General features: G+C 41.9%; 5 protein-coding genes across 16 annotated transcripts; 3 read left to right on the top strand and 2 right to left on the bottom strand.

Annotated features, from left to right (window-relative positions):
- Positions 1-7,752: 7,752 nt before the first annotated feature.
- rmnd5b (required for meiotic nuclear division 5 homolog B) lies at positions 7,753-48,584 on the top strand. The gene is made up of 9 exons (XM_080201717.1): positions 7,753-8,742; positions 14,311-14,456; positions 16,932-17,069; positions 19,791-19,891; positions 24,590-24,756; positions 31,406-31,571; positions 40,189-40,291; positions 42,294-42,448; positions 43,549-48,584. Exons 1-9 carry the CDS (start codon positions 8,604-8,606, stop codon positions 43,610-43,612), a joined length of 1,179 nt encoding a protein of 392 aa, XP_080057843.1. The 5' UTR covers positions 7,753-8,603; the 3' UTR covers positions 43,613-48,584.
- Positions 48,585-56,975: 8,391 nt separating this feature from the next.
- Positions 56,976-78,631, bottom strand: LOC145351929 (E3 ubiquitin-protein ligase NEURL3-like). 5 transcript variants are annotated; one of them, XM_080201719.1, is made up of 6 exons: positions 78,505-78,631; positions 77,693-77,819; positions 70,447-70,520; positions 63,140-63,685; positions 60,706-60,828; positions 56,976-58,617 (listed from the first exon to the last, which is right to left on the bottom strand). In XM_080201719.1, the coding sequence occupies exons 3-6, from the start codon at positions 70,517-70,519 to the stop codon at positions 58,379-58,381; spliced, it is 981 nt and encodes a 326-aa protein (XP_080057845.1). In that variant the 5' UTR covers position 70,520; positions 77,693-77,819; positions 78,505-78,631; the 3' UTR covers positions 56,976-58,378. The 5 variants fall into 5 exon arrangements, with proteins under 5 accessions (XP_080057845.1, XP_080057844.1, XP_080057847.1 ...); XM_080201718.1 differs by lacking the exon at positions 77,693-77,819 and having other exon boundaries at positions 78,505-78,630; XM_080201721.1 differs by lacking the exon at positions 77,693-77,819 and having other exon boundaries at positions 70,365-70,520; positions 78,505-78,627.
- An 8,473-nt stretch (positions 78,632-87,104) lies between these two features.
- LOC145351930 (lysine-specific demethylase 3B-like) lies at positions 87,105-206,531 on the bottom strand. Its single transcript, XM_080201723.1, has 27 exons — positions 206,216-206,531; positions 171,964-172,131; positions 170,994-171,107; positions 166,623-166,725; positions 158,918-159,042; positions 157,218-157,349; positions 154,742-154,841; positions 151,188-151,945; positions 148,694-148,818; positions 145,007-146,376; positions 139,872-140,073; positions 137,533-137,747; positions 125,812-125,964; positions 123,946-124,053; positions 116,586-116,713; positions 114,712-115,042; positions 109,871-110,130; positions 108,680-108,949; positions 107,552-107,723; positions 105,962-106,052; positions 105,745-105,875; positions 104,397-104,516; positions 100,655-100,678; positions 96,863-97,002; positions 91,820-91,996; positions 90,899-91,033; positions 87,105-90,369 (listed from the first exon to the last, which is right to left on the bottom strand). The coding sequence occupies exons 1-27, from the start codon at positions 206,378-206,380 to the stop codon at positions 90,289-90,291; spliced, it is 5,898 nt and encodes a 1,965-aa protein (XP_080057849.1). The 5' UTR covers positions 206,381-206,531; the 3' UTR covers positions 87,105-90,288.
- A 2,752-nt stretch (positions 206,532-209,283) lies between these two features.
- On the top strand, positions 209,284-385,927 carry LOC145351931 (receptor expression-enhancing protein 2-like). Of its 3 annotated transcripts, none has more exons than XM_080201725.1 (9): positions 254,608-254,676; positions 258,310-258,528; positions 299,906-299,978; positions 346,913-346,989; positions 348,126-348,246; positions 350,556-350,669; positions 358,355-358,502; positions 368,238-368,404; positions 370,873-385,927. In XM_080201725.1, exons 2-9 carry the CDS (start codon positions 258,497-258,499, stop codon positions 370,945-370,947), a joined length of 807 nt encoding a protein of 268 aa, XP_080057851.1. In that variant the 5' UTR covers positions 254,608-254,676; positions 258,310-258,496; the 3' UTR covers positions 370,948-385,927. The 3 variants fall into 3 exon arrangements, with proteins under 3 accessions (XP_080057852.1, XP_080057851.1, XP_080057850.1); XM_080201724.1 differs by lacking the exon at positions 254,608-254,676 and adding an exon at positions 291,712-291,747 and having other exon boundaries at positions 258,309-258,528; XM_080201726.1 differs by lacking the exons at positions 254,608-254,676; positions 258,310-258,528 and adding an exon at positions 209,284-209,301.
- A 17,829-nt stretch (positions 385,928-403,756) lies between these two features.
- On the top strand, positions 403,757-448,172 carry LOC145351936 (matrin-3-like). Of its 6 annotated transcripts, none has more exons than XM_080201735.1 (16): positions 403,757-403,847; positions 413,583-414,649; positions 421,990-422,051; positions 423,790-423,828; positions 425,490-425,587; positions 426,675-426,712; positions 427,897-428,031; positions 428,321-428,452; positions 432,360-432,503; positions 433,120-433,251; positions 434,896-434,948; positions 438,195-438,603; positions 438,711-438,761; positions 441,905-442,367; positions 443,882-444,003; positions 445,817-448,172. In XM_080201735.1, the coding sequence occupies exons 2-16, from the start codon at positions 413,756-413,758 to the stop codon at positions 445,904-445,906; spliced, it is 2,862 nt and encodes a 953-aa protein (XP_080057861.1). In that variant the 5' UTR covers positions 403,757-403,847; positions 413,583-413,755; the 3' UTR covers positions 445,907-448,172. The 6 variants fall into 6 exon arrangements, with proteins under 6 accessions (XP_080057861.1, XP_080057860.1, XP_080057862.1 ...); XM_080201734.1 differs by lacking the exon at positions 403,757-403,847 and adding an exon at positions 409,697-409,789; XM_080201736.1 differs by lacking the exon at positions 403,757-403,847 and adding an exon at positions 409,697-409,789 and having other exon boundaries at positions 438,714-438,761.
- Positions 448,173-458,946: the final 10,774 nt, after the last annotated feature.

The raw sequence follows: 458,946 nt of genomic DNA on the forward strand, positions 1-458,946 counted from the left end.
AGGATGAAAAAATACCCAAATACCAGAACAACCTCCAGAACCAACAGAGAATCAATCAGGGTCAACCTACCTCTGAGAGTAGGGTGAATGAAATATGGAAGGGTTGCAAACCATTTGAACCTTTGAATTCAAGGACTCAAAGGGGGGTAATAACATAGTAATAACAATGTAAATGGATAATATTGTTAACAATGTAAGATATAAGGTAAATATAAGCACTTTAAATGCATTTATTAAAGACTTGAGGGAAGGTATAGTATAAGGTCTGGTACATTTAATATAAACATGGGATTGATTTCAGTACCATCCACACATTTATGTAAGGGAGTATATGACCTGCACCCAGGGTCAGTTGAGTATTGGACAGAACCATATGCACCAGCAATGGAGGCAGCTCCTAGATTGTACCCTTTGCTGTGTATTTTTTAAATAGATCTAGAGTCAATAAGGACTTGCAATTAACCTACTTATGACTATGAAGACTTCTTTAGATCTTTCAAACTGGATCCAGCTCCCTACAACAATGGTGTTCCCATGCATCTGCTGCCTATGTCCTTCTGGGTAGTAGAGGTCACAGCTTGAAAATATTTTGGAAGGAGCTTTGGTGAGTTGCTACATTGCATTTTGTAGACGGTACACACTGCTGCCATAATGTGTTGGTTGTGAAGGGAGTGAATGGTTAAGGAGATGGACGAGTTGTCAATCAAGCAGGCTGCTTTGCCCTGGATAGTGTCAAGATTCTGAAGTGTTCTTAGAGCTGCACTCATCTAGTCAAAAGAGTACGCCATCACAATTTGGCTTGTGCCTGGTAGATTTTGGCTAGGCTTTGGGGAATCTAGAGGTGAGTTATTTCCACAGAATTCCCAGCCTCTGAACTGCTCTTTTAGCCATTGTCCTCTTTTAAGGAGGAATTTTGCCACAAGTGGCCAAGGCAAAGATCTTCCTACCCTAGATGTGAGGAAGGATGGTGTAATGATGCTCATTCACCAGTTTAGGAAAAACACAACCTGCTTATTTACAGGTTAAAACTACACAGAGGCTTGCAACCTCTTGGCTGCAATCAGCAGCTCCTAAACTAATCAAAGCCCACATTTATCATGATAACCCTTCCCCATCCTGCTTTCTGATTGGTTCTCTGAACCATGTGACCCTTACTCTGCACATTGTTCTTAAAGGGACTATCACGACAGATGATATAAGTAATCAGGATATACAGATAGCTGTGCATGCCATTTGGCATTTCCACAGCTCCAGAAGAATCTCAATGCTGATTGCATGAGATTATCAGTAATCTTTGCGGAGCGCGGGGGTAGCCAAACCATGGTTCATGAGTTACATATGATTCTTTTAGATATAGAGTGTGACTCCATCCTTGTGTACACTGGATGGAAGGAAACAGCTAGGTTTAGTTGGTTCAGTTCAAGTTGGCTCCAGTGCAATGGCCCTAGGCAATGATTAAAAACCCAGTTAAAGTATCCACAGTAACCAAATTCAGTTTCTTAGCCCTGTTCAGTAAAGGTTCATGGAGTTATATCCATCAGTCAGTTGTTGCATGAATTGTGCTAATCTAGGTAAATTTTCCATTGTCCTGGATAACCATAGACTGCTGTCCCCTATGAAAGGGAGGGCTCACCCGATGGTGATTTAACCATAGGATCACCACACCTCAGGCAAGGGGCAAGGTTGAGAAGTCAAGCCAATAACCTCAGTTGCTACAGGAGTTAAACCTACATTGTTTGCATCACACTGCATCACAAACCAGCCGTCTGGTTGACTAAGCTAACCGAACCTGCTATTCTAACAGATTGTAGTGTGTGCATGATTAAATAAATGATAACAAAGGGTTCATTTTTTTGGTCAGCATATTTGAGAGGCAGAATCACACCTGCTGGGAACACAGACTCTACATTTGTGTGGCCAGAAACGGAGAGGAAATGAAGACATTTTATTCCTAGCTTTACAGATCACCCACCACAATGGTGACCAGAAGGCGTTGAGACAGAATGGCAGTACAAATTATTCTTGGAATCTGTTACACCTATGAATTTTTCCCCCTGTTGTGTGCAATATGAACTGCTTCCCAAGTCAATCCAATTTGACATTAAACAGTCCGACAGAGTTCTTTTTCATATAGTAACGAACCATATTTTGATGGTGGGGTTGAAATGAACATACAAACGAAGAGCAGTAGGCCATTCAGCCCCTTGAGGCTGCTCTGCCACTTAAGAAGGTCATGGCTGATCATATAGTAACCTCAAATCTGCATCCTGCCTACCTCAATAACCTATCACCTTCTTGCTTACAAAGAATCTAGCCATCTCTGCCTTAAAAATATTCAAAGTCTCTGCTTCCACTGCCTTTTCAGGAAGAATGTTCCAGTCATTCACAACCCTCTGAGAGAAAAAAAATTCACCTCATCTCCACATTAAATAGGCGACCCCTTGTTTCTTTAAACAATGACCCCTAGTTCTCCCACTAGAGGAAACATCCTCTCCACACCCTCCGTCAAGAACCCTTCAGGATCTTATGTATTTTAATCAAGTTGCCCCTTACTTTTCTAAACTCCAGCGGACACTCACATTGAATCCCATCCATGCCATTTCATGCTCCTTCCGCCTCAGAATCCACCGTGAATGTAAAAATCAACAATCAAGTTATTAGGAGAGGTGAAGTAGGCTTTATGGAGTTGATTGAAGGAAGGGAGAGGTAGAGTGGCTTACAGAGGTAATTTAAAAGCCTAGGACACAGTGGCAATGGGTGAATAAGACTTGGTGCTACTTAGGATACAGGCAGCACTGTTTTGGATGAGTTTGAATTGATGCAGAATAGTGGATGGGAGGTCAACCAAGGGAACATTGGAGTTGTTAAGGTAATGTTGATGTGGATGAAAGGCTGAGGCAGAACAGAGGCAGGAAATGTTACATAGGTGGATGTAGGTAGTCTTCGTGATGAAGCTGATTTGCGGTTGGAAGTTTATCTTAGGATCAGAAGAGTAAATCAGAGACAGTGAAGGGGTGACGGAGATGGAACTGGGTGTTGTCAATGTGTGTGTGGAAACTGATGTTGTGTTTTAGGGTGATGTCATTGAGGGGAAATATATAAATGTGAAATTGGAGAGGGCTAAGGACAGACCCTCAGGTGAACACAAGGAACAAATTTTAGGTGAAAAATCAGCAAAAATAATTTGTGAATAATTTTAACATCTAGATATTTAGCAAGAAATTAAATGAAAAGAAGCATAGATTAGTATGTTCACAGGCAAATTTCTAACATTTTTTCTTTGTGGTCGAAAACTTAACTACTACTTCCTCTTTTCAACAAGAGGATTACCACTTTATTTAAAATTGATTTTTGAGCTACATTAGAAAGGCATAATTTTCCATGTGGGGCTAATTAAGATTTCTATTAATCTAATTGCATTATCTCGAAAATGCATTTGAAAAAATGTCCATAAGGACATAAGATATAAGAGCAAGAGAGGAGCAGAGAGCCTGTCAATTTGATCATGGCTGATTTTGGGTTTACCTCCACTTTCCCACCCACTGCTTCATTCCCTGAGAGACAAAAAGAATCTTTCTTAGCCTTAAATACGTTCATTGACGGAGCATCCACAATTTTCTGGGGTAGAGATTTTCAAAGATTTACAACCATTTGAGTGAAGAAATTTCTCCTCCTCTCCACCTTAAATGATCATTCCGTTATCGTGAGACTGTGCCCCCAGCCAGGAGAAATAACTCTCAGTATCCACTCTCTCAAGTCCCAACATAATCACAAATACAGAGGGGAACTTGCAATGGAACACACCATACCCAGGCACAGGGCCCTGTCTGTGGACACTAATCAAAGGCTGATAGCTCTGCATCTGCTGTTAGGCACAACAAATACAAATGAGCTTATCGATAGGTAATACAGAGTGACATCAGACTCTGATTGGTTGAGTCCCCTTTGAGCAGGAAAAGTGAATGTTAAGGTGACTAGGAGAGAGAGAGGTGGCGATCAGGGCAAAGATCTCCTGTGTTGGGGATGGGAGGTAGGAGCAGGAAATTGAATTATCTTCTGTATTAAACTTTCATGTGGCCTGAATGCCTTTTGAGAATCTAATACTACATCTACTGATCCTCCTTCATTTGGCCTACTAGTTACATCCTCAAAAAAATTCTGTAAATTTGCCAAACAGGATTTGCGTTTTGTAAAACCATGTTGACTTGTTCTAATCATTCTTTGCTTTCTCAAGTGTGTTGTTAAAACTTTAAAGCATTTTCCCAATGATTGACATTTGGCTTCTGTAGTTCCCTGTCTTTTCTCCATCCTTTCTTGAATACACTCAGGTTACATTTGCTGATTTTTCATTCTGCCGAGACCATTCCAGAATCTAGGGAATATTGGAAAATCATAGCCAACATACCACTATCAATGCACTTATTTCTTTTAGAAGCTTAGGATTTAGGCCAAAAAATCGTGGGGATTTTCAGATTTTAATCTTTGAGTTTCTCCAGTACCTTTTTTCTACTGATAGTACTTGATAGAATGTGTACAGTACAGAAGGAGGCCATTCAGCCTATCAAGTCTGTTCTGACTTCAATCCCATCCAGGCCCTATTCCCTTAACCCCACACATTTACCCTACTAATCCCTCTGACACTACGGTCAATTTTGCATGGCTAATCAACTTAATCCACAGGACTATGGGAGGAAACTGGAGCACCCAGAGTAAACCCGCACAGACACAAGGAGAAAGTGCAAATTTCATACAGATGGTGACCTCAGGCTGGAATTGATCCTGGGATCCTGGCACTATGAGGCAGCAGTGCTAACCACTGTGCCACCATGCTGCCCACAATTACCTTAATTTCCTCCCTTTTAAGAACATAAGAACATAAGAAATAGGAGCAGGAGTAGGCCATCTAGCCCTTCGAGCCTGCCCCGCCATTCAATTAGATCATGGCTGATCTGTCGTGGCTCAGTTCCACTTTCCCGCCCTCTCCCCATAACCCTTAATCCCCTCTCTTATCAAGAACCCATCAACCCGCTTCTTAAAAATATTTAGCGAGGCAGCCTCCACCACTTCAACGGGCAGAGAATTCCAGAGATTCACCACCCTTTGAGTGAAGAAGTTCCTCCTCAACTCCGTTCTAAACCGCCTCCCCTTTATCTTGAGGCTGTGCCCCCTAGTCCTACTGTCTTTTTTGAGCGGGAAGAGTCTCTCCACCTCTATCCTATCCATCCCATTCATCATCTTATACGTCTCAATGAGATCTCCCCTCATTCTTCTAAACTCTAACGAGTACAAGCCTAGTTTATTCAGCCTCTCCTCATAGCTCAATCCCCTCAACTCCGGTATCAGCCTAGTAAACCTCCTCTGCACTCCCTCCAGGGCCAAAATATCCTTGCGCAGGTGCAGCGCCCAAAACTGCACACAGTACTCCAGCTGCGGCCTCACCAATGCCCTATACAGCTGCAGCAAGACCTCCCTACTTTTATATTCAATCCCCCTCGCTATGAAGGACAGCATCCCATTCGCCTTCCTGACCACCTGCTGCACCTGCAAGCTGGGTTTTTGCGACTCGTGCACAAGGACCCCGAGGTCCCTCTGCACCGTCGCCTGCTGCAGTTTTTCGCCACGTAAGTAATAGTCCTTCCTACCATTATTCCTACCAAAGTGGACCACCTCACACTTGCCAACATTAAATTCCATTTGCCATTTCCTGGCCCATTCGCCCAGCCTATCTAGATCCTTCTGCAGACTCTCCACACCCTCCGCACAATTTGCCTTTCCCCTTTTAACACCTAGGTTATTCTCTACTTCTGCTATGTAACTTGGGTCTTCTATTGGGAAGACAGTCATAGAATATTTGCTGAATGTCTTTGACATTTCTTCATTCCCCATGACAATTTCTTCTTTCTCGCCTTCTAAGGGACCAATGTTTACTTTGGCTCCCCTGTTCCCTTTTAAATACTTGTAAAGCTCTTGCAATCCGTTTTTAGATACCTGGCTAATTTGCTACCAAATTATATCTTTTTTCCCCTTCTTTCAACTTTTAGAGGCCCTTTGTTGGTTTCTAAAACACAGAATCCCTACAGTGCAGAGGCAGGCCATTCAGCCCAACAAGTTTGCACTGACAACAATCCCACCCAGGCACTATCCCCATAACCCCACTTATTTGTGTTGCTAATCCCTCTAACACTAACAGGCAATTTAGCATGGCCAATCCACCTAACCTGCACACCTTTGGACTGTGGTAGGAAACCAAACCACCCGGTGGAAACCCACACAGTCACAGGTGAAAATGCAAACTCCACACGCACAGTCAGTCACCTGAGGTCAAGATTGAACCGGGTCCCTGGCACTGTGAGGCAGCAGTGCTAATGACGGTGCCACTGTGCTGCCTTTCCATTTCCAGTCACTTCCAATCCTCAGACTTACTACTATTCTTTACAACATTAGAAGCTTCTTCTTTTAATACTATCCTTAACCTTCTTAGTATGCTGTGAAAGGCTATTTCTCAAGAGTTTTTGTTTTGTAATGGAATATATTTTTGTTGAGCATATTGGATCAATTTTTAAAGAATGTTTTCCATTGTGTACTTACAATCATAACTTTAAGTTTATTTTTCCAATCAACCACAACCAGCTTTCCCTTCATTCCTACGTAATTGGTAATGTTTGTGATTGGAGTGTGTCATTTTCAAACTTAATCTGGATTTCAATTGTATTATGATTGCTATATCCCATCAGTCTTTTACTCTAACATTATTAATTCATCCTGCCTCATTGCAAAATACAAGACCTGAAATAGCTTTCTCCCAAGTTTGTTCCGCAAGACTTTGTTTGAAGAAACTATCATGAAAGCACTCTACAAACTCAGCTTCCAAGCTATCGTTGCCAATTTGATTGGTCCAGTCTATGTGAAAATTAAAGAGCTAGGCCAAGATGTGGCATGGTCTATCCAACAAAGGCAAATAGAGTGCTGATATTTGGGCTCCTCCCTCTTTGCAAACATTTAACCCTCCCATATCACCCAACATAGGTCACCATCAAACAGGAGGTGGTGGAGTGGAGCAAAGGCAAGGCAGTGCTAACTATACAGGAGACCAAGACTGTGAAAGGTCCAGAGCACATTCCTTCCTAGAAGTTGATTACTTGTTTACTAGTTATGCCTGAGTCATTCTCCAAAGCCTGAGGGTGTCACTTGCCCTTTAAATAGAAGGATGCTGAAAACAGACTCCACCGTTAAAGGGACACCAGCAGAAAACACATCTAAGCAGCATTTCACCCACATTTCACTATGTACATAATGAACAAGGTTAACCCGCTGATCTCTGACATTTGACCCCTGAAACTCCAGCGGCTTCTGATGGTGCCTTCCAACAGTTAATTCCACTATTGGCAAATGGGGATAGTTGTTATCTACACTTACACAGCAGTTCAGGTGCTTTTAAAAAAAACAGGACGAGTTAAAGTGGTGAACAATTTCAATAATAGTACACCTCTATAGTTAAATCCAAAACACAACTAATAACAACAAACAAGCTGCAAGAGGAGATCTTTATTCCTCCATCCTCCCCTCCCACTAAGTGATACATTCCCTTTTCTCTGTTACTTCCTGATGGACTGTGTCATTAACTTTACAGGATAGGGGGGTGAGCTGACATTACCTTTCATCACAAGCGGCAGGAAGGAAGCAGTGATGTGTTTTTCAGGTGCCCCATTGAAGAGATAGATTGTTGTTAGTGAAATGTTGTAGGGTAGAGCTGGGAATGCTGAATGGGTCTGGATGTTGCGAGGAGTTGAGATTTCCTGTTCCCCCCTTCTAGGGCTGTGGTATAACCGGCAGTGTATGTAGCAATTTCTGCAGCAGTGACAGTTGTTGTTGGGGCTCAGGAGCTGCTGCTTCTGTTTGAGTCATCCTGTGTGTGTGTCCTGGAGAAAAGCTCAGGAGCTGCTCCTGTCTGAATTTACTGTGTGTCCCCCCTAGAGAAGCTGCTGCCTGAATGAGTCTGTGTGTCCTGGAGAAGGGCTCAGGAGCTGCTCCTGTCTGAATCAGTGTGTGTGTCCTGGAGAAGGGCTCAGGAGCTGCTTCTGTTTAATCACTCTGTGTGTTCTGGCATCATTGTGTGGGCATTGTACCGTGCTGCTCTGTCTCTCTGTGTGTGATTTGTTTCTTGAACTGCTGCAATGTTTCTGCTGTGTGTTGTATTTCAGACTGCTTGTCTGTAACTCAGTGGCTCTTCACTAACTCAGCTGTAGGGCTTCCTCCAGACCCTGTGTTTTGGAGTACCAGGGTCTATGACTGGTGGTAAACTTTCACTACTGAGTTTCCACGGTGTCCAAGTCAACGTCCACCCTTGTTAATGCTGGCTGTCAGTGTGCCTATAACAGGATCAGTCTTTTTGTCTTAAGTTCTGCTGTTCCATTCTGTCACCCTGTGTCTGATGTTGTTATTGCTTTGTCTCAGTCAGTCTCTGATGTTGTTGGTTTAGCTACTGGGCCTCTTGTGCCCACCTGGTGCTAGCTAGTGTGGCATCATCTGTGCGGGTCTTGCTGGCTGACTCTAAGTTGCCCCAGCCCTGTCTGTGTGTGTCTGTCCCTCTGTGTCTCTGCCCCATGGACCAGTGTGTGTGCGTGGAGCGGGAGCTGGAGAAAGTGTTGCACAAGTTCCTAATGTATGGGCAGCACTGCGACTGCAGCTTGGAGGAACTGGTACACTATGTCAGCGGCCTCCGACAGGAGCTATCCAATGCAGGTGAGGACATTGGCATGGTACTTGTGTACATGGGCAGTTCTGTAATCTGTCAATTCCTTGTTCAAGACAATCCTGCTCAGAGGGACGCAGTCAATCAGTCCAACAGTTGGCCACTTGGGTGACCACAAGACTATCTGGGAACATATCCTATAGGAATCAACCCTTGAGGAAAGAAAGGCACAAGGAATTTAGGGTGACTTTCAAGAAATTTCAGTGGTTGTAATGGTTGGATGTTTAAACAAAATAATTTGGTGTTGCTGAGTTGTTGCCCTGTAATGTTAAATATTGCATTTTGCTTTCTTGCCCCCCCACTTCCCTTTAATGCTTGTTCCTATGGGAAACACCAGTTCGGTTGAAAACTTTCATTGAGTATTGCCTTGTGGTGGGAACAATACAGCATGTGGTCTTTCTTTCTCCCACAAACCTCAGTGTTGACTATCTGTGGTGCTGTTGTGTGGGTGCTAGTAGTCTCCCTGCTCCCACCCCCTTGACACATTGTAACAACCTCCATGTTGAACTTGGACATTTAGTGTCTTTTAAGCTATTCAACTAATGAAGGCATCAATGCCAAGCGTGATCTCATCCTCCTGCAGCACTGGCACTGCTCAGTTGTCACTGGATGCTGATCAGGAGCAGATCAGCGTGTTGTTATCTGATTTTTTTTTTTCACTCTCCTGAGTTGTAAGCTCCCAATTGCTGCCTGGGTTCAGATCTTTGTTTTTTTTTCAAACAAGTAATATTCAGGGTTACAGGAAAATTGTGCAGTCCTGCAAAAGAAATGAGGATATTCCTAGTGGAGGGATTGTGGACACACATTGGCTGTTCATGTCAATGATGTACTCAGCACCACCAGCTACAGTCAGACAGGATCCTACGTGCCACCTCCCCCCCCCACACTCCTGATATGAACAAATGAATATAGACAAACAATTAGCCATTTATATTCTTTGTCTCCTGTTTCAATTCTACGTAATTTTGAATTTTTAAAAAAAAATTTCCACTGCCAATGTGAAAAAAATTAGATTTGCTTTGGAAGTGCTCCCAAAATAATTAACAAGCAGTTCTGGGGGCACTGCAGATGGTGGGCTCGTCAGCTCTTGAGACTTCATCTCTACTAATTTCTAGGTACCGTGAATCCCACATGAGTATTACAATGATTACACTGATACACTCAAGTTTAATTAATGCAATGAGTTGGTGTTCATGTTTTGAGCACATTAAGTGAAGTGTTCCCAATTGTTTGGTGGCTGCATATTGCATGGGAGGAAGAAAGATGTCTTGAAACCCTGTGACTCAGTGTGGTATGTTTTGATGAGTTATTTTTACTGAGAAATAATGCAATCCACTCGATAGTGAAGTGACCCAATAATGAGTATTAAATGTGTCCCTTGTGTTCTGCTAAAAATAAAATCAAATTTTTGGTTAGCACTGCTGCCTCACAGTGCCAGGGACCTGGGTTCGACTCCCAGTTTGACTCACTGTCTGTGCAGAGTCTGCACATTTTCCCTGTGTCTGTGTGGGTTTCCTCCCACAGTCTGAAAGACGTTGCATTGGCCATGCTAAGTTCTCACTCAGTGTACACAAACAGGCGTCAGAGTGTGGCAGTAGGGGATTTTCACAATAACTTCATTGCAGTGTTAATGTAAGTCTAATTGTGATACTAAGACATAAACTTAAATTGCTTAATAACTGAAGCAGATGAAGGTCACACTTGTTCTTTGGAACTGGGTTGCTGAGATTTTAAATTGGACAAACAAACGTTCCGGTCTTTGGCTTAACCACAGTGCTAAATAATACCAAAGGACAGGTGCGGTTGATTGTTTTTCCAAGATAGGATACAGCCAAAGGCGAGTGTATTGTGAGGCCCACGAGTGCCTTATTGACTGCAGTCTAGTTAACCCAGCAAATCATAATTTCCATTGCTGGCTGTTGTGAAACCTGAATCCCATACGTTGTGTGATCTGTAAAAGCTCAATAGGTCCAGTCGCAGGGCGAGCTCTCACTACTCTTCACATGGATTGCCCAGACAAGTCCACTCTAATGAAGCACTACATGCATGTTCTATGTCATTCTAATGAGCTGCCCAATATGTGTGTCGAGGGAAACAAGCCTGCGCTGGATTTTGCAGTTTGACGTGTTGATCCACGACTTGGATTCCGATCAGTGGTCTGTGCAATCTTGGGGCAAGAAGAAAACATGTTTTTATTGTAGAAATTTTTAGGGGCCAAGGGGAAATGGATTTTCATGGATGAGATTATTAAATCTTCTGAAATTGATGTTGAGTCAGGATCTTAAGATAATTGTACACCGTTGCCAGTTTCCCCGTCAGGGTGAGTACACAGGGGGAAGAGCTTCTTCAGTGAAACTGACAGACTCGAAAGGTTTTGATCAGTGAAACTGAAGAGCTGCAGCCATGGCCAGGTGAGAGGCTGCTGTTCAAAGCACATTCTCTGAGAGTGCTATCGCTGCTAGGCCGGTTGCTGCCACTTGCTGGACAGCATTTCACCTGTCCTGTATTTCACTCGCCTTTTTCCGCACTTCCCTGCTGCCAACCTTCACCAGGCTGCTGAAGGGCGAGAGCAGAAACTGTTCTCACTTACGTGCCCTCCCATAGAGCAGAGTGGGGTGGCCACCTGGATCCAGCTGAAGGAGGTGAGACCTCAAAAACAGGATTTACAGGCAGAGGATCAGCTCTCTTGACTTGTCTGAGGATCAGGGCTTCAGGAGGCTGAGGCTGTCTCAGCAGGTCCCTGCTGACCTCTGCAGCCTCCTGGAACAAGACCACCCTCACAGCAGAGCACTCAGGCACTGTGGTTGATGAGGTGTCAGTCATTGGAGGGCCTCCAACACTGCCTATTGCACTACCAATTTGTGTGCTCACTTCTCCTGCGAGAAGAGGAATCAGAGTTGAGTGTTTGTAGTGGTTTATATGGAGGAGAAAAAGTCAACAGTTGGGGAGGGTGGCTATGAGACATGGGAGCGAGAGGGAAACAGGCTGAGGATAAGTGTTGGCTACTCAGGTGGGATGAGAGGTATCTGCCTGAGGAGGAATGGGTGGTATGCTAACCTGAGGCACACCGTGCAGGAGAATTCTGAGCTAGTAGGCTTCTGGGGCTTGGCACCTGAACATGTTATACAATACCACTTAATGAGGTTCTGGATCCTTGGTGCATTGTCTCCAAGTTGGAGGGAATACAGTTGACTTCTTCAACCACTTCTATCTTAGCCTGCTTGGTTGGAGAGGTTGTCCCTTCCCTACTGACGTTTATCTTTGTGCAAATTCTGGATCCAACTGACCACTTTCCCTTAGATCCCTGGAATGTTTAATTTACTCAGCAGTGTGCCAAATGTGGGAGCTTATCAAAAACTAAAATCAGAAGCTCATCTCATTGCAGGGCCTCAAATCCGGCAGACTCTGTAAAACCCCAATGCTCAGGGCTCAACTATTCATACATTAACCAAACCCTTTGCGCCCTCGCATTTAAAGGAGAATACTTATAAAGGTAATTGCTGCAGCGACAGCGGGATGTGTCCAATTCACATGTATCTCTTCATCAACCCACACTATCTGGACCTCAAGATGAAGAATGAGCCTTAGAATCATAGAATCCTTACAGTGCAGAAGGAGGCCATTCAGCCCTTCCAGCCTACACCGATAGTACTCCTACCCAGGCCTAATCTTTTTAACCCAATGTATTTATCCTGCTGGTTCCCCCTGACACTAAGGGGCAATTTTATCTTGGCCAATCAACCGAACCCACACATCTTTGGATTGTGGGAGGAAACCAGAGAACCTGGAGGAAGCCCAGGCAGACACTGGGAGAATCATCCAAGGCTGGCATTGATCCTGGGTCTTTGGTGCTGTGAGGCAGCAGTGCTAACCACTGTGCTGCCCAGGTCTCATCTCCACTGCTGCAGTTTGACACATCCCAGTGTTGCTGAGCCCTTGGAGTCCATTGTCCTGGCCATTTTAATTAAAAATCCATCCCTATCTTTACAAAATGGACACTGTCATCCCACCCACTCTTTCCAGCTGGCAAATCCAGATCAGAATGCTAATTTCACAACTCTGGAAAAGCCTCCCTGATGAATGAATGGTCCCACCATTCCAGCAGAGACTACATGCAGAAGGTTCAGCACAGAGTTTTTGCTGAACCTAATCTTTTCTAGGCCCAATATCACGGCATGATCTATAGTTTTTTTGAATGCACAATATGTCTGCATTGTTGCTGTTTCCAGTGTATGAAAATTGGTATTCAAGATATTTTAATGCACAAAAGCCAACAATCATTATGGGTGGTGGATAAATCCACATTCCATATATGTTATCTATTTGTCTATACGAATCAGGTGTGGCTTTTTAAACTTCTTGCATCACATATCAAAATGTCAAAAGTGCATACAAGCAGAAAAAAAAGTCAGTACAGTATTTTTATCCGGGGTTGCACATCTACAAGCATCCCTAATCTCCAATTCAAAGAATCATAGAATCTACAGCGCAGAAGGAGGCCATTTGGCCCATTAAGCCTGCACCAATGACAATCCCACTCAGGTTCTGTCCTATCTTCATATTCTCACATATTTACCCTCCTAATCCTCCTCACATTAAGGGGCAATTTATCATGGTCAATCAACCTAACCCACAGTTTTTGGACTGTGGGAGGAAACCGGAGAACCCAGAGGAAACCCATGCGGACACAGGGAGAGTTTGCACAGTCCCTGAAGCCAGCCAAAATTGAACCTGGGACTCTGGCGCTGTGAGACAGCAGTGCTTGCCGCTGTGCCCATTGTTTTAATAGACTGATTTAAATTCCTCAGCTGCCATGATGGGATTTGAACTCGTGTTTCTGATCATTCATTCTGGCCTCTGGATCACAAGTGCAGTAACAAAGCCTCTTTGCTACCATATCTCCAGAATTGAATTTAAATTCCACTAGCTGCCATGGGAGATTTAAGCCTGGGCTCTGGATTACTAGTCCAGTGACATTATCACAATGCCATCATCTTCAAGTTTCCATTGTCAAAAAGCAACTAGCCCCTGCTGTAGAAGGTGTGTGTAACATCGGTTAGACATTATGCTCTCAAAATGACAACCCACTTTAAACATGGATGCAGCCCTGGCAATAGAATATGGACAATGTGTTTTGCTCTTGTCATTATAACAACAGCTCATCGCCCAAGTTCCCAGGAGTGCATCTGTTGCATTTCAAAATGACATATTTATAAATGCAAAATAATCTTTAAAAAGTCAAATTGGTTTTCTCTGACCTGCAGTCAGAAATATACCAGCAAAGCCAATTGCCCTTTAATTTACTTCAAGAATTTATGACCATTTACAATTACCTAAATTTCCCTACTTAGACACAAGATAGTTGAACAGTGACTTTAAAGGTATAAATGATCTTAGCAGCTGAATTCACAACCATTGCTCTTGAATACTTGAGTTATCGCAATGGTGAGCTACTTATGTTTTAGAAGGATTCATTTTCTGTGCTCAAATATATTTGTACCCATCTAGTGAATTTTGCCAGTATGGTGATTAACTATTGTTGCATTTTTGTTTTGAAGGTCATCTTGATGCCCAGTTGTCAGCAACATTGTCGCTAGTCATGTCACAGTGCTGTAAGAAGATAAAGGACACTGTTCAGAAGCTGGCATCAGATCACAAAGATATCCACGGCAGTGTCTCCAAAGTGGGCAAAGCCATTGACAGGGTGTGTACCAAGTAACAAGACCTTCTGGTTCGCTCTTCCCGTTTTACTGTTGGCTATCGCAACATTAATCATTAACCTCCTTCTATCCACAACTCTCTGAAATGCTGCACTTCCCCAATTCATGCCTCAGATTTCCATTGTTCACCATTGGCAGCCATGTTCAAATGCTGAGGTCCAGAGCTCTGGAATTCCCTCCCCAAATCCTTCTTTGATTTGATTTATTACTGTCACATGTATTAGCATATAGTGAAAAGTATTGTTTCTTGCGCACTAAACAAATAAAGCAAACCGTTTGTGGAGAAGGAAACGAGAGCGTGCAGAATGTAGTGTTACAGTTATGGTAGGGTGTAGAGAAAGATCAACTTAATGTGAGGTAAGTCTATTCAAAAGTTTAGCAGCAGGGAAGAAGCTGTTCTTATGTCGGTTGGTACGTGATCTCAGACTTTTGTATCTGTTACCCAACGGAAGAAGGTGGAAGAGGGCATGTCCGAGATATGTAAGTTCCTTAATTTTGCTGGCTGCTTTGCCGAGCTAGCAGGAAGTGTAGACAGAGTCAATGGATGGGAGGCTGGTTTGCATGATGGATTGAGCTACGTTCACAAACTTTTGTAGTTTCTTGCAGTCTTGGGCAGAGCGGGAGCCATACTAAGCAGTGATACAACCAGAAAGAATACCTTCTATGATGCATCTGTAAAAGTCAGAGCTGTAGCTGACATGTCAAATTTCCTTAACCTTCTGAGAAAGTAGAAGTGGCTTTCTTAACTATAGTGTCAGCATGGGGGACCAGGACAGGTTGGTGATCTGGACACCAAAAAACTTGGAAGTTCTCGACCCTTTCTACTTTGTCCCTATTGCTATAGACAGGGGCATGTTCTCCTCTACACTTCCTGAAGTCGCTGACAATCTCCTTCGTTTTGTTGACGTTGAGGAAGAGATTATTGTCACTGCACCAGTTCACCAGATTCTACATCTCATTCCTGTACTCTGCCTCATCATTCTTTAAGACACTGCTTAAAATCAACCTCTTTGCCCAAGCTTTGGGTCCATCCTCATATCTCCTGCTATAACTCATTGTGTTTGATAACGCTCCGGTGAAGTGCTTCTGGAATGCTTTACTATATTAAAGGTACTTTATAAATGTTATTTGTTGCCTTGAGGATATGAAAGGCGTATATCTGCTTATGAAATATTGGTGTCCATTAGAAGTTTTATATCCCCATTACTGGCCCTTGTGACGTTCTTGGCATTTTTTTCCCATCTGACACACATCCTCGAACACTTATATACCTGTTGTTTTATGTCCATCCAATTCCTCTTCAATGCCCATTGCTTTGAGATTAGTGAGTAGACTTCCGTGGAGAATGCTCAAATACTTCTGGAAATTTTAAATGTATAATTCCTTGGGTTTTTCCCAAAGATTACTTTGGGAAGAATTGTGTGTGGTGTTGTAGACCAGCATGTTGGAGCAGTTAAAGCTTCTAACCTCCAACTGAAGGAACGTGAGGTTTATTTTCTCCCCACCCCGACACATTTACATGGAGAACAGTTTCTATGATTTTTTTTCAATTAAAAAGAATGGAGCAAACATAGTAACATGGGAATTAAGAGCAGAAGTTGGCAAATTCAGCCCTTTGAGCCTGCTCCACCATTCAATCAGATTATGACTGATCTCTCCTGGTCTCAAATCCACCTTCCCAACTGTTCCCCATATCCCTTTTTTCCTTTTTTTTATTAGAAATATATCTATCTCCTTCTTGAAGCAAAGGTACAGAATCTCCAATCAAAGGGGGATCAGATGACAAGTCTTCTCCAGACAGTTCTTCATTACCAACCAATGGCTGATTAAGTATTTTAATTGACAGTGTACCAGAAACAGGTTACCTGAGGCTCTCATGGTGTTTGTTAGATGTGCACAGAGAGACTTGGGTGAGGGGGGAAAAATGGGAACGATACTGGGGGAGGGGGGATTTGGTTTAATTATAGCAAAAATTAAACTGAATTGGTCGTTAGACAACATAGGAACAGGCCTCCAAGCCTGTTCTTCCAGTATGTATGGTGTGGAGATCATCATGATGTGGAGATGTTGGCATTGGACTGGGGTAAACACTGAGAAGTCTCTCAACACCAGGTTAAAGTCTAACAGGTTTATTTGGTAGCAAACGCCATTTGATGAAGGGGCAGAGCCTCAAAAGCTAGTGGCGTTTGCTATCAAATAAACCTGTTGGATTTTAACCTGGTGTTGTGAGACTTCTTCCATTTTGTACTCATAGAGGGGTTATTTACCACCTGGGCTGCCCTATAGTCTGCTTTAACATACATTGATGTTGGCTGCTTCACTGTGTCAGAGTCTGAGTTGTGTATGTTTTCAGTGCGATACTAAGAAGAGCCTGTGGTTTTATTAATGAACTCCACCTATAGGAAGTTGGTTCTGTGTGTTTTTTTTAATTTCTCTCTGTGGTTTGCTGTGTTATGCAGAATTTTGACACTGATGTGAGCGGAGTCGGGGTGGAAGGTGTTTGGGATTCACACGAAAAGCAGCAGTTCTTGAGTGAGGCTGTCGTGGAACACTTGTACAGACAGGGATTGCTGAATGTCGCTGAGGAACTGTGCCAGGTAAGACCAGAAGCCGGCTCTGCCCATGGTAACTGGGGATTGGGAGAATAGGCAAGAAGGATGTGCCACTTGCAGGACTGAGTGAGGCTAAGGGGTGTGTGTGGTGGTGCACGCTTTGGCTTTTGAGTCAGAAGATTGTGGGTTCGAGTCCACATGGGATCACGTCATCCAGGCTGTCTTTACACTGCAGTGCTGAAGGTACGTTGTGGGCGAAAGATGGTAAATTAGGACCCCAAATGCCATTTCAGGTGGATGTAAAAGATTCTATAGCAAGTAGTTAATTTCCCCACCGCCATTAGTCTCTCCACCAGGAGTGTGATGGAATACTCTCCACTTGTCTCCGAGAACCCTCAACAACATCCAGGACCTAAGTAACCAGCCTGATCGGCATCTACCATCTTAAACATTTACTCCCCCTCATTAGGGAGCATGGCAGCAGTGTGTACTATTCACAGGGTGTATCACTGTAATTCACCGACACTCCATCAACAGCACCTTCCAATTCTACAACTTTTATCACCCTGGTGCTTAGTATCATCACCACCTGTGAGTTACCCTCCAAGCCACTGACTTGGAACTCTAAGACCATTCCTTTTATTCCTGGACTGTCCAAAAAAATCCTAGAGGTCAGGATGTTTTGAGCAGCAGGGCTGGATCTTCTGATGATGGAGCTTTAGTAGCGTTACTACATCAGGCACTATTTCAAAGTACTTGCAAGGGGGAGCAGATTACTAAAACCAGTCGGACAACAAGGTGGTAAGTTTTCAGTAGTATTGAGCCATGACCTTATTTTCATTAGCAGGTAGGTTGGTGACCTGGGGATATTAATTTAAAAGAATCATAAGGAAGATGAAGAGAATTTGTGTTATGGAGCAAGTTGTTATGACCCGGAATGTGCGATTTGCAAGAGTGGTGGAAGAGTGAATTTTGCAAGGGAATCAGATAAATACTTACATGACAGAATCTTAGCAACAATTGCAAAGCATCAGGGTCTGACTGAAAATTGGCAGGCTTCGCTCCAGAGAAGCAGGCAAGTTTTCAGTCCAGATCTTATGGCACTTTCTCACCAAAACAGGTGGGTGGGTGGGGACTATAAATATGCCAGCAAAGCCATTTTTGAAGGGTACCCTGATTAGAAGATAAATAACCCCTACCTTACCACTCACTACTACCCCTTCCTCCACCTTGCCTGTAGCGATTGGAACCAGCATCCTACCCCTCCCTCTCCCCCAAATAAACAGCTATTACTGGCATCCTCCACCACAAATAAATAAATTCTCCCCAGTGAGGCTTCCACAAGGGTCTACCCCTGATGCCAACCTGACAGTGCCAGGGAGCAATACTGAGGGCATTGCCAGGCCACTGCTTGGCCACGTCCCTCTCCCCTGGGACGATACACACTTTGGGGCCATTCCCATGACAAGTTGACATCTGGGTGAACCTGTTGTAAACCTTGCTGATGTGATGTTACCTCAGCAAGGTTTAACAACATGCCAAGGGGGGGTATTATATGGGGAGGGGGTGCAAAAATCCAAGATCACAATTTCGCTGGCAAGATTTGCAACTCCCAGGTTTTACCAGACCTTGAGCCCCTGCCGCCTTTCCCAGACACAGCCCTACAGAATCATAAAGAACGGTTACAGCACAGAATGAGGTCATTCAGCCCATCATATTCGTGCAGGTGGAAGAGAAAGAAACTGCAGGGCTGTGGGAAAGAGCATGAGCGTGGGACTAATTGAATAATGCTTTTGAAAGAGCTAGCATGGACATGATGGGCCAATCAGCCATTTTCTGTGATGTATCATTTCCACAATCTAGGATAGTTCCTTTTGGAGAAAGGGAGAGGATATAATTTGAAAACAAAAAAAAAGGACTTTCCTTGGGAAGGGCTTCATGTCCAATTAAGCACTTTTTTGCAGTGTATCAGAATCATAGAACATCTACAGTGCAGATGGAGGCCTTTTGGCCCATTGAGTCTGCACTGACTCTCCGACAGAGCATGTTACCCAAGCCCACCCCCACCCCCCAATCCCTGTAATGCTAAGCATTTACCCTGCTAATCCTCCTAACCTACACAGCTTGGAACGCTAAATGGCAAATTTAGCATAGCCAATCCATCTAACCCACGCATTTTTTGGACTGTGGGAGGAAACCAGAGCATCTGGAAGAAATCCAGGCAGACATGGGGAGAATGTGCAAACTCCACATAGTCACCCAAGGTTGGAATTGAACCTGGGTCCCCGGTGCTGTGAGGCAGCAGTGCTAACCACTGTGCCACCGTAATTACTGCTATAATGTGGGAAAGGCAGAAACCAATTTCCACACAGCAAGAGCCTACAAAACAGCAATGGGATTGTGACCAGATCTATTTTAATGATGTCAGATTAGCCTGGAGAGATGCCCTCTGCTGATCTTCAAAATAGTGCTGTGAGATCCTTTGTGCCGATCTGAGGGAAGTGACTGGGCCCCCAACACTGCAGCACTCCTTTGCTGCTACATTGGTGTATCGGCCTCTCTGGAGTGGAGTTTAATGCTACAACCTTCTGACTCTGAAGTGAAACTTCCACAGTTGACACCAATGTATCTGGACAATAACAGTTACTACATTTAATAGACAATGAATTTTTGATCTATATCATTCTGAGAGTGGGTAAATACAGGTCCTTCCTCCTCCCACCGTAGTGCTAAATACTATTGTGCTAAAACATATCTTTCCTCTAGGAATCTGGAATATGTATCGACCTCAGTCAGAAAGAGCCCTTTCTAGAATTGAACCGGATCCTCGAGGCCCTGCGACTGCGAGATTTGAGGCCTGCACTGGAGTGAGTTACTTCGCAATTTCCCCTTTCTCCCTCCCTTTGTCTAAGTCCATTTCAGTAACAACTAGGCCAGTTCAGTGTCGGGTAGTCACACACAAATCACAGAATCTTCTATTGGAACGGTCATTTGGATTTATTGGATTATGGGTGTGACAAATGGGGTGACTGCTCCACTTCTGAAGTAGATAAGTTGAACTAACTCCTGAATCACGAGCAACTTTTGAAATAAAGTTCATTTGAAATAAAGTTAATTTTAATTAGTTCAAAGGGATGTTGTTGTTTGGCCAGGTGTATTACAAGCTTTGTGAGCAAGAGCGGGGATGTGATTACATGTCTGAGACTGTTTGAAAAAGCTTGTGTCGACACACCTAAAACATCTGTACTCCTTGTGCTTGTTCTATTACCGCAGCACGGTCATTTAAATCCCTTCATTTCAGCTGTGTGTGTGATGGTCCACTTTTCGTACATCACCACCTATTTTTACACTGGCACAGTTTTAATTCAGATTCTGGGAAAGCTGGATGAATAAGCCCTTGTGCAATGTTTATACTGTTAATTCTACCTCTTCCATGACAGCAGGCTTATAGGCTCACAAAAATCTGGCACTACCAGCCTGCCACTAGTATAAGGTTGCTGGATTTAACATGTAAGCACCCTCTCGCTGGCACGGGTCTAGGTATTCCAATTAAAAATGACTGTCATCTTTTGTGAAAGGCACTGGCTCACGTCACACTCTCTGCTCCAGGAGTCAGCCTGGGATGTGTAAACTATTCTTCTCCCCAGGGATGTCAGGTTGCGAATCTCACTGAAGGTTATTAGTGGGAGCTCCTGTTCTCCTGGTGGTGATGCAAAGCTGTGCTGTTGTACCAGTGGTGCAAATGTTGGTTAGGGTTTTTACCCCATTCAATTCGCACATGTCAGCAGAAATTAGATAGCAGTCCGATGTTCCTTTGTTTCAGGCAGACCCACATCTGCCTCCTGGTGCAATAGTATTTTGTCATTTTATACAGCCCTTTGGTGCACAATTGGGGATTGACATTCAGTAGTGATTGACAAAGACATGCTAATTGATTGGTTATTTGTTCTGTAAAATGCAGTATTGGAGGACTAGCAATTCAGTGAGATTGTCAGTGTCCAATACACCAATGAAAGTAAACATAGAGACAGCTGTAGTTGGCATCATACTTAACCGGTTCAGCAGGAGCTGTTTCATTAAGATACAGAACATAACAACTTTTGAGTTCTGCTTGAACCTCATTTTTAAAGCGTTTAAATCAACAAAAATGAAACCAGGCTGCCAGGTATGGCTTTGTTGATGCTTTCAAAACATGTCAGTGACATTTTGTTGAATAAACTCTGTGAATTCACAGAATCGTAGAATTCCTACTGTGCAAATGGTGGCCATTCAGCCCATTAAGTCTGCAGTGACCACATTCCCACCCAGGCCTCATTCCCATAACCCCACATATTTACCTTGCTAATCCCCCTGACATAAGGGGGCAATTTAGCATGGCCAATCCACCTAACCTGCACGTCTTTGGACTGTGGGAGAAAATCCATGCAGACACAGGGAGAACACGCAAACTCCACACAGATAGCGACCCAAGCTGGAGATCGAACCCGCGTCCGTGGCACTGTGTGAGGCAGCAGTGCTAACCAGTGTGCCACCCATTCTCACCAGCACCCTGGCACGTTATTTGTCTTTCCAACTGGAATGAGCAGATTTAGATTTTTGTGTTTGTTCTAAATTTAGTAGTTTTCCCAGATTGAGCTGATGAACGTTGTTTTGATACAGAAGGTAGTGAGAGACATTGAGTCTTCGTAAACTTGCTCAACACCCCCACTCACTGGCCAGCCCCTGTAACTACACATTGCAAGCAACTGCTTGCAGGATTTCCATTCTAAATGTTTATGGCGGAAGAGTCTTCAGTGCTCCCGGTTGATAGAAAAGCTTGACAAAGTATCATAACAGGAAATTGAGTAGGCCACTGCATGAGACAAATTATCCTCCCTGGTCCTGTCTGCCTTGTCACCTTTGACACGGTAAGAAGTCTCACAACAACAGGTTAAAGTCCAACAGGTTTATTTGTAGCAAACGCCACTAGTTTTCAGAACTGGCTGTTCCTTCATCAGGGAACTCCCACCCACCTGATGAAGGAACAGCCAGTTCTGAAAGCTAGTGGCATTTGCTACAAATAAACCTGTTGGACTTTAACCTGGTGTTGTGAGAGACTTCTTACTGTATTTACTCCAGTCCAACACCGGCATCTCCACATTTTGTCATCTTTGACACAGTCGACAATACCATCTTCCTCCCAAAGCTTCTTCTCTGTTATCCAATTCGGTGGGATCGCCCTCGATTGTGTCTACTCAAACTTCTCCAATCCCAGCCAGAGCGTCTCCAATTTCTTCCCATTTATGCACCGTTACATCCGAAAATCCCCAAAGGTCTATCTTGGACCTTCCTTCCTTTCTTCCCACCAACATTTGGCAATATTATCCAAAAACGTGGATCAACAAAATGCAACATTTGTCACAGCTTCTCCACTAATTCTGTCACTGTTAATCTGACATCCAGCTCTCGATCAGCGCAGCCTTTTCTGGTTAAGTATCAAGGAGACCAAAGCCATTGCCTTCAGCATTTTCCTCTGCATCGCAGTTTTGGGTTCAAGCCAATTTTTCACAACCTCAACATCCTACTTTGACCCCAAGCCGGATTACTGAGCCCACATCCTCACTGCGGTGAAGTCTGCCTGGGCAGAATTTCACTGGCTCTCCCATCGATGGGAGAGAGGCTAAATAATTTATTCAAATTTATTGAAATGCTAATTTAAATGGCATTAGCAAGCCTGGTGCTGAATTATCCAGGCACACTTACCTTTATGGCTTCGCCAGGAGAGGTTCTCTCCAGCAAGGGAAAACACCTCCCCATGAACTGGGAACTGTCGTGTTGACCTCGCCAGTGGAACCAGAGGCTCCTGAGGGCACAGGGGTTGCCCCTTGGCACTGCCCACCAGGTGTGCGCAATAGCTGCCACCACAGCCTAGCTGGCAAATTAAGCCCAGCCTACTGCCTGCTGTAGCTAGAAAGAGACTAGCCCATATTTTCAAGACTAAGTGTATAAGGTTGGGTGTGAAAACTCACCCAAAAAACAGACCAGGAACTCTCCCATTTTCACCCTTGCTGGATACTTAGAATCAATCTTGTAAAATTCCGCCCCCATCTCCCGTTCTGTCTACTGCCTCAGTCTATCTGCTGAAGGAACCTTCTTCCATGTCTCTGTCACCTCTAGTGTTCTGCTGGCCAGAGCCCTCCAGTACCCTCTGTAAACTCTTTCTCCTATCCCGCACCATGTTCTGTTCACCCTTGTGTTTGCGGAATGGTGACACAGTTGTTACACTGCTGCCTCGCAGCACCAGGGACTGAGGTTCAATTTCGGCCTTGGATAACTGGGCGTAGCTTGCATGTACTCCTGTGTCTGCGTGGGTTTATTCTGGAGGTTCTGGTTTCATCTCACTGCCCAAAGATGTGCAGGTTAGGTAGATTGAGCTTTAGTGTCCCAAGATGTGTGTATTAGATGGATTAGCCATGGGAGATGTGTGTGGTTACGGGGATAGTGTAAGGGAGAGGGCATGGTTAAGATAGTCAGTGCAGACTCAATGGGCCAAATGGACTCTTCTGCACTGTTGGGATTTTATTGTCCAATGAAACTACCAGCTTACAGTTCTCTTTTTACCCGAATCTCTTCATGGCCTTACTACTGCCTTTCTTTTTACTTTTCTGCAGTCCTTTTGACCCTCCCAGATCTGTGATTTCCTTCACTTCTGGTATCACCAGTGACCCAGTCCCTTTTCTAACCTAGGTGCTGCACTCTGGAATTCCTCTTCACATTAATGTTTCATTAAGACCTTCTATAAATCTCACCTCTATGACTGACCTTTGTCAGTCCCAGATTGAGCCTTCATTTTCATCTGATTACTCTTCCCAGAAGCAGCTTGGGCTGTTTTTCTACAATTTGAGGTCCTATTTGAATTAGAGTTGTTAATATGTGGATAGTATCAAGCAACAGCTTTAAGTTGGAAGGAAGCTGTTTTCTGCATTTTATGTTTTCAGTGATCAGGCTACTGCCTGAAACTTAACACAGTGACCCTCACTCCTATATCATCCCATGCTGACTGATCTACCCTGGCTTCCAATCAAGCAATTTCTTGACTTGAAGATTCTCATCCTTGTTTTCAAATCCCTCCATGGTCTTCCGCCTTCCTATGTCTGGAAACTCCTGTGTGGGATAAGTTCCCTAGTGTATTCTCTTGTGGATAGTCCTGAAGCAATCAGAGTCAACTTGCCAATTAATCAACACCCACTTCTCATGGGGTATAAATTGGTGCTCCCTTTGAAATTTGCCATTCTTGCATCTGACCCGATGAGTGCAAGATGGAAAACTTCAACAGCATTTCTCTTAGTGCAGCAATATTCACATTTAGTTATATTAAAAGCACCCTATAAATTGTTGTTTCTGCACAATATTTTGTAGCACCCATGTGTATTTGCATTGTAGAATCTGGGAAACTAAATCTGGCTGTACTACTTTGCATGCAGCTTTGTCTTTAGTATTGGGTTTGAGAATCCCATTTCTTTGTCTAACGAACTTTTCCGTTTCTTGCTTGGGCCTAGTTTTAATGGTCTGTTTCTCTCACTCAGGTGGGCCATGGCAAACCGGGAGAGGCTGCTGGCTTTGAGCAGCACCCTGGAGTTCAAGCTGCACAGGTTATATTTCATTAGCCTGCTGACAGGAGGCGTCATCAATCAGATTGAGGCATTGGAATATGCCAAGAACTTTCAACCCTTTGCACACCAACATCAAAGAGGTCAGCTTTCATCTCTAAGGAATTTGGTCAATTGTTTAAAAGGCGGACCTGAATTTTTTGAAGTGTACTATTTTTAATTGAATCAAACAGATTAGAGAGTGTGTTGCAAATTGGCAATCTGATTGCACAGTTCAGTCAACTTAATATCCTTATTGGAGCCGAATGTAATTTGTTAATTCTTCCCCTCTCCTTTTACATTGATATTGCTGGGGTACAATAATATAAAGTAAATTGGATCAGGATAAAGTTGCAATATAAATATTGTTATCTTGTTAGCTGTGGATTCATGGATGCTTGGGGCCCTCTGTTTCTTGGACAAGATTCTAATGTGAATCCTGGCAGAATGTTCAACTGTAAAGGCCTTGTGTACATTCCTGTTCTAAACTGCTAACTACACAGCTGCACTTTCAACAGGGTTTGCTGCATAGCTTTCAGGATTGGGAATTCACAGACTCACAGGATAAGGACTGAACCTAGGATCTTGCTCAGTGACTGACCAGTTGAAAGGGCTGAACCATTGGGCAAGCCCTGGTGTCCTACTATGTGAATGCCAGTTTGTCCTGTACACTCAGTGAGACTTGATTAACAGGGTGATGATGTGAAACCATTCCTAATGGTCTAAAGGTAGTGGTTCAGAAACTAGTTTTGATCGAAGGATTCCTTTCTCAAATGGGGTAACGATCACAGACTTCACCTACCCTCCCATGTACGCCATCTCTCTCACACACACACACACACACACACACACACACACACACACACACACACACACACACACACACACACACACACACACACACACAAAGATGGTACCCCAATTGGAGAACTGGTATGCTTGCACTTCCTTTTGTCACCTTCAGTGCTCTTCCATGTGCACTGCCCTCCTCGGAGGGACAGTTGGTGCATTCTCCACAAGACACTTGGCTGCACCATAGTGCAGCTCCCCAACTCACGATAAACCCTCCTGGCTCACCATTAAAAACCCTCCAGCTGCTGCCCAATTGCTCACACTTGATCGTGACATCCTGGGTAGTCAGCCAGATTGCCCGACCCGCAAGGCCTGCCCTATTTGGTAAGCACTTTAATATTATTTTGCAGATAGCGGCTTGCAAACCACTGTTCTAAGGATTCATAAGAACATAAGAAATAGGAGCAGGAGTAGGCCATCTAGCCCTTCGAGCCTGCCCCGCCATTCAATAAGATCGTGGCTGATCTGTCGTGGCTCAGTTCCACATTCCCGCCCTCTCCCCATAACCCTTAATCCCCTCGCTTATCAAAAACCCATCAACCCGCGTCTTAAAAATATTTAGCGAGGTAGCCTCCACCACTTCAACGGGCAGAGAATTCCGGAGATTCACCACCCTTTGAGTGAAGAAGTTCCTCCTCAACTCCATTCTAAACTGCCCCCCCTTTATCTTGAGGCTGTGCCCCCTAGTCCTACTATCCTTTCTGAGCGGGAAGAGTCTCTCCACCTCTATCCTATCCATCCCATTCATCATCTTATACGTCTCAATGAGATCTCCCCTCATTCTTCTAAACTCTAACGAGTACAAGCCTAGTTTATTCAGCCTCTCCTCATAGCTCAACCCCCTCAACTCCGGCATCAGCCTAGTAAACCTCCTCTGCACTCCCTCCAAGGCCAAAATATCCTTGCGTAAGTACGGCGCCCAAAACTACACACAGTACTCCAGCTGCGGCCTCACCAATGCCCTATACAGCTGCAGCAAGACCTCCCTACTTTTATATTCAATCCCCCTCACTATGAAGGCCAGCATCCCGTTCGCCTTCCTGACCACCTGCTGCACCTGCAGGCTGGGTTTTTGCGACTCATGCACAAGGACCCCGAGGTCCCTCTGCACCGTCGCCTGCTGCAGTTTTTCTCCACGTAAGTAATAATCCTTCCTACCATTATTCCTACCAAAGTGGACCACCTCACACTTGCCAACATTAAATTCCATTTGCCAGTTCCTGGCCCATTCGCCCAGCCTATCTAGATCCTTCTGCAGAGTCTCCACACTCTCCGCACAATTTGCCGTTCCACCAATCTTGGTGTCATCAGCAAATTTCGACACCCTACACTCGGTTCCCTCCTCCAGATCATCTATATAAATGGTAAATAGCTGAGTCCCCAGCACCGACCCCTGGGGCACTCCACTAGTCACCATCCGCCTATCCAAATAGCACCCATTGACCCCCACTCTCTGCCTCCTATTTGACAACCAATCCTCTATCCACGCTAACACCCTACGCCCAACTTCGTGTCCCCTGACCTTCTGCAATAACCTCTTGTGAGGTACCTTGTCAAACGCCTTCTGAAAATCAAGAAAGACCACATCCACTGGCTCTCCTCTATCCACCGCCCTAGACACATCCTCATAGAACTCCAGTAAATTTGTCAGACACGACTTCCCTTTAACAAAACCGTGCTGCGTCTGCTCTATCAAGCAATTCCCCGCAAGATGCCTTGCTATTTCCTCCTTGATGACGGATTCTAACATTTTACTTATAACAGACGTTAAACTAACCGGCCTATAATTCCCTGCCTTTTGCCTGGCACCCTTCTTAAACAACGGCGTAACATTAGCCGTTTTCCAATCTTCCAGCACTTCCCCAGAATCCAGCGATGTCTGGAAAATAACCACCAAGGCATCCACTATCACCTCCGCCATTTCTTTCAGAACCCTCGGATGCATTCCATCCGGTCCTGGCGACTTGTCCACAATCAGCCCCTCCAGTCTGTCGAGCACTGCCTCTCTGGTAACAGTAATGTCATTAAGACCGTCCAGTCCTACCACCTTTCCGTCTCTAACACCCGGCAAATTATTCACGTCCTCCTCCGTGAAGACAGAAACAAAAAAGTTATTCAAGACCTTAGCCATATCCCCATCCCCTACCACTAAGTCCCCCTTCTCATCCTCTAAGGGACCAACATTCACCCTAGCCAGCCTCTTCCTTTTTATATATTTATAAAAACTCTTGCTATCCTTTTTTATATTAAGCGCTAGCCCAGCTTCATAGTTTCTCCTACCCTTCTTTATCAACTTCTTCGTCAATCTTTGTTGACATTTAAACCTCTCCCAATCCTCTTCTCGCCCACTACTCTTAGCTACTCTAAACGCCTCCGCTTTTAATTTAACACTTTCCTTCACCTCCTTCGTTATCCACGGCTTATTACCTCTCTTCCTACGGTCCTTTTTAACCATCGGAATAAATTTCTGCTGAACACCAACAAAGATCTCCTTAAAGATCCTCCACTGTTCCTCAGCAGACCTACCTTCCAACGCACTCCCCCAGTCCACATTCGCCAATTCTATCCTACCGTACTCCCCTCTGTTCAAACAAAGGACGCGCGTCCGGGAACCCACTTTCTCCTCCTCCATCTGCACCAGAAACTCCACCATACAATGATCACTCTCCCCAAGAGGATCCTTCACCGCAAGGTCCCTAATTCTACCCGCCTCATTACATAGCACCAGATCCAAGATAGCTCGCTCCCTCGTTGGCTCCAACATACACTGTTCAAGGAAACTATCCCGGCAGCATTCCAAGAACTCCTCCTCGAGCCCACTGCGTCCAACATGGGTCGATCAATATGTAGATTGAAATCCCCCATAATTACGGCCGTCCCATTCCTGCACGCCGCACTTATTTGCGCGTTAACAGCCCGCCCCACCTCCAGATCATTATTCGGGGGCCTATAGACGACACCCACCAGCGTCTTCCTCCCTTTGCTGTTCCTAATCTCTACCCACAACGATTCCACTTTCTGCTCCTTGGCTCCTATATCATCCCTTGTTACCACCCTGATGCTATCCTTAATCAGCAGAGCTACGCCCCCTCCTTTTTCCTCCCGCCTATCCTTCCTAAACACTTGATACCCCTGGACATTCAGCTCCCAGTCCCTGTCACCCTGCAGCCACGTCTCTGTAATGGCCACCAGATCATATCCATTTGTGCTGATCTGCGCCACCAGCTCATCCACTTTATTCCGAATGCTTCATGCATTCAGATAAAGTGCCTTCATCCCAGCCTTCACCTGGACCCTATTTGCCGTAACGCCACCAACCATACTCACGTCCCCTACTCCCTCTATTATTGGGACATCCTCGGCCTCTTCCCTTACCTGTACCCTCTCCTTAACTTTAGACCCCGTAATGTCACCTACCCTCGCACACGCACACACACACACACACACACACACACACACACACACACACACACACACACACACACACACACACACACACACACACACACACACACACACACACACACACACCCCCTAATTAGTTTAAAGCCCTGTCTACAGTCCTATTTACTCGATTCGCCAGCACTCCAGTCCCAGCACGGTTCAGACCAACCCCATCCCGCCCGAACAGGTCCCACCTACCCCAATACTGGTGCCAATGCCCCATAAATTCAAACCTGTTCCTCCCACATCAATCCCTGAGCCACCCATTCACTTCCTTAATCCTATCAACCTTACGTCTGTCTGCACTCGGTTCAGGCAGTAGCCCAGAGATAACCACCTTGTCGGTTCTACTTTTTAATTCCATTCCCAGCTTTTCATACTCCCTCCCCAGATCCTCAGTCCGCATTTTGCCTACATCGTTGGCACCCACATGTACCACAACGACCGGATTCTCACCCTCCCGCTCCAGGTTCCTCTGCAGCCCAGATGCGACATCCCAGACCCGAGCACCAGGCAGACAACACACCCTTCTGTGCACTTTGTCATTGTGACAAAGGACAGTGTCAATACCCTTCACCCCACTATCCCCAATCACTACTACGTTCCTTTTCACCTTCTCTTTGCCTATGCCCTGCTGCATCACTGTACTGTGTGCAGTTTGCTCACCGACCTCACCTCCCTCGTCCTCGTCCAGACTGGAAGCAAGAACCTCAAACCTGTTATGCAGATTGAGAGGCTGAGGCCTCCGCTCCCCACCCTCCTTCCTCCGCTCCCCACCCCCCTTCCTCCTCTCAGCAGCCCCCTCTTGTTCCTGACCCTTAGAGTTAGCCAGTCCGGGGGGGTGGATGTCACTTGCACCCCATTGACAATGGCACCCTCTCTCCCCCTGATGAGCCTCAGTGTCTGAAGCTCAGAGGCCAGCTCATCTACCTTGAGCTGGAGCTCCTCCAGCAACCTGCCTTGATGGAGGTTGAGGCCTTGGTGTAAAAGTGGCTGCGTAATGGAATAAACTGATGCATAATGGTAGAATAATACCTTAGAGTAAATTATGCGCTGCTGTCCCATCTAGGAACTCTGATATTTTATGCTGTGAAATACACATTTATATATTTTTTTTAATCAAGCATAACTGTCTCTGATACCATACAGGACATTTCGATTCAGTTCTGTGCTCCCACTGAGAAATACAGAAAAGATTCTGAGCTAGTTTTAATTTCGTACCATCCCTCCTTTTTTTTTGAAGTATGACCTGACCCCACCTCGTTTCTGAAACTCAGCTTAATTATATATTGCATGTGATTTCTTATGACATATCACTCCCTAAAGGAATCCTAGCCACGCTTGCTCTACTAGTTCCTGCAAGTATTATTGACAGTTCTACAGTTTACTCATTGCTGCCACCCTTCTCTGGTGCACTGTATGTTGTTTCTGCTAATCGTTTGCTGTTTGTAACGTCATAGAAATGCCACACTGGAAAATCTGGTTCCACTGTAATTGGTACATGTTGTTTTTTTTACCCTGTAGAGCAAACTGCAGTTTCTGCTGTATATTGTTATTAGTGTGCAAGTGTTGGTGTACATGGGAGGGTAGGTGACATCCGTGATTGCTAGTCCATTTGAGAAAGGAATCCTTCGACCAAAACTAGTTTCTGAACCACTATCTTTAGACCATTAGGAATGGTTTCATATCGTCGCCCTGTATGTGATTGGGAGCAATGCTGTTTATTTTGGACTGTTGTGTGTATTGTTTGTCTGTATTCCCTGCTTTCTCTCTCCTACAACAGTTGATTTTTTTTTTCTCGCTGAATCTCAACGATGACCCAAACATACCATTCCCCTCACCTCCCAGTGCCCTGCCTTTGGGTGGAGGCCTCTTTCCTGCTTGGCCTTTTAGCTTCTAGTTTTCTTCTGATGAGGGAGCTAGGTCTGCTCCCTGGAGAGATGAAGGTTGAGAGGCGCCCTGATAGAGGTTTATAAAATGTTGAGAGGAATAGATAGGGTGGATTCTCGGAGGCTATTTCCCAGGGCTGAAATGGTTGCTACGAGAGGACACAGGTTTAAGGTGCTGGGAAGCAAGTACAGAGGAGATGTTAGGGGTAAGTTTTTCACTCAGAGGGTGGTGAGTGAGTGGAATCGGCTGCCGTCGGTGGTGGTAGAGGCGAACTTGCTGGGGTCTTTTAAAAGACTTCTGGATGAGTACATGGGATTTAATGGGATTGGGAGTTACAGATAGTTCTATGGCCTGGCAGGTATGGATATGCACAGTAAAAAGTCTGACAACACTAGGTTTCAGTCCAACCAATTTATTTACTGTGTTTACCTCAGTCCAACGCCAGCATATCCACATCACAGGTATGGATATGATCAGCGCAACTTGTGGGCCGAAGGGCCTGTTTGTGCTGTAGTGTTCTATGTTCTATGAATTGCTCAAGAGATAATGATTGAGTTGTCATTCCAGACATCCAGGTATTGATGGGGAGCCTGGTTTACCTGCGGCACGGTATTGCAAACTCTCCGTATCTCCATTTGCTGGACTCCAATCAATGGGCAGATATCTGTGACATATTCACACGGGATGCCTGTACTCTCCTCGGCCTTTCAGTCGAGTCACCTCTCAGTGTCAGGTAAGCTCAGCCTAAAAGAGACAGAATGTTTTTCTTTTCCAATACGTCCTTATTGTCTTTTTTTAAAAAAAGAGGACGTTTTGACCATCGTATAAAAGTAAAATAATTATAAGGAACTTGTAAGTAAGCCTAGTAGGTAGGGATATCATTGGTGCAACTTGTGGGCCGAAGGGCCTATTTGTGCTGTAGTTTTTCTATGTTCTATTTCTCTGTTCTAACTGTGTTTCTACTTTGTGGTTTAAACAATGGGTTTTCATGATAAAACAGAGGACTTATGATTCCTGTGAGATAAGGGAGAGCTGTACTGATACAAGCAGATAACGTCATTGACCCCCTGGTCTTGTGCCAATGAATAAAATTCCCTGTGCCCCAATGGAATGAAATGACTTCACTTGTCAAGTAAACAGAATGATGATGTCAGACAAATAGGATCATGGGATTGACCTGGTTACCCCAGCGATGCCACTAGCTTAAGTCTTAAAATCCCAAGACTGAACTGGCTGAAAAAGCATCCTGAGGAGAGAGCACACTGACTAAATCTCATCCATATCTTCTCCTCTGCTCTGGAGAGCTACAGGAAAACCAGCAAATTTTAGCATTTTGGTTTGGCCTGAAAGTGATACTAATGTCACAGCACAATTCCTGATATCCAAACATCATTATTACACTAACAAGACTTGTTTCAGGGTTGCTGTATTTTCAGCTGAAATCTTTGTTTTGAAATAACTGGGTCAGTGCAGGGAGGTTACAATCCCAGGAATTACTGACGAGAGTTAAAAGCAGTTCTTATTGTTTCGTTGTGAGTTAATGTAGTTCCCTCCGACTGAGGTTGCTTCTTCCTTTGGTTCAGTCTCCTAATGTTCCGCAACATTCATTGTTTAGACAAAAGCTTTCTTTTAAAACAAAAAGTAATCAAAGTTGTTGGATCTAATTTGTGATTTTTACTTCTCCAGTCCTGTTTTCTGAAAATTTAATAAATGCTTGTTTTCTTCCTGATGCTTGATGTGCTAACGTTGTGGGTTCTATTTCCATCTTCTCCCTCCCCAGTGCTTTGTTTTTAAATGTGCATAAGGATGAAGTTGTTTAAGTGTATATGTATGTGTGGGGTGGATTGGTGGTATGATTTATTTTATGTCACCGCAGAGCTTTACTTGATAGGACCCACTCCAGCATAATAACCTTTTACTGATTGCATAAAAATCTGCCACATTCAAGGCAGTGCAGTTGGATCTTTTTTTAAATTAATTTATTGGATATGGGCAGAGCTGGCTAGGCCATCACTTATTGTCCATCCCTCATTGCCCTTGAGAATATAGTGGTGAGCTGCCTTTTTGAACCACTGCAGTCCCCCAGGTGTAGGTACAGGACTGTTAGGGAGGAAGTTCCAGGATTTAGACCCAGCAACAGTGAAGAAACAGTGATATATTTCCAAGTCAGGATGGTTAGGGTGTTCAGGACTCTTAGGGGAGAGGGGAGTCAGCCCCAAGTCATAGTTCATGTGGGGACGCATGACATAGGGAGGATAAGGGAAGGGGATATTAAGCAGAAATTTATGGAGTTGGGGTGGAAACTTAAGGCCAAGTCAGACAGAGTGGTTATCTCGGGACTCTTGCCTGTGCCACGGGATAGTTTAGAGCGGAACAGAGAGAGGGAAAGTTTGAACTCGTGGCTGAGGGGATGGTGCAGGGGGGAGGGGTTCAGGTTCTTGAGCAATTGGGGCTCATTCTGGGGAAGGTGGGACCTCTACAAGAGTGATGGTCTACACCTGAATCAGAGGGGAACAAATATCTTGGGGGGAAAATTTGCAAAGGCTATGCAGGGGGGTTTAAACTGATTCAGAGGGGGGGCTGGGATCCTGAGTAGCAGGGATGAAAGTGAGGGGGGCATAGATGGGGACTGCAATGCACGGCATCGTGGGGGTGAAGCAGAGCATGGTTTGAAATGCGTATACTTTAATGCAAGGAGTATTCGCAATAAGGTGGATGAACTTGCAGCGTGGATCAGTACCTGGGACTTTGATGTTGTGGCTATTTCAGAGACATGGATAGAGCAGGGACAGGAGTGGTTGTTGCAGGTTCCGGGGTTCAAATGCTTCAGTCGGAGTAGAGAAGGAGGTAGAAGGGGGGGAGGGGTAGCATTATTAGTCAAGGATTGTATCACAGCGTCAGAGAAGAAGTTTGATGAGGACTTGTCTGTTGAGGTAGTATGGGCTGGGATTAGAAGTAGGAGAGGAGAGGTCACCCTGTTGGGAGTCTTTTATAGACCTCCTAAAAGTTCTAGAGAGGTTGAGGAAAGGATTGCGGAGACAATCCTGGATAGGAGTGAAAGTAATAGGGTAATTGTTATGGGGGACTTTAACTTTACTAATATTGATTGGAATAGCTATAGCTCTAGCTCATTAGAGGGGTCAGTTTTTGCAGAAAGCGTGCAGGAAGGTTTTTTGACTCAGTATGTAGATAGACCAACTAGAGGTGAGGCTATATTGGATTTGGTGCTGGGAAATGAGCCAGACCAGGTGTTAGACTTGGAAGTTGGTGTGCATTTTGGTGATAGTGACCACAATTCGGTTACGTTCACCTTAGTGATGGAAAGGGATAGACTGGAACCTCGGGACAGTAGTTTTAGCTGGGGGAAAGGTAATTATGAGGCTATTAGGAGAGAATTAGGAAGCATAGGTTGGACTAGGAGACTACAGGAGCTGGGAACGTCCGAAATGTGGAGTTTTTATAGGGCATTGGTGAGGCCGCAGCTGGAGTACTGTGCAGTTTTGGGCGCCGTACTTACGCAAGGATATTTTGGCCTTGGAGGGAATGCAGAGGAGGTTTACTAGGCTGATGCCGGAATTGAGGGGGTTGAGCTATGAGGAGAGGCTGAATAAATTAGGCTTGTACTCGTTAGAGTTTAGAAGAATGAGGGGAGATCTCATTGAGACGTATAAGATGATGAATGGGATGGATAGGATAGAGGTGGAGAGACTCTTCCCGCTCAGAAAGGATAGTAGGACTAGGGGGCACAGCCTCAAGATAAAGGGGGGGCGGTTTAGAACGGAGTTGAGGAGGAACTTCTTCACTCAAAGGGTGGTGAATCTCTGGAATTCTCTGCCCGTTGAAGTGGTGGAGGCTGCCTCGCTAAATATTTTTAAGAAGCGGGTTGATGGGTTTTTGATAAGAGAGGGGATTAAGGGTTATGGGGAGAGGGCGGGAATGTGGAACTGAGCCACGACAGATCAGCCATGATCTTATTGAATGGCGGGGCAGGCTCGAAGGGCTAGTTGGCCTACTCCTGCTCCTATTTCTAATGTTCTTATGATTTTCAAGGAGCAGCTACTGCGAGTCCTTGATATGTATGTCCCTGTCAGGCAAGGAGGAAATGGTCGAGTAAGGGAACCGTGGTGCACTAAAAAAGTTGTTTCGCTGGTTAAAAGGAAAAAGGAGGCTTATGTCAGGATGAGACTTGAGGGCTCAGGTAGTGCACTGGAAAGCTTTAGATTGGCTAGGAGGGAGTAAAGAGTGAGTTAAGAAGAGCTAAAAGAGGACACGAGAAGACTTTGGCTGATAGGATTAAGGAGAATCCTAAGGTGTTCTATAGATATGTTAAGAACAGAAAATTGGTTAGGGCAAGATTAGGGCCAGTTAGAGACAGCAGTGGGAAGTTATGCGTGGAACCGGAAGAGATTGGAGAGGCATTGAACCAATATTTCTCTTCGGTATTCATGCAGGGAGACATAAATGTAGCTGTGGAGAACACTGGGTTACAGGATTGTAAACTGGATAGCAGCCTATCTAGATCCTTCTGCAGACTCTCCACACCCTCCGCGCAATTTGCCGTTCCACCAATCTTGGTGTCATCAGCAAATTTCGACACCATACACTCGGTTCCTTCCTCCAGATCATCTATATAAATGGTAAATAGCTGAGGCCCAGCACCGACCCCTGGGGCACTCCACTAGTCACCAACCGCCAATCCGAATAGCACCCATTAACCCCCACTCTCTGCCTCCTATTTGACAACCAATCCTCTATCCACGCTAACACCCTGCCCCCTTACCTTCTGCAATAACCTCTTGTGAGGTACCTTGTCAAACGCCTTCTGAAAATCAAGAAAGACCACATCCACTGGCTCTCCTCTATCCACCGCCCGAGACACATCCTCATAGAACGCCAATAAATTTGTCAGACACGACTTCCCCTTAACGAAACCGTGCTGCGTCTGCTCTATCAAACAATTCCCCTCAAGATGCCTCGCTATTTCCTCCTTGATGACGGATTCTAACATTTTACCTACAACAGACGTTAAACTAACCGGCCTATAATTCCCTGCCTTTTGCCTAGCACCCTTCTTAAACAACGGCGTAACATTTGGCGAATGGGCCAGGAAATGACAAATGGAATTTAATGTTGGCAAGTGTGAGGTGGTCCACTTTGGTAGGAAGGACTATTACTTACGGGGCGAAAAACTGCAGCAGGCGACGGTGCAGAGGGACCTCGGGGTCCTTGTGCATGAGTCGCAAAAACCCAGCCTGCAGGTGCAGCAGGTGGTCAGGAAGGCGAATGGGATGCTGGCCTTCATAGCGAGGGGGATTGAATATAAAAGTAGGGAGGTCTTGCTGCAGCTGTATAGGGCACTGGTGAGGCCGCAGCTGGAGTACTGTGTGCAGTTTTGGTCGCCGTACTTATGCAAGGATATTTTGGCCTTGGAGGGAGTGCAGAGGAGGTTTACTAGGCTGATACCGGAGTTGAGGGGGTTGAGCTATGAGGAGAGGCTGAATAAACTAGGTTTGTACTCGTTAGAGTTTAGAAGAATGAGGGGAGATCTCATTGAGACGTAGAAGATGATGAATGGGATGGATAGGATAGAGGTGGAGAGACTCTTCCCGCTCAGAAAGGACAGTAGGACTAGGGGGCACAGCCTCAAGATAAAGGGAGGGCGGTTTAGAACGGAGGTGAGGAGGAACTTCTTCACTCAAAGGGTGGTGAATCTCTGGAATTCTCTGCCCGTTGAGGTGGTGGAGGCTGCCTCGCTCAATATTTTTAAGATACGGGTTGATGGGTTTTTGATAAGCGAGGGGATTAAGGGTTATGGGGAGAGGGCGGGAATGTGGAACTGAGCCACGACAGATCAGCCATGATGTTATTGAATGGCGGGGCAGGCTCGAAGGGCTGGATGGCCTACTCCTGCTCCTATTTCCTATGCTCTTATGTTCTTATAAGGAGGATGTGCTAGATATTCTTGAGGGTTTGAAAATAGATAAGCCCCCTGGGCCGGACGGGATTTACCCTAGGATTCTCTGGGAGGCAAGAGAGGCGATTGCAGAGCCTCTGGCTCTGATCTTCAGGTCGTCGTTGGTCACAGGTATAGTGCCAGAGGATTGGAGGATAGCGAATGTTGTCCCATTGTTTAAGAAGGGGAACAGAGACTTCCCCGGGAATTATAGACTGGTGAGTCTCACTTCTGTTGTGGGCAAAGTTTTAGAAAAAATTATTAGGGATAGGATTTATAGTTATTTAGAGAGTAATGTATTGATTGGAGATAGTCAGCACGGTTTTGTGAAGGGTAGGTCGTGCCTTACTAACCTTATTGAGTTTTTTGAGAAAGTGACCAAAGAGGTAGATGGGGGTAAGGCAGTTGACGTGGTATATATGGACTTTAGTAAGGCATTTGATAAAGTTCACCATGGAAGGCTTCTGCAGAAAATGCAGATGTATGGGATTGGGGGGTGATTTAGTTAATTGGATCAGGAATTGGCTAGCAGGTAGGAGACAGAGGGTGGTGGTTGATGGAAAGTATTCGTCATGGAGTTCAGTTACAAGTGGTGTGCCTCAGGGATCTGTTTTGGGGCCACTGCTGTTTGTAATTTTTATAAATGATCTGGATGAGGGTATAGTTGGGTGGATCAGTAAATTTGCTGATGACACCAAAGTCGGAGGAGTGGTAGATAGTGAAGAGGGGTGTCATAGTTTACAGAGAGACTTGGACAAGTTGCAGAGCTGGGCCGAGAGGTGGCAGATGGAGTTTAATGCGGAAAAGTGTGAGGTAATTCACTTTGGCAGGAATAACAGATGTGTAGAGTATAGGGCTAACGGTAGGACTCTGAATAGTGTTGATGAACAGAGGGATCTAGGTGTATGTGTACATAGATCCCTGAAAGTTGGGAATCAAGTAGATAAGGTAGTTAGGAAGGCATACGGTGTCTTGGCGTTTATTGGTAGGGGGATCGAACTTAGGGGCCGCAACGTCATGTTGCAACTGTACAAAACTCTGGTGCGTCCGCACTTGGAGTATTGTGTGCAGTTCTGGTTCCCACATTATAGGAAGGATGTGGAGGCATTGGAGAGGGTGCAGAGGAGGTTTACCAGGATGTTGCCTGGTATGGAGGGAAGGTCCTATGAGGAGAGACTGAGGGATTTGGGGTTGTTTTCGTTAGAAAGAAGGCGGCTAAGAGGGGACCTTATTGAAACATATAAGATGATTAGAGGTTTAGATAGGGTGGACAGTGATAGCCTTTTTCCTTGGATGGAGAAAGCTAGCATGAGGGGGCATAGCTTTAAATTAAGGGGGGGTAGTTATAGGACGGATGTCAGAGGTAGGTTCTTTACCCAGAGGGTGGTGAGGGATTGGAATGCCCTGCCTGCTGCAGTTGTAGATGCGCCTAGTTTGGGGGCGTTTAAGAGATCCGTGGATAGGTTTATGGATGGAAAGGGATTGGTTTAGGTTAGAGGGTCATTGCTTTTTTAATTGGTCGGCGCAACATCGTGGGCCGAAGGGCCTGTTCTGCGCTGTTATGTTCTGTGTTAGTGACTTGGAGGGGAGCTTGCAGGTGGTGGTGTTCCCAGGTATCTGATGCTCTTGTCCTTCTAGATAGCAGTGGCCATGGACTTGGAAGGTGCTGCCTAAGGAACTTTGGTGAGATCTCAGAACCTGGAGGCATGACTATGAATTGGGTTGATTTTATGGCGTCCAAATTTTTTTACACTGCACAATGTAATTGTCATTGCTGGGCAAATGGGCCAGGAACTGGCAAATGGAATTTGATGTTGGCAAGTGCAAGGTGGTCCACTTTGATAGGAATAATGGTAGGAAGGACTATTACTTACGTGGCGAAAAACTGCAGCAGGCGACGGTGCAGAGGGACCTCGGGGTCCTTGTGCATGAGTCGCAAAAACCCAGCCTGCAGGTGCATCAGGTGGTCAGGAAAGCTAATGGGATGCTGGCCTTCATAGCAAGGGGGATTGAATATAAAAGTAGGGAGGTCTTGCTGCAGCTGTATAGGGCATTGGTGAGGCCGCAGCTGGAGTACTGTGTGCAGTTTTGGTCGCCGCACTTACGCAAGGATATTTTGGCCTTGGAGGGAATGCAGAGGAGGTTTACTAGGCTGATGCCGGAGTTGAGGGGGTTGAGCTATGAGGAGAGGCTGAATAAACTGGGCTTGTACTCGTTAGAGTTTAGAAGAATGAGGGGAGATCTCATTGAGATGTATAAGATGATGAATGGGATGGATAGGATAGAAGTGGAGAGACTCTTCCCGCTCAGAAAGGATAGTAGGACTAGGGGGCACAGCCTCAAGATAAAGGGGGGGCAGTTTAGAACGGAGTTGAGGAGGAACTTCTTCACTCAAAGGGTGGTGAATCTCTGGAATTCTCTGCCCGTTGAGGTGGTGGAGGCTGCCTCGCTAAATATTTTTAAGACGCGGGTTGATGGGTTTTTGATAAGAGAGGGGATTAAGGGTTATGGGGAGAGGGCGGGAAAGTGGAACTGAGCCACGACAGATCAGCCATGATCTTATTGAATGGCGGGGCAGGCTCGAAGGGCTAGATGGCCTACTCCTGCTCCTATTTCTTATGTTCTTATGTAAAAGGAAGCTTTTTCAGAGTTGTGGGAAACGGGCTATTTGATAGGCATCAGCACAATGGGCCGAATGCCTCCTGTGCTGAAAGGTTCTGAAGGTTCAGGTACAAGAAAAATGTTGGACTTGCTGAAGCCCAGAATTACTGAGCTTGAGAGAGAATTGACACTCTGCCCTGCTGGAGGAGGCATTCCTCTTGCGTGCACGAAGAGGGGGTCACTCTCCAGAGGGCGGTAGTGAGGCACAGGGATGGAAGTAGCTGACTGAGTGAAACCAATGCTTAAACCCAGTCCTTTTGATTGTTGTCTTCAGCTGTGGAGCAAATACGCCACGGCTCGCCCCTTGAGAGAAGTATCCATTGCCCTTGAGAAATTTATTTTAATCTTATTCTTCCTGTTTTAAATTGGTCAATTAATGAAAAAAAAAGGTCAACGTTCTACCAGTTTTCTAAGCCTCTTCTGCTTTCTTGTTTGTGGGAAGCATCATGAAATGATTATTCTTCTGTTTTTTTCTGTTGGAGAGGGGTCTGAGGGGAGGGTGGCATGCAGCAAGCGATTTTTATATTTCAAAGAAAATATATCCATTCCATAATAAGAAACTGCTGGAAATGTCCAGCAGGTCTGGCAGCGTCAGCGGAGAGAGATACAGAGTTGACATTTCAGGTTGGTTCTGCTATTCAATTTCGTACATCCGTTTAGGTCCTTGTACAATGACTCTGTTAAGTCCTGGTATCTTTCTGTCTAACTAACTGTTTATTTTTTTTTATCACACCAGTTTTTCTGCTGGCTGCCTGGCGTTGCCAGTTCTGCTGAATATTAAGGCTGTGATTGAACAGCGGCAGTGCACAGGGATATGGAGCCAGAAAGATGAGCTTCCAGTAAGTGTTGTCTGTTTATTAAATCATCATATTCAATTATATACCTTTTTTACTGGTGTTATTTTAGTGACTTCCTATAAAGTCCAACACTGACCACCACCCAACCTCCCCAAATTGGAGCTAGTGGATTCTCACTGGGGGTTGTCTTGAATCTGTGTTGTAGGCAGATGGAACAAGGATTCTGATTTTTTTTTTCCCCCCCATAACTTAGTGTAATATTGTGCATTTTCTGATACAAATGTATTGCTACAAAGTCAATGAGCAGAGTGGAGAGGGTAAGCCCTTAGTCCATCTCCTTGATTGCTGTAAAAAAAAAATTCAAATTCAAATTGAAACCAATTCATGGTCCCCACAAAAGAGACATACTAGATCCAAGCTGATGAGAACAGACATTGCAACTGATCTTGGGTTTGATCTGCTGCTTGATCTTAGCCAAAAAGCTGATTTGGGTGTTATAAAATGTCCAAATTGAGTCCAATATGCTTGGCTCTAAAGTGTAAATTAAGTATTAACATACCAGTATTGCACCTTCTGCATCTGCACTAAAGTCATGTAGCTGTTTATGGATTCCAGCACTCCTGGGATCTTTTCTCAACCCTTTCCAATTGCACAGTAAAGATAGTCCCTGGTCATAACTTTTTTTTTATCCCCCTTCATTTTTTAATGGTATGTGTTATGCTCCTTATCCACTTTACTTCAAATCTTGGGATTGCCTGTCAGGCTCATTTAATTCCAATTCCTTATACATGATGTGGAGTTGCCAGCGTTGGACTGGGGTAGGCACAATAAGTAGTCTCATAACATCAGGTTGAAGTCCAACAGATTTATTCAGTAGCACAAGCTTTCGGAGCATTGCCACTTCATCGGGTGATATATACAGGGTGTCACTTCTGCCCTCTGGAATGATAATGGTGTGTTTCAGCATCTTTTATTCATTTGTGGAATGTGGGCATTGCTGACAGGTCTGGCATTTATTACCCATCCATAATTGCCCTGGTTTGAGACAATACACACCTCTTTAACCTGTGATTAACCTTCTCTACACTCGCATTGTCTGCACCTTTAAAGACTTGATTACCTGTTAAGACTCGCATTCCAATCATTATTTTGCAATTGAGTCTGTCTATATATGCCCTGTTTGTGATCCCAACTCTCCACTCACCTGAAACCTTTTCCCCTTCTCCCACCACATTTGGGAAAACATTTTTTCAAAACCAGTCTCTTTCACCGAGTCTTGTCTTGTTAGTCTAAGACCACAGTCTGGGGCCTGCTCATTGTCAATAGTTCACTTTAGTAAAACAGCTCGAGTTGTTTCATTTGATTAAAGTATGAAAAGAATTGTTCTTTTCTGATGTCATTGCGCATCTCTATATATCCTGAGGGTGACCTTGGACAGTTTAAATGTTCTTTTGGTGCCTCAACAGAATAAATAATTTTAAAATCTGCAGCAGATGAGACATGCCACGTTTCCTCACATAAAACCCTCTTTCTCCAACACAGCTTTTTCCATGTTTCATAATAAAGTGGTTTGTGATTGGTTGTAGTTCCACAACAGCCACCTAACACCCACTAGCTAAAGGACCTTATGTGACCCTAGATAGTGAGTGTTCCTAAACTTGCGCTTTCAAAAGGAATCGCAGTTGAATGTGTCCTCGTCTGATGATCTCACACACACTCTCACGCTCTGTTTCTCTCTCTCTCGCTTACTCTTAGGCTCACTCTCTCTCTCTCTCTCTCTCTCTCTCTTACACTTACTCTCCCTCTCCCTCACACACTCACCCCTCCCTACAGGGATCACTGGGTACTGATCAGGAGCTGGAAGTCAGCCTTGGGTTTGCCCCTTTCATTACCCCAGCATTGCCACTGCCAGTTGAGATCAGCTCACTCCTGGCAGATCAGGGATTGAAATGTGAGATCAGCAATTAACTATATCACCCCACCCCCAACACTCTCTTTTTCCCAAAACAGCAAATAATATTGTAAAACTGAACTTTTGTTTCAGATTGAGATTGAACTGGGTAAGAAGTGCTGGTATCACTCTGTCTTCGCCTGCCCCATCCTCCGACAACAAGCAACTGAATCCAACCCTCCCATGAAGTTGATCTGCGGTCACGTGATCTCCAGAGACGCATTGAACAAACTGATCAATGGTGGGAAGTAAGTAGTGTGCGGATACATTGACCAGTTTATCAGGTGTGCTGGGTAAATCCCAGATGTCAGTGAGAATTGTGAATCTCCTGGAAGTGATTGTAGATTTAATGAGGGGTTTGAGAACAAGCGGGAATGCTGATGTTTATAACTGGAAAAGAATAGCTATCCCAAACATGTCAAAACCATAGTAACTTCTTCCATTTCTCCAATTCATGCTGCCTGTCTTGCATTTCCAACTAGCTGTGGGATGTGTTTAATATCCTCATTTAATGGCTGGGTGGTTGCTCTTCCAGTAAGATGACAATATCCGGACAGACTTTTAGCTTGGTTCTTAGCCAGCTTTTCTACCCCCACTTTACTGCTGACTTTAAACCATGAGGAGCCATCTCCAGCTCAGAAAATGTTTCTGTCTCACTTTACAATCCCTAAAGTGCAAAATGAGGCCACTTGGCCCATTGAGTTACACCGACAACAACCCCACATGTTTGCCCCAATAATCCTTCTAATCTACACATCCCGGGTCACTAAGGGACAATTTAGCATGGCCAATCAACCTAATTCACATCTTTGGACTGAGAGGAAACTGGAGCACCCGGAGGAAACCCATGCAGACACAGGGAGAATGTGCAAACTCCACACTGACAGTGACCCAAGCCGGGAATCGAACCCAGGTCCCTGGAGCTGTGAAGCAGCAGTGCTACCATGCCGCCCGTCGGGCATTTCTCCTCAGGGAGTTTGTGTGTCCCAGCTTCACTGCTGCACCTGCTTTGATTTCAGCTTAGTTCTTTCTGGCAGGTGAAGTTTCTGACTCTGCACCAATTTACTGTTGTCTTGTGGGGTTAATACAACTGTCCATGCTTACCCCTCCCCCAGTTGTAACCCCAGAAACTCCCCAACCTCAAGCAAGCACAAGACACAACCAATCAGTGAGTTGGCCATGCTCCAAAACGACATTAATTAGGGAGAAACTTGTCTGCCAACCTCCCTAACAGAAGATTTACAGGGTATGTACTTAGGACGGTGGAAAGTGTAAATTTAAAAGATCCTTTTCAACCATGTGATCTGTTCCTGTATCATTTCTCATGTGCCCTTTTCTCCTTATACAGGTTAAAATGCCCCTATTGTCCAATGGAACAAGCTCCTGCAGATGCTAAACAGATCTACTTCTGAAGACCAACTTTGAGCCCAGTGGACATTGCACTTCATGTTGGAAAGGGGCTGTTACTAGGGTGTGTCTGGTTTAGTACTGTTTTATTGTGACCAGTCTAGGCAAGTAGATGGCGTGAATGTGATTTGCTCTGGATTGAGCTAACGCGGGCAGTGGCAGATGCTTTTGGATATTTTCTTTCTCTTTCCACTCAGCCTTCACCCTTCTGTCAGCTATTGTAGGACCTGCACTTTATTTTTGCTAGTTTTGACCTGGGTTAATGATCAACTCCTTATTCCTCACTTGCAGATGCTTGGCCACTGCCAGGAAGTTGAATTACAATTGTGGAGCTGATTAGCTGTCGCTTGATGTAACAGCACATGGTATTAATCCTGTGTTGTGCCATCGTTCAAAGTATGCCATGTGGGTGGGGAGGTTTGCAACAGATTAACGAGTTGCTATACATGCAAACTCTGACACTATTCACCATTACAAAGTTGAATGGCATGTACTTTTTCTGAGCAATATTTAATTTTTTTTTTGCCACTGATCAATTTGGGAATGGTTCCCCCAGATTTCTATTTCACTGTCACCCCTCTCACCTTCTTCACACCCCCAATCTAATTTGGGGAGATGTGTAATACAGAACAACTGACAGTGACCAAGGTATACAGACCCTTATTATAGCTATTGAAATGTCATATGGCTGTCTTGGTGCTTGCCTGAGGGTGGGGTTTGAGGACGCCATTGGATAACCAAGGAGCAGGAGCTCTATATTGTAGCTAAATCTCGTACAAGTGTAACCAAGGTGAAGGGAGGGAGAAAAATTCCTTACAATTTCCTCCCCTTCATGAGATCTACAGTATGTTGTGTATCAAACACGTATCAGATTTTTTTAAAGATGGTCTATAGTCAGTATATCAGTATTTTAGTCTTTTGTGGACTACAGTAATATAGTTCACCCTCAATAAATCATTATGATTTAGTCTTTGCTAAAAATCTAGGCTTTGGAAAGGTAATTGGTGTCTTTTCCTGATAGTTGCAGTTGTGGCAGTTAACCTGTTGGAAGTGGAATTGAGTCCTGCTGAAACCTAGAACTAGCACAACAAGGCATATTTTGTTCCGAGACTCCTATGTTAATGCATATGGAAATAGATTATGTCTTTATTCTTTCTTGCAGAGATGGTTTCTGCAGTAGCTTTGGTAACTTGCTCACATTTCTCGTCTTTCGATCTGCAAGAGCTGGTTTTCTTGCTTGGTCAGACGTGCTTCCACTGCTATTCAACTTGAAATTTGAGGCCCCAGTTGTCACGGTGCTTTCAAAGGTGTGTCCGTCCCCAAGGTCAGCCGTGAACAATGTGTTTGAATGTGAGTGTGTGTATTTTACCCTTGGTGGGAGTAATTCCATTTAAAAATAACCCAGCAGCAAAGGAAAAGGTTGTTTATTTTGCACTATTGCTCTGGAAGTTGTTTCAGAGAAGACAAAGTTGCTAACACATATATACACACATGGATTAGTTACAGAGGAAGATAAAAGGATATCTTATCAACGTGAATCAAGTTCAACTTTATTGTTCAACGCAGATCTTGCCAGTCCTTCAAAGTCAAAATGTTGCATTGTCTGGAGTGAAGTTGTTGAGGTTATGGGATTGTCTCTGCAGTTGCGAAGGCTTCCGCTGCTGAATTGCCAGAGGTTGCTTTTTCAGATGAGCTTGGGTGGAATCAGGTTTGTAGGGAGGAGAGACAATCCCTTACTTCTATTCTGCAGACATGGTCCATTTAGTTCCTAGTTACTTTACAGCAGAGCAAGTGCTGTTTACCTGGATGTTCTCCTTTGTCTCTCCCTGTAGCTAGCAATTGTACTTTCTGCTTCACTGCAGCTGATTTAAGATGGATCTGTTCCTAGACAGCTTGTTGTCCTTTCTTTAACAGTATCAAACAATGTTGGCTGCTGTTATGCTAAATCAGTATTCCATATAAGGCAAGCAGTAATTCCATTAGGATTCTGAATTCTTTTAACCACTTGCTACTGAAAAGGGCGAGGGCTGTTCACACTTTACAGTGGCTTATCAATTAGTGTCTTTATATTCAGAAGAAAGACCATCACGTCAATGAGTCTGAGTTTGCTCATTTGCGACATTCATTGACTTTGAAATGTCTTTTTGTATTATATGTGCCTGGAAATGAATGCGTGCTTGCCTCCCCAGGAGTTAAGAGAAAGATGGTTGAAATCCACAATTCCGTCTGGTAGCCTGGAGCCGTTTTGAGAACAGCCTTTAAACTCTTTCCAAGATTTTAAAAGAATTTTCTAAAAAAATTATTATGTAATACCTGTCCGCCATAACACATTTAATCTTGTGATTTTGCTCTCTCGTTAACGAGATGATCCCAGTCAATTTTGAAGGATTTTATAGTAAATTCCATCTTCCTTCATTAGACATTCAAATGATCACATTTGAGTGGTGCACTATTGAACTGTCCAGTAAGTCCCAGGATATTCTATTTTCTGTTTGGCACAGGAAAAAAGAGGGCAGCACAGGGGTTAGCACTGCTGCCTCACAGCACCAGGGACCCAGGTTCAATTCCCAGCTTGGGTCACTGTCTGTGTGGAGTTTGCACATTCTCCCCATGTCTCCGGGTGATCAGGTTTCCTCCCACAGTCCAAAGATATGTGTGGGTCAGGTTGGCCATGCTAAATTGTGTATTGGGGCACGATGTGGAGATGCCGGCGTTGGACTGGGGTAAACAAAGTAAGAAGTCTCTCAACACCACATTAAAGTCCAACAGGTTTATTTGGTAGTAAACGTCACTAGCTTTCGGGGAAATAAACCTGTTGGACTTTAACCTGGTGTTGTGAAACTTCTTACTTTGTCAGGGCACTAGTCAGGGTAAGTGCATAGAATTATGGGGATTGGGCCTGGGTGGCATTGTGGTCAGTGCAGACTCAATGGGCTGAATCGCCTCCTTCTACACTGCAAAGAGCCTATGATATTAGCATGGTTGGCATGAAGTACATTGGTCTTAACCAGGATGGTACTCAGAGCATGACAGCAGCCCTCTTGGCTCCTGAGTTATGGAGAGGAGAAAATAATTTGGTAGTCTCATTCTTTCTTCATTCAGTGATCCCTTGCTGCAAAATATGCACAGGTTTAACTGGACATCAGGCGACGATAAGTACCCATGTGCTTCTCAGTCTTGTTGTCTGGGCACACAACATGTAGAATAGTAGTTTGAGCATTGTATCAGAGAGCTGTCAATGCTTATATATAACCACTCACTGCTAAGTGTCCCTGGCTTCAGGAGTAGAGGGGAAGAAATGCTTTACTTCAGCCATACACATTCTTGATTCAGACTTTGCAATTCGCAAGAAAAAGTCAGTTGTTAGGAAACTTCTGTGGCAGTCCATTCTAGCGTTCATTCAACACAAACTGGAGTAAGGACATATGTATTTAATTATTTGTACTTTATCTGGGATGGGAAAGTGGGTGGTTTTTGTACTGGGGAGGGGGTGGTTGAGGCTCATTTGCTCTCTCGACTCGTCGTGATAACAACCAATGGGAAAGAGATAAGGGAGAGTTAGTCCCGTTATGATGGCTAGTTAATGTTCACCAGAAATCAGCTCTTTAAAAAATTGACCTTTTATTCAAAATCGCAAGTTGTACTTTATTGTTTTTGAAAATTTTATTTTAATATAACCCTGTAATTGTGCCTTTACAAATGTTTGTTTTTGTGAAATATCCACTGTAATTGCCTCTTGCACTGGTATTAAATGAATGACAGTGACACCTCAGTCGTGATCTCCCACTGTACATAGTTGTAGGTACACACTTAGAAGCACCTTCAGTTAATTAACATAAACAAAAAAAATCACCACTTGGATATCAGTTTTCTTTCAAAGAGTCTGTTGCTGCTCGATATAAATTGGTCATGTCTAAAAATAATTACCCTAGGTATTCTTAATGAAGCAAGCGTCAATTCTCAGATAACCGGGTAGCCAGCGGTAGTCCATCCAGCAGTTCTACACCATGAACGTGAAGGAATCTGGTTCAAACTGATGGATTAAGTAAAGTCTACACACCGCTTCATCTTAAACTCAGGCCAGACTGAAGGGTTGAAAATCTCTTCCAGTTTTAAGTGTTCAATAGAACAAATCCTATTTCCCTATGCCATGGTCTCCATTGGTCACGCTGAACGAACCGTAGGTTCTTTCATGGCCACCACATTTTTGCCAGCAGCTGATCTTAAAGGTGGCCAATGCACAGAGTTTTAAATTTTTGAACTCCTTGTTCCTTCTCTTCCACCTTCACCCTAATGTTGTACACCTACCAAAGTAGCCTAAACGATGAAGGCCCAGAGTCATCCAAAGTAATGGCTTTCTCTTTGGAGAAATAAACTGCCATCTTCACATCTCCTCACAGCAATAAACAATGAGGAGATGAACTGCAGAGGTAGAAAATTGGGCTTTGTGGGGATAATTATGTTGGGATGGGGTGATCTGGTCTTCCATAGGATTTCTCTGGAGTACAACCTCGACGTACAGCGTTGCAACAAGTAATTGAAAGCTCTGAAAAGCATATTTAAATTACTAGCTTTCACTGTCAAAGCCAGATTTGGGAGTTGCAACTTGTAATGGGTTGAATGAAGATGTTGGGGTGTAAAGGAAAAATGGCATTGAAAAGGATGGTGCTGTTTTTGATCACAAACTGTTAGCACGTTCACACAAACCCTGCAAAAGGCAGGGAATGAAACTTTTGAAATGACCCTTACTTTTTTTTATACGTACAGGAAGGAGAAACCAGATTTTTTTGACCATTTCCAAAATGTTACTGTCACTACGATGGGGGTTTCCCAATCCTTCTCCATCTTTTTCTTGGTATAGTTTTAGTTTGGAAGGTGTGTGAAAATTTTGGAGGGGTTTCTCTATTCTGTGAGCTGTTATTTTAATCCCTAGCTTGTTTCTCACCTGTCCTCCCAGAAAACCAGAAGATTGCTAAGTATTCCATCATCTTTTCTTTGCAATCAGCAGTTGCAGAGAGCCCAATGCTCTCTGATCATTTTAGACTGTTACTTGACTCTTAAATTATATTATGAATAACTATTACATTATTTTAGAGAACAAATGTTTAATAAAGATGTTGAAATGCTTTTGTGATTGAAATTTTTTTTGTTTTTCATCTGCAATATAAAAGGAAAATGCAAAACCAAACCTGTTGTGTATTTTGGGGTTTTATTCTGGGAGTGAGATTGTGTTGATTCCTTTGGTTTACAATGAACCATCGCTTCACAAAGGAGGTTGTGTCTGACTGGCATGATTCCCCTGACAGCCTCAGTATTTCACAAGAGTGCGTAAATTATCAAAACTTGCTTGCTGAAAAAACGGACGAGAAAATCGCCCGTTTAACACTTGGAATTTTTTCCCCCAAAATTCTACCCTGTATGTTTTCAAGAAATAAGTTACATTGAATCTCTACAATGCAGAAGGAGGCCATTTGGCACTGAGCACAATCCTACCCAGGCCCTGTTCCCATAACTCTTATTTACCCTGCTATTCCCCCTGACTCTGGCTATGCTAAATTGTCCCTTAATCACCCTAACCTGCACATCTTTGGACTGTGGGAGGAAACAGGAGCACTCGGAGGAAACCCACACAAACACGGGGAGAATGTACAAACTCCACACAGACAACAACCCGAGGTCGGAATTAAACTCGGATCCCTGGTATTGTGAGACAGCAGTGCTAACCACTTTGCCACCGTGCTGCCCTTAAAGCACTTGGGGCGAAAGGGATCAAAGTTTATAAGGGAGGGGAAGGCAGGATCAGGCTATTGAGTTGGATGATCAGCCTTGAGCATAATCAATGGCAGAGCACACTTGAAGGGTTGAATGGCCTTCCCCTGCTCCTAGTTTCTATGATCTTCAGAAAACATTTGATCAGGTTATTTTCATGAGGTAGAAAAGCTATGATTTAAAAATTTGGTCTAGGGTGACAAAACTTTAACTGGGCCTAGTTATCTCTGATTATAAAATTAGAAAATACAAAATCCACTCAGTAGGTCATGTGGCATCTGCGAAGAGAGCAACAGAACTGATGTTTTAGGTTGGTGAGTTCTGTGTGCAATTGTGGTGCCACATTATTGGAAGGATGTGGTTTCATGGGAGGTGGTGCGGAGGAGATTTACCAGGATGCTGCCTGAGATGGAACATTTAAGTTATGAAGAAAGGTTGGGTAGCCTTCGCTTTTTCTTCAGTGGAGCAGAGAAAACTAAGTGGGTGAGCTGATCGAGATGTACAAGATAATGAGGGACATGGACAGAGTGAATAAGGAGCAATTCCTCCCACACCCCAAAAATGTGCTATTAGACTGATTGGAAGTAATAAATTGTCCCTAAATTAGTTCCCCTCAATGTGGATTGCCATAAAACAATAGATAAGGGTCATGGGTGGAGAGGGGGACTAGTAATGTTAAAATGGTGGCACAGACTTGTTGGGCCGAAGGGCCTGTTTCCTGGGCTGTTTTTGTTCTTTGTTCTTTGTTGTTTATTGAAGGGTCAGTCACGAGGAAACTTAGGTTAAAGGTGAGGGGCAGGAGCTGTAGGGGGGATGGGAGGAAAGGCTTTTTTTACCCAGAGGGTGGAGACGGTCTGGAATGCGCTGTCTGGGAGGGTGTCTCAATTTATAAAGTCTCTGGATGAGCACTAGGCACATCATAACATTCAAGGCTATGGCCCAAGTGCTGGCAGATGGGATAAGGTGGGAGTTTGGGTATTTCTAATGTCGGTGCAGACTCGATGGGCCAAAAGGCCTCTTCTGGGCTCTATGATTCTGAGTTAGATATGTACAGTAGGTTTTAAACAAGCTGAAGGGAGGGGGGAGGGAATGATGTGGAATGCTGGCATTGGACTGGGGTGGGCACAGTAAGAAGTCTCACAACACCAGGTTAAAGTCCAACAGGTTTATTTGGTAGCACAAGCTTTCGGAACACTGCCCCTTTATCAGGTGAGTGCCCTGATGACAGGCAGGAGAGATTAAATGATAAAGGGTTCATGGTGCCAGATGAAAGATGAGTGTGTGGTAATGGGACAAGGAAACAAAAGGTGTGTCTAGAGGAGGTGTGAATGGCAGAATGGTGCTGTCCAAAAGGAGGGAAAACAACATCAGCTAAAAAAATGGATCTGAAATTGTTCCAATGCTGTAAGGTGCCTAATGGAAAGATGAAATGCTGTTATTGTTCCTTGAGCTTGTGTTGAGATCTGTTGGAACACGGCAGGAGGCCAAGACTAGGAAACTGAGTGGGGCCAAGGTGGAGAATTAAATTGACGGTGATTGGAAGTTTGCCACTGGAATGGATGTGTTCTGCAATCATTATTTGGTCTTCCCCAGTCTAAAGGAGACCGCATTGTGAACAGCAAATAATATGTATTAAAATAAAACACAAATCACCGTTTCACCTGGGAGGAATGTTTGGGAGCTTCGATGGTTAGAATAGAGGAGGTAAAAGCAGGGCCAGGGAGAGAAAGGATGAGCCCTGATGCTTCTCTTTCTGTGGCCTCAGGTATGTCTGTGCAATAGAACGTTTTTCAGAGGACAGAGGCTGAATGATTTCTAATTGTATCTGTTTCCTGATCCTTGAGTCTGAAGATTGTTGCTTCTCACTACAATATATTTTTAATATCTACTGTGCAACACAACTTTGTTACGATATATCAGTACCTCAAAGACACATGAAAATTACCATGGTAGAGCAGGATAATAGGTAAGTAGACAAAAGGACAAGACTGAAGTCAATGCAAAGGACTCATGTGCTGTGTAAAACAGGTCACTGATTAACTGTCAACTCATTACACACGCCTGTCTGAGCAATCTCACCTCACAAAATCTGCCCAGAGTGAACTTCCATTTGTGACATAATTCTAGCCCTGATTCCACTCACTGTTCACAAGATAATTATTGATGACAAAGACCCTCTATCCCCAATTACCTCATTGGCAGCAGGAGTAGGCCATTTGGCCCGTTGAGCTGCTCTGTCATTTGATAACATTGCCGACACCAGTAGCTACAACTTAAAGTATTTAATTGACTACAAAGAGACTTGGGACATTGTGAAAAGTGCTGTATAAATGTAGGTTGCGTCTTTCTTTCATTATATCTGCAAGCAGTAGGCAGAGTAACTGTAACAATGGTGCAATTGGAGGCCCAATGCTATAATTAATGCCAGAACAATCAACTGATGTTAGGAAAGTGACTGCAAAGAAATTGCTACTTTCACAAAATTATTCAACTCTGTACCTAACCTTTCCTCTACCATCTCCCTCTCACCCTGCCCTAATTCCCCCCAACCCAAATTCTAACCACACCCACCCTTCCCCTCAACAGCCCCCAACTGCCTTTCAACATTGCCCAATACTTTTCTACCTCTCCCACCTCCTCTCCAACTTCCCCCCACTTCCCCAACTCCCTTCCAATCTCTACCATCCCTCCCCAACTCCCTCCAACTTTCCCACAACATTCACTGCAACATTCCTCCAATCCCCCTCCAACATCCCCAACCTCCCCAATCCCCATCCAACACCCCCCTCAACTCATCCCCATCAACCTCCTGTAAGGCCTTTCCAACATCCCTTCAATTTTCTCCCAGCCTCTCCCGCAACTCATCTCCAACCACCCTCCAAACTTCATCCAAAGCAGTATCCAGTGGATTGTAAAATTATAGGGATTTAACTAAATATTTTTCAGGCGGGAACATCCCCAGTTGTTGCAGTTTCTCACCGTTGGGCAATTTTGTGGGTTTTTTTTTTAAAAATTCAGAATCACAAAGCTGCCTGCAGGTCAAAAGAGCAGCTGCAGCAGCAGTAACTAGTGAAAGTGACCTGATGCTGACCGGTTTAAAATATGTTGGAATTCAGCCTGACCTGCCTGTTTTTTTTCCTAAAGTCAGTCTTTCAGATCTGAAGATCTGGCAGCTTGAGTGGATGACAAAAAAACAGTGATCCTGGGCCTACCCCGCTTCCCCCCACCGGTTTGGCACCATCTGTACCTCCCTCTCTTGGGTCCTGGGTAAAAGGAACAAATTCTCTGACACTTACATAGAATGGTTCCACGGGAAGAGGCAGGAGTGTTGGAAAAAGAGGATTGTTGGACGTGATTGAGGAGAGGACCAATGGATCACAGGAGGAACACACCTGTCAGTGGTGACAGAGAGAGGGAGGGAAAGGTGTGGTGGTGCCACACCGGATGATAGTCTGCACTGGTTTCCTCCGCGTGCTTTGATTTCCTCCCACAGTCCAAAAGGCGTGCCGGTTAGGTGCATTGGCCATGCTAAATTCTCCCTCGGTGTAGTCAAACAGGTGCCGGAGTGTAATGGCTAAGGAATTTTCACAGTTAACTTCATTGCAGTGTTAATGTAAGCCTACTTGTGACACTAATAAATAAACTTTAAACTTTAGTTACCTCAATGTTTATCCTTGTTAGGCAGTTATTGGACTATTTCCCAGAAGATATGGCCTCTTACTCCTATTCTGAAGGTTTAATGAAATTAGTTTTGGGAAAGGATATTTACTAATACGTTGGACAAAGCTGCTAAATACAGAAATTCATGAATGGAGCCAAATTGCACCTTGAAGCAGGCTGCCCAGAGGAATTATCACAACTAATGATGTTGAAACAAATACTACAACCAAACTGAACTGCATCTTATTGAAATGTGAGGATAATAGTAATGGTATTTATCTGACAAAAGTGATCAGTTAGAGAAGGCTGCTAAATTGATAGGATGTAAGGTTTTTAAAAATTACTATTTAAACTATGCCTAACAAGCCTTGCCCATGGATAAAAGCAAATTATTGCGGATGCTGGAATCTGAAAACAGAGAAATAGAAAGTGCTGGAAAACCCCAGTAGATCTGAGAGCATCTGTGGAGAGAGAATTGAGCCATGCAACCTTGCATGGCTAACTTCTTACTTTATTTCTCAATTCCGCCTTTTTGACAGAAATCCAATTGTGCTAAGGCTATTTATAGTGCCCACTTCCGAGGTCTTCCTTGTAGCACTTTAATCAACAGGTTATGGAGGGGTCAAGTACCACTCCCAAGACTTGAGCACATAAACCAACATAACACTGAGGGAGTGCTGCTTTGTCTGAGGTGCTGTCTTTGAGGTGAGGCATTAAAGTATCCACACTTTCAGGTTGATGTAAAAGATGCCAAGGTCAGTGCAAGGACCTTTGCTGCTTGTAATATATATAAATGATTTGGAGGAAAATGTAACTGGATTGATTAATAAGTTTGTGGATGACACAAAGGTTGGTGGATTTGCAGATAGTGTTGAGGACCATCAGAGGATACAACAGGATATAGATCAGTTGGAGACTTGGGCAGAGAGATGGCAGATGGAGTTTAATCTGGACAAATGTGAGGTAATGCATTTTGGAAAGTCCAATACAGATAGGAAATATACAGTAAATAGCAGAACCCTTAAGAATATTGATAGGTAAAGGGATCTGGGTGTACAGGTACACAGGTTACTGAAAGTGGCAACGCAGGTGGAGAAGGTAGTCAAGAAGGCGTACAGCATACTTGTCTTCATCAGCCAGGGTATTGAGTTTAAAAATTGGCAAGTCATGTTGCAGCTTTATAGAACCTTAGTTAGGCCGCACTTGGAATATAGCATTCAATTCTGATCGCCACACTACCAGAAGGATGTGGAGGCTTTGGAGAGGGTACAGAAAAGATTTACCAGGATGTTGCCTGATATGGAGGGCATTAACTATGAGGACAGGTTGGGGAAATTTGGTTTATTCTCACTGGAGTGACGGAGGTTGAGGGGAGATCAGATAGAAGTCTACAAGATTATGAGAGACATGGACAGAATGAATAGTCAGAAGCCTTTTCCCAGAGTGGAATAGTCGATTAGTAGGGGACACAGGTTTAAGATGCGAGGGGCAAGGTTTAAAGGAAATGTGCGAGGCAGATTTTTTGCACAGAGGGCAGTGGGTGCCTGGAACTCGTTGCCGGGGGAGGTAATGGAAGCGGATTCAGTAGTGATTTTTAAGGGGCGTCTTGATAAGTACATGAATAGGATGGGAATAGAGGGATATGGTCCCTGGAAGGCTAGGGGTTTTAATTAAGTTGGACAGCATGGTCGGTGCAGGCTTGGCGGGCCGAAGGGCCTGTTCCTGTGCTATCATTTTCTTTGTTCTTTATTTGTATTTCAAGAAGAGCAGGAAAGTTCACCTGGTGCTCTTGCTAGTATTTTTCAACAAACAATATCTTTAAAACAGTTTATCTGGTTATAAAGGGAGTCAGCCAGCAAATTTATTTACCCAAAACAAAAAAGAGAATGTGAAAACGTCTTTTGTAAGTCGAGGAAGCTATGAGTGAAATATAAATTTAAACCTTTGTTGTTGTTTACTTTGGCATTCTGTACACTGTTTGTGCTGGATGGAATTTTGCTCAAAGTTTTTAAAAGTGAATAAATTCCTAATGAATCATTGGAATGGAACAAAGCCAAACTGCATTAAGACTATTAGGAGAATTGAAATGCTCCGGGCAGGTTCTATGTTTGGACTTAAACAATGGGAGGAGTGCCATACAAAGTCATTTGCTCTTTCTTACTTTATATATTATTAAACTATTGAATTAAACTGTTTACAAGTAACCGCACCCTTGTTTGGCAAAATTGCTTGTCAAGTTTCTGTAACTTCCGCCAAGGTCCGTGATCATGTTTTTCACTGTCATAAACTCAGGAGATACCTTGTTGGATTCACTTTGCATGAAATTTTTGCCTCGTAACTAACAGAATCTCAATATTCCTATCAAGAGACCACAGGAATTCACAAGTGCAAGGTGATTTCTCCATGTTATGATGCTGGAATCATCAGCAGCTACTGAATAATTAATTCTGGATTTCTAATTGTCAACAAGTGGATTATTGGACATCCAGATGGCACTACTTGTGGTCACATGAAATGAAAGGTATTAGCTGAACTAAACTCCTAAGCCGAGCTGAGTGAACATTCACAGTTCCAGACAGCACACATCCGGGAGAGTGAGGTGGTGGTTTGTTGCTGTACAAAATGAAAGATAAATCCACATCCCAGCTGCTTAATCCCTAGAAGAGGGAGGCAGCCTTTTTTCACAACCATTGGGAATGTATTGACAATGAGATTGCTGGCCTCTCTTTGGCAGTTGCGTTCACAACATTTTTATTTAATGTTAATTTCTTTATTGATAATAATTGCTGTCAAGTTACTGAGTCATGATATGGAAATGCTGGCTTTGGACTGGGGTGGGCACAGTAAGAAGTCTCACAACACCAGATTAAAGTCCAACAGGTTTATTTGGAACCAGGAGCTTTTAGGGCGCTGCTCCTTCCTCAACTGAGTGCCTGAAGAAGGAGCAGCACTTCAAAAGCTCATGATTCCACATAAACCTGTTGGACTTTAGCCTGGTGTTGTGAGACTTCATAACTAAGTTACTGAGTATCATTTCTGATGGGGCACTAATATGAAAATGAAATGAATTGCACCAGTTAATTAAAGATTTTATTTTGGGGTTTGTAGTGCAATTCAGTCCCTCAGACACATATCAGTGACGGAAGGTCTCAACACATTTTGTGATTCCACTCCAGGAGCACCACTTAGTAGAAAGATATTGATTGGGTTGATGATAGTCTGTCATAAACTTACCCAACACTGTCTTAAACATTATAACATCCTTTCTTTCCACTGCCTCCCTATTCCACACACATACATTAATGGAAAGATCTCATCTCATCTTGAATCATGTCCACTTGTCCTACAGCTTGTGTCAATATGAACATGAAATAAGGGACAGGAAATGGCCAACCAATCTAACCAATCAAATACTGAAGATCTTTCTGGAATCCAGTTTATTGGTTTGAAGATTTTTATAAACCACAATTCGCCTCTCAGTTACCTCTCATTTTTTTCTGTGCAGCTCACTGGCGCCTGGAAACCCATATTGAGTTAATCAATAGCGACTTGGTTGAATTCATGCATCAGAGTTAGAATTTCTGTGTCAATGGATAAATGCTCTCGCAGATTGTCTTTACCCAAAATAATGACCGGGATTGTGGGGGAAAGCAAGGGTAGGAGGGCACTTGGCTCCTATTTCTTTCTGAGAATGAATCACAAACAGCCACTCCAAGTTAATCATTCTACGTGTTCCTTCTGTCAGACTGGTGGACATATATTGGAATGATAGGGTACCATTCTGGACGGTGTGTAATAATGTGGTCCCTGATATCGCACAGAGTGCTTCTTCACTAAGAAACATGATCTCATTGAATGATGGAGCAGACTAGATGGGCTGAATAGCCTACTTCTGTTCCTACATCTTATGGCCTAATTTAATAAAATCAAGGTGTCTCATTGTATCAAGTCATTTTATAAAAATATAATTCTTTATGAGCACAAAGTAGCACCACAGTCAAAAAACGTACAATTTATAGAGTTACAATATCCTAACAACAATAACCTGAACTTATATAGTGCTTTTAACATAGTAAGATGTACAAAAACATTTCACTGCACCAGTATCAGGAGATAGAGCCACATAAGAAGTTAAAAGAACAGAGGACAGAAAGTTTAGTCAAAAGTTTTAAGGAGTGCCTTAAAAGAGAAGAGAGAAGCTTAGGAAGGGAGGGCTTAAAGAACTTGAAACTTTGTCAGCTGAAAGGAAACTAACTAATGGTAGAGCAATTAAAGTCAGGAAAATGGAATTGATTAGAATTGGAAGAGTTCAGAGAGCTTGAAAGATTAGAAGGTAGGAAAACCGTATAAACACACAAGGTCTTCATTGAGACTTTTAGGCTCTCGTCACTAATATTTCATTTTGGAGAAGCAATGGCAGGAATTCAGTTTAAAGCTGCAGCACAGAACCAAAACCAAGATCACACAATCATTTATATTCATCTCTCAATAATGACCAAATATGAACCCCAAAAGTTTATCACACACACGCTAACCTTTCCTAGGTGAGGGAATGCAAGCCTCTTCTGTTGCTTGTAAAGAAATCATGAGGCAAAACCAAACTGGATGAGGTGGTGGTTTGTTGCTGTACACAATGAAAAATAAAGCCACATATCAGCTGCTTAATCACTAGAAGAGGGAGGCAGTCTTTTTTCACAAGCATTGGGAATCGATTGACAATGAATAGGTAAGACCTAAAGGCTTAACACCCAAGAAAGACTGGGGATTGTTATTTCTCAGTGCACATGGTCCTTCATCTTTCCACATGTCATCTCGAGTTGCACTTTGTCTCTCCCACTCATCCCATTCAATAATCTCCAATTCTTGGCTATTAACTGACTGCAACCTCAACAATAATATTTTTAGTTGTTTGTTCCACTTCTCGTATTGCTTCAATAACTGAGGCTGCTTCCTTGTTACCAGCCAAAATGCTTACTCCTCTAACTCAAGTCGCATCTTTAACTTTTCCAGCTGCTCCTCATCCTGATTTAACCCTGTTCATTTCATTCCTTTTATAGGCTTTTACTCTCCCACAGTCTGCCCCATTCATCGCTCCACACAGATTCCTGTCTCTCTCCATCTCATCCTTCTCCCACCTATCCTATACTCCAATATTCTGCCTGCATTTCACACTGGACCTTCAAAATCACCGAGTGCTCACATTTGCATTATCCTCCACCAGTCCACATGTCCAAATGCCACAGAAGATGTATTTAGTGTGGCAGGGAGCCAAGCTGCTGACATTCAAGTGAAGGTCATTCAGTCACTCCAACAAATGGAATTCATGTATTATTCCTGAGGTATTAGCTGCGGTACGTCTTGATGATCTCTTTGACTGGTTGTCTGCAGATTGGGCATTTTGCATTCCTGCTGAGGAGCTTTTTACCGCAGCCATAGCACACGCACATGTGTCCACACTTGTATAAAACAGAATCAACTTGGCGAGAACAGCAAACAATACAATCTTCATCCAGGGATTCTGAGAGCTGGGGCTGACTATCTGATGATACTTCAGCAGCACAAGGACTGGAACCAGAATGGCCTGAAAATAAAGTTTTCAACGATTACCACATTAATCAAAAGATGTCTCTATTAAAGAGTCAAGTTAATGCTGTTAACATCTGGTTAATATTTTAATCGACTCAGTGGCTGCATCCAAGTTGGTACATGGCCTATCCTAATTTTCAAAACAAGAGGCAAGACACATGTCAGGGGACAATTATTCACAATTGTAGCAGAGAAAAAAAAGTTCAGTTATGGATATCTGAAATGTCACTTAAAATTCTGTAGAATTCATGGCCAGGATTTTATAGTCCTTCCAGGATTTGTGACCCCCGCCCACACACACCCCCACATACACACACACCCACCAGCAGATGTGGCAGGCCATTTAAATTCCCATTACTTTGGGGCAGGACCATAATATCCCCTCAGGCAGGAGGAGTGGCCATAAAATCCTGGCCCATTAGCTCAATCCTGACAAACTTACTGGAATTCTGCAAGATAGGGAGTACATCAGAGACATGAGCCTAGCCAAGTTTTCAAAGTTCAAAAGGCTTTTAAAGAAACTGAAGGCTCACAAATTAAACAGAAATTAGGAAGTTGAATTGATTTGATAATGGAAAACAGATATCCAGTGATGATCCTCAGGCTTTAGGGAGGAAAGACAAACATAGAAAGGCAGCAGCACATGGTATGTTTTGGCATGGTGAATTCGGCATTGTCCTTTCAACACATAGGCCAGGCAAGCAGGATTTCACCAAAATTTGCCCAAGAGTCAGGATCAGACTGAAAACTGGCATACCTCACCAAATGCACTGCCGGGTTTTCTCTGCAGATATTCTGGCACTCAGTGGCAGGGCAGAGCAAGGCCTGTTGGCAAGGTCGGGGCACCATCTTTAAAGGGCATCCTGATCACCGCTGAAAATAAACTCCCTCTCCCCCCGCGACAAGTATCAGGGTGACCCCCACCCCCCACCAGAAGGCATCAGGCACTCTCCTCTCTTACTGGCACTTGCCTTCCCACCACCACACATAAGGGACTTCCCTCTCCCCAACCAATGGACTCACCAGAGGCCCAACCCTGCTGCTGCCAGGGTACCTTTGCCAGGACTCCCCTAGGCACTATACTTACCTTGGCACCCCTGGCAGGCTCCCCTTGATCGATCCCTGTTTTTATGAAGCTGTTTTAAACCTTGCCAACATGGGGCCAAAAATATGGCTGGGGAGCCCTTTATGATATTGAAATTTGTTGCAATGTATTGAAATAAGGTTCCCTCTCAGAACATTACATCACTGGTGAGAATCTAGTTCCCCAATTCTTGCAGGATTAATGGCCCTCCCGTCACTGTTAGGCTGACATCTAACACAGGCTCAAAACTGCCCCTCTGAATTCCGACAGCTTTTTTCTGGTGGGATTGGATATTGAAATATGGATTGGACCCTATCATTTAACATTAGGATCTTGGTTTAATGGCAATCCAGAATAAGAGAATAAAGCTATTTTGTCTCAATGCAGGTACTGAATGGTACAGGTATATTGTTGTCCTATCAGCATTACGACTAAGTACCAACCCAGCCTGGATCAAAGAAGATGAGATCTGCTCTCTGTAACTTGATGTTATTACAGGCATTTTTGTAGTGGCAGCTGAGCACCTAATGCACTTGATTTTTGCAATTGTGACTCTCAATATTGCAGAATACATGTTCAGGAAATGGATGGTAAGATCTATAAAAGCCACAACTGGTTCATGATGCGCCTTAGCAATTGATGGCACTGAAGTGCATCGTGATAGTAAGAAAGTTCAGTCATCACCCTACAGCGCTCACACTGAGACCGACTAGGGAAGTTCACTTCACAATGCCTGCACTCACAATGATCTCAGCCGCTTCAGGATGCAAGTGTGCAAAAATTGTGCCAGATGCAGACAGCTTTAGGAACAAGACTCAAAATCATTCAGCCTCGGATCAACTAGTGAGAGAAGACCAAGAGGCTGAGTCAATATGAAACCATGCTTTAAAGTAATGGGATATTGTTTCTCCTTCAGATGCTGCTCAGCCTTTGTCCAGCAATTGCTCTAAGGGACTTAAGTAAAGATTAAAGCCCCGAGTGTTTGCTAATTGCTCTCACCTTTGGTGGGTGTCGCACAAGAGGCTGGCGTATCAGAACACGATGTCTGGGACTTGCCGCTTCTGACTGGGAGGGGTGGCTGCAGTGGTGATTTTCTCTGGGATACACATTTCTCGGAGGAATCTAAAGATATGAATATTGAATGAGAGTGACAATACATTAGATTAGATTAGATGTAAAATATCATGAATTTCAAATGATCAGACTTTGTCATTCCTGGTTTCATATTAACCATTAGTTACAAAATTTCTACACTTAGATTTACTAACTATTTATACAGGGCCATATTGCAAATATTGAATATATCTTGGAATAGTCTCACTGAACCTACTCTGCAGCCTCAATGACTGTAAGCTGCATGCAGCAACATTCTGGCCAAGCAGGGAGAATTAAAGTCACTGGATGGTTACAAAATCCACTAGAACAAATACATCTGAGCAATAAATCTAAACAATAAAGATGGGAGAGATCACAAATGGCAGCTGTCTCTTTAAGGAGAGTGCAATAGCTTCCCTGACAGAGACAGTCTGCTACCATCACTCATGTTAGTTACATAGGTACATACGAGTTAGAATCAGGAGTAGACCACTCAGCCCTTCAAGCTTCTTCTGCCATTCAATGAGATCATGGCTGATCACTTTGTAACCTCAAATCCACATACCCACCTACCCCCCATAACTTTTCACTTCCTTGCTTATTCACCTCCGCCTTAAAAATATTCTCTGCTTCCACCGCCTTCTGAGGAAGAATTCCAAAGAGAATCCTCAAAGCATCAAGTCCCCTTTCAATTTTAATTTAAATTTATAAATAGTGAATGATAATGATTAGATTAAAACAGATGCTAAAATGCTGTAAATGAACCTGAACAGGGGATTTTTACAGTAACTTCACTGCAGTGTTAATGTAAGTCAATGTGTGGGACTAAAAAACAAAACTTCAAACAACAAGTTGTTATCAAAATGTGTGGAATTTTATCATAGTGGAGAAATTTGACATTTCCATTTCTGGAAAGTTAGATAGTTTATCAATAACTATGAATTTAGTAAGTCGTCAAAAACCCAGTTACACCACATTCAAAAAGATGTGGGTTTTTCTAGGGTGTCTACAATGTGGTTAATAGTGTAACATTGGAAATTTTCATCAATTCAAAGACTTCTTTTGAGACTGCACTTTAGGTGACCTCAAAGTACATTGTCTGGAGGAAGAGAGAATCACTAACAGAAGCTTTGTGATTTCTATGTTACACTGTCCATGTGCAGATTCCTGAATTCACTGTCAGTTTCAGTGGCGTATGCTGACAGTTTCGCCATCATTGCAAAGTCACTTAAAATGCCTTGGGTTTCCTGCATGCAAATAATCCTCCTGATGAATACCATTCAATGATGTAGTGAGCTGCAGTCTTTAGTCAGAAGAGTTAATTGAAACATGTGATTTACATCTGGAAGATTCTACATTAAAATTAAATAAGCTGGAGACCTTTCAGCCTAGTAGCATGTCGGGCGGTGGCATGGTGTTTGAGGAATCTTTACTGCTTTCAGGTTTACATAACTTTTCGTACAGCTTTAAACCTATAGATTTTAAATTTTCCCAATTTTGACCCTGGTCCCAAATGTCTGATTCCTACTGGGTTCTCTGGAGGCTCATTCAGGTCCAGTGATCCTTCTTTTGGGAAGACAAAAGGAGAGTGTTGCTGGGCTGTCCAACTGCAGAGGGCTTCACCACTAAAATCAAATCTGTCCTCTACCAACATCGACACACATGTGAACACAGTAATAAGCATGAGTTGCTGAATAGCAAATAGTAGCAAGAATCCTTTTCTTCTCATCTGGGGAACTAATAATGCTCAAACTGCTGCTCTGACTGAGATGAGCAAGGGAGACAGTGGCGTAGTGGTATTATTACTGGACTGGTAATCCAGCGATCCAGGGTAACTCTCTGGGGACCTGGGTTCAAATCCCACTCAGCAGATGGTGAAATTTGAATTCAATATAAATCTGGAATTAAAAGTTTACTGATGACCGTGAAACCATATGACTCTGATTGTCGAATGCCCTAAAAACTCATCTGGTTCACTAATGTCATTTAGAGAAGGAAATCTCTATCCTTGGCCAGTCTGGATTACATGTGACTTCTTACCAAGTCTAGATACATGTAACTCCAGGCTGACTCTTAAATTCCCCTTCAAGGGGAATTAGGGATGGGCAATAAATACTGGCTCAGCAAGTGATCCTCTCATCCCATTAAAACAACATCTATCACAGAGCAGAGATTATGCCTGGGAACCTCTATGGTTTAATAGCATGTCACATGGTATATTTACCCAAGGCTATCAGGATGTGAAATAATCTAAGCCTATCTCCTATCCAACTAAATATACAGTAAAGAATGATGAATGTTCTCTCACAGCTTTCAAACATGTCAATTAATTCTTTACCTTGGAGCTGGACTTCTTGTGTTGTTCCGTACACATCAATGATTACCCACAATGGCCATGACACCAACAGTCCTTTCATCAGGAGGTATTCCCTCCCTTCATTCACACTGTACAGGAGGTGGCCTTGGCTGTTCACCCAGAACGAGATGACAGTTCCCTCTTGCGTGCACTCATGGGGTAATGCACTGACCCAGAAACCCTGTGTTTTCTCTAGGTCTGGGCACACAAACTTTGGAAGGGCATTGGGATCCATGAGCGAGGGGTCATAGATCGTGCAGCCTAGTCGCAATCCCCCTTTCCATGAGTCATCCGTCTTTGTGATCTTCACTCTCACTTTCTCCTGGATAATGACTGGACGGTTCGTAAAAACGATCCCATTACAGAATCCAGATTTCCTCCATGCGCAATGATGGGATGGATCCATATTTATCTGGGTCCCCTTGGTGTACGGATGGAAAAAAAGGGGACTGAGCAAGGCAGCTGGTTTTTGAAGAGATTTTGTCTTTTTTCCACAGGTAGACCATTGGCCATTTCTTTGTCCATATTCTGTGAATGAATAAAACAAGAAGGGTGCTTAGTGCAACACTGGTGTATGCAGGACAACATTACTAGGAGTTTAGCACAAATAGATGATCGTCTAATACTGAGAATTATTTCCTTCAGTTGGCTAATCTCATTCCATGCTTAGCATTTGATTGAGGTACATTGCCACTGGCAAATACTCAACACTCGATAATTATTTGCACATTGCATCACGGATGTCACATTTCACACAACTCTAACTGAGAAGCTGAGTAAAACACCAATTAGAACAATTATTAGAGAGTAGCTTCCATTTGATCAACCTGACAACTTTGATTTCTTGTTTGTATTAAACATTTGGGCCATGTATTTGCATTTAGAGGCATCTGGCAGTGAGAACTTTAATACACGAAGTTCCAGCTGAACCACCAACGCCCACGATTCAAAGACAAATGAGCAGGCAGAGCAGGACAGGCTGGAAGGAGTAATTAAGAACACAGGAGCCGAGGCCCATCAGAGGAAATAGCTGCTCTGTACATCAACCCCATTCACCCACTTTAGTTAGCTCCATATTCCTTTATACTCCTATCTAACAAATATCTGTCAATTCAACTCTTCAAAATCCAGTTGTACACAGCCTTTTGGGAACGAGTAATTTCTATACTTCGTGGAAAGAAGTGCTTGCTGATTTCACCCTGGCCTGCTGTCTCAGAAAAGCAGCCAGCATAATCAAGGACCCCACGCACCCCGGATATACTCTCACCTTCTTCCGTCAGGAAAAAGACACAAAAGTCTGAAAACATGCATCAACAGACTCAAGACAGCTTCTTCATGCTGCCATCAGACTTTTGGACGGTCCTACCATATATTAAGCTGATCATTCTCTTCACCCTACCTGTAACTGCAACACTATATTCTGCACCTTCTCCTTTCTCTTTCCCCTATGTACTCTATGAACAGTATGTTTTGCCTGTATAGCACGCAAGAACCAATATTTTCCCTGTATCCCAGTGACAATAATAAATCAAGTCAAATTTAATGTGTCCTATCATTCTTCAAAGGAAGGTTTTTCCATTTCTATCGTTTCAAATCTTTTTCTGATTTTAAGCAACATGATTAGTTCTTCCATTATCAAGAGAATGTAAGTGCAATTTATGAAGCCTGTCATCAGTGACCCTTAATTTATCCCTAAACAGCATGGTCGCACGACGGTTAGCACTGCTGCCTCCCAGCACCAGGGACCTGGGTTTGATCCTCGGCTTGGGTCACTGTCTGTGTGAAGTCTGCACATTCTCCCCATGTCTGCGTGGGTTTAATCATAAAATCCTACAGTGCAGAAGGAGGCCATTTGTCCCATCGAGTCTGCACCAATCCCTGAAACCCCACAAATATACCCGCAAATCCCTGAAAATTACATATCCCAGGACACTAAGGGGCAATTTAGCATGGCCAATCAACCTAACCCGCACATCTCTAGACTGTGGGAGGAAACCCACGCAGACATGGGGAGAACATGCAAACTCCACACATTTTCCTCTGGCTGCTCTCTCTGGTTTCCTCCCACATTCCAAAAGACATGCTGTTAGGTGCACTGGCTATGGTAAATTCTCTCTCGGTGTACCCGAACAGGCGCTGGAATGTGGCGGAGGGGATTTTCACAGCAACTTCATTGCAACCTACATGTGACACTAACAAAATAAACTTAAACTTTGCCTCCCTGGAAGCGGCTTTGTTTGTTCAATGTCCGGAAATTAACCAGTTACCGAAGTCAAGGAGAAAAAGGGCTGGTGGCAGAACTGTTAATGTTTAATTTTGTTGAGATGCATGAGGGAATAAGGATCATGGTGAATTTAGCCAACAGACTGGCTATGGAGAGAACTTGTTTAGCTTTCTGGGCCCATTTGAATTCGCTCATGATGATATCCTTGTGGAATTGTTTGAGGAGCAAGTGAAGCATTCCTTCTTATCACCTGTTTTTGTGTCCGCTGACAGGTGCAAACACAGCTATTTAAAGAATGAGCGATCCTTTGGTCAGCTAAATATGTACTGCTGTATGAGTCACCATTTTCAGGAAAGTACAGGGAAAAAGGAGAACTGGATATAAACAGCCTGCCTCCTCAGCAGACATACTGAGCGGTAAATATTCGATTACCTTTCATTTCTTGGATAAAAAACCAAGAGTAAAAATGTGTCAGTGACTATTTGCAACCGGTTGTTAAAGTAGCAATGACAAGAACTCCACCGAAAGAAGTTAATCCAAGGCATTAACATGAGTCACCAAATCATACGCACAGAAGGAGGCCATTTGGCCCATCACATTTGCACTAGTTCTTTGAAACAACAATCCAATTAGTCAAACAGCCCAGCTCTTTCTGCATAGTCCTGCAAGTTATTCCTGATAAGGTGTTGCAAATCTTTATAGTCTTTATTAATGTCAGTAAATACAGCTTGCTTCAAGACTCCACAACAGATGGCTCAGGAATTCATTTACTTCAGGAGGCTCCACACAGAAAACTCAATTTTAACTCATTTAAAACGCATCCAACTCATGTAAAGCTGTAACTGAAGACTATATGGACATTTACCATAATCTTTACCATACTCCACTGCACTTTTTTTCTACATCCAGCACATTTAGTTTAGGTGTCCTGCTCTAATCCACAAGGCTAAATAAAAGAGTCCACATTCTTAGTTCAGCAGCTAGGAGATTACTGAGGGGGCTTTGGCTCTTACTTCCATCACTCTGGAAATTTGACCTTTCCTGGTGCCTCCTAAAGAAGGTGTTGGAGAATGGCAAGGGAAAATTCATATCCTCAATACTTCATGGCTATTCTATACTATGGTAAGAAGTCTGACAACACCAGGTTTAAGTCCAACCGATTTATTTGATAGTAAACTCACAAGTTTTCGGGCTTTGCCCCTTCATCAGGCAAATGGAGAGTTCTGGCCTCAGAGCCAGCATATCCTATACATATTCTATACTATGCCATGTGACCACTGAGCCACCAGTTAACCCTAAGGTACTAAATATTTCATACAAGGCTTGTGTACATGCAGTTAAATTGGACAAGCAGACTATTTTTACTCTTCCTACCAACCAGTGGCTTGGTTTTTATTTCTCAAGGGCAAAATCACTTCCAATGCAAATGAAACCATTGCAGAATTTTGTGGATTTCTTGGACAAAGACATCTTAATTTGCAATTGTGCAGCACAAGTCTCCATGACCATTGGTAGCTTATTTATTAGTTATAAGTAGGTTTATATTAACACTACAGTGAAGTTACTGGGAAAATCCCCTAATCGCCACACTCCGGCACGGAGGGATCTCTCCCAGTTACATCGGGGACCTGGGGTGGAGGATGATGCATGCAGCAGTTCTGTACAACCGTAGGATTCACTTGTTCATGGGCTCCGAAACTTGCCCCTTCTGTGGCCTTGAGGAGTCCGTGGACCATGTCTATGTCTCATGTCTTAGGTTGCACTCCCTTTTTGTTTTCCTGAAGAACCTTTCATTAATGTTTTGTTTGCACTTCAGTCCCACCCTCCTGATCTATGGACACCTGGTGCGGAGAGGGGTGGGTTGGGATGGTGACCTCCTCGTGAACCTGCTCCTGGGCCTGGCGAAAATTTACCGGTCCAGGCAGCAGGCAATCGAGGGGGCCATCTACCCTGATTGTCTGCCCCTCAACCATGGCTATGTTCATGGCCAGATGCCCCTGGAGTGGGAGCATGTGAAGCCCACGGGCACAGGTGATGCCTTCTGCACCCATTGGACACCACAGGGGCTGGGGTGCATTATTGACCCTAATAATCACATTTTAAATTTGATGTTTTCAAGTTTCCTTTGTACTTTGATTTTGTTCAGGCTGTTCCCCCTCCTTTTGGGGAGCTGCCCCTTTTACTTTGTCCTGATTTAACTTGAGTTTGTTCATTTAGTTTGACCTAAAAGAGGCCACACTCTGGCACCTGTTTGGGTACACTGAGGGCGAATTTAGCATGGCCAATGCACCTAATCACACAGCTCATTAATCCACACAGTTGACCAACAAATCAATTTGAGAACCATTAGGTTTGTTAACTCTGGTTGAACATCTTGCTGGAAGTTTGATCATTAAAACCTCTGGTGCCTTGCCACCCTGCAATTCTTAATATGCAGCAGGATATTAAGCAAGGAAAATTAAAAAGAAACACAATTAACTTCAAACCCTCTCTCTCCCAGGTTGCTTGCAGGTGTCCCGGAGATGGATTGTTAATACGGAAGACTCCAGTTCAATTCAGGAGGGTTGGTAACCCTAAGCAGTATGATGTTCATGCCATCATCATAGTTATGATCGCACATTAGAGTCAATTATAGTAAAATTCTAGCCAAACATAATTTTCTTTTTTGTGAGTGCAGGGAATACATTCATTGGGGCTTTTTTTAATAAATTGGTGTATTTTTTTTTCCTATGCGCCAGGCAGTATGTGTCACTGTTAGTGTTGAGACTTGTCCCGAGTGTTTTTTTCAGCCTGAGATGTGAACTAGATTTCGTGTGTTTCACTCAGTGCATCCCACATCATGGGCTATTCCGGGCAAACAAATCAAAATCCTGACGTAACTCAACTTGTTGGACTAGATCTGCACTGGCTGAAAAATCATAATGACATGGTGCGAGGCGGAATGAGAATTGGGTTATCTGGGGATACCTGAGGCTCAGCATTTAAAAATCATGATTCAGGCATGGGATCATCATGTGGGAAGCACAAAGTGGAGGTGTTTCTTCTGACATTAGTATAACCACATCGCATCCTCTGCAAGTTAAACCTATTAAAAGGAATGTAATTAAAAACACGAAACTACCCCTGGGCTGCTCACACCCAGCAGTAAACTGGAACAAACCGCTTCTGCAGGGAGTTGATGAAGTGAAACTCCAGGTTACTGTGGCTGCTCCCAGCAGCCTGGCGTGCTTGAGGTAGACTGTAGGTTGCTAGGAACAGTCACATCTATTTAAAGACAAGTTGTTACACGCTGAGGTTTAAGTATTGATACTTTTCAAGTGATAAGTATCAAGTAGCTTCAAATAGCCATTTTATTTTCACGGAAAACAATACCAAACAAGACATGTTTGTAACTGGAATTCACCCCTGATTTATCTGTTCAACAAGCCACTGCATTACCTGAAATAGCTCATGCTGCTCGGAAGCCACAGGAATGACTTCCTTCGTCACTACCTCTCCTTAAAGGTTAATGCAACGAATGCTTCAGAAAACAAGTCACAACAACCTGGTGCCTCAAGAACGGTCCCATTGTTTTAAGGGTAATCTCCATTGCACTAGGGCCTAAAAGGATACCTCTCCAACACCTGTCCAATTCATCAACAATTAACCCGGTCACATTAATGCACAAATCTAATGCCTGTGTTCTATCTTCTGTGTCCAAAAAAAGTTATCTTTCCCAACACCTTAACATCTTTCTGTGTCATCTTTATCGTGTGGGCAGCATGGTGGCGCAGTGATTAGCATTGCTGCTTCACAGCACCAGGGACCCAGGTTTGATTCCTGATTTGGGTCACTGTCTGTGTGGAGTCTGCACATTCTCCCTGTGTCCGTGTGGGTTTCCTTCAGGTGCTCTGGTTTCCTCCCACAGTCCGAAAGATGTGCTAGTTAGGTGCATTGGCCGTGTTAAGTTCTCCCTTGGTGTACCTGAACAGGCGCAAGAGGGGTAGCAAACAGGGGATTTTCACAGTAACTTCATTGCAGTGTTAATGTAAGCCTACTTATGAAACTGATAAACTTAAAAAATACTTAAACTTTACTTACATATGGGAAGTATGCCAGTGGTGAAATGAATAATTCCTTTTCTTACTGGGTCCCGAGTCTGGGAAGGATACTGCCATGTTGTGATCCTGTCTCACCCTCTTACTTGCACCGACCATGCAAACCTGACTAACTGAATTCAAAGACAGGAGCTGACTGTCTATTGGTTCTATTGGTTCTGCTTTTGGTTCTGCTTTGACGTGTGTACGTGATGACCTAATTAAGTCAGTGCTGCTCTTAAGATGTACTGAAAACAGGGAGGACAGAAAGCAGGAAAACAGCACCCAAGAGCTATCCAGTTAAAGTGAAATATTGCGTTGGCATGCCTCCTTGTCAGGAGAATTCATTGCTGGTTGGAGTCATAAATTGCATTCAATGACTCTTTCATTTGTGTGAGAAAACAAAAATGCAGTGAATCATGTGACACCAAGATTTGTTACAACAAGCAGGCTAATATGAGCATTTCACTGGGTTATGATACCAGTTCTATCACACTGGAAAACAGCACTGGTTGGTTTCATAGAATCATAGAATTCCTATAGTGCAGAATGAGGCCATTCAGCCTATTGAGCTGTACCGACAACAATCTCAACTAGGTCCTATCCCCATAACCACAAATATTTGCTTGATTCCCCTGACATTAAGAGGTAATTTTGCATGGCCAATCCACCAAACTTGCACATCTTTAGACTGTAGGAAGAAACCAGAGTACCCAGAGGAAAACCACACAGACACGGGGAGAATGTGTTAACTGCACACAGACAGTCATCCAGAGTCAGAATTGAATGTGGGTCCTTAGTGCCGTAAGGCAGAAGTGCTAACCACTGTGCTACCATGCCACCTCATTTCAAACTAGACTTTTACAGACAGACACTTTTTATTGCTTAGACGTTTGTTACACTGAACTTGAGGCTGCACAACTGTTATGTCCACAGTACAGTCGCAATAGTCAAGTCTCGAATTTCCTGTGTGTTCCCTATGCTTCCACCTTGTGCACTGCAACCAACAAAATCCACGATAGGAGGGCATTTCCAAGACCACAGAGCAAAGGGCCACATCATTCTGAAAGATAAAACAAAATCAATAGTCGTCCTCTGTCGTTCTGAAAGTGAAATTAAAACTCTGATGTATTGTGTACAAAACTAATATTTTTGTATACCCCAAGCAAAACTGCCTCCTCCCCTGCTTATAGTGGAAGCACTGACTTTGTAATCAAAAAGCATGAGATATGATTAGTAATAACACTTTTGAACCAGGTTAAACAAGAATTCTCCCTCCCGTCCCGTATGCACTCCAGAGAAGCTTCAGCATGCTAGAAAATTAGACAAATAAACACATTGTGGCTCCTTTGTATAATTCCACATGAAGTGATTCAAGTCTATATTGCAGCTGACATTAGGCATAGCAGAGCCCTCCATATACTGAGTTTAAGGTATTCTGGATACATCACAATGTCATTTTCACCTACGTTTTTAGTGTCAGCTTTTTGTCGGTTCTCTCAGAAGGCTCGAAAGCCTCACTCCAGAGAACTTGAGCATGAAAACTAGCTGGCAGTTGTTGGAGGCTTTAATAAAGATTCAGCCTTCAGATCTCAGTGGAATGTAACAAGGCAAATTTATTCGAGCTTTTACCACATACATGTGGGAGAGGCCTTCCAAGTCAAGCTTGGAGATACTCTGTGGCTTACAGCTCAAAGCACTATATTTATACATTTTTGCATCACAATTGAAATATGCATATCACTTCAAAATAAACCATGTGTTAATCAAATGTAATTGGGGCAGCACACTGGTCAGCATTGCTGCCTCATATCACCAAGGACCGGGTTCAATTCAGGCCCCAGGTCATTTTCTGTGTGGAACTTGTCATTCTCCCCATATATGCGTGGGTTTCCCTGGGTGCTCCAGTTTCCTCACACAATCCAAAGATGTGCGAGTTAGGTTGATTGATCATGCTAAATTGACCCTTAGTGTCAGAGGGATTGACAAGGTAAAAATGCACAGTTACAGGGATAGGGCCTGGGTGGGATTGTTGTCAGTGCAAGTTTGTTGGGCCGAATGTCCTCTTTCAGCACTGTAGGGATTCTATGATTCTATAAAATGTCAATACTTCTCCTTTTCTCTGTATTGCAAACTAGGCCAAACTCAAGTCACAAACCTCCAGTCTTTATGGTTTTCCTGTTACCTGTGGTTTTATCAGAACTTCTGCTTCTGCAATTTTCTTTCAGCATACTGTCTGATTTTCATCCGTTCCAAGTGGTGGTTGTCTGCACCTATAATAGTCATGCTAATGGTTCTTTTCTATGGTCTTGCAGTTAATTTAGTTACGCTGTTCTATTTCCTCTCCTTAGATCTAAACTGAACATCATCCCACAATTTAAGAAAAAAAAGGGTATGTTGCACCATTTTGCCTGGAAAAAAAGTACAAGAAACATGCCCGTTCATTCAATGAGGAAATCAGATTGACTGTGTTTAAATCAGCATTGATATTTTGCTAAATTGAGACAATCTGGTAAGTGGGACATTTTATGCTGTAATGTCCCAATTAACAGATTTTGACTATTTTGCACAGATTATAACGTACAGATTAGTTATGATCCTTCCAGACATTTTGATTGACATTGTGTCTAAGGATCTAACTGTATATAATTCTGCTTCTATCTCCCTTGTCCATTTTGTACTGTACCATGATTCACAGCGTTCTGCTTTTTTTCCATGTTTTCTCCTTTTTGCACTCTTTTATCTACTTTACTCATTTTGAGCAGGAGTGTTCCACTGTTGGAGATATGTGGTGGGATTTTCCTGCCGCGCTCGCCCCGTAACTGCAAAATCCCGCCCAAGGTTAACGGATTAGTCCATGGTCCATCCCTCACCCACTATAATTCCCATGGCAAGCGGAACAAGAAAATTTACCCCACTCCCTTTCAGGTATAAATCAGGCTCTCTCTGATGGAATTACGAGTACGCGCTAGTATTTGAAGGGCAGCTGGAGTCCAGTCCAATAGTTACCACTCAAGCAACAGTTAAAACGTGGTCACAGGTATAATTTCTGCTTGTACGCTTTTGCTGTGCACAATTTGGCTGCTGTGTTTCCTAATCCTATTTTATTGACTGTGTAGTGCTTTGGGATGGCCAAAGTTCATGAAAGGCGCTATGTAAATACAAGTACAAATACTTGGCATTTGGAGGGCAGTGATATAATTAGACAAAGTCCGCATGGATTTACAAATGGGAAATCATGCTTGACGAATCTATTGGAATTCTTTGAGTTTGTAACTAGTAGAGTTGACCGGAGAGATTATTTGGACTTTCAGAAGGCTTTCAACAAGTTCTCACATAATAGACTACTATGTAAAGTTAAAGCACATGGGATTGCAGGTAATGTCTTGAGATGGGTAGAAAGCTGGTAAGCAGATAGGAAGCAAAGAGTTGGCGTAAATGTATCTTTTTCGAATGTCAGTGACTAGTGAAGTTCCGCAGGGATCTGTGCTTGGACCCCAACTCTTCATGTTATATATTAATGATTGGAAGACGGAACTAAATGTATTATTTCCAAATTTGCAAATGATACAAAGTTGAGTGGGGGGGGGGGGGGGGGGCGCTGTGGGAACGATGCAGAGATGCTTCAGCGTGATTTGAATAGGCTGAGTGTGTGGGCATCTGCATGGCAGATGCAGAATAATGTGGATAAATGTGAGGTTATCCACTTTGGTAGCAATAATATGAAGACAGATTATTACTTAAATGGGTGTAAATTGACAGATGTGGATAGTCAATGAGGTGTCCTCTTGCATCAGTTGCTGAAAGTAAGCGCACAGATACAGCAGGCAGTAAAGAAGGCAAATGGTATGTTGGTCTTCATAATGAGAGGATTTGAGTATCGGGATAGGAATGTTTTGCTGCAATTATACAGAGCGTTGATGAGGCCACACCTAGAGTATTGTGTGCAGTTTTGATGTCCTTATCTGAGGAAGGATGTCCTTGCTACAGAGGGTGTACAGAGAAGGTTTACCAGGCTGATTCCTGGGATGGCAGATCTGTCACACGAGGAAAGATTAAGTTGGTTAGGATTATACTTATTGGAGTTTAGAAGAGTGAGAGGTGATCTCATAGAAACTTATAAAATTCTAACAGGGTTAGACAGGGTAGATTCAGAAAGAATGTTCCCAATGGTGCGGGAGTCCAGAACTAGGTTTCATAGTTTGAGGGTGAGGGGTAAACCTTTTAGAAATAAGGTGAAGAGAAATTTCTTCACCCAAAGGGTGGTGAATGTGTAGAATTCACTACCACAGAATGTAGTTGAGGCCAAAATGTTTTCTGATTTCAAGAAGAAATTAGATATAACTCTTGGAACCAAAGGGATCAAGGGTTATGGGAGGAAGGGGGATTAGGATATTGAATTCGATAACCAGCCATGACCAAGATGAATGGTGAGCAGACTCAAAAGGCTGAATGGCCTACTTCTACTTCTAATTTCTATGTTTCTAAGTTCTTTTTTTGCCCAGATATTCACTGGCATGCTGTGGTGTTACCTGATGCACTGAATCAAAAATCCCATCCTGGGTAGCAAAAGGCCCATGACCAACAGATGGTGAAACCACATCAATAGCACAAAAGAAACCAATGAACAATGCAGACTGTGGCTCTTGAGAATTATAATGAATGTGGAGCATTAGCCAACTGTCCCAAGATTCACGTCATTGAATGCATTTAATATTTTAACTAAATGCTTATTTAATGTTTGCACCAGTTATATATAGCATAGCATATATTTGATGACACTGCTTGTCAGTAAAGTGGCATAATTGACGTAATTGGTGAAAAGACTATATTAAATCGATTGAATTTATGCTCTTCTAAAAATATATGCATTAAAACAAATTATAATATAACACAACAAAGAACTATAGCGCAGTGTGTTAAACATCAGTTTAAACCAATTTATTTGGGGATGAAGGATTTTTCTCTCTGCTGGCTGTCAGGGTTTTTGCTAAATGAGTTGTGTGCTTTCAGTATTGCTGAAAATCCCTCCAGTTCAAGAGAACTGGCAACCTCCCTCAGAGAGGTCACTGAATGGTTGGTATGGGAAGTGGAAAAGGTATGACCTAATGCAGTACAGAGGACATGCACTGAGGCAGGAACCAAACTACATTGCGGGCACGAATAGAGAGAGTTTCCCCCATGTCTAACCTTAGTATGTAGTTCATTCCCCACCAAATGAGCTTTGATGAGCACAATATCCAAACACACAAAAAACCACTCATTTAAATAAAAACTGGGGTGGTTCACAAATATTAATCTCCTTATGTCCTGACGTAATGTGAATAAAAAGTGAAAGAGCTGCCAGTGTCTAACTGGGAGAAGAAAATAAGGCAATGTCAATGTAGGCTGCCTCGACACTAGAAGTAAACAGCAGCTTGATACAGGTGCACCACGGAGTAAAAAGCTGTTAATGTTTAATGCTGGCAGGTTGCAGGCGGTCAGTGAAGCAGTTAGATTTCAGTTTGTTGCTACCCAGTGAGATACGGCTGCCATGGCTGCTGTTACCGAGGCTTATCTTCCCTGGGAATGAAACACCTCACAGATGGGCAATAATAAAAGTACACAGAGCCAGTCATTTACGATATCCCTATCTTCTGAAACTTACAATCAAGCAACAGGATGTGTAGAAATAAAAGAAAATGCAACTGTCTATTGGATCGAGATAACATCAGCTCTTCACAAACAGGTAAAATAAAATCAGCTATCTATATGTGTGTACTTTGATCATAAACTCTACCAGGATACTCCTAATCACATGGCAAAAGTACAACATAAAATCACCTCCCACCCTATATCTGTACATTTCTAATTGTCTATTTGTATCTTTTTGTTAAATGAATAATTTTTTCTCTTGTGAATTTTGTGCTGATCAAATTGGGAAGTATACTGACTTCAATGAAGATCAGACAGGGTGTAAACAGGCTGTCAATTCCCTCTTGCCTGCCCAAAACAATGGTTAACTGTATCTAGTTCTATTGAATTCAACCTTCACAGCTGAATGGACTAAAAGATGTTATTTCAGGAAAAGACTTTAAGAAACCTAATGTCAGTACAAGATTCTAAGCGCATCCCATGTTGATTTACTCATTGGACAATCCCAGTCTCCACTTCAGTCTCCATTTCTGCATCTTCTCCACTGTCTTGTATCTTTCTCATTATGGTTCAGTCAATGGGTTTGACTATGGCCCCCTTTTAAGAAAATAATCTTACAATAGCTCCCTATTTCTAAAGAGGACATCTCATTATGGGGCCACTTTTAAGAGAAACATGACCAGCGGGAACCTTGGGAATATCAATCGAATTCTATTTAAAATCTATTTATTTTAATTTGACATCTTCTATTGTCGCAAATACTATTATATAATTAGTTGTAAGAATTGAGCAGTATCAGATTGTGAAGGGAGGATTTGCCAAGCAGGAAGATTTACTAACATGATACCATTAAGCTATTGTCGAATAAGCTCTGGTGGTGAAGGTTTCCAACACCTTGTTCTAAACATTTTATATCAAAGTTTCAACAAACAATTATTAAACCTAATAGAAACAAGAACTCCATTTCGAATGTGAGTCTCACTGTTAACTCTTGTTCGAGTGTTTCTGTCAAGCTGTTGTCACTATCAAGGCCTCCTCTAATGGGTGAGAGTATAACTGTTGAAGCTTTTGTTAAAAGCGAAAAAAAATCCTCAAAACTAGAAGTAGTCACGATCATGGCTCCTTTTAAAGACAGAACCTCACCATTAAGATCCCATTTAAAAGAGGAAGTCTTGCTGCAAGGTTCCCTATAAAAAGAATCTGGCACCATCGCTTCCTCTTTTACAAACACGGATGTTATGAAGAATCATATTTAACTTGAATATCCATTTATTTATTTAATTCTTTCTGTCTTTTTTTTAACAGTAAGAACCAATAAAATCAGCAGCGAAATCATTTGGTTGAGTTACTAAAGACAAATTCACAAAATGCATTTTTTGTGAAATGGTTTGTCTCTGCATCAACACTGCGGCAAAATAATGTCCAAATAATGCGGCAGGACCTTGCCTGACTCTCAAACAAATTTAAACCAAACTCTTTAGTGGTAATCCCAATCCATGGCATATGGAAATCAAGTTCAGACCTTTTAACCTTTTAAGTCTCTCTATACTGATACTACACTTATGTCTGAATATTTGGATTCTGTACTGCTACAATGAAGCTGTAGAACTTCATAGAATCATAGAACCCTACAGTGCAGAAAGAGGCCCTTCAGCCCATCGAGTCTGCACCGAACACAAGCCCACCCAGGCCCTACCCCCATATCCCTACATATTATACCCACTAATCCCTCTAACCTATGCACCCCTGGACACTAAGGGGCAATATCTTAGCATAGCCAATCAACCTAACCCCGCACATCTTTGGACTGTTGGAGATGTTAGGGGTAAGTTTTTCACTCAGAGGGTGGTGAGTGAGTGGAATCGGCTGCCGTCGGTGGTGGTAGAGGCGAACTCACTGGGGTCTTTTAAAAGACTTCTAGACGAGTATATGGGATTTAATGGGATTGGGAGTTACAGATAGTTCTATGGCCTGAGAGTTATGGATGTGATCAGCTGAAGGGCCTGTTTGTGCTGTAGTGTTCTATGTTAAACCGGAGCACCCGGAGGAAACCCACACAGACATGAGGAGAATGTGCAAACTCCACACAGACAGTGACCCGAGCCGGGAATCGAACCCAGGACCCTAGAGCTGTGAAGCAGCAGTGCTAACCACTGTGCTACCATGCCGCCCAACTTATGGTTATGATTTTGTCTTTATCAATATTACTCAACACCATCTTACTGTCAGTAATTTCTCTAAGTAAATTCTAAAATGGTTGGTTGTCAGCACCCAGTATCTACACAATGTAAAAGGGCTCAACCTTGCCTCAGTGGTAGTCAGATTATTGTGGGTTCAAGTCTCACTTCCAATGCTAAAGCAGATACTTTAAACTGACACCCAACACAGTCCTGACAGTGCAGCAGTGTCAGAGGTGCTGTTTTCCAGATGCAATGTTAAACTGAGATCTTGTCTGCAGTGTCAGATGGCCATTAAAAGACGACATGTCTCTGGTTGAAAAAGAGAAGGGACCTTCACCCTATATTCTCCCCACAGCAAAGATATCAACATCCTGGGGGTCACCATTGATCTCAAACACAACAGGAACAGTTATGTACATACCATGGATACTAGAGCAGATCAGAGACTAGGTATCATATGCAAGGTGTCTCAGCTCCTGTCTCCCCAAAGCCTGGCTACAATCTACCAGGCACAAATCAGGAGTGTGATGGGAATCGGCTCCATTTGCCTAGAAGGATACAGCCTCAACAATATTCAAGAAGCACAACACCCTCCAGGACAAAGAATTTTACTTCATCAGCTCTTCAAATATCAAGAGAATGACAGGAATAAACGAAAGGACATTGAACAGAACCTACTAGTTCAAAACCTGTAAAAATCATCACAAATATACCATGTTCTTTAATGCGGGTTATTTTATCTGAAGATTGACTTACTGAGAATTGTGCAGAATGTGGTGACAAAATGGAATAGCAACAGATTGTTACAAACCAATAATACATTTGCACGATCTTATTAGACACATGAATTATTTATAGCTGTGTTGAATTTACTGAAATATCCGTTGATCATAATTGTAACAAAATAACTTCTTTAATTCTTCATTGTTATCTTATTGAGCGCGTTTTCAAAAACATGTTTGGGAATTTCAGCCTTGTTAATTAAAATTTAAATATTAATGAACAACGAAGCTGCAATCTCCCAAGGATGCGATTTTACTTTGAAATTTAACATCTTATGCAGCCTACTGCTTAAAATGTCTCTGAGAGAGGAGCAGGATTAAATAATGAGTAGAAGACTCGATGCGCTCAGATAACAAACGTTTTTAAATATATATATATATGGATTAATAGTTACACTCCCTATATTGAGTCCACATTCTCGTAGCATGCAAAGGCGATCGGATATCTTACCCCGGGGAGCTTGTTTGATGTAGCTGTTTCCCATGCTTAGTGGCATTTAGATGTTGGTTAGCCGGTGTCTCCCTCAGTACCTGTGCTGATGCTGCTGGTTCTCCTCTCTGCTCGATTACTTATCCGCCAGACACAGGGCGGTGCTTCCTGACGTGATGCGAAAAGGGGAGGAGCTGTTGATGAAAGTGGAACAGCCCAAGTCGTGGATTTTTTGTCGTTTTCAGTCAAGACAAAAGCTCCAGGGTTGAATTGTTAATGTTAAAAATGGCAAGAGGTCGCACAGCCCGCTCTGTACCATGTGCTTTGTTCAGGCAGTTTCCTGCAGGTTTATCTGGATCAGACACAGGGCATGAGCTTCGGGCTCTTTACACCGAGCAATGTGCCATCTTCTTCCAAAGAGTCACTCCAAAAAAAACTCAACTGCAATTTCCTCCAATTTGCCATTGGAGGAAAGACTAAAGCCATTGTTCTTGACCCTCACGACAAACTCCGTTCCTTCCCTACAGATTGCACGCTGAATTACAGAGGCTATGTGATCATATGGTATCCAGCTGAACAATGATCACCCTGCTTTAGCTCAAACAGAAATAGAAAATGCGGGGAAATCTCAGCAGATCTAGCAGCATCCGTGGAGAGAGAATAGAGCCAATGTTTCGAGTCTGAATGACTCATGGACAGAGCTGAGATTTTCCAGCACTTTCTGTTTTTGTTTCAGATTGCAGCATCCGCACTATTTTGCTTTTACCCGCTTTAGTTCATCCGTTACTGAAACTCCCATTCGTGCTTTGATTATCTTCATTCAAAAGCTCTCCTAACCAGACTCCCATTCATCACACTCTGCTGTCTCCAATCTGCCACCATGTCCTGTTGCCCCAGTGCTCCTGTGCTCACCAACCTGCATTGGCTTTCGTAAAATGGCAACGTCACCAATTTAAAATTCTCACCCGTGTTCAGATCTCTTCATATCCTCACCCTTCCCTGTCTCTGTAACTTCATCCAATACTACAACCATCAGTGATCTTAATATTTAACAAATTCTCACTCTTATATCGTCCAACCTTCTCTTGCTCCACCATTAGTGGCTGAAGCTTTGGAATTCTGTCTCTCAACTTCCCTGCCTTATCATCTCCACCTTCCTTTAAGAACTCCCTTCAAACATAAGCTCTTTAATGGTTTCTCCTTGCTGTCAATTTTTGTCTGGTTATGCAGCATAGTGGCACACTGGTTAGCACTGCTGCCTCCCAGTGCCAGGGACTCGGGTTCAATTCCAGCCTCGGGTGACTGTCTGGAGTCTGCACATTCTCCGTGTAGCTGCGTGGGTTTCCTCCGGGTGCCCTGGTTTCCTCCCACAGTCCAAAGATGTGCAAGTTAGGTGGATTAGCCATGGTAAACTGCTTCTTAATTTCCATAGACCTGAGGGTTAGATGGATCAGCCATGGTAAAAGTGTGGAGTGATGGGGTTAGAGTGGGGCAAGGGGGCCTGGGTAAGGTACTCTGCCAGAGCCAGTGCAGACTTGATGGGCCAAATGGCCTTCTTCTGCACTTTAGCGATTCCATGCTTCATTGAAGTGTCCTGATATGTTTTCCTTAAAGGTGCTATATGAATGCAAGTTATTGTTGAACACCCATAGGGATGATGTGTCGAGTGTTGCAATGTTTCTTTTTGGTTTCTAAGTGAATTACTCCATAACATCAGTGATTAACCAGCCCAGTTTCAGCCGATCCTTAACTACATAATGATTGGTCTGAGGTTCCCTGTTTTCTCATGGATCTAACATACTTTTTTGTGTGGAGCCAGTTTGAGTCTTACTTGTTCCAACAGTTTGTGCAAAGTATAACTTCTGCGATGGATACTCCACCCTAAGCCTTTCCAATAATCATGGTGACATCCATTTACACTAATCATCTTGGTTGCTTCAAATCCAGTCATCATTCTGGTTATGTGTTCTCTATGGTTATTACTATATGGGGGAAAATGTGTAAATATGTGTATTTAATGTATCATTAATAACAAGGCAAAATGTGGTCATTGTATAGCAAAAGCTCCACAATCATCAGAAACAGAATCAAGATGAGGTTTTATAATTTATGGTATACTGGTTCTCAAGGTAAACAGTTGAAAGTAGCATCATTCCATTCTCATGAAAGGTAAATATCCGTCTGATGTCAGGAAAGTCTCCAAAGGGGTCGACATTTGGTAAGGAATCTAGGAAAAGTAGTGAAGATATCTTTCCTGGTGTAGGTCAATAATGCCTCTGAAGTGGGCTTGCAAAACTAGCGTGGTCGAATTGTGAAGTTAAGGTATAAATGTAGCCTGAACTCCCAGAATTATCAGAACCAAAAGGAGTGAAGATCTCAGTGACTGCTTTTGGAGCCAATTCAAAGTTTTCACAATCCTCTCTGGCTTCATCAGTTTCAATGTGCCAAATGCTAAACTTGTACAATGTTCATTTGTATAAGGTACACCTATTCAGGTATAAAAAGACAGAAAATGCAAAATAAACTCAGCAGGTCTGGGAACAACAGAGTTAATTTTTCAGGTTAAAATAGTCCTGCTGAAGGAGCCACAGATGCTGCCAGGCCCGCTGAGTTTAGCCAGAACTTTCTGTTTCTATTCCAAATTTCTAGTATCCTTAGTATTTTACTTTTATTTTCCATCTCTCCTGGTGTTTGTTTCACTTTTGTTTGAGGAGATCTACCAAATTCTTGATGCATAAGCAGTGGATCCATGATAGAATGCATTCAGGTCTAAGGCAACCAGCTTCATCGGGTGCCCCTTACCTGGAAGGGGAACAGAGCAATTAGCATAAAATGATCCTGTGATTCAGGCACAACAACGTCTTCATCTTTGTTTCATACTCTGCTTGAAACTACAATGCAAACAATATAATGTAAACAAAACTTTGATGACTTGGGGAAATCCCACTTCTTGTTTAACTGACTTTTCTGGATTTAGACTGTTCCCATTCTGACTTTTAAATTCCTTTCTGCACACTAATCAGGCAGGTTCCTCCAAACTCTGTTTCTTTGCTCGTCTCAGTTCAAACAGTGAAGCTAAACAAATTCTCCACCTTGCAATCTTCATTTATTGACATGCAGCAAACTATAATTCCCGTTCCCAGGCTTTTCAAAAAAAAAACTGAGCATTTGAGGTCAGGCATTTTTCATGAGGGCACAGTAAGAAGTCTCACAGCACTAGGTTAAAGTCCAACAGGTTCATTTGGAATCACAAGCTTTCAGAGCGCTGCACCTTCATCAGGTGGCTCACCTGATGAAGGAGCAGCGCTCCAAAGGCTCATGATTCCAAATAAACCAGTTGGACTTTAACCTGGTGTTATGAGACTTCACTGCCCACCCCTGTCCAACACCGGCATCTGCAGATCATTTTTCACGAGGGTGGTCGTTGAGAATTTGGGGTTGTAATAAGACAAAACTGTCATTAGTGTGTAAAACTTCTGGTTTCTGCACAAGTGTAATTTAACATTGAAAGGCCAAAGTTGCTGTCAAGGTACACTGTTCCTCCAGTCTGCACTGTTGCTGGCTGTGCAAATGCAATCAATAGTCAGTGATTTGATCAGAACTTCATATTTTAAGATCCATTCTAATTGTAAAATCAATGAAAATGTTAATCTTATTGAATGAGCTTTTATAATGGTATTCTAAGTCATATGTACTTCTGAGCAACCTCTCTGGCTTTGAAAAGGAAATTTGATTGGTGTGTAATGTCATTCACTCTATTACATGGTAAAATTTCATTATTTTGCAATAAAAACTTTTTAAAAAAGTTTTTAGAATTTTACAGTATTTCACCATATACCTTAATATCATCTGTAAGTAATTATCTTTATTTTTGCTTTCTGTAAAATTATGAAAACTGGAATTATAATCCATAATTTTTACTTCCTGTTTGCTGTCTGTGAGAATTTTTCAATCTGATTGCCTCCTCAGCTTGTTTGATTATTTCATTTACCATACATCACAGATCCTCCCTTGACACCAAATTGATCAAAACAAATATTGAAATAGAAGAAATCAACCCTTTCCAACCCGCAAAATGCTTATGGGCAGTCTTTCTCAAAGTCAATGGCAAATATTGAGACATCATTGCTAACTGCAAAATCGAGGCCGTAACTGTGAAATTGCTCTTCCCTTATTGATAATTTCTAGATCAGTACCTGAGCAGGAATAGTTCTGCTGTGTGTGTGTGTGTGTGTGTGTGTGTGTGTGTGTGTGTAGTGTAACTGCAAGTTGTAATGTCATCTAGGGGATTCTGATGATTCAAATGTGGAATAGACATCAAGAAGCAAATTATGGGCTGTGATTTCATAAGATAATTTGGATTCAATTACACAGATTAAATTTCTATTTTCCTGACAACAGCAACTAGACTTCAAATGTATGCAATTGGACATAGTGTTTTGGGATGTCCTGAGGTCATGAAAGGTATGATACAAATGGGAGTTTTTTCTTTCCATATTATCACTAATGTGAATATACAGTGTCAGCTTGAATTTATACAACACCTTTAATATGGAAAAGTGTTTATCAGAAATAAATGAGAATTAAGAAAAAAAACTTGCTGTCCTATAGAGATTTCACCTTCACAAGAATTCAGTTTAATTTTTGTCAAGTACATGGCATTATCCTGCAGTGCTACTGGATAACCTGTCCTAATGGAAGAATTTTTATTAGTTTTCCAATTTAGCATTAAGAATGACAGATTAATTCTTCTCGGGTGAAGACTCATTCAAACCTTTCACATTTGTTTCCTTTCCAGTTAGCAAACTTCTGAAAAGAAATTGTTCCTATCTTTTGAACGTTAGCACTAATCAACTCAGCCAGGAAATTTTGCTTTTAACACATCTTTGGGAACAATGCCATTTGGCCTCCAAATAGCTTCAAAACTGTAAAGCTTTTAAAGTTTGCAGATCATCAGAACTCAGAAATGGGAACAATGAGGAGGATAGTAACAAGCCCCAGTAACATGAGTAACTAAGGAAATTTAATGCAGAAAAGTGTGGTACAAAGAATGAGAGACAATATTAACTGAATCATACAATTTTAGAGGGGTGCAGGAAGACAGGCAGCTAGAGGTGTATGCACACAAATCATCTATTGATCAAGGAATACAAAAGCAAAGCTAATGCTAAATGCAATACTAAACTTTTGTAACATCGGTTAAGCTTCAGCTGGAGCAGTGTTGAATTCTAGGCACCACACCTGAGGAAGGATATTAAGACCTTAGAGAGGGTGCAGAAAGATTAATAGAATGGTGCCAGGATTGTAGAACTTCAAACCCATGGAAGCTAGAGAAGCTGGAACTATTCTCCTTAGAACTGAGACTAAGAGGTTTGATAGGGGTGTTCAATATCATGGAACATAGAATGCTACAGCACAAACAGGCCCGTTAGCCCACAAGATATGCCAATCACATCTATACCTACCAAGCCGTAGAACGATCTGCAACTCCCAATCCCATTAGATCTCATACACTCATCCAGAAGTCTTTTAAAAGACCCCAGCTAGTTCGCCTCTACCACCACCGACAGCAGCCGATTCCACTCACTCACCACCCTCAGTGAAAAACTTACCCCTAACATCTCCTCTGTGCTTGCTTCCCAGCACCTTAAACCTGTGTCCTCTCGTAGCGACCATTTCAGCCCTGGGAAATAGCCTCCGAGAATCTACCCTATCTATTCCTCTCAACGTTTTAAAAACCTCTATCAGGTCACCTCTCAACCTTCGTCTCTCCAGGGAGAAGAGACCTAGCTCCCTCAACCTATCTTCATAAGGCATGCCTACCAATCCTGGCAGCATCCTTGTAAATCTCCCCTGCACCCTCTCAAGAGCTTCCACATCCTTCCTGTAGTGAGGCGACCAGAACTGCACACAGTACTCCAAGTGGGGTCTGACAAGGGTCTTATAAAGTTGCAGCATTACCTCCCGACTCCTAAACTCAATCCCTCGATTAATGAGGGTTGGTACACCATACGCCTTCTTGACCACATCCTCCACTGCGAGGCCGATTTAAGAGTCCTATGGACCTGCACCTTAAGATCCTTCTACTCTTCAACACAGCTAAGGCTCCTACCCTTGATATTGTTCTCCTTCATCCCATTGGTCCTGCCAAAATGGACCACTACACATTTATCCACGTTGACGTCCATCTGCCACTTCTCCACTCGGTCTTGGATCCTTTCTATGTCACGCTGCAACTTCTGACATCCCTCCAAACTATCCACAACACCACCAACCTTCATATCGTCGGCGAAGTTACTAACCCATCCCTCCACTTCCTCATCCAAGTCATTTATGAAAATGACAAACAGCAAGGGTCCTAGAACAGATGGTGTTGATAGTGTAAGGAGAAACTGCTTCCATTCATGGATGGGCCATAATCAAAGAACATAGATCAAAAGTAATCGGCTAAAAGAGCAACTGTGACACAAAGATATATTTTATGTACAGTGTGTTGTGATCAGGAAAGGTTGCTGCAGGCAGACTCAATAGTAACTTTCAAAAGGCGATTAGATAAATGCAGGAAAGGAAAGCTTTTTCAGGATTATAAAGAGCAGGAAAGTAGGAACAATTGTATAGTTTTTTTCAAAGAGCTGGCACAGGTTCAATGGACTAATACTTCCAATGCTATAAGATTCAATAACTGTCCAGATGTAAGAGCATCCAGTTGAGGCAAGCTCCTTTTAAGGAAATAGGCTGGAATAAATGTTAAGAGAAAATGTGACACAAGGCAATTGTAAAATTGTCTAAAAGCATACTTGTTGACTCATGATCGAAGATATTGACTGAACATGTTTAGATTCTGAAGACATTGGTGCCAGTCCTTAAGCAGAAATAATCTTTCCAGGACAGGTGGGATTTATTGAAATAGCCTTGGAGAAATGTCCTCTGGAAGAGTAATTAATGCTGCAGAGAAAATGTTTAAACTGATATTGTTTGGTTTTTCATATGTTCACTTTCTTTCTTTGGAAAATTTCTAAAATAGTGTGCCTGATTAAAAGTACAATGTGAACACTCCTTACATGACTGTTACTGTCTTTATAATAGGTTGTCTGTCCTACACGGCAGGAGGATTTGATAGGCTGCCACAGTCCATATGACAAGGGTGGAAGTTACCCCTGTCCACCAAGGCAGACTTATAAAAGACATATTTAGAAAATGCGATTTCAAATTGTTTGAGAATTTTGATGAACAAAACAAATTTAGAATGCAAGAGGTTATATTTGGCACTACTGATATTCACGCTCCACACAAGCCTCCTCCCACTCATTTTGAAAGGTTAATGGGATAGGAAGTTGACTAATAAACAAGGGGCAATAGTATTTCATGGATGGGAAACATGTAAATCGTATCAACGAGGAACCAAATATAAACCATTATTTTCCTGTTTCTAAGTTATTTTCTTCTAGACATTTTCTACTTGTTACATCCAACCTCATAGTTCTCCATCTATCTCCTCCCAAGAGCTGTCCAGATTGATGGTTTAGTGGACCATGTACTAACAGAAACAAACTTCCTTCTACCTTGATCCTTTTCTTCAAATACCTTTACCAAACTTTATCCCACCTACATTCATGACTTTCCTGACACTGTTGTTTTCTGGCTCAATCAACTTTTCACTTCGGGTGTAGTTCCCTTACACCCCACACTGTTCACCAAGATAGCCTGCAGGCTCTCTGCTATGTCTCTGAAACACTGGCTCAACCAGTTTTTATTCACCAACGCCTTATAGCGCCTGGTTGAACCTGTTCTCACTTTGAATTCTACTTCTTCCAAATGAAGTGTTACAACGGAAACCCTCCTTCATCCCAGCTGCACCTCTCTTTTTGTTATGTTCATCATCCCAGCACAAGTGGCAAGGTAGCACAGTTGTTAGCACTGCTGCCTCACAGCGCCAGGAACGCGCTTTCAATTCCAGCCTTGTGTGGAGCACATTCTCCCCATGTCTGCATGGGTTTCCTTCAGGTGCTCTGGTTTCCTCCCACATCCAAAGATGTGCGGGTTAGGTGGATTGGCAATGCTAAATTGCCCCTTAGTGTTAGGGGGACGAGCTAGGGTAAACGCATGGGGCTATGCGGATAGAGTCTGGATGTGATTGTGGTTGGTGCAGTCTCGATGGGCCAAATGACCTTCTTCTGTACCGTAGGATTCTATGATCCTATACCAGTACCATGAAAAGAATGAAAACAATTGAAACAGATTTCTTAACCATTATATAGGGACTTGCTAGAAAATTAAATTCTGTACAAGAAACACCACCAATGAAAGCAGAACCTATAAAATAATTTAAAAGAGAACAGGACATATTAAAAATTAATAGATGTGAGGATGAAACTAAACAGATAAATTACAACACTGGCATAGGCGAAATGACTGTGCTGGATCATTTATGATTATTTACCTATGATAACTTTCCTTCAAGCTACAATCCATGGATGACACCTTGCACTTTTGGAATAGTGGAGGTATTGAGGATATGATAAACTTCTCACTTGTGATGAGAATTGACCTGTGGATCTAAATTTCGCTGTTCTAAGAATCAGCAAATTTTAAATAAATTGAGACTAGAGACAAACTTATTTCTTTAAATTTTAATAAGAATATTGAAACCTAAATCAGCCCTTCACAAAATGCTTGCAGTAAATGAAGACAAAGTATTCTACATTATGTGACAGTATTTTTTTCTTCATTTTATCCTTTTATTAAAAAGTCACAACAGCATACATATCAACAAAAACATTGGATTTACGAATGGTACCATGGTACCTGCCCAAACAAAAAAAAATAAAAACATACTTCTAGAGACAGTTTTGGTTGTAAATACTGAATCTTGGAAGCAGTCTGTTTGGAAAAATAAACTGGTGGGTACTGTCAAATCTGCCTGAATGCCAATGCTGGAAGTCTGCCATATGCTTAAAGCTGTCATCAAGGATAATGTCTGCATTTTTGTATTCACATTTGCTTAAAGATCCAAAGTTAATTTTTTTTTTAAGAATTGCAGTGACTGACAAAAAGCGCCTCTGCACAAATCTTCATCAAAAGTATATATAAATGGCCAAAAAATCTGAATGAAACACACTGGAAGGTGCAACAGGCCAGTAAAACCTTTGCCACTGCATGTATTATTTCAAATAAAGGTTTAGCACCCCTTGCTTTCTTCTCAAGCATTGTTGTTAATAATGCAAACTTTGTTACAGTATTGAGTCTTCCTGCCTCTAGGAACTGTATTATCCATTAACAGTGTAGAGCCCAGAAGCAAAGACATCATTTCCGGCTTTTTTTTAAATCGAAACAGAAAGTTATGGCTCTACAGCATCCTGTCAACTTGCCCTACCAATAGGTTGAAGATCCTCATGTGGAAGTGAAGAATAATTACTATGTGGAAGTGGTTCTGATTGCCATCCTGTCATACATAGAAACTCAGCTAGCCAGGGACTGAAAACTAGGACAGTAGGGCAATTAACTGCATGGCTGCAAGACCAGACTTAAAAATCTTTAGGCAACCCCAGACTCCACAACCCCAAAACATATAAGGCAATTTTCCCAACAGCAATGGCTACCTGTAAACATTTTTAAACTATATATGATGAAAATCTGTGAATAATCTAATTTCACCCAATTTTTTGATGACTGTTCAGTTAATTTGATTTATATTCTTGGAACAGCCACCTTCCTAGTGAGGGTCAACCACCTTCCTGCATCCTGGCTCTACATTACTCCAACCCGGCCGAAGTTGTTTCTGCCATTCTATCCAACATATCCTTAGATTGATTCTCTTCACTGACAATGCAACATGAAAACTATCAACGTTAAAACAAAACTATTAACTCCCCAGTATAAAATCACTTATTTCACATTCTTGAACCACAGCAGGAATCATAGTCCACATTTAAGAATTTGCATTCCTGTGATCTAACCATTCATTCACAAAAAAAATATGCTTGGTAAAAGAATTGTCAGCAGTGTGCGTAATAAAAATAACCCCACACAGATGAATACCATTGTAACAGTCTAAAATGCCAATAAATGCCTCTTTGAAAAACTGTTTACAAATGGGAGAATATTTTAAGACTGCATATAGAAATATTAAACATTTGATGACAATCAATGGAACAGGAATCATCAGATCATCACATTTTAAAGTATTTTTTGAACTCCACATCCATACAGTTTTCCTCAGTTCTCTAAAAGGTATGGATAAAGGAGAATCCTGATTAGTCAAATTCACTCTAAACCACTCAATATTTGAACATTATGACCTCAAGTCCTCGTGGACAGGCATCAGATCTGTGGTGAAGCTCAGATGCAGTGAATGGAAATTAAAATTTAATGACCTAGTTTTGTTCAGTGTGATACAAAATTCACCTTTACACATCCCTGTGATTCTTGCTTTATGGTTCTGATATAAAACAAAGAGAGATGAGAGGACTAAAATAATATTTGGGGGTGGGGGAACAACAAATCAGAATTTTCTCAATGCTTCTCCATAATAGCTAAAATTCAGTTCTACAATATTATTTTTATAGCACAGTTGACTTCAGCTTAGTACTGAGATTTTGCTTTTTCACTCAGGACTAGAGTGTGGCAAGACTCGGCATTGATGACACCCAATTTCTTTCTTATTGCCTGATTTATAAAGTAGTGTCTGGCTCTTAAAAGTGGTAATTCTCTGGGCGTCCCTAGATTAAATTTCAATACCCGCGCAAGGAACTCATACCATTTCCCTGTGCTTACAGGGTCAGATTCTCTAGGCTTTATGATGCACAAATCCAGCAGCCAGAAGCAAAAGGAACGTGCTTCACAAAAATTGAAAGAAAAAAGTGTGACATATCCATTTGCCCGTGTCAGAAGGAGCATCATTTATAATTTCCAGCTAAAGGCAGCAGACTGCAGCAAACAGGTCAGAAGATTTTGTTTGAAGAGATTGCTCCATTGTATTGCAAAATAACGTCTGTTTTTTTAAATATATGAAGTTGGGACACAAAAATTCAACTTGAAAATGAAACAAACAAAATTATTTTTAAACAGTTCCATATTTCTGAAACCTTAATATCCACAGACCTAACCAGAAATCCAATTCCCCCTGCCACCTTGATCTGTGATTGCGGCCTGGAGGGGATGGAAAATGAATGATTCAGTGATCATTCTAAACTATAAACTGTAACATGTTAACTCATATCTCTTGACCTGATTCAGCAATTAGTTTATGATTCCAGTGAGGTCTGGCTGTAACTCTACGGATAGCTAATTACCATACAGAAACAGTTCAGAACCTCCAAGTGTCCGGAATGTTGTAAAGGCCTTTAGGAAAAAATAAACTTAAATAAAATCAGGGATCAGTGGATCATATCACTGTGAGCCAACAAAAAGACTTGTTGCCTTTCTGAACTTGCTTCTCATTCTGGGAACGAGTATGTTACATTTGTGGGCTTTGCTACGTCTACAAGATCCTTTCTCATTACCCCAGCACGTTGCATGTATATGGAAAAATTAAGAGGAAAGGGACTTCAATTTTATTTTAAATATAATCACTAACTCAGTGCGAAACTAACTACAATGTGACACTCTCCCAAATCCTCAGTTCCTACAGCTTGCTGCAGAACACAGCAAAACTGATATATATTCCACTGTGATACTGTGGTGCTGGACTTTTATTGAACATCTTATCTCCATCAAAAACAGCTTCCTTTTTTATTCGCATGTATTTCTTCATGAGCGTATGTTACAGAACAGTTCCTCTGAGTCTGATTTCCATTACAGGTGCCTCTATGACTTCGCCAGTCTAGGTTCCTCAGCCTTCAGTGTCCCAACTGCATCTTTGACAGCATGGTAGATAATGTTCTTCACCTGAGGACAAGAAACTTCATGCTAACTCATAGTCCACATAACTAGCAAGTCAACATACACAATACAAACATAAAGGAAAGGGAGAAAAGGGAACTATTTACTGTTTAAATTGTGAAATTACAATGTAGTCTTACATTTTTGTTCCATGACAGTATCCTATTTATTCAGTTTACCACTGATCGTTCCTTTTGCCAATTCAGCTGCAATCATATTGGGCCTTAGTCACTGTTCTACCTGCAAGCTGATTCTGTCAATCACTGCAGTCATGCTTAAATATCATATTATTTACAATTCAAAAAAAAGGCCTATAGGAACTGGTGTTCACTGTACAATTTCATTAGATCACAGCTTTCTTCCACTCTCATTCAGACTGGCTAAATATGATACTGAGTGGCCAAGACCAAACTGATTTGAGAGTAAGGCTTTCCCTTCCTGTTGGGGCTTTGCAATGTATTTATTTTCAATAGGAATATACTTCAGATCAAACAACTGCATTATTAATTGGAAGCATCTATTAATAATTCCATACCTGCAATTTATCTTCATGGTTGGTGTGGGTGTTTGAGAGGTGCCTGAATTCCTGAGTAAGACGGAAGCAGTGTTTGACATGTTCTGGAGAGACAAAGTCTTCAGCTACTTTGATACAGCTGTACAGATTGTGTACCTGAAGCAAAGACATACAGGCATTATCATATTTCATATGTCATAGAAAGGAACAGTCAGAACTCAAATAAAGAACAAGCAACAGCTTAATGAAACATGGCAACACAGTGGCACAGTGTTTAGCACTGCTACTTCACAGCCGCAGGGGCCCATGTTCAATTCTGGCCTTCAGTGATTTGCCTGTGTAGACGCTGCATGTTCTCCCCATGTCTGCTTTAGTTTCCTCCCACAGTTCAAAGATATGCAGGTTAGGTGAATTGGGCATGATAAATTGTCCATTATTGTCCAAAGATGTGTAGGTTAGGTAGATTAGCCATGGTAAACGAGTGGGACTATAGGGATAAGATGGAGGGGAGGGCCTAGGTGGGATGCTTTTTCGGAGTCAGTGCTGACTCGATGGACTGAATGGCCTCTTTCTGCACTCAATGATTTTATGGTTTTAAAACAACCAAAAATAACTGAAATGTCATTTAAGTCCAACTCTTAACTGGTATAGAATTTTTCTCTCCAGCAGGCTCAGACACACACAAATTATTCTTCTGGTAAAAACACTGATACATTAATTACCATTTATCAGAAAGATGTTGCCAATAAAATAATATTTGGCATATACAAATAAGTGTTTGTTGCTTCACATTACTTTGTGCATCAAATTATTTTCTGAATAGTTACAGCACCTCCTCTCACACTTTAAAAAGCTAATCCTTTCTCAACCTAATACTCAGTATAACTGACACCTTGTGGAACTCTTGGTTTTCCTTAAAATTCGGGAAGCAACAATCCTTACTTGGTGAGGTGCTCCTGCTGGGATAAAGACAGCATCCCCCAAGAATTGTACAATGGCCCAGCCTTGCACACCATACTCCTCATACAGTCGTTTCCGCAGAGTCTGATCTAGGTACCAGCTCTGGTCATGAATTGGATCATGGTCTGGTGGGTTATCTTGACCTTGCTCTTCAGACACCTGAGGGAGAAGCAACCACAGCAGTGTCCAATTTAAGTAAATAGGTCTTAACGCATGATTTTGAAATAGTAAACAGAAACTGAAAATGCTAAGCTGAAAGGAAGATAAGGTTTGACATTCCAACAGTAAATAATGACCAAGGCAGTTTAAGATGCTCTGCAGAGAAAGTAGGAACTGTGGTGAAAATACTGAAACCAGACAATAGGGTTCAACAACAAAAACGGATATTCGAAATGTGGTGGTATTAAAAGGAAATGAACTTTAGGAAAAGCTTTACTGCTTTAAAGGAGCAAAATGAAATGAATTCATCTAACTGGCTGACCAGAATAATTAGTGGGCCACACTGGTGGAAAATGGAAGCGCATCCACCACCTTCTTCCAGATTTAGAGATGTAACTCAATCCAACAGAAAAGGTTCAGCAATCTTCTTCATTTGTATATGATTATCTTTTTTGTAGCTAGCTGAACACTGAAGCACATATATCTACTGTATGAGGGTGCATAATTGTGAATGCTCATCTATGTCATAGGGTCATTGACTCATGCAGTCCAGGAGGAGGCCCTTCGGCCCACTGAATCTGTGCCAGCCATCAAGCACCTCTAATCCATTTTTCAGCAATTGGTCTGTAGTCTTCTATGCTACAGCATGTGAAGTATTCATCTAAATGCTTCTTGAATATTGTGAGAGTTCCTGCCTCCACCATCCTTTCAAGCAGAGTGTTCCAGATTTCCAGCACCCCCTGGGTGAAAAAGTTTTCTCTCAAATCCCCTCTAAATCGACACCCCCTGGTATTGACTCCTTTACTAAAGGGAAAAGATTCTTCCTATCTACTTTATGTCCTTCACAATTTTGTACACTGCAATCAGGTACCCCCTCAGCCTTCTCTGCTCTAAAAATAACCCCAGCCTAACTAGCCTCTATTCATAGCAGAAATGCTCCAGCTCGGGCAACATCTTGGTGCATCTCCTCTGTACCTTTGAGAGAGAGTTACACTATTATGTAAAGGAGCAAGATCTTTTCTCTTTAAATAATTTCCAAATATATGTTTGATAACTGGATTGTTAATTGTTATATGTTTGAATTTCTTAAGATTGGCTTCTGGAAAAAAATTCATAAAAAATTATATTTTCCACTTCAGAGCTTAGGAATGCTTTAAGGAGATAAGACAATCAATCCAAAAAAGTCATGGAATATGTCCATTAAAAGGAATGTGTAGACCTAACTTGATAATATAGTTCAAGCCTTTTTTGACCCAACTTGCTGAAGACCCAAAATTTATAACTTTCATCTGGTTCTTGTAAGCAATCAGCATGACATTTACAACTTACAGCTGATAGAAATTTTGGAGAATAAAGCTCATAGGCTTGCATTTGATAACTTATCTAGCAATCAGCATTGGGAAGGTCTAAAATAGAGATGCAGCTTTAATGAGCCAAACAAAGAAATGAGGGATGAATCAAAATAGCTTACTTGCTGTAATATTTATTGAGGAATATGAGGCACATTTGAAACTATAACGCAAAAAATAGAAGTTAAGTGTATGTCTTTGAGGAGTAACCATAGCATAAACAATGCTATCCTCAAAAAATGGATGAACAACATGGGTATGGAAGGTAGAATAAAACTATGCAAAGAATATCTGAAAATGTGTTGCAAAACATTTTGGATATATAATTAGGGTTCAAGATAGCAAAAGACATCAAATGTGACAAAATATATTTTCAGTAACATAACAGCAAAGGAATAGCTGCACAACAAGTCAGAATCCTAAATATTGTAGTAGTGATTCTGAGGAGCTGAAAATAATCAAAATACAATATGTATTGGAAACATTCACTAAATAGGTCAATGTTGAATTGGTACCCATTACAGTAGTAAATTGAAAGCACCAAATAACAGTATTAATCTTAACAAACTGAAGTTGACAGCTCTCCTGGATCAGAAGGCAGTATCATAGTACTGCTGAAGGAGATTAGGAAGGAAATTTGTGCCTTGGGAAAGAACAGGGTGTAAAAATTTACCATTCAAATTAAAATAACAATTTTGTTGAGTACCTATTTAGTAGTCACCCTGCAAACAGCATTCAAGAGAAATTTTAAAATGCCTTTTGGCACCAGTAAGTGAATGAAGAAAATATTTTATTTTAAGGGGATTCAATAGTTTACAATTTCTAACACAGACTCAAGCAGTAGAGGCCACTAGCCCCTTAAGGCCTGCCCTACCATTCAATATAATCATGGATGATTATATTGAATGCTCCTTTCCTGTGCCATCTTCCCATAGCTCTCTATTCCTTGATTTATCAAACATTTACCCACCTCCACTTCAAATACTTCTATTAATAGCCTCCACTACCCTTTGGGGTGAAGAATTCCAGAGATTCATTACCCTCTGCGAGAAGAAATTTCTTCGCATCTCAGTTCTAAATGACCAGCCGTTTATCTTGAAGCTCTGTCCCCTTGTTTGAGACTCTCCCACAATTGAAAACATCTCACCATCTTGAGGTTGTCAAGCCCCCTTAGGATCTTAATGTCTAAGTAAACTCCACGGAATACAGACCCAGACTATTTAGTCTCTCTTGAAAGGGCAACCCTCTCCCCCTAGGAATTAGCCCCGGTGAAGCTCCTTGAGACTGCCTCCAATGTTTCAATGTAATTTTTAAGGTAAGGGGACCAAACTATTCCAGGTGAGGCCTCACCAACATCCTGCGCAAAACTTCCCTATTTTTAAATTCCAACCCCTTTGCAATAAAGGCCAAAATGCTGTTTGTCTTTTTAACTATTTGTTGGACCTACCTGCTAGCTTTTTGAGATTCATGCACTAGAACACCTAGATCCCTCTGTGCTTTACTCACATGTAATCTCTCCCTATTTAGATAACAATCTGCCTCTGCCTTATGATTCCTCCTACGGAAGTGCATGATCTCATATTTCCCCATTTGCCAGGTTTTTGCCTAGTCTATCTATATCACGTTGCAGAATCACAATATCCTCATCATAACCTGCCCTTCTGCCTATTCTCATATCAGCAGCAAATTTGGAAACTTTACATTCTGTTTCTTCCTCCAGGAAATTAATGTAAATAATGAACAATTGTGGGCCGAGAACTGATCCCTGTGGTATTCCACTAGTTATATGTTTCCACTCTGAAAATGACCCATTTATTCCCATTCGTTGTTTTCTATGTGACAGCCAGTTTTCAATCCATGCCAACATACTTCCTCCAATTCCACGGCTTTTACTTTATGCACAGCTTCTTATGTGGCACCCACCTTGTCAAATGCCTTTTGCAAATCTAAATACACTGCAACTATAGGTCCTCCTCTATATACTCTCCCTGTTATAGCCTCAAAGAATTTGAACAAATTTGTCAGATATGATTGACCTTTCATAAAACATGTTGGCAAGGCTTATATAGAGCTTTCCTAAATGATTAGCTATTTCCTCTTTAATTACTGACTCCAGCATTGTGCCAATAATGTATGTCAAACTATATAGTTCCATGACTTCTGCCTGTCTCTCTTTTTGAATAAGGGTGTAACGTTGGCTGTTTTCCAATCTTCTGGCACCCTCCTGGAATTTAGCGAATTATAAAAAATTTCAACCAATGGGTCCAATATCTCTGTAGCCAGGGAGGTGATGGCCTAATGATACTATTGCTAGACTGTTAATTCAGAAATTTACCTAATGTTCTGAGGACTTGGGTTCAAATCCCACCACAGCAGATGGTAGAATTTGAATTCAATAAAGAACTTTGGAATCTGATGACAATGAAACTGTGTTGATTGTCATTAAAAAAAATCTGGTTCACTAATGTCCTGGGGAAGGAAATCTGCTGTCCTTATTAGGTCTGGCCTACATGTGACTCCAGAGCCACAGCAAAAGAGTTGACTCTCAACTGTTCTCTGAAATGGCCTAGCAAGCCATTCAGTTTCAACGGCAACTAGGGATGGGCAATAAATGCTGGCCAGCCAGTGCCACCCATGTCCAACGAATGAATAAAAAAAAGCCACTTCCATTAAAACTCTAGTGTGCATTTCATCGGGTCTTGATCACTTGTCCACCTTTAGTAACTTGAGTTTCTCTAATACTCTCTTCCTTGTGATTAGAATTTTTGTAAGTTCTACCATTTTCTCTGAAATCAGCCCAACTGAAATTATAGGGATATTTGAAATGTCTTCCACTGTGAAGACTGATGCAAAAAAATTATTTAGCATTTCTGCCATTTGTTTGCTGTTATCAATAAACCCACCTCGTTTAGATGTCCTACATTTACCTTAGCTGCCTGCTTCCTATCTATAAATCCATAGAAACCCTTACTATTTGTTTTATTTTGCATACAAGCTTTCTCTCAAAATTCTCCCTTCTTATAAGCTTTTTAGTCTTTTGCTGCTGGATCCTAAAAACGTCCCAGTGCTCTGGTCTGCCACTAACCACTAACTACTAACTTTTTATACCTTACTTTTCAATTTAACATTATCCTGGACCTCCTTTGTCAACTATGGATTTTGCCTCTCATGGAATCCCTTCAAAACTTCAAGTTCTACAGCCTTTCAGCACCTTAAACACCAACTCCCTATACCACCAGCACACCAAAGTTAAACTGTATAACACAGGCCAGAAACACTGCAGCAATTTGACTTCTTCGACTTGGAAATATTTTGCCATCCCTTCATCATTACTGGGTAAAAGCCCTGGAACTCTCTAACAGCACAGTGCATGCACCAACAGCATGAACCAGTAGCAGTTCACCACCGCCTTCACAAGAGCTAAAAATGATGTGGCCAGCTGCATCCTATGAACATATAATAAAAGCATTATATTTTGGCAACAGATGTTCACACTGAAGTTCAATGTGAAGCTCACCTTTCTGAGCAGCTCTCTTATCTTCTCAGCGTCTTTTGCTGCATAGATGTGCCAGAGTGCACCGGCCTTCTCTTTGCTTTTGTGAATTCTTTTCTTCGTCACCTCATCCACATCACCTTCCTCGATCGTCTTCATTACCTCTGATCACATACAACACAACAAATGCATGATACTTTGACTTATATGGTGTCTTTAACAGCAAATTACATTGCAAGGCACTGTAGAAGCAAATTAGAAATAAATGAATATTGAGACAAGATCAAGGTATTCGGAACATTGACCAAAAGATGTGTCGAAAGAAATGGGCGTTAGGAAAGTCATGAAGGAGAAACAGGGAAATAATGAGGGAATGTGGGCCTATGTAACCAAAGCCATGGCTGCCAACAGTGGGACATGAGATTATCTCACTAGAGATTGCAGAGAGGGGACTGGTTACATCATGAAAATATTTAAATATCTATAGGTCAGCTAGATAGTCAGTATCTTTTCCTAAAAGTAGAAGACTAAGGGGCATAGGTTTAAGATGAGAGGGAAGAGATACAAAAGGGTCCAGAGGGGCAATTTTTTTCATACAGGCTAGTGAGTGTCTGGAACAAGCTGCCAGAGGTAGTAGTAGAGGCAGGGTACAATTTTGTCTTTTAAAAAGCATTTAGACTGTTTCATGGCTAAGATGGGTATAGAGGGATGTGGGCCACATGCAAGCAACAGGGATTAGCTTAGCCGTTTCAAAAAAAGGGCAGGATGCACAAATTGGGCCGAAGGGCTTGTTTCCATGCTGTAAACCTCTATGACTTTATGAAATACAGTGATGAGAATTTAAAATGGAAGTCTGAGAGGGGTCAGTCAATATAGGTCACCAAGGACTGACACAATGGGAAATGTTCCTTTCAGTTATTTTTTTTCCTGAGTACAAGTGATTTAAGTGCACAGTTTGCGTGGTGACTTACAGGTTTTTAGGCAGCCAAACAGCTTGCTCGTGATAGGTGACCAGGACATGCTTAGGATAGGACAGAGGAAGCTGAATCTTGGACAAATTCAAGGTGGAGGCTGGACAATTGGTAAGGAGAGCACTGGAATGGTCAAGTCTGGAGGTGACAGAAGTATGGTAGAGTTCAGCAGATAAACTGAGATGGGGTAATGTTTCAGAGATAGTAACACTGCACATATATAGCAATGGGAAGGTACTGAGATTAGATCTTTGGGCAACTCCAAGCACAGGAAAATAAATAATTGACAAGTACAGCCAGAGGAACCGTGAGGGCAGCTAGAGGATGATATAGTCAAACATTTTAAAGATTGTAGAAAGAACAACAAAAATTAACGTACACTGGCTACAGAGGTCATTTGGGTTTTGTGATTTGAAAAGGAAACTGCAGGAAAGATGAACACTGCTACGGAGAACAATATAGTCAAGAACTTCAGAGTGGAAAGGAAGATTTTAAATAAGAAGCTAGATTACAAGGACAGAGGGATATAGGATGGGTAATTTGAGGCAATGGTAATAAATTGAAAGGGATGGAAACTGCAGTTGAAAAGCGAGGAACCAATTACAGTGTCAGCTAACATGTAGGCCAGGAAGAAAGTTGAATGCTCTACAATTTAGTGGGCTGGAGGAAGCAGAGACAAAAAGGATAGAGTGGACAAGAGGGAAATGAGAATCTGTGCTGAGGAAAGGAGAAACCATGGAAAGGCCTGGATTGGTTGGGAAGGTGGAACAGTAGAGTCAGTGGAACAGGTGAATTCAATCATGGTGACAATATAATATTTAACTACATCATCCTTCAGCTACCCTCATGGTTTCTCTGGCTGCATTTGTCAATTATTTATTTTCATGCGCTTGGACTTGCCCAAAGACCTAATCTCAGCACACTTCTTATTGCTATGTGTGTGCTGTGGCATGTCAGCAACATCACATACTTTCACATGTTGCTGGGAGTAAAGGTAAAGGGAGAAGGGGAGATGAGTTTAAGTATTAGTATTGTAGAAAAGAAGCTTGGGCTATCTTTACTTGCCACGATAATCTCAGATATGTAGTATTTTAGCTGAGAAGAGACCCAATAGTGCCTGATGCAGTCCACAAGTGCATTTGTATGCCAGGTACACTAATTTGCACTCCTTGGAGAGTGGAGATGATAACCATTTCTGGGAACAACTGGGATGGGAGACAGTAAAAAATTGCTTAGGTCAGAAGTGACCTCTTCTGTTAATCGGAACTTAACGTGTCTAAGAGCACAACAGGTGCCTTCAGGGAGGTGGCCTTTAATAGGAGTAGGAAAGTTTATATGAAGAGAAGTTTTGGGAGAACAGAAAGGCAATGAATTCAGAGTTGAGGGACAATGGAAGCTGAGATGGAGAATAATGAGGATAAGGAATCACCCAGTGCATGAGGGAGGAAACCTCTTAATGGATGGAGGAAGAAATGATTTAGTTCTAACAGCCCTAACAGCACAGCATTTATGCCAGAAAAATATTATGGAAAATAATCAGGAAGGAGGCTTTATTAAGAGGTATGGTGTCATCACTACTTATGATTGACATTTTAGTCCAAGTCAAGATGTGAATATAATTATTCACAACAGGGCAGAGGATGGCATGGCCCAAACTCAAAAGTGATCAAATATTGTGGACAGGCCAATCCCATCACTGATACAATGTTATTCAATATCTGACAATTTGTAACTTTAACCTGGAAGTTTGGGGCTTATTTAGCAAAGAAACAATCTAATCATTTGCACCATATCTTGGCTACACTGACATGATAAAAATTCAACTGCTGCAACTGAGCTACATTGAACAGCAACTGTAGACAAGACTATGAATTGGACTCCTTGAAATAATAAACTGAAAGTTAAGACATGAGCTTTAATTGCAGCAACATGCTAAAATGCTGTTAAGCTAATACACTAAAAGCTAAATATTATAAGTGGTTAAGCAATACAAGACGCGAACTCGAAGGTACAAATATTGGTTTTATATCTGATTCCCAGTATTAATTATAATTGACCAAATAACCATTGCTGTTCTATATAGTTTTGCACACTCAATATCATAACTAAGCTCCACACAACTGGTGAATTATTCGTATAGAATAAAAGTCATGAATTAGTGAGTCAGGAAGATGTGATTACAGACAGCTACTCAAAGCATTTACCTGACATACACACTATAAAACAAAAGCAGAAATATGGAAAGAACCTTTGACTTTGCTTCATTTGGCAACTACCAGGTTCTCTGACCAATTAAGTACAAATTTACTTTTCTACAAGCCTCAAATTCACAATCCGCTTTGCCCAGGTTTTTGAAATTTAAATAGATAAACGGAAAAAGCAGATATTAAAGCTTTTGAGAAACACAAGACAAGATTAACGAAGATTAATATTAAAGTGCAAATATAAAGCATACTTAATGTTATTCAGAAGTTAAATATGTGACAGGACACTGTATCAATATAAGGATGCAGAGATTTTACTCAAGATACAAATTTAAGTCTCTCTGAACTGAAAGGCCAATCGCAGAGCTGCAAAGGGAACACTGAACTCACAATTAAACTTTGAATAACCTGGCATGTCTCAAGCACAAGAAAATTTCAATAAATACATTAAATTATTTGCTTAGGTGAGTGAAGAGATTGTTGTATTATTTTCAGAGACATCTACAGTAATAAAGGTATTTGCAATCTACTTCAGAAATGTGCCACCACCGCCTGATCTTATGAGTTATGGAAAAAAAAGAAACAAGAGAAGCTACTGCAGCGTACTACATGCCTCAAAAACAGAATGAAAATGCACAGACCTGTTACTCCACTGCTGTCTGAATCTGTGAAGGAGAAAATTAATCATGTAACTAAAACAATGAAATCAATTATCTAAAATGAGCCCAACCCCACAAAAATATTAAAGTTCTAGAGCTTCCCACATAATTCACTTGACTGAAGATCATTCCAGTAGTATTTTAGGGCTCTACTGCCAATCTTTGCCCTTCTAAAGGTGCTGCCATCTTGCTGGAACACAATGGCAATGTTCCACAAACACCAGTTGGCACCCTGGGAAGTGGTGGCTATTCTTGCATTAGCCTCGTGGGGAGTGTCAGCTAGCTACACAGCCACATCCATAGCCTTACATGATTTATCCAAAATTAACAATTTCCCAATGCAAAATATGCAACTTGAATGTATTATTCCCTCGGATTAAATGCAAGACAAAAGTAGGAAACGAAAAAATCCCACCAAGCTTATCCTCCTTCTAACTCAGACAGCTCATAATGATAGATTAAAACAAATGCAAAATTCTATAGCCATCTATCAGGGCCTCTGATTCACTGTAAAATTTATATTCCGGTTTATTAATTGGGAATCTATAATTTTTATTAGTATTTCGAGAATTGCATGTGACAATTCCACCTTTTGTTTTTAGTAAAAAGAGCAAGTCAGTGGCTTTGAACATGGCAACGAAAATGATGAGAAAAATAGGACTGATGAGAAAAAAAAGTACCACATCACTGAACAATGAAATTGCTATAACATTCTCCAACTGGCAAAATCAATAATAAATACTTTCAACAGATGTTCATGTTCTTGATTAGTGCAGGTGTAGGTTTCAATTTTTACTAAAGACATGGTTGAAGTTGCAGTGAGGTGGCACTGGAGAATATGCTTTTGATGAGGGGCGGTGGCACAAATAAGTCTTGGTCTCCAAGATTCCAAAAAAGTACAATTCATTTTGTAACCTTCAACACAACATGGAAGAGGGTACGATGTTTAGCTGTATCCCAAACATTTCAGAATCTTAAATAGCAAATGCCTCATAACTGCTCAGACTTGATGGTGACAACAACACCATCACTCTACTGACTGACATAAGATGACTGATATTTGTATTCTGGAAAAGTTTCTGGAACTAAATGCGTTGCCATGATATTAGTCAACAAGATCTTAGATTTTGTGATCAAAATTCAACATTCCAAGCATATTAAATTATCGTGTTTACTTCCAATTAATCAATCAGCTAAAAACAATAAATAGTAACCTCTCTGTCCTGGATTTAAGGTGCATAAGTAAAGATTAAGGCCTGCGCTCACTCTTTAATCCTATTACACTTTTTATAGCAGCTGTAAACTGCTTTCTAATTTCATCTAGGAACCTAAATATCCTGAGTTTTAAACAGTTCTAATAATAACCATTTTTCTGACATTTTTCCATTGAACATTTCTCATCAAATTTTATTAATTACATCAGCATTATACTGAAGCGCAAGCTAAGTGGTCTCACAACAAATGGATTAGATCAGAGCTATCCAGCCGTGCCACATTCAGTCATGAGTGGTCATGAATAATTAAACAATGAGCCAGAGGAGAAGGTTCCACAAATATCTTCATCCTCTTTGCATCACTACAAAAGAAAAAAGTGAGCATTTGCGATCATCTTCAGCCAGAAGTGACAAATGCTTGATGCTCCTCAACCTCCTCCTGACATCCCAACATCACAGATACCAGTTTTAAGCCAATCCAATTCATAACACACTTGAAAGTTTGCTGTCAGCACTCTAATCCACCTCTTGAAAAAAAAATTCAACCCAAAAGGAGATTAAGAGATGTTGAGGCTGCAGAGAACAGTACTTGGTTATATGGGGTGAAATTTTTCAAAAAGATTTTGAAGTATCATAACAACGTGAAAATGGGGAGTGTTCCATGTTGGTCTTTCGGGCGAGTTGCAATCTTCAGGCACTCTGTCAGTTTTGTGCAGGGCACCCCGATCTACTAGTGCACCAGGAGACCTCCTCCCACAGATATCCCCTATTGTTGTAGGCATTGTCATCAACCCAGCACCCACACCCAACCATGGGATGCTGGCATCATGATTCTCCTTATGGGTCCATCAGTGGACCCCCAATATGCACTTCCGATGATATCTCACGACCCCCTTCTGCAATCCACCCCTCCACAATCCCCGCCTTGCAAAGCCCACCCTTGCACGACTGCCCCCTGCAGTGATCCCCCCGCCCCTTCACGGCCATTCCCCTTGCAGAAATCCCCCCACTTTGCACAACCAGCCCCTGCATAAGCCCCCTGTTACTGTGCAAACCACTCCGTCCCACACCCATTCAGGTTCCATTCCCTTGGCACTGCCCCGGATAACTTATGATGTCTAACTGGGCACTGCCCAGCCATGCTCCCACCTGCCTGGGAGCTTCAATACACTTCAACCAACCACGCACCCCGCCCCCTCCCCCCATCCCACCCACCCCCCAACCCCGGTGTTGCCATAGTGCCTGGACTCCACTACTACACAGCAGTAGTGATTCTTGTAGGCATGACGTCTTGCCAGGCCATGTTGAACACTAAGTAGATTTAAATGTAGTTATTTTTATGTTAATAGGCCTCGTGCCCAGAAGCTGTTCTCGCTGGCAAAGCAAGGCCGGACGATAGCAATCCATTTGTGCCCTATCTCCCCAGCTCACGACACTGAACTGAACACTCAACCAATGAATTGAGCCAGTAAAATTGTGGTTTTGAGGGATACATTGGCGGCTTGTTTCAGTAGTTCTTTCATCTATCAGATCACTTTACATTCCAAATTTTAAGAAATAAAAGTTACCGTGATATAAAATGTAATTATGACAGGTACAGATGTCTTTTAAGATCATCTTTAATTAAATAATCACAAATTTCTGATTTCAGAAGGATTTTCTTTGAATTAAGGTAAAGGATATTTATTATACATTGTAATTTCTCCTGACTAGAATGGCTGAGATCAAATCATTTCTCAACTTCAGTATTTTCTGAATTGTAGAATGACCTTATCATGCCTAACCACAAGCCTATGAAAGGAAGACATTGTAAATATAAACTTATTACCGGAAACTTAAACAGTGATAAGACATTATTGATTATAAAGCAGCAATAATTTTTTTTTAACTAATCTCAAGTACCATATAATTTACCATGTTTCCACTCCCAAAATGTTGCCATGAGTTACTTGGGTCTGGAGAAAAGATTTCTACAGTTGGAGAGTTACAGTACATTTGTGGAATAAGTTGCCAGAGAAACTACTGAAGAGAATAATACAAACAGATCCAAGAAATAAGTAAACAGATTCTGGTGGATAGAAGGGCAGAGAGATATGGTGAGAAGGTGGCAGATAGCCCTTGAACCAACAAATTTTGTAGTCACATAATGTGACTCCAAGCTAGTATCAGAAAACAGTGTTCCACTGGGATTCGTCCTCCTTTCACTTTCATGATACCTACTTTTCATTCTTCTTGTTATCAAACACAGGGTTCTTCACATGACATGGAGCTATACCGTGTATAAAGGAATACTCAGTTTGGAAGTACTGTTTTTACTTTTCCACATAAATGAAGGAGCTCAAATTCACCACTGAAGCCATGATTTAAAGTTAATTCTACAGAAAAACACAAGGTACAGTGTGCCTTCAGAAAATGCTGCAGAATGTAAGGCACTATTTTACATGTATAATGCAGCATCACATTACAGCAAGTTCTCTACCATTGAAACCGAAACTGCTAAACGTACTTACCTTCTTCATGGTTGTTCTCTCCTAATGGTATACCAACATAAACCATCACATTAACTGCATCAGACACATCCAGATGGAGGTTGGTTGTTCCAACTTTTCTATCTTCTGTTGTTATCAGCCCTAATGAAGAAAGACAGTGCATTTCAATTATTTTTAATTCAATTCTAGTGCCACATACAATTAACAAGATCCATTAGTGTCAGTGCCAGATAGGCAGCAAATACTCTTTGAACTGAATAAAATATCGCCCAGATGTTTAACTTACTTAAAATTACTTTTCAACCAAGGTCATAAATAGTTGACCCAAAGACAGAAAATGCTGGAAAACTGAGGCAGGTCTGACAACATCGGTGGAGAATATAGAGCTAACATTTCAAATCTGGATGATCCTTCATCAAGGCCCACAAATAACTGAAGAAATTTACTAAGAATATGGAAGCTGTGAGGCAAGGAAAAACCTAACAACGATGTTGAATAAATAGAAAAATTTATGTTTGAGTCCCAGGTTTGCTCGCCTTTAGCCAAACCCAACAAAGTACTCCAGTTGGAACATTCAGAGGAGACAAGACAACTATACAAGATAAAATAGACCAGATCTACAAAACAGATCAGTACTTATAGTAAATGCAAATAATTCTCCATGCCACCTTATTAAATTCAGAGCAACATTACCTAAACAGCTTATTTTTAGAACATGTTTTGCAGCTCTGTGCCATAACCTAGACAGAAAAGATGTGACGTTGAAGTATAAATCTCAATTAATCAGCTGAGAAGAATATCAGCAATCTACACTGCTTTGGATGTAATGTCTTTTTCTATATCATCTCACGTTGGGTTTCCTGTCACAATTTAAATCATCTTCCAATAAATCTTACAGGAGAGACATATATAAAGTGTGATTTGCTTTTAGTCAATGGGAACATAAGTTCCAGCAAGTTGGATGTTATTATTAGCTAACTGTCCATCTCACTTAGACAATATTCTGCGTCCACCATTTACACCTGAGCGAATTACTGCCTGCAACGATTCCTGGGCATAGCAAAGCTTCTCTTCCAAGGTTTAAAAATGAACTCAAACATGCACAAAATAGTACATTATTTAGAACACAATACCCATAAGTTAAATATTACACATTAATAGAATGCATAAGTTGATGTAACATGCAAGTATGTCCTGCCAAATTCAAGGTTTATGCAAGCAAAAGATCTGACTCAGATCAGAATCTGTAGTCATCTGTCAGGATGCATGCACAAAAAATTAAACTAGGTTTGTGAAAGGCCAGGAATTAAAATGTTGATATGCCTGTGCTAAATCGAGGGAAATTATTAACACAATTCACAATACACACCATATGCGTTGTACATCTTTGGTCCTAGGTCAGGCCGCACAAAGTAGTTTGGGAGCCTTGAAGCCAGGTTTAATCTTCCATCTCTTTTTGTGTATTCAGGTAGAGGGAGGTTGTTCATCAAATCATCAAACCTGCAAAATAAGAAATAAGAGGATAACTTTTTTGCATCTGTAATACAAGGACCTGAAGATGTTAGCATTCGTGCAAATTTTGTTACCTTGTTGGCATCATGTCTCTGAAGTCTTCACCTGGAGGCCAGTCTTTGAGCTTCAAAACCATTGGTTGTCCTCCTTCAGACTTCAAGCGTTCTGTGGCACGAAAGTATAATTCAAATTGGACATAAAGAATTTTAATAAGTGATCATGGCCCCACCAAATTTTTATGTATTTATCTGTATTAAACAATTTGAATATTTGCTAAGTATGACCTCCCTTATTCAAGGGCAGCTCAACCTCAATATACAATTTATGCCAAAGAAACTACAGGGATATGATTCCATTATGGGAATGAATATCATATATTTACAATATCGTAAGATGAGACAGACCAATTAAATTGATAATTGCATTTTATTGACATAATGGACACAAGGTGATATTTAGTTTTAATATCAACATATCTAATTTAAAGATTGAGTGTATTCAAATTCATGAGAACATACAGCATTCTGATGAGAAGCCACCAACTTAGTGACAGTTGAATAAGTTACTGCTCGGAACATTTATATTAGAGCCATTTCCAAGTCCCTTTTATGACTTCTAGTTAGAGACCTTATTGCTACAAGTGTGAAATACATCCCTAGTTACAGTATGGTCACAAATTGAATTTACTATCTTGGTCCCGTTGAAATGGCACTGTGAAATGAAAGCATTATCTATCAACTGATTTGATGTCTCCAACTGACAGCAAGGCTTTTATACGTTCTGACATTTAAAACATATATATAATTATTTTCTGAACTTTTGGTAATAGATTTTTTTCTTTTACTGAAGGTTGAGCTGAAATGTACAGATGACGATCATGGACTGGAGTTTAATTATTTTTAATATCTATTAAAGTTGCTTCACTCATTGCTCTGTCTTTCTAGTTTAGAAGTCTCTGGCAAACAATTGAAGTGAAGGATTTCGGAGATGCTAGCCATATCGTCACACCTGGGTTAAGATTCTTTTGGGCTTTTATTATCAAGAGTTACTCTTTCATAGAAGCTATCCTACCTTCTGACAAGATATGTCCAACAAGCAACACATGACCTCCCCAATGATTCTAAATCATCTGCTTTACTTGAGCAGAAGCCACGGCAGGAGGAAGAAATCCCTTTCCATCAGTTATGTGCAGTATCTTAACACCAATTTCTGAATATCGGTAATTTGACTTCAACTCCCGAGGCATTATGTTCACGCCATTGGACAGCTGGCTGAATCATCACACCTCAATTGAAATTGAACAACAGGCTCCCACGTGTGCTTTTTAAAAGCATGTCAAAATTGTTTTCCAGAAGTTGATGCTGACATCCAAATTTCAAATATTCATCCTGGTTCCAAGTGACTTTTCATTAAACCTAACGAAAATATGGTTATCAGTCGCCACTGGCTTACCATAACCACAAATCAAATTAGTAAATTACTAATTCCAGGATTTTTGCTGGAACTTTGGAGATAACACTTACTGATTTGCATTTTCCATGAGAACAGAAAGTAGGTGGTCTTGATTTTCCGTGAAGTACAACACTATTTTTAACTTTTAGTTTCATACACGGGCCTCAAATTACAATACTTAACATGCTTTGGAAAACAATCAATGTACTTACTTGCAATGACCTCAAAACCATCCCAAAAATCCCGGACTTTTACATCAGAGATGATGGCACAATTTCTACAGTTAACCAGGTCAACCTCTTGGTCCCCAAACTCCCGGCTAAAAGCTTCAGGTTTCCAGAGGGTTGAATTCAGCTTCTTATGGACACCAGACACCAACACGGGCTGAGAAGAGGAAAACACTAGCCATGAGAAAAAGATCTGCTGGGGATTCAAAGCATTCTTTCTTAAACCAATGAGAATGTCATATACCTGAATTAAATAATAACTCATCAACACGATCAGCAGTGAAAAAAAATTCAAGCTAGTAAATGGAACTACACCATGATCAAGCAGCCACTCAATGCAAGAACAAAAGCTTTTAATAAATGTACAAAGGAGTACAGATTATTGAAAAAATAAATGCAACTTTGAGAGGGTACATTCACAGATGACTGAGGTGAAATGTGTAAGGCTTTTTGTTAAAGGAAAAGCATAGAGTAACTTTTCGCACATGGAAGAAAGAATGTATTATTTAAATACAGAGATTATAAAACAGATCCCATTCACTTCCTCGTGCACTTAATCGCTACATAAAAATGGAATGCTATATTGCATAATGGGACACAAATTGAAAGCCAGCTTGAAATAATTGTCATACAGAGTTTGCACATTAAAACAATAATTTTCAATAAAATTTGATGAATTGATCCACAGAACTCCTTTATGCGTTTCAAATTTCAATCTGTAAACGTGGGAATTTTGAAACTGCTGGACAGCAATTAGTAGTAGGAGTAAGAGAGAAGATTGCATAAATGCTCAACTTGAAATCTGATGATCTTCTGGCAACATATTCATGGAACAACCACATAACCATGTTTCCAGACTAAATTGTAATACACAAGGAAGACAAAGGCTGGAGAGTCATTTTACATGCAGGAGGAGAATAATTGAAGAATCCACTGTGTGCTTTCAAATGATGCCTTTCATGGTGCACTCACAAAAAAAGTGACAGTGGACAGGTTCTACCCACACTCCACCTAAAGTGACTTGTGCCTTCCTATTTCTACAATGAACTTGCCAATCAGAAACTTATTCAAAGACCAAAGTGCACATTGATGATATTTAATCATTATGATTACCTGTCCCTGCTTCCAGCACTCCCTGAAGATTTTCCAGTTATTTTTGTTGCTGGGGTCTTGGAGGCAGAGCAGACGACCATCACAGAGCCAGCAGTGTTGTGTGTTTGGGTCCAGAACACTCATTTCCATTACACCTTGCTTCTTGGTCTCTTTTAGTGCCTCAGTGGGATTCCCAATTCGCTTTGATGTGTCTGTAGACATTTTATTTTCTACTACCGATGCAATTATGTGATCCAGAAAGTTGGGTAGGCCTCCCTTTCCCTTATCAGTCTGTATTTACAAATCACACACAAAAAACGGCCATTAACAAAAAAAAAGTTTAAATAATACAGCTGTGTTAAGGAAGGTAGCTAATATTTAACACTTTGGACCACTAACAAAGCATATACAACAGAGAAATTAAAAAGCTGTTGAAACTCCCCCAGTATTTGGATAATTTTATTTCCCTTCAATTTTGACACTAGGTCCATATTTGGGTGTACCTACACCATATACACTACATCAGTTCAAGGAAGAAGCTCACCACCACTTTCTCAAGGACAATTAGGGATGGGCAATAAAATGTTGGCCAAGCCAGCAACAAGCACTTTCTGTGAATGAATAAATTAAAAACCCTCCTCGCTTCTACCAAGAAATCTGCTCATTTCTTCCCAGAAATACTTGTACCCCTTTTACACTCACTGAACGTGTCTTAACTTGTATATGCTCTGTCAGCAGGAAACATTTTCTTCACTGCTCACACCACTGGTCTATTTCCCTATATAATAATAGCTAGATCATATTGATTTAGCACTTGCGCCCAGAGTTACCAGATTTAAACTCAGCAGCATTCCTGTTGTCTTTCTCTGAACTTTTACAAATCTCGGTCATTTTTAAAATGGCAACCAAAACTGATATTCTCACTGCTATTACTTTTAGCGTTATAACTGCTCTAGACTTTTGTTGTATAGATCGACTTATCTATCAACATTCTTTGTACTTCAACGTACTGTTGAGTTTGGACTCTTCCCAATTACATGAAAATGATATTCATGATTTCCTTCTCCAACAGGAAATTCTAACAATGCCAGACAGAAGTCAAAGTGGGCATCCTAAAGGTGTGCACTCTGACTTCTCTATCAAGGTGAAAACTATTGATTATTTTTTAATACTCTGAATTTTAAACCTTACATTTCTGTTAGCTATACTTACCGTTGAAACAGATGTGAACACTGAAGGAAATGGGAGGCTAGCCTCAGCAGCTCCACGCTGTAATTTCCCTGGGGCAGAATTTAGTAGATCCCGAAGGCTCGAGCCTTCTGTCTTGGTGGTTGAAGGGCCTCCAGACAAAAGGCTGCTGAACGGCTCTAAAATAGAGGGAGGCTTGGACAAAGCATTGAATGAGTCTAGCGCTAAGGGAGGCCTGGAGTCTTGGCTTTGATTCAACACAGATCGCAAAGAACTGCTACTTTCTGGGAAGGAAGAAAAAATTAAATATTAAATTAATAAACTATAAATTGACATGATTCAGAGAAAGCAATAACTACATTTATTGTGTATTACTAGTTGGCTAACATTGTCAGTGGTACAAATGAAAGCTTCTATAAAGACATTTGCAGATGCCTGGAATCATAGTCATTGGCAGAGATGTAAAGGTCTGTCTATCTGATTAAGTACTTCAGATTTGAACCATCACAAATCTGCTCCAAGGATACATCAGGTCTGACAGGGACCTATTATCACTGTCCCATCAAGCTGCTCCAAGATAGCAAATATTGTAATTAACCAATCCAAACAGTCAAATATCTGTAAATCATGTTTATACTGTTAGGATAGAGGATTGGTTGTCAAATAGGAGGCAGAGAGTGGGGGTCAATGGGTGCTATTCGGATTGGCGGTTGGTGACTAGTGGGGTGCCCCAGGGGTCGGTGCTGGGGCCTCAGCTATTTACCATTTATATAGATGATCTGGAGGAGGGAACCGAGTGTAGGGTGTCGAAATTTGCTGATGACACCAAGATTGGGGGAAAGGCAAATTGTGCGGAGGGTGTGGAGAGTCTGCAGAAGGATCTAGATAGGCTGGGCGAATGGGCCAGGAAATGGCAAATGGAATTTAATGTTGGCAAGTGTGAGGTGGTCCACTTTGGTCCACTTTGGTAGGAAGAATGGTAGGAAGGACTATTACTTACGTGGCGAAAAACTGCAGCAGGCGACGGTGCAGAGGGACCTCGGGGTCCTTGTGCATGAGTCGCAAAAACCCAGCCTGCAGGTGCAGCAGGTGGTCAGGAAGGCGAATGGGATGCTGGCCTTCATAGCGAGGGGGATTGAATATAAAAGTAGGGAGGTCTTGCTGCAGCTGTATAGGGCATTGGTGAGGCCGCAGCTGGAGTACTGTGTGCAGTTTTGGGCGCCGCACCTGCGCAAGGATATTTTGGCCTTGGAGGGAGTGCAGAGGAGGTTTACTAGGCTGATACCGGAGTTGAGGGGGTTGAGCTATGAGGAGAGGCTGAATAAACTAGGCTTGTACTCGTTAGAGTTTAGAAGAATGAGGGGAGATCTCATTGAGACGTATAAGATGATGAATGGGATGGATAGGATAGAGGTGGAAAGACTCTTCCCGCTCAAAAAAGACAGTAGGACTAGGGGGCACAGCCTCAAGATAAAGGGGGGGCGGTTCAGAACGGAGTTGAGGAGGAACTTCTTCACTCAAAGGGTGGTGAATCTCTGGAATTCTCTGCCCGTTGAAGTGGTGGAGGCTGCCTCGCTAAATATTTTTAAGAAGCGGGTTGATGGGTTTTTGATAAGAGAAGGGATTAAGGGTTATGGGGAGAGGGCGGGAAAGTGGAACTGAGCCACGACAGATCAGCCATGATCTTATTGAATGGCGGGGCAGGCTCGAAGGGCCAGATGGCCTACTTCTGCTCCTATTTCTTATGTTCTTATGTTAAATCCAGATCCAATATCCTGACAGCGGATTCAGACACCCAGTTTTTTTTGCAGATCCACTAGTTTGCTACTGAAATGGGGAATTAGATTTGGCAGTGCAGAAACTGGGAGGCAACTTGTGGATGCCAGTCTCACTTGGGAAATCAGAGCGCTTGGTTCCTTGAAAATATTTTCAGCATTGATAAAATCATGGACATTATGTTGCTTCCTCTGGGAGGATGCATCAGGACCGGAATTCTCCCCCCAAAACTCGAAGTGTCAAATTTGTGTGAAAACTGGAGTAATTCATGCTGTTTCTCCAATGGGAATTCACAGAAGAATCTCCCACACTCTGTGCACTGCAGAGTGCACTAGCATGTAGATCATTATAAATCTGTGGGCAGGGCCTATTCCTGCTGGAGAGGCTGGCAGCACTGCACTGTATGGGCCACTATGCACGCACCAAATTGGCTCATGCACAGTAGCTGCCTACAGGCCTCCTCATTGCTGGCTAGCCCAGCAACCCCCATATCATCAGCCCTCCACCCACCCCACAGCCTGATTGCTGGCCCCTTGGCCACTCCCAGGCCAGCCCCGAAACCCCCTCTCCACAGTACAGAGCCCAGCCCGATCAGTGGCCTCCCTCCTTCACCCACCAGTCCTGACTGCAGAGTGGCAGCAGGACTCCACCTCCACCAATCGTCCTCCCAGATGCCCTGCCCTATCAGGCCACTCCCCCCGGGCATTGATACTTTGCCCCTTGGGCAGGGTTTGGGGTGCAGGCTGGCACTGTCAAGGTGCCAATGCTCAGGGGTCAATTCCCCACCCAACCCTCTGGGGGCCCCTAATTTACCCCCCTTCATTCTAGCAAGGTCAGGCTGCTAGTTTTCAGCTAGTGGGAAGTTACTGTAAACCCTGGAGTGAACTGCTCTGGCCTTGGAGGGGCAGGGGGTAGGGGTTTGGAATGCAAGACTTCAATCCCAGGCCTGCTAATTAAATTTAAATTATATTTAAATGACCATAAACAGTCTTGGCGCCTCTCCGCCCATTTCTGGAGTGGATCTGACACCGCCGGAAATCTGACACTAGCAGATGTTATCGGGACAGGAACACATGCTCAAACCTTGCGAAGCGGCCAACGCAAGAATCTCCTCGCCCGCTGTGCTAAAACACTTAGCGCAGCGGGATGAGAGGATCGTGGCCCAGTTCTTTCTCCCAGAGGAGACAAAACATAATCATTACTAATTCTTATTTACAGCAGGAGTCCTGTTCTACAACATTTTTAATGCTTAAATTTGGCAATAAGCATATGTAAATTCTGTAACAACAAAATGCAAATTTTGTCTTTTGCATCCTGGATTCCCACACCTGTGGTAATAGTTTCTCTAACAAATCAACCAAATCCATTTGTCATTTTAAACACGGATTAGATAACTCATCAAATCCTTCTACTCAATGAATACAAGCCAAGCTTGTGTGGTTGGCTTTCTCTATCTTGGAAGAATTGCTTAGTCCATCAACTTAGTACCATTTGGCACCATGTAAATTCTGCAAGGTTCATCAAATGCTGAGACATCACTAAGGTAGTCTTACACTTATATGGTAACTGGATCACATTTATAAATTAAAGGGCAGCTCAAAATTACACATGATCTACATGGCATCAAGTGTTGCCACCTTAATGGACTAAACCATTTCCACAAGGTGGATAAACAGCAGTGAGGTACAGAGCAGCCATGATTTTGTGGAATGGTGAAACAAGCTTGAAGGATAGACTGGCCTATTCCTGTTTCTATGCTCTTCTGTGGGCCTAACAAAGGACATGGGCTATAATCCTTGGACACAAGACTCCAAGCTGAGATGATATCAACAGTCAACATCAACAGTCCTGATTTTTTATGAAGCTTACTTTTGCAATATAAATTGCCTTAGTGGATCATCTCATCTTTCTGTTGCTATTTTTAATTAAGACTGGGTGACAATCTCAAATGGAAAAAGTATATGGCATTTTCAATGACCATTGATAACGCATACCCACAAACAGCACTTGATTGAGATTATCTGCTACATCTAATCAATGGACACTTTCTTCAAAAATATTTTCAAGCAACAGTTTCACAAAGCAACAAATGAAAAATGAAACGATTTTCACAGGAAGCAACAGTCTGATAAGGCAAAAAAAACTGACATCTCAGTCTCAGGAAGATAAGGCCACTGAGGTAAATAACAAAAATGCTTTTAAGGGAAAGCTAGAAGGCACATGAGAAAGGCATAACACACCAGCACCATTAAAAACAGCTTAACTATTCATTTCTGTAATTAATATTTTGGGGCTTTGCAATGTGAAAATTTGTTACAGGTGACTACAGTTCAAAAGTAATGTATTGCACATGAACCACTTTGGGGAGACTTGAAAATGCCAATATATACCAAATATTTTCTTTTAAAGGACTATATATTGTGATTTCTCCCAAATTATAATCTAGGTTTAAATTTGCATCTATGGAAATGAGGAGTCTTTGGATTATAAATTTGATGGTTATGACCCCGAGTCACTAGTGTTAATCACAGACATTCAACAACATGGGTGCAATTTCTATGAATAAATACCTATTAGATTGGTTTTCTCCATTCAGTAATTTCCCTCATTCACTTCCACCATTTAATCTCTTCTTAAAAAAAATCCCTCAACCTGATTTTCTTCTAATGTCTTCAGTAAAACTAACTCACTTGTGGTGCACAGTGCTTGCCACCTGGTGACAAGAATGGATACTGCAACAGTGCAATTTTACAGTTCACTGATAACTCCAACATGATGTGAATTTGTCCAATTTGGATCAAATGCAATCAGTTTGACCCTTAACACATCCCTCTGTGCATGCACATGGTCATTAAATCTTATCCCATTGCAAATTATTTGCCATGATGGCTGCAACATAAGCACCAGTAACTCAGAATCAAAAAAATAGTTCTGTACAGTCCAAAATATATTGTCAAAACTCTATCCCTTCAAAAGTCACCAGCACACCATCCTGTTCAATCAGACAAGTCCAAAAGGCTTATTATAAAATGATGGAATTACATACTATGGGAATAGACTGGATTATTAAATTATAAAAATGAATTTACCTTTCTTCTCCTCCTTTGCTTTTTGTGTGGCTAGGTCAGCCAACCAGTGTAATGCTGATGTAGTGTCTGCTGAACTCAGTGTGCCATCCTTCAGGCTGGTTGTGGTGGAGACTCCTTCGTTGTCACCTACAAAGCTCACGTTATTGCTACTGTTCCCACCTTGGTTCCTGGCATTGTCTGCACCAGCCTCACCACTGCTGCTGTCTGCTGGGTCTGGTTTCACTTCCACTAAACTGTGGTCAGGTTGAGGTAACATACTAGAGCCTCCACTGCTTGCTGACAATTCACTGATAGCAACCGCACTGGCAGGATTTGGAAGACTGCTTGAAAGCTGAAAAAAACAGAATTTCAAATAATATTAAAATATTCATTTACAAATGGCAATACTGGTTTAAATGCTTAGAGATTGCAACACAGAAACAGGCCATTCAGCCGAAGAAGTTTGTATTGTTTACCCACGACTTCTTTCCTAACCGCACTACGGATGTACCTACACCATACATGGACCGTATTGGCCCAAGAAAGCTACTCACCACCACCGAGGGTGATTAAGGATGGACAAATGTTGGCCAAGCCAGCTGTGCCCATATCCCATGACATAACAAAAACCTTGACAAAATCACATTTACTGATCCTATTTTCAGAATCCATCATCCACCCATGTAGTCGTGAACAATGGCAGAGTTTCTTCCTGAACAGCCCTGTAAACGAATTCCATAATCTCAAAGTCCAAGTGGTTTCTCTTAATCTCTATTCAAAATCTTGCCCATTGAAACATATTTCTCTGGCCCCTCATTCTTGAGCCCTCAACTACTGGAAAAAGCTTCAATTTACCACGCTTTCAGAACTTTAAACACTTATATTTTATTAACCAGTTATGGACATTGTTCCACCAAAAGAAAATTCACTTTGGAGTTTTTCTCCGTATTTGTATTTCTTCACAACAGGTAACAGCCTCAATATCCTCTCTATACAGTCCACAACCGACACTGTACTTAAAAAAAATCATAATTACCTCTTGGCCTTTAAATTCTATACCTCCAGATAAATTCTGGAACTCCATTTTTTAAAATGTAAAAATCAGTCTAATGTTCTGCCTTTATTTAATATCATGAGCTGGCAACACCACACATGCCCACATTCCACCGCCTTTTCACAGTATCAAATTTATTTTCATTCAAAATAAAATTAGTGCTGTTTGCTTCCATCAATTGGGTCAATGGATCTTTATTTAACCATAAAACATGAAATAGTTAACAGAATATTACAAGAGTCATTTCTTATCACTACTTTTGTACCCAGTAATCCAATTCTTCCTTTTAATGCTATAATTAGAATTTACATTTTTCACCTATCACATACATTACGAGAACTTCACTCAGTGAAAACATTAGTGGTTTAGTTTTTCTGATATCTATTCCCAATAATTTATTGGAACGGCTTTTGAATCATCACTTGTGCGAAAGACAAACCATTGAAAATTATGCAGGGATATTTCTATTATGAAAATCTAATTTCACTGGAACATAGAAACATACATCTAAGTGGTGAAATAATCCAAAAACATAACACATCCCATGAAATTTATTATATATGTCTATCAATTTTTCTCCATATTCTCTATATTGTACACATCTAGCTATCTCCAACTTTCTGATACAGACATGCCTCCACTGGGAATTCATTTTCCATAAATATACTACCCTCTACATTTGTAGTTAAATCTCTTCATCCTCCATATCTGAATTTGAATATGACCATGCTAATCAGATTGATGTTTGCCACTACTAAGATTCTGAAGACAGGCCAGCAGATTTTAAAGTAACTAGTCTCGGATGCCAGGAATGTCAATATTCATGATTAATAAAACATACCTGTGACACTCCATTTGGTGCTGCTGGCTTGGGCAGAGGCTTAAGCTGTTTGGTAATACAAGGGCAGTTTGCTTTGATACCCCACTTTCCTCTTGTTGCATGGACCATGTCTCCAATGTCATAAAGAGCTGTTAAGAGATGAATGTTATCACAAATGATCAGGTCAGGCTTTTTCCTTATGAAAACCCTGTTGCTTGTTCAATAAACCTTGACTACACCATCCTTTTAACTTTGCTCTGTGCAACGCAATAAAGGCAGGAATCCTACCGCCCAGCAATCATACACAATGCTGCACAATTTAATAGACACAATAGAAAGAGTTTTAGGATTAAACTTAATACTTGATGCCTAGCATTACAACAGGGTGGTAAGCTAGTTTCCACATTTGCGTGCAGGTAAGATTGCAAGTTCCAATACAAAACCAGGCAAGAAGACACGCATTGCCTAAATGGAAAGAAAGGGAAAATCAATACATTCCGGCAAGATGACATATTTCAATATGGCATCTAGGTGATTCTTTCATAAAAAGCATTTGTTAAATATGAACAAACTCAAGAATTGCTGATCTATCTTTAAAATGTATTTTAAAAAATGAAGCATAAATAAACAGAGTAAACTTGTTCTACAGTCAATAGCAGCACCAGGCTAATGATGGGACTTTATTCGCATCTAAATGGGGTCAGATGATCTATCCTAGTTCTTCAAGGGTCTGTCATTGTTGGTGATTTCTCCCAGTCAGATAATGCTAATGCATATTAATATATGACAACTGAAAGAATGAGGAATTTATAGGGCCTGGGAAGCCTTCAATCGATGTGATTATCCAGGTTATGAACTTACCATAACCAGACACCCCAAACCACATATACAAGTAACTGGTTTGTATTGCAGGTAAATTATTTCCTGCTTTACAATAATGGCTATATCAACTTAATTTGTAATTATGCAAATTTGACAGCAATAATACAGAAATCAGCTACTCTCTAAATATTAAATTTGGATATAACAAACTGGCAGGAAATCAGGATTTTCTTTTGCATTCATAGAAGGCAGACTGATGGACATTGGGTAAATAACATAACATTATTATTTAACGTAACATAAGCTCTAACAACTTGGGTCCTAGAGTCAATGTTCCAACTGTAATTAGAGCAGCCAATACTAATTGGGAAAATGTTAGAGCATTTATATAAGAATCAGTTTCCATCTGTGTGGGGGAGATACCGTGTGGAAGAGAATAAACCTGTATTGAAGACAGATCGGCTCCAGCTTCTTCCTTTATCAGATGCCTGCTCAGCAGATTAAAATGTTCGCAGTGGATTAACATCAATCTGCAGAGGCTAGAAGCTGAATAACAGATCTGTTTTGCCCCTCTGTTCTGACAAAAGTACTGTTCTTTGCAGTCTCTGAAGCGAAATGGCTGAGGCCTGATGCAAATTCTCAAACTTTTGATGATCCACTGGTTTTCTTGAAGTCTAAAGTGCACAAGCAGTGGAAGAATGATGTGAAAATGTGGATTTAGGCAACCTTGTTATCCAAGAGGAAGACAGCAGAGTTTCATATTCTCTATTGACTACTCCGGTATCCCTAAGCAGAGCGTTTAATTTCTATGACAAAAGGTGTACAAATTGTCAATATAATTTCCAAAAAAACTTTCCCTGTCAGCTAGCCTTTCATGTTTAGAAACCAACAATACTGCCTGACTTCTTGATGAGAAGCATCATTTTTTCTTATGGTATGCAGTAATTCCCTGATATTGTGAAATATAAATCCACGGCTTTCCTGAATACAAGTGCTTTGTAACTTTCCACACCATTTCATCATTGAGGACTCGCTCAACAATTAAGGTGTGTCACTGGAGACCACATCAGAGCTATGAAGAGGCTTATTCCAGATATTTTGCATTGGATGACAAAAACTTTAGCACAGTGTCGTCCCTAAGACTAAAGCAGATGAAGCTTTCACATTCTTTAACGTTATGCCGATTTCCTTGTATAGCGATTCAAGTAGCAACTGAGTGAACCAACTCTATACGCTGCAGAAGTGCAACAGTTATCCAACACTGCACAAAGTTGAATGAATCAGCAATCAAACTGCTCGTCACTGGAATCAGGTTTCCATTAGCCAATACAATTCTTTCAAGCCAGTTATCCCCACCATTCTCGGCATCAGAATTATCTGCATTATGTGTTACTTCAAAGACTCAGTTTTAACACTTCAAAAATTTGCAGCATTATGATATTTAGAATCACAACAAAAGCATTTGTTGATAATTCCCCATGCTTTACGGCAAATAGGGTCCAGGTGAAGGCTGGGATGAAAGCGCTTTATCTGAATGCACGAAGCATTCGGAATAAAGTGGATGAGCTGGTGGCGCAGATCGACACAAATGGATACGATCTGGTGGCCATTACAGAGACGTGGCTGCAGGGTGACAGGGACTGGGAGCTGAATGTACAGGGCTATCAAGTGTTTAGGAAGAATAGGCAGGAGGGAAAAGGTGGGGGCGTAGCTCTGCTGATTAAGGATAGCATCACGGTGGTAGCAAGGGATGATATTGGAGCCAAGGAGCAGAGGGTGGAATCGTTGTGGGTGGAGATTAGGAACAGCAAAGGGAGGAAGACGCTGGTGGGTGTTGTCTATAGGCCCCCGAATAATGATCTGGAGGTGGGGCGGGCTGTTAACGCGCAAATAAGTGCGGCGTGCAGGAATGGGACGGCCGTAGTTATGGGGGATTTCAATCTGCATATTGATTGGTCGACCCATGTTGGACGCGGGGGGCTCGAGGAAGAGTTCTTGGAATGCTGCCGGGATAGTTTCCTCGAACAGTGTGTGTTGGAGCCGACGAGGGAGCGAGCTATCTTGGATCTGGTGCTATGTAATGAGGCGGGTAGAATTAGGGACCTTGTGGTGAAGGATCCTCTTGGGGAGAGTGATCATTGTATGGTGGAGTTTCTGGTGCAGATGGAGGAGGAGGAAGTGGGTTCCCGGACACGCGTCCTCTGTTTGAATAGAGGGGAGTACGGTAGGATGAGAGAAAAATTGGCGAATGTGGACTGGGGGAGCGCGTTGGAGGGAGGATCTGCTGAGGAGCAGTGGACGATCTTTAAGGAGATCTTTCTTGGTGCTCAGCGGAAATTTATTCCGATGGTCAAAAAGGATAGTAGGAAGAGAGGTAATAAGCCGTGGATAACGAAGGAGGTGAAGGAAAGTGTTAAATTAAAAGCGGAGGAATTTAGAGTAGCTAAGAGTAGTGGGCGAGATGAGGATTGGGAGAGGTTTAAATGTCAACAAAGATTGACAAAGAAGTTGATAAAGAAGGGTAGGAGAAACTATGAAGCTGGGCTAGCGCTTAATATAAAAAAGGATAGCAAGAGTTTTTATAAATATATAAAAAGGAAGAGGCTGGCTAGGGTGAATGTTGGTCCTTTAGAGGATGAGAAAGGGGACCTAGTGGTAGGGGATGAGGATATGGCTAAGGTATTGAATAACTTTTTTGTTTCTGTCTTCATGGAGGAGGACGTGAATAATTTGCCGGGTGTTAGCGATGGAAAGGTGATAGGACTGGAGGGTCTTAATGACATTACTGTTACTAGAGAGGCGGTGCTCGACAGACTAGAGGGGCTGATTGTGGACAAGTCGCCAGGACCGGATGGAATGCATCCGAGGGTTCTGAAAGAAATGGCGGAGGTGATAGTGGATGCCTTGGTGGTTATTTTCCAGACGTCGCTGGATTCCGGGGAAGTGCCGGAAGATTGGAAAACGGCTAATGTTACACCGTTGTTTAAGAAGGGTGCCAGGCAAAAGGCGGGGAATTATAGGCCGGTTAGTTTAACGTCTGTGGTGGGTAAAATGTTAGAATCTGTCATTAAGGAGGAAATTGCGAGGCATCTTGAAGGGAATTGCTTGATAGAGCAGACGCAGCACGGTTTCATTAAAGGGAAGTCGTGTCTGACAAATTTACTGGAGTTCTATGAGGATGTGTCTAGGGCGGTGGATAGAGGAGAGCCGGTGGATGTGGTCTTTCTAGATTTTCAGAAGGCGTTTGACAAGGTACCTCACAATAGGTTATTGCAGAAGGTCGGGGGTAGGGTGTTAGCGTGGATAGAGGATTGGTTGTCAAATAGGAGGCAGAGAGTGGGGGTCAACGGGTGCTATTCGGATTGGCGGATGGTGACTAGTGGAGTGCCCCAGGGGTCGGTGCTGGGGCCTCAGCTTTTTACCATTTATATAGATGATCTGGAGGAGGGAACCGAGTGTAGGGTGTCAAAATTTGCTGATGACACCAAGATAGGGGGAACGGCAAATTGTGCGGAGGGTGTGGAGAGTCTGCAGAAGGATCTAGATAGGCTGGGCAAATGGGCCAGGAAATGGCAAATGGAATTTAATGTTGGCAAGTGTGAGGTGGTCCACTTTGGTAGGAAGAATGGTAGGAAGGACTATTACTTACGGGGCGAAAAACTGCAGCAGGCGTCGGTGCAGAGGGACCCCGGGGTCCTTGTGCATGAGTCGCAAAAACCCAGCTTGCAGGTGGTCAGGAAGGCGAATGGGATGCTGGCCTTCATAGCGAGGGGGATTGAATATAAAAGTAGGGAGGTCTTGCTGCAGCTGTATAGGGCATTGGTGAGGCTGCAACTGGAGTACTGTGTGCAGTTTTGGGCGCCGCACCTGCGCAAAGATGTTTTGGCCTTGGAGGGAGTGCAGAGGAGGTTTACTAGGCTGATGCCGGAGTTGAGGGGGTTGAGCTATGAGGAGAGGCTGAATAAACTGGGCTTGTACTCGTTAGAGTTTAGAAGAATGAGGGGAGATCTCATTGAGACGTATAAGATGATGAATGGGATGGATAGGATAGAGGTGGAGAGACTCTTCCCGCTCAAAAAAGACAGTAGGACTAGGGGGCACAGCCTCAAGATAAAAGGGGGGTGGTTTAGAACGGAGTTGAGGAGGAACTTCTTCACTCAAAGGGTGGTGAATCTCTGGAATTCTCTGCCCGTTGAAGTGGTGGAGGCTGCCTCGCTAAATATTTTTAAGACGCGGGTTGATGGGTTTTTGATAAGAGAGGGGATTAAGGGTTATGGGGAGAAAGCGGGAAAGTGGAACTGAGCAGCGACAGATCAGCCATGATCTTATTGAATGGCGAGGCAGGCTCGAAGGGCTAGATGGCCTACTCCTGCTCCTATTTCTTATGTTCTTATGTTCTTTTCTAGGGTTCACATGCCTTTAGTTACAGTCACATCGCAGTCCTGCCTTCTGTCCTGATCCACAAATGGGCTAATGCTGTAACCCTCCTCAGGCCATCACATCTTTGTTTTTTTTTTACATTTGTTCAGGCAGTTGTCAAGACATTTCTTTTATCAGAGGTATGGGGGCAATTCTATATCAAGAAGATTTCAAGGAAACCATACCGATTGAATGTTACACATCCCTTTTCGATAACATGCACTCCAAATAATGTGTGAATGAGAGAAGAATTGACATCCTGAGTTTGAAACAAATGTTGGAGAAACAAATATCTCCAAATATGAGAGGTTACAGGTAGTTTTAGAAGAAGGATGCTTCATGATCCAAGTCCTGGGAGTGTATGATTTATTTCTCTCTCTTCAGTTTTTAAAAAATCTTCTCTGTAAATTTACGCTTGTTACATCTGTTTCTTTAAAATAAAACTGCTCCATCCTTAAAGTTACAAAGCCAAATGGATGGGGCAAACTCAAATCCATTTCCTTACTTACTCCAAAAACAAAATTCAAATTCAGCTGAATTGAATTCATAATCCCCATAAGAGAGACAAAGAAAATCCAAGTTGACAAGATAAGGCATTGCATCCTAACCTGGGCTTGATCTGATGCTTGACCTTGGCAAAATGTTGCAAATTCTGTGACAATCAAGTGAGTGCTCCAGTTGGAACTAAGAACAGCTGATTGGGGAAAGGTTAAAACATGCATATAAGAACCAGTTTGAATCTGGGTGGGGGAGAAACTGTGTGGTTAGTAAACTTAGGTTTATTCCCAAAAACTTGTATTGAAGACAAAGTGGCGCCAGCTTCTTTACCAGATGTCAGTCAACAGAATATCATGTTGGGGGCAGGACAGTGTCTGCAGAGTTTTGTATTTAAATTAACAAGTTTTACTACTTATATTAAAGGAACTAAATATGCGGCTGCATTGATTTAGGTATTGTTGCAGAATTCTTTTCAACCCTGACTCTCTTAATATCCTATGTAGGATAAAGGAAAGTTAGCTCCTTCCGGTAATCGTAGCTTTGGCAGACAGAAACATAGAAACTAGAAGCAGGAGTAGGCCATTTGGCCCTTCAAACCTGCACCACTATCATGGCTGATCATCAAATTTAGTATCCTGATTCCCCTTAACCCCAATATCTCTTGATGCCTTTAGCTCCCAGAGTTATAGTAGGAACATGAGACATTTCTTCACTCAAAGAGTGGTGAGCCTGTGGAATTCATTACCACAGGAAGTAACTGATGCCAAAAACATTAAATGTATTCAAGAGGCACCGAGATAAAGCACTTGTGGTGAATGGGATCAAAGGTTATGGGGAGAAAGCAAGATTTGACAATTGAGTTGGGCAATCAGCCATGATAGTGATGAGTATGCTTGAAGGGCTGAATGGCCACCTCCTGCTCCTATCTTCCATGTTTCTATGTTCCTAAATTTAGAAACTAGAAGCAGGCCATTTGGCCCTTCAAGCATCATCAGGTTGATGCAAAGATTTATTCTGTGCCTACTGTTTCTAACTTAAGGCATATTGCACTGGAAGTTAGAAATTATGCAAAGACATGCACAAATATAGCCATACCATCTGTAATTATTTAGATAAAACAATTTAACTACTGAAGCATGACAATCTACCTATATTATTGCTATTCAGATTACAGGTGGAGTGAGTAGTGACAGACATAAATGATCTTGTTGATTTGCAAGTATCAGCAGAAATAACTTTAGAAAGATAACAGAGCTGATTCTGAACCCAGAAAGAGTCACTTAAAAACAATATTTTTTTCAACAAAACCAACAGAGCAGCAGAAGTGTCGGCATGCAGGTGCTCCCTTCAGTATGTTGCTGCACCAGGATGAGGCAAGCTCATGCATACGGTTTCACACATGGCCAGTTCCTGATATCAAGTCAATATATAGGGGCTGACTCACCAAATGCAAGGGAAATGGGGCTAGGTCAAGCGCAGTAATGATAAAGGCTTGGAAATGGTGCAGAGCAGAGTGACTAAAAATATTAATACCACCATACAAACGCTTATGGAAAAATGCAAGCTCATCAGCCTATGAAGGAAAAGCTTATAAAAGCCAACAGGGAGGTTAATTTAACAAATTTACAGATCATGTACTAACCAGTGCTGGGGATGATTTGAGTTGGCATTAGATTCTCTGGTTCATGGGTCTGTCCCTTAGCACATTTCAACCAGGAGAAAACCTCATCTTCAACACCATCATAATCCACTGAGTGGGGAGAAAACAAAACAAGTTAGACATCATGCCCCAAAATTATAAATGCACTCCAAAGTGTGCAACTGCTCATTTATTACAGTGTAGTACAATCAGAAGATAGTTTCTGCCTCTCACATTATTCTTTTCAACTTTTCTGCCATTTCCATCATGGCTGAATAGTTAATTATGAAAATACTTTTTGTTGTACAAACTAAGCCAACATCACAGCCAAAATATTGCTCTTCAATATCTCATCACTCATACAAACTGGGTTTGGTTAGCCATCTTTTGTCCTACATGCAGCACTTTCACAACCTTGTCTCAAATGACAAGTGAATTACATCCATGCTCTAGGTGTGACCTATAGTGACTTGTCCACATTCATTTCTGGGATTTCTACTGTACCATTCTGGTTAGCTTTGTCATCTGCTGAAACATTTTTGGTTTCAATGAACTGCCCAACAATAGCCTGAGATCCTTCTCCTGCAATGAATTCCATAACCCAGTCACTTAATTCATTTCTCTTCACTAGTCTCATTATCCTGTTATTTGTCCTTCGTAAATGGCATGGACAAGTTGGGCCAAAGGGCCGGTTTCCAAGTTGCAAACCTCTATGACTCTAAACACCACACATGAGCACAGCTCCTCAACCCTTTCTGAATCTTTATATTTGGCTTATGCATTCCCAAATACTTGAATACTTACTATGCTTGGTGGCTTCCACAGACAGCTTTGTTTCTATCCCCAGCTTTAAATCAATTATATACATTGCGAACAACAATGACTTCAATCTTGAGTCCTGCCAAATTTACAGATCTTCATTGAAAATTACCCTTTGCTTCCACGGGATTTTCAACCCACCTCTGAATTTTGCCTGCAATTTCATATCTTTCTACTTTATAAGCTAATTAAATGAACGAAACAATATCAAATGTTTTTCCAAAAGATAAATAGATCAAAGCCACCTGGGCCTGTGGATGTTCAACTTTCATTCAACTTCTTCAGCCCACTAATGATGTCTGCGATGACCATTCCCCAGGGTGATGTGTTTGCTTATTTTGTCATTATCTAACACTCTGTATGCATACTTTACTATCTGCGCTTGATGTCCACCCACCAATTACTGGAATATGTATTTAGCTTCTAATTTTTTTAAACCACCATCTTGATTTTGTGCAATTTCTAGAATGCTCCATTAGTGGTACTCTCTCTTTACTGCCCTTGGCCTAACCTCTAACTACCATCTCCGCCAGGTCACTGGCACTGGTCTGACTCAGGAGAAATGTGCCAGCTTGTACAGCTTTTCTTTGTCTCTGTACCTTTTCTGAAGTCATAGGAATGTGAAGCTAACTACTGCAGCAAGGACTGTTACCAAGAAAATCCAATTAAGCTACATAAAGGGATTTTAGATCAACTTGATCAAAGAGAAGCAGTTTAAAGAACAGGTTTAGGGAGTAAAGAGATTTTGCAAAGAAGTTCCAGGGTTTCAGCCTGAAGCAAATTGAAGACACAGCTACTAATGGTGGTATGATTAAAACTGAGGATAACTGTTTCCTTCATTGCCAATTCTTCAGTTGGAACATACCATAGACATGAACGCCTCCTGGGTACTTCGTATTACCCCTAAGATACTGCATACACAGTCTCTCGATTGGTGCTATAACCTTTGTTCTGCGACTAACAAAATGGGTGCTGTTTAATCACAGTATCAGACGTAAACTCTCCAATTTAACCATTTAATAAGTCCTCACGTTTACATCTTTGCCATACCTTGTGGTGGTCGACTCTTCCGCATCCTGTAGCAGTCAAGACATACGCCAAAACCACATTTACGACAGACCCAATGGATGTTGAAGAGAGTTGTTTCACATGCATCACACATTTCACGAATGCCACGCACAGCTCGTTTCCATGCCAGTTGTTCTTGAAGCAACAAGAATAAATATAATCAATACTCAATATTCAAGCAGAATCTAGTAGGCTCACTAAAATTTAAACAAGGAGAACTTCAAGAAGCGCAATTATCATGCTTTGTATTTCAAAATTTCCATTCATTGTTCACAAATATAGAAAAAGGTCATTTGCATGAAACAATAACTTTGCAAACTTCAAATAGATCCAAAAGTTTTAAATGAGGCACAATCTGGAACTTTGGACCATTACTGGCAAACACTGATAGCAAAATCATTTGACAAACTGTGTCTGCAAGGACAAGTTATTTAAATTAGAAGGGTCAGGAAAGATTGTGTGCTTAAGTTGCATAATGGCATAAATAGATCAGATGTCAGGAAGTTTTTCTATTTTCAGAGAATAGTAGGTTCACAGTACAAATGTGCTTGCAGTTTGTGCACATTCAATATGAACCTGGCTAGGGTAGAGTCTTAAAAACACAGGCTAAATAATAACACAAGTTGTGGTCGATATGATTCCCTGGATTAAATGATATTCAATGCAGAGAAGTGTGAAGTGCTGCACTTTGGAAAAAATTATGAAATGCCAGTAGCATAAATAAATAGCACTGTTCTTAGAAATGCAAATGAATAGAAAAATTGGTGTCCACATTCACAATTCCTTAATGGCAGTAGGGCAAGTTTTTAAGGTGATGCAAGTGAACGTTTGTATTACTCAAGTTTATAAACAGAGCTCGGTATATATAGGCAAAGGGACCACACTTATGCTTTGTAACTCATTGGTTGGGCTTTAGCTGGAGTACTATAGACAATTCTGAACATCACATTTCAGGAAATATGTAAAAGCTTTAGAAAGGGTGAAAAGCAGGTTTGTCACAATGAGGAATCAGTTATGAAAAGATAGAAAAGTTAAGGCTGTTTCTCCTTGAAGCACAGAAGTTAATCATGCAAACTGATGGAGATCTTCAAGGTGAGATGTTTTGATATGAATAGACACAGAAAAACTATTCCCTCTGGCAAGCAGGCCAATAATCAGAGATTAAAGATTTAAAATCATAAGCAAACAATCTAACAGGGAAATGTGTTTTTTTTTTGCTCAGGATTGTCAGGATCTGAAATGTTCTACCTGCAAAGATGGTGAAAGCCAATTTCATAAATAATTTTTAAGGGAGTTGGTCATGTATTTGGGCTGAGGAACATATTGGGTTATGGACAAAAAGCAGAATGAGACACTAAGCAAAACTGTTCTTTCAAAGAATTAGGACTGGCATGATGGGCTGAAAAATCTACTTCAATGCTTTAGATTTCTAAACTTCTACGAAATCAGTCAAAGCGTGATTTCATAAACCAGCTGGAACAGTCACTTCATCCATTATTCAAAATACAAGAAAGAAGTTATTAGAAAATGTGGCCTACAAAGCTCAGAATCTTGACCACGTTAATATGTTACCTTAAAAATTTAAATTTCTCTTTCCCCCCTTTTTAATCTTGATTTACATTACAGTCAGTTTATGGTTACAACAAACCTAATTTGTATCAATTTACCAGGGAGAATACCTCAGTAGCATAAGAAGTGACTTGTGCCTCTGTATCCCTTGGAAATTGAGCAACTGCTTGGGGATGCCAAAGTACGTCAGCAAGGTGGGACAGTCCAGAGTTAGTGTTACCACCATGCAGCTAAGTGAAGGCAGCTAAACTCAGAAGAATTGAAGGTCCAACATTACACTATCCAAGCCAATTTGTGATCTTTGTAAATAAGCTAGTAGCGGGGGAAAAAAATGATAGGGCACGGAACTTTCAAATGTTGTACTTTCTAATGCTGGGTGTACTACAATTTCCCCATGTCTCTGTTGCACACAAGGTCACATTGTGGATTCACATCACAATTCATTCCAAGAAGATAAATGCATAAAACCAAAAATGCAGAAGGTATACAAACTAACTTTTTTCCTCTCCCACAATTTTCATCAACTTAAGGTATTAAACTGTGATGAATTTGTAGGGACTTAAGAGCCAAGCACTAAAAAGTAATGTAATTTATCAGGTTAAAACAGTAATGGCCTGTAAAAAGTGCGGAGAGAAATAGTCTCTGAAATATCCCGTGGTATGAGAAAACATGGACAAGACTACTGAAATGGGCACATACATAACAAATGGCATAGCACAGAGTACTAAATCAAAGAAGCTATGCTAAAGCTTTATAAAATACCAATCACGTCTTAGCTGGACCACTATGTTCAAATCTGAGCACTGCATTTTAAGGATATCAGGGCCTTGGAGACAATGTAGAAAAGATTTATTAGAATGGTATCAAGGATGAGAGTCATCAGTTACATGGAGAGGCTGGAGAAGCTGGGTTGTTCTTAGGCATAGAACATTAGGAGGAGATTCGATAGGTATTGACAATCGGACAGTTTTGATACGGTAAATTAGATGAAGCCATTTCCAGCAGCAGAAAGGCTGGCAGCCAGAGGGCACAGAATTATGACTGATTTGTGTGAATGACAGAACAACTCAAAGCAACATAAGAATTTTCTTAGCAAGTTGTTGTTATCAGGGATGTGCTGTCACAAAGGTGGTGGAAGTAACTTCAAAAATAATAATTAAAAGGAAATGGGATAAACACTTGAAAGGAAAGAAAATGCAGGATTATGGGCATAGAGTTTTACCAAAAACCAACACAAGCATTATTCTACGATTTTATGGCAAAAATTATGTTTTCTTATTGAGTTTGTGTCTGCTCTATGTATTATCTTACACAATTTTCAAGCATTCACAGAATCAATTTTTCTGGAGTTTTGGAGAAAAATGTCATTTTTGTAAACACAATTTGCTTGCCGCTCACTTGTGTAGCACCAACCTTTGATGAATTTAATAATCCCATTGACACATTTCCAAAATATTTTGACTTTATTTCTTGCAGCCAGTTGTGCACACATTTCCCAAGTTCTCTAACAAAGGAAAATATGTCAAATAATAATAGAAAATGCTGAAATATTTATCAGGTCAGGCAACATCTATGCAGTGAGGAATGAAGACAGTGTTTCAAGTAAATGACACGTTGTCAGACTTGCTATATTCAACCTAATTAAAACTCTCCTTTCTCCTTTCCCCATTTCACTTGACATTTATCTTTCTTTCATTTTCCTTAATCTCCTCTTTTCCCTGCTAATGTGTTGCTCTCTCCTGCTGCTCTCTTCCTCCATCACTCTCAGTTTCTTACCACTGTCTCCTGAGAGAAACATTTCAGGATCAGAAGAAAGCAGGTATTGAACCAAAGAGGTGTAATGGAGTAAGTAGGAGGGGAGTGGGTTATATTTTGCAAAGTTTGAAATAACATAGAAAAAAATCAAATTGTCCAGACTGGCCGCAGGGTTCAATGATCGACTCCAATGGCACCCATACTCTTTTACGCCACTGCCCACCCCACAAGCTGGTTTGGGTGTGAACACAATAAAAAGTCTGACAACACCAGGTTTCAGTCCAACCGATTTATTTGATAGTAAACTCACTAGCTTTCGGGTTAGCCCCTTCATCAGGTCCAGTTAGCAAACAATTCTGATTTGCACCCTTCTTGTAAGCAAGAACACATGTGGATTCACACCAACATGCAGATTCATACCTGACTGGGAATATACAATACTAAAGGCTCATTATGGGCCACCCAACAGTTCTTTGTTTGGAGAAAATAGTATCAGGGCTCTAAACAACAAGAACTTAAGAAACGTTTGCTGGAGTAGTCACTTTGCTGCTTGACCCTATTTCACCTTTCAATAATCACAGGGTCTCAATGACATTATTGTTACTAGAGAGGCGGTGCGCGACAGACTGGAGGGACTGATTGTGGACAAGTCCCCAGGACCAGATGGAATGCCTCCGAGGGTTCTGAAAGAAATGGCAGAGGTGATAGTGGATGCCTTGGTGGTTATTTTCCAAACGTCGCTGGATTCCGGGGAAGCGCCGGAAGATTGGAAAACGGCTAACGTTACGCCGTTGTTTAAGAAGGGTGCCAGGCAAAAGGCAGGGAATTATAGGCCGGTTAGTTTAACGTCTGTTGTAGGTAAAATGTTAGAATCCGTCATCAAGGAGGAAATAGTGAGGCATCTTGAGGGGAATTGCTTGATAGAGCAGACACAGCACGGTTTCGTTAAGGGGAAGTCGTGTCTGACAAATTTATTGAAGTTCTATGAGGATGTGTCTAGGGCGGTGGATAGAGGAGAGCCGGTGGATATGGTCTTTCTTGATTTTCAGAAGGCGTTTGACAAGGTACCTCACAAGAGGTTATTGCAGAAGGTAAGGGGGCATGGAGGTGGGGGTAGGGTGTTAGCGTGGATAGAGGATTGGTTGTCAAATAGGAGGCAGAGAGTGGGGGTTAATGGGTGCTATTCGGATTGGCGGTTGGTGACTAGTGGAGTGCCCCAGGGGTCGGTGCTGGGGCCTCAGCTATTTACCATTTATATAGATGATCTGGAGGAGGGAACCGAGTATATGGTGTCGAAATTTGCCGATGACACCAAGATTGGTGGAACGGCAAATTGCGCGGAGGGTGTGGAGAGTCTGCAGAAGGATCTAGATAGGCTGGGTGAATGGGCCAGGAACTGGCAAATGGAATTTGATGTTGGCAAGTGCGAGGTGGTCCACTTTGATAGGAATAATGGTAGGAAGGACTATTACTTACGGGGCGAAAAACTGCAGCAGGCGACGGTGCAGAGGGACCTCGGGGTCCTTGTGCATGAGTCGCAAAAACCCAGCCTGCAGGTGCATCAGGTGGTCAGGAAAGCTAATGGGATGCTGGCCTTCATAGCAAGGGGGATTGAATATAAAAGTAGGGAGGTCTTGCTGCAGCTGTATAGGGCATTGGTGAGGCCGCAGCTGGAGTACTGCGTGCAGTTTTGGTCGCTGCACTTACGCAAGGATATTTTGGCCTTGGAGGGAATGCAGAGGAGGTTTACTAGGCTGATGCCGGAGTTGAGGGGGTTGAGCTATGAGGAGAGGCTGAATAAACTAGGCTTGTACTCGTTAGAGTTTAGAAGAATGAGGGGAGATCTCATTGAGACGTATAAGATGATGAATGGGATGGATAGGATAGAGGTGGAGAGACTCTTCCCGCTCAGAAAGGACAGTTGGACTAGGGGGCACAGCCTCAAGATAAAGGGGGGGCGGTTTAGAATGGAGTTGAGGAGGAACTTCTTCACTCAAAGGGTGGTGAATCTCTGGAATTCTCTGCCCGTTGAAGTGGTGGCGGCTGCCTCGCTAAATATTTTTAAGACACGGGTTGATGGGTTTTTGATAAGCGAGGGGATTAAGGGTTATGGGGAGAGGGCGGGTATGCGGAACTGAGCCACGACAGATCAGCCATGATATTATTGAATGGCGGGGCGGGCTAGATGGCCTACTCCTGCTCCTATTTCTTATGTTCTTATGTTTATCAACTCCACCCTCCCACATTACCCCCATATTCCTTAATTCCCTCAGTACACAAGGAAATACGAATCTCAGCCTTGAATATATTGAATGACTAAGCTTGTAAAACTCCATGAGTAGATAATTTAAAAGATTCACAACTGAGTGAAAAATGTTTCCCACATCTCTGATCATGCTGATCCCTTATTCTGAGAATGTGACCCTATGTTCTGAATTCTGATTTGATTTATTGTCACGCATTAGTATACAGTAAAAAGTATTGTTTCTTACGCGCTATACAGACAAAACATACTGTTCGTAGAGAAAGAAATGAGAGAGTGCAGAATTCAGTGTTATAGTAATAGCTAGGGTGCAGAGAACAACTTAGTGCAAGGTAGGTCCATTCAAGTCTAACGGAAGAAGCTGTTCTTGAGTCAGTTGGTACGTGACCTCAGACTTATGCATCTTTTTTCCCAACGTAAGATGGTGGAAGAGAGAATGTCCAAGGTGCGTGAGGCCCTTAATTATTCTGGCTGCTTTGCTGAGACAGCAGGAAGTGTAGACAGAGACAACGGATGAAAGACTGGTTTGCATGATGGATTGGACTACATTCACAACCCTTTGTAGTTCCTCATGGTCTTGAGCAGAGCAGAAGCCATACCAAGCTGTGATACAACCAGAAAAAATTTTTCTATGATGCATCTGTAATAGTTGGTGAGAGTCATACCTCAATGCCAAATTTCCTTACTCTTCTGAGAAAGCATGGTGTTGGCATGGGGGGGACCAGGGCAGGTTGTTGTTGATCTGGACACCTAAAAGTCTGAAGCTCTCAACCCTTTCTATTTCATCCCCATTGATGTAGACAGGGGCATGCTCTCCACTACGCTTCTGGAAGTCGATGACAATCTCCTTTGTTTGAGGGAGAGATTATTGTTGCCGCACCAGTTCACCATATCCTCTATCTCATTCCTGTACTCTGTCCCATCATTGTTTGAGATCCGACTCATTACAATAGTGTTGTCAGCAAACTTGAAAATCGAGTTGATGGGGAATTTGACCTCACGGTCATAGGTGCATAAGGAATATACAAGGGGGCTGAGAGCACAGCCTTGTGGTGCACTGGTGTTGAGGATGATCACGGAGGAGGTGTTGTTGCCTAGGCTTACTGATTGTGGTCTGTGGGTTAGGAAGAAATCACCCCCTCCCCATCCAGGTGAAACATTTTCTTGGCAGCTATTTTGTCAAGTTCCTTAAAAATATTACTCCTCTAAACTCCAGGCAATACAGAATTATTCTACTCAATCTCTTCTCGCAGAACGGCACGGTGGCACAATGGTTAGCACTGCTGCCTCACAGCACCAGGGACACGGGTTCAATTCCCAGCTTGGGTCACTGTCTGTGTGGAGTCTGCACATTCTCCGTGCCTGCGTGGGTTTCCTCTGGGTGCTCTGGTTTTCTCCCACAGTCCAAAGATGTGTGGGTTAGGTTGATTGGCCGTGCTAAATTGACCCTACTGTCAGGTGGTTAGTAGGGTAAATAAGTAGGGTTATGGGGATTGTGATCAGTGCAGACTCGATGGGCAGAATGGCCTCCTTCTGCACTGTTGGGATTCTTTGATTCTATGACAATCTCCTCATTCCAGCAGTTTTTCCAATAAACCTATATTATACTCCCTCCAAGGTGAAGAGACTAAACCCCCACAGAGCTCCAGGTATGCCTTTGCCTCCTCCCCAGAAGGGCATTAGTAAAAATCGTAACCACTTACACTTTCAGTGTTTACCCTGCACAGCTGCCAATATTGAACAACTGGTGATAACCATCTCGCAATTCCATTTGTGATAATTATAAAGACACCATTTTAAAACATGTTCAGTGGGCCAGATATTTTGGGCAGTTGAACTATGTGTTTGGAGCCACTAATTACCAAGTACTCTTGAGTTTTGATCTTTTTTGACAAAGGGTCATCTGTACTCAAAACATCAGCTCCATCCTCTTCTGACAGATGCTGCCTGACCTGCTGAGATTTTCCAGCGTTTTTTTTGGTTTCAGATTCCAGCATTTACAGTAATTTGCTTTTATAACATGTCATGTTTCTCATTCACTTTTCATCCAGTGCTGTTAAATTAGATTTTAATATCAAGGAAACAATTCTGGCTTCATGTCAGCTGTGATGCCAATCATCACGCTTAGCAGGCAACTTTCATGCGTACCAGTTATAAGTGGTGCAGACTGCCCTTTACCACTGAACTTATTTTGTTTTGTTGATGTTGAGGGAGAGGGAAAGGGTGGCATGGTGGCACAGTGGTTAGCACTGCTGCTTCACAGAGCCAGAGACCCAGGTTCAATTCCGGCTTGGGTCATTGTGCAGAGTCTGCACATTCTCCCTCTGTGTTTCCTCCGGGTGCTCCGGTTTCCTTCCACAATCCGAAAGATGTGTTGGTTAGGTGGATTGGCCATACTAAATTCTCCCTCAATGGACTCGAACAGGCACCGGAGTGTACTCACTAGGGTATTTTCACAGTAATTTCATTGCAATGTTAATGTAAGCCTACTTGTGATACATAAAGAAACTTTATGATTGCATGTAGTTCTTACTGTTCAAGTTTCTCAGACTCTCACCTAATGAGCACCTGCCAAATAGATGAAGCCACACCAAAAGTAATGTTGATTTACATTACTTCTAATAGGGCATGCCCCCATTGTTCACTGAAGCTATTAGTTCTCCCTAGATGGTGCTGCTCCCTTTCTTTGATTCTACTGCCTTGACTCAGTGAGAACACTGCGCTGCAAATAGTTTGTAGGATCTTATTTTCTGAACTCATTAAAGTACATTGCATTGTTTACACTGTTCTAAGTCAGTTTATGCTGTTCTAAGATAGGACAACTTTGGTAGGTTTCAATGAAGAGGCTCTCTGTTTGTGCAGTTTAACAGTAAGTGTTTATCAACTTGCATGTGGCGCCAGTATTGAAACATTTAGAGGAGCAGGTGATCAGACAGTGGTGCTGGGGTGACATAGAAAATAGGAGGAGTACGACATTTAGCCTATGAGGTCTGCTTTGCCATTCAATGTGACCATGGCTGATTCTCTTTCTCAATACCATCTCCCACAATTTCCCCATGCCTCTCAACATCTTTTTCTAGAAATCTATTTCTTTCTTCCTTAAATATATTGACAGTTGGCCTCTTCAGCATTTTATGGTAGAGAATTCCATAGGTTCATTACTCTGTATTGAAAATAGCGTTTTACCCCAGCACAATAAACAAGTAATTGTAAACCTCACTGCTGACCTCATTTAAAATACATATTCAATGCCAATTTAAATGTTCAGGGTAAGCAGGGTGAGAAGGTGGGGGACGATAGAATAATACGAGAAGCCAAAATAGATAATGTGAAGAAAATAGGTGAACGAAAGGAAGGGATTTCATAAACAAGAGGAGTGGAAAAGGGAGATTGAAGTGTGGAACAAGCAGCTACATATCGTGGAGAAGAAATACAGCTGGTTGTGATTGCCGTTGGTAATTTAGCCAACTTCTCTGAGGGTTGAGTGTCATGATTTGATTTAGTGGCGGTGGGGATCACTCAGATGGAATTCTTGCCTGTGAGGAGATGGCAATTGATGGATTAAAATATTCTAATTGTGGGAGCAAAGGGGAGAAAGTGTGTGAAGTCTTTTGGCAGATTTGGGGGTTGGGGGGGGGGGTGCGGTGGTGAAAGGGAGGATGCAAATTGTGCTCGGGAAGACAAATAGCCTGTTGGCTAAATGGGCTGTATAATCACTTATCATTAGTTGGGACAGAAGGTGCAGCATGCTAAAATCTTATGATGTGGCACAGCTGGATTGAGAGTGGACCTCTTGGTTGGTCCACTCTCCAAGTGTGGAACAACACTGTTGAGAAGTGGCAACTGTCTCCCTTAGCGCACCTGCCCCATTATCATTCTTGACTCTGCTTAATAACAGTGCTTTGTCTGTACACCCGTTCAGGTACTGACCACAATTACATTTTATATTAATTCATGGGAAAGAACAGAAAATATACATACATATATTTATAGTACATATTGCACAATGATTAACCTCCTCAGATAAGCAACAATTAGTAAATTTGGAGTAATGGACAGGTAGCTAGTGTCTAGGTTTCCACCTAGACCTCAAACTTTACACCCAAGACAATCCATACAAGACTTGCTCATGTAACAAAATTGCTCTCAGCTTCATCAAGTACAAAGAAAAACAATTGGACAACTGTGGATGACTTTATATGTCGAGGTTGACTGCCTTTCAAAAAGATGTTAATGTTTTGCTCATGATTATAAAATTAATTAAAATGATTGATTGTAGTCAATCTAAATGCATTTCATCAGCTATAGCTAGAGCAGGCTACCACCAAAAGCCTGAGTCCTGAGCTTTTGAGTCAAAGGTTACACACAGACTCAAGTAACCATTAGCTTAAGAAGTGCACCAACAGGATGAGCTCCAGATCTCATCTTACCATAAAATAAGACACAAGTCCGGCACTATTTAATTTCCTATTTTGCAGACGTAAACAAATTGTGAGTGGGAGAGGGCGTGTGGAAGTAGTGAATAAATTACAACAAATGACAAGATGATATTAAACTCTAGAATAGACATAATTAGCAAATGAACTTCAACATTAGAGAGTGACACATGACTTCTCAGCAAGAAAAATGAAGAGGCTGCATATTATTTAGAAAATACAAAAAGTACAGTACCGGAAGACTAGCAGGCAACTAATTGCATACCAATATCTAAAAAGCGTGATAGAATAGGTACAGAGAACGACAGACAGGTTATCTAACATAAGAGGTCGGATAAAAGTAAAAATCACACTAAAGGAGAGAATAGAATAATAGGAGAATCCAAAAACACAATAAAGACAGCAAGGATTTCAAAAGAGTTTTTTTTTCTTTTAAGGTGGAGGGAGGTTCACATGGAGCACACAATCTAGGGTGAACTGGCTGGGCTGAATGGCCAGTTTCTATAATCTATGTAATCCTATTCTTTGTTTAGTACCCTAAGAATACAACTAAAATTATTCTGCAAAGTGCACAAAAGATCAATGATTGGTGCAAACATGATCAAATTTCAGCACCATCATGTCCTTGAGATAAGAAAACTTCCAATAATCTTAAACAAGAAACAACATGTGCGCAAGAGTACTAACTTATGCTGAATTCTGCCATCAGCAATACAGATTCTATGAACTAAGGTAGAAGGTCTAGAATAGTTAAAGATTGATATAAATTACTGTCATATAGCAGTCAATGCAATGTGTGTTTAAAACTTTGCCATTTTGGAATGTAATCCTTCGTTGACTGCAGAAGCCCCATCAAGAAACACACAAAAGGCTCTAGCAGCACAATGGCACAGCAGTTAGCACTGCTGCCTCACAGCACCAGGGACCTGAGTTTAATTCTGGCCTCACTTGACTGTGTGGAGTTTGCACATTCTCCCCATGTCTATGTGGGTTTCCTCTGGGTGCTCCAGTTTCCTTCCACAGTCCAGAGATGTGCGGATTAGGTTGACTGGCCATGCTAAATGAACCCTAGTGTCAGGGGGATTAGCAAGGTAAAGATTAAGGGTTATGGAAATAGGGCCTGGGTGAGATTGTGGTCAGTATGGAATCGATAGGCCAAATGGCCTACTTCTGCACTGTTGGATTCTATGATTCTATTTCATTTGCTTTGCTGAATGTGACCACTAATTTTAATCAATAATTTATTACTGTCACATGCATTACTATATAGTGACAAGTATTGTTTCTTGTGTGCTATACAGACAAAGTATACCAGACATAGAGAAGGAAAGGACAAAGTGCAGAATGTAGTGTTACAGTCATAGCTAGGGTGGAGTGAAAGATCAACTTTATGTGAGGTAGGACCATTCAGAAGTCTGATGGCAGCAGGGAAGAAGCTGTTCTTGAGTCGGTTGATATCCTAATGATATCCTAACATCCTATGAAGGACTGCAGCATGACTATTTATTAGCTAGCCTTTGAGGGCCAACTGTGCTCAGGAATCAGCCACCTGGTGGAACTGGAGTTGAATATGGTTGGTGAGTCCCTTCCCTGGAGGACAATGTGCCACCCCAATTATTTTTTGCCTTCAAATGAATAGATTGATTGAATTCACACTGCTTAAAAGAAAATTTAACCTACGGTGCGGTTCCACCAGAAGCATAGCCTCCTTTTCAGACATCACCAGTTGACAGAACTGGTCACCGACATTTGCCAAAATGTACTTGGATGTTTCCAAATCAAGGCCTTCAGCAGGTGTACGTGACGGGATCCAAAGACTCAGGGCCTCAGCATCACATTGTCTGGGATTTAGAAATCCTCCCACACGAAGGACACCAGTCCTTGTAAATGCTAGCCTGGAAAAAAAGAGAACAGCATCATGAAACCAAAGTCAAAATATCTAATGTATTCTTGGTTTGTGAAGCAATATAAATTCTGGTAATTGCTAATGTGCTCAAAATGCAAGAGATCACTCATCAGCCAAGTTCTGGACAAACTAGATTAGCTGTGTTATGCACTGGATGGAGAAAGACCATATTTCTTTGCATTTTGTAGTTATGAAGAACAAAACTACAAATAATGCAGATAACGGAAACACATTTCACAAACACATCATCAGATCAAAGTAAATTGTGTATTAGTTGCTCTGGGAAAGTGAACATTCGTTTAAATGTTGAAGTGAGAGGGGGGCAAAGCCAAGTGTATGTACCACGGTCGAGATTTCCCCCATATGTGTTTGCAGTAGAGGTGACCCACCATTGGCCAGTGGTGGATCTTCTGGTCCTGCTGCTGCCAATGGGGTTTCCCACTGCGTGCACCCCACGCCAGAGTTCATTATCAGCAGGATAAGATGATCCTGCTGGCGAGAACAGTTGGTAAATTCCAGCCCATATCAGGCACTCTCAGGAAAATACATTATGGCCAATATATTATTTTGCAGGAAAATGTAACAGAGAACTAGAATACGAGGAGATAAATGGCCAAGTGAACCTCTTTTCCTGATGTCAACTGAAGATTATGTAGTGGTGGCCAGGATACCAAAAGGACTGATTTTTTAAAAGAACTCAAGAATTCCTTTACAGCCAGCACAAAGGGCAGTCAGGGCTTGGTTGAACTTTCAATCTAAACATTGGCACTGACAGCAATGCTGCATTCCCCAAGTACTGCACTAATGTCAACACAGATTGCATGTTCATGTCTTTGCGCATGAATGATGGTTGAATAAGTCAGAACTTCAATTTTAATACCCAAAGGGATATAGAATCATAGAACCCCTACAGTGCAAGAGGAGGCCATTCAGCCTATCGTGCCTGCGCTGACAACAATTCCACCCAGGCCCGATTCCTGCAACTCCATGTATTTACCCTGCTAATCCCTCTGACATTAAGGGTCAATTCACCGTGGCCAATCTACCTAACCCACATACCTTTCGAGCGTGGGAGGAAACCGGAGCACCTGGGGAAAATTCACAAACACGGGGAGAACATGCAAACTCCAGAGTCATCCAAGGCCAGAATTGAACACAGGCCTCTGACACTGGGAGGCTTAAATCCACAATCTCCTGTCTGACAGGAAATAGCGCTTTCGCTGAACAAAATTGATAAACACTACTCCCTCAACACCCAATAACTCAGAAAAAGTCAATTATTGGAGATAGATTCATCTTTCTGGACTCACCCACCTCCTGTGGATGAGTCTAGGCTTAGAAGACAAGGTTTTAAAATTAGGCGATGCCTTAACAGGACAGAGACGAAGAAAGAAATTTCTCCTGGAAGGTTGTGTAATTTTGGAACTCTCTGCCTCAGAAGGCAGGATCATTGAATATTTTTAAAGCAGAGTGAAGCAGATTCCTGTCAGACAAGGAAATCAAAAGGTTATCCAGTGTTTGGGAATGTAGAACTTGAAACAGAAACAGATCAGCCATGACCTTGCTCAAGAAAGCTTGAGGGGCTAAAAAGCTTCCTTACGCTCCTATTTCACATGTTCATACAAGGAACAGAGTTTGAAGCAGAGACCAAAAAACAATGGCTTCAGTCTTCCCAATATTTAATTGGAGGAAATTTCTGCACATCCACTATTAGATGTCCGACAAACAGTAACAATTTAGCATTGGAGTCGTCAGTTTCATCTCCATCGGTTCGCAAAAGGCTTAACTTATAAATGAAATTTCTAAAAGCCTTGTCCATGGTTATAAGGAAAAGTCTAAAGTTCTCTCATGATGTGGGCTTCCACTGTCACCACAGAAATGTTATTTAATTTCTTTGACCTGACTTAAGTCAAAAGGAACTGATAAACATTGTCCCAAGCAACCTTTAAAAGGTGCACAACGTTGCTAGGAGTACAAAACCTAGAAACCTTGTGGACATCAGCAAGACAATCAATCCAAAATTTGAAAAGTTAAAACATAGCACATAAGACAAATAACCTTCAACACTGAATACATCAAATGCTTCGACTGTCTAATGTGCCAGCTTACTTACTTTCTGAAATGGAAGAAACGGCAGGAAACTGTCGATTCATCATGATCTTTAAACTTTCGATAACGCACTAAGCGGCATTCTCGGCATTTGTGCAGGTGTGGTGCAACATTAATACAGGAGCCATCTTGCAAGAAGGATTCTCCAGACTGTTTCAGCTTTCTCACCTTACACATATCCTTCAAAACCGACTGATCAACAGAAACTAATTGAGAAGAAAATTAAATAAGAACCCATTATTTAGGCATGAAAATAAAGCCGTCTTCGTAAACACACATGCTCACCACTTATTTTTTCAGCTACCATTGTAATATTGGCTAATTCATTTTAAAAAATTCATTCCTGGGTTGTAGGCGCTGCTGACAAGGTCATTGTTTACTATCCTCTCTAATTGAAGGGGATGATGAATCAACTCCTAAAATTCCTGCAGTCTGTATGATATAGGTACACCCAGAGTCCTGTTAAGGAGGGAGTTGAAAATACTTTGCTGGTCAGAACTGTATTCATCTAGGCAAGTGCAGAGTATTCTGTCACACTTCTTGTAGATTGTGGACAGATTTTGGGGAGGCGGTGGACAGATTTTGGGGATGCACAGTTGCTGATCTACTCTTGTAGCTAGAATATTCCTGCGCCTGGTCCAGTTACATGTCTGGTCATCAGTGACAACCGCACCACCCCCACCCCCCCCCCAACCACCTCCCACCCCTCTTCTGGTAAGGAAAGAACACTATCAGTGCATTCTCTCCGCCCCTTTTGCTTCCAAATTAGTCAGCCCACATGCTGAGTTCTACTGAACAATGCAGAAATCTATTTGCTGCATTAATGGAAACAGCGTTGTAAAGCAAGAAGAAACTAATGACCACCTTGCTTGCATGCAAGTCATTTGATACAACAGTAATATCATCATTGACAATTTCTGGGAATTGATTTTTTTAAATTAGTCTACAATATGCAAAGACATGAGGCAGGAAAAACCTTCAGCGGTGAAAAAAATCAAAAATCAAGGTCCAAAGTCACCAATTCCTGCTAAGTATGCTCCATTTACCAGGTCTCAAATTACACATAAAATGAGACTTCAAAAGACTGGCTTCATTATGTTCATTCTTCTAAAAATAGCAGAAAATTCCCATTTTTCTTCTGGTCCGATGCCACTGATTCCCAAAGTCGTTTTTAATACGGACTGCCGTCAACTACACCTCCAATTGGCTTTTACTGAATTCATGTGGCTTTTACATAATCAAAAACATAATGCCTTAGTTATCTGTTACTTGTAGTAATGGGCTTTAAAGGAAGAAACACCTGTTTATGAACTCATCTTCCAATTTATCCTGCGTATTACACTGTAAATCTCAATTAAAAACCAGCTAGCTTTGAAAATTCTCCCACAGACGTGGAAACGAGTTAACAGCATGGCAAATGAAGAGATCAGCTTGGGCAACCCCAATAAAAAGTCATTCCTTAGTATATCTACATCGTTCACTAAATGGTTTGGCTACACAGCTGTCTCGGTCTTTTGGTTGAGACCAAACATCAGATCAAGCCCAGAACAGGATGCAATGGCTTGTCCTGTCAGCTTGGCTCTTGTTTTGTCTTCCATGTGGAGGCCATGAATTGGATTCAGTTGAGTTTGGTTTTTGGAGCAAGCAAGGAAAGGAATTTAGTTTGCCTAGACCACTCTGAGCATTGGCTTTGCAACTTTAAGGATGGAGTAAAAATATAAAAAAAAGGAATGGGGTGCAATCAATATACATGTTTTGCTACAAATTCAGTTGCAGCTATCAGTGTAACCTAAGCTTTTTTGAACCTAAGTGCTTTGGGACAAGGCCGTCATCTTTTAAAAAAAATCAATTTCTAACTGTTGGGAAATACGTGCAAGTCTACAAGCCCAGTACAGCAAAGCCCTATCTTAAATGTGATGCGGACATGCCAGCACTGGATTGGGATGGGCACAGTAATAAGTCTCACAACACCAGATTATGGTCCAACAGTTTATTTGGTAGCACCAAATAAACCTGTTGGACTTTAACCTAGTGTTGTGAGACTACTTACTGTGCCTCCACCCCAGTCCAATGGCAGCATCTCCACATCAAGGTTCAAGTCCAACAGGTTTATTTGGAATCATGAGCTTTTGAAGCGCTGCTCCTTCATCAGGTGAGAGGTGAGGTAGGTTTCACAAGCACGGCATATATAGATAAAGACACAATTGCAGGATAACGTTTAGTCCACTAGACTTTAACCTGTGTTGTGAGACTTCTTGCTATCCTAAATAGAACAGCTAAAGTTCACACTAGACAGAGGTATCAACTTTTTGTCTGCCTGGGACTGGAATTGCAACTGTCAGCATTAATTTACATCAAATTAGTATTTGAAACATGGCCTGCTGAAGAATCTACATTCGCTTGCCACAGAAATTGGCCTCGAGATGTCACAAAATTCCATGATACTCTGTGTACTGATCAGAATTTATCAACACTCATGACCCAGAAACAAAGCCACATCCAGAGGGAAAGAGAAAAAAGTTGAGATATGGGGCCAACTTACATAGACCACTGAGGTTCAATTCGATGCAAAGGTTCAGTTAGATGCAAAAAATTAAGAAGTCTGACCACTCAAGCACACTGAATGCAAACTTGGTAACCCTTTCATAAGAACAAGGAGCAGGAGTAGGCCATCTGGCTCCTCAAGCCTGCTCTGCCATTCAATAAGATCATGACTGATCTTTTTGTGGACTCAGCTCCACTTACCCACCCACTCACCATAATCCTTAATTCCTTTACTGTTCAAAAATTTATCTATCCTTGCCTTAAAAACATGCAATGAGGTAGCCTCAACTGCTTCACTGGGCAGGGAATTCCACAGATTCACAACCCTTTGTGTGAAGAAGTTCCTCCTAGGGGGCTATGCCCCCTAGTTCTAGTTTCACCCGCCAATGGAAACAGCTTCCCTGCTTCTATCTTATCTATTCCTTTCATAATCTTATATTTCTATAAGATGTCCCCTCATTCTTCTGAATTCCAAAGAGTATAACTCCAGTCTACTCAGTCTCTCCTCATAAGCCAACCCTCAACTCCGGAATCAACGTAGTCAATCCCCTCTGCACCTCCTCCAGTGCCAGTATATCCTTTCCCAAGTAAGGAGACCAAAACTGTACACAGTACTCCAGGTGTGGCTTCACCAGCACCTTATACAGCTGCAACATAATCTCGCTGTTTTTAAATTCCATCCCTCTGGTAATGAAAGACAAAATTCCATTTGCCTTCTTAATTATCTGCTGCACCTGCAAACCAATTCCTCGAGATTCCTGCACAAGGACACCCAGGTCCCTCTGCACAGCAGCATGCTGCAATTTTTCACTATTTGAATAATATTCCATTTTGCTGTTATTCCTACCAAAATGGGTGACTTCACATTTACCAACATTATACTCCATCTGCCAGACCCTCGTCCACTCACTTAGATTATCTATATCCCTTTGCAGACTTTTAGCGTTTTCTACACACTTTGCTCTTCCACCCATCTTAGTGACATCTGCGAATTTTGACACACTACACTTGGTCCCCAACTCCAAATCATCTATGTAAATCGTAAACAATTGCGGTTCCAACACTGATCTCTGAGGCACACCACTAGTCACTGATCGCCAACCAGAAAAACACCCATTTATCCCCACTCTTTGCTTTCTGTTAGTTAACCAATCCTCTATCCATACTAATACATTACTTGTAACACTGGGAACCTTTATCTTATGTAGCAGTCTTTGGTGCGGCACTTTGTCAAAATGCCTTCTGGAAATTCACATACACCACATCCACAGGCTCCCCACAGTCCACTGGAACTGTAAAGTTTTTAAAGAATTCCACCAAATTAATCAAACGTGACCTGCCCTTCATGAACCCATGCTGTGTCTTACCGATGGGACAATCTATATCCAGATGTCTTGCTATTTCTTCCTTGATGATAGATTTAAGCATTTTCCCTATTATAAAAAGTTAAGCTAACCGGCCTATAGTTACCTGCCTTTCGTCTACCTCCTTTTTTAAACAGTGGCATAACATTTGCTGTTTCCCAATATGCAGGAACCACCTGAGAGTCCTGCAAATTTTGGTAAATTACCAAACAGCTCAACAAATTAAACCAACTCTTTTCTACTGACACACTCATTAAATCATACCAGCCAGTATCTTTAATGATACTACCAATATATTCAAAATTATCTCATCAACCACAATCTCAAAAAAATTAAAGTTCTTTTTCCTCTCACAATTAAGGCATCATTCTAGTTTCCAAAGGAACAGGGAAATGATACCTCTGGGATTAATCAATAGAATCACTTTCAGGTCTCTTTAATTATGGACAGTTTTGGGAGCACATTTTGTTAAAAAGCAGTAATCAGGACAAAACGTACAAATGTCAGTCTTGCTCTGCTTAGGAGTCACCAACACAAGGCACACAACAGTCTGCAACATTGTGAATGTGGAGAATACTTCCAATGGTGTTTGATGCATAACCCTTTAAATGTCTCTGGAGTGGCCAGAAGTAACACAAAACACACAACCCTTTTTGGTTTTCCTTTCTACTCAGTCACCTAGTAATCAAAGTAGAAAGTGAAAAACAAAAAGCACTCTCCCATCACCAGCTAATATGATCAGTTTTTGCAAAGAAATAATGCTAAATTTTATGTATCTCGTGTATTCCAGCAATTGTTTTTCAAGGAAGTATTGATCGGAAAATACAAGATATCAATAAAAGCGCTTCATAACAAGGTCCATCTACCAATAAGAGAGACAGTGAATCCCTAAAATGCACACTTTACTATTATTCATGAAGTTTTCAGGTGATTCTGATAAAGAATACTGTTTTGTTTCCTGGTGTAGCATCTAGAAATATTGGTCTCTAGTCTAACAGGGAATTGAACTTGTTATCTGGTTCAGAAGCTGATAGCCTAATGGAAGGTTACTAGCTGGTCACAGGATAGGCTGCTCATCAGTACCCTGCTTTGGCAGGTATGTATTACTAAGCAATCAGAAACTAAGAGAGGAGGAGGAAAACTCAGCCTGCTCCCTTCACATTTACCGTAAATTCAACTTTATTTAGAAATTGCTAGGTTTTACTTCTAAATTGTAGTGCTGCAAACTCACTTTTTGGAGGTCTTCCGCGAGGCCGTCCTCTCCCACGCCCTCGCCCCTTTGCCGCTTGTTCTTTATTTCCTTCGCCATTCGGCTGTCTTGTTTCATGCAAATAGGACAGATATCCTTTTAAACCGGTTTTTGATTGCAACCGTATGTGTACTTCAGAATCACTGAGGTCTGACAAATCGCTATCGGAAGCTGAATCTGAATCCTGCTTCATATTCAAGCTTCGCTCATCTAAAGAAAACCTTCTTTGATCAAATTGGGACTGCTGACTGGATGAACCATCAAGGCCATTATCAGATAGATTGATAGCAAACAGAGACTGTTGCTGCTTGCCAGAATGGGGAGTGTCTGAGAAAGTTTGTAGACGTGGACTGTCTGGAGTTATGGAACCAGAAATTGGGATTGGAAGGTTTCCTGAACTATGATCCCCAGTTGGGCTAGTGGATAAGGTTGGCATCTCAATACTGGTTGCAGCAAATGGGGTTTCTGGGGACTCTGGTCTAGCAGTACCCAAAATAGCTGCCTTTTGAGTTGGAGAGGAAAATGGAGGTGAAAAGGTCTTTGGAAGCTCAGTTTTGTTGCTGCCTACGTCTGACATCATCTTCTCAGGCTTCTTCCAGTTAATCAACAACGGGGGTTTCACAATAACTGATGCAGGAGCAGAAGCCGCAGGCCGTATTAAGTCACTTCTGAACAGACTAGATTGTGACCGGTTTGTGGGCAAACTATCCCCATTTCCCTTTAGATCTGCAAACCCAAGGAATGGATTCCCTGCTGGAATGGTAGGCATTTCCTCCTTCAAAAGATCTGGCGGTTGAACAGATTGAAGAAACTGGAGGCTGGAAGCACTTCTTGGAAAAGCTGGAGTTAGAGTTGGCATAACTTCAGTCGCCCCAAGAAGGTTCTTTCGCTCAACATCTTGCCCATGTTTTCCTCCTGCGTGCAACCCAACGGAAGTTCCAACTGCTTGTGTTGTAACACTTTTCTGGCCAGTGGCACTGGAAGCCATTTTAAAGGAATTGAAGCTTAGAGGGTCATTGGATAAGCTTTCAGAAATTTCAGTGAAGTAGTTGCTCTGTGGAACATTCTGAGGCATACATTGGAAAAACAAGTTATTTGACAAGCTGCCAGAGTCCATGGGAGTTTTGTTGCCAACTTTATTCTCAGATTCATCAGTCACATTCCTGCCAAATCCAAATCCAAAGGGTTTGTTTTCTTGGTCAAACGTTCCATTTGTTCCCTCATTACCATTTCTCTTTGGCTCTTCCATAAGGGCTTGATTCTGAACTGATATTTGAAGTGCACTGTCTTCGGTTAAAGCTTCCTCTTTCAGCGTCTGGCAAGGATCAGCAAACCACTTCTTCAATGGTTCCCTAAAATTGCAAAGAAAGGTACTAAATCAGAAAAGTTTTGAATTGCAATAGTCGGCTACAGTTCCATCTCAATATTAAACTGAGAAAGCGATGAGAAAATTATTTTCAAACCTTTCAATTTTTCAAAACTCCTGCTAAAATAACATTATTCACACAAGCTGCGCAGTTTTGAGACAAAAGCAAATTACTGATGATGCTGGAAATCCGAACTAAAAACAAAATGAAATGTTGGAAGTACTCAGCAGGTCAGGAAGCATCTGTTGGGGGCTAACATTTCAGGCCAAGACGACCTTTCAAAGTTTTGAAAAAATGTCAATCTCAACCTGAAACATTAATTCTTTCTCCCTCCATAATTGCTGCCTGACCTGAGCATTTCAAGCTTCAGCTGCCTGAAGGTGGCTGAGAGCAAAAGGTGCAGGTTTAGATAAGCTGATACCGTGGGCCTGTCAATTGTTTGGCATAGTTTCAGTATTTAAAGCCCAATGATCATCACGACAGGAGCTGAATACTCAAAATCTAGCCAAAACCACCTAAAAAGAAAGCTTATTCATCTCTAAAGAATTAAATTTCCCAATTAGCATGAATTATCTACATTATTTGGAGCCCTTTTGCTGCTCATTCCCCATAATCCCAGAATTGTTTTCAACCATGTTTCTATCACTCTTTCCTTGCCACTGTCCCGCTTTTGTATTTAAATTCTTCAGTTGCTCCAAGTGTTTTTATATGCAGTTTTCAGTTTTTACTGAAATAAAATCAAAAGGTATGAGCAGTTACTTAAATACAAATAAACACTACCTAGTGTATTTTCTTAAACAGAATATTCTATTGTTTAGAGAAATTTTCAAAGTAAAGTTAGTAAGTTCATTTTCAAATCTGAAAACTATCGGCACCAATACCCTCATAACCCTGTACTGGGCTAAAGTATAAAAGTAAGATGTATTTTGGCTCAGCAGTGCCCGAAGTGCGCTACAGCACAAGTACTTCCTTGACAGCATAATGGTTTTTGTTAGCAATGTGGCAATATTCCAGAGTAGAATATCTAGAAAACTTCCCAGTTTCTCCACAAGCTGTAATTTTTGGCTTGCATCAGTGATAATTTGGCCTGCTGACATTGCACAAAAAATTAGCACCTGTTCATTTAAGTGGCAAGAGTGATAGAAACATGGTTGAAAACAATTCTGGGATTATGGGCAATGAGCAGCAAAAGGGCGCCAAATAATGTAGATGATTCATGCTATTTGGGAAATTTAATTCTTAGGATGTAGAGATGAATAAGCTTTCTTTTTAGGTGGTTTTGGCTAGATTTTCTAAATATTCAGCTCCTGTCATGATGATCATTGGGCCTTAAATACTGAAACTATGCCAAACAATAGACAGGTCCAGGGTATCAGCTGATCTAACCCTGCACCTTTTGCTCTTAGCCACCTTCGAGCAGGTTTAGCTAGACATAACTGTGACGCAAATACTCAAGTTATGACAAGGAAGGGCATAAAATTAGATTATCAGCTCCTTAAAAAAACTGCACATTTGCCAGCAGATTATATGCATGAGCTAAATTAAAATTGAAGTTTATTTATTAGACACAAGCAGGCTTACATTAACATGGCCATAAAGTCATTGTGAAAATCCCCTAGCTGCCATACTCCGGTGCCTGTTTGGGTACACTGAGGAAGGATTTAGCATGGCCAATGCACCTAACCAGCATGTCTTTGGACTGGAAGAGGAACCAGAGCATCCAGATGAAATCCATACAGACACAGGGAGAGGAGAACATGGAGACTCTGTATAAACAGTGAGCCAAGTCAGGAATCAAACCTGGCTCCCTGGCACTACGAGGCAGCAATGCTAACCACTATGCCACTGTCCCACTCTTGTATTTAAACTCTTCAGGCTGTTTGTACAACCCACAGCAAAATGTCATATCACGGGCAGGTTCACTAAAAAGGTTGTGAATTGTCATCATTATAACTAAGGTATTTTGTTGTTCAGGGCAAATTTTTCTCCCCCTTCTGGGTAAATGAGACACAATACAACAGTTAGGTGATTTGACCCATCATATAAAATCCAAGTATAAAGACTTAGCTACTTTCTTTGGTCTATGTGAATGAAACAGCAACCAGCAAAACAGACCATAGGGTAGCTAAGAGAAGCAGGAATGGATGATTAAATTCTTCCTTATTACTGGACTTGCTGTAATCAAACCTTATTTCAAGGTGTCCCCTGTAAGAACCTTATTGAGTCTAAACAAAAATTGAGAAAAAAGTAACTATCTATAAACATTGAGCAAATTTCATGCACATTACCAGGTCCTCCTTACCCTTTGCATGCCTGCTGTATTGCTGCTATTGATGGATCCTTTGAGGGCTCCAATGTTGAAGAATTTCCCAGAGGCTTTTCTGATCCAGGAGCAGGTGAGCTGGATGTCAATAGATTTTTACTTCCCTGAAATTTAGAAAATGAATTTGGAAAATGAAGCGCATAAGTACAAGACCATTAAAAGAAACAAGTATCTACAACCTGAAATCTGACCAATACTTCTGAATAAAAACCATGAGAAAATTTTCAAATTATATTTCAAAATATAAAGTAATAAGAACTATTTAAAAGTTAAGCCAAACGACAGAGAATAGGAAATTTCATAAGCAAACTGTAGGTACTCCCTCCCAGCCTGTCTTTTAAATCACAACCCCACACGCTTTTTTTCTCTCCCCTTCACCAGGATACCTTGGACTTCCCTGTCTCCTAAGACTTTATAATCTCAAAGCAGCCACCGTTCCTGATGACTCTACAAGAACTACAGAGCTGCCAGCAAATCAGACTGGCTACTGACAGGCCTTCTGCCCCTCATTCAGGTGAAAAATCTTGTCTCAGATTGGCCAGCATTTAAGGTGGGATTTCCCCGAAGTGAGGGGCCATAGGCCCATCTGCAGCCAAATAACGTTCCTTGGAGCATTAAATGGTTGCGTTGCAACCCTGATCGGTACTAATGAATCGCCTGCCACATTCTCCAGTGATAGATGGAAAAATTCTGTCCATTAACTTCAAGCAGACTATAAAATTCTACATTAATCTTATAGTTCCTATTCATGAAGAACTAAATTCTCAGATCTAGGTTACACTAGCTTTGAATCCACACCTTGATGTCACATTTAAACATTGTTTCAAGTGTTCTCATTCATCCAGTTGCTAACTGAAATAGCAATCCCCTCAATAGGTCAGAAATGTGGAAAGCATCATACTTCAAATATTTATGCTTTGAAATCTTTACTGTGACAGGGGAATACGGAAGTGAATCTTTTGCAACTAAATTAAGTTGCTATCAAAACAACAGCTCTTGCACAAAACACAATCATTCGTGCCACCTTGTCCAGTGTGCACCCCTACAGCCTCTCCTCCACCTTGCTCACCCAGCCCCTTATGAAAACTAGGATCCATAAACGCAATTGTCTGTGGTACTTGTTAAACAAGTCCAGTTCATCACTGTTTAATACTTTGGCATTAAAGCTCCTTTTGATTGAGAAAAAGTCAAACTCCTACTGACAACCTGAGGTTATCCCATCTTATTAATTCTAATCACACAAGCTTCAACTCCTGCATCACCTTACATTGTAAAGATATGAAACAATCCCTAAGTAATGCTACAACTGCTCACCTGCTACCACTATTATGCCTGGGTATACACAGACAGGTGTACTTACAACAGACAGAATGGAAGAGGAGAAGCAGCCCTCATAGCAACAAATCACTCAAGGACAATAGTAAGAAAGGTCTTAATTCAAAAAAAAACCAATCAGGAAGTAGGTTCAATATTGGGGGAGATCAGAATGCGAGATTATAATGACGTGAAAATAATTTACGTGACCCCTGAACACATCATATAATTAGAACAGAACATTAAGCAAGAAACAACTGGAACTTTTAACAACAGCAATATCTTAATAAACAAACAGTCTTATCTCCTGTACTGTCCTCTAATTCTGGAAATATTTGTATTTATGAAAATAAACAAAATATTTGTTCATGGTCTCTTATTTCCTCATTCTCATGTTAATTTCTCTGTCCCAAAGGCATGAAGTTTAGTTCAGCTATTTTTCTTTTCATATACTGGAGAGTACTTGCAATTTGCTTTACATTCCTGGTTAGTTTATTCCCATATTCTAATTTTTTCCCTCATCATCTTTTTGGTTGCTTTTGCTGGTTTCTAAAACTCTCCCAATTCTAATGAGAATAATTCTAGGGATGAGGGATTTTAATTACACAAGTAGATTGGAGAAGCTGGTGTTATCCTCTTTAAAGGAGAGAAGGTCAAAAGAAGATTTGATTAAAATGTTCAAAAACCATGAGGGGCCTGAAGGGAGTAGATGGTGAGAAACTGTCCCTTTTCATACAGAGGTTGAAAGCCAGGCAAAGGAAGTAAAGATGACACGAGAAAACATTCTTCTTATGCAGCAAGCGGTCAGATCTTGAATACAGTTCTTGAGAAGATTCAATTGTAGCTTTCAAAGGGAACTAGCACTAAGATTTTAAAAAATGCAGGATAACAGAAAATGATGGTAAACTGGGACTAGCTGAAACACCTTTACAAAGAGCCGACAGGAACTCAACAAACTAAATCATCTTCTATGCTGCAACAATTCTCTGAATGGCAGAATGGGCTCAAGGGTCAATTTTTGCTCCCATTTCTTACATTCATCAGTCTATAATTAATGCAGACAAAACAAATGGATTTGTTTGCATGTAACCCACAGTCTTATTAACTTGCTCGTAATCCACGAATTTTGCAGAATTATCAATGAAACATTGTTGCTTACATCAAAGTTGGGTGTTTCACTGCGGTTTGTAAAAGACTGATGTGATTCGAAAGCTCGTAAAGTGGAGTGCATCTGATCCTGTGAGGCTTGGAAGGTGTTTGGAATCACCAAAGCAGATTGAGGATTTTCATTTTGAGACTCAGATGATGTATTCTGTAGCTTGTGTTTGGATACTGAATTAACAGCAAAGTTTTCTTTTGTCCCATGGTCAGATACAGCAGTCTCTAAATAAACTTGCATGTTTGTATTTGTAGAATCTTGGACTAGGTTTGAAGACTCCAAGACTGGTACTTCAGGGGTTCTGCCTGAATCGGTAGTTGCTAAACTCTTCTTGCTCAAAGGGTTCAGAGATTCTGTATTGGAAAATGACAGTCCACTTGGTCTAGGGGCAGTAGCACTAATTGGCACGAAAGGCTTCCCATGTATTGGTTCATCCTGGACAACTAAGGTCCTACCATTCTCTTTGGTATAGGTGGCATAGCGTAAGCCTGCTTGTGGCTGAGGTACAAAACGGGATCTATCAGAAGCACTGTCAGCATTTCCCCAGGCTAAATCCTCAATTCTCTTGGAGTCGTAGCTTCCTTGCTCCACATCAGGATTCTCAATCTTTGGCAGATTACGAGCATTGCCTCCAGCAGCCAACATACACACACTGCTGCTGTCGGGCTCCATTTCTTCTGCATCCTTCACTTTTTTTTGTGCAGGTTCATTCTCTCCATCAAAGGCGTTCTTTCTTCTACGACTATCTTTACCTTTATCTGTAGAGAATAAACCAATTTAGTCCATATGCACATACAGCCAGATAATGTCTCTACTTCAATCAAAGCATACATTTTATTATATCTTCAGAATAAACTAAATTTAATAGTCTTTAATGAAACATTACTAGAGAAGTCACAGGGTTCTTTAGATCAGGGTTCTCAAACTTGATGCACGTGAAGATTTGAACGGTACCTTCAAAATTAGGTTCAGAGTCAAAAATGGCAACCAATTATGTCATGTGCCTATTGTACCACAGCAGGAAATCACATCTCGAGTTGCTTTTATATTGGCGCCATGCAAAAGAAATTCACCGTTGCTCATCTGCACTTTCTGGGAATAATTAATCAGGGATAGAAACAATGGCACAGATTCAAGTTCAGGAGCTAACGAAGCCCAGTCCAGCATAATTGACAATGATTTGAAATGCCCCAAAATGAAGAGTGATGGCTGTGAGTTGAGCTGAGGCAGAACAGCCCCATGGGCATGGGCTTCCAACAGGGCAGCATAAGACTACAGCACATACAGGCAGAGCTCATTACATCAGTTCAGATGCATCCATTCCTGGACAGGCTATGAACCCAGGTGCATTACCCATGGAAGTCACATGGGGTGTACTTCCACTCCAAGCAAGCTCCAAAAATAGGGGAAGATTGATAAATCAAAGAAAGTTGACATTGACGACAATAAGTTGGGTCAATTTCTTGGTGAGCCATCAGAAAAAAACAGCCTCCCACCAATAGCAACAGAAGGCTCAGCAGGACTGCGCCAGTGTACGTTTTGGGAGTGGAAAACCATAAAACATAGGAGAGAAGTCGGCTATTTGTCCCATTGCGTTTGCTCCACCTTTCAATGAGATCATGACTGATCTGATACGATAATCCTCGTCTCCACTTTCCTGCCTTCTTCCCATAACCCTTGATTTCCTTACTGATAAGAATCTGTCTATCTCATCCATGAACATACTTAATGACCCAGTCTCCATTGTCCTTTGCAGTAAGGAATTCAACAGATTCATCAGTCTCAAAAGGAATTCCTCCACATCTGTTTTAAATGGGCCACATCTTACTCCATGACTATGCCCTCTGGTCCGAGACACTTCCAGGAGAAACAACCTCTCAGCGTCAACCCCCTGAGAATCCTATATGTCTCAGTAAGGTCACCTCTCGTTCTTCTAAGTAGAAGCCCAAGCTATTCAACCTCCATAGAATTCCCACTGTGCAGGTGGCCATTTAGCCCATCAAGTCTGCACCAACTCTCCAAAACAGCATCTTACCCAGGCCCACTTTCCCGCCCTATGGAGGTTTGATACCCGACCTTCTACCATTTATTCTAAACTGATGGACTCCTCAGTTGCATGTTGAGATGCAATTGGAGTAACTAATGGGAATAGAGCTGCTCCTGATGAAGTCTCATTCACCCAGCTGCTCTGGCTTTTGACCCAATGTGCTGTTTAAAAGGTCATATTTTGCTTCCTGAAGTTAAAAACTCACTCCACCCTGTGTTTTTCTGCTCTGTTCTCCCTGGGATGGATGCCGTTTAGATGAAAATAGGGTCTGCTGACTTACTTCACAGGTAACAACTTAGACGTATTTTGCAAGTTAGTAATTCTCTAATATAGTGATTGCAGCCAGTTTGTATCTCAAGCCAACAGTCCAGATGAACACTAACTATGACATGTGCACGCGCTTGCCAAAGAGCTTCCATGTTCTCGCATAATTCTTGCTCATCACCAGCAACTGATTTCACAATAAATAAACCAAAAATAATAAGACAGTGATAATAATAAACTAGTTTTTATACAAAAAAAATAGTGTGTGAAGATCTGTGGAATTTATAACATGTGGTAGATGAGTAAAGTGGTGCTCAGAAGAAAAAAATTAAGAACCCCTTTTCCTGATTATTGCAAGAATGCAATGACTGTGATTTGAAGGAGCAATTTTAGTCAATGATTAGTATGTTGAATCTGTAGGACAGCACTTTCCACATGGCAGATCGCAGCTCTGCTGAAATTTGACATTGACAGTCCCTTTAAATCCACATTCTTTTCTACTGGTGGATGTGACCTGATAGACAACTCTTTGAGACCCAATTGCTGATACAAATAAAGCCTTTGAATAGGCAGATTGTTCTCCTTTGTAGAAACTCTAACTTTTGTCAACATCCTCAATGTTTAACCTCGCCCCACCCAGCAACTTAAGCTTTCCCTTCACAACCAATGAAACTCCTCCCACCACACCTACCAACTAAAGCTCCCCCACCCCCTCTGCCCTTGCATCCAAGTCCTCTCCCTCCCCCCCACCCTCCCCTTCCATCACAAACTCACTTAACAACTCTCATGCTTCCCAGATTTTCACTTGGGTTTGCACATATTCTGAGGCATTAGTAATGATCATATTGGGAAAACGTTTGGGAAATAATACCATAGGTTTTCAAACCAGGGCTTCTGGATCCTATACTGAAACTTTAGGCATCTGCAAGGTTGCCACAGTCCTCTATTTTTTGACTTTTAGCACATTTATGCTGTTATCTAGCAATAGAAACAATTTCTGCAATGACAGCATAGTTTTCCTTTGGGGAGATTGCAGTTTTTTCTGAAATTTAGGATGGGAGACCCTGGGCATATGTCAGTATTTGCTGGCAGCCCCTACACAGCTAAATTTAATAACCATTGTCCAAGAAGTATTTGCTTAGTTGTCAATGCAAGCCTTGGATAAATTCCCTCTCTCCTATCCAGTAAACGGTTCCATTGACTCATAACTATACTGTATTTCTAATACAGTCTCTTGCCTTACCTTTGTCATCACTTTCTTTAGTTGGACTGTAAGGTGGACTGGTCTCAGCTCCCTTCTTACGTCTGCTTCTGGAGTTTTGAGATACTTGTTTTTGAGCAACCTGCGAAATTGAAAAGACTAACAATAAGATTATGCTGCTGCCTTTTCCACAAACTCCATCAATGGTACTCGACACAATTAACAGGAGATGCATTTCATAGACTCCCCCCCAACATATTTAAAGGGAAACATGCCACCAGGGCAGCACAGCGGCTAGCACTGCTGTCTCACAACGCCAGAGACCCTGATTCAGTTCAGCCTCAGGTCACTGTCACTGTCAAGTTTGCGCATTCTCCCTGTGCCTTCGTTGCTTTCCTCCAGTTTCCACACTCAGTCCAAAGATGTGTGGGTTAGGTTGATCGGCCATGCAAAATTGCCCTTTAGTGTCAGGGGACCAGCACCCTAAATGCGTGGGGTTGTGGGGATAGGGCCTGGGTGGGACTGTTATCAATGAAGGCTCGATGGGTCGAACGGCCTCCCCCTGCGCTGCAAAGATTCTAGGAGTACAAAATGGTCCAGCAACCTAACATATAACATGTTAAACACACTCAGAGAATGCAGAATTTGGCTGTCAAACCAAAACCTGAAAATTTTATGAGAAATAACATTCTGCCTTTAAATAAGGTATTTGAAGCTTATTTCCAATTTGATCACATCAGTAAATATCAAACAGTCACAGCTATTACTGTATGGACAAAAAAGTGCATAACGGCTTAAAAGTACATATCATCACAGCACCAATGAATAGCAACAATATAACATAGTTTATCTCCCATGCTATCCAAGCACAGCTTAAAATACCATTCTGAGTGGGGGCTCAAAGGTCTTACTCAGTACAAAAGGAAGGTTTCAATATTGCCCCATTATGAACTGAAGCAGCAGAAGCAGAGTAATCTGAACAAGGCCCTGATGGCTTGCATCCCAGGATCCGAAAAGTAGCTGCAGAGATAGTGAATGCACTGTTGCAATTTTCCAAAAATCCTTGGATTCTTGAGAAGTATCTGAGGATTGGAAAACTGCCAATGTGACACTAGTATCTAAAAAAAGGGGGGGGGGGGGAAGAAGAAGGCAAAAAACAGGCAACTAAAAATCGATTAGCCTAATATCTATTGTTCAAAAAATATTGGAATCAATTAAGGAAGCAATTGCAGAATATCTGCAAAATCATCATCTAATGGCTTCATGACAGGGAAATCATGTCCAATTTATTAGAATTTTTTTTGAGTCATTCTTAACCAGAACGGATAAAGGAGAACAAGTAGATGCGTTGCATTTGGACTTACAGAAGGCATTTGACAAGGTACCACACAAAAGGTTAAGTCATAGAAAAAGAGCCTATGTTGATGGAGGTAGTTGGCATGGATAGGAAATTGATGAGTAAGGGTTAGATGTTCTTTTTCAGGTAGGCGACCTGTAACCAGTGGGGTCCCACAGGGATGAGCACTGAGACTGCAACTGTTTATAATATATATTAATGACTTGAAGGAAGGAAGTGAATGCACTATAGCCAAATATGCAGACAACACAAAAATAGGTGGAAAGGCAAATTGCGAGGGGGGTACATATATTCTAAAAAGAGATATTGATAGCTTAAGTAAGTGGGCAAAACATTGGTGAGGGGAGTATACCGTGGGAAAATGTGAAGTTATTCAATTTGGAGGGGAGAACAAAAGGACGGAGTATTATTTAAATGAAGAAAAATTGCAAGAAAGTGCAACACAAAGGGACTTGGGGTACTTGTGCACAAAACAGAAAATTAGCACACAAGTAGGTAATCAGGAAAGCTATTATTTCAGGAGGGTTGGAGTATAAAAGTAGGGAGGTCTTGCTGCAACTGTCCAAGATACTGGTGAGACCACACCTGGAGTACTGTGAGCAGTTTGGAAGGCAAGATATTTATTTCATTGGATGCAGTTCAGAGGAAGTTCACTCAGATGATCCCTGCTATGGAGGGATTGTCTTACAAGGAAAGGTTAAACAGGCTGGAGCTCATGGGAATTTAGAAGGATGAAAGGTGATCTCATCGAAACATATGAGATTCTTCAGGGGCTTGACAGGGTAAATGCTCAGAGGATGTTACTCTTAGGACCAGAGGATATAGTCTCAGCGTAAAGGGGTGCCAAATTAAGACTGAGAGGGTTGAGAGTCTTTGGAATACCTTGCCACAGATAGCTGTGGGGGCAGATCGTTGTGTATATTTAAGGTTGAGATAGCTTTTTTATCCGTAAGGAAGTCAAGGATTCCACTGAATGGACATGAAAGTGGTTATGAGGAAAGTCAGATCAGCCATGATCTTAATGAATGGCAGAACAAGCTTGAGGGGCTGAATAGTCCACCCCGTTCCTATTTCATATAATTTTACATGGGTAGAGGCCAATAATAGAAAACAGTGATTGGAAAACTCTTCAAAAGATTACATTAAGAACTTCTCACTCACCATTGCTGCATTGCTTTCATTTGGTTCGATGTTTTTAGATAGAATCCCAACTTCTCCTTTCAGTAATTGAAGTACTTCATCCACAAGTGTGATATAAATCCGCACAGGATCAACAGTCTTTGCCTGCTGTTCCTATTATGAAAGGTAAGTAAACAACAGAAACATACCTACACGTCCTTAAATACGTGATACCTATTTGCCCAAGGTTGACAATAACTTGAAGACCAAGCCACTGCCAAATTAGATGTCTGTGAATTCACAGACTCACCAACTGAGTCTGTGAATTCAGCATAATGTGATTACAGTTTCAAGCATCAAAAACTGCGTCAGAATATTTTAAAAGTTTTTTTTAGTTTGTTTATTAGCGTCACAAGCAGGCTTACTTTAACATTGCAATGAAGTCATTGTAAAAATCTCCTTTTTTGGTGGGGTATGGAAAGAAATTAAATGGATTCTTTTAGAACTTTTTTTCAATTTCAAAAATGTGTTTTTCAACTCTTTTTGGTAATAGTCAAATGCAAAAAAGGGTTTCCTCCGGTTTCCTCCCACAGTCCAAAGATGTGTGGGTTAGGTTCATTGGCCATGCTAAAATTGCCCCTTAGTGTCCTGAGATGTGTAGGTTAGAGGGATTAGCGGGTAAATGTTTGGGATATGGGGGTTGGAGTTGTAAAAGACAATATCAAACACAAATACTTTACTGGCCAGTAAAAACAGGCTGAACAGTTGAAAAGCTTGCCTTTCTAGATGATATGCTAAACTATCTTTTCTCAAATGTGTTTTCTTCTGATCTTTCACAATTGGAGATTTTTCTCCACTAATACCAGCAGTTCAACCCATATCTGAGCCCTGTCACATCATTTAGTCCAGTAGCTTGCTGCTGTACAGTTGTATTCTTCTGGATTCAAAATATCTCAAAATGACGGGTGGCACGGTCATAGTGGTTAGCACTGCTGCTTCACAGCTCCAGGGACTTGGGTTCCATTCTCGGCTTGGGTCACTGTCTGTGTGCGGAGTTTGCACATTCTCCTTGTGTCTGCATGGGTTTCCTCCGGGTGCTCCGGTTTCCTCCCACAGTCCAAAGATGTGCGGGTTAGGTTCATTGGCCATGCTAAAATTGCCCCTTAGCGTCCTGAGATGTGTAGGTTAGTAGGATTAGCGGGTAAATGTTTGGGATATGGGGGTAGGGCCTGGGTGGGATTGTGGTCGGTGGAGACTCGATGGGCCAAATGGCCTCTTTCTGCACTGTAGGGTTTCTATGACGATGATCTCCACAAAAGCCTCGTAACCCGCAGAACTATGGTGCTTCCACCATGCATAATTATTCTATTAGGGCTCCCCCTATTTGAGTGTAGTAGGCTCCTTGGTTCAATGTCAACATCAGTTCACGTTTTACGTCAGTATTCCTCACTATCACACGGTCTTAAAATCCAACACCCACATAAAATCCTAGGCAAGGAGAATGTGGACAAAGACTTCTCTAGTGCTACCATAAACAACATTACTCACCCTCCACTACACCCTGGTGTAAACATCAAATGCCCACATGATTCTAACCAAGAGCACAGACTGGCTTTCTTCAGCAATAGGAAAATTACTCAAGTCATAGAAAACCCTGAAACACAGATTTTCATCTTCTGGTGGAACATGTGAAATGGGAAAGCAAACTATAACATATGTTTAAAGTTAGCATCATATTGTACCTGCTCTGTGGTAACCACCATGGTGCGCGTAGCAGGGTCATGATGCGCAACAATCGCAAAGATCCATTCTTCGGAAGAGTCTGGTTGATAGATCTTTACTCTATGTCCCTGCAAACTGTAAGGACCTAAAAGACATAATGTAGCCGTAAAATGAAAGCAACCAGTGCATGAAAAATCTAGCCAGCAACCCAACTCACAGCATAGAAAGTTACAATAGAGCAATCAATGTACCCTTCAAAATTCAGTTTTTGTGCATCGCCATACTAGGAACAACGAACAAAAATTACATGCTATTGGATCCTGTTATGTATCATATGTTGTGTCTGGCTTACTGTATAAGCCATAGCATTGTGGGATTTCAGGATCCATGTTTTCTCATTAGTTTGATTGACACAACAACAAAGAACAGTTGCAATGTTTATGACCTCCTGTTGACTGGGAACTGGCTAATATTGAAAGGTATCAGGACCAAAAACAAACTGGCAACGAGGGTGAAATCCAAGTTCTTAAGATGATCCTCATCAGTCTTGCCTGTTACCATGATGTTATCGAGTTGGCACTAAACTCTAGGCAAGCCACTCAGGATCTGGTCCACAGTCCTCTGAATCAAGGCTGGAGCTGGTTTTATTCCAAAAGGCAAATTGCAATACCTGTACAGTCAAATAGGTGAGTATGGATCTTTCTGAGGAGTGGAATGTTGGGTGTTGCCCATTTACTACTGGGAACAACTATCTTAACCAGACGTTCCAGATCAGCTTCGACTTTTGGTTTTATGTTATAAGGTACAGTACTGGCCTTCAGAAACTTTGGTTGAGAGTTTAATATTTAATTTAATGGTAATTCCTTCATGCTTTACAAATCTCCTTTGAAAACAACAGCATGTTTTTGCATACTAGCTGTCAGACCAGTGCTATGTTCCAATGCTACGTACGGCCACCCAGTTTAACTGGATCTTCTCCAGCTATGACCATCCAACCAAGCTTTTCACCATGATGTTATCAAGTTAGTGACAGTTCAGTATCTGTCCATTTAACTCCAAATTAACATCCATTCTGCCTTTTTTTGGTACAGATTCCCCTGTATATGTTTCAGACAAAATTTTGCAGGAATCAAGGGAAGATGTTTGAGCTTTTCCTTATACTGAGCATCTGGGAAAGGAACTGCTACCCCTGTATCCAATCCCATATAGTTTGCTCTCCAGCAGCAGTGTTACCTCGTAGCCCTGTGAATTGCTTGACGCTGACAGGATGTGGAGGGGCCCTTCTTCAGACTTTGTTTCAATGTAGTCCTTCCATTCCTGCTGTATAACATGCAGATTCTTCTTATTTTGTCAGACTGCAGATGGTTTTTTTTTTCTGGTTTGCTTCTTAGATTCAGTGTTTCTTCTGTTCTTACACAGACATTCAACATGTTCCTATTTGCCACACTGATGGAATTCAAGGTCTCTACTCTAACATTTAGATGGCTGGTGACCAGGCTTTCCATAATGCTAACACTCTTGGCTGTTTGCTATCTTCTGTCATGCTCAACTGTCACATTAAGCAGTCAAATTGACATATTCAACTGCTGTGCTTCTTTGCAGCCAGCACCATGGAGACTGTCTGACTTTCTAAAAGACGAGGATAGCTTCTGTCAGGAGGCATTTCTGGATTGCTTCACTAAGAAAGACCACAGATCAACCTGTCACAAAGGATGTCGTTCAGTACTTCAAAATATTCAGTATGTTTTACAAGTACTGCAACATATTGCATTTGTATCTCCCTCCTCGTGGGTTTCTTATGTGAATCTTTCTGCTAATAACAAATGCCAAGGAGAAAAATACATCTCCAAGACTTTTACAATGCCCTTATGGAATTGCGTGCCAGGTTTGTCAGGCTGCACCAAATGCCTCAATAAACCAAAAGTTTTAGGTCCCATCACAGTTATCATTTCCCACTCTATTTGCAAAGTTCAAAACGTTTAACAGTATCAAAATGTCCCATTGGTCTACTAAGCCAATTTCAGACTTATTTTCTTCTTTGTCAATTATTATGTTGCCTTTTAAATGTGCTGCCACTAAGAGTGGTTACCAGTTTTTTTTTACTTCAATTCATCACTGTAGCTGCTGGCCTTTTCTGCTACAAGTTCCCAGCTTCCTGAATTTTGGCAAACTCACTGGTAACATGGGTACTCTGTTTTAAAACATTTAAAACCCTGGTTTGTTGCTTGTTAAACACAACAACAATTTCTGGATTTTTTCTGGGCAATTTGAGAGATTTTATTTTCTTTGTACTCAGCAGGGACTTTCACTCTCTATGTTTCTCGCACTTTGGGAGCCCTGGTGGGCTTGTGGTACGATTGGGAGCTGTTTGCTTTCCTTTTACATGCAACACCTTTTTACTAGCCCTATTTTACTTTTTTTCTAATATTCCAGGTTCTTTTTAACTTAAATGTAAGGAGCGCTTCTGATTGATCAGTGCTTTTCTTTAAGTCTTCTGAACAGCTGCAGTTCCTCTTTTCCTACTTTATTCTACAGTTTCCTTTTATTTTCAAAGACAGTTTTTTTGTTCCAAAAACTGCAGGCACACATATTTAACTGGCAGCCCTTTTCTGATGTGCAATCCAAATCCAACACGTGATTCAAGTGAAAGTTTCCTTTCTTTAGTTTCACTTTTCCAGTGGCATTATGCAAAGGTTTGCCACTCTCGTCACCAGTTTTTAAATTTTTGTTTAGAGAACATATCCATCACTTCAGTCTAAATCAAGGCTGCCACTCTAGTTGACCCAACATTGTCCAATGTTATGGACCTTGTGATGCATGGCAACTATTTTCTGGACCTTCAAATCTCACTACTTCATCATTACACTTCCAGGAGAGTGGAATTCTCAGTCACTTCAGGATGTTGCTCTGGGGAATGCAAGTTATTTTTCCACTAATATTGAGGAAACCTGTGTTGGACCAACTGCATTCAGAACACTGTGGAATAGTTTGCAAGAAGGAGATGGCCAAGAGCTACTTCTAGTGGCCTGACCTATACACTGAAGCCAAGGCCAGATCTTGTTCTTCATGTCAGAATGTGCGAAACATGCCTCAAGTAGCATTCTTTCATCTATGGGATTGGCCGAGAAACATTTGGCAGTGCATCTAGTTCAATTTTGCTGATCCTGTTGAAAGAATAATGTTCATGTTGTGGATGATCATTTTAAGTGAAGTCCTGTATTACAACTGAGTACGATTCAACGGTTAAGAGAAACGTTCAGTTGTTACAGATTACCAAAACAACTTGTGAAGACAATGAACCTCAATTTGTCTCGCAGGACTTCGAGAAATTTTTGAGATGTAGCAGAATTCACCTCATCACCTCCATCCATGAAACATTCTTTAAGGTCAATGTAAGGACATTCCTCTATTTGAAAACGCCTGGACACATTTCTGCTGACATAATGAAACACGTCACATGCTGCAACTAAAATATCTCCAGCATTCCTACCAATGAGATGATAACTGCATACTTGCTTTGATCGGCTGAAACCAACAAAAACATGACGATAAAAGCAAATTAATGCGGATACTGGAATCTGAAGCCAAAAGAGAAAATGCTGTGAAATCTCAGCAGGAATTCCAGCATCTGTTACGACAGAAAAGAGCTGACATTTTGTGTCCAGATGACCTTTTGTCAAAGTTTTGACAAAGGGTCACCTGAACTTGAAACATCAGCCCTTTTCCCTCCTTACAGATACTGTCAGACCTGCTGAGATTTCTAAGCATTTTGTCTTTTGAAAACATGACAAGCTGAACAAAATCAACAGCATGACCAAGTGGAGAGAAGAGCACAAAGATCAAAGTCAAGAATTTTCTGTTCACTACAAGAAATTCTAGCTCGTAATTATGCTTCTGGAGCTGTATGAGTTCTGGGTATTGTGATTGCTCAGACAGAATTTGCTTTGTGCGCTGTCCAAATGGCAAATGATCTCATCCGGCAGAGGCAAGTTGACCAAGTCATCAGTTGCCAAGTCAAATTGTTTTTAGGTTACACCTCTGATGGAAGAACCCAATTTTACCATTTCCAGTGAGCCATCTCAAGTCAAGGAATACTGATTCCAGTCTCACCACCTCGATGTAGTTTGACGGAAATTGAAGAAATCTCCCTTTCACCATTAGATAAAATTTCAAATTCAGCTCTAAGTTCTAAATTATCAGACTTCAATAAATATTACTCTAAAAACGCACTAAGTCTGCTGCAACCCACACTGGCAGAGAAGACCTCTTGAGCACCTGAATTATAGTTAGGCTGAACCCACTTTTTTGTTCAAACGATCGACCTTCTTTCCTGTTTTGTCAGAACAATATTTCCAATCAGAGGAAGGAATATGTTATGTATTGTATTTTTTGTCTGGCTTGTTGCATTTTATCAGTGCGTTGTGGGATTGCGGGATCCATATTTTCTTATTAGTTCAACTGAGACAACAAAAAAGAGTTGTAATATTAATTGCTTCCTGTGACTACTTATGTATGGATTGATCTTGAAAGGTACCAGGATCAAAATCACAACAGACCCCATTCTAACAAAAAACCCTTTTCAAGGAAACAAGCTCCAATGTCAAGTGATAGGGATTAAGAACTTGGTGAGATTTTGTGTGTTCGGTACCAGTGCAACTCATCCAAATGCAGAAACTGCCCTGGTGGCTGGGGAACACACATCCATTTTCCTTCCTCTCAGAATCTAGCTGTGAGATACTGTAGAAATACAGCTCTTCAATCGACTCATCTGTCTCACCATGGTTCAACATTTACTTGTTAAAAAATTCCTTCCATCTATCTTTTGTCCTCATATCCAAAGTGGTTTGTACCATTTTCTATCTTCAAAGTGCGATATAACAGAAGTTGTTTTAAGTAATAGATGAGCAAAACATTCACTGAAAATAATAGGAGAAAAATGAAAATTTGACATTTAACATTCTCTCGCGTATAAGCAGAATGAAAACATGGCAAAAAACTGGTGGTTAACAAAGAACAAAGAACAACACAGCATGGGAAACAGGCCCTTCGGCCCAACGAGCCCACGCTGCCATCTTAACAATGTGTTTTTCCTCCTCCACTCTTGACCCATGTCTATGCTTATGGTACCCCCATTGGAAACCAGATTAAGGGGAGAATAATTTAGGGACAATTTGTTACACCAATCAGCCTAACAGCACATCTCTGGGGTGTGGAAGGAAACCGGAGCACCCGAGGAAACCCACGCAACCACAGGGAGAATGCGCAAACTCCCACAGACACTGGCCCAAATCCATGTATCTGCACAGTTAACAGTGATAGTCACTGAGCTGTTGTGGTGCCCATCTGCTGGTCCAGTTTTAAGCATACACAAACAACGCGAAGTACTAGGCTACTCGCGAAACATCCAAGAGCAGCCCACGCACGACCCACCGTGTGCATGCCCCTCGTTAAACAACAAGGTGGACCGATGCACCTGCGGAGTAAAAGAGAAAACATTCTTTCTGAATCTATTCTGTCTAACCCTGTTAGAATGTTATAAGTTTCTATGACATCCCTTCTCACTCTTCTAAACTCCAGTGAATATAATCCTAACTGACTTAGTCTCTCCTTATATGACAGACCTGCCATCCCAGGAATCAGCCTGGTAAACTTTCACTGCACTCCCTCTATAGCAAGGACATTCCTCCTCAGATAAGGACACCAAAACTGCACATAATACTCAAGGTGTGGTCTCACCAAGCCCTATACAATTGCAGCAAAATAACCTTATTCTTGTAAGAACATAAGAAATAGGAGCAGGAGCAGGCCACCCAGCCCCCCGAGCCTGCCCCGCCACCCAACAAGACCATGGCCGATCCGAAGCGGATCAGCTCCACCCCCCCGCCCCCCCCCCCCACAACCCCCAACTCCCCCGTCCACCAGAAACCCATCCACCCGTGACCTAAATATATTCAGTGAGGTAGCCTTCACCACCCCAATAGGCAGAGAACTCCAGAGACCCACCACCCCCCGAGCGAAGAAGTTCCCCCCCAACCCCGATCCAAACTGCCCCCCCTCCCCACCCCGAGGCCGTGCCCTCCAGCCCCGCCACCCCCCCCAAGCAAGAAGAACCTCCCCACCTCCACCCCATCCATCCCCCCCACCATCCCACACGCCTCCACAAGATCCCCCCTCAGCCCCCCAAACTCCAACGAGCGCAGACCCAGTCCACCCAGTCCCCCCTCACAGGTCAACCCCCCCATCTCCGGTACCAGCCCAGTGAACCTTTATACTCAAATCCTCCCACCACGAAGCCAACATACCATCTGCCTTCCTCACCGCCCGCCGCACCCATGTGCCTACCTTTAGCGACTTTCCAGTGGGGAAAAAAATCACCAACATGACCCACATAACTCAATGCTTCAGGGATATCCAATGGGCACTATCTTGTAGTTTGAGAGAAATCCACCAACATCTGTCTTCTAACTTGTTAATTTTCGCTAGTCTTTTCCTTTCTTCAAGTCTGTTTTCATATCTTAATATTTAATTGCTTTTATTTTCCTAATGATTCTTCAATGGGTTATGACTTGGCGCTATCACGCTGTTGAAAATTCCCCACCTTCAGTTGAGTTTTCTTAGTACACAATTTTGTAGAATCAAGCAACCAAAACAAAGAGGACAATAAATGGAAAATTCATCTTCTTTTGGGTCAACACCTCCAATTAGTTCCAGCTTTAGGAAAACTGTTGTCAACTTCCGTTTCATTCATCTGAAATCCAGATCAATTATATAGTTGTACCCTGATGCAATAATTGCTGGAAGGCTACATTTGTGGATTGGAGAAGTGGAGGTATAGGACTAATTCGGAGGACAAAAGAGCAGTGGTTGCACTTGCAGGGATTTTGTTAACTATGTTCAGATCAACACGTCCAATCACCACAAACCACACATCTCCCAACTTTTAATTTTATGAATTCAACGCAGTGAAATAGATCAGAAATAGCAATGCGACAGGGCCAAGAAGGTGAAGCGCAACTTGGGAAAATAGTTTTAAAAGTCCGTAAGTTTGCAGCAGCTAACAGAAACAGTTGTAATGACTTTAAAACTATCCGCGTTACTCTGTGAAACTGATAGCAACTCTAGCGAGTCCGCACACCTGCAGTTCAATGCAGAAATCCAAAGTTGCTGTCAGTGATTCCTCGCTCTTCCACAGGGTGTGCTAAAGCATTATAGGTGGAAATCAATTAGAATCAATGAACTGAAGCAAACATGCACGCTTTGTGCCATCATTCTAACTACAAAACCCTGGGAAAAGTTACATCTTGTTGAGTGAAGGCAATCTGAAGCATATCGGAGATTTTTTTAGGTGTTTGAAGGAAGAATCATGGTGTTTGGATAAAATGGAAGAACTTATAGCCTAATAACTGAGCAACCCGACTGCCATTTATTAATATGGGTGAGAGGGGGATTGTGTTTACATAAGGATGTTCTTTTCATGAGACATTTCACGTCAATTTTCCTCTCTTGATATTTAAAATGAATGACATTTGCATTGGAAATGAACCAGTGGCAAATTATTGAAATTAAAATCATATTGCACCATTCCACAATCAGTACTGGCTTGCAAAATGCATCATTCCACATCTAGCTTCAACAAATGTTCAATTCTGGAGAATCCTTGATTTATTTTAAAATTAGAACAATTTATAATTTAATATACAACAATACTGTTTTGATCTACAATACCTCTGAGAATTTCTTGAATTTTCTTTTCTCTAATCCAAGATTTCATTGATTCCTGAAGTTTTTGATTATCCTGGACAATGGGATTCTGACTGTCAGGATCCTCCTGAAGAGAAGTAGAAAAACAAAACAAAAATCAAAATTGATTAAACATCAGCATTCTGTCAGTTCACATTACGGTTTAAAACATCATGTAGGCAAGTTTAGATTGTTAATGAGGTTTTTAAAGACACCATGTAACCCAGAGAGCTGTTGTTGTCTACTTATTAACAGCATGATTTCAACAATACTTCTTGCACTTCTGTATCCTTTCCAGATTCCACTGGTCTTTGGTTCTACCTATTGTCACATTTGGTTTTAATCATTGGGATGTATTTTATGGATTCTTTGGGAATGGATTCAGAAGGAGGAAGACCAGCAAAATAACATAGGATATCATGGGAGTACCCAATACTATTTTGTCAACTATAGGAAAGATGGCACATGGCCTGCTCATTTGGAGTCCAATGTGCCATTTGAATCACCAAATGTCCCCCAACCCCCCCAAATCATCACGACCAATGGTATGTAACCCTCCACCATGTGAGAAACTGATAGGGCGACCCCAATGGCCTTCTGGGGCGGGGCGAAGGTTTCCCCTCTGTAGGCATTCTGCAGCCTACAGAGGGACTCGGCCAGCATCAGTACTGCTTGCCCACAGCAATCCCCTTCCCTCACTGGGGCCACTGACTTGACCTAGTGTCCCTGACTAGTTCTGAGGGTGTGCATCCATCAAGATGCAGCCCCAGCAGGGGCTACTGCTCCTGCTGGCAACGCAGAGTCTGAGTTGCTAGCCCTCTGATTGAATAACAAGCAGGTGGAAGCGGGCAATCCATTGGGAGCCATTTAGTCAACTAGAGAGGGAACACCCACCCTTCCTTTTCCAGCCTTGGTAAAATACCAGCCATCATTTTAGTGAAAAAGCATTCAAAGAAAGATCTGATCTGTTTTGCTAACCACCTGCACCAGGACTAAAACTGAAATTACTGGGAAGAGAAGATGTCAGTCAACATCCACAGAAAGAAGCTGAGCCCTTCCTCAGAATTGTAAAATTAAACAGGAACAAAGATGCTAATAGACCTATATAAAAAGAGGGATGGGGAGCAAAATTTTTTTTTAAAAAATCCCAGAAAACACTGTATGAAGAAAGAAAAGAAACGAAAATGCCACCATAAAATCATAAACAGCACAGGAGGTCACCCAGGCCATCATGCCTGTGATTGTTCTTGGAAAGAGCTCTCCAATTAGTGTCAGTTCCCTGATTACCAATCCTTCTGCTACTGGAAACTTAATTTCCCCTCATTTAATCAATAAAAATCTTTCATGATTATGAACACGTATCAAATCTCCCCTTGACCTTCTCTGCTCCAAAGAAAACAATTGGTGTTTCTATAGTCTCTCCATTCTAGTAAATCTCCTCTGCACCAACACCAAGATTTTGAAATCCCTCTTAAGGCAAGGTGCCCAGAATATCACAGATGGTAGCCAAACCACTGTTTAATAAATATTTAACATAACTGCCTTGCTTTTGAACGCTCTTTATTTATGAAGTCAAAGGTCCCACGTGCCTTATTAACATCCTTCTCAATTTGTCTTGACACCTTAAAAGGTTTGTGCATGAAGGCTTCCAGATCTCTGTTCCTCCATCTCCTTGAAAATTATATCAATTGCCACAACACACAAAGGGAAAGGATCATAAAAGGGTGAGAATCAAAACACGTCCCCATCACTAATTATGAACTTCTTCATTAAATCTGCATATAAAAGTGCACTGTTGATATCTGCAGCAGAACCTCCACCTTGTCAAAGTCAAATGCCAATTTCCCATGACGCACTACTGAATACTAAACCATTACTGCCCAATTGCTAGTAACATGTCCTTCAGATTTCACTCACCAGATCCCACCTCAGCTTCCCCACACTGTTTGGGCAGTCTTTTACTCCTCTGCAAGATATACAAACAAGGCTATTCTGGTATATTAATTGCTTCAGCTTAACTATTCTGTCTTGTCTGAATCAAATTCTTCCCCATCTCTGTATCTATATCTGTGACTTCTATAACTCTTTAAAGTTCAGGCTATTTCAAGTTTTCCAGCTCTAAAAATCCCATCACTCAAACATAATCCACTGTCTATGCACTTCCAATTCTCTCCAAAACATACTCTGGGCTCTCAGAATGCCCTATCAAAAAGATTTTCAACTGATCACCAACTCGTATCACTATTCACTGACTGACTAATTTATACTTGGCTTCTCTTTTAGTCCCACTAACTTGCTCCAGGTAAATGATGTAACTTTGGGAGCCCATGCAGATAATAGATATGCATTTTTTTGCAGCTAACGTTAAACACTCTGATTCAATGTTACACAGGTTCTTTGAGATCTATTCTGTCATCACATTGATAATTATGTTGGTGCCAATCAAGCTCAATGCAAACCGCTGGAACGATTTTTCAGCATCCTGCAGCCTTGAGGAATGAATATTAACTTCAGACTTGAACTGTACCTTTTATTTTCCCAACAGCTAGAGATGTTGGTGATTTCTGTCAGCACCAGGGATGAGAAGGGGCAATGGTTTAACCTTTGGCATGTTGGCACTCTATCAAAACATTGATGGGGCTGGCTTATACCATTTCCTTCTCGGTTTGGAACTGATGGCTAGAATGTATGCTGCCAGCAATTTTTGTTGTAATATTGGGCCCGATTGGCAAGTGGCGTTTACAATTTGTCATTCCTACTTGTCCCTTCCCCATAGCTGTCCCTCCCATTGCCTTAGCTTTTCACACGTACTTTGTTTTGATACTTTCCATTTCCCGACAGATGATTTGCCAATATACCAAAACTTTTCTTTCCCTTTCTGATCTGCTCTCTTCTTCCACCCCCATAGTGTGAAAATGTCTGTTTTTCTCATTTTCAATTCTCAAGGACAAACACAAAACAATAAATGCAATTTCTTTCCACAAATGCTGACCGACTTGCTGCACTTGTTTGTTTCACATTTGGTCTTTTTGCTCCTTCACTGGGGAATAGAATGGCATTTGTACAAGGTTTGCAACAGTTTAATAGTCCAACATTATTTTCAATATTAAGAGATCTGTGTTTGCAAAGGTATATTGCAGAAGAGAACAGCAATTGTGCACAAATGAACTTCTGCATCTAAAAAGGGTGGGCCCATCTGTGAATTAATAAAAGGTTTAGTTACAATGACTACAACCGTTGTACTCCAACTGGGTTTCCAACGTTTGCAAGAAAAAACACTCTGTACAACCTTTGTTGATTCTTCAAACAAAGGGGGAGCCTTATACTCCTCCATTCCCAAGAATCCAAACACTTCTATCTCAACAGCCTTGTAGTCAGCAAGATGCAAATATGGAAGTCAAGACTCTCTCCCCTCCTCCACTCAGTGGTGACAGGACAAACCAGAACAGGTTGCTGAATAAAAGATTTTTCGTGTGCAGCATATTATTAAATATGAAAAGACAAAAGCCAGTTTTGCATTAGTGCAGTTTAAATAATCACAAAGATCTCTCAAAATAAGGAGATACGTCAATTATACTGAAGTAAGTCTTCAGATTTGTATTTTAAAATACAGATCATCATGATCCTCAAGCCCATGACATAGACGTACAGGTGACTAGACAAGTTCAAATTTAAAACCTACATTCCCAAGGGGAGGCATGGTGGTATAGTGGTTAGCACTGCCTCCTCACACCATCAGGACTTAGGTTGGAATCTGGCCTTGGGTGGCTGTCTATGTGGAGTTTGCACGTTCTCCCAGTGTCAGTGTTGGTTTCCTCCCACAGTTCAAAGATGTGCAAGTTAGGTGGATTAACCATGGTAACTGTGTGGGGTTACAAGCATGGGGTGGGGGAGGGGGCCTGGGTAAGATACTCTGTCAGAGGGACCATGCAGATTGATTGGTTAAATGACCTCCTTCTGCACTGTAGTGATTCTATGACTCCAATGTGTAGTATATTAATCATGAGCACAGGTAAAGAGGAGCCAACAAAACCCATACTGGTTGAAGGTTCTCACTTGGTTTTACAGCCAATTCCTAACACAACTCAATTTTCAAATATTTAGAGTAAGTTTAAATTCCAAAACTACAGTCTATGCATTCAAGATACTGGATTGTTGAAACTTAGCGAGAAAACTATTCAGAGCTGCGGCACTCTACAACAATTATTGGAATGCAAATTCTTGAACTGACAGATGACTTTTCCAGAACAAGAGACTAAGCACTGATTTACGGTTACAATAACACTGCAGAACTGGATGAGTTCTGGAAAAAAACTACACGCAGCAATAATATTAAATGAGACAAAAGTAAATTACCTTAAATAGTCGAAGGGCAGCACCATCAGCAGAGAAGTCTGTTACCCGGTCACCAAAGAACTCAACTGGAACAATGGAACCCAACCCAATTTTATCTACCAGAGCTTTATAAGTCTGCAAATACAAAACAAAAAGTAGATTAATTACAAATCATACCAGAAAACAGGGCACGATATAGACTATACAGTGATCCAACGAATAAATAAACTCAAGTTTTGAAATAGATTTTCATTTAATTCCAGAGTTTACAAACAGATTCCAAGAGCACAGTAGAAATGAGCACACGTACTTTGTTACTGGGGGGAGATCTGACAGATTAGACACTCATGCAAACAATAATCACAGTTACACCAGTGGCCATTGCAATTAAAATCCAGACCAAATAATGAGAAAATATATTCCCAGATAAAGAGTAAGCTCATTCACCAAACCTCTGGAATTGTTGGCTACTACCCAAGCACAAAGTAAGAACTCACCAATTACTGTTATCTATTGTCACACTTCTAGGACAAAGGTTACAATGGAAGTCATACTAAATAAACATGCAACCATACTCAGGGACCCAGTTTTTTGCAAACAAAAGGAATATGTTCAAGTAGTGCACCTTCTCTGGGTGTTTGGGGAACCTATACGTGAACTACAGCAAGGAGTGGAATTTCACATTACCTATTCTATTCATACATTAGAATGGTCAACTTGCATATAATTTCCAGAGCCTAGATTATAACTTTAACACATCAAAAAATGTTTACTATTTGCTGACAAAAATCTCATTTGATGCAAACAAATCAAGTCTAGCTTCCATTGAATTAAAACACTTCAGCACACCCGCTTGAAGTCATAATTTCACTCGGGCTCCAGTGATTTAAACCACAGATGTATTAATTAGGAACAGATCAAGTGGGTTAAGTGCAGTGAATACCTAATACTACATTTTTCTGAATTGCAGAATAGACAAGATTTTTCTTACCAAGGCAGGCCATTGGCTAGCATTAGCCTTTCCTCCCGGTGAGAGCACGGAATCTTTCCTGGGGGCCCACACCAGGGTATGTTCCACAAGGAAAACCAGAATGTCTTCAGCATAAGCTTTCACCCAGGCTTGCTTTTTCCATCGTGAATCATCAAATTCAACGTACACCTGCAACACAAAGTAATTCAGAATGATGCTACAATCCAAATTTAGTTTGAATTACTTCGTTTTTAGATTTATTAGATTAGGAACACCAATTGCATTAATATTGAACAGAAAAATATATTTACTTTCAAAGCATGTATGTCAAACAAAAAGTGGGGGCCTGGGGATAACTAAGTTTGGAAAGCCAAGACAAGCAAAAATGTATGAAATAAAGAGTCAACAAAGACAAATTAATATTTTGGGCACAATCCTTTATCAGAATGAACATTTTTGGTGATAGGTCACAAACCCTAAACATTAAGCTTTTCTCTCTCCACAGACGATGCCTGACCCGAACATTTCCAGCATTTTACTTTTGATTTCAGATATCCAGCATCTGCAGTATATTGCTTTCGTAAAACATAAGTAAGACCCTTAGCAGGATTGGGGGGAAAAAAAAGGGAAACCACATAGGTTTCCTCAATTGCACTTTTCCCCTTCTATTTTACAGACAGAGTAGATGGTTTTAATGACTTGCTGATCTACTAACTCACTAGTCACACTGATTTGAATTTAAATTAATTTTCAGTTGTTTTAATTTGAAAAGCATCCCAAGATGCCACACAAAGGTATACTCAGACAATATTCAAAACAATTTATTTTGCCGTGTACTTGTAAAACAAAAATGAAAAACCACAACAGGAACACATCTAGCATGCAGATCAGGGATCTATGAAAAGTTTTCAAGGAGTCTGCAAAAAATAAGACCCCTTCTGTGAGGTCCTCCACCCTTAATCGCCTCTTATTGCTGATTGGCAGCAATGTCCTTTTTACAATGGTAGGACTGAGCAGTGGGAAAACAGCTCAGAGCAACAATACAGTTAAGGATGAGAAGAACAGAAACTATTTAAGTCACCCCAGGTCTTAAAGTCTAGGCACACTTGCTCAACCATTCCTCAGAAGATGCCTCTTTCATCTCAGGAATCAGTGAGTCTTTTCTACACTATTTCCAACATAAATATATCCTCAAGGAGGAGGTCAAAACTGTACCAAGTACTTTAGGTGTGGTTTCACCAAAGCACTGTACAGTTGTAGTGGACTTTTTAATTTTGTTTACTTCACCAACTTTGCCTAAAACGTTCCATTTGCCTTCCTAATTAGTTGCTCCACCTGCTTGCTACCATTTTCTGATAAATGTACAAGTACACCCAGATCCCTCTGTATTACAGCATTCTGCAAATTCTCCCAATTTAAGTAATATTCTATTTTTCTATTACTTCTGCCAGTGGACAACTTCACATTTTCTCACATTATACTCAAGCCGTCAAATTTTTGCCCACTATCTAATCTTTCAATACCCCTTTGCAAACTCTATTGTCACATTCTCCCTTCCTACCTACCTTTGTATTGTCAGCAAATTTAGCTACAATACAATCAGTGGTCCCTTCACCCATCTCATTAATGTAGTTCACAAATAGTTAAGAAACGATCACTGATACTGTGGCATTCCGTTAGTTAAATTTTGCCAACCTGAAAATTATTCATTTATCCCAATTCTGTTTCCTTTAAGTGAACTAATCCTCTATCCATGTTAACATATCCTTTGCCATCCTCCTCCCCTGCAACATCATAAGCTCTTATGTTGTGCAGTAATCTTTTATATGGCGCTTTACTGAATGCTTCTTGGAAATCCAAATACACAGCATCAGCTGGTTCCTTTTTATCCACCCTGCTTGCTACATCAAACTAATAAATCTAGTAAGCATGATCTCCTTTTCATAAAACCTTGTTGACCATATTATGATTTTTGTCATGGACAGGAATGACAGAGAATTGAAACCCCACATCCTATCCCTTACAGTCTCTACTCAGCACGTTTTTGAAAAGGAAGGTGTGTATATTGAGTGTATGATCAATTTGAATAGATTTCATGGGTTTAAATAAAGAGGGTTATTTATTCACACTTACTCCATGAAAATCATTTACTCAATATTCATTCATATAAAATACAACTAAAGAGGTTAGTGCACTTATACAAGTCATTAAAAAATTCACTCCTGAAGGGTAGTCGAGATGGATTCAAATAGTTCATGTCTTACATTAGGATTATTGCAGGATTCCCTCAAATAGATGGATTTTCAGCAGGTCACAAAGTTGCTTACACTCTTATCAGGCGGTGGTGGACTTGAAAAGAAACAGCTAGGGAGATATTACAGGTCTCTAGATTTTAAAAGGCAAAGATGTGGTTTCCTTTTCAGCTGCTGTCTCTGCGGTTGTTGCCCGCAGACTGACTTGATCTCTGTGTGGGTCTCAGAATTAAAGATTTGTTACCTGAAGACAGTTTTATCACTATCAGCATTTCTATTGTCCGTCGAGAAAAACTGAAGCTAAAAGATACATTGTGTAACAGTGGAAGGCAGATGATGAATGGTTTCAAGAAGGAAATAGACACATTTATAATAAAAAAAGGGAAAAGGGATATGGAGAACAGGTGGGAAGGTTGATTTAAGACCAGGGAGAGATTAACCATGATCCGATTGAGCCTACTCTGCCATTCAAAGAGCTGAATTTGCCTTCTTTTGTTCCTAATTCCTACGTTCCTATGGTGACCTATCATGCCTCATTCTGATCAAGTGGCTCCTGCGCCCCTCTTTTTTAAGTGTTGAATTTGGGGACATGATGTCTGGAGTTGAGTTCTGGATAAATCCACAGATTATACAAGGTGTGGATTTCACAAGTGTTTTCATTTTGGAATGCCTACTCAATGGGGAAGCATTCCACTCAGTCATTCAATTCGGAACTTTCCAGAGACCTTGGATAGTCTGTACAGAAATTGCAAAAATCACCTCACTCTTGGCAACAATATTAGCTGCATTTCAAATGTCCATTTTTAACAGAAAGCCATTTTATAAATTCTATACAGAATAAAGTTATTAATCAGACATGCTTTTACTGGGCATCTCAGTTTCCTATGTCTTGCTACTACCTCTTTAATAATGGATGTGTGTTTTGCCAATGACAAATGTTTGGTTTAAGAGCCTATAGTTTTCTGCTTTCTATCCCTCTGCTTTCTTGAAGTGTTATTTATGTTTGCGCTTTTCCAATCAGAAGGTAAGGAATTTTGGAAGATTGCAATCAATGCATCTACTATCTCTTCAGCCACTTATTTAAAAACCGTAATATGCAGGGGACTTCTCAGCCTTTAGTCCCATTAGTTTTCTCAGCACCTTTTCTCTAGTGATTGGTGATTGTTTTAAGTAGCTCCCTTATCATGCCTCTTCACCTCATACTGTTCTTGGGATATTTTTGTGTATTATGCATAAAAAGGTATCCAAGATACTTTTTCAAAATCTCTGCAACTTCCTTATTCGTATTACACTGCAGCCTCTCAAACCTTGGAACTCAAATTACCAGTTGTCTGGAGTTATTTTGTATGCACATGCAGCTCAGATCTGGCTACCACTGGTGTTGCAACATGCAACATAATAGGAATGATCTCTTCACAGTATTCCCTTTTGGAAGTTGCATAAATAAATTTTAGAAGCCCCTGCACCTGAATGAGGTCAAAAGGAGCAGATGCCTTGCACTTATGCTTTTCAGATAAGCTTTCAGTAAGAAATGTGATAAAAGTTTGGTTCACTGGTGAGCCTTGGTGCAAAAAAATGCATTTCTAAGCGCACTGGTCCAAAATTACCAGATTGTGGCATTTAGATCTGTACATTCCAAGGTCTATAATGCAGCCCTTATCACAAAATATATTTATACTACACAAGCTTAAATATAGCATTATATAGCTAAATGTAGAAATAACTTGAGATTAAGAAAATAGATATGAAGTAAATAATTGGATGGACACACTTGAAATTTAAAATCAGTTTGTAAAAAATCAGAAAAGTCCGCAACCCTCAATGTTATTTCTGCACGTCCATGGAGAGTCATCACCCACAGTCTGAGAACAGCCGTGTAAGAGCAATCTGGATGGCAGATGAATGACAGAGGTTAATGGAGACAGGACTCTGACTAATGTCATCGTTTTGTGATTTCCCACACTCGAGTCACTATCTTCCCTTCAACTGTTTTATAACATACGACTGCTTCTATTTTGAGACTTTTTTGGATAAATAAAACTATAATTTTTCACTCTTTATAATGGTCACAGTTCTGTCACAGTTTTATATCTGGTTCACACATATGATTAGACATTCTAAATTTATTCTGAAATCCAGAAATAATATAGTCCCAAGCATTCCTCCTGGAGGGGTTACAGTATATTTGTTACCCAGTCTTGCCCGCGAAGAGACACTTCAGCTACTCTTTTCCTTTTCATATAAAAATGCAGAAGCTGGCTTGTTATTATATTTCTTGCTAGTTTTCTTTCATATTCTCAATTCTTCCTCAATTAATTTTTCAGTCATCCTTGACTGGTTCCTAATTTTTTTCAACCTTCTTGCTTCCCACTGATCGTTGCAGTATCGTAGACCTTTCAGCCATGATGCAAAAAAACGAGAACCTTGGTTGGATGGAATGGGATGTTTTCTTCTTTCTTTCAGCAGAGTATAAATCCTACCTACAAAAAGGATAGAGCTATTTCCCAGAAGAAATAACAACTAGTTCACAATTATACGACTTTCCCACTGCCAACGTCAAAGATTTTTTTCAAATCATTTTCAAGTCACATTGAGCTCTTATGAGAGCTTACAGCAGACTTGTGTAAATTGTACAGCTTCAGTGAACAATGCTTAGGTATTCCAACATGGGATCTGAAGGTCCGAAAGCCAGACACTAATTCTGCTTGAAGACTAAGAATATTCTCTGCTATAAACACAAAAATGTGCGAATCGTTCCTTACACAAGAACATCTGGAAGAGGAGCAATAAACCAATAGCCCCTCAAGCTTTTAATAAGACGATGCCTGATCCTCAACGTCAATTCCACTTTTCCACTTGATCCCCATGTCCCTTGAATCCCGTAAGAATCCAAATCAATCTATATAGTCAATGACCTGGAATTGACAGATATTTGGATTACAGAATTCCAAAGGTTCACAAGTCTGAAAGAAGAAATTTTGCAGTAATCTGAAGTGGCCAAACTCTTATCCTGGGACCATTCCCCCAAATGCTGACCTCTTGAGCTGTGGGAAAAGCATATCAGTATCTACATCACCAAGACATTGAAGTATTTTGTATTTCATTGAGATTACCTCTCTTCCATTAAATTCCAGTGAAGTATAGGCCTGTCTTATTCAATCTCAAGAACATTTAGGGATAGGCAATAAATGCTAGCTTAGCCAGTGACACTCTCACCCTGTGAACAAATTGATATGGGCTTCAACATTAACTTCAACAGAGATACTGATTTGGGGCTTAGGAACTTCTTAATTGGAAATTATTTGGTAATAAGTCTTTCAAAGTTTACCTAACTCTGAATGAAAGCTTTAGAAGTAGCGAAAAGGAAACTTTTCATTGTTACACAAATTTTTTTAAGAAGCTGTTTCTTATGTGTACCTCAAAGACTGGATTTCAAAAGCTTTTCTAAAGTCATGTTTCTAGACATTTTGACAAAGTTATTCAGCTGTATCACCCAGTTGTGGCAGCATCGATCTATAGCAGAGGCAGTTAACAGACTGCACCAAGTTGGCCAAAGCGGTTATTCCACCTTCTGCACAGGGCAGTTTAAAAATAACAAAGAGCTAGGCTGGAAGAACTCATGATAAATGACACTTTCAAAATTAAATGTGACTTTTTTAAAACTTTTCGACAAGAAGCGATGTTTAACAGTGGCCAATAGTGCTTTTATATCCAGTGATCAAAGTTTGGTGAAATATATAACATGAAATTAAAAAAAACTGAGGGGGGAGAGGTATAATTTGGAAGTGAGAGGAAGGTTCTTTATGCAGAGAGTTGTGGGGGTATGGAACGTGCTACCGAGTAGGGTGGTGGAGGCAGGAATGTTGGACTCGTTTAAGGTTCAGTTAGATAGACACGAGTGAAACGAGGATGGAGGGTTATGGTAGGGGCTATTAAATAAGGTTAGAACCTCAGGAGACACCGGAAAAGCAGGCTTGTAAGGTTAACGTTCTTGTCTTTTTATTCCGCAGGTGGAGGTCCACCTCGTGTCAAACGAGGGGCATGCACACGGTGGGTCGTGCGTGGGCTGCTCTTGGAAGTTCCGGGAGTGGCCTAGTACTTCGTGTCGGTGTGTGTGTTTGATCCTGGACCGGTAGACGGGCGCCGCAACAGCTCGGTGACTAGCACTGCTAGCTGTGCAGATACATGGATTTGGGCCTGTGTCTGTGGGAGTTTGCGCATTCTCCCTGTGGTTGCGTGGGTTTCCTCCGGGCGCTCCGGTTTCCTCCCACACCCCAAAGATGTGCTCTTCGGCTGATTGGTTTTACCAAATTGACACTATTCTCCCCTGAATCTGGCTAAGTTAGGGGTTCCATTCGTAGACATGCAGGGTAGAATAGGTGTAGGGTGATGCGGCGGCGCGGGCTCGTTGGGCCGAAGGGCCTGTTTCCCATGCTGGGTTGTTCTTTGTTCTAAGAGGGGAGGAAGTAATTAAGTACAACAAATGTAAAGAATTGAGATCATGACAAAGTGTAAAATGAACACAAGGCAGAAAAGGAAGCCTGTATTAAAAGATATTTTCCTTGAATAATCCTGAATAGGGCTGATTCAGTCAGCCCTATCCCTAAACCTATTTAACATTTGGATTTTTACAAGAATAGTGAAACAGGCAGCACGGTGGCATAGTGGTTAGCACTGCTGCCTCACAGCGCCAAGAACGTGGGTTCAATCCCAGTCTTGGGTAACTGACTGTGTAGAGTTTGCACATTCTCCCCAAGTCTGTGTGGGTTCCTCCAGGTGCTCTGGTTTCCTCCCGCACTCCAAAGATGTGCGGGTTAGATTGATTGGCCATGCTAAATTGGCCCTGGGGACTGGCAGGGTAGATGTGTGGGGTTGTGGGAGTAAGGCCTGGGTGGGACTGTCGTCGGTGCAGACTCAATGGGCCGAACGGCCTACTTCTACACTGTAAGAATTCAACAATAAGAGTGAATTATCTGTGCCACTCTCTGGAAAAACAAACAAGTGAAAATTCCATTAAAAAAAACATAAAAACTATCTTGGTCAGGACTGGACTAGCACAAATGAAAGGCAAAAGATTGGTTTCATTATTGAAGTTGCTCAGTCTGTTCCAAAAATTGCCAATTTTTAAACAAAAATTCCAGTTCAAGCCTTTTGCATGTGTGCAAAAACCAGAGTATCCAGAGGACCCACGCAGACTCAGGGAGAATGTGCAAACTCCACACAGACAGTAACTCAAGGCCGGAATTGAACCTGGGTCCCTGGCACTGTGAGGTAGCAGTGCTAACCACTGGGCTGCCATGTTGCCCTGTTCATCTTTTTGCAAATAGCCAAATGTTACATTAGGTTTAGGGATAGGGCTGACTGAAGGTTGCAGCAGTTAGCACTTCTACCTCACAGCACCAGGGAGCTGGGATCAATTCCCGACTTGGGTCACTGTGTGGAATTTGCATGGTCTCCCCATGTCTGTTTTTCCTCCGGGTGCTCTGGTTTCCTCCCACAGTCCGAAGGTCAGGTGCGTTGGCCACGCAAAATTCTCCCTCAGTGTACCTGAACATGCACCAGAATGATGACATGGGGATTTCCACAGTAATTTCATTGTAGTGTTAATGTAAGCCTACTTGTGACTAATAATAAACTTTACTTTTAATTCAACAACGGCATTCTTCACAGACAACACCACAGCTCATCAGTTACCGTCCACTGCTCTGTAAAATAGTGTAGCTTCTCACCAAGGCAGTTGTAGCCAGTGAGGATAGATCAGTAAAAGGCTTTCTAAATTGATTTTATTTATTAATTAGCCACAAATAAGATTTATATTAACACTGCAATGAAGTTACTGTGAAATTCCCCTAGTCATCACAGTCCGACATTGGTTCGGGTCAATGTACCTAACCAGCATGTCTTTCAGAATGCAGAAGCATCCAGAGGAAACCCTCAGACACAGGGAGAATGTGCAAGCTCCACACAGTGACTCAAGCCAGGAATCGAACCCAGGTCCCTGGCGCTGTGATGTAGCAGCGCTAGCCACAATGCCGCCCCGCCCCCACAGCTGAATCACCATTTGACATTAGTTTACACAGACTGGTTGTTTAACAGCTGCATCTACCTTACTAATTATTGAATCAGTTCTTGAACTACATCAATATATGACTAAAAAAAAGTAGACAGTTTGCCTAAACAACTCCAGCCTAAACCATCACTAAGCATCAGGATCACTGCTGAAACCCCTGGGGGTTTTTTTGAGTATATGTAACAACAATAAAAAAATGCAATCATGCATTATAACTTTTATTAAACATATGCAAAATCTGCAATTCCATTGTTTAGCTTCCTTGATTAAAACCATAGAAAATGTAAAACAGAACACAGTCATTGAGCACACTGGTTTACCTCCTATTAAATAACAGAACTGATGCATGCTTTTGCATTTTTAGAAACAAATCAACATGGCTGACCAAATGCTGAATAGATCCCAGCCTCTGCAACAGTCCATATGCAGGAAAAGAAACAGAAATCCTGATCTAAATGGTGGCTGAAAATTCTCATGGGGCTTTCAGCATGCTACTGGCATTACAAGTAACAGTCTGCACATTCTTACAAATAACAGGCACATCACAGAAAACAGCAAGCTTTCATGGCTTCTTCAATTGGAAACAATCCAACAAAACTTGACTAGCATAATATACTGCCGGCGAATATAAGGTAAGAGGGAATCTGATATTATTCCCAGCCTCTATCATAGCTATTCAACCTTCTTTGATCCTTTGTTGTTATCATGGGCTCTAATTCAGAGAATAATTTAACAGATTTATTATTTCTTTGTACTACATTATGTCATCTAACTGACTCGTTCTATGTTGAGTCAATCTTGCTTATACCAAAACGTTGACTTTGAAGTACTTGCACATGTACAGATAGCAAAAAGTTGGAACTTTGAGGCTGGCAATGTCAAAGCAAAGTTTGCATAAACCACAAAGGTCAAAACCTGCAGAGCACAAAGTTGAAAAAAGGGCTACAAGTCAAGTTAGTGGACTCGAAACAGCCAGAAGCAGCGGCTTATCTTTACTGTGATGTGGAGATGCCGGCATTGGACTGGGGTAAACACAGTAAGAAGTCTCACAACACTGGGTTAAAGTCCAACAGGTTTATATTTGGTAGCACAAGCCACGAGCTATCGGAGCGCTGCCCCTTCATCAGGAGAGTGGGAGTCTGTTCACAAACAAGACATATAAAGACACAAACTACATTTACAAAATAATGGTTGGAATGTGCGTCTTCACAAGTAATCAAGTCTTAAAGGCACAGACAACGTGAGTGGAGAGAGAATTAAGCACAGGTTAAAGACATGTGTATTGTCTCCAGCCAGGACAGTTAGTGAGATTTTGCAAGCCCAGGCAAGTTGAGGGGGTTATAGATAGTGTGACATGAACCCAAGATCCCGGTTGAGGCTGTCCTCATGTGTGCAGAACGTCGCTCAGTCTCTGCATTGTCATGTCGTGAAGACTGCCTTGGAGAACGCTTACCCGAAAATCAGAGGCCGAATGCCTGTGACCACTGACAGCAGACATTAGGAACTTCAGCTCTCAATGGACTTTGGAGTACGTGTAGACTGGGAGCAGGTTACAAATGTGCAATTCTATAATTATACGTTCTTTCAACCCAGGTGGAGAGACTCTTCCCGCTCAAAAAAGACAGTAGGACTAGGGGTCACAGCCTCAAGATAAAGGGGAGGCGGTTTAGAACAGAGTTGAGGAGGAACTTCTTCACTCAAAGGGTGGTGAATCTCTGGAATTCTCTGCCTGTTGAAGTGGTGGAGGCTGCCTCGCTAAATATTTTTAAGAAGCTGGTTGATGGGTTCTTGATAAGAGAGGGGATTAAGGGTTATGGGGAGAGGATGGGAAAGTGGAACTGAGCCACGACAGATCAGCCATGATCTTATTGAATGGCGGGGCAGGCGCGAAGGGCTAGATGGCCTACTCCTGCTCCTATTTCTTATGTTCTTATGTTCAGTGCATTTAGGAAGAAAAATGGTGTGAAAGCTTGGGTCGGGTGACCAGAAACGAAACGCCATTGCCAGCAAGTGCCCCAGGCAGGAGACAGAGTGGGGCCCTGGAGGTAGGGGAGGGGAGGCAGGCAGGCGGGGACCCTTGAAGGGGAGGGAGAGGCCCCAGAGGGAGAAATACTAGAAGAAGTACCAGAGTGGGGATAGGGTCAGGGAACAGTCCTAATTCAGTTAAAAAGAGAGGAGCAGGGAAACAGGCTCCAAACAGAGGGATGCATAGAGCAGACTTCAAGTGAAGAAGGCAACCAAAGATTGATGACTCTGTGCTGAAGGCTACTGGGACAGAACTAGCTCTTTGGAGCAGCAGTGCATTACTCAGCATACCTGAAGTTGTACCAGTGAGCTGGTGTCTGAGTGAGTACTTGGGCATCGGGGGAATAGAATCTCAGAAGACAAGGTTGAAACCTGGTGAGTTGGGCCCTTGTTGAAGCTGTCCCGAGTTGGAGCAGCTTTGAGAGGATTCTTTGAAGTTGAACACAGGAATCCCTTACAAAGGCATAGAGTGTTTCGGCAAGGTTGATTGACTTGCAGTATTTACTAACATCTGGGTGGGTCGTTAAAAAATCCATGGACTCTTGGTTGCGTTTGTCATTTATTGTGCAGTGTGGATGATCAACCGCAGTTTGCTCGATAATTCACATGCATCCATATTAACCCTGAATGTTAAAAAGCAGGACAGATGTTGTAAGTTGCTTTGTATTTCTGACTTTGTAAATGTTATCTTTGTTGTTCAAAACCTGTGGAATCTTATAGCTATACTCACTGAGCATATGTCTTGAATCACAAACTGTGTGTACTTTAAATAAAGCATTATTGGTCCCTAACCAGATCTTATCAAAACCTTGACCATTTGGTCTAGGATCATACACAACTTCCTTACTTAAGTTACCCTGACCTGAATTTGAGTGACTTGAAACTACACATTTTGGTATTCCAACAGCCCAGAAACAAACATTGCAACAAATTTCGATATCTCTCAGCAGCCTGTCATTATGCCAGTTAGATGTATATCTCAAAGCATCCAGTTACACCAGTTAGATTTATATGGTACAGACCCATGACTAATAAGTTACAGTTCTTGGGTCAACGGAATACATGGAATCCTCCTGAGATCTATTTTGTTGTAATAAAATACACAATATTATTGGAGTTTCCCAATTAATCCAAAATCCCAGCTGTGATTACTGTCTGGCAGTCTCACCATACAAAAAATATAGCATTGCTTGAAATGTGCAATGAACAGAGAGATTCTGGTACTGACCAAGTGAACCATTTAGAAAAATTGGCACTAATTTCACCAATGCAGTAACTAGTTAGCTCATACCTAGTTATCCCATTTCTAACCTATATTTCAGGTAATTTAGAAAACCTGATCAACATTAATCCGTCATTCAAATTAACTGCTATGCAATGTGTCTATGCAGTTTTTTGCCAACAGTTGAAATTTCAACAAACTGCACAAACCAGCTAAGAAAAAGTCACAGCTAAACCATAAGTGGCCATGAAAATTTAGTTGTTTTGCACTGCCCGAAATATAACTGCGTTAGAATAACCTTGCAGACTGGACAAAAAGCTCCATTTGTAAAAACTTACACTACCTGACTGCGCAAAAATGCTCATTTTATATTGAGACTTATACTCCAATTTATACAACTTAATAATAAGTTTTTTTATTTATGACCATTGCGTGGTGTAGACTCAAAGTGTATGCAATCTCACCTGTTCACTCCATTTAACAACTTTTCTCATTTCTGCACTAGTAGCTGTATAATTGTCAAAGATCACAAATCCAAGGTGCGACTTTCAAATCAGACAGGTTGCATCCAGCGCTCACTTATGCTAAAGAATGGGAATTATTCCTCAAGTTAAATGTTCAGAAGATCATCTTCAATCCCCACAAACTCCTTCCTCAGTTCCACGTTGAATTTCAAACTGAATACGCCTTCCATCTGAAAAACTGCCAGTTTCTACCTCAGTAACATTGCCTGGCTTGAACTCTATCCCAGCCTCAGTTCACCCGCCTTGTCACTGTATCTCAATTAATAAGCCTCCCATCCTGAACCTCATTTAGAAGTCCTTTGCTATTCATTCACTCTAGGTCTAACTGACCTCCATTGGTCTCTATTTCCCATAAGCCTTCAGTTTAAAATTCTTGCCCCAGTCTTAAAAAATCACAACCTCCAATACCCACCCCGTCCTTCCTTGAAATATCCAGTCTTCTACCTCAGGCATTCATCCTCCCCTCATTGGTCTGCAGTCTGCAATTTCCTCCCAAATGACATCCAGTCTAGCCCTTTCCTCTCAAAACCAACCTTCTTTGGCCAAATTTGTTGTTACCTCCTAAACCTTCCTCCATTGATTTCCATGGTTCTCATCCCTCTCAAGCACCCAGGGATGGTTTCATATGTTCATGACATGATATAAAGGCAAGTTGTCATTATAAATAAATATGGTAAATAAATATGGAATTCAGATCATATTGCCAAGTACTAATGTATAGGAACAAACAAAATAAATGAGGGGGGCGGTGGTGGTTTGGTGCTTGCACTTCACCTGTATAAATTTGCCACTTCAAAAGGATACATGTGACCATATGCACTAACATATGGTTATCGAAGGAAATAAAGGAGAGTATTAAATTAAAAGCTGATGCGTTCAGAGTGGCTAAAAGTAGTGGGCGAGTAGAAGATTGGGAGAGGTTTAAAAATCAACAAAGAATGACTAAAGTTGATAAAGAAAGGAAGAATAGACTATAAAGCTGAACTAGCACTAAATATAAAAAAGGACAGTAAGAGTTTTTACAAATATATAAAGAGGAGGAGGCTGGCTAGAGTGAATGTTGGACCCTTAGAGGATGAGAGGGGATTTAGTGGTGGGAGATGAGGAAATGGCGGAGGCCTTAAATAAGTTTTTTGCCTCGGTCTTCACGGAGGAGGACGCAAATAGTTTGCCGGATATTAAAGATAGAAGGATGGTAGGAGTTGAGGGCCTGAATGCGATTACTGTCACTAGAGAGGTAGTGCTTGATAGACTAACGGGACTGATGGTGGACAAGTCCCCAGGACTGGATGGAATGCATCCCAGGGTACTGAAGGAAATGGCAGAGGTGATAGTAGTTGCCTTAGTGATTATTTACCAAACTTCGCTGGATTCCGGGGAAGTGCTGGAAGATTGGAAAACGGCTAATGTTACGCTGCTGTTTAAAAAAGGTAGCAGGCAAAAGGCAGGGAATTATAGGCCGGTTAGCTTAACTTCTGTAGTTGGAAAAATGCTTGAATCTGTCATCAACAAGAAATAGCGAGGCACCTAGAAAAGAATAGTTTGATAGAGCAGACGCAGCACGGATTTGTTAGGGGAAGTTGTGTTTGACAAATTTATTGGATTTCTATGAGGGTGTGACTAGTGCGGTAGACAGAGGGGAATCGGTGGATGTGGTGTTTCTCGATTTTCAAAAGGCGTTTGATAAGGTGACGCACAAAAGGTTACTTCAGAAGGTTAGGGGACATGGAGTTGGGGGTAAAGTGTTAGCGTGGATAGAGGTTTGGTTGTCTAATAGGAGGCAGAGAGTAGGTATCAATGGGTGCTATTCTGATTGGCGGTTGGTAACTAGTGGAGTGCTGCAGGGATCGGTGCTGGGGCCTCAGCTATTTACCACTTACACAGATGATCTGGAGGAGGGGGCTGAGTGTAGGGTGACGAAATTTGCTGATGTCACAAAGATGAGTGGAAAAGCAAATTGTGCGGAGGGTGTGGAAAGTGTGCGGAGGGATCTGGATAGGCTGAGCGAGTGGGCGAGGACCTGGCAGGTGGAGTATAATATTAGCAAGTGTGAGGTTATCCACTTTGGCAGGAATAATAGTAGGAGGGATTATTAAAGGGTGAAAAGCTGCAGCATGCTACAGTGCAGAGGGACCTGGGGGTCCTTGTGCATGAGTCACAAAAACCCAGTCTGCAGGTGATCAAGAAGGCAAATGGGATGCTGGCCTTCATAGTGAGGGGGATAGAATCTAAAAGCAGGGAGGTCTCACTGCAACTGTGCAGGGCACTGGTGAGGCCGCAGCTGGAGTACTGTGTGCAGTTTTGGTCGCCGCACTTGCGCAAGGATATTTTGGGCTTGGAGGGAGTGCAGAGGAGGTTCACTAGGCTGATACTGGAGATGAGGGGGTTGGACTATGAAGAGAGACTAAATAGACTGGGTCTGTACTCGTTGGGAGTTTAGAAGGATGAGGGGGGATCCTATAGAGACGTATAAGATAATGAAAGGAATGGATAGGGTAGAGGTAGAGAGATCCGTCCTGCTCAGAAAGGACAGCAGGACTAGAGGCACAGCCTCGGGGGGGGGGGGGGGGGGGGGGAAGAGACGAGAAGAAGACGACGAAGGAGTGTAGTATGGAGTTGAGGAGGAACTTCTTCAAAGGGTGGTGAATCTCTGGACGTCTCTGCCCTTGGTGAAGGCTACCTCGCTAAATATAGTTAAGTCACGGGTAGATAGGTTGTTGACAGACAAGGGAATTAAGGGTTATGGGGAGAAAGTGGGAAAGTGAAACTGATCCACTTCAGATCAGCCACGATCTTATTGAATAGTGGGGCAGGCTCGAAGAGCTAGATGGCCTACTCCTGCTCCTATTTCTTATGTTCTTAACATTCATTCACCTCTTGTCAATTCTAAACATAGAAAAGCAGTTGAGTAAATCTGAAAAATATATCTACAAGCAAGAATGTGCAGCTTGATACTGAACGGATTAATTTTAGAAGCTTTCTGGTTAAAAGTGTTTTCTAAAATTCTAACACTTGATCAAACTGAAGACTACTTCACTCCCAGCACAAAAAAATATAGCATAAAGCCATAAAGATGTCTTCTGAGATAAAACTAAATTTATCACAACATTAGCCAAGGCATTTATCAATCTGAAGACTTAATTTTGAAGGACTAGTTGCCATAGCAGACTTTCTTCCATGAATATTTAAATATATTGTGCATTTAGTAAAAAACTTTGTACTTTACGTTATCCAATTACAAATTAAATGGTAGCTATGTAATGCCGTTTAATTTTTCCAAGACATGCAACATTTTTATTCTGGATTCCAGCATAAATTAATTTCTGCAGAGGATTCTAGACTGTAGTAATCTCGATCAGGTAGTAAGTTGCCTCTATATCTGAGCAAAACAATTTACAATATTCTATCAGCATTAATTGTTCATACATCCTTGCAACCAATAACCAAAATACACATATAATTCTGTCTTCAGCTTTTGTTTCTGTAATTGCAAAGTCAGTAAAAGCTGCATCCATTGTTGTGTAGAGTACCCCTTGGTTGACCTCTTACTCTTTTCACTCATGGTTTCTAATTCCATGTTTTCCAGAGTGTCCTGCTGCCAGAATGCAATTGATGCAAGTCCAGCAACTTTTCGGGATTGTTATAATCAGTAGTGACTCTTGTGTTCTCTTAAGTGTGATGTTAGTGTCATTATTGCGAGGAGAAAAAAAAAATTGTGGGCAGGTCAGTTGACAAGGAACTGCAGGTTTGAGTTTTAGTTTTAGAAGAGACAACAAGCTAAAAAGAAGTCTTTTCCCCCCCTTCCTATTGTTTTAAAAATTCTGTTGGTTTGCTGAAAGCAAGGTCTTGTTTTCCTGAAGGGTGAATGTTTGCTGTTGTTGGGGGCTAGAACAGAGTTTCTCTAGTGCTTTGGGAAGCTGTCTTGTCTTTAAACTGTTTGGAATGGATCCAGAGAACTGCAGACTTCAACTAAAGGACTCAAATTTCCATTATCACATGAGTAGAAGTCTGTGCTGTGTTAAACTTGTGGAACGGGTTTTTTTCAGTCTATGGGTTAATTGGAACACAGAGATATTCATTAACCACTATATTATAGTAATTGTTTTGTTTCTTGTTTGGAATTGATAAAAGTTCTTGCTAATTTTCTTATTGTACATGTTAACGATATTCTTAAATAAACTTTGTTTGATTAATAACTCCCTAGTAGGTCTATTGAATCTCACCTTAAGTGAAACATCTCATGCTTATCCTAGTCAAATTCAAGACGTAAAATTTATGATTCAGGCGGGCTTCATAAAACAGTTTGGAGTTTCTAACCTGAATCATAACAGGAGTAATTTTCCATTCTTCACTTTGGTAAGTCTGAAGTTGAAGTGCCATCTTTCAATGGCATTGTTGGAATGCTACATTTCTGATCAATAGCTCAGCCAACAACTGCTTTAAAACTCCCAAATTTATTTTTCTCTTACCACATTTTATTCCTAAATTGAACAAAGCATTCAAAAAGCTCCACTCATCTTTTTGACACAAGTTTGACATCATGATAGTCTCAATCATCTTGCAACATTCTGCCCAAGCAAATCAAAGAATGTAGATATTACATTTACTCACATTTCAGCTGCATTTCTTCAAGGTCAATTTTAATTTTCACTATCTCAATTTTTGCAAAAGTATAACTCAACCTTCATAGTTATATTGGAGAGATCATTTATCTTTATTAGAAGCTTTCTGTATTTGGATGAAATGAGACAGATGCCATATGCAAAGTCCATGTTATCAATACTGAAATGGACAAAAATAGGTTTTCTGCAACCCTGAATTAGTACATTAAGTGTCAGAAAAAACTTCCTCAGGATTCCTATTCGAGTGTTATTTTTTCACAGGGTAAATACTGCCATGAAAGTTCAAGCCAATTTGTCACAACACAATAAATTTAGCATTCCCAGCACCAAACATAATACACTAGCATAATTTCATTTGCTTTTGCACACAGAAATTCAGTAACTTGTCAGACTTTATTTAAAAGGTCAGCCACTTTGATGAGGCTCCTGTGAGATCATTCTTGTTTTCGCAGAATGTTGAGTGAAGCAAGCTTTCCTGAAGCGTAACTGCATAAGTGGATGAAAAAAACGGCCATCTGTCTCGAAGTTGGTAACTTCTTAACGTCTCCATTCAACAATACACTTAGTATAAAAGTACCTTCTTAACAAAGTCATCATGTGCTGATGACTGGCTACTGTGGCCTCTAGTCCTGGACATACGATCTCAGTCTCATGATTCAGAAATAGAAAGTGTCAAAGAAAGATTGAATATCATTGTGTCTTGGCACACTACACATTCAACCTCAAGACCCAAGTTGAATTCAGATTGATGGTGCTGCAAATCTTTTTGGACTGAATCCAAGAGATAGGAGCACGTCGCTGAGCTCTTAAGCTGTTTATGTTCCAGTACAAGTTGGCAACCAGTTGAGGAAAGCAACAGTATTCTCCAAAAGGATCAAATCTAGCTTGCCCATCACCTCTCCCACTGACCAACAATACCTCCTAATACATCAAATTAAAAATTCTTATATTTTTGTTTAAGTCCTCTCAATCCTTCAAAGGCTCGGAGTTCCCTATCTGGTAGCATCATTAAGCCATACCGTTTACATAAATTCAGTATTCCTGTGTCTGGCCATTTACATAATTGCTCTTTTATTTCCACAGATGCATAAACATTGGCAATTGAACCTTCAGCCTGCTAGACCTCGTGGTCTTGAATTTCCTTCTTGAACGCTATCTCTCCACTTTCCTCTCCTTCTAAAACATTCCCTAAAACCTAGACTAATATTTTTTAATCATAGAATATTATAAGAGAAACATACAGCCTCTGCTGTCAATGTTCACTCTGAATCAGTTATCTATTCTGTCCCATTCCAATGCTCTTCTTTTGCCATAGTCCTGCAATTTTTATTTCCTCTTTGAGAATGTAGCCAATTCCCTTTTGAAATTCATAAAATTTGAAAGTTTTTGTTACCTCTCCAGCTATCATCTTTAATGAAAGCAAACTGCATTAATGCTGCCAAACGTGCTGAGTCTATCCAGCATTTTCTGTTTTTATTTCAGCTAACATCTTTGTTGGCATGACTTCTCTGTAAACACCTTTGGATATTGCATCATCCAGCTCATTTAAAATAACATTACGATAATGCAGAGGGATGCATTTGGAGCTTACAATAAAAGTAGTGCTGAATCAAACCAGGGTAAATGTTACTCTTCATTTAGCTGTAAAACAATTTGAAACTCGCAGCGCTTAATGCTGACACTAGATGACATGTGTCACCAGTGACATATTTTCAACTTCAACACAAAAATTTGCAATTGTGTCAAGTTAACCAGTTTGTTACGATCAAAATATTTCCATAGATTTCTCATTCAACATGTACTGACTGCACAAATGCTGGTCTTCTCTATAGAATGGTTTTGAATTCTTATTGTCTGTAAGCATACTTAGTTTGCAGGTCAGTTGGGAGACTTCATAGAAAGTATTAGCTGCTTGATACTCCAATGGGCAACAAGGATGCAAATACTCAGCCAAAGGCCTTTTCCAGATATAGTTAAGAAAATGAACTTTCCTTTTCCCAAAAACATCTGTTAAAATAGTAACTCATGCTAGGAGCAGACCTAGCAAAATGCGAGACAAATTTTAAGAATTTATGTTGGTTTCCATGATATGTGACTCCATACTTTCAAATGACTATCAGATCAAAATCTAAAGCCAGTAAGAAGTTGATAGCAGTGGTGTTGCTCAACTCAAATTGTCTATTAATATTTCATAAGAGCCACAAAATTTGACACAGTACAATGCTTATTACTAAAATGAATGGACAAGCTCAATTAACAGTGAATGCATACTCATGGCAAAATTTTGTTTGTTAATTTTAAATCAAAAATTTTCCCTTTTCCTGGCTCAGGGAAGAGTTGAGCAGATAACTTCTGCTAATGCAACACGACATGGTAGTGAAAAGTCTCCAGGCAAATCATAAAACAACCTACCTGATTTCAGTCCACAATTTCCTACTTCACGTTTTCAAAGCCTTAGTGACTTGCTGCAGTCCAAGTTACGGGTGGTACAGATTGCAGCCACAATGAAAGGAATGAATGTTTAAGGTAGTAGACAATGAATGATCATCAGAATCTAATTATGTGCTAATTAAAGTTAACAGCTTGCTCTCCATTCCACATTATACCAATGTAATCATTTTTTCTTTTAAAAAAACCCAGTGGCAATTTAATTTACTGAAAATTATTTTGAATATTTTGTTGTATAGGAATTCTACATTGTTAACACTAAGATTATTTAATTTTCTCCACCTGCCCTTTTCAATCCAGGAGCTGCATCCATCAGTTGCAACTGACAAATGGGAAGGACAGGTTTGAAATGCAGCTGCAACAGAAGCAACAACTGTCTGTTACCCATTCCATTGCCCAGAATGCCCAACACACTTCCCAAACTTTGTGTGAATTTTATTAAATCTTATTGGCTGTTTTCACTGTTTGCAGTGTTAGCTTCCAACTGGAGAGACCAAACATAATTTACGTAATTGCTTTGCTATGTCTGCGAGTGGGACTCTGTTTGGACTCTCCACTTAAACACAGTGTCCCATCACCAACATTGATTCCTTTGGCTTCTAACACTTTTACAACTAAGCTCAATGCAAGCTTCAACAACATATTTTTCCCTTTAGTACTCTGCAGTCCACTGGTCTTAATATCTTCACTAAACCATAAGCCCACTTACATTTTAGCATGCATCACAGGTCCATGCGGCAGGTGGGATACCAGGTGGATGAGTGAGAAATTATAGTTCACTTTTTTGTCAGAATACTACCTGGCAAGGTTCTGCTTGTAATTGTTTCTCTTTTCCAGACAGGATGGGTCTATGCAATTCCAACAAGTCTTCTTTCCCTATAATCCTCCTGACTTTCCCTTTTTAAATTGTCTTATGCAGATGATTATTCATATCATTGAACAGATTTTGCTGTTGCTCCATTAGTGCACAAGTCTATCAATTCAATAACTGCTCAGTCAATGGAACACCTGCTTTTTTTCACTTCCTATTCTCCCATCTTCCACTTTTTTCTGACAAAGTGACTTACTTATTTTTTAGTTTTCAATTTTCAAGAATGGTCAACAGCAGAAACATTAATCTGGTTTTCTTTGTGATGTGGAGATGCCAACGTTGGACTGGGGTAAGCATAGTAAGAAGTCTCGCAACACCAGGTTAAAGTCCAACAGGTCTATTTGGTGGTATAAGCTTTCGGAGTGTCGCTCTTTCTGTCACCTGAAGGAGTGACAGTCTGAAAGCCTGTGGTGCCAAATAAACCTTTAACCCGGTTTGTGAGACTTCTTACTGTTTTGTTTGTGCCATCTTTATCTATAGGTCATGCTCAAAATAAGGATCTTTGTGCATTTATGATCTATAAAACCATAACTGACAGCAATTCCAGCACCAACACTGTACAGAATTCATACAGAGTGATTTTGTTAAAAGGACACAAAAGCAAATGCTGGAAATCTAAAATAAAAAACGCTGAAAATACTCAGTAGATCAGGCAGTGTCTGTGGAAAGAGAGACACAGTTAACATTTCAGGTTTGTGACCTTTCATCAGAGCTGCAAAAAGTTAGTAACGTAACAAGGCAAGGCCTGTCACACAGTGAAGACTGGAGAAATTAAACAATAAAAGGGGTATTAGCACAAAGCAAAAGGAGATCGTAAAGAAGTAAGTAAAAAACAAAATATGGTGCTGGAGGACATCTTTCAAATTCATTTACTGGATATGGGTGTTGCTGGCTAGCCCAGCATTTATTGCCCTTAAGGTGTTGGTGAGCTGCCTTCCTAAACTGGTGCTGTCCCTGAGGTGTAGACACACCACAGCGCTAATAGGGAAAGAATTCCAAGATTTTGACCCAGCAACTATGAAGAAACAGCAAAACATTTCCAAGTCCAGATGGTGACTGACTTAGAGGGGAACACCACCACCTGGAACGTCCAGGTGGTGGTGTTCTCCTGTATCTGCTGCTCTTGTCCTTCTAGACGGTAGTGGTCATAGGTTTGGAAGATGCTGCCTAATGAGCCTTGGTGATTTCCTGCAGTGCATCTTGCAGATGGTACACACTGTTGCTATGATTTGTCAGCAGCGGAGTGAATGTTTGAGGAAGGGGTAGCAATCAAGCAGGCTGCTTTGTAATGGATGTTGTCAAACATCTTGAGTGTTGCTGGTGTTGAACTCATCCAGGCAAGTGTAGAAAGTATAACATCACACGCTTGACTAAGGTCTTTCTAATGTTGGACAGGCTTTTAGGGAGTCAGATGAATTATTCGCCACATGATTCCAAGCCTTTGACCTGCTCTGATAGCCACAGTATTTATATAGCTAGTCCAGTTTAATTTCTGACCAATGGTGACCTCCTAGGATGTTGACAATTGATGTGAGGAATTCAGCGATAGGAATGGCATTGAATGTCAAGGAGCAATGATTAGATCCTCTCTTGTTGGGAGGTGGTCAGTGCCTGGCACCTTTGTGGCACAAATGTTACTTGCCACTTGTCAGCCCAAGACCGGATTTGTAAATAGCAATAACAGAATCAGCTGCCATCAGATGAAAAGAGAAGACCGAGGCTTTTAACTGATATTGCTGAATTCGGTGTTGAATCTAGAAGGTTGTTAACATAAAGGTGAGGTGCTGTTCCTCACGCTTCTATTGAACTTTAATGGATCAGTGCAGGAGACAGTAGAGCTGTCATTGTGCATTTGAGAATTAAAAGAACAATGACCAGAAGGTCAGCGTCACGATGCAGTCTGAACTCAGGTGTTCTGCAAAGTGATCACCCAATTGAGAGAAGATTGAACCGTGAGCGGTGAATATTATGTACTAAATTGAAAATACGTGTTACTGTATCACATTGAAGGAATGCTTAAGGCCTTGAGGGTAAACAGGAATGTGTTGCATCTCCTGCACTTGAGGAAAGGTGCTACGGGAAGGGGAGAAGGTTTAAGGGTGATTGAAGAGTGGAGTTGGATTGGGGAGGGGGATTAATCCCTTCAGAAGAATAAAACCAGACAGCGACAGCGCATTTGATGGTGGACGCATACTGAAGGCATCAGAAATAACATGGGATAAGCCACTAAATTGGCTAGTAGAAAGGTGAGAACAAAGGGAATTCCTATCTTGGTCTTAGCAGGAATTGGGAGGAGTGACACAGAAATCTGGGGAATGGAGCAGACACAGTTGAGGGCCCTGTTAACAATCATCAGGAAATCCTCAGCTGAGGAAAAAAAAACAATTTCAGAAGCACAGGTATGCAAGTAACACCATCACAACTGATGCAACAGTGAGTCTTTACAGGAAAAGAGGTGGGAGAAAGTGAAGATTGTGGATATTGGTCTACAACACATCCCCAGAAATTGAAACAAAGAAGTCAGAGAAGGAAAAGATTGGACAGGGATTATGTGAAGTCAAGGCAAAGATGGAAATTGGAAACAACATTAGAGATATTTTCCTGTTGGGCCAGGAAATGCCACCAATACACAAATGTAGCAAAAGAAATGAGAGGAGGAGACCTGATTAGGACTAGAACAGATCGTTTCAAGTATTACATGAAAAGAAAGAAATAACTAGGAACCATATGGATTCCCAAAGCAACCTACTTCATTTGGAGGAAGCAGATGGAGTCAAAGGGAAAATTATTTAATATGAGGACAAGTTCAGCTAGGTCAAGAAAGGTGGTGCTGGATCGTGACTGGTTGTGCACCTGATGGAGGAAGAAGGTGGGGTTCAAGCAGCAAAAGGCACTGATAGTGCAACACGTAAGAGGGAGAAAAAAAGGAACAATGGGAGGAGAATAGGGTAGAGAAAAGAAGAAATCAGTTCTCTTGGACAAGAACAGGCTGAAACAATTTCCTTCCCTTCATCTGTAATTAGTATGCTTTGTTTTTTTTTGAAAAGATAGACACATGTTTCTAAACATTCGTTAGTGCACAATTTAAAAAGTATCAGCAACAGACTTCTGAAGGTTTATATTAAGAGGATTATTTATTCACATATCTCAAAAAATTCAAATGCTAAGTCAGTCAAACACCACACACTCCAAAAATTAGAGAAAATAGTAGACTATGACAAAATTGTCTATCACAAATATGAAATCAAACTAATAGTTAACAGTCCACGTGTCTTTTTAAGTCCAGGAAAGGAAGATTTTTCCCAGTCAAATTGTAGTTTGAAAAAAATCAGGGACCTGGGGTTAGATATCAGGATTACTGTAGGATTCCTTTGATGAGAAGAATGCTCAGCAGGTCATGAAGTCAGGCAATCATGTGATATCAAAAAGTCCAATTTCTTTACAGGTGAACTTGGAGCTTTGAAATGAGGCAGGGAGGTTTTTTTAAAAAAGGCTTTTAAGCCCCTCTGTTCTTAAAAAGCAATGGTGGCATAGCCTTTCTCTGCAGCATTATTCTTCAAACTGTCCCCAGGTTTCGTTACAAGTTTTGCCATAAAAGGATCATAGTACCAGAGAATCAATTTCAGTCTCATGCTCAATGGCTATTACTATATAACAGAAAGTAGTCTTTCACAGTTCATGTGTAGATAACTGGTCTGTCAACTTTCCTTTATTACATTACAAGGAGTCATAGAATCTAGTTCAGTGAAATCTGTGTTTTGGTGTAAGCTTCAAACAATGACAAGCGTGAATACTGTCTAGGCATATCTTCTCAAGACCCTCTTCACTATGATTCAAAGCTGAACTTTCAGGAAGTTCCACAGCCTGTGTTTTTTTTTCATTCATTCGTGGGACATGTGCGTCGCTGGCTGGCCAGCATTTATTGTCCATCCCAAGTTGCCCTTGAGAAAGTGACGGTGAGCTGCAGTCCATGTTCTGTGGGTTGACCCACAATGCCGTTAGGGAGGGAATTCCAGGATTTTGACCCAGTGATTGTTTCCACGTCAGGATGGTGAATGGCTTGGAGGGAAACTTGCAAGTGGTGCTGTTCCCATGTATCTGGAAGTGGTCATGGGTTTGGAAGGTGCTGTGTAATGATTTTTGGTGAATTGTTGGTGCATCTTATAGATAGTACAACTGCTGCTACTGAGCATCGGTGGTGGAGGGATTTAATGTTTGTAAATGTGGTGCCAATCAAGTGGACTGCTTGTCCTGAATGGTGTCAAGCTTCTGTCCAGGCAATTGGGAAGTATTCCATCACACTCCTGACTTGTGCCTTGTAGATGGTGGATAGATCTGGGGAGTCACGAGGTGAGATAGTTGCAGTATTCCTAGCCTCTGAACTACTCTTGTAGTCACTGTGTTTATGTGGTGAATCCAGTTGAGTTTCTGGTCAATGGTAACCCCAAGGGTGTTGACCGTGGGGGATTCAGTGATGGTTACACTATTGAATGTCATGGGGCAGTGGTTAGAGTGGCTCTCATTGGTGATGGCCATTGCCTGGCATTTGTGTGGCATGAATGTTACTTGCTACTTGTCAGTCCAAGCCTGGATAAAGTCCAGATCTTGTTGCATTTGAACATGGGTTGCTTCAGTAACTGAGGAGTCGCGAATGGTGTGGAACATCGTGCAATCATTACAAAAGCCACCAGACCCTCTTGGCAGTTCATCAGTGTCAATTTTTCAATAAATAATGGTAATTCTAGAAGCTTTCATATAAGCACAGTGCTTATTTTGATTTATAAATATGGCGTGTCTTTTAATGGACATGACATTTGACTAGCAACAAAGACAGGAGATGAAAATATGTGCTCAACTGCAACCACATGCACATTTTTTGTCACTTTAAGTGAGGATGAAAACAAAACAATTGACCAGCTTCTCAGGGACAACAGTGCAATCATTTCTCCCTCTCAATTATTTTTCCTTTCTTTTCCATGTTTATTTTACATTGTTTTTAAACTCTGGTGTCAAATTGTAATTTTCCTTATCCCATAAATTCCCATTTTAAAGCTGCAAAAAAATTTTCTCTCCGATATTACATCTTGGAATTTCTCAGCCTCGCATATTAATTACATTCCGCACTTTCTATCATGAAGTTCTTAATTAAATTTGACCAAGCTAAGAATAAATTTATATCCTTTTCCTAAGTGTTATGGTCATCGTCAAAACTAGGTTACTTCACTGAATGGAAAAGTTATAAACCTAGACGTATAAACTATGCATTACCTGAACCAGGAGGTCTTCCAAGAACTATGACACTCTTGCTAAAATATTTATCAGAATATATGTATTCCAATGGTCAAAGATTATTTAAAAACTGATCAAAAGATCAGTGATTGAAAAACTTATTCAAAAGCATTTGCAAAAAAGGACACTATGCGATAAACAATTAGGATCAAAACAACTTGGCAACCTTAAAACCACATTCCAAAGAATTGCAAGAATCTCTACTCAAAGGTGCAGAAAACCATTACAATCACAATTCTCCACTTGTTTACATTAGTGCTCGTTTTACATTAGTGGAAAACAACTGATGCAAACCACTTGAAAAATGCATCCAAGTGTCTGAAAAGCTCCTTGTTCATTTTCCAAGCAACCTCTATATTTAAGGGGAAGATTGTGGGGGTGGCGGACAGCGGGGGTCCTGGGGCGGGTCCCTGGGGCACCCCGCTGGTGGCCGGCCTCCGTGCAGGGGGGGGGACCCGTCCGCGGCCGCTCTCTGCCTTCTGCGGGCGGGCCAGTTCTGGATCTGCGGGTCCGGGGCCCCTTGGGTCCTATGCCCTCTCATGTTTTCGGTGGGTCTTGCAATGGGGGACCTTGTCAGGCGCCTTGCTGGGGTCCATGTGGACCGCGTCCGCCGCTCTTCCTTCGTCGATGTGGTTAGTCACGTCTTCAAAAAACTCAACAAAGAACAATATAGCACAGGAACAGGCCCTCCGGCCCTCCAAGCCTGTACCGCTCATGCACCGCTCATGCACTCAACTAGACCATTCGTTTGTATCCTGCTATCCCCAGTTTGTTCATGTGACTATCCAGATAAGTCTTAAATGATCCCAGCGTGTCTGCCTCCATCACCCTGCTTGGCAGTGCATTCCAGGTCCCCACCACCCTCTGTGTAAAATATGTCCCTCTGATATCTGAGTTAAACCTTGCCCCCCACCTTGAACCTGTGACCCCCTCATGATCGTCACTTCCAACTTCCCACTGTTCTCCCTATCCATACCCCTCATAATTTTATACACCTCTATTAGGTCTCGCCTCATTCTCCGTCTTTCCAAGGAGAACAACACCAGTTTACCCAATCTCTCCTCATAGCTAAGACCCTCCATACCAGGCAACATCCTGGTAAACCTTCTCTGCACTCTCTCTAAAGCCTCCACGTCCTTCTGGTAGTGTGGGACCAGAACTGGACGCAGGACTCCAAATGTGCCTAACCAACGTTCTATATAACTGTAACATCAGACGCCAATTTTTATACTCTATACCCTGTCCTATAAAGGCAAGCATGCCATATGCCTTCTTCACCATCTGATAGTGACAGCCTTTTTCCTCTGATGGAGAAATCTAGCACGAGGGGGCATGGCTTTAAATTAAGGGGGGGTAGTTATAGGACGGATGTCAGGGGTAGATTCTTTACCCAGAGGGTGGTGAGGGATTGGAATGCCCTGCCTGCTGCAGTTGTAAATGCGCCTAGTTTGGGGGCGTTTAAGAGATCCGTGGATAGGTTTATGGACGAAAAGGGATTGGTTTAGGTTAGTGGGTCATTGTTTTGTAACTGGTCGGCGCAACATCGTGGGCCGAAGGGCCTGTTCTGCGCTGTAGTGTTCTATGTTCTATCTAAGATTATATTAAATGGGACTGCACACCACATACAATGTAACATACACCTGAATAAACATCAACCATGTAAACACTATCAGTTGCAGGTTTCTGTAACATTGGTTATTCTCTTTGTTTTTCTTCCATATTCCTATCCCTAAAGCTGTCCGTGCATTTCTCAGAGAAAACTTTTGGGTTGCCGAATACCAAATTTTAGCTAACCTGGTGTTTCTTTCAGAATTTTCACTGTGTTCCAATTTAATATTTACTTTACAATTAAACTTCCTATTATCAAGCATAAAGGCTACATCATTCACCTCATAATTAATCTAAAAAACATATGGAGTGTTTATGCATTACGAATAAATTGCCCATGCTATTGCCAAATTAGTTGACTTCTTCATTTATAACAGAGAACTGGATGGGCACTTGAAGCAAATAAATCTGCAGGGGTACGGGATGCAGCAGCGGAATGGAATTGGATTGCTCTTCAGAAACCAACATAGCCTTGGTAGACCGAATGGCCTCCTTTTGTGTATTAATAACTCTATAACTTAGTTAAAGCTAGTAAGTTACAATGGCAAATGCAGACACAAAATGTAACCAAATATTATGGCAGCAATGTAATGGACAGCATGCATAGGTCTGAGGCCAACGTTTTTATATACACAAGCAAATTACCAATGAAATTTTCCCAATGATCATTGCATAGAAATTTTTTTTTTAAATCGGCAGACGTTATAGAAACCAACTCAACTGAGCACCATTTTGGCCTGGGCTGCAACTATATCCTGAAAGTTAACAGAAAACTTAAAATGGAAATGTTGACATAGCAATTCACAACGGGAACTATCAACAGGAAGATGCAATGTAAAATATCATCAACAGTAATGGATGGAAATTTTATACCCCGCGCAAGAGTTCTCTTAACAAACTGCACACATGCCTGCTGATTATACTTAGTCCAATTTACAACTATTCGCATTTCATGAATTTTAGGAGCCAAAATATACCAAGGGACAAGCTAGTGAAATATCAGAGGTAAAAGGGGTGGAGCCCTTTTAACATCAAATATCTCCGAAGGCTTTTTTGTACCAATTGCAATACAAAGCAAGTTTGCATGAAAAAAATACAGAAAATTGATGTACAGTGCCCTGAGTAAAAACGGTACAAATTAGTGATAAGAGCCTCTTACTTTCTGAGAGCTGCCTCACAATGCCCTATTATCCACTCACATGATCGAATAACTGGAGGATAAAACAATAGTATCCCATTATAATCAGACTGATCGGCATCTTTTGTTTCTTCAATCTCCGTAAAGAAGAGCTAAGCAAACAGTTGGTGAGGCAAGGCAAGGTCAAATTCGAAACAGTAAATTTTACATTAAAGTGAGCATACTGAAGTTATGACCTACTGTGCAAACTGTAAAACTTACCTTTGTGAAATGATACAAAATAAAGAAACATTATTCTTCCCCACATCAGTGGGTCATCTTACCTAATTAAACAAGATGTCTTCCAACTATCGCGCAGCACTTCTAATCTTTTCTGCTCAGCAAAACTCTCAGAGCATTCACTTTTACACGCTTAGCAGCACTCTCAGATTTCCTGTCTCAAAAAGCCAGCCTGTTCCTCTTTTTAATCTCATCAGACAGGTGAAAAATCCTCAAACTTTCTAACATGAGTCTGAGTTCTTTTTATTCATTACCTAACCAGCAAAAGTCTATTTTTGATTTCTAGGAAAAACATTCACCATATAGCGGATCACTAAGTTTTATACGTATGCCATTTAAAACAAAACTACTAAAATTATGGCTGCATCTTTCTTGTGGCAAGTAATCAAAAATTGGAAAAGGGAACTGAATGTATTATTTCCAAATGGCACAAAGCTGGGCAGCAGGCAGTAAAGCAGGCAGCAGGTACAGCAGGCAGTAAAGGAGACAAATGGTATGTTGGCCTTCGTAGTGAGGGGATTGAGTATAGGGATACAGATGTTTTGCTGAAGTTGTATAGGGTGTTGGTGAGGCCACACCTGGAGTGTTGTGTGTAGTTTTGGCTTCCTTATCTGAGGAAGGATGTCCTTACTGTAGAGGGAATACAGCGAAGGTTTACCAGGCTGATCCCTGGGATGGCAGGTCCGTCATATGAGGAGAGACTAAGTCGGTCAGAATTATATTCACTGCAGCTTAGAAGAGTGATGAGAGATTTCACAGAAACTTAAAAGTTTAACAGGGTTAGACAGGGTATATTCAGAAAGAATATTCCCAATGGCGGGGGAGTCCAGAACTTGGGTCATACTTTGAGGATAAGGGATAAACCTTTTAGAACTGAGGGGAGGAGAAATTTCTTCATCCAGAGGGTGATGAACATGGGGAATTCACTACCGCAGAATGTAGCTGAGGCTAAAATTCTGTCTGATTTCAAGAAGAAATTACATATAGCTCTTGGGGCTAAAGTGATCAAGGGATGTGGGAGGAAGGGGGGGATTAGGATATTGAATTTGATGATCAGCCATGGTCAAAATGAATGGCGCAGCAGGCTTGAAGAGCCAAATGGCCTACTCCTGCTTCTAGTTTCTATGTTTCTAAGTCCTAAAAATTCCATTCTATCGAAATATCCACTGCAATCTTTGGAAGCTAACTAATGATCCAATGTATTAATTGACCAATATTTAATATCTAAAAATCACAAATATTGCTATAAAAAGTCAGTCCTACTTTACCCAATGATTTAGTACAAATAAAAGGGATTAATTTGAAGGAAAATCTGGTTAGAGTACAAATATTAACATTTAAGTTCCATTTGATAAGATTCCATCAATTTAGAGTTCATTTGCACAACCATAATTTGACTATGCTGGACAGGTTTCCCAGAACTCTACCTTTACTTACCCCAATCTGGACAGCAAAGGTTACCACAGGAACTCCAAAATGATTATTCCAGTCACAGCAACTGACATCTCAATCATTGGGTTGTTTATATCAAGCAATAACACATTACCAAAATAGGGTTGCCCATTTATGGACTCTCAAAATTATGACTAGATACAGCACAAGTAGCTACTTGGCCCATCATATCTGTGCCGGCAAATCAGCTAGCTCCACTTCCCAGTCCCTTCCCCACAGACCTGTAAATTTTCTTTCTACAGAAAAGCCCTAACTGAATCTGCCTCCACCATATCCTCAATGCATTCAAGATCCTTATTATTCTGTCCTAACTCATGTCACTGCAGATTATTTTGTCATGTCTTGAATGAGTGTCCTTTTGTTCTCCTTATCCAGTCTATCTGGACCCCATGATTTTGAACAGCTCTATCAAACCTCCCCTCAACTCCTTTCTCTAAGGAGAACAGCCCCAGCTTCTCCAATATATCCACAAAATTGAAGTCCTTTTTCAATGGAATGTTCTGGTCGATCTTTTCTACACCCTTTCCAAAGTCTTTTTATTCTCATTGAAGTGTGGTGCCCAGAATTGGAAATAATACTCCAGCAGAGGTCAATCCGGAATTTTATGAAATTTTATCATAAATTCCTTGTACCTTTGGCTCTTTTTATAAAGCTAGGACTCCATGTGTTTTTTTAAAAATCACTCCCCCCACCCATTTTGCCACCTTCAACAATTTGTGTACACATACCCCCCAGGTCCTCCTCCTTCTGTACACACTTTAGAACTGCACCTTCTCTCCTTTTCTGGAAATGTTGGCATTCTGTGGTGAATCTCGGCTAATGTGTTTTTTTCTGCATTTAGAAAATACCGATAGAAAGTTGCAAAACTGGCAACCCTGAAATGAAGTCTTTGCCAGATTTAAGATCTTGCTGATATTCCGGGGAAAAAAAACTGACCTTAATTCAAAGATTAGGAGACACACGAAATCAAAGGAATAAGTTCCCTCATGATACATATTAAAGTGTTTTCTATCTATCTGAGTTTCTAGCCTTTCTGGAACATCTCCCATCTTTACTGATGCTAACAAAGCTGGGTCTGATAAATTGGTTTTATCTTCAGGTAGGTTTTTCTTACTTGCAGCCTGATGACTCTTCTGCATGGTTAGCTTTTGTAGTTTTTTTTCCTCAATGCCATTCTCTTTACTAAAAATAATGCTCCCAAGTAGAATGCATAGCTAAATATTCTACTTCATTGGGTTCTTCAAGTGTCTTTTGTTCTTTCTGGGGGGAGTTCAACTGTCTCTGCCATATCTGCACTGATTTCATTCAATCCCAAATCATTTTCATTAACTGGCTCGAACATCTGAGAAAAGTTCAGCCATCTTCACTAGTAAGATAAGTAAGGCCACCTCACAGGCTGTGCTGGATTTAAAGAACAGAAGTGCTCGTGAAGCTGTCACACAGAACACAGGAAATGTTAGATGTGCGAAGCAGTTGGTATTCAGCACTCCATAGCAGTGATTACCTGAACAAGCCATAAAGTTTTTTCAATCAGTAAAATCACAAAATTGTTGCAGCACAGGATGCATCCCATCATGTCTACTCCAAACGGGCAACATACCTAGGCCTTTCCCTGGCCTTCTCCCCATAACCCTGCACATTCTTTTTTGATAACTGTCTAATTCACTTCTGAATGCCTCTAGTGAACCTGCCTCCAGATTACCCTCAGGAAAGGCACTCTAGTTCTCAATCACTTACTGCATTAAAAGCCTTTCCTCATGTCACTTTTGCTTCTTATGTCAATTACTTAAAACCTGTGCTCTCTCATTCTTGATCTTTTCACAAGTGGGAAAAGTTTCTCCTTATATGTTCTGTCCAGACTCTTCATGACCTTGAACCCCTCCGTCAAATCTTCTCTTTGCCTTCTCTCCTCCAAGGGAAACAGTCCCAATTTCTCCCATATACCTTCATTATTGAAGTTCCTCATCTCTGGAATCATTTTTATAATTCTTTTCTACATTCTGTATATGTCATCGCATTTTCCTGAAGTGTGACACCAAAAACTGAACACAATACTCAAGCTGAGGCCAAACCAGTGTCTTTTACAAGTTCAATGTAATCTTCTTGTTTTTATCCTTTATACCGCCATTAAAGTGTAGAATACTGCACATTTTAATTAACCACGCTCTCAAACTGTCCCATTCCCTTCAATGACTTATGCCATATACACCCAGGAAATGGAATATACATTTAAGAGGACTTAAAATTCTTGCATGGCACGCTTTTCAAAACAAAAGTCCTGTTTTCAGTCACTGTAGTTTTCAGACAGATGGATTTGAAATATTGTAATGTTTACGCTAAAGTCAGTTGAGTGTATTGGTGAAGTGGATGCTAATGGTTAGTTAAGTGGGGCTCAGGTTTGCCATGGTTAATTCCAACATAAATGAATGAATAAAATTGATGTCATAACAAGTACCTAAAACTGAAACTGACTTGGTGAATTTAACAAGCACAATTCATATTGTCAAACAGCCAGAACAACTATCGAGTCTAATACAAGCTTCAAATCTCTTCTGCTAGGTGTTTATCTATGGTTTTTAATTGACAAATATCCTCAACAGCACACCTTTTCAATTCTAAAATTAAGCAATATTCAACCCTTCGCAAATTTCAACAGGCAGCACTTATTTGTAGATGTTCCAGTTTTACTAGTCTCACTAATGATACCATTACAATAAATCAAAGGAAGTCAAAGAGATAATCAATTCTACTTCTTAACATTTCTGTTCCATTCTTAAACAAGCACAAGGAAACCACATGACTGTTATATATTATTGAAAACCTTGCGACAACATTGCATTCTTCAGCTCACTTTTTATGTATCACTGAGAAAGTCCTTTCTCTGAAATAACCTTTTAGATAAATGATGAGAGTTGTTTCACCTATACTGACAAAAGCTGATCGTATATTTATATGTCTAGGGGTGAACAGTCAGTTTTGACATGAAGTCCCAACATGTGGATCACTGTGAGAATTCTACCTATGCCTATTCTGTGGTAAGCACCTGTTCCACCCAGGCTTGTCCATGAAGGGTGACTGATCTAGATCGTTCACCCTTCCACCAAAAACAAGTTATTAGGAATACACCGACAGCCTGAAGATAAAAACTGTCCAACAATATTTAGATTATACGCTCGGTTCAATCAGATTCTGATCAACATCATGTATTTTCAGCATTCCCCATTTCAGTTTCAAATCTTGAGCAGCATTAAGCTCTTCAAAATTGTGATGATGAGTGGACTCAGTTAAGGTACAGATTAGATATGACTTCATATTCAACAGACTCAAGGACCTGGATGGCCTTCTGTTAGTGTACTTTTCAAAATGAAATGCCTGCACATCAACATTTTAAACCAAATGAGCTTCATTCTGAAATAAGCATGACTAGACAGGTATGTTGATAATGCAATGATCACTGGTTCCTAAAACAAGACACGTGCTGGCAGCAATGAATCTTTTGAAAGTATCTCCATACATACAGACGCCTCACTCATACCCAATGTTACAACTGCTCACAGCAAAAATTTTAAACAGGACAAGTTTTGATTTGCCCATAAGCTCTTCTGAACACAAGCCTGAATGACTGCATAAGTATTGAAATCGAACCATTCCAACTACATAACTGCAAGTATTTCCGTCAAAACTACTCAATGGAATTCCTGCGTTTTGATGTGTTGTTCCACACTTCAGGTCATGGCAAAGAGAAAGATCTGAGCTCACCACAGGAGACCAAAAAAAAACTCTCTGGCCCTTCAACCAGCCACTGTAACCAGACACTTCCTAATCTAGTATTTATCTCCACCCGGATGAGTACATTCTCCTGAATTACTGTCTTAATTTGAAAACAGATCCTTCAGGTGGTGCAACCTCCTAAAATCAAACAAGACACAAACAAAAATAAAAGCACTCTGCAGATAAGCGATGTGCCTTAGCCTTGACGGCTGTGGACACATTTGCAGCGGCAGCTTCTTTGTTGTTTGTTTTAAAGCGAGTGTGAGTTAAACACACGCAAGGGGGGAGGGGGCGCAACGCCAGTGTGCAATGTGTCCTCTTGTCTCTCCCCACCAAACTTCCCCCCCCCAAAAAAAAATAGACTACCTCAAAGTCGAGCAGGAGGGAGGGCTGTTTAGGAGAGGAGGCGGTCACTGCAGGGTGCTGAAACATGTTTGCTTAGAGTGTGCACTAAGTGCAAGAGACCCATTGCCCGGATTATCTTCAACAATGAAGACAGGAGGGGACAATGTGTTTCTTCCTATCCAAATGTGAATGGCGGCGGCCTCGCCGTTTTACTTCACCCCCTTGAACTCTTCCCTTTTACCTCAATTGAAGCTGCCCCCCCCCTCCCCCTTGCCTCCCCTCAAGGCCTGGAATCCGCTTCCCCGCCATCTCGGCCGCAATTCCCTCCCCCCCCCCCTCGTCCAGCCCAGTACTCACCGTTAGTGAGGGTGCCAGGATGACGGCCCGGATCAGGCCAGCGTGCCAGTCCCGCTCCCGGAGAGAGACGGACGGCTGCTGGCCAGGCCGAGCGGCCCCACAAGCGGCGTCCCCGAAGAGGCAGAGCAACCGTTTTCCGATCAGCTCGGTTCCCGACGCCGCCATGGAGTGGGAAGGAGGGTGGAAGGGAGGGTGTGTTGGGAGGGGGGGGGGCAGAGGAGGAAGGAAATCCGAAGGGAAGTTTGTTCTTTTTCTCACAGGCAACGGTCGATCTCCGAGACGGAATCACAACGATTCCGCCATTACACTTTCTGCACCGCCACTGCAGCCGAACCCCACCAAAACTACCGGGGTAGCGCCGCCAGCTGGCCGGAGGACCAGCGCAGGAGAAGTCGACAGCGCCTCCTGGCGCACCGGAGGGCCATAGGTGGCGACAGCGCCATCTGCAGTACCGGAGGGCCAGAATTCGACCCCAGCCTGCAGCAACAGCACCATCAGGCTGGGGCAGCGCGGCAACTACACGTCCACCCAGCTATGTGTAGTACATCAACAGCTTGCATTTGTATAGCGCTTTTAATGTCTTAAAATGTCCCGAGGTGCGTTAGCAAAATACAATTTGACACATAGCTAAAAACCGAATGTTGGAATTCTCACATAGAAGGACTGAGGAAATATTACAGAACTGAGTCATAGAATCGCGATGTGGAGATGCCGGCGTTGGACTGGGGGTAAACACAGGACGAAGTCTCACAACACCAGGTTAAAGTCCAACAGGTTTATTTGGTAGCAAACACCACTCGCTTTCGGGGCTCTGCCCTTCGTCAGGTGAGTGGGAGTTCTGACCACAAATAGTGCATATAAAGGCACACACAGTTTACAAAATACTGATTAGAATGTGAGTCTTTACAGCTAATCAAGTCTTAAAGGTACAGACAATGTGAGTGGAGATAGCATTAAGTATAGATTAAAGAGATGTGTATTGTCTCCAGACAGGACAATGTGAGATGTTGCTAGGCCAGGCAAGCCATGGGGGTTACAGATAGTGTGACATGAGCCCAAGATCCTGGTTAAGATCACTCTTGTGTGTGGAACTTAGCTATCAGTCTCTGCTCAGCGACTCCATGCTGTTGTATGTCATGAAGACCGCCTTGGAGAACGCTTACCCGAAGATCAGAGGCCAAATGCCAGTGACCGCCGAAGTGTTCGCCAACAGGAAGAGAACAGTCTTGTCTGGTGATTGTCGAGCGGTGTTCATTCATCTGTTGTCGTAGAGTCTGCATGGTCTCCCCAATGTACCATGCCTCAGGACATCCTTCCTTGCAGCGTATCAGGCAGACAACGTTGGCCAAGTTGCAAGAGCATGTACTGTGTGCCAGGTGGATGGTGTTCTCACATGAGATGATGGTATCTGTGTCGATGATCCAGCATGTCTTGCAGAGGTTGCTGCAGCAGGGTTGTGTGGTGTCGTGGTCACTGTTCTCCTGAAGGCTAGGTAGTTTGCTGCGGACAATGGTCTGTTTGAGGTTATGCGGTTGTTTGAAGGGAAGAAGTGGGGGTGTGGAGATGGCCTTGGCGAGATGTTCATCTTCATCAATGACATGTTGAAAACTCCAGAAAAGATATTGTAGCTTCTCCGCTCCGGGAAAGTACTGGACGACGAAGGATACTCTGCCCACCATGTCCTGTGTTTGTCTTCTGTGGAGCTCGGTGCGGTTTTTCGCTGTGGCATGTCAGAACTGTCAATCGATGAGTCGAGCACCATATCCTGTCCTTGTGAAGGCATCTTTCAGCAACTGGAGGTGTCTGTTGCAATTCTCCTTATCTGAGCAGACCCTGTGTATACGGAGGCTTGTCTGTAGGGGATGAATTCTTTAACGTGTTTAGGGTGGAAGCTGGACAAGTGGAGCATTGTGAGGTTATCTGTGGGCTTGTGGTACAGTGAGGTGCTGAGGTGACCATCCTTAATGGAGATGCGTATGTCCAAGAATACAGCTGATTCCAGAGAGTAGTCCATGGTGAGTCTGATGGTGGGATGGAACTTGTTGCTGTCATCATATAGCTGTTTCAGTGATTGTTCACCATGAGTCCAAAGGAAGAAAATTCATCGATGACTCTAGTGTATAGCATCGGTTGAAGGTCCTGTGCAGTGAAGAAGTCTTGTTCGAGCCTGTGCATGAAGATGTTGGCATATTGAGGTGCGAATTTGGTCCCCATGGCTGTTCCACATGTCTGGATGAAGAACTGGTTGTTGAAGGTGAAGACATGGTGGTCCAGGATGAAGCGGATGAGTTGTAAAATTGCATCTGGAAACTGGCAGTTGTCGGCATTGAGTACTGAGGCAATTGCAGCAATGCCATCGCTATGGGGGATGCTGGTGTAGAGTGCCAAGACATCCATTGTGACGAGACGTGCTCCTGGTTCAACTGCTCCGTGTGTGCTGAGTTTCTGTAGGAAGCCCGAAGTGTCGCAACAAAAGCTGGTGGTTCTTTGTACAGTGGGTTTCAGGATTCCCTCAACATAGCCGGGGAGGTTCTCGCACAGGGTCCCATTACCCCATACGATGGGTTGGCCAGGTGTATTTGCCTTGTGTATCTTTGGGAGGCTGTAGAATCTCCAACGCGGGGAGTACGTGGGATGAGAGCATGGAGAGTGCTCTGAAAGCCCAGATCAAAGGTCTTGATCAGAGTGTTGAGTTGATGGGTGTGTTCTTTGGTCGAATCTGCGCGTAACCCTAGAATCCCTACAGTGCAGAAGGAGGGCATTTGGCCCATCATATCTGTACTGACAACAAACCCACCCAGGCCCTATCCCCGTATTTACCCTGCTAATCCTCCTGACACTAAGTGACAATTTAGCATAGCCAACCAACCTAACCTGCACATCTTTGGAGTGTGGGAGGAAACTGGAGCACCTGAAGGAAACCCATGCATACACAAGGAGAATGTGCAAACTCCACAAAGACAGTCTGACTGAAATGTCAACTCTGTTTATCTCTCCACAGGTGCTTCCTGACCTTCTGAAAAACTCCAGCATTTTCTATCTTTATGCTACATTTACAACAGGTGACCAAAAGGCTGATAAATGAGGTAAGTTAAAGGAGAGAAGAGAGGTTTTGGGAGGACATTTCAGAGCTTCAGATTTAGCCAGTAGCAGAGTGAAGGGAGTCATGGATGTGTAAGGGGCAAGAATTCGAAGATCACAGAGATCTCGGAGGGGGAGGTTTTGGTGATGTAAGGCCTTACAGGAATTTTGAAGACTAGAATTTTAAAATTGAGGTGTTGCCGAGCCAGTCGAGGTGCTAGTGTGGATGAGCAAGCTCAGGGATAGTAAGTGGACACAGCATGGTGTGAGTTTAGGGTAACAATGCATCCCAGTTTCTACCAACGGACTTCAGATGAGGAACTATATCCCTAGATAAGCAATGTCACTGGCTCATGAAACTCATTCTAGTTTAGTAAACTTTAGTTGCTCCTGTTGGAATATGTCTAATGCAAAAATGTGGTACAGCAATAGTGTATGTAATTCAAGACAGTTTAAATGCATTTCATAAAATGATTCAAGAATAATAATGTCTGTCAGAGAGAAAAATCCAGAATACTTCTATTATCATTATTACCCTGTCCACTATAGCCGAGATGGTACAGAACTACTTTCTACATTCTGTGCTCTCGTTTCCTTCGCTATGAACGATATGTTTTGTATGTATAGCGCGCAGGGAACAATACTTTTCACTGTATGCTGATACATGTGACAATAATAATCAGTCAATCCATCAACTGCTTTAGTTGCCAGAGCAATGAGACTGACTGAATATTGTATGATGTAGAATACAAGCAAGATTCAAGATCTGGTGTAAACTGAAAATGGTGTTGTCAAGAAATATAATTCCTGCTTTAACCAACAGCTACATAAGTATATTCCAAATTTACAACAAACTAGAATGAAAACAACTGTGTTTTGTTTAATGCGCCAGTCAATATTTTACATTTCAAGTGAAGGTAGGACACAAAGGTGGCACAGTAATTAACATTGCTGTCTCACAGTGACAGGGACCTGGGTTTGATTCCCAGCTTGGGTCACTGTCTATGTGAAGTTTTCATGTTCTCCCCATGTTTGCATGTGTTTCCTGTGGGTGCTCCCACAGTCCGAAAGACATGCTGGTTAGGTGCATTGGGCATGCTAAATTCTCCTTCAGTGTACCCAAACAGGTGCTGGTACATGGCGACTAGGGGATTTTCACAGTAACTTCACTGCAGTGTTAATGTAAGCCTACTTCTGACACTGACAAATAAACTTTAAACATTGAGCTGTTCCTACAGAACATGCACGCTCAAGTTCTGTTACTAATCCTTTTCTGAAAGCTGATTCAACATAGGCTGGTCACGTAGACAGTAGGTACAAAAATTGTCACATTTGTAAGTGCAATTGTGTTATTTAGAAACAATGTCTGAATATTCTTTAATAGTGTGACAGTATTCACAGTAATTATGAGTACATTTGTTTTGCTTTTGTACACAAGAGTTCAAGAAATAGAAGCAGGAGTAGGCCACCAAGCCCTTCAAGCCTGCCTCACCATTCAATACATTCATGACTGAGAACCTAGTTGGCCCTGGTCTTTTTCTGTGCCATTTCTCCATAGCCCTCTATCTACTTACCACAGATCTATCAAATATTTATCCACCGCCACTTTAAATACTTCTAATGATCCAACCTTCACTACCCTTTGGGGCAGAGAATTCCAGGGATTCACCACCCTCGACGAGAAGAAATTTCTATGCAGCTCAGTTTTAAGTGACCGGCCCTTTATCTTGTAGCTATGTCCCTCTGTTCATGACTCTCTCACAAGTGAAAACATCTCATCATCTATGCTGGCAAGTCCCCTCAAGATCTTACATGTTTGAATAAGGTCACTCCTAACTCTGCTAAACTTTACAGACCCAGACAATTTAGTCTTTGTTGATTGGAGAATCCTCTCCCCCCAGGAATTAACCTGGTGAACCTCTTTTTACTACCTCCAAATTTACATTATCCTTTCTAAGTTAAGGGGACCAAACTAAGCATTATTCCAGATGAGGTCTCACCAACATCTTATACAATTGCAACAAAACCTCCCTATTTTTAAACTCCAACCCCTTTGCAGTAAAGACCAAAATGCCATTTGCCTTCTTAACTACTTAATTGTAGTTGAAGTTGCTTGCCAATTTTTTGTGATTCAGGCATGAGAACGCATAGATCCCTCTGCACTTCACTCACCTGCAGTCTCTCTCTATTTAGATAATAATCTACCTTCTGGTTCTTCTGACCAAATTGCATGATCTCACACTTCCTCACATTAAACTCCGTTTGCCGGGTTTTTGCCCAGTCTATATCTATCTATATCCCATTGTAGAATCACAATATCCTCATCACAGCCTGCACTTCCACCTATCTTAGTATCATGGGCAAATTTGGAAACCTTATGTTCTGTTCTTTCCTCCAGGTCATTAATGTAAATAGTGAACAAATGTAGGTCAAAAACTGATTCCTGTGGTACTCCAATAATTACATCTTTCCATTCTGAAAAGGACTCATTTATTCCAACTCTCTGTTTTCTATTTGGCAACCAGTTTTCAATCCAAGCTAACACACTTCCCCAGTTCCATGGGCTTTTACTTTTACTTCATGCACCAGCTTCTTATGTGACACCTTGTCAAATGCTATTTGGAAATCTAAATATATGACATCTACAGGTTCCCCTCTATCTGTTCTCTCTGTTACATCCTCAAAGAATTCGAGCAAATGTGTCAAATATGATTTATCTTTCATAAAACCATGTTGACTAGATTTCATTATATAGAGCTTTCCTAAATAATTAGCTATTTCCTCTTTGATTATTGACTCCAGCATCTTCCCACTAATAGATGTTAAACTATACAGTTCGCTGCTTTCTGCCTTTCTCCCTTTTTGAACAAGATTGTCACATTGGCTGTTTTCCAAACCTCTGGTACCCTTCCAGAATTCAGTGAGTTAAAAAAATTTCAACCACTGGTTCCACTATTTCTGCAGTCACTTCCATTAAAACCCTAGTGCGCAGTTCATTGGGTCTTGGCGACTTGTCTGCCTTTAGCCCCTTGAGTATCTCTAACACTCTATTCCTTGTGATTGGGATTATTTTGAATTCTACCATGTTATTGAAGATTAGCCCATCTGATAATTTAGGGATATTTGCAATGTCTTTCAGTGAAGACTGATACAACAAAATTATTTAGCATTTCTGCCATTTCTTTGTTTGCTGTTATCAATTTGCCCGCCTTGTTCAGTAGAGGTCCTACATTTACCTTAGCCACCTGCTTCCTATTTATATACCCATAGAAACTCTTACTGTTTGTTTTAATGCTGCATGCAGGTTTTCTCTCAGAATTAATTCTCTCCCTTCTTATGAGCTTTATAGCTTTTTGCTGCTGGATCCTAAAAATTCCCAATCCTCTGGTCTACCACTAACCTTTTCCACTTTGTATACCCTACTTTTCAATTTAACATTATTCTTGACCTCCTTTGTTAACCATGGATTTTGCCTCTTTCTTGTGGAATCCCTCAGCTCCTGCTGACGATTTTGGACCAACTGCTTGAATACCTGTCACTGCTCAACTACTGACCTGTACTTTACCTTGTTTAACCAGTTCACTTTAGATAACCCCTCCTTCATACCAGTATAATTGCTCTTATTTAAATTGAAGACACTGGTTATGGACCTTTGACATTCACCCTCAAACTGTCTCTTGAATTCTATTGTATTGTTGTCACTACCCCCTACTGTATCCTTAACCGCAAATTCCCTTATTAATCCTTCCTCATTACACAAAACCAAATCTAAAGTAGCCCAATCCTGGGTAGATTCCACAATGTACTTCTCTAAAAAACAACCCTCGATGCATTCCAAATTTTTCTTTTATGCTGCTCTGGTTTGTCCAATCATTATGCAGATTAAAATCTCCTGTGATAATTGCAGTTCCCTTCGACCATGCCCTTGATATCCTCCCATTTATGCTTTGCCTTCTTCAGAGATCATGGTTTGGGCGTCTGTATAGAGTGTATAGGCTGCATGTATATGTACACCGGTTATGTAGATGGCAAGTAACTGTTGCCCCGCTATGGTGCATAACCTACTTTTTCATTGAAGCTACTTTGCTGAATCCATCTGTCCCTAGAGTCAGTTTATAAAGCTTTGAGAGAGCTCAAGTTTATGGAGATTGGAAGATGAGAGGCTGGCCAAGAGCTTATAGGACCAGTCAAGTTTAGAGGTTACAGAGGCATGGACAAGAATTAGACATGCTGAGGCAGGGGCAGAGCAGGATCACAAACAGCCTTAGCGATCAAGCAGATAGAGGATCAGGAGCTCACCTCAGGTTCAGATAAGGCATCAAGGTTGCAAATAGCTTGCTTCAGTCTCAAACAGCACCCAGGAAAAAGAATGGAGTCAGTGGCCAGGGAGTGGAATTTGAGGTGGGAACTGAAGACAATGGCTCATCTCTGCAACATTTATTGGAGGAAATTTCTACTCACCTAGCAGTGCAGACTACAACTGGATAAATATAAATGGAACCAGGTGTGGACAGTTGGAATACAGGGAAGAGGAGTTGGAAGATGATTGTGTGATCAAGGATGGCAAAGGTTCCAGACATTCTGAGAAAGATGGCTGATGGTCATGGCTTTGATAAGGGTTTTTTCATTGGTGTGGCAGAGGTAGAGACCTGATTCAAGGGATTTAAACTTGGAATTGCGGGAATGATGGGCACAGATTTGGGAGACATGTTCAATGATTTTAGCAGGAGAAGGCGGTTTTGCAAGAATGTTAGGGCCATGGACAAAATTCTTTCCAACTTCTGTTTGCTGTGTACAGCTAGCTTAGCTTGTTGCACTGTGTGGGCCCTTTACGACTGACCACACATGCCACATCTTAAAGGGAACATTACTTGTTCCTTGCATGGCATATTGCTGCAAAGCTGTGTTGTTTAATGGAAATTTTGGTCGAGGTGATTAAATTGAAGAGGGCAGATTTGAAGGAGAAGGGTCTGAAGTTGGTTTATAATTACAATCTCGCCCATAGAACTGAAAAATGTGTACCCCTGGCAACAAACAAATTTGACCTTTGCCGTACTTGATCACACAATCATCTTCCAACTCTTCTTCCCTGCATTCCAACTGGCCACACCTGGTTCCATTTATATTTATCCAGTTGTAATCTGCACTGCTAGGGGAGTAGAAATTTCTTCCAATAAATGTTGCAATATGCTTGGAGGTTTGAATGGAATTGGGGTTGAGGAGTCTGATGTGGAGCATTAAACACTGCAAAGACCATTGGACCGAAAGGCCTATTTCTGCTCCTCTTTCTAATGTAATATGCCAATGACTGAAAGACTCATATCACTTCACCATCAGCAGTCCTGACTGCCCTGCATCAGTGTCGGATTGCTGGTTCACCATTGCACAAGGCACTAAGTCTGACATCAGTCACCTCCTTTGTGATATTTGAAGTGAGTCAATGGAGTCTATGAGATCAATTGAAAGGGAAGATGAAACATGTTTTTATTTGTGTCTTGGAAACCTGGCTTCAAAGTGAGAGGCAAGTTCTGAAAAAAATGTTCTTGGGCTCTAGTCGTGCTGATTTATTGCCCATTCCTGGATGCCCAAGAAAGGTGGCAGTGAACCACCTTCTTCAACTCATTTTTTGTCGTGGTTTCATACTTAGCGTGGCTTGCTGAGCCACTTTCAAAGATAGTTTAAAGAAAAACCACTTTTCTGTGGGCTTGGAGTCACAAATAGGTCAGACCCAATAAAAACTGCAGTTTTCCTTCCTAAATGATCTTAATGAACCCATTAGGTTTAAACAATAATCCAACAGCTTCAAGGTCACTTTCTTATCCCAGATTTATTTGGAGCTGAATTCAAATACTCAAACTCACGTTGTATGGATGATTAGTCCAGACCTCTAGTTACTAGTTACACATGCACTGCTGTAACCCGGTAAGTAACGTAATGGTTATATTAAAATTTCAATAGTGGCAGAAGCAAAAAGAATTGAACATTTAATAAGAAAAGGAACACCAAACATGTACTTCCCTGCTTATTTAGTTAAAACAAAGGACAGGTGGGGAAATAAATCCATAGTTCCCAGGATGATGGAAGAGATAGTGAGTAAGATGAAGCAGATAAAGGGTGCATATGGCAGATATCAGGTGGATAATACAATTGAGAATCGGGCTTAATATAGAAGCTTCAACTTTCCAATTAAACTATGTCCAGTATATCAGGAGATATAAGTCCATAATATACCCAGCATTTCTTCACATATAGGTAGAGGATTAAAAAAAACACATGATAAAAGGCAGTCCATGTTGCAAAGGCAGGCCAGAAGGTTTGGAAATTTTTAGAGACCAGCAACAGATAAGTAAAACAAAATGAACATGGAAATAGATTGCGAGCAAACTAGCAAGAAGTAGCCTACTCCTGCATCTAATTCCTATGTATGTATGTTTTAAAACAAACTATATGAACTTTTGCAGGAATAGAAAAAGGAAGAGAGTAGCTAAAGTACACACTGGCCCCTTAGAGGACCCCCCCCCATCCCCAGGAGCCCATCACTGATACTACTGACCCTACCCTCTGAGACAAATTTCCCCCATTCCCTTCCCCGGACATCCGGACATTCTGTTTTCCCTCCCCTTCTTCGAACATACGGAGCCCCCCCCCCCCAACCTTCATCAAGCAGTCTTTCTCCCTCCCACTCCCCGCACTTTTCCGCTCCTTCCCTGAGTGCTCTCTTAACCCATTCCCTGGACACTCTCTTAACCCCTCCCCTAGACTCTTCTCTCCCTCCTGCTCTTTCCACGGACATTCCTTCCCCACCATTGCCCCTCAGCTAAGCCTGCCTCCTGGATCCAGTATTGGTGCAGCTTCTACTGCAGGCATTCGATGTGAGTGACGATCTGTGAGGTCCCCAAGGAGGTCAAATCAGCATCTTACTAACGTCAAAATTGTGGAAGAGGTGAAGCTGACCAAGTATATGCCATTTATACACAGCTACAAAACTGAGGGTTCCGAACATTCACTGATGAGAAACATGGGATGGAATCCTCCCACCTGGAACATAGTCTTGTGGCAGGGATCAGGAGCGTGGGGTGCTGCACAGATTGGTGGGAAAACATGCCAAATCTTCCAGCCCCAACCTCATTAATTATGAAACCATATTCTGTGGCAGGCAGGCCTGATCACATGTAGTCTGCCATCCTACCTGTGTGCCACATTGAATAGGCAGACCTTCAGCTGCATCCCATAGCAAGGTGGGAATGAATTTAATGCAGGCCCCAGTGGATTTTCCAATCCGCAGGAGTTCTGCAGCCCTATTCCCCACCATGGACAGGAGACTCATTGAAACAGCAGAATCCTGATTCTGTTAGGCATCCAACATTTTTAGGCGTTCTTAGCATTTAACTTACAAGGGTTGTTTGCAGGGAAAAAAATAATCAGGGACAAGATAAGGATTTAGAACAAGGGCTCCCAAGTTAGGAGTTTCTGCTTCTGATCCACACAAAGGACTCATGCCATAAACAGCCTGGAAAACTGAAGAGGAAGCTATTGCGCAAAATAAGGCTATCATATAGTTGGCTTAGAGACCAATCGTGGTAGTGCTGGGGTTTGGATGGAGATGCAGGGAGCTTGGCTTGGCCGGGACAATTTTGGAGGGCATAATTAGGTAGGATCCTGCCTAACACAGCCTGGGTTTTAACTGCAACTTTACAATTCCACTTTGTCCCACCAAATGCTGCCCTCCCTCTCACCAGCTGGTGGTGCATTTCTAGTCAATCTGCAGCATGCCCTGTGAAATATTTTATCTTTGCTAAAAAAAAGGTTTTCTACTGAAATTTTAAGATTTTCACATTCTTCACCATAATTTTTTCCAGACGGAGGAGAATGGAAGGGACATTTGGATTTTGAACAGACCAACCGGTTTGCCCAAAAGCTGCATTAACTGTCACCTCTGCACCCGTAAGCCCTATCCTCATTTATGGAAATACTCTGTTTACTCAGGAAGTTTTTCAGGAACACTGTTTAATCCTCCTGCATGACCCCGATCCTCACTTCCCAGTTCACAAGGAAGTTCCCAGTTACAGCATCCACTTGTTTTTTTTAAATATTTTTTGCATCTGGAAGTCAATTCAATCCATTGATCGCGCCCTATGTTATACAAATCTGATTATTGTTAATCATTGTCCTTTGCAATGTAAAATTAGGTTTCTGGCAAAAATTGAACTGCTTGGGAAATATTTAAATATTGGTGCCAAGTAAATTGCATGGGCTGACTCCAAGGACCTTTAAGAATGGTAAACGGGAGAAAATTCTGGGCTACCCAACTCCATTCCCAGCACCCATAATTTTCACGAATGCAGGTGGTCAGCCTGCACCCTGCACTCCTGACCTGGTCAGCTCCATTGCAGGGCTAGGCATCTCCTAGCTCCTCACCATTTTCTTGTGAATGGGCCAGTTTTTTCATGGCCTTGTTATTCACAGCTGCTCAGAGGGACGTCCTGATACCACCCCTCCACCTCACCTGGTGAAATAAGAGACCGATAAGTAATGGGGGGGGGGGTGGGGGGTGGGTAAGAGGTGGGCCCACAATGCACCGCGTTTTATGAGCCCTGCCAAAGATATGTTCACACTGACTGTAAATGTAACTAAGACGGTGTATGGGGTGTCAGGGAGGGGTAGTACCTGTGGTGGGTGAACATGTCATGTCTTTTTCAGTTTGGTTTGTCCACCCTTTGTCCCCACCTGGTACTCAGCTCTCACCTGTGTCTCCCCGTAGCTGTTTGCGTGCAACGGCGGCCACACCCTGGACAACGGCTGCGATAAACCGGCTAAACCAGGTGAGGGTAGCCGACAGGTCTCAACCCTCGGTGAGATAGGGAGATGTCTATCCCAGCATGTGAAGACAGATTCTGGCGGATTGAGCAGACAAGATCAATGGAAGGTCCAACAGGCAAGAAGGCTGTCTCTGCAAGCATTGTGGAACGTGAAGAGCAGGACAAGATACAGAAGATATCCCAGTCATCCACTGCGCCTAGTCCCACCTCCAGCCGTCTTGACTCTTGTCTTGCCACTGGATTTAGATGGGAATTGGGAAGAGAGAGTGAGGCTGACGCTGCGCAACTCTCCCTCACTTTAATCCAAATCAAGCGCTAGTCTCGACACCATCTTCATCATCATCATCGTCCTGTTCAACCTTTGAAGTCCTGTGGCGATGGGCGAGTGACGAAGTAGCAGGTGTGGATACACTGGGAGCTGTAGTGACGGACCTGCACACAGGCAGCTCAGGTCTAATGGTCATTTTCCGCTGACCAAAGCAGCAGTGAAACTTGGCATCTACCTGGGTGACTGAGCAGTCCTCTTCAGGAATGCACTGCTCACCTCCATAGAATGAGGAAGGGGCTAGAAGAGGCGCCCTAAACATTGCCTGCTTCATTACACCCTGGCCAGTTTACTGCGGCTGGTGGGGATCCCATTTTGTAGTCGAACAAACAAAATAAAACACAAGGTGACATCGCTCACCATTGGTACTTGGAATGTGCGCACAATTTTGGAAACCCTACAGCAGACAGACCAGAGAGAAGGACAGCCTTAGTTGCCAGTGAGGTTGCAAGGTACAACATTGACATTGCAGCCCTGAGCGAAACTCGTCTTGCCAACGTATGTCAGTTGACTGAAACTGGAGGTGGATACACCTTCTTTTGGAGCGGTCGCGGTAGCGATGAGCGTCGTGATGCTGGAGTTGGATTCGCCATCAGGAGTCACCTTGTTTGGAAACTTGCTAGTCTACCCAAGAGTGTGAACGACCGGCTTATGACATTACAGCTTCTGCTACAGAACAGAAGTCAAGCCACCCTGATCAGCGCCTATGCCCCCACAGTGAACAACCCAGACGAGATGAAAGACATGTTCTACAAAGAACTAGACACCCTACTATCAATACTACTGACAAGCTGATCTTGCTTGGTGATTTCAATGCAAGAGCAGGGTGTGACTCTCTGTAATCTGGCAGGGAGTCATTGGGAGGCATGGAGTGGGCAAGTGTAACAGTAACGGCCCACTCTTAATGGAGACCTGTGCAGCACATGACCTCCTCATCACCAACACAACCTTCCATCTGCCTGCCCGTAACAAGACCCCCTGGATGCACCCCCATTCTAAGCATTAGCATCTTATCGACTATGTCATTGTCAGGAGAAAAGACAGACAAGATGTCAGAGTGACCAAGGCCATGTGTGGTGCTGACTGCTGGGCAGATCACAGGCTCATTGTCTCCAAAATGAGGCTCTGCATCAGACCCAAGAGGCAACCACAAGGAAGCAAGGTTATGAAAAGAATCAATGCAGCCAAGCTAAAGAACCCCAGTGTAGTTTTAGCACTGGCTGAAGACTGAGAAATCAAACTTCCTGACCTACACCTCGCAGGCAGTGCTGTGGACGACTGGGAATGCTTCAGGGATGTTGTCCATACATTTGCACTGAAGATGTTAGTGCCCTCTACCCGTAAGCAACATGAATGGTTCGATGAGAATGATGAGGAGATACAAGCTCTGCTTGTTGAAAAGTACCGTCTTCATCTGGCCTGTCAGAACAACCCATCATCAGCTGCCAAGAAAAATGGTTTTACTAGTGCTCCCAGGACAGTCCAGAATAAACTGTGTAAAATGCAGGATGCCTGGCTGAGCACCAAGGCAGATAAAATACAGGGATACACTGACAGAAATGACTTGAAATGGTTCCATGAAACCCTCAACACTCTCTACGGAACTCAATCTCTTGGGAGTTCCCCCCTCTTGAGTACATGTGGTATAACTCTCATTACAGAGAGGCTTCAGATCCTGCAGGGATGGGCTGAACACTTTGAAGGCGTCCTCAACTGACCGTCATCTATTAACAATGAGGCAATAGACTGGATTCCCCAGGCTGATATCAACAGCGCCAAGGATGACCCACCGGTAGCAGCTGAATTCACAAAAGCTGTCAGCCAGCTATCCAGTGGCAAAGCCCCAGGGGCAGATGCCATACCTGCAGAGATCTACAAAGCTGCTGGTCCTGTACTTATCGAGAAGCTCACTGAGTTATTCAGGTCCTTTTGGACGCAAGGATCCATTCCTCAGGAACTTTAAGATGCTTCCATTGTACACCTCTACAAGAAGAAGGGCAATCGGCAAGTATGAGACAACCACCGAAGAATCTTGCTTCTCTCCATCACAGGAAAAGCTCTTGCAAGAGTCCTGCTAAATCATCTGGTCACTCATCTGGAGCTGGGCCTGCTTCCAGACTCACAGTGTGGCTTCCACAAAGGTCATGGGACTACTGACATGATTTTTGCCGCGCGCCAACTTCAGGAGAAGTGTCAGGAGCAGAATCACGAGCTCTACACAACCTTTGTTAACCTCACGAAAGCTTTTGACACTGTAAGCCGACAAGGCCTGTGGAGGATCATGTCAAAGTTCGGCTGCTCCCCCCCAAATTCATTCAAATGGTATGCCAGTTCCATAATTGCATGATGGCTAGAGTACTGGATGGCGGAGAATCCTCTGAGGCATTCCCAGTCACCAATGACATCAAACAGGGCTGTGTGCTCACACTAACACTGTTCATCATGATGTTTACTGCCTTCCAGGACAGTGTTGCTGGAATCAGCCTCATGTACAGAGTGGATGGGAAGCTCTTCAACCTGAGGAGACTTCAAGCTATTACCAAAGTGAAGGAGACTGTTTTGAGAGACTTCCTCTTTGCCGATGACTGCGCCCTGCGTACTGGCTCAGAGCCAGAGATGCAAGTCAGTACGAACAAATTTTCCACGGTTTGTGACAACTTTGGACTCACCATCAACATTAAAAGGACCGAAGTCATGCACCAGCCTGCTCCTCATGCACCGTACACAGAACCCATAATCACAATCAAAGGGCAGAAACTACAAGCAGTGGAACAGTTCACTTATCTTGGCAGCACCCTCTCCTGAGCAGTGACTATTGATACAGAAGTTAACTGCAGAATAGCAAAGGCAAGTTCTGCTTCCGGTAGACTGCGTTCCACTGTATGGGAATGTCGAGGAATCAGCCCAGCAAAAAAACTGAAGGTCTACAGCACCACGGTACTCACTACCCTCCTGTATGCCTGTGAAGCATGGACTGTGTATCGAAGGCATGCAAGACAGCTCAATCATTTGCACATGACTTGTCTTCGCAGAATATTATGCATCAGATAGCAAGACAAAATACCAGACACTGATATTCTCTCTAGAGCAAGTCAGCAAGTCTACCATCAGTCCACACACTGCTGATGAGAGCACAGACCCGGTGGGCAGGTCATGTCATCCGTATGCCAGACGAGTGCATACCCAAGCAGCTCCTTTTTGGGGAACTCTCTGCTGGAAGACGCTCGCATGGAGAGCAGAAGAAACATTACAAAGACACAGTCAAGGCCTCCCTGAAGTCGTTTGACATAGACACGGCCACCTGGGAAACGCTGGCACAAAACCGTCCTACTTGGCGCTGCCTCATCCACAAAGGCTGTCAAGCTCACGAAACAAGGCGTATTGCTGAAGCACAACTTAAGCGTGAGCTGCACAAGTCCAGAGCTACCAGTGCGACAACTACAGGGCCTACACAAGTCTGTCCAATATGTGCCAGGACATTCCGTGCCCAAATTGGCCTGATCAGTCATCTTTGGGCACATTGCATCCAGCCTCAAAATGACTAATGGTGTTGAGGTCCTCATTGTTGATGGACAAACAACAACTGTAACTAAACAAAACAGCTCACGCTTAAGTTGTGCTTCAGCAATACACCTTGTTTCGTGAGCTTGACAGCCTTTGTGGATGAGGCAGCGCCAGGTAGGACGGTTTTGTGCCAGCGTTTCCCAGGTGGCCGTGTCTATGTCAAACGACTTCAGGGAGGCCTTGACTGTGTCTTTGTAATGTTTCTTCTGCCCTCCATGCGAGCGTCTTCCAGCAGAGAGTTCCCCAAAAAGGAGCTGCTTGGGTATGCACTCGTCTGGCATATGGATGACATGACCTGCCCACCGGGTGACTGCATACAACAAATAAAAAGAAAAACTAAACCGTGCAAAGAAAAGGAAACAAAATGGGCACCATGGTTATGGTCTGAAGTTGTTCAACTTATTGTTGGGTCCTGAAGGCTGTAAATTGCCTAATTGAAAGATGAGATCCATTTTCTCAAGCTTACATTGACCTTCACTAGAACAGTGCAGTGGGGGTAAGAACAGAAATGTCAGCATGCGAGCAAGGTGGAGAATTAAAACAACAAGCCATCAGAATCTTATGCCTACTGACTGAACAGAAATGTTCTGCAAAGCAGTCACCCAATCTGTATTTGATCTCCACCATGTAGAAGAGACTGCATTGTGAGCAGCAAATACAGTAAACTAGATTCAAAGAAGCACATGTAAACTGCTGCTTCACCTGGCAAGGATACTTGGAGTCTTGAATAGTGAAGAGAGGAGAGGTGAAAGGACAGGTGTTAAATCTCCTGCATTTGCATGGAAGCATGCCATGGGAAGGAGGTGGGGTGTCGGGGGTGACTGAGAGTGGATCAGGATATCATGGAGGGAACAGTCCCTTTGATGCGCTGAAAGGGAAGCAGAGGGAAAGATGTGTTTCACTGGAGGTGGTGGAAAATAATCTATTGAATATTTGGCCTTGGAGGGAGTGCAGAGGAGGTTTACTAGGCTGATACCGGAGTTGAGGGGGTTGAGCTGTGAGGAGAGGCTGAATAAACTGGGCTTGTACTCGTTAGAGTTTAGAAGAATGAGGGGAGATCTCATTGAGACGTATAAGATGATGAATGGGATGGATAGGATAGAGGTGGAAAGACTCTTCCCGCTCAAAAAAGACAGTAGGACTAGGGGGCACAGCCTCAAGATAAAAGGGGGGCGGTTTAGAACGGAGTTGAGGAGGAACTTCTTCACTCAAAGGTGGTGAATCTCTGGAATTCTCTGCCCGTTGAAGTGGTGGAGGCTGCCTCGCTAAATATTTTTAAGACGCGGGTTGATGGGTTTTTGATAAGAGAGGGGATTAAGGGTTATGGGGAGAGGGCGGGAAAGTGGAACTGAGCAGCGACAGATCAGCCATGATCTTATTGAATGGCGGGGCAGGCTCGAAGGGCTAGATGGCCTACTCCTGCTCCTATTTCTTATGTTCTTATGAGACAACACCAGGTCGGGTGGCTGGTGAAGACAAGGGAACCCTATCGTAGCTCTGGGAGGAGGGAAGGAGTGAGAGCAGAAGCGTGGGAAATGTGGCAAACATAGTCACCATGGTGAAGGCAAATATATGGCTGAGAGAAAAGGAAGACATCTCAAGCGCTATTGTGGAAGTTTGCATCATCAGAAGAGATGCAACAGAGATGTAGGAATTGGAAAAATGAAATGGAATCCTTACAGGGTGCCAAGAAATTTAGTCAAGGTAGCTGGAGGAGTTAGTGGCCTTATAATGAATATTAGTTAATAGCATATCACCAAAAATGGAAAATGAGCAATCAAGGAAGGGAAGTGTCTGAGATGGATCATGTGAATCTAAAAAATGGATTGAAATTGGAAGCAATGTTGATGATGTTCTCTCCTTCCTGTCCCACTCAGCCTATCATTACACACATTGATATATTTCTGCTGCTATCGCAAACTTAACATTTGGATTTCTAAATTTCCCTTCACCTGAGCCTTCTCCTTTATGTTAGGATTTGAGGTGATGACCTAGTGGTATTATTGCTAGACTACTAATCCAGAAATTCAGCTAATCTTCTGTGGACGCGGGTTTAAATCTCACCACAGCAGATGGTGGAATTTGAATTCAATAAAAAAAATCTACTGATGACCATGAAACCATTGTAATTGTCGGAAAAAGCCAATTAATTCACTAATGTCTGTTAGGGAAGGATATCTGCTGTCCTTATCTGGCCTGCCCTACATGTGACTCCAGAGCCACAGTAATGTGGTTGACTCTCAACTGCCCTCTAAGGACAGCTAGGGATGGGCAATAAATGCTGACCAGCCAGCGGTGCCCATGTCCCATGAATAAATTTTTAAAAAGTTAAAGCCAGTTTTCCCTATTTTGATCACATTTGTGGATGTGCCCCTTATCGCTTGCTCCCTGGCACTATTGCATTGTCCTTTCTCTTTAACTTCCCTCACATGAACCCTCCTCACCAAACTATTCAGTCTCAAACCTTAATTCTTCTATGATATTCTCCTACTTTGTATTTTCTGTTTTCTATTTTGTTTTGCTGCTGCTATGCTTTTGTTTCTAGTCTTGGATCATCCTTCGAATATTATTTTGCATTTCTTTTCATCCCAGTAAAACCTTCATGTTATCACTCCTCCCTTTCAAGCTGGTATTCTTCCACCAACATGATTCAAGCTAACATTTCTACCCTGAACCCCAGTTAAAACTCAGTCTCCTCCCTTATTACAAATCAAGCTAGCATTCCTGCTTCTAACCCACTTCAAATTGGCATTCCTCTTGACCTCAATTCTAATGATGACTTTCCTCCATTACCCGCTTCCTACTGCACTTACTTTTCTTTCCGCATCCCTAATTACAACAATCCCTTTTTTCTTCCTTAAATTGATATTAAAACTCACCTTTGTCATCTATCAAATTAATGTCAGGGCATCTTTCCATCAGCCAGTTAACTCTGACACTCTCATCGCACTCTCATCACCCTCTCCTTAGTCTGGTTTTAAGATTTCCTCTTTCTGCAGTCACCACTCTTAGCTTCTTCCTGCTACCAGTGCCACTTTCAGCTTCCACACTCTTTCGTCTGCCCCAAAACACAGTTCCTACTTCTCCCTTTTCATCTCATTTACAACTTCCTGTGGCCCTCATCTTTCATATTCCAAGAGTGTTTCTGCAAGTTTTAATTCCCACACACATGTTATTTTGCCTGTGACTCATTTATCTATTATGTCAGAATTGGCCCACAAATGAACCACCATATTCCATATTTCCTCAAATTTTGACACCCAATTACAATCCCCACCATTCTGGTCTTAAAGTGATTTTCTTATTACAAATAGCGAACTGTAAAACTGAGAAGTTTAGAATAAGGAAAGTCAGGTGCACTCGAGTATCTGATCCAAAACTGCATCATGGCATAATTTTCCAGTTTTACCTTATTCATGTAGAGATCACCAATCTTCCAAACAGGTGAGACAATCAAACTTGAACTTTCACAATGGCAGTCTTTTGTCTCGTGAGATGATGGTTTGCATCTTAGTGGTCAACCTGTGCGAAAACATCACCTAGCGCAACTCCGGAGCCCCACATTGGCATGGCTGTTTCTGAGGCACTTGTTGCAGGTGCAGACAATGGGCTTGGAAAGTGCATTATTCACTCATCTCTGCTTTCTCTAGGGCCCTCTCCTCAGCTGAACTTTCTGTTTCTCCTTGTCTCTTCGAATGCCCCTCCATACAGTCAAGCTCCAGAGGTCTCAGCTGTTGTAGAAGTTTCTGGTACACAAAGGGTTAAGGTGGGACCCGTTCACACAATGATGTAAGAAGGGACATAAGCTAGACCTAAGATCTTTGTGGTGCGGGCATGATAAGACCTAGGATGGAGATAGTTCCATGCCTGTACCCTTTACAAAATATTTGTATATAGTTACAGGTAGTTAAGACTTGCTGTTATCATACAGATGAATACAAAGACTTCTTTAAAAGACATGTTATGCAATCGATAACACCGCCAGTTATCTGCCACTATCTCAGTTGTTAATTGGCAATGTCTGCCATCCTCGTATTTCACTTGCAGATGTCCTTGTGGCAGATGTATGGATGCCTGGGAAATTGTGACTCAGTGGTCAGTTCAGCATACTGTAGCCCTTTGTGCATATGACTGTCATTCATTCAATGAATGTGGCTGAGCCATTTCAATGGCTAAAGTGTTTACTGATTGAATTATCACGCTCTAGGCCTTTGAGTTAGTGACCTTGGCCCGCCAGAAGATGCTGAGGATACATCTGAGAGAGCAAAGGTGGAAACTGATTGACCTTTTCTCTGGCCATCTATTGTCCAGGTGTCACCATTGTAGAGGAGTGCATTGAGGACGCAGGCTTGGTAGACTCACAGTTTGTTGTTCTCTGTCAGGTTGCAGTTGTTCTACATTCTCTTACTTAGCTTGGATATAACAGTTTCAGTTTTTGAAATGCATGGTTTGACTTCAGCATCAAGTGGCACATTGCTGGTGATTGTGGAATCTTGCTATTGATGACTTCTAGTGTCACATAGTCAGTGCTGATAGATGGCAGTATGGCAACATCCATGGATTATGACATTTGTCTCCCTAATGCTGATGGTCAAACAAAACTCTTTACCCATCAGAGAATTGCCATTGAAGGTGTTGCCTGCTGTGAAATGTCTGTGTGGCTTCATCGATTTGTAATCCCTCGAATGAGAACTTGGCATATGTTTGTCTTAAATGTCAGGCAGGCAAGGCTGGGCAACTGTCTGTTGGTTCTGGTATGTAAGCAGTTATTCGATGAATGGCATGTAACAGCAGCAAAGAAAATAATATGCCAGCATGTTGGTGCTAGAATGCAAACCTGTTTGACTCTATTGCGGATCTTACAGTGTTCTAATGTTGCACCCTCATAGCTATTCTTACTCCTTGTTGTCATGGAAAAAGCATGCCACGTTGAGCAGCTTTGGCAGGCAGCCAATTTTCATCAGCTGCCTAATAGACACCCTCCAGCCCCCAACCCCGCACACATGGTCGAATGCCTTGGCGATGCATAAAACTTGAACCACTGGAATAAATAATCCCATCATTTAGCCACTCTTTTACCATGTCCATGTTACAGTGACATCATCAGACTATATTGCAGTGTTGAGCCACTCAGCTCCGACACACCAGGCGAAAAGTATAAACTGAAAGACATTTAATAAACATATCAATTTGCAGAGCTTTGAAATTGGTAAATAGAGAGGACAAGGTAATTAAAGTAATTTCACTTTAACAAGGTGCAAAAAGCTTATTGAATTCCTTGAAAGAGCCAACACACTTAATGTCTGCACAGATACCGCTAATCCTTTAATTGACATGTGTGGTAATGGAAAATGATGATGGTAATTGACCGGCATAGATGGGTTGCCTCTATTTAATGTAGGCAGTAAAAGTGGCGGAGATTTTATTGTATTAGAATCTATAATTATTTAGCTCACACCTGCCAAGATCCAGCTGCTGGGATTGGACGAGTACTTTCAACCAACTGGTGCCCAGTACAAACAGTGAAATAAGTTGCCACATTTCAGAATGATTTTGACAGTTTTTCCTGCAGAGACAGTTTAGATTTAAGTTTGTGTTTTTTCAGTTAAAATGAATTTGTACAGTTTTAAAATTCCCCAGTTTCTGTAAAATCCAATGAGGGTTTTATATGTTAAATAGGCAGGTATTGAAGACAGGTTTGCATAACAATCCAGGAAAATTCATTTTTTTTGTGCGTGCTTCCTACAAACATCTAGAATGATAGAATCCATACAGTGCAGAAGGAGGCCATTTGGCCCATCGAGATCGCACCACCAACAATCCCATCCAGGTCCCATCCCTATAGCCCCATGTATTTACCCTGCTAATCCCCTGATATTAAGGGGCAATTTAGCATGACCAGTTAACCTAATAAGAAGTCTCACAATGCCAGGTTAAAGTCCAACAGGTTTATTTGCTAGCAAAAGCCACGAGTTTTCAGAGCACTTAGTCTGCTTTGTCAGGTGAGTGGGATTTCAGTTCACAAACAGGGCATGTAAAGACACAAACTCAATTTACAAAATAATACTCCCACATCTTTGGACTGTGGGAAGAGACCAGAGCACCCAAAGGAAATCTATGCAGATATGGGGAGAACGTGCAAACTCCATACAAACAGTGACCTGAGGCTGGAATTGAACGCAAGTCCCTGGCACTGCGAGACAGCATGTACTACCGTGCCACCCATGTCTATGATGACATGTTATTTATCATTATTATTTCTTGTTAGCCTAGCATAGGTTTTGAATGATTTTATTGCCATTTCTACTGGTAAATTACTAAACAGGGAAAAAGTCAGAAATTCATCCATTTCCTGTGGTCAGCAGGAACAAAAATAAGAGAGGAAAATAATCATGGGCAAGGGTAGATAGATCTGGGAAGAGAGTTTTCTCAGTCATAGTTAGAAAGCAGGCCAATCAGATAGGTAGTAGGATTAGTTTTAGGTTGATCCCACATTGGACTGGCACAGACACAATGGGGTGATTATTTCTGTATTGTAGTATGTAATCTTTTAATGTTTTTATTATATTGTAAAGCTTATTTTGAACTCATACTCAGAAAGCTGAGGGAAAAGCAATGGTTGAAAAGTTATTCTAAATAATTTGATTGGTTCATTGTCTTCCTCTCATGAAATTTGTGTACAAGCCAACCACAAAGGACTAATCTGCATATCAGCCATGTGGGTGGAAAGTTTGGCTTTGTGTTGGATGATTTTGTTCTTACCCGCACAACTTCAGGCAAGAATTAAAGAGCCATCAGCATGCATGGGAGACAGGCATGATCACACAGTGAAGCAAACTTTCATTGGTGAAATCTACCATTAGCTAACAATGCAACAGATAAAGGAGTCTTTCGGACTCTTCATTATGACCACAACTTTTCCTGTCCAGATCCAAAGCCATGGACATAAGACTTACTGTGAGCACAAAAACACAGGTGTTTATCAGATTTAAACTTCACTCATATCTATATCACACCACATTGGTAACACTTCTTGATGCATGCATTATTGTTATGTAGAGACTAGCTTAGTTAGAGAGCTAAATGCACTGGCTTCATGGTTGGCACACATTGATGGTTACTGACATTTTTTATTGTGGAAGAAACATGGGCTAGAATTTTACCTGTCTTTCATGTGTTTTGCTATAAAATCTTTGATGATGAATTCTAGAATTTTCCCCAATACCAACATCAGGCAGATAAAAGGACCCCAGGGCAACAGCAGATTCTATGAGTTCATAGCTGTGTGAATATCAAGTTTAGTTTGAGTTTCCTAATTATTGTTTTGCATTTGAGGTGTGACTTTCAATATTTCAGGACTTCCCTGGAAGATTTTCCTGAGGATTGAAGGACAGTGTTCCATCTTTTGCAAAGCACTGGTCCTCTGCGTTTAATCCAATGGGGATAGTCTATTTGCTGGTAAGAATGAGATCCCTCGTCATTCTTCTAAGATCCAGCAAATAAAACCCTAACTGACTTAATCTCTGCTCATACATCAGTCCTGCCATTCCAGAAATCAGTCTGGTAAACCTTCTCTGCATTCTCTCCTAGAGCAAGAACATTCTTCCTCAGATGAGGAGACCAAAACTACACATGATATTCCAGGTGTGGCCTCACCAAGGCCTGTGTGATTGCAGCAAAGTGTCCCTGCTCCTGTACTCGAATCCTATGAAGGCCAACATATCATTTGCCTTTTTTACTGGGTATTGTATCTGCATGCTTACTTTCTGTACGAGGATACCCAGGTCTCGTAGCACATTCCCTTCTCCTTATTTATGGCCATTCAGATAGTAATCTGCCTTCCCATTTTTGCTACCAAAGTGGATACTTCACATTTATCCAAATTATACTGCACCTGCCATTCATTTGTCCACTCACTCAACTTGTCCAAATCATATTGAAGCATCTCTGCATCCTCCTCACAGCTCACTCTTGCACTCAGTTTTGTGTTATGTGCAAATTTGCAGATATTACATTTAGTTCCTTCATTTAAATCATTAATAAATGTATAATGAATAGCTTGGGTCCCAGCATTAATCCCTGCGGTACCCTATTTGTCACTGCCTGCCATTTGGAAAAAGACCTATTTATTCCTACTCTTTGTTTCCTGCCTGCCAATGAGTCTTCTAACCATCTCATGACATCACCCCCAATCCCATGTGCTAATCCCTCATGTAGGACTTTGTTGAAAGTCTTCTACAAGTCCAAATAAATCATATCCACTGCTCCCCCCACCACCCTCATCAACTCTACTTGAATTCTTGGAAGAATTCCAGTAGATTTGTCAAGCATGATTTCCTTTCCTCAAGTCCATGCTGATTGTCCAATCCTGCCACTGTTTAGCAAGTATTTTGCTATAAAATCTTTGGTAATGAATCCTAGAATTTTCCTCACAACCAACGTCGGGCTCATTGGTCCAGGATAATCAATACCTGATTTTTGTCGGAACATTGCACATTAGATAGGATTCTCAATACATCCTCTGTCCTATTTGAAGACAAAACAAATCACAAGTCAGATTGAACTGTTACAGGTTAAATTCACTACCTTCTTTCTTTAACAAAGCTTATGTACGATAAACAGAGGAGAATACCATCATTTAGTATCGAAAGGTCTCATGAAAATAGCACTGACTTTCTCAGATTTTTCAGTTGAATAAGTGTTCAATGACACTAACTATCCATTAAGCTGTAACAAGCGCCAGAATGTGGTGACTAGGGGAATTTCACAGTAACTTCATTGCAATGTTAATTAAGCCTTACTTGTGACAATAAATAAACTTTAATAATCTTTAGTTTTGAGTCCCATCCCATAAGTAGCCACTTCTCCATTCGATCTTTCTTTCCATTTCAGATTGCAAAATCAACTACTGACACATTCCTGTTATGAGAACATTTTCCCCTTTGAAATTACAATCAAGCCTAATTAAATTGAGTATCAAATTAACGGTAGGATTTTGGCCCTAGGCAAAAGTACAAATACAATTTGCATTTTTCTGAAAGTAAGATAAGCCATTTCTGGGATTACAGACTATTTAAATATAAAACAATATTAAACACTTTATATACATAACCGAGGTATAATTTATTGCAGAATTTTCAGAATATTTCTTCAAGTGCCGATGATGCCAGACAACCTTCTGTTGAAGTATGCTATCCCTATTATTCTCTTGATCAAAGAAAACTTCTCCTTCCATTAATTCTCAGTCAAAAGCCCTTCCTGTCTTTTATTTGTAAGACCATCTTTGGTCCTTCATTTTAGATTTATTTGAAAGGAACCATCTTCGTCTTAAGTTGGGTCACAATAGCTTTTTGAAACACGTGCAAACTGATCAAGACAACATTTCTGTTTCGCAGGCAGCTCTGAGATTACAGCCAGAGTTTTCAGGATGGTGGCAGCCAGGAACCAAACACCCAAACATACACTCCAGCAGGCCTGATGCCAATTCACACTCTAACAAGCATTGATTGGCAGGCAGCAGACTTCCACCCATTACCAGGTGGAAGCCCCACCTTGGAGAGCTGCCAGATTGAGCAACAGTTTCCCACTCATTCCAGGAACAGTGCTGCAGTGGCCAGAAGAGGCACTGCACTTAGCTGCCTGGAACAAAGGGAGCCTGGAGAGAAGTAATTGACAGAGGTCAAGAAAGGTGGAGGATAGAGAAGGCCTGGGGATTTTGAGGAGGAGAACAGGGGGTTGGGAGGGGGAAGATCGGGTTCTCAAAGACAGATTGGGCAGGAAGGAGTTCTGTATGTTCCCAGGTTCATCAGGGACCTCCAATCAGAAAGAAAAAACAGAAAATGCTGGAAAATCTCAGCAGGTCTGACAGCATCTGTGGGGAGAGCATTGAGCCAATATTTCGAGTCTAGATGACCCTTCATCAGAGTTGAGAGCAAAGAGAATCAGCAAAGATTTATACTGTTGGGCTTGTGGGGGGGGGGGGTGAGGGAAAGGGATGTGGAATGGAACAAACGGAATATAAATGAGGATGCAGAAGGCCAAGAAGCTGCTAAAAGTGTCCACTTAGGTGATCAGAATGTGAGAATGGCAGAACACAGGCATAGATTTTTGAAGGACTGCCAGAGGAATATGAAGGAAAGGGATGGCAGGGAGGGTGCAAGAAGGAGAGCTGGAATGGAGGTGGAAAAACAGAAGTGAAAATGAAGGATGATAAAATGGATGAATGAAATGAAATTAAACTAAGTGAATGGAAATGGGGTAATTTTGGAGGAGAGAGTTCCTGCTCTGAAGTTGTTGAACTCAATGTTCAGTCCACAAGGCTTAAAGTGCCAAACCGGAAGGTGAGGTGCTGTTCCTCCAGTTTGCGTTGGGGTTCACTATAACATTGCAAAAGGCCAAGGATGGACATATGGACAGGAGAGCAGGGTAATGTGTTGAAGCAACAAATAGGTCTGGGTCCTGCTTGCGGACGGTCAGAAGGTGTTCAGCAAAGCAATCACCCAGCCTGTGTTTGATTTCTCCAATGTAGAGTAGATGGCATCAGAGAGATCAAGTGCAGACTGGGTGACTGCTTTGATGAACACCTTCAGTCCATTCACAAGCAGGACCCAGATCCAGACATTCTTGTCGTTCCATGTAATTATTATGCACCCCCCACCTCAGAACCCATGGTGGTGGGGGGGGGGGGGGGGGGGGGGGAGTGGAGAGCGGGTGGGGTGATGCGAGCCTAAAATTCGGTCTGTTTGACCGTGTAATTCTTGCTGGATAAATTCTCTTATTCTAGAGATGACTTAGTTGGAGCTGTCTGCACTGGAATTTGCTCCCGCGCTCTCGTCATTTGAGAATGCTTACTCTGACACATTAGATAATGGGAGAATAAGCTTTTCATACTGAATAATGGTACTAATTGAAAGAATGAATTCAGCACCAAATGACCAACAAGTAATGCTGATTACTCAGGACAAAATCAAGTGGAACCATATCCAGTTCTCATACTCATGTCAGCATATCTAACAAAAGTCATTGCTTATATTACAGCTCAACTGCTGTGGTGACAGATTGAAGAGATACATGAACAGCCAGTGGCTCCAGCAACATGTAACCTGGCCTGCCATTGCCCAGAATGTCACTGGCCCCAGCAACACTCAGAACGAGGTTGTTAATATACACTTAACAATAATCTGATCCCAGGCTAGAATCATGTCAGTGAGTGGTCCTTGTAAAAAAAAACGATTTAAACACATAAGGAGAGAGAGGAAGACACATAAGGAGAGAGAGGATTTTAATTTACTTGTTGATAGATTTCACAGAAGGCTACAGGCAACAAGAAGGTATCAATCTCAAAGTCAGTTCCTACCATGCAAAGTAACGCAGCATTCAGGAGAAAAGCAGAATATTGTTAGTGGAAAATAATTCTACTCTGTGCCACCTCAGCTCATCAGCTGCTGAAAACCTTATCCATATCTTTGTTACCTCAACTCTTGACTATTCCAATGTCCTCCTGACTGGACTCCCAACTAACACTTTCCATTCTCTAAAATCGAAAACTCTGCCATCCCTATTCTAACTTGCACCATCCAGTTCACCTGTCACCCCTGAGCTTGCTGACATACATTGGCTCTTGGTATGACAATACCTTAATTTAAAAGTTTTCATGCTTATTTTCCCTCCCTATATCTCTTACTCTACCACTTCTTCCAGTCACACAATCCTCTGATTTTGGTGTTCCCCCAAATCTGACTTCTTGTATACGATTGATTTCTTTTGCTCCACCACTGGTGGCCACATCTTCAACTGCCTATGCCCTAAGCATTGAAATTCCCTCCCAAGCCTCACCATCTGTTTACCTCTCCCTAAAACCTACACTTTTGGCTAAGCTTTTGGTCACCTGTCCTAATATCTCTTTCCTGTCAAATTTGTGAATCCTGTGAAGTGCCTTGGGATGTTTCGCTATGCCAAAGGTGCTATATCAATGCAAATTGTTGTACTAAAAATAAGCATAGAATCCTACAGTGCAAAAGGAAGCCATTTGGCTCATCAAATCTCCACCAACCACAATCCTACCCAGGCCCTATCCCCACAGTTCCATACATTTACCCTAGCTCGTCCCCCTAACACAAAGGGCCAATTTAGCATGGCCAATCCACCTAACCCTCACATCCTTGGACTGTGGGAGGAACTGGAACATGCAGGGGAAACCCACACAGACATGGAGAGAATGTGTAAACTCCACACAGACAGTGACCCAAGTCAGGAATCGAACCTGGGTTCCCAGCACTATGAGGCAGCAGTTCTAACCACTGAGCCACCGTGCCACCCCGAAGCTTACTGGCATCATTCCTTTGCATGCTACAAAGTGAGCTTCCTGTGGTCATCTTGTATTATTCCTACATTCGTAGAACCATAGAATCTCTACAGTGCAGAAGTGGGCCATTCAGCCCATCGAGTCTGCACCAACTCTCCAAAAAAGCATCTTACCCAGGCCCACCCTGTGTAACCCTATGTATTTAAACCACTAATCACCCTAACCTTGATATCTTGGGACACCAGGGGGCAATTTAGCTTAGCCAATCCCCCTAACTGACACATCTTTGAAGTGTGGGAAGAAACCAGAACGCCTGGAGGAAACCCATGTGTACTTGGGGAGGATGTGCAAACTCCACACAGACAGTCACTCAAGGCTGGAATCAAACCTGGGCCTTGGCACTGCCAACCAGCAATGCTGACCACTGTGCCACCACGCTGCCATTGTTCAAAGTTCATCGAGAATTAATGCTCTCATTGGAATGTGGGAACAGGAGTAGACCATTCAGCCTCACAAGCTTCTTCTGTCATTCATTTAGTTCCTGGCTGATTTGTACTCAATCCTTTGTACCCATCTTTGTTCTATGACCCTTGATGGCCTTACCCAACAACCATCTATCAATCTCAGCCTTCAAAGTTTCAGTTCAACCAGAAACAATAACCTTTTTATGGGGGAGAGAGGTCTAGATTTCTATTCCTGCTGGGTGCAGAAGTGCTTCCTGTTTTCACTGCTGAACGGCCTAGTTCTCTCTGATTTTAAGATGAAACCCCCTTGTTCTGAATTCCCTCTTCGGAGGCAGTAGTATTGTATTATAACCAGACTTACTGTGTGTTGCTCCTTGCCTTCTTGCAGTATTGATCAAAAATGTTGTATATGTTAAGGTTTTATTTTGATCTTATTTTACAAATAGAATATTTAAATTACAAAAATAATATTTAGATTATATGATGGTTCAGCTATATACAGTTTATTGGATTAAGATCAATATTAATTTAACTTGGTGTGGTGCTTATTTGATGAATGACATCTAATAGATTTGTTGGTATTTGAAAATCAGTAAGTTTCTTAATCTTATCTATTAATCGATGGAAGGCATTAATTTTCAGTATGATGATTTTGGAAGGAAAATAAACTTGAGAATATTCCAATCAGCGAGAAGATAGTTAAGCATTCTGATAAGGCAAGGATGACTGTTCTATTTTGCTGCTTATAATTGTCTCTTTCTCAACTACTCAAACACTTGATCTACCATGGGTCTGTGCTGAAATAAATTACTGTAATTTACTGCCATTGTGAATAGAGATTTAGTGAAATCAGTTCTGTCAGATGGCAAAAATCCAGTGTTCTCTCAGAGCCTAGGAAAGCGGTGGAATCTGAGTCAAATGCTCTGGAAGATAAATATAGCTCGAGAGCTAATAAGAATCCTTCAGTGAAATGACTAAGAGCAACTTTTAGTGATTTGTGTATTTGTCTTCTAAAGATCGCTTTGTTCCACTATAGATTTGCAGCTTTCAAATGATATGACCTCCGTATTCTATCTCTCAAAATGTACTATCTTGAATCCTGTTGGACTTCATTTTCCAATTAGTTACCCACTACTGGAAGTTTATTAACAATGTCCCCGTCATTAGTTGCAGTCCTTCTCAATATTGCCTATCCCTCCTAATTTGGTGTCGTCTGCAAATGTGATGATTGAGTTTTGATGCCAAAGTCCAAATCACTATTGTAAACAGCTGTGGCACCAGTTGTCATCTTCTGCCACATTGAATGACTACTCTTAACTCCCATATCCTGTTTTCTGTCTTGAAGCCAGATGGAAATCCATTCTGCTACCTGCCCCCCTGGCTCCACATTCATTATTTATTAGATTATTATAGGGCACATGTTGAAAGTCTTTTCTAAGTCTGGGTAAATTGCATGTACCACATTACCATTGTCACCTCTTTCTATTACCTCCTCAAAAAATTCAAAAACGTTGGTCTGACAAGATTTTCCTTTTTGAAATCAGTGCTGACTAAGGAGGTGCCCTCTCTCCAACTTTGTTAAATTTGAAATAAAAAAGGCTTTTGCAGCCAGTCTACCATTATGGGGCAGGGAACAACTCCATTGAGTGGCCTGCATCTAGGCATACAGGGAGACGAGCTAAGCTCGGAGAGATGGCTTCCTGGTCTGCCACCTTCACAGCCCTGTAATTGCCTCAATTAGCTATCTGCCAGATAACGGTGTGAAATTCTGCAGTTGCCCATCTCTGTACCCACCTCCACTGAGGACTAAAAATTCAGCCCCTTGTGCTTAGCACTCAGCCACCAGCAGAACATGCCAATGAATTTGGGCAAATGAGTTCCTGGAGGAATCAAATTCTGATGGTGCTAAAGTTATTTCCTCATAAGGTCGACGGGACTGGAGATTTTTTATCACTGATGCTTAAATTTGTGGAACTTTTTCTTCTTTATCCAATCCTACAGCATTTAGAGAAAAAAATAATTTCATTATGTTATTTATCTTCATCAACCTCCTTCAGTGTTTCCATCCCAAATCCACTGATTTGCCTGATCTGTTCTCTCATCAATCCCTGTCTCAAGTCAGGTGCAAGGAAGCATAGAAGAGAAACATATAGAGAACTTCCACTGCTCCAGACTCTCTCCCCCTACCCTGTCCATCTCCCATGAGCGAGGAGGAATCTGGTCTCCATTTAGCAATTGCTCCCTCATCTCAAGTGGAAAACACAGTAGATGGAGGCAGTTACAAAATGCAAAACTTTGTGGCTACACCATGCAGGTCACTTTCCTTACTCTCTCCATTGTGATTTATAACCTGAATTTGTAAGTTAAGGTGCTGCACAATCAAAATGAAATAAGAGGCAATTTTATGTTTTTTCGACTAAACAAACATTGTGGTTACAATCAGATTAGGACAGCAAAACTATGTTGCCTTCAAATTATATTATAAATATCTCAGGAGAGTCCAGCTAGGTTTTTTTAAACAGGGCATATAATGATACTGTTGCTTGCTGTTACCGTGTAAAACAAGTGTTAATAACCAGAACAAGGAAAATTCAACAGTACTCGTACAGGAAATATATAATGTATAATTTCTTACAATGAAATAAACATTTATGTTTCTTTCAAATGATTGAATCTATTTTCCATATAAAGACAGTGCTGTTCAAAACCAAGAACAGAGTTTTACCTTGTTTCGTGTTTCCTTAGGTGGTGTTTTTTTTGAAATTGCAGAATGAACAATTGTAACAATAAATCTAGCAGGATCTCATTTCAGACTCAAATGATACAATACTAGTTCAACCTGAGTGCTTACACACAATCTGGGCAAGAGGCCGCAACACAGAAAAATTTCGTTTGAATTTCAGGCCTCATAAAATCATCATGAGGAGGAGTTGGAAAAGCTGACCACCTAACTCAAAAGAAGATAGCTTGAATTACAGAAACAGGACAATATTTCTACTTTTGGCACAATCTACTTTGAACTGTCTTCCATTTGACTCATAACCAAAGTAACATAAATCAACAAAACAAAGGTCCAATTTCTTGTGAGTTTCAAATGGGCATTTTCACCACCAGTTGTTCAGTGGGGCAGAATCTTCTGTTCTGAAGTCTAAGTTTGGTGGTTGGGGGAAGTGAGTTGTGGTGGGGACAGGATGGCTGAATATGTATGACCTTGTGCTATTCAGCTCATTATTTATGTATCTGTGCGGATGGTGAATATCATGGTGGGATAAGGAGGAGGTTGTCCTCGTTGCTGCTACTTCATGGACTTGAAGATCTTAGTGTCTTATTCAAAGAGAGCCTCCCTCCCTCTCCCACATGGCCTGCCTCTTATGTCCAGGCTCCACTGCATCCTTTCACCCTACCCAATACCTTCTCCCCACCCTCCTTGCTTCCAGCTCTGGTGCAGGTTGTGCTACCAGCATGTGATGTGAGTGAAGTTACGAGCGGTCCCCAAGAAGTCAACTGCAGTGTCTCCTGACCTCAAAGAATTGAAGCTTGCCAAGTGCATGCCATTTATATGTAGTCATATAACTAAATGTTCTAATTTCTCGCTGGCGGGGGAGCTTAATGCCACTAATGAGAATGCATTACCTTCTTTGTCATGAAGCTTGATCCATCTTTAAACCTCCTTTAAAGTTCCAAGACCTTAATTCCAACAATTCATCCCGACACCAGGAAACTGGGGGGAGTCTCCAAGCCCACTCCACTGCTTGAGTAGCACAGTGGGTGGAGAGACACCAGCGGCGACAATTTTGCTGGCTTCCCGCTGGGCACCACAGCCTTTACTCATCTCTGAGACTGAGATTTCCAACATAATCAGCTCCACGCCAATTTCTGGCCCAGAGCTAATGATCAAACGGTAATCTCCATTTCCTTATGATTTGTGGGCTCGGGACTGAATTCTGTCAGACTGCTGGCGTTCCACCTCCCCCCCACCCCCACCAAGAGTGGTTCCCTCCAGCAGGGTTTACTACTGTCCCCGCTAATGGGAAACAGGTGGCTGACCCTGCTGGTGGGAAGAGAGACCATTGAGGCCCCCCAGGGAGGTCAGGGATAAGGGGGTGTGCCCCCTGGCCGGTACCAGCCCAGTAGTGCCAGACTGGCACCCTGGTACTGTCCATAGGGCAAACTGGCACTGTTCACTGGGCATTGGGCAGTGCCAAGGGGTAGGGCCAGAGGAGAATAGGGCCTATTTGGGATGGGGCCTATTGTGTGTGAGATTAGTGAGCGGGGGGACCCACCACCACTCTGCAGTTGGGTTCGGTGGGGGAGGGAGGGAGTGAGGGATATTGGGACTGGCCATCAGGGGGTGGGGAGTCAGGGCTGGTCATCCGAGATGCGGGGAAGATTGGGGCTGGCCAGGGGAGTTGCAGGTATAGAGGCTGGCGATGGGGGGGATGCAGGGCTAGCCGATGATCTGGACACCTGCAATGGGGGGTGGGGCCACTGTGCATGCACCAATCTGTCAGAGCTATGCTGCCGGCTTCTTGGGCAGATATATGCTTTGCACCCTGTTTCCCAGAGTGAATCACTCTAGAGCACTCTGTGACGCACAGAGTTTCGGAGATTCATTCTGGAAATCACGTTATAAAAACCGATGGGATTTACTCCCAATTTCCACATGTTGGGAATCTAGAATTTTTTTTGGGAGAATCCCAAACCTGATGTTTGGTCTCATGACAAATTAAGAGCCTCCTGCCCACCGCACTTTCTGCTGTTAGTGGGACTGAAAGATTCCACTCGTAGTCTGATGCAAATTGCTGCAATCAACCAGCGAAGGTTGAAACAGATCATCTTGCCATCATCACTTTGCTATTTAGTGGAATCTTGCTGTGAGCAAACTGGTTTTCACTGCCTTTCCTATTTTACAACAGGAACTAGACTTTAAAGAGTACTCCATTAACTGTAAAGTTCTTTGGGACATCCTGAGATTTTAAACAGCACAATACACATAAGTCTTTTTTTTAGTAGGTCAGGAGACTATAGACCAGATAATTCTCTATGCGCTTCTGTCATTGCTGCTTTCTAAATTAAGCCAATAATCTTTGAACTTCAACAGAGTGCAACTCTTCACATTGCTGTTTTCTTTCCTTGAGAGGGACGTCACCAGAAGCAGATCGAATTCTACCCAATTGCTCAACAAAAAACTGATGGTACTCACTCAGCAGCGTCAGTCAACCTCAATCATCACAACGATTGTAACTAACTTGCCAATGGCATTATCAATTGTCATGCATCCATGCAGAATATCACTAACTATAGGAGGTTGAACAGAGTTTACACTGTTCAGAAATCATTCGATAATAATGTTAAGCCCAACAATTCCACAATAACGTTCTTTTATAACAATGTCCTCACTAGGCTGAATTAGATGCAGTATTCCCCCACCCTCCCAAGCTAACAAAGTCTTGGGGCACCCACTGAAGGGGAACAACAGCCTTTTCACAAACATTTAATAGGCTGGAGGCAGGATTTGCACTCAGGGAGTCCTGCCTGAGTACCTAGCCAGCCAATTAGTAAACATTGGAGGGTCTCACTGGGTGTGAAGCTGACAGGCCCTGGTAATAGGGGCAAGAACGTTCTGAGATTGGGGTTTGAGAGGCCTTGAGGGGAAGGAAACAGTGAGAGGGAGACCAAAGCCTTGTCGGGCTTCCAATGGAGACCATCAGGAGCCCAAAACCAGCCTGCATGGAGAAATCACCTGGGCTAACAGTTTGATAAGGGCCTGTCCCACCACTAGTTAACTGCTGTTGTGGGCCGATGAGGTCCTTCAGTGGACATTGATTTGCCATGTAAGAGCTTCAATTGGCCCACTGGCAGATTGGTGGGTGGGTTGGCTAGTGCCACCCCTGTTGCTGGTAAAATAGTAGCAGATGTTGATGTAGGTGGGTAGGTAGCAAACAGGTGCCTGCTGGATGCTAATAAGCCCTTCCACCTTCAGGACTTTGAGATCAGAAACAAATGGAGCTCCTGAACTGAACTTGCTGGAGACAAAATTGGCTCAGCAATCTTCCAGGAGTCAGCTAACTGACCACACTCACCTATTAAGGATGGCAGACATGCTCCTACTGCCATTAGACTGATCAGCTCATACTTTGGGCAGATTGATTTTGAATTTGGCATCTTCAAATGCAGGTCTTGTCCTCTGCTTCTCCTCTGATGGATGAGGTGAAACAAATTGCTAGTTTATATGAGCCCAAGGAGGTTGCTGCCAAGCAGCTTTGATAAATAATGTATCCTGAAAGCTCAATGCAAGGCACAGTCGCCCGCTCAAGATGCCCTGTCAAGAGCAACTTTCTCCTTCATGGCCAGAATTCTAGGTACATGCCCACCTGCCCATTTGCAGTTCTGAGCTGGTGGAAGGGGAAAGGGGAGCATGAAATTGCATGGACTGGTTTCCCTCTGGGTTTAGCCCAACCCCAACCTCATTGCAATTTCATGCTGGGGTGAGCAGGACCTAGGACAAAAGCCTGCCCTTATCCCAGTTAAGGCCCTTAATCGGCCACTGTAGGCTGATGACAGTTTTGAGGGAGGGGCGGAAATACACATCAATCTTGGTCTGGAAGTTGGGGTGCGGGTGTGGGGGGTGGGGGGGGAGGTGCTTCTCCTGACTGGGGCAACCTCCCCTAAAGGCTGGGTGACCTCCCTCCCCCCAGTCTATCCACTAAGATCCCTATTACCGCCCCCTCCATGACCCTCTCTGCCTTGTAGCCCCAACTGCTTACCTATCCTATGGGTCCTGGGACTTAATTGCAGACAGCTCCCAATCCCCCAAGACGGGACTTTCTCCTGAATGAGGCAGAGTCCTGCCTGTGCCAATCAATGATCCCTAGAGCGTAATATGTCACTGAGGCTGCTGGAGACGGTGAGGATGTGTTCATCTTAAAAATTCAGGCCTATATGTGCTCATCCTGTGTTCCTCAATTCTCCCCTTGCTGCTCACTCACATATTGCTAGAACATGAATCGCGTTGTGAATGTTCTTCATGCTATTGTCTGCAATATAAAAGCCTTCTGTACCTAATGCATTACCCAAACTAATGATTCACAGATCTTGAGCACATAGTTTAAACCTGGGATGTACATTGAATAAAAGATCAAAACACACAGCTTCGGCATTTAAGGGACAGGAACAGTGTAAAAACCGGCCATGTGGATAAATTACAGACACAAAAAAAGGCAAATATGTCATGCACATAAAAACAGAAAATGCTGGAAAAACAACGGGTCTGGCAACATCGGTGGAGAAGAAACAGAGTTAACATTTTGAGTCCAATGTCACTCTTCTTGGGAATATTTTAGACTTGAAATATTAACTCTGGATCTTAGGTGTTGCCAGACCTGCTGAGTTTTTCCAGCACTTTCTATTTTTATTTAAGATTTCCAGTATCCACGGTATTTTGCCTTTACTTAAATATATCATGCAGATGCACAAGCATCAGAGACAGAGAGAGGGTAGGTATACGTGGTAGATATGGAGGTCTGAATGTCAGACAAACTAGATAGACATTTGCACAATCTGCCGAGCTTTAGGCAAGACATCTAAACTGAATGGAGGCTAGCATTTTCCCAACTCATTGTGAATGGTCTTGGGTAGAAAGTGAAAAACTACATGGGGTGACAGCAGCACAGATCTTTGCTGACATCACACTGGATCTAAATATTACTAATGGCGAATGGCAAGTGAAGTGTGAATAACATAAGGGTTATGGGAAAACAAAATCCCAGTGGGTATTTCATGCTGGCAGCAGGGCAGCAGATGAGGCCACTGATGCATTCAGCATCTGTGAGGTTAGACAGGGTGTACCAAGGATGCTGGTACAGCACAACCAGATGAATCAGCATTGCGGAGTGGGAGTTCAGGTGCCAGGGACTTAGGGTTGAGCCTCCACAATGCCAGCTGTTTTGATGAACAGTCACAGACCTGAAATGTTAACTTTCTCTCTCTCTCTCTCTCTCTCTCCAGAGATACTACTTGCCCTGCTGAGTATTCCCCAGAGCTTTTTGTTTGTATTATCACATTTGTATCTGTCTCTGGAATGAGAGTTGGAAGCTTTTAGACTCAGCATAAGTGTCTGACACTGATATCTGACTTCCAGGACAATACACAGGCTGAAATGCCAGCAGGATGTCCAGGTGTGTGCCCTCAAAGATCAGTTAACCTTCTCCTGACATTGGGCGTGGGGCTGTACAAATAACCTTTGTCCATTGCTTGTCATGCAAGCAGCATGCTTAGCACACTGACCCTCATTGAAGTTTGGATGGGAGAATTTCTCCTTGAACACTTTGGGCAGATATGGCCCTCAGCTGAGAGGACTTCTTCTGCTCCTCCTGCTCCCTCTTCCAGGATTTTGCCCTGGTCTGTGTCCCTGTCATGATGTAGGGCAGTAAAAAGTCTGACAACACCAGGTTTTAGTCCAACCTATTTATTTGATAATATACTCACAAGCTTTCGAGGGGACTGCCTCTTCGTCAGGTGAATGGAGAGTTCTGGCCTCAGACAGAGCATATAAAGCACAGACAGTTTAGAGATTACTGATTAAAATGCGAATCCTTACACCTAACCTGCTGTTCAACAGCAGGTTAGGTGTAAGGATTCGCATTTTAATCAGTAATCTCTAAACTGTCTGTGCTTTATATGCTCTGTCTGAGGCCAGAACTCTCCATTCACCTGACGAAGAGGCAGTCCCCTCGAAAGCTTGTGAGTATATTATCAAATAAATAGGTTGGACTAAAACCTGGTGTTGTCAGACTTTTTACTGTGTTTACGCCAGTCCAACGCCGGCATACCCACATCATGATGTAGGGCAGCAGGGATATATATTATTGCACTGATACCTAGGAGCAACTGATTTATGTGGAATCCCTGAAGTCAGCTTTAAGTCTTTCAGCATGTGGCACACCATTCCATGTAGATTTCAGCAACTTGAAACACCACCTGAAACCACCAAACATTTCTATAATTGCAGAAAGAACAATAGAAATCAATAACAACTAACCTGAAAGGAGCTGATGGAATCTTTAAAACATCAATGTTGTCGGGGGAGTGGGGTCTTTCCTGTTGTTGAACATAAATTCAGTTGTGCTTGTTTAAGAGATCATGTTAGTTGAAGCGTTGAGATCCACAGTTGCCAGATCAGTTTTACATGTGACAGACATGATGAGCTATCTACTCTGCATTACTGCAGTAATCACTCCCTGCCCATGCACTAATGTCTTCATCAAACTGGTATCTGGGGCAGTTCACACCAGAAGAATGCCTGCATGTAGGAAAGTCGCATTGGAGGCAAAATTCAACCTTCATACCTAAAAGCTGGGTCCTGTGGAGTCAAGTTTTGTGGCATTAAAATTTACCAGCTGGCAGTGGAGTTCTGCACCCGTGTGCAGACACGCCTCTGCAGATTTGTGTCATGGTAGTGAGAAAGGCGAGATGATAAGAATCAGGCCAGCTGTGAACTACGCTCTATAACTACCAATCTCAGACTGAAAGCACAGTGCAGCCACAGCCTTTATTTAGCTCACTGACAAGAAGAAGGAGGATGCTCCTCCCAACTGCTTTTGCCAATGAGATTCTAGAAAGCACTCAGTCTTTGAACAGAGGTGAACCCTGGAACATTGTATATGAGTTGCTATGGAGCTTTGTACCAGTATCAGCTGACAGCCTGCATTTATCTCCTCACTACTGATTCTTGAAGTAAGCAGGTCACGTGGGCATGGATCAAGCTATTGCAACATAAAGCTTTATAGCAATTTGCACACATCCAAGCACTTAATGGGGGAAACCAAGGCAAGAAGTGAGAGTTAATTAAGTCAAGTGGCTGAGGGGAATTTTAGAAGTGTATTCATGCTTTCCTCCAGATATCCTTGTATTTGATATTGAATTGAAAATGTTGCAATCCAAATACCCCATCAACCTGTAATTGTCATTCTCATATCCACATAATATATTAGCCCAAGGCAGTAATTTGCTCATGTATGTAACACCTTAAAATATGTGCGTGCTGCTGTGAAATAGCTGAGACAGAAACAGCATCATGCAAAAATCTGCACACCCCCACAATCAATTTTGGAGTGTTGGTTAAAAAGATTAAAATATACACATGTGCTTGCATATATTTGTTTAAATAAAGCTTTGTTATCACTGTTTTGCTGTGACATCGATGTACTTGGAATGTGGGAATAGGGAGAACGAGTGTGGGTGTTAAGAATGGAATGGCAGTGGGATAAAGGGGTGCAGAATTTTTGTTTTGTGGCAGGGATACATTTGTTGATGGCTCAAGAGAGGATCAGATAAATTTCTTCAGCAACTGTCAATGAGACTTGTTTGCCTACATTGAAAAAAAATCACATGGGTAGGTATCACAACAGTGAACAAGCCCTCCTACACTGGTATAAGGGGCTGGAAGCATGAAACTGCAAATTTGAAAGCAGAAACATTACATTTTATTATTCACAAAGCTATGGTTAAGGCTTTTCTTGACTACACAAAATTTGATACCAAAAGCAAGTAAATGGCAGGTCCGGAGTCAGTAATATTAGATGCTTATGACAGCAGCCTGCTTCTGATCGAATCCAGATGTTGTGTACACACCCAATCAATGTGCAATTTACATTGATATACTTTCTTCAGGTAGAGTAAGGAAAGAATAGAGGGAATTTGGTGGCAATGCTATTTGTAGATTGCAGTGAACTACTTGACATAGGATAGAGAGAAAAAACTGCCCTTAGATTTTCTTGGGTAAGTATTATGTTGGAGGGCTCATGTCAAAATAGATAGGTGGGATCTTATATTATGGGTTAGTTCCAGTTAAGCAACATTGGGAGATGATTAGCTCTTTAATCGACAGAATGATAGGTACAGGTATCTCAATGAACTTGTACAGTTGTTGTTGAGTCGATCTGTTAATGTCCCATCTGGTCTTAAGAGAGCATGCAAGTATGTTTTGTAATGAGAGTTTGTTGATTGTTTGCTGATTTGCTGAAGTTTTCTGATGACACGAAGATGAGTGGGAAAGCGAATTGCGTGGATGACGTGGAAAGTCTGCAGAGAGATTTGGATTGGCTGAGTGAGTGGGCGAGGATCTGGCAGATGGAGTATAACATTGGCAAGTGTGAGGTTATCCACTTTGGAAGAAATAATAGTGAAATGGACTATTATTTAAATGGTGAAAAATTACAACATGCTACTGTGCAGAGGGACCTGGGGGTCCTTGTGCAGGAATCGCAAAAACTCAGTCTGCAGGTGCAGCAGTTGATCAAGAAGGCGAATGGAATGTTGGCCTTTATCATGAGGGGGATGGAATATAAAAGCAGGGAGGTCTTGCTGCAATTGTACAAGGTACTGGTGAGGCCGCAACTAGAGTACTGTGTACAATTTTGGTCCCCTTATTTGTGAAAGGATATATTGGCCTTGAAGGGAGTACAGAGAAGGTTCACCAGGTTGATCCCGGAGATGAGGGGGTTAGCTTATGAGGAGAGATTGAGTAGATTGGGCCTGTACTCGTTGGAGTTTAGAAGGCTGAAGGGTGGTCTTATAGAGACATATAAGATAATGAAGGGGCTAGATAGGGTAGAGGCAGAGAAATTATTTCCACTTAGAAAGGAAACAAGAACTAGAGGACGCAGCCTCAAAATAAGGGGGCTAAGTTTAGAATAGAGTTGAGGAGGAACTTCTTCTCTCAAAGGTTAGTGAATCTCTGGAATTCTCTGCCCATTGAAGCGGTGGAAGCTACCTTGTTGAATACGTTTAAGTCACAGGTAGATAGATTTCTGATCAATAAGGGAATTAAGGGTTATGGGGAGCAGGCAGGTAAGTGGAATGACTTTCAGATCAACCATGATCTTATTGAATGGTGGGGCAGGCTCGAGGGGCTAGATGGCCTACTCCTGGTCCTATTTCTTATGTTCTTATGAGAGGTTGCACTCTCAATTAAAGTGCTTTGGATATAGAACTCTGGAAGATAGTACCAATTGTGGTCATTTTCTCTCAATACCATGGAAGAAACTTATTAAAGTTGGCTCCCAACTCCCCAGTTCTTGAGTTTTATCAAAGATGTTCTCTAGTTCCCAGCCAGAACCATCATCCTGTTATGCTTATTCTCAGAGTAAGACATAGATTAGGGTAACAGTTCTTACATAAGAGCATAAGAAATAGGAGCAGGAGTAGGCCATCTAGCCCTTCGAGCCTGCCCCGCCATTCAATAAGATCATGGCTAATCTGTCGTGTCTCAGTTCCACCTTCCCGCCCTCTCCCCATTACCCTTAATCCCCTCGCCTATCAAAAACCTATCAACCCGCGTCTTAAATATATTTAGCGAGGCAGCCTCCACCACTTCAACGGGCAGAGAATTCCAGAGATTCACCACCCTTTGAGTGAAGAAGTTCCTCCTCAACTCCGTTCTAAACCGCCCCCCCTTTATCTTGAGGTTGTGCCCTCTAGTCCTACTGTCCTTTCTGAGCGGGAAGAGTCTCTCCACCTCTATCCTATCCATCCCATTCATCATCTTATACGTCTCAATGAGATCTCCCCTCATTCTTCTAAACTCTAACAAGTACAAGCCTAGTTTATTCAGCCTCTCCTTCTTGAAACACTTTGCCTTAGAGATTCTTGGTGTTCTCATTTTGCTCCTCCTCTTTTCAAACATGATAAAATAACATAATTTTACTTGCTAGTGGTCAGTTATTCAACATAACTTGTTTGCAATGGATTGAAGATGTTATATTTAAAGAAACAGTTTAAAAATGGATACAAGAAGTTAGACATTTGTAAGGAATGGTAACAAACTGATGATGGATAATATTACAATAAATAAAACAATACTATTCAGAGCACAAAGAGATATCACAAGGATTATTTTAGTTAAGAGCCACAAATCTTCTTTAAAAGACAAAATGAAAATATGAGAGATTTGGAAATGACAGATGTGCTCCATGAATTATTCGCATCAATATTCACAAATGAAGACTGTGGGTAAACTGCAGGCTGTCAAATTAGTTTTGACTATGTGTAGAGACCCAGTAAATATATGATCTGAAAAATTAAAGTTTTAGATCTTTATGGAGCAACAGGAAAATTAAAATATAAATCATATGATGGTAAATGTTTTAAGGAGTTCCAGAAATAATGATCAATACAGCAGGGCGCTAAGTTATTGAGTGGATTCCCAATATTATGGAATTATAGACCAGTTAATCTAACATAATCCTTAAGAAAATGTGTGAGAAAATGATAACTAGATAGTGTTAACATTTATTTCACAATCTGCATTTCTGTCTCTTGTGGGTCAAAACTGCTTTACATTTCCAGCTGAGATCGTTTCAAATTGCAGAATAAATGACGCAGAGATTTTACGAAGCCAACTGACATTCTATCCTCAATACTTGGCCAGGAAGCCAAATCATTCTCACCAGAAGGTCTTTTAAATGTGAATCGTCATATCATCGAGACCAGGCAATAGTCATGAAAAATTTAGATAGATCACATATTGTCTTCTATATGTTGGATATTTTGTGTAAGTAACAATTCACTTAAGGTAAAGTTTCCTTGAACTTTCAGGAGTTACATAGAATCATAGAAACCCTACAGTGCAGAAAGAGGCCCTTCGGCCCATCGAGTCTGCACTGACCACAACCCCAACCAGGCCCTACCCCCATATCCCAACACATTTACCCTGATCCCCCGAACCTACACATCTCAGGACACTAAGGGGCAATTTTATCATGGCCAATTAACCTAACCCGCACATCTTTGGACTGTGGGAGGAAACCGGAACACCCAGAGGAAACCCACGTAAACACAGGGAGAATGGGCAAACTCCACACAGACAGTGACCCAAGTCAGGAATCGAACTCAGGTCCCTGGAGCTGTGAAGCAGCAGTGCTAACCACTGTGCTACTGTGCTGCTCAGTGCCAAAGTTCCACAGCAGGGTCTTTTAGAGAATTTGAGGGTTTGTGGAACTAGTAGCATATTTTCTTTTACTTCTGGTAATGTAAGAATTTATTAAGACCCAGGCCAGAAACTCCAAGGTATTTTGTGAAATTAGCCTAGACCCTAAGTTTTACATTTGGTTTTGGCATTGGTGAGCAATGATTCTAAGTGCTGGGTGGATTTGAATCTGGGAGTGTGTTTCAGATCCAACTTTTATACCCATTCTCCAGCGTTCTCATATACTCACTGCCTGAAAAAAATCAGCGATACTGAATCATGTGGTACAAGTCTGTGGATGGGACTTATCGCACCCAAAATCCTGCGGCTCCGATCAGCACCTCCAACTGTGCATGCCCACCAAAAAAAGATAGAATGCTGCTTCCCTACCACCTTGTGCCCAGGCCTGATAATGTCTTCCCCTGGCCCTCACAGACATTGCCCCACTGCCACAACATTGACCCCCTTATTCCCCCACCTGCTCGCAGCCCCCTCCCTCTTCCCCCAATGATCTCAGGCAGAGTGGCAGTGGACCCCACCCTCCCCCCCCGCCCCCCTCCCCCCCCTCATTTCAGGCAATGGCAGCAGACTCTTCTTCCCCTTCACTCATCTCAAGCATCGTCCTCCCTCCAACCTACAGATATGCTTTTTGACTAAGATCAAGTGTAGTATCGTCATGCTGTGCTTGGTTGAAGTCATTAGATTACATTTTAGCTTCATTTGAAGCAATTTTTAAAAGCAGCATCTCGGCCTTTTGGCTAAGATGCAAATAAGATCAAGCCTTAGAGGAGGAGCTGTGCCTACTCCAATCAGCTTGGATCATGTAGGTCAAGCCCAAGACAGGAGGTGAGAGCCCTGTCTTGTCAGCTTGGATCGGGAATGTCTCAACTTGCTGAGACTCTGACTTGGACTTGATTTGATTGAATTGGAAGAAAAACAAAAAAAAGTGATCCCCCTCTCCCCCACCTTGGACGGTCCCACACAAGGCCCCCATCTCCTCTGGACTCCGATGGCTGTGTGACACCACATCTGCAAATGCTCACGTGCCTTCCCCTCAATGCTAACAAGCAAACCACATCTAACTTGCTGGAATGCTCTGCCAAACTGCTTGCAGCTGATTTGCCCTAACAAGGAGCAGCTCTATTAAAAACTCAAGAATGGACAGGCAGGCAGGCATTCCTGCACAAAATGTGCACACGACCAACCCTCCCCGATTCTCTGAGGGTGATCTGGGGAGGATGCTAGATGCAGCAGAGGTAAGGTGGGATACTCTCTTCCCCCAGGAGGATGCAGACCCAGGGGGCCTGATGAAAATGTGGCCTGGGAGGAAGTCATCGACTCGGTCAATGCCAGGGCGCTGGCCTCCCGAACAAACAAAGAACAAAGAATAACCCAGCACGGGAAACAGGCCCTTCGGCCCAACGAACCCGCGCTGCCGCATCACCCTACACCTATTCTACCCTGCGTGTCTACGAATGGAACCCCTAACTTAGCCAGATTCAGGGGAGAATAGTGTCAATTTAGTAAACCAATCAGCCTAAGAGCATATCTTTGGGGTGTGGGAGGAAACCGGAGCGCCCGGAGGAAACCCACGCAACCACAGGGAGAATGCACAAACTCCCACAGACACAGGCCCAAATCCATGTATCTGCACAGCTAGCAGTGCTAGTCACCGAGCTGTTGCGGCGCCCGTCTACCGGTCCACGATCAAACACACACACCGACACGAAGTACTAGGTCACTCCCGGAACCTCCAAGAGCAGCCCACGCACGACCCACCGTGCGCATGCCCCTCGTTTGACACGAGGTGGACCTCCTCCTGCAGAATAAAAAGACAAAAATGTTAACTTACAAGTCTGCATTTCCGGTGCCTCCCGAGGTTCTGACCTTATTTAATAGCCCCTACTATAACCCTCCATCCTCGTTTCACTCATGTGTCTGTCTAACTGAACCTTAAACAAGTCCAACGTTCCTGCCTCCACCACCCTCCTTGGTAGCGCGTTCCATACCCCCACAACTCTCTGCGTAAAGAACCTTCCTCTCACATCCAAATTATACCTCTCCCCCCCACCCTTAAATCATGACCTTTCGTATTTGTACCCAGTCTAGGGAGAAGTCTCTCACTATTGACTCTATCTATTCCCTTCAGTATCTTATATACCTCTATCATGTCCCCCCTCAACCTCCGTCTTTCCAAGGAGAAAAGTCCCAGTTTCTCCAACCTTTCCTCGTACCCCAGCCCCTCCATGCCAGGCAACATCCTGGTAAACCTCCTCTGAACCCTCTCCAGAGCCTCCACGTCCTTCCGGTAGTAAGGTGACCAGAACTGGACGCAGTACTCCAAATGCGGTCTAACCAACGTTCTATACAACTGAAGCATTAGACGGCAGCTTTTATACTCTATACCCCTACCTATAAAGGCTAGCATTCCATAAGCCTTCCTAACGACCTTCTCCACTTGTGTCGCAACCTTCATGGATTTGTGAACCTGCACTCCCAGGTTCCTCTGTATGTCTATACTCCTAATCGGTCTACCTTTTATCACATAGCTCCTCTCTGCATTATTCCTTCCAAAATGCATCACCTCGCATTTGTCAGGATTAAATTCCATCTGCCACCTATCTGCCCAATGCACCAACCTATCTATATCCTGTTGTATCACCTGACATTCCACTTCAGTACCCGCCAACCCTGCCATCTTGGTGCCATCTGCAAACTTGCTGATCACACCACCTACGCTCTCTTCCAAGTCATTTATGTAGACTACAAAGAGGAGAGGTCCCAGTACTGAGCCCTGCGGCACACCACTGGTCACTGGCCTCCAGCCCGAAAAGGTCCCCTCCACAACTACCCTCTGTCTCCTATTGCCCAGCCAGTTCTCAATCTACCTAGCTACCTGACCTCGTATCCCATGCGCCTTAACCTTTTCTACCAGCCTACCATGAGGGACTTTGTCAAACGCCTTACTGAAATCCATATAGATGACATCAACGGCTCTCCCATCGTCAACCGTTTTTGTCACCTCCTCAAAGAATTCCACCAGATTCGTAAGGCAAGACCTCCCTCTAACAAAGCCATGTTGCGTATCCCTAATCCGATCGCAATGCTCCAAATGCTCATACATCCTACCCCTAAGTATTTTTTCCATTAATTTCCCTACCACCGATGTCAAACTCACCGGTCTATAATTTCCAGGGTTATCCGTACTACCCTTTTTAAACAGCGGTACCACATTTGCTACCCTCCAGTCTTCTGGGACCTCACCTGTGTCCAAAGAAGAGACAAAGATTTGCGCCAGAGGCCCAGCAATTTCATCTTTCACCTCCCTAAGCAGCCTGGGATAAATACCATCAGGCCCCGGAGCTTTATCCATCCTTACGCTACCTAAAAGCCCTAGCACTCCCTTCCTCGTAATAGATATTTCCTGCAACTGATCCTCAGCTCCCTCCAAGAGACCGCACGACTCCGAACCCCTCTCCTTCGTGAATACTGACGCAAAGTATTCATTCAGGAGCTCCCCCATTCCCTCCGACTCAATACATAACTCCCCACTTTTGTCCCTAAGAGGACCAATTTTCCCTCTAACTACTCTCTTGCTCCTAATATAGGAATAAAATGCCTTTGGATTTTCCTTAATCCTACCAGCCAAAGCCATTTCATGCCCTCTCTTCGCCCTTCTAATTCCCCTTTTTAGCTCCCTCCTACTCTCTCTATATTCCTCCAGCGTACTCTCCGTACCCAGTTGTTTCGACCTAACATATGCCTCCCTCTTCTTCCTGACCAAGTCTTCAATACCCCCTGTAATCCACGGCTCTCTAATCCTACCTTTCCCATCCTTCCGCTTAACCGGAACATACCTCCCCTGCAACCATTTCATTTTGCCCTTAAAAGCCTCCCACTTGCCAACCGTGGACTTTCCAGCTAACAGTCCCTCCCAATCAGTGTCCTGCAGCTCCCTCCTAATCCTGCTATAGCTCGCCTTTCCCCAGTTCAGCACACTCCTGTTCGGCCGGCACTCATCCCTTTCCATTTTTATCCTAAAGTAGACAGACTTGTGGTCACTGTTAGCCACATGTTCGCCTACCTCTACCTCAACCACCTGCCCTGGCTCATTACCCAACACTAAATCCAGTATAGCCCCTTCCCTAGTCGGGCTAGTTACATACTGCTCTAGAGACCCTTCCAAAACACATTTCACAAACTCCTCTCCCTCCGTATCCCCAGCTCTAGGCCCCCTCCAATTCACTCCAGGTAGATTAAAGTCACCCACTACAACCACCCTATTCTTCCCGCACCTATCCAAAATGCCCCTGCAAATGCCTTCCTCCACTGACCTCGGGCTGTTGGGTGGCCTATAGTATACCCCTAGCAATGTAATCTCTCCCTTTTTATTTCTCAACTCTACCCACAGTGACTCAATCCCTATCTCTTCCATCTTGTCCTCCCTCTGCACTACTGTGATGTTCTCCTTTACTAACAGTGCCACCCCTCCACCTCTCTTCAACCCTCCTCTGTCACTCCTAAAACACTTGTACCCAGGAACATTCAGCTGCCAGTCCTGCCCTTCCCGTAACCACGTCTCCGTTATAGCCACCACATCTAACTTCCTCACAAACATCAAGGCCCTAAGCTCATCCGTTTTCCCTGTCACACTCCTAGCATTGAAACAGACACAGTTCAACCCACGAGTGTCCCTCGGAACCTCCTTCTCCCTGATAATTTTCCTTTCACCCGACTCTCTCCCACACACACCCCCACCCCCCCCTCCCTATTAGTTTAGGGAGGAAACTGGAAAGCAATGTAGGAAAAAGTCAATGACCTCATCCATGCAGCAAGGAAGGGTGCTAAGCCCATTTTGCATCTTCCCCCAGATCTCCCCCAAATCGTCCCGTCCACAGCACCCTGCATGCTTCCAGCTCCTGACCCCGAAGCTCCTTCTTCCTTTCCCCCCAATGAGCCCCACTGTGTTTGCCCTCTAAGGGCCACTGACTGATACTGTGCAGGAATGACGTCACCATTTCTTTATGGTTCCTTCTGTCTCCACAGGAGAAGATTGAGTACAACACCCATGAGACGGCAATGACAGGGGGTGGTGAACCAAACCTCTTTGAGGAGCAGGCGCTGGAGCTCTCCAAAGAAGGGGAGATGCGGGCTGTCAGTAACAGCATGATCGGGTTGCTATCAATCACTTAGAGGCAATCTCTCAGGGGCATGAGTTTTCGGTGCGAGGGGCAAGGTTTAAAGGAGATGTACATGGCATGTTTATTTGCACAGAGAGGGTGGTATGTTTCTGGAACTTGCTCATGATGTGGAGATGCTGGCGTTGGACTGGGGTAAACACAGTAAAAAGTCTGACAGCACCAGGTTTAAGTCCAACCGATTTATTTGATAGTAAACTCACTAGCTTTCGGGGTTAGTCCCTTCATCAGGTGAATGGAGAGTTCTGGCCTCAGACAGAGCATATAAAGCACAGACAATTTACAGATTACTGATTAGAATGCGAACCTTTACGCCTAACCTGCTGTTCAAGTCTTAAAGTGGCTGACAATGTGAGTGGAAGGAGCACCGATCACAGGTTAAAGAGATGTGTATTGTCTCCAGACAGTCTGTAATTTCATGATGTAGTTCTCTTGGTTCTTTGTTCTATGTTCAATGGAGAAATGTGAATCATGTGTTCAGCATCCTGGATTACGCTCCTTCACTAGTCCTTAACCTTGTGTCCTGCGTTACAGGGCCAAATCTGAACGCCCTGGGGTCTTCTAGGTCCCGACTACAGCTCTCCCCCTCTCGTGGTCCAGACAGCTCAGATGAGCCCATGGAGGATGCAGGTAAAGGGACCCCCGAGGGTGGCACCGTTTTGGCGTCACCTCACAACTCATCATCCCGGATACTGATATGTCGATGGGTCCAGTTAGTGTTGAGACTTCTGGTCACTCTGGTGAGCACAACACATCTGATAACGTACATCAGGTGGAGGAGGGAATGTCCAAGGCCTCTGGCATGCGGGGGCTGCCAGAGAGGAAGACTCAACTGTCCCTAAGATCATGCTGGGTCTCTGAGATCACTTCTCCCACAGCTGCTGGAGATGCAGCAACAGAGACAGGGAATGCAGGAGAGGCTGATGGCCGCACTGGACTGACTGCAAGGCTATTGGGAGGAGTCCCAAACCTTTCGGGTGGACCAGCTATTGCCTGTCTTGCATGCTTCCCGGGCCAACACTGCAAAGGTGAAGGCTAATGGGTTGCTGGCCTTCATAGCGAGGGGGATTGAATATAAAAGTAGGGAGGTCTTGCTGCGGCTGTATAGGGCATTGGTGAGGCCGCAGCTGGAGTACTATGTGCAGTTTTGGGCGCCGTACTTACGCAAGGATATTTTGGCCTTGGAGGGAGTGCAGAGGAGGTTTACTAGGCTGATGCCGGAGTTGAAGGGGTTGAGCTATGAGGAAAGGCTGAATAAACTAGGCTTGTACTCGTTAGAGTTTAGAAGAATGAGGGGCGATCTCATTGAGACATATAAGATGATGAATGGGATGGATAGGATAGAGGTGGAGAGACTCTTCCCGCTCAGAAAGGACAGTAGGACTAGGGGGCACAGCCTCAAGATAAAGGGAGGGCGGTTTAGAACGGAGATGAGGAAGAACTTCTTCACTCAAAGGGTGGTGAATCTCTGGAATTCTCTGCCCGTTGAAGTGGTGGAGGCTACCTCGCTAAATATTTTTAAGACGCGGGTTGATGGGTTTTTGATAAGAGAGGGGATTAAGGGTTATGGGGAGAGGGCGGGAATGTGGAACTGAGCCACGACAGATCAGCCATGATCTTATTGAATGGCGGGGCAGGCTCGAGGGACTAGATGGCCTACTCCTGCTCCTATTTCTTATGTTCTTATGTTATGTTCTTATCTGTAGTGGAAAGCCTCGGCAAGGGATCCTCACCATGAAGGGCAGGCTCCAAGTGGTGGCCGAGTCACAGCAGAGGCCCACGGTTGAGTCACAGCAGGCCACAGCTGAGGGACTGAACAGGCTTCTCGAGATTCTGCAGCCCTTGGCTGAGAGTCTCAAGAGCTGCAGGAGACCCAGTGGGATAGCGCTGAGACACAGCGGGCTATGGTAGCAGCCGTTGAGAACATGGCCCAGTTTCAGAGGGCCAGGGCTGAGGGTTTGCAGTGTGTGGCCCAGTCTCATAGTGCACTTGCTGCGACCATTGAGAGGTGGCCCCCGACTCAAGTGGCCATTGCAGAGGGCTCGACCACAATAGACAGGACGTAGATAGTCATCCAGGGCTGACAGTGCCAGGTGACACTGGAGCTCCTGGAGCTCACTGCAGTAGCACTGATGTTCCATGGAGTGACCCAGGGGCCCACAGGAACCCAAAGGGAGGCAGAAGGGCTCGAGCCCATGCTAGGGCCTTCCAGCTAGGAGACTGTGGCTGTGGATACACCTTCTGACTCCCTGCTTCCTGACACTGGGGCACCTCAGGGGCAGTGGGATGAAGAAGCTATCATGGAAACATCCCAGATATCTGGAAGCAGGCCAGGACCCTCACGGTCCAGGGCCTCCAGGGGACACCCACCATACACATAACAGGCAATGAGGCAAGGTCAGCAGCTGGCCCCCTCCACCTCCAATGTACATTCTGGGGACTCACTGAGATGTAGTGGTAGGCCACATAAGGTCAGGAAGTTGCACTGAGATGGCATGGGTAAAGGGCTGCACTAGTTAAATATTTAAGCACTTCAGCATTGTTGGTTCACAAGTTTTTATGTTAGTACGTCTTATTTAAACACATTTATTGTAAATAAATGTTTTTCACCACCCACCTGCAACTAATTTGTCTTGAATAGGAATCCTTTTGCATTGATGATCACCTGAGGGATGCTTCATGTTGATGTCACTTGGGGAGGCCCCTCAGTGCCGTGTCACTGAGAAAAGCAAGGCACTGATTCCCCAGACCCATGAGCGATTCCCTCCTGTTCCCCCACCCAGCCTTCCCAGGGCCTGTATGGGAGTTTCAGCTCCTTTACCCACTACACAGACGTGGGCTCAGGTGCCAGCAGAGCCCAGGGAGCAGTCAGACTAGTTTGCACCAGGGCATCATCATAATGGTGCTTAGTGAGTCGTCATCACCCTCCTACCTGCCAAAAAACTCACTAATACAGAGTACCCAGGCCCATCACTCTGGTGTGACAATGTACAGAATATAGAAGGAATTGGGGGTTAGGGGGATAGGGATGGAACCCACAGACACAAACACCTAGCGATTGAACCGCCTGGTTATCAGGGCCTCTCTTGCCACCCTTGCATGCCTCATTTGGGCTGCCAGCCTCAAATGCCTGGTTGGTGTTCCTTTTTCTCCTCTTTTTCCCCCTCCTGTTGGTCAGCCTCCCCAGTGACGGCTGGCTGGTCAGTCTCCAAATCCTCCTCTTCCTCCAGGAGGTCACTTCGCTGTAGAGCCAGATTGTGCAAGGCACAGCACATGACCACTATGCGGGAACAGATCACTGGGCTACATTGGAGGGCCCCGCTAGATTGTCCAGGCACTTGAATTGCATCCTGAGGGGCTCAATACACGTCTCTACTATCGTGCAGATAGCTACATGGGCCTCAATTTAGTGAGTCTCCACCTCAGACACAGGCCTCTGCACAGGCATCATCATTCATGTCTGAAGCAGGTAACCCATATCATCAACGTGCCACCCTCAAAGTGAGTGAGATGTTGTGTTTTAAACATTCAGGACAAGTATGTGATAATAAATAGCCTTCTGATTTTGTTAAACTCACAAAAATTGCTGCTGAGATTATTTAAACTGGGACAATCACTCAGGGTAAGGAATTGCATACCTTTTACACTCAAACATATTGATCATGGGCAATGAAAAGAAACATAAATTCTGTTTGTGATAGTATGGATGAATACTTTAAGATAGAATGATGTTGGCTTTATTTGTCCATGCTTGGTTTGGGCCTGATGGTTACAGGCTATGGAGACAAGGGAAAAGCACAGATAAAATGACCTGAAAAGGGATGGTGGACTGTGGGCTACATTTGATCACACTCAATATTATAACAAATAACATTAAAATGAATAAAAGCAGAAAATGCTCGAAAAACCCAGCAGATCCGGCAGCATCTGTGGAGAGAAAAACAGAGTTAATGTTCCGAGTGCAAGGACCCCCGAGTTAATTCAATTTCTCTGGCAACCTGCTGAGTTTTTTTTTCCAGCATTTTCCCTGTTTTTATTTCAGATTTCCAGCATCGGTAGTATTTGGCTTTTATTAAAATGTTAAAATAAATGCTGCTGTGATTGTGGGCCTCATAAGAAAAGATCTCCCCATGCAGATAGATCCAGTCACAATGTGAGAACTTTAACCAGTCGGATAACATTGAATCAGCACAGATTGAGAGGCAGATAGCAAAACCGCTATTGGGGGACCCATGTTGTTTATAGTGAGCAGACAACATCAGCAGCAAAAAGAGAAAGCCACACACACACACACACGTTTAGGAGGAAAACCAGGTTCTCACAGAGATACAGGGAAAGCGATTTATTTATTAATTTTTTTTACATTGTCAAAGAACAAGGCTGCTGTGTGCGTCACTCCCATTTGAAGCGGCTTGTGAGCCGGAACTCCGCCTGGCCTGGAGATTGCCCAGTGGTAAAGGAGATAACAAGGCGCAGCAACAGCAAGGGGCAAGGGACCGGCACTCGAACACTGGATCTAGCCGCAGAACACATTGGCGGCCGCAAGCTCCAGCCTTCGCCATGGTCTCCTGGATGATCTCCCGCCTGGTGGTGTGAGTATCTGAGCATCACCCCTGCCAGGGTGAATTAGCACTAGCTCCGGCTCATTCATCGCAGCCTTTTACATTTCACCATCCACTCTCCTCCCCAAGGAGCGATTCTTGTTGAAATGCCTTGGCAGAAAAGAATCAGAATGGACATTTTTTTTGTTTGCAAGGTGCCCTGCTACTGGCACAGAGCAAAAGAAAAATGCAAAATGAAAAATATATTTCTTCCCAGATTCGTTCTAGCTGTCATTTATTTAGAATTCTGAAATGTGCACCATTTTAGGGTTTGTGATGTTTTTGTAACAGGAGTGGAATATATTTCGTTTTGCAGTCAGGTAAAGATGTGAGCGTGGAGGGAGGGGGTTATTTTCCAGCTCCGGGCTCCACTGCTGCTGCCGCCCGCTGTTTGTCGTATTGCGATGGATATTTCCATAAATTCCTGCAGGTCCCCCGCAGCCGGGCGTTGCTGCCCAGCAGGGCGGGAACAGGAGGACAGGGGCAGCAATCCGGCAGGCAGAAGGGAGAAGTAGCTTGGGAAGCAGTGGTGGGGCTGAGAATTGAGTTTGAGGCAGTGATGGGGATTGTGTTTGGGACATGGTGGGAATTGTGTTTGGTACATGATGGGGTTTATGTTTGGGACAGTGATGGGGATTGTGTTTGGGACATGGTGGGAATTGTGTTTGGTACGTGATGGGGTTTATGTTTGGGACAGTGATGGGGATTGTGTTTGTGACAGTGATGGGGATTGTGTTTGTGACAGTGATGGGGATTGTGTTTGTGACATGGTGGGAATTGTGTTTGGGACATGATGGGGTTTATGTTTGGGACAGTGATGGGGATTGTGTTTGGGACAGTGATGGGGATTGTGTTTGGGACAGTGATGGGGATTGTGTTTGGGACAGTGATGGGGATTGTGTTTGGGACAGTGATGGGGATTGTGTTTGGGACAGTGATGGGGATTGTGTTTGGGACAGTGCTGGGGCTGAGGATTGGATTTGGGGCAATGATGGGGCTGAGGATTGGGACAGTGATGGGGCTGAGGATTGCGGGAGGTCTGTGGAACCTTTGGGGATAATTAGATAGCTGTGGATAGGGATGGAGAACCATCAGTTCTTTGGAAACATCTTGACTGCTGCCCTATTTTCACAGCCAATGTTTCCAGATTGTTTGGTCTGTTCTGTCTCAGTGCAGATGCTGGATTGTGAGAATGTGGTTCAGACCTTGGTAAAGAACAGTGTTGTGACTGTGGATTAGATTTGGGTTTACAGCAATGAATATAGATGATATCCAGTTGCTGAGCAGGATTTTGCACACCTGGATATAGGGTAATGGTGTGTGAATGTAGGTCAGATCTGTGCAAGAAACAGTTCTGTCAGTCCAAGAGGAATGAGGCAGGGCTGTCAATGTCATTTTGTTCTGGGACAATGCTGTGAATGCCAGTGAACGATGGATGCAGCACTGTGATTATGGTGTTCTTTACGCAATAAGTGTTTCCTTGGTGTGCCTTAGCTTCTCGTGTAAAAAAATGTCAACTAAAAAGACGGTAATTCTAAAGTTATTGATTGTCATAATATGAAGGCTGCAATAATAAAACACATTATATATCGTCTGGCTTTAAATCTGATTGTAATCTGCCTTCCTTACACCAGAAATGATCATTTAAAATGCACACAGTCTTTTTCTCTTTTCATAGAATAACAAGGTTAAGTGAAGGGGAACAACCAGAATTGAGAACATTGAAGCATTGTATTTTGGCCATGATTCTGCTATTAAGAGAATCGATTGGCATATTACAGACAAAGTTGTTGGCATTGAGTCACTCACTGCATTTACAAAGAACATTGGCAGATTAAGTAAGTGGGAAAACCTGGCAGGCAGAGTTCAGTATAGGGAAGTTTGAGGTCTCCCACATTGGTCCCAAGAAAGACACTTTCACAATGAAACAAAACTAGGAACCGTGGAGGAGGAATAAAGAGATTTTGATGTCTGTATGCTTAAATCATAGAAAGCAAATTACCAAATCTCCAAAAAAATCCAAGACTGATAGCCTTTCTCTCAGAGGAGCTGACGAGTCAAAGAGGGAAGCTTTGATCAGACTCCATGTGGAGAACTACATTCTGCTTTAGACACTGAGAGTTTCAAGAATTGTATACTAACTTTGCAGAGGACACTGCAGATTCACGAGACGCATACAGTGTTTTAAAAACCTGCCCTAAGTCCACTTGATTTTCTCAGCTTGAGAAGTGATCTGATTAAGTTGTTTAAAAGAACATAAGAACATAAGAAATAGGAACAGGAGTAGGCCATCTAGCCCTTCGAGCCTGCCCCGCTATTCAATAAGATCATGGCTGATCTGAAGTGGATCAGTTCCACTTTCCCACTTTCTCCCCATAACTCTTAATTCCCCTGTCTATCAAAAACCTATCTACCCATGACTAAAATATATTCAGCGAGGTAGCCTCCACCACTTCAACGGGCAGAGAATTCCAGAGATTCACTACCCTTTGAGTGACGAAGTTCCTCCTCAACTCCGATCTAAACTGCACCCCCCCTTATCTTGAGGCTGTGCCCTCTAGTCCTGCAATCGTTTCTAAGCGGGAAGAATCTCTCTACCTCTACCCTATTTATCCCCTCCATTATCTTATATGTGTCTATAAGGTCTCCCCTCAGCCTTCTAAACTCCAACGAGTACGAACCCAATCTATTCAGTCTCTCTTCATAGGCCAACTCCCTCATCTCTGGTATCAGCCCAGTGAACCTTCTCTGCACTCCCTCCAAGGTCAATATATCCTTCCGCAAGTGCGGCGACCAAAACTGCACACAGTACTCCAGCTGCGGCCTCACCAGTACCCTGTACAGTTGCAGCAAGACCTCCCTACTTTTATATTCTATCCCCCTCGCTATAAAGGCCAACATTCCATTTGCCTTCTTGATCATCTGCTGCACCTGCAGACTGGGTTTTTGCGATTCATGCACAAGGACCCCCAGGTCCCTCTGCACTGTAGCACGCTGCAGCTTTTTGCCTTTTAAGTAATAATCCCTCCTACTATTATTTCTACCAAAGTGGATAACATCACACTTGCTAACATTATACTCCATCTGCTAGGTCCTCGCCCACTCGCTCAGCCTATCCAGATCTCTCTGCAGACTTTCCACACCCTCCACGCAATTTGCTTTTCCACTCATCTTTGTGTCATCAGCAAATTTCGTCACCCTACACTCAGCCCCCTCCTCCAGATCATCTATGTAAATGGTAAACAGTTGAGGCCCCAGCACCGACCCATGCGGCATCAGGAGATAAAGAGATTTGATGGGTCACAATCTAAAATTGGAGTTTGGCCATTAAAGTGCAATCAGGAAACACTTATTCACAAGAGGGATAGTGGAAATCTAGAAATCCTCTGAAAGTCTGTAGCAACTGGGAGAGTTACAATGTCAAAGACTGATATTGGTGGATTTTGTTGGTGGCTGCACCTTCAGCTGTCTAGGCCCCAAGCTCTGAGATTTCCTCCCTAAACATCTACACACTTCTTCCTTTCTTCAAGACACTCCTAAAAACTGATCCCTTCATCTACTTTCCTATCCCTTTTTGGTGTCATATGGTTTTTCCACAATGCCTCTATGTAGATTCTTGGAATGGTTTGTTTAAGTTGCTGTATAGATCCAAGTTGCTCTTGTAAGAGTGTCAAGAGAGAGGGAACAAAGGCCAATAAATGCAGTTGAAGTAGCATGATTCAATAGAATGCCAGAACAAGCTTTGAGGAGCTGGATAGCTTATTCCTGGTCCTTTATTCTGATTTAGTCTTTTGGAATGCAGCAAACTCGAGTAACTTACTGCGTTGCAGCAAAATGCTAGCCTGGAACTGTATTGTAGGATCAGACATGCCTGTACAAACAAACATGCTGCGTGGTTCATGGTGGCAGAGGTGGCCCTCCTTTGGCCAGCAGCAGGAGCTTCTGGTCCTGCCGTTGTTAGCAGGGTTTGTGTTTGAATGCACCCCTCAGTCCTGGGAAGTCCATGGGGGTGATGCACTGTTGGCGGGTCCCACCATCGTGAAGGGCCGGAAAACTCCAGCCATTAAATTGAACCATATTTAAATGTCGATGTATTTGCTAATGATTGGCAGTTATTATTACACTGGATTGTATTCAGTTCCTAGGTAGCCTTCATTTCCTCCTAATGTTCATGCCTGTCTGTAAATAGAGATAGGTTCTTGTAATAAATATTGTCTTCTCACTCATCTGTACTCCCCAGATTAGGCCGCACCCTGTTTGGCAATGAACATAAGAACATAAGAAATAGGAGTAGGCCATCTAGCCCTTCGAGCCTGCCCCACCATTCAATAAGATCACGGCTGATCTGTCGTGGCTCAGTTCCACATTCCCGCCCTCTCCCCATAACCCTTAATCCCCTCGCTTATCAAAAACCCATCAACCCGCGTCTTAAAAATATTTAGCGAGGCAGCCTCCACCACCTCAACGGGCAGAGAATTCCAGAGATTCACCACCCTTTGAGTGAAGAAGTTCCTCCTCAACTCCGTTCTAAACCATCCCCCCTTTATCTTGAGGCTGTGCTCCCTAGTCCTACTGTCCTTTCTGAGCGGGAAGAGTCTCTCCACCTCTATCCTATCCATCCCATTCATCATCTTATATGTCTCAATGAGATCTCCCCTCATTCTTCTAAACTCTAACAAGTACAAGCCTAGTTTATTCAGCCTCTCCTCATAGCTCAACTCCGGCATCAGCCTAGTAAACCTCCTCTGCACTCCCTCCAAGGCCAAAATATCCTTGCGTAAGTACAGCGACCAAAACTGCACACAGTACTCCAGCTGTGGCCTCACCAATGCCCTATACAGCTGCAGGAAGACCTCCCTACTTTTATATTCAATCCCCCTCGCTATGAAGGCCAGCATCCCATTAGCCTTCCTGACCACCTGCTGCACCTGCAGGCTGGCTTTTTGCGACTCATGCACAAGGACCCCGAGGTCCTCTGCACCGTCGCCTGCTGCAATTTTTTGCCACGTAAGTAATAATCCTTCCTACCATTATTCCTACCAAAGTGGACCACCTCGCACTTGCCAACATTAAATTCCATTTGCCAGTTCCTGGCCCATTCGCCCAGCCTATCTAGATCCTTCTGCAGACTCTCCACACTCTTCGCGCAATTTGCCGTTCCACCAATCTTGGTGTCATCAGCAAATTTCGACACCATACACTCGGTTCCCTCCTCCAGATCATCTATATAAATGATAAATAGCTGAGGCCCCAGCACCGACCCCTGGGGCACTCCACTAGTCACCAACCGCCAATCTGAATAGCACCCATTAACCCCCACTTTCTGCCTCCTATTTGACAACCAATCCTCTATCCACACTAACACCCTACCCCCAACTCCATGCCCCCTTACCTTCTGCAGTAACCTCTTGTGAGGTACCTTGTCAAACGCCTTCTGAAAATCAAGAAAGACCATATCCACCGGCTCTCCTCTATCCACCGCCCTAGACACATCCTCATAGAACTCCAATAAATTTGTCAGACATGACTTCCCCTTAACGAAACCGTGCTGCGTCTGCTCTATCAAGCAATTCCCCTCAAGATGCCTCGCTATTTCCTCCTTGATGACGGATTCTAACATTTTACCTACAACAGACGTTGAACTAACCGGCCTATAATTCCCTGCCTTTTGCCTGGCACCCTTCTTAAACAACGGCGTAACATTAGCCGTTTTCCAATCCTCTGGCACTTCCCCGGAATCCAGCGACGTTTGGAAAATAACCACCAAGGCATCCACTATCACCTCTGCCATTTCTTTCAGAACCCTCGGATGCATTCCATCCGGTCCTGGGGACTTGTCCACAATCAGTCCCTCCAGTCTGTCGAGCACCGCCTCTCTAGTAACAATAATGTCATTGAGACCCTCCAGTCCTACCACCTTTCCATCGCTAACACCCGGCAAATTATTCACGTCTTCCTCCGTGAAGACCGAAACAAAAAAGTTATTCAAGACCTCAGCCATTTCCCCATCCCCTACCACTAAGTCCCTCCTCTCATTCTCTAAGGGTCCAACGTTCACCCTAGCCAGCCTCTTCCTTTTTATGTATTTATAAAAACTCTTGCTATCCTTTTTTATATTAAGCGCTAGCCCAGCTTCATAGTTTCTCCTACCCTTCTTTATCAACTTCTGAGTTTTTTGTTGATCGCAAATGTTTCTTTGTTTATCTGCCATTATAATTAATTGAGCTGTGTGTAAATTAGGTTGAAATTTCCAAAGCCAAATCAAGAAGCTGACAGTAAGGTCAGTGATAATGTTTGGATGAATGACAATGCACTATTGTTTGGTGGGTATTTGCAAGCTGGACATTAGCCTCTTACTTATATCTGAACCTATCACTAGTCCTAGGTTAGAACTTGTAATGTTTCTTCTTTGTGTAAAATGAAGGCTGTGCGAAAATGGGCAGATTTCTGTCATATATTGCTATGGGACGAAAGGATAAATGTACTTTTAAACATGACCAGCGTAAAGGCAAAACTTTAATTCCTGATTTTCAAATAAAGATTGGAGCTCAGTAGCTTGCAAGACACAAGGTAGGATTGTTTCATCTGAAAATTATCAGTCACTTTGTTTTGCCTGATTACTGAATTGAATTTCTGCTTTGGAGCATTAATATGTCCCAGGCCGAGAGGCAATTGACAAACTGTTGCTTGTTAAATTACTCCGTGCATGGTAAGCTCCATTCTTTCTTTGACATTAGTTGATTGTAGTTTTGTCCTCAGTACCTCTTGCTAGATTGTATACCTGGAAACTTAATTGGACCAGCTTTATTAGTAGTGTGGCTACAAGAGCAGGTAGGAGACTGGGAATTCAGTCTTGAGTAATTCATCTCCTGACTCATAGAGTCATAGAGATTTCCAGCATAGAAACAGGCCCTACAGCCCAACTTGTCTATGCTGTCCTTTTTTTTAAAGCTCTAAGCTAGTCCACATTTGGCCCATATCCCTGTATACCCATCTTACCCTTATAACTGTCAAAATGTTTTTTAAAAGACAAAATTGGACCCACCTCTACTACTACTTCTGGCAGCTTGTTCCAGACACTCACCACCCTCTGTGTGAAAAAAATTGCCCCTTTGAATCCTTTTGTATTTCTCCCCTCTCTCCTTAAACCCATGCCCTCTAGTTTTAGACTTCCCGACTTTTGGGAAAAGATATTGACTGTCTACCATGTCTACGCCCCTCATTATTTTGTAGACCTCTGTAAGATCACCTCTCAACCTTCTATCCTCCAGAGAAACAAGTCCCAGTCTATCCAGCCTCCCCTTATAACTCATTAAAGCCTGTTCACCATTTCCAAGGCACAAGTCAGGAATGTGATAGAATACTCTCCGCTTGCAAGATGAGTGCAGCTCCACAACACTCAAGAAGGTCAACACCATCTAAGACAAAGCCCCTGCTTGATTTGTCACCCAATCCACAACCTTACACATTCTCTCCCTCCACCATTGGGCACAGTAAGAAGTTTCACAACACCAGGTTAAAGTCTAACTGCTTTATTTGATATCAGTCCAATGCCAGCATCTTCACATTATGTTCACCATTGGTTCACAGGAGCACCAGTATGTAGCATCTACAGGATGCACTGTAGCAACTCTCTAAGACTCCTACAACAGCACCTTCCAAACCCACAATTTCTACTGCCTAAAAGGATCAGGGCAGGAGACGCATGTGAACATCACCTGCAATTTCCCCTTCAATTCACATACGAGCATGACTGGGAAATATCTCACCATTTCTTCAGAGTCACTGATCAAATACTAGAACTTTCTTCCTAACACTACCACCTAACAGCTGCAGCATACAGACAACAGCAGTCCAAGAAATTGGCTTACCACTATCTTCTCAAGCACAATTAGAGATGGGAAGTAAAGGCTGACCTTGTCAGCAACACTCACATCCCAAGAATGAATTAAAAAAAAGCACTGAAGTCTCTTCAGTGACTTTGTTTTGAGTAAGTCCAATGTGCCAACATATGAGTCGTCACCTTGTAAGATACTGGGGCAATGCTGGAAATGAAACCATTGATGGCAGTGAGTGGGGTAAATATCACTTGCAGATCCAAATAGGATGTTTTAAATAAGTTACCAGAACAAATAGCAGTTGCTATGAGCACCAAAAGGCAGAAGAACATGTACAGAGTTGGAATCGTCTTAACTGCCAGTAGAGGAAGCTAAAATACGTGGATGAGCTGTACAGGACGAAGAAGAATGGAAAAGGGCTGAAAAGGAAGGAAAGTGGTATCAGTGACTGCACAGAAAGGAGTATCAGTGAAAATACAAGATGGAGAAAGAGGAGGAATGTATTGGCCCTCTCTTGAATTGACAGAATGTCCTATGCCTACAGTAAGAATGAGTGTGTTTTCAACTCATGCAGCTTATAATTTTGTTCAAATAACTTAATGAAATATAACCTATTCAAAACTTCGAGGGTCATGACAGACCTGAATGTTTTAAAACTATTGAGGGTAGGGGAGGAAATAGTGAAGTATGAATATAGGTGGCGGGCATCATCATCTTTTGGTAAAATGCTTGCTGTTTTTTTCACAAGTAGGATCTGGACAACATTTATATTTGGGATGATAAGTGGCAGGTAGCATGCATGCCACACAAATGCCATGCCAGGCATTCTCCAACAAGAGACAATCTCACCATCACCTCTTGACATTCAGTGGTACAGTATTTCCATTGCTGACTCACCGACTATCAACATGTGGGAGTTTATCATTTACCAGAAACACAACTGGGCTGGCCGTATAAATATTGTGACCACAAGAGCAGGTCAGAGGCTTGGAGTTCTGTGGTGAGTAACTCACCTCTTGACTGCCCAAAGACTGTCCGCCATCTACAAGGCATGTGTCAGGATTATGATGAAATAATTTCCAATTGCCTGGATGAGTGTGACAGTACTCAAAACTAGGTAGAAATGTAAATTATGAGGAGGATGCAAGGAAGTTTCAAGCAGACTTGGATAGGCAAAGTGAATGGGTATGGCAGATGGAATATAATATGAATAATTGTGAAGTTATCTATAATGGCAGCAGTGTGTACCAAATACAAGATGCACTGTAGCAAACTTACCAAGCCTTCTATGACAGGACCTTCCAAAGCCACAATCTCTATCACCTCGAAGGGCAAGGGCAGCAAGTGCATGGGAAGACCATCAGACCATCACCTGCAAGTTTCTCTCCAAGCCACAGACCATTCCTGGCTTGGAACTATAATGCTGTTCATTCAATTTCACTGGGTCAAGAACCTGGAACAACTTCCCTAACAGCACTTTGGGTGAATCTATGGCAGAAAGACTGCAGTGGTTCAAGAAAGTGGATCATTTCCATGTTCTCAAGGACAATTAGAGCTGGGCAACGTCCCATGAAAGAATAACAAAAACATTCAATATACTGTACAGCTTACGGTTGGAAAGATAATAGGAAGCACATATATATGATTAGAGTATTGTGGATAGAGGAAGAAGGACATAATTGCCATTGTGGTTCAGAGGGTAAGAATGTAAAAATTATGATCTAGGCAAGTTTGCATGAGATAGTTTCCTGGAATTTGTTCTTAAATTTGGAGCAGCTCATAATTAGATGATTTTGTGGTAACAAAATTTGTGATAACAAAATGTGGCATTTTGTTATGCCATGCAAAATCTCACACAGGTTGAGTGGCAAGCAATTTACTCAACCAAAAGATCAACTAATACCTTCGGACTGTGCAGTCCAAAAGCACAGAGGGATACTCAAGTGACAGCAAAAATGTTGGAGAGCGTCAAGTGTTCTCAAGAAGTCATATTCGACTTGAAGCACTGTGCACGGTGGCACATTGGTTAGAATTGCTGCCTCATAGTGCCAGGGACCCGGGTTCCTGGCTTGGGTCAATGTCTGTGCGGAGTCTGTATGTTCTCCCCATGTCTGTGTGAGTTTCCTCTGGGTTCTTCGGTTTCCTCACTCTGTCCAAAGATGTGCGGGTTAGGTTGATTGGCCATGCTAAATTGCCCCTTAGTGTCAGTGGGATTATCAGGATAAATAGGTGGGGTTACAGACGTAGGACTTGGGTGGGATTGTTGTTGGCACAGACTCGATGGGCCGAATTGCCTTCTTGTACACTGTAGGTGTTCTATTCTATTCAGTTCTAACTCTGTTTCTCACTCCAAATATGCCACCAGACCAGACGGATTTTTCCAGCACTTTCTGACCAGGATTTCACAGCCCCTCTTGCTCAGGGGATATTACAGTCCCACTGAAGTAAATCGCAATGTACATTTTCCGCCTTGTCTGCCAGGGAGGGGAGACACCCAATAAAATCCTGACCTCGGTTTTTATTTCTGATCTCCAGCATCCAAAGTATTTTGCTTTTATCAAAAATTGTTACACAATAGAATGAAGGCACAAGTTGGACAAAACTTACACTAACATTTGAGTGCCACCCTGATTGAATGTTCCACTGTCAAAGATGTTAAACTGAGGTTTTGTCTTCTTACCTTGTTGTGTATGAGACCCAAGGTGGTTGACTGGTCCAAAAGAGAATCTGCGGTACAGTTGGGAAGACAGAGTAATTCCATTAAATATGAAATTCGTGTATCTCATGTAGGAGCATCAAATTAAATAGATACTGCATTGTGTTTGTTTTAAGTTAGAAAAATGCAGAAGGGAGGCAATGGCCTAGTGGTATTATCGTTAAACTACTAATCCAGAAACTCAGCTAATGTTCTGGGGACCTGGGTTCGAATCCTGCCACGGCAGATGGTGGAATTTGAACTCAATAGAAAATATCTGAAATTAAGAATCTACTGTTGACCATGATATCATTGTCGATTGTTGGAAAAACCCATCTAGTTCACTAATGTCCTTTAGGGAAGAAACTCTGCTGTCCTTATTGGTCTGGTCTACATGTGACTCCAAAGCCACAGCAATGTGGTTTACTCTCACCTGCCTTCGAAGGGCAACTAGGGATGGGCAGTAAATGCTGGCCAGCCAGCGATGCCCATGTCCCAGGAATGAATTAAGGGCTTTGCTTTTTCAAGGTACTTGCCTGCAGGGAAATCTTGCAGTATGGGAAGGTTTCCTGGTTTCTGAGCAGAAATGGCAACATCGCAGCACAGAAGGCCTAATGGGCATCCAAGAATGAAATGCTGTGCTTAATCAAATCAAACAGTGAAACTAACTTATCTGCTTTTGGATATGTTGGGTAACGGAGGAATGTTTGCCAGGATATCATAACTTTGATTATTTTGTTAGGAATTTCAACTTGGGTTTAAATGTCTGATCTGAAGGACAAATTCAGAACGGCTCACGTTAACCTGGCCCACTTAACTCAATTCTTTCAGCAGAACAAATATTTAGACATTGAATCAAACAGAGTTCCCATATTGTCCTCTCAAAGAAATAATGGAGTCTATGTGTAAGGGCAGACAGAAATGGGGAAAATGAAAAATAAAAATTGAGAGAAAAGCATTCAAATTTATGAATAATTTGGAAACTACATTTTTTCCAGAAAACGAGATTCAAAAACCCAAGGATTTAAATATCTGGGCTAAAAAATGGCCTTAACTTCCGAACCCAGCATTGGATTGGTAAGGGTTGGGGGAGGAGATACGTGTCCCCCGAGGATGAGCCGGGGAGTCCCTCTTGGAACTTCACAGGTAAACATTCGCATTGCAATTGTCCAGAAGTGCAAGCTTCCTCTGGGCAATTACCCTGTGCTATAAACCATCTGAAAATATGGATTCAATTCCAAAAGTTGGATGGTTCCAACAGGGTTACATTAATAGTTACTCATAAATATTTGGAAGAATTGAAACCTCTTCCAACTCCCCCCATGCCTTTCGGCCATGCCTCCCACATCCCTGCCTGGGATCTCCGCTCACAGCCCAACGCCCAAAGGCTCTCTCCCACCTCCTGCCCAGACCACAAACCATGGTATTCCAAGACCTCCCTTGGGATTTAAACCCCCCTATTCCCCAGGGGACCCAATTCTCACCCTTGACCCAACTGAACCCCACTCCCAACCTGACCTCTTCCAACAGACTTGACCAACCACCCCGTTTCCCCCCCCCCCCCCCCCCCCCCCACCCCCAACTTCCTTAATAATGCTGAACTCTTGAGTCAAAGGTTTTGTGGATTTAAGCCATGTCGTGAATTTGTGGACAAAATCACATTTGAGTGTCATATTGACCAAACATTGTCAATACTGTTAAAGTGAGGTTTGATTGACTTGTCCTGGTGGATGTGGAAAATCTAATTAAATTTCATTTCAGAGAGAGCAAGGATTTCTCCTGCTGTCTGGCTAACATTCATTCGCCTATAAGAGTATGGCCGTTATGGTGGTTTAGTAGTTTTGTTATTGGACTAGCAACCCTGGGCTAATGCTTTGAAGACACAAGTTCAAATTCTGTCAAGGAGATTTCAATTCAGTTCATTAAATAAATCTGGAATAAAAAGTTATTATCCATTAGGGTGACTATGAAACTACCAAGTTGTCACTAAAAACTCACTTCTTCACTAATGTCTTTTTAGGGAAGTAAATTCGTTATACCCTAACTGATCTGGCCCATATAAGGCTCCAAATCCACATAATGTTGTTATCAGTTATCAGAAATGTTCTAGCAAAACAATCACCACCACCTTCTCAAGGACATTAACGGATGAGCAACAGATATTAGTCATGCCAGCAACTCACATCCTGCGAAGGAATAAGAAAAAAATCCTTCAGCAGCACCAAAAAAAATGCTTGGATCATTCATCTGCTCTTTCTGGGAACCTTGCTATGAACATATTAGTCTCTGCCTCCAATGACAACAGTGACGATGAGGTAGTCTTTTAATTGACTGTAAAACACCATGGGATATCCTAAGCATGTTATAATTCGCTTTATAAGTTCTTTATTTAGAAAGGGACTGACATTGCCTGAGGTATCAGACATGCAGGAAATGGCTCTCTGCCTGATGGAACTGGGATGTCAAGCACTTCTGAAGTTTATTTTCTTAGAGCCTTGATAAATACAAAATGCAGCCATTTCATGAATTACATGATTCCACAAATCACTCCCCTGACTGCATGTCCTGATATTAAAAAATAGAAATTACATAAGTCTAACAAACTTTGCATAAAGGGTTATTATCTTCTTAGCTTTTGCAAAAAGTGTTATTCTTTAATTAGGCCAGTTGCATTATGACATACCACCATTTTCAAGCTATCATTACTCAGCCAACTGCAAAACAGATATGTCATCGGATATCTCATTTTTCAGAAAATGAACATGTTGCACAAACATACTGGATTCTTAAAGGGCTTGATGAGGTAAAAGCTGAGAGGATGTTTCTCCTCATGGAGGAGTCAGGATCCAAAGGGTGTAGGCTCAGAATAAAGGGGTGCTGATTTAAGACTGAAATGAGGAAGAATTTCTTCTTTCAAAGGGTTGTGAATCTTTGGAACTCCTTTCCATAGAGAGCTGTTGGGGGGAGGGTTGTCGGGGGGGCGGTGGTTGTGAATAGGGGGAGTGTTCTTGTGTTTAAGGTTGAGATAGGTAGATTTTTGATTAGCAAGGGAATCAGAGGTTACAGGAGTAGACTGTTCGGCTCAAGGGGCCGAATAATCTACTCCTGTTCCTATTTCTTATGATTATGGAAAATACCAAGACATTTATCCAGAACTATCAATTGTTAGTTTTAGATACATGTTTATGTATCAAAAATCATTGTACCAGGGTCAGCTACATGTTTGTACCATCAAGCAATCAACAGTCATGTTGCTTAAATTCTTGGGTCACAGGTATTTGCATGTTTTGGGACAAAAGCTAATTGTAGTGTGGCGGCACAGTGGTTAGCATCTCTGTCTCACAGTGCCAGGGTCTCAGGTTCAATTCTGGCCTTGGGTTTCTGTCTGTGGAGTTTGCATGTTCTCCACGTGTCTGCATAGGTTTCCACTTTGGCTCCGGTTTCCTTGCACACTCTAAGGATTTGCAGGTTAGGTTGATTGGCAATGTGAAATTGCCCCTGAGATCAGGGGGATTAGCAGGTAAATACACGGGGTTAGACAGATAGGGTCTAGGTGGGATTATTGTCGGTGCAGCCTCAATGTGTCAAATGGCCTCCTTCTACGCTGTAGAAATTCTATGATTCGATGAAAAGATCACTTAATGATCAAATATTGTGCTCACTGCAAGTTCATTTTCCACCAGTGAGCCTGCCCATGAGAGTTGCTGGGACAGACGTTATAAACAAAAAAATTAGGATCTGGACCAGTTAAAGGAATCAGGCATCCGAATGTTAAAATCTACCATTTTGATCAAACATTTGGTGACCTCTCTTGATGTCTCCTTCCTTTGTTTCTTTATCAATTTTTGTCTGATTATGCTTCTGTGAAGCTATTTTGTTTTGTTGGAGGCAGTACAGGTAGGATGTAGCAGTCTGGTGATTGTGGATGGATGGATGGTTGTTGTTGTGGTAGTTGATTATCAGACTTCCAATGATTTGAAGGAATGGACGTAAAAGACATGTGGAACACCATCAAATTTGGAACATTAAGAACTGCATCGAGAACACATATAGGGTCGCAATACTAAGAACTAGAAACGATAACTGAACATGTCCTGTTGTTGGATGAAAAACCAAGAACTTTAAATTGAACAGAAATGAAGATACCGACACAAAGCCTAAATGCAGCAAATTTAACCAGAGGAAAAAAATGTCCAAGATAGATAAGAAAAATTGAAAATTATGCTAAAAGAAACCCAAGTCAAGGGCTGTATCAGCTGGCAAGAGAATTATACAGACATAATGGCTGGATGCAAATTGAAACCTACTAGCTTCTGAAGGGGCTTGATAGGATCGTGGTTGTTTCACTGGTCAGAGAATCTAAAACATGGGTGCACAGTGTCAAGATAAGGGGATGATTATTTGGCACTGAGATGAGGGTATATTACTACACTCAAACAATTGTGAATATTTTGGAATTCCCTGCCAGAGAGGGTTGTGGATGTTCTATCACTAAATACATTTAAGGCTGGAATAGACAGATTTTTGGTCTCTTAGGGAACTAAGGGACTTGGGGAGCGGATGGGAAATGGAGTTGGAGCCCAAGATCAGCAGTAATCATATTGAATGGCAGAGTGAGTTGATGGGCCACATGGTCTACTGCTGCTTCTATTTCTTGCGTTCTTGAAAAACCAAATGATCAGATAATTGAGGATGGATTGGTGAGGAACAAATTGTGGAAAGAATATTTTGGAAATTTATACAAGGTACACAACATAATTGGAGTAGTGTGCCCCAAGAAAGGGCATACGATCATGTGACCCCTTCATCCCATCAGGCTGGAGCACTTGAATCCTGGAGCTGAATGTGGATTTTCCTTGCCAGTCAGGAGTCTGGCGTCATGGAGTACAGTAGTCTCTATACATAGTTACTTACGTTAATAAATGGTTCATTTTTTAATCTATTTGGTGATCGCCTGTCCTTGCAAGACACTACAATAATAGATGAATCAGTTCTGGAGAAACAGCCCTTTGCAAATAGAGGTAAATTGATGCTATGTTTCTTATTTACCAAGACACAACAGAGGAGAATGAAAACATATATATTGAAGTGGTACTGCCTGGTTTTAGACCAGGACAAAGTATGATTGATCAACTGTTTGTGAAAAGGCAGATTTTGAAGAAGTTTATAGAACACAACATCTATTGATTGAACAATTTCCTATGCTTTGAGCAGGTCTTTGACAGTATATGGTGAGAATAGATAGGGCATATTTTATTGGTATTCCTGGGAAACTTGTTAAACTGATTGAAAAGACATTTATAATAAAATCCCTGAATGGAGAGTGAACTTGGGAAACATCAATCCTTGGAGTGAGACAATGGTGCACATGTCAACATTTTATTTAATCTAATTCCAGAAGCAATAAGGAAAGATGATATTTGGTGGGAGGAAGGGGGGGGGGGTGGTTGGTGGAGTCTCCCTATATGATAAGGTTTTCAACTATGAGGACTATGATTATGGAAATGTCTAAAACAGATTTGCAAAGACAAACTATTAAGGCATAAGTGGAGAGTAGAAAATTTGGATTACCAGTTAACATAAGGAAGACAAAGTCAGGCTATTTATGAATTTTCAAGAAGATGAAGACGTTATAGTTGGTGGGATGCAGCTGAACAGATTGGAAGATATGGAATGCTGAAGATATTTTGCTAAAATCTAATGTAAGAATGAAGGGATGATTAATCCCATATTATTATAGTTAGACTCTGTTTTAAATCATCCTGAACAGCATAGTTCATTGTTGTGTTAAACATTTATTACCAACTTATTCATCTGCATTCTACTTACCCAGTTTCAAAGCATTTTGGCCAACCTTTTAATAATTGTGAATGCAGTGAAAATAGAGGCTGGACTTGATATCAAGTCCTTGAGTGGACCTTTTTTAATTTATTCTTTCATGGGATGCGGGCATCACTGGCAAGGCCAGCATTTGTTGCCTATGCCTAATTGTCCTTGAACTGAATGGCCTGCTAGACTATTTCAGGAGTCAACCACATTCCGATAGATTTGGAGTTAAATAGGCCAGGTAAGGATGACAGATTTATTTCCCGATAGAATAATCATGAACTAGATGGATTTGGATGATACTCCTGTGCAAAAAATCAAGGTGTGTTAGGACAGACCTTGAACAAGAAACAACACTTACACAGAAGATCCAAAAAAAATTATTGCAAAGGGTTGGGCATTTTCAAAAATGGAGACATGTTGAGTATCCATTCACAGCTCCGAGCACACAGGTACATGGAATAAGAAGCTGAGGAAGATCAAAGAAGTGGCGAATAGACAATGTCAGGACTGGTTCGTCACAGTAAGGGATACAGTGAAAAGCAGCAGTCCAGTTAGTTCAGGACCAACAAGCTAGACTTAGTTCTGAGGATGATCTTGCTGAGCTGATAGATGAGAATTGAGGAACAACCTTTCACTAAGAGACTTGAAATTAAGCCAGACAGCACATTTTTAACTGCTGTAGGATTTTGAGCTCTGGTAATTTGTATGACTAAATAGATAAATTAGTTCATTGTCAAATGCGTTGGCTGCTGGCATACAACCAGTGTGATAACAAGTTTGTCATGGCTGGAGTTTTGCTGGAATTTGCAATTCAAGAGGCTAGAGTGACCCTCGCATATCCCAAAGCCCAGAGATATGAATTAGATTCACGTTTTAATCATACAATTTAACATATATAGATGGAACTCTTAATATGAAAAAAATAACTTCTTTAATTCAATGTACTTACATTGAGCGCAATATTTGATCATTAAGTGATCTTTTCACCCCCAGGTGCTCCAATTTCCTCCCACAGTCCAAAGATGTGCAGGTTAGGTTGATTGGATATACTAAATTAACCCTTAGTGTCCCGGGATGTGATAGGTTAGAGACATTAGCAAGGTAACTAAGCGGTCATGGAGCCTGGGTGGGATTGTTGTCAGTGCAGACTCAATGGACCGAATGGCCTCCTTCTGCACTATGAGGTTTCTATGTTTCTACAACCAGCAATAGTTTCATAATCACCATTGGTGAAACTTTCAATTCCACATCTTTATTTTGTTGAACTTAAATTCCAGCTGCTGGTATGGTGTGATCAAAACTGGATTACTGGTCCAGTGACATTGCCTCCACCTTTGATCCACAATTCATTGTTTGTAACATTCTGTACATGTCCAGTGCTCAAGAAGGTGCATAACTGCAGGAGCAACATTTCTGTGCATGTCCAGTCCTTGAGAAGATGAACAACTGTAGGAGCAACACTCTGTGTATGTCCATTTCCAAAAAGCTTAAAAGTGGAAATTTCTATGCATGCGCATTGAAATTTCAAGAAAATACTTGGTGGACTTTTCGATGTGCACAGTATTTTGAATATGTAAATTGGGTGGTTCTGAAGGCATGCTGGCAAGATTAATATTCAAAGTACATTCACTTTGTTTTGCTCCTTATGTGTGAGTGCATTCTGCAAGGTAGCTAACAAACATACCTTAAATGACGAGGACCACATTATTCTCAAAAGGAAGAAGCAAATGTTGGAGGAGAAATTAGAAGTTCTAAGATGTGAACTGGTGAGAAGGCAGCAACCGTATCAAAGAAGAACAAAGATAGGATGAAGGTTAGTGAGCAAAGTGCTTCCCCTCTAGTTATCACAAAGACTATCTACATTCAGTATACTGAATTATAAAACATTGAACAATTGATGCGTACGCAGATTTTCTGAAGTGGACCAAAATTATGTTGAAAAGATGTTGATGCAGTACTGGCCAACAAGAAGCTGATGCACCTTGGGCAAGAATATACTCTTATCATGGGGAAGGTGAGGAAGAGGAGGAAGCATCACAAAGCAAACAACTAACATTGCAACAATGTCGGAGGCTACCAAGCTCATTGAGGGAGCACTGAAAAATTTCAGAGATAATGATCCTTCTTTGGAAAGGGGTGTAAAGGTGAGCAGAGATAATAAAAGGGTCATCAGCTGCAATAGGGAGCTGTACCAAGAGACAAAAGCATAGGGTGTAACAATCCATTCGAACATTCTTCGAACTTGCTATTCACTAAGCTGTTAAGGATGTAAAGGTACCAAAATGTGAGACAGAAGAAAATCTACCTGATTGATGGGAAGTGTTAACTTTTCCTTTTGAATTGTGAGTTGTGTGGATTATGTTGTGCTCAAATTTGACTGATAAATAATGCCTATTTCATGTTTAGCCAACACATTGGACTGAAAATCTTGGGTCAGGAACATGTCTTCTGACATTACATACAAATAAATGGGAAACCTTTCTTCAATATAAGCAGTGTTGATTTAAGCTGTGGTTGCCAGGGGCATATCTGCCACTTAAGATGAGGTATTGGTGTGTAGTGACACCACATGTGATGGCCAAAACAGAGATAATTGATTGGGTAATCCCTCCATCAATTGTGCCTGGGGCCTGCACTGTTGTAAGTGATTGGGATTGGTCTTTACATACATGATTTGTATATTGTAACTGCCCATCTCTCACTGCATTTTGAGGGTGAAATAATCCTGCCTGTGTTGAAAGATTCTCCTGTAACTTCCGTCATGGACTTGCTAAATGTGGTATGCATAAGCTCTTGTTTAAATGACCTATTGATGTCAGCCCCATCCCATCCATAACTCATTAGTTGATGCATCAGTGTTAAGTGTTGGAACCTAAGAGGTTGATGAGCAAAAGATATTAACATCAGAGATGAATTGGTTGAGAGGATTACTGGATGTATCAAGAGTGCAACAAATCAAGGTATGTTAGGACAGACCTTGAACAAGAAACAACACTTACACAGAAGATCCAAAAAAAGATTATTGCAACGGGTTGGGCATTTTCAAGAATGGAGACATCTTGAATATCCATTCACAGCTCTGAGCACACAGGTACATTAAATAAGAAGCTGAGGAAGATCAAAGAAGTGGTGAATAGACAATGTCAGGACTGGTTCGTCACAATAAGAAATATAGTGGAAAGCAGCAGTCCAGTTAGTTCAGGACCAACAAGCTAGTCTTAGTTCCAGGGATGATCTTGCTGAGCTGATAGATGAGAATTGAGGAACAACCTTTCACTAAGAGACTTGAAATTAAGCCAGACAGCACATTTTTAACTGCTGTAGGATTTTGAGCTCTGGTAATTTGTGCGTCTATAGATAAATTAGTTCCATCGTCAATGCCTGGGCTGCTGGCATAGAACCAGTGTGATAACAAGTTTGGCTTGGCTGGATTTTTGTGGAGTTTGCAATTCAAGAGGCTAGTCTTGAATATCCCAAAGTACAGAGATATGAATTAAATTCACATTTTAATCATGTAATTAACATATACAGATGGAACTCTTAATATGAAAAAATAACATTTTTAAATTCATTTTATTTTACTCATATCATCAGCACCACCATCATAATTGTTCTAGTTAGAATCATAGAATCATATATTTAGAATCATAGAATCATAACCTAGGCCCTATCCCCATAACTTTGTGCACTTACCCTAGCTAGTTTCCCTGATGCTAAGGGGCAATTTAGTATGGCCAATACAGCTAACCCACACAATTTTGGGAAAAAAACCGGAGCACCTGGAAGAAACTCACGCAGACACAGGGAAAATGTGCAAACTCCACACAGACAGTGACCCAAGCCAGGAATCAAACCTGGGTCCCTGGCACTGTGAGGCAGCAGTGCTATGTCATCATGCCACCCACAAATACACTTTGTTTACTTTCCACTTCAGTGAGCATAATTCGCATCCAGTACAGCTGATTGGTGACTCAGCCTGAATTTTAACAGTGTATGCAGCAAAGAGACACATTTCAATACCCAGTACACAGGACATCATCTCCATTGCCTTTCAGAAGAAGGAAAGTCCACTACAGATTATCAACAACAATAAATGTAAACAAGAACCATTGAGCCATAATCTCAATAGTCTATAACATTTCAAGCAATGTCAACAACAAAACTAGCATGGAATATTGATAACTGTCAGTTTTGCAATGGAAAAGCCAAAAACATCATCCTAAGATGAGAACATAGTTTTAAAATTATTCAAATCTCAACACAAGCTTACTTTTACGGATAGGTAACATCGCATCTTGGCATGCAGGTTAGGCGAACACTTGCTGAATCTAAATGCCTATATCTTGCTTGTTTTTTTTTAATCATTTTGTGTCAAGATTGCTCAGTGTAAGATATGGCATGGGCATGTTACTGAAATTAATGTCAGTCAAGCTCCTCTTGTTAAATCCTGTTTCTGTTCGATTTCTTGATATGGACACTGGTTGTCCAATTCGCTGTTGACATTTTCAAATTTGATTTAACCATTTTTGACTGTGCATTTGAACTCATTGAGGAAGTTTGTAAACAGGCCATATTTTTCTCGTTACTACTGTACAGTGCGTCAAAACAGCAAATTAAGTTGTGTGATGATTGTAAAGTTGCTTTTACAGGCACCATTTGAGATTCACGAAAAGTTGCTAGACACATTTTTCGATTGTTATAAAGCCATGATTCTGAATGGGTGCAAGGCTGTAAAACTTGCACTATTCCTGGAATTTTTACCTCCAACAAATGTCTGTTTTTTGTGTTGAAGCCCAATTTGAGCATCAAGCTGAACTCCTCAATATTCCTTCCCAGAAGCCAATATATAATTTGCTACGAACTATCTATCTATCTGGCTGTACTGTTCTTTGTACTTTGAAAAATCAATCCTCTTCTTTCAATTCATCAAAAAGGTCAGGTACAAATTAGGGTGAAATTGAAATGGCAAGCCATTTCCTGCTGCCATTTGTTCCAATGTTACTTGAAGATGCTCTTTACCCTTTTATGTGAATGAAATTGTTGCATGCTCCACCTTTTAGTGGCCCAGTGCAGTAGATGTAATTTCTGCTATCTCTCATGGTTGGGTTCTATGTATGTGGCAGGTTTATGGTTCCACTCCTTAGGTCAGTGCTCTGTTTTTCCTCAAGATGTACCTGAATCTTTAGAGGAACTGCTGACCTTGTTTTGTTCAAATTAACACAGTGTATGTTAAGAATAGTTAGTGGGTTTGAGATGCCAAAGGTACTACACCAATAAAACATTGCATGGCCAACTAAAATCAGTGAGACCTGACTTAATGTTATTGACGGCCTGAATAATTCTCATCAATTTTCCCACTCAAGTAATCAACGATTGCAGCAGTTGAGGATCTATCAACAAAACGTGTTATACTGTGAATGAAAATTTGATCAGATTTTTATAAACCATATTTATTTAATAAAAAGGTCTCAGAGGAGTGTGCAGCCCATGAAGGAAGGAACTCTTCAAATGCAGACAATAAAAATATAACAAAACTTACTCCAACTTATAATCAAAGAAAGGGTTTAATAAAGAAACTTAATTACTCCAAACTTGGGGCCACAATTCCCAACAGGTTCTTATTTATAGTGAGTCAGCTGGTCAGCTGACCATCACATTATCCTGCAGTTGGTTCCATTGTTTACTGGGTCAGCTGACCCTTACAGCTTGTTACTATTACATCCAATACAAAGTTTTCACTGGTTACATTCTAACAGTGCAAGCATGAATGTCGGAGGAGAGGCCACAGAAGAATGACTGACAGCTTTCCCAGCACATAGAAGTTGAATGTCAGAGAAAGACAGTAGTACAGAGTTATTGAGCACACAGACTAAAGAGCCATAGTTATGCAGAACATGCTAGTTAAGTGGTAATGTCTCTTCACTCTCCACTTCATCATGAACAAGTTGCTTGATCCCCTAGCCAGCACTGTTCTGGAAGCAGATGCATTTCTTGGAATGAAGCTGCAAACCAATCATAGAACCATAGAAATTAAATCTAAGAACTACTCGACCCTCATGCCAAAAAGCAGTCCCATTATCTGTAACTTTATAAAGCTCTCTGCCGCTAGAGAGGTTTCCTGACCTCGAGTGTTGATCAGGAATCATTGCCACCCCCACCCCAGCATCTGAGCAGAACATGTAAATCTTCTCTCTTGTTGTCCTCAGCCAGAACTGAATTTACCAGTCATCAGCACTGAGGCGGATTACAAGCCGACTGAATCGCAAATTTGAGCAATATAACGTTGCTCCTGTGTGGTCCTGTGGCAGTGATGGTGTTTTATAGGTTTGACTCACATTACTTGACATTTCCACTGTATGTAAGACTTCTGTTTTATGTTCTTAATTACAAATCAATTGCATTTATATAGCACTTTCAGGATATTCCAAAGGGTTTTACAGTTAATGAACGGTTGTCATGTTGAGAAGGTGGCAGTTTGTGCACAACAGATTTGAGGGCAAAATGTTGGCCTGGCCTCGAGGGGAGAACTTCCTAAGCCATTGGTGAGACATGCCACGGGCTTATTCACATCTGTTTGAGGGGACAACTGGAGGCTTGATTTAACATTTCATATGTCCAATAGTCCAGATCCAACAACTTTACAACTTCATTATGAAGAACATGATATGCTGATAGAGAGTTGGAAGGGGACGCACGTAGAACATCAACATGTGCACTGACTTTAGGCCTGATGGCTTATTTCTGTACTATAAACTCTACATACCACAAGAGTTAGCCCCTGCCTTATCTTTTACTAACATATTAGTCACAGTTAGTAAGCGTCCATGTGTGTACATGTAACCAGCCCACTTTGTAGAACATTAGCTTTCCTGAGGATTGTTCCTGGTATTTGGGGGTAAAACTTCTCACAGGTACCTTGAATAATGAACAGTGTGTTGCAGGGTGTTGGATACTGTTTGGTTTGTCTGCAGATGTCTTCATAGTCACATCTCGGTTTTTATTGGACTCCTTGAATTATTTACAAATCTACGGTAAAGGGTACAAGTCAGCAGCGTTCTCCATGCTTGCTGACACACATGGTTCTGTTCAGGACTAAACTGACACTGGTTGCAATTCATATACTGTCTTACACCTCTGGTGGGCTGTGTTGCACATACATTAACACTATGTGTACCAGACCCTTATACTACATCTTATCCCTCTTCCAGGAGGTTTGCTCACCAGATGTGATGTGACAACAGCACCAAGTGCAACTCCCTTTGTCTGAAAAATGATAGAAAGCAGTTTTACAGGTACAGTGTTAGGCCTCACCTCTTATCTCTTCAAGGCTGCTTTATTCAAGGGTATCCAAAACTTTTTGAGATGTGGAACCTCTCATGACCTCCCAAATGCTTCAGGGAACCCCAAGCATTCTCATCATGTCCACATTCCCATTACTTGCTATGAAATAGGACGCGAACAGAGAAATCAAACGTTAACAAGTTTTTTTCTGGCTATAATCTATTCATATATGTAGTAATAGGAAGAGACATACAATCACAAATACATTCACCAGCTACCTGGTCCCCTCATATTAACCCTTGGCCAAGCCACTCTCCTATGGCCCCTCAGCATTATGTGGAGATGCTGGCGTTGGACTGGGGTAATCCCAGTAAGAAGTCTCATGATACCAGGTTTAAGTCCAAACAGTTTATTTGATAGGAAACCCACAAGCTTTCGGAAACGCTGTTACTTTGTCAGGTGTGTGGAAGCTTCCTTCCACAGGTGTTCCACAGGTGTGGAACCTAGTGAAAAAAATGTCAGTCTAAATGACCATTTGTCATTTTTAATAGGAGGAGTGATGCTGGGAAACTGATACTGACATTGGAAACACACTCCTCTCTCTCATCGACACACATACCTCGCTCTCTCTCACACACGCACAAATCCGTCACTTTCACACACAAAACTCTCTCTCACTCACACACACACTCACACACACACACACACACACACACACACACACACACACACACACACACACACACACACACACACACCTGTCTTTCACACACACACCTCTCTCTCAGCACCCATACACATGCACATACACACGCACACACACACACACCTCTCTCTCACCACCCATACACATGCACACACACACACACACTCCTCTCTCTCTCATGCACACACCTCTCTCACACATGTACACACACATCTCTCTCTCTTTCTCTCACACGCACATACTTCTCTCATACACACATACACATCTCTCTCTCTCACACACACACACACACACACACACACACACACACCTTGCGCTCTCTCTCTCACACACACCTCTCTCTCACACACACACACACACACACACACACACACACACACACACACACACACACACACACACACACACACACACACACACAACTCTGTCTCTGCCTCACACACACATACTTCTCTCATACACACATACACATCTCTCTCTCTCTCACACACACACCTCTCTCACATGCACACACACACAGATTTTTCACCTCACACACACACACACCTCCCTCTCTAACACACACACACACACCTCTCACACACATACACACACTCCTCTCTCTCTCTCTCTCACACACACACACTTCTCTCTGTCTCTCTCTCTCACACACACACACACACACACACACACACACACACACACACACACACACACACACACACACACACACACACACCTCTCTCACGTACACACCTCCCTCTCTCTCTCACACACACACATCCCTCTCTCACACACACGCACACACCTGTCACACACACACAAACCTCTCTCACACACACACACATACACCTAGTTCTCTCTCACACACACATCTTTCTGTCTCACATATACGTACATCTTTCTCTGACACACACATTTACACCTCTCTCTCCCCCACACATATCTCTCTCTTACACACATGTATATGACCTCGTCTTCCACACACTCACCCCTTCTCTGTCACACAATAACCATCCTTCACACATTGACCCCATCACAAACTCAACCCACTCTCACAGACACTCACTCCCTCTCTCACACACATTTTACCTCCCCACACACACTGTACTCCCCTTCCTCACAGACACTCACCAGCCCACTCACAGACACTCACCCACACACTCTACCCCAGCCTGCACATATCCAATCCCCTCTCTCACACATATTCTACTATTCACAGGCACAAGCCCTCTTTCTTTTACTTGGAAGCAGCATTTTTCAAATCTGTCTTGTCCCTAGGAACCCAATTGGGAAGTCCTCCTCTGTTCAATATTTCTGCCATTAGGGCACAGCTGCAGCCTGTCTTTCTGGGACAGTACTTACCTGAATTCAATATTTTCACCATCAAAGTCTCAGTTCGTCATTCAATTTAATGGTAACTAAATTTCCTTCTGTTAATTATGTTGGTTCCTCTATAATTTGATCTGTTCTATTATTTATTCTTCCTTCAGCTTTTATCATGGTTAATTATTACATTTGTCTGGGTCTTTGGTATGTTGTATCAGACAGTCTGGGCATTCAAGGATGTCTCTTCCTGTAACAACGGAAATCTGTGCTTTGTGTACATTTTGGTTAACTTCATTTAGCTACTGTGCATTCAGCACAGGTCAAGTTATCCTAACAATTATTTTGTATTATTATCCTGTAAACCTGCATTGTACTGACAAAGATGCCCTGCTATGCATTATTGTTTCCCAAGCATGTTTATTGAATTTTAATTGAAATTGCCTTCTTTGTTCCTTACCTTGATGTTTTTGTGATCGGGCTCATGTCCGCATGTGAGAAAAATATATATTAACTGAGGAGCAAAGCTTTCCTGGCCTGAGTTAGGATGTTGAAATTACTATTCAAGCCCCCAGATAGCGCAGATATTGGAGAAAACAGCTGGAGGTGAAAGGCCAAGAACCTCAAAAAAATCACTTGAGGGCAGAAGCTGGAATGGGAGACGGGCTGAAGCAGTGTCTGTGAAATTGGCTGGCCATTCACTTATTATCCTCCCTTCTATAAACTGATTCAGATTTGCGCCATTCTCTATTCCAACGGCCTCTGCGAGCTTCACTTCCTGACCATCCCCTCCAGCTCGCTTCTCCTCTCTGTCTGATTGAGCTCTTCCGTAAGTAAGTTGACACAAAGAAGAATAAAATTTGCACCAACTGATGTGCAATTTTGCACTCACCTGACAATGACCTCCTCTTCCAGGAGCTACCTCATTTGTTAAAATTCATTCTCTTGAGCATTGCTGGCAAGACCAGTATTTAGTCCACACTTTACCTGGACAACAATACAACCAGAATCTGGCAAGTGGAAATATTGACACCAAGTTTAGACTGCTGCAGCTACACTCGCGCTCATTCAGAAACAGCCCGACTGGTGTTCCACAAAAGTTTTGTCTTTCCTGCTTGAGATGATTTTTTTCCTGCTCTGTGGTGGCCTCTCAATCTCTTCCCTAACCCTGATGTCCTCTCCCACATTGGTTCCATTACACTCCACTGACTGACCTTGGTTGACCTGAAAACCTCCTGTGTGCCATGTGAGATTGACAACTGTTCTAAATATCTCTACTTGCATTATGGAGGCGATGTTATTTAAAAATTCTTCAGTCCAGAATAAGCGTGAAAACAGGAGAGTTTCTGATCCGTTTTTTCAGCAAATCTAAAATTGCTATCTTATGCACTTAGAACAGAATAAAACCTCAAAATCAGTTTCTCACCTGTAAGGGGAGGCAGCAGGGCTTAAATTGTCCGAAAGCAGACTGAGAGCAGCAGAGGGTGCCATTGCGCATGTGCAGATCCCCCCCCCCCCCCCCCCCCCCCCAACTAATGTGATCTTACCAGCACCAGATATCCATTGTGACCAGTTGTGATTCTGCCTGGAGAGAATTCCTCCGGAGATGCCACAGAGGCAAGTGAGCCCAGGCAAAACCGTCCCAGGTTCACTAAGGACATTAAAATTGGATTTAAATTTGATTTGAATAATTTATTCAGCCTCATGCCAGACATGGGCACGAGGTTGATTGTGCCGGATAAGATGGTGAGAGGCAAAAGGTCGGGCACAAATCTGATTTCTCAGCTCTCACGTGTTCTTACTGGCTCTCCGTGCCCATCAGCCGGATCACCCCTTATCTGTCACTTCAGCTTTACAGTGACTCGGGGTTTACTGTTGGAGAAGTAGGAGTATACGTGCTTAAGAGGTGATCCAGATCCAGAAGTGTTAAACTTCTAGGTCTCACTATTGTACAAGTGGACCTAGGCTGTTCATTATTCATTATCCACAGTTAAAAAATAGCTGTTGAGGCCACTTAAGGCAGCATCTAATATCACCTTAGGAGTTAATATCCAAAGCTAAATATTAATCTCTGGATTGCTACATGTCATACATTGAACAATGGAAGTGGAATAAGATTATGCAGATAAATATGTGACTAAAAATGGGAGGCAGAGTTCTCCCAAAAAATTACGAGTTAAATTTGCCTGAAAACTGGAGTAATTCACACTTTTTTTCAGCAGGAGTTCAGAGAAGAAGCTGCCACACTCTGTGCACTGCAGAGGCCATCACTAAATTACAGGGGAGGGGGTCTATTCCCACTGGAGAGGGCAGCAGCATTGTGCGGAATGGGCCATTGCACATGCGCCAATCTGTCAGTGCCGAGATCGCCACATGCGCATTGGCCCCGCACAGATGGCCTCCCAAGTGCTTTACAATCTAAATCTTTACAAGTCATCAAGTCTTAAGTATCACATGTCACAAAATCTGTAACCCCCATAACTTGCCTGGGCTTGCAAAATCTCACGAACTGCCCTGGCTGGAGACAATACACATTTCTTTAACCTGTGCTTAACCCTCTCTCCACTCACATTGTCTGTACCTTTAAGACTTGATTACTTGATTAAGACTTGCATTCCAACCATTATCTTGTAAATTGAGTTTGTGTCTTTATATGCCCTGTTTGTGAACAGAAATCCCACTCACCTAATGAAGGGGCAGCGATCCAAAAACTCGTGGCTTTTGCTACCAAATAAACCTGTTGGACTTTAACCTGGTGTTGTGAGACTTCTTACTGTATTTACCCTGTGGGAAGACAAAGTCCAATTTAAACTCGAGACAGAGGGGTCAACTGAGATTCAGCATTGTGACAGGGAATTAATGGATGAGTTTGAAGTGGTTGTATTTTTCTCTGCTGTTAATGTTTATTGCACTTTTGAGATAATCATATTAATGGCAGTATCTTGAGATTATCCACCTTAACGAGAAGGGACGTGCTGGGATGATGTAGGATGGAAATGGCCTCAAGGCTGTTTTCTCAGTCAATGGCATTCAAACCCAATGTGTAATTGCAGTGTAATCACCACGTTTGCAGTTTTTGGAGAATCTATCTCAAATGAGCATCTGTTAAAACATATTTCCTGTCATAGAATTTGCAGTTTGAAAATAAGCAAGTGTTATATCCCAACACTTTAGAAGGAGATAGACCCTTTGTTTTAATTTATATAGCAGCATATTGGAACATACTTATGAAGAAGAGAATAGTGAAATCTCCCAACTGCTGTGTTAACAGATAGAAGCAGGCATGATGAACATGCCATAATGCTATGATTAGAAACCAATTGTAAGGCAGAATTCCATTCTACTCTGCTGCTTCCACTTGGCAATTTGCAAACAAAGTGTGCCATACATTCCTCTGTCTTTCCAATCAATCTGTTTCATTTGCATAACAAACAGTGTTTGCTGCTGAATTGTTGGAGCGTGAGAGTCTGAAGCCAGTCCATCACCGGCATGTTGTCACTCTGCGCTGCAGAGAAATAAATACCCAATCCGAGCGTCATTTTGGATTGAGTATTAAATCCCATTGAGCCAAATCTTTCCCATGATACAGATTTCCTAACCTGGGAAGGGTGTTTGAAAAATTGTATTTTAAGTGCATCATTGATGCTGTATTAGAAATTCAGTCACAGTAATACTTCATGTGTAGCCATCCCTCAGTCCAGATCAACAGGAGGAGATTTGAACATTTGCTGCCTCAGTTCAGTGTCTACTGCTCCTAGTTCAGGTCTGAGTTAGATTACACTGCAGAGATTTTCACCCATTTTCCACAGGAAGGAAAATGAAGTTACATTTAAACAGTTTTCAAATAAAATATTTTTAAGCAAATTTTTTTGGAGAAAACATCAATGCTGTGCAGTGAGCAGTTACAATGCTGAGCAAGTAAGATGTTACCCCAAAGAATCCAAACAGTGAGCTATTATTCAGCCTGCTGTGGCAATCAATATGCAGCATACATATGTTAGTTTGTGTTTTTCCATCCAGTCAAGAGTTAGGAAATTTCCTGGCGTGCCGCACCCTACTTGGGAAAAGTACTCAAAGTGGTAGGATTTTTGTTTGGGGTGGCAGTTGTGGAATGGAGTGTTTTCAATGGCCATTGATGCAAATCGGAGGCAGCCATGGTTGGGCTGCCAAGTACCATGACAGGCTGTCAATAAGGGGTTTTGGTCCAGGAATGAATGACACTGAATGATCACCCCGTGTGAGTCCCTCTTACAACCCAAATCATCCAGGAGGAAGTCAATAACAAATCATACACCAGGCTTGATTTAGTGATTGCAAAATCTGGATTCTCACATACTAAAATTAAACATGGAGCAATTATAAATTGACGCAAGGATAGTTAGAATTACCCAGTTGGGAAAGCATGGAGAACTCGGAGTGAAGTATGAGATTGGAACCCTCTGTTACTGGATTTCAACATCATTTTGATCTGAATTATAATTTGGTAATCAGCCTGTTGCTGCTATAAACTGATGAATTTACACTATGAGTACATTCTTTGGGTAGCTGGCATGTTGGCAGCGTTGGGTAATCAGTCATTGCATTCTTCCACCTTCTGTAGCAAAGATGACTCCATCACAATCTCAGACTGTTGAAACTCTCAACATTGCCTTTGTCAGCTCGAGCCTTGACTAACCCACTCATCTCTTGACTGGCCTGCCATCTTTCACCTTCTGTAAACTCAAGCTGATCCAAAACTCTGATTCTTGTACCCCAACTTGCACCAAGTCCTGTTCACCCATCCCTCCTGTCCCTGTTGACCTACACTGGCTCCTTGTCCAAAAGTGCATTGATTTTTAAATTCTCATCCTTATGTTAAAATCCCTCCGTGGCCACCTCTCTTTAGATGGCTTCTGGGACATGAATTCAAGGTGCTTTGTAAATATAAGTTGTTGTATTATCTTCTTGTGGATGAATACAAAGCTGAAGGAGGTTGAAACTTGAACTTTAATGGAGATTTGTGGTTGCTGCGGTTTGCATGCGTTAACTGGCTGTGCAAGAGAACTGAATTATATGATGTATCTCTTTCGGTGGTGGCGCACATATTAGCTTAGACCCCTCCCACAAGGGTAAACATCTCTTCACATCCATCCTGTCAGGACCCCTCAGGGTCTTATATGTTTCAATCAAGAAAAGCAGCAAATCTGAGAGTTTTTACAAGGCTGGGGAATTAAATAATTTCACGTCACGATGGTTGTATGAACTTTCTTCACCCTTTGTGAGCATTTATATTTACACTAAACATTTGTAACTTCCACACTGCTGATTAAGCAAAAAATGAGGGCTGTTTGAACTCAGCACTGCTGAATTTGGGTTTCCTTAAAATATTTAGATGATTATATTTAACATATGAGCAAATACACTATTATAGCAGTTGTGATAGATCAGCATCTGAGGCCTGGGGCAGAATTTTACAGTCCCTCCTGCTGGCAGGATTTCCCATCCCACCATAGTTCATGGACTTTCAACAGGCCATAAAATTACTACGTGCTCCTGGATCCTTGTGGGATTGGGGAGACTCTGTGGACCTTCTAGAATGGTGGTCGAGAGTTGGATCTGGAAGTCCTGCCCCCACTTCTGACAGATCCAATTTTAACCAGTGTGGAAAGGGGGATGGGATGTGACACACATGAGGGACACCCAAGATAAAAAACAGAAAATGCTGGAAAACCTCAGCATTTTTTCAGCAAAGAGAAACAGAACAAATATGTTGATGCTTCTTCTGGACTTGAAATATTAACACTGTTTCTTGCTCCATGGATGCTATCAGACCTGCTGAGTTTGTCCAACATTTTCTGTTTTTATTTCAGATTTCCAGCATCTGGAAATTAACTTTTATTTTAGGAAACCCAAATTCACCAGTGCTGAGATCAAACAGACCCCATTTTTGCTTAATTGGCAGTGTGGGAGTTACAAATGTTTAGTGTAAATATAGATGTTCACAAAAGGTGGAGAAGGTCTGTATAACTTCCATGATTTAATTCCCCAGCCCTTCAAAAATCCTCAGATTTGCTGCTATTCTTGATTGAAACAGATAAGATCCTGAGGGGTCTTGACAGGATGGATGTGGAGAGGATGTTTTCCCTTGTGGGAGAATCTAAATCTCAAGGTCACTGTTTAAAAACAAGGGGTTGCCTATTTAAGACAGAGATGAGAGTTTTTTTTCCTTTTTAAGTTTATTTATTAGTGTCATATGTAGACTTGCATTAACACTGCAATGAAGTTACTGTGAAAATCCCCTCATTGCCACACTCCAGCACCTGTTCAGGTATACTGAGGAAGAATTTAGCATGGCCAATGCACCTAACCAGCAAGTCTTTTGGACTGTGGGAGGCAACCGGAGCACCCAGAGATCACGCAGACACTGTACATACAGTGACCCAAGATGGGAATTGAACCTGGGTATTGTGAATCTTGGCATTGTGAGGCAGCAGTGCTAACCATTGTGCCAGCCAAGACAGTCATGAGTCTTTAGAATGCTCTTCCTCAAAAGGCAATGGAAGCAGAGTTTTTGAATGTTTTCAAAGTAGATAGATTCTTAATAAAACAAAGGGATGAAAAGGTTATCAAGGATAGGCTGGAGGTCACAATCAGATCAGCCATGATGTCATTGAATGATGAAGCAGACTCAAAGGGCCAAGTGGTCTACTCATTCTCCTACCTCATATGCCTGTATATAAGTCTCTTCTTTTAATTAATACTATTGTTAACCTCCTGAGTAAGCCATGGATGGATCTTTCCTGCTTTTTCAAGAAATGTACTTTGTTGAACATTTTGATTTTTTAAAAAAAATGTTTCCCACTGTTCATTTACTGGTATACCTTTTAGTTTATTTATCCAATCAACTGTAACCAGTTCTCCCTTTGTACCTATGTTAATTGGCTTTGTTTAAGTTTAAGATTAAGATTCTTGTTTGTGATTGGAAACTTACTAGCTCCCAATGTATCTTTTATTATCTGCCTCACCTCATAATGCTAGATCTAAAATAGGTTTATCCCAATGCTAGATCTAAAATATCCCTAGTTAATTCAATAACATATTGCTCCAAGGAACTGTAACAGGGGCATTCTAATGGGCCATTTTGGTTGGTCTATATATGAAAATTAAAGTCCATCACAGTTGTTATATTGGTTTTGTTACAAGATCCAATCATTTTTTTGTTTAATGCTCTGTACAAATGTGTAACTATTATTCAGGGGCTATAATCTACTCCCACCAGGGTTTTTTGACTCTTGTATTCCTTATCTCCGCTTAAATGATTCCACTTCATCATCTTTTGAGTCAAAATCCTTCCTTGTTAATGTCCTTGTATCATCCTTTACGATTAGGGCTACCCATCTGTCCTCCCCTTTGCCATTCTGACTTTCTTTTTGAAATATTGTGTACCCTGGAATATTTATTTCCCAACTTTGGTCACCATGTAACTATGTTTCTGTGATGGTGATTAGATCTAAATCATGTATCTCTATTTGTGCCACTAGTTCATCTACCTTATTGTGGATGCTTCGCGCCCTCAGGTAAAGGACCTTCAATTTTTTTTTCTATTCCCTGCATGGACCTTACTCGCTGATGCATAACTACTGTTGAGCTCTCTGTTCCTGCTTCTCCCCCGCTGCTTGCTTTTATCCACATTGCTACGTATCTTATTTCACCTTATTTCTTTTTACTTTTAACTTAAGTTTTATATTTGTTTTTGACATTTTAATTTGCAGTAAACTCTAATACACAGGATAAAATACTTAAATACATGTTACTTCAAGCTTGTACAAACCATAGGTTTTGGAAGCAATTGAATTGCCACTCTCAACAAATTCCTAAGTTTTGGTTCCCCTCCCCTCTTTCCCGGAACCTCAGAAATTCAGTTTTAAAGCAGATAAAAGCAGTTCGACCCAGGAGTGAAATGCCTTTCCATTTAGCTACTGGATCCAATTTACCTGTTTCACCAATTCATCCCCCCAATATTTCTGATTTTCTCCACAAGACTTGCAATCTCTCCAACATCCCTCCCCCCCCAAAACCTCCTCAACCTGACTCCCACTCCAATCTTCCTGCTTTCCTCTCACCAATGCTCCCTCCATTTGACTGGCTATAGCCAGGAAATGGTGTTCAAAATTGCCAATTGATCCTGCTATCAAACTTGGCAGGACCTTTGCAAAATCTAGATTTACCGACTTCCAAGCAACCCCTTCTGTCCCTGTCTCTAAGTTAACCTCCAACCCAGTGGTTCCCAACCTTTTCCTTTCTGCGAATCATAGATTGCCATCAAAAGCTTTTGTGGACTGCTGTGTACACAAGCCATTTGAAAAATTGTTTCTTACAGAGCCGACTACTGACAGAGCCAAATGTATATATCAATGGATATTAAAAACCAGCTGTTTTTAATTATTTATGATCCACATTCACAAATACATTGTGGATTATATTACACAAGAATGTTTGTGAAGCAATTACATTGTGAATAGCATCAATTATGATACATACAAGGTGTATGTAATTGTATTATTTTTTCCACGGACTACCTGCAGTACTCCCACGGACCACCAGTGGTCTGTGGACCACAGGTTGGAAACCACTGCTCCAACTATTTAATTCAGCTTTGAGAACAGTGATCTGCCACCATATTCCTCTCAAATGGAACAAGGCTGTAACATTGAAATTATTATTTATGAACCAAGCCAAATCTGACAGCACATTAAATTATTAAAAGAATGATTGATTGACAGTCTTCATTCTGAATATGGCCTCATATCATGTCTACTTGCTAATTAAGTCATTACTTTACTTTCATACTTTTACTCACATTGGTGACCAGAAAATTAATATCAGTAGGCTTGTGTCAAGATGGTGTCACGAGAAAATTGAACTTCACTCTTCAATGATCTTTATGAACAATACAGACAAATGTGATCAGATACAGTTCTCTTGAGGCCTGTTCGCTTTCTGCTGCACACGTTTCTTCCAACAAGACAGGTGACTTGTTCTGTCTTTGTATTTGCCAGTTCAACGCATCTGTTGTCATCTCCCTCTAACAGTCGAAGCTGGCTAGGAAATTTTGAACCCAGTATATGCTCTGATGATGAACTTATATCCCTTTATAGTTTAACTGTTTTATTATCAGTGGCAGGAGGCATCTCGCTTTAATGAACAGTTGATCATTCCCACCAGTGTCTCCATTTCAAATTCTCACTCTCGTTTTCAATGCAGATCCCTTCATGGAATCACCCCACCTTATCTTTGCAACCTTTTCTAACCATACACTTCTCCATCCATCAAATCTGGCCTCTGTTTTACCTTCCACAGATGCTGCCAGACCTGTTGAGTTATTTCAGTATTATCTTATACCATACTTCTGCCAAGTTAGCTTAAACACTCCCCAAAAACAATTGCACATCACGCTGCAAGGAAACTGGCAAGGTACATCCCATCCAGCCTGTTCAAATCCTATCCCCCCATAGCTGATCCCAACGCCTCAGGTATCTAAAGTCCTCCCTCTTGCACCAGCTTTCCAGTCACACATTCATCTGCTTTATCCTCCTATTTCTACATTCACTTGTGCATTTTTTGTTTTTGATTCAGATTTCCATCATCCGAAGCATTTTGCTTTGATTGCAGTTTATCCTATTTTAACCCTATGGCAATGCTGAATGTTATTGCAAGAGAACCTAATAACTGTACCTGGCACAACTTGGAGTTTCACCTGTGGCTCCTGCTGCTTCAAGCCCTTCCCTCCATCAGTAAAGAGAAGTCTTCCCTAAGAGTTATTCATGAGAGCTGAACATAAGTCAAGTTAATGTTCTGTGATTAAGAATATCTAAGACATTTATTCAGCAGAGTTAGGATCATACCCAATTTAATTTTATAGTTTTTATAAACTAAGCAGGTTAAATGTTGGTCAAAAGCAGCTAAGAAGATACAGGCAGACACTGCAGGAATCTCCTAAGTGAATCTCACTCGCTAACTAGTATTCAGTTCTGAATACTGAAAGTAATGGCTCATCTGTGGAGTGGTTCAGCTGTACACGGCGGCACAAAGAAGATTGAAAGACGAATAGTAGTAGGAGACTCAGTAGTTAGGGGAAGACACAGGCATTTCTGCAGCCTTAGATGTGGGACAGGCATGTCACTGAGCGCTTGCGCCTGAATGGGGGAGTTTGAGAAGCTAGCAGTCATGCTCCACATGGCAGCAAAATCACAGGTAGAAAGAGGGATATGGTCCTGCGGTCAGAATTAAGGGAGCTAGGTGCGCAATGAGCAAGCTGAACTGCAAAGTAGTAATCTCCATTATTCTCGGTGCCACGCACAAGTGAATGTAGAAATAGGAAGATAAAGCAGATGAATGTGTGACTGGAAAGCTGGTGCAAGAGGGAGGACTTTAGATACCTGAGGCGTTGGGATCAGCTATGGGGGGATAGGATTTGAACAGGCTGGATGGGATGTACCTTGCCAGTTTCCTTGCAGCGTGACGTGCAATTATTTTTGGGGAGTGTTTAAGCTGACTTGGCAGAAGTATGGTGTAAGATAATACTAGAAAGCAAAGATGCACAGAATAGTGGGAGAGACAGATAGCAAAGAACAAAGAACAACGCAGCACAGGAAACAGGCCCTTCGACCCAACGAGCCCGCGCCGCCATCTTAACAAAGCATTTTCCTACACCTACCTTGACCCATGTGTATGCGTATGGTACCCCCATTGGAAACCAGATTCAGGGGAGAATAATTTAGGGACAATTTGTTACACCAGTCAGCCTAAGAGCACATCTTTGGGGTGTGGGAGGAAACTGGAGCACCCGGAGGAAAGCCACGCAACCACAGGGAGAATGCGCAAACTCCCACAGACACTGGCCCAAATCCATGTATCTGCGCAGCTAGCAGTGATAGTCAGAGTTGTTGTGATGCCCATCTGCTGGTCCAGTTTTAAGCACACACACGACGCGAAGTACTAGGCCACTCTCGAAACATCCAAGAGCAGCCCACGCACGTCTCACCGTGTGCACGCCCCTTGTTAGACAACAAAGTGGACCGACACACCTGCGGAGTAAAAGAGACAAAACATCTATAGCACTAGAGTAGGACATAGTAAAGTTATTAGATAGGTCCAGAGCAAGGGGGAAAGTAATTAAATCTAAAGTAGGTTTACTGTGCATGTAGGTGAGTGCTTGGAATGTGATAAATAGGATTGTAGATACAGATAGCAGGTAGAAATATGATGTTGCTGCTATAATGGAGATCTGGCTTAAAGAAGGGCAGGACTAAGTATTAAATATTGCTGGATATGAGGTGTTCAAGAAAAAAAGAAAGGGAAGGAAGAAGAATGGTAGTATTAATAAGAACATAAGAACATAAGAAATAGGAGCAGGAGTAGGCCATCTAGCCCTTCGAGCCTGCCCCGCCATTCAATAAGATCATGGCTGATCTGTCGCTGCTCAGTTCCACTTTCCCGCCCTCTCCCCATAACCCTTAATCCCCTCTCTTATCAAAAACCCATCAACCCGCGTCTTAAAAATATTTAGCGAGGCAGCCTCCACCACTTCAACGGGCAGAGAATTCCAGAGATTCACCACCCTTTGAGTGAAGTTCCTCCTCAACTCCGTTCTAAAACGCCCCCCTTTTATCTTTAGGCTGTGCCCCCTAGTCCTACTGTCTTTTTTGAGCGGGAAGAGTCTTTCCACCTCTATCCTATCCATCCCATTCATCATCTTATACGTCTCAATGAGATCTCCCCTCATTCTTCTAAACTCTAATGAGTACAAGCCCAGTTTATTCAGCCTTTCCTCATAGCTCAACCCCCTCAACTCCGGTATCAGCCTAGTAAAGCTCCTCTGCACTCCCTCCAAGGCCAAAATATCTTTGCGCAGGTGCGGCGCCCAAAACTGCACACGGTACTCCAGCTGCGGCCTCACCAATGCCCTATACAGCTGCAGCAAGACCTCCCTACTGTATAGGGCATTGGTGAGGCCGCAGCTGGAGTACCGTGTGCAGTTTTGGGCGCCGCACCTGCGCAAAGATATTTTGGCCTTGGAGGGAGTGCAGAGGAGCTTTACTAGGCTGATACCGGAGTTGAGGGGGTTGAGCTATGAGGAAAGGCTGAATAAACTGGGCTTGTACTCATTAGAGTTTAGAAGAATGAGGGGAGATCTCATTGAGACGTATAAGATGATGAATGGGATGGATAGGATAGAGGTGGAAAGACTCTTCCCGCTCAAAAAAGACAGTAGGACTAGGGGGCACAGCCTAAAGATAAAAGGGGGGCGTTTTAGAACGGAGTTGAGGAGGAACTTCACTCAAAGGGTGGTGAATCTCTGGAATTCTCTGCCCGTTGAAGTGGTGGAGGCTGCCTCGCTAAATATTTTTAAGACGCGGGTTGATGGGTTTTTGATAAGAGAGGGGATTAAGGGTTATGGGGAGAGGGCGGGAAAGTGGAACTGAGCAGCGACAGATCAGCCATGATCTTATTGAATGGCGGGGCAGGCTCGAAGGGCTAGATGGCCTACTCCTGCTCCTATTTCTTATGTTCTTATGTTCTTATTAATACTACCATTCTTCTTCCTTCCCTTTCTTTTTTTCTTGAACACCTCATATCCAGCAATATTTAATACTTAGTCCTGCCCTTCTTTAAGCCAGATCTCCATTATAGCAGCAACATCATATTTCTACCTGCTATCTGTATCTACAATCCTATTTATCACATTCCAAGCACTCACCTACATGCACAGTAAACCTACTTTAGATTGATTAAGGAGAACTACTTTTGCAGTACTGAAGTAAGAGATGTCCTACTGGGGTCAAAGACAGAACCTAGAGTTAAGTAACAGAAAGATATTTCATTACTAAACTCAGTATAGTCTAGAGGCCACTAACTAGTGGGAAAGATGTAGAGGAACAATTTTGCTAAGAAATTACAGAGAGGTGCAAAAATTATAGAGTAGCTGTAATGGAGAACTTTAGCTTAATATAGACAGGGATAGTAGCAGTGTAAAGGGCAAAGAGAGGCAAGAACTCCCAGAATATATTAATGAGAATTTTCAATGCTGAATGTTTCCAGCCCATGGAAAAGAATTCACTGATGGACCCTGGCTCTTGGGAATGAAGTATGTCAAGTGGATCAGATGTCAGTGGGAGAACATTAAGAGGACAGCAATCATGATATCATAAGGATTAGGTTGGTTTTGGAAAAGGACAAGCAACAATCCAGATTAAGAATAATTAACTTGGGGGAAACCAACTTCATTGGGGTAAGAATGGATCTGGCTCAGAAAAATGGAAATCAAAGTGCAGCAGGCAACACTGGAGCTGAATAATGGGCTGTTTTGAAAGAAGAGAATTTTGGTACAATCAAGGTGTATTCCCTCAAAAGGGAAAGGCAGAGAAACAAATCCAAAACTCTCTGGATGACAAAAGTTTTAGAGTTTAAGAAAAAGAATAAGGATGTTAATGACAGAATCCAAGTGGAAAATGTACCTGAGAAGCAGGCCAAATACAGAAGGTTCAGAGGGCAACTGAAAAAGCAGATAAAAGAAGCAAAAGTAGGGTATGAAAAGAGACTTCAGCTAACATTAAGAGCATCATGAAGTATTCTATAGGCATGTAATTAGCAAAAGAACTAATAAGGGACCAAATAGGGGATTTATGCATGGCTGTGTAATTAAATGAAAACTCTCATTGGGTTGTTCCAGCAGTGCCTGCCGCTGGGATCTTCCAGTCCCACTGAAAGTCACTGGACTTTTAGCTCGGGTCTCTTCACGTTGGGGCCAGAAAATTTTGTCCTTTGCAATTGTTTCTCCCAGGGAAGAAGACGCTGTGCAGGTCATGGTGAAAGAGGAAGTAGTTCCTCTCTGAAGGGTTTAAAATTGATAACTGGAGGCATTGAATAGGCTTTCTGCACTTTAAATTGAAAAGGCACCTGGGCAAGATGAGATACATCCAAGAATACTGAGGGAAGTGAGAGTGGAAATTGCGGAGACACTGGCCATAATTTTTAGTCTTCCTCAGACCCAGAGATGGTGCCAGAAGCCTGGAAAATTGAAGATGTTACACTCTTGTTCAAAACAGGGTGTAAGGATTAGCCCAGCAATTACTGGCTAATCAAGCTTCTCAAAATGATATTTTGGAACAAGATTAATTGTCATTTGGGCAAATGTAGGTTAGTGAAGAAAAAGCAACATGGATTTTTTGAGGGCAAATCATGTAATTTAACTTGCTTAAGGTTTTTCATAAGATAACTGAGTTGATCAGGATAATACTGTTGGGTGCAGTGTTTGTAAACTTCCAAGAAGCACTTGATAAGGTACTGCACAACAGACCTGTGAGAAAATTTAGAGTTCATGGAATAAAAGGGATAGTAACAAAATGAATAAAAAATTGGCTGAGTGACAGCAAACAGAGAATAGCGGTTAATGGATGATTTCAGACAGATGAAGGTTTATAATGGAGTTCCCTAAGGATCATTAGTACTCTGCCCTTCCTGAGATATTTAACAATCTATACCTTGGTCTACAGGCCACAATTTCAAAATTTACAAATGATACAAAGCTTGAAAGCGTTGTGAATTGTGTGGAGAATAGTGTAGAACTTCAAAAGATCATAGGGTGATGAAATGATCAGGTAGGTGGCAGATGATATTTAATACAGGTAAATGTCAAACGCTAAACTTTGGCAGAAGGAAGGCACTGTGATAATACAAAATAAAAGATACAATTCCAAAGGAGGTGTAGGGGCAGAGGGCCCTTGGTGTATCTGTGCATAAGTAATTGAAGGTGGCAGAACAGGTTAAGAGAGTGGTTAATAAAGCACTTGCGTCCTATGCTGTCAGCCATCGAGTACAAAAAGCAAGAAAGTTATGATAAACCTGTATAAAATACTGGTTCAGCCTTTTCTGCAGTATTGCCTCCAGTTCTGAGTGCCACACTTCATGAAAGATGTTAAGATATTTGAGAAAATGTAGAAATGATTCACAAGAATGGTTCCAAGGTGAGGAACTTAGCTTAAGAAGTTAGCTTGGAGAAGTGGTGATTGTTTTCCCGGACAAGGTAAGGTAGAGAAGAGCTTTGATGGAGGTTTTCAAAATGATGAAGGATCTGAACAGAGTGGATAGGGAGAGGCTGTTCCCATTGGTGGAAGGATCATGAACCAGAAGACACAGATTTAAGGCAAAAGAAACAACGGTGTCATGAGGAAAAGCAATTTCATGCAATGAGGAATTGGGATTTGGAATTCACTACCTAGAAAAGTAGAGGCAGTTTCAATTAGGACATTCAAGAGGAAATTAGGTTATTATCTGAAAAGGAAGAAAATGCTACGGCGTGAAGGTGGGGGAATAGCACAAGGTGAATTGCTGCTGCAGTGAACTGGCAGAGATGATGGGCCAAATGATCTCCTGTGCAGTATCCATTCTGTGATGCCTGTGGAACTGAAATTCTAATTAATTCAGGATTGCTTTCCATGCGCCTGCTCTTGAATCACAGATAAAGGAAGTGTATTCAAATTCAGTTGTCTTCTAGCTCCTTCTCATTAGCAACACCGCATCTTTACTTTGCCTCATCATTCACAAAACCGTTGTTAAATTGTGCTCACTGACTTACTGATTTGAGTCCTGCTCGCCTTTCTTGCTATTAACTTCACTATTTGATGAACCTTCCCCTCCTTTTATTCACCAATCATATTGTTTGTGTCCCCACAGGCTAATATTTGGCACTCTGTACCCAGCATACTCTTCCTACAAGGCAGTGAAAACAAAGAATGTTAAGGAATATGTAAGTAATTTAAAATTTTAAGAGTACCTTTGTTAGGAAATAGAGTTTTAATTAAGTTGTATTTCTGGGAGTTAGGAATAAGATACAGCTTTAAGTTTAATTTATGATTTTATTTGTGGATTTAAAAGGTGAAGCCTGGGTCCAGCTTTGTTTTCGAATGGACCTGTTTGTATACCTGCATTTTTAATGAGGTGTTACAATTCTAGAAAGATTTGAGTTGATTTGATTTATTATTGTCACATGTATTAGTATATAGTGAAAAGTATTGTTTCTTGCATGCTATACAGATAAAGCATATGATATATAGACAAGGAAAGGAGAGAGTGCAAAATATATGCAGGAATGTGCTCACCCAGGAATCGGGGAGGATGAGGCTTGCCAATTGGAATTCTGTGTTGCCCTCAGGAGGGATTTTACAAGCCTTGCCCGAGTGAGATCATAAGATCCCTGCAAAGTGTTACAGTCATAGCTATGGTGTAGAGAAGGATCAACTTAATCCATTCAAAAGTCTGATGGCATTAGGGAAGAAGCTGTTCTTGAGTTGGTTGGTACATTACCTCAGACTTTTGTATCCTTTTCCCGATGGAAGAAGGTAGAAGAGAGTATGTCCGGGGTGCATGGGGCCTTGATTATGCTGGCTGCTTTTCTGAGGCAGCGGGAAGTGTAAACAGAGTCAAAGGAAGGGAGGCTGGTTTGCGAGGTGGACTGGGCTTTATTTCAGACCTTTTGTAGTTTCTTGCAGTCTTGGACAGAGCTGTGACACAACCAGAAAGGCTACTTTCTATAGTACATCTGTAAAAGTTGGTGTGAGTTGTAGTGGACATGTCAAATTTCCTTAGCCTCCTAAGAAAGTATATGCATTGGTGGGCTTTCTTAACTATAGCGCCAGTGCGGAGGGACCAGGACAGGTTGTTGGTGATCTAGACACCTAAAAACTTGGAGTTCTTGATCCTTTCTACTTCATCCCTGTTGTAGACATTGTAGTCATGATGTGGATGTGCTGGCGTTGGACTGGAGTAAACACAGTGAAAAGACTGACAACACCAGGTTTTAGTCCAACCGATTTATTTGATAGTAAACTCACAAGCTCTGTCCAAGGCCAGAACTCGCCATTCACCTGACGAAGAGGGAAACCTCGAAAGCTTGTGAGTTTACTATCAAATAAATCAGTTGGACTAAAACCTGGTGTTGTCAGACTTTTTACTGTGTAGACATTGTAGACAGTGTATCCCAACTGATGTGATAAAAAGCTTTAGAGGTAGTGGATGCATTGGTGAACATCTTCTGAAATTCTGCAGATACAGTAATGGTTCCTGATGGGCAGCATGATGGCATAGTGGTTAGCACTTCTGCCTCACAGCGCTAGGGACCCGGGTTCAATTCCCAGCTTGGGTCACTGTCTATGTGGAGGCTGCACATTCTCCCTGTGTCTGCGTGGGTTTCCTCCAAGTGCTCCGGTTTCCTCCTACAGTCTAAAAGATTTGTTGGTTAGGTGCATTGGCCATGCTAAGTTCTCTCTCAATGTAACCAAACAGCGCCAGAGTGTGGCAACTAGGGAATTTTCACAGTAACTTTGTTGCAGTGTTAATGTAAGCCTACTTGTGACAATAATAAACAAACTTAAAAAAAATTGGAACGTGGCAAATATCACCCCACTATTTAAGAAGGGAGGGAGAGAGAAAACAGAGAACTACAGACCTGTTAGCCTTACATCTGTGGTAGAGAAAGTGCTGGAATCTATTATAAAGAACATGATAAATGGACACTTGGATCATCATGATCAGATTGGGCATGGATTTACAAATGGAAATCATGTTCCGTGAGCTTGTTGGAGGTTTTCGAGGATATTTCTAACAAAATTGATAAAGGCGAGTTGATAAACATAGTATTTTGGATTTTCAGAAGGGTTTTGCCAAAGTCCCCCACAGGAGAATAGCAAAATAAAAGCACATGGGAGAAGAGGCAACATATGGCCATGCACTGAGGTTTGGTGAACAGGCAGGAAACAGAGAGTAGGAATAAATGGGCCATTCTCACTTTAGTAGGCTGTGGCTAGTGGCATACTGCAGTTGTCCCCCAAGTGTTCAAAATATAAATCAATGATTTGGATGTGGGGACCAAATGTAATATTTTCAAGTTCACGGATGACACAAAGCTAGGTGGAAATGTGAGGAAGATGGAGGTGGAATTTTCTGGCTGTTTACACTCTGCCACCACCGCAAGTGAAGATGGAGAGTTTGATGCTCAGCCAAATCTCTGTTCACTGCAGTGAGGCCAGAGAATCCCCCTGGCATGAATGGATGGAAAATTCCGGCCATAAAGTGGCTACAGGAGGATTTGGACAGACTGAGTGAATGAGCAAGAACATGGCAGATAAAATGTAGGGGGAATTCTCCTGTCCTACCTACATGGGAATCATAGCAGGCGGGGGAGAGTGGGGAGGGGGCAGACCACGCAAAGGTCCATTGACCTCGGGCGAGATTCTCCATTTTTGGGGCGAGCGTAGCTGGAGAATTCCATCCATAATATGGAAAAATGTGAGGAAATCCACTTTAGTAGAAGACGTAGATGTGCAGAGTATTTCCTAAATGGTAAGAAATTAGACAGTGCTGATGTACGAAGGGACCTGGCTATCCTTGTCCATAAATCATTGAAGTATAATATGCAAGTGCAGCAATCAATTAGGAAGGCTAATGGAATGTTAGCCTTTATCGCAAGAGGATTTGGGTATAAGAGTAGTGAAGTCTTACTTAAATTGTATAGGATCTTGGTTAGATGGCACCTGAAGTACTCTATGCAACTTTGGTCCCCTTACCTCAGAAAGAATATTGTTGTCATCGAGGGGATGCAATAAAGGTGCGCCAGACTTATTCCAGGCATGGCGGGTCTGTCTTATGAAAAGAGATTGGGCAAAGAACAGAAGAACATAAGAAATAGGAGCAGGAGTAGGCCATCTAGCCCTTCGAGCCTGGCCCGCCATTCAATAAGATCATGGCTGATCTGTCGTGGCTCAATTCCACTTTCCCGCCCTCTCCCCATAACCCTTAATCCCCTCTCTTATCAAAAACCCATCAACCCGCGTCTTAAAAATATTTAGCGAGGCAGCCTCCACCACTTCAACGGGCAGAGAATTCCAGAGATTCACCACCCTTTGAGTGAAGAAGTTCCTCCTCAACTCCGTTCTAAACCGCCCCCCCTTTATCTTGAGGCTGTGCCCCCTAGTCCTACTGTCTTTTTTGAGCGGGAAGAGTCTCTCTACCTCTATCCTATCCATCCCATTCATCATCTTATACATCTCAATGAGATCTCCCCTCATTCTTCTAAACTCTAACGAGTACAAGCCCAGTTTATTCAGCCTCTCCTCATAGCTCAACCCCCTCAACTCTGGTATCAGCCTAGTAAACCTCCTCTGCACTCTCTCCAAGGCCAAAATATCTTTGCGCAGGTGCGGCGCCCAAAACTGCACACAGTACTCCAGCTGCGGCCTCACCAATGCCCTATACAGCTGCAGCAAGACCTCCCTACTTTTATATTCAATCCCCCTTGCTATGAAGGCCAGCATCCCATTCGCCTTCCTGACCACCTGCTGCACCTGCAGGCTGGGTTTTTGCGACTCATGCACAAGGACCCCGAGGTCCCTCTACACCGTTGCCTGCTGCAGTTTTTCGCCACGTAAGTAATAGTCCTTCCTACCATTATTCCTACCAAAGTGGACCACCTCACACTTGCCAACATTAAATTCCATTTGCCATTTCCTGGCCCATTCGCCCAGCCTATCTAGATCCTTCTGCAGACTCTCCACACCCTCCGCACAATTTGCCTTTCCCCCAATCTTGGTGTCATCAGCAAATTTCGACACCCTACACTCGGTTCCCTCCTCCAGATCATCTTTTACCTGTTAAAAACCTGTTTAAAATAAGTTTAAAGCACTTTGTTCTTTGTAAAACTGTTTAAAGCATTTATTTATTGTATTTACTGCTTTAAGAATTCTGAGGGAGTGGTTAGAAGGCAGTTGTGGGCCAACAGCTTTAATTATCAACTGGCCACACGGTGAAGCCTTCCATTGTTTGCTGGAGCAGACGAGTGAAGGAGCAGAGAGAGAGCTAAGATTTTACCTGTTAAAAACCTGTTTAAAATAAGTTTAAAGCACTTTGTTCTTTGTAGAACTGTTTAAAGCATTTATTTATTGTATTTACTGCTTTAAGAATTCTGAGGGAGTGGTTAGAAGGCAGTTGTGGGCCATCAGCTTTAAATCAGCGCCAGGTTTAAAAGGAGGCCTGGTGTAGACAGCGGGCAGCGTCTGAGCGGGCAGCGGAATGAGAGGGAAGTAGAGTGAGCTATTAGGGCTTAATATCAAAAAGGGCTGGAGGGAAAAAAGGCCAGGTGAGTTCATTTGAAAAACAAGGAAAAAAAAACAAAAAAAAAATTTTTTCAAAACTACTACAGTGAATAATGGAGGGGCATGTGATGTGTGGTTTCTGTATGATGTGGGAACTGTTGGACTCCAGGGTCCTTCCCAGTGACCATGTCTGCAGTAAGTGCAGGTTGCTGGAGGAGCTCCAGCTCAAGGTAGATGAGCTGGCCTCTGAGCTACAGACACTGAGGCTCATCAGGGGGAGAGAGGGTGCCATTGTCAATGGGATGCAAGTGACATCCACCCCCCCTAGACTGGCTAACTCTAAGGGTCAGGGACAAGAGGGGGCTGCTGGGAGGAGGAAGGGGGGTGAGGAGCGGAGGAAGGAGAGTGGGGAGAGGAGGAAGGAGGGTGGGGAGCGGAGGCCTCAGCCTCTTAATCTGCATAACAGGTTTGAGGTTCTTGCTTCCAGTCTGGAAGAGGACGAGGCAGGTGAGGTTGGTGAGCAAACTGCACATGATACAGTGATGCAGCAGGACATAGGCAAAGAGAAGGGGAAAAGGAACGTAGTAGTGATTGGGGATAGTGGGGTGAAGGGTATTGACACTGTCCTTTGTCACAATGACAAAGTGCACAGAAGGGTGTGTTGTCTGCCTGGTGCTCGGGTCCGGGATGTCGCAGCTGGGCTGCAGAGGAACCTGGAGTGGGAGGGTGAGAATCCGGTCGTTGTGGTACATGTGGGTGCCGGCGACGTAAGCAAAATGCGGACTGAGGATCTGGGGAGGGAGTATGAAAAGCTGGGAATGGAATTAAAAAGTAGAACCGACAAGGTGGTCATCTCTGGGCTACTGCCTGAACCGAGTGCAGACGGGCGTAAGGTTGATAAGATTAAGGAAGTGAATGGGTGGCTCAGGGATTGGTGTGGGAGGAATGGGTTTGAATTTATGGGGCATTGGCACCAGTATTGGGGTAGGTGGGACCTGTTCGGGCGGGATGGGGTTGGTCTGAACCGTGCTGGGACCAGAGTGCTGGGGAATCGAGTAAAGAGGACTGTAGACAAAGTGGGCCTGAATTCTGAAGAGTTTTGAAGAATGCAAGATTATCTCATTGACACTTACAAGGAATGGACAGGGTAGTTGCCGGCAATACGTTTCTCTTTGTTGGAGAGTCTAGAACCTTCCCCTCAAAATAAGGGGAAGCCAATTAGGACTGAAATAAGGAGAAATTCCTTTACATGGAGCACTGTGAATCTTTGGAATTCTCTATCCCAGAGGGCTGTGGAAACTCAGCCAGTACATTTGAGGTAGAGATTGATAGATTTCTGATCAACAATAATGTAGAGGGTTATTGGGATAATATGTGTAAAAGAAATTGAAATATCCAATCAACCATGATCATATTAAATGAAGAACAAGCTTAATGGACTGAATGGCCTACTCCCGTTCCTATATTACTATGGAGATTGATCTGCAGCTGTGCAACATGACCCAGGGGCAGCAACATTCAAAAGAAAGTGCCAGAACAGGCAAGGCATGGAAAGGGACTGATAACAAGTCCCAAACTAAAGAAGAAGCCAAAAGCAGAGAGTGGAACAGGAGGAAGGTCCCAAGAAGACATTTTAGTTAAAGGAAAAAGGCTTTAAACTAAATAGCGGGGGGGAGAGTTGTATGGAGAATTAGAAAATCAAAGTTAGAGGAGAGGGTAGAAGTGCAGGTTAATAACGAGGACAATGATGAGCTTTTGACAAGTTACCACGTGGTAGGTTGTTGCACAAGGTTAAATCTCACGGGATCCAGGTGAGGTATCTAAATGGATACAAAATTGGCTTCTTGTCAAAAGCCAAAGTGTGGTTGTAGAGGGTCGTTTTTCAAACTGGAGGCTTGTGACCAACGGTGTGCCTCAGGGATCAGTGTTGGATCCACTGTTATTTGTCACTTATATTAATGATTTGGATGAGAATATAGGAGGCATGGTTAATAAGTTTGTAGATGACACCAAGATTGGTGGCATAGTGGACAGTGAAGAAAGTTATCTCCGATTGCAACAGGATTTTGATCAATTGGGCCAGTGAGCAAATGAATGGCAGATGGAGTTTAATTTAGATAAATGCGAGGTGATGCATTTTGGTAGATTGAACCAGGGCAGGACTTACTCAGTTAATGGTAGGATGTTGGGGACAGTTACAAAACAAAGAGCTCTAGGGGTACATGTTCATAGCTCCTTGAAAGTGGAGTCATGGGTAGACAAAGTGGTGAAGAAGGCATTTGGCATGCTTGGTTTCATCGTTCAGAACATTGAATACAGGAGTTGGAATATCTTGTTGAAATTGTACAAGACATTGGTAAGGCCACACTTGGAATACTGTGTACAATTCTGGTCACCCTATTATAGAAAGGATATTATTAAACTAGAAAGAGTGCAGAAAAGATTTACTAGGATGCTACCGAAACTTGATGGTTTGAGCTATAGGAGAGGCTGGATAGACTGGGACTTCTTTTCTCTGGAGCATAGAAAGCTGAGGGGTGATCTTGTGGAGGTCTAGAAAATAATGAGGGGCACAGATCAGCTAGATAGTCGATATATTTTCCCAAAGATAGAGGAGTCTAAAACTAGAGGGCATAGGTTTAAGGTGAGAGGGGTGAGATACAAAAGAGGGGCAATTTTTTCACACAGATGTTGGTCAGTGCCTGGAACAAGCTGCCAGAGGTAATACTACAGGCGGGTACAATTTTGTCTTAAGCATTTAGCCAGTTACATGGGTAAGATGGATGTAGAGGGATATGGGCCAAATGCGGGCAATTGGAATTAGCTTAGGGGTTTAAAAAAAAGGGCAGCAAGGACAAGTTGGGCTGAAGGGCCTGTTTCCATGCTGTAAACCTCTGTGACTCTATGACTGTATGACTTTTAACTATTTAAAAGAGCTGAGGGCTCAGGAGAGGTTAGTAAAGTTTCCAGACCACGTAATAGAACAGAGAGTATAGAAGGTGGCAGGAATCTAACCTCAGGCAAACCATAAAAGGTGACAAGTATGAGAAGAGAGGTGATCAATGCAGGACTGAGGGTATCGTACCTAAGTGCACGCAGTTTATGGAACAAGTTAAATTAGCTTGTCGTGCACATTGAAATTGGCTGGTACAATGTTGTGGGTCTCACAGAGATGTGGCTACAAGGGGATCAGGGCTGGGATCTTAACATCTAAAGATATCTTTCCTATTGGGAGGACAGACAGATGGGCAAAGGGAACGGGATTGCATTGTTAGTAAGGAATGAAGTTAAATCGATAGCAAGAAGCAATATAGGATCAGTCGACAAAGAATCTCTATGGATAGAATTGAAGCGTCACAAAGGTAAAAAGATCCTGATCGGAATCATGTACAGTTCCCTGGCAACACTCAGGATGTGGAGCAGAAAATAAATCAGGAAATAAAAAGGCATATAAAAAAAGGCAACGTTACAATAATCATGGGGGACTTCAATATGCACGTGGACTGGTAAGATCAGATAGGTAGTAGATCCCAAGAAAAGGAATTTATAGAATGTCTAAGAATGATTTTTTTTTGGAACACCTTGTGACAGAGCGTACTAGGGAACAGGTAATTCTGGATTCGGTGATGTATAATGAGACTTGATTAGGAAACTTAAGGTGAAGGAACCCTTAGGGAGCAGTGACCACAATATAATAGAATTTACCCTGTAGTTTGAGAGTGAGAAGTTGGAATCAGATGTATTACAATTAAGTAAAGGTAACTACAAAGACATAAGAGAGGAGCTGGCCAGAGTTGATTGAAAAGGGAGCCTAGCAGGGAAGACAGTGGAATAGCAATGGCAGGGAGTTTCTGGGAGGCACAAATTCATCCCAAGAAGGAGGAAACATGCTGAAGGGAGGAGAGGCATCCATGGCTGACGAGGGAAGTCAAGGACAGCATAAAAAGCATACAAAGTGACAAAGATTAATGGAAAGCCAGAGGATTGGGAAGCCTTTAAAAGTGAGCAGAGGACAACTGAAATATGAGTGTAAACTAGCTAATAATATAAAAGAAAATAGGAAGAGTTTTTTTCAATATATAAAAGGTAAGGGAGAGGCAAAAATAGACATTGGACCACTGGAAAATGAGGCTGGAAAAGTAATAATAGGAAAGAAAGAAAAGGCAGAGGAACTGAATAGTTACTTTGCATCAGTCTTCATGGTGGAAGACACTGGGGGAAGTCAGAGCTTCAGGAGAATCGCGGGGGCACAGGTGAGTGCAGTAGCCATCACTAAGGAGAAGGTTCAGGGAAACTGAAAAGTCTGAAGGTGGATAAATAACCTGGACCAGATGGATTGCACCCCAGGATTCTAAAAGGGATAGCTGAGGAAATTGTGGAGACTGGAGGCAGGAAGGGTCCCAGAGGACTGGAAAACAGCTAATGTAACACCACTGCTTAAGAACGGAAGGAGGTAGCAGACAGGAACTTATAGGCTGGTTAGCCTGACTTCGGTCATAGGCAAAATTTTAGAGTCCATTATTAAAGATAAGATCATGGAGTACTTAGAAGTGCATGATAAAATAGGACTGAGTCAGCACAGCTTTGTCAAGGGGAGGTCAGATCTGACAAATCTGTGAGAGTTCTTTGAGGCGGTAACAAGGAAGTTAGATGAAGGAGGACCAGCGGACGTGATTTATTTCGATTTCCAGAAGGTCTTTGACAAGGTGCTGCATAGGAGACTGTTAAATAAGTTCAGAGCCCATGGGGTTAAGCGTAAGATCCTGGCATGGATAGAGGATTGGCTGACTGGCAGAAGGCAGAGACTGGGGATAAAGGGGTCTTTCTCAGGATGGCAGCCGGTGACTAGTGGTGTGCCTCAGTGCTGAGACCACAACTTTTCACAATATACATTAACGATTTGGAAGAAGGAACTGAAAGCACTGTTGCCAAGTTTGCAGATGATACAAAGATATGCAGAGGGATAGATAGTATTGAGGAAGCAGGAGGGCTGCAGAAGACTTGGACAGGCCAGCAGAGTGGGCAAAGTAGTGGCAGATGGAATACAGTATGGAAAAGTATGAGGTTATGCACTTTGAAAGGAGCAATGGAGGCATAGACTATTTTCTAAATGGGGAAATGCTTAGGAAATCAGTGACACAAAGGGACTTGGGAGTCCTTGTTTAAGATTCTCTTAAGGTTAACGTGCAGGTTCAGTCGGCAGCTAGGAAGGCAAATGCAATGTTAACATTCATGTTGGGAGGGCTAAAATACAAGAGAGTAGGGATGTATTTCTGAGACTGTGTAAGGCTCTGGTCAGACCCCATTTGGAGTATTGTGAGCAATTTTGGGCCCCATATCTAAGAAAGGATGTGCTGGCCTTGGAAAGGGTCCATAGGAGGTTCACAAGAATGATCCCTGGAATGAAGAGCATATCATGTAAGAAATGGTTGAGGACTCTGGGTCTACACTCGTTGGAGTTTAGAAGGATGAGGGGGAATCTTATTGAAACTTACAGGATACTGCGAGGCCTGGACAGAGTGGACTTGGAGAGGATGTTTCCACTAGTCGGAAAAACTGGAACCACAGGGCACAACCTCAAGCGAAAGGGACAATCCTTTAAAATAAAGATGAGGAGGAATTTCTTCAGGAAGGGAGTGGTGAATCTGTGGAAGTCTTTACTGCAGAAGGCTGTGGAGGCCAGATCATTGAGTGTCTTTAAGACAGAGGTAGATAGGTTCTTGTTTAATAAGGAGATCAGGGGTTATGGAGAAAACACAGGAGAATGGGGATGAGAAAAATATCAGCCATGATTGAATGGCAGAGCAGACTCAATGGGCTGAGTGGCTAAATTCTACTCCTATGTCTTATTAGTCTTATGAAAAGGACAGGAGTCTGGAAAAGGTCATGTTAAGTGAAGTCAGGAGTGAGGAGCAGAGGAAAGCCCCAGGTTTAAAGAGAGAACCTTCAGGAAGCAGACCTAAAGCAAAAGAGGCTTGCGTGAAGCAAGAAAATCCAAGGAGACAGCTGAAGGTCTGTAACTCTTTACTACAGGCCTGTGAAGCAACAGTGTTCTGTTGGTATGGATGAGGTCTGAGAGAGTATGGAAGGCAAAGTTTGAAAGCATGTGGCAATCCAGGATAGAGGAACATCAGAAGGAGAGGTTAAAACCTTGGAGGTGGATTAATGGTGAGGGCATCTGAGAGAAAATGTCATTTGGGAGAAGATTTAGAGGCAGGTTCTACAAGTGTGGAGATTGGAAATCCTTGTGTGAGTGATAGAGTACCAGTTTGCTCACAGTGAGACCAGTTGGCTTACAGTGTGACCAGTTAGCTCAAAAGTGACAAGTATCTGGGGGGAGTTAATGAGAAATAAACAGAAGTTGCTTTGTGTGGCATCTGTCACTTGTTTCAGGTTGTGGTGCTTCTGACCACATTTTGCTTATTGGTTTACATGGACTGCGTACTGACTGTGAACATTAAAGTATAAGATTGATTTTGTAACTTTATTATCCTTGCAATCCCTAAAAGTGCCGTTGTGGATAAAGGAATAACACATTACATTTCATCTTTTCTTGAATAATGTGTTTTATTATTTTGTTAAAAGCTCATCAGCTGACTCCTGTGAGTCTGTTCGTAGCAGGCTTCCATGTTTCTATCCAAAAAATAAATGTTAGAATTTATTAAGCCGGGTTTCACCCTGGGATCAACTTGTCTGGTATTAATATCAGCAAGAAGAGCAATCAGTCCCTACACTCAGAATCCTATTGCCTAGATACAGCTGGATATAGGAGACTAAGGTCAGATCTTTCAAATATATCAGATGCATTTTCACAACTACTTCTAAAAGGGTTAACGAATTACATGTTTAAAAACTTCCAAGTTGAGATTTCTTTCTGACTTTTAAGAATGACTAAATAAAGTTTCAGAACACAAATTTGATGTGCAATTCACAATATTTAGCTTCCAAAAGAAATTCCATTGTTCCAACGAGACTGAAAGCATGCTATTTAGAGTTTAATTATCCAGTGCATCTTCAGTCAGTTCATGTCCAAGTCGTGATAATTATAAATGAGGTTTTTTTTCAGCCGTCTGAGTTAAGAACATAAGAACATAAGAAATAGGAGCAGGAGTAGGCCATCTGGCCCTTCGAGCCTGCCCCGCCATTCAATAAGATCATGGCTGATCTGTCGTGGCTCAGTTCCACTTTCCCGCCCTCTCCCCATAACCCTTAATCCCCTCTCTTATCAAAAACCCATCAACCCGCTTCTTAAAAATATTTAGCGAGGCAGCCTCCACCACTTCAACGGGCAGAGAATTCCAGAGATTCACCACCCTTTGAGTGAAGAAGTTCCTCCTCAACTCCGTTCTGAACCGCCCCCCCTTTATCTTGAGGCTGTGCCCCCTAGTCCTACTGTCTTTTTTGAGCGGGAAGAGTCTTTCCACCTCTATCCTATCCATCCCATTCATCATCTTATACGTCTCAATGAGATCTCCCCTCATTCTTCTAAACTCTAACGAGTACAAGCCTAGTTTATTCAGCCTCTCCTCATAGCTCAACCCCCTCAACTCCGGTATCAGCCTAGTAAACCTCCTCTGCACTCCCTCCAAGGCCAAAATATCCTTGCGCAGGTGCGGCGCCCAAAACTGCACACAGTACTCCAGCTGCGGCCTCACCAATGCCCTATACAGCTGCAGCAAGACCTCCCTACTTTTATATTCAATCCCCCTCGCTATGAAGGCCAGCATCCCATTCGCCTTCCTGACCACCTGCTGCACCTGCAGGCTGGGTTTTTGCGACTCATGCACAAGGACCCCGAGGTCCCTCTGCACCGTCGCCTGCTGCAGTTTTTCGCCACGTAAGTAATAGTCCTTCCTACCATTCTTCCTACCAAAGTGGACCACCTCACACTTGCCAACATTAAATTCCATTTGCCATTTCCTGGCCCATTCGCCCAGCCTATCTAGATCCTTCTGCAGACTCTCCACACCCTCCACACAATTTGCCTTTCCCCCAATCTTGGTGTCATCAGCAAATTTCGACACCCTACACTCGGTTCCCTCCTCCAGATCATCTATATAAATGGTAAATAGCTGAGGCCCCAGCACCGACCCCTGGGGCACCCCACTAGTCACCAACCGCCAATCCGAATAGCACCCATTGACCCCCACTCTCTGCCTCCTATTTGACAACCAATCCTCTATCCACGCTAACACCCTACCCCCAACTCCATGTCCTCTGACCTTCTGCAGTAACCTCTTGTGAGGTACCTTATCAAACGCCTTCTGAAAATCCAGAAAGACCACATCCACCGGCTCTCCTCTATCCACCGCCCTAGACACATCCTCATAGAACTCCAGTAAATTTGTCAGACACGACTTCCCTTTAATGAAACCGTGTTGCGTCTGCCCTATCAAGCAATTCCCTTCAAGATGCCTCGCAATTTCCTCCTTAATGACGGATTCTAACATTTTACCTACCACAGACGTTAAACTAACCGGCCTGTAATTCCCCGCCTTTTGCCTGGCACCCTTCTTAAACAACGGCGTAACATTAGCCGTTTTCCAATCCTCCGGCACTTCCCCGGAATCCAGCGACGTCTGGAAAATAACCACCAAGGCATCCACTATCACCTCCGCCATTTCTTTCAGAACCCTCGGATGCATTCCATCCGGTCCTGGGGACTTGTCCACAATCAGCCCCTCCAGTCTGTCGCGCACCACCTCTCTAGTAACAGTAATGTCATTAAGACCCTCCAGTCCTACCACCTTTTCATCAACCCAGAGTCTCCTTGTTGCAGCATCCAATTGTTGTTTAAATTATTCCAGAGATTTGAGTGGGATTTTATGGCCTCGCTCATCCTGAAAGTGTAATATCCTACCCTGGACCTTTCCATGCTCCGCCCCTCGTCCACTCTGATTCCCGTAGTGGGCGGGACGGTAAAATTCTGACCTTTGTTTCCATTACTCTGCCTGTAATTCTCAATTTCAGAATGGAAAGATTTGACCAGTGCATTGCAACATGACTGCTGAAGTTCTGATAAGCTCAGAGCATTTCAAAAGGGCTCCTGAAATGGAGAGATTTCTTCTTTACAATGGATGCTGAGATCTTCATGATTAAGGTGTATGGTTGGTAAGACCTTACCTAGAAGGAGGTCTCAGAAACTGGGACCACTCTAAGGCGAATTAGGATTATAATCACAGCAAGCAGGGACCAACTAAGCAATGCCCACAGTATGTGCATCCAGAGATCAGATCAGTTTGAAAAAGCTCTTTAATATCTTCTTAAATTTGCTTTTGCTGCTTTAAACCTGTGGCCCCTTGTTCTTTTCTTGTCATTGAGAGTGATTTTTCAGGTTTATTTTTCCACTCTGTTTATAACTTTTTTGTCTTTGTAAGTTTATCTCTAAAACCTCTCCATCAAGGCTGAAGAGCCAGAGTTTATCCAATCTTACCTCTCAACCAAGACTCCCCAGACTTCATCACTAAAGAATCCATCAACATTACTTTTGTGAAGAAAGTTGGAGTCAGTCCACCTTGCCTGAACTTTCTCTGTAGATCACAATCATTCACGTCTCAAATGCTTCACCATGAAAGATATCTGATTGTGGATACACATGTGAGCATTGCTCAGCTGGTTTTACCAATCACACACCTCACATCATAAAGGTCTCATCACCATCCTAAAGAAGAATTCTTTCCATTTCAGAAGCCCTTTTGAAATCCTCTGGACTTAAATATATCAGAATTTCAGCAGTCATGTTGCAATGCGCTGGTCAAATCTTTCCATTCTGAAAATGAGAACTGTCATTGGAAGATTAGTTCAGTTCAGGAGGATAAGTTGAAATGTTTTAGGAGCTTCCTGTTAAAGCATGTTGAAGTGCACCATGACATTGGGTCTTAGCTTACTTAATCGCTATGTTGCACCCTTTCCTCCCATCACTATCCAATTCCTCTCTCCGTCCTACCTTAACTTTCGCAAACTGATTGCTTGTCTTCTCACTTGTGCATCTTTGCTCTATCTCTTCCTACCCTTTGCTCTGGCTTTGCCCAACTCTGCCTTCTTCTGAGTGAACTGACAGTGTCTCAGCACAACTCCTCCCTCTACTCTGCCAATTCCGTGTGCCTCAATCTAAGATTTTTCTTTCTAGCAAAAACCCCAACTCAAATAAATATGCTCAGTCACTTTCTTTCCAAGTATTCATTCAATTGTGGGGCTGGCACTGTTTTGATGTAAAGAATAAAGAGTATGTGATTGATATTGTAAAGCAATAATATTAATCAAGGAATTTGAATGGTATACTGAACTGAGATTGAGAATCTATGGGGCATTCTTTGAATTTAGCAGGTCATGTATACACTACTTGGTTCATTGTCTGTTTATATTTCACCCTGAGCTGTCTCTTGTTCAGGGTTAATTAAACAGGGGAAAGGTTACTAGATAGGTTGTCTATGAGGGCTAGGAGATGAAATGATAAAGGTTGATGCATTTGTAATGAGAAGTTATGGTGAGTTTGAGTTACAGGTAAATAGGTTAGACTGGAAAACCCTGCCTGAGGTCAGTGGACCTGTGCATGGTCTGGCCCCTGCCCGCTACGGTTCCCGTGGCAGACGGCATGGGAAAATTCCACCTAAGGAGTAAACTTGATTTTTCAACTGTTGAATTCAATAGAGAATTTAGAGGATCCATGAGTAAATAGGGGCAGTTATATTAAATTTTATTGACCTGAAAGTAGAAAGAAAATAGAAAACATGAATTTTTTTTTATATTTGGAGAAGTTATGTTCATAGAGGTGTTTCAGGACCATGGACACTGAAACAAAAGCAGAAAAAGATACGTTAAACTGAGTTGGGGTGGCTGTATGAGAAAGCCCTGAAGACTCGCTCCTTTGTGTGTGAGCTGTTGAATTGTGGTGCAAGTTTTGAATTGGAGACAGCTACCCAGTGTTAACCCAGGAAAGTCAGTGTTTAAGAAAACAATTTGTTTCTGAATTTTCTTTTGGAATTCCATATCCAAATGGAAGTGTTTGAGAAATCATGAGGTCTACCCTTATTAAAGTGACAACAATTCCATGACTTGGGTAATATTCCTGGATTTGCATGGTTAAAAATCTGTAAGGGGACTGCTGCCAGGAAAGTAGCTTACTTGTGTACTTTTGACCAAGCAGGATTTTTGCAGGGGTTGTTCTGTAAGACTGTGTTTATGATGTAATTTTAATCTTGTGTGCTTAAGCATTATTTTATTTGAAATAAATCTTCTAATTTTTAAAATTCTAAAGGTATTACTGGGGCTCTATGCTTTTGGGGTCAGTGGCTCTTCCTTCTCATTTTCACAATTTAAAAAAATGTATGGTCAATGAGACGAACCTCACTCTGACTCAGCAGTGACATCTACTGTGGTTGTAATAACGCATTCGGTGAGGAAATAGGCCCTAAACCTACCTCAGTTAGAATGGGAATCAAATCTATGCTGTAGACATTATCCAGAAGCACATACCAGCCATCCAGCCAGCTGAGCTAAACACCTTTCTATTCTTTAAATTTCCAAATATTATGTCACTTACTGCAGTGTCTCAAAATTTAGTTTCTACAAACAAGAGAATATCCACCTATGTTCACACATGACTACACAATGTTCAGCTCCATTCAAACCCCTCAGACACCAGAGCAAATTATGTCTAAATGTAGCAAGACTTGGACAATACCTTGGCTTGGGCTGACAAGTGGCAAGTAACATTCAAGACACACAAGTGCCAGGCAATGATCATCTCCTGCAAGAGAGGATCTAACCTGTGCCTTCAACATTCAACAGCATGAATCCTGCTGGGGCTTACCATTGACCAGAAAAAGAGCTGGACTAGCCGTATAAAGCTGTGGCCACAAGAGCAGGTCAAAGACTAGGAATCCTGCATCGAGTAACTCATATCCTGACCTTCCAAAGTCTGTCTGCCACCTACAAGGCCCAAGTCAGGAATGTAATGGAATACTCTCCACTTGCCTGGATGAGTACAGCTGCAACAACACTGGAGAAACTCAACACATCCAGGGCAAAGCAGCCAGCTTGATTGCTACCTCATCCATAAAATTCACTCCCTCCACCACTGCCAAACAATGACAGCAGTATGTACTGTGACAAGATGCACTGCAGGAACATACCAAAGTTTCTTAGGCAGCAACTTCCAAACACATTACCACTACCATCTGGAAGGATAAGGTCAGTGGAACGTAAGACCACCACTATCAGGAGGTTGCCCTCCAAGTCATAACCATCCTGCCTTGGAAATGTATCGCCATTCCTTCGTTGTAGCTGGATCACAATCCTGGAATTCCCTCCCTAATAGCACTGTGAGTGTACCTACACCTCAGGGACTGCAACAGTTCAAGAAGGCAGCTCAGCACCATCTTCTGAAGAACATTTAGAGATGGGCAATAAATGCTGGTCTAGCCAGTAACACCCATATCTCGTAAATACACTTAAAAAAAAACAAGTGACCATTCTCCATGCACAAGCTTTGTACATTGTGCCCTCCCTTGTCTGGAATCACAGGACTGCATTATTTCTTGATTTTGGAATTTTCTGGGTAACAGAATGCTGTTAGAATGCCTAGCCATAAGTGTGTGAACCGGAAAACTCTATAGCTATAAATATTTACCTGAAATGTAAGACCATAATCAAACATTACAAAGCAGCAATGAAAATTGCTTTACTTAGCCAAATTTTGTATCTTCCATGTTTCTGCTCCCAGTGTACTGTGCTCAAATCATTCTTGGGTCTGCTCAAAAAGACTTCTAGAAAACTGGTGTTTCCGAATATAGGTTTCCCAGTTGGAGACATTACATTGTCAGAGCTGTGACCAAGCCACTTGATTTGTGTGAGGGCAAAGAATGTAGCTGGGTTACAGCCAAGCCTCATCTGACAGCCAAATTGATGCATTTTGTTTCAGAAGAATGATTGGATAGCAATCATTATTGAGAACCTTGCTTGAGGATCTGGGGAGGGAGTATGAGAAGCTGGGAATGGAATTAAAAAGTAGAACCGACAAGGTGGTCTTCTCTGGGCTACTGCCTGAACCGAGTGCAGACGGGCGTAGGGTTGACAGGATAAAGGAAGTGAATGGGTGGCTCAGAGATTGGTGTGGGAGGAATGGGATCGAATTTATGGGGCATTGGCACCAGTATTGGGGTAGGTGGGACTTGTTCGGGCGGGATGGGGTTGGTCTGAATCGTGCTGGGACCAGAGTGCTGGCGAATCGAGTAAAGAGGACTGTAGACAGGGCTTTAAACTAATTAGTGGGGGGGAGGGTGCGAGGGTAGGTGATGTTAGGAGGTCTACAGTTAAGGATAGGGTACAGGTAAGGGAAGAGGCTGAGGATGTCCCAAGTGGTGGCGTTATGGCAAATAGGGTCCAGAAGAAGGCTGGGATGAAAGCGCTTTATCTGAATGCACGAAGCATTCGGAATAAAGTGGATGAGCTGGTGGCGCAGATCGACACAAATGGATACGATCTGGTGGCCATTACAGAGACGTGGCTGCAAGGTGACAGGGACTGGGAGATGAATGTACAGGGCTATCAAGTGTTTAGGAAGGATAGGCAGGAGGAAAGAGGGGGTGGCGTAGCTCTGCTGATTAAGGACAGCATCAAGGTGGTAGCAAGGGATGATATCGGAGCCAAAGAGCAGAAAGTGGAATCGTTGTGGGTGGAGATTAGGAACAGCAAAGGGAGGAAGACGCTGGTGGGTGTCGTCTATAGGCCCCCGAATAATGATCTGGAGGTGGGGCGGGCTGTTAACGCGCAAATAAGTGCGGCGTGCAGGAATGGGACGGCAGTAGTTATGGGGGATTTCAATCTGCATATTGATTGGTCGACCCATGTTGGACGAGGTGGGCTCGAGGAGGAGTTCTTGGAATGCTGCCGGGATAGTTTCCTGGAACAGTGTGTGTTGGAGCCGACGAGGGAGCGAGCTATCTTGGATCTGGTGCTATGTAATGAGGCGGGTAGAATTAGGGACCTTGAGGTGAAGGATCCTCTTGGAGAGAGTGATCATTGTATGGTGGAGTTTCTGTTGCAGATGGAGGAGGAGAAAGTGGGTTCCCGGACACGTGTCCTTTGTTTGAATAGAGGGGAGTATGGTAGGATGAGAGAAGAATTGGCGAATGTGGACTGGGGGAGCGCGTTGGAAGGTAGGTCTGCTGAGGAGCAGTGGAGGATCTTTAAGGAGATCTTTCTTGGTGCTCAGCAGAAATTTATTCCGATGGTTAAAAAGGACAGTAGGAAGAGAGGTAATAAGCCGTGGATAACGAAGGAGGTGAAGGAAAGTGTTAAATTAAAAGCGGAGGAATTTAGAGTAGCTAAGAGCAGTGGGCGAGAAGAGGATTGGGAAAGGTTTAAATGTCAACAAAGATTGACAAAAAAGTTGATAAAGGAGGGTAGAAGAAGCTATGAAGCTGGGCTAGCGCTTAATATAAAAAAGGATAGCAAGAGTTTTTATAAATATATAAAAAGGAAGAGGCTGGCTAGGGTGAACGTTGGTCCTTTAGAGGATGAGAAAGGGGACCTAGTGGTAGGGGATGGGGATATGGCTAAGGTCTTGAATAACTTTTTTGTTTCTGTCTTCACGGAGGAGGACGTGAATAATTTGCCGGGTGTTAGCGATGGAAAGGTGGTAGGACTGGAGGGTCTTAATGACATTACTGTTACTAGAGAGGTGGTGCGCGACAGACTGGAGGGGCTGATTGTGGACAAGTCCCCAGGACCGGATGGAATGCATCCGAGGGTTCTGAAAGAAATGGCGGAGGTGATAGTGGATGCCTTGGTGGTTATTTTCCAGACGTCGCTGGATTCCGGGGAAGTGCCGGAGGATTGGAAAACGGCTAATGTTACGCCGTTGTTTAAGAAGGGTGCCAGGCAAAAGGCGGGGAATTACAGGCCGGTTAGTTTAACGTCTGTGGTAGGTAAAATGTTAGAATCCGTCATTAAGGAGGAAATTGCGAGGCATCTTGAAGGGAATTGCTTGATAGGGCAGACGCAACACGGTTTCATTAAAGGGAAGTCGTGTCTGACAAATTTACTGGAGTTCTATGAGGATGTGTCTAGGGCGGTGGATAGAGGAGAGCCGGTGGATGTGGTCTTTCTGGATTTTCAGAAGGCGTTTGATAAGGTACCTCACAAGAGGTTACTGCAGAAGGTCAGAGGACATGGAGTTGGGGGTAGGGTGTTAGCGTGGATAGAGGATTGGTTGTCAAATAGGAGGCAGAGAGTGGGGGTCAATGGGTGCTATTCGGATTGGCGGTTGGTGACTAGTGGGGTGCCCCAGGGGTCGGTGCTGGGGCCTCAGCTATTTACCATTTATATAGATGATCTGGAGGAGGGAACCGAGTGTAGGGTGTCGAAATTTGCTGATGACACTAAGATTGGGGGAAAGGCAAATTGTGCGGAGGGTGTGGAGAGTCTGCAGAAGGATCTAGATAGGCTGGGCGAATGGGCCAGGAAATGGCAAATGGAATTTAATGTTGGCAAGTGTGAGGTGGTCCACTTTGGTAGGAAGAATGGTAGGAAGGACTATTACTTACGTGGCGAAAAACTGCAGCAGGCGACGGTGCAGAGGGACCTCGGGGTCCTTGTGCATGAGTCGCAAAAACCCAGCCTGCAAGTGCAGCAGGTGGTCAGGAAGGCGAATGGGATGCTGGCCTTCATAGCGAGGGGGATTGAATATAAAAGTAGGGAGGTCTTGCTGCAGCTGTATAGGGCATTGGTGAGGCCGCAGCTGGAGTACTGTGTGCAGTTTTGGGCGCCGCACCTGCGCAAGGATATTTTGGCCCTGGAGGGAGTGCAGAGGAGGTTTACTAGGCTGATACCGGAGTTGAGGGGGTTGAGCTATGAGGAGAGGCTGAATAAACTAGGCTTGTACTCGTTAGAGTTTAGAAGAATGAGGGGAGATCTCATTGAGACGTATAAGATGATGAATGGGATGGATAGGATAGAGGTGGAAAGACTCTTCCCGCTCAAAAAAGACAGTAGGACTAGGGGGCACAGCCTCAAGATAAAGGGGGGGCGGTTTAGAACGGAGTTGAGGAGGAACTTCTTCACTCAAAGGGTGGTGAATCTCTGGAATTCTCTGCCCGTTGAAGTGGTGGAGGCTGCCTCGCTAAATATTTTTAAGAAGCGGGTTGATGGGTTTTTGATAAGAGAGGGGATTAAGGGTTATGGGGAGAGGGCGGGAAAGTGGAACTGAGCAGCGACAGATCAGCCATGATCTTATTGAATGGCGGGGCAGGCTCGAAGGGCCAGATGGCCTACTCCTGCTCCTATTTCTTATGTTCTTATGTTCTTATGTTGTATTTTTTGCTTCCCTTACTCAATTGTTTTGTCTCTTACTGCCCTTCTGAGCTGTGCTAATTTAATGTGGACAAGGGGTGAACGTGGGATGTCCTTAACCTGTATAACTCGTTTCCGATGTTCCTTCTAATTATTTTTCGATCTGTATATGTGCACAGTCCCTTTAAACTTATTTACATGGCCATGCACGCTTGGTGAGTTGAAGAGCGGCCAGTACAGAATGTTTGGGTTGCTAGGCAACTATGCAGCTTAGAGGGAACATTGCTCATCATCATATTCGAGAATGTGTTTGCCTAGTGATCATTTGGCAGCTCCCATAATGATCATGCTCGAATTAAAAATAAAACATTCATCCATCAAGCTTCAGATTCTCCTCATACTGGGATCACTGATACTTAAACTGAGAGATCTGGTCAGGTTGCAAAGTTTCCAATTAGGTTTCTCCTTTTGTGCTATTGGCATTACTGGAGATATAAACTCATTTTGATCCCACTGTGGTTGTTCCTAGCCATCTTTCAACTATTCTGTACTTGGATTAATGCCATCTGGTAGACCAGACTCAAGCTGCCAGATTCCAATTCGTGATTGTTGCAGGGTTTTTTTCAGAGACTGAGCATTTGCCAAAACTTCAACTAATAAAAGACTCATGAAGTCAGTATCCTGATTAAAGATGTATCTTTATTTGACCAATAATCGCTGGGAGACATAGCGATGGGTAATCCAACACCTTCCTGAGGAGAAGGCTCTGAGCATTCCAATACCACTCTGTAGTTACTGTGCATCAGACAGGACAATTATACATTTTCAAGTTCGCTTTTCCCACCTTCCCATTAGCTATGAACCAGTCGTCATTAGTACAAATCAATCATTGTTAACAGTTGTCATATACTAGCCAATTACTTTCTACCCTCTGACATCATGGGAATTCATTGGTCAATAGAGTCAGATGCTTCTGCCTGTCGCTTAGCAACTCCTGACACTTAGCAATAGAGTTCAAAGTACTGTTAACATAAGAACATAAGAAATAGGAGCAGGAGTAGGCCATCTAGTCCTTCGAGCCTGCCCCGCCATTCAATAAGATCATGGCTGATCTGTCGTGGCTCAGTTCCACATTCCCGCCCTCTCCCCACAACCCTTAATCCCCTCGCTTATCAAAAACCCATCAACCCGCGTCTTAAAAATATTTAGCGAGGCAGCCTCCACCACTTCAACGGGCAGAGAATTCCAGAGATTCACCACCCTTTGAGTGAAGAAGTTCCTCCTCAACTCCGTTCTAAACCGCCCCCCTTCTATCTTGAGGCTGTGCCCCCTAGTCCTACTGTCCTTTCTGAGCGGGAAGAGTCTCTCCACCTCTATCCTATCCATCCCATTCATCATCTTATACGTCTCAATGAGATCGCCCCTCATTCTTCTAAACTCTGACGAGTACAAGCCTAGTTTATTCAGCCTCTCCTCATAGCTCAACCCCCTCAACTCCGGTATCAGCCTAGTAAACCTCCTCTGCACTCCCTCCAAGGCCAAAATATCCTTGCGTAAGTGCGGCGACCAAAACTGCACACAGTACTCCAGCTGTAGCCTCACCAATGCCCTATACAGCTGCAGCAAGACCTCCCTACTTTTATATTCAATCCCCCTCGCTATGAAGGTTCTCACACTTTAATGGTCGAGTCAGACACTTGATATCCTTATGTCTGAGAAGGACTATCTTATCTGGACAGCTTGGAGAACCCTATTCATAAAGTGGGAACCTTACTGTTTGTAACTTATGCTGATAAGAGTATACACATTCTGGGGTTTCATTGTTCCAAAGAATGTGGCTCATCTCACTAAGTCTTCATTCCATCATGCTGTTAGACAGCCTGCTTTTGGTTAAAGTGCACAGATCTTTTAAAAATATATCTGAAATACATTTTAAAATCCAAAACACACATTTAAATCAGAAACACTTGTTCAAATCTCTCACTTGTTTTAATCTCTTACTTTGATTTTATGTGTCTTTATACAGACACTACCCCGATAGCCTATAAGTCTGGTCTGGAGTTATTTCACTTAATGCTAGTAGTTTGATTAGCGTCTTAAATCCCTGATTATTTGAAATTTCTCTAACAGTGGTACTCATATTTAAAGCCCATGTGTTTGGGGAGCATTGGTGCAGCACTGTTAATGTGACCTGATGTGTAGATTATAAATTCCCTGTTTTTAAGCACATAACCAGTAGAATGAAGAATGTGACTGAAATGGGCCAGGAAGGAAATTTGCTTGTTATTGAAGAATTAAAATGATGCAACTGCTAAAAGTGTCCTCTCAACTATTCATGCAATATCAGAACTTTGTAATTGCTCACATGCACTACGGTATTCTTTCAATGGGAAAAGTACCATAATGCATTTAAAAAAAAAATACAAATGCCATCTGCTGTCTTGTCATTGTGGTCTGATTTAATTGGACTAGCAGATCTGGCTGTTTGAAGAAAAGATGTTGTATGAAGATAGAAAGTATAGTTTGCATTTGCCTTCCCTCCATTGATGAACAGGCACTATGCTTTGAAATGGAAATGGATATATGTTCTGTCAGTGGAGCTGGAAGTTACTTTTAATTTTGGTTGCTCCATTATAAATGATTGGCTGGGTTTCAAATGTCTTAGTACAGCAGGTGGCCTGACTGATCCAAGAACTATTGCAATGAGCCTATAATAAAATAATCTGTTTTTGGTATGGTTTCTTGTTTGTTTCCAAACCTTATAGAACTTCAGGAATTATACCTTTCTCACTGCGTTTTTTGATCCAATATTCAATGATAGTATATTTGAACTCAGGGCCTTCTTCAATTGTTTTAATGTTTTTCCAATGATTTTTTAAAATAATTCCCCTTGCTGTTGCATGGTTCCTAAAAGAGAACTATACACAGTGCATACTGGGTGAGTGGCTATGGAAGATGTGAGAGATGCTGTGATCTCCATGGGAAACCGTAAATCAAAATAACCAATTTACTGAAAGATCCTAAATTTAAAAATTACGAACAAAATTTCACTTTTTGTAAATTTTGCTTAACACAAATCAGAACAAATGTAAATTAAACATAAATTATCAGGTAAATGATAATCAAAGAATATATTTCACTTAAATCATCATCAATACAGCAAACATACGTTTAACACAACTACAATTATTCCCTGCAGACATGTGGCACCATGTGGCCGTACAGTTCTAAAAGATATTGTTCTTTATTCATGTAGGGTAAGTCAGGAGTCCTTTCCAATAACAGCTTTCACTTCTGGCTTTGATTATTATTAGTAGGCACATTTTAGCAAATGCTCTCTCCCTCTGGTCACAATGGTTCTGGTGGTATAACTTTCCAGTGTTTCTTTTCAACCAATCAACCAATAACAGCCAGCTCTTTAGTATATCAGAGCTATTCAGACAGATTTCCAGGTATTAGACCTTTTTAGCCAGCTCACACACTGAGCTTCAAGGAGTTCTTTTCTGCCAAATAGAAAATCTGATCTTCTCTTGACACTGAATTCTTCTGAGAATCCTTTTTATGTTTCCATCTATTTTTGCTTTGAATCTGCATCTGTGCCTTCAACCTGTAGCTCCTCTATTTGTAGTGCTCCTTTGTTAACTGGTTTCCTGTTTGTATTGCTTCCAGGTCAAGGTCACATGGACCAGCATTTCTTATTATTCAAGAAAATTATAATTGAGACCTTTACAATTGATCCCTTGTGTACTCAAAAGTTATTTTCAAACATTCAGAAAGACTATGACAGATTCCACAGTCATTTTAAAGATGTTACAAATTTTCCTTACAGGGCTGCTTCTGGATCAAAGGTCACAGGGGCTTAGAATTGGCCTGGGGGGTTCAGGTTTAAAGGGCTGTGATTGATGGCAGGAGCTGTGCTACTGTGTTGGCAAGCCGAGTTGCATCTTCCAACTGGCCCACCTCTGCATCCACACAGCTCACACATTTGATCACAGATCAGAAACGTCCTCCCACCCCAAACTCTGTGTGAAAAGATGAAAATTCCTCAGAAAGTCGCAAATGGGATCATATCCGAATTCTATGAGCTGTGAACAAACGCAAAGGTTGAGTTTTCCTGACTCCAGAAAAAAATTTAATCCTGGGTCATTGAACATATGCAAGGTGGAGCTAGACAGGTTTTTGATCTGCAAGTGAGTCAAAGATTATTGGGCAGGGGGCTGGCAGGAAAGTGGAGAATAGGCCACAATCAGATAAGCATGATCTTATTGAAAGGCGGAGCAGGCTCAGTGGTCTGAATGACCTACTCCTGCTCCAATTTCTTAGGGTTTTAGGTGATTCCAAACTTTCTGGTTTGCATAAACCTAGCTTTAAACAAGACTGTGGAAACAACTGCTCGGATTGCTTCACTTATTTGGTCTCTCAGCATCTGTTCGAAGTCATTAGACTTTGTGAAAGTGTTCAGTGATTTTCTTTGTTCAGAAAGAGATGGCAGTCTAATAGCCCTGCATGTTGTTTGTTTCCATCATGTTTGCCTGTTAGTTATGCTTCATTGCACCAAATTGTCTGGAGGCGCTGGCAGTTAAAGATGGAGATATAAACACATGTTCCTTCAAGAAGAAATGAGAAAGGAATCCGCTTTGAAATTAAATCTTGAGATTATCTGTTACTGCTCTTGGGAAGTGATGTGATGAGTCCAAGTCATTTAAGATGAATTCAAATTGTGACAAATCCTTTAAAGTTTTTGAGCATCTGCAGCTGTCGGATTGATTCTCGGCCTAGTCAGGTGATATCTTCCCTGTTATTAGGCAAGGTAATGATTTTCTGACGGCTAAGCTTTTAATGTGTTGCATTTTAAAAAGCCAGTTGGTGAAGGATAGGATTGGAGCCACTGTTTACTCAGTGTTAGAGTTATTTACAGGGTGAAATATTACAAGCCTGCTTAGTCAACCAGACCACAGTTTGAATAAGTGTCTCATATGACTGCCCTCCCCCTTTTACTGTAACTAACACAAATATCAACATTGATTAAACTTTACCTTAAAGCCAACTAATACATTAAAACAATGGAAAAGGTATCTGCCCCTTAAATTCCTAACACAGCTGAAAATCCCATTCCATGTTTATACCTTACGCCACACTCTTACAGAATTATCGTGCAGAATCATCCAAAAAATTTATTAGTATCATCTTGGACTGGAAAACCAGTGCAATGCCTGCTGTCTTGGGCAAAATAATTAACATTCAGTACTTTTGAAAGGGGTCATGTTTTGTATCATCATTGAGTCATCCTGTGTCATCCATTGATAACATCCAGTGTCCATTGAAATTTGTTTCCTTCTGAGAATTCCCAAACCTTTCTAGCAGCAAGGCCCACTCCAGTACCTCAAGGGTTAATCTTCCAGTATCCTTAAATAACTACCTTACCCATCTCTTTGACTGGGGAACAAGTTCCCAGCAGGATCCTGCCTGGTGACTAAAAGATAACAGCCTTCCCCCTGTTCTCCATAACAGTTGGTGCCTCCTGGTTACTCTCCCTGAGTCTCATGTATGCCAGCTGTAAAAGCTACCACATGAGATTCAGTTGCATTTGCCTGGGCATCCTATCCCCATGGCAACCAGGTCACATAGGCTGGGCAGCGCTAGCAGGAGGTTACACTTAAGAACATAAGAACGTAAGAAATAGGAGCAGGAGTAGGCCATCTAGCCCTTCGAGCCTGCCCCGCCATTCAATAAGATCATGGCTGATCTGTCGTGGCTCAGTTCCACATTCCCACCCTCTCCCCATAACCCTTAATCCCCTCGCTTATCAAAAACCCATCAACCCGCGTCTTAAAAATATTTAGCGAGGCAGCCTCCACCACCTCAACGGGCAGAGAATTCCAGAGATTCACCACCCTTTGAGTGAAGAAGTTCCTCCTCACCTCCGTTCTAAACCGCCCCCCCTTTATCTTGAGGCTGTGCCCCCTAGTCCTACTGTCCTTTCTGAGCGGGAAGAGTCTCTCCACCTCTATCCTATCCATCCCATTCATCATCTTATATGTCTCAATGAGATCTCCCCTCATTCTTCTAAACTCTAACGAGTACAAGCCTAGTTTATTCAGCCTCTCCTCATAGCTCAAACCCCTCAACTCCGGCATCAGCCTAGTAAACCTCCTCTGCACTCCCTCCAAGGCCAAAATATCCTTGCGTAAGTGCGGCGACCAAAACTGTACACAGTACTCCAGCTGCGGCCTCACCAATACCCTATACAGCCGCAGCAAGACCTCCCCACTTTTATATTCAATCCTCCTCGCTATGAAGGCCAGCATCCCATTAGCCTTCCTGACCACCTGCTGCACCTGCAGGCTGGGTTTTTGCGACTCATGCACAAGGACCCCGAGGTCCCTCTGCACCGTTGCCTGCTGCAGTTTTTCGCCATGTAAGTAATAGTCCTTCCTACCATTATTCCTACCAAAGTGGACCACCTCGCACTTGCCAACATTAAATTCCATTTGCCAGTTCCTGGCCCATTTGCCCAGCCTATCTAGATCCTTCTGTAGACTCTCCACACCCTCCGCGCAATTTGCCTTTCCACCAATCTTGGTGTCATCAGCAAATTTCGACACCATACACTCGGTTCCCTCCTCCAGATCATCTATATAAATGGTAAATAGCTGAGGCCCCAGCACCGACCCCTGGGGCACTCCACTAGTCACCAACCGCCAATCCGAATAGCACCCATTAACCCCCACTCTCTGCCTCCTATTTGACAACCAATCCTCTATCCACGCTAACACCCTGCCCCCATACCTTCTGCAATAACCTCTTGTGAAGTACCTTGTCAAACGCCTTCTGAAAATCAAGAAAGACCACATCCACCGGCTCTCCTCTATCCACCGCCCTAGACACATCCTCATAGAACTCCACTAAATTTGTCAGACACGACTTCCCCTTAACGAAACCGTGCTGCGTCTGCTCTATCAAGCAATTCCCCTCAAGATGCCTCGCTATTTCCTCCTTGATGACGGATTCTAACATTTTACCTACAACAGACGTTAAACTAACCGGCCTATAATTCCCTGCCTTTTGCCTGGCACCCTTCTTAAACAACGGCGTAACATTAGCTGTTTTCCAATCTTCCGGCACTTCCCCGGAATCCAGCGACGTTTGGAAAATAACCACCAAGGCATCCATTATCACCTCTGCCATTTCTTTCAGAACCCTCGGATGCATTCCATCCGGTCCTGGGGACTTGTCCACAATCAGTCCCTCCAGTCTGTCGAGCACCGCCTCTCTAGTAACAATAATGTCATTGAGACCCTCCAGTCCTACCACCTTTCCATCGCTAACACCCGGCAAATTATTCACGTCTTCCTCCGTGAAGACTGAAACAAAAAAGTTATTCAAGACCTCAGCCATTTCCCCATCCCCTACCACTAAGTCCCCCCTCTCATCCTCGAAGGGTCCAACGTTCACCCTCGCCAGCCTCTTCCTTTTTATAAATTTATAAAAACTCTTGCTATCCTTTTTTATATTAAGCACTAGCCCAACTTCATAGTTTCTCCTACCCTTCTTTATCAACTTCTTTGTCAATCTTTGTTGACGTTTAAACCTCTCCCACTCCTCTTCTCGCCCACTACTCTTAGCTACTCTAAACGCCTCCGCTTTTAATTTAACACTTTCCTTCACCTCCTTCGTTATCCATGGCTTATTACCTCTCCTCCTACGGTCCTTTTTAACCATCAGAATAAATTTCTGCTCAGCACCAAGAAAGATCTCCTTAAAGATCCTCCACTGCTCCTCAGCAGACCTACCTTCCAATGCACTCCCCCAGTCAACATTCGCCAATTCTTCTCTCATCCTACCGTACTCCCCTTTGTTCAAACAAAGGACGCGTGTCCGGGAACCCACTTTCTCCTCCTCCATCTGCACCAGAAACTCCACCATACAATGATCACTCTCCCCAAGAGGATCCTTTACCGCAAGGTCCCTAATTCTACCCGCCTCATTACATAACACCAGATCCAAGATAGCTCACTCCCTCGTCGGCTCCAACACACACTGTTCAAGGAAACTATCCCGGCAGCATTCCAAGAACTCCTCCTCGAGCCCACCACGTCCAACATGGGTCGACCAATCAATATGCAGATTGAAATCCCCCATAACTACGGCCGTCCCATTCCTGCACGCCGCACTTATTTGCGCGTTAACAGCCCGCCCCACCTCCAGATCATTATTCGGGGGCCTATAGACGACACCCACCAGCGTCTTCCTCCCTTTGCTGTTCCTAATCTCCACCCACAACGATTCCACGTTCTGCTCTTTGGTCCCTATATCATCCCTTGCTACCACCCTGATGCTATCCTTAATCAGCAGAGCTACGCCCCCCCTTTTTCCTCCCGCCTATCCTTCCTAAACACTTGATACCCCTGAACATTCAGCTCCCAGTCCCTGTCACCTTGCAGCCACGTCTCTGTAATGGCCACCAGATCATATCCATTTGTGCTGATCTGCGCCACCAGCTCATCCACTTTATTCCGAATGCTTCGTGCATTCAGATAAAGTGTCTTCATCCCAGCCTTCACCTGGACCCTATTTGCCAGAACGCCACCAACCACACTCACGCCCCCTACTCCCTTTATTATTGGGACATCCTCGGCCTCTTCCCTTACCTGTACCCTCTCCTTAACTTTAGACCCCATAATGTCACCTACCCTCGCACCCTCCCCCCCCCCCAATTAGTTTAAAGCCCTGTCTACAGTCCTATTTGGTGACTAGTGGAGTGCCCCAGGGGTCGGTGCTGGGGCCTCAGCTATTTACCATTTATATAGATGATCTGGAGGAGGGAACCGAGTGTATGGTGTCGAAATTTGCTGATGACACCAAGATTGGAGGAACGGCAAATTGTGCGGAGGGTGTGGAGAGTCTGCAGAAGGATAGGCGGGGCGAATGGGCCAGGAACTGGCAAATGGAATTTAATGTTGGCAAGTGCGAGGTGGTCCACTTTGGTAGGAATAATGGTAGAAAGGATTATTACTTACGTGGAGAAAAACTGCAGCAGGCGACGGTGCAGAGGGACCTCGGGGTCCTTGTGCATGAGTCGCAAAAACCCAGCTTGCAGGTGCAGCAGGTGGTCAGGAAGGCGAATGGGATGCTGGCCTTCATAGCGAGGGGGATTGAATATAAAAGTAGGGAGGTCTTGCTGCGGCTATATGGGGCATTGGTGAGGCCGCAGCTGGAGTACTGTGTGCAGTTTTGGTCGCCGTACTTATGCAAGGATATTTTGGCCTTGGAGGGAGTGCAGAGGAGGTTTACTAGGCTGATGCCGGAGTTGAGGGGTTTGAGCTATGAGGAGAGGCTGAATAAACTAGGCTTGTACTCGTTAGAGTTTAGAAGAATGAGGGGAGATCTCATTGAGACGTATAGGATGATGAATGGGATGGATAGGATAGAGGTGGAAAGACTCTTCCCGCTCAGAAAGGACAGTAGGACTAGGGGGCACAGCCTCAAGATAAAGGGTGGTGAATCTCTGGAATTCTCTGCCCGTTGAGGTGGTGGAGGCTGCCTCGCTAAATATTTTTAAGACGCGGGTTGATGGGTTTTTGATAAGCGAGGGGATTAAGGGTTATGGGGAGAGGGCGGGAATGTGGAACTGAGCCTTGACAGATCAGCCATGATCTTATTGAATGGCGGGGCAGGCTCGAAGGTCCAGATGGCCTACTCCTGCTCCTATTTCTTATGTTCTATTTACACAATTCGCCAGGACTCTGGTCCCAGCACGGTTCAGACCAACCCCATCCCGCCCTAACAGGTCCCACCTACCCCAATACTGATGCCAATGCCCCATAAATTCAAACCCATTCCTCCCACACCAATCCCTGAGCCACCCATTCACTTCCTTAATCTTATCAACCTTACGCCCGTCTGCACTTGGTTCAGGCAGTAGCCCAGAGGTAACCACCTTGTCGGTTCTACCTTTTAATTCCATTCCCAGCTTTTCATACTCCCTCCCCAGATCCTCAGTTCGCATTTTGCCTACGTTGTTGGCACCCACATGTACCACAACGACCGGATTCTCACCCTCTCACTCCAGGTTCCTCTGCAGCCCAGATGTGACATCCCGGACCCGAGCACCAGGCAGACAACACACCCTTCTGTGCACTTTGTCATTGTGACAAAGGACAGTGTCAATACCCTTAACCCCACTATCCCCAATTACTACTACGTTCCTTTTCACCTTCTCTTTGCCTATGTCCTGCTGCATCACTGTACCGTGTGCAGTTTGCTCACCGACCTCACCTCCCTCGTTCTCGTCCAGACTGGAAGCAAGGACCTCAAACCTGTTATGCAGATTGAGAGGCTGAGGCATCCGCTCCCCACCCCCCTTCCTCCGCTCCCCACCCCCCTTCCTCCGCTCAGCAGCCCCCTCTTGTTCCTGACCCTTAGAGTTAGCCAGTCTAGGGGGGTGGATGTCACTTGCACCCCATTGACAATGGCTCCCTCTCTCCCCCTGATGAGCCTCAGTGTCTGAAGCTCAGAGGCCAGCTCATCTACCTTGAGCTGGAGCTCCTCCAGCAACCTGCACTTACTGCAGACATGGTCACTGGGAAGGACACTGGGGTCCACCAGCTCCCACATCATACAGAAACAACACATCACATGCCCCTCCATTATTCACTGTAGTAGTATTGAAAATTTCCACACAAACTTACCTGGCCCTTATTCTCCCCAGCCCTTTTGATCCTAAGCCCTAATAGCTCACTCTGCTTCCCACTCACTCCGCTGCCCGCTCCGACGCTGCCCGCTGTCTACACCAGGCCTCCTTTTAAACCTGGCGCTGTTTTAAAGCCTGCTCCCCCACAACTCCCTGCTATCCACTCCCTTAGAATTCTTAAAGCGGTAAATTCCCTCCCCACAACTCCATTTTTTACCTTGAATTAAAAGATACAGTTTAAAACTTATAAAACCTTGAACTGCAATTTGAGGACCTCTGTAACCATTTACTATTTTGGTGTAACAAAAAATAAGCCTTTGAGGAATCGTAACAACTCAAATTAAAATGAAATTCCCAAGATTGATGAAGCATTCCCATTCCTGTCACTTCAGTCACAAAATGAGTTTTTCTTCATACTCTTGAGTACTCAACTAAATTAAACCAAATTGAACAATTTAACCAAATTTAAAAGGGACATTTAAAGGGCAGCACAGTAGCGCAGTGATTAGCACTGCTGTTCACAGTTCCAGGGACCTGGGTTTGATTCCTGGCTTGGGTCACTGTCTGTGTGGAGTTTGCATGTTCTCCCAGTGTCTGCATGGGTTTCCTCCCACAGTCCAAAGATGTATAGGTTAAGTTGATTGGCCATGCTAAAATTGCCCATTAGTGTCCAGAGATGCGTAGGTTGGAGGTATTAGCAGGTTAATGGATGGGGGTAAGGCATGGGTGAGATTGTGATCAGTGCAGACTCGATTGGCTGAATGGCCTCTTTCTGCACTGTAGTGATTCTATGATTTAAAAAGTAACTTTTACAGTCAGTCAGTCCTCTTGAGCTCTTTGCATTTAGGCATGTCCTTGGTGTATATTTGCCAAACCGCAGTAGAATGGTTGATTGGCCCAGATTTACCTCAGCCCAGACGAGATCAAATCCACTGTTATGAGCTCTCATCTCATACACATGCTTGCTGTCTAACCAACTGAGCTCCCAGAATGTCATTTTATATTCTCTTGAGTAAAACATATGAACAATTAATGGGGACAAATTAGAATATTATCAAAAGATCAAATCAATAAATTAAAGGGGCTGCTCCTTAAAGGACAACTGCAAAAAAGACAAAAAAACAGAACCAGAACGCAACTTTTATAGACATCAAATCAAAACTGGAGTGCTGGAGCGGGCGAGATTAACAAAGCTCCCCCACCCCATAGTGCCCACCTAACACGATAGACCTTGATCGTGAGTGTCTCTTGATGCCCATTGCCTACATACAATTAATATATAATTAGCACCCAAAGTAATGACATTAGTGAGGTCAATGAAATTGGCCTCTTGGAGTATGAGCTCCCTGATTGAGGTCATTACACCTTGGTGGGCCTTGTTGCCACCGGATGGCGGATTTCCCCAGCGGAGTTTCCTCTACAGAGGGATCTCCCCCCAATTATCTCGGGGATCTCAGGTGGAGGGTGCTGCACGCGGCAGTATTGTACAATTGTAGGTTCTTCCGGTTCACGGGCTCCTTTTTGCAACCTTTTGGGGTCTGTGGACCATGTCTATGTTTCACATTATAGGCTGCGCAACCTTTTCAGTCTTCTAAAAAACCTTTTATTGATGTTTTGTTTGCACTTCAGTCCCACACTTCTGATCTATGGACACCCAGTGCAAAGGGGAGTGTGTGGGGAAGGAGAAGGACCTCATTGTGAACCTACTCCTGGGCCTAGCAAGGCATTTTGTCTTCAGGTCCAGGCAATGGGTGATCGAGGGAGTCGCCAACCTGACCGTCTGCCCCTCCATTGCGGTTATATTCGCGGCCAGGTGTCCCTGAAGAGGGAGGATGTGGTATCCGAGGGTACTGTTGATGTCTTCCACGCCTGCTGGGCACCGCAGGGACTGGAGTGTATTATTGACCCCTTTAACGACATTTTAATTTGATGTTTTAAGTTGCCTTTCTGCATTGTCTTTTGTTTTGGCAGTTCCCCTCCTTTTAGGGAGCTGCCACTTTTGAGTTATCCCCAGGTTATTTTGATTTTGTTTATTTAGTTCAACAGGAAAAAATATCCCTGATTGAGGTCATAATTGCCTGTCGAATCATGGAACCGCACCTGTATAAATATGGGAGCGTCAGGTCCACTGACTGTTCAATGTTAATGAGCAGAAAACCTAGATAATTTTTCTAGGATTTGTGTTTTAAGAAAGATTAACTTTCTGTTTGATCTAATCATGCAGCTCGACTCTTTATATAATATATCTTTTCAGAGGCTAATGTAAGGTCAATTGGATGCTTACTAATTGGTGACCAGTGTTGAGAGCTTCCAAGTGATTAAGGAATGTGAGCTTGAATAGGCATTAGCTGTAATTGAATTCCAAACCAGAAATAAAATTTCAAAGGAAAAGTGTTTTCTTTCTAATTTACCTTGTTAAATCATATAAATAATCCTTTTGCCTACAATGTAAATGTTTAAACACATGTATCCATATTTAAATGATTAATTACAGTCATGCATTTCACAGTCGTCTTTTTAAAAACAAAATCTCTTACACCTCTGTCCTAATTCTTTTGTTCACTCCATCTATGCTTTCTTGTTCTTGATAACCAGTCACCAGAAAAGATACATTATTATATACACTGCTCCATGCCTTTTGTAATTTTTGAAAATTATGTCAAGTTACCCCATAATCTCTTACATAATAGACATTTCCACTTTTTATAAAATTGATTCACATGCCCAGGTTGTCACAGGCAAGGTCAGCATTTGTTGCTAACTCCTAATTGCCCCCGGAGTAGTGAACCAGCTTCCATGTATGTGGTAGGGAAGGAGCTTTGAAGTCTTGCTTGTGTCATCATCATGTGATTCTTCTGGCAATTAGCCAAATGATTCCCTCGTTTTCTCTCTTGCCGCTGTATGTGGACTCTTGAAGCAGCAACCTAGTGCAACTTCTGAAGTGAGTGTAAATTCATTTGTAATTTTATGTGCATAATAAAATGATGATACTTTTCGACATCTACTGTTTAAAAAGATTGTGATTGTTACAAGTAATATTTCACTATTTAGATGAACAATTCAGTGGCCAGCACTGTTTTAAAAATTATGTGCAAACAAAAAAGGGTATGGCAATGTTAGAAGATGCCATCTCAATCCACAAGGTGACAAGCCTGAAAGGTCTACTGCTTTGCGACAGACCATTGCGAAAAGGTGCAACAAGGACAGGTAGCAAAAATTGTAACAGTTACTGGAGAAGAAACACATGAGGTCTGCTCCACATGGTAAGATTGGGTTGTGGATGGAGTTAATGGCAGGTTAGAGCCAGGGCTGCTGAAGTTTTCTCAGCATTGCCAACCGCACAATAATGTTCCTTTTTTTGAGAAAACAAATTCGGGATGCTAGTGAAGCGTGTGACCAGTGTTATACAGAATTGCAAAACCTGCCAAAGTAAATCAGTTCAAATCCATAATGCTAGAAGAGATGCTCCATGACCAACTTGTGTTTGGAATTGCAGATTCAAGAGTGAGGGAGAAAAGCTAATCTGATCTGTTGAAGACCAATGAGATTAGTCACCCATGTAAAAGCATGATGATGCAACTCAAAGTCATTGGGGAGCTGAAGAAACAAACTGGGATGCAATGAATCAAAATAAGGACCCACCCCCCCTTAACCCCCATGACCATAGGCAAGTTTTAGTACACCAAAGAATTCCTAAACACATGTCAAGAAACAAGGCACTCTTTGGAAAGATGTGTAACAAGTGTGTAAAGGGCAACTATTTTCCAGGGAAATGCCTTTGAAAAGAATTGCCTTTACACAGAGCAATAGGTAAAAAGAACCAAGGGTAAAATAAATTATTGTTGAAAAATGAGGTCAGTGCTATTGACTTGGAGATACACTTAAGCTAGTGCCTGGCAACTACCTAAAATTTCAAATAGACATGCATGCATCATAATGCAATATAATTCTTTTTCACTTATGCCGAAGAAGATACATAAAAATTTAAGCTAGTAAAAGTTGAGTGACTTAAGAGTGAGAGCTTATGGCGATTCAAGTTTCCACATTAAAGGACATATGCGAATCCTGGTCTAAGCTGGTCACCGTAAGTGTAAGCTGGATTGTAACCTCATTGAAAGCAGGACTATACCTCCTCTGCTGTGTGGGAAGGCTTCTCTGGGCCTGAATATCATATGGTAAAACATGTACTACCAGAGCAACAGTATACTCAGCAATGAATATAAACCAATAATCAATACTGAAATATTCTCAAGTTTACAGTGGTGGGTTAACTTGAGAGAGATTACCGGTCAGGTTAGACAAGGCAGCCGATCTAGTCCACTTTGTGTACCAGTGGCTTTAAGAGATCATAGAATCCCTGCAGTAAAGAAGGAGGCCATTTGGCCCATCAAGTCTGCACCGACCAGAATTCCACTTAGGACCTATTCTCTCAACCCTACGTATTCACCCTGCTAATCCCCTGACACTAGGGTCAATTTAGCACGGTCAATCAACCTAACCTGCAAATCTCCATATTTCCTTCCTCTCAACAGCCCATTTCACATGTTCACCACTATCTTCATGAAGTAGTTTAAACTAAGCTGACTGTGCATCTTCCCTCTTAAAATACTCACTCATTCTAGAGCTTGTTTCAATTTGAATATATTATTGATGTTCAGTTTATCAATTCTCTTAAAAATCTTGGACAAAACTCTTCTGTAGCCTTATCTTCACCACAGTAAATAAAACTATGCCCTTCAAATTTTCCTCACAGTTCACATGTCCTAAGCTAGTTAACAGTAACATTGCACTCCCTTAATGCCAGGGTATTCTTTCTGTAGCACAACCACCAGTGTTATGTGTATTCCAATAATTACAGTTCCCACCTCGTAAATCTTCTCTTGCTACTGCCTCATGTGACAATAACCAATCCATCACTACACCCGATTACTGTTCTGTAGCCAAGCAACTTGGTTTGTGTTCACACTGATAATTGATCAATTCTCTTAAAAATCTTGGTTAAAACTCTCCTATAGCCTTATCTTCAACAGTGAACAATCCTACAGTCTTCAAATTTTCCTCACATGTCCGAAGTTAATTAATAGTTCCGCCACACTCCTGTAATGTCAGGCTATTCTTTCAATAGCACAGCTACCAATATTATATGTATTTCTGTAGTCCACATTGATTTTCCTTATATTCCTGTGTAACACTTCTAAAATTTCGGCTTACTGATGCCGCGAACAATGCTGTTAGTTTCAGTGAACTCCACATCATTGCCCCATTTCACTCTATATTCTATCATGTCGCAAAATTATTTAATTTATGTTCACACTAATAATTTCCAATTCCGAACTAACATTTGTCACTCTTTCACAAACTTTCTCAACTTTATCCACTTTCCTGTGTGTTTTGTTTCTTCACTACTGTTTGAACTCATCAGCAAACGAAGACAATTTCATTTTTTTCCTCCATCTAATAATGTGCCCTCAGCAGTGCTCCCTGTGGCAATCAATCATGATCCTTTTCCACTCTGACCTAGCTTCATTCACAAAAACACTTTTTGCTTTCTTAAGTTTTATCAATTTTCAATTCTCCCCCTCTGATATATGACCCGTTTTCAATACCTTCCCACTTTGTACTCTGATCACTTGTTTGGTAATAGTGTCAGAAGCCTGTCTGAAATCTGAACAACTCAAATACATCAGATCGCCAGAATTTCATATGTTACATTCTGTAGCCAAGAGCAATTTGATCATTGAGTCAAAGAAAAAAAAACTTGTATTCCTGTAGCACCTTTCACAACTTCTGGATGGAATCTGGTGAACTGGTGCAGCAACAACAATCTCTTCCTCAATGTCAACAAAACAAAGGAGACTATCATTGACCCCAGGAAGCGCAAAGGAGAACATGCCCCATCCACACCACCAGGGACAAAGTAGAAAGTGTCGAGAATCCCAAGCTCCCAGATGTCCAGATCACCAACAACCCATCCTGGTCCCCACTATGCCGACACCACAGTCAAAAAAAACTGAAAGAAATCTTGAATGGTAAAGCCAAATAGAATATCTTTGTGCCTATGAATGACAATCTCATATATTGGCTTAATGGTATTCATAGTCATAAAAGATAGTGCTTTACCCATCAGTGTAGATTTTAACAAGACAGTTAAGTAAGTTTTTAGGTACCATCTCAACATATCACTGTAGAATGGGGTGCATCCCAGTTGAGATTTGAAGCAGCAGTGAAGTTGAATGAACAATCAGTCAGGCATGCATCAAAGGAATTATAGCAGCAGACCTCCATTCAGGTTCAAAAATAACTACCATCAACTATGTTTGTCTGTGATAAATTTGAAGCTACGTGTACAATTGAAAAGTGATTATTGAAAAGGACCACTGACCATTGGAATCAATAGTGCTCCAGCCACTAAACAATGTGCCGAAGAGAGATCAAAGAATGTTGTTAAGCTTCTCAAACCATTGATTGAGCGTTTCATGTAAGAGGAGAAGATGGGCTGTGCAGATACACTGAGCAGATCGTAGCTGCCAGAAATTAACAGCTGTAATTATACACATGGTGGGTGAAACTGACCTTCATGGATGACTTCCAGTTGGAGACTTATGCTGGAAACAACCTCATCATGTTGCAGTGAACACTGTTTAGAAACAGCTATGTGTTATTATTCTGGAGTAAAAAACAGAAAATGCTGGAAAGCTGAGCAGGTCTGGCAGCAACTGTGGAGGGAGAAACAGAGTTAACATTTCAAATCCGTATTACGCTTTTTCAGAGCTAAAGAGAGATAGGTTTTGCTTTTATTACTCAGACGGGCTGGCCAGGGATCAAGTCAGAGGTTTGTAAATACCTCTATCCCTCCCATGGCTTTTGAGAAGTGACTGGCCAAGGGGAATTGACATTCAAAGTTGAAAGACCCATGGTACCGGCTTGCTCTGTAAGGAGTTGACATCAGTTGCCCATTCAACAGGGGCATATCTGTAGTGTTTGTAATAGCCTCTTTTGGCCCAGGATGTAAACACAGTTTAAACAATATATCACAAAGTGTGATATTTGCTTGGCTGATCACAGTTCTCCAAAATCCTCTGTAATTAGCATAGTCCAGGAGGAACAGTGGACATCTCTCCTGTTAGAGACAGACCAATGGTTATAATTTGAAAGTGTGGCTGACCAGGAATCTCTGTGCTCTTACCAGTTGCCATGGATGTGTCAGAAGTATTAACAGATTGATTATCAACCTGTTTGGTTGTGTCAAAACTGCTGCTTCTGCGACCATCAGGGCCTGGAGTCAGACGTGAACCCAAGAGTTTCTGGCTCAGAGGCAAGGGTACTACCAACACAGCCACAAGGCCTCCTCCTTACTGAGTAAGGAATCATTACTACAGCAAGAGGTTGTGGTTGAGAGCCTTGATCAAAGATTGAAGCTGCCCTGTGTGAGTTTCATAGTCATATCCTGCCTGCGTGCAACTATGACAGGAGGTTTATCAAAGTAGGCAGGCTCACTTCACAGTTCACAATTTACAATGTTTGCCAAGATTTGGGGATTTAAACAGATGGGGAGAGGTGCGATTCTCCCATCCCACTATGCTAATTTTTAGTGCAGGGCCCTGGGAGAATCGCACATCGGCCGATTCACAGGATTCCCATGAACATTCGCACCACGCTTGCATCTCCCAGGCCTGGATTTCCAGCGGCATCTGTGCGGCATCAGATAACGGCTGAGAGACGTGGCTAGCATTTTAATAATACCTTACATACAATAGTATGTAAAATGCTACTTACATACTACTATCAGGCCTGGGACTGAATTCTCCAGACTCGCTAGCATCTCCCACTCCACCAGGAGTGTTTTACTCCAGGGGGGTTCAGACTAGCTGCCCACCTTTGAGGAACTAGCGGCCTGACCCCGTTGGAATGAAGGGGGTTTCAATCAAGGCCCCTCCATGAGTCGGGCGATGGATGGTGGTGCCCTGGGTATGGGCATCCTGGTAGTGCCAGCCTATAAACCCTGGCATTGCCCAAGGGGCAAAGTGCCCATACCCAGGTGGGCACCTTGGCACTGCCCACTGGGTATGGTGCAGTGCTAAAGGAGCAGGGCTCATTTGGGGCAGGGCCTAGGGGAGGGCCCTCTTGGTGATTGGTAGGGATGGTGGATCCCGTTGCCACTGTACACTGGGATTCGGTGCTGGAGGGAGGTCAGTGATCAGGGCAGGTTCGGGGAGCATGTTGGTGATCAGCCATGCTGGTCTGCCAGGAAGGGGTGTGGTCTGCCTGCAGGTGGGTTTGCCAGAGGGGGGCTGTGCCTGGGGGGTGGGATTGTCACTGTTGGGGTGGAGCTGGAAATCGGGATGGGCTGGGACAGGGGGGGATTCGGATCTGGCTTGTGGATGGTTGGGGGGCCATGATTGGGCTGTGGGGTGGGGTGGGTTGGGGGCGGGGGGGCAGCACCGTGGGGGTCCTGGGCTGGCCAGCAATCGAGCTGGCCAGTAAACAGGGGCTGACAGTTCGGGGCCGCTGCACATGCATAGAGGCTCACTGGTTTCAGCCTCTCCGGCATGAAAGAGCCTTGCCCCCTGAAATGTAATGATAACCACACTGGTGGCCTCTGCATTGCACTGAGTGTGGGAGATTCTGGTGTGAACTCCCACTGAAAAAAACCAATGTGAATTACTCCAGTTTTCCCATGATTTTGACACCTAGAACTTTTTTGGGCGTATTCCAAAAACACAAATAAACACATCATCTCAGCTCTCACACTCCAATGGCAAAGCCAAGAATGTCATGAAGACACCAAATTACTCTTCTCAAAGAGCAAAGGGTCTAATTGGAGTTTTATGTTCTGTTAGGTTGGCACAGACATTCTAAATGGAAGTGTGGGTCTAAGTCCTGTACAAAAACTCATGGGCCATATATGCAAGATGCTCCTTCCTTTAGCAGGAACACTCCTAAAGACTCGGTCAGACTGGAATACATTTGTCTGCATGTCTGTGTAAAGCAGCATCAGCAGCATTATGTATCAGAAGTGTGAAACCAGGTGAAGCAATACACCTTGGAGGTGCAATATAGGTGAAGCTCCCTAGCCGGAGTACTTGGAGTGCTGGAACATACACAAGTTCAGTGGGTCCCTAAAGTTACAATGCGCAAGTTGTAGACTCAACATATTGTAGGAATCCCTATCAGCTGATCAATGCCGATGAGCCACTGCAAGCAAACTTGACTGAAACACAGACCACCAATGCTACCCTGAACTGTCCACAAACAGTGGAAACAACACCCCCAACGTTCAAAATGTAATGGTGCAACAAGCAATCTCCAGCTGCATGCCTGGGAGACAGCACCACTTTCCACCTCCATTGAAGGACTGTTAGTTTTTAAAGTGCCTGCTCGGATTTTTTTTACCGGTTAGATTTCAGCGTTCATGTTTATTCAAATAGCAGGATAGTCTGCCTTTTTCTTTTGAGGGCAAAGATGCAACATGAGGCATACACTGACTGTAGGTGTGTGGTGTCCAAGTTGTCATTATTGAATCATTAAGTGTTTTTTTTAATCTCACTCCCTTCCTGTGTGTGGTAATTCATGATGTTTGCAGGAGATAGTGAGATTTGTAGTTGCTTTTTCAGGGCAGACCTAGATTGCAAATTCTCTGAGTTCGTACTCCTTTCCTTTGCTTTATTGACTTTTATATTATTGAGAAGCTCGCCTTTGCGGACCCTCTGGCTTCTTTACAATGTGATAAGAACACATAGCGTGCAATGATTTCCTTGTGCAGGAATGTGAAAGGAAGCCCTGTGCTTCAGAATCATTTTGGGATGGTTCCATTTCCTCCATAAAGGGAGTATACAACCAATCAAGTGACATGAAACTGAGCAAAATAGTGTTCTTTTAAATGAATTCCCGGGTGTTGGTGTAAAGGGAAACCACAAATGCAGCTGTCAGCAAAATTCCAGATAATGGAGAAAGGAAGTCATCTGGTGCCACTGAAATTGTTCCATATTTTTCAAGGCTCACAGTCGCATCTGCCTGTCGATTGATTGAAAAGTAAAACTCAATCAATGTAAGTCTTGACTTGGAGGCAGGGACCAGGGATTGGGTGAAGTTCAAAAGGCATTGGCAGAATTCCGGAGCCTTATCCAATGGCTGTTGTTTTTCAGGTGAGGAGTGTTGGCAGATTATTAGATCATGGGGGAATATCACAGCCAAACCAAATCAGTCATGTACAGGAATAAGTTTCACTTTCCAGCAGTAATCATTGGATGCTATAGGTACCTATAGATTTCATCTCTTAGCCAAGGAATAAAGATGTGCAAATTTAAGACTGCCGCAGTTACAATCAGTGATTTGTCCAATGATCAAACTCATATACTCCCTGATCAGTACAGCTCAGTATCTTTAACCTGGCATTGCAATTATCCTGTGAGCTTAATATCCCATAATAGGCCCATGAAAACATGCATACTGTGTGTGAGCAGTGAGGAAAGCTGCCTGCTCATAATTCACTGTTGCTAAACAAATTCATAACTCAAATTGTTCTTAGTATTATGTTCACAGTTTGCACCCTTATTTTTATTGCCTAATTCAAATGATTTGATAACTTGAAGCTGTTTTTGAAATATCCAGATTAGACTGTAGTCACAAAGTCCCAGAGTTGTATTTAACACAGCTAATCAGGAGATAGCCAATCCTGTTACACTAATATCTAATTAGTATAATAAGTTTTTCTCGAATTGCAAACCACAAATGTCCCTGATGACCTACATTAGAAAGCATGGTAGGAGAGGATATGAAATGTTACATTTTAAGTAGTAGATAAAGAATCAAAGAATCACTACGCTACGGAAGGATGCCATTCAACCCATCGAGCCTGCATTGACAACAATCCCACCGAGGGCCTGTATATCCCCATAACCTCACGTATTTGCCCTCCTAATCCCCTGACATTAAGGGGCATTTTAGCATGGGCAGAAATGTTTAAATTCCATTTGTCTTCAAGGAAGGAACAGAAAATCTTTTACGCTGCAACGTTTTCAATCACCATTTTAAGGACTGTAAACAAATGATCTGTTCCTTGACAATCTGTTAGTAATCTAAGTGCAAGCTGCATTTCTCAACATCATTAAATGTTATTTCTGTGTAGCTGCGTGCTCGAGGAATAGGAATATATTGAGTTTACATTTCAGGTTTTGTGAAAATAAACATTTATCCTTTCTTTTGATTTTAGTGTTTGTCTCACTCACAGAGTAGATTTTGAAGGACAATGGTTGAAAGTATGTTTGTGTTTTAAAAAACCTTAATGTTAAGTTTAAAGAGCCTTTCAAGATGGCCTTTCACAGCAGACAGTTGTCTACACAGCTGAATGTTTAAACATTGTGTTATCTCGGAATCAGTCACCAAGAGAGTCATTCATACTTCAAGGAGGCCGTGGTCAACACAGTTGATCCTTCTAAAGGTGTGAAACTCCTCTAATACTGAGAGGAGAAAGACTGCAACTTAGTTAACGCCTTTGCTTTATGGAATAATTACTCGCCTAAATTAAAATATCAGCCATTTTTGCAATTTTTAGAACTTTTAAAAATTAACTTCCATCTGTGACTGACATTTACTGCTCATTCCTCATTACTCTTGAATTGATGGATGTGGTGATGGTACTCCAACAATGCTCTTTTAAAAAAAATTTTCATGTTATGTGGGTGTTGCTGACTGGGCCAGCATTTATTGCCCATCCCTAATTGCCACTGAGAGACAGTGAAGATTCAACCACATTTCTGTGCCTGGAGAGATGCTGACCAATCTGATTTATGGACAGCTCTACAAGGCGGGACTTCCATCCAAGTGAGGGTGGAAGCTCCCCTACTGCCAATCAATGCTTACTCGAGCATAACATGGCAGCAGACCTGTCAGCAAGGGTGTGCTCCCCACCAATTCTCTGGATGGTGGGGTTCGAGACTCCGACATTCTAAAAATTCAGTTCATTTAATCTGTATTCTGTCTGCAGGCAGGGATAACCGAGCCTGGGAAGCATTGGTATAAGACCTCATATCTTGCACACTAACACAAGAATATCCATCATACTGTGATTTTGAACTTGGCAGCTGGTACAGTGAAATGCATCTAAGGCAATACGTGACTGTGACAAGTTTTCCATGAAGTGAAGAACTGCCAGAATGCTATATCATCATCTGCTCACCCATTCTATGCAACAGGCTTGATATTTACAAGATGCTGCAACTTTTAGGATTTGGAGTTTCCCGTTGATTTTGTTGGGAGTAAGCTGCTCACAACCTTGGAAAACCAGTGATCATGAGAAGACAGGCTTACAAATTGTGGGAGGTAGAGATTGCCAGAGTTCTCTTCAATTCCATCTTTATAGCTTTCCCTTCAGGCTTAGCCAGCCAGTAGCACTGGCACATCCACCTAGCAGTGATAGCATGGCACCCAATGCATTGAGCTTGCCACTGTATGCAAAACCATTTCAAGTACGCATCCTATTAAACGCATGCCCTCCTTTGTTTCCAAATGCAATCCCTCACTTCTGCTCTGCCCAATCCCCTCCACCCTCCCACCCTTCCCTTCCCCAGCCCCCATCCATTGAATCACACCCCCAATCCAAAATAACTGTACGTGAGACAAGTAGGAAACTGGACAACCTCACGAGTGTTTCTCATGCATTCATGACCTCATGGGCACCAGCTGAGATACAACAGAGTGACAGGTTCAGAAAGAGTTTCCTTGAGAATCACAGGGGAGAGGTGGGCAGAGTGGCTTAGGCGGCAGCAGAGGAAGAGCTATTTTTGCTTTTTCATGTTCGACCAACAATACTGGCCAACCCTACTGGTCGTTCTGCTGCATTGACATCAAAATGCAGCAGATACCGACATAGCATTATATAGCAGTGGTTGCCCATTGACTGACTCACTGTGAAGCATTGTTGCAGTGTTCTGCCTTTTGTTTAGGGGTTTTTGATTATGTTGCTAGTCAGAGTTACAATCCAAAAATTGAATAAAATGTTCTTAAAAAATCTTGCACAAACACATTACTGGCAGAAAGACCCGGAATTCTGGTCTGGATTCCGGGAATTCTTCAGCCACTAATACCTGAATATCCAGTCTGTCTGTCTCTGCAAATAGTTATGACTCAATGGACCGTGAAAACTAGAAGGTAATGTGGCTGCTGCTGGGGTACTGTGTATTAATCTGCAGTGGTGTTGCTGTGATATGACTCCATTTGTAGTTTAAGGAACCGAAACCTTCATTTGAGGTTTGATGATTGCTATGTACGCCCCTCAATGAATCATAGAAACAATAGAGTGCAGATTAAACATGCACCGACAACAATCCCACCCAGGCCCTATCCCCATTATCCCACCTGTTTACCCTGCAAATCTCCCTGACACTAAGAGGCAATTTAGCATAGCCAATCAACCTAACCTGCACATCTTTGGACTGTGGGAGGAAACTGGAGCACCTGGATGAAACCCACACAGACATGGGGAGAATGTGCAAACTACACACAGACAGTGTCCTGAGGCCAGAACTGAACCTGGGTCTCTGGACCTGTGAGGCAACAATACTAACCACTGTGCCGCCCAGCTCTTTTGGACAGCAGGCCTCCTACTTCATGTGCTGCCAGTTTTTTCCCAGGGGAAAAGTGATGGAGGTAGTTTTCCCTGGAAAATTAGTTTTCTTTTTAACTCGTGTATTCACCAATGGACTGAAGACAGACAAATGCAGCAACTGCCCCTGTCCCTGAGATAGAGTGCAACCACTTGAGGTCACAATAACCTGGCGCAATGTGAAGTGGCTGACTGTCATTCGAGAGTTTTTGCTTAATTTGCTGTGTGTGGAAGGACAATGTTTAGTCTTCCCTGAGCAGGTTATTGTGATTCTTTACCTCCCACACTGTTACATTTGTGACATGGACAGTCATACTTCAATAAATTAATAATCATGACATTTGAAAACCATTAGCAGCCTGAATGACCCTTAAATATTTCATAGAATGGGGAAAGCAAATTTACCACAATAGTTTCAGATATATCAGTGGGATGAGGAAGGAAATGGGGAAGGTTTGAAAGGACCTTATCTTGTTTGTCAATTCTGCTCTTAAGCTATGGAAGGACAAATTTAGGACATCTAGTGGCATCAAGAGGGTACAACACTATAAAACAGTTTTAAAACTTGAGAGCTTTGACAAGAAAAATGCCAGGTCTGCTTTCTGGGAACCATTGTAAGAAGTCTGTCAACACCAGGTTTAAGTCCAACCGATTTATTTAATAGTAAACTCGCTAATATATCGGTTGGACTTAAACCTGGTGTTGTCAGACTTCTTACTATGTTTACCCCAGTCCAACGCCGGCATCTCCACATTCTGGGAACCATTGCCATTTGCAGCATTTTTGAAGAAAATGTTGTATTAATTTGGGGATGTCATTAGGTAATAACATCAGGTAATATTGGCAAAGTTAGCAGCATGGTGACACAGTGGTTAATACAGTGGGGTGGCACGGTGACACAGTGGTTAGCATAGTGGGTTGGCATCATGGCACAGTGGTTAGCACAGTGGGGTGGCATCATGGCACAGTGGTTAGCATAGTGGGGTGGCATGGTGGCACAGTGGTTAGCACAGTGGGGTGGCATCATGGCACAGTGGTTAGCACAATGAGGTGGCATGGTGGCACACTGGTTAATGAACTAAATCCAGGAGACTGCCTCATGTCGCCAAGGATCTGGTTTCAATCCCGGCCTTGGGTGCTTGTCTCTGTGAGTTTGTATGTTCTCCCTGCGTCTGTGTGGGTTTCCTCCGAGTGCTCCGGTTTCCTCTCACATTCTAAAGGTATGCAGGTTAGATGGATTGGCCATGCTAAATTGTCCCTTAGTGTCAGGTGGACTAGTGGTTTAACTATGTGGGTTATGGGATAGGGCCTGGATGGGATTGTTGTCAGTGGCAGGCTCAAGGGACTGAATGGCCTCCTTCTGCAGTGCAGGGATTCCATGATTCTATAAAGTTTAAAGCGCGTGTTTGTGTGTTCACAGTGGCAGGATACAGATTATTCACTTTGTAGCTTTCTAGCGTTTCCATTTCTTGCCCAGATTGACTTACTGCCAACATAACTGTCTAAGAGTCCCTGTTTGATCAGCAGATCAAGTGCTGCTCACTGTATAACTTCACCAATTGCTGTTCATTTAACAGGGTAGGAATCACTCTAACTGAACTAAAAAAGATACAAAAGTCTGAGATCATGCAGCAACTGACTCAAAAACAGCTGTTTCCCTGCTGCCGTCAGACTTTTGAATGGACTGACCTCGCATTAAGTTGATCTTTCTCTGCACCCGAGCTATGAGTGTAGATCCGAAAGAACCCCCCCCCAGCTACGAGTGTAACACTACATTCTCCACTCTCTCCTTTCCTTCTCTATGAACGGTAAGCTTTGTCCGTATAGCATGCGAGAAACAATACTTTTCATTGTATACTAATACGTGTGACTGTAATATTGATTCAGCAGGTTTGGATTAATACAGAACTAATCCTGCATGGGCTATCTCTTACTGATACTGTTCTTTCTCTCTCTCTATCTATCTCTCTCTCTCTCTGTCTGATCCCAAAATCTCTCTCTTCCAGGTGAAGTGGATGATGTACTGGATTGTATTTGCATTTTTTACTACAGCAGAGACTCTCACAGACATAATACTGTCTTGGTGAGTAGTGTATATGTACAGTAATACTATTTTTGGAACTTTCAGGCAAAAGATATTATTCTCGCAAACAATCGGTTCACACCAACTCCATTAAGGGATAAAACTTATGTGTACATTTTTGTTTCTTTGGTTAACCTGCCCCTGAATCACTCCGCCTCCCCTGCCAGCTAAGAGGCTACCCCAGTGGTGGATGAGGATAAGCTGATGTGCAGGAGTTTTTGTACCTCATCCATTCTGGCAAAAGACCCATTTACCCCCGTAAGATTTTACAGTTGATTCTTGAATGAGTCTCAGATGTTTTTGTTCCTTTGTCCTGTCTTTCTGAGTGTTGGAAAAATGTTTCTTTTTTAAAGTTTATTTATTAGTTTCTCAAGTAGGCTTACATTCACACTGCAATGATGTTACTGTGAAAATCCCCTTGTTGCCACACCCTGACGTCTGTTCTCTGAGGGAGAATTTAGCATGGCCAATGCACCTAGCCAGCATGTCTTTTGGACTGTGGTAGGAAACCAAAGCACCTGGAGGAAACCCATGCCGACATGGAGAGAACCTGCAGATTCCGCATAGACAGTGACCCAACTGGGACTTGAACCCTGGCACTGTGAGGCAGCAAGGCTAACCATTGTGCCACCAAGCCATCTGCTCTAAGATCTCTTTTCACCAATGTCGTCTCCTTCACAGCTTCAGGGACCCAAGTTTGATTCTGGCCTTTGGTGACTGTCAGTGTGGAGTTTGCATGTTCGCCCCACATCTACATGGTTTCCTCTGGGTGCTCTGGTTTCCTCCCACAGACCAAAAGAAGTGCTGGCTAAGTTGAATGGCCATGCTAACTTGTCCCTTAACGTTTCAAGATGTGTGGGTTAGGGGGATTAGCAGGGTAAATACATGGGGTTACGGGACAGGGCCTGGGTGGGATTCCTCTGTCAAAGAGTCAGTGCAAACCCAATGGGCTGAATGGTCTCCTACTACACTGCAGGGATTCTGTGACTCTATGACATGTAGCGCATGTCCTCCACCTGTATTCCTTGCAAGCTTACCAAGTAGGAATTGAAGATGAACTGAGACAATGGAAAGGTTCTGGGGACATAAGGCACTGAATCTGTCTGCTTAATCATCTTCCTTCTCTGTTCCTGTAGGTTTCCATTTTACTTTGAGTTGAAGATAGCTTTTGTCATCTGGCTGCTCTCCCCATACACAAAAGGCTCCAGTGTCTTGTACAGAAAGTTTGTCCACCCAACCTTGTCCAGCAAAGAGAAGGTACTGCTGATACAGATCAACTATATCTGTTTATTATTGCTTAACTTGAAGAGGAGAACCAAGGTGCGGAGGGGAATTCTGACCCGGGGGGTTGATCAGTGGGGTGTGGGGGTGTCTGCCAGAGTGAGAGGGATGTGGGATCGCCACTGCTTGAGGTGGGCTGGACATTGGGGCACTCCAAGGTGGAGGCGGTGTCAGGGCTGGCCTGGGAATTGTTGTGGGGGCAGCGATCGGGCCATGAGAGGGGCTAGAGGGGCAGCCCTGTGGGGCTGGCCAGCAATCGGGGAGACTGACAGATTGGGGCACTGGGCATGCACAGACTTCCAGAACTGTCAGACTCTGGCACAAATAGGACCTTCCCTAGGTTTTTAATGAGCTTCACCACTGGGATCTCTGCAGTGCACTGAGTGGGGAGATTTGAGTTGGCTTCTAGAACAGTTTTCCCCCCAATTCAGCGCTTCTGGGAGAATTGCGACCCATGATTCCAATCCAATACAGGAACATTTTGTGGGACCTTTATTGCTTGTAATATATATAAATTAACTGGAGGAAAATGTAAGTCATCTGACTAGTAAGTTTGCAGATGACACAAAAATGGCAGAGTTGCAGATAGTGTCAAAGGATACAGCAGGATATAGATAGATCGCAGACTTGGGCACAGAAATGGCAGATGGAGTTTAATCCAGACAAATGAAGTGTGATGCATTTTGGAAGATCAAATTCAGGTGTGAATTATATAGTAATCTGCAGAACCCTTAGGACCATTGACATACATAGGGATCTGGGCATATAGGTGGCAACACAGCTGGATAAGGTAATCAAGAAGGCATACAGCATGCTTGCCTTCATTGGCCAGAGTATAAAAGTTTGCTAGTTATATTACAGCTGTATAAAACTTTAGTTAGGCTGCATGTGGAATATTGCTTGCAGTTCTGATTGCTACACTACCAGAAGAATATGGAAGCTTTGGAGAGAGTGCAAAGCAGATTCACCAGGATTTTGCCTGAGTGGAAGGTTTTTGGTATGAGGAGAGTTGGATAAACTCAGATTGTTTTCACTGGAAAGACAGAGGCTGAGGGGTGATCTGATACAGGTCCAGAAAATGATGAAAGGCATAGACAGGGTGGATAGTCAGTGGCTTTTTCCCAGGCTGGTGGTGTCACTTACAAGAGGGCACAGGTTCAAGGTGAGAGAGGGAAAGTTTAGGACAGACGTGTAGAAAAGTTTGTCACACAGAGTTGTGGGTGCCTGGAACGTGCTGCCGGTGGAGGTGGTAGAAACCAACTTGTTAGCAATGCTGAAGGTATATCTTGATAGACACATGAATGGGAGGCAAACAGAGGGATGGAAACTGTGTATGGGCCTAAATAAGGAATAGGAATCGGTGCAGCCTGGTAGGCTGAAAGAGCCTGTTCCTGTGTATTGTTCTCTCTCTTCTCTGTTTATGTCCTGGAATAGGATCCTGAAGGTATTCAAATATCACTAACCCAAAGTCTTCTGAGCTGAGACAGTGTGGCTTTTCATTGCCTGATTGGATAGCAGACACATACCCTCCGGTCTTAATGAAGTTCACACAGGCAAAACTTTCCAAATTTCTCCACTCTACAAATTACGCTATCCTTTATTGATATTCTTGCCTTCACCAACATTGCTTCGTCATCACTCAGTGTAAAATGCAACACATCACTCACTGTGAGGGTGGAACGTGCAGCAGATGATAATCAGAGATTTAGAAGTACCTGTAGCTTTACGCCAACTATTCCCCCTTGCACATTTTCTGGACACTTTTGCTTTCTCTCCAGCTCCTATCGTCACTCTATGTTACTCTTTCTAACTGAGTGGGTGGACAGATTGGGGATTTCTCCAAGTGCTACTCTTTGGAGAGTTACAAATTTAAATGGATAAATTACTGGGTTCCTATGCCACCTCAGGCTGCACAAGGGGTGTCCCTGTTTCCGCTCCCAGAGTATGAAGATGTTATGTCAAAGCTGCATCCCTCCAGATCCCAGTCTCTAGATCCATTCAAAAAAAATTCTAAGTCAGCCACTCTGAACATTACTTTCCTTGAAAACATAGTAGTATTGATGACCCTGAGGTGAGAAAATGCAGTAGACTTTAAATAAGTGTTTTCTGGCATGAATGAAGATATCTACATTGGAGCTGCAACTAGACTGTCCTTTACATGTGATACTCATGGACAATGTAAAGCTGTTTCTGCAGCATGTTGAGTTACCTTTGCCCTCTTTTGTTGTAGATTTCAACAGGATGTTGGTCATTTTTATTCTAATTTTTCTCTTTCCTGTCTGTAGGAAATTGATGAATATATAAGCCAAGCCAAAGATCGCAGCTATGAGACCATGATGCGGTTTGGGAAACGCGGACTCAATCTCGCTGCCAATGCTGCAGTCACAGCTGCAGCTAAGGTAATTGTAGGCTTTCTTGGCCTGGGGGTTTTACTATACTGTGTCAATGAATTGTCGTGCACCACTTCTGTCAGTGGACTTCTTGCAGAGGTAAAAATCCCTAATTCTGCTAGCTGGAGATGAATTAATTATGACCATTCTCACTGCAAGTGTTTGCCTTATCTCCAACAGAAAGGTGTTACAGAATGAGGCAATGTAAAGTCACACATAAGTCCTACATGGTAGGTGTGATGAGTACCTTCGCTACTAAGAGTCTATAGCGGTTTTATTGAGAGTTTAAAATGTCAAGGCCAGAGATCTCCAATCTCACACAGCCCGCAATCACTGCCAGCGAGAATTTGATGCTCAGCCAAATCACCATTCACATGCACAAGACTGGATAATCCAAACCGCGGGTGAAGTGAGAATCTTGGCTTGTACACTTTCAACAGTTTTCCTCAAGGAGTCTTCAGCCCATCTATGATAGTCCAAGTTACATGTTTCATTTCATGCTGAATAGTCTTACAACTATTTTCCGCTTTTCCCTTGCATGTATGTGTCACCTTCAGGCTTTTTGGCCAAGCCATTTCACCTTTGTTGTAATCAGGTCAGTGCCACTTTTCAGTATGAAAATGTGACAATGCTATGCCTTTAAGAAATATACTTTAACAATGTTTCTCTGCAGGATGTTTCGAGCAGTCCCTGGCATTTTATCGGAGCCATTTTGTCTATAACTGGTATCCTCTACTGTTAATGAAGCAGTATAATTTATACAATGTTTGTTTTAATTGGAACTAACGCAGTGTTCTGTTGTTTTAGTGTTCCTCTAGGATTGCAGAGTAGAGCTTGACTGGGATAATTGACAGGTCAGGCCATATGACTGGGGACACCTAAGCTTTTACAGAGAATTCCAGCTTTGTTGCTGGTTCAGAAAGTTTGATAGTGGAGAGAGCTGAGAGAGGACTTACCCTGATGGAGCGGATGGGAGGGTGACAGCAACCCTGACTTTCTAGGCCAGAGAGGTGAGATTGCTGTGCTTCCTGGTAATAGCCCTTGGGTCCAGGACTCCTCGAATAAGGGCCTCTAGGGCCTCGCAGTGAAAGCAGGTGTTGCCTTCTTGCAGCTGCTCACCTTTTGCCTCTGGATTCTGGACACCCTGCACATGGTCTGGTGAAGACAAGTGGGCTGGAGAGAGTGATAACAGTGTCTTGTACTGGTGTTTAAATATGGCATTGGGACATTCAAAGCTGCCAACTGAGGGCAGATGGGTGAATCAGCTGCTGGTCTACCTGAAGAGTTGGAGAGGAACTCACCTGTGCATAATTATTGAGCTTCCAAATGCTCAAATCCAGGCTGAAAACGAGGGTAAGGTGGAATTCTCCTCAATTACCTGGATGGACAGATGCAATGATGTGCAAGAAGCTTGATACACAATTGAGGATAGAATAGTCCACTTTATGTGTCCTCTGTATTAACCTCATTTATCATTATGGCAACATTTATTCTTGCGTACAGGATGCATTTGTAGTAGCTCACTGAATTGATTTTATAGGTACCTTTTAATCTAACTTCTACCATCAGGAAAGACGAAAGCAGCAAATTCTCCTGCAGATTAATCGCCATCATAACTTAGACATATATATCTGGAACTCCCAGCCTAGCACTGTAGTAGGAGCACCATCTGCACGAGGGGACATCCAACATCATTTTCTAGGCCAACCAGGGATAGTTAATAAACACAGCCTTCCCAATGACATTGGCATTCCTAGAATAAATAATAGAATTGTCCACAAGGCAACCTTCTATCAGAGATTGCATCTCTAATAATAGCATCATGGTAATATATGTATGGAGATGAGCAAATGAGCCAGTGAATAAGGAGAATTAGGAACATGATAGTACTAGTTTTGGACCCACTTTATCTGTACTCCAGGCCATTGGACATTGATGATAGCCTGTTCAAACTGACCCAAAGGTCTAAAATAAAGGTTTGTTCCCTATTGGTCAGTTTCAGGAGAGACCCAAAAGTCCACCCAGCATCCCATCTTGCTTGTGAAAAATGTAATATTCATCGTGCCTATTGTTGAAATGTTGCTTTGTGCTTTTCCATTCTCAAAAGATAATGTGACTGCAGTTACAAGTGACAGTAACGTATTATAGACACATATGAACGTTGGAAAGAGCTGATTTGTAAGATCATAACATGTACACTGGAATTTTACCAATCTGCCTGCCTCAGGAATCAGGACCATGGAACGGACCATGGAAAGGTCCATTGACCTTGGACAGGATTTTACAGTTTCAGGATGATCGAGGCCGTCATCTAAGTTATAGTGAGATAGGAAGAGTGGCAACTCATGATGATGATATGCCTGTCTATGGTGAAATAGGGGCTAACTTTTTCATTGTAGATATCCTTAGACCATTAAACTTCTTTCTTACTCACTGCATAAGATAAAGGTGCATTATGTTATGGGTAATGTATTAGCATGGATAGAGGATTGGTTAATTAACAGAAAGCATAGAGTGGGGGTAAATGGGTGTTTTTCTGGTTAGCGATCAGTAACTAGTGGTGTGCCTCAAGGATCAGTGTTCGGATCGCAATTGTTTACTATTTACGTAGACGATTTGGAGTTGGGGACCAAATGTAGTGTGTCAAAACTCGCAGATGACATTAAGATGAGTGGCAGAACAAAGTGTGCAGAGGACGCTGAAAGTCTGCAAAGAGAGATAGATGGTCTAAGTGAGTGGGGGAGGGTCTGGCAGATGGAATACAATGTTGGTAAATGTGAGGTCATCCATTTTGGTAAGAATAACAGCAAAATGGAATATTATTTTAAATGGTAAAAAATTGCAGCATTCTACTATGCAGAGGGACCTTGGTGTTCTTGTGCAAGAATCGCAAGGAGTTGGGGTTTGCAGGTGCAGCAGATAATTAAGAAGGCAAATGGAATTTTGTCTTTCATTGCTAGAGGGATAGAGTTTAAAAACAGTGAAGTTATGCTGCAATTGTATGAGGTGCTGGTGAGGCCACACCTAGAGTACTGTATGCAGCTTTGGTTTCCTCACTTGAGAAAGGATATACTGGCACGGGGTGGGGGGATGCAGAGGAGATTCACTATGTTGATTCTGGAGTTGAGAGGGCTGGCTTATGAGGAGAGACTGAGTAGACTGGGGCTATACGCTTTGGAATTCAGAAGAGTGAGGGGAGATCTTGTAGAAACATATAAATTATGAAGGGAATAGATAAGATAGAAGCAGAGAAATTGTTTCCACTGACAGGTAAAACTAAAGCTAGGGGGCATGGCCTCAAAATAAGAGGGACCAGATTTAGGACTGAGTTGAGGAGGAACTTCTTCACACCAAGAGTTGTGAATCTGTGGAATTCCCTGCCCAGTGAAGCAGTTGAGGCTACCTCATTGCATGTTTTTAAGGAAAGGATAGATAAATTTTTGAACAGTAAAGGAATTAAGCATTATAGTGATTGGGTGAGTAAATGGAACTGAGTCCACAAAGATCAGCCATGATCTTATTGAATAGCAGAACAGGCTCGAGGGGGGTGGATGGCCTACTCCTCCTCCTAGTTCTTATATTCTTATGACTCTGTCCAATAACCAGCTGTTGGACTGCATAAAGCTCCTGTTGATTGATTTTCTTCCTTTATTTCAATTCCTTCATAAGCAGTAAAGAAGCTTCAAAAGATGCTGAGACTTTGCTCCTGTGACAGTGCAGTTGATCAGCATTCTTATCACAGCCATTTAGAAGTTTGCGCCAAGCAAGAGTTAAGGAAGCTCTTTAAGTAGCAGCTGCAGCTTCAAGCTATTTTCTGCCTGATTGTGCAGCTTGCACAAATGAATATTGTTTAGTAAATTCGGTATGGCATCCTAATCTGGGTAAGAGGTCTCATAACACCAGGTTAAAGTCCAACAGGTTTATTTGGTAGCAAAAGCTTTTGAAGTGCTGCTCTTTCATCTGGTGAGTGGGATTTCAGTTCACAAACAGGGCATATAAAGACACAAACTCAATTTACAAAATAATAGTTGGAATGCGAGTCTTTACAGGTAATCAAGTCTTAAAGGTGCAGACAATGTGAGTGGAGATAGCATTAAGCACAGGTTGAAGAAATGTGTATTGTCTCCAGACGGGACAATTAGTGAGATTTTGCAAGCCCAGGCAAGTCATGGGGGTTACAGATAGTGTGACATGAACCCTAGATCCCTGTTGAGACCGTCCTTGTGTGCGGAACTTGGCTACCAGTCTCTGCTCAGCGACTCTGCGCTGTCATGTGTCGTGAAGGCTGCCTTGGAGAACGCTTACCCGAAGATCAGAGGCTGAATGCCCATGACCGCTAAAGTGTTTCCCAAAAGGAAGAGAACACTCTTGGCTGGTGATTGTCAAACGGTGTTCATTCATCCATTGTCATAGTGTCTGTATGGTCTCCCTAATGTACCATGCCTCAAGACATTCTTCCCTGCAGCGTATCAGGTAGACAATGTTGGTCGAGTTGCAAGTGTATGTACTGTGTGGATGGTATTCTCATGTGAGATGATGGCATCCGTGTCGATGATCTGGTATCTCTTGCGGAGGTTGCTGTGGCAGGGTTGTGTGGTGTCGTGGTCACTGTTCTCCTGAAGGCTGGGTAGTTTGCTGCAGATAATGAATGATCTGTTTGAGGTTGTGCAGTTGTTTGAAGGCAAGAAGTGGGGGTTTGGGGATGGCCTTGGCGAGATGTTTGACTTCATGAATGACATATTGAAGGCTCTGGAGAAGATGTCATAGTTTCTCCACTCCAGGGAAATACTGGACGACGAAGGGTATCTGTCTGCCATGTCCCGTGTTTGTCTTCTGAGGAGGTCGGTGCGGTTTTTGTGGTATGGTGCATTGGAACTGTCAATTGATGAGTCGAGCGACATATCCTGTTATTATGAGGGCATCTTTCAGCGTCTGGAAGTGTCTGTTGCGATCCTCCTCGTCTGAGCAGATCGTGAGTATACGGAGGGCATGTCCATAGGGGCTGGCTTCTTTAATGTGTTCAGGGTGGAAGCTGAAGAAGTGGAACATCATGAGGTTTCCATTGTCATGCAGTACAGTGAAGTGTTGAGGTGACTATCCTTGATGGAGACGTGTGTGTCCAAGATTGCAGACGATTCCAGAGAGTAGTCCATGGTGAGTCTAATGGTGGGATGGAACTTATTGATGTCATCATATAGTTATTTCAGTGATTGTTCAGCATGTGTCCAAAAGGAAGAAAATGTCATTGATGTATCTAGTGTATGGCATCAGTTAAAGGTCCTGTGCGGTGAAGAAGTCTTGTTCAAATCTGTGCATGAAGATGTTGGCATATTGAGGTGCACATTTGGTCCCCATGGCTGTTCCGTGTGTCTGGATGAAGAACTGGTTGTTGAAGGTGAAGACATTGTGGTCCAGGATGAAGCAGACGAGTTGCAAAATTGCATCTGGAGATTGACAATTGTCGGCATTGAGTACTGAGGCAGTTGCAATAATGCCATCGTCGTGGGGGATGCTGGTGTAGATTGCCGAGACATCCATTATGATGAGGATTGCTCCTGGTTTAACTGCTCTCCTCATCACAATGGGTACATTGATACATTGATGATATGTTAAAGAAGCCATCCGCTATGGACAAGCCCTCCGTATACACAAGATCAGCTCAGATGAGGAGGATCGCAAAAGACACCTCCAGACGCTGAAAGATGCCCTCGTAAGAACAGGATATGGCGCTCGACTCATCGATAGTTCCGACGCGCCACAGCAAAAAACCGCACCGATCTCCTCAGAAGACAAACATGGGACACGGTGGACAGAGTACCCTTCGTTGTCCAGTACTTCCCCAGAGCAGAGAAGTTACAACATCTTCACCGGCGCCTTCAACATGTCATTGATGAAGACAGACATCTCGCCAAGGCCATCCCCACACCCCCACTTCTTGCCTTCAAACAACTGCACAATGTCAAACAGACCATTATCCGCAGCAAACCATCCAGCCTTCAGGAGAACAGTGACCATGCCGCCACACAACCCTGCCACAACAACCTCTGCAAGACACCCAGATCATCGACACAGATACCATCATCTCATGTGAGAACACCATCCACCAGGAACACGGTACATACTCTTGCAACTTGGCCAACATTGTCTACCTGATACGCTGCAGGAAAGGATGTCCCAAGGCATCCTACATTAGGGAGACCATGTAGACACTACAGCAATGGATGAATGAACACTGCTCGACAATCACCAGGCAAGAATGTTCTCTTCATGTTGGGGAACACTTCAGCAATCATAGGCATTCGGCCTCTGATCTTCAGGTAAGTGTTCTCCAAGGCCTTCACGACATACGACAGCGCAGAGTCGCTGAGCAAAGACTGATAGCCAAGTTCCGCACACATGAGGAGAGCCTCAACCGGGATCTTGGGTTCATGTCACACTATCTGTAACCCACACGACTTGCCTCGGTTTGCAAAATCTCACTGACTGTCCTGCCTGGAGAAAGTACACATCTCTTTAACCTGTGCTTACTGCTCTCTCCAATCACATTGTCTGTACCTTTAAGACTTGATTAACTACAAAGCCTCGCATTCCAACCATTATTTTGTAAATTGAGTTTGCGTCTTTATATGCCCTGTTTGTGTGTGAACTGAAATCCCACTCACCTGATGAAGGAGCGGCGTTTTGAAAGCTAGTGGCTTTTGCTACCAAATAAACCTGATGGACTTTAACCTGGTGTTGTGAGACTTCTTAAGCCTCAAGATAAAGGTGAGGCGGTTTAGAACGGAGTTGAGGAGGAACTTCTTCACTCAAAGGGTGGTGAATCTCTGGAATTCTCTGCCCGTTGAAGTGGTGGAGGCTGCCTCGCTAAATATTTTTAAGAAGCGGGTTGATGGGTTCTTGATAAGAGAGGGGATTAAGGGTTATGGGGAGAGGGCGGGAAAGTGGAACTGAGCCACAACAGATCAGCCATGATCTTATTGAATGGCGGGGCAGGCTCGAAGGGCTAGATGGCCTACTCCTGCTCCTATTTCTTATGTTCTTATGTTCTTATGTTCTTACTGTGTTTACCCCAGTCCAATGATGGCATCTCCACATCAAGCCTAGTCTGGGCTAGGAGTGTGCTAGACACAGTATAACACTCTGATCAAATTCATGGAGGTCGGCTCAGCAAAGCCCACTGTCATTTCGCATGTGAGAAGAAAATCCACCCCGTATGCTCCTTGTCATCTTTGCTTCTATTCTTCCAATGCAGACAAAGCGACCTTGTAACTTCTCACTATCAGTAGAGGCATATGACCAGGTGGTGGCTACTCGAGATCCTGAATATTCTCCTGAGAAGCAGATTATGAAGACTCGCAGCCTCACCCTGCCCCCCAAGACTGTCTGTCCTTTTGATCTGTAGCATGCAATTCGGAATGCATGCAATTATTTCTGATGCAGTTTTAGCTTATAACCTTAACAAAATACCCTCACCTCTGCTCAGTATGATAGGTAAAACTGTCCTGAATTTTGATTTTCAAAAATAAGTATTTTAATTAAGGCTCGCCTTTTGAATTCAAGGGAGCCAAGCATCAAGCCTTTCAGGCTGACAAGGAGACTAACTTCCAGTTGTATCCTTGCTCACCATTATTCAGAGTTAATTGTGATGCTGCTGTCAGATTTCACCCTGTTGATAAGATCACTTTATTGCTCAGGGCCAAGGCGTGCTCTCAGACAAGCTGCGGAGTTTCAGCATGCAGGATCTGACACTGCTCAGAGATGAAGATGCGATCCACCTGCGCAGCACTGACCCCCTGATGAGAACTTCCATCGGCAACATTCCAGAAATGATCAATGATCCTGGTGAGTTTCAGAACAACTCTTTCCAATACACATTATTGCTATGGTCATTAAACCAACCACAAGGGCAAACAGATCCGATAGATATAAGCAGAGATTCCAATCTTGTGTTCACTGATAAATGATGGTGCAGTGATGTACTGAGGAATCCTTGTGGACATGATGTTCATCATTCTTATTTCAATCAGGTTTGGAAGTTCAGACTCAGTGATTTGTCTCCCCTGGCCACTCCTCCATGCTTCTAAAACCCTGCTTTGAGGAGCAGTATGTCATCCTACAGTGCCCTCAGGTCCAGCACAGATCATCAATTCATCCGACCTTCTCTTAACCTTGATTAAAATGTATCTGGGATGGAAGTGACTTCTGGTAAGAGGCCACACAAACATGACACAGTCACCAGCCTTCAGAAAAGGCCTGTTTGCTGTTTCCACTCCTTCCCTCCCTTTAACCATTCATGTTCTTACGATCATAAGAGTGCTTTGGTTCTGATAAGGTTGTTTGCAAATTATCTTTCATGATTGGTGTTAACAAGGTTCAGCAGCAATGATCGCGGTAACTGTAGCTGTTCTATCCTGAGAATGTCCAGAGCTGATTACACACGTGGAATGTGCTGCAAACAATCAGCAGCTCAGGCAGACTCTGCGGAGAGAGGGAGAAAGACACACACAGAGCGAGAGACATAATGCTAAATTTTACAGCCTCTCTTGTCCCAAAACCATAAAATCCCCACCAAGTTGAACAGACCTTCCCATTGTCCACTCGCTCCAATTCCTGTGGCAGACGGGGTGGTAAAACTCTGGCCTGCAAAGTGAGAGACAGAGTTCATGTTTCAGGGCAATGGTCTTATTTTGTCCTGAATTGTTAGACAGCATTTTCCTCCTGGGATCAGGAAACAGGATCGTGTAAGTACATGCCCCCATTTAAAGACATCACACTGGCCATTTGTATAAAAAATGGTTGCAGCAGGAGACACAGTAAAAAGTCTGCCAACACCAGGTTTTAGTCCAACCGATTTATTTGATAATACTCACAAGCTTTCGAGGTTTCCCTCTTCGTCAGGTGAATGGAGAGTTCTGGCCTCAGACAGAGCATATAAAGCTCTGTGCAGGGCTGACCCTTGGTTCTCCAATGCCTGGATCCATGAGGGAGAGGGGAGAGAGAGAGAGAGAGGCCGTCTGCAGATGAAATGTGGTCTGAAGAAATTGAGTCCAGTGCTGGAGAATGTTCAATGATCTTTGCTCTAGAAAAGTGAGTGCAGCACCAGACCCTGATGAGAGATCTCTAAGTATTGAGTCTCCAACAGACATTCCAGCTGAGGGCACATACTGATCCTGAACATCGGGGAAATATGTGGCCAGGGCATTAAATGACCACCAGCAAGACTCAGAACCACAGTGTGAAAGAGATCTAGCAACATTGATACGTGCAACTTATATCAATGAGATATGGCCTCTCTCTTTTGCCCATATAGGTGAAAAGAGTGCACAGTCCTAGGGAAAGGGCTCACCATCAGAGGAGTGCCTCACGCCCATGTCAAGAAGAGAGCCATGAAAATTGCCAGGGTGGGTCTGCAGGAGTAGGTTGAGAAAGCAGAAGTGGGCATTCCTCATTGAGAGGACAAAGAGACATTGCTATCTGCAGACAGAGTGCAATCCTCCCTGTCCTACAACATACCAAAGCCTCAGCTGTAGTGGGAAGCCTCAGCATTGCAGAGGCTGCTCCCCCTCCAAGGCTAGTTCTCATGGTCTCTTCCTGTGTCTCCCATGGGTTCAGTGATGGAGGGGAATTTCTTGAGCCTGAGGACACTGGGGTCCTCTTGGAAAATTAAGACAGCAGAGCTAGCACCATCATATCTTACAACAGCAAGCATCAGTGGAGATAGATTCCACTGTGTGTTCTCATATGTGATTACATAGGGTGGCACTGGTTGAAGAGCACAGCACTAGTGTGCAGCAACAGGCAAGAGAGACAGAGCTAGTTGTGGGAAGTTCCCCTTGAGGATGAAGGATAAAAATAGTTATGCTCGCCTGGGCGCAGGTGAGAGAAAGCTTTATGCAGACCAGCAGCAACATATGTGTGAGCACGTTCCAGAGTTTGCTGAGGCGCATGAGCTGAGAGAAAAGAACTCCATCCAGTTCAACTGCACCACCATGGTTCAGAGCTTTGACTGTATGAGCTCCCTCACTGAGAGAATGGTCAACTTCATGACAGTCATATGTGGCTGCATTCAGAGCAGACGTAGGAGCAATGTGCTAATGTGCATAGAGTGTATGCCACGCTCTGTAGCATTGAATGGTCACTGGCACAAATGCTGCAAAGATGTTTGGAGTGGATGCCACTTGCACCCCAACTGGTGCTGCACTCGAGCCAGGGTGCCAACTAAAGCCTGAAAGGGTGCCATACTTTGGGATGCCAACATCATCACCAGCTTCCTTGGACTCTCTGACTGAGGACCCAACAGTTCAATAGGGCCCAGTGATGGAGGCTGCCCTCCATTGACCCTGATGCAGCAGCATCTGGAAATGTCCCCAATGGTATCTGCACATCAAGGGCAGCCATTGCATGCATCTCAGCCATGAACTGAGTAAAGGAAGCTGCTGCCTTCACCTTGTTTAACACCATCAGGGGAGTACCATGCAGAAGTGGCCAAGAATAATGGCCACCATGTTGAGCAGTGTGCTGAGTAGTTTACTGGAGTTTGCTTCATTTGTAAACACGCACTTTGTAACTTTGACACTTAAGAAGGTGAGTAGCCATCTCTTCAAGTGAGTTCCCATGTTGCCTAGAATCCATCACAGAGTTTGGTGGAGTGAGGAGCTGTGCACCATGGACTGCCAGGGGATGAAGGAGCCATAGTCAGGAACGTGAGCACACACATGGAGGAAGCTCCTGTGGTGACAATCCAGCTGAACTTTGAGGGAGTGGGAGCCTTTTCTTGTTGGTGAATCACACTGGCTGCTCAGTCAACAACTTAGTGGTAACATGGATGAGATTGATGATGCCCTGCACCTAGGGGCATCCAAAGATGGAGGCAAATCCCATTTCTGTTTGTGCCTATGAGGGCCCACCTGTCTGAAATTATATGAACAGTCCAGCTCTTGCACTGAGGGAGGGCATCAATGACCCGTGAGTTGTAATAATGTGCAGCCGTGTGCAAGTTGCCACCAGCATCTGCAGTGCCTTGGAGAATCTTTGGAAGGAACCGGATGTTCAAGAGCACAGTGAGTTTGACAGATCATGGTAAGCAGTGCTGTGAGTTCAGAGGTCTTTCATGACACAGATAGAAATCTCTAGTTACCACCTCACTATCAACTTTCTCCTTGTGTTACTCACAGTGGTCTCTGGAACATTAATGCCTCCACTAGTGTCCCTAAAATGTCAAGTGGGTCACAATCCCCTATTCTGCCTGAGCATGTGCAGACCACTTTCCCTTCAATCTCTACACACCCGATGGTAGCTGAGTGCCCCTCTCAGCCATTCTTCCTTTTATAAGCTCACTAGATATCTTGGCATGTCCATCTATGGCTCTCTGCTTCCTTGTCACCTCAACGCAGCTGGACTGTTCCCAGTTCAATGAGCAACCTATGTACTACTACCAGCACCCCTGCAAAAAATTCCACATTTCGCTTTAATGACCTTGCAATGAGATCAATAACATTAATTGGCCTCATTCCCAAATCGGGCAGGTTTCTGGTATTCACTTTCCCCCAAACTGAAGAACCTTGCCATCAGTAGGAATGAAGTGGGCATGTTGGCATGTGGAGCTATTTATAACATCTGCCTGCCTCCAATCCCGCCCCTGCTGTTAACTCAGTTTCTCTCTCCACAGACCTGTTAATTACTTCCAGCATTTTCTGATATTATTTCAGATTTCCAACTTGCATAGTATTTTGCTTTTGACTGATTATGTGTTTTTAAATAGTAATCCTGGCCATTATTGATTTGATCTTGGGCTCTGTAAAATTTCATTTTGGCAATATCGTCTTGTGCTGTCAGCTGACATTGTTGGAAAAGTTTCAGAGCCATTCTTGATTGCGTTCATTATTCATCACCTTTGGACTAAATGTGGAAAAATGGGCTCATTTTGACTGCATTAATATGAATGGGATAAAAACGAATAGCCTGTCTGTTGTATATCTCCTCATTTTTTATTGCCAATATAATGAAACTGGGACAGATGTAAAATAGTCTGCTGATTTACTGGCACCTTACGACGTGCAGTCAAAATAACCCCCAGTATAATTTCATATGTTCGAAGAGTTTCTGTACAGAATTAAACTACATGATAATGGGAAGAGTCAAAGACGTGACCCCAGAAATTCAGTGAGCTACAGCTACTGAGAGGTTAAAATATTTCAGCTGAGTGCTGCAGGAGTTGTGTTTAGCACTACCTCAGTATCACATGGTCTGAATAAACATGAGGTCTGCTTGAACGGAGTGAAAAAGATTAGTTGCTTGGCTTCAGTGTTTGGCTAAAGCTGCTCAGTGGCTGTGTATGTGTGTGGAATATTGATGAGCTCTTTTGTAGCCTGATAAGTAGCCAGTCAGACATTAGCTCAGCTCTATGTGGACCAGAGTAAGTCCAAGTTCTGCCTTCTCCACCATTCATTGGACATCTCTCCATTGTGCCTGCTCAGTTAATGATCGCTGATACAGACACGCAACGAGCACTGTCCACCATCCTGTGCCAGTAGTCTTCGGATAAAAGAGATTTGTTGGCAGTTCATGGTCACAGTTGATTCATTGCAGGAAAACAGAGTGTGCTCTGTTGTCTGCAAGAAGCAAGGTTAGCAGTTAAGCTGTGCCAGGGACACGGAGGATGACATCAATATGGTTATGGACGTCCAACATGAGATGGATTTGGACGTTTAAGTGGATGAATGTCCAAATTTTTAGTCTGGTCTGGAATAAACTGAGGGTGTGTGCATTATATATCCATAAACATGCACATACACACTTAATGCAGTCAGTATGATTTGTTAATCTGTGACAATGTACTGGAATCAGTCATTCAAAGAGACCCTGTGATTGACTGACTGGGTTCACAATAGTGCAGATACTGGTTTATATTTTCCTCTTCATTCCACCAGCTTCTGAGTAGTTTAAGCAGGAAATTGGATAGAAACATAGAATCTCAACAGTGCAACAGGAGGCCATCTGACCCATTAAGACTCCAAAGGAGCATCTCATCCAGATGCTCCCTTCCACCCTATCTCCATAACCTTGTGCGTTTATCATGGCTAATCCACCTAAGCTGCACATTTTTGCACTGTGGGAGGAAACCGGAGCATCCTGAGGAAATCCACGCGCACACGGAATGTGCAAACTCCACACAGACAGTGACCCGATGACAGGATTGAACCCGGGTCCCTGGTGCTGTGAGGCAGCAGTGCTAACCACTGTGTCACCATACCATCCATGTTGCTTGACCATCCTTGGTACATTTGAATGGATCTTATTATAATTAGGGGCAGTAGATGAGGTTACGTGATAGGAACTATTTCCTGTCCTGTGTGTATTGGCAATTCCTCTACATTCCTGGCTTCCAGCATTTCTCTGGGCTCTGGGGAGATTTATATTCCCCAACAGAGTTGAATACATCACAAGAAGATTTATTGATCTCCCCTCCCCACGCTCAGTGTAAAATATTTTTCAGAAAATAGATTTGGACTTTCCTTAGTTACCCCAGAAGCCTCTTTTAAATCTGCTACAAGCTTTCCTTCACCCACTTACATCCAACTTACTTCCCACTGCAGAAAATTGGTCAGCTTTAGAGCCACATGCATGAGGCAGGTTGGATGTCTCAACCCACTACATCTTTGGCAGTGGAATACCAAATGGTTGTTCCCTAGATATGGGCATTGCTGGCTAGGCCTGAATCATTAATTGCCCTTATGAAGGTGTTGGTAAGCTGCCTTTTTGAATGGCTATAGTCCATGTAGTATGGGAACATCCACAGTGCTGTGAAGGAGGGAACTGTGGGATTTTGGCCCAATGACAATGAAGGGACAGCAATATAGTTCCAAGTCAGGGATGGTTTTGTGCCATGAGGACACAAGCTATTACTCTGTAACTGGTGGACTTGAAAACTGAATAGATTTATACATAAGTTAAAGTAAAAAGTTTATTTATTTTTCGTCACAAGTAAGGCTTACATTAACACTGCAATGAAGCTACTGTGAAATTCCCCTAGTCGTCACAGTTCGGTGCCTGTTGGGGTCAATGCACCTTTGAGAATGTGGGAGGAAACTGGAGCACCTGGAGGAAACCCACACAGACACGGGGAGAACGTGCAAACTCTACACAGACAGTGATCCAAGCCAGAAATTGAACCCAGGTCCCTGGCGCTGTGAAGCAGCAATGCTAACCACTGTGATACTGTGCTGCCCCTCATTCACATGTTCATTCGTGTGTGCCAAATATGTAGGATTTCTATTATGCAGGTAGCATTCAGCAAGGTATTTGAGGTTTTTGTATTTCTTCTTTGGATGGCAATAGGTTTGGTATATAAGGTTCATTCTTTTTGAGTTGGCGCAAGGTGTGGTATAAAGGGTCCATACTTGTGTGATGCATTAAACCTTTATGGATGAGCCTGGTACATAAACACAATCACATAATTGGATCGAGGTTCTTTGGAGCTAATTAATAAATGCTTATGAGACTGACACAAACCTGAAGCCTCAAGAAAACTCTAAAACTACCGTCCAAGTTTAAAGTCTAATTTATCAAGCAATGATGATGATGACATGCTCGATTTATGACCTTTGCTGGCAGTATGCAAGTCCCCACCAGTGGCATTAAAAATGTTGCTGCACAAGTAACCAGAGTGCTAAATTGCCTTCAGTATTAAAATGTTCTGAGCAAGTTCTGCCCCATCTCCAGTCTTTTAATCCTTGTTTTTCTCTTTTGTGCTTCAAACTGGAAATTATGTGTAAGTTGCAATTTCTCCATTGAGCCTGCATTTATTATATATACTTTTCTCTGATCATTCAATTAGCAATGGCACAGCCATTCCTCTTTATTAGTAATTAGAGGGAAACATATGTTTATGCAGGGTCACTTGATAAAGAAACATATTTCCCCTACTGAATGCAATGAAGCTTCAGATGTGTGTTAATCATTTTTATCAATGCAGCAAGACTCGGACATATTTGGGCTTGGACTAAGAAATGACAGGTGATATTTATGCCACACAAGTGTCAGTCAATGACCATCTTCAGCAAGAGAGAATCTAACCATCTTCTCTTGACAATGTTATTAACATCACTGAATCCTTCCCAATCAACATCCTGCAGGGCTTAACATTGCCCAGAAACTGCACTGGACTAGCTGTATAAATACTGTGGCTATAAGAGCAAGTCAAAGGCTGGGAATTTTGCAAAGTAATTTACTGCCTGACTCCATAAAGTCTTAGCACCATCTACAAGGCACAAGTCAGAAGTGTGTTGGAATACTCTCCACTTGTCTGAATGAGTGCAGCTCCAACAACACTCAAGAAGTTCACACCATCCAGGAGAAAGCAGCCCATTTGATTGGCAATCCATCCACCACCTTAAACATTCAATCCCTTGATCGTTGATGTGGCAGCAGTGTGTACCAGCTATAAGATGCACTGCAAGAACTCACCAAGGCCCCTTAGACTGCACCTTACTAACCTGGACTTCTACCACCAAGAAGGACAAGGGTAGCAAATGCATGGGAATACCACCATCTGCAAGTTCCCCTCCAAGTCACACACCAACCTGACTTGGAACTATATCACCAAATACCTGGCACTCCCTTCCCAACAGGACGATGGGACATGGACTGCAGCGGTTCAAAAAGGTAATTCACCACCATGCACAATTAGGAATGCATAATAAATGCTGGTCTAGTTAGTGACACACACATTCCATGAACAAATACAGAGATGAGCTGTATCAAGTACTTTGTCATAACAATGACATAATGAGATATTGATTAGTTGTCATGCCAACATGTAAATGCAATGTTCATGATGTTTCTGAAGACAAGAGTTTGTTATAATGGAGGTTTATAATAGAGGCTTATTGTAGTAAGTTGTTATTTTAACAATTCCAATGCAAAAGTCATTGTCAGAGAATCTGAACTTTTAATGCATTCCATTAAATACGAGGAACACACAGTGAACTACTTTGATTTGATTTATTATTGTCACACGTTTTAACATATAGTGAAAAGTATTGTTTCCTGCACGCTATACAGACAAAACATACCATTCATGGAGAAGGAAACGAGAGAGTGCAGAATGTAGTGTTACAATCATAGCTAGGGTGTAGAGAAAGATCAACTTAATGCAAGGTAAGTCCATTCAAAAGTCTGACAACAGTAGGGAAGAAACTGTTCTTGAGTCGGTTGGTATGTGACCTCAGACTTTTGTATCTTTTTCCTGACGGGAGAAGGTGGAAGAGAGAATGTCCAGGATGCGTGGGGTCCTTAATTATGGGGTTGCTTTGCCGAAGCAGTGGCAAGTGTAGACAGAGTCAGTGGGTGGGAGGTTGGTTTGCGTGATGGATTGAGCTACGTTCATGACGTTTTGTCGTTCCTTGCAGTTTTGGGCAGAGCAGGAGGCATACCAAGCTGTGATACAACCAGAAAGAATGCTTTCTATGGCACATCTGTAAAAGTTGATGACAGTCGTAGCTGACATGCCAAATTTCCTTCGTCTTCTGAGGAAGTGGAGGCATTGGTGGGCTTTCTTAACTATCGTATCAGCATGGGGGGACTAGGACAGGCTGATGGTGATCTGGACATCTAAAAACTTGAAGCTCTTGACCCTTTGTCCCTGTTGATGTAGATGGGGCATATTCACCTTTACGCTTCCTGAAGTCGGTGACAATCTCCTTTGTTTTGTTGACATTGAGGGAGAGATTATTGTCGCTGCACCAGTTCACCAGATTCTCTATCTTATTCCTGTACTCTGTCTCATCATTGTTTGAGATCTGACCCACTATGGTGGTGTCGTCAGCAAACTTGAAAATCGAATTGAAAGGGAATTGGGCCACACAGTCATAGGTGTATAAGGAGTATCGTAGGGGGCTGAGAACATAGTCTCGTGGGGTACCGCTGTTGAGGATGATTGTGGAAGAAGTGTTGTTACCTATCCTTACTGATTGTGGTCTGTGAGTTAGGAAGTTCAGGATCCATTCGCAGAGAGAAATGTCAAGGCCCAGGCACAGAGTTTGGAGATGAGTTTTTTGAGAATAATAGTGTTGAAGACTGAACTATAGTCAATAAATAGGAATCTGACATAGATCAGAAGTATAGTGACTGCTAAGACTTCATTGTAGACATGAAAGTATGTGGTTTTTTTTATATTTCATACCAGTAGGACAGGAATATTTGCTTGTGATTCTTGTGTTATTTCATATTTTAGTGGTGACTGGATCGATTGGGTCATGATCAATAGTGTGTCCTGACATTGTCAAGGCATGAATCAAGAAAGCTATATTTTTATATGCTTATAACAAAAACAAACTTATATATTACCTGTGATATAATAAAATGTCCCCAAGCACTTCACAATGAAGATATAAAAGATATTTGAGATTGTTTCAGGTATTTTGTTCCATGGAATTGATAACATGTCTGCATTTGTTTAAGAATTACATACTCAGCAATTCATCATTGTTTTGAGAAAAAATATCTCTATAGGGTGTGCTCTTACTAAACATTGCTTTTAGTTTTAACCCTCTTCTCCTCTGCCTCGCTGTTTCTCAGACACACACTGGCTTCCTTTAGGTGAAGAGATAGGGAGCACACAGGCTCAGAAGTCAGAAGGGGAGCAGCCAGATGTGAAGCCAGAACAATTGGATGAAGATGCGGAGAAAGTGCCGAAACGCACCCAGAGCCTTAAAGTCCCTAAACAAAAGCTGCAGCGTTCAGAGGTATCTTGTCATGACTGCCAGCCTCAGTCAACTTTAGATATGTCATTGTTCTCTCCATATACCCAAAGCTATTGATGCCATTCATTCTACACCCTCATTAATCACTGCCTCCCATTGCATTGCTTTATAGATAATTGTTAAGCGACAATCAGTGTTCCTGATACTGTGTGGTGAGATGTGGGCCTGCCATCTCCAGACACAGACTGGAAGCGGCCACAAGAGCTGCCAAGTGCCAAGGCAGGCTTTTTAATAGGGCTCTGGGACTTTATCATAGTTACTTTGTTAATTAATAGGCTCTCTAGCCCTCACCCTTTACACTCCATCACCCCCTACACACACTTCTCATGTCCCAGCCATGCCAATTCATCTTCCCTACCCATCACCCTATTAGCCCCTCATACCCTCCATGTCATGCCATGCCCCCAGTCTATCCCATGTGCCCTTATAGATGCCTTGCCAACTTAATGCCCATTCATGCCCCCACATCCAACCCCCTCATTTCTCATAGCCCCATTGTGAACTTCATGCTCACTCATGTACCCACCCTGCCTCCGCACGCCCCACCACCCCCATGGCCTCTTGCAACCCCCGGCCAAGTTAATGCCAACTCATGCCCCCTGACCCACCTTGTTTTGGCCTTACGTCAATTCACTCATTATCCGCCATGGATAGACATCAGAGGCCATATGAGGCCACATAAACAAAATACACATCTAAATATCTGTTACAGCTTTCACCATAATAAACTACTGTGAGTAGTAGTTTCATTAGCTACTGATTGGTTAATGAAAGCCAATCAGTAGAATTAAATCCCCACAAGTACTTAATGCATTTTTAAAAGAAAACATTTTTATTCACGTTCCCATATCAAAGACAGTTAATACTTTAATAATCTCTTTGAACTGTCGATCAAACTGTGAACTTAAAAGCCCTGCCCGCATCACACTCTGATCATGATAGGTTGCAGAAAGCAGCCACACATTCATAATGCTACAATGATCGCACTAAGGCTTACGTAAACAAGCAGCTATTTAAACTGCCGGAACAAATATTTTTCAACTCTCACTCACATGGGCAAGCAATTATTTTGCAACTTTTAAAGGGATAGCAATTTAAATAACTTGATGGTTTGATGGTTCTATACATTCAGCACTGAGTTCAAAGAGTCTTGATGAATTTGTGTTTCCCACAAGTGAGACAGATAAAGAATTTTCCCATTCTGGGAAAAAGGGTGAAGGGTGAACCATGGAAAGGTCTGTTGACCTTGGGATTTTCTGGTTTCGGGGCAAGCGCGGCTGAAAAATTCCATCAATAGATAGTTTTATCTATTTGTGTCACATGTAGGCTTACATTAACACTGCAATGAAGTTACTGTGAAAATCCCCTAGTTATCACACTCTGGTGCCTGTTCAGGTACACTGAAGGAGAATTTAGCATGGTCAAAGTACCTAACCAGCACATCTTTCAGACTGTGGGAGGAAACCAGAGCACTGGAAAAAACCCACACAGACATGGGGAAAACATGCAGACTGTGACCCAAGCCAGGAATCGAACCTGGGTTCCTGGCATTGTGAGGCAGCAGTGCTAACCACTGTAGGTAGGACTATGAAGGAGGTTCTGCTTAGAAAGTCTGAGCAGCTAAGGGCCAAATTAAAAATCAGATCCTCAAAGGTTTTATATCCTGTGGATTATTACCTGAGCCATAGGCAAATTGGCACAAATAAAATTAGAGAGTTTAATGGGTGATTCAAAGATTGTTGTGGGAGAAATTGGTTTTGATTCCTAGGGCTGGGACCAGTGTTCTGATGAGTCATATAACTGGGGAAATATAGGTCTAAGAGAAAATTTGAAACTGAAGAGGGAGGAGAAGGTAAGAGCGTTGGATAGGAACAAGAGAAATGGCTACTAGATGTGGCAGGAAGGGACAGAACATACAAACACAAGAGTGCACCCATAGTTAAGGCTAGAGATTACAAAAATAATAAGACAGGATTGAAGGCATTACAGCTGAATGCATACAAATTTGCAAAAGATAAATGAATTGCCGGCAAAATACAAGTAAATAGAGATCAATCAGTTGCCATTACAGAGACATAGCTGTAGCATGAACAAGGTGGGAAACTGAAAATTCTAGTGTATTTGGCAGGCAAAAAAGCAAAGGAGATGGAGCCACTGTCAATAAAGGTTGGGATCAGTACATCAGTGATAGAGGATCTTAGATCTAAAGATCAGGATGTAGAATCAGTTTGGGTGCAGCTAAGAACAGCAAAGGCACCAAACTTTGGTAGGAGTTGTTTATATTTCCTGAACACAGTAATATGGGGCTAGTGGTGGGCAGCACAGGTAGTAGATCTGATTGATGTAGTGTCAATCTCCCTTCAGCTGAGTTAATGTAATAGGTTCACGTGTGCATGAGCAACTCCTGAAGAGCTTGCTTAATTAGTTGTCTCTTAATATTTGTTTTTCAGCCACAATCAAAGAGTGTCAAATTGCGCGCAAAGAAGAAGACCACAGGCACTGCTAGCAGTACAGAGTCCGCATGAACTGGAAGATGTGGGGACAAAGCCGTGCAGTGTGCAACAAGTCTTTCCATCTGCCTTCAGTACATCACTGATTTGAGTCTTGCTTGAAGCAGCAAACTGCTAAAGCACAGAGGAACCACGTCGTGTAAATAGGAGCTAAGGGATGTGTCTTTAGCAGATGTAGGGGAATGCAGGCGTCAGCACAGCACCGCACAGCAGTATTTAGGGAAGCCAATGAACGACCAGACTAAATAGTGTTGCTCAGTGTTATATAAGCATTTCACCAATAGAAACAAATATTGAAGTTCAAGTTTCACCAATCCAGGAAAACATTAGTCTGCATTTAAATTTGCACTAATCATTTCTTTTCCTTAGGTTGATCGTTTCTTTTTCCTTTGTGCACTCAGTCCCTTTTCTGTGGAAAGAGAGCACAGGATCCAAATCCATGTTAATTTTAACTTTAACCGATTGATTTAAAAAAATCCTTTGATTGGAGATAGTTATTTAGCATTTCACGCGGAAGTAGTTGTTAAAACTTATGATCAGCAGCCATTATAAGCCGTGAACATCAAGTCCATTTTAGTGGCATTGGTTTTCAGTCCAGGTGAATCCTGATATAGGGAAATGGGTAAGGTATTTTACACTTGGACTGTGATTGTTCAGGAAATCATATAAGCTAAAGATAAAAACAGTAAGTTTTCAAATCTTTGTACCACAAACTAATGAATCAATCATTCATTCAATTATTCAACAAAACACAACATAGAACATACAAGAAGAATATATTTAATCAAGACTTCTAAAACCTGGTGCAATTATCTTTAGACTTTGTTTGCTAGTCGATCCACTGTATTTGGAGACTGATGATTGAAAACTATGCAACTATATTTGATATTTGGATCAGAAATTTCACATTGTAGGAGTAAACGGGAAAACTGTCCTTAATTATCACCTGATATGAATGGAGAAAATGGGAAAAGATTTGATCCATTGGAATACGATAAGGGGTTTGTTGGATTGGAATTGTATTCAACAATAGTAAACAGGACGTGCTTTGGTGTTATGTTTAGTGGAAGTGAACAGAAAGTGACTTGGGTTTTTTTGGAAATCAATAAGTGGAGTGAAAGCGATAAGAAACAGTTTGTTCCTTTGGAATGGTCTGCTGTAGGAAAGGCAGGGAAAGATTCCTCTGATTAGTTGCGACATGGATTGAAATTTCATAAAGTGTAAAAGTGTCAGAGATTTGGTTGCTTGAAAGAAAAAGGTTTGCTGCACTGGGATCCTGAGTTTTGTCTATTTCATCACGTAAGATTCTGAAAAAGGAATCTATTGGGATCCTTTTGTCCAATTTCCAGGTAACATCTACAGGATCAGTTCAAGTTGGCGTAATGGTGATCTTTTCTTGAATTTCTGCATGTCTTTGGCGTGCGCAGTGAATGTGATACAGTATTTCCTAATTTTTCTGTGGACAGTTAGTCAGAACATTAATACCAGACCACTTTCTAAAATCACCCAGTCAGTTTTAGAAAATGGCTGACATTAAGCTATTAAGAGTGTTGCAATCAAATAGGATCTAATGAGGCCATAGACATTGAGAGTGAAGGAAGACTGATTTACCAATGTTGCCAGTTCCTCAAGATGAAATTAATTGACTGCCAGATTTCTTTGCTATCCTGTATGTGCTTATATTATTTATATTTATTTTTAACTGATTGCCAGTGGGTTTACTAAGTGGGGTTGAGGTGAGAGAATGATAAACATGGTAGTGATGTAGGAATTCATATTGTGTGACATTTAGTAATGGATTACCAGGAAAATTGCTACACCTGACATGGCACGCTAAACAGAGTGCACTAACTGTAAATACTCTGTACAGTAAATGATAGACTTGACTTATGCCACAGACCAGTGTGGAATTATAGAATACATGTCATTTTTGTGAGTGACTGAAGTCCTTTTTCTGCAGGTTCTAACAATACATCAGGTTAGACCATATATCTTAGTTTGGACATGTAGCTAACACAATCAATGATGGTATCATCAATTTTGCAATTTGTCATTAGTAATTGGTCCATTTTGGTTTATTGCAGTTTCCGCAAAATCCCTTTCAGTTGTAGATATTGTTATGAGAACCGTGAATGTACTTTTCTAAGGTAAAAGCACCTTGAAACTTTTTCGTGATGTAATTTCACTGATTGATGTGGACTGCGACTAATAAGTTTCCATCTCAGGAGCGTATGCCAATGGTTCCTGTGGAAACTGTCTACAAAATATTGCAGGTATGGAAGGGTAGTTGGCCAAAATATGCATGCCTACATGCCACATGCCCACTCACATCAGGCTCTCTTTAGTCTAGGAGACCAGTTTATCGAGAATGTATTTGATGTCCTCATAATGTGCACTCTATATAAAGAGAATTGTGGTCTCATTTTAAAATAAAACTGTTTATCCCTATGACTACTTTACACATGTCTTGTAAATAGTCATCAGTGCTTAATGTTTCATGTCAAAGTATTTAACAAACTTTTTTTTCACATCAACGTTAATTAAATCTAATCTCTTTTTTTCCCTTTGAATGAAAAAGGTTTGTCAGACACTTCTTTTTCAGGAAAATAGATACTGTAGTGATGTAAAGGTCCATTCATTCCTCAGAATAAACAAAGGTATCACAGATACTGAATTGAATTTCTTGTATTGAGCAGAGCTCAAAATTAACATTACAGAAAATGAACAGAAAATAATTACTAGGGAGAGAAAGAGAGAGAGTGAGAAATACTGGCTTTTGCCAGTCCTGTACTGATCAAAATGTGTTCTGAGATAAGCTTGAACTCCAAACAGACTGAACAGGTCTCGAAAACAGACTGCCAGCTGTGCACACAGTTCCAAAACTATGTGTTAGCCCAAAATTGTTTGGTACATGTTGTCTCTGACTACCAAAACAATCTTTGCAGCTGTGGCCACAAAAAGCTGCTGTTTTCGTCTGCCTTATACTTTCAAAAATGCAGTCAATTTTCCAAGCTAACCCAACATGCCTGCTGAGTCTTAAAATGTGGTCAAGTTAAAGCTGAGTTAGTTAACCCCTACAGTCTAGCATTTAAATGTAATTGCATTGGCAGGAATATCTCAAGACGAAGTCTTACCAAACCATACACATACTCAACAAGTGACTCGCAAGTTGCTAGGGATACATATTAACTGCACTCACTTACTAACCACTGACAAAATTTTGTATTGTTCATTTGTATAATTAACAGTAGTCCATCCAGTGTTTCTTGTGTCAGTTAATCCAAGCTATTTGTAACCAGACAGTTTTGAGTATTTGAGCAAAGGTTAAGCATCAGTTTGACCCATTTGTAAAATATTTATCTTTAGAGCCAATAAGAGGCCATCGGAAATCACTGGATACAGAATTCACATTTTTTAATGATCTGAACTAGTAAAAGAGTAAAACATAACACAATTCTCCACAGTATAAAGCAGCAAAGGAACAATAAAATGAGCTTGATCCTAGCCAGTAAAGGAGAATTTACTGGAAAGTAGGGGTTTTGAGTTGAGATTTGTCCAGATTTGGATCCTCTATATATTCAACATTGTCATCCATGAAGGATGCAATGTGTGCAAACCCCAGTCCACCTTTCAGGCAATAGCGCTACCAGCTGCATACATAGTTCCAAAACTATATGTTAACCCTTATCTCATAATGAAATTGTTTGGTACATGCTGTCTCTGATTATCAAAACAATCCTCGCAGCTATGGCCATGAAATGCTATGTTTTTCACATTACCCTGCTAGTCTGTGCTGACCACTGCATTCCTCTCAAAGAAAGAAGATGGGCAAAAGGTTTCCATTTCCTGTAATTTTGATTTTGTTTTATTTCTGAATGTTTTACAGCATGTTCGGTAGAGTGTGCTGGAAACACCGAGTGGTGTGCCTCACCTTTTTTGAGCAGTACACATTGTATGCATTATCAGACATTGTGACACTTGCTGTGATCCATATCCATTTCATTACATCAGAGCTGGAACTTTAACCTCCTATTGAAAATTATTCAAAGTTACATTTTTTCTTTCCTATCTTCTCTCCCCCCCCATGTGAAGACTCTGACCTTCAAAATGAATTCCTTTGGCACAGTACAAGCAACATGGGGCCAGCTCTGTGGTAATATTTGTGTTCAAGTCTTATTTATGAAACCAGAGATATATTGGACAAGTGGGCAAACACACAACACGCAAAAGGAGTACGTTACCATCAGGTTACCTAATCATTAATGCGCCTTTTATGTAAGTGGTTTAGTAATTGTGCTTGCTTCAGTTCTAATTCTGCCCCAATTCCACAGATTTAACAACAGCAGGAAATGTTGCAGTTTATACATGGGGACTTCTCCAAAGTAATGTAAATTTAACACTACAGCACCAGTATCAACCTCTGGCACAAACAGTTAGTGTGCGGTCACATTTGATAACTTTGTGGACTGTTCTAGGGAGGGACCAGAGGTGCTAGTAATCCTGAAAGTGCATCAATGACTTGTACTGTCAGTTCCACAGCTCAACCGATCTTGGACTACATCTGGAAATTGTCAATCCAATTTAGCAGGTGCTGGTTTGTGGTGGTAACATTGGTGTCCACTTTTACTCAGCACATCATCTTCAGAGGAGAAAAAAGAAATTTAGTTTGGGGTATCATCCATAAAGGATCCAATGTGTTGCAAATCTCAGTCATGCCTTCCAGGCAATAATACCTTGAGTACTATTGAATGGGGGAAGAGAAACAGTATTGGCTACCCATGGTGGTTAAGTGAGTTTACCTGTTGAGCAGCTGAGACAAGGAAAGCCCCAGGTTTCATTCCCATTTTGTATTATTGAATGATCTAGTCAAACCTAGAGAAATAGTGAAGGCATTACAGTTAATGCTGATGCACCTGGATAAGGAGAGGAAACTCAACCAGGTTTCCAGCCCCAAATCACTCGACAGTGATCCCTTCTATATTTATATATTGGTAGAGGGCAGTCATAGGCTCTGCTGCCCAACACTATCAAAATTTACACATGAAGGTCATCAAGGCACTGGAGATTGGTATCACCCTTCATTAAAGAGATCAACTAAATGTTGACATAAAAATTCCAAAATAACATTTTGATGGTTTTGAGAATTTTCTGCTGTTGCCAACAGCAGGATATGCTGACTTGTGAACCCACGTGTCCTAAATGTTCCTTTTGCATTTCCTCAAGTAAGCGGAGCCCACGGAGTCAGAAGGCAGATAACAAAACCTTTCTTTTCATTTTTGTAACCAATTCCTTCTCCTCAATGCAAGTTGCTAATATTTACTATCGGTTATGAAATGTCATCAATTTGGATTTTAGATAATGAGGTGAATTTTTAAAATTCATTTGTGGGATATGGGCGTTGCTGGCTGGCGAGCATTTATTGCCCATCCCTAGTTGCCCAAGGGCAGTTGAGAGTCAACCACATTGCTGAGGTTCTGGAGTCATGTACAGGGCAGACCAGGTAAGGATGGCAGATTTTCTTCCCTCAAGGACATTCATGAACCAGGTGGGTTTTTCCAACAATCAACAATGTTTTCACGATCTTCTTAATTCCAGACTTTTTTTATTGAATTCAGATTTCACCATTTGTTGCGGTGGGATTTGAACCTCTGTCTCCAGAACATAAACTGAGTTTCTGGATTAATAATCTAGCAATAATACCATTAGGCCATTGCCTCCCCAATATAAGATACCCAATCTGTATAAGAAAATAACCCATTGCAGAACAATGTTTTGGATGTTAAGAACATAAGAAATAGGAGCAGGAGTAGGCCATCTGGCCCTCGAGCCTGCCCCGCCATTCAATAAGATCATGGCTGATCTGTCGTGGCTCAGTTCCACATTCCCACCCTCTTCCCATAACCCTTAATCCCCTTGCCTATCAAAAACCTATCAACCCGCGTCTTAAAAATATTTAGCAAGGCAGCCTCCACCACTTCAACAGGCAGAGAATTCCAGAGATTCACCACCCTTTGAGTGAAGAAGTTCCTCCTCAACTCCGCTCTAAACCGCCCCCCCCTTTATCTTGAGGCTGTGCCGTCTAGTCCGACTGTCCTTTCTGAGCGGGAAGAGCCTCCCCACCTCTATCCTATCCATCCCATTCATCATCTTATATGTCTCAATAAGATCTCCCCTCATTCTTCTAAACTCTAACGAGTACAAGCCTAGTTTATCCAGCCTTTCCTCATAGCTCAACCCTGGCATCAGCCTAGTAAACTTCCTCTGCACTCCCTCCATGGCCAAAATATCCTTGCTTAAGTGCGGCGACCAAAACTGCACACAGTACTCTAGCTGCGGCCTCACTAGTGCCCTATACAGCTGCAGCAAGACCTCCCTACTTTTATATTCAATCCCCCTCGCTATGAAGGCCAGCATCCCATTTGCCTTCCTGACCACCTGCTGCACCTGTAGACTGGGTTTTTGCGACTCATGCACAAGGACCCCGAGGTCCCTCTGCACCGCCGCCTGCTGCAGTTTTTCGCCAAGTAAGTAATAGTCCTTCCTACCATTATTCCTACCAATGTTGCATTCATTTCTTTGCCCTCTCCCTTTGAAGAATAATGCAATGGTGTATGAGGATTCATACACAATATGAATGCTCCTTGCATGGCCGTGACCACCTCTATACAGCCCATGGGATACTTAGCCCTATATAGTGCATGGCTTTGATGGTCTCCCTTCTCACCTATGTGCTGCTAGAGTGGGCCTTAGCTCCATGCTGTGTCTATCATTGCACAAGAGTCCTTAGTAGAAGGTTAGTTGTCATCATATCCAGAGATGAACAAAACCTCAGTAACATGTCTCTCAGCTACCTCATTCAATCAGATTTACCATCACATAATGTCTGCAGCTGGACTTGAATGAAAAGATCACAAGATGGATTTTAACTTGGGGAGGGTTTCCAGTAGGATTCTCTGATTCCTACTGGAATTTCCTGACCCCCTGAAGGGGCAGGAGACATTGGCAATTTTGACCACTGGGTCATCCGTCGACATCCTGTTCAGAATGGACTGACAGAGTGCAGAACAGATGGGATGGCCTCTGGCAACTTCCAGGCAAAAGGCAGGGGCTTCAGTCAGAACTGAAGTCCCTGGGACAAAAGAAGAGGTGGAAGATGACCTGCCTTACATAAGAAACCTTGACTAACTTGTCCTTTCCACCACTTGTCAACTTGCTTCAGCCTAATGGGAAAGCAATGACTTTTTTTTCAGCTCAGAGTTAAAATGCCATTGAGATCCCAATAACTTAATAGAAGGCCAATCAGCATCTATAGAATTCACATTTCACATCAATTAATCTGTTCTGATGAAAGAACACAACGTGAAACATCAACTCTGTTTCTCTTTTCACAGATGCTCCTTGACCTGCTGAGCAATTCCAACATTTTCACTTTTTGTTTCAGATTTTCATATTTTGCTTTCACTTGAATTGATTATCTAAACCTCAGGTGTGATCTTTCCGTGGATTCATATGACATTCCCAAGCAGCGAAGTTGGAAAATTTGGTGACAAGCCAAATCTCCGTTCACTGCAGCAGGATGGGAAAATCCCACTGGTATGAATGATCAGAAAATTGCAACCCTCATCTTTCTCTGCATCCTGCAGATTATCCTCAGAAATGTAAGAACAGGCCTGAGTTCCAAACGTTTCACTAACTATATCATTTGTTCTTCATTTGCCCATCTGTCTGGCTGATAGGGTTAAAATTGACTCCCATAATTTTGAATGGAAGTAAAAGAGATAAATCCATCCCATGTCCATACTGGAGAGAATTGCAAATCGCAATGTGAAAGGTGATACAATATCTGTACCGGATTGAAAATCTAGTAAAAATATAAACAGCTCATAATGGTCCAGCTTTGCCCAGGACAAGAAAATGTTCCACTGGCACCCACACAGCAGTTCCCATTTAGCAAACAGTCCTGATGTCAGGGAGATTCAGGTATGTTAAGAAATGACAATCTTTGTAGATCAATGCCTTCTTAAGAAAGCTTATATGAAATCGACTGGAAGCAGCAGCTTTTCCAAACAAGTGCATTGATTTTGAAAGAATTGCACTGTGAAGGAATTGGATGATAGGAGAGGGTTGTGTTGACTTGAATTGATTATGACTTTAGAAATTATCGTTGTAGAGCTTTTTCTTTTACCTCAGGAGTCTGTGCTTTATTCAGGCAGCCTGTCACAAGCTGAATGGAATGCTGGTCTAGGGGACCATGCTTTTTCCTATGTGCTACTGGTGACATCACTCGCACCTCCCAGTCCGCAGAGCACAGCTGCATTAACAAGATCACAAGTGCCATCTTAGGCATGACCAATCAGTTCATCACTTTCCCACTGGTCAGAATGAGTTATGGGCCTTGCAGCAATGATCAGCTTCCTTGGTGAACAGGGCATTATTGACTGCAAACTTTACTAATCATATCAACAAGGATTTGATTTGATTCGATTTTAGTTTGATTTGATTTTTTGTCACACATATTAGTATACAGTGAAAAGTGTTGTTTCTTACGCGCTATACAGACAAAGTCTACCGTTCATTGAGAAGGAAATGAGAGAGTGCAGAATGTGGTGTTACAGCCATAGCTAGGGTGTAAAGAAGGATCAATTAATGTGAGGTAATCCATTCAAAAGTCTGATGGCAGCAGGGAAGAAGCTGTTCTTGTCAGTTGGTATGTGACTTTTGTATCTTTTCCCAGACGGAAGAAGGTGTCTGGGGTACGTGGGGTCCTTAATTATGCTGGCTGCGGGAAGTGAAGACAGAGTCAATGGATGGGAGGCTGGTTTGTGTGATAGATTGGGCTACTTTCACGACCTTAAGAAAGCCAGGTTCTTCTTACAATTATCTCTAATTGGTCTATATGACAATGACCATCTTTCTCCTTCCTCACAACCAATATCCCGGTCCTCTGGGAATATCAAAGGAAGACTGCGAGGGAACAATGGATAAATGATGCATTTCTGATTGAAGATTCTTTTCCTCAACCCCACCAAGCTTTGATTAGCATGATTACAATAAGAACCACATAGAACAATCAGGAACATCGTTGAACACTACACTGGTATCAAGATTCAGGCTCCTAATTGGTCTGATGATACGCTGCTACATGCTGCAGACAACATGGGCCATGGTCTAGCAGTGTACTGAAGTTTGAACAACATGAATAAGCAACAAGGATTAGAAAGGGTGGAGACACAGCAACAACAAAGAAGTGTCACAAGGATGAATTAGGTGAAAGACAACAAGGAGGAACAACTTCTCCAAGCCATTAAGACCAAGAAGCAGCTGGTTTCGAACCATTCTTGTTAACCTGCTCAATTTGCCTGAAAACTAAAATGCCCTTCCATGTTAACAGTCCTTCTCACTCCCTTTGTTTTGATTTAAAACAACAGCAAAACCAGCCAGGTTCTTCATCACTGGCATTCTTACAATGCAGACAAACAAGCTGGATTGAAAATAACTCCCAAATGTGATGGTGGTGATGACTGGACTAAAATTATTTCTCACCCAGTGTCAACTCATCTACTTAACAGGAAGTTTACCTACTCTGTTGCTCCTACGAGGTGCCCTTACCCAGTAATTACAACAGAGCTTGGCACAGTTTGTTGTTGCACATGAGGGCAATTTTGATATTTGAGGTGTTCATGGTCAATGATTCATGGATGTTCAAGCCTCAGGTGGTGAGGCTGCAATTTGGGCTTCTTCAAACTCTAGTCCAGCTGGCTTTCTATTCAAGGTTTAACAAGGCAACAAATCTGTTGACATCCTAAGGACAACAATGCTGCTCTCATGGATAGACTCTCATCATTTGTACTGATCGATGGGAGGACAGAGTGCAGAAAATGCCTCTCTCTTTGAAACCCCCTATCCAAATCCTCCGTCATTTTCTTCAAGGTGGACATCTATCTATCCTAGTCAGAGCCAAGATTGGAGACCAATCTTGCATTGCAGCCATTCTAGCTTCTACTAAAGTACTCATACATAGACTTCTACGAACTGGAGGGGCCACACTCTCCAAGGTAGTGAGTGGGATAACAGCACTGAGGCTGCATGGACTGAACTGTACTTTCAGCTTTGATGAAAGCCCTTGGCAGAAGTTTCAATTTAGCTTCACTTTCAACAATCTTGTAGAACTTGTGGATGAGTCTACTGCTTATTGCTGGGTTTCTAAAGTCAGCATTATTGTCTTCATTCTTTGATGGGGTGTGAACTTCACTGACAAAGCCAGCATTTATTGTCCATTCCTAGTTACCCTGAACTAAGAATAAGGGCAAAAGAGAGTCAACCACATTGCTGCAGGTTGAGTCACTGTAGGCCAGATCACTTAAGAATGGCAGACTTCTTTCCCTGAAGGAACAAGATGGGTTTTCAAACAATTGATGACACTTGTCATAGTCTCCATTAATGAGACTAACTTTCAATTCCAGATTTACTAATTGAACTTAAATTCCACCAGCTATCATGGTGGGATTTGAACCCCTGCCCCTAGAACATGAGCCTTTGGCTTACTAGTCCAGTAAGGTTACCATTATTCCATTGTTTCTCCCTCATATAGGGATAGGATCTAAAGAGCTGTCCTCTGGGCTGTCGCTATTACCACTAATTTCTTCTTCAAGTTAGAGCTAAGGGAATCACATATGTAGATCTCAGTAACTGACTAAGTAACCCAGCTATGGTACTGGTGCTTGGGAGTCCTCAGAAGGACACCTGCTCTCCAATTTGTGATCTTCTGGAAGCTCTGGCTGTTGGAAAGCACTGAGAAGAAAGAGGAAAGGGAGGAGAATGAGTTGCAAAGGATGTACCACAATATTATTTAAAGCAATCAATCTGGCTGAATGTGCGTATTTGCCAATGGCTAATGAAGGAACACAAGGAATTAACAGAGATCCTGTTTGCTGAAGCCTTCTAATTCAAAGTGCCCACCCATCACCTTAGCTGATTGCCCCAGCTCAACCTGGACTGTGTGGTTAGCTGGTCCTGCGACAACCTCAGGGTTTTATGCCGCAGGGAGAGAGGTAGTGAGTGACGACTGAGAAGAGTACAGTTTTGTGCAGTTTATGCTGCCTGTGCTGAAAGGAGGCAGAAGGAAGATGCCAAGTAGATGATAGGATTGTTGAATGTGGAGCAAGTGCTGGGTCTGTGAAGTAATAAGGGAATTCGGAGAGTGTTGATTCTGCAAAAGCAGGTTAATGGTTGGAGGTTGTTGCTGGTGAGAGCTGTGAAGGGAACAAAGAAGTGATGATTATTTATTTGTAATCAAATGACAGAATGTCCTATGGTGAAGGAAGTGATGCAGGGAAAATAATTACCATTTGTGGTTGAGAAGAAGGCTGAAGGATTGTTTTTAAAAAGATAATTCTCAGGGCATGGGCATCTATAGCATTTCCAGCAATTGTTGCTCATCTGTAATTGCTGTTGAGAAGGTGGTGGTGAGCTATCTTCTTAAACTATTGCAAGTATAGTTGTTTGTATAAATGAAGGACTTGATGGGCCATTTCAGAATCAACCACATTGTTGTGGCTTGGTGAAGTCATGTACAGGCCAGATCAGGTAAGGATAGCAGACTTCTTTTCCTGAATGACATTAGTACACCAGATTGTCTTTCTGCAACAGTGTGGTTGCTCCATGGTCACCAGTACTGATACCAGTTATTTCATTCCAGATTAATTTGATTAACCATGTTCACACACCCCAGTCTTCATGGTGGAATTTGAACTCATGAGTCTGAAGCAGCACTCCTGGCTATTTTTGCTCAGGCAGTTGCAATGTGATCCAGAGAGGATAAAATGAAGAAGCATTGCTACTCCAGCAAGATCCTGGAAGCATATCCCACATTGTACTCACGACCTGGGATAACATTCCTTGAGTTAATGCTCTGTCTCGATGCCAGGTGGAAAATATATTAAACAATCCCACTGGCGTTGCTGAAGAACAGCAATTCTCTTCTCACCCTTACCTTTCCACAATCAATTTGATGGAGGTTTCAAAGAACCTAGGTGCCTGCATCTAACTTATTCACCATATGATTTTCCTTTGCCATGCTAGTGAAGCAAGCCAAAAGGGAAAGCACCACATTTTAAGAGATGCCTCCCTGTTTTAGGTGGGCCTCTGTCTAATCCATCAGAAATATACGCTGGAAGAGGGTATATTTCCCATTGAGTCAGTCAATTCAAAATACAGCATTGAATTGGGAGAATACCCTGGGTCTGTTATTGTGGCTGCAGTAGTTGAATTTCAAATTGAAATGAAAATTTATCAGCCCAGAGTTAAAATTGATGCTTTTGACTTCACCAATGTTTCTATTAATTCAATACCAATCACATTGGTGATGCATGAAACCAGACATTCATAATTCTTTTGATAATACATTTATGTACATAATTTGGCTTTACAAAAGCCTGCTTCCTATCTGCCATCACCATGTCTCAGCAGTCTCGTTTTGTAAGTGCTCTAAATACTTAATTAAACAATGTCTTTCACCTTCATATTTTTACCATTTAATTAAAATACTATTAACAGTACATTGAAAAATACCAGTTAGTCACAAATAACCAGAAAACACCAAACTGCTTTGCTGTACATGAAATTGATGAAGAAAAGAAAAAAATTCCAATAAGGCTACTGTTCATCACTAGTTATACCATGAAAAATAATAAATACTGTTAAATAAAATGTGAGTATAATAGTAAAATACTTGTTATTTTACAGCCTAGTAATAATTTTACAGTAATTCCTGAACTTCTTGGCAATAACCTTAGCTCATACAGATTGCAATTGTATCTTAGCTTTGAGTCTCACAACCTCCCACTGTTGCACTGAAACCATACTATTCAGACAAACTGTCCAAGACTGACTTCCTCATGGAGAGAGAGACAAAGGTCAGCATCCAACCCTTCCCTCAGTTCTCTGCTGGGTCTTGGCTCAACTAGCCACCAATCGAAGTCAACACTGTAAATGACAACAGCTCTCTATGCTTGGGATGGGAGTTAAGGCCACTTAGCTAAACATCCCCCACTGGACATATTGAATCAAAACCATTCTTGCTTTAAAAGCTGTGAACTGCTTTAGAATATGTTTGATGATCCACCTTTGTCTGATGAGATATAGAAAAATAAACATTTTTATGGCTGCGTCATTTTCTCTTGGGGTAGTACACAAATTATGCACATAAACGTATTATGAAAAAATTTCTAACCACCAATTGTTCCATGCCTGTTGGCTTATTACTATAAAAAGGTATACTTGAGTTCTAGGAGTTATCTTAGCATCTAAATTTAACTCTAGAGTAGTTACATAATACACATGAAACAGAAAAGTCCTCTTTAGCCCAAATAGATAAAGATCCTAATGAGCCAAGTAGTCTCCACTTTTGTGGTGTGCATCCTCTCTGGCATGCTTTGAGTTTTCAAGAAATGAGAAATTATTCAGGATGAGAAAGCAAAAGAATGAAAGAACAGTAAAAAACTAAAATAGAAAGTGGGCACAAAGGAATGGAGTTGATGTGCTCATTCACAGTCATCTATATGAACAGCTGAGGCAAAGGGTGAAATTGTACACATCCTCTTTAATCCAGGTGGGTTTACCCATCTCTATCTAAGGGAAGTAGTTGATCTCCATTAGCATTGCTCATAGATTTTATGCCTTCTTCCCAGCTATCACTCTGTTTGTTTCACACTTCAGTTCTTTTTTGTTCACTTTATCTTATTTTCCTGATTTTCCTTCTTGCTTTATATAGTTCTCTCTTTAATGGTGTTTTTTCTTTGCCTCTCTTAAGCAAGAGGAAGGGAATAGATTTAATGCTGTGATTCAGTTGTAGCAGGCTTGATGAACCAGCTGGTTTTTTTCTTGTCCTTTCTGATGCAGAGTAGCTGCTTTGACTTTCTTGTTCACGTTCCCTTTTTTACAAGTCTCCTCTCTGTCTCTTTTCTTTGTAGTTTCTCTGTTTGATTCTATTATCTTTTCTCTATGCATGTACATTTCTTTCTGTATGCCTTTTCTTTCTCAGTGGCCAATTTGGTATATAAAGTAACTCAGTTCTAATAATTTCATATACTACCTGTAGTATAATAACAACCTCCATGATTAAATATCTTAACCAGTGCCATTGATAGAGCTCTGTTACATCAATATCAGTGCAAACAGTGAAATGGATTTCTGATAGCAGGATTCTAATGGAACATTAGGTAATGGTACTGGAATTAATCATTCCCAGTGAATTGGCACAGAATCTAACCGCACATTGGCAAGAATGTGATCAGATCAGGAATGCATTTATGGAGATGTCACCATAATCAGAAAGATGGAAACCAGATGCTGTGGAACAAATCTGATATCTGAACTGAATAATCTTAATTTACTCATGTAAACTTTCCACAGAGAAGCTCACTTAGTGCGATTATCCTGCTAAACATATTTTAATTACACTTCAATCCACATTTCTGGTTTGAACTCAACAATTAGGATTTGGAACTGAGCCCCGTGATAACTTCCATGCAGCAAGAACTATTTTGCCACCCTTACAAACGTATATAAGGGTCACACTTGGAGCCATATGCAGAGCTGTACCTGCACCTTATCTATTACTTGGTAACAGCCATAGCCGTAGCTGTGTCAAACATGTGTGTCTGCAGTCTTTGTTTCCTTTCTCTGGTCTCCTGTTCAATCTTTTTCCAATACCTTTTGGAACTATGATTAGATTATTGGTTGTATTTTCTTTGCTGCACACCTCAAGAGGCAACATAGGTCCAAAGGTTGCATTTCTATAACTAATTGTAGGTGACAAATCAAAATGGGTGCAATACTTTATCATTAGCAGTGACTGTCAGTGAAGTTTTTTTGATAAACTGTTAACAAGAGTTGCATTTTCTGTATTTTTTTTAAACAGTACGTGGCTGGGACTGGTTTAGACCAGCATTTGGTGACTTAGCTGGATATATTTAACAACTTCATGTAGTTGGGAAACTGGGTATTAAAAAAAAACCTGACTCCAGCTGTTGTGATCGGTTTGAATTGTGTAAGTTTTTTAAACCTGAACCAGGAAACTTTAAGAATGATCTTAGCTTACACATCTTAACTAACAGAGGAAGTTATATTCTCGAATTTGAGGATCCTGAAACCAGGCCTGACATTTAACTCAAGTCTCTCAAGTACGGGTCTTGGTTCTCACCATACTACTCTAGGGTGTTGAAGTTTGGATGCCACATCAACGTCCTAGAAGAACATCACAAACACTGTCTAAGAAGGATCTTGAAAATCAAATGAGGACAAAAGAACAAACATGAACAACTTTCCAGATAGGCCGCTTACAGAGGCCATGATAGTCTCACGTGAACTAAGATGGATGGGACATTGTCAGAATGCCCAACTAAAATATGCCATATAATTTTGAAATATATCAGTGACTTTGTTCACAGGTGAGCCAAAAGAAACATTTGAAAAGCCATCCCAGAGCCTCCCTGAATTTCTGGTCTATTCACATCAACAGAAGGGAAGCAGGTGGCCAATTATGACTAAAATGATGATTCATCATTGAAAATGGGGTCAAAACCTTCCAATCGAGAGAGCAATGAAAGAATGGTGAAAAAGATGAAAAGAAAGGGCAGCTGCTCAAACCACCAACATCTCTACTGACCCCGCTGGAGTGAAGGGTGGCCATTGAGGCCTCCCAGAATGTCAGGGGTAAGGGGAAGATGCCCCTGGCAATACCACCCTAGTCCCCAGCACTGCCCGAGGGTCAAAGTGCTAATGTTCAGGTGGCACCTTGGCATTGTTCACCAGGCATCGGGCAGTGCCAAGGGGGTAGGGACAGAGGGAGCACAGCCTAATGGGGTGGGGCTTCTGGTGGGGAGATCGATAGGGGTGGGGGGTCCCGCTGCCACTCTGGAGAGGGATCAATAATAGAGGGAGGGAGGCAGGTAACTGGGGTTGGTTATCAAGGTGGGGTCAAGGCTGGGTCAGAGATTGGGAGATCAGGACTGCCATTTGTGAAGGAATCAGATGATTGGGACTGCGGGGTGGGCGGGGGAGAGGCTGGCCCAGACATGTCCAGGAGGCCAGCGATCGGGTGGTGGGAGGCTCTGCAAGCCAGTGGTGTGGGGCTGCCGCACACGTGCCGATCTCTGCACTGTCAGAGTGGCCCAATCAGTGCTACGCTGCCAGCCCTGCCCAGAGATTTTTAATGAGGTTCTGCAGTGCACAGAGTGTGGGAGATTTATTTTGAAACTCACGCTGAAAAAAACAGCAGGATCTACTCCAGTTTTTAACGCAAATTTGACACTTTGAATTTCTTTGGGAAAATCGCTCCCAAGAAGTCACTGATGGGAGTGATGATCTGAAGCCCTAATTGTACTACATGGTTGAACACAGCATAAACAAAGAGATAATGGGAGCTTGTCAGAGAGGTATTGCAATAATCATGTGGGTTTTAATCTACAAATTGATTGGAAGAATCAGATGAGCAAAGGTAGTTTAAATGCAGAGTTCGTGGAATGTTTTCAGGATAGTTTCTTAGAACAGCATATTCTGGAGCCAACCAGATCTCTGTGGCTCCAGGCTATACTGGACTTGGTATTATGCAATGGGATTGGATTAATTGATAACCTCATAGTAAAGGCACCCCTAGGTAGCAGCAATCACAATATGATTTAATTTTACATTCACTTTGAGGGAGAGAAGAGTGCATCCAAGACCAGCATTTTCAACTTAAATAAAGACAACTATGAGGGTATGAAAATGGAGCTAGCTAACATGAACTGGGAAATATGCTTCAGTTATACATCAACAGATGTTCAACAGCAGACATTTAAAGGGATATTTTGGAATATACTGATTAGTCACGTTCTAATGAGAAAGAAAACATCCAAGGGAAGGGTCCATCACCTGTGGTTAACTAAAAATGTTAAATACAGTACTAAAATGAAAGAAAAAGCATATATTTGCACAAAGACGAGTGGCAAGTCAAAAGGTTACAAAGAATATTAAGAACATCAAAGAAAGAGAAAAACATTGATAAGGAAGGAAACAACTGGAGTACAAGAGAAAGTTACCCAGTAATATAAAGGTGGACAATAAGCAGTTTCATAGATATTTAAATAAGAAAAGAGTTAACCAAATGAGCATTGGTCCAATAGAAAACCCATCTGGGGAATTGGTATTGGGAAGTAGGGCTATGACTGATGAATTAACAAGGCAATTTTGCATTTGTCTTCACTTAGAGAGGATACCAGTAACATCCCGGAAACAACTGTAATCAAGAAATGGAAGAGAGGGAGGCACTCATGTAAATTATAATCACTTGGGAAGTAAATTATTGGGTCTACAGTGGACAAATCCTTAGGCCCAGATGAATTTCACCCAAAAGTCTTGAAAAAAGTTGCTAATGAAATAGTTGATACATTGGTGCTAATTTTCCAAATTCCCCTAGATTCATGGAAGATTCCATTAGATTGGAAGTTAGCAAATGTAACCTTTTTATTCAAAAAGGGAAGACAGAAAGCAGCAAACTATAGGCCAGTTAGCCTAACATCTGTCATAGGGAAAATATTAGAAGCCATTATTAAAAATACTATAGAGGGCACTTGGAAAAAAAAATGAAGGCAATCAGGCAGAGCCAACATCTCATGGTTTTGTGAAAGAAAAATCACATTTAACTAATTTATTGGAGTTCTTTGAAGGAGTCATGTGTGCTATGAGTAAAGGAGAACTGGTGAATGTACTGTACTTGGTTTCCAGAAGACTTTTCACATGATGCCATATGAAAGCTCACAGTGTAGGGATAACATATTGGCATGGATGGAAGATTGGCTAGCTAACAGGATGTGGGTATGCCAGCGTTGGACTGGCGTAAACACAGTAAAAAGTCTGACAACACCAGGTTTTAGTCCAACCGATTTATTTGATAATAGACTCACAAGCTTTCGGGGTTAGTCCCTTCGTCAGGCCAGAACTCTCCATTCACCTGACGAAGGGACTAACCCCGAAAGCTTGTGAGTCTATTATCAAATAAATCGGTTGGACTAAAACCTGGTGTTGTCAGACTTTTTACTGTAGCTAACAGGAAACAGAGTTGGCATAAATTGATTTTTTTCTAATTGGCAGGATGTGACAAGTGGTCTGCATATGGATTAGTGCAGGGCTCTCAACATTTTACATTTTACAACATTTTACAATTTATGACTTGGATAAAAATGACTTGGACGAAAGGAGTGAAGGTATGGCTGCTAAATTTGCTGGTAATGCAAAAATAGTTAGGGGAAGTAAATTGTGAAGAGGATCTAAGGAGGCTGTAAAAGAACATAGGTTAAGTGAGTGGGCAAAAATCTGCCCAATGGAGTATAATGTGGGAAAATGTGAAGTTGTCCATTTAGGCAGGAAGAATAGCTAAGAAGCTTATTACCTAAATGGTGAAAGATTGCAGAGCTCTGGATTGAGGCATACAAGATGATCAGAGGAATACATAGGGTTGACAGTGAGAGACTTTTTCCTCGGATGGTGATGGCTAACACAAGGGGACATAGCTTTAAATTGAGGGGTGATAAATATAGGACAGATGTCAGAGGTACTTTCTTTACTCAGAGGGTAGTAAGGGCATGGAATGCCCTGCCTGTAGCAGTTGTGGACTCGCCAACTTTAAGGGCATTCAAATGGTCATTGGATAGGCATATGGATAATATTGGAATAGTTTAGGTTAGAGGGTCATTAGATTGGTTCCACTGGTCGGCGCAACATCGAGGGCCGAAGGGCCTGTGCTGCGCTGTAATGTTCTATGTTCTAATTAGGAAAGCAAATAGTATATTATTATTTATATGAGCGGAACTAAATTTAGAAGTAGGAAGATTATGCTTTATTTGTAAAGGGTTTTGGTGAGACCACATCTGAAGTATTGTTCTCCTTATTTAAAGAAAAATGCAAATGCTTTTGAACAGTTCAGAAGAGGTTTACAACACTAATTCCAGGAATGAGTGGATTGCCTTTTGAGGAAAGATTGGAGAGGTTAGGTTTGTGTCCACTGGAATTTAGAAGAGACGACGATGAAACTTATAAGATTCGGAGGGGTATTGACAGTGTGTGTGGATGTTTCCTCTTGTCAGAGAATCTAGAGCTAGAAGTCATCGTTTCAAAATAAGGGCTCGCTCATTTAAGATGGAGATGAGGAGAATTATTTTCTCTCACCCGGTAGTGGAAACAGAGTCTTTGTATATTTTAAGGCATTCTCGATTACCAAGAGGGTGAAACATTATTGCGGGGTAGGTAGGAAAGCAGGGTTGAAGTTACAAGTAGATCAGCCATGATGTTACTGAATGCTGGAGCTGGCTTGAAAGGCCAAGTGGGCCACACTTGCTTCTAATTCGTATGTTCATATGTCCTCATTGTAGGACAGACTACAAGGCTACTATAGAGCCCACAGGTTGTCTGCAAAACCGATAGCCAACACTGACATCATCACAGCCATCCACAAGGAATAATCATGAGAGATTGCTGATGGTGGCATCTCAATTCTTGATACTGGATAGCATCAGCCTCTCTGAATTCAGATGAGAGTAAAATAACCTGGATATAGGGCAAATCTTGATCTTTGAGTGATGTGTTTTAGATTGTGTAGTTCAAGGTGAATAGGTATTATACCATACTAAATACTGAATGGCCTTAACCCATTGGGTAGGGTCAATAAGAGGGAATGAAACACCACAGTTGAAATTGTTCAATTTCTGAGAAACAGACGGATTGATTGACAGTCATTAAAATGTACATTATGAATTGTTAGATATTACTTTCTGTGACAAATTTGAAGAGCAATTAATCTGCAAATACAGCCAGTTTTTAAAAATAACAGGAGTCTATAGATGAGATGTTGCTTGCACAAAGCAAATGATGGAGCAGCATTTGTCAACCAACAAGCTCTGGAGATTTTCATTTTTCGGCATATCACTTAATTCCTGCATTTACTAGCCAATATGCTCATTAAATATGGTATGGATCATTTGTCACCTTCATTTTTTGCAGCAGAATCAGTGTGTCTAAGAATGGATGCAGATAGAATTCTGCAGCAAGCATTTGGAACAATGCTTTGTCTCTGATTTGGCATGCAGCATGCTGTGAAAAAACTCCCAGTGATCAACATCTTAAGATCTTACAGAGGTACTGTGCTTCCCACCAAAGAACACATGCCAGGAGCTCAGGAATATGAAGCAGAACGAAAGGAGCCACAGACAAGCTGGGCGGAGATTCTCTATGGCTTGGTAATATGGAGAAAGATTTTTGAGCAGTTTCTCTGGGTGAGGCTGAAGAGCTAGAGTCGAAACAGCCACTTAAGGTACCTAAATTGGACAAAAAGTGGCAAAGGACACTAAGCTGAGCATTTGTTTCTGAAGATAAGATTGAAAAGGGAGAGGAAAAGATGAAACAGAATGAGGCATACAGAAAAGTGTGATCGAGGACAGAGAGATATAACAGAAATTATTGTATCTTCAATATGTTTGTGTGTTTAATAAAACATTAGAAATTCATAGCACATTCAGTCATTTGTATTTTTGTTGGAGCAAACCAACCTAATTCTACAGAGCAGCTCACTTCCCATATGCTTGTATATTTAAACTTTTTCCTTCAAAAATGTATTGGCTTCTATCTCTATGCTAATCCTGGTAAAGGAGTCCATTCTGCAACAATTTGATGCAGAAAGAAAATTAATTAAATCTCTTTACTCAGTGACAATATTAAATGAATAACCCTCTTATCTCTGACTTTGTGAACCAGAAGAAATATTTCCTTATCAAAATACTCACTTTAAAAAGCTCTCTTAAATCTGTCATCGCCTTCAATGCTCCACTGGAGACACTCCAGGAATTTCAAATAAAATGTTAATCTTGAATTTCCACAGTTATGCCACCTTGCCACTTTCGGAATACACCATGCCAGCTGATTGTTTGCAGATGGAGTCACATAGAATTTCTGAGTCTGCTAGTTTGCATCAGTTTGATCACTGGCATAAATTGTACAGAAAACCTGATGTAACAGCTGAACTACTGGAAAACTTCTGTGCAACCCCTTTACAATTCAAGACCTTGATTTTCAGCAGCAGGTTGTAGGACAATTAAAAAAGGGCCCATTTCTGGCTCTTTTCACTCTCAAATAATTGCATTGCAAGCCACTGCAAAATCTTTACAGAATAGCAACCATTCAAATACCACATGCTTCCAGAGGGTCGGTGGTTCAACCTTTACTGATGCAAACCTTCCCACAAAAGTTGACAGCAGTGGGAAGAGACTTCACTAAACCTGTGTTTCAACGCTCTCAGCCTGGGTGAGTACCAGAAAAAACTCAACAATCTCTCGGGCTTTTAAAGTAACACATTGGGTCCTTGCTTGCCCACCCTGGGCACCAGTACAATCCTCATCCTCTTAAACCCATCATGCTGCAACTAACCTTTCATACGGCACTACAGTTCAGGGTGGTTCTTTTTCTGTACCCTGCATTATAGTGGCACAGTTCCAGAACACCAAATACTTCCACACATAACCTGAAAATCTTTACTTCCACAATACTCTCACTTCTTTTGCATCAGCTTTTCAGTGCTGCTTAGTACTGGCCTTGGGCTTTGTGGAGTCTACTCATCATAGGACAACTCTGTAATCCCAATATCGAGTCTAGTGAAGCATTTTTGTTGTGTCTCCAAGGCACATACATCTTTCCTTCGATATGGAGATCAAAACTGCTCATAGTCCTCCAGGTGCAAGCTCAATGAAATTGTAGCAAGACTTCCTTGTACTCCAGTCCTTTTCCAATCTTTCAGTCACAAAAGCGCTTCAACCAATATCCTACCACTCAGCCAATTTTGAATTCAATTTGCCACTTTCCCTTCCATTTAAGGGACTATTCTGATCAAACTTTCATATGTCTTGCTAAAAGCTACATAGACCACATCAAACACACTATCCACATCGACTTTCTTTCCTTCTTTAAAAAGTCAATGAAATTAGGCAGGCATGATCTTCACTTAACAAATCCATGCTGACTGTCCTTGAGTAACCTATGCCATTCTAAGTTCAATTAATACTGTCCCTTAGAACTCTTTACAATCGAGGTTAGGCTTGTAGCCTTTAATTACTTGATCTATAACTTCCTCCCTTTTCACACACCAGTACGATATTAGCTGTCCTTTTGTACCATGTATGTTGAAACAAGGGTTTGGAAATTAATGTTCAGCGTCTTCCCTACTTCCTCTCTAACTTTCCATATTTGATTTGATTCTGACTTGATATGATTTATTATTGTCACATGTATTGTTTCTTGCACACTATACAAAGCATGGCATACATAAAGGAGAGAATGCAGAATGTGGTATTACAGTCATAGCTAGCGTGTAGAAAAAGAGCAACTTAATGCAAGGTAGGTCCATTCAAAAGTCTGATGGCAGCAGGGAAGAAGTTGTTCTTGAGTCAGTTGGTACATGTCCTCAGACTTTTATACCATTTTCTCAACAGAAGAAGATGGAAGAGAGTATGTCCGGGGTGCGTGGGCTCCTTAATTATGTTGGCTGCCTTTCCAAGGTAGCAGGAAGTGTAGGCAGTGTAGACAAATTGGGATATTGTACATGTCAGTATCACTGTAGACTGCTTTTTGCATCTTCACTTCTTCAGGAATTTTCACTCATAGATGTGGATTTCTTTTCTGAAGTGCTATTTGTTGTAAAGAGGCAAAAGGACTCCACAACTTGGACCATGGGGCATGTTTGCAGATTTGTTGATAAACCTGGCAGCTGATCTTCACACAGCAAGAACCCACAAGATCTGCAGATTCATTGAAATACCAATTATTCTCTTTCTGGCAGTGTTGGTTGAGAAGTTCCAGAATAAATACCTGGTCTTTCTCAAATTCTGTTATGAGATATTTTTTACATCCTCCTAACCAATTGATAGGCTGAATGTAATCCAAGAAATGGCACGTTTCAATAACAATGTCATTCAACAAATGGCACAAATTCAATACTTCACTGTCAGGCTTGACTAAATGACACAAATTCTGAACAGCCAATATTCTGAGGTAGAAGAGTGAGTTATATCAAGGGAACACTAGCAATTTTTTTTTGTTCAATTACTTCCACAGATTACTGGAGTAAAGCCCAAGCTTTGGAGAAACAGCAAGCAGAGAATACACAGGACAATGTCACCATGACATGTGTATGGAACCAGTACATGGTATCCTTTCTTCACATTCCAAAAGGCCTCTGACCTGAGAATGTTACTTTCTGTCTCAAATTGGGTTATTGCCATTCAGTATATCCAGTGGAACTGGTCTGTGCAGTATATATTCTGCACCAGAAAGGAAACTGCACAATGATTTTCACAGTTACTTCACTGCAGTGTTACTGTAAGCCTACTTGTGACACTAATAAATATACTTAAAATAACTGACTCTGGCGGTAACAAGGCATTGATGGAAGTCTCACTCATATTTCTGCTGAAGCAGGGCAGAGACCGGTGGTGCTACAATTTTGGAATTAGGTGCTTTTTGTCATCTAGGATTAGAAATTCAATCAATATCAAGTGGTGAAGAACCTGGTTCAGCCTGAGACAATGGCAGACAGGTGGATGGAGTAAGTGGTGAGGGTATTGATTTCGTGATGGGGTCTGAAGACAATGAGTTTGATTTTTCCACAATTAAACTAGAGGATGCTACAGCTCATTGCGGGTGATTCCAGTCAGCATAATGTGATGATCCTTTGGCTTTGGGAAAAAAGCTCACTTTTTTTTGAGAATGCTCTTTAATTCCAAAGTGAAACTGAAGAGTATTCTGAAAAGGATGCAATTGGACTTTCTAGTAGGCATTTTGGTTCCAAGAAATGACCTGTGTGACCAGAGGTTGTTGCAAGGCAAAAAGTTAAAAAGAAACAGAGAAGACTCTGCAAATAGAGCGAGGACTATGTTATCATGCATATTACATAGTTGGAATGTACATGGGCGGCATGGTGGTATAGTGGTTAGCATTTCTTTCTCACAGTGCCAGGGACCGGGTTCAATTTCCACCTTGGGTATGTTTTCCCTGTGTTTACGTGGGTTTCCTCTGGGTGCTCTGGTTTCCTCCCACAGTCCAAAGGTGTTCAGGTTAGGTGCATTGGCCATGCTAAGTTGTCCCTTACTGTCCCAGAATGTGTGGGTTAGCAGAATAAATGCGTGGGGTTTCGGGGATATGGCCTGGGTGGGACGTTCTGTTGCACAGCCAGTGCAGACTCAATGGGCAAATGGCCTCCTTTTGATTCTATAAGAAAGGGCTGAAGACAGGGAGAGTAGGGATTGTGGATTGGACAATATTCACATTGTTGCTGTTTCAGTTCTGCCAGAGATAAGCAAATCATTTAAAGCAATTGGAGAAGGGAGTCTCTGGGGATTCTGTGCATCAACACTGTGGTAAACCTAGCTGGAGAGTACTGCAGGGGTGAACAGTTTGGGAGTCAACTGTATCTGAGAACTCAGATAGAATATGGCTGCTAGTGCAAGCAACCAAGAGCCAAATTCATTGAGTGGAAAGTGAGAGATCCTATATGCCAGAAGCTGAGTTTGAAAGACTTTGAGATTACATGTGGTATTGCACTTTTGCCAGAGATGAGTGAATATTTGTGTCTGCATGAGGCATAATGACCACTATTGTGAAATTTACCTTATTATTTAAAATATAATTTGTCTCAATTAATTAATTTTTGAATTATGTTTATTTTTGTTCATTTGTTACAGTAAAGGTTTTAAGAAGTGAAATCTTGTCCATCAGTTTTCATTCCAGTAGCATTGTGAGGATTCCTTTCTTTAAAAAAGTTTTTGGTCTTAATGGGAATTATATCAATTATTAAAAACGTATCTAAAAGGAATTGGGGTAGGATTTCTTCACAGTTCCAAATCATGTCCAATACAAAGGAAGGTGGTTGTGGTTGTTTTATGCCAATTATATCAGCACCAGAACTTGGTTGCAGGAATTCCTCAGGATAGTATCCTCAGCCCGACTATCTTCAGCTTGTCATCAATGACCTTTTTTCCATCATGGGTAGTGGGATACTCACTGGTGATTGTGCAGTGTTAATTTCCGCTCCGTATTTCTCAAAATCAAGCAACCTACACATTGCATGAAGGAAGAGCTAGATAGATTCAGGTTTGTGCTGATAAGCGTCAAGTATCAGTGATGAGATAAAAGTGCCCATGAAATAACCTACCCCTAATAAAAAGAGACCGAGCATCTCCCATTGACACTCAATTGCATTATCAGAGTTGAAGCTCCCACTATCAATATTCTAGGCGTCACCATTGAACAGAAACACATAGATGCTGAGGCATTAAAAGCTCTGCAGTACGGTGGCTGTGTGTGGTGCTAACCACTATGCCAAGAGAGTGTAGAGAATATGGAACTCACTACCACAGGGAGTGATTGAAGAAAACAGTATAGATGCATTTAAGTGAAGGATAGATAGAACTATGAGGACAATGGTTACAATGGGCAGGAGAAAGTTTACAACTGTGGGTGGCTTGGTGGCATAGTGGTTAGCACTGCTGCCTCAGTGCCAAAGATGCTTCCTGGCTTGGGTCATTGTCTGTGCGGAGTCTGCATGTTTTTCTCATGTCTGTGTGGATTTCCTCTAGGTGCTCTAGTTCCCTTCCACAGTGTGAAATACATGCTGGTTAGGTGCGTTGGCCATGCTAAATTCTTCCTTACTGTACCCAACAGGCGCTGAAGTGTGGTGACTAGGGGATTTTCACAATAACTTTATTGCAGTGTTCATGTAAGCCTACTTGTGACACTAATAAATAAACTAAAAGCATTGGATTATATAGGATATGTGGAACAGAACTAGACCATTCGGTCCAACCAGTTCATGTCAACAATTATGCCTCTCCTGTTTTTCCTCATCTAAATCTATCATTCATAGAATCATGGAATTCTACAGTGCAGAAAGAGGTCATTTGGCCCATCAAGTCTGCACTGATCACAATCCCTCCCAGCCCATAGCCATGTAACCCCATGTATTTAGCCTGCTGCTCTCCCTGACACAAAGTTGCAATTTAGCACAGCCAGTCAACCTAACCCGCACATCTTTGGACTATGGGAGGAAACTGGAGCACCCGGAGGAAACCCATGCAGACACAAGGAGAATGTGCAAACTCTACACAGACAGTGACTCAAGCTGGGAATCAAACTTGGGTCCCTGGCACTGTGAGGCAGCAGTGCTACCCACTGTGCTACTGAGCTGCCCACAATTGTAACCGTTCTCCTGCCCATTGTAACCCTTTTCCCTCATAGGTCTGACTATCCTTCCCTTAAATGCATCTATACTATTTACTTCAACCACTCCCTGTAGTGATGAGTTCCATATTCTCAACACTGTTGGTAAAACGTTTCTTCTGAATTCCCTTTTGAATTTCTTTGTGACTATCATATATTGATGACCTCTATTTTTGCTCTTCCTCATAAATTGAAACATTCTCTCTGTATCCACTTTATCAAAGTCTTTAATTGTTTTAAACATCGGTGTTAAGATTCTGTCTTCTTTCTGGAGAAAAGAGACTTAACCAAATACATGTCCACTCATGTATTTCTGGTATCATCCTTGTAAATCCTTGGCTGGAACTGCAGTTAGTACTCAAAGTGTGATCTAACAAAGATTATATACTGGTTTAACATAACTTCCCTACTTTTTACTTCTATTGTAGAAGTAAATCCAAATGTTTGATTTGTTTTATGGCCTTGCTAATGGGTGGCCCAACGTTTAGTTGTAGTTATTTAGTAGTAGGGGGATTTGCACTCAGATTCCTTTGTTTCTTTACCCCACTTAGACTTGCAATATGACACCTTGCATTTATACTATACATTTAGGAATGTAAAATTTCCAAGAGCTCCTTAGGAACATTATTAAACAAGACTTGTCACCGAGCAACATAAGAAAGTATTAGGGCAGATGGCCAAACACTTGATCAAAGAGAAACTAAGTAAAATACTGTGGATGCTGGAATCTGAAACAAGGTAAAAAGTCTGACAACACCAGGTTTTAGTCCAACCTATTTATTTGATAATATTCTCACAAGCTTTCGAGGGGTTACCCTCTTCGTCAGGTGAATGGAGAGTTCTGGCCTCAGACAGAGCATATAAAGCACAGACAGTTTAGAGATTACTGATTAAAATGCGAATCCTTACACCTAACCTGCTGTTCAAGACCTGAAGTGGCTGACAATGTGAGTGGTAGGAGCACTGATCACAGTTTAAAGAGATGTGTATTGTCTCCAGACAGTACAGTAAGTGAGGTTTTGCAAACCCAGGCAAGTCACGGGGGTTACAGATAGTGCGACATGAACCCAAGATCCCTGTTGAGACCGTCCTTATGTGTCCCGAAGCATGGTACATTGGGGAGACCATGCAGACGCTACGACAACGGATGAATGAACATCGCTCGACAGTCACCAGGCAAGACTGTTCCCTTCCTGTTGGCGAACACTTCAGTGGTCACGGGCATTCAGCCTCTGACCTTCGGGTAAGCATTCTCCAAGGCGGCCTTCACAACACACGACAGCGCAGAGTCGATAAGCAGAGACTGATAGCCAAGTTCCGCACACATAAGGACGGTCTCAACAGGGATCTTGGGTTCATGTCGCACTATCTGTAACCCCCGTGACTTGCCTGGGTTTGCAAAACCTCACTTACTGTACTGTCTGGAGACAATACACATCTCTTTAAACTGTGATCAGTGCTCCTACCACTCACATTGTCAGCCACTTCAGGTCTTGAACAGCAGGTTAGGTGTAAGGATTCGCATTTTAATCAGTAATCTCTAAACTGTCTGTGCTTTATATGCTCTGTCTGAGGCCAGAACTCTCCATTCACCTGACGAAGAGGGTAACCCCTCGAAAGCTTGTGAGAATATTATCAAATAAATAGGTTGGACTAAAACCTGGTGTTGTCAGACTTTTTACTGTGTTTACGCCAGTCCAACACCGGCATACCCACATCTGAAACAAGAACAGAGGATGCCAGTAAGCTCAACAGGTTTGGCAGCATCCATAAGGAAAGAAAGCAGAATTAACATTTCGAATGGTTTGACTTTTCATCAGAACTTGAACAAATCAGTAGACTTTAAGGAGTATCTTAAAACAGGGAATAGAGCTGGCGAGGTTTGGAGATGGAACTCCAGAGTTTAGTACTTCTTTTAATCTAGTCTACTATATTGTGTATTTGAAATGTGGTCCTCTCTGCAGTGCAGAGACCAAATGCAGATTGGGTGATCACTTTGTGGAACATCTCCATTCAGACTGCAAGCATGACCCCAAGCTTACGATGACCTGTCATTTAAATTCTCCATTTTGCTCTTGTGCTGATATGTCTGTCCTCGGCCTACTGCACTGTTCCAGTGAAGTGCAACACAAGCTTAAGGAACTTAGGGAACGATGTAGCATATTTCAATCTTAATTGAGTTCAGCAATTTCAGATCAAACACTCTTTCCCTCTTTTTTTCCCTTTTTTTGTACGTTTCAGTTTCACTTATTTTTGTTTTCAGGTAATAGCGCACCTGTTTTAAGCAATCTTTATATAAAACAATCTTTTTAGTTTACTTTCTTGCCCCATTCACCATTCCCTTTGGCCCTGCATGGCCAACTCCTCTGCTATTCAATCTCTCCTGTCTTCAATCCAATCACAGACCTTTTTGTCTTTGTCTCACCCAGCTCTTGCTCAAATCCTATTACAACTCTAACTTTTTCCAGTTCTGCTAAAAAGTAATCAACCTGAAACATTAACTCTGTTTCTCTCTCCTGCCTGACCTGCTGAGTGTTTCCAACATTATCTGCTTTTATTCTGGGGCTTAAGGCTTGGCAGCTGAAGGGACAGCCACGAATGGTGATCCTCAAAAGGCCAGAATTAGAGAAGCAGAATTAGACAACCATTGAGGGTTCTGGGGCAGGAGGAGATTGCAGAGGAAGGGGTGAGACTATGGGGGATATGAAAATAAGGATGAAAATTTTAAAATCAAAGAGTAAGTTTTGGAGTTTTGAAGTATAAAACTCTTTTAATTAAATTATCTAAATACAGATAATTATAATAAAATACAGAAGTTCTGCTCTCTATATATAGTTAATCAATTAAATCACATGATACAAAAAACAGAATGATGGAAAATCTCAGCAGGTCTGACAACATCTGTGAGGAGAGAACAGAGTTAATGTTTCAAGTCTGGATGATTCTGTGTCAAAGCTTAAACCTAATAACACATTTTTTTTAAAATATAAGGGGTCATTTGTTTATTCCTTTAAAACTGACAAAGAAGCCTTAATCACAGCATAATTAAAACATACACAATTCCTTCGACCCAGATATTTTAGTACCTTTGATGTAATAAAGTCATCAAAACCAGTTCCTCACAAACAGCTGACTTTACTGTTAATTGTCCGACAAGCAGAAATTCAAACTGAATTGCTTGAAAAGGTGGCTAAGATAAAATTCATTAATGTTACTTCAGACCAACATACAACCCCAAACATTATCAAAATCTTACAAAGGCATTGTTTAACTGGGGGCCAACATGGGTCAGCGAGTGTAGGGTTGAGGCTTGAATGGGATTTGGTGTGAGTAAGGACACGGGCAGCAGAATTTTGAATGAGCTCAGGTTTATTGAGTATAGAAAGTGGGAGACAAGCTGCGAGTGCATTGGAATAGTAAAGTAGCAAAGGCATGAATGAAATGCAGCAGAAATGAGTTGGGCCAGAAGAGTTGGGCAATCTTGTTGAGGTGGAAACATGGAGTTTAAGTGTTGGGATAGAAATGTAGTTGGAAGTGCATCACATGGTCAAGTATGACACTAAGGCTGTGAAATGTTGAACTCAGCATCAGACAGTTGATAGGGAGAGGTATGGTGGCAGGAACTGAAAAAAATGGCTTAAATTTTCCTGAGAATTGGAGGAAATTTATGCTTGTTGAGTACTGGAAGTTGGACAAACGATCTGACAATTTAGAGAGATGGTTTTGAAGTAGGGGTGATTGGCATCAACATATATGTCAAAAGTAATGCTGTCATTTGGATGATGTGGCCAAGCGATAGAATTCAGTTGAGAATTAAGAGGCCAAGGGTAGAATCCTGGAACATCAGAGATAACTGTGGCTATGGGAATTGATTGGTAAGCTCGAACCAGGCAAGAACATTCCCACCCAACAGAATGACAATGGGGAGGTATTAGAGGGAAAGGGTACAGTCAACCAATTCAAAAGGTCAAGAAGGATGAGAGAATAGTTTACCTTTGTCAGTTACATAGAATGTCATTTCTTACTTTGGTAACAGCCGTTTCGGTACTGTGGCAGGGGTGGAAACCTGATTGGAGGGATTCAAACCTGGAGTTCGCAGAAATATGGGAAAAGTTTGTGAAGAGAGAACTCATTCAGGGACTTTAGAGAGGAAAGAGAGCTTGAAGATTAGGTAGTAGTTTGCAAGGATGGAGAGATCAAGGATTGTTCTTTTGAGTAGAGAGGAACAGTATCTGAGGGGAGGGAACTGTAATCAATATTAGCTAATAGCAACAAATCAGATCTGTGGTAAGTGACTCCCCAAAACTTAATACCACTCATGTCAAACAAGCCACAAGTATGATGGAATACTCTGCCCTTGCCTAGATAAATGCAGCTTCACCAATACTCGAAGTTTGACACCATCCTGGGCAAAGTAGTTTGTTTGATCAGCACTTCATTCATTGCCTTAAACATTCACTCTGACCAATACCAGTGCATGTTGCGAGCAAGTTTCATTTGCCACTATTCTGCCCATCTGATCAGCTCATCTATATCATCTTGTAATCCAAGGCTTTCCTCCTTGCTATTTATCACATCACCCTCTACCTCTCACATTCACGTCTCGATCCTAAATGTACGCTACAAACAGCAAGGGACCCAACACAGGTCCCTTTGGTATACTACTGGATACATGCTTCCAGTCTCAAAATAACTGTTGACCATCAGCTTCTCTCTCCTGCCACTAAGCCGATTTTAATTTGCCAACTTGGGTACTATTTACAAGATGCATTGCAGCAAATCACTGAAGCCTCTTGAATGGAATCACCTAAACCTGCAAACCTAACACCTAGAAAGACGAGGGCAGTATTCAAACATACCTATTATATGGTGACCAGAACTGCACACAGGACACTAACTATGGTTCATTGAGCATTTTATACAGTTCAATCATAACCTCCCTGCTCTTATATTCTATGTCTCAGCTAATCCCATATGCCTTCATAACTACCAAATCTATCCATCCTGCTGCCTTCAGGGATCTTTGGACATGCACCCCAAGATCTTTCTATTCGTCAGTACTTTCTAGTTTTCTACTGTACATCGTGTATTTCGTAGCCTTGATAGTCCTGCTAAAATCTATCATCTTACACTTTTCAGGGTTAAATTCCATTTGTCACCATTCTGCCCTCCTAACCAGACCATCTATATCATCCTGTAACTTAAGGCTTTCCTCCTTGCAATTTATCACATCAATAATTTTCCTGTCATCTGCAAACTTACTGATTGCACCTCCCACATTCAAATCTGAATCATTAATGTACACAGGAAACAACAGGGATCCAACAAAGGTCCCTTTGGTACATGACTGGCTACAGGCTTTCATTACCAATACGACTTGACTTGAATGTTACTTGTCAGCTAAATATTGTCCAGGACTTGCTGCATTTAGACATGGACTGCTTCAGCGTCTAAGGAGTTGGGAATGGTGCTGAACATTATGCATTAAACATGGGATAATGGAGATGGTGATTTGGATCAACCGTGGTCATATTGATTCATGGAGCAGGCTTGAAGGCCAAAGGAGCTTTGACAAAGGGTCATCTCAACTCGAAATGTCAGCTCTTTTCTCTCCTTATAGATGTTGCTTGACCTGCTGAGATTTTCCAGCATTTTTCTTTTGCTTTCAGATTCAGTATCTGCAATGATTTGGTTTTATTATTGTCTTGTGTGTACGCCAATTCATGCTTTTGTAAAAATCTTACCTTAATCAGTATTTTGCTAAATTGTTATGTTATATTCAATTTTAACATGACTGAATGAAATACATTTATAATATTACTTGAGCAGTTAAGATCTTTTTGGTTAGAAATTGGCCAGAATACTGAGGAAATTCTCTGCTCTTCGAGAGAACATGAAGCTTTACTGGATTCCCTCAGGAAGAAGTCTCACAACACCAGGTTCAAAACTGCCCGCTCAACTAACGAAAGGGCAAAGCCCCGAAAGCTAGTGACGTTGGCTACCAAATAAACTGGTGTTGAGGCTTCTTACTGTGTTTACCCCAGTCCAACGCCGGCAACTCCACATCATGACTACCATCGTTCCCTCAGGAATGCAGGTTGACTTTAGCGAATCTGAAATTAGGAGAATGCCAACAAAAATACAATTTTTAAAAAGTTACCTTTTAAAATTCTTTGCATGTTAAAGTGCAACAAAATTAGATGAATTTGAGAAAATTGCGACTCCAATAAATCACAGCAACACTACTTTTTGACAAGATTCACAATAAAATCTGCTTTGGTATTTCCGAAGGAAAAAAAAATCTGCCTTATGGGCAGACGCCTAATTCATTGCCGCTGGCAATGTTCACTGGCCCGGGCGAGACGCCTATCGAGCGCCGGGCGACGTCGGCAGCCCGGCACGAAGGAAGGGTGTGAGACGCATGCGCATTGCCGGCAGCTGGGCGTGAAACTCATGCGCAGCGTCGTGCCAGGTTTGTGGAAGGGACGTGAGCGTGAGGCGCACGCGCAATGTTGTGCCATTGCCGGCAGCCGGGCTTGAGGGGCGGCGTATGCGCAGTGGTAGGCAGGAGCAGGCTGCGTGTGCGCACGCTATTTGCTGTGGAAGACGTGCTGTTGGAGGTAAGAAAGCGGGAGGAGAATGGCAAAATGAGATGGGACAGAAAGCAAGGGGAAAAGGGCTGCTGGACCGACTCCAGCAGGCACGGAGGTGAAAGTGGCGGCGGGGAAAACACTTCTGGCTGGGCTGATGCTCTTGTGAGGAGACAGAGCTTCCATGTCGGACTGTTTGTGAGGAGGGAGGGGGTGGGCCGTTGTTATTTTTCGCCGCCCGAGTCGGCGCCATTTTGTGTTGAAGCAGATTTTAAAAAATGCAGCAAATGAAACCGCACAGAAAACAACCAAACTGGCAGCAGGACCGGTGTTTGGAGTGAACCCGAAAAAAATAAAGATCACTCGCTACCACAGGAAAAAAAACATCGATGGGAATAGAAGGCAAGCAGGAGGGGAATAAGAGCAGTAGAGGAAAGGAGTAAGGGACTTCTGGCGGTGGCAGTCAGAATAAACGAATAAGACTGCGAGAGCATCCGAGGACTAACAGCAGCACATGTGGGGAGAGCAATCGCACCGGGGAATAGAAGCTGAGGAGGGATGTTTTGAGGGGCAACTAGTCTTGGAGTAAGGGAGCTGTGGTGAGGGTGGAGGCGGAGATATAAAGATGCAGAGGGAAAATATTTTGGGGAGGGAGGAGTAGGCCATTGAGCTGTCCGAGCATATGGATTGAGATCTTGTTTTGCCTCCATCCGTTTGTTTTGAGATACATTTACACTCTTGGCTAGCAACGAAAATCACATTTTGCATTAACTTGGCTTGAATCTGCTATTTCTGGGAGGGAACGCTATCTCCTTTTTGTAAGGAAACACTTCCAATTTATCTCATCTAAACAATATCCTGAATGGTTGGACGCAAATTTAATGCTTTGTCTTCTTGCCTTGGGTTCTCCTACTTTCAATTCGTTTCAAAAATTTTATAAACCCTAATCAAAACGTCTTTAATGATCTACATTCCAGAAAAGAGTGTATAATCGAATCCATGAAGCCATGATAACTTTCTGGTCAATCTATTCCTTCTAAGGTCACTTTCTTTTCTGATGGCCAGATTTATACATTACTCTAGGCTAGTTGCTTTCAGTTTTTTTCCTATGTGACATGAAGTTGATTAGGAGACTTCATGTCAACCCTCATTTTTGGATTTGGTGTGTGATTTGCAGCCAGATACCCTTCCTGTTGTTGACCCTCCCCTTTTACTATCTATTTGCTGGCATGTGCAAATGGATGGATTATTTCTTAGTTTATAGACTTTGACTTGAATCTGAGGTCTTTCAGTTCAGAGACAGTAGAATATGCACTGAGCCACTTCAGCTCCTGAAAACTATATGCTACTCCAGATGAGGTCTAATTAGGAATTTATATAACTAACAAAATTTTCTCCCTTTTATATTCTATCTTTCTAGTTATCAATACTAGTTGTTGGCCTTTTTGATTTTGGTTTGTACTGGAGTCTGATGTTTTAGTGATATAAAGATGGACTTACATAAGAACATAAGAAAGAGGAGCAGGAGTAGGCCATCTAGCCCTTCGAGCCTGCCCCGCCATTCAATAAGATCATGGCTGATCTGTTGTGGCTCAGTTCCACTTTCCCGCCCTCTCCCCATTACCCTTAATCCCCTCTCTTATCAAGAACCCATCAACCCGCTTCTTAAAAATATTTAGCGAGGCAGCCTCCACCACTTCAACGGGCAGAGAATTCCAGAGATTCACCACCCTTTGAGTGAAGAAGTTCCTCCTCAACTCCGTTCTAAACCGCCTCCCCTTTATCTTGAGGCTGTGCCCCCTAGTCCTACTGTCTTTTTTGAGCGGGAAGAGTCTCTCCACCTCTATCCTATCCATCCCATTCATCATCTTATACGTCTCAATGAGATCTCCCCTCATTCTTCTAAACTCTAACGAGTACAAGCCTAGTTTATTCAGCCTCTCCTCATAGCTCAATCCCCTCAACTCCAGTATCAGCCTAGTAAACCTCCTCTGCACTCCCTCCAGGGCCAAAATATCCTTGCGCAGGTGCGGCGCCCAAAACTGCACACAGTACTCCAGCTGCGGCCTCACCAATGCCCTATACAGCTGCAGCAAGACCTCCCTGGTTTTTCACCACTTATAAGTCTAGTGAATAATTGAGACCGCCACACACAATCCTTGAAACACCAAGTCGCTTCCTTCCAGTTTGAATCCCTATGCATTATCCCAACTTATTGTTTCCTATGGCCTAACCAATCTTGGAACCACCTCACTAATATGTCTTTGCGAAGTGAGATAAAGGGTCCAGGAAGGCAGACGGGACATGGATGAGAAAGAAGATGGGAAGGGGTAGAAAAGAGGCAATGTAAGCAAAGACAATAAAAATGTTTTTTTTAAATTCTGACAGTAAAAAAAAGACCCACCTTGAAATAAGTAAGAAAAACTAATGGGGAGAGAGAATAAATGGCAATACAAGTAGTCCTTTAAATTTCTTGAGCTTCTTTGGCTCACTGTTAAGATCATAGCTCATCTGTACCGAAGTACTGAAATATACCCCTTGTTATCTTGTCATTGACTGCCTTTTGCAGAAGGGAATTGCAAACAAGTACCAGCCTTTGCACATAAAAAAAAATTCATTAAAAATCTGTTGTTATTTCTGGGCTAATGTCCTTATCCCAAAATTCCTGTGGTAAATGAAGTAAAGGGAAAAGTGGGAAAATGAGAAAGAAGTAGCCAGACTGTAGGACAAAGTATAAATCAAAAAATGTTAGCTTGTAGGGAAGGTACAGCAATAATTGTGGGAGATCATAATTCTTGTATAGTTTGAACAAATCAAAATGGCAAAGATAGCCTGGAGGATGAGTTTATAAGAGTATTCTGGACAGTTTCTCAGAACAAGCTGTTCCTTGGTTGGTTCTGGAACCAACCAAGGAACAACTATTTTAGACCTGGTAATGAGACAAAAGTAATTAATAAATGATCCTCTAGGCATGATCAAATTTTACATTCAGTTTGTGGTTGGGAAATTTGGGCCTGAAACTAGTGTCTTAAATAAAGCTGCTTACAAGGGTATAGAAACAGTTGGCTAAAGTAGAATAGAAAAATATCTTAAATGGTAAGGTAATGGAGAAATGGGCAGACATTTAAGGAAATATTTCATGAATGCCAACAGATATTTATTCCGTTGAAGGGAAAAATTACTTTGAAAAGGAAATGGCTAATTTAAGGAAGTTAAGGATGGAATCAAACTAAAAGATAGATGTACAATGCTGCAACGATGAGTAGTTGTCCAGTAGGTTGGAAAAGAAATAGAAACCAGCAAAGGGTGACTTAAAAGGAAGAAATTAAGAGTATGAAAGAAAATTAGCGAGGAGTGTAAACAAAAAAATCAGGTTTGTGCAAATACATAAAAAGGAACAGTAGCTATAGTGAATACTGGTCCCTTCAAGAATGAGACTGGAAGATGACAGACTTTGAACAAACATTTTGTATTTGTCTTAAGAGTCAAGACACAAGCATCCCAAGAATAGTAGAACAAGCAGGAGGCAAAAATGAGTGAGAAATCACATAAGCACTAGAAACAAGTACCAGGAAAAGTAATGGGATTAAAGGGCGAAATGTACCTTAGGTTTGATGGTCAACATCCTAGTGGCTTAACTTAAGTGGCTGCAGAGATAGCAGGTTTAGATTTTGTTTAGATTTCCAAAAAGGCACTCAATAAGGTGTCATATGAAGGTCACTGCACACGATAAGAACTCATGGAGCTAGAGGTAACATATCACAATGGGTAGAGAGTTGTTTCCTGTTGGCCAGCATCAGGCCAAATCGGTCATCTTCAGTTGACAAAGTAGCAGGGGTCAGTGCTGGAGCCTTAACTGTTATGTACTATGTTAATGATGAGGGCTGTATTGTAAGTCAATTTTGCTGACCATGTAAACAAGTTGTTGAGTCTGAAAGCTGGTGTACATGGGTTTAATGAGTGGGCAGAAGGAATATAATTTGGGAAAATGTGCAGCTATCCACTTTGGTTGAAGGAACAAAAAGTTAGAATATTATGTGAATGGAGAGAGACTAAAGAATGCTGCTGTACAGAGGGATCCTGGTATATCTGTTCATGAATAACAAAGGTGAAAGAGTTAATCAACTAGAAGATAAAAATTCAAAGAGTAAAATAATTGAGGATCTGTTTGCGAGATTGGCAGTTCTGATAAATTGGAGTCATGATTGAAACATGAGAATAATTCTAAATGATACTGTTGGAAAGGACCTCTCAAGGACGGGTTACAACACTTGGATACCATAAAGAAAGTACAGAATGCAGGGTAGACAAAAATTGACCAAGATGATGAAAGATTAATGTATATGAGAAATTAAGATAGCGAGACATATGCTTGGCGAGGGGGAAAGAAATTTAAGTTTTGAAGTCGTCCATTTGAGGTTTCTTGCATAGTTTGCAAATTTGCGCAGTTCTACATATTCTGCCATTCTTGCTCATACTTAACTACCTATATTGTAATGGTGAGCATTGACTTGGCCACAGATTTGTGAGTCTGATTGTTTATTTTGCTGTTCTTTGAGTTTGAATATAGAATCTTGTACAGCGAAGACTAGTGTCTCTGGGACTGGTAAAAGAAAGGATCCTGCAGTGAATTCCAATGACGAATAATGTAATCACAACCGATAAAATTGCACATGCTAGTATAGTTCAGCATTTCTTTTAAAATGGTGGCCAACCCAGCATTCATAAATTCACTTTAGTGATCAGTAAATTTGATAATCTGCACTTCTAATGTGCAGAATTTACAATATTCTTGCCTTGTTGACAGCTAATTTCTGTAAAACCATTAGGTTTCTGCATTGAATCATAGATCCCTACAGTGCAGAAAGAGGCCCTTCAGCCCATTGAGTCTCCACCGAACACAATCCCACCCAGGCCCTACCTCCATATCCCTACATATTTTACCCACTAATCCCTCTAACCTACGCACCTCAGGACACGAAGGGGCAATTTTTTAGCATGGCCAATCAGCCTAACCCACACATCTTTGGGCTGTGGGAGGAAACTGGAGTACCTGGAGGAAACTCACGCAAACACAAGGAGGATGTGCAAACTCCACACAGACAGTGACCTGAGCCAGGAATTGAACCTAGGTCCCTGAAGTTGTGAAGCAGCAGTGCTGACCACTGTGCTATCATGCTGCCCTTGGGTACTGTTCATGTATTATTGAGAATATTTCAAAGCAACGAAAGCAGTAGTGGTAAACTAAGTTAGCACCCAGATAGGTGAAAGATGCATGAAACCTCAAAGCAACAAATCCTCATTTCACAAAATCATACAGCATCAGATGAGGTTATTTGGCCCAGTGTGCTTTAGGTAGCACAAAATAAATTTGTCTCACTTCCCTGGATTTTCTCCATAATTCTGCAATTATTTCCCCCTAATTACCCAACTCCATTTTAGAGGTTACTATGGAGTTTGTTTCTACTATCATTTCAGGTGGTGTATTTCATAACTTGCTATAGAAAAAAAAACTGGTCCTTTTGCCAATTGTCTAATTTACCAAATGCCTTTGGTGACTGATACTCTTGCAGTGAAAAAAGCTTCTCCCCGTCGATCTTGAATATCTTTCTCAAATCTCATCTCAGCCTTCTCTGCTGTGAGAAAGCAATCCATTTGTCTGGCTTCACTCGTCTCTATATAACCGAAATCTCTCATCCAGTCCATTAATTTAGTAAGTCTCCTCTGCTGCCTTCTAAGAATGGAAGGTCACTCAATCCCTTAAACTTGTGTCATTCTGTTAGACTACTGATTTTGCCATAATTCCATCTACCCACCTTGGTCTGTAATCCTTAATATGTTTGTCTAATAAAAAAAATTACATGTTTCTATGTTTTTAGTTGACCTAATCTCATCAATCTTTTGTGGGAAGAGTCCCAGCTTGTGTGAAGAAATGCATTTTTGTTGTCAGATGGCCTAGCTGTAATTTTAAGGTAATGCCTTATTGTTCTGGATTCTTCTACCAGTTAAAATAGTTGCTCATCATCCTTTGATCATCTTTAGTACCCCAGTTGCAGAATACCTTTTTACTGTTCAAAGTGATACAAACTGAGTTTATGCAATCTGTCCTTGCAATTTAATCCAGTATCATTCTGGTGAATTTGTGTTGCACCCATTCCAGGATCTTCCAAAATGTTGTGCTTGGAACAAAATTCTGGAATTTGAATGTTTAGTACTATTTAATTTTCTGTACTCAAGACATCGATTCCTTAGAATTTTTAGTAGCCATGTTAATTTGTTTCGTCACCGTCACATATTTGTGTGTTGAACCCCAGGACTTGTAACTCGAGTTAAAATTGTGCTATTTAGTTTCTATTATATTTCGTTCTTCCAGCACTAGTATGGCTACTTGGATCCATTTACCCATAGTTTCCTTGATGTTTCACACTGTATGTAACTGGGCGTAGGTTACAATGGCACAATATTCTAGGCTAAATTCATAATTAAAGATACATTTTATGCTCCAACTTTTGATAAATTTAGTGTAGAATTTAATTTCAGACACTGGTTTTATAATTTAATCCTACAAATTTGTTTGCTCTTAGAATGCCAATTTTTGGATATTAACTTGTTCACTAAAAATAGGGAAGTATTGATATCAAAGTGTGCCAGCACAATTTTTAAAAAGATTGGTGAAAAATGATCTGGGAGCTTGAGTTTCTGTGCAATTTTAGCCAGCAATTTTGAATTGTTTTATGGGCAAAGATGGTTTCCCATTGGGTAAAAAGAAAGTTGGATCCTTGTTTTCCTTTTTGTTTTGAAAAGAAGAGACACAAGATGGCTCCTGTCTAAATGTAACTTTTTGAGTTGTTTGAGCCTGTTATTAGTCTTGCCGAATTGATTTTCCTTGGTATTGCTCATGAATGCTGCATATACTGTGGAAGACTGGTTAGTGAGAGACAGAGCCCTGGTGCGCTGAGGGTCAGGGTACAAATTATCCATTGCTGTTCCAGAGTCAAGTTGAAATATTTCTTTGGTGTTGTCGATCCCAGGTTTATATCGATAGCGTATTGCAGGTGCACTAAGAGGAAGTATTCTGGCTGATTTTACGTTCTGATTGAATTAGGGCTCCTGTTTGGTCCAATGCAGATTTTAAAAAAATTTATCAGCTATATAACATACAAATCAAAGTGTATACGAATCCAATGAATTCTGGTAAAATTGTCAAGTTAGAAAGATGCATCTGTTGGGGGGAAAATACCACAAGAACAAAACAAGATTCTAAATCAACCATCAACTACTTCCAAGTAATTGGGGACGGACCTTTGTGTTAAACTGTCCATGCATTTTAACCTGTTAAACAATTTTATTAATTATAGGAACTTGCTGAAGATTCGACTTTTAATTTTTCTGGCAGCAAGCAGCTCTGCTTGCAAGGGCAATCAATATTTTGCTGTGGAAAATGGAATAGACATTCTACTTGGTATTGGATACCAGTACTTACCCCTAGGTACCAATACCTGCTCCCTTAGTCAGACACACTTGACAGATTTGTACATAAATGTTTGTACCTGCTTGTTGATTTGAGATCTGAAATAATGGGGCGACTGGTCTCAAAGGGCCTGAGTAATTGATAAATGTGGTCGCAATTCCCCAGGTGTAATTAACAAAATGATGACTCAAAAAGTGATACTAAAATAATTTATTTTCCCTCCTAAAAATGTTCTTAAAACAAATGTGTCCACTGATTTGAGACATTCATGCTGACAACTGGAATGTTCCCTTTCATCGCATGCATTAAGTAACGAGGAGAGTACTTATCAGGCAAACAGTTATGGAATAAATGTACGAAATGCAGTTGAACTTTTAAGGAAATCTCTTTTTTGGAATGTATTTTGGTGCAACTATTCAAAAATTACAATTTATAGCTGAGGATTTCATCAAAATAGAAATAGTTTTCCTGAAAATTGTTTAATATTTTGTTTCTAACCCACTTGAAGCTAATGTTACATTGAAAAATGATATGTCGAAAAGGAACATTTCAGTCAAAATTTTGCAGTTTTGATTTTTTGAGGATCCAGCTGCATATACTTGCCTAAACATGCTTGGCCAAGCTTTCACGTGCAAGTGAAAGCCATCCCACTAATTCTGCTGGTTTTGACGTCAAACAAAAATCTGATTCTGTACATGTAAGATGACTGCTGTATAAGTTTTCCAAAGTTGTTTTCAGTCGCACATGTATGCTTGGCAGGAAAAGTATCAAACCTCAGTTTTCATTATTGATAATTTAGTGGTACAACTGGTCCTGTAGCAGGTAAGTCTTGTTGCAATGATCAGAAAAACTTTGTACATTGCATATAGCAGGGATCCACTGTGATGAGACAAAGTGTTTGCAAGTCAGAATTGGAACTGATGCTCTTTAGTGTTCCAAATTGTAGGAAAAAAAACATCCAGCAAATTTGGAGTGTTGTGTTTGAGGGTACAGATAATTCATTTTGATGACCTTCAGTACTCCATGACTTGAATTCCTGAGATGGTTTTTAAATAAAAGTTTTCACACCATAGTGTGTGCCACAACATCCAAAAGGGTAGACTTAACATATTCCTCACATTGCATCAAGATGCCTTGCTCTGAAGAATAAACTCTGCTGTTACTTAGTTTTGATGGTGTCTGGATTCAGATCTTTTGATGTTTTGGCAATGATGCAGAAAAGTATACATTGTTGGTTGTTTCTCATTGCCTTATCTACCATCTTTATAGTGCATATGCACTTTGTGCTTAAAAGCATAACTCAACAAGGTAGGATGTGTTGTTTAGTCTTGAAATTTTGGGTTGACTTTCAAACCCATATCAAAGTGAGGTGTTTATTTCAGACGACTTATGGGATGAGTAATGTTTATAATTACATTTCCATATATAACTTTCAGCTGGTACAAAAAATTCATGGGAAAAACACTTGTAAGCAATTGGTCAAAAGACAAAATATGCTGACCCTCAGCAGTGTCTTAAATGTAATTATCCAACAAACAGTTCTGATTTGGGTTGGACGCACAGTAGTTACATTTCAACATTGCAGCTATTTATTCCTTGTGAGCCAGTTGCTGTTTTAATTCTCCATGTTGGCTTTATTCCCTTATTGTACAATTCTGTGCACACTTTTATTTGTTACCAGTTAATTTAGATTGCAGACTTCTTACTGAACAATATCTTCAAGAGTCATGTCCTTGTAGAAGGAGGCATTTATACACCCTTTAATAAAATATATTGACTTTATTGAACTCTGAAATGAGCATTATAAATGCGCACACAGCCTCTTTCTTTTTCAGTGGCTTACAACACATCCAATCCATGTATTTCCCTTTTGGGGAATGATTGCAATACCTTAATTATTTACGAAAGTATTTTCTAAAATGTTACCATAAATTTATTTATTATCTTCAAAATGCCTTAGATATTCTATAAACTTGGGTTGGAAATACCTTGTTTACTTGAAAAGATTTGGTGGCCAATTACCATTTTTGATGTTGGCACTGGCCATGTTTTCCTACTGACATGCCTTTTGAGATTCTTATCGTTTCTCGCTAAGAGGTTGTAAAGAGTACAAAAAAATTATCCCGCTGCATTGGATTTTGCATGCAACTGTGAAATGTTGCATTCGATCTTGTTGTTTAAACTGTCTTTCTGCAGACCAGTTTTGGGCTTCTAACTTTCAAGATGGATCGAGATACATGGTCCTTTTGAGGCCTTGAGATCCCTGATCTAACATTTTTGTTTTAACTTTTCAGCCTGGCAAAGTTCTCTGAGGAATCTGTGCCATTACTCGCATCAGCCATCTGTTAGACGAAGTTAGATAGCGAAACAGCTTTCTACAGAGCCAGCAAAGGCTACCTACTAACCACTGAAGAATTATTTTATCCTGCTCTTGCCAGTTTTGAACTAGACTCTCTCTTGTGCCAGAATGTCATTGGGTAGAGCCCAGCAGGATCACAGTCGTGGCATGAAGAAAGACAGCCATAATATTGGATTCTTTCCTGCAGCACAGTCTGCAAATGTCGCTGCGAATCTTGGGAGGATGAACCAGGGTGCACGAATGGGTGGATATATGAATTTTGGACGGGGTCAGGCAATGGGCCTACAAGGTGTGGGACAAGGACATCAAAATATGTCTTCAGGTGGTGGGCCCTCTCGATCCAGCAGTGGTTTGCCTTCCTTGTTTGATGTAGGCAGTCGTAATCAAAATTCACTTACCGTTCAGAAACGGATTGATGCAGACAGGGCCAGTAATATTTTAGCTACCTTTGGCCTTTCATCCAGGGACTTGGATGAACTGAGCCGCTATCCTGAAGACAAACTTACTCCTGAATCCTTGCCAGACATTCTTATGCAGCTTAAAAAGAAAAGAAATGATGAAGGAACATCTTTGAATTACGGCAGAGGTGACAGTTCTCCTCGGGATGATCGTTCCTTCAGAACCTCCCGTAATGAATGGGAGGAAGAAAGGCGCTTTCGAAGTAATTTTGAAGGTCGTGATCCTGATGCTGATCCAGTGGTCAATTATGACCATGGTTCTTCTCGAGAGTCAAGTTCTAGATATTATGACAGGAAGGACTATGAGACTGAACGATTAAGAGGTGATGACTTTCGTAGAGATGATATGCGTATGTCTGAGCCAATGTATGATTCTGATTATGGAAAAATGGGGCCCTCTCCTTCCCGTGGGCAAGAAAGGTCTCTTTTTGAGAGAAAGCGAGGATCTCCTTCACTGAGCAACATAAACGATTACCATGGTTTCTTGCCAACAATGTTCCCTCATTTGTGTTCGCTGTGTGATGTAACTGTTCATTCTGTGAAGGTGAGTGACCTCTAATTTAAAAATTGCTTTATAAAGTATAATTCTGACAAACAACAGCTCTTGTTGGACTTGTGGAACCTCAATTGATCTTAATTTGTTCCAGATACTCTTTGGAACGTCTTAGCAACATGAAGTACTCACGTGCTCTCTTCATTATTATCAGTTTAATGACAACTGCCAGCCATTTAAATGCAGTTGTCATTTATAGTATGCATCTCAAATTCATTCACAGATTGCTGATGGAAACTTTAATATTTTGGACTTGGTGAAATCAAAGGGGTGTGCAGTACTTGTAACCCATTGACATTGCTTATCAGTTAAAAGAAGAGGGAAAGTGACTTTTCACCGTCAGAAATTATATGCCCACCTTGGCAGTTAGAGCATATGTTATGAATCTATCGGGCATTGGGCCTCAATTTTTTTTCTGTTAATGTTTTGACATATCAGTATATGTGCAACTTGGTACATGCAAAATGCCTTTCTCCAAACGACCATGTTCAAGAGAGGATGGTGTGTAATGCACATCTGAATACAAGACTGGTTTCCTTTCAACACTCAACACTTTGGCCTGTTTTCCAGTTTGCCTTGTGACAATGTCCTCTGTTTTCCCATATTAGCTAAAGATGGGGCTTTCTGAAATGTCACCAGTGAAGATATTTATATAAAAGAAAGCTTAAGTTGGTACTGATGTCTTCAGTCCAGCACCCAGTTGCTTAGCTACAGTAAGAGAAGATTATTTCCAACATCTGTTTGGGATTCTTACTTAACCAGGTGACTGTAGTCTGCTTTGGCTCTGTCATACTTTTAGGTGGTTTTAAAAAAAATCCATCATGAAGATTAATGTACATGAAAACATTTATCGACGTGAGTGGTACAGTACTGTGCACACGTTTGATTTTGTATGTTGCAAAATGTGTTTTTTAGGTGGAAATTTTAATTATTTACATTCCTTTTGAAGGGATTGGAATCTCAATGTGGACGTTTTATCATTTCTGTTATGGTTTATTGTGTTATCTAGTAGATAATACTTTTTATAGGAAAAAAATCCAGAATATCAAGGTTTTATTGAAAGGGTGCTGTATAAATATTTTTAAAAAACGTTTCTTCAAAATAACATGGGAAATAATCACTTGATCCTCATGCGATCATATTGCAGCTGATCAAACAAAAAGATCTTTATAAATATTTGCCCAAATATGTCAGTTGCTCTAATAATTTTGATGTTCCCCTCTGACCATGAAAGCATCTCATTAAGTGACTTTCCCCCTCTGATGGTTGTGATACCCATGCAAATATTGCTTTTCAATTTGTTACGTCTTGTTGGCTAGTCTTCGGTGAAATTTATCAGCATTATGACAAAATATTTGGTTAAAAAATTCAGATATTTTTACATTTTTATAATCTCCCCCAATGCAAAATCAAACTTGTAGCAGCTCTTGAGTTCCAAATCTCCATATGTTACAGGAAGATATTTCCTTTTGTTATTGATCTGAATTGGTACCTTCCCAAAATTCAAGGCACTTCACTTGGTATGTGAAGCTATCTTTTGGATTTTGACGTTTTGATATTTAATGATATACTGACATCTAGAAATGCCGAATTGTCATTTCATAGATTTTCTTTCTTTTGCTGTTCTCTCTGGAATGGATAGCAAACTTTCAAAAAGCATAGGACTTATTCTGTGTATGCAAAGATTCATTGGAGAGGATCAACCATAGAGGTTGACCTTATTTTTTTAACTGAGCTCTACCCACCGACCAGATTGCCATATCAAGAAAGAGTTTAAAGTTGCCATAGGCATTATTATCTGGGACTGAGCTCTAGATAATATCAGTGCGGTTTTCAAAAAGCTTTGAAAAGAATCATTATCTTTGTAGAAAGCTGGCAAGTTTTGTGGTCTGAATTAAGTGAAAGATGAATTAAATAATCAGACAGTCGTTTTGAATATAATTTTCCCCCTGAAAAACTCTTGAGGCCCCATAAATGATTTGATCAAGGCATATTCACCTGCTGTGATTGAGAAATTAATACAAATATATATCCATCTCTAGGTTTGCACCATTGCATACCACATTGATGTTAGCTGAGGGTGCAAGGTTCTGACTCAAAACTACAGTATTGCATCTTTTTCTCTCGCTCATTCTTACTTGGTCTGTCTCTCTCTAACACACCTTAACTTTGAAGACTAACAAATTCCATGAACTGACTAAGCATCCTGTAAAACTGTGTTTGGCTTTGAATCTTGTCTTCATTGGGACCACTCCTGCCTTCTAAGTCCTTGCTTCAATAACTGGGCTCTCGGCACTGCTATATTGACGAATGCTGCATTGTCATTGGGTAAAATGTTAAAACCAAAATCACAGCTCTGATGGATCTAAGACCTTTTCTATCGTGGCTGTTTCAGGAGTTCCAGTGGTCTGTCAGTCCTTTTCCTTCATCAGAGGTCATTAAAGCATTTGTCATGCTTGTTTATAAGACCTTAGTTTGAAAATGGCTGCTGTATTTGTCTGTGTAACAGTGAAAGTAATTCATTGGTTGTGATGTAGACGTGTAATTTACTTTTTTATGTAGTGCAGCACTCTGGAAATTGTCCAACATGAAACTGTACTGGTCTTGCAGTAGTTTAACACTTTTTGCCAGTTAAACTCTGATTTCTAAAATAAATTTTGGATTTCTTAAATTCATTGCCCAACTAAAGAAAGTACTCAGTTCTGCATGGGATAGTTGACCTATATTCAGACTTAAGAAAAGTGGAATCAAGTCTACCAAGTAGCAAAGCTGCCTGTTTTGCTCCATGCCAGTGGTTGAATTCTTCTGAAAGGCCTTTGCTATGTAGAAGTGAAGAAATTTAAAGCCATCTGACCTGTTCAGAGTATTAAAAACTTAAAAACTGTCCCAGATGCCACTGCAATACGATTTATCTCTGCCACATCTGAACCCGTTGAGAGAGGTGATTGAATTTATTTGTACCCACATCCCCAAGAATATTTGCTGTTACGTAGATTAGTTTTGCATGTTCAGAATAATTTTAACATTGTAAAATTGACTTAAATTTGTTGAAACATGACACATTTCTTCAAACAATTGGTGAATTTGGCATTCAGCTCAAAGACTTGGGAAATATGAAAGATGAGAAGGTGATGAAGCAAAAACAACGGAGATGTATTATATGAGCAACTAAAATGAGAGGGAAAAGATAACCTGGTAAAGGACAATTATAACAACAAATGAAAGAAAAGGGAAAAGGAATGCAAAAGCCAAGGACACATTTTAAAAATGTGATCTTTTTTTCTGGGAATAAACTAAGATTGTTGATTAGTACGTGGTAACTTGCAAAACTCACTAGAAAAATGTTGAATCTGATGGCTAAAAACAGACTGTAATCATTTTCAAATCTGGCTTTTAAAATAAATACTTCAACTCGAGGGTAAAATCTTCTGGACAAGTTGAGCAGAGCACTGTGGGTGTATCTGCACTACATGGACTGCAGCTTTGAAGAAAGCAAGGCAGTTAGGGGTGGGCAACAAATCCTGGCCTAGCCAGTGATGTCCATGAATACATTTGAAAAATGTTCTCAAGAATCATTCTCTCTCAGCCTCTGACTGGAGATAAATGGATAATTTTTTCACTCCTGACACCCTGATCCTTGGAAAATGGAACTGGTATATACTGGTATCTAAATTTTTTTTCCTGTCTTATGTTGCCTTCTCGTTCTCTATTCTCCATCACATTCCTGCTGATCAATGTGGTATTCACAAACCTAGTGAATTTTTGTTAACTAAAGCACTATAATTTTAAAATAACTGACAAATTGTTTGACAGTTGGGAGTAAAAATATGGCACTCCTTTAGAGATATCAGTTCAAGGATGTAGATTTTCTTGTTGCAATGCTTCAATGTAAGGAAGCACACTGAAATTCAGTGATTTAAACATTGACACTTTCCACCAATATTAATTCAAATATTTCCAGCTGAGGCGGTGTTAATTTTGGGACGGTATCATTTTAGAATATTAGTGCATCAAGTACAATAATCCACATACTGTATTTAGCTTCTAAGAACATCTGAACTGATAGAGAGTATTAGAATCCCTGCTATCATTGAAAGGTGAGCCCCCTCATTCTCTTCCTTTTTGAGATCCACAGTTTGAGCTATCTTGGGGTATATAGACAAGGAAACTGGTAGAATGTATAGGTTATGAAATATATATTCAGTTCTTTTCTTCACATGAATCAACATTGTAGCAGGCTACTACGTGTCTGCTGCGTTCCTTTCACAAAGAAAATGGTTGAGCTTAAGAGTCCTGCTTTGTGTGTTTGAAGTACCTTCAGTCAACATATGGGAAAACAGTGAGTTTGCATCAGGGTGGTCTCTAAACATGGAAGTCCCTTAATGAGATGACGTGATTGGCAAAATAAATTTACCATGTGGGCAATGACATGGATAAACAGCCGTATGGAGGGAAAACTTCATTTGAAGAATGAAGTTGACTGCATTTGGGGTGAGTAATACTTAAGTTTTATAAGATCGCACAATTTATATTTGATTCTTGTGATATTAAATATCTGTCCCACAAATAATTAAAAATCTACTTGTCACGGAAAACACCATGTTTAGGATAGTGATTATTTCTTTTGTTACTTTTTAATTGTTTTCAGGAAATCTGGTTATTTACATAATGTATACTGTGTATGTAGTTTTCCTTTCATCCCAGGATTTCAAAGCTAGAGGGAGTTTTTGGAGAGGAAAATAAACAGTACACCATAAGTTGCTAGGATGTTAAAAGATGAATAGTCATTTGATAAATGACAACTTAGTTGGTGAGGAATTGAACACAGGAGGAGATTGAAAGCTGCAGCAGATGAGAGAGAATTCTAGTTAGAAATAGTCAGAAAAAAGCAATGGAGAATGAGTCACAGCCATGGACAGTATGGTTTTAATTTAAAAGTAAGCATGGAAAAGCTGATAGTTGCCTTGCCCGAGGTAGTTGCAGTTGCACAAAATGGTATTATTTGTCCAGACTATAGATTACGAGCAACCAAAAGCTGAATAATTCACTCATACTGACTGCTTTGAGTTTATTGTCCCCTTTTCTTCCCTCTAATTCTATCTGCCTGGAAGTGTACAACTGGTTTTCCTCTTTTTAGGGAGGAAAAAACATCCAGCTCGTATATGGGTTTTAGTCTTATTCCACTTTACTCTGGTCCTGTACATGTTTCAATTGATTGGCTGTTTTTTTAATAAAATGATTCAGTCGATGTCAATGCCCAGTAAAACTACAGCTGTTACACAGGTGTAATCTTCCAATGTCCCCAAAGGTTAAATATGCCATGTAGTGTGGTACTAAGCCGAACAGATACTGAGCTGTTTTTTGTTTCTGAAAGGTGATTTTTTTTTTTGGGTTAGGGAATTGAGAGTTTTGGATCAAATGTACATTAGCTGATACACAATTTGATGTTTGTGAGCTAATAAAATGATAGAACACACTTGAGGCGCTGGATAATCTGTACGGAATGGATTTGCAACTTTCCCCAACTTTGGAGGTGTGCTCCTTCATCCCTAGTTCCAAAAATTCAAAGATAAAGGACAGAAAAGTATAAAGCCTGTTCCTTAATGTTATGGTACAATGTAATTGCACTGTGGATCTCACTAGACACTTCAACTCAGTTTTTTTCTGATTCTGATAAATCTTTTTTTTTTAAATAGGAAACTGGTCATGTTTGACAAGGACAGTTCATTCACTTGCAGTATTCAAAGGGGTTGCTTCATATTGCAAGAAAATGATTTATCTGGTGCTGTCAACTTCAGAAATTAGGCTTGAAGTCTTAGAAAATTTTCTTTTGTATTAAGAAAGCTCAAGATTTTACATGTGCAACCTTTTCTCTTACAAACAGAATGTGCTTGCCTATTAATGGGTTTTACATCCTTTCAGCCTCAAGGAAAAATTTGGTGGGGGAAATGTTGAGGATTCAAATAGCACATCCAGCTTTAGATCAATAGTTTATTTAGAGGGTGATGTTTCAGATCAGAATGAGCATTATGCAGAAAATTGCTGAAACTCATTTTAAAGGTAGTACAGACTGTTCTGTTTGTCCATTATGGCAACCCCACTTTGTCCACATTTGTACATATCCATTTTTGGTTTATCCAATAAGCACCTTCTTTCCCCACCCCATCACCTCAGCAAGATGTTGCATTTGTGACAGTCTTGCTGTTGGTAAGGTTACGAAGAATAGCATATTTGTGGATTTGCATAAATCCAAAGTGAAATTAGCATGGTGAATGATTTTTGCTGCTGGTATTCCATTGCTATTATTGGACATTGTTTTGCAGGTGTTCAACCGGTTAAACAATTGTAATGTTAGTTTGAGGTCAATACAGATATTACGTTGATTCTGGGCTGATGTCATTAGCATTGAGTGGAAAGCTCCTCAGATATTCTTTCTTTATCCTTGATTCCCTGCTGGTTTTATGTTGTCGTATCCTTCCTGAAGGCCTTAACTTCTAATTTGGGTACAGCTCCTTAGTCTCTGGCCAGGTTATTTTCCTCTATTCTTGGCGTATAATGGTGAGTGACGTCTGGGATTGGGATTGTATTTATGGTTGATTATCACAGGCTTGGATTGTGGAAACTGATTCAAATACACTTTGCATCTGTAAGTTCAGCAAACTGTTTGAACCTTATACTTCCTGGCCCCACAGCTTAGTTAATTGGGTCTTAGATATATTTTGTTATAGGATAGCCATTAGCCAAAAGTAGTAATTGTATTATCTCCCGTGCCATGACCTGATAATGCATGTTTAGTTCAAGATTGTATAATTTCAGGGATGATAAAACAATTGTATGGCCTAGATTAGAGTAATGTAGCTAGATTTTGCTGATCAAGGAACAATGTAAATGTTACAACTACTAGTTTTATCCTCTCAAAAATATTGGGGTATTTATGGAGGATACATAAACAAAACAGGGAAGAACATATGACCAGTGTAATACAAACTGTTGAAAAAGACAGTGGCTGAGTGTTTGCATCTTTAATTGTGGTATACGGAGATTGAACAACATGCTCAGAATGAGGAAGTATAGCCAAATATTCAGATTAATCATACACAGTGTATATTATTAAATAACAGGTTCTGACTTAATCCTGAGATTTAAAAGACATTTATAAACCAATATTTCCTCCAGTATTGTTGCTGGGCACTCATTCAGTTATTTTCTATATCATACAGTATCTTTGCTTCTTACTATACTGGTAAAGATTTGCAACTGTTGTACAAATAGCACAATATGATTTTAGCATAGATATAAAATTTATTGTGATTTTGTTTTCCCTTATTCAGGATTGGAACCAGCATAAAAACGAACCAGCACATAAACGGCGTTGCTTGCTGCTTTTGGAAATGTATGCAGTTCTTCTCAATTTACTATGAAAAGATTAGCTTAAAATTGTTTTTAAATTGGATCCCAAGTTTATGTAGGATATGTGAGTAGTACATGCAATATTGAATGTAAGAATATTTGACAATTTTCATTTTGATTTCCTTTGGAAAGTCTGATTTCATTTTAATAGCTTTAATTACATGAGCATATTGGAAATGTTACTGTTAGATGCATTGAATAAATTGAGAAAGAACTTTTTGTTGGTAATGGGAAATGGAACTGGAGGGGAATATGTTTGTCATCATTTTCAACTAGGTGCCCAGATGTCAAGTGATGAAAGAATAATATCCCCTTTTTTGAAAGGATGAGAGCCAGTTCCTGGTCTCCAGTTGTGCCTTTCTTAGCTTTATCTAGCAGCTCAAGAAAGAGAATTGCAAATCAGAGCCATTATCCGTTTCATTCCAATGGCTATTATACTTAAAAACAGAAAATACTGGAAAATTTCAGAGGGTCCAATAACATCTATAGAGAGAGAACAGAGCTAATGTTTCAAGTATGAATGATTCTGAGCTATTATAACTCCTTTATATGTGATGCTTAAAAATAGCACTTTTCTATTTTCTTTAATTCACAAGATGTGAGCTTTGTTAGGCAAGGCCAGTACTTATTGCCCTTGATAAGGTGATGAACTGCATTTTTGAACCATTGCAGTTGATATTCCTAACAATGCTATTCGTTGAAGAGTTCTCAAATTTTGACCCAGCAAGAACAATGCAGTAGCATAAAATTTCTGAACCAGAATGGTGGGGAAATTGGAGGTGATGTTTCCGTGCATTCCTGGTCCTTTTCCTTTTAAATTGAAGAGATTTTGAAGAAGTCTTTGCATGTTGCTGGAGGGGACAGTATGCTGTGCAACCATGGTAACTGATGGTGGAGGGAGGGAATGTTTAAGGGGGTGGTCAGGTGCTAATCAAACAAGCTACTTTGTCCTGTATGGTGGCAAGCTTTTTGAGTATTGTTGGAGCTGCAGCTACCCAGATAAACGAGGCAAGTATTCCATTATGCACTTGTTCTTATAGGTGTTAGACAGGCTTTGGGAAGTCAGGAAGTGAATTGGTCACCACAAAATACCCAGCCTCGGACCTGCTCACCTAACCACAATATTTAAATGGCTAGTCCAGTTAAATTTTTGGTCAACCTCCAGGATGTTTTGGGATTTACAGGAATTTGCTCCAAATACAACAACACAAGATTTTTATAATCATTATAGTCAGTTTTGTATATCGGGATGGCAAGTCAGTTTTGTATATAGGGATGGCACAGTGATTAGCACTGCTGTCTCAGCGCCAGGGACCTTGGTTTGATTCCCAGCTTGGATCACTGTCTGTGTGGAGTTTGTCCATTCTGCTTGAGTCTGCATAGGTTTCCTCCGGGTGCTCTGGTTTCCTCCCACAATCCAAAGATGTGCGAGTTTGGCTGATTGGCCATGGTAAATTGCCCCTCAATGTCAGGGGGACTCATAAGGTAAATATGTGGGGTGACAGGGATAGGGGCTGGGTGGGGTTGAGGTCAGTGCAGATTTGATGGGCCAAATAGCCTCCCCATGCACTGAAGGGATTCTATGAAATAATATTCAACCTGAAATCCCAAGAAATGGATACAGTTCTTTGGACTTGTGTGTATTTTCATTATTGATCATTGTTAATGGAATGGTGGATATTGGTATTGTGTGTGTAACAAGTTCTTATTTTTATTTCTAGTTACCCACAATGGGTTCCAGAGGATGTACCATCCACAAGGTAAAATCAAGCTACTTCTAGTAATAGTTGGTAATTAGGCTAAGTCTTTGATTTGGCTTATTGTCATATGCATTAGTATACATTGAAAAATATTGTTTCTTGCACTCTATAGACAAAGCATACCATACATAGAGAAGGAAAGAAGACAGTGCAGAATATAGTTGTATGGTCATAGGTAGGGTGTAGAGAAAGATCAATTTAATGCAAGGTAGTTCCATTCAAAAGTCTGGTAGCAGGGAAGAAGCTGTTCTTGAGTCAATTGGTACGTGTCCTCAGACTTTTGTATCTGTTTCCTGATGGAAGAAGGTGGAAGAGAGTGTGTTCTGGGTGCATGGGTTCCTTAATTATGCTGGCTGCTTTTCTGAGACAGGAGGAAGTGTAGACAGTGTCAGTGGGTGGAAGGTTGGCTTGAGTGATGGACTGGGCTTCATTCACGACCCTTTGTAGTTTCTTGTGATCTTGGACAGAGCAGAAGCTGTACCAAGCTGTGATACAACCAGAAAGAATGCTTTCTATGGTGCACCTGTAAAGGTTGGTAAGAGTTGTAGAGGACATGCCAAATTTCCAGAGCCGTCTTAGAAAGTAGAGGCGTTGGTGAGCTTCCTTAACAATAGCATCGGCATGAATGGGCCAGGATAGGTTGGTGATCTGGATACCAAAATACTTCAAGCTCTCAACCGTTTCCACTTCTTCGCCATTGATGTAGACAGGGGCATGTCCTCCATTACACTTCCTGCAATCGATGAATATCTCCTTCGTTTTGTTGACATTGAAGAACGGTTGTCATTACACCAGGAGGTCATTGAAGAGGTCGTTCCATGTGTTATTAAAATATTGAAGTGGCTGCAGTTTTCTTTCCTCTTATCACAAAAGTATGTTTTCTTCCAAAGGCACCGTAGTAATAAAAGGCTGTTTGCCGCTACTGCAACTACAGATGGCATGCTCAGTACACATGCAATCGCAGCTCAGCCATTGTTTTGAATAAAAAAATGCTTGGATGCCTGCCGATCACTCGCTGCCTTGCTTGCTGTTATTGAAAAGCTTTTGTACACCAATTACACCAATCTGCACCAATTGGTAGCATAGAAACAGGCCATTTAGCCTAACCAGCATGTGCCAGCATTTCTGCTCCTTCTCTAAATCTATCATTGTAACTCCATTATTATCTCTCTCATCTAGCCTCCTCTTAACTGCATCTATATTTATCCTGATCATTCCATGTTGTAGCAAGTTCGACTTCTGAATTTCCTATTAGATTTTTTTGACTATCATATTAAACACCTTTATGCTTTTTCATGCTGATGTAAGCATTCTGTGTCCCTTCCAACAAAACACTCATAATTTTAAAGATCTCTATTGTTAGATCACCCATCTGCATGGAACTTAAATGATAATTTAAAACCATGTATAAACCAAGCTTAAAAATAACTTGAAAAATGGCCTGGATGCCTGATGTAAACTCTGCTTCTGCCACGCAGCTTAGTCTCTGACTGTGCAACTTTGGAGATGATAATGTACTCGTTCTGCTGAATGGCTATAAATACCCTTAATTTGATTTGTATTGCTAATACATGGTTTTGAGAAGGATATGTTGCAAGTAATAATTGGTAAATTGAATCTATTTGCATATTTAATTTGCTTTTCTTTTGGGCTCCATGTAGGTCCAATCCATCTGCACGACAGGCCAACATTGCTCCAGATGCTGCATCAGCACTCCTTGCAGCCATCAGACAGTTAGATGCACTGGATCCTCATGGAGGTTGGGATAAAATGATTTTGACTGCTAATTATAATGACAGATTAAACTGTTATTTCTTGTGTGTGCTTGTCATATTGTTCACAGTTGTTTCACTGCATTGCACATTAAAACAACCTTCCAAGCATCTACCAGTAACATTAAACTGGCAGCTGTCAAGATGCCGAAGAGTTGACCCAGCATTAACTCTCTGCCACATATAGCTTTGCTCACTGTACCTGATAATTTTCTCTTTTTTAAGAAAAAACAATCCAAATGCCATCAATGGAAAGCGCATTCCATTCCTTATAACCCATAGCGTTTAGTTTGTTATAGGCAAGTTTTTCCTTTGGAACATAGACTTGGTTGCCAATGTGGCATTGGTGAGCTTGGCATGTTTGAAAACTATGCTCTTTAATTCAGGTGAATTTGCCAGGTTTACTCTGTAACATGATTTTCTCTCTGGTTTCACCCCCTAAATTCATTAAACAAATTTGAGCCTTGTCAAAATTTGATCAATTTATGGCATTTCCTTGCATATCTAATGCATTCCATGCAAACGTACAGGAATACAATGCTGGCTTCTTGAGGATGAGTTAATAAGTTATTGACAAGGTAGCTACTTGAGGCGGTTATTTCCACCATATTATTATATCATTGTAAAGTATAAATGCAGCCTTATTTTTATACTGGTATGTTGCTGAATTATTACCTTCACCACTAAAAGGTTGTTGGATATAGATTTACCTGAAAATGAGATCGAGCTTTAAATAAAAAGATTTCCTTTTTCATCTTCGTAGTTACAGATTTTTAGTCTGACAGAGAAAAGTCTCGAGTAAGAGCTGCGTAATTGTCGTAAATGTTGAGTTAACAAAATGTGGTGGAGGTAAGCACTCTACTCAGTGCCCTCTTCACTTGTTGAGACTAGAATCCTTGGTTTTGATATCTGACTCTTGAGCTGTATTAATTGTTTGAAAATGGGAGGTGCTAGCTGTTACGTGTTAGATTATATTTAAATTAATTTCCTGTTGAAAAATAAAAGATTGAATGCCTTGCCTTATGGAAGTAATTGTATTTTATCAGAGCTTATGATATGTTTTGTGTTTTTCAGGCAACAGAAAAGGTCAAATGCAAAACAAACGAAATATGGTTAGTTTTTGTTTTATTACAGTATGAATAATGTCAGGCCAAAATACCTACCAGGTCTTCTAGGCAATATTAGCACGGTTGGGGGAAACTTTCTCTAGTTCGAGACTAAATTATGGATATGTTTTTAAAAATGAAAAAGATTAAAATAAGACATAGATGGTGAGAACATCCAGTGAAACAAAGATCATGGCTTAAATGTATTAATACAAACAATTTTGTCATTTTTGGTAGAAAAACAGGAATTTTTCTGGGTTAGTGGGTTCATTTATGTCTTCATGCTATTTTCTGCCGTGTATTACCCAGAATCCAAGCAAACATTTGCACATCTTACTGTTCCATAATATTTACTTAACAGGTCCATGCCAATGTATATGTTCCACCAAACCTCCACCCACCCTTCATTTACCTCTACTAACATTACCTTTCCTTTCTGCCTTGTGTAATTTATCACATTTCCCTTTAAGTGCATCTGTGCTATTCACTCACCTCAGCTACTCATTCTGGTATTGGGTTTCATTCTCTGGATTAAAAGGATTAGTAAGTTTTCTTGCATTAATTAAGATTTCCCTGTAATAGGGTAGACAAAGAAGTGTTTCCAATCAGGTAGGTGTAATCAAAGTACCCAAACTGGCATTGTTGACATTTTAGATAAGTTCAACCCTAAGCAGCTCAATGTTTCGTATTTTGTCCATGATCCATTGGAAAAGTCAAAACTCAACAGTTTATTGGCATAGTACCCACTTGAGACAGTTCACGTTCTCATGTATTGTCCTAAAACTCTCTTGAAAGTCACCAGGCTGCATGAGGAGATTAATAATGGCTACATTGAGCAAATTGGTTTGGCATTATTAGCATGAGACAGTTGTTTTGAGAATTGTAGAGCTTACAAACCGAATGTGCCCTGGTGTCAAATATATTTCATTTCACCCATTTTAACCTATTAACATTGCCAAATGTCAATATTTAAAAGGAAAGTATGAAAAAAGCTTTTAAAATTCTTCTATACTTATAATAATCTTCAAATGAAAAGCTATTGCTGCCAAGTTATGTTAAAACAGCATTATTTCTCATTTCTCCTGCCTAGTGAGGTTAAGAATTGAGGGAAAATGCACTTCTGAAGTTTACTTCCCAATGAAATAGCTTGTGCGCTCAAATAAGCGATTATATTGTTTTTCTTTGAAAAGCCATTGGATGAACCTGGCCGAGTGCTACATATGACAGAATTACCGAAAGGAAAATGCAAAGTGAAAGATATCCTCAAACTTGCACAACCTTTTGGAATCATTACAAAGTATTTACTTTTAAATACCAAGAGTGAGGTGAGTAAAATAAATGCCTTTTCTATAAAGAGAAATTAGCAAACCAAATTTAGCCCAAATATGCTGTAACTGAGGGATGATGGTAACCTGACCCTTGGTTATTTTGTGTCACAGGTGTATTAAAGCTTCTTTTTTAAAGATGCATATAATTTTGAATTGCTCACCGTTAATTTGTGAATTTCACTTCTGTCTTTTGGTTTGCATTTTTTTGTTGTTGTACTTCTAGCATATAACTTTTGATAGCATAGTTAGTCATAAATATATACTTTGCCTTTAAAAATCAATTTAGGGATTTGTGGAAATGGCTACAAATGCACAAGCACAAACAGCAGTCGCCTTTTACAGTATGAAACCAGCAACTCTTTATGGCAAGAGGGTTCGAGTGGATATGTCTCACAAATACAAGGAGATAGATTTGAAGGTAACTAAACTTGAAAATCTGTTAGTAAGGACTTCATGTATGTTTTTCCCCCAGTGTTTACTATCATTAAAGCATAAAAAAGGTGTAAATTCTACCCTTAATGCTGATTTTCCCCTGCCCCTCCTCCCCTTCCTCCCTCTGGCTGACAGTGATTGAAAGCTAAATATTGAAAACAGAAATTTCAGCATGACATTGGTGCTTTCATTAATTCTTGCAATTGTATGAGTTGGATTTCAGGTTGGAGACTTCCCAACCACTTTGTTGCATTATTGTGCACTTGTCTGGGCTTACCTAGAAAAATTGATACTTTTCTCAGCTGTACACCACAAAGGCCTATCAATGCCCATTTAGTGCCCAGTTGAATACTTTGTTCCAGGAGGCAGACATATTCCAAGATTAGCTGCTTCAGATTGGGCCCTTGGTCAAGGACAGAAAGGTGTGACTGTAAGTGAAACAGGTCAGAGGATCTAAAAGGCAGTAATGAAGGATCCTCAGCCCTTGCAGTATGTGTAGATGAGAGCGGGGGCCATAGAGAGGGTGAGCAAATGGATCATGATCATTCAAATGAGCAAAATGAAAAGGAATGTAGTTGTATTCGATGATAGTATAGTTAGGGGAATAGATCCTGATTTGTGTTACTGTCCAGTGCCAGAGTTAATGACATCTTGGGCTTGGAGAAGGATTTGTAGTGATAGGGATAGGATCTGGTTGTGGTGATCCATCTGAGTGCCAGTAGCATAGGTAGGATTATGAAGGAGGTTCTTTACCACAGAGGTCATCTCCAGATTATTATCTGAACCAGGGACAAATTGGTATTGGGTAAACAAGATCAGAGAACTGAATGCTCGGCTTAAAGCTTGGTATGGAAAAAATAGGTTTCGATTAATCAAAAATTAAAACTATCACCAGTATTGGGGAAAGAGGGAACACTATTTTGGGGATGGATTTCACCTGACTCGCAAATTCTATGATTAGGATTATAGAACAGACTTTAAACAACGATGGGATTGCGAGGGAGAGTTCATGTGAGGGAAGACTGGAAAGTTAGAGTAAAGACAAAGCTGTAGAGCAGGATAGTGATTTGGGTAATGATAATGAGAGTGTGACAGGAAGAACATACAAAAAAGTGCACCAGCAAATAATATCAGAGAATGGGGCGAATAGTAAAAGGACAGAATTAAAGATTGCTGATATCTGAATGTTTGAGTGTATTTGACATTTTAGAAATATAAAAAGGGAAAAAGACATAGGATATATCTGTTTGAGAAGGATAACATCAGTACAGTAATGAGAAATTATCTTGGTTCAAAGGTTCAAGGTATAGAGTCAGTTTGGATGGGCATATAAAACAGCAAAGGCATGAAGTCAATGGTGGGAGTAGTTTATAGGGCACCTAATATTAACTACACTACAGGACAGAGTATAATCAAGAAATAATGCTAGCTTGTAAGAATTTTTAAACTTATAAATTGGATGAATCAAATTGGCAAAAGTAGGGTGTGTTCAGGACAATTTCCCAGAACAATATGTCAAGAGCCGATCAGGGAGCAGACTATTTTAAACCTGATGTGTATTGAGACACAATTGATTAATGACTGCAATAAGAGTTCATCAAAGTAAGAATGATCATAACATGATAGAACTGCACATTCAGATTGAGGATGAGAAATTTAGTTTTGAAACTAATGCCTTACAATTAAAAGCCGTTGGTTAAAGTGCAATGAGAAAATAGGTTGAAAGTTGGGATGGTAAAGGAGCAGTGGCAGACATTTGAAGAGATATATCAACAAATATGCATTGCATTGAAAAACAGGATCTCAGATGCCAATCTTTAGCCAATTTGAGTCCAGGTGCAACTGGATGCTGCAAAGGGTATGAACCATGATAGCATCATCTCAAGGACATTTGGATGGGGAATAAATGTCAACCTTATGGCATCTACATTCCAGCAAAAAAATAAAGAAAAATACTCTGAAGGATATATCACCATGGCCTAACTAAAAAAGTGAAGAATGGTGTCGAATTGATGAATATTCAGTGTTGCAAATATAGTGATAGCCCAAAGGATTGTGAACATTTTAGAAACAAGCAAAGGATGACAGAATGGGAGAAGTTGGAGTTAGAGAAACTAGCAAGAAACGTAAAAGCAGACTAAAGGCTTTGGCAAGTGGATTTAAAAAGAGTAGCTAAAGACCATAGAATGTGAGTTAATGGGAAACAAGGAAATAGCAGAGATTCTCTTCACAGTAGATGACAAAAAGAATGCAAGGGGGGAGGAGTTTGAGACAATCATAATCACTAGAAAAATAGTGTTAGAAAACCTAACGGGATTAAAGGTTGGTAACTCGCCTGGATTGATCGCCTGCAACCATGGGTCTTAAAAGTGGCTCCAGAAAATGTGGCTATATTGGCCATAACCTTCCAAAATTCCCTACATTCTGGAGCTGTTCCAGGGGATTGGAAAATCATAAATGTCATGCCACTAGTCAAAAAAAGATAGGAGACAGCAAGCTATAGGCCACTTAATCTCAACGTCTGTCACTAGTTAAAATGCTGCAATCCATATTAAAGAGGTGGCAGCATGATATTTAGAAAATCATGATACAGTCAGGCAGATTCAACACGATTTTGTGACCAGGAAATTGTGTCTGACAAATTTATTATTTTTGAGGATGTAACAAACATGGTGCATAATGAGCCAGTAGATGTGATGCATTTGGATTTCCAAAAGGCTCAAGGTATTAAGAGTTAATGTATTAGCATGGATAGAAGATTGGCGAACATGAAACAGGGTTCAGAAAGCAGTTATTTTCAAATTGACAAAGTAACCAGTTGAGCAATACAGGGTTCAGTGTTAGAGGCTTAAGCAATGTGTTTACGACATGGCTGAAGGGACCTGACTGCATTGTAGCCAACTTTTGAGCAGAAGGAGAGCAAACTTTGAAGAGATGTGAAGAATTTGCAAAGAAATAGATAGTTTATATGAGTGGACAAAAATTGTCAAGTGAAGTACTATATGGGGAAATGAGCTTGTCCATTTTGATAGGAAAAGTAGGAAAATGGAATATAATTTAAATAGAATGATGCTGCGGTTCAGATGGATCTGGGTTTCCTTATACATGAATCATGAATAGTTAGAATGTATATACACTTAAGTATGTATGAAGACAAGTGAAATATTGGTCTGTGTCCTGGGGATAGGGTATGAAAGTAGAGAAGTCTTGCAGCAACTGGCAAGAGTATTGGGAAGACTGCACCTGGAGTACTTTGCAGTTTTTGCCTCCTTCTTTGCATTAGGGACAGTTCAGAAAACGTTCACTAGGCTGATTCCTTGGATGACAGGTTTGGTTTATGTAGAAAGGATGAACAGGTTGGGTTTATGCTCATTGGGTTCTAGAAGAATGAGGTGATCTTAATGGACCATATAAGGTTCTCAGGGGTCTTGACAAGGAGGATATTTCCTCGTGGGGAAGTCTAGAACTAGGAGATACTTTCAGGAAAAGAAGTCTCCCATTCAAAACTGAGATGAGGAAGAATTTATTTTGAGTGGTTAGTACTTGGAATATACTTCCCCAAAGAGGAGTGGAAGCTAGCTAAGTCATTTTGATTGATAAGGGGAGAGAGTTATAGAAGACAGGCAGATAAGCAGAGTTAAAGCCACAATCTGATCAGTCCTGATTTTATTGAATGCTGGAACAAATTCAGTGGATCAAATGGCCTGCTCTTCTTTCTTAGATTTTATGATCAACTGAGTGCATATGTCAATTGTAACTGAGTCCAAGTATTTGGTCTTTGTAATATCTTTGAATGAATAAGAGCTTTTATAAAAAATAATTCTGTGAGGAATATATTTGAGAGTACTTTACAAGAAGTTAAGTTAAATTGTAATCTTTGTCTATCTCTTCAGAAGCAAAAGCAAGAACGGAGCGGTGGAAGGGTGGCACTCCTCCAGAACCTCCCTCCTTCTGGTTACTCAGATGCTGATATTGTGAAAATTGGTACTAGCTTTGGGAAAGTACTTAATTACATTGTGATGAGACTCAGGAACCAGGTACTGTCATAAATATTTTTGTTTAAGGGAGATAAGGGTGCAGTTGTATGCTGGGAATTCCTGGTTTGAAAATTTACTTTACCACTTGTAACTTATACAGCAATGAAAAAGAAGTACTTTTTTAAAATGGGCTCATGGGCCCATTAAATCCATTCTATTTGATTAAGTATAATTAATATATCATGAACTTCCTCTTGCCCATCTCCTCTTCGGAAATTCTTTTATCATTCAGTTTTCTGCTTATGTACATCTGGGAGGACATAGGTACAAATTGGGGATTTCATTTTGACTCTTTTTGCCCCTCGAACCATAAAAGCATTACTACAAATTTGCATAGCATTACTAAGGAATATTTAGCTTATTATCTGAGATGAGTGTCTCAGTAATGGCTAATTTTGTAATCACTACTCCTCTGGAGTTCCCCAGTGTTGTGTTAGTCATGCATTGGGGGCAGGAATAACATTGTGAAGAAGGTAATTCTTCATCTCGAGGGAGAAACATGGTGGGTGTGAGAGACTTTTCAAACACCATTTGCATGCATCTATTAATAATGTGAATGGTTATGGCTAACTTTGCATGGATTTTTTTCCTGATGTAACAATATTGTAATCATCAGGCATTTCTGGAAATGGAGTCAAAGAAATGTATGGTAGACATGGTTAAACACTACAAGAAAACGCCTTTAATATTCCGTGGTCGAAAAGTAACCGTGGATGCGTCTCAGAAATATAAGACACTCGTATTAAAGGTAAGTAATGTCTTACTTGCATTTAAGCATTTTTATGACTTTCTTCATTAAGAAGCTGACATAACTGTTCCAAAGGCCATCTTATCTGTTTCATACAGCTACTTTGTAATATAGAATAAATACTAATGACTGATGGGTCTCCTTTACAAAAGCAGTCGCGTACTGCACCGCACAGATAGAGGCAATTTGTAGTTGTGCTAGCTCTTTGAAAGAGCTGTTAAATTAGTCACATTCCCATGTCTTGTTCAATAGCTTTATTTTTGTTTTTTTCCTTTGAAGCTATACTCAGTTTCCTTTAAGTAGTTCCACTTAGTGTGATTCCACGCACTCCAAATATCAAAACTGGCTGCCTAAAAGCAAATGTCTTATCATCTGCCCTATAGTTCTTTTTTCAATGGTCTTAATTACTGAATCTCCTGTCAACAGAAAATTCTGTTTCTAATATCAAAATCTCATATTGAGGTCCATAACCTTCCTCTAAGACACTGTGTGGAACGTGGGTTGGTGTAAAATGCATATTAGCATATGTGCCATCAGAGTTGAAGCCACGTGAGAATGCTGACTAAAACTCTCATCCTAAGTGTTCATGTGATATCACTGGTTCCCTATCTATGTGGCATGAATTGTCTTATGACAGTGCTTATCCATGAGAAGTAATAATGTAGTTTTATAAGCAAGATTTACGTTCTGTTGCAACAGACTGCAAGATTGAATTTTGAACAGTTATGGGGTTAAAATAAAGAGATGAACTGACTGAATATGAAGCCTGACTTGAGACTGAAGTTCTCCAACTTGAAACATGATTTCACCTCATTGGGATCTCACCAAATGCAGCCCATTCTCCTCATTAATTTTGTTGCCTGTTTTGCGGTTGCAAATGAAAACCAGTGTCGTAGGACTAGTAAGTGGTCTGCAGGGTCTTTTGTCTTGACTAAATGGTCTGTGGCAAAAAAAGTTCAGAATTGCTGCTCTAAGGGGAACAAAAGAAGGTTAAAAGTGCTGAAGCTTTTTGTCTTGCAGTCATCTATAATAATGACTAAAGGTTAAATTAAAATGTTAAATTTCTCAAAAGTCTGGATAAATCACATTTTGCCACATTACCTTGATAATTGGTGAGATTCGCAATCATTGTTAGAAGTCTTTTATCCTTTATGGTTGGCAGGAGTGATTTTGCAGATTTTTAGCTGTGAACAGAAAAGTTGAAAGGAGAGATGCAGTAAGTTAGTCAAACTTCAACTAGAAAACTGAGAGAACAAACTTTAGGCTGGTCCAAAGGGAAAGCAAACGCAGAAGTAAGAATTATTTTTCAAGTTAGCAAATGAAAGTCAGTGTAGACCAGGGAAGTGTTGCTGCTTTTGAATTTTCATTTGATGTGAAATAAAGTAGTCCTGAAACATTCATCTGATCTTGTTTTACTTGTTTTTGTTTTCTCTCAGTTCATCTTTTACAAATTGGAGAGTTCACTTGAGAATCTCATTGTTGCATGCTTGACTTGTGCTCTCATATAATTAGATGTCAGGCTACGTAACTCAGGCATGTAGGGTTGGAATCCATTTATAGATGTGACAAGCATCGTTGAACCATGCAAAATTTTCTATCGCAGACCAGAATTTGGAACAATTCCTGTTTAATCTATTGTTTCAGAAACCCAGCATAAAGGTGCAAGAACTATTGAAAGAACAGGATGAAGCAGACAGGTAAATTGTTTCAATATATATCCATGTCCAACAACGTAGCACTGGTCAGTCTAGATGATGTGCTAAATCCTTGCATCTCTGACTTGGAAACAAGATGTGCAGGTTCAGTCAATTAGCCATGCAAAATTGCCCTTTAGTGCCCAAAGATGTGGGGGAGGGAGATCCTCCCTTCCGTAATCTCCTGCAGCCATACTCCCCTCATATCCGCGATCCTCCAGTTTGGCCTTTGGCGCATTGTTAATTGTTCATTGATGCACATTGCCAAGGGCCAAAGCTCTGGATTCCCTGCCTAAACCTTTCTTTGTACCTTTTTAAGCTGTTCCTTAAAACCTGCTTTGTCATCTGCCATAATACGTCTTAGGTATCTTGGTTATATTTTGATTAAATTCCTTGTAATGTTTTACTATGTTGCTATATAAATAGAAATTGTTGCTGTTTTCTTTCCGCTGCTGTACTCATTATTTTGTGCAGTGAACTGCTTCTGTTTTCCTCCTAATGCTAATTTGAACAGGCAGCTTGGAAATGTGCAGGAGCAGCATGGCTAGCTGAACAATGTTGTCTTGCTCTGAACACAGTCTTCCTTGCATTAGGAAGATGTTGCCCTTTGGATAAGACCAGAAGTTAGACTGTATGAATTAAAAAACAGGAATTGTTGGACATAACCTGCAGGTTTAGCAGCACCTGCAGAAAGAAAAACATTAGCATGCAGGCTGATAATCTTTTGTCTGAACTGTTTGTACTTCAAATTTCCAATATCAACTATATTTTGCATTGATCATCCTGGTTGTATAATGCTCAACTATATCTGTGTTTAAAATAAATTTGGCAAATAAGTTCCACAAGTACTCTGTGGTGATTGAATCAGTAAAAATAGTTTTCCCCTCACGTTTGAGCCCTGGTTCCCCCCATATTGCCCTTTGGAGCATTCGTAATGTGTAATTTGCATTCATAGTGTGGGGATGTGTATTGAGCATTTAAGTTTTGATAAATACTAAATATTACTAAAATAGATGCACTGTATACAGCGATTCACAATTTATAGCTACAGAATGAAGCTTTAACATGAATAATTTATTATCTGTTGTACTTCAAAAATATTGTTTCATAATTTTATGATCAAGTCCTGCTTAAGTGATCAAAATTTTGCAGCACATCATTCGTGATTTATTTTAGTGCTAAAATGGCTTTAGCAAGCAAATGTAATGCTATAATCCAATAGAAATGGTATTTATGAATTATGGGAGAATTGTGGATTGTCATTTAGCTTCAAGGAAGTGACAGAGATGATGGGGGAAAGACAGTGGATGTTGTGTACATGGACTTCAAAGCTTTTGACAAGGTACCTCATCGTAGACTGGTACAAAAGGTGAAGTCACTTGGGATCAGAGAAGAGCTGGCAAGATGGACACACAACTGGCTTGGCCATAAAAGATAGAGGGTGGCGGTAGAGAGGTGCTTTTTGAGTGGAAGGCTATGACTAGCGGTGTTCCATAGGGTTCAATTCTGGCACCTATGTTGTTCTTGGCTGGTCTGATTCCTAAGTTCGCAGATGACACAAAAATTGATGGATTTGCATATAGTGATGATGATTGTCAGAGGATCAGCAAGATGTAGACTGGTTGGAGATGTGGGCTGAGAAATGGCAGATGGCGTTTAATCCAGATGAGTGTGAAACATTTGGAAGGTCCAATGCATGTGGGAATTATTCGGTAAATGATCAAACCCTTAGGAACATTGACAGGTAGAGACATCTGGGTGTACATGTCCACCGATCACTGAATTTTGCAACACAGGTGGATAAGGTAGTCAAGGCACACGCATACTTGCCTTGATATAGGGCGTTAAGTATAAAAATTCGCAAGTCATACTGCAGCTGTACAGAACCTTAGTTAGGCGTCATTTAGAATGTGTGCAATTCTGGTTGCAACACTACCAGAAGGATGAGGGTACAGAAGAGGTTTACCAAGATGTTGCCTAGTCTGGAGGGTGTTAGCCATGAGGAGAGGATGGATAAACTCGGTTTGTTCTCACTGGAATGATGAAAGTTAATAGAGGTTTACTAGATTGAATGGCATGGACAGAGTGGATAGTTAGATGCTCTTTCCTCAGATGGAAAAGTCAAGTAATAGGGGACATAGGTTAAAGGTGTGTGGGAAAAGGTTTCGAGGACTAGATGAATAGATAAATAGGATGGAAATAGAAGGATACAGTCTCTTAAGTGCAAACGGTTTTATTTTAGGCAGGCATGATTACAGGTGCAGGCTTGAAGGGCCTATTCCCGTGCTGTACTTTTCTTCATCTCTTGTTCGCTCATTTGAGATTTAATGGTCAAATTAAAAAGCATTTTTAAAACTATCTTCTTAAAATTTGCCCTTTTTCTGCTCTAATTTTGGATGCTAAAAATGCAACATTTTATACATAAATATTTAAAATATGAAGACTTTAAATCAGAAATAAAAAGTTACTTGAAAGCTCCTTTAATTAATTTGCCATAATTGTCAGGCCTGATTAAGAAAATCTGATTTCTGATTTGAGGACAGTTGGCTAGAACTGGAGAAATGCTTTGAAAAGGCTCTTAATACTGAGTTGTCTATGCAGTTGTTACAGATGAGGGCATTATTGTTTGGGGCTCTGTAAAAGTGAGGAGGATGAAGAAAAGCGACAAGTTTATTTATTAGTCACAAGTAAGGTTTACATTAACACTGCAGTAAAGTTACTGGAAATTCTCTTAGTCACCACAGTCCGGCACCTGTTAGGGTCAATGCACTTAACCTTGGCTTTCAGAATGAGAGAGGAAACTGTAGCACTGAGGAAACCCATGCAGTCATGGGGAGAACATGCAAACTCCACAGACAGTGACCCAGGCTGGGAATCAAACCCGGGCCCCTGGCACTGTGAAGCAGCAGTGCTAGCTACTGTGCTGCCCCCCAAGCTGAGGTTAGAGTTGTACTCCCAACTTCGTATGACACGCTAGTCATGTTGTGTGGGATTTTTTTCACCAGTTGTTCACTTTTCTTCTGGAGTTGGTAAATCTTGGAATAAATCTGGTTCCATGAGTACTTATGTGACCTTTGGCAAAGTACTTAATTACAGGAAGCATAACCACTAAGGCCAATTCTGTCTTCAGTCAATATCTCTGCATATATTGTTAGCAGTGCTAGCTACCAAGCTGTAATGTGTATTGCCTAAAACTAGACCTAATTCCATAGCATAGACTTGTTTTATATTTTGTTTCTTTCTTCGAAGAAGACGGCGACGTTCCCGCAGTCCATCCTTTAAGAAAAAGCTACCTAGCAAATCAAAGAACCTCCCAAAAGATGGAGAAAAAGGAGAACAGAGAACCTCTGAAAGTTCCCCTTCAAAAGAAGTTGGGAAAGAGAAATCTGAGGAAGAAGACAAACAAGAAATGAAGTCTGAAGAAAAAGAGGAAGCTTTAGAAGAAGACGCCATTGCAGTTATTGAGAGTGATGCAGAACTTGCTGAAGAAGGTCTTGTTGAGGAACTGGGAAGTGAAGAGTCAGAGAGTGAAGAGGCTGACCAAGAAGATTTGGAAAAAGAAACAAAGCATGAAATAAAAGGAACAGACTCCATAAAACCAGATTCCAAAGCAGATAAGGAAATAAATGTGCAGAACGCAGCAGAAACAACTGAGAAGGTAAAAACACAGGTTTGGTACTCAATTTTTTGTTTTGCTGTAAGTATGATTGACAGCAATGAAATAAGGATAATGTTACCTCAATTAAAACTTTCTGCTTTTTTAAGCAGGTACCAATAATTCAAAGGAGTAAACAACACCAACAAGCAGCATCGCGGGTAATTTTCCTCACTTAGCTTTGTAGCTATATGTTTTAAGCTTTTTTTAAAACAAGGTGATGGGTTTTTTAAACCTATTTCGTAGTAATTTGACTATCTGACAATCTTGGTCTATTGTTTTTGCCCTAGCTGTTAAATATTGGCCTTCCACTCAAAACACCAAAAGTTTAAATTTTCAGAATCAGCCCATGTTGGAACCATACCTAACATTTTCTGGCTAGGTAACAGGCATAAGAAAAAATTTAGAGCTCTGTTACATTATACTGTGCATGTGCCTTGCTGTAATCGGCAAAGGAGCTATTGGTAACTGTCGTAAATAACCCCATAGAATGCTTTGGCAGCACATGGTCAATTTTTGTGGGTTCAGCATTTTTGTAGAAAATGTAACTCTGCTATTGATAAAATAGATCCTGACAATAAATACCAACAATCAGATGTTAACTGAGAAGTTGGAACTTCTAAAAATTGTAACCAGCAATTTTAATTTTTAAAAAATGAGGATAAAATGGTGACTATGCTTGCCTGGGAAAATAGATTAGGATAAAATTGTGTTCAGTATGGTGCAAAACTATTTACCAAGTTAATCACGAGCCAAAAAGCTGTCAAAAGGCTAACCTTCATAATCAAAAACAGAATTTTTTTTAACAAAACCAAAAGAAACTCTTGCATATTGTCTACAGCTGAGATTAAAGTCTTCCAAATCAATGGATTTGCATCTGAATTATTTGGGAGACATTCTATTCAAGGTAGAGATTTTGTCGTTTTTCCATTCCTTTCATTAAATTTGCTTCAAGTTGCCTGCTTGTCTGATAAGTGTCATATGACAATGTTATTTGCAGCACAATGCCTTTTGTGACTTTACCCATAGTGTTTGTACTTGCAGAGAACATTGAAGAAGCCTGCTTCTGCTGCAGGATTCAACATGTCTGTCTGAAACCATTTCTAAATTCTGTGGTGTAATGAAGCCACAGAACATTGGGGTCCATAAGAGGTGTCTATACGAAAGGTCACCCTGTTTTTTTTTCAGACTGGAGATGGAACTGCATAGAGTTTGGAAGGCTGTGGACTTCCTCGATTCCTCTTGCATAAATAGTTCCTAGTTTGAGTCTTCAGTTCATTTACTATCCTGGTTATCAGGCATATACGTGGATGCAAATTAACTTTGCTATTGTGAAATCATGCTGGTCCTGTAACTGCTACGTTTGTGAGATTCTTTTAATATTGAAGTACAAAACACAAAAAAAATGCTTTGAATTGAAGTTCATTTAAATGTTGTAAATCTGATTTTAGTTACACAAACTATTCAGGAATGTAATGAGAAGGACTAATCTTGTCCTTAAGTTGCAAAAATGTGCCATATTTAGCTGGATAATTGAATTTTAAAACATATGCAAGATGAGTCACTGTTTAAAATAAGCAGCAATTTTTATAAGTGTCATATTACTTCATAAATTTGTCCCAAAATAATTCTGTAGAATAATTATTTGAAAAAACTATTTTCAAAAGCAGAATTTAATGTCCATTTGGTCTGTCACCCTAATTGGGGAATCCAAGATAGCAATCGTGTCATGGAGCATGAAACATCAAATTACTTGCCAGCTGAACCACTCTAATCCTTTCCTGTTTCCAGGTGTGGCTAACTGTTGAGCCATGTGGAAAGAGTTTGTTTTTAAGCATTTTTGGTTTATTTTTGATTTGGCTGTCATTTTAAAAACCATGAGTCAGGTTTTTATCTCTGATGCTGACTTTCTACTTCTCTCGACAAAAAAAATCAGTGTTTTCATTAGTCTTCCACCTTATAGGATCATTTCAGTCTTTTTTGTCAGTTAAAAGATGATGATATTGGTGTGGAACCTGAGGCTAGGTCAGAGTCATCTGAATTTATTTCAAACAATATCTCACCAGTATCGCTTACATAAATGTAGCTGCTGTTTGGCTTTGTTTTCTATACTAATCTATAGAATGCTTAAAACTTTGTTTTGATATACTGTTCATTTGTGTCAGTACTACTAAAAGCTGTTTGTTATAGTATCTATTAATAAAACCAAGTATCCTAAACTCTTTAAATCTTCTCAGCTTGTGCTATGACCTTCGCAGACCTATGCACATATATCTACGTACATCTCTATCCCTTCATTCCCTTTAAAGTTATACTGTTATAGAGCTACTCCTCATTCCTACCAAAATTACTTTACAGTTCTCTTTTAAATTTCATCTACCCTGTGTCTATCCATTTTACTTGTCGGTCTGTGTCCTCTTTATTGTTATCTACAGTTTTTGCATTTTAAATCACCTGCAAACTTTGTATACCCAAGTACAGATCCTATACGAGTACTTGTCAAAATATTAACCCCAGAGAACACTGCTGTATAATTCCCTTCAATCTGAATGACAACCATTGACCAGTATGCCGTGCATGCTGTTTCTTAGCCATTTTACTGCCCATGCCGTGCTTTTTAATCCCATAGTTAGAAGCAATATTGAAGTCAGTTATGTAGTACTGTCAAAGTCCAGAGACTTGACATGGCATATGGTCCATCAGCCTTCTCTGCCACTCTGTCTGCCATTCACCAGCCCACTGGCCCAATTGATCAAGATCCCATTGCAATTGGAGACAACTTTCTTTACTGTCCACTATGCCATCAATCTTAGTGTCACCTGCAAACTTATTAACGATGCTTCCTATATTCTCATTCAAATCATAAGGGAGATAAATAAATAAGGGGCATAAATAAAGGAGAATTGTAAAATGGTGATCAGAGCTTCAGCTATTTCCATCGTTTCTTCCCTCATAGTCTTAACATACACCCATTGCGACAGGATGACTTTTCTACTTTTGGGGACCACAGTCTTCAAAGTACATCATCTCTTGTTTTATTCAGTATTTCTCCTTTACTGCTACATTAGCACATCCTTTTTAGTGAAGGCAAATGCGAGTACTTGTTTGATATGTTTGTTCTGTTTTCCATTCCCATACTGTTTCTTTCCCTTTTTTTAAGATCTCTTCTGCACTTTACTGCATTCAAACTTAGTACTGTATCGTGAATCTATAAGCCTCTATTCTCTTTGTCACAGATGTATTAATTTTTGTGCAATAAAAGAGGACTCAGATTTTGATTATGAAAATCTTTGAATTCCTATAGGAGCTAAAAGAAGAGTGCTTTCCTGAAAACATTGATGAGTTTGTTACTGTTGATGAGGTGGGTGATGTAGAAGCTGGGAATTTAGATCTTGAAGATCTGATGTCTTGTGAAGATAACAGTAGTAAATTAGAAAATGATGACGCTGATGCAAGCATTCAAACAGAGAAATCAGAGGACACCAGTGAACAAAAAGACGAAGATGTGAACAAAGCTAAAAAAAAACGAGGTCGGAAGAGGGGCAAGAACATCAGAACTAAAGGTGACAAAAAAGATAGCGAAGAAACTGAAGTGAAGCAAGTTGCAGATGAAATGATTGAAAATAAGCTGGATGGTGATGAAAAGAGTGAAAATCAGGAAGATACTCCTTCATCGTGCGTAGAACCAGAAAGTAAGCGTGCTCGCTCAAGATCTCCTACTCCAGATGAGTACCGACTTGGACCATATCAGCCCAACAATCCTGTAGGTAGGAAAAGATTGCACTACATTTAAATTTTACAAATGTTGAATTTTTTTTATTGCCTAGAGAATATTGTGCAATGTTCAGATAAGTTGGTATTTTATATTTTTTAAATAAATCTAATTCACAGAAATGTAAGGAATTTTACAGAGGGAGGCCATTCAGCTCATTGTACCTGCACTGGCTCTCCAAATGAACATTACGACAGTGCCGTTGTTCGGCTTTCCCCCATATCCTTGAACGCTTGCTAACCAAATAATCATCCAATACCTTAATTATATGTACCTCTGTTCTACATTCACAAATTCTGGTCACTGAAGCTATTTTAGCATCCCTCTCAGTCGCCTTCTACCTCATTTATATTCCCTTTGTTCTGCTACAGTCGTCTTCTTCTTCTTCTCCCCCCCCCCCATAGTATAAATTGTCTTTCTTCTTAGCTCTGGAACGAAGAAGGATCATCCAGAGTTGAAATTTGGCTCACTCTATTCTCTCTTGACCGATGCTGTCAGACTTGCTGAGATTCTCCACGTTTTATATTTGTTTCAGATTCCAGTATCAGTATTTTGCTTTTGTGTCAGTAAAGATGTATTGCTGTTGGCAATTAAAAGGACCCAAAGACTTGTGGTTTATATGAACCCTAGTTCGTTAGATGTCGTGTAACTTCATGGTTCTTCAGCATCAGATTTGGTGGTACCCCAAAGATGCTAGAGAATCCATCTCCGAAGTTCCCAGATAAGAATTTTGCATTGCAATTGTGCAAAAGTGCTAACTTCCCTTGGACAATTGCTGTGCTGGGAACCATCTGACTAAGTAATTTAAATCTCCAGCTTTGGGAAGTTTAACTCCCGATAGTTACTCTGAGTTAGAAGAAATAAAACCACTTGTAACTGCAGCATAAGTATTTTAATCACCCAGACTGAGCCCCACACTCCAGACCTCCAGCCCATGATTAACCAACACCAAGATATTCCCAAAAACCCCTCCTGAGCCACATGGAACTTTCTTCCTGGGTCAGTGGCCTGAGCAGAGCAGTAAATGCCATCTGCTTACCTTCTCCCTAATGTGTCTGTTTCACTGGACATTTTAAACCCACCTGCTCTATAGCAGCTAGTGTGGACATGACCTCCAAGATCACTGGAATGGTGTGGCGTTGCAGCCTTTGTGGACTCTTGCTTCAGGCTCCAAACAGCTTGACTAGTGGAGGTAAGTTTTCTAGAGCCGGTAAATTCCAGTGGGCCATGACTTAACTCCACTGGATGGAGTCGTGGCCTGATATCTTGTGCCCCTGTGGACCTCAATTGGGTGTGTAATGTCTGGTGCTTCAGTTCAAGAGTATATAAATGATTACTCACTACAGTTCAAAGCTGCAGATAAGGTTTTTTTGGAACTTAGCAGAATTTGTAATTGGATGTTATTTTAGATCTTGTTTGCAGATATTAAAGGTTATTCATTGTTGGTAATGTATTTGCAGTAAGTGGCAATGACATCCTGCTATTAATTGTACTTTTTATTTATTGTAGGACTAGATTATGTGGTTCCAAAGACTGGATATTATTGCACGCTCTGCTGTCTTTTCTACACAAAGGAGGAAGTAGCAAAGAAAACGCATTGCAGCAGTCTGCCACATTATCAAAAACTGAAGGTAAGCTTCTGGCATCTCCTTGAGTTTTGTAATTTAAACTTAAATGCTTTGTGTGCTATTTTATAATGTTTTGATTTGTTTCCACACAAATAAGAAGTAGAATACACCATTTAACCCTCTAAGTCGCCATTGCCATTCAGTAAGACCATGGCTGATCTACTTCAGATTTCCTTAGTACCCAAATATCTGCCTATTTCTGTCTGACTGAGCATCCACATCAGGGTGTAGAGGTCAAAAGATTCACAGTCCTTTGAATGCTGTAATATCCCTTCATACAAGTCCAAATGGCTGAGCCCTTATTCAGAAACTGTGGCCATAAATTCTTCGGGTGGCAAGTGGTTAGCTGCCTCAGCGCCAGAGAACCTGGGTTCGATTCCAGGCTTGGGTCACTGTCTATGTAGAGTCTGCACGTTCTCCCCATATCTGCATGAGCTTCCTCCGGTTTCCTCCCACAGTCTAAAAGATGTGCTGGTTAGGTGCTAAATTCTTCCTTGGTGTACCCAAACAGGCACCAGAGTGTGGTGACTGGGGGATTTTCACAGTAACTTAATTGCAGTGTTAATATAAGCCTACTTGTGACACTAGTAAATAAACTTTTACATTCTCCATTAGAAATTGCCTTTTTATCATCTAATGTGGTCTATATTCTTCAGCCATCTAGAAAGGATGTTTTGCACCAACTGCCTTTACCAGGGTGATGTCAACTTGCAGGCTAGCTGGTCAGCTAAAATTAATATCATTGATCACAAAGTCCATTGTGGAAGAATATTTAGCTGTGGTATCCGAGACCTTACCTCTCACACATCTCTGAGCTCTTGGCAAATTCCCTTCCATTGTTAGTCAGATACTTGCATGAGTTTCAAAAACAGTTTTGATCTACTTCTCCATGGTTTTGTCTGTAGTAACCTTTTTTGTCCTTGTGTATTATTGCAGAAAGATTAAATTGGGTGTATAACGTGTTGGATGAATGCATTTCTGGCTTTGTCCATATTTTTAGATCCTTGTTCAAGTCATGGTTACAATTGGAAGTTGTAGTATTCCTTGATACTACTTGTAGGTTTACGCACATTAATCTCTTAGAATTATCTTGTATATTCTTCATCACACCTGTATATTTTACAGAATTTTCAACATTTGACAAGGTGGGTAAGCAAACTGTGCAACTTTAAGACAGTTTGTTGTTTCCCCTCTTATCCTCATCACATGATGCCAGTAGTACTTCTCAAGCACTGTGGACTAGAAACACATGGTTTTGATGGAGGTGATAAAATCATGCCCTGACTGGGTACACCACTATCAAGCTTCATTTGTGCTTTTGGGATTAATCAAAAGCATAGCTATCGTGCTAGAGAATACATGACTAACCCTGAAATGGCTTTCTCCAGTTATTTCATTATAGAACAATGAAAAGGACACAGAGAATGCACACCTTCACCTTGCTGTGTTAATGTGTCATTATGACAATTATTAACTCTTGCTAAAGACTTTCCCTGCTTAGTTAATATTCTGTAATGACAAAGCTAAAAAAAATCTTTGTAGTGTGAGTTTGCATCTTATGAGGAGGCTTGAGGCTTCAGGCCGATACACTATCAAAAATCCACTCTGATAACTGCTCAACATTTTGACAGTTGTAACAAGTTGCATCACTGCAAATGAGACAATTTCCAACATTCTAAAATGATCAACATTCAAATCTCCCACTGGTAACAGATCCTTTTGAAACATTTCAGGATCTGGAACATATCTGCCAAAAGTTAGTTCTTTCTTGGGCCATACACTATGTTGCTGCAATAATTTTCTTTTTATTTTAAAGAAAATGTTGGACAAACAAGCTGAAGAATATCGTAAAATTAAAACTGAAGAAAATCCTGATGTTCAGATTGAAGAGCAACATAACCAGTGAAGATTCCAGTGTTCGTAACATCTAACCCACTAGCTGATCATTCTTATAGTTTGCTAACATCGTAATTTTTATTTTGTCCTTCTAACAATGTTTAGGGATGTCTTAGTATTGCATTGTGCAAACATGCATGAATGGAAGGTCAGCAGTAATCACATTTTTCCAGCAATTGTTGAACAGAAAATGTTTCTTGGGGAGTTGGGGAAGTATTGCATGTCGAGGAGCATTGATCTCTCTGGTCACGTCAAAAGTATCAGTTGTTGCTGCGGCTCTTATGGGGAAAAATTCATTGGTCCAAAACATACCTTTGTTTCTTGCAAAAATATTTTGCAGTGAAACTATTTTTATTAAAAACTTTGAAAGTCAATTGTATTAAAAGTTGAAAAGATTTGGTAAACGTTTAATCTTCATGTTCCATTACAGATTCTCTAGTTTCTTTTTAAAAGGACTCTTGCTAGAGAGTCATTATAATTGAAATTTCTAGATGACTAACAGTGTTCACTTGTTCAATTTTGCAGTATAACTGTGCCCTTATTGAACCTTACACCACATCAGGGTGGTAAGTGGAAGGGAGGCTTGTAAAATGTTGATGTAAGGACACAAAATTAATGGATAAGCAATTTGATAAAAGTGCGGATTAATGGACTGGGCTATGCTGAGTACATATAGTACTCTTTTTAAGTATCAGCTAGTATCTGGTAAAAGTGATGGTCAAATATTCATTCTACCTTTATTGACCTGCTTGTCATTCATTTGTGAGGAAAGAGGAAATTGAGCAGCCACGGTTTGGTTTTCAGCAAATATTGACTTTTTTTTAATTGTACCACAGCTCTGCATATAAATAGCACTACTGCCTTATAAAGAGAAGTCAATTTTAAAAATAAAAGCAGTAGAAATTTGCTAAGATGAATGAATAATTTTGTTTGTCTTGTTCTTGCAGTGCCTCAATTTGTGTTGTACTGATTAATTATAGTATGTATTGTCCAACTAACCAGTTGGCCTTTTCTTCAACTATTCCAGAAAAGTGCAAGTTAACCTGACAAAATTGAAAGTTATTAAAACAATTTCTTGAATATTTCCATTGCATGTACACATCCTAAATTTTAAATCATAAGTAGCCAGCGTAAATTGAGCTTTTCATACTTACGGGGAAATCTGCTAGTGTTATGATTAAGAAAAATGCTGGATAGATGAGAAAATATGAAAATGATCAGATTTTTATATTAATAAAACTAGTTTAAATTTCTGCAGCTTGCTACATTTTTCATTAATACTATAGTTTGATGTTTTAGTTACTTAGAATTTATCTCTATCAACATGACAAATAGGAATAATATTGCATAATATTAATTGTGTATTTAAATATTTTGTTGGTTTGTCTTGAGTAACCTGAGGTTACCTTTGCCTTCCTGTACATTGTTGTTCTTTTATGCAGCTGTACAAATCAGCTTGTAGTAGTTAACCATTCTCACACACACACACACACACACACACACACACACACACACACACTCTCCTTCAGGAACTGCTTACAGGTGAACGCATAATTTTTTTGTTAGCTGCCCGTTTTGGTACTAACCATTTAAACATACTGTTTTTGTAATGTATTGAGCAATTCACTTGTGTGGAAGCTCTGACAAGTTCCCCAAAAATTCCCCATTGTGGCCCAATTGATCCTCTACTTACCTTAGCCTTATGTACAAGTGATTGTGAGCAACTCTGACCCAACTTACTGCATATAAACAGATTCTGCTGTAAATAGTTTTTAATAACCATATTTGTAACTGAAGATTACTGTTGGACCAAAATTCTATTGGCATAATGTGCTGATAATCCCATCACTGAAGTGAGTGCACCTTGTTCATTGTAGGTTATTTTCTTTAGCAGATATCACCAATTTTAAGTTTTTTGCGTGGTATGTTTTAATGTTGGTACCTATTTTAGATGTGGATGAACTGCAATGTGGGCAAATGTTTGTTAGTTACTGTACACATTTGTGACTACTGGAAGTTGTGCTTTCTTGGCAAGTATATCCTGCATGGGTGTGGAGTAATAAATGCTTCCAGGGGATTAAGTTTGCGAATGAAGGTGTCTCTTCTGAGCAGAATACAGTATATGCAGCCAAGTGTGTTTAAAGAGATTGTGTGAAACACTGCAGCTTTAATCAAGAGGCAGTAATGTGCAAAAACTGCTGTTATGTTTTGTTCTTGAGTAGAAGCAAATAGTTTTGTAACATTTTACGTTCAAATAAAGCTCCAGGTTTCTATGATCACATGAGTTTCTCTGTCTTTTGAGAATTAAGTGAAATCATTTACTTATTGAAAGAAAAATGATCATGTACACAGGTTTTTCTACTAGCTCATTTTTGAAGTTACATTGTTAACCTTTGTGCTCAAATTAGATTCATAGAATCTCCTACAATATGGAAGGAAGCCATTCAGCCCATTGAGTCTGCACCGACAACAATATACCCACATATTTACCCTGTTAATTCCTCTGATACTAAGGGACAATTTTCTTTGGCATGGCCAATCCGCCTAACCCGCATATCTTTGGACTATGAAAGGAAACTGGAGCATCTGGAGGAAACCCATGCAGACACGAGAATGTGTGGAGATTGCACTGTCACCCAAGGTGTGTATTTAACTTGGGTCTCTGGTGCTGTGAGCCAACAGTGCTAACCACTGTGCCACCATTCTTCCTACTGTGACAGAGTGTTATGACTGAGTTTATTCACAAAAATTCCCAGCTGTCAATCTTTTGCTGAACTTCTGAATTTGTTACTGCTACAGCTTAACTTCTCATTTCAGTCAGGTCAAATTCCAATTGGCCAAACCCTGCTTTTATCTGTATTGGGGCACAAGCAAGTTTATTTTTGATTCTGACTTTCACAGTTGATGACTTAAACTGTTTACTATGGAAAAGATTTGTAACAAAAGGGATGTTGTACATTCCATTCTGTATGTTTGCAGGAGGGTGCTGAACAGTTTAACCATGGAACTATTTCAAATACTAAGGCAGACTGAAGTTGCAACTGTGCATATGCCTTTATGTGCAAAAGTGGGGAACTCGGTTCGGGTTTATTGAGCACAGCTCAACCATATGTGCATAACATGAATATAAAGCGTGAAATAAGAAAAGTCTATTCTTTTCCCAGAACTGCTGATTGTGGATAATGCCCAGCTCATTTTATCTATGAAGTTTCTTTCTCCAAATTCAGGTGTATCAAACAAAACTTCCAAGCATCTCAAACCATTATGGTAATGCATGAAGTTTTGACTGTGTAAGTATAAAATTTTATACCTAACATCACTGTGGGTTTGAGAACAGTGATCATCATCTTCAAGGCCCATTAAGGATAAGCTGCAAATGTTGGTTTGGCAGCAGTGCTCACATCCCATGAAAGATTTTTTTAATGTTTGAAAGATTTTAATTTTTTTATTCATTTGAGTCCAATGAAATGTGGCAATCTCTATTCTCAAATTAGCACAGCCTCACAGTGTTCATGCAATAAAATGTAGTCAGTGGAAAGTGGTCAGTGATTGGAACCTACCAATATCCTTGCAATGTTTGAAGGTAGAGAGTCATTAAGAGCAGTGTGTGATGGGAAGGGCGCAATTGGAAATTGCAGTCTTTACAGTGCAGAGGCTATTTAGCCCATTGGGTTCGTGCTAGCTCACTCAGTTTTTTGCCTAGTCCCATTCTTCTCCCCCCCACCTTATCCCTGTAGCTTTTCTAGATAGCAATTCAATTTCCTTTGCCTTTATTGAACTGCCTCCACTACCCACAAATTTTGTTTCAAACTTCAATCATTCTCTGGGTGGAAAAAAATCTTTCCCCATCACTTTTTTTTGCTCCTTTTGCCAATTATTTTGAATCTGTGCCCTCTAGTTGTTGCTGCTTGAGTGGAAATAGTTTCTCACTATCTACCCTATCCATACCCCTCTCATCAAATCACACCCCAGCCTCCTTTTCCCTAAGAAAAACAGTCCCAACCCCTCCAATTTATCCTCAAATACAATTCTTTATCCCTGGAATCACTCGTGAATCTCCCCTACTTCATCCAATAGCTTCACGGCTTTCCTCAATTTTGTCACCCAGAACTGGGTACAGTACTCCAGATGGGGCACAACTAGTGACTTAAAGTTCAATGTGACCTCCTTACCTCTTCTACTCAACGCCCATGTTCTCAACATGCCCAATCTTCAGTCTTCTGTCTTCTAAGGACATACACATTGAGGTACCTCTGTTCTTGCACCTGAGTTTTTTTTTACTGTCTTTCCATATTCTTCCTACCAAATGAATCACATCAAGCTTCTCTGCATTGTGTTTCATCTACTTGTTTCTGCAAGTCACTGAACATGGGGATTGTTGTAGAAACTCAATTTTGAGGCAGTAAGGCCTGGACTTTTAAACCTTGTGCCAAAATGGATGGTTCTGATGGTAAGCTAAATCTTTCATACCCCAGCCCTCCCCACTGTACTCCCACAGACCCTGTCTCAACTCTACCCTGTCCTGACTCCCATCTTTGCTTGGCTTGCTGTCCCATGGCCTGCAGTGGCTGACACCAGTGAGCAGGCACTCTGGAGCACTTCCCTAAAGTTTGCAATCAGTGGCACAGTTTCACAATGGTACTTAGCAAGGCATCCCCTTCTACGGAGGTAGAAAGTATGCAACAGCATCCATACTGGAAAATAGCATCAAGAGCAGGCAACATTCCTTCAGAAAAGAAGTTAAGGCATCTGATACGTTTATTGCATTATTATGCTTTTGCTTACTGTGGAAGAGTGCTGGGATATTAATACATAATTGGATTCTTGGCAAGGCTGTTGGAACTCAATGCCTCTGCCTCAAAGCTACTGGAAAAGCTGGCATTTTATCAGGACAATTTCCTCTGAAGCTTTGAAATTCTGCTGGAGACATTGGTATGAATGCTTTGGAGATATGGCAGCACTTCTGCATTGAAAATGTTGGTCTCATTTAGGGCAAACCGAGCTAATCAACAGCTACAATATGCGTGTGTGCTTATGGTTCTTCAATGCCTTGACAGAATTTTATTCAGCACCAGAAACAAATCTCACATTGGATATGTGAAATAGCTAAAATGTGGAATTGCACAATTAATTTTTATACAAAATAACTTTTGTTTCAGAAGTCTGCATTTGTTTATAACAGACGTGGAGCCTGGAAAGCAAAAAATGTTGGTAGCCACTGATGTAGACCCAACATTCCAACAGTCCAAAGATGTGCGGGTTAGGTTGATTAGCCATGCTAAAATTGCCCCTTAGTGTCCTGAGATGTGCAGGTTAGAGGGATTAGGGGTTAGGGCCTGGGTGGGATTGTGGTCGGTGCAGACTCGATGGACCAATCAGCCTCTTTCTGTACTGTAGGTATTCTATGATTCTATTGTGACCAGTGAGTTTCATCCACACTATCACCAAGTGAATTACTGCAGATGCTGAAATCTGAAACCAAAAGAGAAAATGCCAGAAAATCGAGTCTGGCAGCAACTGTAAGGACTTAATGTCAGTTCTTTTCTCTCCTTATAGATGCTGCCAGACCTGCTGAGATTTTCCAGCATTTTCTTGATCTCCAAGCTATGATGCTTGAAGCGGTTTCATTTCTTCTCAGTAATACTAGTGAAGTTGCTTCATCCTGATGAGTACACCAGTGTCTTTGAGTTGCTACTCCAAATCTTGTAAATATTGCCCAAAGTATTCTCATATAATAACTGAAGTGAGACCAGCTACTTTGATATAGTTACTGTAATAGTCACAGAGGCAGAGTATGTCCATGAAACTTGAGGGATAGTTCCATATGTTGTCTAAGACTCAGCTACAATCTCTTATAGCAATGGTTCGTTAATGAACTGTGATGAGCCAAACAGAAATCTCATTTTGCAAAGTCTTGTTTGAGCTCTGATATCCTAGTCCACTAAAGGGCTCTACATTTCTGCTGTTGTGTGTAGGAATGGGCTATTGAAATCACTTGTTATGTAATGCAGCTTACAATGGGTTGCTGCCCTTGCTATCAATTCCCAATTGACAGTTACTTCATCTTGAAATTCAAAGTGGGGATAGAATAGGAGAATCACCAACTTCATTGAGGGCAGCCCTGCCAAATAATAGCATACATTTGCTTCTGACCTGGGTCATTGTAGGAAGGTGGAAGTTGTTTCCAGGGCAAGTTTCCAACCAAGGTGAAGTGATTAGTGACGATCAGTTTCCTCTTGTTCAGTATATCTGCATGGGCCATTATATGAAGCTCATTAGGTAATGTTTTTGGAATCTTAATACCATCTTTTGAAGTCTCTTAGCTGCATTGGTTAATGGCCTGAGCTCTAATGCTTGATTCTAATGAGTCGTGATCCCTTATAATACTGCCTTCTAGCTGTGGAGAGGCATCAAGTTTATCACAGACAAACATGGTCTCTAGAGAAGTACTTTACCTGTGTTCTGTCTCTTGTGGTGCCAGTTCTGTGTTATATAGGCAGCTGGTCATCCTGCAATGTTGCTCCAGATTGTGGAGTGATTTGTCAGTTGAGCTTAAATACATAAATGCAAGCAGGAGTAGACAATATAGCTCATTGAGCTTGCTCCATTATTCAATGAGTATGATCGAATTTGAGTTTCAACTTCATTTTTACGAACATGCCCCATGAGGCCACAGCCCTCTGGAGCAGTTAATTACAAAGATTCACAACCCTTTGAAGAAACTGCTCACCTCAGTTCGAAAGGTCAGTCCCTTCTGAGATTGTCCATGTGTTTGAGATTCCACTGCCACAATCTTTAACCTGTCAAACCCCTTTAAATTATGTATGTCACAAATGAGGTCACCTCTCATTCTGCTAAACTCCAGAGAGTTTAGGTCCAAGTTATTCAGCTTTTCATCATAGGACAACCCTCAAGCCAGGAACCAACTTTGGGAACTTTTACTGTATTGCTTCCAGTGAAAAAAATATCCTTCCTTAAAATATGGAGACCAAAGTTGCACACACTATTCCAGGTATATTCGCACTAAAATCTTACACAATCATAGCAAAAGTGCCTTATTCTGATCACAACATGCATTTTGAGAGATTAAGTAGCACTAATTCTTACACCATCGCTTGTAAACAAAGATGGTGGTATTTCCCCACCCCTTGTTTTTTATGATACAATTTTCTATTGATAACGTCACAACAAAAGAGAATAAACTGAAGATGGGTTAATTTATTTTACGCACAAAGAACAGTTGCAATGTCACCTCCACACGCGAAATAGTCAAGAGATATCAGGACTAAGATTTACATGTTTTTATGGAACATATACTGGCTAATTCCTAAAATTTTAAAAAGTGGACAATGATCGCTTTAAAAATCTGAAGCTGTTTGATGGCAATCCTCAAACAATTATTTGGCAGTCATAGAAACTAGTGCCTTGTTATCTCAGATGTTAACGACCCTTGTGACCAAATTTGAGAGAATTATCATTTTCATTTTTAAAAGCCAAGCCTGGACAGCTTGAGCCAAATTGCCAGGCAAGACGCAGAATCCTGCAAACTTCCTTTAAAATTCTGAATGGTTGGAATAAATGGTGTCAGGAAGCCAGACAAAAGGAATACAGACACGCTAAAGTGGAGAGTTGGGAGTCATTGATATGATAATATATTGATATTACAGGCTGGAACCTGTAATATTGTCTTGGGCTGACAATTAGGCTGCCAGCTACTGAGCAGCAGCTCAAAAAATGGGCTGCATCTGAGTTTGAATACCTGGTCCCATCTGCACTGTTTCTGCTGGAGCTTCCATACCATTGCCTACAAGACTAATTCACTTTTACTATCCCATTGTGGAAGTCATTTCCATGGTAAAATGAATTATCCATCATCAGTTTTTAGCATGTCAACCTTTTGAAGGAATACCTCATTGGATTCTGAACTCACGAGACAGTTTTTTTCTATGGTCTTTACCCTCTAATTCTTCTGCTGTCCTTCATTTTATTGTATGAGTGTGTAGAGGGCTGTGCAGCTTTGTGTGCAATACACTAACCCTCTGGGTTATGCTGTAGGTTGGCAAAATAAATTGGATCACACCAAAACTGGGGTTGGAGGCAAAAATGCCACTGCTAATAAAGGGGAAATCAAGAGCAAAACATCTTTGTTTATGGAATGGTAGTGAGAGGAGAAATCAGGGCTGTTTTACTTGACCAAGACATTTGGGGCAGCATGGTAGCACAGTGGTTAGCGCTGCTGCTTCACAGCTCCAAGGACCTGGGTTCGATTCCCGGCTTGGGTCGCTGTCTGTGTGGAGTTTACATGTTCTCCTCGTGTCTGCATAGGTTTTCTCCGGCTGCTCCAGTCTCCTCCCACAGTCCAAAGATGTGAGGGTTAGATTGATTGGCCACACTAAAATTGCTCCTTAGTATCCTGAGACGCATAGGTTAGCGGGATTAGTGGATAAAATATGTAGGCATATGGGGTAGGGCCTGGGTGGGATTGTGGTCGATATAGACTCAATGGGCTGAATGGCCTCTTTCTGTACTGTAGGGTTTCTATGATTTCTATGTGGAGATGATGGCGTAAGCACAAAGAAGTCCTGCAACAACAGGTTAAAGTCCAACAGTTTATTTGGCAGCACAAGCTTTCAGAGTCTCAGGCTCCTTCAAGTGACTGAGGAATGGCGTTCACAAACGGCATATACAGACACAAACTCAATTTACGAGATTAACTTGACCAACCCTTCCTGTCCATAACAGAAAAGGAGATTTTACAATAGAGACCACAAAGAAAATAAATGAGTTTGAGTTTAGAGTTAAAATCCAATGAGATGTTCCTTCAGCTAGGTCAGTGGGCTGAAAATTGATGCTGCATAATTCACTTTTATAGAATCCCTACAGTGCAGAAAGAGGTCATTTGGTCCATCGAGTCTGCACCAACCACAATCCCACCCAAGCTCTATTCCTGTAACCCCACATTTGCCCTGCTAATCTTCTGACTCTAGGATCTATTTAGCATGGCCAATCCACCTAACCTGCACATCTTTGGACTCTGGGAGGAAACTGAAGCACCTGGAGGAAACCCATGCAAACAGTGTCCCAAGGTCAGAATTGAACTTGTGTCCTGGCGCTGGTGGTGTTTTCTTCACATTGGAATAGACATGCAGAAATGAACCAACATTGTCCATGATGGTCCAGAATTTCCAGCAGAAGCAGTGTAGATAGGTCCATAAAATTCCCTTGTACATGAGGCAGGCAGTTACATGGTAAACAGCATGCTGAGCTTTTCAGGACATTTGCTGCTTAGCAGGACATTATTTTGTCCACAAGCCGGAATTCCATGTCACGTAAGTCCCATCTCTCCTCCATCTTTGACTAAGGATGAGTATCCATCATCTGCAATCAAAAGATACTTAAATGTCTCAAATATTAGGAATCGAAAGGAAGTTGTGGGGCCTTTGCCTTTACAGGTGGCCTTTCTCCTGGCTAGCCTGGATTATTGAATGCAGATAATCTTTGTATAGCTCTATTTGAAGTTAGGCTGTCATTAGTGGTTCCCAACTTTGTCTCCAGCCAGGAGGAGATACCTCTATACCTTACACAGGTCAGGCAGTACAATCTTCAAACTTCCCTGTGGTGGTTTCAGAGAAGAGTATTTCCCCCTGACCATATTGTCACTATCACATTGCTTTTCACTTGAATTGAATGGTCTTCTCTACTATCAGTTTCCTCATCACTCTGTAGTGTTTGCTCTCATTTACATGGTTGCAATTACTCCAAACCTGTTGGTCAAACCAAAAGTGGAGGCTCCTCCATCAGGCGACGGTGCAGAGGGACCTCGGGGTCCTTGTGCATGAGTCGCAAAAACCCAGCTTGCAGGTGCAGCAGGTGGTCAGGAAGGCGAATGGGATGCTGGCCTTCATAGCGAGGGGGATTGAATATAAAAGTAGGGAGGTCTTGCTGCAGCTGTATAGGGCATTGGTGAGGCCGCAGCTGGAGTACTGTGTGCAGTTTTGGGCGCCGCACCTGCGCAAGGATATTTTGGCCCTGGAGGGAGTGCAGAGGAGGTTTACTAGGCTGATACCGGAGTTGAGGGGATTGAGCTATGAGGAGAGGCTGAATAAACTAGGCTTGTACTCGTTAGAGTTTAGAAGAATGAGGGGAGATCTCATTGAGACGTATAAGATGATGAATGGGATGGATAGGATAGAGGTGGAGAGACTCTTCCCGCTCAAAAAAGACAGTAGGACTAGGGGGCACAGCCTCAAGATAAAGGGGAGGCGGTTTAGAACGGAGTTGAGGAGGAACTTCTTCACTCAAAGGGTGGTGAATCTCTGGAATTCTCTGCCCATTGAAGTGGTGGAGGCTGCCTCGCTAAATATTTTTAAGAAGCGGGTTGATGGGTTCTTGATAAGAGAGGGGATTAAGGGTTATGGGGAGAGGGCCGGAAAGTGGAACTGAGCCACAACAGATCAGCCATGATCTTATTGAATGGCAGGGCAGGCTCGAAGGGCTAGATGGCCTACTCCTGCTCCTATCTCTTATGTTCAAATATATGCTGGATCCGACTCCCAGTCACACCTTCCTATCTCTGACTGTTGACCAAATGCTACTTAACCTCAAGGGTCTGACTGCCTCTAATATAAGATATCTAGGGAACTCTTCCTCCTTCCTGATGGCCTGTAACATATGCAGCTCAGATTCCAACCCAGTAACTCTGAACTAAAGTTCAAGCTGCAGATACTTTCCACAGATGTGGTTTCCTGGGACTGCAGAGCATTCCACAAACTCCCATAAGTTGTAGTCTGTGCCTAATAACAGCTCTACCATGTTGACTCATTTGTTTATTTGATTAGTTAACTAGATACTAATTAAAATTTTTTGGCTTGGAGACAAAGTACTCACCAATTACTGGAGATAAAGCAGAAGAATGAAAATCATCTTTCTCCTGCTGCACTAAATTCCCAACTTAACACTCCACTCACAAAGGCCTCTGCTCCTGGATCACCCTGTGCTACACTAAACACTGTCCACTTATATGGAGAACTTATGACTCATGTTACAACTGTTAGGTCAGTTTCCTGTACAGTAATCAACACTTAGTATGTCGCCAGTCCTCATGTATGTCTGAATAAGTACTATTTAAAGTTACATTGCCAACTCATGATTCTTCCCTGAGGGTGACTCTGGTTTCATTTTGTCCGACAGATGCAGCAGAAACATTTTCAGATACACAATCCAAAGATGTGTGGGTTAGGTGGATTGGCCTTGCTGAATTGCCCCTTAGTGTCAGGGGGACTAGCTAGGGTAAATGCATGGGGTTGTGGGGACAGGGCCTGGGTGGGATTAGGTGCAGACCTCATGGGCCAAATGGTCTCCTGCACTGTAGGATTTTATGGTTAAGATAGAGTAAATCTAAGCAGTCACTGGATCTGACATTAGTTGGTAATGGCATCTCCAAAACTATAGTAACTTTGGGGCTAGATCAACATCATGACTGTGCTCAATTAAAGGGATTTCTTGTTCATGAAGTTTCATTTGATTGATGCCTAACACCACTCTATCATTGGTGCAACAATGTGGAAAAGCTTCTAGAAACTTATAATCTTGAATCGTTACTTCAAGCATTTCTCCAAAACTACCTATCACAACGTTATCTACAATTATCTTTATCCCGTTCCGTCCTTCCAACAGCTTATGCATCTTTCTTTGGAACATTTCTAGTGCTGAGCTGTTCCCAACCAGAATAGCTTCTTAGGTATTGACAAGTTCAAGTGATATCACCCAAAATATACGTGAAATATGGTTATATACCATGCATGTTTATCAGGACTCGCGAGAATGGCAAAAATTATGAAGACTTTAGCACTATGTCAGCATGTAGATACATCTTTAATAGTTGATGGAGGCTAATGCTCTCACTTGATAGCCCCATTTCAGTATTTAGGATCTAAGTAGATGCCTGGTGTGCTGTCCCTGTTGCAACTACCATCAAACTGATCCAGGATAAGAGCTGTTACAGAAATATTGATATCCTGTCTGAGCAAATCATCCGAATTTCAGCCATTCATTCCTTAAACTCACATGTTTCCAGTGCTTAACGTGGGATTTGCTGGAACCTAATCTACTACCTACTGAGCCTAACTGGTTACTCCCCATCAACTTGTCCTGTTGCTGAAGGTTCAAGGATGACTAAGTATTTAACAGTCCCCAGTTCGTGGCTTGTCATTACTGATCATCATTTTCTTTTACTTCAGCAGACAGTGTTCTATTAATTTCATTATTCTCAATGACGCTCACGCCCAACCAGGCCTTTCTGCCTAGCAGAGGTAGTACAGTCATGTTATCAATGATGTTGTACCCGTTAATTCTCAAGTACCTTTGACCAGTTTGCTTACTCTAAGGTTTTACCCCAGTGTCCTTATTTGCAAGATGGATAAACACAAATAAAGATTGAACAAGTTTATTATTAATAACACTATTAACCCTTAAATTACCCACATAAAACAAGAGGATACCCCAGATTCACATATACTACCCGCAAAGATGGTTTGGTTAAAACTGCAGGCTCGATTCTGAGTCCCTCTGCTCTGTTGTCACGAAGGTGAATCTCGATGGCAGCTTCTTCCTTCTCTGGTCAGTCTTCTGGATGGTCAAGGTCGTCTTCCTCGTCGAGTCTTTGCTGCTGGTGTCTGAAAATGTGTCCCTTTATTCTCCTACCTGCTTGCCTTTCCAGAAACTCCTCTGCCTTCCGGCCAATGAGGTCCCAGGAGGGGGTTCCAATACCCAGTGGGTTTTTTAATGTCTGCCTGAAAGGATACCAGGGACCAACCCGAGGTGTCCATCTCCATGCTGTTGCTTACCTGTAACCTGTTATCAGATTAAGCCAACTTGCAGGAAGGGTCAGTGATAGGAACATCTGGCCCGATCTTGACTTCTATCAATAGGCTCGCGCATTTCGATGATCTGCTAAGTATCAGTAGGGCGCAACGACCTTTGATGGGTGATTGATGAATCAGGCCCAGACATGTTTGTGTATTGTACAGTTGGCCTGCCTGAGGTTTGAAA

Source organism: Carcharhinus amblyrhynchos, chromosome 13, assembly GCF_965287045.1.
Source record: "Carcharhinus amblyrhynchos chromosome 13, sCarAmb.v2.hapA, whole genome shotgun sequence".
Lineage (NCBI taxonomy): Eukaryota > Metazoa > Chordata > Chondrichthyes > Carcharhiniformes > Carcharhinidae > Carcharhinus > Carcharhinus amblyrhynchos.

What these genes read in the sequence shown, in the direction of transcription:
- LOC145351930 (XM_080201723.1), bottom strand. Translation starts at nt 206,380, where the DNA reads ATGGCGGCGTCGGGAACCGAGCTGATCGGAAAACGGTTGCTCTGCCTC. An exon ending in TCCTGGCACCCTCACTAACG is followed by an intron (nt 172,132 to 206,215) that starts GTGAGTACTGGG and finishes TTTGTGTTGCAG; the next exon opens with GTGTACGTTGAATTTGATGA. An exon ending in TGGTGGTTACCACAGAGCAG is followed by an intron (nt 157,350 to 158,917) that starts GTACAATATGAT and finishes CTTTCATAATAG; the next exon opens with GAACAGCAGGCAAAGACTGT.
- LOC145351936 (XM_080201735.1), top strand. Translation starts at nt 413,756, where the DNA reads ATGTCATTGGGTAGAGCCCAGCAGGATCACAGTCGTGGCATGAAGAAA. An exon ending in ATAAGACACTCGTATTAAAG is followed by an intron (nt 433,252 to 434,895) that starts GTAAGTAATGTC and finishes CTATTGTTTCAG; the next exon opens with AAACCCAGCATAAAGGTGCA. An exon ending in ACCAACAAGCAGCATCGCGG is followed by an intron (nt 438,762 to 441,904) that starts GTAATTTTCCTC and finishes GAATTCCTATAG; the next exon opens with GAGCTAAAAGAAGAGTGCTT.
- LOC145351931 (XM_080201724.1), top strand. Translation starts at nt 258,497, where the DNA reads ATGGTCTCCTGGATGATCTCCCGCCTGGTGGT. An exon ending in CAAAGAATGTTAAGGAATAT is followed by an intron (nt 299,979 to 346,912) that starts GTAAGTAATTTA and finishes TCTCTCTTCCAG; the next exon opens with GTGAAGTGGATGATGTACTG. An exon ending in AAAAGCTGCAGCGTTCAGAG is followed by an intron (nt 368,405 to 370,872) that starts GTATCTTGTCAT and finishes TTTGTTTTTCAG; the next exon opens with CCACAATCAAAGAGTGTCAA.
- rmnd5b (XM_080201717.1), top strand. Translation starts at nt 8,604, where the DNA reads ATGGACCAGTGTGTGTGCGTGGAGCGGGAGCTGGAGAAAGTGTTGCAC. An exon ending in ACAGGAGCTATCCAATGCAG is followed by an intron (nt 8,743 to 14,310) that starts GTGAGGACATTG and finishes TTTGTTTTGAAG; the next exon opens with GTCATCTTGATGCCCAGTTG. An exon ending in GATTTGAGGCCTGCACTGGA is followed by an intron (nt 19,892 to 24,589) that starts GTGAGTTACTTC and finishes TCTCTCACTCAG; the next exon opens with GTGGGCCATGGCAAACCGGG.
- LOC145351929 (XM_080201719.1), bottom strand. Translation starts at nt 70,519, where the DNA reads ATGATGTGGCCCTTTGCTCTGTGGTCTTGGAAATGCCCTCCTATCGTG. An exon ending in TGTTGGTTGCAGTGCACAAG is followed by an intron (nt 63,686 to 70,446) that starts GTGGAAGCATAG and finishes ATTCATTCACAG; the next exon opens with AATATGGACAAAGAAATGGC. An exon ending in TTGTGCGACACCCACCAAAG is followed by an intron (nt 58,618 to 60,705) that starts GTGAGAGCAATT and finishes CTTTATTTTCAG; the next exon opens with GCCATTCTGGTTCCAGTCCT.